Source organism: Lonchura striata, chromosome 8 (genome assembly GCF_050655825.1).
Source record: "Lonchura striata isolate lonStrDom1 chromosome 8, ASM5065582v1, whole genome shotgun sequence".
Classification (NCBI taxonomy): domain Eukaryota; kingdom Metazoa; phylum Chordata; class Aves; order Passeriformes; family Estrildidae; genus Lonchura; species Lonchura striata.
Window position 1 is genome coordinate 9231838 of NC_140710.1, and position 457308 is coordinate 9689145.

Sequence of the window (457308 nt, forward strand, 5' to 3'; positions counted from 1 at the left end):
ACCCAGTGTGGGGAACTGTTCTCACAGTTCCCTGCCTGCTCCTGCCCGTGTGACAGGAACTGGATGGCACCAGGGAGATGCCAGACCACGGCAGTGCCTCGGTGCAGCCTGGTACCCGGGCAGGAGCTGATAAGGGGGTGCCACAGCAGGCACAGAGCGAGGCAGTGCTGGGGAGGCTGTTTGCACACTGGCCTCCTGCCAGCACCCCCGTCCTTCACCACCCCTGCCCCACAACCATGGCAAAAACAGGGTGAAGGAGCCCTTGGGAGCACCACCCAGCTGTGCTTTTGCAATGGAGAAACTGAGGCAGAGTGAGCGTATCCTCAAGAGAAACAGGAGTAGCCAGGGGCAAAGAGGGTTCCTGGAAACCCCCAAAGCCCACCCATACATCCCACATCCCCACACACAGAGGGAGGGCAGATGCATCAGAGCCAGGCAGTGCAGGACAGTGCTGGGGTGGAGATGTTCATTGGTGGGGGTGGCAGGATTCCATCCCCCTCCACCACCCCGTTCCAGGCTCCTGCAGCTGATGGGGACACAGGAACCCCCCAGCCAGCCCTGCCTTTCAAGCCAAGCTGCTGCTCAGTCCCTGGCTGGGTGTTGTGAGCAAGCAGTGGCTGTTGCAGAGGGCAGGGGATGTAAGGGTGGTGCCCCCCCACACCCTGTGTGTTGTACAAACACAGGGCTGCTCTGTTGTCAGGCACCTGAACAGGTGAGGAGCCACAGGCAAGGAGGGCAGGGAGGCTGTGGGTAGGGCTGTGCTGCCTGGAAGGACCTGGAAGGGAAGGGGGGAGGGAGGTGAGGCAGCCCCCACCCTGCACCCCCCCCACCAGCAGAGGGTATTTATGAAAGGCAGCACCAAGATCGTCTCTAGAAAATAATTTGTATCCAAGATGAAAAATTTATTTGCATTTCTTCACAGCATGGAGAGGGTCTCAGGCACAAAATGGCACCAGGTATGGGGCAGCCTCAGCCCCTGCAGAGCCACGGACCACCAGGGCTGTCTCCATGCCAGGGAAGGGGCAGAGATGAGCCAGCACCCAGCCAGCCCCTCTTTCAGGGGACCACATGGCAACAAGGCCAGGGCTGGCAGGGGTGCAGGAGTGGACACATCCCCAATGAGGGTGTAGTTACCACCTCAAAGTGGTGCAGGAGGACACAGTGGGGCCAGTGTGAGAGCAGTACAGCACCCACCTGCAGGGGCTTATCAAGGCATCACTGTGCCATTGCCAGATCAGCAGCCCTGAACAGCCCCTGTGCTGCTATATCTCCTGCTGGCATCAGCCAAACAGACCAAGCAGCTTCTCCCAATCCCCCCAAATCAAAAAACACCCCAAATCTCTATGTACAGGTTCCATACACCATATCAGTACAAAAATATACACAAACTCTACAGATCCCAGTTCAGTAGATCAAAATACAGCTACAAATCACAGTGCACAGGAGAGCATCAGACCCAGGGAGGGATGGGGTCCCCCTGAGAGCATGGAACAGCATGGGTGCACCCCGGCATGGGGAGGTGGCAGGTCATCCTCCTGCCTCAGGGGGTCACTTCTCATCCAGCCGACAGTACAGGTACATGGAAACTGCCATGGAGGCAATCTGGGGAGGGCAAGGTGCAAATCAGCCTTAAATGTACAGCCTCCCTCCCCTTCCCGACAGGGGTCTGGGTCACAGCACACCAGGGGAGAGGGCTGGACATGCCCAGGGAAGGAGGCTCAGTAGCCTGGAGCTGCACCAGCCCCCTGAGCCCCCCAGGCTGGTCCAGCACAAGGAGGAGGCAGCACAGCAGTGCTCAGGACTCACCTCCAGGGCAGCGATGCCGGCTGCCACGCCGCCCGCCACTCCTGCATTGGTCCTGATTTCTTCCAAGATCTGTTTGAAACAGCCCTGCACGAGGCAACCACACGGGTGAGGATGGCAAGAGGTGGCAATACCCCAACTGCCAGGGCACAGCATCCCCCAGAAAGGGAGGTACTGCTTCTCCAACCCAGAGCACACAGCCATGGAGAAGGTCTGAGGCTTCAGGAGCAACTCAGCCACTTCTCAGACCAAATATTGGGTGGGGAGTGAGGAAAGCAAGGGAAAAAGCAAGAAAATCACCTAAAAAGGTAGAGTGGTGCCTGGGTTCATGCCCAGCACCAGGCAAGCCACTCTATTCCCTTTAGGACCAGAACAACATAACAGCTTTATTTGTTTCTACCAGGGCCAAGCCAAGGCCACCACAGCCTCCCCCCAGAACTTAAAGCCCATGGGACCACCACGTGCAGAGCTGGGGCTGGAGCTACAGGAGAGGTCTCCCTCCTGTGCCCAGGCACACCCCAAGTCAGGCTCTGCCAGCAGCCAAGAGCCAGCAGCACAGCCATACCTTGACAGCCATTTCTGCAGCCACCGTGCTGTTGCAGGGGTTGGTGGCCCCTATGCCACAGCACTGCCCGGGGTAGCCGTGGTATGTATCATAAAAGTAGGAGTTGTTGAAGTCTGTGTAATTATTCAGGCCACAGCAGTGAACCTAAGAGGGAGAGAGAGGAAGGGATGGGAAGAGCATCTTTCAGGTCTCCCTCCAGGCTCCAACACCACCCAGGCCCCACTGGCTCACGGAGGGTGTCACCCAGCTCAGCCCTGCTTCAGTGGGCTGCTCAGTAGTCACCTTGGGACCAGGGCTTTGATCCCACATACAGCTCTCACCCCACTAGCTCCCAGGCAAGTAGTTCCCAGGAACCTGGGAAATTGAGGAGGTGCTGACAGCTCAGCACATCCAGGATTGTGATGTGTCCCCACTTCCATCTCACCATCCCACCCAGACGTGCACCACCTAAGCCCATGTTGGGAAGATCCCAACCCACAGGGCCCAGCACACCTCTGTCATGGTGATATTCCAGATCTCTGAGAATGTGGGATCATTCCCATACTTCTCCTTCAGGAGCGGGGTCACCAGACCTGTCAGTAACGTCTCTGCCTGGAAGAAAAGGCAGAAAAATACCATCAGAGAAGGTCCTGGGGAGCACCACAGAGCTGAGCACCGCCACACTGCTCTCAGCCTATGGAGAGGAGACCAAAAAGACCCAGCATGGCCAGAAGTCACACCATGTCCATTTGACCCACAGAGTTTTCCCCTTCCCCCCTAACCACTGCTTTATGGCACAAGGTCACTTATGCCCAGAGAGTCATCTGATAAGGTCTAAGTGAGGGAGCCAGGAATGAGTTTGCCCTGTGGTTGACTTCTCCAGTGCCTAATGAGGCAGTCGCCTTTCTCCCCCAGGTGGTTTCTCAGGTGCCTAATAATGGGGTGAGTTTGCTCAGCATGAGGCAATAGGAACTTCCTCAAGCAGTGGCTCCTACCCTCAGAGGTGGAGGTGTCAAGCTTAAGCTGATTAGGGACTGAGGGGCTTGACAGAAAGAAGCGGGCAAAACTTCTCCTAAAAATATGAGGGTTATGACATAACAGGATCCCCTGTTCCCACCACCCTCAGGCTACTCCAGCCTGCCCACATAGCTGGTGGCAGCAGTGACCAACATCTCTTCCTCCTGCAGCACTGACCACAACACAGCAGCCACACCCATGGGCAGCGTTGCCAGCCCACGTCTCCTGTTTTCCCAAGGGGCAGGACATGTCCCAGACCAGCCCAACACAAGACTCAGGTACTGCACTCACAAGACCTGTGAAGATCAGAGCCACCACGGCAGCAGCAACTTCAGCAATGAAGATGATCAGCACCACTGAGAAGAACTAGGACAGAGCAAGGGGAGAGAGGTCAAACTGACAGGCAGAATGCTCAGGGGTCCCTGGAGCTCATCTGCTTCTGCAGGGCTCCAGCCCTCCTGCCTCTCTGCCTTCAACTCTGCTCCTGGGCAGGAGCAGCACAACCTTGGGGTCCTCCAGCCCTCCACCTGCACAGGGCTGAGCTCCAAGAGCGAGACCCCAACTCATCACGCCCTCCTGCCTCCTCTCACCCTTTCTGGGGCAGACTGAGTCCAGCACTGCTTTTCCAAGGGCCACCCAGACTGCCACCACATGGAAACATCCACAGAGATCATCTCCACAATCTGCCCATTAGGTCTCTCCCACTACAGACCCAGCTCAAATGAGGCTTGATAAGGAGGTCAGACAGGTTCATACCATCATCAGGAGACATTTGCTCTCCTTCTGGGCACCGTAGCACCCAAGGAAGCCGATCACCAGCAGGATGGCACCAATGACGATGAGGAGATAAGCCACATTCACAACCTGGAGGATGCTAGAGGAGAGCGTCCCAAATATTTTCAGGAATGACTCTCCGTCCACTTTGACCCAGATGCCAACTCCCAGGAGGGTCCCGCCACTGAGCTGGGAGGAGAAAGGCAATGTCAGCTTCCAGGTAGGCACGAGATTTGATATTCAGGCAAGGTCCTGGTATAGGTGTTTCTCCCCTTGACAGCTTTCTACCACACCAAAGCAAGACTTTGTGGCACTGTGGGCACCTCGGGGCACTGCCGGACAGGACAGTACCCTGAAACACACCCCACCAGCAGCACATCCCCTGGGCAGTGTCACAGCTGCCCCCCTCCCCAGCCCAAGTGGTTTAAGTGCCAGCAGTGGAGCAACCAAGCCAGCAGCGCCACCAGCCTCCCCACGATCCCAGTCCAGGCACTGCCACAAGTTCCTCCATACAGGGCAACTGCCTGCCCACCCAGAGGAGCTGAGCAGCCCCTGACCCCAGACCGTCATGTACTCCTGGTCAAGGTCAACTCTGGGCCACCTGCAGTCTGTGCCAGCCCTCCTCTCTGCCCACTCGACCTTCCCCACCACACTCAAATCCTGGCAGGAGCTTTACAAAGAGAGTGTTTCAGCAGAGCGAGCCGGGAGGCTGCACCCAAGGCTGTATCCTACCATACCCCTCTCCAGGTGGCTCCTGCAGAGCCAGGGCAGCTCCTGCCAGCTCTACTCCCTTTGCCCTGGGCGGGAGTAGAGCCTGCATGTGCTCCAAATTCCCGACATCCAGGAACCCCAAAGCCACAGCCACACACAGGGTCTGCTTCCCTAGAGAGGCAGAGCCCCCGGGCAGGGACGCAGCAAACCCACTGTTCTGGAGCCTCAGCACAGCCAGGGACAGGGGCAGCTGATGCAACAGCCACTGTCCCCAGAGCACGGCACAGCCCTCTGGGCCTGGCAAGTCCCACCTCCCCACACTGTCCACGCCACTGCCCACAGAAAGGAGTGCGGAGGGGCAGGAGAGCGCAGCCAGACCCACCCCACACCCGGCTCCGGGGGCTCCCCGGGACCCCCTCCCACAGACCCCAGCCCCAGGTGGCATTGAGGCACACACTTACAAAGATGGCCAGGTTGAAGAGGATCATCATGACCTTGATAAAGGTGAAGCACCCCATCTTTGCACCTGGGGAGAGCAGAGAGGTTACGGGGGAGCCCCCACCCAGCACAGCTGCTGCCGCCCCGAGATCCCAGCGCCCCTCCAGGGGAGACCAGGGGGTCCGCACGGGCGGGGAGGGACAGACCCAACTTACCTGAAGGGAGAGCAGATCCCAGCGCCCGGTCCCGTCCTGCCCCAGCTCGCTGTGCCTCCACCGCGCCGCCCGTGCCGCCTTTTAACCGGGCGCGCCCGGGGCCGCCCCCGCCGGGGCCGCCCCGGTGCCGCGGGAGCCCGGAGCCCGGCTGCCCTCTGCTGCTGGCAGCTCCCGGCTCCCGTGTCCCTGCTGCCGTGGGACACCGGGCCAGCCCGTGCCGGAGCCCGCAGCCCCGCGGGTCCCACCCCGCCGCCCTCCTCCGCTCGGGGCGCTCAGCTGTGGCACCGCCAGCACTCACAGCCCCCGGCCTCCCGTGCCAGCCAAGGCTGCGGTCCCCATCTTCGCAGGCTGATTCTGTGGGTCACCTGCTGCTGCCCCTTCTCGGCACCACTCTGGCAGGGATCTCTCCAAACCCCAAATTTCCAATGTCCTGGGCCAAAAGAGAAGCTGGCGAAGGAGGGCGCTGGGGACCGGCCGCACGGTTTGCAAAGGAAAAGCTAAAGCTGCACAGGCCTCCCCAAGTGCTGCTCAGGGAAGTGGATTTTTGCTGGCGGGGACACAACAGGGTGACGGCGGGAGAGGACAGTGACAGCCATGACAGATGCCAGCACTGGAGCAGTCAGCGGAGACCTGCCATTGCCTAAGGGCTGCCAAAAGTGATTTTCTTTGGAAAGACGCTTTGAAACAGGGCTGGTTTCCCACAGAGGAGGACTGCAAGAGCCACACCACACAGAGGGGGAGATGCTGCTTCCCCAGGCCTGACCCTGGCAGTGGTCTTTGCCCATCCAAGGGCTCCTCTGGGGCAGGAGCTTGTGCTGGTTCCATCACCAGCACCCACAGTGTGTTCCTTCAACTTGTCATCAAACCACAGAGCGATGCAGGAGGCAGGGGAGACCTCATCCTGCAGGAAACCAGGCTCTGTGTGCCCAGCACACTCCACCCCACACCCAGCTCCCCCAAAACCCCACAGCACATTCCCTTCCTGGCTGTAATGATACATTTCATCAGGATGAAGTCAGCCCCATTGGCTCCAGCTGAATTGCAGTGGTATTTGGGGGAAGCCTTTGACCCTCCCAGGCACCCTGGGTATGAACACAACCCGTGCTGCAGCTGGGGGCTGTAGCCCTCACCCCCTCACTGCCTGTAGCCTCAGCCCTTTTCTGCAGCCCTCAGTTGTCAGGAAGCTGCTCAGAGTCGGGGCCAAGCCTTCATTCCTGTCCCAAGGGGAGACAGCTGCTCCTAAACCCCCTCTCATACTGCCCCCTGCCAAAAGTTGCCCCATCCCAGCCTGGCCCTGTTTGCTGTACACAATCCCCTACCCCAAAAATAATTTTTGGCAAATACATGAGTACTTGGTCTCCTTCCCAATCATTGCCAGCCACATGGGAAAAAATGAGGACAAGGTATGGACTGTTCCCCTCACCTCCTCCAGCACCTGGTGCCACAGCCTGGGGTTCAGCTGCTCCCCAGCATCCCCCACCTGAGCCCCACGAGGGAGCCAGGGCTGGATTTTCTGGTTTTCTGGGAAGGCCTGACCTGACCACAGAAGGACAAGTCCAGTGACATTCTCATGTCCCTGCTGCCCAGCAAGGCCACGCCATCTCCCAAGTGTCCCCATCCTCTCCCACAGGCCAGCTGGATCCTCAGCATCCCCTTCCCTGGAGCATGGGGGTGCCTCTCACCAGGGCAGGGGCAGCAAAGCTCCCTGAGAGCTGAGAAGTGGCCTCAGTTTCCCTCCTGGTAAAGCACTGGGTAAGAAGCCGAAGGCATCACCAGCCATGGAGACCAGCCAAGTCTGTGACTGACAGGATTTTGGGATATCCTCAGCCAGGTGAGTCACTTGCAAAGAGCTTTCACGTGTCTGTGGTGGGCTGGCAGCATCTACCCAGCTGTCTGTCCAGCACCCAGACACCTGGACAGTCAGGATGGATGGACACACTGCAATGTGCCAGCAGTGAGCCCGACTTTGGGTTTGCAGATGGAAGTTACTGAATGTTGCTGATTTGTGCTGAATTCATCACTTCCCACCTCCTGATGCAGAGAAATAAATATCTGCATCAGCCAAAAGTTTTTGATGTCTTGAAATATTTCAGTTCTTAGCTTCAAAAGGAGTCAAAGCATTTTGGCTGGAGAGCTGGGGAAATCCCAATTCCCCCACCTTGGGGGGGACCAGGCAGTGAGACCACATTGATTTCCCTGTGGCTGCAGCTCCCGCTTCCGGGGGAATCCTCATTTCTGTGGCTATGTGCGAAACCACGACTTGAGTCCCAAGAGCAGGAGCTGCCCCATCTTGTGCTGCCGTGTGTGTCCCGGGGTGTAAACCCAGGGGTGATAAGGGGGACTGCCAGTGTGTCCCAGCAGTGCCTCGCCCTGTGTGTGTCCCTCGGGGGAGGCTGTGTCCCTGTGCTCCCGCAGCCGCTGTTCATCGCGGTGCTGTCCCAGCTGTGTGCTAATAACGCAGCCAACGAGGGGCTCGGTGGCAGCGTCCCTCCTTGGTACCGGGCTGGGCTTCCCCCGTGCCAGCCCCGAGCCTGTCCTGCCGCTGCCTGCCCGCCCCTCCGATCCCATTTCCCTGCTCCTCACGCGTGTCCAGGCCGGCAGGTCCCTCTCGCGTTAATTACCGAGGGCGGCCGAGCCGGGCGGGCTCGGGGATGCGCCGCGGTCGCACCGGGACCGCTCCGTGCCCGGCGCCGCCGCCCCGGGGCTGCTGCGGGACGCGGCGGCTGGGAGGGGCTGGAGCTTTCTCCCCGGGTCTGCTGTGGGACCTGGCCCAGCTCTGCTCATGGGGTGTGCTGTGCCCGCGGCCCGGAGAGGTGGCATTGAGGTGCCCTGTGTCCCCGTGCCACGCTGGTGTCCTGCCAGCATCCCCTCCAGCAGCTCCTGGCAGCTGCCTTGCTGGGAAGCTCCAGCCCTGCAGAGAGGCAGGAGAGAGCCCCAACAGCACCTCCAGTCTTTCCTTATGTCCCTGGGTTTTCTCCAGCCTCTCCCTCCCCAGGCTCGGGTAGCCCCAGCCCGGCAGGCAGTTTGGTGGTGGTGGCAGGGCTTGGCTGTGGGAGCAAGTGGGAAGAGTTGTCCAAGGATGCCCCACTGGGAAGTTGTTTGAAGAGGCACTTGGCTCTCCCTAAACCAAAATCCACAGAAGCCAGAGCTCAAAGCTGGGCACTCGAGAAGAAAACCAAGAGACAGGAAGTTTTCCTGTTCCTGAAGAGAAAGCAAATAAAGGCCCATTCCGAATTGAGGAAACAGTGGTGGTACCAAAAAAGTCAACTCTGAAACATCAAAGGAAATGCAAAACCTTTTCCCTATGTGTTTTTCTGGCTGGAAAAGGCTCAGCCCAGTTCTGCAGCCTCACTTTCTCCAGCCGGGCATGTTAACAGCCCTGTTTCTGCTCTATTTATTCACAGCCATGTGGCCAACTTCCCTGGACACGAGCATGGCAGCCCCCAAAAGCAAAGAGGGGAGTAGTGGGACCCCTGTCACTTTGGAAAGGCCAGGATAGGCAGGCAAGGTGGATGCTGAGCATTCCCTGGACATGCTCCCACCAAGGGTTATCCCTCCAGCCAGGGGAGGAGAGAAGCTGCAGAAGGGCACGGGCAGCTCAGTGAGGAGACATCGCTCTCCTCCCCACAGAGCCATGCTGGGCTGCCCAGACAGGGAGCAAGGAGCAGCCTGAAGGGAGCTGTGGGGTACAGGGAGCAAGGGGAGCTCCTCCTGCTTCTCCACAGAACAGCCAAGGCCAAGCAAGTCACGGCAAAGCTCTCATTGCCATGAGTGCTGCTCATTAATCCAGCGAGGGTGGATTAATCAGGGCCTGACAAGCAGCTCCTCTGGCTCAATCAATAGCAGCAAAGGCCTGGAGCACTCTTGCAGGCTTCACAGGGTGCTTCCTGAGGGCCCTCTGCCCACCCTGGGGGATGTGCCAAACTCTGGGCTGGAGTGGTGTGGGGGTTTAAATTAACCAGGTAGGGGTGGCACAGGGTGAGGGGCAGCCCGAGGTGCAGAGTTTTGGGAATGATCCTCATGCAGTGCAGCTGGAATGGGGTGTAAGGGGTGCTCTGGGAGGGGTTCTTGAGACAGCACCCAACCAGTGAGAGCTGGGGTGATGCTCAGCCCCACCCAAGTTTTGCAGGATTGGGGTCAGTGGAACTTGGCTCCAGCAGGAAATGGTGCCTTTGTGTCTGGGGACCTCAAGAGTGTATCAGGACGGAAAGATACCTGCACTGGGCAGAAGGGACCCACTCAGCATCCTGGGAAGGGCAGATGAGGGGTGTCATGCCAGGTTGTTCCCCTGCCCCTGTGCTGCAGGACTGCGTTGATTCCTGGCCTGTATATTGGGTTGATCCTGGGACAGGAGGGGTGATGCCACAGGAGGGTGATGTACCCGCCAGCCCCCCCAGCTCCAGCCCTGTCCCAGGAGGGAAACACCTCCTTGCCTTTTCCCGGGCAGCTCCCAAGCACTGGTGCTGTGCTCAGCCTGGCTGACTTCACAGCCCTGTGGGACACGCTGGGGAGACCAGGCAGGGCTTCAGAGACTCAGCAAAACCTCTTCACCCCTGGTGGGGCACAGGGAACATGACTGGGGAAACATGACTGTGGGGAGGGCAGCACCTGGCTGTTCACAGCCGACTCTGACCCTGTCCCACCAGCAATGACAGCAGCATAGTGCCAGCAGAAATGGGATGAGGGAGAGAAAATTCTCCTTTAATCCCTAAGGACCAGCAGCTGGGCTGGATCCAGCTGGGGAGTGGGGCAATAGGGGCTGTGTGCTGCACAAGGAAGTGCAGTTGAGGAGGAATCCCCCAGGATGCTGCTGCCCTGCACCATCAGGCCATGCACTACAGGGAAGGGAGGGGGGGTTGCTGAAATTATGGATGAGAAGGGTCATGCATCTCCTGCACTGCTCTGCTGACCTGTGTCTGTTTCCTCAGTTTTCCCAGAACCTGGTATTCTTCCTTGGACTTCATGCCACCCCTGCACTGCTGCCTGCAGTGGCTTGGATTCAGCCAGCATGCACTTCCCAGAGCCCGTGTTTTAGGTACCATCTATTTTTAGGATGTCCAACCTGCAGCAAAGACAAGGAGCCACGACCATTTCAGAGAAGTCAGCATGAGAAGCAAGGATTTAGGAAAAAAAAAAAAACAACAACAAAACCAACAACCAAAGCAAGCCTTTGGGAGCATCACATCCACCTCCCTGTGCCTCACAGACAGACAAATACTGGGGTAGCTTGTCCAAGCTCAGGACAAGAGCGAGGAACCAGAGCATCCCTGAGCTGGGATTCTCCATGACATCTCCTGCCTGTCCTGTGCGTGTTTTTCAGCCTGGTTAAGGGATGAGATTCTGTGCGGGTGCACAGGGAGAGCTGGCTGGCGTAAGGGGGGTGTCCATGGGGTGCTGGTCCTCTCCTGTGCTTTAGCACCTCTAAGGATGGATGGAGACCCACAGATGGAAGATCTCCATCCTCCAGAGGATGCAATTTGGGAGCAGAGATGCTGCATCTGGGAATGAAGTCATCCACCTACTCCTACAATTCTCCCTCCTCCCGCTCGGTAGCCGGGTGCCCCCCGCCCCCCGACGCGCTGCGGCGGGGGGGGCCGCCCGGCTACCGAGCGGGAGGAGGAGGAGGAGGAGGAGGGACGCTGACATCACCGCCGGAGCGCGGCTCGGCGGGGCCGGGAGCCGGCTCCGCTCCGCTCCCGTTCGCCGCTCCGCCCGCGGAGCCACCGCGCCCGGTAAGGCTGGAGGGGCGGCGGGAGGGCTCTGGGAGGCGGGTGGATGGCTGGACAGACAGACGGCTGCTGCTCAGCATCCCTCCATCCCTCTTCCACGGGGTCCTGCTGGAAGCTGGGGGACAGTGGGTCGGCAGCAGCAGTCTTTCCCCCTAACGATGATGTCACTCTTGGAGGAATATATAAAGATGAACGAAAAAAAAAAAAAATAAAAATAAAAAAAAGGAAAAAAAAAAAGCCAAAAGCAAACCCATATGAAAAACCTACATCTTCATTTGCCAGCTCCGTGCAGCAGTGCCAGCCTGGAGCTGCCGGAGGGGAGCTGCGTGCGGCAGGAGGTTTCTCAGCACATATGTCTATTTTAAAAACCCGTGGCGTGATCTCTTGCCCTACTTTCCAGACTCTTGCCGGTACTTTCCTTGCGTGCAGTGGCCGAGCCCGGCTGGCGGGAGCTCCCCGGGAGGCAGGAGCCGAGCGAGCCGCTGGGCTCTCCCTGGTGCCGGGAATTTGGGATGGGGACGGGCACGGCGCTGGGGTCAAGGCGGAGGTTTGGTCACTAACGCGCTGCCTTTCTCTCCGGCAGGGGAGGGATGTCCCCAGCACGGTGCGGATGAAGCCAGGCTAACGAGGACCCACCATTGCCCCCTCTACCCCCAACAGCATCATTCTCTCCCCTCCGTTTGCCCCGGTGAAGAAACAGCTCCTTACCCACACCCGAGCCAGCGAGTCCCAGGCGCTGGTGTGGCTCCAGAGCAATTCTGGGGTTGGAGGGTCAGCAGCCGCTCTCCATCTCGCAGATTTGCCGACACTGAGGGAAATTCAGCGCGTGTGTGCGGGGAAGGGAGCGCTCCGAGCCCACAGTGCCCCAGTGCCCGGCCGGGCGGGTGCCCAGGCCACGCCGCCATGGCCTCCTCGGACGGGCTGCAGTACCGGGCTCTCTACGAGTACCAGAAGGACCGGGAGGAGGACCTGGCGCTGTGCCCCGGGGATGTGCTGACGGTCAGCAGGGCCGGGCTGCTCGGCAGCCCCAACTACAAGGACGGGGACGAGCGCAACCCCCAGGGGTGGCTGCACGGCGTCAACGAGCGCACCAAGGAGCGCGGAGACTTCCCCGGCACCTACGTGGAGTACCTGGGTCCCACCCGCATCGCCGCCGCCTCCACCAAGGCCAGGCCACGGCCCCTGCCCCTGCCACCCGCTGGGACCCCCACGCCCTGGGGTGAGTGCGAGGGGAGCAGGAAGGTGGGAACCCACGGGTGGGTGTCCCCCGCAAGATGGTGAGGGTGGTGTGGAGCCGGGGTGGGCGCTTGCAGCTGAGGTGGCTTAGTGGGAAACCACGCTCGGGATGGGGATCCAGCCCCAGAAAAAGAAGTTGTTCTGGGAATTATCTGCCCTGGTGCATCGAGGCAGCCTCAGGAGGGGCAGGGGATGCCCAGAGTGTCGCTACCCCCCAGCCAAACATGCTGCAGGGATTGCTCCTCACCAGCATCCCAGGCTGGCTGCCATGCTGGCACGGAGTGTCCAAGGAGATCCACATCCCTGAGAGCACAGCAGAAGATGCAAGGCCTCTTTGGCTCCTCAGAGAGGAGCAGAAAGCCCCATGGTGGTCCCCAGGGACCTTTTCTCCACCTGCTCCTCTCCCCACCACTGCGGCACCTGATTCAGGCTGCTCTCAGTGCCCGGGTGAGTGCTGGCCCTCGGCCAGCTCCCAGCCTCACTGTCACTTTGTGCAAGCTGGGACAGGGGACAATCCTGGCAAGCGGTGTGGTCAGTCCCTGGGGGGCTCCTCTGTCCCTGGGGGCTGCAGCAGAGCCCTGGGGGGACACTTGGCAGGACCCTTCCTGGCACAGGGGCCTGTGCCCATTTCTCTGCCTGTATCTGCTGAGCTCGTGCAGCAGCTCTGCCCTCGCCACTCACCGTGGCCAAGTGCACTGGGGGCCAGGAAGGATTTCACAGCAGTTGCACCGTGTACACAAGCTAAAAAAAATAAAACCAAAGTAAGAATCCCCCCTCATTCCAGCCAAGCACATCCCAGTGACCCCAGTCAAAGCCACGGTGCTCTCCTGCTTGGGATGTATGGAGCAGAAATGGCTGTCGGTGCTGGCCTGGGGCTGGCAGAGCAGCACTGCCCTGGCAGGAAAACCTGCCCAGCTGCTGGTCTGGCACCTCAGACACCCTCCTGGCCCAGTTTGGGACCAGTGTGGTAACCAAAGGAGCAGCCCCTGTGCTTGGTCAGGGTTCAGAGGGGCACTCTGATGAGGAGTCTGTCTCCCTCCAAAATACGGTTCAGGACCCCCTTGTCACCGTGCTCTGAGGTGGGGACCACCTGGCTCCTGGGCTGAGCATGGCACCGTCCATGAACACGTGTGGGGTTGCCGTGCAGTTCCTGACCTGCAGCCCCACAACCACTTGGGAAGGACGCTGGGCCCCCCCACACCTCCCCTCACCAAAATGCAGGTGCTCCTCCCCGACCAGTGCGCCAAGGCAGCCGCAGTCCCAGCAGCACTGGTGAGGCTCCGTGTGCAGCTACGTGCTGGATTTGCAGGAGGGTGGAGGCCGCTTTTTGGGGGTGTTTATCCTGCCAGACGAGGGGTTTGAGCCCCCTGCCCAGTCCAGCTCAGCAGTGAACCCTCTGAGTGTTCAGCAGCAGAGCTCTGGAAAACTCAGAGCTGTGTGGAGATTTTGGGGCAGACAGGAGCAGACCCCAGGGCTCTCCAGCCCTGCTCACCAGGGAAGGCGAAGCCACCTTCTTGTTGCTCACACAGGGGGTGCCACAGGCTCCTCTCCTGGAGAGATGTGCCCAGGGACCCCTGCCCACAGGTGCTGGGGATGTGGAGATTCCCTGCAAATCGAGGAATGTCCGCAGCAGGAAGTGTGTCCTGGCCGGAGAGTCATGAGGAAGGTCTCGGTGTAGGCACCCCAGCCCTGCATGCAATCAGGTGAAAGCATAACAACATTTTTAAAATGTAAAATCCATAATTTTTAGTAGGGAAAAAAGCCCTAAAGCCAGGTTTTGGGGTAGGTGGTAAGGGCACTGCCATCTGCAGGACGTGCTCTGGCCGGGGCCAGGTGTCCAGGGGGACACTGGGGGCTGCCTTCCCAGTGCTGTGCCATGGGGTGCCCCTCCCTGGGGTGCCTTTCCTGGGGCCACGCCAGGGTGTGCAGGCACCTCACTAGGGCACGTTTTGTCCCACAACCACGTCTTTCTGCAGCACAGGAGCAGTGTGTGCCATTTTGTGTCAGTTTAAACGCAAACCTCCCAGCTCACAGGCTTCCCCTTAGAGTAAAAATCTCCAAGATCCTCTGGAAAGAGAAGGTACTCTTGTTTTGGTTTGGGATTTTTTAGTTTGTGTTTTTTTTGGTTTGGTGAGTTTGGTTTTGGTTTTGGTTTTTGTATTTTTTTTATTTTATTCTTCCCAAACTGATTCCATTTCCAGATGGAGGTTTGAGGGGTGTATTTCCGGCAAAAAAAAAATCACACAAATTTATATTTCTGCGACAGCAGTGTACCCCACTCCCCCCACCCCCAAGTGCCTCAGTTCCCACCGAGCCCTGGTGCCACTCAGGGACCCTGAGCTGGCTCAGACCATGGAGGAATGAGAGATACTGCATGTCCCAGCCATGCCTTCGAGCCAGGGCTGGCTCTGCAGGGAGGAATGGTCCTTCTTTTAATTAAATAACATCCCAAAAATGGCTCTGCAGCAGATCTGAGTCCCAGGGGATCTTGCTGGCTGTTTTGCCCCCGACTTGTCCTGGGCAGCACCACTGTCACAAGGCGTCACCTCCACTTCCCCCAGGGCTGGCATTGAGTGGCGCATCAAGATGCTGGGATCCAGCCTGGCACAGCTTTGGGCCATTCCTGCCATTCCCAGCCAGGAGAAAGTTATTTTTTTTGCAATTACCACCTTTTCCCCAAGCCATTGATTCAGAGGAAAAGCCCAGTTTCCTTTATTATAAAACCACTCATGCAGTGGGAACATTTTTGCATGAGCTTCCAACCATGCACTTTGCTTTTAACCCTGAAATCTTCCCTGTTCCCACCCAAGGCACCAACACACCCCCAGTGGGTGGCAGAGGGGACCCCTTGCTGTGGCTGGGGGTTGTGGCCATGCCTGGGGACTGGATCAGCCACCCATGAGTGGCAGGTTTGCATCATTATCTGTTCTCCAGGGAGCACCAGGGCATCACCACGGTGAGGATCAGAGCCTGGATCGACCTGTTGCAGCCAGGTTGTGTTTTTTGTGAAAGATTGAAGGCAGCATGGCCCTGCCTGAAGTCCCTCTCATATTCATTTTGGCCTTTCCACGCATTGTTCATGCTGCAGCAGTCGCACATGGCCCTGGTGTGCTGCAGCCTGTGGCAGCCCCTGCCAGCCCCTGCCCCTTGCTGTTCTGGGGTTCTCAATGCCACTAAAGAGAGAGCAGAGAGAAATCCCAGCACTGACCTGCCAAGGTGTCCATTGGGTTTAACCCCCACAGGAGGGGTTTATCTGCTGGGGTGATAAAGAGGGATGGATGGATGGATGGATGGATGGATGGATGGATGGATGGATGGATGGATACAACATGCCCTGGGGTAAGGACAGCTGCTCTCCTGCCTGCCAAGGGCTTTGCTCCTCTCTGCCATGATCTGCAGTGAGATGTCCTTGGTCTAAAACCCAGGATGAGCAGCACATGGGGGTTTGTGCTGAGCCCTGATTGCTGAAGGGGTTTTAGGGGCTGAGGGAGGTCTGCAACAGCCAGGGGCAGGCTGGGTCCTCCTGGGCCTGTTCTCAATCCTGCTGTGCACACCAGAGAACCTGAGCAGTGAGAGCTGCAGCGAGAAGTGTCTGTGGTGGGCATGGGTCTGGGTTCCCAGCTCCTGCGTCTGTCACCGTGGGCTGTGGGTGATGAGAGGGGTGGGAACAAAGGTTTTGTCTTTGAAGATCTCCATGCCCAGGACTGGATGCTGTCCACAAGCAGGGCACATTCCTGAGCAGGTCTTTGCGTCTCAGCAAGCAGCTGAGCCCCCAACGGCGACTCTTATTGCAAAAAGAGGATAAAATAAAGGGGAGAAGTGCTCCCAAATTAGACATGCATGATCCAAAGTGTTGGTTGTGGCTGTGCCAAAGCAGCAGCTTGATCCTGTCCTGGGGCAGCTGAGGAACGTGGAATTCCTGCAGGCAGGAATTTCCAAACCCCTTCTCCCCTTCTTTTCACCGCAGGACTCTCCGGGCAGGCAGAGCTCACCGAGCACCCCGCCCTCCCCGAGCAGGCTCTGCAGACCGTGGCCAGGCTCATCGAGGCGCTGGAAAAACAAGGTACGGAGAGCCAGGGCCCCGGCCGCAGGGCACACCCGGGTGCACACGCAGCCACCCGCTCTGCCCGCTTCGGAGCGCCCCGGGAGCATCGCTGGAGCCAAAACCTCTCCCCGGCCCCCGGGGGCAGCGCGGGGAGCGTTCTCGGCCCCTCCTGGCTCCCCCGTGTCGGGAAGGAGGAGGTGGGCTCAGCACTAACCCCTCTCTCCCGGCTGTGTCCCAGGGCTCGACAGCGAGGTGCTCTACAGGCCCGGCCCCGGCGCGCTGGGGGATGCTGAGCTCAAGCAGGCGCTCCTGGCCGGTGAGTCCCAGAGCCGCGTTCCGGGAGGGAAGGGGCTGTGGGGCCATGCTGCCCTGGCAGGGAGGGGTTTCGGCACCAACATCAGCAGAGCCCGAATCCCGGCTCTGTGAGGCCCTGCCTGCGTGCGGATCCCCCTCTTCTCCCCGTGGGATGCAGCTAAAAGTGATGCAGGTGCAGGGCAGAGGCGCTTCAGGAGAGTATTTTTTTTTTGGGGGGGGGGTGGTGCAAAAATACTTGAGTTTTTTAATCTCTAGGGTTTGTATCTGAGAAGCAGGGCAAGGAGAAAGCATCTTGCGATAGGGAAAAAGAAAGAGGAAAGGGAAAGCACATTATTTACAAGAATGGAAAGCTGTTTGCAGGACTTAAGGAGCATGAGCGGGTTGGGGGAGAAAGGGAAAACCATTTCCCCATCCCTGCTTCTAAATCCACGGCTGGGATAGGATGGCAGACGGCGCGGGGCGGGGAGGGACGCGATGGATCCAGCGTGCCGCTCAAATCTGGGCTTTTTGGGGGGCAGGGGGTGCACGGAGCATCCCCATCCTCCGGCCGCGCTGCCCAGAGGGCGGCACTGTGACACCAGGCACGGGCGGCCCCGCACAGCCCCGGGCTGGCCCCGCATCCCGGGCGCTGCCGGGCGGGGGGCGGCGGGAGCCGGGCGGTGTTGCTGGGGAGAAGGGCTGTGATGAAATCGCTATATTAAGCACCATGACCTCATCGCTTCCCGCGCACCGGGAGCCGCGTCCCGCCGGGCGGGGAAAGGAGGGATGCAGGAGAGCAGAGCTCCCAGGGATGCTCCTTCCCCATTGCTCGAAGAGAGCTGCGCTCCCCGCGGAGGTGAGGGGGGTTGGGGGCACCCCACCACCCCACACTTCTCCCCCAGATGTGGGCTGAGGAAGCCCGGAGCAGTGGGTGCTCTTCTTAACAGGAGGTGAAGGCATCCGAGAGCAATCCCCTGGACTGCCCTGGGCACTGGTGCCTAGGCTGGCACGGGCAGCAATACCAGCATGGGAAGGATGTTTTGCTTTCCAAGCATGCAGGAGTTATGGGTCCTCCGTTCTTCCCATCCCAGGCAGGTCCAGAGCTCCCCACAGGGCAGCACCACTGCAACTACTGCCAAAATCCTGCTCAGCCTCAGCAGATCCTTCCAGCCCAGGGCAAACCCCACTGGCTTGGCACTTGGTGGGTCTATCCAGGTCTGCACATCTCCTCTGCACATCTCCCATGGCAGGGTCCAGCACTGGTCAGAGAAATGCCATTGTGGTTTAAAAAACATTTGGAAGCCTTTAAAAATCACCAGTAGCCCTGGGAGACTTGATACTCCCAAGCCCTTATTTCCTCTGGGACCAAAATCTTTAATTGGGCACCACAGGGGGCTGCCCCTTGTGCTCAGCAACACTGAGCTGGGCAAAGTCAGGGCTCCCCAGAGCTGGAGGGGGTGGGACAAGTCTCACACTCATTAGCTCTCAGCTGAAGGGGCTGATGCTCAGCCATGCCAGAGAGATGCTCTGCAACAGGATGGGAATGACGTTCCTGCTGGAGTCAAGCATCCCAGCAGAGGCCAGGCTTGGCAGCCTGCTCCTATTGCAACCTCCTGCAGAGCACAGACCCAGTGGTGCTTCCCCAGGACCCTGCTGGGGAGGGCAGGACACTGGGCTGGGGAGGGCAGGAGAGAATCTCTGCTTTGTGTCCATACAAGTCCTCTCATTGCATTCCGTGGAATAAATGGTCCTGCAGGAATATTGGAGTTTGCTTGCCCCGTGTGTGAGAAGACAGAGTCACATTTCCCCTCCTCCCGTGCTCCTGGTGGTTCTCCCCTCCAGACTCCCATATCTGCCAGCAGCCTGCTTGCAAAGGACAAGCTTCATCCTGGGGAATGGGGAGAAACCAGAGCCAGGGTTGGTGGCCTGGAGGAGCAAGGGCTGGAAAAGTTCAGATGTTGATTTTCTAACCCCTTATATCTCAATGTGTTGGAGAACTCAGCATGTTTTCTGCACTGAAAGCATCTGAACTTCCAGTGGGAAGAAAGAGGAGGACCTTGAGACACAAGGAGCTGGGCAAGTCAGCTCCTGGCTGTCCCTAGGAGCCCATGGGCACCGTGCTCCCAGGGCTGGCAGCACAGTCACAGGTCTGAGTCATGCTGATTGAACCCTTTCCTCATCCCTGCCCCTTTTAGAGCCCTTACCGTGGGGGATCATACCTGTGGACAGTCCCTGAGCTGAACATCATCCAGGTTTGGGATGAAGGTTTCCCATCCTCATGGCAGCATTGGACAGAGTGGCTCCTCATGGCTGTACAGTCTGAGCTGAGCCTGTTCCCATCCTGGCACTGGTGACATTCTGCAGGTCAGTGGTATCTGACTTGCTGCAGTGTCACTGATAGAGTATGTGCTGAAAAAGAGGAATAAAGCAGAGTTTCACCCTTCTGCCCCCAGCAGTCCCTGCAGTGCCTGGATGGGAGCTACTTCATGCCATGGGGTATTTCTGTGGTGTGGGGCCACACACTGACCCCAAGAGTTTGCAGCTCCCAGCAGTCCTGCTGTCCCCTGTGTGCAGCTCAGGGGCTGTTTGGAACCTGGGGACATGAGGTGTATGAGTCCCTTCAGTGCCCAGACCTGATGTTTTCCCCTGCACCAGGCTTGCTCAGGGTTCTGTCCACGCTCCTCTCTGCCCGGGACGTGGCAGGCAGCCTTCTCACTGCTGCTGCTGGAAACTTGGGACATTTTTGGATGATAGCAGCAGAGCTGTGGGTGGGCTGGTGGGTGCTGGAGCCCCTCAGACTTGAGGCACCCAAGCTGAGGGAGGTTTGGCTTGGGAATGGCTGCAAAGTCCCGTGTGTAATATCCGGGCAGTGCTTTGCCACCGCTGAGTAGGGAAGCTCTGCGTCCTTACCCCTCCTTCCTGGCGGCGGACAGTGCACAGAGACCTCACCCCAGAGGTCCGTGGGTGCTCCCTATGGCTCAGGTGGGACCGAACCCTTCCGGGATGGCTGCGCAGCGCTGAAACCTCCCCCGCGCTCTGGCTGAGCCCCGCTCTGCTCGGGCTCTGGAGTCCAGCCGCAGACGTAAACACGGAGACCCTTCCCCGGATACAAGCGCAGCAATGGGAAGAGGCTCTCCGCTGTTGTCAGGGCCGGGCAGGAGCCGCTGCGGCTCGGCTGCCGGGGAGCAGAGCCGGCGGATTGGAGCCGGTGTCTCCGGGCGTGCCGCGCCGCGCTGCGCGCTCGGCTGCGCGGGGCGCAGTCTGCCCGGAGACACGCTCACGTGCCCGGGAATTAGGTCAGCTCTCGGTGGGGATTAGCGAGACACGGTGGGTGCCGGGGCTTCGTGGGGCTGCCAGGAGCTGCTGCTAGGCAGAAAGGGTCGGGGAGTGAGCAGCGGCTCGGGGGGCCTCACGCCGCTCCCCCCATCACCGCGGTGTGGATGCACGGCGATGGAGCGCGCCGCCGTCCTCATCCCTGGGATGCCACAGGGGATCCGAGGCCCCCCAAGGGCTCTGGTTTCCCCCGGCCAAGCTCATTCCACCAGGATGACTTTCCTCCCGAGCGTGAGGCGCCCCGGTGCCTGCGGCACTGCTTTTTTATTTATACCTGCAGTGGAAATAAACCCCGTGTCGTCAGAGCCTGGCGAGAAGCATGAGCTCATCTCTTATATTTGGTGGTGATGAAAGAAGGGTAAATAAACGGCAGCAGTAGAGACATCCCTGCCAGACCCATCAGGGAGAACTGGGGGTGAGTTTTTGCCATCCCCTCCCATAGCTGCTGGGAAAACTGAGGAAGGGGATTGCCTTAGGGAAGGAGAGGTGGGGAAAGGCAGTCTCAGACAGCACCCCTAAAGCGGATCCCAGCACCCCTACCCTGGCTGAGTGCAAGCCAAGGGTACGGTGGGGTGAAACCCAGCTGGGAGAGTGTTTGCAGCTGGCAGGAGCTCCTGTGCATGGGCAGGGGGTGTCCTGGCAGCTGCCAAGCCCCCAGCACAAGGTACCAGCAGGCTGGCTGGGAGATGTTACAATGATGCTGAGTCAAAGCTGGGAAATATTCCCTGATTTGGTGAATCCACAGTTTTCCAGTAAACCCTCACTGTGGGTGCCCAGGAGCTCGAGTGCCTGGTCAGCATCCATGCAGATGGGAACGTACAGCCCCCACAACTGGACAGCAAGGACACCTCTCTAGCACCCACTGACAACTAAACCTAAAAGGCCTGGTAGGAAACTCCCAGGTCGGTATTTCAGTCAGCCCCAGGGTGGTTTGGGTGCCCCTCTGTCACAGGGACCACACACCTGAGAACATCTCACTGCAGCAGTGCTCAGTGGCCAAGGTCCGGCTCAGGCTGCTGGGCTCCCTGCTGGGAGAAGGGTGCTGGGTGCTGCACCCTGTCACCCGTGAGCTGGGCAGGGCTGTGGGAGCAGCCATCACCTGTGGCCACATGCAGGGGGACAGCTGCTTATCAGGACTGACCCAAGCCTCTCCTTCACAACAGCCCCCACCTCCCCCGCAACCCCTGGTGGCTAAACATCCTCAGCGTTTACCGAAACTCGGGCTTACTCACGCCTCCCCGGCCGGCTGCAGCTGCGGGAGAGGTCCTGGAGTTTCCTGCCCAGCCTGACTCAGCCCAAAGCTCCAGCACCTTTCTGCCTCCGCTGGGATGTGGGGTCTGAAATCCCAGTGGGAGGAGGCTGGGAGTCCTTCCCTGTGGGCCAGCGGTCATCCCACGCACCCTGTCCCCACATTCCAAAATTTATTCATGGTTTTCACTCCTCCATGGGCAAGGCATGCTCGCCACTGGTCCCCAGATGCTTGCTCTGCCAGCAGGTCAGCAAGCAGGTTCTGTGTTGGTATGGGGTCGAGGTTGGGGTTTTGGGGTGTTTTCCTTCTATTTATGGCAGGCAGATGGAATCCCTCTGTCATTCCTCCATCATTCCCCTGGGGAAAGGATGGGAACATCTGGAGAGCAGCAGGAGAGCATTGACTCATCCTGCAGCTTCATTAACTTCTTATAGCTGGTTATCATTTCCCTCAGATAAGAAGAGAGCAGCATCCGTGGGGTCAGGCCGGTGGTAATTGTCTGGGAAGGCTCCGGGGTTAACCCTTCCCCGGCTGCCGGCTGAGCCTCCCCGAGCTGCCGGGACACAGCCGGTGCTGGGGAAGGGCTCGGAGCATCCCTCGTTGTGCTCTCAGCCTGATGGGGAGCCCAGCTCACCAGGGCAGCTCCTGGGGCAGGAGGAGAACTCCTCCTGGGGCAATAGGATGCCACTGCATTTCCAGGAGGATGGGGACAACAGCAAGGAGAATGGTGCCGTCAGCAATTAGTCTCTGTCAGCGCAGTGCGAATCCCCCTGGTCTCCCCATCGCGCCTCTCTCTGGGTGTAGAGATGTTTGTGAATCTCGCTTTGAAACCGGCTGAGCTTTCCTTTGAACACTCCCCCAGGCTCATGCCTAACGAGGCAAACAAGCTAATTAGGCCACGGTGGAGCCCGGGGCTGATCGCCTGGGGCCAGCGCCCAGCAGCGGCCCCTTCCCTGCACAGGAACAGCTTGTGGCTGCTCTCCTCAATCCCTGCCAGCATCCTTAAGGCGAGTGACAGGTCCCTGCAGAAACCCTCGTGGCGGGTGGGAAGGGCTTTGGGGTTTGCTCAGTGCATTCCACTGATGGGAAAAGCTCTCTGCAGTACAATGAGACCCTGGGACCCCCCAGCAGCATCCCTGGGTTTTAGCCATGCACTGTGAGTATTCAGCCAAAAGCAGGTGTTGGAGCATCTTGTGGGATCCCTGACCCCACTCTCCTCCACCTGCCCAGCTCGAGACAACCTGCCAGCTCACAGCTCCAGGGCAAGTGCTACCAAAAATGGGGAGCTGACTGTCATTCCCCCACAGAGCCTGGCAGAAATAACCCTTTTGGCCAGCCAAGAAGGTCCAGAAGTGTGGCTGGGAGATGGAAGCATGAACACGGACCAGAATGGGGCCAGGGTGCAGCTGGCACAGCCCTGCCCACCTCGAGGATGCCAAGGGCAGAGTGGTCCATGGGACGATGCTGTGGCTTCCCAGGGAGCCAGAAGGGCAGCAGCCCATTTGCCCTGGGTCACGTTTGGCCACGCTGGATGGCTGCCTGCCCCAGCGTGGTGGCATCTGTCCTGGCTGTCCCCACGCTGCCCCGGGACAAACTCCCAGCTCCTGAGCATGAGGTAGCGTCTCCAATGGCTGGGTTAAAGGCTTCCCTTCAGGCATTGGCCAATCTGTTTTCTCTCCGTCTGGGAGCCAAATGGAAGGCGCTGGCCATAAGGGACCCACTGCAGCTTGGTGTTCCCACGCAGCCAGGCAGGCTCCCAGGCTGCCTGGGGCACAGCAGGGGCACTCCAACCAGAGGAGATCAAGGCCAAGGTGCTCAAAAACAGCTTTTCCCAGCTGTTCCCCATCCCAGCCCTGCTAAATGTGTGCCTCTAAAGCCTTGCCCTAGGAAAGAGCATTTCTCCCCTCTTTTGGGTTTATTGCCTCAGAAGGAAGCACGACTGGAGTGATTAGAGGTTCACAACATTTTATGCTGGAAAATGCTGGCCTGGGAGATGGAGCATCTCCCAAAATGGTTCCAACTTCAGTGAAGCTGCATCAGGGGGTAGAGACCCAGTGAGTGGAGTGGAAGGGGACTCAGAGCAGGGCAAGCCCACAGTCTTCTCTGTCATTCCAGGCCATGTGAGGCTTGGCACAACATCTTTAAGAAAATGACAAATTTTATTTTCTTTTTTTTTTAATTAACCATTTCAGACCATCGCAAATATGTTCATTTTTAAAATAATTCCCAATCTCCTGTACCCCTCACCCTACAAATTCTTTGAGAAGAATTTCAAAACGTTGCATTTGGGTCCAGTTTGAACCAAAGCCAGATTTTGAAACCTTCAGATCTTTGCAAAAGGCACCATCACCCTCCAGACAGCCACCACCCAGCCCAGCCAGGATGGGAAACCTCCAAGACAAACACATGAGGCAATACCAAAGGATGCTGAAAGGCTTCTTCCCCCTGGACCATGGTGAAGCAATGTCCCTGTGCTGGCCTGGGGCTCAGACAGACACATCCCACCCTCTGACTCCTGACAGGCCATGGGACATTTCTGCTCCCAGCACTGCTTCTGTCCTGAGTCCCTGAGCCCAGGCTGTGTGGCCTCCTGTGTGCTTTCCTGATGTTCCCCAACACTTTCCCCCATTCCTGGAGCATCCTTCACCACCTCCCCAGGGCAGCCACCTTTCAGGGCTGGGAGAAGTGATGCCAGCTGGGGCACATTCACAGCATTTTGGGATGACTGGAGGTCACATGGGCCTTGCCTGGGAACCATGACCCCATTCCATGGATGCATTCTTCAAGCAGTTCCTGCTGGGCTGGGGTTGGCACAAGGTATCTAGCCCTGAAAATTGGAAGGTTCCTGGGTTGGTTGCTCAGTTCTTCCCACGGGTCCTACCCTGCAGTGGGACCCCAGTGGAATGGTGAGGCTCCCTGTCCCATGCACTGGATGTACAGTCAGAGCAGAGATGCTGCCTCGTGCTCTCCTTGGGCACGTGGAACTCAGGGTCAGTGGAAATTGGGACAGGAATATTTGCTCGGGGAGTGGTGGCAGTGAAATCGTGCACTGCCCCACTGGGGAGATGGGGGCATGGGCACAGAAATCAGCCCCCATGTCTGCAGGAAGGCCCACAGGGATGGAAGAGCTCTGAGCTCTGGGCCAGAGGGCAAGAACCATGGGCTCAGGGTTCTCTGTGTCTCTCTCCCTCCAGATGCCTCAGCAGTGGACATGGACCTGTACGAGGCCCAGACGCTGGCAGATGCCCTGAAGTGGTACCTGCAGGAGCTCCCCACACCCCTCATCCCTCCAGCTCTCTATAGTGACTTGGTTCACATGGCCCAAGGTAAGCACACGTGGGCTCCCCCGACACCTGGGACCTCTGTGGGGCTGAAGAAACTTTGGGAAGCCCCTAAAAAATGCTTCCCAGCATCTCCAGGCTGGTTCTGACCCCATCCCCAAGAGCAGATTCTATGAATGCCCATTAGGAACATCACCTGTGCCGGAGCAGCACGGCAGCATTTAGGAGATGCTCTGGGAAAGAAGGGAGATCCAGGGGCTGCTTTGCCCCCACCACAGTGTGGTCTTCTCCCTCTGCAGTGCCTGGAGGAGGAGGTGCTACCTGCCAGGACGGGCAGCTGCCAAGCCTGGGTGATGCTGGCCCCAGAAGAAAGCATTATTATAATATTTTGGCTCTGCTGCCGGGGAATTTTTTCCTGTAATCTCATTAACTCCTGGCTTTATATGGGCACAAAAAATTCTCAGCTTTTTCAGCTTAGTGCCATTAGGAAGTGCCTTTAGATCCCTGCAAGCTTTTGAGGCTCTGTGGAAATGTATGAGACCATCAAGGTTTTGGTTTTGCTGGATATCTTTTCAAATAAACAGAGCAGGGCTCATACGTAGGCCAGCAGAGCCCACAGTCCATCCCAGCAGTGAGGCTGGACCAAAACCCATTTCAAGTGAGTCCTCACAGAGCTGCTCAACCCCTCCTAGCCTGAGGGCCCATGAGCATCACCAAGCACACAAGAAACTCTTGCCCACTGTGTTCGACAGGATCTGAACCTCTTGCTACTTGTGAAACCAGGATTTCTTCCCCTTCCACAGCAGCACTCATCTTGCTGCCAGTTGCTGCAGTACCCTCCATCCCTGAGCATCACTTCCCCATCCTAAGCCAGATTAGTGCTTGGGCAGATCATATCCTTGGCTGCCTGAAGAGGCACTAAAAGATCACCTTTGCACGGAGCAGTGTGGCCTTTTCCTACCATGTCCTGACAGGAAAAGGCCACGGGCTCTTTGTGGCCTCCAGCGAGGCAGAAGGGACGCACAGAGAAAGTGAGGGATAACTCACACCCCATCCCCCCTGCCCTGTGCTGAGACACAGAGCCAGAAGAAATACCCCTGGGGCTGGTGGCACAGAGAAGCTGCCTTCCCCTCACCCGTCAGAGGAGAAATCAAAGGCTGCCTCCCTTCCAAGGATAAAAACGCAATTAGGAAGCAATTAGCTGGGTTACCTCGTTAAGCAACTTCAAAGGGAAGTGCCTTTCCCTGCAGCCTGTGCTGCAGCGGGCTCTGCTCCTGGCACAACAGGGGCAGGAGGAGGAGGGGGCAGAACGGTGGAGAAACCAATGGGAAGAGGATTTCTCTGGGGCTTAAAAGAAAAAATTAAAATATAAGTCTTTGAGGAGACGGTGCTGTGTTTTGGCAGCCTGCCCTGCAAGGCTCCTCTGCCCTGCTTGAGGCTGAGAGCTGGGAAAGCAGCAAGATGACCACCTTCAAAAGGAAGGGAAAAACATCCTCAAATTCCCCCTTTGGCTGTGAGCCTTCTCCTGCAGGATCCTCTAGGTGCAAAAAGGTGCAAAAAAAGCAGGAATTGCGACAGGGGAGACCCTGGAGCAAAGCTAAACATCCTTCAGGAGCAGTTTGTTGGATACAAAGGCTCCCCAACACCCCATCACAAACACACTTTGCAGACCCGCTTCGGAGGGCACCCCAGACCCCTGCCCTTCCAGCTCTGGTGCACCCTGGCTCCAAGGATGGATGCCAGGAGCTGGCTGGGCACTGGCCAAGCCCCAGTCCTGGTGCAAAGAGCAGTGGGGAGCTGAGTCAGCCCTGGCCCAGCTCGGCTTTGAAGGCAGCTGAGAGCAGCCCAGCCCTGGGGACTTCCCTGTCCCCGGCAGATAAAAGGGCTGGGACAAGGCAGGAATGGAGGATGGCTGGAGAGCAGCTCTTTCCTGTGCCTGGGGCAGCATCGCAGTCCCAGGGCGCTGAGCTCACAGCTCACAAGACCAGGGAACCCCGGCCAAAGCTGCCAGAGGGCACCGGGGATATGGTGGGAACTCACTGTGGGCTGCTCAGGGCACCCGTGACAGTGGTTTTGGCAGCACCTCTGTGATGTGCAATGCCATTAATGCCTGATTTTATCCTTATGGGCTATTCCAGTATCACTGGAGGCAGCTGCACCCCAGTCAGCCCTCCCTGTGCTGTGTTTCATGGGGAGTGAGACCTTGATGCAGGGGGCTGCAGGAGCCTCACTGCAGCCCAAGTGCAAATTAGTTTTTCTTCCTAGAAATCCTTTTCCTTCCCAGCTCGCTGTTTTTTCAGGGGAGGGCTGAGCCTTTAAATTCTGCAGATCTTCAAGCTGGTGCCCATTTTCCCACCTCTGCTTTGTTCTGCCTCTACTATGGCTTTGCTGTGCACCATGGAATGTTCTCCATTTGAGCAGCGGTGAGGGATTTTGAGGTGCAGCCCCTACCAGGTGAGAAGCTCAGCCTTCTGAGCTCCCTCCCTGGATGTGCTGACAGGGGGAATGTGCTAAAGTCACCTGACAACCTGATCTGAGGTGGTGTGAGTGGGTAAATGGGGCAGGCAAACCCCAGAAAGAAGTGGCCAAGGCCCTAAAGAAATCATCTCTGTGGACCCTGGGATATCCACGAGTCCCATGTCCTGTCTGGAAAGGGATGGGCTGTAAAGAAATAGTGGTGGAAGAGGTTGAGGTCAGATTTTTTTGGGTCTCTAGGGGGAATAGAAAACTGCCACAGCTCATGCCCTGTGTACTGCTAGGTGCTGGGCTTCCATGAGAATACCCCTGACCTCCCAAACTGACAATTTTTTTTTTCCTGTGTCTCCTCTGCTACAGAGACCCCAAGCCTAGAGGAGTGTGGCCAGCGAGCCAGAGCCCTGCTGGCCCCCCCAGCCCTGCCACAGCCACAGGCACTGCTCCTGCGCCAGCTCGCCCGTCACTTCTGTCACCTCTGCCAGGGCAGCCCCCGCAGCCGCCTCTCGCCCCGGCTCCTCGGGGAGCTCTTCGGGGAGCTGCTGCTGCGCCCTGTGGCAGCCAGGTGAGGTCCCCTGCCATGCATGGGACAGGGTGGGTGAGAGGAGGGTGCCCATGGACAGGCTGCTCCCAACCAAGCTAGTTTTGCTGTATGACAGCCCACCAGTGGCCCAAGAACAGCATTCTCTAAAGGGGGAGGCCAGATCTGGAAGCTGCCACTCCAGCTGTGGTGCTCAGACATCACAACTGCTCCCAAAGTGAGCAGGCATGCTGCACACACGAGACTGGGATTCACAGCATTGCCTCAGTCCCACAGCATTGCCTCAGTCCCACAGCAAATCCATTGGGGTAACTGGCTGCTGTTCCAGGGTGCTGGGGTCTCCAGGGAGGCAGAGCTGGTGTCCTCACACACCTCTCCTTTTCCTCTCAGCACTGAGGCAGGCCCTGAGCTCCGTGCAAGGATCCTTGAGTCCTTCATCATGGCCAGTGAGGTGGCAGAGCTGCCGACAGCTCCTGGTAAGAGACGTCTGGTGATGGCAGAGGAGGGACAGTGGGTGTGGCACTCAGAGCAGTGACAGCAGCAAGTCATGGGGCAGTTCCAGTGTCTGGTGCAGTGATGAGAAGGTGCTTCTGTCCCTGTGGCAGTGCCCAAGCTGTGCTGGCTTTCTGTCCCATTTCCCTTTATCCTCAGAGATGCTGGTTTGGGGGCATTTCTTTGCAGCCCCTCAGAAGGTTTGCTGCTGTTTTCTGGCTTCATGTCTCTGTCATTGCTCTCTGGTCCCAGGGTTTGTGACAGGTTCTGGTCCCCCATCTTGGGGGGCTTGGTATGAGCTGGGGGCTCTTGGTGGGGGTCTCATGTGCAGCTTATTCTGGAGAGCAGGGATCTGGATATAATCCTCCTAGGGAGGAAAAAAAAATAGCAGCATGACCAGAAAATGGCAGCATGGTATTTGCTACAGGATCCAATCAGGGTTTATGATTTTTAACTCGCATTTAGTCCCCATGTGTGCAGAATCATGCTGCATCCACTGCTGCTTCCCCCAGAGGGCATCCCCAGGGTGGGGATGAGGACAGGCACTCACCTCACCTCTCCATGCATGGACTGGTCAGGAGAGTGGCTTTTTCTGCAGATGTTAACGAGCCTCACCCCCAGGGCTGCAGTGCTGCCCCTTTCATTGCCAACACCAGTGTTTGTCTCCAACACCTCTTCACTCTTTTGCTCTGCTGGCCACCTTCTCTTGCTGTGTTCCTCTTGCTGGGTAGCAGCTTGTGATCCTATCAGTGTCCAAAACTAAAGCCCATGCTCCCTGTGCCCTCTGCAGCACCAAGGATGGAGGCAACTGGTCCATCCAATGGGGATGTACATGGGAGGAAGAGAGGGTGCTCAGGGGAGCACGAACCTCAGGACCACAGAGATCCCATCTCCAGGCTGTCACTGAGACCCATCTATTCCCCCACACTGAGCTGTCTGGATGCCTGAGAGGCACAATTGCTTCCAGCCCTCCTGCTTGGAGATACACTGGCACTGGCCCCAGTGAATCCTGTCGGTTTGTGATGTCTCTGGGTCCTTGTCACCACCCTGCCTCCCTGGGGAATGGCCAGGCCAGGCAGGATTACGACTCTTAATATTCCTCATAAATCAGCCCTTTCAGACCTGTCATCTCATTTATTGCTCTCCCCCAAGCTCACACCCATGAGTTTGTCAGGATGCATCTGTCTCTTCCACCTGCTGATCCAGCTGATGGGCAGCTGCAGCCCAGCAGTCCCTGGGGTCACTGCTGCTTCCCCAGACTTTGTAGTGTCATCCGTTGTCACCACCCCAAACTGAGGAGAGGGGTTGGGCAGGATCTTGAGGTCCTCATCTCCCTTCTGAGTCAAAATCTCCCCTGTGGTCATCCCACAAGCGTGGGGCAAGAGACAGGACACCTGGACTCACTGTGGGACTTCAGGCAAATCCTACCACCTCCTCTCTCTTTGTACCTAAAAGCGAGGATATTATTACTTGGCTGTCATCACATTAGGGTGTTGGGAAGCTTAATTAAATGCCTGCAAAGCGATTTTGAGAGCTGGGGATGAAAGGGGCTATATATAAAGTGCAAAGAATTATTATTAGCGGTGCGGTCCAGGTCCTGCTCCTGCTCTCATCAGCCTGGCCCCACTCCCCTGCATCCCGGCACCGGGATTATTTCTGTGTGTGTGTGGAGTTGTGGTTTTATAATTATACATGTAAAATAGCTATAAATACCCTGCAATAACACGGTGGGTGTGTGTGCATAGCACAGGAATAGGAGTCGGTAGCTGACATAAGGAAACGGTGGTGTGACCTCATTCTGACTCATGTAAATATACCTCATGTGAGGGGGCAGCTGGGGGGCTTGGGGCTGCTTGGGGCTGCAGGGACAGCGGCCTCCTTGGCAGGGACAGGTCTGGGGAGAGATTTGAATCTGTCTGCTGATTCCAGGGAGGCTTCTTGGCAGGGCCAGGATCCTTCCTCTGCCATTTGTACTGGAACTGATAGGGGAGTTTTTGAATCTTGGAGGTTAAAATCCTAAAGAATAAAAATGTAAATTATGGAATTTGGTTCCTGGAGGGGCTTCTCTGGTGAACTTGCTGTTGTTGGGTTTGCAGTGTCCCTTCCTCCAGGCACTGCTCCTGGGCGTCTCTTTAGCTGCCCATTTTATGAGCTGCAAAGGAGAAAACAGGTTTGTGATGGCTCCTGAAAGCTGTTCCTTGGATGCAGCACTGGGGTCATGCTGGAGTCACTGGTTTGCATAGAGCCCTGCTCTGGTTTATAAAGGGCAATGCCACAGATCCATAGGGAAGCTGCCATGGAGCCTGGGGGCAAGTGATTGCATTCAGACCACCTCGCTGTGCTCTCCAGCAAGTCTCCAGCACTGGGCAGACAAGCCAGGGGGATATTTCTCAGCCCCATGGGGGCCCAGGGGGCATACAGAGCTCACAGTAGGATCCCGGTGTCTGGGAATGACTGCTTCCCAAACAGGGTGAGGGGGCAGGGGAAGGCAAAGGGAAGGAGTGATGCAAATACCAGCTCAGCTGAAGGAAGATGACTTCATCTCCTTTTCCTCTCCTGGTGCTATTTATAGTCACTTTAATTTACTCCCCTTTGCTTTATTATCTCTCCAACAAGCCGTTAGCCCTCAGACAGCAGGATGCCTTTACTCACCATGCAGCCAAAAGTTCTGAAAAAAACCCTCAACCCACCACCAAAAAAACCCAAAAGCGAGGGCAGGAGGCAGAGCAAGGCGGCAGAGCGCTTGGGCAGGAGCATCGCTGTCCTGTGACGTAGCTTTCTGGAAAAAACAAGAGGATTTTTGGCTCCTTTTGGAGAAAGGAGTGAGAACTGGGCAAGGAAGATGTTCCCTACCTCCTTCAGAGCAGTGGCTGGAGGGGTCAGGACCCGTGGTGCCAGGGTCCCCTCCTCACCCTAGGACAAGGGCCACTTTTGCTGGACCCTGCTGAGGCAGACACCCCCTGTTTCCCTCCAGGAGCACCAGCTCTGCCCTTCTTCATGTGGGGCAGTGGTATCATGCCAGGATATGGGGGTCAGCACCACCCCCGGTGCCTTGAAAACATCTTCCCAACAAGAAGGTTTGGCAGCCCTGCATCACAGGGGAACTGAGGAACAGCGTCCCCATGGAATTACCCCTTCCAGCAGCTTCAAAATCCAGTCCTTGGGAAGGTTGGTGCCCAGGTGCCCAGCCCCAAGCTTAGGTCTGTGCCAGCCCATCCCCAGTGCTCAGCATGGCTGCAGTGGTGACAGTGGTGGGTGACAATTCTGTGAACATCCTGTGATGTGACACTGTGGGCACTTCCCAGCCCAAGCCCCATGCAGCACCTCTGGGACAGCATCCATGCTGAGCAGCACTGCTGTTAAGCCAAATTAGAAGGATCTGACTTTGAAGTTTTTAATTAACTTTTTTCCCTGTTTTCTTTCTTCTGGATCCAAGGGAAAAGCCCAGCCTCCCCATTCCCCCCATGTGGCATGGAGGAGGTTGCAGACTTGGATGTGCAGGGGGTCAGGAGGGAGCAGGAGGCATTGAATGTAATCCAGCACAGCGGGTGCAGCTGGGGGCTGTGTCCAGGTGCTGCTCTGCCTCCCTGGGTGCATCCCTGCACAACCATGAGCAAGCTCCCACCTAGCCTGGCACGTCGGCCACAGGAAACCTCGAATTTGCATTACCTCTTGGTGTTTTGTCCCCTCAGAGCTGCTAGCATGGGTTAAAAATAGCCAGGAGAAAACCCAAGCAAAACCCTGGGTGGAGAACAACATGAAGAAGCCATGGCTGAGTGGTCCCCTGTGCCAAAACACCTTGTTCTGCCTCCCTGAATCTGCAAATAATACAGAGAAAACAAATTAACGCTGGGGAAGGGGAGGAAAAAGAGCCAGAGCCGAGCTAGCAACGTGAGGTAGAAAGAGTGGCTAAAAATAACAGATCCCTGAAGGCATGGGGAGAACATGACGGGGATCCACACTCCTGCCATCCCAAAAGGCAGCCTTGTGCCTTCCCAGCTGCTCCTCATAATGCAGCCCTGCCCGATGCATCCAGAGAGGGAAAAGCCTCCAAGAAGGGCAGCAGCGGGGAGGTGAGAGGTGCAGAGCTGTGCCAGGAGCTATTCTCCCACCTTCAGCAGAGCATGGGGGTCCCCCAAGCACCCAGGGTGCCCAGCTGGGAGGGAGCTGCTGCCTGACCCACTTGCAGGCAGCCAGCGGGCAGTGGGATGCTGCTGGGAGACCCCAGGGGTGCTGCCTCCACAGCTAATTTTAGCCTGTGTTCAATTAATCATGGAATGGGAGGGGATCACAGCAAGCCCAGCCTTTGCCAGTGCCTCTACCAGCTCCCCTTTCCACCCCATGTGTGCTGCTGCAGGGTTTGGAGGAGCAGGGGCCAGCATTCCCTGATCCTGTGGGTTTGGGCTGAGGAACTAGGAGAAGCCCTGTGCCACAGTCCTCCTCCTCCAGTCAGCTTTAAGAGGCTGGAGCAGCCCTGGGAAGGATGTTATCTCCTCCTGCCTCAGTTTCCCACCTGTGGTTGGCATTGGTGACCTTTGCTGTGGAATTTCTCAGGTTGCCTGTACAGCTCTGAGCAGGCATTTTCCTGGCATGTCAGGAAATGAGGAGCAGTGGGGATGAGGAGCAGTGACCCCCAGCAAAGGATGTCTCAGCCAGCCCAGACCTCTGCTGCATGCCCTAATGGCAGCCCCTTTCCTGGGAGTCACCAGCTCTGCTGTGCAAAGCTGGGGCAGGAACAGCTGCATTGCTCAGAGACAGCTTTCCCAGCACAAAGGAGAGAGCCTGGCAATACTTTTGGGGTACAGCATCAGAGCCCTGTGGTCCTGCTCTCCCCACAGCCCAGCTTCACTGGTCCCCATGTCAAAAGCACGGCCTGGTCCAGCCCTCCCCCATGACAGAGAGAATGGCTCCTGACGGAAACAGGGCTCGGCTGGGATTGAAACCCTTTTCCTGCCTGCCTGTGTGGCCAGAGCTGATAAGGCCTGGATAACCCTGAGCATTGTGTGTTCTGCTGGCCCATGACCCGCCAGCGTGAGAGGAAACGCTGCTGCTGGGCCAGCCAGGATCCAGGGGGAGACCGTGTGTCGGTGGTGGGTGCTGCAGCGCCCTGCTGTCTGGCCAGCCTGCTTTCCCTTTGGCCAGCATAGGCAGTTTTGGGATGGCTCTGTCAGATTGGTGCCAGCCCAGGTTGCTGTGTCAGCACACGCTGACTGGCTCTCAGCTGTATGGTCATGAAAGAAAGCTGCCAGCATGAAAAACCTGGGGGTTCAGGGTGATTGTCTGGCACGGACAGGGTTTGGCCCTTGAGATTTGCATTCCATCCTCTTGGGATGGAGCTTTGAACCTGGGACACTTCTGCCTGTTCCAGAGGGCAGCTCCCAAAGGCCAGACTGCCTGAGCAAAACCTCGCCAACCCAGAGGGAGCCACCAGCTTTGCTGTCCCGCAATGGTCAGGGCTGGCTCGCTCCCTGTGCCGGCTGCTGGCCAAGCCAGACTGCGGGAATGTGTGTGCCAGGGCGCGTGTCCTCCCGGCTCCTGCCCTCAGACGCTGTCTGGGCTGGCGTCACCCTTTCTGCTGCAGTGGCTCTGGCCAAACACCGTGGGCAGCTTCACAAAAGAAGATGAGGAGGGTGACAAAGCGCTGGCCACACCGCCAGCCACAACCGATTGTCAGCTTGGCACCAAAGCCAGGAGCATCTTTGACTGTGCAGCAGCATTTCCATCCCCTGCTTCCTGCCTGGCAGCAGGTCCCCCTGCTGCCCTTTTGGCCAGGAGATGCCAGAAAGGGGCAATGCTTCCCATGGGGAATTTCATGGTGGAGAAGGGAAGCTGATCCCACCATGATCCCACCAGCACCCCTGGACCCTGCCTCCCTTGAGAGCACCTGGCTCTGTTCCAAAGGGATGGGAGGAGGCAGGCTACCCAACACAGACACATGAGCAGATCTGGGGAAAGGCAGGATTTGTGCTTCCAGGAGGGAAAATGAGTCACAGGGGGATGGCAGAGCTGTGCCAGCAGCGGAGCGCAGGACTGGGGTAAGTGGTGGCTGTCGGCTGCCATCCGACAGGTCAGGCAGAAATGCTCTTACAGGCCTTGTCTGGCTTTAAAATCTATTAACGTCATTTTGCTGTTCGAGCCGAGAGCAGTACAGGCAGCAGAAACGTTCAGGCACGGCTCAGATCAGAGCAGGATTTCAATTACAGTAATCAAAGGTGACACAGATAAGAAACCCCTGGTCTATGGAGCCATGACAGCTGTCCTCTGGCTCCAACCAGCACCCATCCAGAGCAGCTCCATCAAAATCACTGAAGTGGTACTAGGGTAAAATTGGATTGGAATCCATTTTCATCTGCCACGGTGGAAAATGCTTTCCCTGCACTCCTTGGGGAGGAAAACCACCTTCTCAGGGACAGCAAGGGAGGAAGGTGCCAGGCATGGAGGAGGGGACAGTGCTCCCAGGAACAGCACTGATGGCTGCTTTTGGATGATGGAGGCAGCAGAAGGAACACCTGGGATGCTGGAGTATCACGGATCTGCCTCCTGCTTTCCCCTCTCCATTTCAGCCTGGCCCCACAGTGACTGTCATGGGTGAAGCAGGGATGTGTTCAGCTCCGTGTCAGGCTCCCTGGAGGGATGGGCATCCCTCTGAGCCCCACCTGTGGCCAGAGCATCCCAGGATGTGCTGCAGGATGGACTCCCAGCCAAGGAAAATCTGGGGAGTGGGTTGGGAGGTTGGAGAAGAGCCCAAGGGGCAGGCACTGGCACTCTTCTCTCATCCTTGTAAACAGCAAAGTAATGCACAGGGAAACCTGCCTCCTGCTCCTGCCTCTGCCACCACTTGCATGTGCCCCTGGTCAATCGTCCCCACTGTTTTTGTGACTTTTTGCAAATCTTTTGGATGGCAGCAGCGCATCCCTACCTCTGACTCCGTCACCCCTTTGGGCTCCCACTCCAAGGAGCCAGTGGTGCCCGCTGCCACGGCCTAATGGGACCCTGTTTGCAGCCAAGCCATGGGGGCATCCCTGGGTCCCATGCTCACAAGTGGTCCTTTCTGCCCCTGCCCCAGCAAGGCAGGATCCAGCCAAAAACACAGCATCTCTTTCTGCACCCACTGGCCCCGCTCCAGCCTGGCCAGGTGTCAACTGCCCAGCCGCAGCGTGTCCCCCCCACGGTGCTCCACCGGGAGCAGGAGCCCTCTCCCAAACACTGGAGGTTTGTTCAGGGTGGCGGGGCTGAATGGTGGGTCTGTGTGGCCCGGAATGCCGGGGCGGGGAGGGAATTTGAGCCGCTTGTTTCATCTGTTTACCTGGAAGTGGAGATCACGGCCAGGCCCAGCTGCCGCAGTGGCGGCACTTTCATGCCAGCGCTAACGGGATGGGGAGTGCTGCGCTGTACCCGACACCGGGCAGCCTGCAGCATGACAGTGATGGGGACACAGCAGGGACTTGGCAGGAATCACCTTCCTCCATGTGCCTGCACAGTGCTGAACCCTCCTGCTCACTGCAGCTGGAGAGCCAGAGCCTGGGGAGGGATGTGGGGATGACCCCAAGCCATCACAGGGGTGGGAGATACTGCAGGTCATCCTTTGTCCTGCAGCATCACTATGTCCCAGGGCTCTACAGAGTCCCTCTGCATGTGTCCCCATGCCAGCTGGATCCCCATCCTCGCTGTGTTCCCCATACTGTTGGCGGTCTCCATCCTGGCTGCACACCCCTGCCTGATCCATAGCTCTCTGTACCAGCTGTGGTGTCTCACAAGGCTGTGGACACCTATGCCAGCTCTATGCCTGTGTGGGTTGTACATCCCTGCACAGCTGTGCCCCTGTACCAGCAGTGTCCCCATGGGAGCCATTTAGCAGCTCTGGGAGAGAAGGCCCACCCATGCAGGTTTTGTCCTTGCATGAGGCAGAACTGACAGCCACACACAAGTTGCTGGGGAGAGAAAGGGGATGATAGCATCTTCGTCAGCGCCTGGATGCACGGGGATTAATGAAGCTGGCTCGGCTTCCCCAGGATTCAGGTTGCCTTATCTGTGTCTATCTGTTCTTACCCAGGCACTGCCAGAGCTGCTCCGATGCGCACAGCTAATCCCAGAGGCTGGCAGATAGGGCAGGGACCGCTGCTTCCACCCACACCCTGCCCACACCCGCAGGGCCAGGGGCACAGGTGACCTGTCCTGCCCCAGGCCAGCTGATGCTGGAGATAACCAGAGGCACAGGGCAGAGGTGCAAGGAGTTTGGCAGTCAGTCTGGCAGTAGTATGTGCAGGGTTGTGAGGCAGGTATTGCCTCTGATCCTGATTTTGAGGCTGCATCATCTTCCAGTTCTCCCAGCAAAGCTGTGTCTGCTCAGTTCATCTCTGTTCATCTTTTAACTCAAAAAAGTTACTGCCCCATGGGACTGTCTCTGGGAACTTGTGGCTGTTCTTTATTAAGTAGATTACTCCATCTTTTGGATACTTCTGGCATTTGGGGAGGGTTGCAGGTGGTGAAGGGGCTGGCACCTCACTGAGCAGCCTGGCACTGTGTCATGTTCAGGAGACAAGGAACAAGGGCCAGGTCATTTCACCTCACACCACATAGATGCGGCTGCAGCATCCTTGGCTCTTCCCAACTACCTGGAGGACCCACAAGCTCTGACTGCCCATCCCTGGTGCCATCAGGAGGGTGTCTTCCCTCTGGCTTCTGGCACTTCTTTCTCCATTCTGTGTTGGCTCTTCATACCCTGGGGCAGGAGAAGCATCCAAGGCTGAGGCTGTGCTTCGCCACCATCCCAAATTTCTGACCTGGCATGCACAGTGCCATTACAACACTTTATTTTTTCAGCTGCTTCCCTGTTTTCTTTGCAATTGGGCTATTTCACTGGGTGGTGGGGATCACAGGGACTATTTGGGCAGGGTTCAGCATGCTGCTGAACAAGTAGCTTGTAGCATGGTACCTTGAGGTGGCCTGCCCTGCCATGTGCCCCACACCTTGCACAGCTCTGACCCTCCTTGGCCACGGCATAGAGGGAAAAACATCACCTGGGCTTGGGAGTGACTGCTCAGCTCTGCACACCCCAAAGCTGCCCTGGGACCTCAAAGCTACCCATTTCCCATGGGCTGTACAGCTTCATGTACCATAGGCATGGACTCTGCAGACTGATGTCCCCAAGGTCACCAATGCTACCAGAGTTCTGTGTCTGTGGCAAAATGGTGCTGAGTGTGGTGAAGTGGGTGCCCAGCATGGCTGGCACTGCTTTTGCTTCCATGACAGTCCTTCCTGTATTCCCAGCCTGTGGTTCCTACAGGGCATCTTTCCTGTAACCTCCTGACCCTGCTACAGTGGGGTTTAAAGCTATAAGGAAGGTGGCCTGGACAAGGCTTTGTAAAATGCCAGTGGGGAACCACAGCAAAGGAAACTATGCCAGGGGGGAGAATGGGGTCCAGGGAGCACAAGTCCCCAGGACCTCTATGTGAACAGGGACTGGAGGACAGTGACAGGAGTTTGGTAATGCAAAAGCACATGCAAGAGTTGACCCTGACCAAACAGCCTCCCTGAGCAGTTTCAGGAACAGTCACAACCACTGAGTGCCTGCACATGTCTGAAGGAAGCTGTGCTCTGCAGCTTCTGACAGCTGCTTCTGCAAGAAGCATTAAATTGTACATTAGGAGTGTTTCAGAAAAAGAAACCTGAGTGTTTTGGGGACCAGAACAATTCAAAAGATCCTAGACAAATTCACAAGCCATCAGTCTTGAGGGGAATCTGTTCTTTTCAGCAAGAAAGACAAAAGCCTTTGTCCAAGTTGTTTCCACCATATCTCTTAGTGGGATTAGGACTGCAGTGTCCTGTGCTGACAGGCATCCCCCAGGCCAAGCATAACCAGCCCCTGAAATCACTTAGTGCAGGTCTCGGAGTCCATCTCAGCATCCTGGCGCTTGCTGCTGCCATCACTTCCAATTTAGACCTGCTCATGGCAGAGACCAATATAGAAGCACTTTGCAGGATGGCACTTCCCCTCCCCAGGGAGCCAATGCTGGCATTTCGCTCTTGCTGCTCACCAGCTCCAAGGAAGACTGAGGAGCTTGAATTACATTTTTCCAAGAAAGGTGGATTTGGTTTGCAGAAATATAAGGACTGGGGAACAGTTGTTCTGCTCTGTTGAGCCTTTCTGCCATCTGGAACAGCTTTTGGTTTCCTTCTGGATACCTCTTCCATGAGATGGCAGGACAGGGAGAGGGGCAAGGGCATCACTAGGACCCCCAAGGAGGGGAAGGATGAGGAGATGGAGCCAAGGGACACATGGGTCTATCCCTACATGCCCTCTTCACAGGGGTGGGTGAAAGTCAGCCTGGGCAAATGGAGAGCTGATTTTAGGAAGAGCTTGGAACAGACCTCACAAGTGGAGGGTTGTGGAAGGATGTGGAAGCCCCCAGTCAGGCTGTCTATGGCATGAGCCCACTCTGCCCATCTCCTTGGCAGGGTAGTGGCCATGAGATCCTGCAGCCGCTGCTTCTCTTTCTGCATTTTCCAGCCCAGGGGTGTAGAAAGCCTCATTGTCTTAATCTCCCCTCTTTTCCTCCTGGGGAAAAACATAAAAGCAAAGTCACCACATCAGGGCTGGATTACTCAGGGACTGAAGAGGGAAGGGCACATGCAGGGCAGTGGGCACTGTAACCCCAGCCCCTTGGGTGAAGTTTCTAATGTCTAGTATGGGCTTGGTACTCCTTCAATTTATCCTCAATAAAGGCATAAAAAATGTCTCCTACTCCTCCAATTGCCTGTCCCTACAGAAACTGGGGCAGAAGTGGATCTCTTGGGCATGGTGCTCCTGACTGTTGGAAAACACCCCACAGATCTCCTCCAGGGGCTGGACACCAGCTCCCATTGACCCTGCATGGCTCTGAGCCACTCACGTCCATGCCACATATTGGTGTCCTCGGTCCCTCCCAACTGCTCTGCGCCAAACACTTCCTGTGTGGTGGATTTGATTTGGTGTCTCTGAGGCTGACATTCAGCTCAGGACCATGCTGCCACTGCCCAGGCAGCCTGTGCTCTCCTCAGCATCCAGTGCTTGAAACCACAACCTCATGGTGAGCATCCTCCCTGGAGAGGCCGCTCTCTGCAATTAATCCGGGCATGGTTTATGCTAACAACTCTCCCCACTTTAAATTATAAATGGCCCTTGGCATGTGTGCACACAAACACATGTGTGTATGCAGAGATCCTTTAAGGCCATCATTAGCTGTAATTAGCGGGATCTGTCACTCATCTTTGGCAGTTAACGATGAGCCCTGAGTCAGAGGAATTCAGTGGCAGATAAAATAAACACGATTTCAAACAGTTTGGAAATAACAAGCCCTCGTTAATCAGACAAGCCCCAAAGGGAAGTGCTTGGAAAAATGGCAGCTTCTTTGCTGTTGCTGAGAGTGAGGTTGGGTGGGCTCTGGGACAACCCCTGTGCTCCCCAAACCCCTCCTCCAATGGGAATGGGAGGCAGGATATTCTCTCTTGGCTGACTTCATGGCAGGATTGAGGTGTCAGAGCCAGTCAGCTTGAACAAAAATGTGAAAACTGGCAAAACCTACACAAAAGGGTTCCTGCATGGCCCCTCTCTGGGAGAAAGCAGCTGAGGCATGACCTGGCCCCGAGGTGCAGGTGGGGGTGATGCTGGTGCAGAACTCAGCTCTGGGTAGAGGTGAAGCAGCTCTGGGGCAGCACATCCCACAGCCATCACTCACCCCAAAAGTTTAAAGGCTGTGTGAAGGGAGCATCCCCAGGATTCAGCAGCACAGGGGACAGAGGATTTGGGGAAGGGGCTGGTATGAGGGATGTTTCCTAGGGAGCAGGGGGACTTGGGGAGACTTCTAGCTGTCACAGCTGCAGCTAAATAACAGCAAATAGGAGGGGAATGGGACACATGAGGCTGGTTTATATTACAAAGGAGCAGTCCATCATGGGGTATTTAAAATAATCCGCTTAGATGCACAGTAGCAGATTTGGAGCGCTAAGGGAATTGAAGGCGCTGTGGCTTTGCAAGACTGGATCAGATCTAGTTAAGATGCCACTTAGAACAGTACATCCCATCCTGCCTCACTGCCCCAGGGGACAGGCACACAGCACCTGCAGCCCCTGCAAGGCCAGTCCCATTCTGCCAGGGACACACCCAAGGTGACACTGGCCACATCAGGATGGGTGACAATGTCCTGTGGCAGCTCCCTGGGACTGGCAGCAGGTTTGGGCAGCATAGAGCCATAGTCTGGACTAAGCACAGGACAGGGGATTCCCATGAGTGGCCAAGCCTTTGGAGTGGTGGAGGAGATGTAACTGGTGCTTGGGGTCCAGGGACACGTTCATGCTGAAACTAGGTGCCTGGTAGAGAGCTGGGACCAGGGGATGCTATGAGAGAGCTGTACCCACACTGCCAGGGGTGGGAACCTCCTCTAAGGGTGTCCATGGGGCATTTCCTGTTCAGCTGGGGCTGGGGGCAGGGATCTGGTGTGGTAGGCTGTGACCAGGTGCTTCAGGGAAGAGCTGGGGCTGGGACTGCTCTGCTTCTGCATGGCCTTGCAAGGCCCCCAGCACGGCCAGTGGTGACAGAGGAGGGTGGTCCTAATGCTACAAGCTAGGGGATCCTCTGCTGGGGTCTGGGCTCAGTTTGGGGTCTGTGTGGGCAGGAACATGGTCTGTCTGAGCATCCCTGGCATCCTCACACTGCTCCTCTGAACCAGGCTGAAAGCTCAGCCCCAGGGAAGACAATTTATCCTGAGAGATGGATTTCATCTCAGAGAATTCATTACAGGCATATATTCCCCCAGAAGCGTACCCTTCCAAGGGCAGATGGTTTCCACCTTGGGCAGACTCAAGGGGTTCAGTCTGCAGTGGCCCTGCAGAGCCAGAGCAGCAGCAGTCTCTCGGAGCCACGCAGCGTAGCCAGAAGTGACCCTGTCACAGGGCTGGTCCTCACACTGCCCATCCCTTTACTCCCAGGGAGGGCAGGGCCCAGGAACATGCCCACAAAATCTGAAGCTGCATGTCAGACTAGGCCACAGGACTGCCTGCACCTCTTCTTGTCCTCACCCTGTGCCCTCTGTCCCTCTCCGACCCCACTACAGGGCTGCACTCAACAGGAGGGCTCACTCTGGCAGGTTTAAATACTGTCCCCAGCTCCCCTGAGCATTAATCCAAGGGAGGATTAAGGTTACCAAGCTCCTGGAGCCACCCAGCTCTCACGTCTCCCACAGTGGACCCCTCTGTCCTGGCCCCAGAGAGGGCACAGGGCTCTGCTGTCTCCCTGGGACTTGCTGCTGTCCCCCCCGAGCCCCCCCAAGCTCTGCTCCATCAGCAGGCACCTCACTGGGGTTGTGCAGCACCTGTTCACCTCTGTGAACTGGGGACCAGAGATCATTTCTGGGCCTTTAAGGGCTTCCTAGCCTCTGTGACCAACATCCCTCTGCTCCCTGCAAGCCCTGCAAGGTGGGTTTTGGGGTGGGCTTCTCCCCTGTCCCCCAGGTGCCGCGCTCTGGGTCAGCTCTGAGTTCGTGACAACTAGTTTAAATGCATGGAAAATACCTTAATCCTGGTAAGACCCTGATCCCTGCCTGTTCATACTTCCCATGAAAGCCCCCCATTTCAACCATAATCCCCTGAAAGAGGTCATCTGTGCACCCTCCATTTGTGGGAGCAAAGGACTCTCTCCAGGGCACCCACAAACTCCTGGGGTTGGCACAAAGGGTCCTGGCTAGCTCTGCCCAGGGAGTCCCATCTCCTGCAGGGGACAGTAGGGGTACAGATGCTTCTGTCATATGGCCAGTGGCTCCTGCCACCCTCTTGTGCCCCCCTAGGGCCACCAGCTCCAGAAGTCTTCAGAGAGAAGCAAGTAAGTGTAAACTATATTTACGTAGTTATGATAATTTTTCATTTCTGTTTTGAGTTGCTACATACTCCACAGTGAGAAGAACTCCTAATCTCCCGGTCCCTATCCCCTCGCACCTCTTGCCCCATCCTATCAAGAGGGCTCCCCAGGGCATGGGATTGGAACCCCTGGCTTGTGGGGAGAAAGAGGGCTTTGGCTCTGCCCCCATTCCATTTCCCCAGTGTCAGGAGCTTCTGCTGCCTTTACCTGCCCTGACCTGTGGCCCCATGAGCTGTAATCCCCCTCCTGCTGCACCCGCAGGATCAGAGGCTGCCAGTGTCCAACCCATCCCAGAGAAAGGAGGCCACTGGGGGTTGGTAATAAATCCTAATGATATCCTGGGGAGAGGGGTAGAACAACACGTTCTCACCACTCCCTTGCGTGGCAATAAGAAAAGTCTGTGTTTGCAGAATTGTCTCTTGCATTTATAAGAAGCAAGGACAATGCTGGGATAGAGGCTGAGCTGAGCTTTTAACCAGCCAGATTACATTTAGCAGGAGCATTTACCTCTGCCTCTAATCCACCTGCCACAAAGACTTGCTAACTCCTTCCCGGATTTAACTGGAAGGCTTCAAATCTTCCTGCAGAGGAGAGAGTTAAGCCCGAGCTGGTGCTGAAGGGCTGCAGAGGTCAGGGTCAGCGCTCCTCCTTCTCAGGCACATCAGGTTTGGGCCGGACACTTAAGTCCCAGGCTCTTTTTCTTTTCTGGCAACAGGCCCTGCAGTCAGGACAGGCAGGGGATGGGAAAGTGCCAGGAGCCCTTCAGTCCTTGGGAGCTCAAAATCAGAGCATATGCAGAGCAAAGATTTGAACATTCTTGAGCAAAAATCATTGCTGCTTAAAAACAGAGCAGAGGAAAAAGCTCTGGAACAGTCACCTGGTTGGAACAGTCCCTGTTTTTTAGCTGGATTTCTTGTAAGAACAGAAAATATCCATAGCTAGTGCTGGGTGGCTGGGGAAGGTTGGAATAGCTGCTGTAGGATATGGTCATGCTTCCAGCACCCAGTGTCACCTGACACATGGCTGGTGTCCCCTGACTCCTCCATCCCACCCTGGAGCAGCCACATTCTCCACCGCCTGCACAGGGCCAAGCCCATCAATCCTCAGAGCCCAGCACACCTATGGCACCAGCCCTGTGGCTCATGCCACAGAAGTCTCTCCAAGCAGAATCTCTCCCTTGATGGGCATTCCCTCGCAGCTTGCTTTGCATCCATGCCAGGCAAGGGAGAGACAAAACTCCTGGTCCTTGGCCCTTCAGCACACCCCTATGGCACCCCCAGCACAGTGACCCCAACACTGCTGGGGCCATGGTGCCTCAATACGGGATTTTGGTGCGAGACTTTGGGACAAGGGAACAGGGATGTGGCACACGCTGATGTCACTGAGCTGGCTGGCACTGGGCAGCACATGGCGCTGTAGGGGACCCACCAGCAAAGATGGTCTGACTGGGAGAGTGGCCAGGAGAAGGGCTGGAGCTCTGTGGCTGGCTCCACACAGCCTGGCCCGACGGGCTGCCCGCCCTCGGTCTCGCCCTACACCGCTGGCACTAAGCCTCGCATGCCAGGGTCACAGCCTGAGCTGGGAGAGACGCGTGAGCTGAGACAGCAGAGCCAGGGACGAAACCTCCCCTGATTTCTGGGAAGCCGGCAGCATCGGAAATTTCCCTCCCAGCACAGCTGCATGGGAGGGGACAGCGAGTCCCCTCAGCCAGACCTTGCATGGTGTCCCACCATCCGGCAGCACCTCTCAGCCTGCAGGGACACGCGAGCCTCCATGGTGGCCAGGCCAGGGCGACATGATGGCACCATCCCACTGCCACCGCCTCGCCACCTTTCCCTCACAAAGGCCGGAAGCTGGGTGCAGCCGGGGGTTTCCCGGCTCGGCCGTGGCCCCAGGTGCCCCAGGGATGAGCTGGCTGCCAGCCAGCGGCACCCGGCCCGGCCTCCGGGTCCCTCTGCGGTGCCGCTTACAGGGGGCTTCTGCACAGTCAGGAATTCCCTGCGCTCCTCCAGCCTGCCCCAGTGCCGCAGCAGCGGAATCATATGGGGGGCTCCATCCACAGCATCAGCCCCTCCTTATGCTGGGTGCAGAAAGCACCTGGTGAGAGAAAATCCACCTCGTGTGTTCCAGACGAGGCTCTGGGGCCTGCAGCAGGCAGAGCCTGCGGGGTGAAGGTGCTGTGCTGGGGCAGGGCTGCAGAGCCCCCCCGCTCCCCTCCTCCAGCCTGCTGGGCAAGGGGCCAGCTTGGCTTCCGCAGCCCTTTCTGCAGGCTGGCCTGCTATGTTCACCACAAGCTATGGACGGCCTGGCTGCCGCTTACAGTAAATGTGAGTGAGCTGTTTTGGGCAGGGCATTCGCAGTCCCGCAGGCAGCGAACCTGCCACAGGCGTCTCCTGTTTCCAGCACTCCCCTCGGCTTTCCCAGCACTGACCCGTGTCACACCCCGGCATCAGCGCCGAGCCACTGTCCCAGGGCTCCCCCACCTTTCTGGTAACAGGCAGTGTCTGGGGGAAGGGAGAAGCATTGCCATCACCCCTGCTTTGGCTCCAGGTGCACAGGAAAGCTGGTGAGGAAGGGATACGGGGGCACGCAGTGATGCCAGCACAGTCCCGCAAACTGCTGCCCAGCCACAATCTTGCTGCTGCTTTCTCCCATCTGCCCTCTGGCCATCAGTTCCAATCTCCAGCAGAGGACTGGGAGATTTTTCTTCTTGCCTGGGACAGTGTGAAGCCTTTGTCCCTGTGGTGGCCAGCAGATTAACCTGAAGCACCACTGAAACAATTTCTTTAGGGCATAAGTGGGATTTATGGGGTGGAGATGCCTGCTCCAGCCCACTTCACAGATGGGTAACTTCAAGCAGTGGGAAAAGGCAAGATTTGGCTTAAACAACTGAGCTCCCCTGAGCCCTCAGGATCATATGTTGCATTTCCTTATCCACAAGTATTTCCTTCCTACCTTCTTTTTAAGGGAAAATCACTGAGGGGGTGCTTGTCACCTGAGACTCTGAGGCTTGGGACTGCAAGCACTGTCCCACACTTTACTCCACATCTGTACCCCAAGTCCAGATGAAGGTGGGGTATTCACTAGCAAAATTTCATTCTATTGAATGACCAAAAAGCAGAAAACAAGCAAGGAACTAAGTCACCCAAGGACAGACCACATCCCAGGGGCTAAGCCCTGCCACCCCTGACCCAGCAGCCAGGGGACATTGCCCCAGAGCAGCTTTGCCAGCTCCGTGGTGCCTTCTCCATTTGGCTCAACCTTTCCCAGCATGAGAAAGGATGCACAGCAGACACAGGCAAGGGATTTTCCAGGGTGGAAGCTTGCTCCTGGTCTGGTTTTTCAGAAGCAGACTACAAGCTTGTGAATCGGAGGTATTTGTCAAGTCGGTTCCTGCAGTGGAAATGATCAAATAATTGTTCATACACCCGTCTGGCCCAATGGCTCATGCTCACAGAGCAGAAACTGGCTGTCAGGCTGCAGGACTGTGGTTCCCCCGTGATGCTGTGGCGTGTTTGTGAGAGGAAGATGCTGAGGCTGCAGGTGCCTTTCCAAGGCAGAGCTATGCCACGCTCCAGGCACGCTGCCAGCCCGGCGCTCGGCCGGATTCGTGCCGCCTTTCTCTCCAAGACTCTCAGGGAGGGCTGCACTTCACAGCGGGCTTTTCCTGTTCCACTTGCCCAACAGAGTGCTTCCAGCATCTTCTCTACCCCTTGTCCTCTCCTTCCTCTTCTCACCAGTCTGCAGTTCCAACAGCCTGTCCTTGGCTCTCCCCACTTCCCCGTGCTCAAGCAGGCATCCAGAACAAGCCTGCTGCTCGGAGAGTGAGGATGGAGGACATGCATTCCTATGGAAAGTCAGGCTCTCCCAGCAGCAGCCTCTTCCAGCCCCTAAAGTGACGGTGACCTGAACATTTCTATTCAGACCAGATATTTTTTCAGGCATTTTTAACCTCCTCTTATGTATGTTTCTTTTTCCTTTGGGGTTGAAATTATTCTAGCTTTGTGCAAAAACCAACTTCGAAGTGCTTGGGGAGTGGAAACCGCCCATTATACTTTTGAAAAATAATATTAATCTTCCCTCTCCTTTTATGAAGAGTTCTCTCCCCAGTGGCTTAGGACTGGAGGTAGGCATTTGATGTGGAAATAGCCCTTGCTGGAAGAGCCCTTTGATGTTTGATTTTCACACGGCCAACTCCTAACCAGCTATGGGGGGCACAGGGTGCTAGCAGGGTTGGGCTCCAAAGTGTGCCCAGGAAGGACACGGAACAAAGGGGAGGTGCTGCCAGACCCTTATCCTGCCTGCCTTGTTTCCCTGAGCAACAGGCAGGTGTTTCCAGGCTTCAAAGACAATAAAACCAGGGGGATTTCCATTCGTGAAAACTGCCCTTGGCTTGATCCAGCTCCAGGACCTAAGGCAGGTGCCCAGCCTGCCCTGAGCCAGAGTGATCCTTTGCCCAGGGCAAGAAAGACCTGGCATCTCCCATCAACCAAAGAGACCAGACAGGATTGCAAGAAGCAGGATTTGGCCTCAGCTGCAGAAATGCAATTGCAAAGGGAAGGAGAGGGCACAGTATCTGACACCATCACCTGCTGGGATCCCCAAAATGCCTGTGCTGAAACACATTACTGCAGAGAGATGGGGCTGGGAGGCCATACCATGAGGATGAGGTGCCTGAGCTTGGTGTGTGGGGAGCTGGGGGCTGGAGCACCACAGACCTGGGCAGCATCTGCAAGCAGCAGCATCCCCACCCTTGCTTCAGGGACACAGGGGACAGTGAAGTGGATTCCCACTTTGAGACTAAGACATTGTCATGAGGTGTCTCTGGTGGCAGTGAGCCAGGTCACACATTTGTTTCTTTCAGTCTGACATAGATCCCAGCTCCTTATTTAGTGGGTTTAGTATCCACCGACTTTGCCTCCTGTAGTTCAGCAGTAAGTTTTTCCCCTCTTCCCCTCCCTCTCCTACTGTTTTCACTCATTTAATTCCTCAAAGCACTTCTAAGAAGCCGTTCATCTGGGAAGTATCACCCAAAACAAAGCTCTATTGTGTACGCTTGGTCAAAGCAAGATAAGAGCTTCCCAGCTACAGGGGAGTGAAGGTGCTTCTTCAGGTGTTGGCAGGTCTCACAGAGCTGAGTGTTTGGGATGTGTCAACACACCAGCCGGGATTTGCATAGGTACAATATCCCTCTTCACTTCCTGGCACCCTGGAAACTGTTGTGTTAGTTCGATGTTTTGGCCTGGTAACCAGCGTCACATGATTGACTTTGTTTCTTCCCTTTTTCTGTTCAGAGAAAATATGCATTTTATGCTTTGTCAGCAGACGGCAGGGCAGAGCTCACCCTTCAGAGTGTCCCACTCCTGGGAGCTCTGGCAGCTGACGGCTGTGTCTACTCTGCACAAAGAGCTCGTGTCCAGCACATTCAGCACAGGAAACAAAAGGTTTTCCACTGAGTTCTCTACTAACCTATGTGTTGTGAGAGACACTTGGCTGTCTTTTTACCCAAAAGCTTTGTCCTTAGTAAAATCTGAAGATGTTGCAAGTTTTGTCTGATCCTTGAGGAACAGACAAACTGCTGGACATCTGGAAATCCTGGACACAAGCACCATGTTGGCACAGCTCAGCCCTAAGGCACATGCTGAGCAAGACCAGTGATCCCAGGGACACAGCTGAACATGTGCCACGCAGTCCCTCGGTGTATGGGCTGTAAAGCTTGTGCTTTCCAAAATCTCTGGATTTGGTGCATGTTTTGAGGACATCTCTGCAGCATAGGCACTGGTGGGCTCAGGATTCTAGCAAATGGCCCAAAGATTTACATGGTATGCTGGGAAGCTGAACTTGATGCTTCAGAGGCTGATCTGCCAGCTTGTGCCCACCATGCACTATGAGAGTGTAGTCAGGACTTAGTGAATGTGAGGAATTTTGGAGTTTGATGGATAAAGTCTTGTCTAGTGGCTCAAAGTAGTGGGCTGGTTTGCAGGTATAAGGGAGGTGTTTTCCTGCATGTTTCTAGAGGATACCTAGGATTCCACAAGGCAGGCATGGCAGCAGAGACACAGATTAAGTTCTCAGTGCCCCTAAGTCCCACCTGTCTTCCAGGGAAATAATACTCTTCTCTTGGGAACCCAGAATTATTCAACCAAATTGTTTGGAAATCTTCAGCATAAAAATCTTTATGCAAATGACAGACAAAAAAAGGTCTTAATGAACCTGACCTGCAAGTTGCCTTTACTCAAACTCTCCGTGCCCATCATCTTGTCTGGAAAAGGAAGGTATTGCATTCACATGCTGGATTTTAAATGCTCACCGTACGCTGCACTGTTTGTTTTATTTCTCCAGTCAGCGTTCAGAGGTTCTTCTTCTTATGCTTATTTACTGTAAAGCAGAGAAAGCCAGGGAAAATGATCTCCAAAGCAAATAGAGCCATGTTTCCATTTGGGAAAACTTAGAGGGAAAGCGCGTGTAGCTAAGCAACAATGCATGATGGTAAATGGGTCATTTTCCAAGGCATGAATTGCATGTGGATAACTGCAAGGAAAACAGCCCTGGCCAACACACTGCCGACACTTGAGTTCTTGGCCTAAGTGATTAATAAGAAATGAGAGGACTTTTCAATACCCTCGAGAGCTCCCTGCGTTGTTATGGGAGTTTTTCTCCTGCTTTCCATCTCCACCCAAAATCTGGGGTGGGAAGTCTCCATTCCTGCAGCTGTGCAGAGCTCCAAGTATGGATGTGCTGCAGTGAGGCTCCCTAGACACAGAGAAATTGATAAGTCAGTCCCATCAAATCTCAGGGAAAGGGATGGGGGCAAAGGACTTGCAAGGCAGGACTGGGGACTCAGCCATGAGAAACTTCCTTCTGTTTTGGGCCAGAGGGAAACTAGCATTCCCTGGTGCATTCGGTTGCAACCTGCAACTGAAGGTTGATCTCAGCTTCCTCTAGCATTGCCCAAGGGTGGCTATGTTGACTTTCACTCCCTCCAAAACCAGATGATCTCCACTGTAAGGAAAGGGAGGAGGCTCCTACATGTTGTGGACTTATGAAGGTACTGCTACCAGGATAATACTGGCAGAGGGATGGTAAAATTAGTGTTTGGGAGGCCAGGAATGGAAGACTTTGCTGGAAGATAAATAGGTGATGCCACATTGCGCTGGGGGCATGTCCATGTCACCTAGCTGCAGCATCATGGGGGGCATGCTTTGCTCAGCCAAAGGTGAACAGTTAGGAAACGCTTCAGCTTTACATCCTACAGTAGGGAAATTATTGTGCTGGGGTTTTTTTTTTCATAATAATAACAAATCTACAGAGTTCAAGCTTTGTTTTGCGGAAGTGAAAATCCTCTGGGCCTTTCAGAAGTACTCTTACCGGGAATGGTGCCACCTTCAAACCCATGTGGGTAATCCAGAAGGTCACCAAGTGGGATGTCAGCAGAGCAGGGCTGAGACCTCGCTTTTCCTAGAGGTGCTGTTGATTTCCTCTTCCTGCTGCTTGCATCACTGTCTGGGATAAGAACATACACTACCATGTTTATTAAAAAGAGTTACTGCAGGAAGGTATTTGGATTATTTCTTCCCTCCATGAATAAAGTTCTACAGTACCTCTTAAAATCAGACCTGAGGAATTTACAGAGTGGTTATTGTACATTCCTTGGGGGGGGGGGGGGCAAATCTAAGCAAGTAGTTCCAGTGCATTAAAGCAATGAATAGAGGAAGTGAAAAATATTTTAAATTCCTATACAGTGTTACATTTTCAAAGTGTCCTGATTTAGGACATTAGAATCAGGGAAGGAGCTTTTCCCACTCTCTTTTATCCCCCTTCTAATTTCTCTGAATTTGTTACAAGTCTCCTTCCATTTTGCTCACCATTTCCAAGCAACAAAATAGAGAAAGGCCTGGAACGATGACAGAGATGCGAAGTGCACAAAGGGACCAGAGTGTGGTCCGATAATTCTGTAATTGGAGCTGCTCGAGGCAAAATTTTTTTCAAGCCAGTGTAAATGGGGATCGCTGAAACCCTTAACAATCGGACTGTCAGGCTGCTTCTTTAATGGATTGCTCTGTTTAACTCTCTCTGTTTGTCACTGGCAAGATGACAAGAGAAATTAGTGTACTGGAAAATATAAGGTAACTGGCAGTTCCCCAGCCCGGTTCCACAGCCCCGCAGACCCCGGGGTGCTGCAGCGCTAGAGCCCGGCTCACCGGCTGCTCTCCTTCCTCTGCGGAGGAGGAGGAGGAGGAGGGGAGCTTACAACCTCCTGCCCTTCCTAGGGGTTGGGAGACCTGCAAAAATACCCCGTGGCTCCGGGACTGACCTAGTGATGAGCATGTGGAGAGCAGCGGTGCCCCCATGGCTGGCTGCACGCCAGGACTGGGGTGGGGAGAGCACCGAAATGTCCTCCCAAGCCGCAAACCTTTCATCAGCTGCTTTGTCGCCTGCTTTTACACCACGCATACACTTTTTAAAGCGCTGCAGGTTAATGTCAGTTTTCTGGGAGCATTAAAAGATGCTTTCAGCGTGTGTGTGAGTGTGCGTGAGCACATGTGAGTGCGTGCAAGGGTGCACAGCTTTGGAGATGCTCCGACACCTCCATTGTCTGCAGCCAGGCCCTGAAACTTGGCAGCAACGATGCCCCGAGGCTAGAGATGTACCTTTCACTTTTCCCATGAAATTCCATTTTGGTTTGGCTGAGTTATAAAAAAAAAAAAAAAAAAAAAGTTTGAAAATCACCATTTCCCTTCTGCTGCCTGCATTCCTCAGGAAAACTTTGGCAGCCTGTCAAAACAATAACTGAACGTGAACTTTCTGAAGAGCTGGCCCGGTGCTGTCTGCCAAAGCAGCAATTCAGCACAGCTCAGTGCGGCGTGCCCTTTCCCTCACCCCCCCGTGCCCACCCCCTCCTCCACCCCGGGCACCCTCCAGGTGCAGATGTGTCCACCCCAAACACCCATGTGCAGAGCACAGGGTTGGCATCCACTGTCCAGCTGCAAAAGCCACACACACTTCCTCTCCCCTTGCAGGAGAGCAGCTCTCTGCTTCCATCCCAGACCGTTACTCCTGCAATTTTTTGGGCAGAAGCCTCTGGAGCAGTGAGGAAAGGCCAGTCCAAGCCTTGCTGAGGAATACCTTAGGTCCAGCTGCAACAACCTACATTGTAGACATTTATTTAAAAGATCTTTCTCTTTATTTTTTTAAAAATGTTATTTCCTATGTTAAAAGAATGTTGTTTACAATGCAAAGCCAAGTGCTTTTAAGTTAGGAAATGCCTAATGTATGATTCCTCACAAGCTCAGCTCTATGTGCATGCCTTGTGTTCCAACCTTTATGGACATGAGCCCTTATTTCAAACTCTTTCCTTACCCAGCAGACAGGGGAGGGAAAAGGGCACAAGCTGCTCTCACTGCCGTAAATAAGACACTTCCTAACACTGAAGTGTTTCATTTGAAAGTTTTTTGCAGACCGCATATTATTCTTTAATACAGGTTTTTAATGCAATGTATAATTTTCAAACCAAAGCCCCCGACTTCGGCACACTTGCCAGAGTTTTCTTCACCACAGAAATGTGGCCGCATCTGGGGTGGAGTGAAGCAACTGTTTTGCAGCCTGTTAGGACATAAAATGACTATAAAACAGAGAGAGAAAGCACAGTCCTTGTTAAAAACACCCATTACATTTCACATGAAGGTTCTGGAGGATGCAGGGAAGCAAACTGCTGCTGCTTCACCCCTGCAGGGATTAATACTCTTAATCTGTGGCAAAAGTTTTGTGGTCTCTGTGGTACTTTTGGGGCTCAGACTGTACAGCTGAAGGGGAAGATGGTGCTTGGACTGTCCCCGTGGTTCAGAAAGGCAGGATGAACCTCTGCCATTCCCAACCCCTCTTCTGCCAGCAAACCTTGGGGTTGGTTTCTGATTTACTGAGCCACACTGAGACCCCAGAAGCAGCATCTGAGCCAAAGCAGACAAACCCTCACAACTTCCCTCGTCTCCTCATCGCCAGGAGCTGAGAAACAGGCAGGGAGAATCTGCTAACTAAACCAAACTGCAATAACTAGTTGTTCTTTTTGTGCTGTTCCCTGCAAGGTGTGCCTGCTCCTGTAGGAAGCTGGCCACCAGTCACAGCACATCGTCCAAACAGTGTCTGTGCAGCAAAAGGCCAGTAATTTCATGTAGCATCTACTGATGGCCAGGGAGTTGTCCTTGCTGATGTGAATGCAGCCCTACCTTCTCCAAGCTCCCCTCCAGCAGGCCCTGAGCTTGTGTTAACAGTGCAGCTAATATCTGAATCTCAGGAGTGGTTAGGAGTCTCCAGCCCGCCCCAAAAGTCTCTCATCATTTTCTGCATTTGGCTGGCAGCACTGTGGATCCAGCCCCCCTCCCTCTTGCAGCCCTCCAACTATAAAAGCCTGTTGTGGCCTACATTCAGCTGTCGGATATCACATTATCATGGCTCGGCAAAGAGGAAACCAAGCAGTTTGGCACAAATGGCTTTTCTGTGTTCAGTCTGTTCCACTGCAGGTCTGTTCAGCTCCTCCTGAAGCACATGGAAGTGCTCAAAACTTCAATATTTAATCTTGCCTTGAAATGCAAATTGTCAGATCCAAGGAAAGGAAAGTGAGCAAATGCACAGCCGTCGACATGAGATGTCAGGACGTTGGGAAGGCAGCAGGCACTCAGCTCCCTTCTTGTCTTTCAGCTTCAGTGTGGGGCACCAGGACCTCTCCTCCAGCACTCTGACCACCATTATTTTGTGTCAGTGTTTGAATGTAGCTTTTTTCATCTTGGGGTGATGTACTGGGTTTGCATGGCCTGGTTTTGGCAGTGGGAGCACTCCCAGACCTTGAGCATCCCTGAGCCCTCGGTGTGCTCCTGGTTTTGTCTCTGCTCTCCGATGTTCACACCTTGTGCCTGTGAGAAAGGCACAAGGAGAGGGGGTTTAGCAGCGTGTAAGGCAGCAGATGTGCCTCCCTCTCCCCCCTGGGCACACACAAATGCACACCATGCTCATCCCTGGTGCAAGGCAGGCAGTGTGGTAGGAAAGGGAGCACCCTCTATGTGTGTTTTTGAAGCCAAGCAATCTCGGGTAAATTATAAGCACAGTTTTGAGAAATAAAAACACATTAATATTCTGTTCTCTCAAGGCATTATCCTACTGTTTACCATTACACACAATCCTCTGCCTTAAATTGCATCTTTGATTAAAGGAGCAATGAGAGAAACCAGTGCTAATAACAAAATGTATTCTGCTTTAAATCACTAAAGTGAAAACATCAATAAGCTGTAACCATCAGTGCCGCCATGAAAATGAAGGCAACCACCATGGGAAACAGCAAGGATGAAATCCACTTTGCCAGCATAAAAGCCAAGTAATTAGGTCTTATGTGGGTGGAACTTATAATGAGGTGCAGGAAGGGGGAAAATGAATTTCAACCTGAGTCTGCCTCCTTCCCTCTCTCTGCCACAGCTGCTTATCTAAGTTTGGGGGCTGCCATAGGGATCACAGCCCCATTTTTTAGCTGTGCAGGGCCTGCAAAGCAGCATCCATTTCTCCACCCCCACCCAGGCCCGACCCTTGTGGGATGCCCCACACCTTGCCAGTGGGCAGCCTGGTGCACAAAGCACCAAGTTAAATTTCACTGCGGGAGCCAGCTGTGCTCCCAAGGAGGGCATTTCCCTTTGAAGAAGCTGGAGCTGATACATGGTATCAGCTCAATAATTTAATTTAAAAATTAGAAAAAGGAATAATATCTGGTTATCGTGGATTAATCAGAGTTTGTGGATGGGTTTATAAAATTAATTTATGTGCAGTGAGTGACTTGAATCAAAGCCCTGTGCTTTTCTGCAGCCATCCATCCCTCAAGGAGCTCTGTTCCTGGAGCAGGCTGCTCTAAATTGCTTGCTGTGGAAGTTGTGATACATCAGCAAACTTCAGATCTCCCCTCATACTCTTCCATCGGGTACAGCCTTTCAGTTATTCAATGTCGCAGTCACCCTAAGGTTCAGCCAAGCCAGGAGGGTGTTTTCAGGAGCTGCTACCTAATGCCAGAGCAGGACAAATTATTCGTCACTTGCTCTTCTATGCTTTGAAGTGCAAATAAAGCAGACACCTTCGGTGTTGGATTTTCCAACATTCTCTGAGATTTCCACAGCAGATCAAGGAGTTGTTCATCCTTGTGCCTCTGACACTGGTTGGGAGTTCTCGGGAAAGGACTTTTCCTTAATTTCTCAGCAGCAGCGTTTCTCTAAGGATGCTGTGCCGCGCCAAAACCGCGGCTGAGTGCCGAGCTGGCTGCACTTCTGCCTCCCGCCGGTGCCTGCGGGCTGTGGCTGCCCATCGGGCTGTGGCTGCCAGGCAGGCTGAGGTTCCATTTCGGGTGTGTTTGCAGCTCAGCCTTATCCCAGACCTGGTGAGAGACAGACATCCAGTTTGGTGCCTTTCCCTGTGGTCTTTTTGTTTTGTTTTGTTTTTTCCCCCCCGCTGGTTATGTCACTAGAAAGCGCCTCGGGTTTTTCTCGAGGGTCACGCTCGCTGGTTATGGTGCCCTCTGAGATGGGCAGGTTATAACGCAGATTACACACAGCAGGCAGCTGCCAGGGCCCTGCACAGAAGGGAGGAGAGCCAGCGTTTGTGGCCGGTGCAGCGGCTGAGGGGTCAGCCGGGACGGCTCCCGCCGGGGAAGTGGCCAGCGGCTCTACCTTCAGAGGGTCCCCGGTGCCCGGGTCTCCCACAAGCCTCACCCATCGCCACACGGCGGCCGGCCCGGGCTGGAGGGTGCCAGGTAGCCCCGGTGCTGCGGCGCACGGGCTCGGGGCGGGGGCAGCCCCGCCGGCGATGGGGACAGGAGGAGTTTCCCGGGGCCAGCGCTGGAGCTGCGGGGCCGGGACGCGGGGCCGGTCACCCCGCGCCCCGAACCCCGCTCTCGCCCCAGCGCTCCCCTTCTTTTGTCCCGCTTAGTAACCGGCGCTCGCGGCCAATCGCCATCGAGCCGGCCGGCCCCGCCGCGCGCCGATTGGCTGAGCCGCCCGCAGGCCTCTGCCAATCCCGGCGCCCGCTGCTCCCTCAGACAAAGGCAGCAGCTCTGGCAACTGCGCTCCGCTCCCCCCGCCCCCCGCGCGTGCTCCGCGGCGGCGGCCCCTTGGCGGCCGGCCAGCCAGCGGACCTACCACCGCCACCGCGCGCCTCAGCACGGGGGGGGGCACTGCGAACAGGCGTCGAGAAAAGTGGCGAAAGCGAGCCGGATAAAAGTTAGAAAAGGGGGAAAGCAGACGTTTATTCTATACTAATCTTTATGTGTGCGTCCGCCTCGCCAGCGCAAAGAGACATTTTTCCCTTTATGTCTTAATTTTTTTGCTCACCCCTCACTCCGCCTCGTGGAAGCGCCCGCTCACGCACACCCCCGTTCACCTCCAAGGGGTTAAAGAGCCGGCGCGAAGCCCCGCCCCCTGGCGCCGGGGGGGCGTGGCCCGCTCCCCGGCTAGAGGCGGGTGGCGGCGGCCGGGCCCCTCAGAGCCGCTTAAAATGTCACCGAGCGCGGCCGCCCCGAGCCCGGCCCCGCCGCCCGCCGCCGCCGCCCGCCGCCCCGCGCCGCCAGCAGGGCACGGCGGGCCCCGCCGCGGGCCGCCCGCCCGCCGCTGAGCCCCGCGCAGCCAGCCCCGCCGGCGCGCTCCCACCGCGGGCGCAGCCCCGCTCGGGCTCCGCGCCGCCCGTATTGTTGCCCGCCGCCGCTGCCTCCTTGCGCGTCCTCCGCCGGCGGATAGAATTCATCCAGAGACTGAAATCGCCCCTTTTTAGCCGCTGCTTCCCACCACCATCGCCCGGCTTTCCTGTGGGGGGCTTGTTTGGCTTGTGTTTTAAAAATACCCCGAAAACGGCGATTTTTAGAAAGAATTCAGGAAAGTGGCTTTCCTGTGGAAAGGTGTCTTTTTTAAACAAAAAGAAGCACTCTCTCTATATATTATTATATATATTGCTACCTACCTTTAGTTCCTGTAGGGCAGCTGCTGAGGTGACTTGCGTGAAGGCTTAAATTTAATTTTGCGATTTTAAATTTTTTTTTTTTTTTTTTTTTTTTTGAGAAGTGTTATTTTACAGCGAGGTGAATTCTTCTCGGCTTTCTTTTTTTTTTCCTTTATTTCTTTTATCCCTCCCCCTTTTTTTTTTTTTTTTTTTTTTCCCTTCACCTCTCGATTAAAAGCCGAGCTATCCAACCTCTTATTTCTAACCCTACCGGGACTTGGCTGTCGCGATGTACAACACGTTGTGGGATATGGACCGCGATGACACGGACTGGAGGGAAGTGATGATGCCCTATTCCACTGAGCTGATATTTTACATTGAAATGGACCCTCCAGGTAGGGAGCCGAAGCCTGCGAGCTGGCCCCGCACCCCTGGCAGCGGGTCGGGGACTGCCGTCCATCCCTGCCCTCCCTCCTCCTGCAGACTTTTCCCTTTTAGAATAAAAGGGGGAGGGGGGTGAAAATTAATATCTGTAGTTTAACTTTGTGTAAACTTCCCAGGGACTTGAGCCCGCTGTCTCCTGGGCAAAAGTATTTTAATACTGGGGGGTTTTTTTTGTGTGTGGGGGAGGTGGGAGGAGAAGAGCAATTGATGGTGCCTTTTGGGAGATGAAAGGAGGCAGGAGGAGGAGTGCTTCTCGCAGCCCCTCTCCCGTGTCTCCTTTTTTGAAAACCTTTATTGAAAAGCGTATATTTCGGCTGTATTCGCTCCTAGTGGAGCGCTTTTATTATCCTCTTCACCTGTGTGCCTTTATGTGCCTGTAACGCTTTGATGGTGGTGATTTACCCACCTCCATTCAGTTCCAGTTTAATCGCTTTTACAGTCTCCAATACCCTTTTCTCCCCAGCTCCCTTCCAGCAGTGACAGATGAGGTGTGTGTTGTCTCTGGGTTTTGGTGATGGGGGGATAATATTTGGGAACAGGCTGGAATCCATCCCTGGAGGCACAGTTACTTTGATAACACTTAATAACCTTGTTCAAAAGGATTTGATTCACTTTTTCTTCCCTCCCCCCTCCATGGATTGCTAGTGCTGAAAATGGGGAGATGTATTATCCCTTGCTTGCCTGGAGTTTTTAGATGGGGCAGAAAGTTTCTTTTGTGTCTGAAGAGGGGAGGGAAGGCTTGTGAGGAGGAGAGGCTGAGTCTTTCTTTGGCAAATGAATTAAAGTAAGCATAGAGGAGTACTGGTGAAACTGTATCTATACCTGTAAGAGTCATACAGGCTGAAGCAGTAAAGTGTTTGAAGGGCCTTTATCTTCTCAGGTCTGTGATCTGTAGAGCCAGAAGGCACAGTAAAATATGCACCAAAAGTCTTAGCCTGCAGAGAAATTGATAGCAAATAAGTAATTCCAAGTGCTGTCTTTTATGGGGTGCATACTTTCAGAATGTGCTTTTCAACCTGTGCCTGAATCGTGGCATGTATCTGCAAGTGTGGTTTATTCTCTTTGTTTCAGCACAGTGATCTGTATTTTTCTCTCTGGAGGTATGTGGTACTTTAATTAAAATGGGAGGAGGTGATCATCCTGAGATTTTTGGATCTCAAGGACCTGTACTTGCTTCTTTTGGTAATTCTGGCACTTTAAAAATTGGACAGATCTCTCAAACACACAGCACTGGTCACTACTCATTAAATTCTTGCATAGCTGACACTATTATTAGATGTTACTCCTGAAAGCCTAAAGTTCAATCAAATCACTTTGCTTTTGTGAATTTTAAAGGATATCTTTCTTGTAAATGCTTTTGATTTTTAACTATTCACGAGGTAAGTATTTGTGTGTGCTTGTATCAAATGAACAAAAACCCAAGTCCCATTGTAGGTGACTTAAAGCAATTAGTGTGGGGCTTTTATTTAAAAAAAAATAACGCCCCTTGAATGGGTTAGTACAAGGAGGCTACTAAAAGGGGCTGGACAAAATGAACTGGTTAGAAACCCAACTTTCCAGTGTTTCTGCAAGAATTTGGCCATGTAAAATTCTTACAAAGACTGTCAAAGTTTACATTAAGAAGATTTCTTCTATCATTAATAATGCCAATGCTTCCATCACTGGAGCCCTCTTGTCAGGGATCAAGGATCTGCACAGTCCAAACACCAGTTAGCAAAAGGACTTCATGTTACAGGCTGATCCCTGAAGTGTTCAGTAACTTTATCTTTCATATTTTTAAACTAGACGAGCCAGAGCTGGAAATGATGCATGGGATAATCCCCATGTGTATGTCCTGATTTTGTGGAACTGTAACTTTTAAATTGCAGGGGGAGGGAGGGAGAGTGTGGCAGATGTGGGTCTGCTTTCTCCCTGTCCAGAGGCAGGGTCAGAAAGCGTTTTCTGGCCTGGGATGATAGGTCATCCCTAAGGGGGGTGTGGAGGAATTTATTTGTGGAAGGCTTAAACATTCAGCGTGCCTTGGGATAAAGTCACTGCCTTTGCACCCGGTAACAAGCACAGCTCCATTTGGCCCGCTTCCAACAAAAATTTGTGAAGGTTTTCGGTGCAGCGTTCCTGGTGCGGTGACCGGAGATCCTGGGGGGCTGTGTGGTGGCAGCGCTCCCCTGGGAGCAGGGGTGTGCAGCCCCCCCAGAACAGCGATGTGCAGCCCCCAGAACAGCAATGTGCAGCCCCCAGAACAGCGATGTGCAGCCCCCAGAACAGCGATGTACAGCCCCCAAAGCTGCCGAGGCAGCCGGAGCGCTCCTTTGTTCCCACAACTTGAGCCGAGACATCCCCGGTTGGGTTTTGTGCCGCAGCACCGGGCACTGGCGGATCCCGGGAGCCAAGTGTCTGGGCTCACGCATGACTGCCCCTGATTACATTTTACTGCATCTAAACTTGAGGCAGAAGACAAAAGCAAGGTGAACATAATGTGCGGTGTCACCCGTAACCTCCGAGCTGAGGGTGGGGATACTGCTTCTCGTTAAGGGCCGGTAGACCTTTAATTTATCTTGGCAGGCCGTCTTAATACCCACCTTAGCCTTGCCCAATAATAATGCAGAAATAAAATCTGGTGATGGCAGGCAGCCTGCAGCACAGCCGGAGCTTCTGTCAGGCCTCAGTGCACCTGCACCAGCTTATCAGTGTGCTTGTGTTTGCTGTTCGGGGCTGTAGGTGTAAATGGATGTTCAGAGCAGGTCCTGGAGCCTCTCTGCTACAAGGTTTGCTCTAAAGTTCAGAATAAAAGTAATAATGCCTCTCTCTCACTTGAGTTTTTCTCAACTTGAGCAGAGGCAGTCGGGTAACAAGGAACTGCAAGCTTTCTGCTAGGCTAAACATAGGAGTGGGACATAGGAGTTTTCCCAAACAGTGGTGGAACTAGGGATGCAGCTCTGCCAGCGTCACAAAGCAGAATTCAGAGCAGTACAACTAACACAGGAACCGCAGTGGTGACAACCAAGAGGGTGACTCCTGTTGCCTCATGCTTTTTACTCCTGCTTACATTTTATTTTGCATTTATACATGCATCACTGGCATAAGGGAGGATCTCTTTATGGCAAATAATACTACATGCAGCCAGTAACTTTCAGTATCTAAAGACACAACTGGGGCCATCACTTGCATACAGCTAACATAACAGCTTCTCAACTTTGTGATGATGGATTAAGTTAAAATATTGTGGCTGTAGCAGCATCATGTGCTGGCTCTGGCATTAGGAAACTGTCAGGGGTTCACTCATATGTTTGTTGTTGCTGTGGGTCTTGCTATGTTAAAAGACAAGAAAATAAATTCTGGGTTGAATTTAGTTTATTTGACAACAGTAGTTCAGGTCTGCAAAAAGTTGTTACTGCCAGAAGTTTTTGAACAGAGGATTTCAAATTGACTGCAAAAGTTGTCAGAGTATTGAAAGCTCAACTACCTATGTACTGCCTCACTTAAACTTAGAAGGGCTAAGTAATGTCTTTCCCCCTGTAGATCTGGGATACATTATCAGTTGTGATGGTGATAAAATGTGTAATCACTGAATACATTTTGTCACAGTTGGATGAAAATCAGTAAGAGTGGTCTGCTGGGATTTCTGATACAGATGTCAGCAAAGATATTGGGCTCAACTACAAATTAGAGTTTAGTTTCCTTTGTGTGGGTTATGAAGAAAACCACAAGTTTAAGGCAGGCTTCCTAGTGCAGAATGGGCCTGTCTATGAACAGATAGTACAATAACTCTTTGACCTAAAGCTATATGGAAGCTACCTGTTTGAACCCTGAAATATGACCAGCTACATTCATAACTTGATCCAGCTGTCTTTTTCAAGAACAGTACTTTGTCTTGCCTCATATGCTGTAACAATGCTGTTGCTACAAAATTTTTCAATATTTAAGCAGGGGGAGTAATAATTTGTTATTTAGTTTAGTCTGCTTTGTAGAAGCAGCACTGCCATTGTATGAGTAAAGTAAGTATTCCAAGTATTCAAGGGAAAGACTGTATTTATTCATTATAGTTTCTATTTTCATATATAATTTGACAACCCTTATTTTAGGGGAGCAATAACTGTAATTGTAATTTGGAAAACACAGGGTTCCAAGCTCAAGGGCAGTGTTTACTGGGATACCAGGTGTGCTCTATCATTATCAGTGTTACAGTGGAAACTGAATGTGGCTTCTCAAATTGGGTTTGTGATACACAGTAGCCAGATGTAGGTGAACACTTCCTGTCTATGCCTGAATAGTTTTCCAGTGGGAGAACAGATGCAAATTTGAATAGCTTTGTCAGTGTTGTCCTTCAGCTTATCTGACTCCAGAGGCTTATCAAAGAAAAGTTCTGGTTTTGCACATCTTAAAAAAGAAATAAAAATAGCCCTACTAGTGCATGTAATCAAAACAGCAGCACTGTAACTTCAACTGTCTTTTTGTGCAAATTTAAATCATGCTGGAAATCATATTTTAAAAAAGTAGATGTTTGGGATTAAGAGTTTCCCTGTTACAGAAGGGAAGTTTGTGCAGGCTAATTTGGGGTAGAGCAGGGAGTAAATAAGACTCATTCACTGTATTCTGCATATCTGGGAAAATTGTTTGGATTAGAGTCTCAGCTTCTATGAGAGCAGTGGTGTGAAATGCTTGTATTCTGTTCTTGTTTCACCTGGAGTTCTCTACTGGCCTTTTTATTTAATTATTTCTGTAACCATTCTTTTATTTCTGATTACATTTTTATGCTTGCTTCTGCATTCCTTGCATTTTATTTTCTTTTTGATGGCTCTAACTGTTAAAGAATATCACTCATCAGTTTTCAATTAAATACATGACCACAAAAAATAGCACCATTAATAGAAAGTGAAATGCTGTCTTCCTTGAGATGAGAGATCCTGCCTTAAAAGGCTGACATTTGTGTTTATTACTAGGTTTTCAGTTTATGTAGAAATAGTTGGGGAAGCAGAACTTTCTAAAAGGAGTTTTTCAGTTCTGTGTTCTTAAAGCTATGGGTTTATGCAAACTAAAACATGAGGGAACATTCTGAGAAGAAACAAAGCTCTTCAATGTGTGTTTTTGCAGCAAATGTTATTTCTGCAATTGTTGTTCCAAGCAGTTTTGTATATTGCATTATTCCTGTACCTGACAGTCTCACATGTTTAAAAGGAAAAGACTCTTCCTGGAGTTTTCTGTGGGGCTATTGCTTTCCCAAGCAGTAGAGCTGACTTCTGTCTTTGCCATTGCCTGCATGATTATCTTACTCCAGACTGAAGCTGTTTGTGCTTATCTTTGCTCTACAGCTTGGGAAAACAGAGGCATAGCTGGTCATACACATCTGCACCCAGGACTGAACACAGTTGGGTGCCTTACATCACCTCATGTTGGTTGTTTAGTGAGTCACTTTTTAGGCAGAGAACTAGAGAAGAGTAAAGAATACTTTTATCAGCATGCCCTGTGTGTTTTAAAGCTTAGGCTTTATTATTGTCAGAAAGACTGTTAACTGTGTTGAAACAGGTTGCTGTAAAACTTCAGTCCCATTAAAGCCATAGGTGTGTTCTAGCTGGATTTTTTGAAAAACTCATTTTTGTAAAGTAGGTTGCTGAGTAATGCTTAAGGAACAATCTCTGTTCATGTACTAAGTGCCCCTATGGAAATGAGTCAGATTGTCTTTTTTTCTTCCGCTTTTTATCACATTTCTTCTGACAGGTTAAAGTCTGCACAATAGCTAAGTAAGCGAGAATTTGCTTCTCCACATAATACAAACTACAGCACTGAGCTGGTGCTCTGTCCCCAAACAGTGTGAGTGGATGTAACTTCTTTTGAAGATATTTTCATTGTCCTTCATGTTTGCTGTGTCCTCCACTCAACAGACAAAGATACTGCAATGTTCCAGTAAATATATTACAGTATCTTAAGTTTTTCTAGTTCTGAAGAAAAAAAATGTCTATATACAGGGAGCTTTACAAGGATTCATACAGTAAAAAAAAAAAAAAAGGCAAAGGGCAGGTGGTGCCTCTTGTAAACCTTTCCAAAAAGGACTCCAGCTGCCCTGCTGAACACCAACGAGCTGCCTGGTGAATCCTGATGCCGAAGCACAATGAGCTCTGAAGCTTTCCTCTGGCTGAACAGGATCCAGGATCTTCACTGACTTTGAGTACAGCAGCACACTCAAGATGGATGCCTTCCATCCAGAGCACTTTGAAAAAGGAGATGAAATACTTCAGCTGCTTCAGCCTGTGACTGCTTCCAGCATTCACCCAGAGTCTACTAGTTTTTGTGATTTTAGTGGTAGTTCATAGGAATGTTACTTCTAAAGGAAGATAGTCCTGAGGATGACAAATAGTTACCTGGAAATGGCTTCAAAAACATCACATTTCTCTGCACAAAAGTTGGTGGGTTTGGAAGAATTGTAAAAATACCAATCTACTCCTTAATATTGTTTATTCCTTTGCTACAGAAAAACTTTACTATTGATTCAGTGTCACTTTGTGACTTGTACTTCAGGTCAGTTTTCTCCTTCCAAACATAATCCTTTCCTTTTTTTTTTTTCCTTTTCCTTTCCTAACTCTCTGTTGGTTTCTTCTAATCCCTGAAAGAAGAATACTGGAGCCAATTTTTTAGGTTTTTACCTTCTGTAGCCTCATCCTAGCTTTGTCCCTGGAGCCCCTAAAATCTGATGCTGCACACAATCATATTTTCTTTTGGAGGAATTATTTCCTTCCTTGCATGCCTCCCCTTAAAAAACCCAAACAAAACCCCTGAAAGCACAGCTGCTGCAGTGGAGTTCAAGAAAATTTGCTGTAATGGGGGGAAACTTGGCTCACTGTTGACATGTGGGGCTTTCTGAGTGTGAGCAGTAGGGCTTGCACTCAACACCTGTCCCAGGAAAATGTCTTAGAGATAAAATGGATGAGAAGTTCATTGATAATATTGAACTTGAGCCTGTAAGTTCTGTCTGTTACAACCTGAATTTGTACATTGCAACTGAATTTCCCGGGCTGTTTCTGTGCTGTGTCCAGTACTCCTGCTGCTCTGCCCTGTGTAGTTGTCCTGAGGACATTATCAGAATCTAAATTGTTGGCCCCCAAGGAACTGCTCCCAAGTGTCCAATTAGAAGTCTTTGGTGGTTTTGGCTTCGTTACCCTGATTTATCTCCTATCTCCAAGAGTGCCTCTTGAAGGATACAAGGCAGCTTGAATCAAGGAGATGAGTGTTTAAGATCCTTTCAGTTTTGAAGGGTACAGCCCAGTCTCACTGATAAGTTTTGGGGCAGTGAGAGAAGTCAAGCTGCTGCTCTGAAATGGATTTAATTAAAATACTTTTAGGATCACCATGTACTGAGTAAGGATATGAAATCTAAGCATGAGCAATGGCCAGGCTTGACTCTTCCATGTCTGCTCTGAACCTCTCCTTTTGCTGGAGGCACTTTGTGGGATCCCATGGATAGGGACTTCTGCCTCAGTGGCACTTCCTTCAAGATCAAGGTTCTTAAAAATGATGACTCATGACAAAGTGTACAGCAGATTCCCTCTGAATACTTTTTTACCTTCAAATTTCTTCTGGAGTCTTGATTTAGAAATGCACCTTTTGATCTTGATTTGGATGGCTCACTCTTAGCAATTTAGGTGGTGTTGAAATATTTGTGCTTTGGTAACTAGAAAATGGTTTGACATAGTACAAGGACAGGTATTGTATGAGGAACAATTTTACATACTGCTCTGAAAGATTGGAGCTAGTGGTAAGCTGAAATAAAATGCTGCTTAGAGCAGCAAGAATCGTATGCATTTGCAGCTGTATTATTATTTTTAAATAGCCTCTTGTGCAGCAAACTTCTCAGTAGCACCAGTTATTTCTGTGAATTGGATCCCCTGTGAGGTTTGTACCTGACATCTGGATGGATGATTAGTCTTTGAAATACCTGGGGAAAACAGCCCTGAGCTGTTTTGATTTAACTTATTTATTATTTAAAATTAGTTATTATTTAAAAGATCTTTTTATTTTGACTTTGGTATGTGTCCTAGCCATAGCTGTCACTGCTTGGGCCTGACTTCATTCCATCTCTTCTACAATGAAAAGCCAGTTCTTCGTTCTCAATCACTGTAGTTCTTTGCTTATTCTGAATTTTGTGTTTTCCTTGCTCTTGTCAGAAAATCTATTCCTGCATATTGAGCAAAGAGTATTTTTAATAGTGTTCTAAAGACTCTGCCTGTGGAGGATTAGAAAACATGCTATGGTATTTCTTCTGTGAAGGCAGATGAGGAAGTGCTTTACTTAGAAAGCAAAAAGGGAAACTTTAGCTCCTTGGACTTTACATTTACTTTTGCTGTATAGTCTTCTTGACCTGACATTTGATACTGTAAAGCACAATATTCTTGGTGAATATCTGAAATTTTCATGGCAATAAAATATCTGTCATGGACTTTCATCCAGAGTTGGCAAAAGCCTGGGGCTGCTCTTTACATGATAAAGTTATCCCTTCCTTGTGTGAGCCAGGCATGTGATGCTGGGTAGTGATAACCTTTGAGTGATGAAACATGGCAAAAGTTCTGAAACCTCTCCAGTTCATTAAGAGTGTGCTAATTATACCTGGTAGGTGAAAGAGGACCTATCCTTTTTATTCTCCTCATGTTAATTTTGGGACAGTCACCTCAACCCTATTGATCATGGAACCTCTGACATTGCTGTAGCTTTGCAGCAGTTACACTGGGCTCTGGGTTAGAAGGAAAAGGTTTTTTCATTGGGCAGTGAAAATAATTGGGAAGCTGAGGGGTTTTTTGGCTTTGAACCTTCATGCAAAGGCTGGAATGAAGGGGAAGAGCTGTGTTTTGGTACAGAAGTCAAAGATCCCCATGTCATTAATCTGACTGTGAGCATCTTCCTTTTCTTGTGTCTCAGCCCATGAAGTAATGCAAAGTAGTGAAAGATGCTTCTGAAATGCCCAAAGGAATGATAAATTTCATCCAGCCTCTTCACACAGTTGTCCCCTGTTCTGCAGGTGCCTCAGAACAGATAATTTTTTAACCTGTGCAGTAGCTGTGGATGCTCATGAGGAACAGAGTACAGCAGAAGCCTGTCAGGTTGTAGGAGGTAGAATGGTGATTGGGAAGTGTGGGAGAGAGCTAGATATCTAGGGAGTTTTCAAACAAAACAGATCTTTATCAAAAAAGCCAATTAATAAAAACTGAAATATTTCTTAAAGGTGTTGTTTTTTATGAAAGTTCATAGAAACATAAGCAAAGCTATAATGGGAGTGTTTTCATTGGAAGCCTGCCTGGCCTTCTGCCAACTTGTCTGCTGTTTTCTGTAATGAGATATTGAAAGACTTCAATTCTTTGAATATGTCTTACTCCTTGGCATCTGGCCTATTCTGGGGGAGGAGGGTGCAAATGTGAGCATGCCTGAGGTTCTGTGGCCAGCAATAATTCCATCAAGGCGCTTCCTTCCCCATTCCCAGAGCAGTTCTCTGTGCACATTAGCTGCCCTTTGAGGAAGGGCAGCTTCGAAGGGCGTCGGTGCTCAACGCTCTGCAAAAGGGGTCTTGGCAGGAGAGCTGAGATAATTTACCTGCCAGAGGTGGGAATGAGCTGCTGTCAGCAGGTGTGCACGACCCTCCTCTTTGTCAGCTGCAAAAGCTCTGCAGAAGCCTGTGCTTTTTTCACAGATATCTTTGAGGGGTTCTCATGCAGCAGGGACAAGTACAGGACTCCTGAGGGAGGGAAAGATTTTGAGGCTTTTCCTGAAATGTGTTAGAGAAATTGAGAAGAGTGTTTGAGAAATTGAGTAAGACAGCAGAGAGCAGTTAAAGATTGGGGTGAATTTTTCTCTTCAACAAAGCTAGCCTACATTTTCATTCCAAGTCTTCATCTATATCTCCAAAGGGAAAACCCTTCTCTCCTCGAGGACTATGTCATTAAAATGTTAGCTGGCCTAACCACAGATTACTTGCATGTTTCCATAGCAATGACACTTTGTAGAGCTTTATATTACACTTTGCAGGGTATCTACTGTACATCAGCCTTTTTGAAGCTGAGTAACTGTCTTGGAAATCCTCTGATCTGTTTTCTGCTTGTCACAATGTAGAGAGAGAGTAGATTGAGAGCATCAGAAAGAAGGCTAGTAAACAAGCCCATGAAAGTGCTGAGGGACTTAAAATTGACTTTATCAGAGTACTTGGTAGTTGTGATTATTTGTAACAGTAAGGTAGATGTAATGCTGCATTTAAACCTGCTATGCTCTTAAGTATCTGGTTTGAAGCTCTTGGAAAATACTGGAAGAAATAAATTGTGGGACCATTCTTAGACTAAGTAGCATCTGCCTTAAAAGTGAAAATTGGAGTTTAATTAACTGGCAGGTTAATTTTGTATGCAAATACTTTAGCCAGAGAAGAAACAGCCTGCTTGACTGGGTACTGCATGGAATATAGCACTTGGATAACTGAGGCATTTTTCTTTTTTAATCCTGAATCAGTGCCATTGAAAACCCTCACACACAGGACTCGGTGGCTCTTAGATCATTTAAACTTATAAAATTCTTTATTCAAAACCTGACTGGGGAATGTGTATATCTCATTGAAGTCACGGCCTACTTCCCTGCAGTTAAGTTCAGGACCAATATAGCCCAGGATTTTTTACGAGAGACTTTAAAAGAAAGACAGCGGCGTTGGACTTCAGACACTTGCCAGCTCTCCTGCCTGCCTGGGTGTTGGAGGCGCTTTGAATTTCAGAGAGTCAACGCAGCTATAGTCACGAGTCACCTTTACAAAAAACAATTCTGCACAGTCAAGAAAGCATCCCAAAACTACCTTTGGCAGAGCCCAGGCCATGGGCTTGTCTCTCCAAGGCTCTGCTCGGCAGCTGTGGGAGCAGCTCAGCTGAAGGTACCTGCTGGAAATGGCACAGCAGCCTTCAGGGCCTGACGTCAGCAACATCCGATCCCACGCCCGGCACGCATTGGCTGCCATCCCTCTGTCCATCACCAGCTCATTTTTATTTCCCCTTCTAAGTGACACTGAGCTGGGATTGGGATTTAGCTCAAGCTAGTCTCCTTGGGAAAGCTAGAAAGGGAACTAGAGTTGCTAAAGAAATTAAAAACAGATATGCCCATGAATGAATGAGGGAGAGCCAGTCTGCTCTTATTGCCAGGCGGTCACTGAGGGCTGAACCTGATCTTTGAAATGTTCTCGTGTGGGAGTGAAGGGTACAACTGAGCTGTCACCTTTTGGGGTTTGGAAAGATCTGTGCTCTAAAGCTGTCCTAGTGACATGGTAGGGGAAGGATGCTTGTGTATCTGGTGCAAAGAGAAAATTCTTTATTAGAACGGATAGATCTGTTGTGCTGTTAATCACTTGTGATCAGTGTTTCTCTCCCAGGAAAAAAGAGGCATCAGGATCATTCACTTTAATCAGAGCTGGTTTTGAGATAAAGTAAAATTGTGCCTGTGGCTAGATCAGAATTGGACTCAGTGACATAGAAAGAAACATGGCTGCTCTTGAAAGCATTTCTGTTGACTTCAAGACAGTCTTACCTTACCTTACTCTAAGATTTTAGGTCTCTAATGTTCATTAAGTAAAATATATAAAACTGGATTGTTTTGAATTTAAAATCAAAATCTGTGGACTCTTTGAGTCTCTCTGTAGCTTCTCACAGAAACAGCACAGGATTTCTCCTAGCAGGGTTGTTAGTATCATCTAGGTACTAAGCAAAAACTTCTTAAGGATGCCTCTTCTAGCAACCTCTTGGGCCAGCATTATGAGAGCAGCAGTGTGGTGGATGCTGCTCTGTTGCAGTAGACTTGCCATGCCATTACAAAATATTCCCCTTTGTCATCACAGGGGCTGGGCTGTGAGGTTTTTAATCTACCTTTGTGAGTGTTGTCCATTTGTACAGACTAAAGTCTATGGCCTGAGAGGGTAGCCAAGAAATGCTGAAATGGATTGGCATGTTGGCCTATAGGGTAAAGCAAGAGCAAGGGCCTGGTTCTGTATCCAGTACAGGGGAAAATCTATTATGACTCAAAGAGCTCGAAGCATTGAAAGTAAAGAGTTAGATACATAGCTCTCTGGAAACAGGATCCACCCTTGCAAATAGTTTTGTATTTTTAAAATGTGCAAGCTATTATAAAGCATTTTTCAAAAGTCTATTGTGTAAAGGACTGGCTTCCATGAGTCAGGTTTTACAGGAACTGGTCCAAGCCTTATTCTTTTCCCTGAAAGAATTTCCTTCCAGTTTTCTCATGAAGAATGAAGTTCTGTAGGCAACGTCCCGATAGTGAGAACTGATATCTGCCTATTAAGGCAAAGGAGAAACTCCCACCTGTAGTAGGGGCACTGGGTGTAATGTCTAGTGCTCTGAATCCAAACTCCCATTCCTTACCTTTCTGGTCTTGGTTAGTTTGCTTTTCTGTACCCAGTGCTTTGGAGTGAGCCCTAACAAAGCTGCCAAATAATCCCACACTGTATAAAGGAGCAAGACGTAAATTTACAAGGAGAGCTAGAGAAGTATTTAAGTGTCCTTGAGAACACTTGAAAACCCCTTCTGGAAAGCCCATACTACCAGTGTAAAACAGACTTTTTACACTGTAAAATACCTTGAAGTTGTTGTTATGTCCAGACCTTAATTTGAAGGTCCCTTTGAAATAATTGCAGATGCTGGTGCAGTTTTCTGTCTGTACTTTTGTGTGTTTTTTATATAAAACTTAATATGCTTTTTGATGACTCAAAGCCTACAAAAGATTCTGGAGCAAATCTATGGGTTTTCTGACCTCAGATTTACTGTGACACTGATGAGACTCAGAACTGCTGTAGCTGTCCTGTCCCAGATATGATGTTGGGAGCAGGGAGGACCTGATGACATTTCTTAATTCAGGAACTTTGAAAGGGGGAGATGGAACAGCCCAGTGAATGCAATTTATTCCAGAGGTTTAGCCTGGGTATGTGTTCCTCTGACCCTGGATGGGGCTGTTGGAGCCTTACTCTCAATGGTGCTTTGTGCAAATACTTGTGCACTACACAAACAACTGTAGTAGTTAAGCTAGGAATAACTGAAGCTTCCTAACCAGGAAGGTACTTCACTGAATCTGAAGGCTTTCACCTTCCTTTTACAACAAGACCTGTTATTGCCTCACTAGATGTGTGCACACCTGAAAGTTCCCAGCTCACCCCATAAAAAGAACCTGTATGCTACAGTTTAATGCTCGGTCCCACAAAATGAATGCTGCTATCTGAATCAGGTGTTTGGTCAGCAACCCCAGGGTGCAAACGTCTGGGTCAAGGTTCAGATTTAGTTTAGATTGGCTCAATTAAAGCATCTACTGGTTTGTCAGAGAACAGTGAAGTTACTGTGTTGGATATTCAGCATGAAATGGTATTTGGAACTGCAGTTGGAAGCCTGTTTTCTCTTCTTTAATGTGGGAGGTGTGGCTCAGAGGTGAGCAGCTGGATGGTGCCAAGTAGCACACCTCTCAGTGTAAGCCATTCCATGCTGAACCTGGAGATCAAAATCTTCTTTCTGCTGCTTTTATTTGTGTTTCTGTGTGTACATGGGGATTGTGCATCTGAAAGATGGCTGTTGTCACTGTGTCAGGCCTGCTCTCTGGTGCTTGTGTAATCTAATGGTGAGGGCACAGGGCTGGGAGCAGATGTTCAGGGTCTGACTTAGAAGCATGCTAGCAAATCAATGTGTGTAGCTGCTTTCTTTCTCTGAATGTGAATGTGACCTGTCCCTCTGTAAAACACTCTCATGAAATGCCTAAAAAATGCTCATTTTCAGTGTCAGTGTTCCTGATGAAGCATCCAGTCTTGCAAAACAGGGGACAGCATTCAGGACACCCTTCCCCTGAGAAAATAAGAACATGTATAATACATTTCTGCTCACAGACCAGTTTCTACCAATACGTGAATGTGCCTGTGGCTCCTGAATTACTGATTCAGGGCTTACAGTCAGCTTCATGATAAAGTTGTTTGAGCAAAAACTGGCCAAACAGAAACAGCATTGGTATCTTGTATGCCCTTACGTTGTGTAACCTATTTTGAGAATGGAAGTAAAAGCCATTCATGTTTGCCATGAATTCAGGATAGGGGAATTCTGGGCAGGCATGCACCAGCCCTGCAGGTGTGCAGTTCTGCCTGTCTGTTGGGCATCTGTAGCATCCCCTTTCCTGTGGTGAACACTTCAGCCTGCACGTCAGCAAAGCAGTGCAGGCACTCTGTTATCTATTGTTCCCTGTCCTCTTCCCTTATCACCTCATGTCCTGTACTACTCAAAGAGTCAAAGCCTTTGTTCCAAACAGGAGCCTAAGTGACAAACCCAGTGTAAAACGTGAACCTTGGGTCTGTGACAGAGACAGCCCTGTCCAGCCACCACCATTCTCCAGCAGTGTTTTTCCCTCTGAAGAGTTCACCTGTTTGCTCTTGTGGGCTGGCTTCAGAGCTGCTGGTGCCTGAGCAACTGGAGTTTTTCCATAGTGGTGCCCAGTGCTCTCCAGGCTGTGGCTTTCAAACACAATACACCTTTGTCATTTGTTTGGAGCTTTAGGCGGCACCTGCCCTTGTAGTCGTGCCTGCACCAGTCTTCTTTTAACAAAAACTCACATTTCCTCATACTCCTTACTTTTCTCCTCCCTCAAGTGTTTGATACTAAAAAATCTCAGATCACAGTGGAACAGTTGACTTCAGACTTCCTTTAAGATTACAAGTTCCATTTGGTTTGAGAGAGCTTGAAAGCTGAGCTCAAGATGCATATTTTCTCTTTTTTTTTTTTTTTCTGTAGTATTTCATTAAGAGTTTAGTGATTATTTTCTCCTGATTACCTTCTGTAAATCTGTTTTTCTTTTTCAGCTCTTCCTCCAAAGCCCTCCAAACCAATGACTCCAGTCAATACAAATGGAATAAAGGACAATTCCAGTTTCTCTCTGCAGGAAGCAGAGTGGTACTGGGGGGACATCTCAAGGTAAGCAATATTGTTAGAATATATTAATTAAAATGTATTAATATATATTGTCAAAAGTAGGATAAGCCTGCTAGAATTCAAGACAAAAAGAGCATGCCTATTTCAGGCAGCATTTCACTGCAAGGGAATGCTTTAGGACTATGCTTGGCAAAGCACCTAAGTGAAAGTACTCAGCTGGATTCAGGATATTTAAGTTGTAGTTCTTCTAGTGCAGATGTTGCCAGTCTTGGTGACAGTAATTTTTGAGTTTCTAAATTTGCCTGTATATACAGTCTTTAAAAAGAAGATAAATGCTTCTGAATCTGATATTTAATAAAGTGTTGTAAGCATGTAATCCTGGAATTCATGCAGTTCAGCAAAATTTCGGTATAAAAATAGTATTTCTGGATAAAAGGAGTTGCATTCTTATTTTTGGTTTCTTTAACGTTTGTTTAAAATTTCAGCTATATTAATTTCTACTACATGGTGATATGAAAAATAGCTCTTACAAATGCTAACCATCATCTAGCTATACTGAGCAGATGATAGAGACACATACCAAACAAATTAAGTTTTGCCTCTTAAGAAAACCCTTTCCTGTGCACTTGAGAAAATAGATTGCTTGGGCTAGGTTCAGAAAATGAAAGGCCTGTTTTTATATACTTAATTACATAAAAGAACTGAAATGTTCAGTCATCTCTTACCCTCTTAAGGCACTTTTGAAGAGTCTAGAATTTGGAGCTGTAAGAGGACAGGTGAATGTGCTGGGAGTGTGATCAGGAATTGCTCAAACTTGTGCACATAATACTTTGAAGCACTTTGGCAAATAGAGGCATGAAGAGTGTGTTTGCCACATGAGCTCACTGATGTTCTGAGAGGGGAAATAAAGTTTTCATATCTTTATTGTACCACCCTTATCTGTTTATAATGCAAACCCTCATAGATCTTGCTTTTGAAGGGCCTTGGCAGAGATATTTTTCTGTTAATTTTAAGCTGAAGCAGAGTGGAAAAACCTGAACACAAAACCCACTAGGCACAGTTTGTTTAAAACTGCTCAATATTGGTATCAGTTTATTGACTGTGGATTTGTCCCTCAATTACCAGTGCCCATGATGGCAGGAGCTAATGCACTGCAAATCGCATTGGACTGGCTTTATTAGATTTAAACTTGATACACGCTTATGTAAAGATGGAATTGTTTATGACACTGGTTTGGCAGCCAGCAGCTACAGGCTGCATCAGGCTAGCAGGGCAGGAGCAATGTTCTTCAGTCAAGAACTTGTGCTGAAAATTCTGTCATGAGCTCCAGGGTGCAACTTGCAGGCCCAAACCTGTAGGTCATTATCTGGCCATTCAAAAAGGACTTAACTGGGACCAATCTGTAAAATGGTCTGAGAGGAGTAAATGGATATGAGCATGTGATACTCAGTAGGAGTCTGTTTTACTAACAAAATAGTTTTCAGGTAGCTAAATCAAAGCTAAGGCTATTCTTTTGTTGTTCTTCTGAATACTTTTGTTCCTTAGTATTTGAACAAAAAAACCTGCTGTTTATTTTTCTTTGTAAGATTCAGCCAGGCTTCCTACAGCACCTAAAAAATGTTGAGGCTACTTGAAAAACTTTTGTTTCCAAATGATTATATTAAAAAGTGCTTAGGGCTTCCAAAACTTTTGAGAGAGCTGTTATAAAGTGAGATACATAATCTGGGTAAAATGCTCATAAGTAAGATGCATATCTCTTCAGCTGAAATAATTTTCTTAATGCCTACAGGTACTCACTTTCGCTAAAAGATTTCTTGGTTTAGCTTACAGCTCTGGACTGAGTATCCTTCTGCCTCAGTTGTAAATAAGGAAAAGTTGCACTGAAGCTAGCAAGGTTGTAGTGGTTTAAAAGGGCTGTAAATAAGATCAGAGTTAAGCCAATAATGAGCCTCTTGAGACTAAAACTGTGCTAAACCTTAGGCACCTTTGAGCTGTGATTCTAGAGACCAGGTCTTAAGAGGTCAGGACTGGCTTCTCAAAGGGCACCTGTTCCAGTGTGGACTTTAAAACCTGAGCAGATTAAAGGGAAAGGTTGTGAACTGAGTCACAGCTGCTACTGTTGTTTAAACAGAGCCTCCTTCCTAAGTGGCTGTTGACTGCAACTACTTTTCTTTAGCACAGCTACACAAGTTGAGGCTTGCTTTAGGTGGCCTAAAAAACTGGAGAGCCTGAGCGTGACAGAAGATTAAACTCTGCAGGCACTGGTGTTGCTGGGTCAGATGTTTCACCTGTGGTAAAGGTGGTCATGTCCTTAGCACTTCTAATTTTGCCTCCCTTTCCATTCTCCAGGGAAGAGGTCAATGACAAATTACGAGACATGCCAGATGGAACATTCCTGGTGCGCGACGCATCGACCAAGATGCAGGGAGACTACACTCTGACACTGCGGTGAGCACTGAGCACTTGTGGTCTCCTCAGCAAAACCCTGAGGAGCTGTTGCCATTCCAGTGACAGCCCTGGCTGTGTAAAGCTCATGTGGCTCAAGCTGAGAGATGTTCCCAGTTCTGCACATCACAGAACAGGCAAATAAAGAGCCATTTCTGACAGTCAGTTCTGCTCTGTGCATTGAGTTGTGTCCCTCACTGAGTGCTACCCTGAGGATCTCTGTGTAGATGAGATGGACTCAGGGAGGAGAGCTGCTCAGGAGTACTTCATGGTTTCAGAATTGCTAAGGTAAAGGTAAAAGGTGTTTGTAAACCAAGCCTTTGGTTCATGGGAGAGTGTTGAATACCTCATCAGTGTGCAGCTCTGGAGAACTGAACAATGTCTTGCTAAAAAGAGTATCTTGTGCTTTCTGATCTAAAATTTAGGGAATATTGATTTGGAACCATGTTCTTTTCTTCGTGTCTGCGCATGGCAGGTTTCCCAGAGCTGCCCCAGCCCTGTCTGCTGCAGTTAGGCAGAAACCTCATGTGACTGCTCTGGTGCCTTGCCCAGCCTGCCCAGCCACTTGCCTCTGACAGGCTCCCAAGGTTGATTGTTAGGGACAAGCATGTGAGGCACAGAAGCCACAGCCTTTGTATCACACCCTTGGGAGTTACTGTGATACACAGGTACTTGATCCTGCCTTGAAATTCCATTGCCATAGTGGTAGGTTTGATCCCAAGGGTGTAGTTAAAATTCTCCTTTAACTTCTGCCTCCAAATTCACGGCCTGTATGCTATTTGGCATTATTTGGTTAATTTACTGAATTCTACTGAATTTTTGTCTTTAGGAGGCAAAATTGTAAGTGCAAGAGAAGGACAGAACAGTGTCTAAACAGCCTGTTCTTGGAACAAAAGGAAGAAATAAGCACTATATTTGGGGAAACACTAGAATATATAAATCTGGATAACTACATTTACAACCATCTTGTAATCCTCAAAGGATTTTGTAAATTCATGTGTCTTGTATTACTACCCATAACTCAAAAAGATTTATTAATAATTGTGTAAATCTGTATTCTGTTGTATACTACTAGTGACCCTGAATTGCAGGGTCAAATTATGGGTTTGGGGTTTCTTGCAGGTCCTTGATTCAGCCTTCAGCATTCTCCTTTTCCCTTGCAAAACTCTGGTAAAGCTAGGACTGAAATACCATAAACTAGCTCCAGAATGAACACATAGGATGAGATTTACTTTGGGCTTTGCTTCTGTTCAAATAATCTGATGATAATTCTGTGTGTATTGACTCTTAAACTACTTAATACTACTGCTGTGTTAAGAATCACTGTGAAGGTGTGCAGTGTGGGAGCCACTGGCCCAGGGATTTCACTGGTGTCATCAGCCTTAGAGCTGATGAGGGATGGGAGGGACAGAGTAAAACCTCTGAATGACTGTACTTTACAGGAAGGGTGGCAACAACAAACTGATAAAGATCTATCACCGGGATGGAAAATACGGCTTTTCTGATCCACTGACATTTAATTCCGTTGTGGAGCTCATTAACCACTACCGTAACGAGTCCCTTGCTCAGTACAACCCCAAACTCGATGTGAAGTTGATGTACCCCGTGTCCCGGTACCAGCAGGTAAGAGCTTCACCAAACCTCAGTGGCTTTAGTGCAGACAAGGAAAAAAAGCAGATGTATATATCATTTTGGGGTTTCTCTATGAATAGCATGATTTGGTTTGGGTTTTTTTGTGTGTGTGTGTGTGTTTTTGTTTGTTTTGTTTGATTGGTTTTTTTGAAAATGGGGAAAAAAAGGTGAATTTTCACATTTGGCCTGACTTGCATCTTCCAAGTTGTCTAACCATCCAAGCTGCTACATTTTATCAGGTTTCCAGTCTTCATCTGATCACAACAGAGAATTTAAACCCTGACAGGCAGCAGAGTTGAAACTCTGAGAAACTCTATAATTTCTCAATGAACCCTTGTGAACCCACTGAGTGCTGTTGTAGCCAGTGCTACCCATATTAGCAGTGCAGCTGCTTACCCTGTGCATAGTCATCTAAATTTTTCAAGTATATTTTTTAAACTTTTATTCAGTAGCCCAAAACACATTTTTACATTAAGGAAAAAGAGCTGCAGAGCTTTTTAGAAAATGAAAAAAAAAAAACAAAACAACTCTGATCTTTAACTGAAGAGTTTAAGCAATTTGCTTCCTTCTTTCTTGAACTGGGGATAGCAATCCTGAAAGTAAGGTGTGGTGTGTTTTTGGAATGGTTCTTGGTGTCCCATAGTCCCTGTTCCTTGTGTCTGTAAACTGTGGAACATGTTGCACAAAGGAAGGCAGATTTAGACACAGTGCACTCTAGAAACTGGATTATAAAAAATGATGCTAATATCTGTAAAATGCAAATATGCATAAGTGGACAAATGATACTCTTAAGGAAAAGCTGCTTTGCTTGAAAACTTAACAGCTCTTTGTATGTGCAGGATCAGCTGGTGAAAGAAGATAATATAGATGCAGTAGGTAAAAAGCTTCAAGAATACCATGCTCAGTATCAGGAAAAGAGCAAAGAATATGACAAATTGTATGAAGAATATACCAGAACATCCCAGGTTGGTGTGCTTTGGCTCTTTATAGAGTGTGTTTATTGTTGTTTAAAAAGCAAAGAAATTTATTTTAACCTGTTAAGGCTAATAAAGGAATATAAGGAAAAAGTAAATTGGGGAATACAGCAAGAAGTCTCATATTTGATGGAAACAGGGAATATTGTTTGCTGCTGATAGTCCTAGAGGCATGGTGTGGGACAAGGAAGAAAGAGGAGCTGAACTTTTTAGTATAAGGTAAAACTGTGGAGAAGGCCAATACTTAGAAACTTTACACTGCAGTTTCTTCCTTGGCTGCTGAGTATTTCCAGCTGCCACATGCTGCAGTGAGAGTTGTAGAGGGGTTTTTCCAGGTTTTTTGTGAAATCATGTGCAAGTCAGTTACCAGATATTATGCATTAAGGACGTGTGAATACGGTATTTGGACTGCTTCTTGTAAAATAAGATAGTTCATATATGGGGAGGAGGTTTGCTGGCAGTCTTCCTGCAAACTAAGATGGAAAATATGACTAAAATGTTTGAGGGGTTTGCAGCCTAATAGAGAGCATCATGTAGGGGAGGAGGGTAGACTTACAGGGAGTAAGTCTGCCCAGTTATTTCCTGACCCTACTCAGACATTTGACTGAATTTAAAGTTAATTAATCCTATTTTAACTTAGTGCGGGAAAAAATGTTATCTTCTCAGTCAGTTCAGGGAACGTAATCGAGTCTTGCATTGTCATCTGTATTATGAACAAATGATGAAGGACTCTTTCCTTACACAGGAAATTCAGATGAAGAGAACTGCAATCGAAGCATTTAATGAAACAATTAAGATATTTGAGGAGCAGTGCCACTCACAAGAGCGATACAGCAAAGAATACATCGAGCGATTCCGCAGGGAGGGCAACGACAAAGAAATTGAGCGGTGAGCTCTCAGGTTATGTTTGCTTACCTGGAAAAAGTGGTGTCCACACTGACACTGCCATTACAGTATCATATAAACCACTTTGTAAGCTCAGTGTTTTCTGAGACCTTCCCTCAAGGTATCTCAGCCTTCAGTAAAGCTCTCTTCTCTCAAGGAATTGCAGAGCTGGGAAATCTCTGGATTATCCTCTCTTAACTTCAGTAAATCAAGTTACCATGATAAGGACCAGGAAAGAACAGGAAATAATTATTTAATTTGCTTATCCCATTTCTATTTACATTTGCTTAGAATATAATTCAGAGAACTCTGTACTTGCAAACTGTGGAATATACATTAATCTGGTAAATCTCATTGTCTGTAGTCAGTTTTAGTCACTTTCAGAGAAGATGTTTAGTAGCTGTCATCTAACAAATTCAGTGAGTGCATTGTTTGAAACTGCCTTTCCAAGAGGGTGTTAGCAGAAAAAGCTGGATCTGGACCTTAAAGAAAGGCCAGGCATAATGCCTCACTTGACATTGTGCTTTATGAGCCACCTTAAGGAGGTTTTTGGAGCAGAAACAGTTACCTGTAACAATTTCACTATGCACTTGGGGTGCTTCATTCTGCGTAAAGACAATTAACAAGCAAAAGATGTAATTTTCCTGAGTCACACAAAACCTGCAAACTAATCTTGGATGAAGAGACAGGCAGCATTACTTCCTGGTAGCTCTTGATAGTAATTAAAGTTTGCATTTAAAATCTTGCTATTACTGATACCTGTGGTGGGCTCACATAATTGATACAACAAAAACTGAATCTGACAGTGAAGGAGGAATCTGTTCTAGCTTACCTTCCTACAGAGAATTTCTTCCTGCATCTCTGCCAGAAGGAAATATATTAAGGCAAACTGAAGGTTGCAGGCCCTCTGGCAAGAGGTCTTTCCTGTCACTCATACAGTAATTTTCGTGTAAGGCTGAGGTGGTCAAAGGGTGGAGTTGCTGTTATGGTAGTTCTGGGATACACTTCTGTAAGTGCTGCTAGTAGGTTCAGTCCTTCTGGGCTGGTTTCACCTCTTCTCTCATACTCATTTGCAGGATAATGATGAACTACGAAAAATTAAAATCACGCCTGGGTGAGATCCATGACAGTAAAATGCGCCTGGAACAAGACTTGAAGAAACAAGCTCTGGACAACAGGGAGACTGATAAGAAAATGAACAGTATCAAGCCTGACCTAATTCAGCTCCGCAAAATCAGAGATCAGTATCTTGTGTAAGTAAGCCTGACCCATACCTCAGAATAATGTCTCTGATGAATCTGATTAATGGCTGTTTCCATCAGGATAATGATAGTTTAATTTTCTTTTCATAACCAATGTTCTATGGATGTTCAGGTGCTACACTCTGGCAGGGGATGTCTGAGAACTGGTTGGCCTATTCATGACTTCATTATTTAAAGAGCCAGCCACAACTAGGTACACAATCTGCAACTCCTGTAAATAAAGAATTTTTTAAAAAATAGTTATAAACAAAACCTCTGGTTGCTAATACAACAGATGGTAATACTTATTTTCTGTTAGGTGTCTCAGATGTTTCTTATACCCATGCTTGATTTCACCACCCTTATCCAGCTCCTGATGTCCCTGGGTTGGACACAGCCTGTTTCTTCTGTGTCTGAAGTTCAGCTTGCTCACTAAGAAAACCCATACATGTGCTCTGATGTATTAATCTTCTCTTCTTCTGGCAGATGGCTCAATCACAAGGGGGTGAGACAGAAGCGAATAAATGACTGGCTGGGGATCAAAAATGAAAATATTGATGAGTAAGTGTCACTATACATATGATTTTATTGAGAAGTGTTCCATTAGTAAGTGTCTTCTCTTGTGGGGCTGGTAACAAAAAACACCAGTTTCTCAATAAATGACTGGAGTCGTGTGATGTCATGTGAGGCAGCAACTCTGCTGAAACACGTACGATTAAAATTAAGATCTAAGTGGAAGCCTTGAATATACATGTTTGTTAGGAGCCTGGCCTTCCAATTTGAGCAATTCTGGTATTTCTTTGTATGATTTCTGTGAAAATAACTCTACTTATTAACTCTTTTACTGATCACTGGTTAACAAATGTATTCTCTCAGCACTTACTTTGTGAACGAAGAAGATGAAAACCTGCCACATCATGATGAGAAAACTTGGTTTGTTGGGGATCTCAACCGTGTCCAAGCGGAAGACTTGCTCTGTGGGAAACCTGACGGAGCATTTTTAATTCGTGAGAGTAGCAAGAAAGGATGTTATGCTTGTTCTGTGGTGTAAGTCTGTTTTCCTTTTCATTCTAACTACTCAAATCATAAATCTCTACCAAAGCTCTTAATTTTGGAGAACAAAAGCCAGGCCCAGCTTAGGCCTATCCATTGGAATGTGTTGTATGTTTGCAGGAAGACCGGCATGGTAAAAGCTTTGTAACAAAAAGGTGCTTTGAATGTGCAATAACTGTAGTCCTGCAGCCCCTGCAGTTCCCACAGTACTTAATACAAAATTCTGAAGTATCCCAACTTGAAACTCTGTAGTAAGGGCCTATGTTATGGCCTAATTCTTCCATATTTTTCCCTGCTAAGGGACACATGGGAAGAAGTAAAGCAGGCTTGTAAAGGTATGGCATCCTCTATTCTCATTTTCAGACATATCCAGCTCTGGATCTTTTTCTTGTATGTGTAAGGTAATAGTGATGCTTCAGAAGATTATTTGTGAGCAGTAGTTGTGATGACATTCACACAGCCTTGCATTGATTTCTTGTATTTCACTTCGTTTTATGCTGGTGTAATGAAGGTCAGAAATACTCCAACTTAATTATCTAAAAATCCTTCAAGCTTGTCCTGGAGTCCAAAATGGCTTTCACTGATTTATTTCACACGAGGTTAATTGCTTCTGAGCACAAGTCTGAGAAATGAATATATGAAGGTTTAGCACCTCAAGGTAACTGAAGACTGTAGTACCTGTTGTGTTCACTGTTCTGTTCATTGCAGTCTCTTAAGTGTTGGGTTCATCAGATGCTTTTGTTTGGTTGGGATCATGCTACAGGCTCGAAAAGGGGTGGCACAAAGTAACCTGTTCCTACATGCGACTGGGAATGTAACAGGCTCCAGGACAAGGATTACATAATACCTGATCTCTCTGGCAGATAATTTTTCTAGCCACTTTGGAATCACTGTGCTCTGGTAGATGCTTTGCCAAGTTAGAGACTCGGTCGCTATGGCTTCAGATAATGAATCAGCTTGAACCTGTCCCATGCTTAACATTAAAAAATGCACATTGAAGTTTAGCCACTGTGTTTCATGGAATACTTTGTAGGTCCTGATAATTTGTGGGTTTTGGTTTCTTTGCTTAGTGGAAAGGTTTCTAGGTGTGTTGAGCACAAAGTCATTGCTGATTTTGGGTGCTTATCTTGCTGGTTCAGTTATTGACTTTTTTCCCAAGGACCATTTGGAGAACAATGCAGTAGGGAATTGTACTGCTAGGATGGAAGAGCCCTCTTATGAGAATTATTATGCAAGAGTGTTTAATCACATGCCCTGAAGCCCTGTTTCTTCACAGACTATATTAATCTCCTCCACTTACATCTACCAGGTCTTCCATTATGTAATCCAGTGACTGGCAGAGATGCTGCATTAGTTAATTGTTAATAGACTGTCACTTTGGGTTTGTCCTTTTTTAAACTCTCCTCTTTCCTTTCCTTGCAGAGCTGATGGAGAGGTGAAACACTGTGTGATCTACAGCACTCCAAGAGGTTATGGGTTTGCAGAACCATACAACCTGTACAGCACACTTAAGGATTTGGTTCTTCATTACCAGCAGACATCCCTTGTCCAACACAATGATTCCCTAAATGTCAGGCTTGCCTATCCTGTCTACGCACAGATGCCCCCCTCTCTCTGCAGGTAAATTTTGGGGAGGAGGAAAGCGTTGGCTTATCTTGGATTCTTTTCTACAATTTTTATTAGAACTTGGAGGGCATTCTTTCTCCTTAGACTGCTTGTTTTGCACAAGAAGTGATTCTGTGAATGTGAATCAAAAAGAGGCCTAGCAGCAACAAGATGACAACGTGGGTGTAGGTGTCCTGGTGCTACCTTAAAAGCTCAGCTGTGCTTTTACACCGATACTTTTGTTTCCTTATGAGGGGAATAAACTCAACGCAAGGCATACGAAAATACTGGAAGCAGAGCATCATTTTATGGAGATGATTTTTTGCCAGGCACCTTCAGTGGAACTTCTAATTGGATTTTGTTTTCTCTTGTTCTAGTAGAAACAATTTGAAGCCTCTACCTGAGGCACTGGTAATGTCTTTCAGTCTTAAACTCCCAGCAAACTAGGGGGAAACTCTGCCACAGCAATTCTTCTCTGCTAATTTTAGCAGCTTCACTGCGATTCAGCCGGACTTCCAAAAGAGGGTTTGTCTTGAGGTAGCGTGGAATTTGGTGAGAGAAGACCAAAGGAATTATGGGAAAGCTTCAGGTTTTTATTTAAATGGAAAAATGCTTGTAAAAGGAAAGTTGCTTTATTTTTTTGCCAACAGTAACAAAGTTTTGGTTTCAATGGCACTACAGGTCTTCGCTTAAAGGAAACATAACCAAACTGAACATGCCAAAACTTTGTTCGTTGCTACATTGAGCACTTGCAGGGGAGGTTGCATTAGCATCCGCACATACTTTCTGCACCAAAACTTGAAACAAATAAAAGGAAAAGCTAAACATTGTCTGGTTTCAAAACACTAAATTTGTCTGATCTGATGTAATTGCTTACTCTCCTCTTTCTTCACCCCCTCTCCAAGCTGTTCCTCAGCTTGGGATTCTGTTTCCAATGTTTTAATGATACTGTGCTTCAGAATGTAAACCAGAATGAAGCTTGCACTGACCTGCTGCAGGTCTCTTGCTGAACAGTGACAGACTCTTGTAACACTTGATTTTGGTACAGAAGAGGTCAGTGTAATCAAATGCTCCTGGATGGCTTATTGTACCCAATTCTTTGGTGGGGTACAGTTACTCCCGGTTGTAAGAAGTGAGCATGCCTAATCCTAGATGTCCTCTGGTTTGTTCTTTATGAGCTGGGTTCTGAACTCTCACACCACTGCAGCCAAGCAAGATTTTACTCTGGTATAATCTAAATTCCCTTGTAGTTATTTTAGACATGATGCAAAACACAGGAAGGGATGAGAGCCATACTCCTCAGTTACTGGATGTCTGGTACCATCCTTTGGCAAGGGCTGCTGTCAAATACTCGAGCGGGTAGTCCTGGGCTTCATCAACTACAGCAATCATGAAATAAATCCCCTCCCTGGAAAGCGTACAAAGCAGCTTATTTCCATTCCTTAAGCTTCTAAAATGAAAAAGAGCTAAGTTTGGCAAACTGAACCACTTGGCATCAAAGCACAACTGGCAAAGTAATTGTTCAGTGTGCAACCTTGAAAGTTACTTTTGTTCCCATTACTGGAAGCGTTTCCCTTGCAATGCACCCATTGTGCAGGACAGGAAGCAGACAGTCATGCAGGTCTGAGAATGCTGGAGACCCGTTTCTGACCCTGGGGCTGATTTCCTGTTCAAATGGCTTTTTTCTGTAATGCCTGGGCAGTAGTGCCAGGCTTGTTGATGTATATTGTTTACACTAGAAGTATTATTTCACTGAATGTCTTGAATTGCAAGTAGGGAAGTGACAAGGCTGGAGCACTGACAGCCATTGCAGGAAGGGTAGTCTGGTTGCCTGGCATGCCATGACATTTTTTATTTTGCACTAATGACCCTGACACATCCCAGATACTTCCTAGTTGGCCAGAGTGCAATCTTCAGGCAAGGAATTCTGTAGATGCCACTTTTCTTATTTAGATGGTACCCTATAAAGCTTAACCAAAACTCAAAACTGTGTGAGAGAAGAATAAAATTTACATGAGCTGCTATGTCAAAATTAACCACATCTGTTTGTGTATCCCTTATACTTCCCCAGGAAAAAAGGAAAAATGAGACATAGCCTTTGCTGTTAGTGGAAATCTTGAATGGTTTCCTCAGTGGTCTGTGGACATGGAATTTTTTTCTTGGCTAATTTGTAGTTCTAATCTGGTAGCTGTACAGCTGCCATTCTCACACCTCTCAGGCATCTAGCATTCCCTTGATGCTGGGCTGAGACCAAATGCTCAATGAAAGAAATCAGTTCAAAGGCACAAATGATAGCCAGGTGCCTCATACCTATAGAAGAACCAGTGTGAGCAGAGTGTCTGATTTTTCCTTGCCCTTTTGACCTCTCTGCACTCTCTTACTGACATTTGAGGCTGATGAGACCTGTATTTCTGATCCCTGCTTTTGTAACAAAGGTAACCTGGCTAAAGTTGTTTCACGTCTGCCCCAGTTTCAGGTAGGGCTCAGATTTGTTTTAAACAGGCACAGATCTACTTCCAGGCTTATAAATCCTGGCACACCCTCACAGTCCTGACAGCAGCAGGATAGCAGAGCAGGGCTGTCTGAAGTCTCCCTGTAGTGGAATCTGATTGATCCTGTGAGGTCTGGTCCAGGCTCCAGCCCTGGCTCTGCCAAGGTAAATACAGTGTAATTCCATTAGCATCTGTGAAGGTAGCTTGGCTTTATCGTGGTGTGAGTGAGTTGGGACTCTTGGCCCTTTGCTCCCCGAGCTCTTTTTGCTGATCACAGGTGATGTTTTTGCTGTGAATGATGGAGCCAGAGCCAATAAGCCATCCTGAAGTGTTCTTTGAAGTTCTGTTTTGCCCAAACTTTTAGAGCAGGGCTATGGGCCCTGCAGACCAAGCCCGCATTCCTTGTACTGGCTCCATTATTCTGAGAAGTCCCTGAGGCTGTTTTGCCACTGTCTCTCCCTGTGTGTGGTTTAGGCACCTGAAGTCCCAGCTGCTGCCATCGTTCCCCATTGACTCGCACGTGCTACTGCACAGATTCTTCCTGCAACTATTTTGCACTCACAGAGAAAATGAAAATTGTTATAAAATCAAGTGACACGTGTAGCTGGTGTGATCTATGGGGCAAGGGCTTGGTCCTGCACGTCTCATTGTGCTTGGCCTAATTCTGTTTGCTCAGTAGCATTAGATCTGTGAGAGAACCCACAGCTTCCAGGAGCTGCTCTACACTTGCATGACTGAGAAATCAGAAATGGGCCTGTGAGGTGCAGGATTACACCCCAGGATGAAAAGCAGCTGTTAAGCCTGAAACAAATACAGGAAATGTGAACAAAGAGGCAAAACAAAGAAATTCAAGTTCTTTTAAAACAGTAAGATGTGAGAAGGTTTTAATTTTAAGAGTCATAACATCAGGAGGAAAGGGGGAAGTAGCCTCACTGTTGTAGCAGCCATCTGGTACCAGGCTGCAGTTAAAGGAACATTGATCTCACTGACCCATATTGTATTAAATATATATGTAGAGTTAAATAAATAACTTTTGCACAGTGTTAAATAGGGGAGGGGGGAGGGGTTGTTGAAACTCGAATATGCACAGTTTCTTCTAATCTGTTTTGAAGTATATTTGCAGGGAATTAGGGGTGTTTCAGTATTTTGTATTGGTATGGATGGAAATCAGGTCTGCTTCCACAGTTGCCATTGGCTCCATTGTATCAGCCACGAGTGCCATGTTTTTGAAGTTAGAAAGTTATAAATCTTTTTCCCACTAGTTAGTTTGTTGATTACAAGTAATCTGAGCATGGGAAGAAGCAACCTAGAAACAAGAAGGATGTCCCAACAGATGCTTCTCTAGTGTGTGAAGCAGTAATGTGCAATTGTCAACCTTCTGATACTGGAGTGCTCTAGTTTTGGGGGTAGTCTTTGGGTTTTAATTTCATCCTCATCAGTGAAGTGAGCTGCTGCTTTGCATCACTGGTAGTTGCAATCTAGAGTTATATCCAGAATAGCCCTTTGTCTTATGCCAAAAATGCTCTTTCCACACTCATCTCTCTTGAGGTGGCAGATGTTCAAGAAGTTTTCCATTTAATGTGATGGGCCTGATTTTTTTCTCGCTGACACTAGTGTTGGCAAGACTTCCACAACCAAAAGCCATTCCCAGGAAAAAACTTGCATTTAATCACAGCTGAACTCTAGTCACAGCAGGGCAAAAAAAAGCCAGGCAACTGTGATGGGACTGTGGAAATGAATGTTGACACTTAGTGCTGTTTTGGGGAGGACAGGAGAAGGATGAGGGTCTTGGTTGCCCCAAATCCAGGGCTCTCTGCAGGATTAGGTGGCACCATGTCTGTAACTGAACGCTGTGGCTGTTTAAAACAGCAGAATTGCTATAGGAGTGTCACACTTTAAGTTTGGAAAAGCCCCTTATTTGGTACTTGAACAATCTCGCTTCTGTTTTTGAATGTCTGTTTATTTTTTATTTTTTGTTACACTAACAGGGAATAAAAATCTGAAATGTTAGTGAGTCTTGTATGCTTGCTGCATTGTGCAGACATGAAACAGGTACTGCTTGTGAATCAGGAGGGATTAAGAGACAGACAGGTTCAAAATGCAGTTTTACAAAGCACTATGATGGGTTTTGGGTTGTTTAGTTTAGATCATGTTTAAAATCAAGTTTCCTTATGTGTAGTTTCCTTATAGTTGATTTGCAATCTCTGCTCTTGCAATAGCAGAATCAAAATAACATTCCCAAAGAACGAAAATGCTGTGAGGGGAGGGGGTCAGGCTTGCTCAAATTCACTGTTCAAAGCAAATAGTTTTAGTGGAGAGGAAGGATCAGCACCCTAAAGCATCCCTCTGGTTGTAGTTTGATGAAGCAGGAGACAGACCATGAAGCAGAAATCTCTGCCTGGAATCACAAAATAAGAGGAGATGCCAGAGCAGACCCTTCCCTTTAGAATAACCAGTTTTACTCTCCCTAAATGCACATGCAGGAGAGGTTTAGGGAATTGGTACAAGTCCTTGAGGAGCTGCTGCCCTTTCTGTATGGGAAGGGAACTTGCACTGCTGATCCCCTTGTTTCCCTTGGCACATGAGCAGCTGGGAGAAGGGAAGGACCAGCCCAAAGAAGCACTGGCCTGTTCCTCAAGAGGCTGGGCCAGTTTAGCCCTGCGTGAGCAGCAGCTTTGGACGGGGTTACGTGAAGTTTGGCCAACATTTTTGTGAATCTTGCATTCTGTGGGCAGAAATACTTTCCACCGAATGGGGGGGAAAAAAAATCTTTCTTGAAATCTTTTCAGTTCCTTCCTGTTTGTTCAAAGGGGCAGATTGGGAGCTTTAGCTTGTTAACTGTTTAGATGATGACAGTGCTTGAAGTGCTGGTCTTTGGGGCTGGCTCCATGCAATTAATGCAGAATTTGCATTTTGTAAATTGCTATTGGCATAGACTCACCTTATTTTATGACTTGTTCTAAAGTTTGCCTTTGAAAAATGTAATATGAGCTTCAGAGACAAGGAAGAAAAAAGTGAGATGGGCCCTTTTTGATAGAAAAAACCTGCTTCGTTGGTCAACCTGTATTAGAGAAAGCAGCTTTAATTTGATGCCCCCTCCACCACCTTCCCTTGGGATTGCTTCTGTGAGATTGGCATTGGCAAATGAGGGGAGGGACATTCCCCATGTGCCCAGCAGTGCCGTTCCCATGCACTCTCCAAGTGCTTGTAGCAAGAGGCTCAGGATGGTTAGGAGAAAGTTACTGCATCCAAAGACAAAAGAAAAGGTCTCTAAGGGTGACTGTCACCCCCCAGCAGGGGCTTGTAGGATGCTGGGGCCAGCCCTGAGCTGCCCCCAGGTCTCTGTTTGCTGCAGGGGGGGGCTCTCGTTCAGCCAGCTGGGTCGGGGTTTGAATCTGTTTTGTTTTTGTGAGTGACTTCTACATCCAGCAAAGATCTGTTTGATGAAAACCTGTTAATTTTGTATATCTGGCTGTTTATTGCACCATGGGATTGTAATGGTCTGCATCATCCGTGTGTGTGTGCGCGTGCGTGTGTGTGTATATGTACTGTATGTATATAGATATATGTAAAATATATTCACGTACACATTTATATGCATTAGCTGTAAGTGGCACTGCCCCTTAAAAATAAAACAAAACTCACTGTTAGCACATTCTGCCACGTGTTTAGGCAGAATTGGGTTGGTTTTTTTTGTCAAACAAACAGGAGTTTATTGTGTTCATCTTGCATATGTGCTTCTGAAATGCCGAACTCTGGATTTCTTCGGGGGAGGGGGGGGGGGTTGCTACTATATTTGTAAACAGAGTTGATTTGGGGTGTTATTTACTCTGGGACAAAGTATTCAACCGTGTCCCAAGCAAAGGCTTAGCAAAAGAAACCCCTCTTGCAGTGATTGTTTGCACGTTCCAGTGGCCCCTCAGTGCCCCCTGTCCAGAGCTGATGTGCAATGGGTGGTGTTGGTGCGTGTCCCTTTGTGAGTGGACTCTTTGTACAAGGTGTGGTCCAATGTAAAGCATGAGTGGGTGTTTGATCTTGTGTCGAGGGCTGAAATAACAGCACACTCCTTTGTACAACCTTTGCATCAATGTTTCTGCTTTTCTTTGACTTCTTTTTTTCTTTAAGGGAAACTGCATCTGTTAAGAACCTGCTTCTCCAGAAGCTATTGAATTATTTTGTTTTCCAGATGAATTCCAGCATGTAACTTTGGTACTCTTGTTTGTTATTTGTGTAAAATCTGTTCTTCTGTCGTTTATGGTGTAGTCGGGGAGGGGGGTGGGGGGAAGAAAAGAAAAAAAAAAAAAGGAATTCATGTAGTTTAACTTTTAAAGAAAAGAAACAAACTGCTTCATAAGGAAACCAAGTGTATGTTAGTGTTTTCTGACAAGTCATCCTGTAGTTTCTAGCTCAGTAATGCAACACTGTACTTGTCACCGGGTGTGTTACAATTTTGCTGTACTTTCTTTTACTAGATGGTTGGGCTTTTAAATCCCAGACACTAAGCATCCTGGGCCTACTTGCTCTAGATCAAAAAAAAAATGCAATAAAAAAAATTGCAATAAAGCACATTGACATGTAATGTTTTAGAAGGATGTACTGACAGCTGTTTCTAATAAATTCCGAACTGCAGCGTGGTTGGGCTGCCTTGGTGTAGCTGTGTCTGTCTCCCAGCCAAGGCCATGGGCATCATCTTTAAGAGAAGCTTTAAAAAAAAAGACTTGCAGAGGTCTGATTTCCTCTAGGCTGGAGAGAAAGCCCCTCCTGGGGCTGGGAGGAGGGAGGAATACACGTAGCACATGTGCACTCCTTAATGGAGCCTTCCCTGTGTTCCTTTCACAGCGTCCTCTGAGGGAGCAGAAGCCACCAGCAGTGTTCCTGCATGGCTCACTGCTTCCTCTGGCAGCAGGGAAAGCCACGTTTGGTGATGCCAGTGTTGGTGCTGAGGGGAGAGGAGGGGATGCACCACTTGAGCAGACCTAGGAAAGACGTGGCTCAGCTGCATCCACTCACCTACATTTTGCAGGTGTTTGGGAGATCACTGTTTTCTTACCCAATTCCTTCATGAGCACCAGGCATTGGAACCACTGAAAAATCAGTGAGTTTGGGGGTGTTGCTGATCCTCTGTCATTACAAACACAGGTGATGGCAGGAGGGCAGACCTGGGGGGATGTAGAGCCCCTTAAACTTGGCAGTCAGATGGGATGCCACCCTAGCATCCTCAGAAATTTAGGGGCAGTGGCTGTGGCTGTGTGTGGCTCAGTGTTTTTGCAGCCCCATGAGTCAACCTTTTTGCAGACTAACGAGCAACATTTTTCCAACCTCCTGAGTCAACCATTTTTTTTTTTTTAAATGCTGCATCAGCAGTTTTCACAGGGCCGAGTAAGCCTTTTCAGCTGCTGAGTCAGCATTCCCTCCATCACCCGCACCAGAGGCCCCTCCACCAGCAGGCAGGGAGCACCCAACTGGGCAGAAAAGTCCCTGATCATGGTGCAGGGGACTTGGGAGCACCCAAATGGACCCTGAGGGCTCACTCAGGCATGTGTCATGATGCCCAGCAAGGAGCTCACCCCATCACAGCACCTTAGGGTGCTCCCTGCTGTCCTGCCCACAGCACTGGAGGGATGCAGCCCCTCAGAGACATCACCTGGACCAGCAGCAGCCACGTGGTACCCAAGGGACGAGCCATGGGCTCTGTGGGCCAGTGTTCACTGCATTGGCACCCCCAGGCAAGAGGAGAGCGATGGGGAAACAACAAGGAACTGAGAGGACTCTGCAAGGTGCTCCAGGGGCCTGGCTCTTCTTTATTATTATTTAATTTATTTATTTTTAATAAGGGCTAATGAGGTAGAATTGCAGGAAAGATGTAAGTCACTAATTGGCAAGTAGTTTTTCAGGGCTTTGCCAGGCTGCTCGTTGTGTTATGAAAACATCACAGCCGGAGCCGGTGTAGGAAATTTCCAAGCAGCCTTGCTGACTGGATGGAAAGAAAAACACCTCCCAGCTCAGATGTCTTCTCAGAGAAAGGGCAGATCCTGGGGATTTTTCCATCCTCAGCAATTCCACAGAGCTTCCTGCAAATCCCCTGGGTTCCTCCCCACTCACACACAGGACCCTTCCCAGGGGCAGGCAATGGCTTGGCACCCCCAAGTGTGGCACCATAGGGCAGGGCTGCAGGATGGATGGACAGAAGTCCCCAGGCTGCTTTCATGGGATTTCTCTTCCCCTCCATGTAGGAACCCACTGTAGTGGGAGATTCATGTGAGGTTCTTGCCCATGGGAAAAAAAAAATCTGTCAGGAAAATCCCAAACGCTTCCAAAAGCCCATCCTCCCCAGCCAAAATGCTTGATGTAAGGGATCAGGCTTTGGTTTGAAACCTGGGACTTGCTGCAGCAATGAAGCTGCTCCACTTTTCCTCTTTGGTTTCATCTCTCAAAACAGACTTATTTTAGTCTAATAGTTTAGTTTAACAGACACTGTGTTGCTGGGCAGCAGGAGCAACACAGCCACAGCCATAGCTCTGAGTACCACAGTCATCAGCAAAGGGCAGGGTGCTGAGTGTGCTGCACAGCACCTCGAGCAGCCCAAAATCCATGAGGGATGTGGTTGCTTGTCCCCTCCATCCCAGTGCAACAGCTGGAATGTGGGATCCATCAGGTGCCTCTGCCATGAATGAAGCACCTGAGTCTGGAAATGCAGTCGGGGCAGCTGCTTCTCACACCAGTCCCACTGGGGTTGGGGTTGGGATGAATGTGAAGGTACCCAAGATAGAGGGAGCTGCCTGAATCCCACAGTTCATCCCTGTGAGACATGAGACGCAGCATTTCCCTCCTTGGAGCATCAAGTCCAAGCTTGGAGCAGCAGTCGGCAGCTTTCAAATGAACTGGTGGATTAGGGTTGGCCAGAGACCCAGAATCCCCATTTCATGGGAAATCTCATCATCTTGCTTGTCAGGCTTCATCCAAATTGGAACAAAATGGTAACGTACAAAATTTGACTCTGGAAAATACTTTCAAGGGGGAAAAAACCATCCCACATTGATTTTTGTTGAGCTGGCACAGTCTCACACCAGCATTAGCCTTTCTATATCAGTGTCATCCATGAGCCCAGAAGGGTTGGAAGGACAGAGGCTTCATTCTGACCAACATAAGCCATTTCCCTGGCTACTATTTTCTCCAAATTTTCTCTTGACTGCTTTCTTTCTGATGGCAAATCTTTCTTGCTGAGATCTAATTGGCTTTGAAAAGAAGTGATGGGTAGGGGGAAAAATGCCAGGGCACCCTCTGCATGATATCTCTGTGCTCCCTGGGCAGAAGGTGTGTGGAGGAAAAAACAAAGGCTGCAGAGAACCAGCCTGGGTTGTTGACCACTCTCCTGCCTCCAAACCCATCCTTGGCGGTGGTCGTGGCTACTGAGAAACACCTTGGCCACCTCTGCCCAGTCACTGGTGGGTTTCAGGGCAAAAACCAGTGTGGGTTCCCCCAGGCTCCAGCTCTCCTGTGCACAGCCACCTGCCCAGAGCCCTTCCCTTCCCTGGCCCCACCAGACCCAAGCCATATCCCTGGACAAGGGGCAAAGCCTTCACCCCTCCCTTGGAGCAGGAGGAGGCAGCTCCTTACGTCCAGCTGGCTCAGCCTCCCAGCCCTGATGCAAACCACAGCAACTCAGGGCCTGGTTCCCAGAAGAGGGATAAGGAGCAGGAAGAGGAGCTTGAGCTGTCACAAGGCCTCAGGGGCAAGCAAAGGCATGTCCCATGGTGGAGCCTCTTCAGGCAGACTAGGATGCCAGGAGGGCAGGGGCCAGGATGTGCCCCTCCATCCAAAAAACCCTTCCCCGTGCTCCTGCAGGGAGCAAGATCTGGGCAAGATCCCAACTTTCCCAGCTGCTGCCCCAGGTCTGCGCCCAGGAGAGGCATTCGATAGTCACACGCCTGCTTCAAGCAGAGCTGTGGCTGGAGCCTTTCCCAAACTTTCCCTTTGCTCACAATTTCAAGGGAAGGGGCAGGATGGGTGCCCTGAGAGCAGAGCCAGCCGCCCTGGGCAGGTGCTGTGCACGCTCCCGCGGCCGCTCTGCCAAAGGAAACACAAACATCCTACCCAAAGAAAGCACTTTTCATCGGCAGCACAAGTTCCCATTTTTGCCCAGGGCCGGTCTGTTCCAGGCAGCTTTCCCCAGCGCGCTCGGGGCTGCGCGAGGGCCCGGCCGAGCTTTCCGGGCTGGGCTCTGGCCAGAGCCGCCCTTCCTGCCCCACGTTAGACCCACAGAAAGCTGGCAGTGTCACCACCTCCGGCTCCTGGGAGGCCTCAGGTGTGAGACACCTCCGAGTTCAAGGGGCTTAGTCAGCCTCAGAGCCCCTCCCGCTCTTGAGATGTGGCAGCTGGGGACGGAGGAACCTGAGGACTGGAGACCTAGAGGATGTGGGACCTTGCTTCTCCTTACTTCTGGCAAGGGGAATTTTGGCCAACCCAACTATCCCAGCAGTGCAGACAGAGGTGGTGAGGCCTCCTAACCTAGAAGAAGCTGTGGAAGGGGAATTCCAGTGTCATGTAATGGTGCAGTTCAACACCAAGCCAGGTCATTTAAAAATAAAAAAAAAAAGGCAAGTCTTAATTTGGCCTAAAGTTTGTGAAGACCTGAGGAGAATGCAGGAATCAGGGTAGAAGAGAGGGTGAGGAGTGCAAGGGCACTTGGATGAACATCACCCAAGGGATAAATAGCTCTGGGTGTTTTATACCTGCCCTCAGTGTCGGGCGGGGAGAGGAGCAGCTGGGGCTTCTCCTCCTGCCCCTCTGCCCCCATCAAAGCGCTGCTGCTGTGGCAGAGCTGGTGTGTCCCTGGTCCCAGCACCTGCCCGGCCTCACCTGCAAATCTCACCTGCCAATCTCTCCTCCCCAGCCAGCAGTGGGAGCAAAGTCCACAGCAGGAAAAGCGAGGCTGAGGCCTCAGGAACAAAGCAGCCTTTCACAGCAGTGGCTTGGCCAGAGGAACCAGGGAATATTCCTGTCCAAGGGCTCCCAAACGGCTCCCAGCTTTGATCCTGGGCACAGAGCGGGTTGTTGGCATTTTTCCTTTCCTCCTTTGTGTTGCTCTTTAATTTTTTTTTCCTTCCTACTTCATGGCGTAATTTTTGTGCGTGTCTACGATTTCTAAGAGAATTTTCTTGCACCTCTGGGAAGAGAAACCTTCTGCTGGGAGCAAGGTGCACACGCTGCACAGCCCTTTCACCTGTCTCCTGAGGGAGAAAAATCCCTCCTCCAGGATTCACTGGAGGCACAATTGTTCATCACATCATTTTCAACACAGAGGATGTTTTCTGAACATGTCTGATAAATCACAGCCTCACTCAGGATGGGAAATGGAACCAACTATGTACCTTCCTCCCAAACCACACCCCTTCCAGGGGAGTCACTGGCTTGCATGCTCAGGTGGCCTTTCAGACTCCCCAGATGACAGGGACAAGCATCTTCCCCCAAACCTGCTGGCTTCCAACCAGTTCTTCTGCCACCTGTCTAAAGCCTGCTCTCCCACCCCAAATGCAGAGGGAGGGGATGCACCAGCCCACCTTCCCCACCTGAAGCCGTGCCCAGCCAGGGCTCTCCCCTCCTGCAGCACAGGGAATGGCTCCCCACGAGCCTGTTCACTCACACAGCATGGGGCACACCTGACACCCCTGCCAGGGCAGGCTGAGCCTCCCCTGCCCACTGCCCACACCCCAAATATTTTTAGGCATTTGGAAACACGCCTTTGCTGCTGCCAGCCTTCCATGCAGGGATAGGAGGAGACAGATGGGATGGAGAAATTGAGTCAGCCCTGAGAGGTCACTGTGGCAGCCAAGGGAATAAAACCATGCCCCTCCTCCTCTTCCTCTTGCTCCTCATCCATCTCCTCCCGGTCCCAGTACCGCTTTCTGACGGATGTTGCCTTTGGACAGAGCCTCCTGCAGCCCAGCTGCTGAAAGAACGCTGTGGTGAGCCCTGTGTGCCCGGGGGCCGCCTGGAATCCATCACTGCCTGTGCACAGGGACTCCAGCCAAGCCCTGCTCCTGCCTGCTGCTGGCAGCTCTTGGCTTTCCAGGGGAGCACCTGCGGGTCCCCCCACTTCCCAGCGCTGGATTCAGCTGGAGAACTCACTGTACCACCAGAGGTGGCTGGGAAGGGGAGCAGCCACCCCACAGCCCCACAGGAGTCCCAGACCAGCTGCTGGGCCAGCCCCATGCCTGGGGTGGTGGTGCTTTTCTCCCGTGCCAAGGTTTGGGTTGGTGTTCCCAAAGTGTGGAGGTGCCATGGAGGCTGTCCCCTGCCAGCTTGACATGCTGGGCTACCTGCAAGGCTCCAGGTGCTACTGGGCATTTCCTGGCTCTGCCACTGCATTCCCAGATCCTCAGGAACATCCCTTCAGCCCTCCCTGTGAGGCTCAACACTCTGTGAGGTTCATCCCCCTCTCCTTGAGCAGCAAATGTCCCATCCTGCAAGCAGACCTCAAAGAAGCATCCCCCTGTTCCCATGGGTGCAGCACCTGCCCAAAATGTCCCTGGTGTCCCTTCATTGTGTTATCTGCACCCCCACCAGGATAAGCTTCTCCTGGCCACAGCACCCTCAGAGATCTGCAGCAGTTCTGGTGGAGCTCCAGCCTTGCTCCCCTGAGAGCAGGAACTGGAGAAGGATGGAGTGGATTGCCCTGAATTTGGGATGTGCCTGCACTCACATGTGCAGAAAGACCTGAGTAGGCTGGAAGGAAAAGGAATTCCAGCCCAACTCCAAATGCAATCTCACACCAGCTCAAGCTGCCAAACCCCAAAGACCCCCAAAAATTCAAATTTGGTCTCCAAATCAACTGATCTGATTCCTGTCCTAGTGCCGGCACTCACTCCTCCAGCACAAGGACAGACACAGGGCTGGAATGAGTGTGCCCCATGAGCAGGAGGGGTTTTCCTGGGTGCTGGGGCAGGAGTTTAATACAAAGCAGGAGGTCTCATGGCACTGGCTGCATGGGCAGCACTGGCCTGACTCCCATGGCTGGAGAGCTCCTGGAGAAAAGTGGGGCCTTCATCCAGCTGCAAAGCAGATGGGTGGGCTGCCTGTGCACCATAATGCAGGCAGGGCAGGGGCTCAGCTGCTCCCCAGCATTGCTCCACCACCATTCCCTTGAATCTGGCCCCCAAACAGGGCACAGCAGCCACAACCCCACAGGTTTCTGCTGGACTTCGTTGCATCCAGCTGAAGGTTTGGGAAAGAGGAAAGGAGGTGAATGTTCCTCCTTGCCAAAAGTCCTTCATGGCTAAAGCAACCAGGCAAGTAAGCCCATGGAAATGCAAGGAATGGGGGGACAGGAAGGGGCACAAGGGGTCCTGCTTCCCTCCTCATGCTCCAAACATCCTCATGCTGTAACAGTGAGAGGGAATGTGAGCAGTGCTGGGGAGCAGCACAGTCCCCTGTCCCACAGCAGCACCCCCACTGCTCTGGGAATGTGCACCCCCGAGCAGCCCCACGGACAAACCCAACAGCACCTGCAGGATTAAGGAGCACCCTCATTAATGACAGCTCCAGAATTAACGAGCTGGCTCCACCACCCACTCAACTTCTAAAATGTCAGGTGAGGGTGGGAGGGCGGCAACAGGAGCCTGTTACTTTTAGGATCACTGGTGAGCAATCAAGCAGGAAAGTGGCCTGGGGTGTCACACCAGTGAGCTGGGGCTGGAAATCTTTAAAATCTCATTTTACATTTTAATCTTCTCCTTTTCTTCTCCAGCAAAACAACCAGGGCTGTCAGGGGATGAGAGGCTGAGCACAGGAATTGTTTATTGGGGAGTGCCACCTTCTGCTGCCAGTGACCTGGGAGGGCAGCACCTGTCCTAGACATCTTCTCCTGCAGGACTAACAGGGGTGCCCAGAGCAAAGCCCAGACTTACTTGCAGAGCAGTGAGACCCCATGTCCTCACTGCCAGCAGCAGGGATGGCTTGGTCATATGCTCTGAGGGAACCCAAAGAAAAACCCTTCAGGATGCTGGCTCCCTGTGCTGCTCACAGAAGCCAGTTTTGGGGAAAATCCAGCCTTTTAGGAAAGAAGAGCTACTGACCAGAGGGGAGTTTGCAGCCACGGGGCCCATAGAATTTGCTCATCCTTCCTGATAGCATCCAGTGGCCTTGCAAGGGGGCAAACCAGAAGGAGTTATTGATGTGTCTGTATTAGAAACAGAAAAAGATGCCAAAACCAGCAGCTGTGGTGCAACTCCAACTTCCAAGGCCCTGAAGGACCACGGAGCTGAAAGAAGCAGCGATGGGTCAAATCCTGCCTGACCCACTGCCTTGGGCAAACCCCAGGGAGAGTCAGGGATGCTCCCAGTGAGATCCGGGGAAGGAGGGAGCTCTCCCAGCCTGACCCCGCCGAGTTCAGCCCCAGCCCTGCGCAGAGCAGCTCCCCAGGCAGCGCCATGGGAGAGCATCCCACAGCCAGAGGGATTCCCAACCCAGGGCATCGCCGTTCCTGCCTCACCCCGTCCTCCATCCCGCACAGCTCAGCACCGGCAGCACGAAGCCCTGACCCTCCTGACCCTGCGTTCAGCCCTGTGCCGTGCCAGCCTGCCAGGCCGGGCCATTCCTGCAGCCTGGCTCAGCCGGGCCAGAGGATGCTCCGTGCCGGGCGCAGGAGCGCTCGGGGAGCCCCTGACGCGGCGCGGCACGGCGGCAGACGGACGTGACTGCGAGGCAGTCGCCTGCTGCTAATTAAAGAAGGGATATATTTAGGCACCCGGTTATCCCCTGCATTTCACTTATTTTTAGCTCCCAGTCTGCCAGGCTGGGGTGGCACATGGGGAAGGGCACGGACGCAAGGCGGGATGGATCCAGCCCCAGCAGCAAGGAGGTCACAGCCACATGTCCTGGACGATGCTGAGCCCCCGGCAGGGAGAAACCTCTGTCCAAGCTGGCTGCAAAGGAAGAGAAAGAATTAATTTTCCCCTAGAAAGGCAGGAAAATGGGTTTCAGGAAGCAATAGGAGCATCCCTGCTCAGTCCTTGCCCCAGATCCATCCAGCCTTTGCCACTACCCACACCCCCAGCTCCAGGAGCTGAAATTGGCCCTTTTTGGAATCACCCAGCAAAAAGCACAGCTGTGCCCAGGGCAGAGGCAGCTCCCTCATTCTCAGAGACCCATCCCTCTGCAGTGGCACTGGCCTGGCAGCAATGCCACTGGTTCCCATACCTTCTTTCTCTCCAATCCTGCCCCTCAGCACAGCTGGACTGTCTCCTTGGCACTTGGCTGAGCATCCCATCCACCTGGGCCATCAGTGGGTGTGGAACTTCCTTGGGCCTTAAATACCCTGAAAAGAGCAGAGAAGGACAGTGCCCAGCATTCCTGCATCCCTCCTGGGCCAGGACAGCCCATTAGTCCCATTCATTTCCCCCTTTGCTTCATCCCCACAAGTGCTCTGGGGTTTTATATTTGGGGGTGAGGGGTTTTTTCCCCTTTCCAGAGTGAAATATTGATCAGGTCTCTGCTACCCTCTCAGCCCCCACCCCACCATACCTCCTGGCTGCCCTGCTTCCCTCATGGAGTGGAGGGTAGGGTGTGGGAGAAAATCAAAATAATGGGATAATGATTCAGGGAGTTGAAACCCAGCTGAAAGTCAGTCTGCTCTGGCTGGCCTGGGAGGAGGCTTCCCAGCAGGGAAGGTTTGGTTTGAGGCTATTTTTGGAGCTAAACAACATCCAGGGGTGGCCAAATTTCTTCTTAGGTGGCCCATCAGGTAAAGCCTCTCCCAAAACAGTGAGGCTGGGAAGGTTGGACCATTTCTCAATAAATCTGAGATGGAAAAAAAAAAATCCCACGGCAGTTTCTTTCCTTGGACTGCAGGAGCAGGTGTCCTGCACCCTCCAGTCTGTGGAGAGTGGCCAGGGCTGTGTGAGGTTGTGAGCTCCCATCACCTGGGCTCGCCCTGGTTCCCTGCTGCCCATCAGAATTAGGCAGCCCCTTTGAGCAGGTTTACGATAATCATCAAATAACTCGTTCACTGACAGCGTGTCAGGCTGAGAAGACTGACTGAGCCCTCGTTTGCTGATTGCTAATTAGCTTAACATTCCTAATCCCTCATTAGTGACTATGAAGTAAGCTCTGAAATATGAGGTCAGCCCTAATCAGTGTTTAAAATATAAAGCCCACTGGCACATGATGGAGGCTGGAGAGGGGGTGGCTGCAGGCCAGCCCTGGGTGCTCCCATGGTCACAGGGAATGAGGCTGCAAGAGCAGAGGCAGACAGGAAGACTTAAACCCACACATTCCCCCAGAGCTCAGCCCCTGCACTCACTGCCTGGATCCACACGGGAACAGGCAGCAATGTGGGGTGCAACATTTGAGGGGCCCCAGATTCCTCCCGAGTCCCCAGTGCATCCAGCAGCAATTCCAGCTGTGGCTTCCATTCAGGGCAGATTGTCTACAGAATCACAGAATATTCCGAGTTGGAAGGGATCCACAAGGACCATGAGTGTTGTTAAGTGAATGGCCCATACAGGGATCAAACCCATCAGCACCGTGCTCTGACCAACAGTGCACCTGTGCAGGATGCTCTGGCTTTCCCCCAGTTCCTATCTGCAAGATTCCAGGTTAACTGCAGGCAGAAGGACAGGCTGCTGGCAGTGGGACTTTCCCCAGAGATTCACCCCCGCCCTCTGATCCTGTGGGAAGGAGTCAAATCTTGGCATTGGCAAGTGGGCACCAAAGTGCACTGGGCTGCCGCTTCCGTGCCATCACTGTGGAGGAAAAAATGGCCCATAGTTGTTGTGGCTTAATCCTCTGGAAGAATAAACTGTTGTGGACTGAGAGTTACTTATTCCTGGCTGGGGAAGCCTCTACAGGAGGGCTGCAGCCATTAAAATAACCCTAATTAAACTCCAGCTAGTGAGCCTTAAAAAAGGAAAAAAATATCGCTGATTCCATGAAAATGTAATTTGAAAAGCCCTTGCACCGAACTCTGCTCATGCAGAGCGATGCTCCCACCTTCAGCAGCCTGCGCTGCTGGAGATGATGCTCGGGATTTGGGCTGCGGGGCAGGGCCGGTCCTTGCTGCACGGCCGGTGCCCGCAGGGAGCAGGGAGCCGGGAGCAGGGAGCAGGGAGAAGGGAGAAGGGAGAAGGGAGAAGGGAGAAGGGAGAAGGGAGCAGGGAGCCGGGAGCAGGGAGCAGGGAGAAGGGAGCAGGGAGCCGGGAGCAGGGAGAAGGGAGCAGGGAGCAGGGAGCCGGGAGCAGGGAGAAGGGAGCAGGGAGCAGGGAGAAGGGAGCAGGGAGCAGGGAGCAGGGAGCAGGGAGCAGGGAGAAGGGAGAAGGGAGAAGGGAGAAGGGAGAAGGGAGCAGGGAGCAGGGAGCAGGGAGCAGGGAGCAGGGAGCAGGGAGCAGGGAGAAGGGAGAAGGGAGAAGGGAGCCGGGAGCAGGGAGCAGGGAGAAGGGAGCAGGGAGCAGGGAGAAGGGAGCAGGGAGCAGGGAGCCGGGAGCAGGGAGCAGGGAGCAGGGAGAAGGGAGCAGGGAGCAGGGAGAAGGGAGCAGGGAGCAGGGAGCAGGGAGCAGGGAGAAGGGAGCAGGGAGCAGGGAGCAGGGAGAAGGGAACCGGGAGCAGGGAGCCGGGAGCCGGGAGCAGGGAGCCGTGCCACGGCAGCCAGGCGGGTTATTCCCGGTCTGGGCAGCACGGTCCCCTCGGCGTGGGCAGCAGCATCTCCCTTCCACGGGCGCACGTCAGCGATGACGCCCAGCGAGCGGCTGCCGGCGGAGGCACCGCAAATCCCCGGCGGACCGAGCCCGATTCCTGCTCCGCAGCTTCTCCGGAGCACGGAGACACGGGATATTTTGAGCATCCTTGGCAGCAGCGAATGAGGATTAGTCCAATCCCCCCAGACACGAACGTCTCCCCAGCTCTATTTCCAAGGACAGGAATAGCCTTTGAAGGCTTTTCCGTGTGGAGGGCACACACCTGCAGATGTTAAAAGCAAAGATCTGTTTCTGGAAAGGTTTTGGGTGGTGCAGCATCAAGGATGCCTAAATAAGTGGGTGAAAAAGGGGCCGTGTAGCACCTGCTGGCTCTTGCCCCATGGCTAATCCAAGCCCATGCCAAGCCCCTGGCCTTCAGATTTTATTGTGCATCTAATTCCTGAACCCATCAGACACTGTACAGTTGTGGCCAGTCACATCCTCTTCTTCCTCAGCCAAGTTTCACATCTGACAGGTTTTTACTCCTTTTACCCCTTACATGTTTTTACCATCAGGACCCTGCATTAGCAGGGACACAAAAACTATAAACTTGCAGACTCGGTGGAGGACGTTTCAGAGTGGAAAGCTCTGGCTTAGCCACACACCTGTCCTGTGGAGCAGAAAATCCTAAACAGCCTGGCAGAGTTACTCCTGTACCCAGACACTCCACAGGCCATTTTCTGCCCCATCAAGCAGCTGCTTGGGAGCACAGCCACCTCCAGCACTATGGGAAACTGAGGGGAGACCAACCAAGAGACAAACACGAGTTTGGATTTATGTAAAAAAAAAAAAATTATTTATTTTGGAGGAGGATTTGAACATCGACATGCAGGTACAACATGAATAAAAATTATTGCACCGCTATTATGTGGCAATTGTTCAAGTTTCTAAAAACACAGAAATTCCACACTTTCTCTTATCTAGCTAAGTGCTGAGTGACACGGCTTGGCAGAGCCCAGCGCAGGAGGTGCTCTCACAGCCACCTGGATATGGTAATCGAACACAACGTAAACACACACTTCTGTCAAATCTTCTACTAGAAGTACAGAATTATCCTTCACATCCAGCAAGAGAAAACCAGAGAAAGACTTTATCCTCCCCTCTTCGGAAGAAAAACAAAACAAAACAAAAATACTCCAAATCACACCTTAATGCAAGTGTGGCAAACAAACCCACAGGTCACTCCTACCCCTTCCCCCACAAGCGCTCTTTAGTACAGCAGCAGCCAAAGGCCTCCAACATTCAGACCCAGGAGTGGCCAGTACAACGCTAAAGTCTAATATTTACAATAAATATCATCCATTTCTCTTAGTTTGCAACAGTAAGAGACAAAGGGAAAAGTAACACTGAGGCACGGGGCAGGGATGCAGCAGCTGGATGCAGGAGCAGAGAGGAGCTGAGGTGCCGCCATCCCAACGCGGGCGAGGAGCAGGAGACACATCCAAGCTGACAGAAGGGAAGAGGGAAACAAAGCAGGAAAGCAGCATATTTGGATGGTGACATGCACGGCTCATTCACAAACACACACCTCACGCTCGTGACTCCCACCTGGGGCTGTGCTGGCCGGGGCTTCCCTCGGGCACCGCGGGGCCGAGCCGACACAGCTCAGACACAGCTTTTCCAGCTTCCTGTTCCTTCCCAACACCTTCTGCAAGCTTTTCTTTGAGAAGGTATTTAAGGAGTTTATAGCAGAGCAAGGAATAAGTCTTGGTGTATCTACCTGGCTTATTATCAAAATTTAAGAGGAAAAGTCTTTTTGCCCAAACTTTCTGCTAAAGTGCGCTGTGTACATTTGACAGCAGGTAGAACAGGGATGATGGGGCACCTGGCACACTGAGGGAAACTGCAGGACTGACCAAGAGCAGGAGATACAGGGCTTTGCTAGAATGCTTTCCTGGCAATGCTGTTTGGCTTTGGCTTCCAAAAAAACAGGGACTTTTAATTGCACTGACCACTCTCTGTACCGTAGCTACAAAAGAGGCAACAAACACATACCTCACCTTTTCTTTGGCCAACACAGGCAAAAGCAGCTAAAGCTGTGACATAGCAAGGGTTTTCACTCCTCCTTTATGCCTAGGAAATGATAATTCTGCAATTCAGCACAGGAAGCAGTGGCTGCAAAGGCAGGGAGTCAGCAGCTTACAGCTGGTACCGTCCGAGGGTGCCACCCCTGCCCGTGGGGATGAACCAGGTTACCCAGCCTGGCTCACACCGTGTCCTCACCTCCTACGAGCAGTGGCCAGTCTCCTCCTCACGTTTTTTAAACATAGAAGGAAAAGGGGGACCTGCCACCCATGAAACAGCCAGGTCAGACCACATTCTCACATAGCTCCTTAATTTACACAGACACTTCCATCTCGCCAAGGTCAGGTGCTCTCAGGAGATCAGCTTGTCAAGGAGGCTTGTCTTTGTAATTACTGCAGACTCAGGATGCCAAATCCACTTTTCACTATTCCTGTCCGTGCCATAATATCCTGCACTGTTTCTCAACAGTTTTAGTAGATCAACCCACCAGGGAGAAAATCAGCCAGGCAAGTACCAGATCCTGCCAAGTCTGTTCCTTACTTGCTATTGCTCTAAATCAGCCCTGAATGACGCTCACCAGCAAGAGCACTTGGAGAGGCTGGAGACACCCAGGACCCTGACAAGGCAGTGGAAATCCTGTGGTTTGTAATTGCAAACCAAGTGTATACGAGCAGCCTATGAATTCCAGGGAAAAGAGCAGAGAGACAGCACAGAAGGCTCTGCTCTCAATACCACCACAGATAGGTTTATTAAGGTGTTACCTGGGAGCATTGAGGCTTTGGTTAGTGTAGTAGCAACACCATACATGTTCACACTGACACACAGAGTAAACACTCATTTAAACATGTTAAAAAAAAAAGCTCAAACCAAACCAAAACTTGGTCCAGAAATGAAATCCAAGCAGCCAAAATCAAGTATATAATGGGGAGAATCAACTGCTACACAGAAAGAAACAGAGTGAAATTCCAGAGATTTTTTTCAAGTTGTGGGTTGTACTGAAATCAGATTGAAAGAGAAGGAGACAATATATTCCTATATAATAAAGATATTGCATTTAGGGGAAGCTAATCAAAACTTCAAGTTCAGAGAAAGCCAAGACAGTGAAGGAAGCAGCAATGTAAGGAAATCAGACCAACAGAGATGCATTTTAGCCTGGAATACTGTGGCACAGTCATTCTGCTTCTAACAGAGTAAGCCAGTGAGCAGGGAACTATCCCTCATGGGTGATCCACAGGGAGATCCACTCAGACAAGACTAGGATACAAGCTGAGCACAATCTGGGACAAATGATGGGAGTGTTCATTGAGAGGAACCTTGAACTGGATGAAGAAATGGCTTACAGTGCTACAGGTACCATCACTCGACACATTTATTGGTGCATTATTATTGGTCTAGTCCTCAGCAAGGAGCACTGTCACCCAGAGTCGGTCACACTTAGAGCAAAGCGATGTCTAAACCTAGGAGCAAAGAGTAAGCTTTTAATGCAGCAGTGGAAATGATCTAGCTATTAAAGCTGAAATCTGTAAATATCACGTGTGTTTTGAAGTCTGCTTGCAGCTTGACCACAGAACTTGAGGAGTCTGAACTCTTCATAGGTTTGTTTTTAAAATGGGCAGATTCAGAAAACTCAGCAAGTTTCCCAAGCCCCAGTTCAGAAATGTTAAGGGACACCTTAAAATCCCTACCTATTTAGACTCACCAAGAGAAGGAAAAGTCTCCAAAGGTCGTTTTTCATTGAGATAACTTTGCCAGACACACTGGAGAATACGCAACTACAAATTTTCTACTTTAAAACCAACCTACAGGCACCCCTTCCTGGGGTCGCTTACTCTGAGGCAGGGTATGAATTGACGTCAGAGAAAGAAAGATAAAACATCACTAAAATTTTAAAAACAGAGGGAAAAGTTGCTATGTGTCCCATATAGATAAGTAAAAACAATCCCCAAAAAAGCCAGCTTACGTATTGGAGATTTCTCTTTCTGATAATTCCATTGAAAGAGAGGAATGATTATTTTCTTGTTTTAAAGAAAAGACAGAGCTCTCTCTCTGTCCAGTCTCTCCAAACCAAATCCTTTGTCTCCACATCTTCTAAGGACACAGGACTGTGAAGACACATGGTGAAAAAGAGGTTTTACTTGCACCAAAGCAGGTCTGTAGTTTCAGAATAACTTGCAGACAAGAGTTCTTATTCTTGTCAAGGGACATCAGATTGTAAAACTGGAGCAAAAACTTGACATTTGTGAATTTCAATGGAATTTCAAAGAGAATGTTGAAAAGCAGAAATTTAAAAATAAGCTGCCTTTTTTGCACACAGAATTTTTGGGATGTCAAATGAATGCAGAATTAGAGGGAAAAGCACATCAGGCCCTCAACTCAGGTAAAATAAAAGGCATGTAAGGAAAAAAAAAAGAAACTAAAGTGTTTCTTAAGCCCTGCTTTAAAGATACCCTGTTCTAAAGAGACCTCAAACAGCAAGCACTACTGTGTACAAAAATAGAATAGCAAGGATGAAAAAAACACAAAAAACAGTATGAAAAAAACCCTCCCAAAAATAGATGTACACAAGTTCTATTTTATATTAGTGTATATTACAAAATTCAAACATGCAGTCTCTAATTTGAATGTAGAACACTCCAGTCCATGAGTACCAGCAATGCTGCTATGTTTTCTTTACAGCATCATCATGTGACGGGGGAAAGTCTTGTATTTTTAACTGATTTCCAACCTCTTTGCTTTTTGCTTGTGCCAGAGTCCCTTCTTTACAGGGCCTCGTGCTGCCATCTGGCAGAGGAGATGCTCTCAGAGCTACTTGTCCAAGAGCATGAGACAGCTCTTTTGATGGAGTGATTTTGCAGCTCCCTGCCAATGCCTCAGACGCTTTAGCACTGCAAAAAAGTGCCTCCTTTTTGACCACCACAGGACATGTTGCCTCCTTGTTGGCCCCCACGGGACACACTGCCTCCCAGGGCTTTGCTGGGTGTGAGGACTCTGCACAGGACCCACTCCTCGTGGTCAGACCATCTGTGCTAGAGGGTTTGGCTTTCTCTTGACATTCTCCTACTTCTGAAATTTCCTGCCTTTTTTGTTTCAAATCTCTCTCCTCTTTAGAGGAGGCACTCAAATCCTTTCTTGTTTCCACCTCTCCAGAGCCAGACATACTGAGCTTCAAAGGGCCCAAGACGCTCTGGGCCAGGGGCACCAGCTGGGACACGGAGAGCGCGCGCTCGATGGCACCGGGGATGAGGAGAGGGGAGGACACCATGGCTCCTGCTGGGCTGGTTTTGCTGGAGGTCAAAGCACCCTCTGCCTGGGATGAGCTGGGCTGCTGCTTGTCAGGGCTAGGACTTCTTTGGGATGTTTCACTGGTGTTCCCAGGAGACAGAAATGAGGAGCTGTGCTGTTCCACAGGCTGAGGCATCTCCTTGAGACCCTTCTCACCGCGGTCTGGGGGGCTCACCGTGACAGGAGTGCTCGTGTTTGCTGTGCACCATGAGGAAAGTGCCAGCAGAGGTTTGGAATCCTGTTTTTTCTGACTGCTTTCTGTTAGCACAGGCTCTTTCAAGTCAAGTTTACCACAGGAGGCCCCAGAAGAATCACCTTCTTCAAGTTCCAGGAGTTTGATAGATGGGCACTGCATATGTTCTGTGAGATCTACTGGTTTTTGAGTACTTGGAGTTCTCCCAAGATCTTTGATTGCTTCAGAAGACCTGTCTTTTGGACCAAAACACTCCAAAGTTTTGTTTTCTGGCAATTTATGCTCCTTTGCAGTTGTTTCTGATTTTAGGAATGGCTTTTCTGAATTACCTAGTTTTTCTGGAGAAGTTCTTGAGGGGAGCTCTGGTGGGGAGGGGTGCACACTGATTTGCAGTGGCTCTGAAACAGGCTTTGCTTGTTGAGTATTTCCTTTCTGCAAATCTTCTGTACCTTTTGGCTCTTCAGGTAGAAAGGCATCATCTTCAATACTATCCTTGCTCTCCAATTTAGATGAAAACTTATTATCCTCATTAAAAGAATCTGAGCCTTGGTCTCCATTGCCACAGGGCTTGTCCAGTCTTCTCCCATCCTGACTATCTTCCGAACCATCATCTGTTTCATCTTCAGAAGAATCTACTTCCCTGATGGCCTCCTGCTTTTGCAGAGACTCCCTCCTCTCCACCCTGTCCTGCCGAATGGCACCCAGCTTCCGTGAGCCCGGCTTCTGCAGCATCCCCTTTTCTGCCAGCCCCAGTTTGCCGCCTGTTGTTTCGTTGGCAGATTCCTGTAGGCTCTGGAGGCTGGGATCCCGCTGTAACATCTCCTTCTTGAACTCAGAGTGGGAGATGTCCAAGCTGTGCTTCCGTGAGGAGCCCAGCTTCTTCTCAGAGGAGGACAGAGAGGCAGCCAGCTTCTCGGCCGACTGCACTCTCTTCAGCAAAGGGGACCGAGGGGGCTCGGCACTTTTGGGGCGAGAAATTTGTCTCACCAGTGGTGGAGAGGAGTGTAGTTTTACTGGGAAAGACTGGATAATACTGGAGCTGCCAATTGAGTGTCCTGGCAAAGGAGATGGGGAGCGCTGCGGTGACGTGGACTGTGGGGTTGGTGATGGAGTGTGAGCCAGGGGGGACAGAGGGATATTTCCTGCAGATTTACGCCTTGGAGACCTGTACTGCCTCTGCAGCTTTGGTGCTAGGCCGTGCAGAGAGCTGGGTCGGATGTGTCCAGAGCTGGCTGGAGAATTGGGAACACTGGAACTGGGAGAGCTGCTCTGAGAAGAATTGCCACCAACTTAAAAGAAAAGAAAAAAAAGAACAAAGAAAAAAATACCAAGAAGATTAATACATATTTGGCCATTAAAACAAGTTATTGAAAATAAGTCAAGTCACAATGCCATGTTACTCCAAAGCACATCAGTGATATTGAAGGCAACATTGCCAGCCTTCTAATGGAAATTCACATCATTAGCACCCAACACCAGAGCATAGTAAGAAACACTCAGCTATGAGAACACTTTTCTAGAAAAAAACCCCTTTGATCAGACAAACCACGTGTTTCATTGCTATTCTATGGATGCAAATCTCTTTATTCCAGCAGCTGATTCAATTTTCAAATATGACTTTGCCACACTGTTTTGATTTCTTTTCTCTGAACACAGAAAATGTGTCAAACTACTATGAAAAGATTGCGACTTACAACACACAACTTCATCAAAGTGGAAGGATGCTGTAGTACAGCAGGTGCATTCTTAAAAGGATGTATGGATTTTCATTTTTTAAATGAATCAATGAAAAAGAACACATCCTTCCTTAAGGTAATCAACATCACCACGGTCATTTGCTTCTCAAAGAGACCTACTACCTGCTGCTGTGTATTTTATTTCCAAAATTAATCAACCAGCAAAAGTCTCCTCCAAAATTTTCCTTTCTTGTTTGACTGGATTTTTTGGCTTAGTTTTGTTTTGTTTCACATCTATTTTTTTTACCTGAGTGTACAGACTCTGGAGTGGATCTGTAGCTCTGGGTTGGTGACCGAGGAGACAGGTTGTGAGTTGGAGAGCCAGGCACACTTTCTCCAGATGACAGAGACCGGTTCAGGGACGACAAACTCCGGCTGGTGTGAAGCAGCGATGCTTGTTTAGTGATCTTCCTCAACAGAGAACTCTTCTTCTTACTGGGGAAGAGCATTCAAAAGGTGTTTACAAGCCCAAATGATTTATTTAGCTTTACTAGCATATTTCAGTCAATTTTTTGTCACAGTAAAAGAGAAAAAAAAGGAAGAAAGGAAGAACTGAAGGACATATCTGCTGATAAATGTTATCTGCAAATGGATTTGACAAGATCTCTCTAAGGATCTCTATCATTATCTTGGTTACTCTTTAATTTTAACAGAGAAACATCATAACAAACCTTTCCTGGCCATCCTTTGTTTTGCTCTTCTTGTTCCTACGAGCCATCTTGGATTTGTAGCTGGCTTTTCGAGCTGGACCAACTTTGATGGATGTGTTCTCAAATGGTGTGGTGGAGATGGACACTTTATTTCCACTCTGTCAGACACAAGACAAAGAGACATTGCTTAAAACATGGTTATTTGAAGCAGATCTGCAGGCAAAGCAGGTAGGCTGCTAGTTTATTGCTGTCTGCCATTTTGTAATCCTTTGTCAAACTCCATTTTTCCCCTCAGCATTTCCACCTATCATTTATTAAGGAATTGCTGAGAGAGAGCCCTCGTTAGTCAGGCTTTCACAAATGATTAGCTCAGACCCCAGCTGGTAGGTAAAGCTTCCCAGAGCAGGCAGTACACAGCATCTGACCTCTCCCATTGAGATCCCAAATGACTCAATTTAATACTTGTAATACTTGGAAACTTGAACAAAGTGATATTCTGTCACCAATCCTATTCCCAGTGCTCTGACTGATGGCAGATGTGAGCATATCAGGCATCTATCATGATGAATCTGCAACACAGAGCATGGCTTGTCTCACTCATGTTAAAAAAATAATAATCCTGACTGCTTCTCTATTTGCAATCCCAAAGATGTCTGTTTCTTGGAACAGTCCAGAACTTCAGGGTTTTTTTTCTGTAAACTGATTCTGCTCAGAGAGGTATCAAATGCAAGTCATTTAACTGGCTAATTTCAACACCAACCAGTACAAAGCTGCTCTTAAACACCACCAGGTGCTGTGTGCACACTTGTACTTCAAACATTGCCAATTACATACAATTTAAACAAGCTGCTCATGTTTTCCAAAATGTAACAGCGCTGAGCCCCTACCTTCAGAATCAGCTCCACCACTTCAGTGTGCACCAGCCCGTGCACAGGCTCCCCGTTGACGTGGGTGATCAGGTCCCCTTCCCGCAGACCGGCTTCGTTTGCTGGACCCCCTTCCTCCACGTGCTGCCAACAACAAGGGGTGACTGGTTTGAGAAGGGGAATGTGCAAGGCCATTGGCCCAGATGGGACTCAAAGCCCATCCCTGTCACTTCCTGCCACAGCCAGTGCCAGCTGCTTCTAAGAAGGTGGAAAGAAATCACCCCTGGCACGGCCAAGCACAAAACCCTGCGCTCTTCCACTCCTCCCCAGCATCCCTCCAGTCTTATCCCAATCCAAGGCAGCCAGGATGGTTAAGCTGATTGAGAGGCCAGCTCTACCCAAAGCAAAAGGCTTTACACACTTCCAAAAGTTTTACACCACTTAGGAATGTTACCCAGATGCTCTTGATTTCTAGATAAACATTCAGCCTCTTTCAATTTCTTTGCCATCCCAAATCCAGCATCCTTCCATGTACATGCTGGAACCCAAGGTGGCCAACAGACTTCTAAGGAAGACTCTGCCATGTGCTTAAGGTGCCAAAATATTGCATTTCGTCCCAAACAGAGTTTCTTTTTCTACTTTCCATCCTTTATTAACCTGTCCAAGATCAGACTTTCCCCCTGTGAACACACTGCCTTTCCCCTGTTCCTGGTCAGGAATGTAAGCCTCCTTCACCATGAGGAGACAGATGTGCAGGGGAATGCACATCTCTCCCTCTAGCCAGGAAAGATTCCAAATGAGTCTCTTAATAAACTCAGCATTGTTCAAGAAGAGCGAGGGAGGGGCAAGGCAAAAATCCAGTTTCAGATTGTTTCTCTCAGAATGAGTGTTAAATAAGGACCAAAGGGTGTGAAGTCCGTATTATCTAATGGACACAGAAGTGCAAGGAAAAGAAGTAATCACCTTTACCCTGGCTGCATTCTCCCTACCTACACAATCCTAACAACACTGCCTCAGGGAATGGATCACTCCTAGAAGTCATCTACACTAACACAAAAGGAACACAGAGATCAAGTACCAGCAGCAGTGGGAAGGAAGCGATACAGACATGGAAACCAGACCTTTTAGCACGGCTCACAACTAAGCCAAGAGCTAAATCCCATGGCAATCAGCATAGCAGCAGCGATGCTTTAAGGCTTGTAATCAATTCCAAGCGACTGCTTGGAAAACCCCAGCAGACTGAACTGATCAGAAGCAGGTTATAATCACTAACACAAGCCTGAATAAATTAACTCTAATGGGCCCTCATGCAACAACCCCAATAAAGAGAAAGAGGGTATGTACACAGAAACATGCTTTAAAGGATGTGCTGCAGGTGAAAGGTGGATTCATGTAACCAGGGAAAAAAGAAGGAAAGAAAGGTTGCTGTGGTTCTGTGATGGGCTTTAAAACTATTGGAAAACCCAAAATGCTGTTATTTATTTACCTAGGGTTCCCCCCATCAAAAAGATAACATTAGGTGTGATTAAGGAGAGAGAAAACAAGGTGGCAAAACACAATCTCTAAAGATAAACCCCACACCCATGGCTAGATTTGTGGCCCCGAGGGTGCTGTTTCCAGAAAAGCAGAGACCTACCCAGACCATGTGATGCACAGTGTAGATATCACTGTCACCCATATAGACGCGAATGGCGCGCAGAGTGAAACCGTATTTCTTTCCAGCCCGATGGATGATGATTGGTGGTTTCAGGTTTGCGATAGCAGGAGAAAAGTCGCGGCTGGGTGAGGAGTCCCTCGAAGATGGGTTGGAGGAGAGAGAATGAGGTGACATTGGACTGGCCAATGGAGAACACGTGTGGTGATCTACAGTGATGACATAAAGGTGGGCAAAAATTAGGAAACCAGGCCTCCGAAAGAGAGAAAATTCTTGTTAGAGAACAGCCACAAAACCGTATCTTCTAATAAGGTCTTAAAGCTGGTGGCCTTCACCAGAGCTGAGTCTGTCTGCAGCTTCAACTAATTCATGCTTTGTAATACAAATAGCAGAGTTTCCAAAAAGGCACATTTGGAGGTGTACATTTAGTGCTCTACTCATAAAGAATTATGGTTGGGTCACAGTGTTCTGTACTTCTTTTTCCAGGATTTACAACCCATCATGAGCATTTCCTCTAAGCACAATCCTGCAACAGCCCATTTCCAGGTTATCATGTATTATCCTCCTCCAGAAGATCAGATGTCTCTAGCTCTTGGTGCAAGTTACACCTTGGTGCTGACATAAATCCAAATCAGTTAGCATTAACACAAAAGGAATGAGTAGGTGATCATAACAACTATGTCTAGGCAGTTTTTATAGTGTTTTAAATTCACAAGGGCAAAAATATCTAAAATATTAGCTACTGCAGGGACTTTGCTACTGAAAAGCAACATCACAAGTTACTTTTGAGTGAGTTTCCCAAATGAAAAGCCATGGGCTGGGCTGCCAGATAAACTACCTGACTCTGCTTGCTTGTGCCACAACATCCACTTTTTAAAGTACAAAGCAAATACACAACTCTAATTTTAAAGTGAAGCTGGTCAACATCAGTAAAATAAACCCAAAGAGCAGGAATACTAAATGCAGCTGTAGAAGGTAATCTCTAATCCATTAAGAAACACCTGCTGAATTGCCCAGCACATATTTACCTGGCAGATGAGAGCAGCTCTGGAGAAACCTTTGTTGGGTGATTAAATACACATTTTAGAGGTCTGCATGAGGGAGTTCATACTTCAAAAAGCAACCAATGCCCAAAGCACAAGAAATGTGATGTGCATCACCACGAGGCTGCCAGAAGCAGGTGCATTCCTGCCTCCAGCTCACTGCTGGGAGGAACACGTGGGCATTGCTCATGGCCCAGCTGCATTCCCTGCTCCCATCCAGGCAGAAACAGGCACAGCCCTGGAAATACAGCATGATCTTATCCTCTGGAAAGGGACAAAAACCCCTGTGGGAAGAAACTACTTCTGCTGAACCAGTCTGTCACAGCTCATGTGAATGGATGAGCTGCTCACCTGGCACTGGGAATTGTAAAGGTCTGGTTTTGCTTGTAGACAGAGCTGGGCCAAGAAGGTGAGCAGTTCAGCATTGACTGAGTTACTTACACTGTTCAGTTCTTGAGCACTCAATCTCAAAGTTATCTGGAGTTTCTGAAACTTCCTGGTGCATAAATGCACTGGACACATTTAATTCCCAAACAGCGCTACAGTTAGCATGTGACCCCAAAAAAAAGCACGTTGAGGGTTAAAATAATTTTGTGTCTCTATACCTCCTTGCTGCACCATTGTCTAGAGACCAGCTAGGAGTCAATTTAAACAACACCAGGGAAAGGACAGAGCCCAGCTGCCATTTGCAGAAGCTGCAGCCAGACCACACACACAGAGCTCCTGTCTATGGCACAGCAGTGCTCATCAACCTGTGAGCAGGAAATATTAATCCAATTGTAAAAGTTAGCTCTCTCCCCTCCTGCCTGCCAAAGCATTATTCCAGGAGAATGAAGGGGGAGGATCTGTCTGCAGACCTTTTGTTTAGTGCTTGCAGATTCTGACAATGCCTCACTCAAGGCATTTCTTACCTGAGGGAATCAGGAGAGACAAGGCAGTAGCAGATGCTGATTTAATCACTTTATTGACAGGTCTCGAGGTACGTTTCTCCCCTGATTCCCCAGAGAGCAACCTGTGTCGTGCCCGCCGCACTGCCAAATCGCTGATGGCTTTTGGAGTGGTAAAGTCTGGGCCTTCATTGCTATTACTGCGAGCTCGTGGATCAGAGAAATCTGCAGTGCTCCCAGCTACAGTTTAAATTAAAACAGATTAGAACCACAGGGAATTCCTAACAGTCTATTCCCCTACAGGCAAAATACATTAAATCAAAGTCATGTTTACATGAAGTCCAAGAGTAAATTTTCCTAAGAAGAAACCCCAGGGCTTGAATTTTTATTTACAGAAATGGTGTTATTCCGAACACAGAAAATTAGCAGCTTCTATTCTGTGGAAAAGCTCGCTAATGAAATCACATTGCTCAGTGGCAGTTCCATGAATCCTAAAGCCGTGGTGCACTTCTGCACACCATTTCAATGGGATCGTTCACAGATGAAAACGGGTTTATAGAAAGTACTGAATTTTTACAACCAGCAAGAACTGTCAATCTTTAAGTTAAAACTGCCTGTAATAGAAGAGCCAGGTTCTACTGGAGTTGCACATAGAAAATCCACTTTAAGAGAATACGAAGGTACTCAAGTCAGGGAAAGTAAAAATGTGGATTGCAAAGACAACCTTAATTTGGCCCCTTCTGTGCACCATTGCAATTTAGTCTTGAATTACTAAACCTGCTACAATTACATATAAAATGTGAAGTAATCTTGGAGATCAGACTGGGCATGTAACAGCAGCAGATGCTGGGGGTTGGGGGTCCTGTACTCAAGGCCAGTGCCTCAGTCCCCCATGTGATACCTTAAAGGGGCACTGTGAAAATACAGTAATTAGATTTTACAAGGTGCTTAGAAATGAAAATGGTGAGCATCACAGCAACTCCACAAGGGAAATTAATCATTCTGTCTTCAAAAGCAAATTTTAAGCAGCATGCAATAAATAAAGCCTAAGGGCCACATTTTGCACAATGAGGACAGAACAAAACATTGATCATCGTTATTTAAGTGGGCAGCACTGTTCTGCATACTAAGTGAAGCAGGAAGTATCATTAAAATAAAAATTCAAAGCATTATTCCCATAGACCTCAGGACCAGAATCTTGTTCAAAACTTAAGAGGCACAGAGTTTCAAATCAGGTTCCCAGACAATGAGGAACCCAGATTTGGAGGCTGCATGGGAAAAGGTGCCATATAAATTAGAGGAGCAGTCTGAGACAGTGACAGGAATTAAACTGCTTTCAAGCCTCTGACTTGAGGACACTGAAGCATTGGTATCCCTGGATTCCATGTACTAGATCAAAGACAGCTCTAATGTATTGAGCTCAGGGGAGCAGGCTGCCCAGGAGAACTTTATTTTTGCCAATCTCACACTGCAAAGACTCAAATCAGCAATAGAAGTGTTCTTGCCATTTTTAATAGCATGTTTCTAGGCTCAGCATGAAATTGAGAGCCCAAGGTTTCACTTAAGGCACCTTTGCCACGCAAGTATGAGGCAGCTTCCTTCCTTTACCCTTGCATCCCTTCTTTACATGATGGCAGCACCAGGCCTCTTTAGAGAGAGTGGGCAATGAAGGGGAATGGGACAGTTTTGAAGGAATTTCACAGACTGGATTGCAGAAGAGGAATAGTAATATGTGGGACTCTTTGGCTTTATTCTGGAGGGCATTTCCACCTTCTGCTATCAGTCCCCCATCACATCTGCCCAGTGCCCTCCACCTTGTCCATTCTTGCTGCCATTCTGACTACTTCCTCAGTAGTACCCCTTTCCTCTCCATTCTCAATGCATCACAATTGCTTTGCCTGCTTGCTCACAGTTTGTCCCAGCAACTTCTTCCTTTTTTCTTACCCAGTTAGTTCTTGTTATTCAACCCTAACATCTATTCCTTCCCCTAATTATGCTGTCTTTCTCAAATTTTCTTTTGCCAACCTTCATTTCAACTTCCCCTCTTTCTTCCATTGTTCCAAACTTCCTTTTTTTCCCCTTCCTTACTACTTCATAGTAGTTCCCAGAACTCTGTTCTCAGAACAGGCAGCTTCACCCCCTTGTCTTCCCAAAGCCCTGAAAGGGGCAGGAGCTGGGAACACTTCAGCACCCAGAGCTCAGTCCTGCACTGCAGCAGCCCAGGGCACCACCATAGGAAGGTTCAGCTCAGCCCAGAGCTGGAGAAAAGCCCCAGGACAGTCAAAGTTGCTGAGAAATCAAACACTGACTTCTAAGAGCCACCCTACTAAATTTAGGCTGCACTTTTCTGAGCTACAATTGGATGAATTTCGGTGTATTTGGCTGTTAAAATAAGTGGCGTGTCCCTGACATAAGCCCCACTTCTCCAGCATATTTTAAGTCTCTCCAAACTCTTGAGCAAAACCACGGGAAGCAGGGATCTTTTGGTATGGCTGACACCCACATTCTCCAGCTCCAACTCAGCAGTGATCTGTTCTGATTAATGCTTAAATTAATGCAGTCTCAGGTAGGCACCCAGTGGTTGTCAGCAGGCACAGATCATATGAATCTCCAACATGAGAAGACCTAAATCAATTTGAAGTGGCAGGACTGAAATCTGAGATACAATTTTGAGGAGATGAAACCACTGGCATTATTTCAAAGGCAAGCACATCCACAAAACTACACTAAAATCCCTACTTAGCGTGAGGCGCTCGCATCCCCCGACACCCAGAGCCAGTTTTAGAGAGTTCATCCCCGCAAGGCAACACGGCCTCCTCGGGGAGCAGGACACCCCCACGCAACACGTACCTGTCAGCGCTGAGGCGCTGCCGGCGGCCGTGGACGGGGTGGTGGCTCCAGCATCCCCTTCCAGCTGCGGCTCGTGCTCCACGGGCTGCTCTGGAATGGGCAGGGGCAGCCCCTCCCGCGCCTGCACCGTGCACAGCAGCATCCCCTCGGACTGGGGCCGTTTGAGGGCGGCCCCCTCGTCCTCGGCGGAGATGGCGAAGCGCGGCATGTCCAGCAGCCCCGAGCAGCGGCGCCGCACCGTCAGCGGCGGGCTGGAGTCGCTCTCCGTGTGCGAGGACTCGGACATGGACAGGCGCTTGCGCAGGCTGGGGGCAGAACCAGACAGGGCCCGGGTCAGTCAGGGCATGACCAACTAGGAAGGGTGAAAATAAGGCGCAGACACAGCTCACGTGGCTCTGAAACCAATTTACGGTGAAGTTTGGTGGCCAAGCTACAACGCTGGAAGTTAAAACAACAAAAGCTTGGGGCGTCACCTGAGGTTAGATTTCCAGCTGTTCTAGGAAAGGAAAGGATAAACCCGAAGAAAAATATAGTACAATGAACATGTTTGTTAAATATTACTAAAAAAAACAATCACAATTGCAAAATGCAAATCGTCCTCTACGTTCCTTTTGGAATTAGTTAATTTTTTCTTTCGAAGTTGCTCTAAATTAGAAACCAGGAGGGCCTAATGCAAAATGAAGTGCACCTCAGTTATGAGTGCAATCTGCAAAACATTTTAAAGGGAGTCATACAGGCTGGGTCAGAACCACATTTTATGCTCTTTCTAATGCCCAACATTAGTGTAAAGGTTTTACAAGGGTTGCACAAAATGACAGACATCCCTTTTATAAAGTAAGTTCTCAGTAATGCCAGAAACATGGCAGGTATCCAAACTGTGGGTATTCATATATTTTACTGACATTTTTTATTAGAGCACAAGATTTTTCGGGCATATTCTGAACTTTTGAAACTTGAACTTTCCTAACAATTTCTCCACTTTGTAACAAAAGGTCAAAGTCTGGCGACACCAGAATTTGCATTAATTTAAGAAAAAAACTGATGTGGGTACATGTCTGACGTAACATACAAAATCTGCCCTTAAGGTTAGAATATCTTTAAATTCATTAAAAGGATTTGCTACAGATTTAGAAGATGTTAGTACTTAACTAGATACATTTAAGGACTGTATAGGTTCTACACATTCACTTTTAGCTATTCAACCCAGGCTTCTCTTGTAGAAATACAACATAAGAAGCTCTCCTCACCAAATACTGGTCATAGAAAGTTTTGGCTGGTCTTTTTTAGCTGCTGTGGGAAAACAGAAGACGCAGTTGCACAGAACTCACATTTCGGGAGAGCCAATGACCCAGCTGCGGTCCCGGCTCTTCAAGCCCCCCAGGCTGTCCAGCCGATCATCCTTCTCCTCGCTCAGGCTCCGCTTGGTTGGTGGTGGAGTCTTCCTCTCCTCGTGGATGGAAAGTCGTTCCATGCTGCTGTACACCTGTGTGCACCAAAAGATCCTTCTGTGCAGGGAAAACCAACCCACGGGGCCTTTTCTGAGCAAGGGGAAAAATCTCCTCTTGAAATTTCCCCTGAAAGCCTGAAGTTGGCAAAATTCTTTGAGCAAATAACACAGCGCAGGTGTGACAGGCTCAAGGTGTGCCATGGAGGAAAAGAAAAAGGCCCAGCCTCAGAAACACTAAAATGGTTTTCTACAACAGCACCTGATGCCTCTCCTTTGAAAACACAACAGGAATACTGACAAACTTCATGAAATTTCTTTGATTTTTGGTTTTCACGATTCTCAAATCTAAGAGGTGCTATTGCTAAAGACAGCTGCACAACTCTTGAGGGTTGGCATCTGGATCTTGAAATCTTACTACACAAATTCACTTCAGTGATAGGCATCATGCTCATGACCCCATTTCATTATCAGTCTATCAGCATTGCCCCAAGCTTATTTCAGAACAAAAAAGTCCTGCCCTCCTCAAGGAATCTACTATAATGCTGACAGCTTAATGAAAGTGCCTTTCTTGGTTTTACAGCCGTCTTTAAATAATTAAATGATTAAGCAAAAAAATCCATCCTTTTAAAACTACACTTGACTGTGGACCTAATTTACATAAGAAGAGATTAATGAAAATAATGTTATTAAAAATTCAGAGCATCAACAAGATAACTATTAATAAATCATATGGCTGAATTGTCAGACAAGAATTTCAAAATATAATGAGCCTTTTATGCCTCCCACATTACAAATGCTTTATAATTTTCCAGGTCTTAAAATAAATTCATTAAAAGTGAACTTTCTCTTTTTGTGGCAAAAACATTGAATCCTAAAGAAAAGCTTCAGTCTAACAAATGAGTAATACTCATGGTGAGAAAAGGGAGAGAAAAGAAACTCTTACATACCCATGAGAACTTTTTCAAAACACCAACTAATCCTCAGGTCCAATTTTAAACATACTTTTAGTGATGCAAATCAGGAGCAACTCCATAAAATTAAGAGTAACTGTTATTTAAACCACTGTAGCCTGGTTGAGGTTGAGGACAAAGAACAAATTGGTCCTTAAAAACTGACTTCAGCAGTGGAAAACTGGAGGAACTGCTGTGAAAAACTGAAATACCTTTCAGAGCTCCTAAGTAAAATTCTTCCCCCCATCTCACTAAGAGAGAAACACAATTCATGAAGTGGCTGCCTCAAAACAGCATTTCTTCTCCCTTCTGCCCCTCCCAAATATATTATATTTTATAAGGAAGATCAATGTAGTCCTTTCCTTCTAGTTATGTATTTGAAAACACCAGAGATTTTATGTTTTGTATAACTCAGGTAATTCTTCTTGCTTTTCTATGGACTTCCTTTTAATCATCCAATGTTAATTTTCAAGAACATTGCCCAGTATATATATATATATGTATTTTACTGGGCTTAATTTTCAAGCCCAGTATGGAAAAATTATTCCTTCAACAAATTGGCATATCTAATTCATGAAGGACTATGTGCTGAGACCGTTCTCTTTGAAATTGGCACCTTGTCTTTTGCTCCCCAGGTTTTATTTGAGACAATGAGTGATATAAACTTCACTGATGTTCTTATCCCTTTGATTGTAGACCCTTATTCCAAATGTCAGAATCAATTTTCATCCCAAAACCATCTTGTCACTATGGAAGGTCCTTTCAGAAGGACACTGCTCAAAGCAAGTACGTTTTGGATACTCCCTGTGCCAGCATCCAGGTCACTGGTAAAAACATCAGACTGTATCAGATGCAGAAGAGAACTACACAATGCCCTGCATATTGGTGAAATATTAAGAAATATAAAATGTCACTCTCCAGTTATTCTAGTACTCACCTTCTAACAGGCCACAAACTACCATAGAATAAACAACTCATGCAGTGTTTTTTTCTCCCTCACTGAATACTACACACCATGAGATCCCACAGAGCATCCACATGATGAAAATCTGCCCCATACGAAGCAAAGAAACTGTGTTCCTCTCTAGATTGTTTTCTTTCAACAAGTTTGCATGTCCCTACCTTGCTGAACCTGGGCGAGCAGGAGGAAAACTGCCGAATTTCCACGTGATCATCATCATTAGTGTCCTCCTCTTCTTCTGAATCCAGGTGCTGGTACCGTTCTGAACGGGCTGGGAACAAGACAAGGCACTTGCATCAGTGTGGGGAGTGCTGGTAACTCACACCTCAAGCATTGGTACTGGCCTGCTTAAAGAACTTGGAATGTTTATACATCATGCAGGGTATTTCCCTTAATACTGAAACATGCCCAGCCAGTTTTTGCTCATCCCATGCAATTGCCAGTGAAGAATATCTCCTTGGCACTGAATTTATCTTATCCTGTCAGCTGTAATCCATTCTGGAAGCAGCTGATACTCAAAAGGTGTCTAATCCTGAAGACCCTTCATGATAGGGAATTTCTTCCCTACAGCAAGCAATCACATGGAAGGAAACATGGAAACAATTCACTGTCCAACTTTCCAATAGACAGCTTTTTGATTATACAAAGTCTGTCCTGCATACATACATGGAAGTCTACTTAAAAAAAAAAATATATATATAGTATTTACCCCAAAAGAAAATCCCCTCTTTTCCCTCTTGCAACTAGGAAAAGGATTAGATTTTGTGAAAGAAAATGGGCAAGTAGCCAATATGCAAAGCTATTTTTAATGCAAAAACTTCTTCCAAAGAGATTTCATGCTTTTAGATTTGCAGCACTGGATTTCTAAGCCAGCCACACTGGATTTTGTGGGGTGGGCAGTAATAAGTTTGGCTAGAGAGCTGATAATTATACAGCCAAATTTGCTGCACCACATCAGCTACTTTTATAAATTCTAACATTTTCTGCATTAGGGTTTATAACAGCAACACCAACTCCTGTCAGCGTCTATGTGAGATATTTCCTGATGTGAGAATTCCAGCCTTTATAAAGGACTCACATCAAGGTCACCCTGATACCGAGTGTGCCAGGGCATGTGGAGAGTTTCCCATGGTTCTGACAGACCCAGTGGTTTTGCTTTTATCCACCAGGATCTGCTCGTGGCTGCTGCACTGGGCCTCTGCCAGTCCCTGACCCAACTCAGTGACCAAAGTTCCCACATCCTGTAAGTCCAGTTAGTGGTGAGAACAGCCCACCACATCAGTTTCTGCATGTTTGTTGTACCAGTACAACCTCAATAAATGCAGAAACCCCACCTCTGCCCTCTCTGCACAGCTTGAATCCAGCTGCTCTCTGCAGCAACCACACAGATTTCTCAATCCATCTCTTTCTCCCAATCCTACCTCTCCAAGGAAGCCCCAGCCTAAAAGCCCCTTCCCCAAACTGGAAGAGCACTATCTAAATGGAATCACTGCTTGTGCAGTGTGAGAGCCAAGGGGCTGGAAGCAGCTGCTCTCTCCCTCCTTTCACTCTCAGCAAAACACAGGAGCAGAGCAAAAATGTGCTTCACACAGATTCAAGCAGTCCCATGGCCCCAAGATGGCAGAAATTCCATTGATGTAGAGCAGAAATTTCCATATCTCAGGGACCTGAAACAGCAAGTATCCCATTCTGCAGCTGGAGAGGGGGAAAGACCTCACCCCGACCAAGGTCTTTCCACCTGCTCAGCTCCTCAAGTCAAATGAGGAAAGTTAGGGAGCAGAGGCTCTGGGAACAGAGATCTCTCCATCCCTCCTGTGATGCTTCTCCCTTCTCTCTCAAGAGCACTGACTCTGTCTGGTGCTTATCTTGAAATACCAAAAATCTTACACAGCACTGATACCATGGCAGTTCCCAGACATTTGTAAACACCAGACAGACATTTCATATCTCATTAGAGCTAGTAATACTAAAATAAAGCGATACACTTGCAGTGAAAATAATTCAAATTACTTCAAATCTCTTAAGAATTTTCCCCACATACTTGCCTTCAAGGTCCAGGGTTTGTTTTCATTTTTTTTTTAAAACACTTATTGGCTGAAAACAGTCACTTGGGAAAGATCACGTTGCTCAAAAACTCAAGGAATTTGGATTTACCAAATGCTTTTGAAGAAGTTTAATGAACCCAGCATGACAATGGCAGCACCTCTCACTGCAGGCCCATGGCTGGCAGGACCACAGGCACCAGTGAAAGGCCAACTGACTCCAGCAGCAACATTTTTTCATTTAAAATTAATTTGCCTTCAAAGAAACCTTACTTGGCATTCAACAGAAACTTTTTAAAGCAATTCCCATCAAGCATTTTATTCAATTTCTAAAATGACTTATCTCTAACAATTTAAAAAATGAAATATACACAAGAAATATGATGCTGTTTAGGCCAAATCTCGAGTCTTACTGTCAAAATAACTTGTGTCATCCTCAGATTCCAGCTGTGGGATGAATTCAGCTTTCTGTCGGAGTAATCCATTCCAGTCCAGATCTTTAAAGAACCGATGCTGCTTCACTTCAAAGGCACTACCTGAAATAAGAACCTTTTATTGCAGAGTATTTCTTTCAGCATTTGCATAACCTGAAAAACAAACCCTAAAAATATCAACAGCCTAAGAGAATGTACTCGAATATTTTTAAGTCACACATTTTCCAGGAATTTTGAGAAATAATTTATCCTTTTACCAAAGTGGTCATGCAGGATAAAACCTGAACAAGATTTCCTCCTTCCCACCTCCTCTTCCTGCTTAGCAACAAGACAGATGCTGGAAGACAGCATCTGCTGTTGCATTCCACAGCGAGTTGCAAGATTAAGAACACATTAATTTAAAATTTTCAAATTCTAAACACCATCTTGTTCATAACTGAATAAAGAGAGTAAACTCTGAGAGGCACTTAGAATGTGAGTGACAACTCACAACTCCACTGTTGTGAATAAACTCATTCATGTGCCTAGAACAAGACAAGGCTCACCTATCTTCCTGAATTAGTATCTATTGTTATTAAGCTCAGAAGCTTCGGTACCCAGAAGGAAAAAGTAAAGACTATCTGTCTACCAGCTTATGCTTTTTTTTTTTAAATGAAATTAATATTCATAGAAGATCCTACTGTCTTTTTTAGAAAAGAAAAGAGCAGAGGAAAAGAGATAAAAGGTTTGCTGAGTGCCAGTGGCACTACAACATGCCAAGTGTAACAGCAGTCTCAGCAGTACAGGTATATAAGAAATCAAAAAAAAATCAGTCCCTCAACTCCTTTTATTAGGTAGAAACTCTACATCTTTTCCATGACAGCAACATCTTTCAAGTACATGGATTTTAAGTAGGGAAGAACATGTGAAAACCATCTGATATCATTACTAATTCATGATCTATTCATCACCCTTGTGTGCACATGTGCCAAGTCTGCTGAATACATGTATCTTTTGAAATTGTTATATATTTTTTGTTATATATTGTTATATATTGTTATATTTTTTTTATTCTTAAAGTGTAGTTTTGAATTGAAAATCCCGAATTAAATTAAACTAATCAAATCAATGAAAGATGAGCTGTCACGTGAAGCCACAGTGTTGTACAAATTGCTTTAAAACAAGAGTATAGCTAGAGATTATTTATGATTATTTACTATGAGGAAATGAGAAGTGTTGGCTTGTAAAACTTCCAATCTGACATTATAACAGAGAAAGACTGACATACATATCTGACTTTGCCAAAAAGATTATCAGACTTTGGTGTATGTTTGAAGAATTCTATACTACAGGTCTCTAGGAATGGAAAAGTTTTCATATACTTTATTACACCCAGGAATTCACATCCATGGCAGGGATTAAGCTCCTACTCAAAGAGAACTTCAAAGAAATCTGATTATACTCTGTTCAAATGGAGACACAACCCTCAAGACTATAATGGAACAGCACAAATCAGAGAAGTTATTTTGCCATGCAGACAGTGTTTCCTGTTTCCCAGCCAGGACAGTAAAATCTGCCTGGCTCATGGACACATGACAGTAATTCCCAGAGCTCCACCACACTGAATCCAGTATAAACTGCTCCCCAGCTCTAGATGAGCATTCCTCAACACGAGTGGGTGTGCATCACTGGCAAGGCAGCTTCACCCCCTGCTTCTGGGCAGTGTTCTCCTGTGCACAAGGCTCTTACCTGTTCCCATTCTTTCCAGAGGATTTTGGCGGAGAAGCTTAGAAATGAGGTCCTGGGCATCTGGGGGCAGTGCATCATCTCCTTCTGGCCAGGCAATTTCATCTGGGGACAAAAAGAGACTTGACATTTTCTACCAGCTTCCCAACTAATTTGAATAACCATTCACACACCTATACCTCAAAGTGCAGCGTTGAAAACTGCCCCAGAAGCATAAATATCTTGAATTCAGCAGCTTAATATAATTCAAGCATTGATATTTTCCAAAATGCATAAAATTCAGCATCAGCTAAAGCTGCTGTCAATCCAAGCAGTGCTTGTGGAGAAAAAAAAAAAAAAGCTTTAAGGACTCTATTAATAAAGTATGAAATGGGACTTCCACGACAATCCATAAACAGAGAGTGACAATACTGTGGCTGTATCTGCTGCCTGCACATTCCAGAGTCGTTATACTTGGAACAGAGAGAACAATTCACAGGTAATAATTTCATGCATCATATTTAGTGCTTTGATGAAATTTTCTTTTTACAAAGGACATTTGCCAAGTGTGTTAAAAATGTACTGCTTCAGAAAGCATTCCCAATAGAAAATTATTTCACTGGCATATTCACTGAGTGAACACAAAGCAATTGTCTGTCCAACTCCAACCATGAGACAGGTTTAAAAAGCCACAAGATGTGAAGGTACTGACTACAACAACTTCAATGTATTGTGCTCAGAATTTCCTTTCATTTCACTTTACAAAATTACAAATTATAAATACAAAATCACTAATTGACTAGCATTTGGATCTACAAAAACAATAACCAAAATCAGCCTGAATTAGACCAGTTGGTGGTTACTCCTTTCAATTTCTCCATCATTTAAGTTAAAAGACAGAAAAGAAAAATCCCCAAATATTTTTCCTCAATCACACAATGATTTGTATGACTCCCACGCCATGCAGAACTATTTAGGAAGATGTTAAGCAACACAAGTTTCCATAGCTGAAATCAGATGGAAGCTGCTTTGAGACAGAAATTCAGAAATACTAAAATTAAAACCCATTATTTTATACCTAGTCCTTCCTGACTAAACCGTGGACCCTCAATATTTTCACAGCACATTCTGAAACCCCTTCAGAGCCAGAGCAGAAACTTACCACTGATCACTTGTCCAAAGAGCTCTTCAGGTGTGTCCCCAAAGAAAGGAACACAGCCCACCAGGAACTCATAGAGGATGACTCCCATGGCCCACCAGTCCACAGGCTTCCCATAGCCCTGGCGCAGGATCACTTCTGGTGCAATGTACTCTGGAGTCCCACAGACCTCAAGAGAAACATGCAAGAAAGCAATAAATTTACAAACTGCCAAATGCATGTCAAAGCTTATTTTGTCTTCTTTTTTCCCCTTTCTTTCCCCCCCCAGAGCTTTAAAAGGAAGTTATTAATGTTTTGCCACTAACCACTTCATGCTGTGGACTACTCCCATGGAGCAAGAGTCTATATTTGAAGAAGACATTGCCTGCACAGAAATAACATGAAATTAAATGTTCCTAGTGTGGACATGCCAGCTAAGTAGCTCCTTGGTGCATGCACAGGAAAGCATATGGGAAAAATGCATATCCTGTGTGTTTAGGTCTGACAGCTTGATGGATGTCTGCTGGCACAGCTACAGCTATCAGGAACTGAGTTTTGACAAACCTCTCACATCTCTGTGCTAACAGAATTTAGTTTCACAGATGCAGAATTAGCAGCACAGCATGATTACACACTTCAGCCTTAATCTTGGGAGGTACAGCTGGCATGGACAATGCGTAAGGAAATTACCTTGGAATATCTAAGTTGCCTGGGGCTTAGAAGCAGCAACAGCAATAACAAAATAGTTGCAAAAAATGTACCACAGTAAAGTGCAAGAATATGATCTAATGGCCTAGGAGAGTTCTGTTAGAAAAAGCATCCTTACTCAGAAGACAACACCACAGAATAATTATGAATCAACACTTGGCACAAATAAAAATTCAGCTGAAAAATTCAGCTGTGCTCTGAGGTATTTTCAGAAAAAAGAAGCATTTTTTAATCCCATTATAGAAGGCACTGATGAGCCTACATCCAGAACAGTTCCTTCAACCATGTCCAGAAAATATCAGCTCAGAAAGAGTTACATGGAAGAGCTATTCATTCATCAAAGGAAAATCTATCTTGTTAGCTACAAGAATTTAGCTGGTTAAGCCTAGTAAAATGAAGGCTAAGGAGAAAAATGACCCTTAGTAAATATCATGGTGATAAAAATCAATGTTTAAGCCGTTAGACAAAATTACAAGAAACATATAGAAACTTGCCATGAACTTTCTAAGCACCAGAAGGGGGAGATCGTGGAACAACCTTCAGCAAAATCCATGTTACATCCCTAAACCAACTTCTGTTTACACTTCTGCACTGCTGCCTGGGCCATCCTTTGAGCACCCTAAAGCAAGAGCTGAAGTTCATGACTCCAAAACAAGAAGCTGAAATAACAAACTATGTCCATTTATGTACAAACATGAGAATGGACTTGTGTCTTTTCCTCCCATTTTACAGTGCACAGCACAGCATCAAGGCAGAGAAGGAGTGCTACTAACTCTGATTCTATCCCATGACAGAATCCTGCATCTGATCCCACATCAACAAACAAAATTTTTCGGCTTACCTGCTTGTCCAGGAATTCTCTGGTATCCTTCTCAATGTGGCCCTCATAAAGATTAGTTGTAAGACTCATTAACCCAATTTTGGACAGTCCAAAGTCTGTTAGTTTAATATGACCCATTGAAGTTATCAGGAGACTAAAAGACAGAGAAGTAAAATAATGCAACATTCATTTAATTGTTTCCCAAAAGCAATTTAGAACAAAAAGAACACAAGATAATGCAAAGGACGATCTCAGTGTTACATCCCCATTAAAGACCTGGAAAAAACCTCCTATGCAGCCAAATATCACAGAGCAGAAAAGGCAACTAGGAGTGGGACTACTTTCTGACAAAACACCATCAGTGTGGCAGCATCTCTGGGATAAAACCTGAAGACATTCTTCCTACCCTTTCTCATTGTCTATCTGCTTCTATATCAGTAGCAAGAGACTCCATAAAACCTCCTGTATGTCAGATGCTGTCGAAGATCAATGCTGTCTCCAGCCCCCATATCCTGTTAGTTACTGAGAAAGGACCTGAAGGACTGGCTCTGTTCCCTCTGAGGGCCCAAAGACTTACTTATCAGGTTTTAGGTCACGGTGAACAATCCCATAATTGTGTAGGTACTCCAGTGCCAGAACAGTCTCAGCAAAATACATCCTCGCCATATCAACGGGTAGAGCACCAATGTTCTTGAGAAGTGTAGCACAATCACCTCCTAGAAAGAAAACATTTGCACACATGGCACATTGAAATGGCAAATATCAGTAAGAAACAGCAGCTATGGGTCTGCAGTACAAGACTAGACTAAGTTTTCTAAAGGCTGTCTCATAAACCTGTTAGGAAGAATTCTGAAGATCTTTCTGTACTCTGTCTTGAACTTAAATATTAAAATCCTAGGAAAATTGAGATCCATATACATTGGGCAGGCTTGGACAGGAATTGTGCATATGCCATTTGCAAACTGAAGGAAGCCTTGAAGAAAGTAAGTCTGTGGACTCCTGATTGAAGCTTCCTTGGGAACACTGGCCACACATTTCAGTCGACATTCACTTCTACTTGCAAAGAGGAATTAATATTAAAATTTCCTATTGTCAATGCATCTGATTTCATTCCATTAATTTATCTGAAAGAGCACTGATACAATAACTATAATCTTATTTCTCAAATATTCAGTCAAGCAAGCCAGGCATAAGAAATTAATCCTATCCACCAGTGGATATTGCTTATAATAAGATATACTGATAAAGTAAAATCAAATTATATTTCAAAGAATAAGCAAACCAAACAATGAAAAAAACTAACCCCAGCATAAAATGGCACTTTATTTTTAAAAGGCTGCTAAAGAACAAAGACTTACGTTTCTTAAGTCTTTTTCTATGTGGAATGTCTAACAAATGTGCTATGGATCCAGTCATGCCATCCCACAGGAGGGAGGGAGGGTTTCTTTTCCAATGAAGACTGGAAAGCTCATGCTGACTTCTGACCTCAGCAGTGAGGCTCAACTCCACTGCAAACGTGTTGTACCAGTCACAGGGATTCCCAGCCCACATCCATCCCAACTAAGGATCCCCTCTGGAGGAGTGGACACCAAGAACCTTACCTTCCACATACTCCATAACCATGCACAGGTGCCGCTTGGTCTCAAAGGAGCAGAACATGCTGACCACGAAGGGGTTCTCAGCAAATGTCAGGATATCTCTCTCCACAAAGGCCTGCTGGATCTGGTTTCTCAGGATCAGGTTCTGTTTGTTGATTTTCTTCATGGCAAAACGCTGGCGGGTGGTCTTGTGCCGCACCAAATACACCGCTCTGCAAAACCACACCGAGAGGAAAAGGTCCATTTTCAGTTCAAACTGCTTTGGTGTGGGTTTAGCTTTGGAGCTCTTTGTGGTTTTGTTGGGGTTTTTTAAGCAGTGGTGTTACTGTTTTGAATGGATCCTGACAGACTTATCCATGACTCCAGAAAATCCTGTTTCAATGACAAGCTTCCCTAGAAAAGAAGGAACCCCATGACGCTTCCTTCTCAAAGCTACTCTGCCTTCTTAAATAAAGCAGCATTTTTTCTGATGTCATGAACAATAAGATATCTCAACACCAATGTCACGAATTTCCATAAACACCATTGCACAGCAGCTTGTATTTTTCAACACAACAGTGACCACTTTGCTTAAAAAATTGTCCAAAATCTGTGGAATCAGCAGGAGTTCTTTCCAAGCTCCATAAAATTAATTTGGCACAGCACTGTGACCAGGGATTTCCTTCAGTAAAATATCTCTTACACTTCTATCATTTGCAGATCATTAGATTCTTTCACATTAATAATACAGTTTGCAAATAAAATTTTCATCCAGTCTGCCTGCCTTATTGAATCACTACTTGTTTCATTTTCTCTGGAGTACATTACATTTAACATGGTATTGTGTCTCACCAGCCACTGACTATAAAATAAACCCAGGATAAAGACATGTGACTAACAGCAAAACCACCACTTCTCTCTCCCCTTATTACAAAGTTGCATGGGGCTTGTGCAGAAATATGACTGAAGAGATTTTAAATCTTTTTGTCTCATAATACGACTCTTCAACATGCTCCATTGTGTCTTCACTCACTAAAAACCCATGCTTACACTTTTTCCACATATAATTTTTAAAAAGTGATTTGTTGTTAACTAAGTACCCACTTCCACAAAACACTCAAGTACATGCTCAGGTTTTGTTGTTATGACCTACTGAGTATCACTGCTTTTCAGTAACAGCCTAATGACCTCACTGTTAAGGATTTATGAACTGCAGAGAGTCAGGAGCTGGCTTTTAAAATTCTGGATAGGTTTGTGTGTGTGGTTAAAATTGTAACCAACTGAAATCAGACTTGATTTTCAATGGATAATAAAATCTAATAGCTTTTCTCATGTATTACTCCTCACAGTAGATTTGCCCCAGTGTAATTCTAGCACTTCTTTTAGCATTTCAAGTGCTCACGAACAGCCACATATGTTACATATATAATCTGAATAAATGAAAGAAATGGCATCTCCCAGAAAAATGCAGAAGATACAACAACTGTGGTACTCTAAAAGACCCAAGTGAAATTATTTTATGCTTTGGACCCAACAAAACCCAAACATTTGCCAAACCTTGCTATAGCCCTTTGCTGGGTAGGACAATAATAGCATTTTCTTCTAATTCAAAGTCTAAAAGTCTTACCCATAAGCACCATTACTGATCAGTTTAATAGTTTCAAACTCTTCTTCAGACGGAGTTTTCTTTGACTGGACGGAGGCCCCACGGCTCTGGGGAAAGACAACAAGAAAATGAAAATCATGAGCAGGAATGACTTAATTCTATATGTTATGGGGTTTTTTTGTCTTTTTCTTCTTTAAGCACCCATTAACTCAAACACAATCAATTTCTGAATTTCTGGAGTCCTCAGCTTTAGGACAATTGTCTGTATCCATAGGGTGTTTGCAGATTCCCTCCACAAATTATTAGCACAAACATTCAGTGGACTGTAAGATTCAAGCCTTTTCTTAATATTACATTTTTTAAAAAAACAATAAAATAAGGATATTTGAAACCTAGCCAGATACATAATTCAATGTTTCCAGTGGTTTTACTAAAAGTCAACTCTTTTCAATACCCATCACATTTCATAAATGTAGATAATAAAGAATTCTTCCAGATGATTTTCATTTTTAACTCAAATATTTTTTAAAAAAATCCACAAAACTTGGTAATAATGCCTGTTTGCATCTTTTAAGCATTTTACCACAACTGTATAAAGATTTTCACATTTTTATGAGCACGTACTCTAGTCTTAATATGAGCTTTTAAATGTCTGCACTTTTTTTTTTTTAATTACAATTACTCTGCCTTATAATTAATTCTTTACTGTAGACTACTTCTTTTGAGAGAAAAAAAAAGTGCTAGACAGAGTGAGTGTATTACTGCTTTACCTCGACTGAATCATCTGTCTCGGGAGTGTCTGGGCTGTCATAGCTATTCAACTGGGCCATTTCTGAAAAGAAAGAGGAAAGATTACTCCTAATGATCTCAATCAAACACTATTCTCTTTGTTTATGCAAGAAAAACAGGAATGTAGATGGTGAAGGACATTTTCTCCCTCTGTAAAAAGTCACCCTAATTATACAGTGATAACCTTTAGCATCTTGTATGCTGCAGGCAGTATTATATATAAAGATGAATATAATTAATTGTCCTAATTTCAGCCTGACTTACTCTAGATAGTTTCTATAGTAAGTAAAAGCAATAAATGCATGTTTGGAGAAAGTGCTGTCTAGTTAATATTAAAACCTATTACACACATATATGTCTGCATGTAGCCTGGTGGCACCTCTGTGCTCCAAGAAGAAAAAGTATCACATTTCAAACAGCTGCCCTGCACGTGAGGTGGCTGATTCTGCAATACACCGAGCAGCACAGTGGAGCAAAGTCACTGAGTTTAGGCTACTCAGCTGTCACAGGAGATGCTGTAAACTCTGCAAGCCCAAACCCTACGTTAGCCACGAGTCTCTGAACAGACATCACTGACATTTCTGGGTGCACTCCTTACAGAAAGGAAATAAGGCACCTTGACATCTCCCCACATTTCCAAAGAAAATTTGACTTTAGTAGGGGAATTAGCAATGGAAAGGTTCTCTCCCATGACAGGGATCAAATGAAATTTCCCTTTAATGTCAGATTTCAACAAATGCTATTAAATTGCATTTAGAAATCTTTGGTAGAAATTTTCCTGAAGAGCTCTTCACTTGAAGTCAACCTGTCACTGTCATTCCAGTAAACACCAGAGAAGTTAAACTACTCCAAGCCAGACTACTAATTTATGTTAAAATTATACTCTCCTGAGGTAACAAGAAGCATAGTTCAATCACTGAAATATTCCACACTAACCTCCAGTCTCTGTCACACTTTCTATTGTTGCTGAACAAGCTGTGCACACTCAGAAAACTTGTCATTTCAGCTGGCAAAGTGCCAGGCAGAAATATTAATTCACTAATTCTAAAGTTACAATCTTCTGGGCCAATGTATATCTATATTAAGTTTACCATATGCAATTCTGGCACCTTGCAGAAAAGCTGTTTCTGTCCTTACTCTGCTCTCTTTGGTTTGGCTGCTGCACAAGATGTAAAACTTAAATCTCACCTACAGCTAAAAATGCATATTCATTGTGGTAATCTCATGGAAAAACACAAAAAACACACTTTTCCCAGAGAAGACCATCAAGTGGGATGATGGGATACTTTCCAACCAGGCCACTAGCAGGCCAAGCAGATCACAAAAATAACAAGCAAATTTACTTTTACTGTCCAACGGCACAGAGAAAACAGTTAAATCCTAAAGCCATTTTCTAATATTGTATCAGCTATGATACAGGGAGACATTATTAACATCATAAGTAAAGAACTGTCACTATTAATGTGCCATCCTTACCCCAGCAACATTCCTCTGAGACATGGGCTGAAAAGGACAGTCTAGAATTTGACAGCAAACAGGAAAATAAGGAAAAATGGCCTAGAAATTCAATCAATAAAATAAAAGCATCCTTCAGCTATGTAGTGACCAGGAGATCTATTATCCTTTCAACAGTTTGGAAAGTACATAACAAGAGTTCTCACCCTCCAGGGGATCCCTGGTGAGTCCCAGCTGGCTGATAATGTAACGAGGAATGTCGCATTTAATTCCTTGTCCTTCCTTGGCATGGCCTTCTGCAGCTTCCAACAAATGGTAGAACTCTTCAGGATCAAACTCCTACAGCAAAGCAGTGAGAGACACAGAGAGGTAAATGATACAGCTTTACGATTATGAAAGGTTTCTCCCCCTTAGAGGAGACTCCTCAGAAACATCCAAAGGTAATTCTGGGCTCAGCAGTGATGCAGAACATTTCCAGTCACAAGCAAGGCAATGCTTTCCACTCTGCTCTGCAAAACCAACAGTTACATCCCACGGCGTGTCCATGGGTTTAGATCTGCAAATCAAAACAGAACAAGGACTGTAGGGAACTTTCTACAAACCACACCCAAACTTTCAAAAGCTCTTCTTAACATAAGTGTGGAGACAATTCCCAGTTTTGTCACATTGAGACATGCCAGGGAAAGGTCTGTGATGAGAACTGAGGCATCACCTTCTGCCACCTCCATCTGACAGGTGAGGTAACCCAAGATAAGCCTTTTGTACTGTCAGTTACCACTTCTAATCAAGCCATACACCCACCCAAACCTGTCACTGTCCTAACCTCAGTAATTGCTAATAAAATTATTAATAAAACAACTTTTTTCATAAGAAGTACAGCTGCCCTGCTTCTTGTACTCTACAGTACAGGATCACTTTAGCAACTCAGTCTTCGTGCATGTGATCTCTCAGGTCAGAAAAGGTCATAGAAGGTGTCATGTCTTGCACTGGACTAAGAGATATAGTAGGAAACAAAAGACAAGCTTTGGGCAGCAGGAGCACTCTGCTTAGGAACAAGTCCACCAGTTAACTTTAGCTCTCCCCACTACAAACCTCATCATTCACCAGCAGTGAGCAGCTTCGCCAACACTCTTCAAAAATTTTCCAGTGAAATGGGAGGGTGAAAGGGGAAGTTTCAGCAAACAGCTTAGCATGCACAGATAACAGTGAGGGCATCAGTAAAGAACTGCTGTGTGGTCAGCAACGTAAGAGAAAAAGAGCACAGAACTGCAAACAAGAAAAGGAAATTAGAGCTTGTAATGATGTGAAGAGACTTGAACAGAGAACAGATGCACTTCCCATGACTGCTCCAAGCAATTCTGCTTGGACAGATGCTGTCACCAAAGACAGCAACAGTGTGAGAAACAAAGTCCCAACTCCTCTGGAAAAGCATTAATCAACAGTCTCAGAAATGGCAGAGAGCAGAAGCCAGACCAGAGAGGACTACAGAGAGAGATGGTCACCAGAATGCAGCGAGAGGGATGGTGGAGCCAAGGAAGGACTTCTTGAGGTAAAACTGCAGGTCATTCATCGGTGAGTAGAAGAGAGAGGGAAAAACCAACTTGGTGACAAGAAAAACCAAACATACAAAACATTAAGGAACTATATAGATTCCAGTTCTGACTTTTCTATGGTAGGTTTAATCATTTGAATACAGGAGAATGAACTCTACTAAGGCGAGGTAGGTGCTGTGGAAAAATAAATTGAAAAATAAAAAAGATACTTTTTCCCAAAGATGGTTTCAGAGATGCACAAACCATGAACCATTATTATCTTCTCAAAGACCCAGAGATTGTCTGACAATAAACATTTCAGAGTCCAACAGGTAATGCAAATACAGAAACCAAATAGTTGAACTTAAGAATACTTAAATGTTTTTGACTGCATTAAAACAATCATCACCATCACAAGCACTGTCTATATGGACACTTACTTAATTTACAAGGAAGAAAGAAGAATGAGCTGTGGTACTAAAGTTAACCTGAATACTAAATAGTAGAAAAACTTTTTATAAATTCATTTATAATTCATATAATTGAAGCCAAAGGTTTCATTACAAAAAAGAATGTTAAAAATAAAAATGAAAATTAGTTCTCAAAAGCTATTTAAACAGATGACTATCCATTACTATATTTCTTGCTTTATGGGACAAAAGGAACATTAGTATTTAGTTCTTCATGTCACCAGATTAAAATAAATATTTGGAAAAAAATTTCTAGAAAAGCAATGCAGGTTGAAAAAAAACAGGTAAGACTAATCCATAGATCCAGATATTATTTCCATGCTTTGGAGTCTGGCCACTTGATTATCAAGGTTGTCACTACATACTTTGGAATTCATTACTCAAATCTCAATGACTTTGCTGCTTCCACCTGCTCCCACTCACTTTGCAGAACATCAGGTGGAGAAGACACAGAAGAACCTGGAGACCTCTTGATTTGCAACTAAGAGCTGCCTTGAGTTTGGAACTCTGCAGGGTACAGACACGAGCTCACAAGGCTTTCTGAGGTTCCAAGTTTCCCTAGACAATGAGTGTACACAAGCAAAAATTACAGTGGTGAATGCAGCAAATACAAACACAGTGAGTTTAAATTTATCTCCTTTCTCCATTGCCTTCACTTCCAAAATAAATCTTGAAGAAGTGCTGGAAGATAAGTGGGTGTCACAAAAACTCATCTAAATCACAAACTTGGTTTGAAAAACCAGGAATTCCCAGTTTGAATGGAGCTGTGGCCAGGATTTTCAGTGCAGTCTGGCAGAGATTTCTGGAATCAGTAAACGAAGGTATCCATCCTGCTGGCTGTGCAGCCAGCTTCCTCACTGACAGCAGCCTTCCTTGCACTGCAGGATTCCCAGCAAAGTGATCCATCTGACAGCTGTGGAAGAGGAATAAGGAACTCTCCAAAGTCGACTGGTTCTCATAATTTCTGCAGGTGTTTCCAAAAACTGGCATCATTGGTAAGACTGGAACACTCTTGTCTACTTTGTCAAAGAAAGCTCCACGAAACTCATTCATCTTCCAATGACTCCAGGGATGTCACCCATGGACACACTGACCACAACATAACCCACATGTTAACTGTGTTTTTATAGCCAGCCACAGATCCCTAATCCAGCCAACTTCTCTGATGTCTCAAACACCTGTAGCACCTCTGTCACTTTTCTCTCAAAAGAACCACCTCAAGTGTGGTCCGACATACCAGGGAATTTCATCCTGTCATTACCTAAGTTTCCATTGTAGATTTGTGACACCTCACAGTTTTTGGCGATTCCCCTACATCCTCATTAATTTTCCAGCATCCTTTTGAAATCCAGTCACTGAATTGAACCCTTTCAATTGTGTATACCTCTTTCTATATATATTGAAGGTTTATATTAACCCTGCTGCTATGGCATGACAGGGAGAATACAGGTTGCCATGCTGCTTCCCCACCACACCAAGGCAATACTTTTGTAGTTGCAGAACTTTGGGACACAATGGTCTATTTCAGTGGAGTTGCCTAAAAATTTTCACCATTTTCTAACATTAAATTTTAAAAAATGCATTATTGTTAGCCAAATTAAGTTGTTAAAAAGGAGTGAGACTTGCTTTTGTTTGTATTCCAATAGCACCAAATAGGATTTCAAACCCAAGCTCCCAAATCTCCTTGGATCTCACACTGGGGGGATCCCACTGTGTGTTCACAGCTGGAAAATCTGACACCAAGTTTCACCAGTTGCTGGTCTACTGGAAGGATTTGAGTTCCAGAGCCCAAACACCCTTTATGTCATGGAACTTCTTCCTTAGTGGCAGCTCCTCCTCAGCACGGTGCTCTGGACACTGGGCACCCCCCATAGAGACATTTACAGCTCCTTACAGTAGCTATTAACACATGAGGAACATACAGTGGCATCAAGTAGCATGGAATGATTTAGACAGCTACATCTGGCCCCTCAGCCATAAACTTTATACTAAAATATAATTTAGCTGCTGATGCAGCTGACAGCCCATTAGAGAACTACTTCCATATTAATGCAGAAGCCCCTTAGTACTTCTTTTTCTTTTTACATATCAATTTATTTTTCATCAATGTTTTAATGAGCATGCAAAGGTCTCTTTTGAAGGCTTTGTGTCCCTTGTGCCCTCAAGTGCCCAGCACTGTCCAGGCCCTGCAGAGCCTCTCCCAGGCTCACACTCACCAGGCACTCGAGCAGCCGCGCGGGGCGGGCGATGATGATCATCAGCTTCTTCACCAGCTGGGTGACGAAGGCAACCTCGGAGCTCTCGGATCGCTCGTGGGCCTGTGGAGGGCACAGCAGCACGTTATGGTCCCAGCACTGAACTCTGAGTTTCTCTGTCAGATGCTGAACTCAACCACCAAGCTCAGTAACCAATCCAGCAGCAAGAGCACAAACTTCTGTGCTGAGTCAGGGCAGGCTGAGCTCAGCTTGCTCAGGGATGCCAAAGTACACGTGGCTTTTCCATCACATCTGACTCACATTATCATGCAAGAGATATTTCAAAGGCTCTATTTGCATTATATCACCTATCAATTATAATACATACAATGTGGGCTCAGTTTATTTTTTTTACTGAAATGTTTTTTTTTCAATTTTATCTTCCACACAACATTGACATCTAGGTAATCACTAACAGACACATTTCTGAGCCTTACTTTCAGCTAGAATTTGAACTAGAATTTCTCTTCATCATCAAGAAAAAGTCAATCTCAGTTTCTCCTTTTTCAGTTTTACCAATCTTGTTGAATAACTCCAGCATTACACTGGGTGTTATGTAGGTCCAAGCAGATAAGCAAAGAAAAGAGCATATAAAAACTTAATTCAGAGGATTTATCCTGTCTTTTACTTCACCAGATTTCAGTATAAATTGAATACTTAGTTTCAAGATGTATGTGCATTTTTGTGATGGGATGTCTTTTTACAATAGCAAACACACCAAAACAATAATAATTAAAATAAAAAAAAAAAGAACACATTAAAAAACCCTCAAAAATTACCCTTCTTTTGATGAAGCACACAATGGCTACATTATGAGTTCTGGAGCAGCAATATAATAGTATTTCACTGCAGAGTGATAAAAAAATGGCAATGCAAAAACTCTTAAACTAAGTACAGCTATTTTTCCCCAAGGTCTAAAAATTGTGCTTTAACACAGCCACAAATATAGAGTCCAGAACTTAATAAATGAGCTTTTGTTGGCAACAAGCCAGATACATATGAGTGATATTTTATCAGCAACAGTGCAAGCAACAATAAATTAAAGGGTTCATTTAGTGCTGTCCATTAGAATCACCTAAGAATATATTTCTATATCTTTATATGTCTGAGAAGTCAAATCACACTGGCAATGAACTAAAAGAGCAATACAAATACAGGGAGCAGAAATTCAGAACTAGAAATATATAAGCTGCATCTTATATAACATATCTCTGATACTTTGCTGCCAAACAAAAAATATTAAAAGGTTCATTATTTTTCATTTTGACACCAGTTGGAATAGAAATGTTGATTGTGTCCTTCAGAAGTGGTTAGCATTGGCTAGAATTTTAACCTTGAAGAGGATAATGTACGTGTTAGTTCATTATCTAAAAACAACATTAGAGGTCCTTTCTAGCTATAAAGCCTTAAAAAGAAGATTATTTTAGAAATATTGAAATACGTTGTGATTTCTTTTCCTAATGAAAAGATTTTTAAAAATTATAAAATAGAAAATAATAACAATGAAAATGATAAATATTCACTTTACGTCCCCTAATGCATTATGCAAACTTACAAGTTACAATATGAATTTTAAAAAGAAATTAATGCTTTCATATTTTAAAAGCCATTCCAGATCACCAGAGTTTAGCTGCACTGATATGAATAGATAAAACATCAACAACTTTGTATTATTTTAAATTTGAGCCATGCAACTGGAAAGTCCTTTTCTCCCCCCTATATAGGTTATAATAGGCAAAAAATATAATGTAATAGATATAATTCATCATTTTGCATCCATTTGTACTGTTAAAGAAAACTTAGTCTTTTAAATCAAGTCCTTTTGTTTTCTCCTTTTCTCATCTTTGACAATTCAGGCAAAACAATTTAAAAATGCAGCTAGTAAAATCAGGTGTCTAAAAATGAAAAGCTAGACCATGACTGCCAAATGACACAGAAAAGTAAAAGGAAAAAGCAAAAAGCATTTACAAAAACCAAACACAACTTGTAACAGCCACTCAGCCATCATCTCTGCACAGCGCTGCTCTTCCCAGATCCTCAGTGAAACTGCCTCCTCTTCCTTCCTGCTCCTGCAGGACAGCCTGGACATCCCTGGGGACAGAGCCCAGGAGCAGGAGGTTTGCCCAGCCAAGCAGCACCCGCCGCTCCCATGAGCCAGGTGCCAGCTGTGCCACCCCAGCAGCGCGTCCCCAGCCCCGCGCCGGCCGCTGGTGGCATCTCGGGGGTCCCCTCCCGTCCCCAGCAGGGCTTTGGGCAGAGGCTGATGCCATCCCTGCACTCGCTGCTGGGGACACGTGCACAGCAGGTAGAGATGGGTAATTCACAAACCGATTCCCTCATCTGAAAGACCCATCCGTCACTAACTGTGGCTGCTGGGGCATGAAATTAAAATCACTGTCCTCCCCTGGGCTTCAGCAGGACCAATAACTGGGATATGCAAGTCACAAAGCTGTAATTGAGCTAATATACTGATGGAAACCAAAACAATAGACCTGCAAAGCCAAGGACTGATAAATTTACACTCAAGCTCCTACTAAAAAGCAACCCCAGCCAGAATATCCATTTGCCAATGTGCAGCATCAGTCACTGCTGTACAATGCTCATACCCTTCCCTGCTCCTTTTGTTCATGCACAGAAGCACCTGTAATCCTTCACCTTCCTGCCCAACTGGCTACACCTAGGCTACTTCTACCTTTCTGATTCAGCCAATAATAACTGATTATAACCTTTTGTTCCTCAGTAACCTGAGATTCTAACCCACGGTAACAGGTAAAGAACTGAATGTCACATATTCTTCTTTATATCAGTGCTTTATCTAATTTTTTTGTATTTCTACTTTGATGTGAAGTGTAGCATTCAAGTTCATGTTTTCCAAAATGAAGAAAATCTCTTAAATTAATTTTTACCTCATGATTATTTCAATGATGTGATATGTTCTTCTGGCTAAAAGACAGTATTTCATGTTCCAAAATAGGGAAAAGATCTCATTTGCCATAGCTAATGAGATTTGTTGGCATGTTATTGCAAAAGCCAGGATCTAAAGATCTTCCAAAAGCTTTCTGGTTTGGTGCATTTAAACAGCTCATTATCTGCATACCCAAACAGTCTGTTTTACATTTTTACTCAAACTACAATATATTAAATCAAATTTCTTTTTTATGGTTTGAAATGCTGTGCAAGTTTAGTTTGTTACCAGGTATCAGAATCGACACCTTAAAAAGAATTTTTAAGAGAGAGAATCCATTCTTTCATAGCAAAATTGTAAGAATATCTGTGGATATTTCTGCCAGTTGCTAGCCTCATTATTCACCAATAAAGCATCTTTCCAATCTTTCAGTATCTTATCAAAATATGGAACTCCATAGCCTGCTACACAGACTATACAACTCCCAAGTCAAACAGCTTTTTGAATTACCTTGTAATTGGTATTATTTATGCACCTATTATTTATGATACTTTACAACCTAAGCAAAGGTTAAGATCCTGCCATCAAATTTGAAATAGTTTAAACTGACTCTAAAATGTCCTGTGCTTCAGGTGAGTCCTCTAAAAGAAATAGTATCACCAATTTCTATATATTTTGACTAAAATGTTCCAATTATTTCCTTGCATAATGCAGTCTAAAAGGCACAGCACAGACTAGATAAGCAGAGGAAACAAATAGCTCTTAAATATTAAAATCTAAAAGATAAACTAAGGAACAGAAAAATCCATAAGACAGGAAAAAAAATGAGAAAGAAGTGGAATGAAGCCTTGGCTTTTCTCTGAGGTCTTTAATGTCTTTGTTCTCTTCCTTCCCAGCTGTTCTGTCTCCCTTGCCTCTCTAAATATTCCTTTTAATCACCTCTAGCCCACCTTACTTCCTAGAGTAAATCAATCAAACTGAAGAGCTGACCCCTCTCTTGAAGATGATGTTAAGGAGGAAGAGGGCAAAGAAATCCCCAAAATGTCAATTCGTGAACAAGCTCAGAGATGACCATTGTATCTCCTCTAATCACAGTTCAATAACACCTTTCCCAGTATTTCAGAGCAGCAGGATAATACTTGTAGGATCAAGGGGGAAGGGACATTTAAGGAGTGTATTCTGAGGATTTGTTCTGAGGGAAAGGGGAGAAAAGGAAACAGCTGATTTATCTGACCCACACCTCCTCCGAGACCCTGATTAACCTCTTCAGGCCAGAAGACAGGACTGAAAATGCAGACTGGAAGGGGCCAGCCCTAATTTATGGCTCTCTCAATTCCTTACTGTGTAAGAAATCATTGTCCACACACAGAGAAGGAAAGTCAGGGAGAGGGAGAATTTCAGGCTCCACGGATCTGCTACCAGAAGCAGTAAAACACAGTGTAGTCCCCCTGTGCCCCTGAAATGTAAGGGATTTTGCTGAGCATACAAAGTCACTTTTAATGAAACCTTTCCAACTTCCAAACCATCACTCAAAGAGGCCTGATCCCTTATTTCACAGCTCACATGTGCAAATACCCTGCTTTCAGGCTCTGGAGATACAAGGGGGATCCACAAGTGGTTACTGATATCCTATAGGCAGACAATCATATAGCCCCTCAAAAGATATTCCCTACCTCTCTTGGTATGTCAAAATTATATTCCCCACCCAAACAGAACACCACAGATCCAAACATGACTCATTTTTCTTTCAAGCATAACAAATACCAGAAAAATTACAGCCATACTTACATAAATGGGGCAGCCAAAAAATTCAGCTGATACAAGGGAAGTTCCTGCAGCTTTCACAAAGCTTTTTAATACAACAAATGTATATTAATATAGTATTTTTACTTATCTGCCTTTTTCTAATGTCTGAAAAGAGTGGCAAAGGGACACGAACTAGTGTAGTTCATGCCAGTATGTTAGCAAACTGATCAATAAAGATAAAATTAAAATCATAACAGAAAACAAAGTATTTCAGATATTCTGTTTCCAGGTGATATTTGCTACCTGTTTTCTGTTTCTGTGATACTTGCTTATCTGAGAATGAAATCTTTATAAAACCTGTTTGCAGTTTGCTGTATCATTAAAGCAGAGGATTAGGAAGATACTCCTAACCAGGGGTCTGGATGCAGCAATTTGCAATAGCACACATTCTTCACAAGTTACAGCATAAATTCTAAGAGATGTTTGAAATTTAACATTGTTTTCACTTTGAAGGGAAAGAGGGAAAGAGCAATTTTTAATGAGTAGCTGAAGCATAGTGAGAATGCATTAAAATTACGCCCCCTTGTGCATTTTCATAAGCTTTGAATGCCACAAAACACATCCAAGTACTAAAAATCCACAACTGGATTAAGTTCAGCTCAAGAAAATCTTTTGTGAAAAATTTACAGCAACACGAATAACTATGGTGCTTTCACTCCTTGAAAGCAGTATTGCAATTAATGTCTATTCAGAGTCCTGAAGTTCATGAGAAAATATTTCAATAATTTTGTTCAGCTGAATAAAGCCAATTTTCATAAATGGTAAAGACTGCCTTTGACTTACTCATATTCACATTTAATTTCTGTACAAAGAAAGTTCACAGGTGAAGTGATTTACTCAAACCCACCCACAGCAGAGCAACAGGAGACTGGAACATCTCAGATCTCCTGACACCCCCACCCGCTGCCCCTCCCCTGCAATCCACACTGTCTCTCCTAAAATCCAAACTCTGGCTTATTGGTTTAAGTTTCAAACAAAATAATATATTCTACTTTCCAGAGGGCACTTACATCCTGGAGAAGTTTCTCTAAGTTTTCCTGCAGCTCATAAAAGTACCGAGAAGTAATAAGACCTTCACGTGATTTATCTAGGCAATCTCTGGCCAGTTCAATAACTTGATGGTGAATGAAACTCAGGACCCCATCTGCTAATTGCAGCACGTTCTCGGGAGCATTCGTGGCAATAAACTCAGCCAGCCGTTCTTCCATCTGTGCCGTGGCCTAAAAGTGCAGAATAAAGAGAAATTACTCCTGAATTTTACTAAGGCAGATCTTAAAGCACAAACAAGTAGGGTGTTAAAGAAACATTTGCAATACCAAATTGCACGAGGCTTAAAAAATATTCCAAAATACAATAGCGTTTTCTGAGAATCAAGACAGCACATCAGAGGTAAAAGTTCTGTTCACATGAGCAAACAACAAAAATTAATCAAAACATGCTTTCTGAAAATGTAAATGTCCATAAAAGTATCTTGGTCCTGAGGCTGTATACCTCCCTGGGTCTCCAAAGCAAGGATGAAAGTTATGAGGCAGTTTTCAGAACTTTTAGACAAGACTGTGGAAGCTGAAAATCATTGCCCCAAGCAAGAAACACGCGGCGTCTCTATCACTATAAGCCCTGATATCCTGTCTCCAGAGAAACATCTATTTTTGCTGGTGGTGAACAGGAAGGAATGGCCAGATCGACAGCTGTGGGATACACAATCTTCTACACTCATTTCAATGAGATTTTAACTTTTAACTTGCTTCCACAGGTTTCATTATTCAGCTTTTTAAAAAGCCAAGGCATTGCCCTTCTTCTCACTCTTGTGAGAACTTCTTGTGCCAAGAGAAGACATCAGAAATTTAGCAAATATTAAATACACACAAAAAAACCAATTCAGCCCTTTCCATCCTAATCTCAATGTATACTAAATCTATTTCTTCTACTGTAGAATTAAGATATGAAGATGAGGAGGCAGCTTCAAACTCTCAAACTCTCAATCACTGTTTGGAAATGAGATATAAAAGCTGGGCTCCTTCTCTAACCAGCACTACAAACTAATTCTGAGCTTGGACATAAGTTCATTGAATACATTATTCAAAATGTGATTCTTTACCTTTGGAAACCTCTCTTTGTACACGTGATTCATCATTATTATTTCACTGTCAAAGGAAACTGGAGATCGACCAGGGCTGGAGGAGAAAAGAAATCATGTTATCATTTACAGATATCACACCAAAACGCTTCAAAACCCAGTGCTGATCATAATGCTGCCACACTGACTGTAGCCTTTCCAAAGCTTTGTGTTCACTTCAGTAATGTGCAGATGTTGGACCTCAGAGAAGATCCTGGCAAGCAGTGGCAGTCTGCTGGAGAATGCTGACATCCCTGTCCTGTATTTCATTTCCAGTGAACGCCAACCATAACACAGAAGCTTGTAAAACCCCGGTGCATTTATTGCAGATATATTTGCTATTCCCCTCATTCTGTGACTGCCCTCCATGGCAGCAGGAGCAGCCATACTCCAAAAGAAATCACAGTGAGCTCTGGAGTCTCCAGTGGCAGAAGGGAGCAGGGCAATAGGAAGTAAGGAAGTTGAGATGATTTGTTTTCCTTTGTCTGAAGGATACTACATGAGCACTGTTATTCAGCTGGATCTTACATATAAAATAAATACCACAGGCAACAGGGACAGAGTACTTTAATGAAAGCTGCACTCCCTTGATACACATTACACCATGGATCCATACACATCTATGTACAGATTAGCAAGAAACTTAAAGGCACGACAAAAAAAAAGAAAGAAAAAAAACCCAGGACACTAAATCCTGACGAGCTGCATTTATATTACTGTTTGGGTGGGTTTTTTAAAGAAGGGTTGCATCTCGTTTCATCACATCTGATGGCATGCAGGGCTCTGACTCACTCTGCCACCAAGGACAGGCGGATGAGGTAATGCAGAAAATCCCCAGCCACAGATCGCCTGCAGCAGCTCATTGCTCCAGCTACCTTCTTTCAACGTTCAAGACAAACAAGGGCTTCAATTATTTGGCATCTAAAGTGATCACTGTCTTCATGATTTTGAGAGTACTAAATACTCCTACAAATACTCCATGTCAAAAGATAAAATTGTATCTTGAATGCCTTCAAACATTTCAGACTTTCTAGTGAAGGATGAAATCGATCTCTCTAAATGGAATAAATGCATTTTAAACTTGGAATGCATTACAGTTACTACCTTCCTGCTAACCTATTTAGAGCAAAAACATTCTTTTGGCAACATATATTAACAATTCAAAGAAAATTTAACTCATTGGGTCACAGACTGTAGCAGTACCAAACACTTTTCATGCCTTGTACTGAAAATCCATGAGTTACATCATGTCTTGTTTTTATTACTGCTTATCCCTCATCTTGAGAAAATGCATTTCAGATTAAATCTGTCATTGAATCCTTATGTTGAAGAAGAAGAAAACTGATTTGGATGTTATGAATAGCAAGTAAAAAGACATTTTCATCAACTTCTCTTAGCTTGGTAGATAGCTATTTTTAATAAAGAATGATTTTCTTTAAAAAGAAACTTACATTTATATTCCTATGTAATGTATGACATAATTAAACATTCAGGTAAAAACATTTAAATTGCAGAGTTATAAGCAAATTACCCTGCACATTTAGCTTACTATTCTTATCCTTTTTTCTCTTAAGACCAAACATGCTGACACAAACACCACACTTGTTTACTGGAACTTCATATGGAACTGGAGTACTTGGTGAACACAGTTATCGAATAATTCATTTTTCTCTGATGTAATTTTTCTCTGTGTGATGTGAGGTATAAATTTCAAGTATATATAAGCCCTTTGATAGTTACACAGAAATACTGAGGCATACACATACTTAATTTATACACTAAAATTTGCACATGCTTAAATATTTGCTGTCTTAGGGCTACAATAAAACATGAGGGATTTTGCTTTTTGCTTTCAAAGCACTTTATTCATATGGATACAGGAAATTAAGAGCTCTGCAGAAATCAGCTACTTGAGCTGTCCTGCCAGCAGATGTAGCCTTTCCTTAGGGAGAACCACAATAGGAGAATTTACTGTGTTTGCTTTTGATTACAAAACAATTTCTGTGCACACCAATTGGCAAGAAAGTGCTTCCTTGGGCATTTACAGTTTTTTCTCTCACCTTTGGAAGCTCATCAATGCCACTTCTTACCAACTAAAACAACAGAGTACCCAAAAATCTCTGGATAAAACTTTGGATCAAGGGGTACATTGTCATCCAAAATAAAATTTGCTCAATATACCAGGTCAAATGAAATGTCTAGCTGAATATAGCAAGACTACAACATAATATACTACACCATAGTTTTTAATGTTGATCCTCAGCTTGGGAAACTAAGGAACTAATTAGCTGGATACCTGACTGACTAACCAAAGGCTGCCTGCCAAGCACTGCTGGGATCTTTACAGCACATCTGGGACACAACCAGGTGAAAAAAGGAACAAGGACTGGGCAGATAACTGAATGCCACCAAGGGAGAACATCAGAAAATTTAGAAATAAGATAAAAGGAGTCTAAGACATTTTAATGGCATGAAATCTTTTCAAATGCAAAAGTTTCACACATCTACCCAGCACCAAAAATTTCACAGGCAGAACCAAACCAGTCTAACATTTCAAGCTTCATAAAAGAACAGATTATTTTCTGCAAAACAGAGGACACATGCTGTGCATGTGCATAACATTTTAAGACTCCTTCCCTTTTCATGGTGCAGATAGGTAGGTCAAAGAAATTATTATTGTCAGTGAGTGTTTCATTTCAGCAGAGCAGACATTAGAAAAATATTATCTGTCCCCTTAAGCTTAACAGTAGAATGAAAAACTACTCTCTCTTTTCCCCTCCTTCACGCTTCCTCCACTTTATGAGACAACGTGGAGGTGGATTTTCAGGGATATTTATCTCCCACAAAGATTTCTGTTGCCTTCAACCTGTCAAAACTCATGTCTCCTTATCTGATGCTTCAAAGTGAAAATAGCTTATAGAGAGCTATTTTGAGGAACAACATTTACACAGTAACTTAAATCTTACAAAATCTAGTTTAAGGGTGACTAAATAAAACCAAGATGTTTATGAATAGGTCATTTTTCTTTCACTGTGATAGCTGTATTTATTAAGAAAAAGCAAAAAAGGTAAAAACACTGTGTTTCCCTCTGCTTTCACTCTGTATGTAAAGGCTTAATTAGGTTGTAGTTACAGGACATGACCAAAGTCAGTTCTCATGGGAAACTCAGACCCATAGGCTTTAATTTTCTGTCATTTCCAGACACACAAAATAAGGAATTTGAAAACTAGAGAGCTAAAGTTGGATAAAGTAGGCACTAAGATAAGCCTTCTGCTGAACGTGAACCTTCCTCTTCTCCCAGGAAATAAATATTTAAATATTTGAGGTAATGTAAGTTACATTAATGCTAGAAGTCAGAAAACTCTCCCAGCAGCAGGGGCTGCAACTTCTGTTTTCCAATGTTTCAGGGGTTTTATGCATGCCAGCAAAGACTGAAACTGCTTTAGAATGAAAGCAGAAAGTTGGAGTAATGAGCAATGCAAAGAACAAATAAGGACACCCAGTTTTTTTCATAACAGAAGACCACAAAAAAGGTGAGTGAACCCAGAAGTTAATAAATACAAAACCAATTGCTTTGAAGAACCTTTTTAAGTCAAGTTCACAGGACACACTGTCTTGAGAGAGGGGAAAAAAGAGACCAACATGATCTGTAATGCAGTTAGAATGTGTTTTCAGAAGGAGCAGATGCCTTGTGCTGTAGAATATAAAATTATCCTTCCCCAAGTCCATGGGGATGTGAATCCCTGTTCCACAGCTTGTGGTGGATGGCACTGTCTGAGAGCAGCGTGAAGGGATGAACCCACCACGATTACTCAAGTGGTTAAAGCTGTCTCTGAAGTGCACTGAGATGAGAGAGCCCCACAGCCTGCAGGATGAAAGATAAAAATGGACTATGTGGGCCACTGGTTTTCACAACATCTATTCCTTCTTGGGCATTTTATCATCAGGGGTCTTTTTTTTTTTTGTATTTTTCAGTTGTTTTGTCTGTATATTCTTAACAGCGGGATCCAGCGTGCTCAAAATCAGGTTGGGGGATTGCATTTAAAAAGCACTACCCAGCAAAGAGATGTAGAAGGATGATCTCATCTATTTAAACTATATAAAAATTCACTGCAACAATCTTCAGCCCTTTAACCTAGACAACATTATCCTGAAATACAAAGAGAGATGAAGAAAAATGGGCAGATTGGTGGGCTGAGTGACTGAACTAAATAGCTCCTGAAAAAGTCTTTATTAGTTAACTCTACTTTTATCTCTGACATTCTCCACACATTCCCACATGTGAACAACTGCTAAAGATGACAAGCAAAGAGAACTGAGAAAAGATGGAAGGCAGCATCTCTTTAACTTAAAAAGAGTAAAGATGCCAAGTTTAGTGCAAGTATTCACAACTTTTCATGTATTTTACCACAGGGAGAAAATATCTTGTTCAGGTAAAGCCCAAGATTGATCTAAACAAAACAAATGTAGCCTGGGGATCTCCTTGTTGGTCAATAACTTGAAAGATTTGAAGGCTGCATTATTAAAAAAATTAAAAAAAAAAAAAAAGAGAACCTTTGAGAGATGATATTTATGAACTACTTCTGCAGGTAATGAAGTCTTTTCTTCTACTGAAGACACACTACAAGCACCAGAACAGGGGGGGTCACATGGAAATATGTTCTTTGAGCACGTGAGTACTGGATCTTTTTGAGACAGATGAGAGAACAGGCTCCTGGATTTTTTAAGCAGCTTTAAAAGGATGTCACACCTTTGCATTCAAGTGCTGGTTCATGTTCCCTCCTTTCCCCTGCATAGGAAGCAGCTGGGAAAGAACCAGTGCCATTTCTTCAGGGCAGAAATTCCGGGCTTTTCAAGTAAGGCACGATTAAATAAAAGATGAGTATCTTCAAGGCACACTGGCAGAACACCTCAAGCAAAGCAGAGGTGCTACCAACCTGTCACTGTACCCTCCATGACTGCACACTTTGTTAGTTTTATCATCCAGTTTGATCATTAAAAGTGCTCTGTATGAATAGAACATTTGCAGCTAGGTACCAGAAAATGATACATTTTTAGCCAAAAAAGTGTGTGTATTTTTCCAAAAGTTACATATAGGCAATATTCTATACCTAGAAGCATAAAAGGATCATCTGACACTTCTAAAAAATATCTTGGATTACAGAGACAAAAAAATAATCTCAGCATTTGACAGTGACATCTCAAAATGCCACTTCCTCTCTCAAAAACAGATGTAAGGCTGCAGTCATATAGGATGGAAAATGAATACACATTAACAATGACACCATCTTTTAAATTATAAAGCCATGGTTGCCAATTAAGGGAAATGTCTGATGCATTTTGTTCATCTGCTTTTCATTAAAGCTGATCAAACAAGGCCACTGAATGAAAAAATGCATTTTTAGGAAATTACTGCTTAATTGAATTTAATGTTGAAAAACAAAAGCTGTTCTCAGCTTTTATTTTTTAAGTGAGTGAAAATAACTTCTCATCAAATGAGGTAACTCTAAAGTGTGGGCAAATAAATAAGCAAGCTTTGTGCAATGAACAATGTCTGGTCTTCATGTATTTGTTTACAAGCACAGGCTGCCCTCTGTTTTTGCCCCTTCAAACACTGCTGCAGTTGGTTGGATTGACCTATCCATTTTCCTTGAAAGTGCAAGGGCCAGCATGAATGCCTAGTAGTGGCAAGGGTGCTTTAGAGTCACACAGCATCACAATACTGGCAATAAGCAAAATGAAAACCAAATGAGGCACAGTGAGTTGAAAAAAATCAAATTACTTCATTCTAAGCTTTGGAATACCAATAAGGCTGGACATTTTCACACTAAAAACCAGTGAGAGAGCCAGAAGAGGAGAAGAAGATTAATCAGTTATATGACACACTGAATTAATCTCATCTCACCACAAATTATAAACCTGCTCCTTGATATCAGTCTGTTTCAAATTGGCTCACAGAGGCAAAATTCTCTGCAACCTGATAACCCATATTAACAAGGAAGAAAACAAAATTGGGCTATTGATGTGATCTTGTATATCATCCTTTCATTAGCAAAAGTGTCTTCTACAGCAGGATTCCAGCTGTGTTAGAGGACAATCACTACTTAGCTGTGTGTCTGCAGGAGCTGCCTCACCTCTAGGGAATTAGTACCACTACAGTTACACTACTCAGCAGGGCTCAGAGTTATCAGGGGCAGCACGAGGACTCAGGGAGGACTACGGCTCAAAGGGACTTAGTACAAAATGTAAAATTAGTCTTTCACTACATGGCACTGAGGAGGTCTCTGGCTAAGTGTGCCACTACCCACAGTACTCACCTGCTCCTGTAGATTACTGTGTAACTACACTTAGCAGATCCATATGCAATTACCATGCAGCCTGCACTGAAGTTCAGAACATACAAATAATTACAAATAATCTTGAAACGTCAGCTCAGCCATGACATGATATTCACCATAGCTTTTGTTACTATCCTGGCCTGTTTCACTTCTTCCTTTTACAAATTCCCACCCAAGTCCTGAGCTGGGCACACTGATTCAGCAATTCCAGCTGGCAGAGTTTTTGAATATTGTCCATTAATTTAAAGGTGATATCCATTTCTAACATCCTCAGACGAATGAAGACTTCAACTCCTTCAACCCTGCTTGTAAAAATCTTTTTTTTCACAAAGTATGTCTAGATTTTCCCTAGACTTTCATGCACTTGGTCCAGAACTGAAGCGATAGCAAAACTTGAAGCTTTTGCCATGATACAAAATGTTTGTGGATTTACTCCATATAACTGTTAGAGATCTGCAGAAAGATTGCCCAGAGAGTTTGTGCAATCTCTGTCCTTGGAGGTATTCAAAGCCATATGGACATGATCCTGGGCAGCCTGCTTGAATAGGGGTTTGCACGGGATAACTCCAGAGATTCTTTCCAACCTCAACCATTCTGTTATTCTGTGAAAGATGAAATTCTAGTTGTTTCTGGTTTTATGTATTGAAAAATCAACTACACAAGGAAATAACCTGGACAGTTATCTTTGAACAACCAGTTATCTGAACTAGAAGTAAAATTATTCAACTATTAATGTAACAGAAATGTTTTCAGCACTATTACAAAATTGTGCTGGGGTGCAACTCCATGCAAGGTTTTGACTTTATCTACTCTGGTTTTCATACCCCTTCAGAAACACTGCCAGAAAAATTATTAGAAGTGGTTATAACCACATCCTTATGATATTGCAGCAAAATTCTGAGAAGAAACTTCACTAAAGGAAATCTACATCCTATGCATTTAGTTTGAGACACTTGCTGATCATGTTTACTCATAGAGTTATTGTGAAAACAAAAAAGCAGAGTATACCAACCACTTTACAATCCAAAAGCTCAGCAATGTGAGAAAAAAAATCCTTTGTGATCAGAAGAGGTGAGCTAAATGTTGATTAAAATAGTTCCAAAAACATGTAACAAAGCAACTACAAATGACTAGTCCTAGATCTGAAAGCACGTATAGAGATGCAATAAATGTGTCCAACATCTCAAAAACTCAACAAGCAATCCAAAGCTCACCTGAGACTGCGAGACCGAGGCCTCAAGGCTGGAGAATGGCGCCCTTCCTCATCCGTGATGCTCTCAGTACTGAAATGCTTTGTCAGGAAATGAAGTTCATCTGCCGTGGGCTGAAAGGGCAGCTGGTGCAGCTTCTCCTGAGATGAGCATGATGACTGAGTACAGAAAAAAATACAGAAAAGAAATGCACTAAACGCATGCATAGGGGTCAGCTAATGAATGGAAGAGGAACTGATTCTGCCAGACACTGCGCACTCCAGTGGAAAAGAAAGCTATTTATCAGACCAGGTGCCTCTTTTTATTGTTCTCATCAGGCTAAGCCAACCCTCACATTCAATGACAGAGCTGGTGAGATTAGGAAAACTCTGGGACAGGGCTAGGGAACCACTGCATCTGATTCTGGAACCAGCACATCTGACCATGCAGATAATTTACTATCAGGAGACAGAAAGGAAGGCATGTGAGTACCAGCACTACTCAGGAAAGGACAAGGAGGTTCCTGGAGTGGTGAGCAACTTTCTTTCCTTTTCCCTCATATTATCTTAGCTCAGGAGCTTCACTGGCATGCAGAATGCTATGGAGCTGTGTAGACCTAAGAGTTTTCTCCTAGTTATTGGCTCCCGCCGTAAATTGCTATTGTAAATGGTCAGGATTTTATTTCTCCTTTACATTACCCATCAGGCTTCTTCTCTAACTAGGGAAACAATAATAAAGTATCTGACTTAAAGATTAACAAGGTTTCTCATTAGTGAATTAAACATCTTACTCCTCTGTAAATAAGTTGATGCATTTATATGACACAGGTCCTGTGACAATAACAGACATGAAGCTGTTTTGATTTGTGACTCTCATAAAACCTGAGATTAAAAGAAATATTTGTGGACATATTTGTAGGAAATGCTAATAACACCAAAGTTAGATATTCCAGGGGAAAAAACTGAAGGTCGACTATCAAATGTATTTTTGGTGTGTGTGATTCTTCAATGCCCCTTTCCATTTTAAATTACATACGGACAAATTAAAAATTCTCTTTACAAGCAAAAGGGAAAATGAAAAAAAAAAAAAAAAAAGGTGCTGAATAATCAAAGTAGCACTGAACAACACCAGTGGGCCTTTTTAAAAACATCACCCTGACCTAAGTTCCACAGCTCCTTATTATCTGATGAAATTAATTATGTACACTGTTCCTGCAGAAAAACTTTTTCTTTTGCTAAAACAACCCTCACTTAGACTGGAAGCACCACATACTAGTAACAGAAGTATTGGTAGGAGGGAGTTATACACGATATAACACATATGACCAAAGTTTTAACTCACCTAGCATGGGAAAGCAAGCAGATCTGTCTCTTGCCATATAGCTAGATCATATGGATTGACATTTTCTGAAGGAAAAAACCCAGTCAACCAACAAACTTGAGATAAACAAGTCACATAGAATGCATCTGTTCAAATGGTGTAGTTATTCCAAGTATTGTAAGAAACAGAAAATAAGGTGATATAAGAATCCATAAACCTAAAGATCCTATTTTAGACAAAAATTTAATTGGCTCCAGATCCACTCTCACTACACTGCACAGAGGCATTTACAGAAAAGAATACCCTTGAAAGCCTTGGGATGTGCACGAACTTCCCAAGTGTGCCTGGAACTGAAAGCCACCACTTCCAATGTTTACTTCCAGGCAGGTCTACGTGGAGGGACCAAGTTGGGAAGTCACTTCCAGCCCAGGGTGCACACACTGATGCTTACCCAGGTGGTGTATCAGTTTACACTGGTCTATTCCACATTGAAGCCAAGACAGAGTATTTGCCCCTTTGTGGGTATTTGCCCCTTTGCCCACAGCTGTTCTGCTGCTCAAACTGTTTATGCCAAATACAGTGACTATTGTCTCCCTTAAATACAGAATTATACAAATCCTGTCTTGATTTTCAGAGATTTCATTGATGTCTTTGTTATGTCTCAAACAATACAAGGAGTAGGAAGAAGAACCTGCATATGGAAAAAACCTCAAAGAAAAAGTTAGGTGGCAGCTGAATCCCATTCATGGTGATTAACACAGATCCTGCAGTGGAGCAGCAAGTACTAAAGACACTTAGAAACCTGCCTTAACAGATACCCAAGTTCTGGTACTGCAAATACGTGTCTGATTCAAAACTAATTAAGGAAGGCTAGCACATAGTTACATGAATTAGAAAGGAAAAAAAATCAAAACCTATAATCTCAAAAAAATAATTAAAAACTTTATGTTCCCCAACAGCAAAATATCTGGGGAAATAGTGCTAGTCAACACATGGACAGCTCAGCAATATCCACCCTCCACTTCCTCTCCCTAAAAGCAATCAGATCACAAAGTTTAGAATTCCAGAGAATAATTAATGAAGGCCCTGAAGATAAAGACCATGGACTTTTCTCTGCCAAGGGCTTCTCTAGCAGTATTAAGGTGTACAACCTTTCAATGAAAAAGCTTGAAAGCAAAGTGAAGCACTTCTGAACTATTGATTTTCAGGTAATCACACCACAGTACTCAATATTTGCAGCAGACTAATACAAATATCCCCCTGGTGTCCTAATTACAGATGCAGAATTAGCCAACTCTTCTCCAGTTTTAAAAAAAATCAATCTATATTACTGCTGCTTGTAAACTAACTCTGCATCTAGAAAATGAAGATAAGTTGTTTAAAAATAATTGTATACTGGCCCATCTAATTGATTATTTTATGTTCACCTAACTTGAAAGGTCTTCTTCAGCTTTTTCAGTGTTGGTCTTCATGATTTGTAAAGAAAAGGGTAAATATGGTTTGGTTTTGATTGGAGTGTCATCCCTCATTTGGAAGCAAAAAAATAAAGCAGAATCTACAGATTCTCACTGACCTCGGACTAGGTAAATGCCTTGGGTTGTTCAGTAGGTTGGCAAAGCAGGTGATCTCTGATCACAGAGATGAGGGTCAGCTCTTGCTCTCATACTAAAACTCAACCAGGAGGACACAGAACAGACTGGGCCTTTCTTGATATTTCATTTCCCACTGGCACACCAGAGCAAAGGTCTACTGGCTTCCTTCATCTTGCTTAATCTTAAGGACTGATTATATGAAATGGAAGCCCAAACTTCTCTTAAATTTGTATCTGCAGCGCTAATTCATTGTGTCCTTTTGACAAGCCCCTTCACTACTTCTTACTTCAGCTTCAAAGTCTACACAGGAATAACACTGCTTATCAACTTTAGAGGTGTTACTCAGATCAATTCAAATTAATTCTAATCTGTGAAATACTGAGATAATAGGATTGGCTTAGAAATGTAATACCAGGTTTAATAGCTCCAACAATTGCATCACTTACTAAACAGCCCATTTCAATGCTTTTCTACTACTGAACCAGCAAAACGACTAGAGATGAGGAACTTAGTCACTTCATAAAAGAAAAATAAAAGTCTTGGAATGACGTATTTCAGCCAATTTCCTGAATGAAGCTGAATTCAGGTATAACTACAACTATCACTTATGCTTCTCATTACACTTCCCTGTTACTTACACTTTGAAAAATTACCATTTGAACTGATGCTTTTTATGTGACATGTCTATCTCAGATTTGTTGGATTGTTTGATTGTTTTTTTTTTCAATGGGAAGACATTAATCAAAATGATCCATTTATTTCTGGGAACATGACAAGAGACAAATATGCTTTATTTCCCATGCCAGAAAGCTGAGAACTTTCTAAAAGTAGCCTTGATATCCCAATTTCAAAGCAAGAATAGATGCTTCCAACAGGTTTTTGGTGTTATTACTTTTTCTCTCTTCATGGCATCCAACTTAAGTCTCGTCAAACTACAAACTACTGTACTTGCTCCATGCTCCCATAGCTTGAAGAAGACTTAGACATGGATTATGCCCATAAAGATTTAACCTAAGACTATAAAGGCCAAAGCAGAGCCCCTTTTTAACAGCTGCTCTCAAGTGCTTGAGTACACAATAATATGTGGCAGCGAAACCAGGAACATCTTTTTCATGTATATTTTTCTGTGCTCCTGCCCACATATCTGTATGCACATTGAAATCAAGTCACTTGCATTTCAAGGAGACAAAAAAGCACCCCAAACTCCAAAAGAAATCAACTGTCTTGAAGTTCAAATGTTAACAAATGGTAGAAATTGTGTGAACTAGAGTTTTCAAGAATGTGTCTAAACAAATAAAATTATAGAGATAAGATTAACATTGCAGAATCAAAATTTAATCATATCAATTTATAATATAAGGAAACTGTTGACCCTAATTTCTTCTTTTTCTATATGGATTGAATTTAACACTCACCCCAAAAAAACCTCATAAATTTGTGTTTGAGAGGCACTAGAAAGTTTATGTATGAACTTAGTTCACAAGGAAAACAATTATAAGATTTGCATAAGGTGTAGTAATGAGCCCTAATTAATGAAGGTGTTACAATTATTAGGAGCATACTCTAAATCATTAATACAAAACCAAATTATCAGTATTATGGAAAGAGGCAGTGATTTGCTACCACACAGTTGAAGACACCATAAGACACATACAAAAGCATTTTACTTTAAGTCTGTATTTATAGTTCTAATGTTTCTATGTTTGTATTTGCAAGGTTCTAATGTGGACCACAGTGCTTAGCTGACTTAAACTAAAGAGTAAGATTAATTTTAGGAAGCATGTCAGAGTTACAAGGGTTAATGTGGTGCTGCCAGCTTGGTGGTATTGCTGACAGAACTCAAGCAAACTGCAGCCAGCCTTTCTAATGATGGGTGTAAGAACTGGAAAGCTTCATGAGGAGGTTCAAATTATCGGAGTTCAATAACAGATGTGGCTTATCAATTTTTCTTTCTGCTAGCCTAGTAGCAGAGGCTTTCAGACTAAGTACTTGAAAGCTGACAAGAATTTCCTTTCCCAGTTACAAAAAGCTGAGAGCTGGAAGGTGTTTCTGCACTATCTCTGAGTCCTGCCACTTTGAGACTTTGTGCCTCTCAAATGATCACTTGAGCCAAGTGCTGCACTGGGATTTCACCAGTGCTGAAGGCAAAGTGCAAGATGATAGGTGCTGGGAAATGGAGGAAAAAAGCAGCAGAACCAATAATCAAAATAATTTTTAAAACAATTAGTATATTAAATAATGTTAGCAAAACAATGAAGAAAGATCCAGTATTTTAGTAGAGACTCAGAAGCTGATTTGTTAGGGTGTGTTTGTACAAACTGAATTGCTTGGAAAAGTCTGTGTCACTTACTGAAACTGTTGAACTGGGAGTGTTTGTTCCATATCCAGATGAAGGAAGGGAGGCCAAGGACCAGCGGCGTCCGTCCGTCCTGGGGAAAGACGTGAGGGAAATCACAGTCAGGAACATAGTGTGACTAATTCTTGAGAGAAATAAGTTTCTCCTCTGTATCTCCTAACCTCACACTTTTAATAATGTCTTGAGTTATTCAGATAAATCAGGTATCCTATTTACAATCACACTTGTGGAAAAGCAATTGGAATAAGTTTTAAAACTAGGTGACCTCGGAAAAGCTAAAGCAAAGGGGCACCAGAATCCTGCATTAAGTAGATGCTTTGTTCTTGTACAAAACTTGGAGTTCTTAAAACAGACAAATAAAAACAGCTCCTTGCAAACTTCTTTGAAAGACACTCATGCTTATCATACTTATGCAGCTCATTGTCTTCCAAATGAAGATTCAGATTGAGGACAAAAAAAATCACATCAGATCAAAAATCAACTGAAAGCAGATTAATTTGTCTACCTATTCAGAGGGCATTCTGCCCAGCACATTGCCTGGCATGGCTGGAAAATTAAACCCAGCAGATAGGACCAGAGCCAAGGGGCCCACTCCAAATACATAAGTAAATCACAGAAATCTCACCTAGGGCCCTTTCTCCTCCAATCAGAATAACATTAGCAGTTATTTTCCTATTGTAGCCAAATAATCATGTTCCTCAGGGAAAACATCCAAAACATTGTGGAGATACTGCAGAAAGATCTTGTTTTGCCAGTGTCAAAACTGAGGAATTGAAGAACTACGCAAAAGCTTTAAGGACAATCAGTATTGCCTTCCCTAAAATCCTCTTCCCCAAACCCAGTCTCAGTGAGGATGGAAACTGAACTGCATTCAGCTCAATCTCACAGCACTTTTTCTGTCTCTGATCTATTTTCCCACATTTTGTGTCCTTAAAATGGACAACCATGTCCTATGGCACAGTGGGATGGATGTTAAAAGTCTCTTCCTCACATAGTTTCCTTTGGGTTTTTTCTTGCAGCAGATTATCAGTAACTGGTCATAACACGAAGCTGAATTAGAACAGCTCTAACTCACTTTGGAGCTATATGGGGGGTTTTGGTACACACAGATATAGTGCATTTATGCAAGTGCATTATAATATAGGATATTTGGTACAGGTCTGAAATAGTGCTTATAAAAACCTCAACTCTTATCTTCACAGCAATATTTCTTATCCCACTATCCATACCCATGAAGGCTTGTCTCCAGATAAAGGTTCAGTGCCCACCAAGACAAAAACTCCTGTTTACAGTTTTTCCAGCTCTAGTTCCTTTTTTTTTCAGGCACTGATACACACTACTCCTTGCCATCTATCTTAGAATGAGAGGGAAATAAACTCACTGTTCCACATCACTGGAAGAATGTTATGTCAATAGAGTTTTAAAAAGACTCATGCTTCATGCATTAAAAAAATAATAAGTCTGTAATACAGATTTTTATTGCATGCCTACTTTTCAGCTAAACCCCATTTAGCCACAGGTGATGTTTTCTCTGGCAAGACAATTAAATGTAAAAGAACAATCTCAAAATAATTTCAAGTTAAATGGAATTCCTATCTTAACTCTGAAAAACAACAACTATCTGCATTACAAAGTTGTTGCATGCTGTGGTAAGGGATTGAACACCAAACTTCAATAATCTCCATTGAGTTTCTTGTAACATACAGGGGCTCTGGGGAAACATTTAGGTCAATGATTCCATCTCACTTTGGATCCTCAGTCCCAGAGCAAAACATTCTATTGCTTACTGCACAAGTTACTAATTTCTTGCAAAAGAAAAGCTTGATTTTTTTTTTTTACTGAATTACCTAAATGGTGTATTGAAATAGCTTTAAAATTTTCCTTTTGACCAAGTTAAAAGGAAGTATTTTCTCAATTAGAAAATTCCAGACAGCCCTTCATGCTTAGGCTGTTTTCTGCTGATGCAATCCAGGCAAGCAATGTGCTAAAGAGTCAGGACAAACATATCAGCTCTACTGTAGCAGAAAGAAGTGGGACAAGAGTGAAAATCTTCCAAATCAAGGAAGGGGAAAACACCTTTAAAGCAAAGTTCTCCTAAATTTATGCAAAGCATTTCAAAGTACTTCAGTGTTTTGTTAATAAACATTATTTTAGAGAGACAACATGCAATATTACTTCAGGATAAGACACTTAGAATGACACCTTTAGGTTTTTCTATTTATTACAGATGCTTTGCTAGCCCAACAAAGACATGCAAACAACAAATTTTGCCTTTAAAATGATATTTTAATTAGTCAATTATGGAGGTGATTTTATGACAACTAAATGCTATCTCCTGAAGAAGCAAATCAATTTCAAACAAGGAGTTAGAAAAACAACACATCTTCTCCAGAGCACTACCTGTTTATCATTTGAAGCCAAAATGTAAAGATTTTCTGTTTCTATTACAAACACTAAAAGCTGAATGCCTAAATGGGGTTGTTACAGCATGAAATTGTTAGGGACACGTGCTCAGCTGCACAGAAGCACAGTTCACACACACACACACAAACAGCAGCAATGGGATACACATTACCTGTCTGCTCTGTGTCCATGGCTGTGTGGAAAAAATTGTACAATAATCATGAGAGAGGGAGAAGGAAATGATGCACATGATTTCTGAAAAAAAAACCTTCATCTTCTGTTACTGGTATTCCTCCAACACCAGTTTTAGTGAGCATGAGCAGAATTAACCATACATTCAAACAGGAGGATTCCTGCCCATGTTGTGGCTGACACAACCACTGAAAGGGTATCTAACAAGGGATTTATGGTTAATCACAAGTCAGACTAAGGACAATCTTGCAGAAAATAGTAGTGGCTTTGCAATAACACAAGTTTTCCAAACAAGTTTCCTATTCCATCTCAAGAAAGAATTCATCACAGGACTATAAAGAATGCAATGCCAATGAAAAGGGTACTGTGAAATACCCATTTCTGGATATTTACAAGTGGCTCCACACTTGTAATTCCTTAATTCCATCATACAGAAGTTATTCTGATACCACTATGGTGAAATCTAGTATGTATCTGTTGTTACTGCTGGCACAACTATTCAGGCTGTAATGCAAGCAGAAAATAGAAACAGGTTTCTAAAACAAGCAGTGCTTAAGTGTTCTTTTTCCTGGCAAGAAAAGTATAGAGAGGAACATGCATACTATAAAACACTGTACTCAACAGGACAGGCTTAACCTTTATTCACCTATTTCTTTAAAAATTAGATTTAAAAAGCAGAAAAGTATGAAAGGGCACTCTTCAGAGACTCAGAAAACCATATTGAAGGATCAAGTTGAAACATGATGTTGAAAAATTACATTAAGTTTTGACAATAACTGCTGTTTCTGCTGCAACTTTTCTGCTGTTTTCCAGAATCTAGAACTCTATGAGATACTTCAGATACTGTGAAAACTGGTAGAAGTTCTGTTGATTTCAACAGAGCTTATTGAATACACCAGATCAGCCTTTAAAAACAAATGTGGATGAGTCCCTTTGAATTGTTTAAGCAGCAGGTAAAGTACTAATTTTCTCTCTGAGGCAACAGGAAAATACATATCCAGTCTCTTACATTTCATGTGCTATTAAAAAGCATTTTCTTACCAGAAGACCAGAATCTGCTTCAAAAAGAATTCAAGGACACCAGGTCTTCTAACAAATCACCTCAATGGAGAAATGCTCCAGGATTTTCCTACCATTCAGATAAAGAGTGTACCTTATTCTATCAAATCCTAACCTTTATTCTTCTTTGAAGTTTTGAGACTTACCATTTTTTCTAATCCTCAAGCTAAATCTGTCTTTCTCAGAAAACTTACTTCCTCTCAGGATGATCACACATTTCCTATTCTCAGATCATTTTAACACAAACTGTTTTTTTTAAGCTAAGGCATAGTTTAACAAATCCAAAATACCTTCCTCATATTTTAATCTAATAACCCACCTCCTATGCACAAGCACTGCTTGGGAGTTCTCCAATTTCCCTATTCTTTCTTTCTCACAGAATTTAACTTTCTGTATAATTTTCAATTTCTGCCTATCTGCTGGGATTCAACATTCAAATCACCATTTTCCTGCTTTTCCCAGCTGTCTCTATTCTTTCATTCCTGTTCCTTACACTAAATCCACCACTGTGGTATCAGATTTCTTCCCAGCAGTTTGACACACCACATGACCAGCACCTGTCCAGCACTTGCTGCAGGACAGATGCCAGCTCCACACTGGGGTCGCTCAGTGCTGCTCTTGTAGAGTTTCTCACAGACCTGCAATTTCAATTACCAGCTATTCTCCTCATTGAGCAGTAATGTTCTCTTGACATCAATACCCACAAAAGCAGAGGAAACTCACAAGTCACTACTAGGGAATGAAGACGCAGGGTTGTGCACACCTAATTTAAGGTATTTTTCTACCTTCGTGCAGACACAGCGAAGAAGATCAGTACATTTTCAATACACCTCAGTGAGAGCAACATCTAGGACTACAACTAAGTTACAATTACTTTAATCATGACTGGCTTTAATGTCACTTTGACTAAATTATGTGTCATATCACATGCCCTACATGTCATTCTTCTGGGAGAACATTGCCTCTTGCCTAGGCAGCATTAACTGTTCATTTACTTTATCTTTTTCTAGGTCTGAAAAGCACCCAATACATTCTGGTACTGACAAGATGTAAGCCATAAGGAGTAAAATAAAATATAATTGGAAGCATCAAAGAAAGTAAAACACAATCCAAAATGTTCTAACCTATAGTCCATTTGTAAATAAAATGCACAAACTATTTGCTTGCCAGTCTAAAGAGAACAGATCTTGCCTTACCTTCGGGCAGGAACAAAGGAAAAATGAGCAGGTGCATTTGGAGAGAAGTTCCTGGGACTGTCCAAGGGGCTGCTACCTGTTTAAGAAAGCAAAAATTAACAGTTCAAAACCATTTTGTTCACATTTGAAACAAATGGGCTGTTTTCAGTGTTCTGAAAGACTTTGAACTGCACATTGCAGTAAATAACAAATAATTGGAAACATGAAGCTTTGAGTCTTCGAGTTGAGCATTAATTTGCTATAGAAATGTTCTGACATAGATGTACCAGTATTTTTCCTCCTTTTTAAATAATTTAAAGGGTATATTTCATTTCCTACTTTCAGGAATGAAATGTACTACCCATAAACAATAGAGTCCTTTAATATTTTGCAGTGATTTCTATCTACAAGCTTTTCCTAACACTTGTCGATGAAAAACCTGAGTTAGAAGCGCCACATGACAGTTTCAGGAAAAATAAACAGTAAGAAAACATTTCTTCCCAAAGCATGCTAAGGTTGAATGCAAAATCCACTGAGGAAAAATAACCTGCACATAATAAAAGGACTATCCATATGGAAGATGATTGGTCTAAAACCTATCAGCAGTCACGCTCATTACCAGTTTTCTGAAATAGAACTTTACCATGAAAATGAAAGTACCAGAGAAACTATGCAGAAAAGAAGAAAAAACAGTTAATTTTTGGTGTGGTTTTTTTTTTAATCTGGGCTTTGTCATATGGTGTATAATCATGGTGAGTGGTTTATTGCAATGTATTTTATTTCAAAGTAAAAAGCAACCATCATGCTCTGAAAGCCAGGATCATTTACAAACTAACTACAGAAATATTTCAAAGACATGGATGAATCAGTGAGGGTGTATTCTATTGGGCATGAAGTTGTTTGCTCTGAAAGAGAAACTGTCCATAGTAAATGTGTCAACAGCAATTTCTTTGTGCAAAGACAAAAATATAGCACTAAAATAAGACCAAGAAAATGAAATAGATTCCGGAAAAGCAATACACTGCAAGGTGCATCAGAAGTGGTTTTAAATTTAGATCCCATATAAAATAGGATTTTATTTTAAAAGCCACATTGAAAAGTCAAACCTCAAGTATGAGCCATCTGCAAAGGACTTGTCTCTGTTTCAGAAGCTCAAGTTGCCCAGCTTGCCCCTCAGGGCAGCAGTGATTTTTTGGTCCCATCCAGCAACCTACTGAAGTTTATAATTAAGTTATCATTACGTCACATTAATTTCAATCCAACTTATCCACACACCTTTGCTTTTCCACTGAGCAGGAGCAGAATATAAGCATGGTGCTCAGCTGAAGGCAACGTTCCCTCCCACTTCAGCCTTACAAATGGGTCACAGAAGTCTGCAGCAGCATCTCTGCACAACTTCTGTGAGCAAGGTGTGCACACCTGGCAGGTGTGTTGGGGCAGGAGGGAGCAGGAGAGGGGGAACAGGCTGACACCTCCTGGGGCATGAGGATGGCCCCAGTGCAGCACAGGCCAGCAAACTCCATTTGGTCTTTAAGTCTATGAGGGGAAAAAAAGCAGCTGGTTGAGATTAAGCCAGCCCCAGGCTGATGTAACGTGTCATGGGGTGATGAGAGAACGGGAGAGGTAAGTGAATTCCAGACCACTCCACAATCTGCTTCATCAAGAGCAAACTAAATTCAATTCAAAGAGTTTGAGCAACAGGTTTGTTTTCCTTTGCCTTGTTTTTTTTTCTTCATATTGTTACTTAAGACTAACAATGAGTTCACAGTTGAATACAACACAATTCAAGTCTTCATCCAAAAGTGGATACTGTTTAACCCATTCCCAGTATATCCCCACTGCAGAGGGGAGAGAGTGATCAGAAACCTATACCTAAATAACTTCTGGTGTTTCATTTATTAAGCTTGTACTCATTTTAATTCTTATGGTCACAATGGAAAACCAGAACCATTTTGCTACTTTTGAGCCACAAGAAGATGGAGAGGTCTGACAGTCTCAGTCTAGGAGGCACTGCAAGCTTCCAAGGAGACTGAGAAGTCAAAGTGAAGAACTGAGTCATGCATGACAATTCACATCCTGGCAACAGGGTCACCAATCACTTGGTAGCAGAAAGCTGAAGGAACATTTTAGGATGCAGCAGGAGTGAGGCCTTTCCATGGTTATGCAGATGATCTAACAAAGCCAGCTTTGCTGGAAACCTTGGTCTTTGCCTTCTCATTTTTCAAGCTTTACTGGCAATGAACACTACTGTGTCAAGATGATAGTTTTGATCAAAAACCTCATTGCCTAATGTTGTTATAAACAAGCAATGAACTGTCATTGCCTTTTTATATCTTCATCAATCTTTGAACTTTCTGGGCTATGATCAAAATGGAATTTCAGAATAACTGAGCAAATTGGGTAATGACAGTTTTTAAATTTTGAAATTAAGTGTGTGGGTGTTCAAACTCTTCTGAGCCTGCACTGTGTGGTACAGAGATACTACTAATTTTTAAGCAACTACTTTTTCAGATGTATATGGCATATTTCCTTTCAGACACTGGAATTTTAATGAGATCCCCTGTGATTTGCTTCTAGTTTTAAAATGAAAAGCAATTAGTTTTTCTACTCAATTCAAGTCTGGGTGAAGCTTTTAAAACAACAACAGGGAGACGGGGAATTTCTACTTTCCCTAAAATTTCCCAGTATTACTGCATCTGCTGTAGATGAAGGTATTTTAATAAGAGAAGCCTGAGTGCAGTGGTCTCATTCACCAAGGCTGATCGAAACCCTATTTATTCTGTAGCAAAGGTAGATTCCCCTGTTGCTCCAGGGTTATAGTTGGCTACTACTGAACCTGAAATGCCTCTGTCTCAAGGGAGGCTGTTACACAGAATGATTGCCCATTAGGTAAATCAACACAGCAACACCAATGCCAATAATTCAGGCAGGAACCTTTACATCTTCCGGACACAGGAAGAAGGACACAGCCAAAGCAGTTGTAAATCCACTACCTTCAAAATATGAAACCAGACCTTACAGGCAATGACAGTCTCAGCTATCCCCTACAAACATGAATGACACTCATCAGATAGGTTATGACACCAAAAATTCACAACAGATCCATGCTGCAAAATCTGCTTCTGAGAGCCATAAAAATTAATAATAAACAAAAAAGGCTAATTTTTTTTTTCTATGCAGAATATTCAAATTACTTGCTGAATATTAAAGCAAGCAGCTAAAGATAATGTGCATGCTACAGACTTAGACACCTTCCAACACATACAAATTTCAAAATTATCACCATATTTAAAGCACTCTGTGTGTACCAGCAGTCTCATAAACAATGAATGCCATGGTGCTCTCACACCACCCAAGGATCTCAGCATGATGTGATGATGAACCTGAGCTTTGATAACCAGGGCAGGATCTAGTGGGATGTTACACACTCTGCACACTCTAAAAATAATAAATAAATAGGCACCTCAGCAATAGCCATTTTTCTGCCAGAAGGTGGAACTGAACTAGCAGTGTAATAGCAGAATCATTGAATTCAGTAGCACAGTGCTGCTGTGAGCAGCCCCCTCCGTGTGCCATTACAGATTTGAGCAGGGCAAAGGTCCCAGCAGTGACAAGTGTCCCCACTGGAAGCCAGAGAACAACCTGACTAGTTACAGCTGTGGAAAGTAAATTTTAAAATAGCCTGAGTTTCAATTTCCCAGCTGTTATTACCTATTTCTTTACTACTAAATTACAATGTAACTTATTCTATTTTAAGCTTTTTGATTTAAAATATAATCTGATGCTAATTTAGTTATGAACCTTATGGTGTAAACTCTTTGCAATTTTCAGATTTTAAAAAATGGATTCAAAGAAATAGAAAAAAAAATAAGGAATACACATGTGCACCTCTTTACTTCCCCCTCTCATTTCAAAACAAAAAGAATTTAGAATAAAGGCAAAATTTTCAAACTTGCATCCATAAAACTGGCCACTACAAGTTTGGGAGACTGAACCAACAGAGCAACTTCCTCATGAGCTGTTGCTCTTTATGCCCAAGTACCAGCTCGTTCTGGAAAATGCTGTTTCATACAGTTTGAAAAGGGAACTAGCACACTTCAATGCTCTTGATTCAGAAGTGATTTCATGGAAGGGTTCAAAATGTTTGGATGTACTTCTTTCTCAAATGCTGAGAGCTCTTTAAGTAATACTTCTCTTCTAAATTTTCTAGGATATGAAGTTGTCTGGCATCTTGTTGGGATGCTGTTTGAGACAGGAAATCCCTCTGCCTGGATCAGTGCTCATGAGGAGTTAGGTTTGCCTGACAGAGAGACAACTCTCCTAGATCTCACCCACTGAGTTTTACAACACGTACAGAAGAGTAACTCCTGATATTACTGCTGTTTATTTATATTTGTGTAGATAGTGTATTCATTTTAGTATTTCAGGAATTTATTCTAGTGTGGTGTTTGAACAGAAAGATTTTAGAAAGCCTCCCTGGTTTCTCTGCATGCTTGCTGTTCCTTTGATTTGTAGGAGAGGCTCAGAATGGGCATTAAGAAGAAAAAACAAAAGTTCAAGACAAAAGAGGCCGGAGAAAGGCACCAGCATTTCTTAGTAACTCATCACTGCGTGTGCCTGAACAAACAGACTGACAGATTCTGTTCAAATACTAAACAAATATCACAGCCTGTTCTCAAATTCACTCCTCATCTATGATATTTCTTAAGAAAATATTTGTGACTCTACTCTAAATTTCATCTACTTTTGTCTCTTGAATATTTTTTTTTCCCCCGGGAAGACTGTGGTAGAGAACACAAATTACAATAAATTTATCTTCCTGTGCACTACTGGCTACTCTTGCAGGTAACAAAGGATGTCCTTTTAATTAATAATTTTAAATCCCATATGCAACATCAGGGGGAAAAAAAGGAAATATTTCAAAATTACTGCTAAAGTAAGGTGGCACACCACTGAGTAGTTACTCTTCCTTTCAAAAGACACTCACATACTTCTAATAAATTATAAGCTTGTAAGGCATGAAACAGCATCAAAACCACCAGAAGAAACTTAATTTTTTAAATAGAGGAGGAAAGCAAATCGAAAGAAAATACAATATACATGTTTCTATTATGAATATTTCTGCATTTGTTTTCTGACCAGTGATCATGTCAATATTTTGTTACAATCTCCCAAGCATTTATTTTTCTCAGTTAAATGCTCATAGAGGTAATTTAGAATTTAGTGAAACCAACACATATATGAATTCAAAGCAAAAAGCACAACATAACTAAGTGAAGAATTTCTACCAAGAAAAATGCCTTGTTTAAACTAAATTTTACAAAATTGTCGCTACCATAACCACACACAACAATGGCAAGGGAGTTTGAAGTGGAAGGAGATGGTCCTATACACATTTTTAGCCCTGCATTTTCTTTCAGATTCTGAAGCAGAAAATGGGTTTAACATACCATCTCTAAGATTTTGCTAACATTTTAATTTGAAAATCATGGGTCGTTTTAGAATAACAATGTACTTAAAGCATCTTCCTAGCTTTCCATGACTGGCCTTTTTATAGCATCTCAAGAAAATGTGGCAGATTTTTACAAAAACTTAAGAGTGAATGAGGCTTTTATGGGCATCCCTGAACAGTAACTTCAGCCTCCTTTTTCCTTTCAACAGGCTGGATATCACCTCCCGGGATGCAAAGCTCTGCAAACAAAAGCAGATGGCTCCTTCTAGCTGAGCTACTACCATCAGTTTGCTGTTCTTTCTCAGCATCGCCTCAGTTTCATTCTCCAGAAAGCATTTAGAGAACATACTGCCATGTAGGAGAAAGACAGTCTGATTATAATGAAAACAACATTCCTTGTCTCACACGCAGCAGTGATGTGTTTCCAGAAAGCTCCACTGTGGGTGATGTGCTTCAAACGTTCCAGCTGTCTCCTGCTACTGACTGCTGCCCATCAGGGATGTACCTGGAGCCCAGTCCTCCTCTCTGGCATTTTGAAATAGCAAAACCAAAGTCGTCACACGTCATCTACCTCCCTCAGCAACAAAAACAAGGGAACATGCTGTTCAGGCAAGCTGTTGAATCTCCATGTGTGACCCTTTCTGAAGAATTATTCCTTCTTTTTCTGTTGGAAGAACATCACCACACACTTCACTTCAATGACTAACAAGCCCCTGCCCATGTGCTCTGAAATGAGCATTTCCCAGCTGCTGCCATGGTAAAACTGGGAGCAGTGTAAAAAAGAAATAAAACTCCCAAACACCTCATGTTGCTGTGAGGAGCAGACAGAGACCGTAAGATGGCACACTGCACAGCTGCCAGGCTGCTGGAGGCACACGGAAACAGGCAGGATGCTCCTCCTCATGAGAACTGCAGTTAAATCACTGGCACAAATTAACTATGCTCAGAGACTCAAAACAAGAGATTCACTTAAATGCATTTATCTAATTTTATTTGGCTTTGTTTTCTATCTCAGGCTCTTTTGCAGGATGTAAGAGGATTCAATCCCCCAGGAAGAGTGGAGGACGGATATGGAAGCAAACTAGAAAGTGCAGAACATAAAACATTTATCTTGAAACTATAAGGACCCTCTTACAAGTTAGAGAAGGTGAAAAACCACAGTCAGAGTAATTTCCATAGGGCATAATTTGATGCTGAGTATCAGTATGTTCAAACTCACTGCATTGAGTGACTACTGCTGGTGGAGCAGTCCTCGGGAGTTACCTGTGTGTCCATGAAGAGGAGAATGTGGCCGTGGGAGAGTTGGAGATGTGCTGGATGTTACAATCAAACTCTTCCTGTTGCTTGTCCGACAGCTGAAAGAAAGAAAGATAAACCAACCATTAGGCATGTTCAGATAGACAACAGCACGAGGTAGCTCCTGTAGAATCTCTTCCTGCTGAGGAGGAAGCTCTCAGTCCTTAGGGTAGGATCTTCTCATACTCTTGACCTCAGTAGTGATCCTACAAAGAAGGAAATGTACAGGGAAGAAAGGTACTTTGTCAGCAGCAAGTGTTTCAACACTCTGGAGATAGCCAGTAATTTATTTCTGATTCACAGAATACGTGCAGCTCATGCTTTACAATTCACACAAAAAGCAAAAAAACAATGTAATATAGCCCAGAGTGCTCTGGATCCTCTTACCAATATCCAATGTAGCAAATAAATCTGTTACAATTATTGGCTTGGTTATAAGAAACTAGAGCATATTCCTTAGGGCAGAGTTAAAATTACAAAGTGCAAAGTGTTAGCACAACCCAGCAGATGAGGGGGATTACTAATCAAACTTAAAGCCTGGGATCCAAAAATCGTTGTGAACACATGTGGCAATACCGATGGAAAACTCTGCAAAGAAAGTTTCAGACTCGTCTCTACCACATCAACTCCACTCATTGCCATGCCTTTGTTCCAGCAAGGAAAGTGACACTTATGGGACAGTTCAGATTTATTTTTTCCCTGTTGGGAAAGCTGAGCCAAATGAAGGGAAGGATGTAGTCCTCCATTTGCTTCCCAGCTCGTGACTGCTGGTAGCAAACGTTTGGCTCTAAAGTTGATAAAAGGAAATGCAATGGGTGAGCAAAACTCTTTTAAATGATGGAATCTGTGAAGAAGAGCAGTTAGACAGTTAAATCCCTTTGTGACTGCCACTTCTTCTGCTGTTTAAACAGAAGAAATGAAGTTGCCAGCAAAATCTTACAACTGACCAAGCTACATACATCTCCTCTCTGTACCTCCAGCTTGCTTCCTACATGGCAGAAACATTCCTGCTTACTTCAGCAGTTCCCAAAACAGGCACCTAGAACCCCATTGGTGTTGATAGGGGTGGGAGAACAGCCAGGAACAGGGAAAGCTGAGCAAAGGCTGAGGAAGGAGCTCTCTGGCCCCACTCCAAGGGTGCCCTGTGAAGCTCCACACTGGGATCCCCAGGCACAGGAAAAGCCTCTTTGCTTGCAGACCCCAAATGCTGACATCTGCCAGGTCCTTCGTGCACTGACTGATCTGCTGGAGCTGCCCAACAATAAACACACTTGGGCTGCCAAGAACTACAATTTAATGCAAAAGTATTTTGCTGCCACAGGATACAGTGCATCTGACTATTATTATTTGTAAGCTTATTTTATTGCTGTTCTATAGGAAACTAGAGAACTTGATGCAGAAAAAAACACAACTGAACCGCCAACTATAATAAACAGTAATAAAGTTGAAGCACCATTAACTGCTATTCAGGCTCTTTAGTGTACTTAAAGCATTCCTCAGAATTATCCAACTGATTCCATACAATCTCCATTTACATTCATGTATTATTCAACAACAGTCCATCCAAAAACTGATTGCCATTGTGCACATCTCATGGAAAAACTAACAGCCCGATTTTAAGCTTAAAATCCCAGTTCACAGATATTTTTAACATTAGTTCAGTTACACTATTCCAGTAACTGCTGAAAAAACCCAGAATATTCAATTCCAACATTAATACCAGATAATCATTGTTTACATTAGCACACAATCTTTCTTGAAGCATGAAATTCCTGAGTAGTCTAGTGTAATATATATTATTATGTAAGAAATAAAAAAAAAATCTGGGTATTTTAGTATCAAATATATTGTAAGAATTTAAGGTCTTGCTCAATAAAAACCACTAGTACAGTGAGAAAACAGAGCTCCATTCTCTACAGTTTTATCTCTTTGCTAAAGAGAGTTCTTAAAGCACACTTTACCACAGCAATGTCTGGAGCTGACTATGGAAACTTGGTATATTTAAACCACAGCATAACAGGGGAAGTGAACTGTCCCAAACTCAGAGCTTTTTAACTGCTTGCCTGCATTTTCCCAGTTGAACAGAGTTTTATAAACCCATTTTCTTTGCTGTCTTTGCCAAGATAAGGAGCCAAAACAGAAAGGGTTAAGGGGATGGACAGCAAGCACAGCTGAGACCCTTTAAAATAGGTCAGGTTTACACAAATGTACTCAGAGGAGGGAATGGCTTGGAATGAAAGCCTAGCCCAAGCTGGGAATAAAACATTATTCTCTTTGCACCCTCAGCATTGGATAACTTTTAATTTTCCTGGATCTCTCATCTGAAAAAGAGAAACACCACTTGGGTCTGTTTAGCCATTGCTATGACTTATGTGTGTTGGCAATAAGGCAAAACTTAAACACAGAGACTAAAAATACAACACCCAACTTCTCAAATTCATGTTCTACGCTGAGAAAAATACTTAAGTACAATCACACTCTCTACTGGTGGAAGAGAGCCTTCTGCATACAGAGAAAAAGCTTTTAGCAGATGTAGGAATCCTAGAGGAAATGCAGAACAAGAGTGATGAAGTTCTGGTAGGCACTAAAACAAAAAAGGATGAAGGGAGGACATAACAAGCAGACTTCAGTGGGATGACCTCTGCCCCTACAAGTCACCTTGACAGCATTTGAGCACCTCCTAAAGAATAGCCAAATATGAAGGAAGCAAAGCTGGCTTTAAGCAGGGCTTAGTGCCAAAGAAATTCAAACTAGTCAATTTAACTGCTGGCAATAGCAGTTCCACTGAAGAAAAAATTATTTCCTGGAAGGTTAATTTTAGACAGACAGACAGTGCTGGGTTCAAAAGTGAGCTACCAGGCCAAAGATAATGAGGAGATCATATTGTTAATATTTTAAATTGTATTAAATATTTATTATCATTTGTGAATTCTCAAAACAATACTGTATGCTTTCTTCCTCAAGAATTAATTCAACCTACATAAGAAAACAGGAGTAATAGGAGAAAGCAAAAGGGGAGAAAGTTGGCTATACCTTCCTTTTTAACTAGAAAAAAATCAGTTTTTAACCAGTCCAGAGAGATTGCAAGCATTATTATTTGTTTATAAGCCAAAGTTTTGCTGTTTTCATTAAACACAAGGTGAGTCTTGCCCTGAACCTTCTTTCCTCTCACAATTTGTTATGGGTCTTGTTAACCTTTTTTTTCCCTCAGATCTCACTTCATCATTTCAGAGAGCAAATCCCCTCCAGGTTTTCCAGCTTAGGCAAAACACATTTTTAAAAGCACAGAGTTTCTGTAGGGCCCAGGGCTGTAGGGCTGAGCTCCAGCCCATGCAGAGCTCTGGAGGTGTTGCCCTCCCTTCCCTGGTCAAACACCCACACAGCCAAACCCGAGTCTAGAAACCTGTGAGACCACAGGAGCATCTCGGTTTAATTCTAAAAACATGGATAAAATGGATATCTTACACTGAAACTGCTGAAACAATGCCTTTGCATCACTATGGAAATAGAGCTTTTACTCTGTTCCTGGAGTTAACTTCTCTGCCTGCCCTAAAAATATCATTTGTTACGTGTACTGAAGTGTCCCCAGCGCGTTCCTGAAACTGAACCCTGCGGGACATCGGACAGGTCTGGTAACTGGACACTGCTTTTGGACCCACTGAAATGTCAACCTTGCCCAGAGTTATTTCTGAGCACATTTGGCCTTGTACCTGAGACCTGCACGCAGCCCCAGCTCTTCATCTGCACCCCAACCAGCCTCCTCCTCCTCCTCACCCACGGACAAGCCCAGGGCAAGGCTCGAAAATGAGCACCACAAGTGCACCTTGTTTCATGTGCCTACTCTGAAAAAGTCTGAAAAATAAATCAATTACTCAGTTTCAGCATAAATCGATATCTGAGTCTTTATTTTAGCAATTTACTCAGGGGACATCTTCAACTCACTGAGCAAACTGATTAATGCCCAGGAGGCATCCGTGTAATGAAAGCGAGGGCCACAGAAAAAAACAATGCAAATATAAATAACCAACCACCACTATCAAGCCATTTCATAGCGTTGCTGGTTATTATAAATGAATAATGATAAGGAAGTTTCTCAAAATCCATCTGAATTTATAGGCCTTGACGAATTTATCGTAGCTGAAACTGCTGGAGTATGTAAGTAAACAAGATAACCCTGATTGCATGAGCCTCCTCATTGACTTGGACAAAAATCAACATGAAGAAATAAGATATTCTGAAAAAGTATAGCTTAAATCACATTTTGGTTACTATTCATGAATGCATTTTATTCATATTAGTGATCTGTCATAGAATCACTAAGATTGGAAAATACCTACCAGATCATCATGCCCAACCTTCGACCAAAAATTTTTATTTTAGAATTTTGTAAACTACCTCAGGTTGTCAGAGTGCCAGATTAACTCTTGGACTACCTTCTTTCAAAATAGCATTTCAGAAGCCAAACATCAGACTTGTTCCAGATTTGACACTCCATTTAGTTAACTCAAATCCCTAAGAACTGGGATCCAAAAGCAGAGCAGTCATATCTACTAAAGTTATTTGTGGTTACATATTTTCCTAAAATGTAATATCATGTAACCAAAATTCACCAGATTCTCCTCTGATATTACAGAAGTTTGGTTTCAGTTGATTTGCTTTACAAAGAGTTCTTTATGAGAAACAGACATTTTGGAAATGAAAATAAGTATTTAAAATTTTTATTCACAATGACATAAAATTTACAAAATCCAAAATCTGCATGTCAATGAATGCAGCAGCTGCACAGCAATGTTAACTAGATGTGGAAGTTATCGTCTTAATTATAGTAATTCAAAGATGGAAGCAATTTTGTAAGCTTTAGCACTACCAACAACAGGGATAATTAGTTCTCTAAAATAGATAAGTAAGCATCTGGTTCAACTGATTTCTTTTTTTTTTCCATATTCAAGAATAGTTTAAGAATTATTCATCCTAGAATAACTGGAGAGGAAAAAAGTATTATTATTCATGGTGTAGGTTTGGGGGGTTGCACATTCCTACAATAAACACTTCTTTTGTTTTAAAGAAATACAATTACACACAGTTAAGATACAGAGGATGGAAGCACAAGTCCAACAAGCAACTTCTTAAAGATTGCAAGCAGAGTCTCCACCACAACAGACACAGAACTATCTTCTTCCCAACATCACCTAGGAAAACTGCTTTTTATTTCCTGCCATTAAAGTCCCAGGAGCCAGAAAATATCCTGAATTTGGATTCTTTCCTGGTTATTTTGTCCAGACTAAACAACTAAAGAGCTTTTGTCCAGTGCATCTCTGGACAATGTGTACCTGCCATTCACTCCTTTATAAGATCAATACCTAACTCCCATGATCTTGAGACTGGATTATAGTATTCCTGTTTCTACCATCTTTTTGAAGAACTTCAACTAGGATTTAACTTTGGAATCTAAATAAAATCAACAACGAAAACCAACTGCCTGAGTGCAGGGTCCTCTTCCACAAAAAGTTTTCTACAGTTTAATTACAACAAACACAGAAACAGATGCAAGTTGTTCAGCAAGCCAGGCTCTACACAAATTTGCACTGCCCATTGTTTTGAAGCCCATGAGACAGAATAAACTAGACAAAAAAAGAAGAGCACAGACGAAAAAGATGCAGTCAACTTGTGAAGTGTGGGTTATATTTCTGTACAGGTATCCAAGGAGTGCACAGGAGTCAAACACACCAAGGACATCATTTTCCACAATGCCACCACACCTTTCAGCATGCTACCAAGCTCATTAACCAGCGTGAGAACAGAGTCAAGCAATGCAAGACTTACAAAGCAAGGAGTAAAATGGGTGCAGATGGTTCTTTTGTTTTAAGGAAAATTAACATCTTTGTACTTAGGAATTAACTTATTGCACGAAAGACCATTTTCCTTTCATCTAAACCAAGCTATATGTTAGACAAGCCCTCCTACTTCATTTAGAACTTGAATTGAAGAAGCAGCATCACCACAAGCTAAGAAATTACAAAAGAAAAGGCTGGAATTGCCAGTGAACACCAAATTTATGTCTAATTTGCCTAATGCTTGAGGCTGGTGCCCACCTGCTTACACCAGTCTGTATAGTCCAGACCTTTTGCATTATTAACAACCTAGGAACGACTCTGCAAAGCCAAACAAAATGAGATGTCACAACAGATTACAGTGACTGGTACAGCCATTCTCAACCACATGAATCCACTTTATCCTGAACACATTCCAAGCCCATTTTTGTTTTAGCACAAAACAAAAAACGTAAGAAAAAAAATCTCTGCTTATGGAAGAGAGACCCTAGAATAAATACAGACATTATTTAATGGGCAAAAACATAAAACAAACCTTCTCAAGCACTCCTATCTCCTACTTCAGTTGTGTTATGCATTATACTGCCATGAAGTTACATCACAAAGTGTGAAAGGCTGATTGAATGAAAGCTAAGCATTACTGCATACTTTCATTTCCCATTTCCTCCAAATCTATTATTAAATGCTTCACATAGCATAGCTGTTTTTTAAATAAATCTCTACTTGGCAATTCTCACAGAAGCTGGTTTATCACATTTCTTTTCTCCAAAAAATACAAGCAAACAAATTCCAGAATGAAATGACATAGTGATTTTATATTGTTTCAAATCCTCTAACCGTGGAGCATACCATTACATACAGGTGTGTAATATAACAAACCTGCTCTAGACACTCTCCCCAAAGATGTACCCAGGAAACAAGCAAATAAGCTGAAAATGGAAAGAAAGTTTTTCAGGTTTAATGTAAATGCTACATAAAATAATAATAGAACTCATTTGGTTGCTTTGTAGCACACAACACTATCAGCTCTCTTCATTTCAGAGCATTTTCTTAGTTTAAGAATCAAAAAATGTTACAAATTAGCTCATTACCAGCTACCTGCGGTTCCCAATCTCAGCATGAGGATTAATTACTGATCTAATTTTAAATCTATTTTAACAATACACTATTCTAGAATTAATCTCCAGACTGTCCAGGGAGTTGCCTCTACTGCACAGAACACAGATTTTCACATGGCCAAACAGTAATAACCAGAGTGGCAGCATTCTGAATAAAACTAGGATGTTTGCAATAAAATCAGATTATTTGTACATTTTAAAAATACACGTTCTTAAGGTGCTTTCCTGAGCTCCACTGGAAAGGTTTTGCTCTGTTGGTAAGATTCATCCTCTCCAGCTATGGAGACCAACTCAAGAGTGTCAGGGTTTGTGCTTGCTTGGCAGAATGTTACACTCGTGATGTGCTTTCCTCCCAGCTGGAACTGCATCTCTGCTGTGGCTTTCAGACAAGTGCTGGGCTGTGCTCCCACCCCTGGTGCTTCTGCTTTTTGCACATGAGCCTCACTTACTGTCATCCTCAGCTCTGCAACATCAGCTTTCTTAAGCATCACCCAGCATATTTAACTTGCAAGCAGCTTCCAGCATACCAGAGCACAGAAAATCCTGAACAGAACATGGCACTGCATCTGGAGAAACATGCCAGAAGAGCAGACAACAAAGAGAGCACGCTGTTAGACAATAAACCCACTCCCCTGGTCCTCATCTGCAACCAATTCCACACCATTTCTAGGTAGCTTTTTGTAAAACCACCATCCCTCAATTTTTCAGTTCTACATTCCTTTTGACAGAAAGGCTTTGTAGATATTTTGGATTCAACATAGAAGCTTAAAGGGACCAAAATATCTGACCTTTTAAAAAATACACAAAAAACAGGGTAAGCTGCAACATATACATCACCATGCTTTGCACCACTGACACATCAACACTCTCATCCCTCCTATCTTTCTGACCCAACCATTGCCTGCTGTGAGAATCGTGCCATTTTATCTTATTAGGATTATATTTTGCCTTTCTTCATTTCACAGAATTTGAATATATAAAAAAATATTCATTGAATAGGCAAACAATTCTCAAATTCATCCCCATTTGCAAAGTGTAATAGGTAATGACATAGATGCAGAAAATCAGTGTCAATCTGCTTATCTTACAATGATAATTTAAATTTATACTTTTGCTTCTAAACTTAGAAGGTGAGACTGTGCCTTTCTATTTTCATCACCAAGACCTTCTCCTTCCTAAAGCAATAATGTTTCCCAACTCTTAGCAGCTTCTTACAAAATAAAACCAAAAGAAAATTATCAGCATCAATTTAATAAAATTTGGAAAAAAAAAAACAAAAAAACCACCAAAAAAAACAGGATACTTCTAAAAGCCAGTCCAATGAAGAAGGGTTCATTTCCTCAAGAGGGTAAAACCACTTTTCTATGCAAGTATTAAAGAACATATATACATGTACACACAAACATTCAGCCTCTAAAGGCCTTCAAACAAAAGCACTGAAAACAGTTTATTGCTCATGTTTGCACACACGCAAAGATGGGAGAAAGATTCTCAAAAACTTCTCTTAAAAATAACAGCAAAGCATGAGGGAGTCTGATAATAGTCCAGTGGACATATTAGGAAGATATCTGGGCTTAATAAACCTGTAGTCTCAGTAGGCAGCCTACAAAACTTTTGACATTTGTCTAGGACTAAGCTTAGACAGGAAAATGCCATGCTCTGCCTGCCTGGACTCCACCAGGGCTGAGCAGAGCAGTTCCCTACCAGAGCAAGACAAAGGTGAGATGTATTTGCCAATGTGATGCTTTTAATTCAAAACAGATTCAGAGAGAGAATATGGATGGCTCAGGTTGTTCCCTTCAGCTTCAGAAGGGAAAATGCTGCTTGGGACTTTTCTAATCAATGTACTCACTGAATGGCAGAGAGGGAAGAGAGGCTACTGAGATAAGAGCTGTCTTATCAAAGAAGGAGGCACACAAAGAAGGAGCTGTGGACATTGAAAATGCTCAGTGTAGGCACTAAAACTGGTGTAAATTCATGTAGAGAGATACACAGCCATGTTGAAATAAAGCATTCAGTTTATGTGGTCCTTACTCATTTACACAGACAGGTCTGTCAATAAACCACTCTCCTGGATAAAAACAACACACTTAAAAAGACATGAAAAAATTATTTACAAAAACGCATTAGATATCTATACTGCAGTGTTTATCAGATCAAATAAGCTGACTACTAAAATGATAAGAAAATACACCTGTAGAAGGCATTTCATGTTAATGGAGCGACAAAATCACAAAGGGTAGGAGAAGAGGGGGAGGCCCTGAGTGCAGATCCTGCCCTGGCACACAGACCAGCCCTCAGATCTGCAAGCAAGGGGAAGTTTCTGGACAAATCAAGCCTGATTACATGTTAAACTTCATTCTTTTGTGTAAAGCCTACTTGCTGAGCCAAATGTTCATTATCCAACAGCCATCAATTTTTCATAGAAGGATGGCTTTTTTCGTTTAATAATGATACAAATGTGTACTACAAATAGATACACACACACAGAGAGTTTTGAAATTTTAGAGGACTGGAGCTGGAACAACCATTCACAAAACTCAGCAGAAGAAAAACACAAACATTAGAAGTCACAAGCTGACAGCTAAAGCTTGGACCAGCAGTACATCCAAAGGTTGAAGCAGCTCACCACTGCCAAGAAAGGGTACTTGTTTTAAGGGCTATTCTACTTAAGAAGGCTGAAAAGTAAAATCAAAATCAATTCCAGTTACAGTAAGATGGTAGAGAGCAGTAGATATAAATATATGAATGTATAAAAAATAAATCGATGGTAGCAGTGATAACAAAAAGAAATAAAAGACTGAAAAAACGAAAACCTAGTAAAATCAGAGCCGTAATTTACACAGTTGTTCAAAAAGTAGATATTTAATAAATGTAACTCATGTAAAATTGGATCACAATGCAAGCAAAGACACTGCTAAAAGCTTTTTGAATGTTTTATATACTTATTCATAACCAAAGGAACTAAGAACATCTGAGTATTATTTTTACAAATGGTGTCTAACAAACTTCAGCAGAAACTCACAAGTACAGGAAAACACAGCCCAAATTTTCTCTGAGACAAAGTGGGGAAAGATAGGGCTGTTAAATAGCATTAGCCTATTTCTGTGTAAAAGATTGTTGTAAAATTCATTTCTGGGAGCCATGTATTGTGAAATCCCAGCATTCCTGCTGCCCCAGTTCTGTTCTGCATGGCCAGCAGGAAAACAAATGAGACCCATGAAAATTGTAGAACGTTCACAAATGAAGACACAGAGGAAGACAAATGCAAACACTTAGAGAAAGTCAGGTATTCAAATTCCATAGCAATCATGCTTAATTTAAATTAGGTCTGCTAATTGTAACATCCTAATTTACCATGCAATCAAGACTGGAAAAAAATTACAGGACAGGAAAACGCACGATATACTGGAAATAAGTAATTTCAAATGCCACCAAGCATTTGAAGCGATCCAAGCAATCCAAGCTCGCTTCCTCAGAGAACAAAGATTCAGAGCAAGACTGTTCTCATGTGTGCCTGCAGGAGATTTTTTACCTCACATCACTGTGAGCCCCTCCTCTGGCACATGCTCACTGCCAGTGTCGCATGATACCAGAAGAAACTCCTTCAACATCAAACAGAAAACGTCAAGTGACGTTTACGTCTTCTGTTAATTCTGAAGGAGTTTAAATTATGTGCTTAGTGCTACGTAAACACAGCAGGCAGCAATGAATATATGGGGAGACATCATACTGATATATAACATTTGCTTAGATTTTCAATATACGACTAAGTTTTGTCCTCATGTGATACATGACAGTTGAGGCATTTTTGTGGAAAGATAGTGATTGATTAAGCTAACAATCTCAAAACACATCCAACTTACTGCACAGCATTGCCTAAAGTGATAGACAAAAGAGATTGGTATCAGGTGGCTTGGATTTCATATCTCGCACATGGTCTCTCCTGCACAGGACTTGTAAGCATTCTCCTCCTGAATCCCAGTTCTCTGGACCCTTCCACCTTCAGCTGACACATAAAAAAAAAAAAAAAAAAAACACAAAAAAACCCCACCAAAAAAAAAACTAAAAAAAAAAAACCCACACAAAAAAAAACCAAAAAAAAAAAAAAAAAAAAAAAAAAACCAAAACCAAAACAAACAAAAAAACTGGAATAACCTATGATATTTCACTACAGAAGTATGTTTCATTTTATCAGCAAATTACTCAAAAGAACACCTAGGTATTAATCTGTAGTCCTCAAAATAACAGGGAAAAAAAAAAGATAATTTGGCTATGAGTGGAGAAAAACTATTCAAGGATTATCTGATAATTAGCTACAAATGTAGAAACAAATAACTTCAAAGGTGTTTTCCTTAATGATTTGAAAAGGTATTTACTTGCTGAATAAAGCAACTAAAATAGTGGCCAATCCAAAGTGTTGACCACCCAGCTAACAACTAATTTTTCTCCAGGTAGGTGTCTGGTGATAGAAGATGACATGCCAAACAATGCACCTCTCACTTCCTTGTAAAAAATACATTTTTCTCTAAGGTGTACAGCTCCTTGTAAGGTCAACATCCAGCTGCCAGTAAAATAACAGGAATCCCAAGTGCACCACAGAATGTCTCTTAGCTTGCTCCTGACCACAACACCTGTCCAAAGAACAGGGGGCTGCAAAGGGTCACATCACGGCAGGAGTTCCTCACATCCAGATACATCTCTAAGTCCATCCCAGAGCTTCAGGCTGGTGAGCACTCAGATTTAAAATGTGCTTGTCAGAGACAAAAACAGTCAAAATAAGCAGATGCACAGACTCTGTAAGGATTCCAACACCCAAATGTGTCGACTTCAATTAAACACAAGAACTGCACATTTCCAGGCCAATCATGTGCCCGTGTGTACTGTCTTCCTTTCCACAGTAGAACTGACCTGAGTGTCCTCTCTAAAGTTCAGGATCTCCCTTTTCCTCACACCTCTCCTCAAACCAGTCTCTTACCCCAGTATTTCATTTAGTTCACTTAAAACACCAGTGAGAAATTATTTTATACTCAGCAGTCTCACTCGGGTGAAGGATCCAAATAATTCATGAAATTGTCTGCAATTTGTGTGTTGCTTCATTTCCTCCCCACAAAGGTTTTTACTTGAAAAACTGGTTTGTCCTGGGCAATAGCCAAATGTTCATACAAGAGTTTCGATCTGAACAAAAAGCTTTCAAGGCTCAAAACTTCAGTATTAACCCTCTAAGACTCTTTCTCTGGGTTTTAGTCAAGCAGGGAAACAGCCAAGAGTATTCAAAATAAACATAAAATATTATTTACATAGAATCCCACATAAACTAGATTCCCACTAAAACACAAACAGTCCAGGTGGATTGCCTGAATCATTACAAATGTTTGGGGGTTTTAGGAGGACCTACCTTCTTTCCATTCATTGGACCAGCCTCCTCCATTGCATTTAAGCAGTGCAAATATCCTGAAATGGAGAGCATATTGGAAGCTCCCCAAAACTCATCCATTAGTGAGCAAAATATCCATTACATTTCCATGCAATCCAACAGACTATTGTCATGAAGAGATTTTCAGAAGATAAAGTGCAGATTTTTTCTTCCCTAAGCAGTGCTTTTGTCCTAAGGCCATACTGAAATACCTAGTAGCAGTAATTTGAATGAAATTTCCTGTCCAATTATGAGTGTCAGATGGTCATTTAATATGCTGAGTTAGGGGAAAAAAAAATGAGCTAAGTATTACCAAAAGCATCAGATCTCCAGGTCTTTCCCATCCTTTCCAACATAAGGGAAATATTTCTTATGTTATTCATTTAAGCAAGGAAATGTGTGGCGAGACAGCTGTCACTTTAAAGTTAATTATAGTATAGACTCACATTTTTAATGCTAGCTTTATGTTACCACAAAAAACTAAGTATTCTGCTAGCATCAAACTAATTGTTTTTCTTCAAAGTGACAATGTATATATGGAGGAGGTGGCATCCTTCTGACACACAGCTTTTAATGTCAATCCAGATGAATCAGCATAAAAAAGACACTGAATACATTTGGGGGGCTATGTATGGACTCGCTGTCTAACGTGGTCCTGTTATGGCAACTGAAAAGTTACCAGAAAAACACCAATGCATCAGAAAGCACCATTTAGGTTCTTGGCCACCTGATTATTTCCATTCACCCATTTACATCCCAGTGAAAGATGGTTTCTCTTACTGTTTGTGACTATTTCAATAATGAATAGCATTTTTCTTAGTTACCAAGAACTGATTGTAATGAAATACAGTAATTTCCACAGAATCACTGATCTTAGAGGTGTTTTGCTACTAAAAGATTGCTTTACACTTCATAAGCAGTTAAATCTTGTGATTTTAACAAATTACTGAATCACAAAAGCCCTTTCATTGAAAGGAGAAGAGGAAAGAGAATTAAAGCATCAATGGCAATTGTGGATACAAATCCAAGATGTCTTTCCTCATAGAAATCCACGTTTTTCATCCTCCAGAATTATCTTTCAAGTTGCTTCAACATACAAATCTCCCATCTTAACTTTGCAAAGAAAAAGTCACTAAACAAAAGTGAAATCATTAAAACCCACAGTCACAGCCTGTCCTATCCAGAGAGGATTAAAATGAAAAAAATTAGGAAAAAATTAGAAATCAGCATTCTAAGTTAGTTTTACAAGACCAACAAACATTCATTTGCACAATTATAAAGTGCTGTTAATATCAAATCACAAGAGTATATTCAAGATACACCCAAAGTGTAAAGAAAAAAAAGGACTTAAATGCAGAGATATTTAATTTAAATACGTCAGAATTATGCTTTATCTTTGCATAATCCAATTTCAATAGTCAATGCCTCAGTAGAGCTGATATCAGAATACCAGCCCCACATGCCCTTTGAACCGAAGAGTTCTCATATTTCTCCTATAGTTTAAACTCATAAATATTTATACAGAACCAGTTTGACAGGTAAATGTGATTTATGTTTATGCCACCCCTCCCATGAGAAACTTATGTATTTACAGTTTGCTCTTGACTTTCTCTATCCTTCCGGGAATAGGCTGGAGAAGAAACAAGGCAGCCACTCTGCCCGGAGCAGCAGATGGTTCACTTTTCCAGAGCCATTAGTTGCGGAGAGAATCCCACCAGCTGCACAGGAGAGCTCATTTCCACAAAATGCACTGAGGAGAAAGAGGAGTCCTTCCCATTTGCCTCCTAATGTAGGAGAAGCCATATGGGAGTCAAGTCCTCTAGGATTTTTAGTACATATCAGAAGCCATTATAGAGAAAAGTGCCATAGCTCAGTAGTCAGAATACCACAAGTAACCCTTTCTTGCAATGTGAAACCAAATTAAAACTGAGAGAAAACCAAGGCGGAGAAGCCCTGAATTAAGAGTACACAGGCTATCACTAATGCAACAGGACTGTACAGAAGTTTTACAAACAGAGCAGAGGAAAATTGGATCAAATATTTGTCACAGTAAAAAATTCTCTACTCATAAACATGACCAAGATTGCAAGGTTACAGGAGAAATTTAAATTGAAATCATGATTTTTAAAGGAAGTGCATGAAGCGAACATTGTGCTTTGAAAGGGGGCCAATTAAAACTGAAAAATATTTATTTATTTATTTATTTATTTAGTGATAGAGTACTCCATTCCTAGTGCCCAGATGCCACAATCCTGAGAACATTAGCACACAGAAACACCCAGGTCATGGCATTGCAACACACTCCATGTGCAGTGACCACTCTGGCAGCCCAGATACCCTCAGGAGCAAAGTCATTGCATACATGAACATGGGATTTCAGGATGGATACCCTGGCAAGAATCACATTATTACAGTGATTTATCACAATACTCCTCAGACCAGCCCAACCTGCCCACCCATCTCCCCCAAGACTGCAAGCAAAGAGCTGGCAGGCTGCCAGCCCGTCTCGGCAGAAGGTGATATTCCCAGCAAACTGTCACACATGCTCAAATATTTCATTTCTGAGGCTGGCTGAAGCCTGCAGTTTCCATCCTGTGGTGCAAAATAGGATTTCCACCACATGACTTCGTGCAGCAGCTCTCTGCTCTGAATACTCATAGTGCTGTTTGATCATTTTGAAATACCTAATACTCGTTTATGTGATTAAATCAATAAAATGTCATCTCTTTTCCATTAAGATGCTCAGCGGATTTACAGATCAATCCCTTTCTTTTTGTACTTCGACTACTAACAATAAATGGAATTATAAATTTTGAGTAGGAGTTTTCTGACAAAATATCACACCTGAAACCTTGTTAGTATCTCCCAAATTGTTTCTGACCTTGATGTGTAATTTTAAATTCAAAATGGCACACTAACAAGATACTGAAAAACAAGGATGATTTAATTTTTTTTTTATTATGAGAGACACTGTGGGTGTCTTTGGAAGATTATTATTATTGCTGAACTTTCAAAACTACTACCTTTAGGCACGCTGGACACCATCTGGACTGGAGGAGCTTTAGGAAAGCACAGTTGTGCAAGCAGCAGTGACAGGATGCCCAGGTGTCCTCCCTCACCTGCCCTGAAGCAGCTCCTTCTCCCTGGCTCTCCCAGCGAGCCAGGTCTCGTCACACCAGGCTGCTCCCATCTCACGGGCTGGTGGCCAAGAGCACCTGAAAGCCAAGTCCAACCTACTTCAGCCTGTGGAAATGGAGGCACAGGATAATAATTTGCCTCCCTTTCCTCTCCCCAGCTGAATTCAAGTAATCTGTAAGAAAATACGAAGCTTTGTCTTCGTCACTTGTCACTCTATGAAACCACTGCTACAACTGCTCAATGGGTGGGAAAGTTACTGCTTGGAGCAGAGACATCAACACACAGCCTGAATCTCAAGGAGCTTTCTACTTTAAAAACACAGGCTAGAGATAACAATTTTGAAAAGAACAACATTGCTAGTGCAATTCCTGGCAACTAAAATCCCCATTAATTTACAAAATCTTTCTTTGTTGCCACTAAGATTTCTAAAAGTCAGTGACAGCACAGAACACAACTTTGATAAAATTTAAATCACAAATGTGGAATAATAACAAATAAATAAGAGTACCCTAAAATCCTAGTTGGTAGAAGCTACAATCCTCTAAAAAAGATTAATATAATTTCTGACAGCTGATGAACAAAAGTCACCCTAAACCTAAACCAGAGCTTATATTCTGAGTCTTACACAGATTATTAACTGTATCAACAAAGCAGCTGCTGAGAAATTCTGGTACCAGCTGCAACTGTTTACTCATAAATCTGTATATACTGCTTTAGTCAGAATTAGCTACCTACAGTCTTACCAGTAAGTTTTCAGGCTACAAATGTTAAGCTCCACAGAGCACCTGATGAGTGATAATTATGTTTATATTTCCCAGTCTTGAAGGGACAGCCCTGTACAGCATCAGATCCGATACCATTCATTAGTTCACACACTTCAATGGGATTTTATCAAAATCCAGAGAGCAGGGTAAATACAAGTACTCGTCCTATTAACTGCTACATTAACATATCCACATCTCTAATAAAAAAAATGCTAAATGTACTAAGCATTATTTCAAATTTAAGGTTATGCATATTTCTATGAAGACCATAAATGCTATAAGTCAAAATATTTGCAAGTCTTTCATGGTGCTGCTTATTTCAACATAATACTGTTTTGCTACTTCAAATAATAAAGCAGCTTCCTCCCAGTAAGCATCTATCCATCATTTTGTAGAAACAAACCCCTTATCATATTTACATAGTATGAGAAGGAACAATGCCTTTAAATAAATACCTTTAAAAAGAACGAACAGTGCATCTGCACAGTATGATTTTTACAATGAATACAATTACGAATCATTCAGAAATTAAGAAATCACATCTAACATACTAGGAATATGATTCAGTCTGTTAAAACAGAGAAAAAAAAGCAAGATTAAACAGTATTAAAACAAGTAGCTTAGAAAAACATTGTAAGAATTACTCGCAAAATCCTTAGATTACCTTTTGGATCGTCTCAACATGCTGGTAGCAGGCAGAGAGAAATTGGACAGCACTGTCCAAAAGGAGTCAGACATGATCTTTAAAAGCTTTCATTGCTGGGAAAATACAGCACAATCAAGCCACTAGCAATAAATAAGGAACTAAATAATACCAGTGACAGAGCCAATGCAAATTCCCTGTAGACCTTGCAAGCTGTTCCATTAATGTGAGACAGGCAGGCAAGCGTACATATTGCTGCTGTTTCCACTGCCTCTGTTTTCTCCCTGCTCCATCCCTGCCTCCCTCCCTCCACCTTAGGAGGCAGTGCAAAACGAGATATTTATTCTCTTCCTAATACATACACTTTAAACCTAGAGTTTGCTGAATACACAGCATACATGCTTTCTGTGCATCTCTCTGTGAGCATCTAATTACAAACAAAATATTTTCAGTATTTTCAAAACTGTAACTGGGCACTGTTTGCAATCCTGAATAACACAGGGGGGTTTAAGCTGTGTCTGCACAGAAAGCACTACTGGCTCTCTAGTTTGTGTTTTTATTCTGACATGGTGGCTCTTCTTTTCGTAACTACATGAGGCATATCAGGGGCATTTTGCTTATTTTTCTTAATTAATCTTCCACCTTTAAACAAATCCCATCTTTCATCTTCAGTAACCTAAGTGGATTTTTAATTAAAAAAAAAAAAAAGCTTCTAATGCCTCCCAAGATCACTTTAAAAACAGAAATCCATTCTCCTCCTGAAGTCAGCCACATCAGATCCACGTCAGTCACAGTAAACACAAACTCCTACGTAGCACCTGGTGTCTAAAAACAACTCAGCCAGCTGAATTTTGACAACAAAACATAAAGCAGGACTCATGTGATGCACATCAGAGGTTTTCCACACCCCCTTTTCACATCAACCACAAGTTCACTATTCCTTTTCATGCCTGTAGAACCCTCTTGCCATGTTTTTGCCTTTTCTGGGGTCTAAACAAAACCTCACTGGAGCTGCTTTTTTTTTTGTGTTTTTTTTTTTTTTATTTCGGTATGCAATCTATTTTCTTTTTATTGTGGCTTCTTTAAGCACTTCTGCCAGTAGGAAAGCTAATGACATTCTCATATTTCAGTCTTCTTGAGTGGCTTTTTATCACAGACATGAGAAAGATGACAATCAACAGCTGGCACAGCCTTCCAAACACAATACAGCCCAAAAAAAATCCACAAAAAATGTCTGGGAGAAAGAAATCCCACCAGACTCACTTTAGCTTTCCAAAGAATCTCATGGAAGAATTAGATGGTCTTCATACTTTTCCATTAAATAATTACATATTTTTAATACATACATTTATCAACAATCACAGTATCTGATTGAGTAAAGTATTCCCTTCCATCTGGAATTCAAAACAAGCAAATGGGATTTTTAGACTCTGTACAACACGACCATCATTTCTAGTGCTTTTAAACATTTTCACAAAGGTAATCTACATCACATAGTGAGTTGATTGGACAAAGTTAATTTAGAGTACAACCAAACCAAACTCTACCACTGTCTACTACTGATGAGAAAAATAAACACATTCATTTTTGTGTCCACATAATATATACCAATCAAGTAGAAACTGAACACTAGCCTTTTGGAATTATATTCAGGATATTATGTGCCTTTCCAGTTCCAATAAACCCTGGCTTTGAAAAGGTATGAAAATTTTACTCTCTCAGCTAAAACATGATTTGAAATTCATGACCAATAATGGTAGAATAAAAGTGTTCAGTTAACTAACAAAATAAACCTACCACAGTAGAAATAAATTCCTGACTGCTTATACTTAGCAAATAAGATCGCAATCAGCTAACACCTCTAAATCTGTATTAGTCACGCTTTTTACAAAAATGATTGAAAACTCAGTAGTTGAAGACACATCATTCATTATCACTGTACTCAGCAGCAGCACTTTCACATCTCTTGCAGGAAGGACACAAAAAGGAGAAGCCATTTTAGGAGAACATTTCTCCATGGGCATCAGTGACTGACAGCCCTAGAGCAATGTTAATCCAGCTAAACCCTGTCCATCCTCTGCTGTTCCTGGGGAACACAGGGCATCCCAAGCAGGGAAGGGGATGGGGTGTTTGCTATCATCAGAAGCCCATCCATTCACCTATCTTGCCATTTAACACAATTCTGCAGAGCTTTTACCCAAGAACTGGAAAAAGCACTTTGAGAATTACATAACACTGGTTCAAAACTAGCAGAAATTTCTTTTAACACTTTATATTCCTACTTTTCAAAATGCCTGTTCCACATGGAAGTCACAGACTCTAATCCTGCAAATCATCACCAGCACAAAAGCTGGTGGGACCCAGAGATTCCTAAGAAATTCAGAGTACCCAGAAAAAAATGGGAAGACACCACACTTGGAGATGTAGTGGTTTTGCTAGAAAAACAGAAGAACACAAACCACCAAAAAGCTTTTAAAATAAGTCATGTCTTAAAATATGACAGTGTCAACATTTGCAGAATTGTCTTTAGTAGCGACAAATATAGGAAGCGTAAGGATTTTCTCACACCTACAATGACAAATGAAATCCTTTGAAGGAACCGCCTTACTGTCTCTGCACAATCAGCAAAACATTTTGGAAAATTTGGACCAGAAACTTCTCACTAATTCAAAAATATACCATATCCTGTATATGAGAGAACATGTCAACAACATACTCACACAAATAGGTTACAAGATGAGTTTTCTATTTTATTTAACTCATAATAAGATTAACTTCTCTTTGTGAATTGCAGGCCCTGAGTTATTCCATGCCTGAAGAAACCTCTTCCTTTACAACATTCTCTCACTCGCCTTCCAGGATATTTAGTCTCCATCAATCTTCCTAATGCACCTTTCCCTTCTTTATGCCCAACTCGTCCTCTGAAACGACCACCTGCAGAACATTTCAGCAGCTCCTGTGATGATGGAGTATTTCTCTGTCAACCAAATGTACAGTTTCCAGAGCCCTCCTAATGACACTGCATCCACTGGACAGTTATAAATAGTCAGTGTCAATGACTTTCCCTATTTCTCATCTTTATCATTACCAATGCAGGACATTAATTAAGTCTGACATTAAATGAGAATGCAATTAGGCAAACAGTCCACATGAAACCCATTGCTTTCTGGACTTTTTTATAGCAGCTACATTTATCATTAAATAAATTTCCTTGGTATAAGATCATCTTCTTTTAAATAAAATCCGTCATTTTAGAAGTAAGCTGAACTCCCTGAAAAGTCTGAAGCAGTACCAAGCAGATCAATGACGTAACTTTGAAAAAGGATATCCCAAAGATCAAAATTCCTGTGACTGACTACATTTTAAGTTGACTATGTATCAAGAAAAGTTTCCACAAAGTACTGATTATGTTTTTAAACACTCCAACCAGGATGAACCACCTAAGCATGTGGTAGTTTTCAAATGAAGATGCATTTCCCAAGTTACACTGTGGTAAAGGAAAACTTGTAATGGAAACCAATTGAAATGCCATTGGGAAAAACATACCTCTTGCTAATTACACCATCATTTGCATGCTTACATTTATTAAGCGTCACATAAAATTGTGATACTTGGAGACATAAGTTTTTAAAATAGTCATTAGACTGAAATCCATTAATTATTCACTAGAAATGCCCAGAAATTTGAACTATTTTGCTAGCAAAGCCAAATTCTTTGAAGAAGTCACAACATAAGATACGTTCTATCTCTATAAAGAGCATACTGACTTATTTTAAACTTTAAATTGTATGCCCAACAAGCACAGAAAATTATTCCACTGTGAGTAAGCATAAGATGACACAAGTGAAGATACCCACTCTGTCACCCTACACTGAAAAAGCGTGTAAGGTGCAAAAACCCCAGCAGAAAATTTTGGTATTGCAATAGAGGGAAAGGAGAAAGTTCTTCCTTTATGCTTTAAAAAACAAAAAGGACGGTTCCTTTAAAAAAAAAATGACATGGGAGATGTGTGTTGAGCTATTTGGGGCATCATTATTATTTGAACAGTGACCTAAGCAAGTGAAGAACGGACTGTCTGAGCCGCCTGCAACCACGAGACTCCTAGGAACAGTCTGACAGAAAACATTAGGTTGGATGTATCTTCAAGGTTCACTTTTCTATCATTTGCTAAGATATAAAACCATGGATTTCTTCCTTTTGGTGCCGAAATCACCAAGCCACGCCCAAGATCTAGAGAGCCATAGTGTTTTACCGAGGTGGCTCCCATGGGTTCCAGTTGTTACCTCTGTATAAAAGTACTCCCAAAGACGTATCTGTATCAGATTCAACAAACAGCTGGGTCAAGGGTTTTGGGGATGAAGAACAACTAAACTTCCCTCTGGTGTGCATTCCCTATGCAAGGAACAGCCTAGTGACTGCACTAGTTAATGATTCAAAGGATCAGAAACATTGACTGAAGCAGCTATCAGGCAGTGTACCTGCATGGAAGCTGCCAGCTCCTCATGAAACTTTAATTGGGCACAGTTACTGGACTAACAGGGGTTGCCATCCTAGAGGACAGCCTGAAATGCTATCTAATGCACTACAATATCACTGCACAGTTAAGCACAAGCAACTGCTCTGATTTCAGTCTAGAACAACTCTCACAAAATTGTACTAGCTCAGATATAGAGGATGCCAACTACAGCTCCATCATCACAATCTTTTAAGTGAAGACTCTACTAAATAAGTGATAAGTGAGCAGTGTTAAAATACCAAGTTAATTGTGCCCCAAATCCTATGAATATTTAATAAGAAATAATCTTTCTTTGTATTTTTCTTTACAAAAATATCACTTATTAGTATGTTAATGTTCCATGCAACACTATCCTTCCCAAGTAACACCAGTAAGACCTTCAGCTACTCCAATATAACATAAGCTTAACATAATTTCAAACTCACAGACTTGACAATTGGGTTCAGATGCCATGGAAAGGTCAATTATCCTCTTTAAATAAGTTACTGGATCTTGCATTCTTTCCTTAGCCTAGCCTTCTTCATGTGTGATTCAAATGTCAGTTGTCCAATTTAATCAAATGAAACCTCCATATGTGATTCAAATGCCATAAAAATTGAGAAATGTTATTTGAAAAACAACAATACTGAAAATCAGGTCTGAAAATGTCACTTCCTGTTTACACGGAAATCTTCTAACGCTTTATCCAAAATGTAGTTAAGGACATTCAGTAGCACTTGTAAAAAATACAGCATCACAGAGTGCTGCTGTAACCCAAGATCTTCATCCAAAGGATCTCCCTCCCCTTCGCCAGCCAGAATTTATCCAGAAGAAAAAACAGACTGAACCTCCTCTTGCCACCATAGCATTTCCTCATCTTTGTCATGTATTATTTATCCCAAAGCACTTAAAACTTCCTTTTTAACCTGTAATACAGTCTTAATGAATTCACTGTGCAAATGGATTTGCAAACAGTTCACTTAATAACTTAATCTCTTCTCCTGCCACTCCAGCTTGCAGCAGCCTCTCCATGAAGAAGTACAGAACTTCAGCTCTTTGCAGAGGTTTTCCACCTCTGGTTCCCTGTACTTGTGTAACACTACCAGGCTATTGCTAATTCCTGTAACATGAGGTTTGTATATATCCCAAAGAGCTGTAACACATATTCCTTGACAGACAGGATCCATAACCATTCCAACAAAACTGTATCAGCAAAGCAGATTAGAAAAAGCAGGTGCTATTTCCTCCATTTTAAAGAAAAGCTACAGTGCAGAGCCTAAAGGAGAAATTAGGGTAAGAGCAAAGGCTGGCTGGCAGACTTTGTGTCTTCACAGGGAGTGAGGACTGAAGAAGAAAGGATGCTAAAACTAAACCAAGACAACAGGCAAGCAGTTAAGGTAAAATGAACAAAGCAAACCACAAAGAGAGGGAACTGAGCTGTATTTCACTGCATGAATAAAGAGGGCTTTGAGCTACTCAGCTCTCAATTACCAACTCACAAAAGCAAAAAGTGTTACCTTCATCTATGCAGGACCACAAACCCCCAGCACACATCCCAGGGCAGCAGCCCATGCCAAGGATCACCCTGGTGCCCCCAGGCTCAGGGCACACAAGGTGAGCAGTGAGCAGGGAGTGCTGTCACCTGTTTCACAGTGTATTACCCAGAAAACCAAATCAAGCCTGAACTCCAAAACAAGCCCTGGCATCTGATTTGTTTCTCAGTATAATTCAGGTTGTTTGCTCCAACCCCAATCTCCGGTGCAGGACGTTCCACTCTACAGCTTGTTTCCTCCTTCTCTGGTTAACACACTGAGGCTCAGCTGAAATGTTAAGGATATTGTAAAGCCCTTGCATTTACCATGGCTTTTCTGAGACAAAAAGCTTATTTTGTAGGATGTTGGCTAAGAAGAGTTATTCTGGGAGCAAGGGGAATGCTAATGTAATGAACAGATGAAGAGGATGAATTTTACATTTTCAAGCATAAATTCTTAATGAAGTTAGAGCATGGGATAAGAATAGACTTTACAAAATAAGCATGGTACAAAAGAGACATGAGAAATCAAAACCATGCTTGGGAAACATGAGGGGTGCTAGCAGACACACACACATACGAATAAAGGAGAAAAAGTTTATCTAGTTTTAAAGGCAGAATTACATCCTTATTTGGACATGCATTTTTAAGATAAATTGGCCCCTATTTTAGCCATTCCTCTGGAATACTATGAATCTTCACAGCAAGAGCTTAGCTTTTAATCTTAAAGTCAGGGAAAACTGTGATAAGATTATCATCAACTGTCAGACAAACAAACTACTCCAGGTTGTGAGCCTCAGAAAAATATATAACACACAAACAGATCCAACATAAGAAGAAGCCTGGACCACAGATTTCTAAATAACTACAACTCTAAATAGCCATACAGTTCTAAATAACTATACAACTGTATCAACTGTTCTACTCTAATTCTGAGAAACCCACAAAGGCGGTTCATTACAAAACTGAGGTTTCCTAAAATACACATATTATTTAGAAGGTCTCGAATGAAGACATTTATTTTATATATTACTTTTAAGATGCATGTCTACCTATATATAAGTGGAGACATAAGTGTTAGAACCCAGAAGCAGATTTAATAAATTAAGATAAATTGACTCAAACTGAATTCTCAGCTTTGAAATAAAGTACAGAATGGACAGATATGGAACTCGTAATGATTTCTCCAGTCTCCAGAGAAACATTCATGTTGAAATACTAAAACCAAAATTTATCCATTTGCAATGCTGTATCTTACTATACTTTACTGTAACATTAAAAATGGCACAAATAAATCTAAATAATACAGCTAGAAACAAAAATATGTAACAAAATTGCTTGGTTTTAAAATAAATTACTTTCATAATCCACCTTACCAATGACCTTTTAAGCCATCTCAGATATAAAGAAAAAGAGGAGGTGTTAATAAATGGGAATATCCATCATGTATTCACTTTCTTTTCTCTTCTTTCAAAATTTTATTAGGAGTTGTAGTTTATAGATTAGGGAAAGATAAGAAAATTAAAATTTAAGCACAAATGTACACAATAATAAAATTAATTTCTAACAAAAACATTTTCTGCGCTACCTATTAAAGTGTAGCGAGTAAGAAAAGAAAATCCTATTTCCAGCTGGCCAAAGTGTTTGGTACACCACGCAGGCTCCTAAACAAACACACCAGCGGGCAGAGCACAGATGCAGACCGACACCAGCTGCGTGTCCCAGAGCTCCGTCCCAGCAGGGCACGCACAGCTCAGAGCCACGGGCCGCTCCCCACGCCGGCCAGCACTTACAGGAGCACGATGTAGAGCAGCGAGCGCGGCGTCCTGCGGCCCAGCCTGCAGCTGCCCTTGCTCGGGACAGCCGGGGGGAGCTTGCAGAAGCGACAGGTCCCGGTTCCGAGATCCATCTCGGCACCGGCGGAGGCTGCGCGCGCTCGGCCGTGGGGCGCAGGCCGGGACACGTCCCCACGGCCTCTCCTCCACGCCAAAGACAAACGCAGCTCTAATCCACTGCATTTTGCTCACGCTAATTACGAGTTCCCTGCCAGGGCAATGAAGACACTCGTGATTTTAAAGGAACACTTCTGGTCAATATTTGTGCGTTGATTCGCTTGGAAAATCGGGCGTGTAATGATTCTGGAATCTTCCAGTCTCTCCAAAGCAGAATGGGCAAACAGTTGCATTAAAATGAAGGGTGGGAGAAAGCTAGTATGGACTTCTTGTCTTTCAGTGGAAAATTTTGCCCTAAAAATTTGCTGAGAATTATAACTTGACCTGTTCTGCTATTTAAAATTTCTCATCTGCTGACAAATACAAGTGAGACTCCCAGGAACAAAACAAAAATTTAATGAAGAGTACAAAAAATAATATTCACCTTCTCAGACAAGCTATAACCCAAACATGCATTATCACTTCTATTTGCGCAGCATGTCTTTGATGAGAATCAAAAGAATTACTTCCAAAACCAGCTTTTTTAGTGTTTATGTAATAAATGCCCATCTCAACTCAGAGATGTGACAATGCAATTCTAAGTGCACAGCCAAGTCTTTCCCAGATGGCTGGATCAATAACATCCCTGCTCTAAAGACCTAAAGGTCTGAAGAAAGGAAAGGCCAGGGAGAACAGGAAGGAAACAAAAGCACACAGAGCTCTTTCACCACAGCAAAGACTACGGTTTGAAGATTTTATTTTAGAACATTAATAATTCATAATGACAGTGTAATGTAAACTAGGTTAGAAGATTATGCTCTCAAGTACCACACAAGGGATTGAATGACAGAATAATAACAACTAGCCAAAGTAGCAAAATTTCAGGAGATAAATGACAGGAAGGGAGAACTTGGAGCACTAAAAGAAGCATATTTGAGATGAATGAACAAAAACAGGACTAGAGAGATACTGGAAAAAAGGGGAGCACAGATGCAGCCTGTAGAAAAGAGAGCATAAGTGGGTCCATTTACAGCAGAAGCAGCTCTGCAGGCTCTCTGGCATGGTAGTTATGAATACTCAAACAAGAGCATAAATTTCAGATAAAAGTTCACCATAGCTCAGGATAGCGAGACATAGCTGAAATGGGATGCCATATCAAAAACTGATGAAAACTTGCCCTGAGATCCTCTTTCCTTCTTTACATCATAAACCTTCCTTAAGCTTTCAGGTTAATATTGATCCACTAAATGGTTTAACTAACAAAATTAAATGTGTAATTCATGTCTTCAAAAAGCAATTTTTTAAGGAAACACATTGGAAATGAACCTGCTGCTCGTGGGCAGAATCAGTCCTGGGCTGACACACACAGCTATGTAAAACAACCTCTGCATCCCCTCAGCTCCAGGCCATGAAGGTGACACCAGCTACTCACTGTTAGGACATCTCTACTATTAGTGCTTCAGCACAAGACATTAACAGGCCTCTTTGCACACTCACTGATTTTCCAAATTAAAACTAAAAATAGCCCCTGGTTGCCTCATAGTCCAATTAAAAACAAATCTTGGAAAATGCATGGCACTGTCTATCAACAATATTAAACACATGACTGTCTGGTTAAGAATTTTATTTATTTCTCAGAACTATTCCCTTGCCAGGAATCTTTCACTGCTCTGGTTGTTTCTGTATCCAAGATCAAAATGGCTTAGAAGGAGAGACTACTTGGAAGGAGCACACCACTGTCGTTAGAGGAACTGTCTGTTATTTGAGCATTAGGACAGAAGAAGAAAGGCTTCAATATTTACTGCAGTCTCTTAAGAACCTTCTGAACTCTTCATTCCTCCCTAGAAGTTGCTGATACATCCCAAGCATCCCAAACTCTGAACAGTGCAGGGTAGTAAAGGAGTCAGCTCAAACAAGGGTGCACCAGCAGATCACAGTCTTCAAACACAATTATATAGAAAAACCAGTTATGAACCATAACCTTACATGGTTTATAGGTAAAATGGCCAACAAACAGTAAAGCTCTCCAACTTCTAAAGTCACAAGCACAAGCTCCCCTCTGGGAGCCTCCAATTTCCCAGGTCAAACCACCAGGTTATGATTTACAATTGGTCCCATGGAGGGCAGCCAAATGGTGAGCCTGGAAGGAGACAAGAATTCACACCTCAGGCTACAAACCCCAGGGTTTAACTCTTCTGCTACTGCAGCTCAAGGCAGGATGCAGGGATTTTTGCATTTACATAATGCCTTCACATCAAAAAATTATATAAGGCAGGCCATCATGCCTCAGTATTGCCAACCATATTAAACAAACAGTTTACCATCAGCCCAAGACACACAAAAAGTTATCTGAGCCTGTCACATTTCAAGTATCACCAGTGTGTCCCTCCCATGTAGTTTTCTGGATGGGAAAAATTATTCCCAAGAATAATAAACAGTACAAAGGAAAAGGAATAAGGAGAAAAAAATCCATTAAAAAATAAATCAGTTCTGGGAAAATCATTCATTCAATGTGATATGTAGATTAGAATTCAGTTGCCAAAAGCTTACCTACTCAAAATTCATAATTTCACATTATGCATAATGATATATCCACAAGGTTGTTCTGTTTCTCATTATTCTTGAATTGCTGATCTACACTGGTTCCAAAAGTGACATTATGCCATCTTGCAGTCAACTCTGACCAATTATTTAGTACATTCAAGAAAGCAGAACCTGTACCAAATCAAGCACTAAACCAGGAGGATAACACTTACTGCAAAACCAGAACAATTTCCAAATGTCATTCAAACTGAATATAGGCCTCTTCATTAATCCTCCAGCATTTGTCGAATAGGAAAATCTAATTTAAAAAAAAATTAAAACCTGTATGATATCAGGTGACTTTATACTAAGCAAAATTTAGACAAAGATAGGAAACCATCAACAACTTTTGATAAGCCTTGAGATATTTCAAAATAAGAACAAAGAAACTTATCAAGTCTGAATTCTGAAATGTTTTTGATCTTCCTTAAAAATAAGGAAATTCTGTGTACAGCTACGGCCCTGGTGTTGTAAAATATATGCAGTCTTCAAAACCCAAACCTCAGGTGATCTGGGGACGTGTGTGCCAAGAATACATCCTTGTGCTGAGGAAGGGATTTCTGCACCTGACTGAAGCAGCAGGGCTGGAGTTACAAGACTCTCATCAAGGCACACGAGCAATCCTCAGGCACAAGATAAAGAGCCATGGGCTAACAGGAGACCCATTCCAAGAAGGTGGATGTCCCCATCCCCACCCTCTGGTGAGGGCTTGCTGACCAGCACCCTGCAAATCTGGAAAGCCCGCTGGATTCCTTGCAATGGAGCAGACCTGCCCAGGACACTGCCCACCCAACCTCACTCATACACCCAAACAAGCCATAGCTCTAAATATACGTCTCCCCTCATCCACTGCAACAGCTTGTACAAAAAAGGCTTTAAATAAAGGCAGGCAGCCCTCCAGGAGATTTTCTGTATGCCTATGTATAATGTATTCTTGTTACTTACCACAGTTATTGATGAAAGGCTTGTTTCCTAGAATAGGCTTTTTATGTAAATAAATTAATATATTCTTAAATTATATCACAGATGTCCATAAAATCCTAATTATATAAAACTCATAACATTGTAATTACACACTGATCAAGTAATTATGTACTGTGCTTAAAGACTATTTTGGAGCAACGTTAGGTTTCCCATTTTGTTTTACTTAAATAAGACAGCAAGGGTCTGGTCACCATCACATCTACAAATGGTGACCAGATTTTGTAGAGGCTAGCAGAATTTCTATTAAACTATTCTGAAAAGCTATAAAAAAATTAATAGCTATTTCCAATAGACTTCATTAAAGCTAAAATTTCCAAGGGAAAACATTCCTATAAAAATAACCTCTACCATACATCCCTATAAGAACATGTTCCACAACTGGCATGAATTCATGAAATTGAAATAGCACGAGAAAATGCCCCTTGAATGATCCAGCTGAAGCCAACTCTTCCCTTGGTTTGTTAGGAAATTGAAGCAAATTTCCACTGAGACTTCACCTCAGCTGCAGCACTCAGAGATGCCAGAAAAACAGCACCTGGACACTTTCATCCTTTTTACCACAAACAAATTAAACTGTTTCTAGAATTACTGAAAATGTCTTATCTCTTACTGAGGGTGTTACTCAGAATGTAACATTTTCTGGAATGGGGGTAATTGCACTCTCCTTTAATCTCACGGTTCATCACTTCCAAGTTAGAACAATCAATTCATGACATCTCTTAAGCAACTTGAGAGCAAAAAATGCTGTAAAATCATATTTTTGATTAAATTAGAGGACAAATATGGGTGCACAAAGATTTGCCAGCTCATAAAGAGGACCAGCTGTGAAACATGGCCTCATTTTCTTCTTCAGTAATTTGACTTGCCTGTTACCCCCAGAAGAGTGCAAACCAGATCCCAAGACAAAAATCAGAACTTGTTTAATTCTGGACATAATTCTCTTTTCTTCCTAAAGATGCATGACCTTAATTCCAACCCACATTTCCATCAACTATAGCAGTCCTATTCCACCTGCTATCAATTTGGTTTTATTGTAATCAGACACATTTCCTTTTACTCTTTTGCAAGGTTTACATTATTTTCATTTGTTCAAGGTTATGTCTAAAATATTTTCCATCTCAATTATATTAATTCTTTCAGAAGCCATGAACTTCCATGCCATCTGTCTTGACATCAGATGCACCAACAGTTGTTCATCTGTCGACATAAAATTATCAATGGCACCACGAAATATAGGGAAGAAGGGAAAATCTCTGCAATTTCTTGTAAATGCAATATACCAAAGGTTAAAAGTGAGGAAGATTTAATGTGAAGGCACAAGTTTTTCTTGTTACATTTTCCAGCAGTTCCCTGCATAGCCATGGAAATGAATCACTGCCTGGCTAACCTGAGGTGCTAAGCTGAGCAGATCAATGACAGTGGTAACTTGCCAAGATGAACCTTTGCTCTAAGCAAGCAGGAATGGCTATCACTGGCACCGTAACCAAGTAAACAAAACTGCAACAAAGAAAGACAGGATAAAACAGGATCAAGAGCTGCACAGGTGAAAGCAACAACGACAAAAATAAAAACTTATTATAGTCGACCTAAGCTCTCATACAGAACCATGTATCTGTGAATCATCAACCATTCAGTATTTAAAGAGCAGATGGCTGGAAGGTCCTCATATGTGAAAAATATTATTATCAAGGAGTCCATAGTAACAGTGGAATAAAGCTTGCTATTAAGACTTTTATATGAACTGTTCTTAAAGAGTAAATTATTCACTGACCCATGTCAGAACACTGAAAATTGAAGGTTTCTCAGAGAAAGAAAAAGCAGTAAGTACCAAAAACGCTCTTGAAAATAATCAATAAGCATCAGATCTCATCTCCAAAAAGAACAGTTCTCAACTGACTTTAACAATAATCTAATCTTTACATTTAATTGCCACTTACCAGTCTGTTAATTAGCCCCAAGGCTAAACAGCATTTAATTGAGTTTAACCACCCTTGTTTAAAGGAACATTACCCAATACCAGCCTTTAAATAATAAAAATTCATTTAAAATTAGATTGATGGCCATGACATTGAAATGTTAGGAGACTGCTCTGTAGTCACTGCCCTTCACTTCCCCCAAGTGCTGCAAAGTGAGCACCTTATTAAGAATTGTCACCAAGTACTGCCCATCGTGCAGGAAAGCAGCAGATGCTGGGCAAGCCTCTCCCCATGGCCATGCACAGTGAGGACAGACACATGCAACATCCCTTTCCTCTGCTGACAACCTGATTTCCACTCAACAGATGTCATATACATTACTCTACATTAGGGGGGCAGAAGCCTAAAATAGTTCAACTTCACATTTTCAGGTTAGTCCTACCAGAACTGGCCAGCAAGACCAACCTCCCTCTGAAATAACATCTAGATTCAGGGGCTATAGCATTACCACCTGATGAGTAACTGAAATTTGACCAGCCACATCCACCCTGCAGCATGTGAACTTCAAAACCAGCCCTCTGGTGCTATGTTGGCTCAAGTTTTAAGTAGGTACCACTGAGCTCCAGTTTCATAACCACACATGCAAAGATCTCCAGCATGTGTGAGCCTTCGCCTGGGACTGTCCCCCTGAGAGCTGGTGACATTTCCCCTGCGTGAAGAAGCTGAAGGTTTCCCCTGGGGTGCTTGATGGCTGTGCCTGTCCCACAGGAGCCCAGTGAGGAACAAGAGCTAATCCTGAAGGGTAAATATATCAGTTGAGCTGTTAAGTGCTTTAATATAAACTGAGCTGGTTTGGACTATTTCTGCTTTAGAAACTTGCATCCTTCATTCAAGCCTGCTAACAACAGGCTTGATTCTACTCCTTATCCTTTGTATACCCTGTGTTTGGAGACTTCAGCCTGCCAGCCTCTGTAAGAAAGCAGAGTGGATTTCCAGAGAACAGAAGAGGGTATAGTATTTAGCACAGACCCACTACTTAGGCAGGAGTTTTTAAGGACCCCCCCTTTAGGCTGCTTTACTTTTAAAGTTGTTTTCCTGACACCAGATATGCCTGTGAGGGCTTCTCTGCTGCATGGTACAAGCTGCACATGTGCCAACACAAGGTACCACCAGGAACAGGTATGCACACACCAGCAGACAGGTTTCCATTCCTAAATCAAATTTATCTTTTTCCCTACATAGGGCCTACACAAACTAGAAAAAGTTCATCCCAATACGCAACATCCACTTGAACACTAAATGGCTGGAAGTAAGTTGTGAGTAGGAAGCTGTTTCCTTCTGTTAGATGTTAATCTCTTGAACTCTAAAGCTGTTAAGTTCATAGATGGTTATGCCAACACTAAACTGTTAAAAATCCCTAGTTGATACCTCTCCTTACCTCCACTGAAAAGGATGGCTGTAGCACGGACTAGATGGATTGCTCTGGGCTTGTGAGTTCAGGTAAAATACTAGAGGAGAAGTGACAAGTGCACAGTCAGCACTAAATGGGAATTTAAGATGCTGCAGGCCTGGAGCAGATGTAGGAGAGAACATGTGCTGATGAACCTCATTTCCTCGGCAGTGGGAGAACAAAGAAGAGGAGATTCTGACAAGGTACCATGGCAGAAAAAAAAAATCATGGTCAATATCACATCTTCTGTTTCAATAAAGAAAAAAAAAATTCAAAATACAAGTTATATCTTCTAAACAAATGCAATAAACTAAGTGGTAAAAAGTCATTCCTTTCCATTGTCATTCAAACCAAAATGTATTTTTCAGTCAATTTAATATACATTCAAAGTTATTTTTCCACTACAAAACCCCTCCAATCTGGAATTATCCAAATCCTTTCTTGCAGTGATTTCCAGGCTTTCTGGAATACACACTATTGTCAATCTCTAATTCAAATGTTTATTTGAGAAAAATGAATAAATTAATAATGGCACCAGCAGCACACATAGACCATTTCTATCACTGCCTTCACAATTTGGGAGCCATGGTTCTATGCCACAGCTGTGGCAATAACCAAAAGACACAACTGTGAAAATATGAATGACACAAACTATTAACTAGAAAACAACATTTAGCAGTGGCAGTTGTTTTAGAGCAACAACTAATTAAGCCTGAAAGCAGCACTGCAAAATGGCTTTATTCTAATTTTAGCAGAGGGGAAACTGAGGCATGAAGAGGTTTAGTGACATGTCCACAGCACACCCATGGTAGCATCAGGATTGTAGCTGAGGGTGCTGATGCCCAGCCCTGTGCTCAGTTTTGTGAATTATCCTGCTTTTGCAGGGTCAGCAGCCAAGGCACGTTTTTATTCACACAGGGAACAGAAGAGGTCTCAAAGTAGCTGCTTTTCAAAAAGCTGCAAACAGACTTGTACATAAGCACAGAGCAGAGGTTCTAACACCTACTTTAGTGAACTATACACGATGAGATGTCCTTCACTAGAAATAAAGTAAAAGTTAACTTACAATTATTGGTATTACACTGTATGCTTATGTATTAGAATACAAATTAGTGCCACTGTATTCTTACACTGATAACTTTGATTTTTGACTGAGGGCTGAAAAATATTTTCTATTTACAATATTTAAACACAAAAGTGAGCAAAATGGAAATTTAGGCATGCTTCAGTTTTGGTTAGAATTCAGATATTTTACACTTAGCGTCCTGAAGTCAAGCATGTTTGTCCATGTTCCTAGCTTTTAATTTCCTAGTGAATCCAAATACTTATCAGTAAAGCAACCTTTATATACTGGAAATCCTCCCCACCAGCAATCTCTGCTTAAACAGCTGATGAGCTTTACAGTCTGCAGACAGAAAAGGTTAAGCCTGCCTCTTACCCTGCTCCTCCCTCCACTGACTACACGATAGATTCTTTTCACCCCCTCTACTTATGAACACAGTACTAAACATGCAATTTCCTTAATTTTACCTAATAGAAACAATAAATATAATTATGATCATAAATAGCAGTTTCCATTAGTAGATTTCAAAGCACTTATAAAGGAAAAGCATTTAAAAAGGAAATGCTTGTTAAAATTCCATTTGTAGAAATACACGTGACAATGCGGCAATGTAAGCTAAGACTTCTTGCTTCAAATCTAGAAGTTTTCAAAAGCATTCTTAATGCTAGAAGACAGCACAGGTAGCAAAGGTTTCTAAAGATTTTAGCACTGTGACAGCCTTCTGACAGATTATTAAAAGTGCTTTTTAAATCTGAAGAATGATCAAACTAGAAAGACAGAGTTACAAACATTTAGTTTGACTACACTAATGACTGGGACAAAATTTAACCACAATGTATCCCAGTTAAAAACCTTGAAACATTGCTCTTTTTTTTTGGCTACCCTTCATGGTTAATACTCCACAAAAGTAAAATGCTAAAGCTTCCAAAACAAAATTTAATGTACAGCCAAACAAGCATGACAAATAAGAAAGTTCTAACAAATCAAAGCAAAGTCTATTGGCCACAGAAAATTCTGGCTGGTTTTTCTTCTTCATAGCTTCAATCTGAAATTATTAGGTGCAATTTATTTTTCACAACAGTCCTTACTGGATCCGCAGAGATGGGGCTCCAAGCTTCTGTTTCCTCCGCTTCATCATTGTGCTGATACACTGATGTGCCTCCTCCCAGCCTAAGAGGCTTAGGGCTGGGAAGGAGAGGCCGCTGTTATCGCTCCAACGCAGAGCACAGAACAATCAGTGCAATTCCGAGCTCTTCGCACACCCCCAGTGCCACAGAGACCTCGGCAGCTCAGTGATGGTCCAGATTAACCACACAGCTCATGTCAAAAACCTAATTATTTATATTTTAAAAAATCAGATTAAAAAAATCTCAGAGCATCCGGCGAAAGGACGCGGAGCCGAGCAGAAGGGGAGGAAGGTGCCGGGACACAGCGGCCGCCTGACCCGTCACAGCGCCAGCCCCGCGCTGCCGCCGGGGCGCGGCGCATCGCATCAGCCGCCCCTGTCCCAGCTCCCGCGGGCAGAGCAGCCTTCCCCGGCGGCGAGACACGGCGCCGGGGCACAGCGAAAGGCTCTGGCAGGGTCTCGGGTCCCGGCAGCGGCCCGAAAGCCGCCGGCGCTGGGGCAGGGCAGCGCCCGCTCCCAGGGCCCGGCAGAGCCCTCAGCGGGCGCGGCAGCAGCTGCGCCCGGCCGGCGGGACCGGGAGCCAGCCCCCGTCAGAAATCAACCCCCGCCACTTGCAGCTTCAAACACCTTCCCGAAACTGCTCCCACAGAGACTGCACGGGCTGCAGCGCCGGGAGCAGGGCACAGCGCTGGCAGCAGCCCGGGGAGCCGCATGCCGCAGGGGAGGAAGGGGCAACACCTTCACTAGGAGGAAATGTTCCCTTCACACTTCTGCCTGCAAACGGGGACTTCAGTCAGCTCAAAATCTATTCTGTGCTATTAACAAAACTGCCCAAATCGATGTCCAGCATTTTTAAAATGTGTATTTGTAAGAATGTTACTTTCCTCAAAAGAAGTTTCCACATATATGTTTGATAGGCTTTAGAGTGCTAAAGGCTGCTATTCACAAGTACTCATCAACCAAGTCAAATCCCAGGTGACAACTCTGATCGTCAGACCTTCCCAAGATTCTGATCGCAGTGCCACACTACGAAATCCCAATCTCTCAGCAATTAGGAAAACAGAGTGCAAGGCTGAGGATGAAGGGCCGGGATGGTTGTTCCTTACACAAGCAAAGCCCCTGCCCCCACTCTGTGCCTCTGGAGACAGACAGCACAGCAAGCAACACAAAGTACAAATTTGGTATGCTGCGAATAATTCTATTGTACTTATTAAATGAGAGCCTGGATTAAGTAGTGGAAACTTGACAATAAAAACTGCACAAAATACTTTTTCCACTTTTAAATCCTTGATTAAAACCTCCATAAATTCTTTGTCTCTAAGATTACAATCTATTCATAACACTAGAATACTCCTGATTCACCAAATCACTTCTTTTAAAGAAACAAGACTTTCAAATAATTTTTAAAGTCTAATACAGGAATAGCAGCACTGCTGTGGAGCCCCACAAGAATAATTTGCACGTTCCACCTCCAGAACCAGCCCCATGGATCAGCTTAAGAGCAGGAGGTTATTTTTGACCTACTGCTTGTGAGCTGCTTCTACATGCCAGAGAAGGATGGGGTGGTCAGAAGAGTGCACCTCTTTCTCTTCCCATCTATATAAAGCACCACAAGCAGCATGCATTGACTGGAGGCATTATTTCTTACTTTATTTCCACATCCAAATCAGAACAGAGTGCAAAAGCAGCAAAATTCCCTACTCCTTTCCAGACCCATTTTTCATCCACTTCCTGCACTTTGGCTTTCCCACTCTTGGGACAATGGCACTTGCTCCTGGCAGGGAAACGGCATCGATCCATCACCAGCAGAAACACTCACCCGCCAAGACGAGCAGAAACTGAATTATATACTCCATTTCTCTGCAGATACAGAGGAAATTCCCACAGCACCTGAGCATGGCAGCACGAAGACGTAAACCACTAAAGGCCAGAAATTTTCTTTCCTGCCATCAAAATTCTTATTGTTTCAAAGGTCTAAACATTAAAAAGAATACAAGTAGTTCAGCACATCACCCCAAAGAAATTCCTTGCTGTGTTTGTGTGTTATTTTACTGTCAAGAAGTTGGGGGCAAGTTTAACAAATTATGATGAAGACTTGTTTAATGAAAACCCCTCAGAAATGTCTAGGGCAGCAGATACTAAGAATCTTCAGAGGTTTAAAGTAGAATGGTAGTACAGAGAAGAAGGGAGAGAATGAGAGAAAACAAGTCCCACAGGGGACATAAGCTGCCTTAAAAAGTGATTAGAAGGAATAAAGACCACCATAAAAGGCTTGCACACATCTTCAGCAAACACTTTTATGTTCCTTGCCATATTTCAGAGTTAGACATAAAAGCTTCAGGTAAATACTACTCTTCACCACCACCAGTCACCATCAAAACAACAACGTGTAATATTTGGTTCATATAAATGTGTATTTTTACTATATTCTGAATTAAAACTATTTATTCATGTTTCTTATGCCTCCTTTTCTTTTGCCATTTGTATACAGCCTTTTAAAGTATATTTGATACAGATGGTTGATAGCAGGAAATAATTAACAAAAAAAACTTACAGCTGAAGTTAGAAACTGGTTTAGCAATTTTAGTTTGCTGAGGAAATTACTCTTTTCAAATTTGGATATAATATGGGAAAGCTGTGTTTTCTTTTTACAAAATTTTATATTTAGAAAGCACAAAAGTTACAGCAACCCACACTATGAACCCTGCCTTAGAAACCATGAGGATTTAAAATATAAACCCGCATTTTTCATTAAAAAGTCCGAACAGGTCAGTAAGGTTTATGGTATACAGAGCCGAATATATAATTAATTTATTCTTATTATTGGGATACTGAACAAGAAAACAGATGGCTCAAGGGCAACCCCAACTGGATTTAGTGACTACTGCTCAGCCAAGGAGGCAAGCAGAAGCAATAGTGAGGCCCTGGCTGGTGCTGGGCATCCTGCAGCCACAATGAAATGCAGTTTGCAGCCTGATCTGGGTGCTGAACTGCTCTCAGACACCTGAACACACAGAGATGCTTCACCACAGGACACTCCTGCTGCAAGGTCCCCACTTTCGTTCTTTCAAGTCTGGAACATCTCTACTGCACGTGCAGGTGCACATCAAAACCATGTGAAACTGCAGCCAACAATACAGAAAACAATCTCTGTACAGAGAATAGAACAGGAAAATGGCTGAAAATAATTAAACCACTTCAACTAATAGGCTGGAGATCAAAGTTTGAGTTTATCATGCCACATTCACTATTTGAAACTAAAGAAAATATTCATGAATGGTAATTATTTCTTTTGTGAACAAAGCATGGGGAAAAACATAACCAATACATTTATATGCATAATTCATTAAAGGAAAACTTTGAACTCTGATTATTGAACCACACCAGAGACAAAATATAACTACCTATTCCTGTTCTCTAACTATTCAGTCTCTCAGCAGCCTACAACTCAGCTGAATATCATCTCCTTTAGTGCATTAAACATAACCCCCCCATAGAAACACAAACACTTTAAGCATATTAACAACAAAATGGTATCTAAATTATCAGGCATTTCTCTTAATGTCACCCTGCATACAATTCCCCCATCTATTTTACATGTCTGCTCACTCTGTGTTGACAATTTCAAAATTAGGATTGCAAGATTACCCAAGTGCAAAGCCATCCTTTACAGTGTGTTTCCTTCTGCTAATATGGAAACAGTCATCAACACTCATCAACAGATTTCACAGGCTCCATCCCACCATTCATTCTTTTCAGCTCCCACCCAAGAGCTTCTTTAGGTGTCAAAATTTCTCAGGCTCTCCTGACAAAAGCAGTGAGACATGTAACTCCACTCCTTTTCCTTTGCACAAATAAGCACAGCAACTCTTGTTGTCCCTGTTTATAATTAGTTCCTGCAATATAATAATGATTACTCATACCAACCCAGGAAATAAGAAGCATTGGGAGTCATACAAAGAAAAAGTTAGAAGCATTGTCAGAAATAGCTCATCCTTTTTCATTCAGCAATGACAAATACTCGAGCTGATCAGCAGGCTAAAACCTTTCTAACTCAACAATCCAGCAAAGCAATCACCAAACCAGTCAGCAGTAGAGCAGTAGTAGATTTTTTACAGAATTAAGTGCACCCCAACCTCCAGACTAGCACACAAAAACAAGCTGAGTGGCTGATTTCTGTATATACTTCAGCTGCTACTGAACTGCTACAAAAGCTGGAGTTTGTGCAGAAAATGGATGCACCTCTTGAGGGTTTTTGTCTCCAAGCCAGGTACTTCATCCTCCTGTCCATCCCTGCTTCTGCTTCTGTCAGTGAACAAAAGTCAGTGACTGACAGTCAATGAATAAGGACATGGCTACAACTACAACTATCCCTGCTCATCAGCCATAGCACAGCAGCAGCTTTTCAGAATAAATTTTATTTTCAGAATTTATTTTTACTTATGAGGTTCACAGTTAAGTTGATTCCAGAGAAGAAAAGCCTCCAGAAGAACTGAAAACTGCCCACAGTTAAAATGCCACTATTTTTGAATGGTTGAACAAATTTATACATAGTATATGTATATTTTACCTTATATTACACACATATATTATAGTTATTCCCTTGATATAAATTACTCTAATTTCTACTTAAAAAACAAAGAGGATTTTTTTAAATCAAGTAACTCTGATACTGGGATATGCAAAATCATGCAGATCAATTCCACAAGAGCCTTTTCAGTGAGCCTGTACATTTCATAGTACAGCATCAATACAGGTCTACATCAGCCACAATGCATACTGACTTCATGAACAGTTAAAACTTCTCAAACAACAAGACCTCATTTGGTTCTGCTACACTTGGTACTTGACTATAGAATCTGTAATTCCAGAAACTACAATCAAATAATCAACTAGATAACACAGGTAACTAAGACATTTCAATTCTTCATAGATTTTTAGTCTCACTAATAGCTGCAACCTTGTGCTTAAAATTTATGGCCTGGATCTTCTGGCACAGGTTGCTAAATTACTTCACATAGTGACAGCTTAAAAGGCACTCACTCGTGGAAGAAAACTAAAATGAAGTAATAGTAATAAAAATTGCAGAAGTAATACAGAAATAAAATATTCAGTCATTTGGTTTAGTTACCAGTAACTAAAACATTTCACATCTGAAGCACTTCATTTGTATTACAGATAGTTCAAATTAAAATATGTAAGTAGTCTTGTGTCATACCCACCTCCATGCTGGAATGAGCTGGAATATCTCTGGCATCCTCAATTCCAAAAGTTTTGTGCAACAAAAAACTTACTGGTAACTCACTGCTCCACTATTTGATCAAAGAACATTCATAATCTTCAAATGATGAACACCACCTGTCTTAGAAATCTCTCAAATCTCGTTAAGCCAGCCTTTGAGGCATACTGGTTAAAAAAAAACCCCAAAACCAGTCAGTGCTTCATGTTCTTTAAATAACTCCCTGACTGGTTTATCATTGTCATATGAACTAAACAAAAAGGTCTGGTCATGCCCCACTTTTAAAAAGAGACCTTTTGATCCTCTGTATTGTTCAGCCCTGAATCACTAGCTCTACACAGCATTTTCCAAACACTGTTTCTTATACAAAGGGGATAGCTTAGACTGAAAGACTGAAAATCATTTCTCATTAGAACCAGAAACCTGAGGAAGAAAGGTTATAAGCTTTTGTGTGCTTCATGTCTCTAGTCCACAAGCTTTGGGAAACAATTTTAAATCATAATGCAATAGCAGGCAGTACAAAAGCTTTCTCTTCTATATAATGCAATCAATAATGCAATTTCTTCCATCATAAATCTGTAAGCATAGCAGAAGCTGAGCTCTTATAATACCATTGAAACACCAAGTTAGTTTGCTAAAATTCTTTAAGCATCATAATGCATTAAAAAAAAATTGCTGTTCGTTTAAACAACAGTTTTAAAAGCCTACTTTTCCTGACATATCTTTATTGAGATACTTCTATCAGGCTGCCTCCTCCACAAACACCTGACCTGTGTGGCCCGGGAGCTTTGTGCTTAGACTTCTGTCAACAGACTGTTTGAAGAGCAGTGATCAGAGCTGTCCATATTGCATAAATAATCAGTGACTCCTCTGGAGGCACTGCAGCCACGTCGGAGTGGCAGCACTCAACACTGCAGCTACTTCGGTATCAGGATCAGCTCAAGCTGGTAATTAGAAGTAAGCTTACACTACCACTGCTTTTCCTGCTACACTTAAGGAAATGAATAGAGGCTTCAGTCTCACAGAAATCCAAGCTAGCTGTTTCCAAGCCCATGACAGATTCTTGAAAATGTTTAACAGAAGAAACAGAGCATCTGCCCATTTAAATTACTTCCACAACTGAACAGCTATATATGTTCAAAACAAACCAAGGGATGAATAAAGAATAATTATACTTACAAGCTTCCTCTTCTGGGGAGACTGAGCTCTTTCTGTGAAAAAAAAAAAAAAAGAATAAAAACCTTGAGTTAATTTTACTTTTTATTATATATTACTGATTTATTTATCAATAAATTACTGAGGTGGAATGAATAAAGAGCTGGCCATTTCCCAGCGCATGCTCAGTGTGAAACTGCACAGCTCTGCTGCTGCACATTCACAAAGCACAGTCTGGGGTATGAGAGTTGCTCATTTTGCCTAAACAATCATTGCCTTTGGAGTTAAAAATCATAAGTACTCAACAGAGCAAACATAACTTTGAAATTCAAGCCTGAGCAAAGATAAGGCAGTAATTAATTCTGTCCTACATACCTCATCAGCATCAGACAAAACCACTTCCAGAAGCATGGAACGTGGTATGCCTGCAGCTGCTGAAGTATGGTCTCACACTCTCACCAAAAGGAAGAATTAATGCCACAGACTGGATTTGGGGGGTGATTTGGGGTTTTTTCAGAAACACACATTAGTTGTATTACGTATTACCAAAAAAAATTTGAGACCAAATACAATTTCCTCTTCTCAGCAGCATTTTGCATTTCAGCAGCACAAGCAAAGGCAGAGGGGAGATTTTGCGGGTTTTATTGCAGCCGAGAGCCCGGGGGGCATCCCCAGGCACCAGCACTGACGGACATGGCACATCCCCCGGCACTGCCCAAGCCGGCACTGTCCCCATCCCCGGCACTGTCCCCCAGCATTGTCCCCATGCCCGGCGCTGTCCCCATCCCGGCACTGTCCCCATCCCGGCACTGTCCCCACCCCGTCCCCGTCCCGGCACTGTCCCCATCCCGGCACTGTCCCCATCCCGGCACTGTCCCCATCCCTGGCACTGTTCCCATCCCAGCACTGTTCACCGGCACTGTCCCCATCCCCGGCACTGTCCCCATCCCGGCGCTGTTCCCATCCCGGCGCTGTTCCCATCCCGGCACTGTTCCCATCCCGGCACTGTCCCCATGCCCGTCCCCATCCCGGCACTGTCCCCATCCCGGCACTGTCCCCACCCCGTCCCCGTCCCGGCACTGTCCCCATCCCGGCACTGTTCCCATCCCGGCGCTGTCCCCACTCCGCCCCCGTCCCCATCCCGGCACTGTCCCCATCCCGGCACTGTCCCCATCCCGGCACTGTCCCCATCCCGGCACTGTCCCCACCCCGTCCCCATCCCGGCACTGTCCCCATGCCCGTCCCCATCCCGGCACTGTTCCCATCCCGGCACTGTTCCCATCCCGGCACTGTCCCCATCCCGGCACTGTCCCCATGCCCGTCCCCGCAATCCCCGGCCCCGCCCGGCTGCGGGGCTGCGCTCCCGCCGGACACCGCCAGGTGGCAGCCGCGGCCGCCGCCCCGGTTCCCGATTCTGGGGTTTTCTCCTCAAAACAAGGGCTCGGGCTGGGCTCGGGCTGGGCTCGTCCCGGCCGAGCCGGCAAGCAGCAGCACGGCCGGGGCCAACTGGGTGTCAGCGTACTGATCTACGGGATGTGCTTCTCATCCCCTCTAAGAAAAAAAAATAAAATCACTGTTTCCCCTCAATACTGAAAAAAATTAATAGGAAAACAAAAATCAAATCCTTAAGTTGGTACGGTAATATTTTTTCCATCTTTAGCTACAGTGTTTGTGTTGACTGACATGACTGACAATGCTATTGACAGGCAGTGACTGGTCTGATCAGTCATACGTGGGATTTGGCTTCAAGTTTTTCAAAGATACCACCAAAAAGTTACAGCCACTAATAACAAACAAACAAACAATTAAATAAATAAACTCTTACATGCCATTATTCTTTTTAAGTATTACTTCTCCATAATTTGAAATTTCATTACAGTTTAACAGTACCAAGCAAATTCCATGTGTGAATTATCTCAAGGCTGACAGCTTACAGCATCAAGAAATAAATTCCTGTCATCAGACAAACTTGTCAAGATCTAATCAAAACACTTCAAGTGCGTAAGATAATAAATCATTAGCATCTATAATAGGTTGTGTGGTTTATAGTCTAAAAAAGGTACTTCTTCCACTATCATTTGTAAGAAAGAATTAGTTTCCAACTGTGAAACCTGTGTAAGCAAGGACAGCTTTTTGCTACTGCAAATTAATAAAAAAAACAGGTAATGTATAATAGATATTATATGTTATTCTGCTTCTGTGGATAGTGTGTTACTTAGACATTCATATACATCTCTTTCGTCATATGAGCAGCTGTATTTAATTTATGCTTTTTAAAGAAGATGGCACCTCTTGGCAGAAGGCACTTTTCCTATTCAAATGACATATTTCTGTTGATTCCAACACAGTAAGCCCCAGAAATTTTTAGAATGTATGTATAAAGCTCTGGAATTTCATAGTACTGGATGAAAAAGCAAAAGAGTGACCTTTAAATCTCTCTAGATACCTTCTCGTTTTTTAACTTCTAGGGTTCATTTTTACAAGCTTTGCTCTAGTCATTAGAGCTGAAAAGTCATTTAAAGAGAGAACACTCCCTTGCAGCAGCACAGCTCTGGTAATTGTGACTTGTAATTACCAGACATACATCACAAGAAACATGGTCCAGGAACAGGAATGGACAAATCCTTTCCTTTACAGAATGCTTGCTCTACTCAAACAATATGACATTTAATACTTCCTACAATGTAGGTAATTCAGGTTAAAATGCATGCTAGTTTAGGAGGAGGACTGCCTAGGGGTTTGTTCCTGAAAGCATCCCTTGGAAACTGAGTTTCCAAACAAGGAAGGAACAAAGTCCTAGCAGATGACATCTCAATGCAAATGACATCTCAATGCAATTGAAATGTTATCCTATCCATGTAGGAATTGTCTTCATTCTGCACCGCCACCTTGACAAACACAGTGCAGCTGTGGAATCAATAGGCAGTAGTTCACATTTAATACCACTGTGGTCTCGACAACAAAGAGCACAATCAAAACAATCAATTTTTATACCTGTTGTTCCACTATGCCTCAGTTCATGTTAGTCTTAAAATCCCTCTCACAAACCCTAACAGCCACACAGCCCAACACGACCCGGCCTCTGCAGTACTTTCCATGTCCTCTGGAGAAATGACAATGCCCTCTCCCAGCTCTCTGCCCTTTTCTGCCTCTCCAAAGCTGGTAACAGCCCCTATAATCCCCCAAACAAGCCATGAATGGTGGGGCCAAAGCAAAAGCACCAGAGCTGGACATTACACAGCCACGAGCAGTGTAATTACAATTTGCTTTTCCCAAATCACCGGGGAGTTTGTGTGTGAAGAAGTTACATCCCAGAGAGAAAATAAGTGGAGATGGAAAGAAGGAGGGAGCAGACTGCAGACAACTGCTGAACTGTGGCAGGCACATTCTTCTCTCTCTCAGGACTTGTTCACAGAGGAGCACAGAGAGAAGAAAGAGAAAACAATTTCTATTCCTGCTCCTTGTTTTCCCATGTGGGATGTGTTTGGAGAATTGTTTACCTGGGGTGATTGCTTGATTGGATTCTGGTGAGGATTGTTTGAGCCTGATGGCCAATCCAACCCACCTGTGTCTGAACTCTCCAGAGAGGGCCAGGAGTTGTGAGTTAGATATGGTACTTAGAAAAAGTAGGTGTGTAGTTTTAGTATCTCCTTTAAATAGTATATTAATGTATTATAGTATAGTTACAAAAAAGAAATCATTCAGCCTTCTGAACTCAAGTCACACATCCTCATTTCTTCCCACCGGGTTCACCCGCATTTACAATACTGAACTATTTCCTGTTTGAGGATGCCCACTGCCAGAGAGCACTGCAGATCTCCAGGGGATCGAGGGGACAATGAAAACGCCTCCCAGAGATGGGGATACACTCATGGGGTTGCGACTCAGTTCAACACTTCAATGTGTGCAATGGGACCAACTGAGAGTTTGGATCTTGTAAGGATAGGGTGATTTCAAACATATGAAGTAGCACTACAAAAACAGTGATTCAATAATTATGAAAAATGTAAGAGAAAAGTCCAACAGCATTCCACAAGCATCTTATAAAGGCTAAAGTCTACTCAGAATCATATATAGTATCATTTATAGTAGAGATTAAATGGTTTAGTTAGTAAATTATGAGGTAGGTGGTATGATTTAACTGGTTTCCACTCACACCACAAAGGAGTTTGGCATTACATGTCCATGACTCTGAAAAAATAAATCACATTTTAAGAGGTGAGATAACTAATAAAAGAGTGCTGAGCTGCGACTACTTAGTCTGAAACACTATTTAAAGGGTGTAGCTGTAATCCTTTCATTATGCTAGTTTATCCTGAAGGACATTTTTCATTAAAGATCACCCTTCTGATGAGAACACAGGAACCTGCAAAATTCCAAACTGCCCCTTCCAACAGCACATCTGCCCCCCTGAGCACTTGTGCTGCCAGTAGCTATATTTATATTGCCATTATTACTCCAGACAGCCTCCATGCCACCTGCTCTCTAGGTCAACAATATAACCCTCAAAACAGAGGCTTACATCTATATTTGATTTATACGAAGTGCTAAATAGCATAAGAACGTTATAAAATATTGGTGCACATTATTCACAAAGAACTTTCAGAAGTGGAAATAAAGAACTACTTTCACAGATCCTAAAAAATAAAGAGTGTATTAAATCTTGCAGTACCCAAATGACAAGAACAGACTGTTCTGAAAGTTAATTTTTTGTACCAGTTCCACATTTCAAGGCATAATTATTAAACATGCAACTTGATCTCCACAAGACAAAAGAAGCAGCAGATTTCCAGACAAGCAGTTAAAAAGGAACCTTGGGAAAGAAATTCAGCATCACAGAATTTATAAAAAGCTGATTCAAATATCTGCCTTCAAAAGAGTTCCTTATATTTCCTTTTATCTTAAGTTCATCACCTCAATCATGAGGCTATAAAATCAGTTGGATATCATATCATGCTACAGAGAAGAGGTTTCACAGTAAGACCAGATCCTCATTTTACAGGCAGCAAAGAGGCTAAAAGAGAAAAGTTACCGTTCATTTGAAAGATCATTTTTCTGTCTGCAAAATACATTGTTTAGTACATAGATACTGAAAAATTTATTCAGTTGTGTTTTTTTAAATACAGAAACTGCATCTGAAAACAGGAATGTTTCAGGCAGCAGAGAGTGCTGGATTTTTGCATAGGTGTGTGCACACAATATGGAGAGGAAATAAAGTCTGGAAATCTATTTGTTCACTGACTTACAATACAACCCACACCGTTCCAGCAGATATGTTATAAAAGTGTGAAAAAACAGGAATCCATCACTCAAATTTGCCACTTTCTCTCAGTCTTGTAATTTGTCCTTGAATATGTATCTGCACATATGGCACAGACCCACAGGCAAAGTTGGATGCTGGAGCCTGTACTGATGGCAGCTTAAATGGAGTCCTTGCAAATTAAAATGAGAACCATCGCCACACAGGATGTTCCATATTTTTGCCAGAGCAGACAGCACGATTCCTGAGATTGCTTTTGACCTTGGCTCCTTGCAAGGTACTCACTATCATACCAGTTGGGACAATAGACAAATATTTTTACAGCTATAAGAGTAAATATATTTCAGTTAATAAGTTAATATTTCACAGATGATGAAATTCCACTGACAGTCAGTGACCTGGTACCATGCACTCTTGTTTTAATTTTTTTTCCTTTGCTGAATATGTTTGCTTTAGGGTATACTACCAACCAGCAGGGGATTAATTAAATCTTCTTCTATACATAACCATTTGCATTACAGAAATGATATAATGAGGGTTGGAATCTCCAATTCTGATGGAAAGTACAACCTGGCCATGCAAGGACAAACTGTAATCCATCCATCAGATTAACAGAAAGGAATTTTTCATGGTGATTAAAAAAAAAAAAAAATGCCCCATGCTAAGCTTTTCTTTCTCCTATCAGAATCTGTCAGGAAAAATAATTTCCTTCTTTTCACCATATCACTGTATATGGTTATTAAAAACAGCACTTCTCAATTTCTCTGTCTAGAAATGATTATATCTGAACTTGTTTCCCAAACTCATCAGTAAAGAATTTTAAACAGCAACACTGAAAGCGTATCTGTACTGAAGGTCAGATGAACCTATGGAGTATGCTGCAGATATTTTCTATAATTTACTGACTTTTTAGAAACTAAATTCAGGATCATACTGTTAGATCATCTGCTTAGCTACAGAGATACTTAAAATACAGAAAACGAATACCCAGCCTCTTGCCAATACCATTCAAAATATTCAGAGGACATGGATTTAATTCCCAGACCTTTCTCCACACTCTACTGAATTTATGTCTGCCATCACACAAATTCTAAAATGCCATGGATAGCTTAGTCCCAGGCCATCCCCCCATATTCCTAGTGCCACCCAAACTGCCTGGAACCACTCTTTCCTAAGAAATCTCACCTTCATGGTGGCAAAGTGCCTCAGCCTCCAAAAATTGTGTGTGACACCAGAATAGTCAATAGTGTGTCTTTTCATCCAGTGCTACCCTAAACATACTACAGGTTCATAGCAAAATAAAGTTGTTTTGATTCATTTTCTACCTCAGCAGAAGGTGCGTGACAGTAAAAATACCATTTGCAACTATTCTAACATATAAAACTAAATGGAGAAAAAACCCTCAGACGTTTAACTAACAGGCAGCCTATTTCTCTAAATATTCAGCGTATATCAATCTTTTGACCCACAGGTTACAAATCAGCCAATGATGCATTTCATGCTTTTGGATCTTCCAGTCTTTCTTTTCTCTTCAGCTTAGAAATCCCTTACTAGTCAGCAAAATAAAAAGCCTTTGGATTTATTTCAAATTAGAGTTACTGCAGAAGGAAATAAAGCTAAAAGCCCTCTAAACTTCAAGCAAAATTCTCAAACACAGCAAATTATTTTCCCTCCCCCACTACCTTTTCTGAATGGGCAACAGGAACTTATTCTTTGGTAAGCAAAGCTAAGGATCCAGGTCACATCTGTGCATTAACCTGTCAAGAATATATGTGACCAGAAGCTTCTCACTAACCCTTCATATCACTTAACCTCAGGGCTTTCCATAAGATTATGGATTTCGGCTACTTGACCTAAAATAATTCCAGAATACATCTCACAACAGGCAAGAATTCACACTTTCCTCAGGATATTTGCAGTGCCCACTCCCATGTGTGTATATATATATATATGTATGTATTTTAGTAAGCTGGAGTGTCAGCTCCATATTTTGTACATTACATCATGTTTTCCAGCCCAAAATACAACATTACACAGTGCACACCATAAGCTCATGGCAACAAACGGGACTGAAACCACACGTCATGGCTTGGACTGGCAAATGACAATGAAAACAAGGGATGCAAAGCACATTCCCAAGGGATGAAGGAAGGGACCAGCCCCGGGAAAAGCCACAGCTTTTCCACAGCTGCCACAGCTCAGCGGGCACCCACAGCCAGGGCACACTGGCACCCACACATCCCTCACCAGCGTGGGTGAGTGGTGCCATGAGTGACTCGCAGTCCTCCAGCTCCCATTTCCTCCACAGCATCCATTCCCCAGGAGCACAGGGTCACTCTGATTTCATGCTCTCAGTTGAGCAGAAGTCTCTTTCTTCCCAAAATAAAGACAGTTCCTAGTTTTATATTCGATCCCAAGCTTTTCTGCTGTGGTTAAACAAAGAATGGCTTCTAAAAATTAAGACAACCTCTAAGAACCCTGGTCACAACAACAGGGGTACAGTAACTCAGCTGTTCAATCCTTAGACATCAGCAAACTAACTTACTATTAACTTGACTGTTTTCTTCAGGTCTAAAACAATAAAACCAACCACAGAAGCAGCCCTCCTCAAGTACACTTGCCAAGCTTACTCTTAAATGTTACAAAGCACATAACAGACAATGTTTTTAAGGCGCAATTTCACTAGCAAGAAAAAGTAAATTTAAATACTACAGCTTGAATTTTGCAACCCAGAATCCTAGACGTAGTGCAGAAGCATAGAAAAAAAAAACAGCAGAGCAAAAGAAAAACTATGAATTTACACTCCTAACAGACAATCCTTAAATGACAACAGCAGAAGCTCCAGAAGACCATTATGATAACTTATTCCCCCAAATTAAACAATGGCAGCAAACCAAAATGTGTCTGTGTAGCAACAAAATAAAAAGCGAGGCACGTGCTAGTCCTCTGTAAATAAAAGGTTATATTTTCAAACCTGAGAAATAATGCCAATAATAAATGCTCCAAATCTTCCTTATGTGTTTTTGCACAAATTAGCCTAAAGGCAAAGGAATACAGAGAGTAATAAAGCACACAGCTTAGACAGCTCATTAATCTTTCTCATTACTTAATTCTAGTTTTACAAGCCCATGAAGCAAATTCCTGATGTGTGAAAGAGCCTGCCCAGCACTGAACACTCATCCCAAATAATGGGAGCAACTGTTAAAATTCTCTTTCATTTTTGCCAGACGGCGCCAGTTTCAGAAATTTAAGTCAAAAGGTCACGTTCTGCAAAATTTTAGAAAATGCAGGGAAGAGTCTCATCTCAGAGCCATTTGGGACTGCAGCTGTAATGCTATTGTTAGAAACCACTCTTAAAATTACTCTGTCTTGACTTGCACCAAAAATTCCTTCAAGACTGGGCATGCAATGGTCACAAGAAAACAGTAACAGCTGCTAAAAATGCCAAGAGCATTACAAATAAACAAATCCAGTTTTATTCTCTGGCTTGTAGTTTCATACAATATTAATCTACTATTAAATCAGTTGATATTTCTACTATACACACATCTAGTCCTTAAAAGGTTGTTTCAAGCAAAATAACTGTCATCAAAGCTACCTGGAAACCAATTCTATTCTTAAAACTCTTTAAATATCCCTTAAAACTGAATAACCAAGCCCAACGAAAGGATTCCACAAGAACCTTTCTGGTTTGTCCTACAAAAATCTATATACAACAATGAGAATCTCATGAAAACTCCAGGCCTGGCTCAACAGCTGATATCCATTCAGTGCACTGTTCACACAGACCAGAAATTAAATTTGGTGGTAAATTTTGAGAGGCACTCCACATGTCTCCAATGGCTTAGTCAATGTTGGGCCAACACTTGCGACGTCAACAGAATTTCATCTTTACAGTTGTCTATTTCTCAATTAATTTAGACAAAAAGAAAAATGTGTCAGGCCAGTGTTGCCAGACAGCTGGACAGCTTGGCCAGCCCTAAAATAACACCAAGTTTTCTAACAGTAAAGCTCTGGGAGAAAGTCCCAGGGAAGAGAAACCTTTTAGTTCCTCAGAAAGCCTCAACAATAAAGGTGTCTCCCATCCCTTCTTAAAGCTGCATCAAATCCATTCCACACAGATATGGGAAAACACTCTCAGAAATTGAAAGCATAAGCAATCAATTTTAAAGATATTTAGTAATTAGTCCTAAAAGGATTTCCAAGCAAATAAAGCTCCCTCGCCTTCATCTAGTTTATGACTGATAGCATCTGTAACCTCACGTGGCATCCATTAAGTTCAGTAGTTAATTACATCTGCTCTGACTGGACATTATTTACAGAACAAGCAGATGTAATTTTCCATTGCTTAGCTAAGCTACACGAGGCACTTCAGCCGACCCCTCTCAAATCACTGCTGCTCACAAAACCACGGAAGGAGGGACAGACACGGTGCTCTGATCATGTTCTGCCAAGGAACAGCTACAAGCCATCATCCACTTAATGAAGAAATCCACATGCTGAGCACCATGTGAAAATCTGGAATAATCAGAGCCAGACAGCATTTACACCTCTGTAAGCAAACAAGAGAATTTCAACTTCTCTTTCTACCCTCAAAATTGAATAGTCTCTGATACTGCTTAGCCCTGCTGGGCTCCACACTGGAACATAAACCCTTGACAGAAGTGATGAAAGAAAGGGTTCCATTGCTTCATTCCCCAAAAATAAATATTTTTTACACCAAAAGCCAAAGCCACAGATATTTGACATTTACACATATTATCTGTATAGGAAGAGATATTCACCCCCTGGATATATAAGGTGGTTACATGCCTAGCATGACTCATTTCAGTTATAATACAAAGCCTTTATACCACAATTTTTTTTATTATTAGTTCTGAAAAACAATATTTTCAGTGAAATAACTAACATTAAATAGGAACATTCTTTCTTATCATCTTTCATGCACACTTTCAAATTTGTTGGTGGGGTTTTTTTTCTGCTTAGGTATTTTTAAATTAATCATAAAGACAAAAAATATATTAGAAAAAAGTAATTAAATGGTCCTCTCAATTTCAGTGAGACAGAACTGTAATAATCACCAACTGAACTCTAATTTTAAAATTCCAATCTTATATTAACTTCAAGGGTTCAACAGTGTGACAATGCTTTAAGATGGAATATCAAATAGGAAACTGCAAAGTGATACTAGGCCAAACCCAGCATTAATTTACAGAGCAAACCCAATGTGGGGAAAGTTTCCTACTCGTGTAGGTAAGAAAAACTTCAGGTTTGGAAGAAACAGAACATATCTCACAAAAGCAGCATTTATTGCTTTCAAAATGAAAAACAGGTGAGCTGGGAACCATTGAAACTGGCCAGCCTCATCCCTGGGCAAATTTTTAAATAACCACACCCAGCCCTGTCCTTCAGTTTTATCATAAATTCTGCAAATGTCAAGAGAGCTGAAGTTTCTGGATCACTCAGATTTCTCCTATGAAAAAACATGGGATACATCTAAGCATCTTTTACAGACTTATTTATGAACAACCCTACATTTAATATAATGTATAATGGATAATTCAGGTTTACTCGGTGCCAAGAGATCTGTTTCAGAGTAAAGGAAAATTCCTCCCCAATTAAAGTAGTGGTAAAATACAGGCACTCACTCCCAAAGCACAGATTTGAGAAAGTGCAGGCTGTGCTTAATGACTTTTATTTCTGATGGGCGATTAGTGCACTCTGTAATGGACTGACAGAAACAGCTGATTCTATTACAAGGACATGTTCTGGCTAGGATTCTCTTTCTGTTGCATTTAAATTATAAATATGGACTCTCTTGAAAACATATCAAGACAAAAGATATTAATCAATATCTAAAACTTCTGCCTTCTGTCCTTTACTGTACTTCAAATTAGAACAAACACTGACTTCATCACCAGGAAAAGCCTTGCAGGTGCTCAGGACTGCCTGCACTGTAATTTCTCTGCTGTACATTCCTCTTCATCCTCTACTCCTTTTAGAAGAAACTGCAAGGTTTTTTTTTAATTCAGCTGTTGGCTTTAAAGAGAGGTTTTAAGGTATATTCCTGTTTGCATTTATGGGTACAGAAAAAATTTCCAAAGACTTCGCAAGACCTGAAAATTCATCACCAATTGTGACTGAACAGTCTCTTTCTTCAAAGAGGATTTGGGAAGGGGCTTTTCCTCAACTTGACAGGTCTCAAAACCACAAGTCTAATCAATGGCCTTGTTCACACTTTCAGGTTGAATTCAAGGCATGATTAAAGCATTCAGCTCAGAATAGCTTCTGGGGAGCCAAAAAGTCTTTAATACAATGTTTTTAACTCGATGTCTGTAATGTACTATAGGAGAGCTTGAATACCAGAACCAAAGTCCCTGCTCCTCTGATACATATTTCATAAAAGCTACAAAAAAAGCTACTCCTACTGGAAAGAAAAAGCAGCATGGAAACTGCAAACTATCTAACAGGCTAAAAAAGCCTCAGTACATCGAAGCATTTAAGTACAAATGGTGCTCACACTACCTAAAAACAGGTCTATACCTGTGCACAAGCTTTCCCACTGATGTTTTTGAAGTTTTCCTGTGATTTTCTTTTTTGTCTATCCCACCTCACTAACAATCAGCCCAAACTCAACAGCTTTTTTTAGAGTAGAAGTTACAATTTGGATGTGCTGCTATGTGCATTAGAGGACTTCTTATACAAAGAACATTTGCTATGGACAATAAACAATTCTTATGTTGATAATTAATGGGAAAAAAAACCTGGAGAGATTTTTCACTGAACTTGTTACATTTTTGTTTGAAAGGGACCAAACTGCAAAGAAATAACGATGGAAGTTTAGTGACCATCTGTGAAGAACTAACCTAAACAGATTTCAAAGAATGACTCAAGGTTTCATTTCCTGATAGCAATCATGTATCCATGCTCCTTGGTATGATATTTTATCTTACCATTATCTTCTTCATCAAGAAAATTCTTGGTTTATTTCCCTTAGATGTTTAACTCCTTGACCCCTATTTCCACAGTGTTTTCTTTCAGGTAGTGCTGCCACAAACTGTACTGGTGCTCCCAAATTCTCACAACAAAAGTGCAACTTCAGTAGTCAGAACAAAGAATTAGTAAAAGCCTTAAAGTGATCCTGCAAAACCATTCAGTGGATACACAAAAATTGAATTAATTTCATTAATTCTCCTCCAAATTTAAATTCTGTGATAACTGATTATTTTCATTTGAATATAACAGTTTAGAAACTGATAAAATAGTTCCAATGTGGTCTGACTGCAACAGGTTCAAAGCCCTTTTAATATATTGCACTTTTTCATTTCTCACAAAGTAAAAAGCACAGCAAAGAAAAGTCAAGATGGTGATTCTCATTTAAATCCTATTCTTGGAGATGAAACATTGCTCCAAATTCACCACTGTACTTTAAGCATTTCAGTTTACTCAGGAAGAAAGAAACTTTGGAGATTTAAAGATTTATTTTTAATGCAGACTTCGTACCTATTGAATTCAGAATTTTAACACCAGAAAGCAAACTCACCATCTAGTCAAGGAATTACAGATGACGGGCTGTAGGGGGATTTCTCTAACACACACACACCCAAAACAAACCCAGTGCAGCTCCTGGATTTATATATGTGCTAAGTGACAATTTAGACTTAACATCTCAAATTACCTTTCCTCACTTACATGATTAAAAAAAAAGGTGTGTCACAGGTACCACTTTATTTTCGCTGGCTTTAATTCCATAGTAGCTTCTTAAATAATGAATAATTATTTCCTGCCCATCACTTACTTTTATAGAAGTATTTATCTTTGAAACAAATTTAAAAGTCAGGTTAGTATTTAAGAAAAATCCTAGGATGGTTCTCCTGGACACAAGAACATCAGAGATTGGGCAACAAAAATATTTAAAAGCAGTTTTTCAGATGTAGTGAGCCTGGTGTCTTACTAGGTGAGCCCCTGGGAAAGTCTATGGCTTTGTTAACATGGTGTTGGGTTATTTTTCAGATGAAGATAAAGCAACTCAAGTCATATTCCCTCCCCCACCTGAAAGAAGCTGCCCAGCATTTATGTCCAGAGTGCTTAAATTGCTATGTACATGCTTTATTAAAAAAATAAAATCAATAGACATTATGCCTACTCAAAAATCAATAGACATTACAGATTAATAAAATATTCTTTTCATTTTCCCATTTTCATTTTATTCTAATTGAATATTTATAGCCTCTCTACCCAAGTTTAACATTAAATGCAAATGGACAGAGAGCATTTAAATGTGTACTGGTTCTAGGAAGCAGAATCTGTGCTGTTATATAAACTTGAAATAATTATTTGTAAAATTACCATACTGAGAAGAACAAAACCTTATTTTCAATCTTAATACTTCAAATTTTCCTAATTTCAGCTTCAGGTATTCCTATGAAAGTAATTAAGTCTCTGGGGCCTGGGAAAGGCAGAGAGCAGAAAAAAACGGCTCAAAAAGACAAGAGGCAAATAAATAAACAATATAATAGCAAGATATAGGAGATGGAAATTAATCTGGCTGCAATTCCAGGGAGCCACCATGTGCAATACTAGGCATAAGGCAAAGCAGAACTTACAAGTGCTTCTACGTTCATTCTAGAAGGCTGAAAAATAAAACAAAAGTATATTGGCACCAAGCAGCCACCCTCTGTAACAGGCATCCCCCACACCTGCCCACAGGAGGATAATCTGGGATGGTGTTGCCAGTATTTACTTATCAGGATTGATGGATTAAGCTGTGGGAGCAGAGACGATGCTCTGCAAATGAAATCTACCAGGATAAAAAGTATTATAAAAGAAATGCATCACAGAATCTCTTTGGGCAGGAAACCCTGCCTGTAATATCCAAAAATACAGTTCCAGGGTTGTGGTACCAATTCTCAGTTCAAGGCAATGGCAACGATCAGGAAACATTGAATAAGATCGGGGAAGCTGCAAAGATAGAACAAGTCACAACAGTGGAAGTTTTCACCAAGATAACAACAGACCAGTCTGAACTAAAAAAAAATAGCCTGTTTTAGGTTTGTCTTTAGCCTTCTACATTCCTTTTCAGTGCCTTCAGCATGATTCTCTCTTAACTAGGGTGCAGTTCCTCCTGGGCAGAAACCTTCAGTCCCATCACATCTAATTCCTCCTTTTTACTCCTTTATGCTGTCCACACATGTGGGCTGCTAATCTCTTGTCTACAGATTCTCACACACAGAACTGGCAGGTATTACAGAGAATGTTACCACAGAAATCTTGTATTTCAATGGCCCACTTGGCAACCTCGAGTTACCCTGGAAGCATCCCTCCTTGAACCTCCCACACAGAAACTGAGTTAACTCATTTATTCACAGAAACACCCACTATCACAGCTTCTCTTTGTCCTTGGGGGTATCACCTCTGCTGCAGGAGCCTCCTCAGCACAGAAGGATGCAATGACCCTGTCTGGAACGTGGATCTTGTCCAAAAGGTCAGGTCCATCCAGTGCAGAGGATGTGGTGTCCCTGCAGGTCTCACTTCTGAGCTTCTCTACTGAGTTTGTCCAGTTCAGGCACTTTAAGAGCAAACCTGTGCTCTTAGTGCTGAGAGCTCCCTGAACCACACACACGAACACACTGAAGCCCTGCACCACCATGTGATCTGTATTCTCTGCAAAAACTGGAGAACCCTTCACTGAGACACCAGATTTTTACCTGTACCCTATGTTTAACACTGTGTTAGGTACTGGAACCTAATGCTAATTAAGCTTCTCCTTTAAGTAGTAACTAAACTTACCCTCCCAGTCTATTATGAAGTAAATTAGAAATAGGTGAGATTATCCAAAAGCAAGTTCAGTTTTTTGAGTTTATGGGCTTCTTAAACACTGACTTGACATGTTCTCTCTTCACTGATGAGAGCCCAACCTTTTCCTTGTCCCCTGTTCTACATATGAGTTAGGAATTTCTTTTACTTTCACTCCTGCATCTCTGAACAGGTTAGGCATTCTCAATATCCCAGATGATCAGGCAGAAAGCTGGCTAATGTTGGAGGTGCATCAAAAATCTTACATACAGAACTAAAAAAAAACCCCAAACAACTAATGCAGAAGTTCAAAAGTGTGTTGCTATTCCATTACTGCAAAATGTTAGAAATTTCAGATTTGAGTTTTGCATTTAGATTAAGTTTTCCTAACTTAATTCCAGGATACACTGCAATAGCAGATACTGCACAGAACCAAGTGTGGATTTCCTGTAAATCCTGGCAGTGTGAGGAATTTATCAGGCAAGTGGCCAACACAAGGGCAGCATCAGGATATACACAACTATCTCCTCACACACCCACATACAGCCAAACTAGAACTAATTTGAAAAAGGACAGAGGACAAACTGTGAAGACAATGGACAGCTGTAATTGGGGAATAAAAGGCAAACAGGGTGTTAGGCAGCATCAGGAACGGGATGGAACATAATACGGAAATTATCATAATGGCATTAGCTCAATCAGAACCACATCAGCAGCTGTGATGCCATGTCTGGTTCTGGGCATGTCATTCACAAAGAAAAATCCCAGACTCCTGGCCAAGACAGCTTGCTACTATTCTTGAAATTCATTTTCCTGTGGAATACATACTTGAGCCTAAAACTAGAAAAAACCCTCCAACAACCACCAAACAGGTTTTCATCAGAAAGGAGATAACTTGTCTTTCTAGCCAAAGGAGAAGTATCTTCAAACTCCTGCAGTGTGACAGCACTGCCTTCCACAGCTCAGCAAGGAGTGCCTCCAGTTCATCTAAAATGAATATTCAAATGCTGGCAGACATCATTCCAGCAAAAGAAGTCTTTGGCTGCAGTGAGGACAGTCTCATGGATTAATTGAGGGAAGAATTTCCACAGAAGGAAAGCTACTCAGAGCAAAGGACAATGCTGGCACAAGAAATGATGCATACAAATAGGTGTGTTTCCATTTCCATACAAATGGAACTAAAAGTTTCTGATTTTCAAAATGCTTGTAAAACAGCAGCAGTGAAGTACTTAAATTCTTTGTGGTTCTAAAGAGATACAACTGGACAGTATATATATATTCTATCATACATACACACAATTTCTATGAATACACAGACACAAAGAAATTGTATTTTCCTGGGATAAATGGAAAGCTCACACATTTTCTTTTGTATATATACAAACTTCAAAGACACTACAAGAGTAAATTTTGTTCTGATGCACCATAGATTACGGTCTTATTTCCAACATCTTCTTTTACAACTGACTTCTTTCTTTGGAAAACAAAAGGCTTGAAAGCCACAGGTTTCTGGAATGCATTTTCTACATGTGCAGTTTGTGGTGGCATTCAAAAACAGCCTACAATATATATAGCAGGCAAACTGTGAAAGCTTAGGGTGAGAGGAATTTTCCTAATCTGCTTAAGCACAGGATTCTTTTAGTAGCAACATGGCTGCTGCTCTTTGCCTGTGTCTTCCTGTCCTAAGCCTGTTTGCTTTTTGTTTTCTGTTTAGTTTGATTCTTTGGGGGGGCTTAATTGTTTTTTGCTTTTTTGTCTTCATGGTAGGATTCCTTTATTATCTGATTTTACGGCTGCCATTGCCATTTTCTGTGGGAGCACTTTTTTGTTTGTTTTATGGCCCACCTTCAGTGAATCCTCTTTAGTACAATCAACCTTTTTGGCTTTTTACTCCGCTCCATTATTCTACTGCGCTACAGTTTACTTCTGAGGGATTTACTGCAAGACTCTCAGCCCCAATTTCCAGCAAATGAGGACTACAGAAGGATCCATCTGCTGCTGATACACAGAAGTCTCAGCTGAAATGCTTCTTATGCCACAAATGTGTCATTTGGGATGGATGGAGCTAAATCACCACATCTTTTTACAGGAGGATGTACTCCAGGAGTAGGAATACAACTGCTGAAGACACTGTGGATGAGGACTTTTTCCAGGAGAAGAGAAAGCTACCAAGAATCCAAAGGCTTTGTCATTTGACTGTCATTCCACCAGCAACAATTATGAGCTGTTACTTCAGGTTTATGCATCTCTAATCACTGATGTTTTCACCATGGAAACAGGAATTAGCACCCTTATGTTAACCAGTGAAAATATTTACTTAAATTTTTGACTTATTGGTTATTAAATTTGATACTGTACATACTTAAGATATGGACTTTGGAAATACAGCAGCTGATTAATCTCCATCATCAATGCTGCAACAGGAGGAGAGTGACGGGTCTCTCCTGAACAGCTTCTGGAGATGAAGATGCAATCTTTCTTAACTGAGAAAGGATTATTTAAAATCTAACTCTAATTGCAGGCAGTGTTCTTAATGCATCAGCATCTTGTATTATGTGCAAAAATTAAAATTATAATTCTATGTACTTTGGAGAAAGTTCTACTTTGTTCACCATCAGAGGACAACAGGAGCTATCCTGCTTTTCTTGTAGCATTAGCTTGTTTTTATGTCTTGTGCATCAGAACGCAACCTCCCATGTCCAAAAATCAATTTCTTGTAAAATTATGTCTTTTCTCTGTTGAAAGTTCAAACTGGTTTTAGCAAGTGATTATATTTAATATTTTGCTGTTAGTGAAGTTTTAATTTCTTCCCTGCAACCTGGAGTTATTATTGCAACCTCAGTGCATATTGGCTGCCCTTAAATATTGCAATTGAGTTTTTTCCCCATTGTTTCAAGACTGTCCTTGAGGAACAGCATAAACGATCTTATTTCTCAGTTAATTCACAAACTGTCTGCACACCTGGCCGTGGTCAAATGCTTGGAGGTGCCCAGGTAAGAACAAGACACAAAGACACAAAGCTGCCCCATCTCAGTCAGATGCAGTAGGTGGCCACATGCACAGCCGCAAGTCCATTAAAAGCCTTACTCAAATTATCTTAATTAATGTTCTTAACACTTGCCTGCCCTGGTGAATTCATCTGAAGTTAAAAGCTGACTTGTCTTTCTGTTTGGACTCCAAATTTGGAATTATGTTATGTTTCAATTTGAAACTCCATGAAATTGACAGCTTTGTCTTTGAACGCTCAAGATCAAAATAGTAGAGATTAATTTTTACCTGTATCAAAAAACAGGAGACCTTATTCACATTAGTAATATTAGCATTTTCTTGTGTTGTAAGTACTTATGTTGTATTTTTCTCATTGAGCTAATACTGCATATTGCCCCCTTATCATAGTTCTACTTTGTATGTTGTCAGTCCTGTGGCATTAGGTATTTTGTAGGGTAAGTGTTCTATTTCTTATTTGATATTCATATTTTTAAAATTTTCATTATCTGATCTCTATGTTATGATTTTTTATTTCTGCAAGACGATTCATACAGCTCTTACATGAGTTCTTTAAGGAATTATGATTCACTTGCTGGTATCTCTTACACTATTTAACATGTGTCAAAATAAATAGTAGAAAAATCCTTTTTAATGCAAAAGAATATCTGCATGGATATTGCACAAATCTTTATCAACTGAAATACTATTTGAAGATTTCCATTCCAAAGCAATTACCACTCCTGCAGAAGAAAGCAGCTGATGAAACAGGGGGCAGAAAAGATCAGTACTTAATCCATTATCACATCCCAGTAATGCTAATCTAGGTGTAAGATTAATTTGGACTTCAAACATATTAAAGCAGCAAAATAAGATTTGCTTCCAGGAATGTTCAAAAGACAGTATGTCCATATGATCAGATTCGACATTTACTGCAACCTTTCATCCATAATATGAATTTGAAACCAACTCAGATGTTTAGTAAAAGATAATACAAATAGATGATGTATGGAATCACTCACAGGACCCAAACATGGATTTTAATATGGGAAACAAAACTTAATGAGATAGTCTTCCCTGACAGTGCAATTAAAACACAAGAAGCATATTTCCAGAGCAATCCCTTCAGCATTTCTCTCATGGAAGCGTATTCAATTATCTGGATGTAGCGCTTTGGTTGGTTTCCACCTATGAGATTTCTATTCTTTTTAATTCTGTCTTTTTCCCTAAGAACTTGACAGTTACTTGATAAATCAATTTTAAAAACATTTGGTTTAGCCTGCCTGACCTTAGAAGTTGGTGTATTATTTCTAAAGTAATTTTTTCCAAACACAAAAATTCAATAACCTACCAGTTTATTTCACAGCAGCAATGGTGAATAACCTCTAAGCATTTTACTACTGTTAAATCTAAAGTTTCTACTTTTTCATTTTTGTTTCCGTGGCTTTGATTTCTCTTTAATTTACAAAGGCAAACAATTCTTAGCAGGTTGACAGGTATCTATTTTTACTTAGGATTTCAACCACTCAGTTTACCTGCCACTGACTCAAGAACTCATTTCAGTGTAACAAGAATTAACACTGTGCATAAATATTCACATGGGAAGGCTTTGAAAGGCTCTGGACCTTCTGGGTTCTTACAGTTCCTACAGCCTGGCCTTTGGATTTCATCTTCCTATCTCCCTAATTTTCTGTTAACCTCAAAAAGTTCTCACCCAGCCACTACCAAAATGCAGGCTCAAATATGTATTTGTCTTTTATTAACAGCTCTGTGTCCCTCCTGTGCTGGGGACTCCAGAGCTGGGCACAGAGCTCCAGGTGGGTCTCACCAGAGCAGAGGGGAAGAATTCCCTCCCTCCCCTGCTGCCCACAGTGTTGGGATGCAGCCCAGGACACGTGTGGCATTCTGGGCTGGGAGTGCCATGGCTGGGGTGTGCCCAGCCTCTCACCCACAGCATCCCCAAGTCCTTCTGCCCAGGGCAGCTCTCCACCTGCTATGTCCCAGCCCAGATCTGTGGTTGGGACTGCCCCAACACACGTGCAGGACCTTGCACTTGGCCTCGCTGGCCTTCATGATGTTCTCACAGGCCATTTCTGACACACATCCAGCTCCCTCCGGATGGCATCGCGTCCCTGCAGCGTGTCACCCACTCCACTCTCTGTGGTGTCACCAGCAGATTTGCTGAGGGTGCCCCAGTCCAACATCACCAACAAAGCTGTTAAAGTGTCAGTCCCAACTGAGGAAACCCCTGGTCACCACCTGGACATCAAGCATTGATCACAACTCTGAGTGCAACATCTGTTTCAACTTCCATTTTTCTCAGGTTACCTCATTTTAATTAAGAAAGATTTCCTCTGAATTTTATCTAAAATTTTAACCTTTAAAAACTAAAATCATGCTCAATTCTATGAATTATCTACATTATTTCTCTCCCTCTTACTGCATTTTATGATCTTTACAGTTACTTTGATTCCTTTGGCTACATTTTTAAGCACAAATTTTCAAAATGGCCTTAGTCTGAAGAAGTCTTTACTCCACTCAAGAAATCAAGTACAGTTTTTTTACTATGACTTCAAATATATTTACAAATTTTTGTCTTCATAATCAGTTTTTGTTTTCTGTCTCATTATGGTTTTCTTACTGCTATGAAGCAGTTTAGAGCTACAAAATAACAAATGGAAGATTCAGAGGGGGAAAAAAAAAGAGGGCTGATTATTGAACAGTAAAGTGAATGTTATTTCCAGCACATAAAAAACAGATACCTTGTCCAAATATATCTCTTTGAATGCTTGAAAGACTGAGAGCAGAAACAAGATTTTAAGAGGCATGTTAAGTAAAAGCCTATAATATTGTTCAAGCTGTTCCAAAATACAGTGCTTAAAACCAATTTCTAGCCATAACAACTATCAATCATGATCTGTTACACTAATAATAGGATTGCATTCTATTTTTGCTTTTTTAAAATTGGCACACATCCAAGAAGAAAAGTTGCAGAGGTTTTTCTCCCCTGCCTTCGTGTAGCATAACATACTCCCTATACCTGATCACTACAAAAATATTAAAGAGGAATTCCCTTTGTTTTGTGTTCTATCAGAACTAATTCAGCATCCCAAACTGAGTGCTTGCAGCTTTCACATATATTTGGTTCACTCATCCTTCCCCCTCCCAACCTGTTCCACACAAAACCAGTGTAAATTATGCCTGTCATTGGTTCCTGAAAACAAACAGCTTTTGTTCATTTCTTTTTTTATAAAGTTAACAAAAGCCAAATCAACTATTCCCATAAGAACCTTCAGCAAAGACCCAAAAACCCAGCCCAGGTACAAAGGTGGCCTCTTTTTATTTCTACAGCTGAGTATCTTGCTGGTTTAATTTTTTGGGGTTTTATTTTGGTTCTTTTCCAAGAGAGCAGGGGGCTCTTGACTTACCAACAGGAATCACTTTAATGCTTTCTGAAATCTGCCTTCTAGGAGTTTAGAAGCACTAATTCCCCACCAAGAGTATTTGGGGAGAAACCAAGGTTGCCAGCTGGGGAAAAAAAAAGGCAACCATTCCATTTAAAACATCCCTTCTGCTCCAAAGTGGCCAGGTTTCATTTGCACAGTGCACCCTGCTGACGTTAATTTAGAAGCCCTCTAATCAAGCTCACTTCCTGAAAGAAAAGCAGGGAATATTGAAATGATGGCTGTTGAACTCCAAAGTTTTCAGAAAACAGAAGGAACTTAACTATAAAATCTCCTTTTGAGTCCCATTATAGAATATGTGCAGTTCTGTCTGACTTCACCTGTGGAACAACTGGGATCTGGCATAAGGATCTGCACTGTGGCATAAGGATAAATGAGCAATAACGAGGGGAGGCAAAGCCCTCCTGTGACAAGGCTTTAATTTGCCTACAATAGAGAATTTTTTTAAGTCCAACACCAAAAATGAACAGTTGTTTCTTGAAACACTCACTTTCACCTGATATCAGTCATGAGCACATAAAGAGACCCAAGACACCAATACAGGAGTATTTTGTTTCAAATATCAGGGTCTATGTCAAGGGTATTTAAAGCCATCTTACCTCAGGATAAACTAGGTCACCTGAGGATTAAGGGGTAAATGAATGAAAGCCATACACCAATCTCTCAAACAGTAAGATAATACAGCTCTTTCTGGTTGAAAGGTGAATTTAGTAAAACCCTTTGGTAGCATTATATTGTCGGCCAAAAAACATAAACAGTAATCACTTTGTACAGTAATTCTCCTATTAAAGACCAAGAAAACTACTGCCTCCCAGAAAGAACTTACATGCCACAGTGACCAGACTGACCTTCTTTGAAGTCACTGCAACTTTCTCTCAAATACTATTTTGCTTGGTATTTTTTTAAACAGAGAAAAAAAAAATCTTTATCTTGTGGTACACAAATGCCACACAAAAAGATGAAGTAATCTGTGTGAGCAATGCAAGGCAAGATCTACCCCAAACCCTTCTCATTCCACTGCCTTCAATTCTATGCAAGTTATGCAAGGGATTGCTTTCAAGAAACTGTTCTTTTCAATAAGTGTGAGTTAAGTACATGGAAAATTGTCAATTCCCAGCAGCAGCACGTAAGGACCTCTCACCCCCCATTTAGATATGTAACTGGATTTTTCACCTGGCTATAATCACCTCCCCACCACTATCAAAAAGAAGAGATTCTGTTACAGCACCATTTTAAGGTAACAGGTTTCCCCAAGATTGCTGCAATCCATACATCCAGGCAAGGCACAGGCTATTTCTCTTGATTCATGGTAAATCAATATTATGTTCCCAGCACCACACAACTAAATTACACCTATTGCATCTGCTGCTGAAAGCTGTATGTAAGGGCATGGTTTTTCTTTAGTATTTCATTTTTATCAGTCCCAATGGTACTACACTGGATTCTATGTTGTATTATGCCTTAACAAAAATGATTTTACTACATCACTCCATCATCTGTCTAAAGTTAATCAAGCACAACATTGCTTTCTGAAGGTCTCCAGCAGTCTCACGTCCCTGAGGGCCTTTCTTCATGGTAGCCACTTTGAAAGAAAAATATCAGCTTGGCACTGTCAAACTCTGAAAATTTACAAGCAAGTAGTCACCACACAGCAAAACTATCCCAGATTATAAAATTGTTTTTAAAAACTTCAATGTTTGCCCATTTCAGTACAAGAAGTTTTGGGTGCTATTTCATAAATAAAGGTTTTGAGACAAAGTGCAACAGAACTGCCAGGTTTAAATTTGGTCCACAGAGTTTTAAGTAGGCCCTACCAAAACAGTCAACAGGCTCAGAACAAGAAGCTGCCTGACATTCACATTTGAAAGAGGAAAAGATAAAAGCTAGATAAACAAATAGTAAATTACTGGGGACCATTAGAGAGAATAAACTGTCAGCCCACAGCCTTTAGAATCTGAAATCAATCTCAAATGTAAAATCACTCATGTCCCTGTTTAAGTCACTTCCAATTCTTTTCTTGCCTGTAGCTCTCCACAATCTGTTCCTCTTTCAGCCTTTAAATTTATTCCCATTGTTTAGGTTTTTTAAGACCCTAATTGCCTCCCAACAGGCACCTCACAATTAGCACCCCCCAAGGGGATCTCTCTACCAGTCAGTACACATTCTTCCACCTCAGCCAGATTGCTCACTATCATTATAAAAAATATGGCAAACAACATTTTTAACATTTTTAAAAGGAGATCACTACATACACCTAAGGGAAAAAAAAAAAAACAAAACAGTGTAATACTGGAAGCACTTAGAAACACTCTCAGGGCCACAGATTTGCTGGGAAGTGATGGCATGGGCTTGGCTTGCTCCATTTCAGACCACTGGAGTCATCCCCAGCAGGAACAAGCCACAGCTCATGGACCAGTGGAAGCAGAAAGAGCCTTTTTCACAAAATACACCAACCTACCCCTGTGACATCTTATATAATTTCTTTTTTTTGGCTGGCCGTAAAAGTGACATTTATTAGCCTATGCTGATGCAAAACAAGTGATAAATGTCAGAGGCAATTAATATTTTCATCTTTTGAGGAAAGTAATTTAAAAGTAATTATATCGGGTTACAGTTGTTTAAGCTGTGCCATACAATAGGTAATATTTATATTCATCCCCATTTCAAACATGATTTTACCACACTAATATCCAAGAGTATTTTGAAAAGAGAAACCTTTGGCTATGAAAGCATCTGTTGTGCTTCAACAATTTGATTTAAAGGGAGCATTGCTATTAGCAAAATGAGTCATTTATAGACTTGACCAAGTAAAAACAAAGCTGAATCACTTTTCATCCAGAGAATGTATTCATAGAAGATGTGCTGATAACTTCAAAGCCCAGATTGCAAAGATCTATATTCATATATATATATATATATATATATATATATATATATATATATATATATATATACATCATCTCTAAAAAGAAACAATACAAAACCATAAATGCAATTATCTATTTAAGAAATTCATGCTAAAGACAGCAATGACATCTATCAGGAAGCATTCTGCAAAGAAAGTGGAAGAATTAAACCTTTAATTCACTATATTATGACATGTTTGCAGTACAGCACTTCACCCAAAGCCCAACAGCAGACAACATGTCGGGATGCATGGAAAAATGGGCCTTATTACCTCCAGACATATCAATAAAATTGATATTGGAGAACAGTTATGGACAGTAAGGCTGAATGTTAGAATAAAGACTATCAAAATCTGAAACAACTTAATACTTTTTACTGGATCTCATTCTAGATCCTTGAAACAAGAAAATAGAAACTTCAAGGTTTAATCATACAGAAGCATTTATGTAAAATGCCATGTATTATATATTTCTACTGTAGTGTACAATAATTTAATTCAAGCTGAAATTAGCTTTCTAATATGGAATAGACATTCACACTCTAAATCACAAAACTACAAAGTGTGATTCATAGCAAATCTTTAAATAGAGATGATGATTTCAAAGCTCATAAGCCAAGTTTAAGGCACTCTGCTGCATTATTTACAGTACAAACCCAATGTTTTCACAAGATATGAGTAAAGTGAAAATTCATATTTCTAAAGCATACCTGCTTACATTAAACCTAGTCTCACAAATCATTTTCATACCACTTGAATTTACTGTACTTGTAGGTGGCCTTTATTTTGTTTAGCAATTCCATTGAATGTCACACATAGCCAGGCCAGAAGTCACACAACTAAGAAAAAGTTCTAACAACTAGAAATAGGAACCTTCAGTGAGCAAAACTTTATAACTATTAAGTCCACCTCCACCAAATCCAATCTCATGTCTTCAATTACCAAAAGACTATGTAAACTTTAAACATTTTGTGAAAGAGAGAAAGAGAGAGAGAAAGAGAGCTAAACAATAGTCACATTTTGCAAAATTCAGAATACATCCACACAATTGAAAATAAATTACAGGGAATACCTGACCTACCTTGGATGCTAAGAGATAAACAGCTGCATTTGCACACTGCTCTGGTGGGCAAAAAGACTGCTATTCACACAGCTGCTGAATAAAGTAATTTTTTTTTCCTTGCCTCTCACTGTTGTGCTAAGAATGCACATCAAAAAGGCAAAGGTATTTAATTCTTTAAAAAAAAAAATCTTAAGATTTTTTTTATCAGCTCCTTCAGAGAATAACACTAAAACACCTTGGAGTCCACAAATTACTTCAATTTTTAATAGTAGCTCCTAGAAATTCAAGAATCACCAACCCTGAAAAGCCTATCCTGAGCTCAGAAATTATAAAATGCCATACTTTCTACAGGTCAGATAAATACTAATGGCTTGGGTAAAGCAATTTAATACAAAATAAAAGAGGACCAACTGATAAATCACATGGGAAATACTGCCACGTATTAATAACTGACTTTAAATATCTCTTGACATTTTAGAGATCCTTTCCTAGATGTTATTAAATACTGCTACTCCTAAAATATTTTCTGTAATTTATGTGGCTACTATCCACAATTTACAAATATTTAGAATGCAAAGATAATTCATATTTATTCGCTGAAAACACAAGAGGACTGCCTACTCCCAATCAATAGCAATAGTTTTTCAAAATTAGACTTTTTCACCTGGCATGTTTTAATTAGGTTTCCTTTAACAACAATAACAATAACCAAAAAACCCTACACCATCTTTCAATGTATTTGAGAAACTGAAGAAGCAACCATAACTAGCAGAACTGACAGCAGGAAAATAAAAAAGTGCTCTAACCAATTTCAACTTCCAGGCTGATGACATAAGCCTAGAAGCAAAATACACACTGCCTCACTGCAGGACATTTCTTCTCATTAAAGAGGAAAGTGGGACTGTGTAAGCAGTGAAGACTATTAAAGATAAGCAGATTAAACACCAGTCTTGCAGCATGGCAGCGTTGTGTTATGTTGCTAGGCTGGAGAACTGGTTTCCCTTTAAGATTTGGATTTCCAGCATTAAGCAAGTACAAAATGCAGCGATGTTAACACCAGTGAAACACGCCGAGTGGCTGATTGTGAGGAGGGGAAACACTCCCACTCCCTACACAGCAACCCCTGCCACCAACAGCAAACACCATTCATGGCAACCAGCGAGTCCAGCCGCTGAAATGTGACTTTGGGAAGAATTCCTCTATCTAGCATTTCCTTAGGCTCAGGTTCATACACACAGATCCATTCTTTCATGGAGTCACCTGCTAACAAAACCTTTCTTCCTGAAGTAGTAGAATATTAATGACTGGTATTTTTATCTTTTCTCAGCCTGAAAATAAATAGTTTAGTGCAGCTGTATAAGCATTCACAAAGTCCTTACTGACAAACTGAAAGCACTTATTTAAGCATTAACTACAGCAAATTATCAAACCAATTTAACAATACCCTGAAGACAGCAGCTAAATGCCATCTTTTCTGCCTGAGCAAACCATTTAACCTTTTCTCCTTGTCCATGTTTCAAGGGCTTTTTATTCTCTCAAGGTTTCACATTTTTCCCTTGGTACATTTTCTAGTGTCCTCAAAGTGAATGCAGAAGCTCATACCCCCCCCAAATCTGATTCCCTTCCCTCCTCCATTCCCAAGTGGACCACAAGCACCAAACCTGAAAAATCAAACCAGTGGGAAAGCTCACATGCCCAGAAGACATCCCCCAAAAACCCACAAGGCTTCATACCTGTCTGAGCATGAGCCTCAGTCCTACAATGAGATGCAGCAGTGATTTCACAACAATCCATTTTCCCACGTTGTGACATACAGCATCCCAGCACCAGATTACAACACACCAATATAATAAAACTTCACACCTTTTTTCCCACTGACTTTAGTCAAAACAAGTTGCTTATGGCTGATGTAGTTAATGAATTCTAGCAACCATTCATCTGTAGTCAGAGTTCCCCAATTCTTCTCCTCAGCAGAAGACAGAGCCCATTGCCCACACAGCCTGGACACCCACAGCCAAGCTCTGTACAACAGCAAGGTCATTTCCCTTCTCCACACAGGTAACACCAATGCAGATTCCACTCCTCCTGTCAGCTGCCAATTTCCACAGAAGTTAAAGAACTTAGATTGTCCTTTTAATAATTTTAGGTGTTGGAAATTTACTGTGGGAACAGGAACCAAGCCTGAACATAAATCTTGCCTCTTCTGGATGCCAACCTGAAAAAATTATTTTTTCTTTAATGTTTTTAAAAAGAAAACTGGCATGCACTGTCTTGTATTCTAAGATGAGTTTCAAATTTTGGTATCTGAATAAATAATTTTTATTTATCTTCTCATGTTATCACCCCTTCCTCAGATGTCAGTGTAAGTGGTGACTGCCTACATCATCCCTGTTGGAAGCTCTTCAGCAGATATCTGACCTGTGAGTTCAGTTATGTTCCTGGTAAATCTGTGAGCAGTATTAAATAAGTCTTGTTAATGTATTTCCCATGGCAGGCTCCCCTGCAGCACACAGGCCTAAAAACTCAAATCCAAGAGACTGGTAACATCTGAAGATCTTTACATATGTATGTATGCATCCATCTTCATGCTAAAATTACAAAGGTAATCTTCAGTTTAAAATGTAGATACTAATTAGTTAATGTATATTTCAGAAGTTTTTTTAAAGCAGAACAGAAAAATCAAATTTTGAGTCCCATTTAGTGTCCCACTGTGAACAACTCATAGGTAATTTGTACTTTAACTTTTTATAAAAATACTGCAAAAGGTAACATTCTTACTAGCATCATTTTTATCAGATCTTGTAATAAGCTTTGTAGCCAGCAAAAAATGTCTTTAATGATTTCAAAAGACATTCTTTAGGAGACAAAATTGAAGAGCTTGTCAAGTTTCAGGGTCTCTAAATTATGGCCAAAGGTGTGCCAGAGAAGACTTAAACCTTACAGTGCAGTCAGCCTTCTCTTGTTAAATATACTGAAGCTTAGAGATTCCACTGATTTTCTGATTCCCTTTCCCTATAAAACAAAACAAAAAAGTGCTCAGCCCTTAGAGTAAAATAAATCTGCTCAAGAACAAGTCCACCAAATACTCTGAGATTATACCCTCCATGCCCTATTTCCCCCCTACCCCCAGGAGGAAAATGTTAAGATTTATCTTTAAAATGAATGAATCATTCTTCTGGTGGGGTGGGAGGCGTGGTTTTTTATATAAATTATATTTTAGCCAAACATCTGTGCAGTAGAAACAGTAGCCAAGATAAGCACATTCAATCCCTGTGATGCAGTTTATCTTTCAGATCACCACTGAAACCTGCACAAATGTGGTCCCACTAAGTAAATTACCTAGCTGAAGTTAGCCCAGATTTCAGCAGAAAATGACAAGGAGATACCACACTGTAAGGAAAGATGGATGCAGGGGACTGTGGTGATAATGTGCAGCCACATCTGAATACTGCTCACATAGCACAAATGCAGAATATAAGCTGCATGCAAGTGTCTGAAATTTGGAATATCACACTCTCCATTACTTTTTTTTACTTGCATTCACTCATCAGGATTTTGGGGATAGAAACTCCCAATTTCTTGCATGTGAGAACCGAGTAAAAGCACACGTGCACTCCTGCAATGCAAAAGAAACAAAAACCTCACCATTTTCTAGTACAAATTGATGTTCAAAATACCAATTCATCTTCACAGAGACTCACTGGGTGCTACTGCTGTGATCTGCACTAAAATCAGCAACAACAAATGTACAGGGAACAAAAACAAACTTAGGTAGCCTCCTAAAATTTGTGGCTACATCACAATGCATTTTATGCAACACCAAATAACTCAGAAATCCAAATACACATGTACAGAATACAGTGCAGCAGCAACAACTCCACCATTTACAGCTCCACCACTTAGCACCTGTCCCTCGGCAGTAATTTATGTCAAAAGTCCAAGTTCATTACCTAAAATGAAAGCCTAGAAATTAAAGGAATATTCCATTATTAGAAGTGTTTTCTCAGCCTTTTCTCAATACTATTGCACAGCTACATCACACTGTGAGCATGCTATGTATGTGTGTGTATATTATAAATATATAAATATATACAGTCACATGTACACAGAAAATCCAATTTGCCTCTCCTGGGCCTTAAATTTCCACACATTTCACCACTGAAAATTTGTAGATCAAATTTGTGGCACCAAACAGGATGCAACAAAAGTAGAACTCAACAAATTAAGAAGGTGATACAGAAGGGCCACATGCCAATATATTGACTTTGCATGTAGGAACATTCCTGCTCTTCCAGGTTATCTTCTCCCTCTAGTCCACAGCTATTTACTGCAGGGATCAGGGCTGAGAGACTCCCCCAAGAAGACAAAGTTATCACAGTGTTGGTATCACAAGCATTTTAGGTGATGGAGGTAAAAAGAAGCACGAGGAAAACATATGTGTACATTTAGAAAGTGCTCTGTAGTGGCACATAAAGGAAACAAGATTTTCACTGTGCACATGATTAAGTACCAGAACAGGTGCCAAACAAGGCTGCAAAATCTCCATCCATCGATATATTCAAAACCAGCCTGGACAAGTCCTTCAGCAGCCTGATTTAACTTTGGAATTAGCATTGCTTTGAGTGGAGAGGTTGGATTAGAGAACCTAATTTGGGCTGTGATGTTCATTTTAAAAGCCATCAACATCCAGCTTGAACTAAGAAACTAATTTTTTTAATCAGTGGCCTTTCAAACTAGTCTCACCCAGCTCTCCAAGGGAAGTAAATAAATACATTGCCTTGGCAATGTCCCAAAAGCTCTTTAATTTTTCCTGATTTCTGAAGTTGAAATTGATTGCAAAATGGTCTCTTTTCCAAGCCACAGTTTCTTCCAAAAATTCTACTCCAAAATACAGAGGGGGAAAAAAAAATATCTAGCATTAACTTCCTTTTGGACATCTGCCTTACTTCCTGATGTCCTTTTAGCCTATTTTCTAAGTTCCTGAAGCATTTTTTACTTACATATCACACCTACATATATATATATATATATATATATATATATATATATATATATATATATATATATATATATATGCATTTACACATACCTACCCAACCGTGGACAGACACAAAACCACATCTAGACATCAAAATTATGTCTATTCAAGACCACCAAAATGATGGAATTTCACCATGCTACAGAGTTAAACAAGGAAAATGCATTCTCATCCCCAGCAGTGTCTTCTGCTGACACTGGTGAACATTTGGGCTCCTCCAACCTCCCTTTCTTTTCCAATATCCCCCTGAAGAATTACCATGAAAACCACTCCCTGGCATGTCAAATAGATAAAACAACCCTGAGAAATACTGGGTTGAGAATAGCAATAAATGGCTTGGAAAGAAATTTGATTATCTGTGGAGAGAAACAATCTTCTTGGTTATGAAACTCTAATTAGATACATTGAAAATAAATATCAATTTATTCAAAAATTCACCCCCAAATAATCTTACTTATTCCTATATACTCAGTTCTACAGAAAGTAAATACAGCTAATTTTATGATGAGGAAATGCACTATCCTAATTCACGGTCATCATGGTATATGCAGCACACTATGTCAAGCTATTTCAGTAATATTAATAAGCAATAAATAAATAAAAAATATGAGATGTAGAACATATTCACATAAGGCAACAATTACTTTGTAATTGCCTTAAAGCATCAGCAAGGCATGAATAGCAATATGTTAAAACAGCTCATTTATTTTCTTCAAAGGAAGTTAAACTATGGGACAGACATGGTTAATTTAATAGGCAGTGTTCATGGTCTATAAACAATTACTTATGCTAGCAAGTATGTAATAGGCTATATACCATCCTATTACAATGAAAACGGGAGGTGGAGGGGAAGAATATGTTGGTCTCAAGCACAAATCTATTCCCTGTCCATCTCACACAAGATTTTGGAGCTCACTCACTTCCAGCAGTTTTGTTCCATAAGCATCAGTTCAGTTATCACACCCCACTGACACAGATTTCTGTTTGTCAGACCAGTGCTACCTAGTCCAACTTCCACAGCACCAGTACAAAATAAAACTTCACTAGTATGTTTGAATTCAAAACAAATTAGAGTATTTATTTTAACCATGATAGTTGTTGAAAGTAAAATATAAATACTATTTGCATTGTTGAATTACATTCTGGTTTTGGATTACTGTGGCTACGAAGCAAGAAGAAGCATATGTCAAAAATAAATGAGAATATTCAATCTGCTCTGACATTTAATTTTTAATTAATGCTCAAGTAAAATGGCTACTCTAAGGCAAGTCTGACAAGTCACAGATTTGTGTATGTATCTGTAAAAGTGAAGTTCCAAAAATAAGGTAAGCCTCATAGTTTATACTTCACTTCTTACCACAGGAATAGTCACAAAACTATTGGATATAATCCAAGACATTAAAATATTATTTTATTACTGCATACAAAATCCTGCCTTTATTTTATAAAATATACACTAGATGAAAACAGGAAAACTCAAATTCTAGTATCACTGTTATGTTCTCAGTCCATCTGATTTACACCAAACAAGTGTCAGCATTTTTATGAGACTGTCAACATTACAAGCAGAAGAATAAATAAAGGCTGAAGTTACGCTTACCTGCAGCCCTCTTCTTCGAAGAATACTTGAATCATCCATATTTCCACTGCTGATCACTAAAGCTCACTTGCTTCTCACTAGCTTTGCTCTCTAACTGCTAAAGAAGTCCATTATTTTCCAACTTTTCTCCCCCTCCCACTTGCCCTCCGTCCACTTGCTAAAAATAGGACATGGTCTTTCACTTGCCTGTCAGGAAGAACTGCAGCCACGCTCTCTGACTATCTGTACGTAATTTTGCCTGCCTCTTTGTGGCAAATTTAGCAGGTCATATTAGAAAAAAATCTGTTCGACTTTCCTAAATCTTTTCAAGGTTGGATGTCTTACTCCCCTCATACACACAACTGTCTACATATATATAACAATAATAATCCACAACTCCACGTAAGGCCAAAGAGTGGAATTTAATTCAGATCCCATACACAGGCATTTTTGCTTTATTTCAATTGACTTGAGCTGTTATAAGGGATCAGAAAGCTAAAACAGCTGCCTTCATTTACTGTGTTGTAATAAGCTCACAAAATCCAGGTCACATTTCCCTTAAAAAACACACAGTCATGCTAACTAAAAAAGCAATGCTGTGGGCACACAGAATGATACACCGGCACCTAAAATACAGAAAAATCTCGCTAGGAAAACCATGGAAATTTTATTTTTCCCAATTTTGAAAAATTCCTTTACTCTTCTGCAAGACAAAGCAACTGTCAGATTCTTCAGATAGTGTCACACATTCTTTTGTTTCTGCTATCTCTGAGGCATGCTGGGCTCCTCCATGCAGCAGGCACGGCACATTCTTCAGCTCAGCGCTGAGATCTTGCGACTCTCATGTGCTGAAGGGTCTGGAACACATGTTGCAAGTTCTGAACATTTACGAATTCATTCATCTATTCATCACTGACAGAGCTGTCTGAAGTAGCCCTTCCCTCATCGTCATCCATAGCAAAAAGGCAGAGGGGGGAAAAAAAAGGAAAAAAGCAGACTTCAACTGAGGCTTTTTCAGTCTGTCCTGTTCTGCTTGCCAGCTACCTTCACACAGACAGCTCCAGCAAGGTCAGAAAGGGCTTTGCCCCTTTAGGTCCATTATGCCAATGCCATTTTAAAACATGAGCATACAGCATGTGTTGAAAAACAGAACAACAAAGCTTCTAGCTGTACCAAACACCATTTCAGTAAAACCAAAAATCTAGGTATGCCCATCCCAGTATCATTTAGATTACTGAGCATGTCAAGAAGCCTTTGTCCTACACATGCCCTTTCTAGATAAAAAAAGGAAAAAATAAAGTATTGCAAATATAATGAACAACCTATTGCCGCAACGACCTTCAATTTTTTTAGCAGAAAGCTAAAGCAACAGATTTCATCTCCTGATAAAAGCTTAGGAAGAGAGTCTATTTATAACTTCTGAACGTAACCACTGCATTTAAAAAGAACCTAACTTCCGACTCGGAAGGATTTCATGAGACACACGAATCACGCTCGGTCGAGAGCTGTGTTTATGAGGGGTTCAGCCCGGCATCCTCGGGCGCGGAACGGAGCAGCGAGCGGAGCCCGGCGCGGCGCTCCGGCCCCGCCGCCGGAGGAGCCTGGGGCCGGCACGGGGCCCGTGCGGCGGAGATTTACAGGAAATCTTCAGCTGATCTTCGTGCTAAGTGACCGAGTCACATCAGCTGAACACATCACTGTAAAGTCAGCTGAAAGCAGATACAACTCAGTCCCGGTCAGCAGGTTGTTTTCTGATCCTCTGCGGAGCGAGTGTGGTCTTTTATTGAGAGCAGCTAATAAATAAATCCTGCGGCTGCCGTGCCTCCCTCCCTCCATCCATCCATCTGCCGATTTACACACGCGAATGCCGAGCGAGGCTGCAGCGCCTTTGTGCCTCCGGAGAGGGCAGAGCTCATTTGCATGGAGCCTACTGTACCATATAAAAACCTGCGCTAGTGAAAACAACTCCATGAGCCACTTCATTTTAAAGGAACAGCATCTTCTTTTGCAAATGTGGCTGGGGAACGGCGAGCCAGCCACGAAACTCTGCGGGACAACTCAGGGATGTGTCAGCGGGGCGGAGAGCGACATAAAAATACTGATCACGCTCTGTTCAAAAGCACACAGGAGCGTAAAATGATCACAGGACTTTACTGTGATAATGTTCATGATGGATTTCAATATAATTTCTTGTATTCTGACATCAAATAAGTTTCCTCAGAAAAAAATACAAAATGCTAACTTCAGTTATCAGACATTAGTACCATACACATTCCATTTTTACCTAAGAAAATCTCATAGAAACAAACCATTTTGGTATGCATGCTTACATACATTACATGCACTTTGAAATTTATTTGAGTCTACAATACATTTTAGAAATATTTATATTAGACCATGCACTAACCAAGATCATTGATCTTACCTCTTCTAAGGCCACCAGCATTAAACAGCACATTCTGTGAGAGGAATCAAGGCATCTTAATAATCATGCAATACCATTCCCATTGTATTCTCCTCCTAAATCAACCACTAAATGAAAATGTTTCAGCCAGATAACAGTAGTACATAACCATAACTTATTTCCATAACATAACTGGAAGCGTTCTTATTGGCACACGATCCTTCCTGGATTATTTACCATAATATTCAGACATTGCCAATTCTCAATATGTCTTCACAAGTGACTTGTAATTGATTGAACCTGGCATGAGTCTTCAAATACCATGAGAATCATCTGTTCTCTTCCAAATTTCAAGCTTTCTTAGGGAGGATGCTTTCAAATTGGCTGCCTGCCACACTTACCCAGTTTCTGGGGTAGAGAAGCCAACTGGGGCTGCTGGGGAAAAAAACAGGCATGGCTTTTTCTCCAGCTTCCCTGTCCCTTCCCCTCTATTTAATGTTAAGACTCATCCACTCTGCTTTTTTTTCCTTCAGTACAATCTACCACAGAAAATCACTGATGAAAGAGGATTGGAGAAAATACTTAGACACAAACTGAAACAAGCAAAGCACAAATGAAATTCAAAAGCAACTCTCTGACATGGAAAATTTTTTCCTAAATACTACCTTTAGAAACTTAAATTTACCTGTCATTTCACCAAAAGATTACACCACCCTTAGACAGTGATTTTAACATCCTAAAAGGTCTGCAGGTAAGTCTCTAATTAGAGATGAGAAAGTATTTCTGTAAGATGTTACACTAAAGGATGTATTACTGAAAGATATTAAAGAAACCAAAGGACACAAAATGTAATTTTATGAATTACATAAACAGTTAATTCTAGAAAATAGTTCCCAGACAGTTTCCAGATGCAGGCAGTGCCAAGAAAGAGTCTAACAAAAAACCTGTTTATTGGGGGGGGGGGGGGGGGGGAGGTGTAGAATACCTATCTTAACATTCAACTTCACTAAAAATAATAGGAAAGGGGATTAAAAGAGGGAATTCGAAGTTGGTTCACCAGCAACTTTAGTAAGCTCATAACTCAGTTCTTCTTCCCTCCAGCAAATTTATAAATCTGAAGAAAATTTGCTTTGCTCTGCAGCAACAAGGAAAGAGAAAGGGTAGTGTAGCATTGGGATCTCCTGGACATAATCCAACCAATTAATTCCTGTTTAGGTGCAGCACTCTGAAAAAGCGCTGAGAAAGTTCTTCATTGAATCTTGATTTGAAGACATCTAGAAATGGAAAGAGCCATGAACTTCCAGTATCCTCCTGCAAGGATTAGCCTGGTAAATAGGGAAGGGCAGTTTATCAGCTTGCCAATACTGGGGTGAATTAAACGAGGATAAGAGCAATTTCCAAAGAAGCAAAAGGAGCTACTGTTTTACACAACAGTCACATTGGGTTATTTCTTGCTGTAAAAGGCTGGAGGGGAAAAGAATCACCATTATGGGCACAAGTGTTTGGACAAATGCATTGAAGAATCTGCCAAGAACTCTTAAAAGAGGGAAACACACTGAAGTTGACCCAGAGTCACAAACAGTTGCAAGTGTTCTGGGAAGAGACTCTGCCTTAGACACCTGCTGTCAGAGATAAGGCACTGGGCTCAGCCAGTGTTGCCATTCTTAGCTTTATTTAGGTAGAAAGTCCAAAGGTAGTGCTTGCTGAAGACAACAGTGTCTTGCATCCTAAAAGGCATCCAAACTCCAAAAAGGAACAAGGTGTAACAGTGAATTTGTAAGCTGAAAAGTAATTCTAAAAATAGTGTGTAGCTATGACAGTTCAAGGAAGCTCTGAACAGACCAAGAGAACTTATGCATCATAAATTAGTGGTATTCTCTCGATATATACCATTGATGACATCACCATGGAAAATCATGTCTGTGGCCTGTATTTTGAAATGAATATTGATAAAATGAAAGATCCGAAATAAATGTTTCCAGGGTAGAAAAACATCAGGGTTAAAAGACTTGAAGAACTTCATCTCCTTTAATTATCACAGGAAAGGCCACATGTATCATAAAATATCAAAGAATATTAAGAGGTCCTGGAATTTTACTTTTTACACACTAGACAGAAACCAACCCTACCTCTCAGAGGTCTCTAGGAAGGGTCTATGCTTGGATTCTGGTCAGCATTTTCTGTCCTTTGATAAGAAGAAATCTCTTCTCATTCATGCTGATTCAGACCCCATTCCACTGCCTGCTACCAAAATTTATCACTTCTCTGTCTTGTAGAAGAAAATAATCTGAGAGGTTAGAACATTTCCAAGGTGAAAATGACAGGAGTTTTCCATCTATTAACTTCAGCATCATCAAAACAACAATTCTTTCAGCTCTTCTGCAGCCCACAGGTTTTCAAATAGCACCAGTGTAAGATGACCAAGGACAGACCAATTTCACAGTCAGAAAAGCAATGACCACAGGAAGTCACTTAGAAGTTGTGCAATTCCTCTGTACAATACATTTTACTGAAACATAACTGGGAATTCCTGAATAAGCTATTATCCTATTACTCACATTTTCTGCTCACCAAAGCAACTGCAAAGGGGGATAAATAAGAAAGGAGTCTGTATCTACTATATCAGAGAGTGCATTTACATATGCACAAAGACATATCTGTGTAGAATCACGTGGTTCATCTCTGAGCTGTGCTCAGCTTGCATATTGTACTTTCTATGCTGAATATAAACTACCTATCTTAAATTTTAATTGGTATTTGCAGTGAATTTCAAGTATTACTCAACATCCTTGAAAAACCTAAAAATTAACTAAAATAGGGCAAATAATTTTGCTATGACTTCCTAGTCATTTCAGGTTCTTGGCATTGCATCCTGACATCTTTTGTGGTTTATACCGTTGCATCAGAACTGAAACCTACCATTAAGCAAAACCAATAAAGGTAATCTTGGCAATCAAATCATTACCTTGTGCATCAAAAATGTGTGTGCTGTCTAGAACAGCTTAAGTGAATCCAATAGCTGCACTCCTTAAATTCATAACTCCGGAGGTCTAAGTCCACTTTATATTGACTACTTAGGAACTTTTGATATTTCATAATTACTACAAAAACACCAGAAAGTCTCTCACACAACCAGGGCCCCATCACTGGAGACTGGATGTGAAGGATGTCAGCACTACACAAAAGGATGATCTTGTGATGAACACCAATTCACATTTTGCCACAAAAAGAGCGCTCCCATCCAAAAATCAGGCTAAAAAGGCCAACAGATTTTCAATTTTCTGCAGCAAGATGCAATGTTTTTAATTACATATTGTATTACCAAGGAATTTTTTTGAACCAATGCCCTGGATCTAAAGTACTGAGATTCAAAATTTACGTTTTTCATAACGTAAATTATGAATTTCATAATTCCTAATTCATTATAGTTTTTACTCTATTTAACCAAAACTAAAAGCAACAAGACATCAAGCTGTGGGAAACTTTAAAGCTATAACATTTCCTTACATAACATATTGTCTGGTGGGGAAAAAAAGATCATTTTCCAAAATTTTATAAGCTGACAACTTTTGTGACATCTTTTTTTAAGTCTTTGGTAGCATCTATCTGTGCAAAAAAAAATGAGCCAAATGTTTCGCTGTCAAACTGAAACTTAAGTGCTTGGGGCTTTTTTATTTATTTTGATCAACTGTGTTTATCTGGAGATTTAAAAATGTGTCTCTTCAAGATACACTGACAGGCTACTGAAACCAGGAAGGTTGATGAGGTAACTTGTTTAAAAAAAAAAAAAAAGAAAAAACCACAACTTGGCAGCCAACCTAAGGAAACTCGCCTGACAGCTTGTCTGAATTTCTTCTGGATGTCTTGCCTATTTACAAGATTCAGTTTGATAAAGTAAGACCTTTGGAGCAAAGCTGTGCATTAGCAATGAACTACAGCAGGAACTCATCCCGAGCAACCGCTTATGAGGCTTGGTCCCAGAAAAAGAAACACTGAAATAATGTCTAAAATCCTCCAGGTTTACAGAATACTCAGGCTTTCACAGCACATTTTCTGTTCCCAGTTTGTTAGGTTACTATTCCTGGGCCAGACTGCCCCATCCCCCACATCCAATGCCTTATGAAAGGCGGCACTCCCACTCATCTTCCATACAAATGTAAATTTGCTGCCAACAAGGCTGGAGCAGAGTTCATTCATCTACAGAACAACTGCTTCCATCCTGTAACAGAGAAGGGACATGCAGAAGAGACACCAGCTTCCAGGCAGAACCTTGGCTCAAGCTAACATCTTTGGAAAGGAATCTCCAATTAAATTTAATATTTATAGAAAATGTTGGATTCACTATGCAAATTCATATTCTGGAGCTGAACTGCCATTAGAACGGAATGGAAACCAGCCTCTCTCATGCTACCTTTCAAATACCATGCCATTTTTAAAAGAAACATGTTTTTGATAGGCAGAAAAACCTTTTTCAATATAGGCTGCAAACTTAAACCTGAAGAAAATATTATTTCTGTTTACTAAACGTTTACCATTACTTGATTTACCAAAATCAAGTTCCTCTTACTTTATTACAAGACAACTCTCATGCTTCAGATGTTAGGATATAAACTTCTGTAATTAATAACTCCAATCAGAATGGCAACAAACCCAAAGATCAAGGACTCAATACCAACTTGTGTGTTTCCCAAATGAAGCTATTGACATTTACTGAAATGTTTATGGAAACAAAGCCTGTAGTTTCAAGAATCCCACAGGAATGACATTATGAATCCAGTTCACCTAGAAGCTGTTCTGCCCTAGAAACTGGCTCTATAAAGCTACAAACTACAGATGCACCTCATATCTCATGCAAACACACGCTGATAAGTGCTCCCAAAATTTTACTGCACACAAAAGATTTCCTCCTGTATCCACACTCCTGACCAGCACTGTCCTTCCTGCAGCCTCACCACAGCAGCAGTGGTTTGCATATACACACTTCCCTTTTCTGTAAATTCCTCCCAAACTTCTGCTTCCAATTCTTACTTCATCAATAAAACCACATTTAACTTTGAAGTACAAGATAGACAACTTTTGTAGAATGATGGCACATTTCAATTAAAGAGTTTTAAGGACAACAAATTGCAGAGGTATGAGACCAAACCAAACTGTATGTAGGGTATTTGTCATTTTGGACACTCAATTCTTCAAAACAAACACTTGATGTCTCATGAGACAAGGAACCTCTTCTATTATACTGGTAAAATAGTTACAGATAATGATTCACACTGTCATTAGGAAAATGCCATAAAACTCAAAAACTGCTTTTTTCTTCAATTATTCAGCTCAGAACAGAGTCTACAGAACTGAATATATGTTTCCAACTTAATCCACATACAATTCATTTCAATATACCATGAACTCTACCTTGGTTTCCAGCTGACATTAAAGTGCTTAAACAAGACTCCAAAGGTTGTACCATTTTGCTGGCTTAAGACCAACATGATATACATTCAAACACTGCCTTTGAAATAAATACTTGAAGATAAGCCAAAACATTTGGAATTAGAGGGCTTTATTCTCTCCTACTCTCCTTGTTGATACCTGACAAAGCTTACATCGATATCTAGGGAGACATCTCACAGCAGTTTTTCACTGATAGATTCTGACAGGTTTTTATTCTTCCGTTTCTGGTCTCAGACAAAACTTTGCTATTGATTTCTCACAATTTTGTCATCTCCTTAAAGTGCTGGACAAGTTAAAAGCTTTTTTATAGATATCCTTTTTTTCTGACATTTATCCACTAAACTTGAACAAAAAAATTGAAAGAAAGGTAAAAATAATTAATTCAGGATTTCAAAGATTTACGGTACAATGGTAATTTTTTTTTTCAAATCTCCCTTTTCTCCAGGATCTGCATCAGACCTATCATTTTTATGAATTCTTCTTGTTATTTTTTTTTTTCATTTGAAAGCTATTTTTCATTTTAAAAAGTGTAGAGACATAATAGTAATTTGGCAATCTCTTGAACTTTTTTTGGTGTTTTTAATAGAACCATTTACATTCAGTTAGGAGAGAAGAAACAAAAGACAGTAAAACTGTAGACTTAAAAGACTCAAAGGATATTTCTCAGAGGAAAAGTGTGACAATAATTATTTTAAAAGGCATATGAAAACATGTCTCCTTCCATAAAAGTAGCAGGTAAAAAATGATTGGATTTCAAATTAATGGTCAAATATATATGTTTTGCATTTCTTGATACGGTTACACTTTACTCCAAATTAAATTCAAACACAAAATTCTTATGTGTGACACAACAACATGTCCAGAAGCAAATGTTTCAGAAAAACAAATGTACTCCACTGCAGCAGCAGTATCTTTACAATATATGTTCTTTAGAGCATTCAGACATACTACTGAGTTACTAATGAAACATTGACCAAAACAGTTGAAATCTTTTGTTCTTTGTTAAAAAAAAAACAAATCTGAGCTCACCAGTAAAAACTGAAATGTTATTTTCATGCATCATTTGAATTGTCACCTGGGCTTTTTGTCTCTAGAACTGACAGAGAATATCAATGTGTTAATTGAAACAAGCAGTACATAATCCACAGGACATCTTTAGCATATGTTTCCTTCCAAGGCTGACAAGAGCTTTCTTGGATTTTTCAGCACCAGAGTCTGACGTTTCCATATTCAAGCTAAAAATACGAACAAAAATCTTACACATTTACATAAATATGTATTTTCCCAGCAGTATCTTTCCACAGGAATCAGACACGCTGTATCAGTTTTGAGACCTTGAAAAGTAAAATGTAAGTGTGGTAACATTGGCATGAAAGTGTTGAAAACCCCATCCTTAAAGCTATATTTCTCTTCAAAATTCAAAAGGCCCAGAAAAATAAATCCAATCAGAAACCCAGCTCCATGATAGAACATTCTTACTGATGAAGGAGAATGAGATAGTAGATGTAACAAGGCAAAGCTCAATACTCAAAGCTATCATAATTTAAAATTAGACATAATTATCCTTAACAAAACCATGCACTGTGGAAAGGGGCTTTGGAACAGCTGCTCCTCTTCAATTTAAATGCTCATTTGTTTTACATTGACCTAGAAATCAGTATCCTCCTAACCAAAAGCCAATTAGATAATAGTCTGTCTTTCAAGCTTGTAGAATACTAATTTTTGTAATGTTGTTAGTAGTGAAAAGCTAAGAAATAAACTGCAGATGATGCCACAAGTATGCTCAGCTCCAATATGCACAACCAAAACGTGAGGGTTCCCTTCCCTCCTTTCTGGAAGGGCAGATTTACAGTCAAGGGAAGACATCCATCACTTCCTTGTGCTGACCCTGCAGTGCAGTCCCAGCTTGGGACCACCACAGGACACTGCAAAGGCAACCCCATGGAAAGATCTTCAGTTTGCTGGAGTAGCATCCCACCACTCCTCCCACAGCAAAAGCAACATGCCAAACTGACAACAGGGAAGCATTTCAAAAGCTGCCCTTCCAACCTTGCCCAGAGTTAGGTCGTGAATATCGATGTTTTTGGAAAAAGAAGGATGCCAGATTCTTTCATTACTGCAATATAAACAAGCTGCTCCTTGAGCAACAAGGGCTAAAGATGCCCAATTTTCTTACAGACTTGAGTTTGGCTTTTTGTCTCTTGCTCCCTCCCTCCCATCGCCCTGACAGAGGTAACTCTGACACTCCTAGTTTACTTCCACCCAACTGGAGACAGCACCTCCCCCAGTTAATCCAGCACTGTCATATTTGAGTGTCAACCAGTGCTGCCAAACCAGAATAAACAACAAACTGACTGTCACTGAGAGAATGTGAGGGGGTGTCTCCTACTTGCTTCCAATTCTTATAGTATTGCAATTATAGTTATTTTTGACATTTCTTATTCTTTTCAAGCCTGGATGAAATTGGCCAGTGGCTTGGAAGTTACCAGAAAGAAGGGACAATTGGATAAACTTTGACTCCCTACTACTGCTCAGTGTTTTTGGCAGTCAGGATCATTTATACCATTACTTTCAATTTTGGTTAAAGCCAATGCCAAAAATATATATTCATCTACAGAGCTATTCCTGCTCTAAAGAGACAAAATGATCATGAATGCCAGTTTGATTACACTTAAATACAGAATCATATAATTTCTTGGTCTTCTGAGACTTGGCAGCATCCCTAGAGAAAATTCTTTCCATGAAAGAAGGAGAGCCTTTTCTAAATGCATCCACAAAATAAGCTTCTCAGAAGGCTGGTATCACAGTGAGGCTAACAAAATCCAGCAAGAAACCAATTAACACAGGAAACTACATTAGAAAATAGAGAATTCAATTCTACCAAACCATTAGGTCTTCCTAGAAGAAAGAAGCACTGACAATCATCAGTTGCGATTCACAGTTCCATGCTGTTGTTAGTGCAAAAGATGGATGTTTCAATATCGAAAGGAGCCTTCCAAAACTGCTGAAGTTGTAAAGTAAACAAGCCTATATTGACAGAATGATTTCATAGCAGAACACAAATCTCTACAGCCAAGGTGGAATTCAATGCAAGGAGAAGCTTTTTCCAGAATAGTTAATGAAGCTGAAGAAACCCTGTCTCCTTAGGTTTCCTTCCAAAGTCACTGAAGTAGAAAGCAACTAAATGCAAGTGTGAGCTGCAATGGACAACAAAAGACAAACATGAAAACAGCAGCAGCAATCTAAATATACCTCAGAGTTATCAGACATCAGTATTATCAGTTGATTGTAGTTGATTTGCTCTGTCCTGTGCTCCTGAATTTCCCACGCTAGCAGCTCCCTTTCCTTCTCAGAACTGCCTTCAAAGCTGCTTTTGCAACAGGAAGCAGAGGAAAAGCCAAAGTCCATTCCTACCCAGCCAAACAAGTAAGCAGATTATCGAGGAGGTTTCAGAGCAGCTAGGACAATGTCCAAGGCAAAATAATTATTTCAGTCCTGTATCAGCTTTTCCAAAGAACAAGTAGAAGCATCATAGCATTAGTTATTGAGATTTTCATCAGAAAAAAAAAAAAAGGTTGCAAATAAATCACTGTGGCTTCTGAGAAGAGTTTTAGGTGCTTTCAGATGGGAGAGGTAAAGGTTGGGCTGTTTAAATTACTGTCTCTGCTGATCAAGTAAACATGCAAACATCAGTCTCTGAATTGTTCAGAGCTTACAGCTTGACTGAAAACTGCATTTCTAAAGGAAATGCATCTCTATGAAACAGCAAAACTTTCTGGGTTAAGAACCTGCCAATCAATTGAAATTTTACAAGTAGCTGTCAGAAGAATTGTTAGGGAATATGACCTTTCTATGTCAAAAGAACAGCCATGCATGTAGCATTAGATATGAGGAGGAAATTATTCACTATGAGGGTGGGGAGGTGCTGGCACAGGTTGCTCTGAGAAGCTGTGGATGCCACATCTCTGGAAGTGTTCAAGCCAAGGCTGGATGAAGCCTTGAGCAACCTGGTCTAGTGGAAGGTGTTCCTGACCATGGCAGGGGGTTGGAACAAAATGTTCTTTAAGGTTCCTTCCAACACAAACCATTCTATGATTCTATTATTTGAATGGCTGGCCTAAAAATAAAGCCACTGATGACAAATGTATTCTAACAGAGTATGAACAGTGAGGTCAGCACTGTCAGGGTGATCTCAATGACTTGCTCTGTGCACGTACTGTGTTAATGCAACCAAATGGTAAATTACACTCATAGGAATTAGAATTTGGGCACCTAAAGCATGAAGGGAACATGTGTAATTCTAACTCCATTAATCTCTCATGGATCCATTTTTTCAAATACTGGTACTCAATTTGCCATTTTCCAGTCCTCAGACTATTTTAAGCAGTTTGCTATACAGCACAAAGTAGTTCACACATTTCATCTTTGAATCATTTTAAAGCTGTGTCATTATCTCCTTTTACTCACTGAATTAACAACCTGCTTTGGCCTGTTCCTTACCATCACACTTTCCTTTTAACCATTCTTAATTCTTATTCATAGGTAGGATAGGGGAACACTGCATTCCTCTGCCTTGAAGGAATGATCCTTAATTCAGTTCTGTGAAGACCATAAAGATGAAGGTCTCTTCACTGATATTTCTTGTTCTTCACGCTTCTCTTTCTAAATCAGTTCAGCCTTTTGAAACTCAAAGAAGGTTGTTTTTTTTACTGGTTTTAGCTTTGCATACCTCTATTTCTATTTCAGCTTTTAGGGTGGTTTTTTTGACTTACCTTTTGAACCAGAACTGAGCAGTGCTAAGGACACAAACAGCTCCTCCTCCTATGGGATCCTTGCTGGAGCTTGATCTGCCTTAGGAAACCATCACTGAACATGTAAAGTCTGCTCTCATCATGTCCCAGCATAACATGTGCCCAGTCTACACAGATGAAGTGAATTCTCCCATTAACATTTTGTTCCAGGGTGTCCAATCCTCCTCAGTACACTGCAGTCAACAGTGGGTATTACCCCTGCCATGCAGTGGGTAATACAGGCCCCACAATTAATACATCTTAATTAGACCCAAGCTTTCAGGCTTGTGCTTTGCCTGTTTCAAAAGGGAACAGCAAGTAGGGTCTTTAAACATGCAGCACCACCCAGCCACAATCCCAGCCACCATAACCTTTCCCATGCAGTTTGAGGACAGGATATTGGACACAGAACTGCATGTAAATGAAACAGGCAGTCCTCAGCACAGTCATGACAGAATTTGAGTATTTTATGGGATTAATTATCTGTAAAACATACAGTACTGTAGTAATTACACTTATTGGCAGTGAACATTATTATATGCTTTCCACGACTCTGAACTGGGGATTCAACACAGAACAGAAACTTATAACACAAAGCATAAGCTCAATAATGTAGCTTAGGTGAAATGGAGTTAAATCAACTTTATCCTTTTTACATAACACAAAATGGAGTTCAAAAAACCTTTCATGGCTTGCTACAGAATGTGAAATAGTGATTAGCCACTTCTGACATCCAAACTAGTGGGGAAGTTTCCTGATGTGCAAGGAAAAATGGAGCTGACCATTACGAACAGTTGTCCATGACTATTCTCAGATGGAGGTTGCACTCAATGGAGGCAAAGCTTGATGATAAAATTCTTGTTGATAATAGGACAAAAAGAAAGCCAACAGCAGATGGAAGGGCATGCATCATTAATGTACTCCACTGAAGAAGCTAAGCACCATCATACCTTTCCCCTGGAATTATTGCAATTTACAGTAAGCCGGGGGAAGAGCAGTTCATAGTTTGATTATGGAAAAATAGAGAAATTCAGCAATTAGAACTGTAAGGGACATCTATCACTTCATTGTAGACCCAAGTTTAATGGCCAAGCACCCTTAAATGGTTTTTAATCCATTCTTGACACTTTTCTGGGGAAGTTGATACCACAGATTTGTCTGACAATAAACCACACAGAACAGGGTCTCCCAAGGGTTTCAACAACTCTCATTTATACAAACATTTGCAGTCATTTTCTTTTCAAATCTCATATACAGATACGTATGTGTGTGTGTGTGTGTGTATATATATGTATATATATAAACCAATTTCTAAATCACCTTTTTTATAAAAAAATAAGAAGATAAGCAAGCCATTCCATTTATTAAAGTGCTTTCCTAGAATTAAGTCGGTACATAAATCAACTGGTTTGTTTGTAGGTATTACCTGATATTCATACATGTTCGTATAAGCTGTAAGAAGGTCTGATTTTCTTTTTACTCTGCCTTGTATAATTAAACTATTTCTCAGTCAGCAACATTTTTAAACACAATATGTAAATTATATTGAAAAAGTAAACATGTCAGCAGGCCAGTAATCATATAGAAAACAAACTATGTCACTGTCTAAAGTACCACGTTAAACAGCTGCCTCTTTAATCAGGATTGATGCTGATACCTGATCAATATAATCTGGCAATGCTGACATAGCTCTTTTCCTCTCGATTCAGAGAGTTCTGCATGTTTGCCATATTACATGTTCTTCCTCTTTCCTTTCAAATACCTAATCACTTCTCTTGCCAAACTTCCCTTTCATTACCCTATTTCATTCTAATAAGATTCAAGAATTAACTTTGATAAGAAATTTATGCATTTGAAATTGTAACACTCTACATTTTAATTTATTTTAAAAGAAAATATTTGATAAATTAATTTTAAGGCAAAACATCAGAACCTTACCTAAACCCAAATAGTTACTGATAGATTTAATAACACCCACAAACTTGACTTTTTCATTGCATATTGTCATTTGAACCGACTCAAAGAGCTTGAGGATCAAAAGCCCATGACTCAGAACACTGTTCATTTAGCAAGGAGATACTAAAGATATAAAGGTAGTATATAAAGGTAGTACCAGAACTAGTAACTGTATAGTAGAAAAGGGCAGTGCAAATTTTGAGCAGCTGTAAAGTGGCAATACAACTCTACAGTGTTCACACTTCCCAGACCAGGAGCCCACAGCCCAAAGAAGTGACAGTGGAGAGGGACTAAGGAGGTCACAGCAGAAGTATATGTGTGCATAAAGCAGCCCAAATTCACAATTAGCCAGAATTTTCTGGCTATCATCAAGAAATAACAACTGAATTTTACTGTGAGGAGGTTTTTTCTGGGGGTAGGGAGAGCCATGGAAAAAAATAAACATTTCTGGGAGAAAACAGGAAGGAAAGAAGATCTAAGGAACATTGAAGAGCTAGGAGAGGTCTTAAAAGGATCTAGCTCAGAGTGGAGGCAGCCCAGTGTGCAAACTGCTCTAACCCAGCTCAGCAGCACTGATGAAATGCAAGCAGGAATGAACACTCTGACCTTTGTCTCCAAGCCCTGGGTTCCTGACACTGTGATAAGTACTGCATGTATTTTCCTTGACAACAGCTCATCCATTAAATTATTTCAATTACTTCAATATTTAGAAAATTTGAGATGCAGATTTGCCAGAAGTACCTCTGCAGGCTTAACTACCTGAAACAAAAACATCTTTGTGTGAGAGAGTCAGTGCATGCACTGTAACTTTGTGCAAACAATTCACAGCAGAATACTCTGCGGTAAAGGTATGCAAATGCTTGTTGCTAATTTGAGCAAAGACAAATACAGAAACCATGTTAGATCTGAAGTTTCATGTTTTATTTAAACTCCAAGGCAAAGAATTTTAATTTGAAGTTTCACATAATAATTTGTTTTCGTGGACAAATTATGAACTCTGCCATAGGAGTTCATCATATAACTACTTTAAGTGTCACTATACTGTATGGCCACATTAAAATAATGAGGTTTGAACATTCCAGTCTTCAATTAGAGCTTTGTGGCTTCAAGCACTTAAAGAACAAATGCCACCATTAACCTAGACCTTACCCCTCAAATATGCACCAAACATATTAACAGTGTTACTGAATCATGAGGTCATTGTGAAAATATAAATCTCGGTGGATTCCATCACAAAGCAAAATCTTGATCATTTTAATAGGATATTATTTAAGGTATAAAATTAAAATCTCTCATTAAGTTATCTCAACAGCTCATTTAATTTATCAGGCTCAAAAAATATTTTAAAGGTTATTTTAGGTTAATTACATTTCATATCCTTTTATGACAGATCTGAAGCCCTGCACATCTTTCAATCCTCTTCTATAAACATTCCTCTTTGCCAAATAGCTGAGAGTTCACACTGACATATTTTTGCATACTCACACTACAGTCTCAACTTGACAGTGTTTTATATTCATGATGAGCACAGAATCTTGTTTTTTTTTAATGGAAACTTGGTCACTGCAATAAACAACAAAAGCAGAAGCCCCTCAGTCAGTAAGGCACCCTCTCAGCAAATTTTACAATATTTGTACTTAGCTGGCCACCATTGCTTTCAGTGAAAATAATTCTCATCCATTCAAAATTCCACAATACAGGAATTCTTCTCATCTATTCCTGTAATAAACAACTTCCTGTCCATTATTTTGTCCTAGTTTCTGTTCACAAAGGGAAGAACTAGAGATATTGACTCTAAATCAAGCTTGGTAATATATTGGTTATTCAGACTTCATACCTCATGTTCTTACAGCACAAGGACTCTGCAGTTCCCACTAGGGAAGAGTCTGAAACTCACAATTAATGTGGAAATGCTCAGGTTAGCAATAATAACCCAGCAAGGGCAGGCAAGAGATCATGGCATGCCTTGGCTCTTAAACAACTGACTTGAAAATCTATATATGAACACAATCAGAAATAAGAAAATTATACTGGCACAATATATACAGTGAGTGCAGCAATAAATTATTCCACAGCACCGTCCATTTGAGCTGCAAACATCTGCTAAACATTAATAAAATGAGGTTTACAGAAAGTCTGCGAGACGTGCTTTACTTTCAGCTCTTCAGGTGACCAAGGGACTGAACCTCTCTGTACCTGAGCTTATCAAAGTTCAGATATCAGGATTGTTGCATAAGTCCCACGCTTGTGTTTCACTTACAAGGCTACCCTTATCTCTGCCAAGAGATTTCACCTCTCCCACCTTGGTAATCTCGAGGCAATAAGGATTTTAGATTAAATAGGAAATATTCTGAGCTGCAGCTCTTCAGAGGTGGTACACACAAACCTCTGTATTCCCACTGTCCTGAAAGTGGTAAAATAAACAATCACTGTGACTCTAGGGCTGAAAAAGGATTGCTGGAAAGACACATTGCATGGCTTGGATAAACCGAAGTGACACAGTGCAGGAAAACAGACCAAACAAAAAGTGGCAGCCAAACATGGAGGATTATGCTACTAATTACAGAGCATGTCCAAAGCTTTTGCTTAGTCAGAATGCTACAGGGGATTCTTATAAATGTCCTAAGGCTCAAAAAAGTTTGCATTTCTGAAAGAAAGCAGCTTGAAACTTAACTAAACAAACTATTTCATGGTTTAAGACCAATCCTCTATTATCACATCCTAAGAAACTATTTCAAGAAATATTACCAGACACAGAAGGCAGCCATATTAAAATACTAAATGCAGACATCTCACAGTGCCTTTCTATGGAAATACCTGCCAAAAATAAAACAGCAAATTTTCAACTACTTTAAATTAAAACCCAGAACTTTTATTGTCTACATGAGTATGTGTTTATAGAGAAGTCATTGAGAACCACAGAACAACACTCAAGGAACAAAAGCCTCACTCCTCAAGAGTGTGTTCAAGACAGTCTGAATAACTGTATTTTAAGTTCCCCATAGCTCCCCAAGCAAAAAAGCTAATTTTCCATGCACACTCCAGCAGTTTCTCACTTTACACCTACAATAGTGCTGCTGTCAGGAAGAGAAGTGACTGCATGTGCCAAAAATCAATTCAACATATTCACAGACAAAAAAAATAACATGCAGCATCTGAAGATAATGAGAACTGCAATCATTCAAACTGACAGTCTAGTGCCTAACAATTATCACAAGGCAAGTTTTATGAATTCATATTTCCTACAATGACAAGCCTCAGGTTACACAGAAGGGTGTTCACATTTTCTTTCAAATATGAAAACCTCCTTTAAGCCAATGAGTCCACTCCAAAATGGAATTCACTTAACTGAAGTGAGCAAAAACATGCTGACTGTGTTTTAAGTAATATGCTGAAGTTTCTTCAGGGCAAGGTGCTGACTGTGCTTCAGTAATATGCACTACATAGTAAATATAACTTTAGTACAGACTTTATCACAAAATTTTTCTGTTCTTTACATTAATTATTCAGAATAAACTTTCCTAGTGAAAAACCAACCAGGACTATCAGTTTTGGAAACCAGTGTGAAGCAAGTGTCCTGAATCTATCATGAAAACACACATCCATTTCTGATTTTTGGTTTCCTACCAGAGACACCTTAAAAGTTGTGATAAAGTATGGAGCGCTCCATACTCCTTTCTCAGGCCTGTCCAAATTCCAAAATTGATCATGTACCCAAAGGTTCACCAACAGACTCTGCAGCATATGTCCATGCAAATATCTAATTAGTATGCATAAACTTAGACTTCACATGTGGTCTTAATTTGGAAATCCACTTACTTCCTAACTCAGGTTATTACAGCTGCCAATTTAAAACGCAATTTCCATGCCTTCATACAGTAATAAAATCCCTTCATTCATGCAGCCATAGTTCCTGCTGTCTTTTCCATTTCTACCAACATAAAAATATGAAATCCTACTTGTACGGTCAAGTATTGAATGTCCTCTAATCCCTGAAATAATTTATGGCCTTCATCACCTACGACTTTCAGGATTATTCTTAAGCAAAACTATTTGTATCTGTATAGAGCAACATTTAAATAGTCAACATGTTACCACCTAAAATGCAAACTAAAAGTAACATTATCTCTGACAAAACATTTCGGGAAAAGAGCAGGTGTGTTTTAGAAGACACAAATGTAAATGAAGTTTTCCAGTCAGATTCAAATACCTGCTATTGTAATAAGTATCCAGGCAATCCACAGGATGCAACACTATGCACAACTGGCATTAATGATTTGTCCCTGAACTAGTGCTGCATTTTTCAATTAAGAGAGATTCTATCTAATTCTTTTGTGAGGAGGTGGAATTCCAAGCTGTATGCACTCTCTTCACTGCCAGCACACATAGAGAGCAGAGAGGTGTGCTGGGAGAGCAGATGCTGCACCTGGGAGAGCAGATGCTGCACCTGGGAGAGCAGATGTTGTACCTGGAGAGCAGATGTTGTACCTGGGAGAGAAGATGCTGCACCTGGGAGAGCAGATGTTGCACCTGGGAGAGCAGATGCTGCACCTGGGAGAGAAGATGTTGCACCTGGGAGAGCAGATGTTGTACCTGGAGAGCAGATGCTGCACCTGGGAGAGCAGATGTTGCACCTGGGAGAGCAGATGTTGTACCTGGGAGAGGAGATGCTGTACCTGGTGTCCACCAGCCACTGCCAACCCTATTCCTTCCAAGACCTCACCCCTGCGAGCTTAACAGCCACCACCCAGGTGCCTGCATGAAGAATTATTTAGAGATCCTAAATAATAAACAGCAAATGCATGAAAGCGCTGGGGACTAAGCAGGAGGTGTGGAGATGGAATTTCCCTTTCTAACTAGGAGGGAGTTTGAAGCTGGAACTCCCAGTTCCACCGCACTTCACCAGACCTCTGGAATTATTAATTCCCGCTGTGACCTGACAAACAGCACAGAATGAAGGTGTTCTTTTCTGCGGGAAACATCCCCGCCCCAGCCCGGCCCGGAGCCAGGGCGGCATTCCCGGCAAAGCGCTGCCCGTGAGGCGCCCGGGCCTGCAGCGCCACCGCCAGGCCGCCGGCCGAAGCGCAACTCACGCAGCTGCCACCCAAAAAACTTTATTCATGGAAATCGGCTACAAATAATATTTTTAATTTTTTAATCTTTTTTTTTTTTCCTTCGTAAATGTCCCAACCATCATCTCTCCGTTACCAGAAAAAGGATGCTGTAAACCACAGCACGGCATTACGAAGTGAATTCATACTCCAGCTAAAAGAAAAAGGCTATTTATTAACAAGTGATTGCAGTGGGACACGATCCCAGAAAGAACGTACCCCTGCTGTAAAATCACTAACGATTATAGGGGTTCTAAGACCGTTTGACAAAAACTCATTTGGATGGTGGAGTTCATGATTCCTGTCCCCAGCGCCTGGCACACCAGCAGATGGCAACCCAGCTCCACAGACCCCCGCACAGGCTTGAAGAAAGCACAGCCTTTGAATTCCACTTCCACCGGAATTCAAAGGGAATTCAAAGGGAGATTATTACCTTGTAATAATTATTACCTTGTAATAATCTCACTCACTAACTCAAATCTGTAGCCAATTAGCCACTCTTCCTCATAGGCAGGAACAATACAAATTTTAATTTTCCTTTTAATATACAGCATCCTGAACAGGGGAAATATGCTATTAGGGACACTTTATATATTAGGTACAACTGACTCTATTCCTAATATACGTAATATGAAAATCTAAAATAAAAAAGAAAAGGAGCAAAAATTTAGAAAATAAAAAGTCAATATTATCTCCTCCATCTAAAAAGCACACCCCAAGTTGGAGACCAAAGGCACCATGCCACAGTGTAAGTTCTGTCTTTAGCAGGCTCCCAGCACACACCGAGCCCCACAGGGATGACCCATTCTCCCCATTCCACTCAGCATTGCCTAATCCCCACTGAACGTTTGCAATAAATCACACTGAGTGCTGCTCCACAGAGGAAGTTCTTCAGTTGAGAGTTGTTTCAAATCTTTGCTTTTAAGCTTTTCTACCCTCCAGGTCATTATTCAAAATCTAAGAGGCTTGGGTTTTTAACCATTTCTTCTAGAACAAGATGAGGGAAAGATTAACTCTCTGGCACTGTGTACAATCACAATTAATATGCAATTATTTCCCTTTGTTTCAATTTTCACTCTGTTTGAAAGTAAATGTAAAACCCTAAGTCATTTGAAATTGTCCTGTGAAGATGAGACTGACCCTACAAGAAAATCTTACAAGTCTGGCATCAGGGGATTAACAGAGCACCAACTGCTTAGTCAGCAGCCCTCATCTCTGAGGATGAAGAAATGGCTCTGACACATCCCATAATATATCCCAGAATATAAGGAAGAAAGTTTACACTAAATAGAACTGCAACCACCTGGCTGAAACCCTCAACTTCATTTTCAAAAATTATGTCCAGTTTTTCAGTTAAAGGAGTACCACAAGTTTTAGTTCAGTACTGGAAGCACCCCAGTAAATTAGAGCTTATAAGTATTTAAAAAAAGGATTTCAAAATCTCTTTCACAAACATATCTAAGTTTCCACTGACAGGCTTCTTCAAACATTTTCCTATCACCACAGTTGGCAGAAGGAATATGCATGTCTTCTTATTCCTGGAACATCTCAAACTTTTCCAGGCATTAGATGATGAGCAATACATAAGAGACGTAGTCCTAATTAATGGTTTGCACATTATCAGATGGTTCTTTCACAAAACCCTGGAGATTGGTGCTTGAGATGCCAGGACATGGGACACACACACACAGAGAATCTCTCTCCACAAATAAAAAAGCATATTCAGCATTAGTTAAGCATCCTGTCCTTAATAAAAATGAGTGGAAAGTCACGCCTCACCCACCAATAAATGCTCAGCTGTGGAATATTAGCACCTTATGGCACTGCTCCTGGCAATCAGTTTCACTCACATTGTGTTTTGTCAAAATTAACAGTAGCAAGAAAGACAAGAAAGGCAAGAGAGATTCCCAATCTACCTCTACAACAATCACAGCCATCTCTTCACAAGGTTTCTTCCTTTCTAAAATTTAGAAACCCTGATGCTCTTTATGCCTTTTTTCATAACAGAATGCACCCACAGAACTTATCTTTTGCGTCACCAGTGATAGGACTCAAGGAAACAGGATGAAGCTGAGTCAGGAGAGGCTTAGGTTGCATGTCAGGAAGTTTTTCACCCAGAGGGTGAAACACTGGAACAGGCTCTGCAGGGAAACTGTTGCAGCACCAAGGCTGTCTGAATTCAGTAAGTGTTCGGACAACACTCTCAGGCACATGGGGTGACTCTAGGGGTGTCCTGCACAGGGGCCAGGAGTTGGACTCAGTGATCCTTGTGGGTCCCTTCCAACTCAGCATATTCTAGGATTCTGTGACCTCTCAAAAAAACACAGTTCAAAGTCTAACTCTCTTTATGACAGGTAAGATCTCAGCTAAACCCCCAAAACTAAGTCATAAGAAATTTTCCATAAAATTACTCTTCTGTTTCTTAAATGTGTACTCTACACATATTCCCTGCACCAAATTTTTTTTGTGTATTTGGCTCTTGACAGCAAGAAATACCACTGAGATGCCCTCGGTGATGCTTTATGTGTTTTCCTCTGATTACTTCCTCAGCTATCTTAGGGATTTAAGTCTTAAATAGGATACTCCCCAGCAGAATTCAATCTCATAGGATCAGAGCCACTCGTCTTAAGGTAGATGATGAGCTGAAGGTCATCCTCTAAAATCCTCACATATATTTAGAAGACACACAGCTCAGATCAACACCTTGCATTCCACAACGACAGCACTCAGCATTCACTCTGCCCTGGCTTCCTTCTCAAGTCAAGGACCTAGTGACAACTGCTGTGCAGGCACATTAATCCAGATTATCACACATGTACCAGCCAAAAGATCTTGCCCAACAATAAATTGTGTTCATATAGTTGAGCAAGTTAGAATTTGATGTATTCCCAGTTCTGAAGTCATTGCTGATAAGTAGCCTAGCTATCAGGCTTGTTCCAGTAGCTGAAAACTAATTTCTGTAGATTTCCTATAGTTAACAAATATTTTTAAAGAGGAAAATAATGCAATTTAAACACAGAAAAGAATTTGTAGGATTAGAAGTGGTTAGAAAGAAAAAAAAAAATTAAAAAAAAAAAAAACCCACATTACTGAAGGACACAAAGCAATTTAGGAAAGGAAAATCTACTGATACCTGCAGAGCCAGAAAGAGGGAGCAGAAGAAACCATGAACATAGCTCCCCTGGCTTTCCTAAATCACATTCCACTTCTCTCTAGCTATCCAACTGCTGTATTATAACAAATAATAGAAGAATTAAATGCTCTAGCAGTCAAGGCTGGCATATTAAAATGACACTCTGTATTACTGAACTTACTCATCTCTTAATAGAGCTATTCTTCAAAGGAGATTAATTATACCGGCAAGAGATCTTTTGCTATTCTAATTTGTGAAATGTATTTCAATACCACAAGCATATTAAAACAGCTGCAAACATGTAAGTGGCTTCAAAATCTCAGGACTCAGTGCATTTAATTAGGTGTTCATCTTGTGATGTTCTTTAGTCACTGCTTTTGAAACCCACTTCACATAAAAATTTGTAATGTCTAGGCTTAATTAACTGCAACTGTAACGAAACACACAGCCCATCATAGAATATACAGAGATAGCAAAGTGACCATATTGTTGAACACCTAAACACCACCACAGAGGAACAAAAATTAAATTTAGAAATTAATTTCTCTGCCTTACTTAGGAAACAGAGAATTTTTAATTATTTTAAAATAACTCCTTGGCATCGTGTTTCATATCAGAACATTTGATAGACACCACAAACACTGCCATGACAAACTGAAAACACAGAGTATAATATGAATAATATGCAGAATTGTAACATGCAAACATCTGCAGCTCACTGAGCTGCACACAGCTGTTAAGCAGCAACCTAATACTCCAAATTAAGTATCTGAGAATTAGTGCTTTGTTTTAAAGCACAGTTATTTTCATTAACCTAAGATATAAAGCTTCAAGGCATTTATCTGCCTCTAGAGAACAGGCCTGTGTTTTGATGTATTACTTTTTCTAATCCCCCTCAGATAAATACTTCTAGCCAAGTTCATGTGAGCATTTTCCCTTTCTGTTACCACTGAATTTAGAATCACTGGTGAGAGCATAAATTTAAGGCAAACACTGAACAGGCACCAAATTAGACACAACACAATTAAATCAAATCAGAAGAATTTCAATATAGTAACATGTCTGAAAATGTCAAGACTACAATTACTTCATTGTGAAATCAAAATTAGTTGTAACACAATGATATGTCCTTTTGAACCTTAAAGATTTAAGTTTCCCTTCATAAGCTGGTGGTGCCAAACTGTGTAGGAACCCCCAAAAAATTCTCAGGGCTTTATCCAAGGTACACCCTTTTCTTAAGGGGCCATTGCTTCTAAACAGTCTTACAGTGTAACATAAATTTACCCAGTTACTTGCAGCACTATAAGCAGCACACACCAAAACTCCTCATTTGGGTAAAACTTGTTATACAAATAACTCTGTAGATGTTCAGCAAAAGAAAACATTTCAACTTTGGCTTTAATCTACTACTTACCAAAAATTTATGTTGCATATATGCCTGTTCATAAATAACTGCCTTTTCCTACCCTTGGAGTTTTCTTCTTCTCACATGTCACAGATTTTAGATTTTTATAGATAACAAGCAAAATTTACAAACAAAACATGTGTTCCTTTTCATGTGCAGTTCAGATTTTACTGTAGCCACCTGAGTGTGTGTCTCCATACAGAACACTCTTTTCTTAGAAAAAGTTAATTTAGCAGATGCAACATTCCTCAAAAATATTTTACCAAAGGTTTTTTACCAAAACTTTTTGATAGAAACCACGAAGAAGAGCATATGTCAATTCCAGGTCTCCAATTCCTTGGACATAAGAGTTATCCCTTTCAGATTTATCCCCCTAGCTATTCCCTAGCAAAACAGGCAGAGGCAGATATTCAGAAAGCTGCTTCCCAATTAAAATTGTTTAAAATAGTTGGGTTCCCATGCTTACATCTCCTAGACTTTAATGATATTTCTTTCAGGCATCAGGCAACTGAAGTAGCGTTGAGAAGGAATGTCCCCAAAAAGAAATTATTCTTCAACACACATCTTTTCCTGATTTCTGTCTAAAACAAGATGAACATACTCTCTTCCTAGTTCACCTTGTAGCCTAAAAAGTCCCACAGGAACAAAATGCTGCTTTCACTGAGCAGGAACAGGGGAAACAAGGTAAAAACAAAAGCACAGGATCACATCACTTTTTTATAGCACAAAAGCACCAGGAGTATTCCCAGAGCCACTCACCAAACCAGCAGTAAGTGAAGGAGCAGACTGTCCCAGAGACTGATTTCTCATGCGGACCAGGTTGGAGGTATCTCCAGGAGGCTGCCACAGCGTCTGGCCCACTCCACTGTGGACACTATTTGATAAGGGAAGTAGCTGTTTTCCTTTAAAAATAAAATCAAAATAAAATCAGCTTGTTTCTAAACAAGTCTGCAAGTTGAAGTACAAAACTGAGAACAAATACTGCATGTGCAGAAAAAGCATTTAATAAAAAGAGCTATTTCAAGATTTTGGTAGGTTAAAACTTGTAAGAGCACCTTACCAGTAAATTCATTATGTTTGATAACTAACAGTTTCCAAAAAAATCTACTTTACATTATGAGATAATGGTGAAATCCAAATACCTTGTAAAAACAGACTGCTTATCACTTTATAAATTTCCATATTCCACTCACCTTAAAAAGGAAACAATATTTCCTGCCCTAAAAGAAGGCAAGATCTCTTTAGTATAATTTTAAAAATTATTATTTTGTAAATGCATTCCTAACTGTAAAATATTGTCTCCTCTAAATAGCTTGGTCATCTGGACATCCCCACTTTCTCCTACCACTGGAACACTGAGGACTGCATTTCACACAGCTGTAACATAATATAATATAGTGTATGTTTAAATATTGTCTTGATTTGAACAAGATGGATGGATATTTTTTGCTCAATACATATTTTCTAGTCAATGCAACACTTGTTTTTGAAAAATATCAAGCAGTAAATTTCCGCAATGAGAAAGAACCAAAGTCAAAGTAGGTCATATTTTGACTCCACAGAGCTTGACAGCTTCCTTTTATGTACAATGTCATCCACAAAGAAAAAAGAGAAGATATTTCTGTGGTTAAAAACACATAAGTGAAGAAGTCTGTGAACCTGGGTTCAATTATTAGCTTCCAGATGATTTACCCTGTAAGTTTGGTCAGTCAAGCCCTGTACTTCAATTTCCCCATTGCAAAATTGTAGTGGATAATACATCATTTCCTTAAAATTAGGACTATGGGACTAAGTAACACACCCCCTTCCAAGCATAGTAAAGACTCTTGCATTCAGTGGATTACTCCATGCTCAGGAATCACAGAAGACTGAGACATTTAGTGCAGTAAGTAGCAGGAAGGCTACACCTTTAATCACAAATATGCCACAGAAATAGACTTGTTCTCTCAGAGGCAGAAAGGTGTTTACAAATTCAACTGTACCTTAGAACTAGACGTGAATTATTACATTCATTCCACAACAGTGGCTGCAATATTTGAAAGACTGTCATATAATATGACCAGCTGTGATGCTGGGGGGAAAGTGTGGAGTGGAAGTGGTGTGGGTTTTTTTCTTTTTTTAACATGTTAACAATAATTTTCTGTGATAGTTAGAGGCAATGGGCCAAGTATACACCAATAGAATGAGTCAAAGTGTATGAGAGATGAGCAGGCTCAGCTTTGTCAAGTAAACAGAGACAACATATTAGTACCCTCTTCCTAGTCCCACTCAAGCTGCTTACAGCTGTGGACATGATTTTCATGGCTTGATCATTTTCAAGATAATGTATAAATACAACAACTCATCTGCAGAGACCTAAAACTAGAAATGTACGTTGCTGTATTTATCTCTAATACAACACTAACAAAGATATGCTGGAATAGCAAGCCAAATAATATAATTATCTAACAGTGTAAAATACCCATGCTTGAGGACAACAATAACTTTATTTAAGTCCCTGTAAGATATAGTTATCAATATTTCCTTTCAGTTCCATAAAACCTGAATCCAGGAGGGCAGAATTCCTTCAAGAGCCAACTCTCAGCCAATCAGTTGGCATGCAGTCATCTGCACTCACCAAAATTATTTGATTCTGTGGCAAAAATTAGCAGGAATCATTTTGAGCATGGAAAGCCTTTCCCTGTCATGCCTCAAGTTCTACACACATTCCAAACACCCACACTGAAAATATACATCTAAAGCTGTACATTTTCTCTATCCAGTTGGGTCAGACTGATCTTTCTGGGGCTCTTTACTCCTTCCCAAGTCAGGTATAGAAGATAGGAAAGTAATTAAGATGAATCAACAGGTTCTGGAGAATACAGAATTTCTTGCTCTGATATTACAATCTCCAAACAGAAAAATTGTTTTGAAAAGAGAACAGACCTTCCAGTGTTCCTGCTTCCTCCTATTTACTTTGCTTTCTTCTACTAAAGGAAAAAAAAAAAAGCTACAGTACTGACTTAGGCCATTGAAGTCAGTCAACAGCTGTGTGGTTCATAAAGTTCTGTTCTCCTCTAGTGATTAACCTTCTTTGGAAAACAAACTTACACATGTACAAAACATTATGCATGCTTCCATTTTTCAAAAACTATCCACTTACTACAAACAAAACACTAAGGAAAGGCCAAGCCAAAATAAAATATACATACTTTACTGCTTATTTATTTCTATTACACCTAACACCTCAGAAATGAAAATATTTATCTTCCTCTGATAAAAGAAGAGGGACTAGGACTGGATGTATTTTCACAATCATATAAATCAAAAAAGGTGGTTTCACCTGCTTCCTCTTTCCCTCTCACTGAGAATTTTCAACTCTTCCAGTTCTTGCAATAACATGCAAATAGGCAAGCAGCCTAATTAGGGAGGAAATGGGCTGCAACTTAACCCTACAGAATAACAGTGGCATTCAGGCATATCAGCTCTTTCATTCTAGACTGATCATGCAGCTCTCTGTGCTCTATTCCAGCACCACAGACTCTGATATCAGTTTTAAACAGTTGTGAAACCATACCCTAGCCCACTAACAAAGTCTCTGAAAAAAAAAGAAAACTACTGAACTTGGTCCATTTTTGGGTAGTTACTTGTCTATGCTTGCTCCAATGATTCTACAGCTGACAAACTAAATTCAATTACAAGGCTGAATATCATGCTCACAAGAAAAAACAAATTTTACACAAACTAAAAAAGATCAAGTTAGTAAGCAAGATTTTTACTTTGAATCACAATTGACTACAGTGCTTTTGAAGCAAAAAAAACCTAAACAGTAATTCAAACATGATATAAAAAGTCAGTTTTCCAGTAAGAAACAAAAGGCCAAAGTGAGCAAGCTTACAGTCAGTGCTGATGTTAGAAGGGGTAAGAATACACCAATGTGTCACCTAAAGTTTGACAACTCCAGTTTTTAGCTCTGCATATTAAATCTTAGCTTCTAACTTTTCACTCTGGGCAATATACTAAATTTCACTCTAGTTTCTACTGATGTTTCTTTTTGCATCTTTCTCTTACATAAAAGTTTGTATGCCCTGCCAACAAAGGTCACCTTACCAGTGGCTTACCGGTATCTTTTATTATGACTGTTATGCCAACAATGCTGCATCTTTAATACTAACCAAGTGTCATACTCTACAAAATGGCATACCTGACAAAGAACTTGCCAAGCTACCTCTTCGTAGCTTGCAGTCATCTTGACTTAGCTGCCGGTGGAGCTTGGTTTTCCCAGCAGATGAAAAGATGTCAGGATTGCTGAGTTTCCTGCAACGCAGTGGAGTGGACTCGGTTATCATCTCCTGGAGGAAGAAAAACATGCAAAGCTTTATTAATGCCAGCCAAGTACCCCCTGTCTGCAACATGCAATCTCCAAAGTATAAAGGAGACTGTTGAAAAAAATACAAAGAAACATACCCCACCAAAAAAAAAAAAAAAAAAAAAAAAGAACCAAAACAACAACTTTTAACATTGTAAATCCTCCTCTTTGGTGCCCCATAGCTGCACAGAAAGCACATCACAAGGTCCCTGTCAACTCTGGTCCTTGAACACCACTGCTGCAAGAAATACCATTAATAATAGTCAGAAAAACATAATTATGCTACAGCAGTTCTTTTCTCTTACAGTATTTAGGAGAAAATAGTACTGAAAAAACAAGCTCTGCTTTGATTAAAGCTATTTCCTGCTAAAGCAAAAGTACTTTCTCCAATCTTCTTCAATCTTTCTTCCATTCAGCCTATGAGTAATATACCTATAAAGAAACTGTTGCAATGTCTATTGCAACCCAAAACTCCTATTATAAGTTACAGCTCTACCAAGACCATATGCATAACTAAATAATAACTAGGATAACGATCAGCCTTTGTGTCATGTCTTTGTTATTACTACAAACAAAATTAGACATGTATTTGTCAGAAACACTCCCACACGTGAATTCCTTTCACAGCATACAGCAAAATTTCAGCCAAAATAACATAGGCAGAGCAGTGTCAAGCAAAGCCACTTGTTAGTGCTTTCCTCATGCTTTTCATTGCTCTGGAGGTGTCAAACTCTCATTCCACACCCAAAGAAGAACAACAAGCTTTGCTATCAGACATGGATTTGAAGATGTGACACTTTTCATTATAGCCCATATAGATGAACTTTTCAAGTTCTCCCTTCTCTGCAGTGTGAAACACTCCACTTGTTTTAATGGACTCTTCCATTTTATTTCAAATGCATCTCATTAGCTATACAGCACTTCAAGCCATGCTTATCCTCATAAAAATCTCATCTGAGGCAGAATAAAACTTTCCCTGTGTGATACATGACCACATGACTGAACATAGTTTTAAATTATGTTTAAATCAAAAACTAGTTTACCAGTTATGGTTTTTAATTAAAATCTGCAGATTCAAATCAAAATCTATTTCTAAAGTCATTAATTCAAATATATTCAGTCTACAGTGTTATGCCTCAAACTGTCAAATCCAAACCAGGAGTACACACTTTAAAAATCTCAAGAGGAACGGAGGAGATGGGAAAAAGATTAATAAAATAGATTTATATATTAAAAAAATTATTTGGGATTTGAAATAGAATTCTCATTTAGCTCTGAGTCATTCATTCACAACCTTTCTTAGAGCCCATGTCCTTCTAATCATGAAATCTTTTGGCACCTCATAATACTGAATAACTTTATTACTGTTTGAGGGACAGCAACGCCGTGCTCCAACATCAGCCTCAGTGGTGCACCTTTCCCAGGCTGCTCTGGATACAATTTCTTCCCTGGTTCTGGTCAGACTTTCAGTCACCACAGTGCCTAAACCAGATCACCAGAGACAGCTGGGTACCAGAGCAGGTCAGCCCACTTGCCCAGCTCACACAGCTGCAAACAGTTGTGTTGGTGCAAGAGTGGGGAGGAATAGAGAAAACTACTCAGCTGAAAAACTATTTAGATCTTATATTCCTTGTGCACATCTTGGCACAAAGAGCATCACATTTTCATTTGTCTCTGAGCTTCCCCACAAAGTCCTAAAGTCCTTCGTTTGCAGCAGCCTGTACACTTCTCCTTTTCTGTCACTTAGAGAGCTGAAACAACATCTACCTGTCTCTCTGTACTTGGGAGTAAGCTGATTAACATGAAATTGCAGCATTAGCAGTCCCCAGCACAGGGGACTCTGAAAGCTGCAGAGGCCAAGGGCAGGGAGTCTGCTGTTTCCATCCAGGATGGCAGAACATGGTTGTATTTGTGTAAGTCAATGTACAGAAACATGCACAGACACTTTCAATAAGGCCTGTCCTATGCCTACAATGTCTGAAATCTGGCACGTTTACCATCTGTGACAGTCTGAAATTATCGCAATTCAAAACAAACTAAAAAAAAAAACAAACCCCTATGAATACAGGCATTCCAGCTTACAAACTACTTAAGAACTTCATCCAGCCTACCCTCTCACCTCCCTTATGCTTCAATTCCAAATATTCCCAGTATCCTTCAGGATGCAGCTACTTCCCTGAAACTAGTCATGTGTTGATGTGTTGAAAGGCCCCGTGCATTTCAGCAGCAGTTAAAATGTCAAAGACTAACTTAAAGTGAATTGTTCTAACTGGGACTTCTTTGTTCAAAGTTTTGGGGGTGTTTGTTGGTGTTTTGGAGGTTTCACTTGGTTTGTTGTTTTGTTTTTTCCCCTGCAGGTGCATACTCCCCTCCCCTTCAACACACACACGCACCTCTCGCCAATCGTTCTCAGTGAACTGCAGCTAAATAAGAACATTCTCTCACTTGGGACACCAGGCAAGAAAAGGCACCGAAGTCAGAAACAAAACTACTCTAAGTTTATGCTACAAGCAACTTCTGTGTTTTACATCTCTCTTTCTCCACAAGATACAGACAATGCTTACCAGGCAAAGCACGTGCACACTTTCCTACCCTTCCCCTTATCCCTCTATGTACAGCCTCTTTTTATTGGCAAAAATAATTACAAATTCTTAATGCGTCTTCTTGAGTTACAGTACACAAGTCTTGTAGATCTGATAATATCTAAATCAAAGCTCCCAGCTGAAGGGCACACCTACTCCTACCACAGTATCTGATCAGCTACAGCACCCTGCCTACACGCACCTTTGAGGTCAGCCCAGTGGCATAAGCCACTTTTCAAAAAGCCATTCCCTGTGACAGCTGTCCCCTGGTTCAGCTTTCCACCAGAACGTCTACTAGAGATAAGAAAGGAATAGCAGAAAGGTAAAAACAGCTTTCCACACTCACCGAAGAATCCAGGTTGTTTTCTAGAAATGAAGGACTTGGTACATACTACATATGGAAACCTCTTCATGAATCCTTTTCTTGTTAAAGCACATTAAACACTGGGCAATATTCAGAAGACTACATAAGTGTTAAATGTCTGGAGGAAAAGGCCTCCAATCACATTCTGCTGGTTTATATAGTGTTAAGTCACTTTTCAAATAGATATTTTACAAGCTCTTTTTAAAAGTGCACTGTTCTGAGACGTCCTATTATGTTTTAAAAAATGCTAAGTGCAACACAGCCAATTTAAAATTTCATTTTCTAAGAGCTGTGCCCATATTGTGTCAGCAAAACAATGAAGAGGGAAAGTTTTAGCTTGATAACAATAGAGCTGTCTTCCATAAGACTGCAATTTATTTCATTCATCCATCAAAACCCTGCTTTGATATTGCAGATCACAGATGAGCTGCATGAAAATAGCAGTAGATCACATTACCACTCTCAAACAAGGAAGGAAAAAACTAAAGGAAGAGATCTTTCCCTGTCCTTGCCCCAAAGCAATGCATACAAAGAACACAAAAATCTTACACAACATTCCAAATTGATGAATAAAGAAACTCTTTGCAGTGATAGAACAGAATTTTGCTTACATGCTTTCAAACTACTAAATTAATCTATCAGAGCAAGTGGTTGAAGAATAGATTACATCGAACAAACTGCCGTAATTTTAAGGACTCCACTTTCACTTTTCTAAAGAAAGAAATGTTACAGTCCTAAAGATGAAAGCATTAGTAAGCATGTAACACGTTGCTCACACCGTGTGAAAAGGAGTGGAAGCCTCTCTCCATTCATTTCTTTTCAAAGGTGATAAAGAACTTCATTTACTTTCAGCCTGTGGCTTTGACCACAAGCTAAAAATCAGATTCAAACAGCCAGCTGATTCCTGCAAAGCTTAGGGCTGAAGATAAAAGCATCACCTAATCTTGATTTGCTAGGCAAAGATTATTGCTATCACTCTGTATGTACAAAGGTACACGAAAGTTTGCTCAAATAACTTGAAATAGCAGGATATTAAGAAGAATGGCCAAAGCCTTTCTTGACTATCAAAAGGCTCTAAATTTCTCAGCTCAGTCACTTACCACACTTGCACAGAAAAAGCACTAAAAGAGTTCTGATACTGGAATAACACCTAAGTCTGTTCCTCTTGCCTGAAATCTCACAGTGGGGTTGTCACACTCAGCTGGATGGGAGAATCAGATTGTCACAGGGGATGCAGACAAAATGACAAGAAGCCAAACGTGCTTCTCTATTTGCCTGATCACTATATCCCCTGTTAAAATCCTGATCTGGTCATTTCAGAACACAGCTACAAGGATCCTTCTCAGCCCTCATTGCACAGGAAGAGTTCCAAGCAACTAAAGCAGGAAATAAAACAAGCACGTAAACCACTGCAAGGATTGTCAGAAGCTCTTTTGTTTAACCACTGTTCATTTAATGGTGCTGCAAGAGAGCAGCACAGGGCTTTATTCTCCAAAAGGCAGGTGAATAATGCAAGTGTGCATTTGTGTTTAATTCAACTGCCAGGTGAAGCATCACACAATCAGCGAGATTCATACATCAGCATCAAACTAATGCTGGGATAAAACTTCTCAAGCCCTGTTTTTATAGCCTATATTTAAGAAGTAACAGATCATGCAAAGGACACTTCCTTGCATGTAACTGTGTTATAATTAAATCAAACACAAACTGCTTCACAATCTCTACAAGCAAAAGCACTCAATTGTAACTGACAAATATTCAAGGCTGCAGGTCAAAATATGTGAAACTGTTAGCCAGGGGGTGGAGAATCTACACAAAAGTTTTCTATGAACAGGAAATCCATTAGTAAGAAAAATGAGAAACCTTTTTTATGAAGCCTAATGAGCCTAACAACCTTAGGTCGTGAATCTTAGCAAACTGTTGGAAGGAAGAATGAAAATTTAGCTACAATAAACTGGCCAAGAATTCACTGTTATTAGCCCATCTTTTAAGGAATATAAATGATGAGCAAAGTAAATTGAGGGTAACTTGATACTTTCTGAATTTTTTGAAAGGACCAAAAATAGTCAACATTGAAAGATGCATTTGCTATTTTTTAACACAGTACTGTTTGTCCTTTAAAAGATAAAAGCTTATTGTGTCAGGGCTGTGTGCATATCTGAGCAGCATTCTTTTTCTTCTCTGCCTTTCCTCATCATTTTATATAATCTGTGTGCATACCCTTAATGAAAGATAAATCTGATCCTGTCATTAGGCCTGCTCTAATATACTCTAAATACACTGAAAATTAAAGGCCTAGATAACAGATCACAGACCAACTATCTATCTATATAAGTAGCAATTAGTGCAATGAATAATAGTATTTATGCTCTAGTATTTAGCACTGAAATTTGCCTTAACTTTCTAGTCTGGACATTACACAGTGAGAGGAGAGGGCCAGCAGTTTACCAGGAAGCTGGGGTGAGCCCACATGTGACCAAAATTGTAGGTTAAATAAGAATTTGCAACTAAGTCTCTTTTTAACTGTATCTGCTTAACTCATGTACTCAGGGTGCCAACAGCACCCTGAAAAATGTCAGAGACAGCAGAATCAAGGAAAATTACAGTAAATCAACATAGCTTCTTAGGGGCTATAATATATAGGTTTACAACATCAACAACAGAGAAAAGCTTTACAGAATGTATTGCATTATATAAAAGTGTCAGTATTTAAAGACAGAAGAGAGTCCTACACTATTTTTCTCTGTAGTAGATTTATTTGAAGAACTTTGCAATAAATTCTAACATTCCTACAACAGTAATTATATAGACTGAACTTAGTGTCAATATTAAGTTTTCAAAAAGACTGCAAAGCCAAGTGTTATTTGCCACAGTGATGTTTTTAACACATCATGCACACATTTGCCATTCTGAATACCTACCGCTTCCTCTGCACACTCATCTGCAGTTATACCACAGATGACAGAAATTACAAACTCAAAACTTCATGTTAAAAAAAATCCCAGTGTTAAAACCAAATAAACAAGGAAAAAAAAAAAGGAACACTCCCTAAAAGACCCAGTATCAAAAGCCCATACTATCAGATACACCCTCCTTAACTTCTTCAATGAGATTTCTTTTCCTGTTAACTCTTCAGGAGTTACATGTTTGACTAGAACGAATTAAACAAAGATTTAATGTTTCATCAGAGAAGTTAGTGCTGTTAACTTTGTTGTGAAGAGTCCCAGCTGCAGGATCACATGAAAAAGCTTGTTAAAAAGAAAAGGTAAATATTTATAACTGTGTACATTATTGGCCCCTTTCTGAGGCCCACTGAGATGCAGAATTGTTTTATCCCTAATGGAACCACAGTCTAGAAGACAAGGTAATTGATGATTAAATTATATCAGCTCGAATGTTTTGGTCCTTACACAAAAACACAAACGGCTTAAACAAAGTATTCAACCCTACTTCAAGATCTCCCTAACATCCAAAAGGGAAGAGTAATTCTTGAATTCAGCTTGTAAATGCCTGAAGCCAAATGAATTTCATCATGGGAATAAAAAGAAACAGAGCCTCTAAAGTCTGTATCAGACTTCACAGGGGCTCAAAGAAACCACTATCAATCTATCAAGACTCCAAACCCCACACCACGCTCAGTAGCTGCACTTACAACAAAACCAGTCTGAACAAAGACTGAGCATTAAAGGCCACATCATTCCTTTATCATTGCTCTTCTACCATGAGTATTGCAAACATTAAAAGGTTGTGTAGAGGAGGGAAATTAACTCCTGGCCAGATAAAACAAAACAACTCTATCATTCATCATCCTTATTCATACGCTGTAAGGATTAAAAGAAATATGACCCCACCAAAAAAGGGATTTGTAATAAAATTTGATTTTATAAGACATCAAAACACCTTCTCTCTGAAGACTTTCTTTCAATAGACTCAAAAGATGTGTCAAGCATCTGATGAGTTCCAACATCACTGACTGGGATTACTGCAAGTTCTCTTGAGCATCCTGTGTGTTATCAAATTTATCTCATTTGTCTTCTCTATTCTTATCTATTAGGTTTTACATGGTTAAATAGACATGCATGTTTAGATTTGCTGAAGACCCTAATCCACAGTATTAGCAAACCAAACTTTTCTTGTTTGTCAGTTCCCCTCAGATTTATTCTGATATTTATTACACAGAAAACACTGAACTTAACCCCTCTTAGCACAGCTAGGCTGTGAGTCAGACTAGAATGGGAACTGCTCATGGGACCAGGCCAGCAGCAGGAAGAGCTGCACTTTCATCAATGCAGGCAAAGCAACCTATGATTTCTTACTGGCTATAAAAAGGAGACTTACCAGAGGATTCTGCAGGGCACCTTCATTCCCTGCAACACTGATGCTCACTTTGGAGATTTAAGATCTCTAACTACATTGATTTATGTGCACATGACATTGTCTCATTGTCTCGTTCACAGGGAAAGAACAAACCAACATAAAAAACCTACCTATAACTGTGTAAACTCTGTTTAAAGCCCATTAAAATGTTACAATCTAATTAATTTTTATTTGAAATGTAAACTCCCTGGTTTTTTAGGAACAGAGATTAACAAAACCTAGCGGTAAATATTACGTTCATTCAATTTACACAAACAAACAATTGCTTCATAGCAATAGAACCAGGAAGAATGTGTCATCTGATTTTATAAATTTCAGACTGGAACCTCCAGGTTGACCTGGAAAACCTAACAGATGTTATCTGTATTAATATTTGATTCTTGACAAAAAACGACATAGACTTTTCTATGTCTAAGGCACAAATATCTTAAATTAAAATACTAGCTGAAAATACAAAGTTTGACAAGTGAACAATAACAATGTATTAAAATGTGTCTGCTGTATAAAAATTAATTATTTACTAATAATACAGAGTTTGAATCTTGTTTTGCAAAAGGCAATTTCCCAAGCAAAATGTTAAAGTTCATTAAGTTTGAAGTACAAGCTCTTATAAAAGTATTTATTGGTCCAGTATGAGATATTGCCCTTTAAAAACTGTCCCAAGACTAAGGAGGCCAGAGGAAAGAAGCCCATGCCCAACTGCTATTCCAAAGCTTATTTGAAATGAAGCTGCTTACAAAGAAAATATAAAAACAACTCATAAACTGAACTTTGGTGGAGAATCACTCAGGTGAGCTCAAGGGGGTTTTCTAATCAGACATTGAATGGCTACTTACAATGGGTAATACAATTTTAAGACTTGATCATAACTCTCAAAGCTCACTTGAATAACAAATATTGCACAAAGCAAAGTATGAAACCAGAAAACACAACAGGAATCCACTTTAGCTACACTAATTTTTTTGCCCAGGATTCTTTTATAGATCACAGATATGACCTGAATAGTAGCAGTGCAAAACAAAATACAACAAAAACCAATAGACTGCTAACAGTTTAAACACTACTTGTTCATATATGTGACAAAGAAAGACCAACATACAATTTAATTTGGTGTTATCATCACTGAGGAGGATCTCTATTTGGAGCATGAAAAAAATTTTTTTTTTGTGAAGTTCCAATTCTTTGGCATCAGTATTTTTGTTTCCATTAAACATCTGCAACCTTCTCACTTCCTACCACAAATGAGATAAGCAGATCGATTCAGAGCCAAAAATAAGAAGCACTTGTGTGAGGTTTTTCCTGAGAACAAATTTTCCCTGAAGTTTACCAGCAGATCTACATGCACAGAACAGGAAAAAAATTATCAATTTATAATGAACTAAATAAAATTACCAGTGGCTTTAGACCTAAACAAAACTAAGTCAACCCTTGAACACACAGTAAGTGCTTAGTTCTCAGCTTCTCTTAACAGAAATCTCATTAAATGGCAAAGATAAGCTAATTCACAATTCTTATCAATGTCTGCACAAAGAAATGGAGACTCTATAATCTGCACAAAAGCTTCTCCTCACCAAGCAGGGTAATACAGTTCCATCACAAAGGAACAAAAGCCAAATTTTTTTTCAAGGACAAGACTTAGTTCTTCCCTTCTGCCTGAGAACAGAAACAATGCCCAGTGTTAGGTTTATGAACAGCACCATGCCTTGAGCTCAAACAAAGACTGGAGTCAGCAGACACTTCTAAAGTGTGCTAAACTGGCAAAACAACCCTGGAAACAGTTTCTCTTCTGTCCTAAAAACAGAGATTAATGTAAATGTCAAAGAATATACAAATAATTAAAGTAATGAATAATTTAGCTTTCAGGGTCATATTTTTGCCACCTTCATACTGCACAGGTGCAATTTAAGTCAATTAATAAAGACATAGTTGCTACTAATATGTCACTGCATTCATCTATGCCTGGATATTTAAATATCTAAATGTCTTCAGTCACTGCAGTAAGGAGAACTCATTTATAAGCTTTCCTCTAAAAGAGTGATTATAATTTATTCATTTGTTCTCTGATCTTCTCGTGCTGTCCAGAACACTTGACATCAGTTCTGACTTGATTCTCTCATTTTCTTCTAAAGGTCTTTACTAAGGCTCCATTTTAAAACGTTATTTTTATGATAATAAAATGCTTGTAAATACACCTAATATTGAATGTTGTGATTTTAGCAACTAATAAACCTGTTTCAATTACTAGGCATTCAATTTGTAAGATGGTATTTCCTTGCTCTGGGGCATTATAAAAGCTCCTTTACAATTAAACTGGATCATGATACAGTCATGAGAGCTGCTGCTAGTCCTCAGTGAACAGAGGACACAGCTACCAGATAAACAGAATGAACATCAAAGAAACATTGCTAGACATGAAATCATTTCACTGTCAGTGCATTTTTTCCAAGTAGCACCCCACACTGACATTATACACTCTTGTCCAGTTTTTTCTTTCCTAGAGTTTAACACTTTGCTTGCATTAGTGAAGTTGCATTCTCTGAAAGCTGCATAGAAGACAAATGTAGTTTTGTCATTTGTGTACTCATTTCATAATGACAAATGGTGTTTTAAGAATGCAGAGAACACAATTTGATGATTCTGAGCTGTGTGCCCTTCAATGCAGAGAGAAGCAAATCTCCAGCTTAGCATCTGGGATATCTGGAAATCATAGAATCATGTACTGTTTTTGGTTAGAAGAGATCTTTAAAGATCATCTTGTTCCAACACCACTGCCATGGGCAAGGATACCTATCACTACACCAGGCTGTTTAAAGTCCCCTCCAACCTGCTCTTGAACCCCTGCAGACATGGGGCACCCACCACCTCTCTCAGCAACCTACTCCAGGGTATCACCACAGTCTTTGTAAAAAATTCTTCTTATATCTAATCTAAATCAACCCTCCTTCAGTTTAAAACCATCACCCCTTGTTCTGTCCCAAGAGGCTCCACCAAAAGAACTCTGCACAGGCAGACAGCCTTCCTGGAAATATGGAACTAGGCTTAAACCATTTGCAGAGTCTAACTCAGGTGTTTGTGCAGTCTTTCTGCATGTATGACCCTGAGTGGGATGAAATCAACCTACAGAGGCAGCAGCACTAACTTCCCATCACACATAGTAACAGAAAGGCATATAAGAAAACTAATATATGCAAAAATTAGGGGCTTTTAAATCATTATTGAGCTCAAAGCATGACAGCTGTATTTCCAAAGGATAAAAGGAAGACAGGCTTGAGCATCAATTAATCAATCTGACAAGTACTGCATTTCATAGAAGTCTTCAAGCTTCCTGAAATGTTTTCTCAAGTTTTCATCCCACAGACTGAATCCCCCTCACTCCTTGGTGGATGTACCTTTTCCACTTAGTTTCTGTTTGTCCGGATTAACAAAGCACAACAAAGTGTCTCGAGTTTGGGTCTAAATGCACACATAATTTAGTCTTCAGCAAAACTGCCTGCTGAATGCTGCAGGTCAGCATTTATTTACCACTGTAACCTTTCTGTATGTCTCTTCCTTCCTGAAAGACGATCTGCCCTGTGAACTCTTCCATCAAATCCCACAGGGGAAATTCAACAGGGATGGCAGGACCTACACAATCTATTACTGGGTTTTAATCCTCTTGTGCTAGCAGCTAACATACCCAAGTGATAAACACACACAGTGTATATCCAGCAATTTCCACAAGCCAGCTCACAGCCACTGCAAGAAGTTAGGACCAGCTGAATGAGTCCCTTAGAAGCAAAAACTTCACTGGAAATCTGTCCTGAATGGATTGCTGGGTGTTTGGACAATGAGCAGATAATGGAAGGTGCATTCTAGAAGTGCACTGAAAATCAGCTTCTTATTGTAACTCTTGTTAAGTATTTTTAGCATTAGCTGAATTAGCTGATTTGTCAAACACCTACAAGAGTTTCAGAACACAGCATGACTCAGTAAATTCAAGACAAAAATTTGCCAAGTATCAATCAATTAACTCATCACCTTATTTTGGCTACAAACAGCTGAGAATGTTTATGGTGGATTACTTCTCACACCTTAAAACAAAAATCATCAGAGAAAGTCTTTCTATATAGACAGCTCATGAAGACGTGTCTGGACTGAAACAAAATCAGAAATTACACTTCAAAAATTCTTACACTCCCCAGAGTCCACCCTCAACAATGCCATCTGCTTCTGGAAATTTAAACATGCACATAGAATGTTTTGAATTTCTGTCTTACTTTTACATTCATAAAAATCCAGACCAACTAAAAGGTTTTAAAACATGTTTTATTGGTAGAAATGTTTACTATATGTATAACAAAAAGTGAAAATATATATGATTCAACTCCAATAGCAAAGACAGTATTTTTTTTTCTGGAAAGAAACACAGCATCATCCTGTTTTCCACATACATAATAGATTCCATTAACACTAGAGCAATTTCAAATAGCAAAAAAATTAGAAGCTACGCTTCCAAATTATTGCAAGACTAGGCCATCAGTCTTGAACCTCTTCCCTCACTGCACTGTAACATGTATTTCTAACAGAACATTTGAAAATAACTTCTGACAGATTACTAGATTTAGGATTTGTGGGACATAACTGTAAATTAAATAAAAAACTCAAAAGACACAGCTTAGAGGAAGAGCAAATTAAAAAGTTCTAAATCTGGTTTCAAAGGTAGTTTTTTCAATGTCCATGTTTCTTCCTTCAAAGAGCAGCATTTTCACCAGGCTTCAAACAGTACTATTTCACTACAGAAATACACTAACCACAGCACATCATTATTTGATGTGGAAATAAAATCACTGAGATTCTATATGACTTGCCCATTTATCTATTGTGGTTCCTGAGGAACAAAGTCTTGCTGAGGGATAAAGCATTTCGGTTCAGTCTCAAATAGTTCACCAGCTTGGTGGTCTTCACTGCTTCATGCTACTCAGCTTCCATGAATAGGAATGAAATAAAATTAAGTAAATGTCTATCATCATATCTACAAAAATCCACTGCCTTTCTTATAGCACAAAAGCTATGTTGGCTTATGACAAGCAGCATGGGCAACAAAAAATATCAGAGAAAAATAAAGAATTGCCCCTTCTAAAGACTCTTAAGAACTACCTTGACAGGCAGGACAACATTTACACTGTGCTGCAAGAAGGCAGGTGAGCTTGCTCAAGAAGTCAACTGCTAGGTGTAAAGTCACACATACCCATTCCTCCAACACTATAACACTTGGATATGTTACTTGGTTTCCCAAAGCCTCCAGTCAGGAATATATCCAAAATCTTTGAATGCTTTGCAACTGCCTAATCCTAGCCTTGGACAGCACCCCACTGTTATTCTCAAGTGCTCTGTAACAAACAGTAAGTAGCACCAGCCTTCCCCTTAAGGCTAATAATTTTTCTAAAGAAAAGCTGTGCCACCCCAAACCCAGGCACTTCTGACAGAAGAATTCTCTTGGCTTCTTCACTTCTATTCTGCTTTTGCAAAGAAATGCAGTGTACTGCATCTTCCCACTGCCTGCTTAGCTATTCTATATTCAATATATGAAATTAATGTGGCTAATACAATATTTGCTCTTACTCTTCACTTGTGACAGGAAATCAAAGTCTCACATGGGCAAGCTGAATCATCTAAGCTGCTGATGCAATGTCTACCTAGTTATTGATTTACATAACAGAAATTTGTCCATTAATACTCATCTTTGAGAGAAGTGATGATTCCATTTTCTCAGGCCAGAGAAGTGCCATCAGCCCTCTGGTGCCACGCTGCTCTTACCCACTGCAGAACTGGTCACTTAATTCCACATCCCTTTGTCTGCATCTGGATTTATCTTTGGGCTCAATTCTGTTATTATCCAATAAGCACATTACAGAATTGATCCGTTGATTCTATTCCCCTTTGCCTGCTTTTAGATGATTCTTTCCCTCAGTCACTTTTTCAGCACCCCACATTTTTAAACATTAGTATGAACACACAAGTGAACTCAGATGAAGAGCTTGCCAGGAGCTGCCATCTCTGTTTGATGAGGACACAGAAAGGCAAAACTACAGCTAATGAAGAAGTCAGGCAGAAGCAGCTCTGGCATCAACAAGAATCAGCTTATGGCAGGCAGTGAGACACACCTATGGGGCACTGCCAGGTTTGTTCTTTCTGGTTTCTTCTCCTGCTTCCTCAGAAAAAGGACAGAGAAGAAAACAAAGACAGAACCACGAGTGTCACAAGAGAACAACTGATTCCTCCGCAGCTACACCCTGGCTGCTTCACTGACTTCATTTCTCCATTGAAAAGGGAATAAACTTCAGAAAATAAAGTCTGAGGATAAGTAAGAATGCCTGCCAGCTAACCATGCACTCTGGACTTCTAACCATATTAGAAGCTCCACAGGCTAGAATTGTGCTTTTTATTGGAAACAGCACTTTTTTTTTTTGCTTTCTTCCTACCATAAAAAAGAGACAGCAACAAAGGAAGATGGGGAAAGGAAGTTTGAAGTCTGCAAACACTAACTGAATTTTTAGTGGCAAGCTCCAATCACAACTTGCAACTCAGGAGTCTTTACCTATGTCCTCTTTAGGAACTTCCTTTAGCTCCCTTGACCAAAGAGACACAAGTCAGAACTACCCTAAAATCAATCCTAAACAACAATGTCACAGAACAGGTAGCAGTAACCATTTATATAAACAGATGGTTCCTGATCTTCTAGAAGGCAGTAGCACTCCATCCCTCCTTTAATAAAAAGGGGCAATGATGTTTTACAGAACATATTTGGCTATGATTAAGCTATGCTTGCTTTTATAGAATATGTAATGTGAATAGTAAAAACTACACTTGATTGCAAATGCAATCTGCATTGCTAGCACTAAGTCCATTTGATTCAGTTTATGTGCTTGAATTTTCAAAATAAACCTTCATTTTCTTCAGATTAAGTTTCATCCCAGCCTGTAGGTTTTGACATGAAGCTATAAAGAACAGCTTTGAGTGCTATGAGCTGTTACCCACAGGGTCCATGACTGGGGGAGCTGCAACAGAGCTGTGATCAACAACCTGAGAGTCAGAGCTGTAGAGAAAACTGAGAAGCAAAGTGCCAAATGAACTCCAAAAACTTTATTCTTCACTTGTCAATCAAAAGGGAAGAGTCATGGTAGAGATAACCAAAGAACACCAAACTGTTCTGCAGTCTACATACAGAGCTCATCACAACAGGGGTACTGCCTTTACTAGCACTGATGTCACCTAGAGGGAAAAGAAAAGAAAACACTTAGTATATTTGAAGTACAAAAGTTCTAATTAGGAAAAAAGAAAGATCTCTTCAGTTTCCAGGCTTGCCACGCAGCAAGGAAAGCATGGTAACAGCTCCTCTGCAGTTGTGGAGACAAAATAAATCTGAGTAGCACTCTGGGGTTTGGCCAGTTTCTCCCTGCTGGTCACTGACTGCTTTCCAAAAAAGAACAGGGTGAGAAGTCAGTGGAAAAGATCCTTTGCTATTCCTTCCAAGAAAAAAAAAAAAAGAATCCAAATATAAAGTCAACATGAAAGGACTAATAAGCCTTCTAACCTATCGTTTATAAGTAGTCTTGGACCAATTTGCATGATTTTACTCATAGATGGAGGAGAAATATCCACACATGCATAATGTTACAAAACCCTCTCTCATATGACACACCCAACTGTGGTAATGCAATCCCCAAAATTGCAAAAAGACAAGTACCCAAAAGTAGTGAAGGGGGAAGCCTGTCTGCGATCACACTATCTCGGGCTGCTGCCAGAATATTACCTGGGTTTGGCAAACACTTCAAGAACAATCAAGAGGGAAAAGCACAGAGTTCTAGAAGCAAAAGAACTCAGTGTCTTCTGTTCCAACCAGAGCTCAATTTTACATTTCAAATACTTCTACATGGAAAAGAGATCAGATAGTAGAGAATTTTTACTGCCTGTGCTAGCACAGGCATATTCCACAGCTGAAAGTTGGCCATTAGACAAAACAAGCGTTGAAGTAAGATGTCGTTTAGTTTTCTAACTGCAGGAATAATTAAACATTGGCAGAGCTTTCAGAAGAGGTGACAAACACACCATGATCTAATGCTAAGATAAGATCAGTTTCTAAGAGAGTTGTTTTAATTCATCTTTCAGGAAAGCTTCACAGACTGCACATGTGGGGAAATCACACTGGATAACCTCAGTGTTCCATTTTGGCTTTGGGACAGAAAGATCTACAAAGTTTCAAAGACAGGTGGGAAAAAAAGGATTATTTTTGTCACTCTCAGAAAGTTTGTAGCACTACAATTCCAAGAGACAGTCATTGTTAAATGAATTGATTGTAAGTCAGTTAGCTTGTTCAAAGCTCAGGACATACTTTGTGTCCAAGCAGAAATTACTAAACCTACTGTCTGAAGAACACACAGGATCTCCCTTCTGCAGGCAGGTCAAAATTTACAGCTGGAGGCAGCCCACTGCACTGACTGCCCTACAGAAAGAGCTCTCCAACACAAAACTAAGCTGGACTAAGGAGGTGTTTGGCCTTTCCCTGTACTATGTTTGCACTTTTCCTGCTGGCATCCTCCAAACATTTTCTATACAACAAACAGACACAGCAGGGAACCGTTCAGGTTTAGCAACATTTCAGTCCAGGTCTTCATGAGCAGCAACTGAGTTAAACTTTATACACAACAAATGGACCATCTACCCCAAAATCCTACCTCATCAACTGGCAGTTCCTCACCAGAGCCCTAGACTGCTTGTTGAGATTCTGCTACTATTTCCCCATTCATCTCTTATTAACTAACAAGGCACAAAGTCATGGAATCTACTCAAATCCTTCCCTGGTTACCCACAGCAAGAGTGGGAAGCTTGTCAGAAGTGAAGGGGTATGTTTCTGCTCCCTCACATCTCCAAGCAAGCATCCCTGGGTAGCACTCCCTAGCTCCCTGCATGCCTTTAGAGCAGAAAATGTCATTCAGTCATGCTCAGTGCTCAGTATTCTCTGTTTTTTCTCTCTGACTCTCAAAACCTCCATCCCACTAGACCTGCCACAATACTTCAGTTTTCTTCACATCTGTTTTATCACCCCTCTGCTTTTAGAAGAAGAACACATTTAGATTTGTTAGGGACACATTAGCTCCCACTCCTCGTGGAAAAAAAAAAATAACAAAGACATGCCATACAGACAAGTAAAAGCAAGCATCATGCATTTGCCCCATTCCAGTGTTCTCCTAGACTTTAGCTGATTTCAGGTGTTTTCCTCAGGTGAATCCAGCCTACCTATTAAATAATGTTCAGTCTTAATCGCCTCCTTTGCATCTATTACATCCCTTGGGGAAAAAAAAATAAAAAGTACACATATTACCTTGAGCATGAAGATCCACCTCTTGCAAAGCCTGAGTCATCACTTGATACCAGAGGATACAGTGAGTTGCTATTTGCTACCTAACCCCTGCAGACCAACCACAGTCTTGTATAATTCCATCACAAACCTCTTCTAGAAACAGAAGAATCCTTTCTATGAGGACTTTGTCTTCTACCTGAAGGGAAAAAATGCTAATAAAAGCAAATTTGACAAATATTGGCTATGATCCATGTCAAATCTTTCACTATAAATATCACTAAAACTAATTATGTCAGCATGATATGGAAACAGCCTAGTGCTTGAAATGTGCCTCTGCATGAGGGGGACTGTCATTCATAAACAACCATCACTTTCACCTCAACTTCCCATTTTTCTCCTTCAATGCAGTGAGCAATCATACAAAGATTAAACTGACCCTTTACAGAAATCCAAGTGGGCTGTGTTCGACAAAGATGCCCTCACTCAATGAAACTAAAATGTCACAGAGTAAGAAGGACAATTCAGTCATGAATTTATGACTGATAAACAGGAAGTTGGAGCAATTGGTCTTTTTCCCAAAAAAGAAGGATCACCAGTGGAGTCTCACAAGGATCTCTTCTGGGATCAACACCTTCCATATTTTAAAGCAAAATCTAGCAAAGAAGTTTGACACTTACGAGACAGAGTTTGCTGACAATGCTTAAAGTTATTGAAGATTGCAAAAGCAATGTCCAAAGATCTGAAGAAGACTTTAATCATACAGTTTAAGTGGGCTGTAAAATAGCAGGTAAATGTAAAATGATGCATAGTATTAAAAAAATATGTACACAATGACAAATTCTGAACATGTTATTATCACTTAAAAGAGTGACTGAAGTTATCACAGTTCCACAGAAGAGCCAACTCAATGCTTGAAGGTTGTCTAGAAAAAGCATGCAGAAGATTAGAGAATGAAACTTAATATGCCATGTAAGTTTACTGGGTGGCATATGCTGAAATACTGTAGCTGGTCCTGGTTATTGTAACTTGGATTCCTGCATCACTGTCTCCAATCAAGAACACACCTGCAAAAGGTGCAAAGAAGACCGCAAGGACAATGAAAGGGGCAGAGTAACTTCTTTCTGAAATGCCTCTGGAAAAGTCACAAGCAAGGAATGGTAAATAAAAGAAAAAGTCATCAACCCGTAAGACACACAGAATAACATGGATTCTCCTTTTCACCTTCTTCCAATACAAGAAGGAACAAGCAAGGCATGAAACCAAGCAGGCAGAAAGTTTAAAAGCAAACAAAAATAAGTGTTTTTTCCACACAAAATGTGTTTAAGCCCTACAACTCAGCCACAGGATGTTGTGGATGCTACAAGCATACATGGCTCCAAACACTAATTGGACAAATTCATAGAAGAAAAAACCCACTGGGGGCTCTAAAAACAAATATCACCTCTGGTTCAGGAAACCTATGAGCCACAAATTACTGGAGGCTGGGAGAGGCATTTCCTCAATATACACTGTACTCTTCTCCAAGCATCTGTTCTTGGCAGCTGGGAGAGGCAGGATACTGGGCGAGAGGGATCTTTAATGTGCCCAAGTACAGTCATTCTTAATTCTTGCATAATGCACAAGAAAGCACAAACATTAATCGTGTGCACGTCGGAACTACAAGTAGAGCAAAGGATTTCAGATTTTCAAAGGCCTTAAGGTCAGTACAGTGATTAACTGCTGCAGTCACAGTTTGATAAGGACTTTTTTCAACACTGGAGTAGTTCAGCCTCTCCCAGCCACAAACTTGTGCAAATGTATGGCAAACAAAGAGATGTGAATTTAATCCAGAATGGTTCGCTGCAGCTGTGCACACTGTTGCACTGGCACTGCTGAGAGCACGTTACAGACTTGGGAACAACTGGGCTACTTAAATCAGAAGGGCCCCAAAGGAAATGTTTGTCAAACTACAATCTGGATCAGTGAAAATGGAGTATTTCACTGTCTTTTGCATCTCAGAAGGCCTTCTTTACCACATGCGCACTACCAAGACATTTAAATAAATGCTGAATTATTGGTATTTAAAGACAGAACTGCTGTTTGTCACATTTGTCCAACACACCCATTTGCAGCTGTTTACCACACTTAAAAAACCTTAAATGAAAGACAAAAGGGGAGAGGGGATGAGAGCTTCTCCTTAGAAGTTCGGGGAGTATCTCACACAAAGTTGAGTAGAAGCTTTCTTAACTTTAGCTGAAAAACTCCTCCTCCATCACACCAAATACCTGCCAGCACACAAAAATCTGTTCTTACAAGTCACTTCAGGTCCTAGTCAGAGTGCCCAAGTTAAACACAAACTGGCACTATTTCCCATTAAAAAGCCTTGTGCATCTCAAAAACCGACACTTGTGAATTTGCAGTCTTCCCTGGTTTGCAGCATTGGGGTTGTTTCTGTGAAACTGCCCGAGTGTTCAATACATTATTCAAGACATAGCATATTCTATGTACAGGATTTGTAAGTTTCATTCACACTACCAAGAATGGAAATAATTTCCTTCAATTTCCATGTCCATATAGAAAACAATATGTCAAAACTATACAACAAACACGTTGCTGCTGCATTTGGTTGCTCTACAAATTTGCCCATTTCATGGACAGCTGGGTGACCTCTTCCGATTTTAGATACTTTTTCCCTGAATAAAATTGTAACATTCCTTAGCTTTTTCAGGAAAGAATAAGCATCAAAAGCAGCAGCCCCTCTCAACCATCTGGCCTAATAGCACTAGAGAATAAAATAATAGAGATCTCCTCTTCCAGGGCCCAGTCTGACAAATCTGTATTCAAGAGATATCCTCTAGTCAAAGCCAAAATCCAAGGCTCCTATAATTGAAGGCAATGTAATGCAGCTTTTCTAGGGAAAAAAACCTAAGAAATTATTTTTAAAATAGCATTAACCCGTGCATCTGCAACAACGACATAAACTTAAAACACTTTTTTGACAAAGAACCTAGGCTTTCTCTTTGCTCCAAAAAATGGCAAAACAGGGCAATGAATTACTGCATCCCAGGAATCTTCATACTTGTGATACCTCTTCCTTCTCTTGAAACAAACAAAAAAATAGCATTAGTTGTCACCTACATTTTTCCACTGCAAAGTGTCACCTCCCATTTTTACGTCTTGTAAAATTAGGACTACAAAACCAAAGTGTTGATGATCCTAAACTTTGGTTTAGCATGTCTCTGTTCTCTCGTCCTTGTAATCCAAAGCACCAATCAGTAGATCCTATTTTTGTGAATATGAAAGACGTAAAAGTGGACACACTGAACTTACATACTCTCACATGTAACAAGCCTGCGCATTTTCAAATCTCTGCAAAGGTACAGTGTGTTCCCTAAACAAACCACTTCTGGAATTAAGACCTAAAATGCTGGAAGATGCATCATAATTATCATGGCGATTAGGAGTGACCTACAGAGGGTTACTAGAAAGATGTACTCTGCGATTAGTAACACCAGCCAGCACACGGCACACACCCGATTTCACTGCATCCTCCCCCGCCTTCCGCGGCACGCGGGCAGGCTCCCGGTACCGCGGCTCCCGCAGCGCTCACTCACTCACTCACTCACTCACGCCGCCAGCACCGACACGGACACGCCACGCTCCCACCCCCGCTCTTCTGGGGGCATCTACCTGCGGGAGCGCACGGAGCGTGCGAGGATGCTCGCAGGCTGCCGCCGCACCGGGCGGCTCCCGCCCCGCGCCCCGGCCGCTCTGCCCGGCCGGAGCGCCGCGGTCCCGGCCCGGGCAGAGCGGACCGGCCCCGCCACGCGGGGCGCGTCTCCATAACAACGGCGACCCGCACCCGCGCCCCGGCTTTACCCGCTCCGGCGCCCCCGCGGCCCGGGCGTCCTCCGGCTCCTTCCTGCCGCCGCCCCCCAGCAGGGCGGCTCTGCGCTCCGCCGCGCTGCCGGACACCGCCCGCCCGGGCTCCCTCCGCGCCGGCGGCGGCGGCGCCGCTTTGTCCCCCCGAGAGCGGCCCTTCCTCATCGCGGCGGCTTCTCCTCCTCCTCCTCCTCAGCGGCGGCGGCGGCACGGCCGGGGCCCCATGGCGGGCGGCGGTCAGGGAGCGCCGGGGCGGCGGGGCGGCCGCGGGCACCTGCGCGCGGGGCGCGCGGGCGCGGACATGCCGCGCGCTCCCGCTCCCGCCGCCTGTCAGCGAGCGCGGCCGCCGCGGCACCGCCCCCCGCCCGCTCTCGCGAGAGCGGCGCGAGAGCGGCCGGAGGAGGAGCGAGCCGCGGGGGCGCCGGGGCCGCGGGGGGGCTGCGAGGTGTGAGATCGGGGTGCCTCTTGCGGGAGTGAGGGCAGCGTGTGTGTCCCACAGAGTCGGTCTCCCTCCCTGGCGGCGTTCCTGAGCCTGTGCTCTGGAGCAGGGAGGTGGGAGCAGATGAGCCGCTGTGGTCCTGTGCAGCCTGAACCGTGCTGTGACTCTGCGATTCTGCAATTCTACCAATGAGTCGGACTGGACAGGACCACAGTCTGCTCCAGCCTCCCTGCTCAAGCAGAGGCACACGATGGCATCCAGAGAGCTCTGGAACATCGCCCGGGGGGAGACTCCACAATCTCCATGGGCAATCTGTACAAGTGTGTGGTCATCCACAAAGTTCTTCCTCATAGTCAGGTAGAACTTTCTGTGCGTCATTCTGGCCCTGTGTGATCCGAGATCAGCTCAGATGTCCAGCACAATCCAGCTTCCCTGGCAATAAATTCTTAATTGTCCGTGAAAATCTCAGGTGGGTGCAGGACCTTCCCGGTGGTTTTATACGTAGACAGTCCCATTGGAAAAACGCCACAGAGTTCCTCCAGCAGGACACGGTGGGGTTCCAAGCCCCACAGTGCCCAGGCGAGTGGAGAACCTCTGGGCTTTCCACATCCCTCGACAGGAACTCTGAGCTGCAGGAGAATGTTCACCAGCTGTGCCCCTCCACTTCTTAGGGTGTGGATTAAGATATAATTCACCATCTTAGCAGAAAAGACAAACCTTCAGAGATTCATTACCTCAAGGAGTAGTGAGAGAATATCATCATCTTGTGTTTCATCTCAATAGTTCACACCCTCTCGGCATTTTTGTCTTTGCAAATTATTTCTTGAGGGTTTAAGTTATCTGTTTCTGCATTCATTTTTCACAAAAGCAGCTTAGAGGTTTTGGGGTTTTTTCTTCGCTATTACATAGTCAGGAATCTTGTTGCTCCTACAGAAAAAATAACTCATTTTTCTATTTTACCAAGCTAAAAGGCTCATACATCTTCAACCAGGAAATCTACTTGTATAAAATTTTTATTCATTTTGTACAAAGACAACAAAAATACAATTCCCAACAATTTATTGAGGTAGAAGTATGGGAGCATTTTTAAGTAATTACTAATGTTTAAATGCTTGCTGAAAACTATTACAGGATGCTGGATTAGTCAAAGAGGTCTTTTTCCACCATAATTGTATATGATGAGGATGGACAACCATGTGGAACTTCCCAGCTGGGAATCCTGCTCTAACTAAATGTAAATAATGTAAATTTATGGAATCTTGGCGTCCTTGTTAATGTGAGTCTATTAGGATGGCACAGTGCCTCATCATAATTTGGCTGGATCTTTGCCCTCTTGCAGCACAGATGCCAATTAGTTATCTGTTGGTTATGGCCTGTGGGACACCTTGCTCTAGCTCACACCTGTTTGCTTCATGTGCCAGAAAGGAATGCATGCACACAGGAAGAAAAGTCACAATGAGGATGTGTATAACATTACCTGTCTAACATATTAAACAAATAAATATGTTAGAAACAAATCTTCACTAGTTCGTTTTAGACAGAATTGCAAATAATCGCCTTCTGGTTCTGTATTTTAAATTAAAAATTAAAAATATCTTTCATTTCTCCGAATCAAAAAGCTATTTGAGAGTTAATAGGACATTTTATTTGTGAAGAGATTGTGTTTGGTTTGCTTCTGGCTCATTTCCTTCCCCATTTAGTACTTTGGACTCAAAATGTCTTTCCAATATTTTTGAAACAAAAGAACAGTGAGGTTTCATATTAACAGAATAGGAAAAATACTCCTCATTTTACTGATTCTTCCATATTTTTTTCCATTTAAACATGTCACTGAATATGACCTGAATCTTCAGACCAGTCTGAGTGACCTGATTTTTCTTTTCCATATGAGCTAGTTTTCTGCATTTTTTTTTTCCAGTTTTAAATAAAAGTGAACGAATCATGAGAGGCTTGGCAGGGAAAAGGAGTACAGATTAATGAGGCAGAGCATGGTGTGGTGCTACATCTATGCTCATGATGTTTGTTTCCAGAAATCTTCTGTCATATTAAAGACAGAAAAGGAATTAATAAAGGCTTATAAAGGGCATGATTCTTAGGTTATCTACAGTGACTAACACAGAGCAGGGCACCAGCATCTGTGTAGCTTGTGTGTTGACACTCAGCTAATGCAGTTTCTCTTTGCATTTCCAGATATTTCCTTTCCCTGGCTTCCACCCTGTTTTTTTTCCCAGATAAAAAAGGTCTCAGCATTCTCTTCTGATGCAGAAGGTAGCTGGAATGATACTGTCAGGAAAAGTTCCCTTCCATTCTTCTCTAGCTGGTTTAAAGGGACTTTGGTAAGGCAGAACACAGTCTACTCAAACTCACTCCATATTTTCTGGAATGATAAATTCCTCTGCAACATTTTTATGACTGCTTAGCACACAGCTATGGCAGTAATTCCTGGAGCTGGAAGAGAGATATGCAGACTGAAGCTGTGAGGTTAAAACCTCTTTATTCCAAACAGAATAGAAAATGCTAAATAGTAGAAGTCATTCTGCTGAGCGAGAGAAGTTCCTCTTCAAAATGAAATACTTAATCATTTGAATCCCTATTAAATTTGGCCATTTGGCAAAATCAGTGCCACACATAGCCCAGCTGATCACCTGCTTCCACTGCATCACTAATGCCATCAAACAAGTCTGTCACTGCATCCTGTCATTTGTCATTCCACTCACACTGTACACACAGCCTTCCCTCTCAGTATTTGTGCTCTGTACGAGACAGAGGAAATGGCTTTGGTTGTTCTGCATGTGAATCTGTCACGCACCTTCTGTTAGTGACCCAGTTCTAATGGTATTCACAGACAAGTTCTGGGCTTACACTGGAATACTAATGTTTGGCAATTGGCAATGTGCAGTCAGCAGGAGGAAGGCACAGGACTGTGGCATGTCGTGCTGTACCTGCACAGAATCTCAGTAATGACAAGTAATTAACAGGCTGCACATCATCACCCTGACTCCTGCCTGTTTCCTCAACTCCATGCATGTGACAGCATTCTTTCTTCAAGATTCACCAAAAAAAAAAAAAAAAAAAAAAAGGGCATGATACAACTAGAGAATACCAGTTACAAGCAAAATAAAATATACAGGTAACAAAGTCCCATGGAGCTAGCTTTGACTGAGACTAACCCATTACTCTTTATAGAATGAAGAATTCTTTTGTTCAGCAAATTCAAAATCCCTGTCCCAGATCTGCCAGGCTGGTAATGCATGCTGCCTGCATAGCACAGGAGTGCAGCCACAGAGTACATCTCCCCATCAGCACCCCCAAGCTCCCAGGGAAATGGTGAGAAACAAAGGATTTTCCAAAAGAGCACAGGAGAATTAGTAAGTCTGGGACCTTGACACAATTTAGAGAAAATTTCTTGTCATCTGGATCTAGTGAGGTCTGGTGTTTGAGAATCACAGAATATTTTGGGTTGGAAGAGACCCACAAGATCATCAAATCCAGCTCTTAAGTGAATGGCCCACATGGGGATTTAACCCACAACCTTGGTGTTATCAGCACCATGCTCTGACCAGCTGAACAGGGCCAAAAAGGTCCATTGTAGACATTTGTGTAATTAATAAAAATACTCATAGTCACATGAGGACTTTTTACAGGAAGGCTTGAAACAGTCATGCTTCAAGGCACAAACTAAACATTGACTTAAGGAGGATTAGGAAGAACTTTCTTACTAGAGGGTTTTTTCCATTCAAATATACTATACCATATATTTTTCCAGTGCATCTTCACTGGAAACTACTACTATAAGTCTGTTTTAGGGACAAACTAATGAAGTAAACCAACAGACATATGAATGGCTATTACTAGATCTAGATATAACAAAATTCCAGTCATAACTGGATATGATTTGCTTTCCAATAGTTATTTTCCTTCTTTGTATACCATGAAGGACATGTATCCTTGTTTGTAGTGATGCAGTATGTCAAAATGACAGCTTTGCACTGCTCTAATCTTGTTCTAGGTGTCATATTTACATCTGATAAGGAAGTGGAAGATAAAAATATGAAAGTATGTAGTAGAAATTAGAAATTACAGTTGTGAAGTATCAGGAGAGCTTAGTGCAATAGCTGAGTTAACAGCACTTCTTAGCTACAAAAGCTCATCAAACACATTGTAGCTTTAAATTGAGGAAGAGACCAGTGAATGTGTTACTGCTCTCTGTCAGTTTGGGCTTGGCTGTACAGCAATTGCTACAATAGGGCTGCTACCCCTGTGTGTGAACAGAAGACAAATCACACAGCACAAAAACACGTATATTAGTGTATATTTCTGAAAGGTCCAAAAAGAGAAGCACATTAGGAACAGGGAGAGATTGGCCAGCAGGAGTAGATTCAGATCCTAACTGTTGTCACCCTCTCTTTGGCACCCAAAGAAAGATGAGATTTGAGAAGGGCCAAGGGGAGGATTACACATGGTTCTGCTGTCACCTACCGAAACGCCTCCCAAACAGAAGATGACAAATACAAAACAGCAGCTGTGGAAATCCAACAGATGTGCTGGGAAGGGTGGCACTGGGATACTTTGAGAGACTTAAGGCGTCTGTGTTGAAAGAGAACAGTCAAAGAGGGCCTAGATAACTGAGGAAGGATTTGGAAGCAAAAACAAGTCTTGGTTTATACAACAGAGAGCAGAGCCATTTGAAGGGTGCAGAGAGAGAGATGACAATGTAAACAAAGGTACTGGGCAAAAAAACACCTGTTCATGAGTGTTGTGGTCAATTTTCTAACCACAGAATTATCACAGGACAATGAGTCAAGCTATCTAGGACTAACACGGCATGTATGGGAGGCATTCATCAGAGACAACGTGTCCTCCTTAACATTCATCCCTGCGGTGATGCCAACAGGAAAAGCTCAGCAGTGACTCATCTGGTGGTTTCCAGTCACTGCCTTCAAATATGTTGACCAGTATGATCTCACTGCTACCTTGTGCTTGCATTATTTGTTTTCTCTATAGACCTGTCAGCTCTTCATTTTTATTATAAGGTGCTCAACACAACAATTAAAAAAAAAACCAGGACAATGTCAGCACAGTGGGGCACAGTGGGTGGCAGTTCTGAGTGCTGCGGGTCCTACCCTCACGTGTGTCTTTCTCAGTGTGATACCACCCTTTCCAGCAACAAAATTCTTCTTCAGCTGTGCTATAAACTGAAACTGATTCACACAGAAATACTGGAGGCAAGGGGAGCACTAGATTTCTTTTTGCTGTATCACTTTCCCCATGTGGTTGGGTGCACAATCCCATGTGAGTTGTGCCAGGACAATGGAGGGGAAGGGGCAGTACAGGATCAAGGCACAGAGGGGACTGTGGGACGTGGCCATCCAGAATCCAGTCATGGCACCAAGTACTTTAAAACACTACATCACAACTTTAAGCAGGACATCCAGGTATTATCTCTATTCAAATAATTATCCATAATACAAGTGTAAATTTTTTTCAAAATGTATTGCTATTCCCCCAAGAGGAAATTCATCACTCATAAGTGATTTCTACATAAGTGATGTAGAAAATTAATGGTTTAAATTCAAAGCATGATTGCAGCTGGTTATTTCTGGAGTATAGGTCAAATTGGACACAGATTTTCTTTGTCACTTGTGAAAGTCCCCTTCACACCAGTCAGGAGGTAGCCAAACCCTTCTTTGCAGAAAAACTAACAGTAGTTGTTAGTGGTTCAAGGAACCCTACAGTAACAGACTAGCAGAATGTGAAAGGCAAATGAAAGACTAGGGCAAAGGAAGAGCATTCTGTTATGCTTTCAAGAGGTGCTTTCAACTCAGTAATAAGCTGAAATAAGTAGGGTTTTTTTCCCCTTTAATTTTGAAAAGCCTAATGTGGGGTTAAAATGACATTTTTACAATTCTAATTTTGTTGCTTTGGGTTATGATTCCTTTTTAAACCTACCATTCATTATAATATCTGCTTTTTTACCCATAGCTGACTCACTGTCTCCATTATATAAAGTTACTGGTGCTTTTCTCATTCCTGTGCCCTGTTGGAGACCTAGCTCAGCAACATTTATGTTCTCAAATAAAACAAATAAGCCTTACTTTGTTCTGTGATGTATTCCTTACACCGAGGGAAAAAAAAATAGGAGAAATCCTATCAGTGAACTGAAACCAATCACACCTCAGATTCAGTAGCATTAAGATTTGACCTCAGATGTTTTTCTCCAGAGTCAGAAGTGCGAGACTGAGTCCATCTGGAGTGTCTCCCCTGGCATTCAGCTTGACTTGTGACATGATACATTCAACCAGGACCTGCGAAGAAAAGTTCTTAGCTCTAAAATCTAACGTAATGAAAGCCCAGGTTATGTACTTCACTGATCATCAAATTATATGCTATTGTTGCAATTTTAAATGAACATTTGCATTTAAAGGAGCTTCACTCAATTAGTTACAGTTAATAAGTAAAACACTTCTAACCTCTGAGCATGGAGACTCACACTGAGACATGAGGAACAAACAGATCAATTTCATTAGCAGACATTGCAATGTCTAATAAAGATGTAACAGGCCAAATACTCTAATTTACACTCCTAAAACACAGACTCCCTCCAGTCACACTGTTGTTACACTTTCAGGGTGCCAAGAAATGAAATGGATATGGCAATTGTCACTGGTTGGAAGCGCAAACAATTTTTCCCTTAACCACATTGGCTTTGCAGAGTTACCAAGAATATAAAAGCACGAAACTTGCTGCAGTCATTAAAGAGATCTGACTCACAAAGCAGGAATCACTCTATTGAGTCACAAGATGTTCAGTTCACATAGTTACTAAACTGATTGCCAGAAGCTGGGAAATTAGAAATTCTATTTTTTAAACTTTTTTTTCCCTAATTTTCTGCCAATGGCTCTTGCCAGAAGGAAGTTGCTCAGGTAGATGACTCTTGAGACCTAGTGTAGCAGTGTTTGTGGGTTTGGAATAGATGCATAGGTTTGGTAACACCATTGACCACTATCAATTATATCATCACATGATAATAATTTACTGTTGTGGTGGCTGAATTGTTGTCTGTGGCAATACCTCAACATCGTCCATGCTTTCACTCTAGTTTCTGAAGAGATAAATAGAGTTACAGGGTACTGATATTAAAGTTAAAATCAAATGGCAGTACTAGTCTTTAAAGTACAAGAATATCACCAAGTGCTTGAAAATAAGTTAAATTTTAACAAATGAAGATAAATGACCCCTTCAAATATGGGAAGAGGTAAGAAAATCCTTTTACAAATTTCCCAGTATAAGACATCACACAAAGCAATTGGCAGAGAATACTTTTAGAAAAGAAGAATTGAGATTCACTTCTCAGGAGATGATGTATAGCCAACATCAGTAAAAGCTCCTTAGCCTGAGCCTGCTTACATGTATTGCTAACCAAAGCCAAGTCTGGGAAATCACAAACATATGACAATTTTCCTTCCTGCTGCTAGAAACTCTGCCTAATCTCCCAGCAAGCGGTCCCATTTGGCTCATACTCAAAGGCTGAAAGCAATCCCAGTTTCCTATAGCTTAATATAATTTGTATGCCAATTCAGTGAGCAGAGGCACTACAAGAACCTCCTGGCATGCTGACACCTCAACAGTGTCCATGTATTTCTAACAAACCAAGCAAGAAGGAGCAGAGCATGGACTATTTCTGTGCTTTTTACCAGGCTGGCCAGCCCATCCACTCCTCACAGGGCTGAAAGTCAATGTTCATATTATACTTTGTTCTTTATTTCATAAGACTACACAGATCTGAGTGCTGAGCAGCACACACCAATCCTTTACTTTGCAAAGTAGCAAGGAGCCCCATGAATTTCAGCCAACACTAGATCAAGCCACATGAGGTGAAAGCATGGGTAATAAGCCATTAAATTTACTTCATTTTCTCCTATAGTTACTTTATGCCTTTTTAAACTTGCCTTAATTAAATTCATTCTCTAAACTTGCCTTAATTAAAGTCATTCTGGAACATGAAAATTGCTCACTTTCCACTGATCTGGAAAAGGCTTTTTTTAGGCCAGCTTTCACCTTGAGGCATTTACTAGAGCTGGAATAGGAATCAGTGCTTACAGCTTGTAGAGATTGTTTTATTATCATGCTTGTGCTTTTGCACACTGAGACTCATAGCACACTTCTACTGTGCCAACTTACATTTTTACATTTACATTTACACTTTTACTTACTTACATTTTTTTAAAAAAAAGGTTAGTAGATAATGGCCTCAGAGTATTATCTGACAAATCAGTGTTCTATTTAAAACACAAAACCAACAGATTCTGCTTTCCTTATGCATATAAATAATTGCAAGGTACTGAGAGGTGCTGCTCCTTACAGTACAGCAAGACAACCTGTGAAAATGAGTGTAACCATTAATCATCACTACATGTACCTTAACCAGTGGTTTATGTTTAGATGCAAATGCTCTTTGCAGAAAGCAGGTTTCCCAATGAAATCCCATCAGGGGCCACTAACAGTGGTACAATCAACAGTTTCTTGTAGTGCTTGTGAAACTGGTTGTAAAATACATACAAGACAGGCAGAGCAGCCAGGGTGAACAGCAGCAGATTTTGAAGGGATCTTGTGAAAAGAGAGCAAAGAACTGGAAATGAGGAGACATGGACTATCTTCCAGGGAAGGTAGTGTGTAAAAATACTGTGTAACAAGACAAGCCATTAGTTAGAATTAAGTCAGTCCGGCTGAAATAAGAAACATTTAATGTCTTGAATTTACTGAAGCCTGAATTGGTGTTGAGAGCTGCATGAAAGTGTTGTAGAAATTAATTTAATAATTAATAATACAAGGAATCATGGAAAAATCAGGCAGGAGGAGTTAATGGCATTTGAAATATAGGAGAGCTATTGATTTCTAATTCTAACCCACGTTTGTACTTTTCTCTTTATCAGTCAATGTTTGCAAGCAATAAAAGGGCATTATGTGCTGGTCATTGCATCTGCTTTTGAGATAAATTTGTGTTAGCATTCCAAAGGGTCAAGGAACTCTTCCAGGGCAAACAAATTCTAGAGCACTGATGCCAGATGGTGTGTATATAAAGTGGGAAAATGGGAAAAGCAATTTACTGTGTTCCTGTTCCAGGGAGAAGTATCACCCAGAAGGAAAGAAAAAGAGGTGAGAAATTACTAAGAAATTAAAGAGATAGTTTTCTTCTTCTGTATAAATTTTTCTTTATATCTGAAAAGTCTAGAACTGCAGTGCTTATTTAGGCAAAATTATTCCAAAAAGTTAACAGGAATATTTAACTAAAGAATGAAGGGTTAAATTAATGGCATAAAGAATAATGCATTGATTTATGTAACAAGTTCTACATTTACCTTTACAGGTGATTAATGTATAGCCTGTGTTTAGAGAAATTTTAGTCATGAAGACAAAACATTTTTATCTTGCATTTTTGACCAAACTCTACAAAAGAGGCAAAAAATAACAGATCAGATTCTTAAATATAAATTAGCTTCAACAAAGGCGAATATTCAATGTAATTTATGCAGCTGAGGTGGTGAACACTACTATCTCACTTGCAGCTATATTTAATGTGTAATTTCCAAGTGTGCAAATAAACTCTTCAGGTTTTAGAACTAATCAGTATTTTCTCCAAATCTAGTGAAACATGCAAATGTTTGTTGGAAGGTTTAAAAAATAGTTCAGCTCAGTGGAAGAAATTAATTTTCTTAAATATTGAAAATTATAACATGTTTTCATACATAGCCTGAATTATTGATGACTTTTATCGCTAGCCACCAAACCTCAGAAATATGTAACAGAAGGCTAAGTTTTCAGTTATAAACAAATAGGAAGGGAGAATGTGTCTTAGTATTTCTGTGTGCATCTTTGCTGAGCATATTTTATTTGATTATATATGTAGTGTTTTAAATGCAGTCCTTCCTTTTAATATTATGGGTTCTCCTGGAAATAAAGGATGTTAACAAAGACTTCTCTCCATACAGGAAAAAGAGCTGAAGAACAATGCTGAGGTTTGCTATCACCCTCCTTGCTGTCATAACATCATCCACCTGCCAAAATTATGGATGTCTGGAGGGGGATACCCAAAAACTGAAGCCAGGTCCTGAGCCAAATATGCAAGAGTGCACTCTCTACTCTAAATGTAAGAGTGGTTTAATTTTTTCCAAATATGGTCAAGAAGTACAGCATTGTACACACTAATTGTTTTGGCAGTTCCCCTAATTTCTAAAAAATATATATATAAGATGCAGTTTATATTGCATTTGAAAAACCTCCTTCATTGGCATTTTGCTGCATGCAAACCAAGAGTAAGATTCTGGGTCTTAACAAAGTCAGCTGTAAAATTCTTATTGACGTCATTTATTTTCTTTTCAAAATTCTGTTGCAGTTTGCCTTTCTTGTAGTTCCATCTGCTTAAAAATGCTTACAGCAAATATTATTTTGGTTTATTTTAATTAAGTATAAGAATCAATTATAGCAGACACCAAATGGGAAAATTTGAAATCAAAATTCTATTGTAAGCAAAGTACAGTACTTATTAAAATTCTTCAACTCTTTTCTTTTAATGTTTGGTAGTTTTCAAAGTTAATATCCCTCAGGATGTGGCATCTGGCAGAACATTGGTAAAATTCTTGGGACTTTCTGGGCACAACTTGACAAAGCAATTTTTATGCCAGTCTGCCTCACCTAGCATTTACACTGCCACTTTCACATCCAAAATTGTTATTTCTATAACTTGCCATGTTAATATCTTCTAGTTTCTATAACTTGCCATGATAATATCTTCTAGTTACTACTAAGCAACTTTATCACATTATGGCTCAAACCAGATTCATCTTACATTTTGTGTCTTCCAAGTACAGTGTTAAAAAGGAACACTTATTGCAAGATCTTTGTTTTATTCCCCACAGCTTCCTGTTGCTATGCAGACTTCACAGAGCAATTGGCTCATTCCCCGGTAATTAAAGTAAGCGACAGCTACTGGAACAGATGTGGGCAGCTCAGTAAATCGTAAGTGAGCTTTGATGTTTTCTGTGTCCTGCTTCCACAGATCGGGGCTGGAGCAGCCACCAGCTGCTGATGGACATCAGATTACCCTAGAGATGATGCCAACCAGCCTAGTTCCCCATCACCTCTTCTCTATACTTGACCAACCTCAGACTCTTCTTCTCTCGCACAAACCTACAAATCCTAAGTCTACACTATTTCTGCCATTTTTTCCAGACAGGGTTATGTTTTTTCAAATTTGCTTTCAGTACAGAACTACAGATCTAGCAATGCAAACCAGTCATAAAGCCAGTAGGTGACAACCACCCTACGCCTCTGTAGCTCTCCAACCATCACCCACCAATGAGAGTGATCTGTAACAAACAGAGACCAGGCTTCTTCCTTTGTTTTGAAAGCACATCAACTAGATTACTAAATCTCACCAAAAAAAGAGCATAGGAGTCCGGAAATGAAATGGCTGAAAATTTAGAATAAAAATTCTTGTAGTCCTGTGGGTTTTGCAACCATGAAAAATGTCTCCTTAATTATGATTTTTTAGTACCCCGTTAGATGTTAAAGCTGTGAAACATGGCAAGTTATAGAAATAAAGGGATGAAAGTACAAAACAATTAAGCAAAAACAGATGTGAAAAAGTAACAGCTTTTGCCTGCCGCTCCCAGGAGAGCAGCACAGGATGCGATTTTAAGTAAATTCAGCTGGGCTGTGGGAAAAATCAAAAGATTAGTGAAATCATGAGGCTACAGTACAGACAAAGTTTTATACTATAGTTTTAAACTACATTTTATTATTGCCTGGAATCATTGTTGCCAGGAAAAGTCAAGGCCTCAAAAGTTTACAGAAAGCTTACACAAATAGGGCTGAAATATGCATGGAAACATTTGTGCTGTAGCTGGCTGTGGTAATTGCACTGTCAGAGCCTGTACACAATGCCAGAGGAATGAGTTTCAAACTTAGGCATTAACAGGGCCAAAGGATGCTTTTCTGTGTTTTTCTCCTAATCCATAGTATTGCATCCACATCAAAGCAGGCCTAGAAAACTGGGGCTGTAGCCTTGATGCTCAGAAACAGGCTTATTTGTGGCTTTTCTCATCCACCACAGCTGTGAAGATTTCACAAAGAAAATCGAGTGCTTTTACCGGTGTTCTCCAGATGCTGCTCGCTGGATCCATCCCAATGACACTGCTGCTATCCGGGCTGTTCCATTGTGTCAAAGCTTTTGTGATGACTGGTAGGTTCAGCTTTTCAATCAAAGTATTTTTATTTAGTTTTAATATGCCCTGATTCAGTAGTGTTGCTTCTTCTGAATTTCTTGTTTGACATCTCTGCTTTTCCTTCTGTTAAGCTACTGGCCCCAAAATAATAATGACACAGGCTGTGAATGCAGGATGGGGACATTAAGATGAGTTTAGTGACTCGGGGACAGTACTGTCCTGCTCTGGGGGAGGATGCAGTACAGTGGCTTCATGGCAGAGGAGCTCCTGGCACACTGACAGGCACTGGCAGCAGCAAAGGCCTGCCCACCCTTTAAAAAGTCCATGTCTGTGAAGTATCATTTATGCAATTAGCATTTGCAATCTGAATACTTGATCATGATATGATATATTTGGTTTGTATATATAGAATGCACTATAAAATCAGGAAAGGCATTAACTTGTGGGATTTCAACTAATTATTGTTACAAATTAGCTTCATTCCATCATTTTTCACCCTTCATCTTATCCCTTCTATGATCACACTCTCTAAAATCTCTTCTAAAAGCCTGAATATCAGAGACAATTGCAGCCAACTAATGCTAAAATTATTAATAGCAATGAGCATCATAAGAGCATTGAATTTTGTTTCCCAAAACACAGCATCAGGGAATCACATTATTTTTTGAGTGCAAGGCACGTGGAGGGACAACCCAGCACCCATCTGTCCTTAGACTTGGGCAGGAGAATTATATCCATGTAGGGTACTGAGATTTTTCCACTGGTATTTATCCAGCATATATCTTTGCCTCCCTCTCTCTCTCCTTTCCCTCCCTGTTTTGAGATTTTGGATCTTAAAAACATCACCATGGGACATATAAAGTCAGTCAGCACCTTATGAATGTTGTGCCCAGTCACTGGTTACTGGAGGAATTTATCTGGATGTGTGTGTGAAGCACAAACACCCCAGGCTCTGTTCACACTATAGGATTTTAAGTGCTAGCTTTCATGAAAGCAATAGACTGTGAATGTCTGGATCCCTTAGGCCACTCTGAAAATCGTGGATAACCATTACTGTACTTCTCAAAATGCCATACAAGAGTTTTTCTTAAAAGTACAGAAAATACAGAACACGGTAGGGTTCTCTTGGGCTGCTCTCTGCCCTGCTTCCCTAGAGCTTACACAACTTGAATATTATTGACACATGGATCCATTTCCATTACCTCCAAGGGCAAAATCAGGTATGCAGTGCAGAATTTTGGTAGGGTTTGTCTTCAAATATGTCTCCATTTCTTTGTGCCAGTGAAGGCTTGGATTTTTAATGGAAGTGAGTGAGAAAGGCAAATGTATTTCTTAGCTTTCCTAGGGGTTTCTCTAGCAATGAATTTTATTTCTGTGTCAGGAAACTACATGTGCCTCAAGAACAGATTTGTCACGTGCAGTCTTCCTTGCTAAATTTTTTGTAATCTTCTAAAATTAATCCAGATTATTGACCTCCTTGAAGATAAAGACTGAGACCTTGAATTTCCCTCAGTGCTTTGAATCTTAAAGCTCAGAACTAATTACCAAATATTTAATTTGGGTGTTAAAGCACTAGAGTTGCCAGTGAGCTCTAGAAGAGATCTAATGGGCAAAATGATAGAATACCATTATCTTAAATAAATTTGTCTCAAAACAAGTAGAATGAAAAGTCTTTAAAAGTCTTTAAATTGTTATATCAAGAGAAAGTATAAAGATAAAAGCAAATGTGTGATGTAAGTTTAGTTTGCATCTAAAGCCAGCTTTAGTGTATATGAGATTTATACCAAAGTGTAGATCACTGTAGGTCATTGGTAGATCATGTAGGTCAATATTACATTGTAAAATCCTCAGTTCCCTGGGCACTTCCAGAACCTGCAGGTAAAAAGTACTTTTAACTTTTGTTGCTGGAAAGTAGAATGGGGTGATTGAGAGCTGCTGCCCAGGAAAACTGACCCTTTTCCAGTGTAGAGTCTCCTGGCAGAAAGAGGATCTGCTCTAAATGAGAACTGAGCAATGATCTATTGCTCCTGTTGGTGTCAGAGACGCCTGGCCTGAATCAAAAATGTACTGATGGCCCATTACTCTGCATGCTGGTCTGTGTGCCTGCCTAATGCCAGTGTCAAACCCATTCCTTCACCCTGCTTAAGGCCTCAGGCTAGAAAAGAGCCTGGACAGAATTCCCACTCTTTCTGGTGATTTAAAGTAACATTTTTTCATGTTCTATTCACTGGAGGCCCTTTAGCATGCTGTAGCACTGCTGGTGATGTGACCTACTTTCTCTTCATACTGTGAGTGTGCCTGCTGCATACTGTATGTCTTTGTGGCCAGAAATGTGCAGAGTATTCTGAATGAGCAGTGACTTAATTTAAAATAAATTCATCTGAGTAGCTTGGGGCCTTCCTTTTCTTCCTATTGTTTTAGGATTCCTTGCTCTCACTAGTTCTTAAACTATTCCTTTTGAAAGAGTTCAATGTACAACTCATTTTCTCATTCACCTGTGAAAGGACCCTATGTCCTATAAAAGAGAAAAAGCTAATTATAAAAAAGATAACAGGGGAAAAAGGCTTTAAAATAAAAATATCCTGCTCATTATACATAGGGAACTAATAAATTCAGGGAGGATCTTTTGAGTATTTATGTTTCTCACATTTAGTTAATGTTTGAAGAAACAACTTACAGGTTTCTGGACTGCAGAAATTAGACTTTTCACAAATCCTGACTTTTCATAAACTTGACTTAATAATTACTTCCACTGGGATAAACCTCTAACAATGGAATTTTATACCTTGTCACCTGCTTCTAGACCAAACCACAATCAGGTAATAATTGTGATTAGGAAACATTTAATCTTGACAAGTCAATAAATAATGGTGAATAAAAATATAAACACTTTAATTAATATATTTTATTCATATTCCTGAGGCAAACAGATGCATACCATTAATGTTAATTTCTCAAATTTTAGCCTCTATTTCCAGCAGAGCCCCTACCTCTGACAGCAGATTCAGGGATGAACCCATTAAGAGTACCTGTCTCCTGACCCTGAGCTGTTTACTTCAGGCCCTGGTTACTTTCCATGTGTTATTGCTTTTTCTCGCTCCAAAAACCCCAGAAAACTGGTGTGAAGATACTGCAGATATGCATCTTCTGACCTTTCTGCATTTGCAAATCTACTGCAATGTCCAGTTCTCATGACCACATGACAACCCACATATTTCATTTAAAAATGTAAGGATGCAGCCCTCGTGATATCAAAATAGTTTTGAAACATGACCCTGAAGATTAAAAATGACAAACAGAAAATCTATCCAAAGGCACTAATTACAAATACCATGCTAAACATTAACTTTCTGGCAGCTGTGCCTCATTATTTTGGCACTCTCAGTTACTGGTATGAACAGTCCTACAAGCCAATAAGACTAAATTTAAGAAGATGTTAACTGATTTGCAGAAAGTAGTCCTTAAGAAAGGTAAGAGCCAAAAAGTACAGCATAAAAGAGAAGTGGAAGGGAGGAAATTATGTAGGATAATAGTAAGTCATGAGATCTCTCATCACATCGACCAGCAAGAACTCTACTCATTCCAGGCCATTTATTTTTTCTACATTACCACTTACAAATTAAAAATAACTTAAAATTCAAGATTGTAGACCTATACCCTAGAGGATCCTTATCTTTCCTTCTCTTTTCAACTTCTTTGAAGATGTTATTCTGAGGCTGACAGCCTATTAGTTTATATTATTTTGGTTTTTGTGGAATTTCCTTATTTCAGTGCACATTCCTCATGCCTGGCAAACATCTCCTTGTCCCATATTAATTCATATATACAAACTTACCCCACATCTCCTTCAAGTGACAGTTCACCCTTAGCACACCTATGCTCTGTTATGATACTGAACAGCAGCATTCATTAAACTCCTTCTCTCCCTCCTAGCATTTCCTCCACTCAGAAACATCAGATAACCAAGCAGAAAACACCCACAACACAAGCCCTTTGCTAAGTCTGTCAGTATAAAAGGCAGTGAGTGAACCGTTTAGTTTTCACAAGAATTTAGGTTTTCCTGGGCAGCTCAGAGTTTATGAACATGTCAAGCTAAGATACTGTGCACATTGCTTGAAGATTGCTAAGCTGCACTGTAATAATGCCACCTAACTAACAAAGCCCCTGGACACCTCTTTGAGTTGAATCTGAGCCCAATGAAAAATGTGAGAGAAGTAACTTTATTTTCCACACTTATTTCCATGAAGGTATGAAGCCTGCAAAGATGATTCCATATGTGTTCGTAACTGGCTGACAGACTGGGAGTGGGATGAAAGTGGAGAAAACCACTGTAACAATAAATGTATTCCATACCGTGAGGTAAGAAAACCTGATAAACTGAAGCAGAAAACATGGCATTAGGGGTTCTGGGGTTTTTTCCCTGAGTATACAGGAGTAGAATGCCATTGGTGAATTATTTTTCTTCAGCAGTTTCAAGCCATTCCTACATTAGACTTTTTAAGTATACAAATTTTCAAACATTCATTTTTATGTACAGCACTCACTGTAGGTAGGGATACATTTACTTAATCACTATTCATTCCAATTGTGAAACAAAAGTCCAAGAAACACTGATATTTTAACCCAGTGGGATTTAGAAAGTAAAAGAAAACTTTGTTCATACACACACTAAGATGCATTTCATAAGGTTCCTTACATAATATGAGGCTCTACACACCTCCATCTTTTTAAATTGGAATATGAATTTCCAAACTACTGAGAAATTTTTAAGGTTTTCTTGCCTGTTGGGTATCTTTGCCCTTTTCTGTATTTTATCTTGTCCTTCTCCATCCCATCTTTCTGAGAATGTTTAATGGTTGGGATAACTAATTTTATGAGCAAAAGTGTATAAAATGAGAACTGACAAGACTTGCAGGAGCAAGGTTGCCTGGAACCTGGTCTACAGACTTTTCCAGAGTCAGGCAGGATTTTTCTAGTGACTCAAGTAAGTTTAGCATCAGAGCAATATAATGCAGTTCAAAAGTGTATTTGAATGTTTTTAGCAGTTGAACTTCACTGAGTCCATTAAAAACTGCCCAAATTGAAGAAGTAAACAAAATTTAGGTGAAGTGCTTAGGGATTGGTAGTAAGGCTTGCAGATTCATTCTTTTGAATTCAATTCAAGTGAATGTACTTCCAGAAGTCAGTTTAGCAAGTGATATAAGTGGAAAACACAGTCCAGTTCGTGCTGGATTGCTGTCTGCCTTGCAAAAGTGACACTAATCAGCAGACTCAGGAAGGTGGCCAAAAACAAATAGGCTGTGGAAACTTACAGCTTTGTTTCCCAGATGTGCTAAATCATCAGTAGATCCAGATGAAGTGAAAAACAAAATTATAATCTCCATAAATAATCTCCAGTCTCTGTTCAAGCTGTCCATGCTTCAGAGATAGGAGTTTTTAACCTTGAGTTCCCTTGCACTTAGTTCTTAATATACCATCTGCAGGGAAAAACATGCAGTAAATTCTGAGGTCTTATCACTTGAAGCCAGGCACAGCTATTCCTTAACTAAATGGAACCACACCCTAAACTACCCATGTTTTTCACCACAAATAGGCTTGCATGGTAAGTAATCATAAAGATGAAATTTCTGCAGAGAAATTAAAAAAAAAAAAACAAACCACATTTCCCATATGAAGATTACATGATATATAAACACTAGACTTCCTTGGTTTGGACTCAACTCATGGAAGAGTTCTCACACATCAGAGCACTGTAGACAGTTCCTTTTTCCACACAGAGGAGCAATCAGCAGCCCTGCATGTGATGTATGCAAGTGGTTCTAAGGCCCATTTGGGACAACTGCTGAAGAAGAAATGCTGAATATTAAGGATGCACAACTGACCATGGCCAGCTTTAGCACTATCATTATTCTCCCAGCTTGCTCCCCAAGCAATGCTAGTGCACAGACTAGGACATTTTCCAAGAAACTAAAGAGTCAGAATCCTTTGCCGCAATTTAGGAACATGTTGGGGAAACAGGCTCCATGTGTTTGCTGCAGCACTCTGATTATCCTGTGATCTTTAAACAGAATTAGGGCGAAGGTAAAAATAAAATTGTCAATTTGGCAAGTAGAAAAGCACAAACACACTACAGAACCTGTGGGACACAAGTATAGGGTGTATCTATGTCTTGCATAAAGACCTAAACAAAGCTATATGGCAGGCTTTAATACTTTCTGAAATGATTAGCTAAAAGCAGGTAGAAATTCAGAACTGCACAGGATCTGGAAGAAAATATCTAATGCTACTTAAAATCACAGGAATAGTGGGAAAGAAAGAGCTAAGATCTGGCTGCCCTGAAAACACAAGGAAAGAACTAGATGGAGGAGCCTTCCTTTTCTGACCCTGCTCCCAGTGCATCATCCAACCTCCATAGTCCTTCCCCAGCACATGCAGCATCCATGGTGCAAGCCCTGGCTAGAGACTATATGAGCTGAAAAGGTGTTTTACAGACAACAGAGTCTTTGGGGCTATTTGAAATGGACTTTGTATTATTCATAAAGGATAATTTTTTGAGGCAAAAGACAACATAATTTTTGCACATGGGGAAACAGAGAAGAACTTGTTGTCAAAAATACCTGGAACAGAAGACTACATATACCAAAATTCACTTCTGTATAATGGACTTAAATCTGGTTTGGTTTTGTTTTTTTTTTTTTTTCACACAGACCAGCTTCCACGCAGAACTATCCCAACACAAAGACAGGGCACTGCTCTGAGATTCACAGTGTCAGATCTTTGTATAAGCTGGTAATGCTGGTAAACCAGCAAAGCATCCAGGAATTGCAGCAGTAAGATAAACACTGTAGGAATCAGCATCATGGGCAAGGACTACTTGTACTATTACAGATGAAGCAAAGCTTTCATCAGAGAGATGCTGGTGATGTGGTCAAGATTAATCAGTCAGCAACAGAGGCCAGTCGTGCTGCTGCCTGGCCCACAGATTCAGTTCCTAACACTCCTACTCCTTAATTCCCAAGGTTTCTACTCTTGCCACCACTCCTATCTCCAATCTCATTCTTAGCTTTGTTTCTGGGAGTACCTGAAATTTCTTTTCCAGGAACAGAAAAGATTGAACTTCAACCACAAACACGTGGAAGAAATACAGGCAAGATAAGTGTACATACTGCCTGCTTTGTGTCTGGACATGATAACTCTTAAGCTAATATTCTTCAGACAAACTCAAGTTGGGCAGGCAGAACACTGTCACAATGTGAGCTCAGCAAACAAGCAGCATCTTTGTTGTGTGGTTGACACAGGACTTATACTATAGTAGCAAGAACAGAACAGCTTCACTTGATAAGGGTACAAGAAGCTGCAGTTTGCAGTTTCTGGAGCCAGAAAGGCCATTGCCCCACTGGAAAAAGCACTTTGGAAGCTTGACAAAACCTTACTTTCTTCAGGCAGTTGCTAAATTATGTCTCTTCTCTTTGCCTGTGAGGTCCTGCCCGGCCATGAAGTGTATTGCAGCAGGCACAATGAGATCCCTCGGAGCTGTGACTCCACTGGGCTGTCTCTGGCCTGTAAATAAAAAGATTCCTGTATTCAAAGCACTATCTGGCACTTTCAGCACTACTCAGATTTCAAGGCATGTCAGAGTGTCCTGACATGCTACAAGTTGTAAAGGCGCTCACACACAGCTTTAACTGTCAGCCCCAGAGAGCTGCTGGGCTGTCAGCCCCAGGGTAGAAACAAAGGGCAGCTGTTGATCCCTGAATTTTGTGTAACCACTTGCTCTCAAAACAGGCAAATTACTTTTGCCAGTTGTGGAACTGGGTAACATTTTCAGACACCTCAGAAAAGATGAAGCATAGCAAACAAGACAGTAAATTACTCCAGACAATGTTTTTAATGTTTTTAATTTGATAATTTTTTTAAAGTGATAAATGTTTATCAATTTGATTCAAACTGATGCTAATTCTGTTTAAATGTAATTGAGGCATTTCTTATTTGACACACAGATGTATGCAAATGGAACTGACATGTGCCAGAGTATGTGGGGGGAGTCATTTAAGGTGAGCGAATCCTCCTGCCTCTGCTTGCAAATGAACAAGAAGGACTCGATTGCAATCAAGTATCTCCTCTCCAAAAGCTCAGAGGAAAGCTCCAGCAGCAGCAGCAGCAGCAGCAGTGAGGAGCGTGCCTGCCAAAATAAACTCCTGAAGTTTGAAAAACAAAAGCAAAAGAAAGGTGAACAGACAAGATAAATGCTAGTGGATGTATGTCAGCACAAGAGAAATTGTTGTGGAGGCTGGGCTTGGGGCATCATGCCAGCCTGCTTTATCCCTTCCTTTCTAGAACATAATAAATCAATGGCTGATTCTATTAATCTTTCTCTGACGTTTTTGCATCTGCATCCCAAAGCTCCAGACAGGCTAGCACAGGTGTAATCTTGTGACTTGAACAGCTACAAGCCTGAAGGAAACATCCAGGGCTTGACTTTCAAAGAGAAGAGCCACAGGGAGCCCCTGCTGACTTAAGGTGGAACAGCGAGAACTAGAGACCTCTGGAAGGTCATGCCTGCCAGTAATGCACCAAATCTTCAATCCAAACACTTCATTAGCACAGGCACACAGCACCCCTGTCACAAGTTACTCCGTGCCTGGGTGTGCTCAGGCAGAAATAGGTCAGGGAGCCTGGCTATGGACCACTGAAAATGTCTTTATTTTGAATCTTAAAAACAGGGCTTTATAGTGGACTACATAAATCCCTGGATCCAAATATTGGTAGTACAAAGCATGCACAGTCTGTTGCACAGGACTTTTACTTTAAGCAAAAGCAGTAGAAAAGTAACCTACAGTATCAGTTTAAAGCATAATTTTGAGTGAAATGATTCCCACTGAATTATTCCAAACATAATGATCTCTGAGAAACCAAAGTGTCAGGGACAGCTCCCATCAGGTCTCTCCCATCAGTACTTCTGTTTCCAACATCACTGTTACAGTCAAACTAAAAATCTGCACCAGTCCCAGAGGGATTTTTCAGGCAAAGATGAATTAAATCCTGCTTTCAGTTATGCATCCATACTTCCTCTGACATCCCTGCAGAGTGGGCAGGTCTGTGCCATTCTGTACAGCTTTTTGCAATGCCATTACCACAGAAACCATGAGAACGGTTGTATTTGAGGGTCACATTATCAAATTGTGAAAATCAGCATCATCTTGGTGCTTCCAAAGGATCTGGTTGCCTTACAGCATTTAAGGATCTGTTCCACAGTTAAAACAATGACTTGGCACATCCTCTTTAACTGGGAGAATCTTAAAAATCTAACACACTTTCTTCACTGAGCTGTTTATTTATTGGAATGGTTTCACACAGCTGCAAAAGTAATGCTAAACCCATTAGGTCATGCTCTGCTTACAACCAGCTTTTCAGTACACTTAACAATGGACTAATTCCTACCAGCATTGAATTGTTCTCAGAACAACATTTTGCCACATCTGTATTTTGTGCTAACTCAATTTGTCAGTTACACTCTTAGAAAAGAAAGAAAAGGAATTTAGTCTTCTGTAAGGCTCTGATAGTCCTTTTCTTCTCCTATTTCACGAACTCTGTTCTTTCCTGCCCTTTATTGCACCTGAATCAGAGCAGAAATTTTCCTGCATTTTATTTTGCTATGCTCAAAATTCCAGAATTAATTATCCCCTCTCACTGCATTAACACCAACTTTTTCTGTATCACCAGGGACAAACATTTTCTTCTTGTTTTTTGTTAAGTTTAGCATAATTGTTTCTGTCTGTGTCTCTGCTCTTTTTCTTCCCATTCCACTTTTTTCTCTTTGTTCTCATTAAATGACTCTTGAAACCACTTTCAACAAACAACTCCTCCATGCTTAGTTTCAGGATGACCCATAAGACTGGTTATTGCATGCTTTTGAAGAACACTGGGTCCTACAGCAAGATAAAAGACCAAGAAAGATCATTTTGCTCCTATTCATAACTTTCCCACTGACTCATGATGCACCCTAAGCAAACCATTTAACTCTTTTGTGACACAAATAATTTTGCAGAGCTACTATATTTGCTCTAGGTCATCTCTCTTCTAGGACGAAAATTCAAGAACTTCTCAGTTGTCCTTATGCGACAGCTTTCCACTCTATAGCTCCTTGGTCCCACAGGTGTGAGCAGTGATCTTAGCTCTCAGGTTCATTGCTTTGCACTCATTTGTGTTACAAAAACTTCACATGAATATGTCAATCTTCTTGAGCCACTGTTTGCCTGTCTAGTTGTTTTATATAAACAGTAATTTACACCCTAAACAACATTTGTGGTACTCAAAATGCTATCAGTGGATATTTTATGTTTACAGAAAGACTAGGATAACTCAGGTAAAGCAAAATGGATAACACAAATTGCTAGAAGACAGATCACAGCAATACACTGTGAAGGTAACCAGAGAAAAGAAAGATCCGAGTTACTGGTGGCTGCAGACATCCCCAGTTAATGCTGCCTGATTAGATAGATGCCTCTATGCATCACAGCCCAAAAGCACATGTCCTGCCTCTGGGGCCACAGTGGCCCAAACCACTGAAATGCCTGCATAGTTAGGGACACTAGACTAGACACTAGACTTTACCAAGATCTTTATTAAAATGTCAAAATGGTAGTCAAATACTTTGGGAAATAGGTTGGGAAACAATTCCTACACCAATCTGAGGGAACAGGTCTAAAACTTTTATCAATAAATTAAACTGGACTTACCAATAAGACAGTGTTGATAAAAATTAAAATTATTGCCAACTATTGACTTATTTACAACCTGGCTAAGAATCAACTTTTGTACTGTGTTACTTGGGCCTGGTGTCACGTTAACCAGCTAAGCTGGGTCATCCTGATTGCTCTGTTTATTTAATTTTCTTTCCTTAAATATTGGTAGAATACTGTGACGCTTCCGAAATGTCACTGAATTGCCAGGATTTCTTACAAATGACACCTTCTCATGAAATATCTGTTAGAGTTCTTTAGTATGTTATCTGAGCCTACTGCTTTAAAATTATGAAAATTACTTATGATGATGATGAACCTCATCCTTAATTACTTGCAGACTGAGAAGGATTCCATCATACTTTAGTAATACAAATGCTTCATCCAGCACATATTTCGTATTCAGTATTATTAACAAAACTTGCCCCCTGTTCTTTGTACCACTGCAAGGCTTTCTCCTCAGGCCACAATTTCCTGTAATACTTTTAGAGTCCTCATTCTATTTTTATATTTCATAAATCTCCATGGATATTGATTGCCATAGAGCCTTCCTTTTTAAAAAACAATAAACATCAGTAATTATGACATTTTCAACTTCTGTTGCATTTTTTATGTGCAGGTTTCACTCAAAACATTTGATAAATATTAATTAATATTCAAAATATACCTGAGAGGAAAATAAGTAGTGAGAAGCAAATTGTATCAGTGGGAGAGAGTAAAAAAAGAGACTTATCTGATCACTGCAAGTATTGCAGAACTAGGACTAACACAGACAAGTTCTTTTGCAGAGTATTTTTCCACACTGCAAATGGAGCTGGACTTTGTAAGATAAACCTCAGAAAAAGTTATTATGTTAAATTATCATGCAAAAATTATTATGCAAAATTATAAAATCACAGAATTGTTCAGGTTTGAAAAGACCTTTAAGATCATTGAGTCTGATGCTCCAGGTGTGTATGAAATTAAATAGTGCAAAAAGCCTGAGCATCCAAAACCAAAACAAATTATTAAACCATGCATTTCCATGGACCTTGAAGGATAATGAAATTATACAAAAAATAATTATTGCACTATATAAGACAAATTATGTCAAACAGGCTAATTTGCCTTGCTGAGAGACAACCAGCACAAAGAGAAAGATATAGATTAGATCTAGCTTTTTAGGATTTTGATAACATTTGATATAATATTCTGATAAGCAACTGGAGAAAACCAAATTGCAAACGAAATCACCATAATACTTGCTTAAAAATACATTCAAAGATTATGACTATGTTATCATTAAACTCAGATTTTCTGTTAGTAATCCCTAAGGATCTGTTCTGATCCAGTCAACCCTTACGTTTTCCTGAACAATGAAGTAAAGATTTTGCAAGCACTTTGAAGGACAATATTAGAATAAAAATGATCTTCCTATCCAAAGAACTAGACCAAGCCTCCAATGAAATTCTAAAAAGGGAGATGAAAAATGCTTGTGCTGAGGAAAGGTAAATCATTAGAAAAAATTATCCAGAAAAATACATGGCAGAACAACAGCAGAGCAGCCAAAGAGTTGGGATGCATAGCAGCAACGTATGCCATTCACAGCTGAAATGCTACAGTGTGGAAGAAGGTTTAATCTTTTAAAGCTTCAGTGTATGCAGAGCCCTGGAAGTCCTGACTCACCAAGCAAGCAGATGCAGAACCTACAGGCATCCTACTAACAGTTACTCAGAGTTGGTGACGTATCTCACATTCCACTGAGGCGCTGCTTCTGGAATGACCCCACTGCATCTCACAGGCTGTGGAATGTGGTGGGTATCAGGCAGAGTTTAACTCTATCCATCTTCCCCATAAAATCAGCTCACGAGCTCGGTCAACACCAGTGCAATATGTTCTAGGAGAAAAACATACTCTTGGTATATATCTAATGACTATATAATTTAAAAGGAATGAAATTAGCTGAATTCATGCACATTTTTGTGTTATTTTTCTTCCTTTTGTTCTGTTCCAAAGGTTTGCATAACTTGGAATTATTTTTAAAAATGCCACATGCTAAAGACAGCTCATGTCTATTGTATGTTTGCTCTACTTTATTATCCAAGGAAATACTGAGATTTAGACAAGAAGAGTTAAGTAAAGAGTCCAAAAAGCATTAGGGTTTGGATTACAATTTGAAACATTGCCAAACTTTACTAACAGCAAGACTGAATTCCCCCATGCCTGAAGACTGATAATTCTCAAGCACAACTCATTTTTCCTTTTGGCAAAAAAAAAAAAAAAAAAAAAAAACAAAACACCAACCCTGCACCTTTGATACAGTCACCTAAGAGCAGATCTAATTCAGTGTGAAGCTGCAGGTCATCTCCAGACTACAGTGGAAAAAGACCCAAGCTATGAAATCAATCATCTGCTTCAAGTAAGTGTGAGGACACGGTTAGGATCAGACCTCAACAATCTGGCAGCTTTCAACATCTCCAAGATAAAGTTGCAGTGATTGCCTGAGATTTATCTTCACAGAGAAATGAGGGAGGAAAGTCTCCCTCCTAAAAGCATATCTCTGCTGCCTCTGTTTTGACACCAACTGCTCTCTGAGTTCCAGTATTCTTTTGGCCTCCTTCCTTGGAAATGCAGTGAGGTCCCTATGGAGCTCGCCTTGGTTCCCCTCTCAGACAGCTGTGACTAATTCAATGTTCAAGCTCTTGAGTTAATTCTCTCATTAGCTCACTTTCCTTCTTCATGGAATAATTATTCCCACAGGAGAAATGAGAAAGAATAAAAAAATATTGTGCTTGTATCTGACACACTGCATCCAGGATGTTTATTTTAAATCAAATTGCCTGGAATTGATCCAGATCTATGGCTTAAACACAATAATTTTTAAAGTGGTGGGGAACTGTAGCTGTGCATGTTACACAACATTCCCCATTTCACTGGAAATTCTCCAAACTTCCTGCTAGGTAAGTGTACCTAGAACACAAAACTCTCCACAGAAGTAGGTCAGGTGACACAATCCTGGGGCATACTTGAGGACCGAAAAAGGTTTTTTTCCTTGTTTTATTACTTTTTTACCACACACCATCCTTTTTCCACCCAATGCTATTGTGAAGGTGAAGTCTGGAGCACACAGTAGTGAAATACCGCCAGTGCTCCTGAAATCACAAGGCAATATCTGTGCCTTACTCACTGGGAATGTCACATTCCCTCTGAAGCCTCCTGTGGCTCAGATGTGCTTCCCAGTTTTGCTGCCTGGCTCCCCAGGACATGGCTGGTCACTGGAGGGGGCAACACTTCCCTCAACTGGATGCCAGCACAGCCTGTGCTGCAGCACCTTTGGTGGGATCTGAATACTTGGGAAAGTTTCTCAATCCCCACATCAAGAGTGCTAAACCTCTCTGCACTGACAACTGATACCAGACTGTTACCTTAATGCCACCTTTACCTCAAGTCACATTACAGTGAAACTAGTAAATAATTACTTACAAATTTCAAAACAGAAAAAAGTTCACAAAGGCTTCCAAAGATGGGAGATGGGAGGAGAGGGGCCGGGAGGGGCGGGGCGAGCTGTACAGTTTCCCAAGCTTTAACACTTCGACTGAAAAACGGACGGAGCCATCATCACCTTGGTGGTAGTGTGAAAACCTAAAAGTTTTCGCACAAGCCCTGTATTGTGGGGCTGCCTGTGCAGAAAGACTGTCTTTAGGGATCCCTCTTGCTCTCTGTGTTTGGGCCAATTTCAGTTCAGACCTCTACCCTACACACACACACACACACATATTCATCAAGATTCATTAACCCTCACAGGAATGAAGGTAATAGCTCTTGGGCCTGGCCCAACCCTGTCGAGAGAGAGTGTTCTTATGCCTGGCTTGAGTCTGGAAAATGTGTTATCTCCCTGTGAAGCACAACCCGCTGAGGTAGGAAACATTCAGACCCTGAATGGAAGCTTCTTTATCCACTGAAGCTTAGGTATCACATGAAAGCATAAGCTGACAACATGTTTATGCAGGTATCTAATTAGAATATAGTGTCTGTAGCTCATTAGAGGCTTTTGGCTGAGTGGACAAACACAATAAGCAGTCATAATTATCACCATTGGGGTGATAATGGGGTAAACCAATGCTATTTTTGAGAAATACAAGTAGCCAGGGAGCCTTTCTCTCCTCCAGGCTGAAGAGTGTGAAGCTCAAGCAGCCTGCCTTGTCTTACCCCTTCAAAGGATGCACAACAGCATCCACCAACTGTGCATCCACAGACTGCTGATCTGCATTGCTTTGGGCATGCAATGGCATCCAAAGTAAATGGGACATCTGGGAAAAACCTAGACCTTAACAGAGAAAAGGTGTCTTGGAAGTGTAAGAGATGTAGCTTAGATGCTTCTACTGCAGATGCTTGTATGCCTCATGAGCTCTTGGTAGCTCTGCACTCTTGCAATTTTGGCTTTCCTGGGAGAAGTTTGAGTTCAAATCCTCATGGAATTTAGTGAAGTGGAGCAAAAATTGTTGTATCCTATTACCTGCGCATCAAACCACAAAGCTCCTTTCCATTTTGGTGAGGCTGTAAAACACTTCTCTGATAGATCCAGTGCATTACATCACAAGTAGCAACTACAGTGGATAATTAGGAACAAAAATGGCAACTGCCTGTACCATTGAGAGGTTACAGCAGATGTCTTAGTACAGAGGGCAAAGTGCAGAGATGCAGTTTGTGACGGGAAGTGAAGCTTTCATACCCACTAAACTGGGGGAGGAATTAGACCTGGCACATTCTGGTTGCAATGGGAAGCGGCTCCCTATCACAAAAGATCCCATGGGATTTGATGTACCTACAAATAGTCAAGGCCTGAATTTCATGTCTCCTCTGCACTAGGGAATTTTAGCAGCCAAGTATGGTAAGGGGTTTTAAGTCAAAATGGTCCCCAAAACTGCAGGTGCAATGGATGGGTTGTGATAAGAAGCAGTCAGGCAAAACTGCACATTCAAATCAACTATTACTCTGTTTAGGTTTTGGGGTGGGTGTTCAGGGTTTTTTTGTTTGTTTGTTTTTTCAGATTAAGAGCTCTCCATCTTTATTGAATTCAGGGGGAAAACAAAACAAAACAAAACAAACCCAAAAAAAAAAAAAAAACCAGAACAAGAAACATACAAAAAACTCCACAGCAACCAAAAAAAAAAAAAAAAAAAAAAACAAAACCACCAAAAAAACCAAACAAACACAACAACGACAAACTTAAATCATAGTGTAAGAGAGGAGGGATTCAGCATCCGCACAGGCAACACCTTTCACACGATTTTGTTAATGTTCCAATACGTCACCCTGCAGTCCCGGTTTTATTAATGTTCCAATACATCTCCCTGCGGTAACAGCGGCACCTGCAGGATTCGGGAAAAGCAGCGCAGACACTTCCCATGGCTCGGCAGAATATCATCCAGGCATCTGGAAAGGTTTTCCTGAGAACCCTTCATCCAGGGAAATCTGAGCAGCCATAGGCCTCTATGGGACAGGGGTTTTTCACGAAAAAACCCGGATAGTTTTTTGTGAGAATTTTCTCACTGTTTTGGCAGGGTGGCAGCAGCACTTCTGAGCAGGTGTGGGCAGTGGGACATGTTGAGGAGAATGTCACAGGGCATGCCTTTTTTGTCATCTGTCCTACATCACAGTAAGCATTCAGCTGGCTTATTGGAAAATATATTTTTTAAAGTCTATTATATTAAAATTGAAGACATTTTTAATTCTTTCACTACAGTAACTGCCATTTTTGGTGTTGGTTAATCAAAAGGCCTCCTCATTACACGGTGTAATTTCACACTGTCAAAGGTACTTTCAGACTTATTCCTGAAAATCTACAGTATGTTTGGGGAGATTCACAATAGTATATGGGATCATTAGCTCCTTCCTGTACAGCTCCTGTGTGGCCACAGAAGACACCTGCTGAAGAAGTGCTCTTTGCTGGGGGCAGAACCATGAACACAGCACAGCACAGGCCTTTGGGGTAAAATGAACTCTCTCACCAATGCTATTTTGTGTCTGTAAATTTGGTACTATAGTGTGAAACCCTAGTGCTGGCCAAGAGTCTAACAGCTGACATCAGCCAGCCAGCGAGCCACTGGAATTTAGGAGAATACTAAGCCTTTTACTCACAGGCCACTTCCAATGAATAAAATGTCAGCGCGAGAGGGGTCTGGTTTTTTTACTGATGTGTCAAAGAAAGAAAAACTTCAATGCATTTATTAGCCAAGCTTTAAATGTATAGATTTATATCAGCATGCATCCAACTGTGTACTTGCAGGAACCTTCTCTCTAGATCTATGTTTTCTATGGGTATTTTTTGAAGACCAACTTGAAATGTAGTTAGAATGTAATGCTGATGAAGAGAGAAACCAACAGCCCCCAGAGGGTATCATGATTCAAATTCTTTCCAGAAGTACATTTAAAAGTTATTATAATGAAATGCAGACTCAAGAGAAAAGCCTGAGGGACCATGACCATTGTAACTGTGAGCAGACATGTTTTTCTTTCCGAGTCAGTCTCACAGTAAATAGATATGGAAGCCTTCCAAGAGTCTCTCTTATTGCTTTTTGCTCTGGCTGGATATTATCCTCCTGGAACAGTTGTGGAAAACTCTGGACATATTTTTCTCTCAGAATTAGCGCCAGCTCTGCTGGACCCAGTGACTGCATGCATTTAACTCAGTATGTGATGTTCATCCCGCATCAGTGCTCAGGCATGCCATGACTCAGGGAATTACACAGACTAAGATGGAAGCACACTCTGCCTCAGGATCAGTGCTGACCCCAGTGACCCACATGGTACTGCTACAGGACACAGATGAAACATCCGTGCTGGAACGAAGAGGAAGGCCCACACATGGCAGGACACTATGGACAAAGGGGATGCTGGGCTGCGCCTGCCTGTCACGCTCCTGGAACAGTTGTGGAAAACTCAGGAGGGATGCTTTTCTCTCAGAATCAGCATCAGCTCTAATAGACCTGGTGATCATGTGGGTTTACCTCAGTATGTGACGCTTATCCCCTGTCAATACTGCTCTGCTGCCACAGTCCCAGGCAGCGTCCCTGCCTCCCATCTCTGCAGTTCCCTGGGCTGGTGGCAGCTGCAATTTCTCCCCAACATAGCCATATTTCTCACAAGCACAGATCGAGGTGGACAGGGACCCAGTTTGCAAGAGCATGACTAGGACTGAGGGACAGAGGTTGTGAAGGCAGTGACTAAGTGAATAACCTGTTGCGGGACCAGTTTTAACCACAAACAAGCTCTTTGCAGAGCAGGGACCAGATGTGTCTGTAGGAGTGCACAGGGTCTCCTCACTTTGAAATGGACATTGAGGTGCTGGAGCATGCCCAGGGAAAGCAACAAAGCTAGAAAACATGTCTTATGAGGAGGGGCTGAGGCAGCAGGGGTTGTTCAGTCTCAAGGAGGCTCAGGGGGGACCTCGCTGCTCTCTACAACTCCCTGGAAGGAGGTTATAGTGAGGAGGGGGTCAGTCTCTTTTACTGCAGTGAGAAGACCAGAGGAAATGGCCTTAAGCTAAAACAGGTGAGACTCAGATTAGATGTTAGAAAAAATTTTCACTGTTTGGGTGGTCAGGTGGTGGAATAGGTTGTCCAGGAAAGAAGTGGAGTCACCAGCCCTGGAGGTGTTTGAGGCGTCTGGATCTGGCACTGGGTAATGTGGTTTAGCAGTTTAGGGGCTACAGGGGCAGTGCTGAGTGGACCATTGGAATGAAAAATCTTAAAAGGTCTCTTCCAACCTTGAAAATTCCGTGATTCCTGTGGGGCTTCACGGGGCCAGGTGCCCAGGCAGGCACATCGACAAAGGAGTGAACAAAGGTACCTGAACCGGTGGCGCAGTGTGCTCGGCACACAGAACCCCCGGCACACAGGGAGCCCTCACAAAGCACAGAGAGAGCGCACAGAGAGAGCGCACAGAGAGAGCGCACAGAGCGCCCTCAGCACCGCCCGCTCCAGGCAGAGCCGCCTCAGCGGGGAGCGCGCCCCCCGCGCACGCGCGCGGGGCGGGGCGGGGCGCGTGCGCGGCGCGGGGCCGGCGCCGGGGGGTGCCGGTGCCACGGCAGCGATGGCGGCGAGTGCCGGGATGGGCAAGGGCGCCTCTGGCTCCAGCTCCATTTCCAGTTCCGAGCGGCACGCCCGCCTCCTCCTGGCCCAGATCAACCGGCTGCGCGCCGGGCACAGCTTCTGCGATGTGCGGCTGGAGGTGGGCCCGGAGGCGTTCTCCGTGCACCGCCTGGTGCTGGCGGCCAGCAGCCCGTACTTCGCGGCGCTGTTCGCGGGAGGCATGAAGGAGTCCGGGCGGGACGTGGTGCGGATCGCGGGCGTGGAGGCGGACACCTTCCACACGCTGCTCGACTTCATCTACACAGGTGAGGGCTGGCGGCGGGGCGAGGGGCGGGTGCCCGGCGGCCGCAGGCTGGAGCGGGACCCCGCTGTGGTTTGGTGCCCGCAGGGGTGGTGAGCATCGCGGAGCACAACGTGCAGGAGCTCATCGTCGCCGCGGACATGCTGCAGCTCACCGAGGTGGTGGAGCTCTGCTGCGAGTTCCTCAAGGGCCAGATCGACCCGCTGAACTGCATCGGCCTCTTCCAGTTCTCCGAGCAGATCGCCTGTCACGACTTGATGGAGTTCACCGAGAGCTACATCCACGCGCACTTCCTGGAGGTGCAGAGCGGGGAGGAGTTCCTGGCGCTCACCAAGGAGCAGCTCGTGAAGATCCTGCGGAGCGAGGACCTGAGCATCGAGGACGAGTACCAGGTTTTCACAGCGGCGATGCAATGGATTCTGAAGGATGTGGGGAAAAGAAAGAAATATGTCGTAGAAGTACTGGAGCCTGTTCGATTCCCTCTGCTACCAGCACAAAGGCTGTTAAAATACATAGAAAGTAAGTGAAAGAAGGAATATCAGATACATGTATGTGAGCAAACCATGTGTTGTTCAGAGTTACTGGGCTTTGATGGACTATTCTTTACATTAATAACATCATGAGTGAAAATATTTATAGCAAACAAGCTCTATTTTTTAAAAAATAAGTACAGCTAACAAAAAAATAAGCACATGTTGTTGAAAATGCCTTATAAAAGTAACCCACATTGATTTGTCTGCTGTTGTAGGTGACGTTAGTAGTTTATCTACAGCTGAATTGCTTACAGTTTGTTACTTTTCACTGTGCCTTTTTTTAAATTCATCTCATTTTGTTCTTGTTCTGCTTATGTTACTCTTGAAGGTATTCCAGATTTCAGTCTTCGGGTGGCCCTGCAAACTCTGTTGAAAGAATATTGTGAAGTCTCTAAGTCTCCCAAAGAGAACAAGGTCAGCAGTTTTCTGCAGGCTTCTAAAGGTCGTCCCCGGAGGAAAGCCAGGAAGTACCTTTATGCAGTAGGTTAGAATGTGGCTGTTTGAACCTTATAAAACAAATGAAGTAGTATCTCAGAATGCAGTACTGAAGGAGATACTCAAGGATTTTTTTAAAAATCAAAATATAAAAAGATATCAAAATGTTTCATCATGGCCGAGTTATCATGTTAGCAGCTTTGATTACAATTGCACAGGAGTCCAGCATTCACATTTCTTGTCATTGTGACATGGCATTCAAAACCCAGGTTAGCTGTTCAAAAATAATTTGCCTTGGGTGGAAATCTGCAAATCAGCAGAGGATTTAGCCAGGGGTCACTGCTGGAGTGGTGTATGCATATTCACTGCACATTTTGTTCAGTGCCTGAAGTTTTCTCTGTGCAGGACACTTTGGGTCTTATGATGAGATACTTGAAATTCCAAGTTTTCAGCAAAGCTGCAGGTTTATATTGGAAGAGAACATGTTTGTTTCACCCTATGGGCAGTAGCACAAGCTTATTGAGCAAAGGCTGTTGGCTGATCCTTGTCTTCTACTGAAAACATAATTTCTAATATTTGTAGTGTTGTGGCATTAGCTCAGCCATTTCCGTGACCCTTAAGGCAACTGTTCTTCCTTGTATGCTGGATAAACAAAGTTACTTAGAAAAATCCAATTCCTTCTGGAAGTGGCTAATGGCTGTTAATGTAATAATTTTACTGGTTTAGAGATAGGAGCATGAGGATGAACAGGAGGCTCTTACTCGGCCTTTTCACTTGCTTTCCAGGTGGGTACACCCGGCTGCAGGGAGGACGCTGGAGTGACAGCAGAGCCCTCAGCTGTGTGGAGCGGTTTGACACCTTCAGCCACTACTGGACCACAGTGTCCTCTCTCCACCAGGCCCGGAGCGGGCTGGGGGTGGCTGTGGTGGGAGGAATGGTCTATGCCATTGGAGGTAACAGCAGAAATAAGCCTTCTTTCTTACATGAATGCTAGAGGACTCATGTATGGAGACTTTCAAAATTAATCTAATTTTAAGTGGTTTTGAGGATAATACAATTTTTAGGTGTAATAACAAAGGAATTGGGTTCCTTGATTCTCTCCTGTCACTGCTCTGTGAATGCCTGTTAGGGATCCTGTACTGGCCAGTTTTTACTAAGCTGCTCGCCCCTCATGGTGTAGCTACTGACAGGTTACCATATAGATGTGTGCAGATATACTCAGAGATGTTGGCTATTCTGGGGGCTTTGTGTACCACAACTAAATGGAATTTCTTTTCTTACTTAGTCTAGGAGAAACCCATAGCATAAAAGGCAGTGGCACAGGACAGACCACTTGTGCACTGCCTGCCTGGAAAGGCTCATTATGTCTGTTTGCACAAGGATGTGATGAGTAACTCTACCAAGTGCATCACAAAAGAATGCCTATGTACTGTTTTTGTCACTGCACAGCTCATTCTTTGGTCTTGAAAACCCAGTCAGTTGTGCTGAGGAGTAAAACGTGCAGCACTGTGGTTGTTTACCTCTCTGATGTTTTCAGTAACATTTCAGGGAACTATTGATGAAAGTGGTTCCCAGTGATGATTCATGTATAATCATCTCTTTTTGTACATGGAGCTTTTGCTACATTGGGTGTTTCACCAAAAGATAAATCTTGTATTCAAATGTTGCCTGTCCTGGAAGAAGTTGAAGAATGTGTCCATATCTGCAGTCCAAAAGATTGCATTTCCCCTGACTCTTCCCTTTTCTTATGCAGGTGAGGACAACTCAATGATTTTTGACTGTACTGAATGCTATGATCCTGTCACTAAGCAATGGACAACCGTGGCTTCCATGAACCATCCCCGTTGTGCATTGGGTGTGTGCACATGCTATGGTGCCATCTATGCTTTGGGTAAGTTGTGGGGTTTTTCTAGGTGTAACTTCACCTAGATGTTAATTCATAGAGTTTGTGCATGGATTTGATCTTAAATATTACATCTTGGTGATACAAATTCGCAAACTTAAGTTTCGAAAAACAGCTGTATCCCTGTATCCATAAATATTAACATATATGCTAAATCTCTGTGGATTAGTTATTGTTTATTTATAATTTATTTCCATTGTAGACTGACTGCATGCTGATTTCAGAATTTGTCCTCGAACAGTCCACTGCATGTCTAAAAATGCAGCTAATACACAATTTCATGCCATTAAATTCCTTCCTGTGTTTGCTTTTATTTGCAGGAGGCTGGGTTGGAGCAGAGATTGGCAACACAATTGAAAGATTTGATCCTGAAGAGAATAGTTGGGATGTGGTGGGAAGCATGGCTAAGCCCCGTTACTGCTTTGGGTGTTGTGAAATGCAAGGTGAATATTGTTAAGTTTATATCCCTAAATAGTTTCAACAGCCATTAGATTCTGAAGCTTTATGTCTCAGTCATGAATTCTTACCTTTGGCTTGTACTGAGCTCTCAGTCACACATGCTTGTGCCTCACTTGCTTGTTGTTCTAATAGTCTATTTTTAATTCTGCAGAATTCAAAGACTATAATGTTCTCTCATCTCCTGCCTTTTATCTCACAAAAAGTTTTTACATGGCTGCCAGTATGATTATGCAGCTAGTCTTTTAGCAGTTGATTGTTCTTTCTGATACTGCTTCTATTTATCTTCCATATTTGGGTTTGCATGTTTCTCTTTGTGACAATCTGAAGACTTGCCACAAGTTATTTTAAGACAGACATGTCTAAATACTTGATCAATAAATGTGCTTACTAAGTATTTGATCCTGGCCAGGTCAACAGTTACAACCTTCTGAATTCCTTCCCCTTCACTTAATTAATTTTTGCTTTCCTCAGAGCTTCTAGTGCTCAGGCTTCAAGCTGCTCATGCAAAAACTTTATGTATTCTACTACTTAGCAAAAGGAGGATTTTCTGACATTCTTTAATTATTTTAATGTCAGGCTGAAACTTGTGTTGTGACAGTAATTTTCTGTCTGTATTATGAAGCCTAAAAGAGGAGAAACTGTTTCTGCAGGTTTGATTTATGTCATTGGTGGTATCAGCAGTGAAGGAGTAGAGCTGCGTTCTGTTGAAGTCTACGACCCCATCTCTAAACGCTGGTCTGAGCTGGCTCCAATGGGCACCCGAAGAGCCTATCTTGGTGTAGCTGCTCTCAACGATTGTATCTATGCTGTGGGAGGCTGGAATGAATCCCAGGATGCACTTGCTAGTGTAGAAAGATACTCATTCGAAGAGGTATGGCAGAGTCCCTTCTTTTCATAAATGTAGATTGCATCAGCTTTGTGTAAGATGCTATAGAGCTTCCTTTCTTTAAAAAGAAAAAGCTGGAAATTCCATTTCCTTTTCACTACTGGCTGGGAATCTTGACTGAAAAAAAGCTTTGGTGATCTCAGGGTCTGTCCTAAGTAGTTGTCATGGTTTAATTATGCACAGATATACTGTAGTTTGGCAAATATTTCTTAGGGTTAAGATGAGAGGATAGATTTCCCCTCTGGAATAGAAAGCTCAATAATCTGAATAGAGAGAAAAAACCCATTGTAAAGGTAAGAGTTACCTTTTATTGCAAAATTTGAGGATCTTCTGCATCAAAATGTAGTGGTGTTTCAGCATGACTAGAAGAAGATAACATTTTTCCAGACTGTTATTGCTCATATTCTTATGATATTCTTTGGAAGAGTAACTACTCTTAAAAGCAGAACATAATCCCATGTGACATCTGTTTTGCTTTTCAAATTGAATCTAATTTTCCTGTTTCCCCCACCTCAAACTATACCATGCTCTACTTTAGAGACTGACTGCATCTTGCAGTGACTGAAGAAAGGGAGGGGTGTTGTGTGCAGACATTATGGCATCTGCTCTTTAGAGATTACCACAGTTTGGACCCCTTGTCAAAGTGTTGTCATTCCTGTCTTGGTAATCCTCTGGATACTGTAAACATACAGCAGTTAAGCCTGTGAAGTATATACACAGTGTTCTTTGTATATGTTTCAGTCTTTTAAGCTTTAAAAGTTATTTTAGCGGAATCAGAGCTTGCCCTAAAGCTATTTATTCATGTTTCACCTTTTTGTTAGGAAAAGTGGGCTGAAGTTGCATCGATGAAGATCCCAAGAGCTGGTGTTTGTGTTGTGGCTGTGAATGGACTTCTCTATGCCTCAGGAGGCCGAGCTCCCAGTCCTGATTTTGCTGCTCCAGTAACCTCTGACTCTGTTGAAGTTTATAACCCTCACATGGACAGCTGGACTGAAATTGCCAACATGATCACCAGCCGCTGCGAAGGAGGCGTAGCTGTGCTGTAAAACACAAAGAAGAAAACTCATTCAAGGAATGAGTCAATTATGTCTCCACAGATTTCCTGTTTCATTGGTCAGAAACCTTTTTTAACACAGGAGCTTCAGTGGAGAATTAGATCAGAGGGATTTTCCTGAGCAAAAGGAAAAGCCCTTCAAAGTAAATTGGCTTATCCAGTGTCTGTCTCAGGAAGTATTCTGTTAAAGAGTAGGAATGCCTCTTAGAACTGGATTAAACTCACTGAAATAAATGGTGAATTTGCCCTGTAAAAATCTGAAGAAATAATTCCAACACATTAGAGACATTAATCGGGTTGTTACTGAGCTGGCACTTTGGCCAGACTTGCAATCTGGAAGTGGGTTACTGTCAACAGCTAGGAGTTACCTGTTGGTAAGATCAGATGGGTTATTTGGATGGCATTAGTTCTTTTTCTGGCAGAAAACAAGGAAGAGAAGATAACACACAGGAAAGACTTTATGCATCTACTTAGGACCTTAATTCATTTAAGCCTCTTTTCTGTGGCTGGACATAGTGGGCATTAAATATGAATTGGATCTTTACTTTCTGGCCACTCCACAAATTGGAATGGTGAGTGGATGAGAATTTCCTATTCTGGAAGGTTATCTTCACAGTTCTATTAATGCCATTCCCCTACAGCACTGGCTTTTCTTCTCAGTGGTGTCAGTGATGCCAGTAGAGCTCTGTTTTGTGTAAGCCCTGGTGAATTTTAAATGCAGATGCTATTCATTAGATTGGCTATTCTGTTTAGGACTGCTCTTAGTATAAAAACACAGGGAAAGGCTCTTGCCCCCATATTTTTCCCCCATAGTCAAATGTGTTTTTACTCTGTGTGACACATGCTGAGACTTGGTATTGAATACTTGCAGTTCTACAAGACCACTATATCTTGTATCCTGCCTCATCCAAATTTGAGCCAGTGGAGCTTTCTGTGATATAATTAGCTGCATTTAGCATTAAACTGATGATATCAGTGTGCTCTTAAGGACTTTGTCTGTAGCTCAGACACACTTAGTAAAACAATACTACAAGGAATTTGGAGTTATTTCTAGATTCAACTTGTTTCTTGCACACTTTGGCTGCATTTTCAGCACAGCTGTGGATGATTTGGATGAAGACTGAAGTGAGGCTGCTTGCATTTTGATAGACAGTGTTATTCTGGAACAACAAACCACAACTGGATTGTCACAAAACAGGAAGCCTGGCACTGTGTAGACAAAGGAGCATTCATGCTGTTTAGTTCAATATCCCCTGTGTAAAATTAACAAGTTGTTACATGATAAATCCTCCAAGGTGACTGTTGCAGGTACCTTAATAATCAAGGTCCTAAAATCTAACATAAAGTTGGGCTAAAACATGCTAGATGACGCAGAGTTTCACTAATTGTTCCATAATCTTGTGTGTGCTTTTACTTCAAAGAATTTATTATGTGTCTGAATTAGTGGTTTGATTTTTTTCAAGTATAAGCTTGTTTAAATTGTTTTTCATAATAAAATGTATTTTCAGAACTGACTGGAATGCTCTTGAAGAGGTTGCTTCCATAACTTAGTAAACTATATTACTACCACTTTCATATAATAGGTAATTTTTTCTTTTTATTGGAAAACATATTTCCCAGTAAAACACTAGGGAAAGGTTGGTTATAAATTTTGATTATTTGAGTGGTGGAATTAACAAGCTTCTATAGTAAAATACTCATGTATTTTTCTTCTCAGTGTAAAATAACTCAGACTTCTTGGGAGTATGTCTTGCCAGCTCTATTCAGCCCTCTGTGGGATGAAATTACAGATAATATTTCATAGTCTTTCTTCTTTGTATTTCAGGATCCCTCTTGGAACCGTTTGAGAAACACTACCTTAGCCGTATTTTATTAGTTTGGGAACTACAGGTTTACTTCTGATCCCTGTTAACTTTCTGGTTTAATGGAGCTTGAGGGAATCTGCAGTTTTCTGAAATAACTGATTCTGTTATGTTTGAATGAAACTTCAAAGCTGGTTGATTATGGTCTCTGATCATCAGCACCTCTTTTACCTAATCAAGATAAAGACAGGACTCTTCTTTGGACCCATGTTAAAAGATGCCATGTCTAAATAAGAAGGAATAGAAAAACCATTTTTATTCACAAACTCAATTTTATTTCCTTTATGTTCACAAAGCTCTGAAATATATTGTTTAATAGGGTACTTTCATAGTTCAGTGTAGAGCAACTGATACCCACAAGTGCTTAGTAAGTTGTTTAACATACAAACGTTAACAGATTGCAAAAGGGAGAGGCTGATGTACAGAGCTGCTCTTTCAGCAACATCATACAAGATGGTTCCAGGACAGGCAGGTTTCTTAAACATCTGTTCTTTGCAGAACAAAAAACGTTAAGGGACAACATGTGCTTTACTTGATGTAGAACAATGAAGAATAGAGCTTTAACAGAACTATGAGGATTATCTGGTCCTAAGACCACGTGTGGATGTAATTTTCAGCTTTCTTCCTGCATCTTACACTGCTCTTAACTACTACTGATAAAAAGCTTACAAGAAATATGCCCACATCCCATTTCATAGGTTTCTTGAGGTAGTTGACACAAAAAAGAAATTTATGTGACTTAGATTTTATCTTCTACTAAATGATGTACTAGGGGGAGTCAAGTACAGAGAGCATATGCTTCTGCAGTGGTTTCAGTAATAGCCCCATCACGGAGGGTTTGCAGGCCACATACAAGCCCGTTGGTACCTGTCCAAATGTATGGATTCTTAGGAGGGAGATGACAAGCTCAGTCCCATTTCAGTCCCATTATCTGATCCCTCAGTGCCAGCACTTGAGTCCTTGTGTCATAGCACTCGTTAACAGTCCTTTCATTTAGGAGTATGGCAGATCTTTATGGCTGTGTTGCATGCAGCTTCCTTTGCCAGGCAGCCCTAAATCCAAAAATCTACAAACAGGTGGCTCCAACAGCCTTTTTAATTTCAGTAAGCCTGAGCAGGAATTTCACCTTCCATCCCCTGTAGCACCTTGTCAGCCATACAAAGCTTCCTCTTCAGCTTTTCCCCATTCCACCACAGCAGCTGAATGACACATTTCAGGTGAGTGCTGACCTTGGCTTGCCACTACAAACAAATCTCACCTGTCCTTTCTTATCTGCCAGCGCACTGAGCGCTTCCTCACACAGCATCCCTGGAAGGGTCCAGGCTGGATGGGGCTTTGAGCAGCCTGATCTGGTGGAAGGTGTCCCTGTGTACAGCAGGGGACTGGAATGAGAAGATCTTTCAGGCCCCTTCTGACCCAAACCATTCTGGGATTCTGTGACTTTCAGCACCTCCTTTGAAAATAGGAGTGAAGTAAGAGTCTTGTTCCACAACACAACAACTGAGTAGAATGTGTTTCTGCATAATGCTCTGCTACTTCTTTAAACACCAAACTAGAACTGCTTTCACCTTGTTACTGTTGTTTTCCACACCTCAGAACATGATTACACATTACAGTCAAACTTTCATAGTTTGAAATGTTAGTCACAGTCATGAATAGTCATTAAATGCTTTCATAGTTCAGCACAGAGTAATTTATACCCATTTCATTTTGAATCTCCATTCTAAATTCCTAGAGCAGCAACACCTCATTCAGATTCTTTGTTCTACAGATAAGGGCAGACTCATGCTTGCCTTGGAAGTAATTGCTATTTACAATACTTCCCTCCTGAACTAGCTTCAAAATCAGTTGGAAAATAATTTTGCTTCAAGAGTAAGCATCTTCATCCCTGCCATCATACAACTTCTAAGCACAAATCAGTCTTTATTTCTCCTGGAACTCCATACAAATACCTTATTCATTTATGTTCTGCTGTGTTTTTCTATCATCACTTTGCTCCCCTTCTAAGAAAGCTTTCAGTGCTACAGTGGCCAACAGGGATAATATCATCACCATTGTTCCCACTACCCTCAGTACTTTAAACCACCTGGGGTAAGGAGGAAGAAGGGAAGTGTCATAATGCAGCGCTATCCCTAAGGCCACCGTGAGCATCACTGCTCCCTGAGTGACATCTTTGAAAAGCAGGGCTTGGCAGGCAAGCAGAGCAGGAACTGTGCCATTAGCCAGGTTCAGCCAGTCTGGCTTGGCTGGGCTGTTTGCTGGGAGAGCAAAGCCCCACCTCATTCCCCCGAGGAAGGAGGCTGTGGCAGCACCGTAGGCGACCTGAGCAAAGGCCAGCTCTGGGCTGTAGGTGCCCTGCGTGGCCATGGCCAGCGGCACAGCCACAAACGGGATTAGCCCCCACAGGCTTAAGTAAAGGGCTGGCTTGGGACAATCCTTCAGAGATCCCAGGTCTTCTTGTGGCTCTGCCTCAGATTCTGCAGGGGTTTTCTCCTTGGAGATGGGGAGAGAGGTGTGGAAAGCCCGGAGCTGGGCTGTGTAAACTGATGCTGGTTTGAGGCTCAGGGGTGTGGAGAGAGGACGTGCATGTCCCTGCAGCTGGAGGACCAAGGAAGAGCAGGCTGTCTTATTCTTCCCCTGGAGCAGCAGACTGGGGCCAGGTAACTTCTGCAGCTGCAAGCACAAAACTTGTTCTGAACACTGCACAGTGCAGGCTTACAGACCCGCAGGCACTTAAACAAGCTCCTGAATATTGTACCAAGTGGTTTTCCAGTCAGGTCACAGCACAGCTGTGTTTGCTTCTGAATTTCAAGTGGTTTTAACTGAACTAATGAAGGCACCCAGTGCAGCTGATGAAGAGCAACTGGGCTCTGCAGAGTGCACAAGCAAAGCTTACTCAGTGCCCACTATCCCTCCCCACACATTTTCTTTGAAGATGTATCAATCCTCCTCCGAGTAAAATATAAAACAGTTTCATATAGAAACAGAATGAGGTCACTCCAGAAACCAGCTACTGTCCCCTCACTACTCCATAAAGAAATGATAGGAAAAAAAGACTTTGAGACAATAAAACTTGATAAAAGAAATAGCTTTGCCTAAAAGTGTTGTAGAAATGATGAACTATTCCAGAAAAGATGAGTGATACACTCCAACTTGGAAGCCACCTTTTTTTTTTCAAAGCTGCAGTCCTATCTTTTGCTATTTTACTTTTAAATAAATCAGAAAAAAAAAATCCTTCAGTAACTTACTTTGAAAGGTGTGTTGAAGCAGCATCGTTGTATGAGAGGAAACATATTTGTTTTGTCAATGCCCTAAAACAGAAAAATTCAGAAAAAGGTCTGAAACCAATGAATCACTGAGCTGGTCTGATGCCCAAAGTTCAGTCACAGTCTGCATTTACCAAATACAAGAGTCATATATTTAAAGAGATATGTGTATATATATATATAACATATGTATTCAATCAGTACTTGCCCACTACAGAATACTTAGTTTCAAGCAGCAAGCAGCTCTGTGAGCTGAAATTCTAAAGTTGTATTGACTGTTGCAAGAACAATTTCTAGTTAAAAAACTGAGTATCAGGGAACAGGTGATGGCTTCCCGTTCGTGGATCATCTCCTCTTCAAGGGATAAATGGCTTCACAAAGCTTATAAAGGAACAATTCCTCACACGTGGGAAAAGCGATCACTAGTAAAAAAAGGAGCAGAAAAGGCATCCCATGCAAGCTGCAGGTAAGCTCCCTGCCGGGGTACGACACCCACCAGGGGAAGGTGGGACTCCGCAGTTCCCGGTCCTGCTACGCTGGGAGAGAAAGCCAGACTGCCCTGCCGGAGGGCGAAGGGAGCGGAGGATATACGTTCAGTCCAGAGGGAGAAGGAGCCGCTCTGCCGAGCGGGCAGGACTCGCCGGGCGCTGCCGCCACCCCGGACCCGCCAGCTGTGGCGGCTTCCGGTGCCCTCATAAGCGCTCCGACGGCGCCCGGTGCTAACGCGCTACCGGTCCGGCCGGGAACCGGCACGGCCCACCGTGTTCTGCCAGGCCGCGGAAGGCCCCACCGAGCCGATACCGGGGGCAGCAGCGCCGGTCACTCTTAGCCCAAAGGCCGCAGCCGGCCTGGCGGAGGAGCGACACCCTGCCCGTGGGACAGAACCTGTCCTGGGGAGCTGTGCAGCCGTTCCTGCTTTCTGGCTTCCGGCATCACCGCATCGGGCAAGCCTTTCACAAGAGGACTACAAATCCCAAGCGCCCTGCGGCGCGCCGCCCGCCTATCCGCACGGCGGAGATGGCGAGTAGTCTCCTGGGACGCGTAGTCTGAGGCCGCTTCCGACGGGCGGTGCCGGGGGCCGCGCGAGCCGCCGCTCCTGATTGGTGGGGCGGGAGGCGCGGGGGCCGGGGCGGGGGCAGGGAGGGGGAGCCGGGGGGCGTGTCCCTTCCGCGTGCTCGGCCCCGCCCCGCGCGCGCGCGGGCCCCGCCCCCTCCGGCCCCCGGCCGGGCAGGGCTGGGCGGCCATTTTGGGCAGAGCTTTGTTATGGTTGTGGGGCCGCCGGAGCCGCGCCAGGGCCCGCCCGGTGAGTGCGGCCCCCGCGCCGCCCCCTCCGCGCCCCCCGCGCCCCCTCCGTCTCCACTTGGCCCCCGCCGCCCCCAGGCCCGCCCCGCCGCCCCCCGCGGCATCGCGGGCTCGGTGCGGCCCGGGAGCGGCCTCCCGCCAGGCCGGGCCCCCCACCCCCTCCCGCCCGCGCTCGGTCCCGCGGCCGCGGCGGCTCCGGGGCGGCAGCGCGAGGGCCCCGCGGGCAGGGCCGGGCCGGGGCGGGCGGCGGGGCCGGGGCTCTGCGGGTTATTGTTTCCTGTGCAGCCGGGAAGTTCGTAGCGCTGACACTGCCGGAGCTCAGCTCCTGTCATGGGGCCGTCCGTGAGCGGGGCGGGGGGGGGGGCGCGGCGGGTGAGTCCCGGGGACCGGACAGGGGCGACCCCGCTGTAGGCCGGGAACGAAACCGGGCGGCCCGGCCGTTCCCCTTGGGCTCCTCCCGGGCCGCGGTTCCCGGCCGCCCCCGGCGGGAAGGGGCGGTCGGCGCCCGGCGGTGACACGTGGGCTGCGGGCAGCCGGGGCTCGGCTCGCCCTGCCCGCTGCCAGCGGGGCTGGGGAACTTGTCAGGTGCCGCTCGGTGCCTGCTCGGAGGGAAACGGCGCCCGGCCCGAGCGTGAGGCGGCTCTTTCGGGCGTCCGAGTTATTTCCGTGTGTCCGGTGTGTTTGATGCCCCCTTGGCCTAAGGGCTTGTGTGGTTTGACTTAAAGGGCTGGGGCTGGACGTGATCAGAACGCGCCTAGCGTTTCTAATATCCATTTAAGACTTTGAATTCAGTTCAGTTTAGTAGCGAGCTGTTTTGGAACGATTTTAGAGCAGTCAGTAGGTGTCTGCAAAAGTTACGAGTTTTTAAACAGCTTTAGAAGATCAGTAGCTATTTAAATTCTTACAAGTAATGGTGGAATGGTTTAAGAGTGTTGCTTAAATATCTTTTTATATTAACATGACCAGGTAGGTCAGCCTGCCTTTCCCCGCCCCCGAGCTGTGAGTGACACAAGTGTTAGTAATGTTGATAATACTCTGAAACGTTGCAAGTGCCTGAGCAAAGTGTGGAAATAGCAAAGAGGGGGAATGGAGATAACAGCTGAGATAATTGGAGCGCCATCAGAGCTGAGTTTACTGTAGAGTTGACATTGCTTCTATAAAAATGTTAGGTGGTTATGAAAAAAGCTTATGCAAATGTTACTTCATGAATGAAGATGACTGGTATTGCAGTTAAAGGTTCCCCGTAATGCTTATCCATTTGGAGACTGGTATCTCAAACTTCCAGTTCCTGACTCGGGAAGGATACAGGTGCAGAGCAGTGGTAGGAGCAAAAAAATTCCCAGATTTGAGAGGAGCAGCTTTTCCTCACGCTCTTTCACATAATCTCTGGAGGAAAGTCCCTTTAAGAAGAACTTATTAAAAATTTTGTATTTAGAATAGAAAGGCTTCAGGTGATACTTCCTTATGGTGTTAGGGGTTTTTTTACAGCTGTTTGTAGGGAAGTGCAGTAGCCCTCTGCATTTTTTACTCATCTGGTTTATAGCCTTAATCCTATGTGACACAGAAGTTTCCATTGCAGATATCATACGAGGACCTAAAGTGAAAATATGCAGGGAACAGATGGCATTTAAAAAAAACCACAAATCCTGTTTTTTCTGCAGTGTCTCAGAAATATGAGGAGCAGAATGCAGATGTGAAATACAACAAATCAGATGGAAGTGCATACTTTCTGAATGTTAGAAAAAATCTTCACTTTGACAATATTTATAGGGTATGGTCACCTTGTTTCACATATGTGACTGGTGCATGGTGTTACTGAATCTTGACGTTCCTGTTTTAAATTAGGAAATTAAGTCACTACAGGAAAAATAATATTCACTAGTATTTTCATTAAATGGAAACAGTGTTTCAGGAGTTATGGGATCCTTAATTTAATACAGAAAAATGCTGTGGTTAGATCTGTGAATTTCTTCAGGAGTGTGGGATGTCAGATAATGTAGTTCTTGCCTTTAAAAAATGAAGAAAAACTATTGGCTCAGGAGTTAAAGTTACCTTTTTCCCCCCTCAGTGTTACGAGTTGTTTGAAGTTAGTTGTGTAACTGCTGAATTGACTTAGCTGTGAAGTGTGTGCTCCAGGGTGTGCTTTGTTTGTTTGTCTGTACGAAGAGATTTGGAAAAGGGCTGACTCTGTTCAGTAGAGCTGAGGCTTTAAAGCACCTCTCCTGCCGAGTGCTGGCTGTGCTTGCATGGACACAGCTTTTCCTTACAGCTCCATAGAAACCAGGGGGTGACTGTTGCTCTAGCTTACCCAGTGACAGTCATACTTACTAGATTTTGCACTTGATGAGGTAGTGTGTGTACCAGGAAGTTTGTCTGGGATTTTTAAGTTTTATGTTAAGTAGAGGCAGGAGTTGTTTAGTTTTGGTTCTGCAAATTCAGCAATGTAAGTAGACATTTTACTCTCACTTACCTAGTGACCAGGATGCCAACTCAATCATGTGTGCCTTTTGTTTCAGCAAGAGGAATTGAAGTTCATGTTCTCTTTGCTCATCAGATTTGATAAAAAGCAGTGAAGTTGGCAGAAACATGGTCCTGCTCAGAATATTTCATGAAAGCCAGGATGTTGTTTAATTTGTGTACTGTAACTTTATATGTTCCTGTGAAAATGTGCCAAACTTTAATGAGTTACTGTATGGTCAGAAGATATATCTATGGTTTTAGGAGTGGATTTAGGTAGAGATTCATAGTGGCTAAGTGTCCACTGCCCTGTGTATGTACAAACACTGGGCAAACCTGGAAGTTCTAGATTAGGCCTGTGAGTGTATAGTAAGCAGGGAGGGAAGCATTTTGGCTTAATTGATCATACACGTTAGTGATCAGGCTGTATCACTCCAAACTGGAAATTCCTGATTGAAGTGTGCAACTCCTTCTATAGCTGGTCTTTGAAAGTCAGAATTTTCACACTTGATACTACTTAGACCTTTCTATTATTAAACAGCAAACAGTTTTGCAAAGTGTTGGTCTATGCAGCTCTATAATGTGACTAATCTGAAATAGTTGCACTTCCAAGGTCTGGCTTAACAAAAGTGCTTTGAACCAGTGCAGCCAAACATAACTGAGGTTTTCTGCAGTAAATGATGCTCAGAAAGAAATATTTTACAGCATGTGACCTTGTGCCTCAGGGACTGTTGTACATTAGGGAGTTCGCCTGGGGCAACTGAAGTTCTAGGACTTGCAGACATTCTAGCAAAAATGCCAGTGTTGATTTGTTTTCTCCTTGAATCTTGTGATCATTTCCAGTTTGCTGTTTTGCATAGTTTTATTCTCCACACTGGAAGGAGGATCTCAGCTCTGTGGTGTGATGTTAGTGGCACTTGATAAGAAAGTATGTGTATAATGTTGTCTAAATGTCTCTGGTTTTAAGAATCGCCTTTTTTCAATACAGGAAGAAATTAGAAATTTAAGTTTTATTTTTGGCGTCTCTTCTAGGTTCTGGATATCTGTGATCCCCTCCCCATAGCATATTTGCAACATACAGAGTATGTGGCAATGAGTGGCCCTCTCTTGGAATTTTGTCATCTTTAGTTTGTAATGAGCAATTAACTTGTAAATAAAGGACTGTGTCTGCCAGGGAGGTACATGGTATTATTCTGGGCACAGAAATTATTGGTATTCACAAAGTTGCTGGTGAAGGTGTATGGTTAAGATTACAACAGGTCTCCAGCCTTTCAGCAGAGAGGAGTGTTTTGCCATTGTGTTACAATGCGTCATCCATCATCAAGGGATTAATCAGGACTCACGTGAGATGATCTGAAAAGACCTTTGATGTTAATCTTAAAAAACTCAGCAAGGATTTCTCATCCTGAAAATATTGAATGTGTTATGATCTTGACTGTTAATTTGGGGAAAGTGTCTTTCCTCTACTTTGAACTCCAGTTAAAAGTAGAGAAATGGGTTAATGATAACTTCAATGTCTTCAGGTTGACTGGGCCTTCTGGAATGTATCCTCTAGTATTTAGGAAGCTGATAGCCCATGGGGGTGGGAAAAGTTCCAGAATGCTGAAGAGTTGAGGAGCATTTTCCCTTGCAACATCTAGAAAAAAGGCAAGACTTGGGTATGTCCAAGGGAAGAGCATTCACATCAGGGAGTCTGTGTCATGTACTTTTTGGTGGTTTCACTTCCCTATATTGCAATAATGTTCTTACTGAACACACAGATAATGTGATCCTAACAAATTCAATAAATTATCTGAAAACAATAGCTTTGGATTCAGCCATTTTGGTGTAGATGGGTTCAAATTACTGTGTTTTGGTATATTGCCTACACAGACAAGTAGCAGCTGGTAGGGAAGCAGTTCTGTGGGGGAGTATCCTGGGGGTTGTAATGGTTCCTAAATTATCATGACTCAGCAGCATCACTGTCATGAAAATTCATTTGTCATACTGGAACATACAGAAGCATTTTAAATAAGGCAATGAAGCAGTTTCTCCATTCTGCTGAGGAGTGGTAGGTCTTCAGCAGGGATTATCTTGTTCAGTTTGGGATAATGTGATATTTGAGAAATTTATGGCTGTGCAACAAGATCTGTAAAGAAAATAATGAAGTCTGAAATAGTGAAACTATAATTAAGGATTGGGGAAAAAATTGATTGGTTAGCTCTACAATGGTTTTATACATCATGTTTCATCAGACATAAGCAGGTGATATATAAAGCAGCTTAAAAAAGTTAACCTGCAGGTACAACTGGGAGGCAGCTCTGACATTCTGTCAACTGCCTGTGAGCTGTCACACTTGGTAGGTGGGTCACGTCAGTTTTTTCATCATTGATGCTTTGAACTTGAAAGCTTGATCTTTGCCACTAAATTTGACTGGTTGAGGATGGGTTGTTTGTTTGGGTTTTTTTGTTGTTGTTTTTTTTAAAGCATGGGTTTATTTGATCACAGAATATGATAGTAGATGATTTTTCTGCTGCCAAGCAGTGATGGGGTACAAGGTGGTCTGTGGGACTTCTGCCCCAAAAAAAACCCAACACCTGTTAAAGTTGTCTTTCAGTCAGGGAACACTGAAGTTTTGGTCTGAAGAAAGTATTTCTTAAAAGGTATCTTCAAGGAGAGTTTAGTCAAGTTTCCACATCCATCATGAATAAAACAAGCAGTTATGAGTTGAAATTGCAGCACTACATGTTCAGGTGAGATGTTAGATACAAGGACAGGCTTTCAAGCCATGGAATAACCAAAACAGATTGTAGGGATACACTGGAGAATGCTGTGTGCTAATCTGGTTTCATTTACAGCTTCCAAAAAAACATTCCAGTGGGGGTACATATTAACTGCATAATGAATTCCAGTCTGCTAATAACAAACTCGTTTCTCTGATACTTCATGAGACATTTTAGGATTAATTTTTGGAACTCTGCAGGCTGAAGATCACTGTACATATTGGTGAAGGGGGGAGCATTTCTTAGTTGACTTTCAAAGACATCTGATGGAAGAGAGTAGAGCTAAATTCTTTTAAATCCCTGAAAAAGGTCTTTAACCATACAATGTATGAAGATTTTTTTCCCCCGACACGCATATGTTTTGCTTGTATTTCCTAATTTATGGTAGGACACCAGGATAGAAGAATGACAGTGTTGTAGTCTTGGCCTGCATAGATTACCTGGAGAAGAACAGCACAATAATTCTCTTCAAGATCTAAAGACAAAGCCCAAACCAGCTGGACAACATTTTGTCCATAACTCCTCGCTTGATTTTAACTCGGTTTCATGGACTAGATCATAGAGAGAACTCCAGGAAAACACTGTGAACATGCAAAGAGGATATATGTCCCAGCTGCAGCAAGTCATTAGATCACAGGACTAGAGATCACTTTTCCCCCTTTTTTTTAAAGCCAAGACCAAACTAGTGGAATATCTATTACTTTTGCAATTTTTTTTTAATTTATAAGAGTTGTTTTAAACTTTGTGTTTAGTGGTTTTTCTGTAATGATGTTTGTTAATACTTTCTCAATCCAAGAAAGTGCTGAAAATGGTAAACCAGTGAAATGAAAACCATTTCCGACAATGTAAACTTTACAAACTGTAATGCAGGTGTTGTACACATGCTGAAAAGTGCTGAGTGAACGTGTCTTTGTCATGTCCTAGTTATAGACAAATAAATGTGGAGTTTGATCATACTGTCGTGGTCTTGATGTGCAAGGGTTTGGAAATAATCCAGGTGTAGGGAGGGACAGAGGTATGAGCTGTCCCTCAGTCTTGGCAGGTTGTGTTCAGGGGAAGTACCTATAACTGGAATGCACCTCCATTCCCAGTTTATAGTACTGGTCTTGTAGGACCCAGGCAATGGTATTGAGGGGAAGAATTAGTCCAGTACTGGTTAGGAGAATGGTCTCTTATTTCTGAATGTCCTCTGTTCTGTTGACTTTCAATTCTCCTTCCTCTTTGCAAATGACATGCCTTCTACTTGCTTATCCTTCATCTGGAATGCAGATCTGTACTTCCCTCTACTTGATTTGTAGTCTCTCTTGCCTTGACCCAAATATTTGATAAGTAGTCTGGTTGCATTTGAGGCTCTTTTTCAAAGGAAATGTGTTTTTCTCCACTCCAAACAGAATATATTTAAATGTAAATGTGCTATAGTAGCAATAATAACCCTGGTAAAATACTGGCTTATAAAATACCCTTAGTGGGAAATACCCAGCCCATTTTTTTAAGGTACTGGAGAACTACTTACTTAACTCCTGCTTACGATCTATCCACATTTCTGGAAGACAGGTAGGCAGGGTGTATGTAGCATCCAGTGGGGATAAGCCAGTAATTACATATTTGCAATTCTTTCCTGATGATGGAGAACATTATCCTGGTGTGTGCTGCTGTGCAGTAGAAGTGACTTTGTTCCTTGAGGCTTTGGGCAGACTGCACAGATGGGTTCTTCATTGCCCTTTCACTCATTCTGTCATGAGGGTCTGGGGACAAGAGTGGTACCTTAAAGGCATCCATGGCACAGTGCTGTGCAGTGCAAGCTTCTAGGCAGAACAGAGCCTTATCTTGACTCACTTGATTGTAGATCAAAGTGCAGTACAAAATAGATGTTTGATTTTATTCCTTAAAGAGCTAAAAAGACCTTTGGATTTTATTAAAATAGTAGAATATCTTCTGCAGATTTGAAATACCTTGTTCCATAAAATGCTAAAGCTGTTTGAAAGTTCAGAGCATTGGTCACATTTAAAACCTAATGCTATTTAAAATCTATTTCTTTGATTTTTATCAGTAGTGTCAATAGATGCACTTGTTTCAGAGAGGTGTATAGTCCCTGAAATGGTACTCCCTGTAGCAGAATAGGGCAGTAAACAGGTTTTAATATTTCAGGTAAATACCACAGTTCTCTAACATAAACAGTACTAAAGACAGTTAAAGGGGCACTGGAGGGAAGTGGAATCTTCACAGGCATAGGAGAGAGGTGTAAGGGATGACAGCATTGCCAGTGGCTGCCCAGTATGAAACACCCAGGGATAACTGGTGGTAGGCATAATATCTAGAAAGTCTGTGCTTTCCTATTCGATGCTTATGAGCACTATTTGAATCTTTTAGATTTTACATGTTTTAAGTGGCTTTATCTTTGTATTCTTGCTGCTTTGGGGAGTGAACTCATGAAAACCCCTTGGAAGGGTTCATTTTTGATGTATCACACTTGCTGGCTGAGGGCCAGAGACTTATCGTCTTACACAGGCCTCTGTACAGGTTCCCCAGATGCTGCCTTTTCCAAAATATGCTTTGGGCTTTTGAGTTAAGTACAACTTGCTTCCAAAGACAAGTTTGCTGGCTTTGTATGGTAACCTTGCTTGCAGAAACTTGGATCAACAGAATCTTGAAGGGCAGGTGTCATTCAATCAATAGCATTTCTAAAGGTGATATTTTTGTCAGTGGTGTTTTCTTGTTCAATGAAGAATCTTTTTTGCAGTCCTAGAAGTCAGTTTTCTCTGATACTTGGTTGTTACTCTGGTATGCCTTTCTATCTTTAATTGCTGTCACAAAGGAAAAAAAAATCATCTGCTTACCCCCTGCACTCTAGATCTCAGTATGTGTTCACAAGACTAGACTAAGGCTTTGTTCACTGTGTGGTTTTGTGGGAGTCTGTGTTTGTCCAGAAGTTTTGAAGGAGTTAAGACTGGGTCAGCATGACCTTGGAGAAGTGGAAAATAAGTATGTGAAGGAACAGGTTGTTTGTGAAGCAGAGCTGTGTGAAATATCAGTTGAAGGACTGTCAGAGAAAAGGGGATTAGGATATGGATGTGTCTGTGTGGACCTTTCTTTATTTTCAGTTCATTTAGGTTTGTCATCTGGTTTGTATAAATGGTCAGGTATGTAACCATTGGTATGATTTTCCCCCACTCTAGCCTGTTACTCTGGAAGAACTTTTGTGTCACCAAGCTTTGGGCATGTTTTCATCTTGGAATACAGATTTATGTAGCAGTGTTCTGTCTAGAATGCAAAACAGTTTTGATGACTCTGCAAGATAGATTAATTTGCTTTGAACTTGAAAAATAAGGTGTTAATCTCTCAGTAATAGCTGCTTCACTAAAACATTTAATATCTGTATCTGGGAAGATTTTAGTTTAGTAAATGATTAACATTTTAATCCATCATTTAGTGTTCTAAAATGGGATCATATTTCTGTAATTTTAGAAAACCTGTTATGAGTGATGCTCTGTATTTTTATATACTAGATTTTTTTCAGCAGCCTGATACCATTTAAACAATGTTTTTCGCAGTATTTTTAATTAATAGGGCTGTCCTTTATATTTGTGCAGTCATTTTGGAGGGCTAACTATGGGATATAATGGAAAAAAACAAGTGGTGATGGGGTATCTGGGATATAGTTCTTCTGGTTCCTAATACCTCAGGTGTGTGAGCTGTACCAGTTGTATGTGCCATTCCAGAACATCTGTGTTTGTCCTCTCCATAGGGAGCTGCTTTTCAGTTGTGGAGACACAGTGAAGGTGTGTCCAGACAATTGTATTCATGGAAGTGAAAGCAAAAGGAAAGTAAGGGATTTTTGTAGATACTTTGTGTAGGTAAACTGGAAATGAATGATCTCACTTTTGAAGATGTGGCTCACAAGTTGTTGGAACAACTGAATGAGTTACACTGCACTTGTGTCTTTTACAGTGAGGCCTAATAATGCATGCAAAGTTGAAGCAGAATTTATAATTATGTTATAAAAGGTATTTGCTGGCACAGATTGCCCAGAGAAGTTGTGAATGCCCCATCACTGGAAGTGAGCTACCTGGTCAAGTGGAAGGTGTCTCTGCCTGTGGCAGGGGGGCTGTAACTAGATGCTTTTTAAGTCTGTGTGCCCAGATATGATTGTCTTAATGAGGTGTTTATGTAAGACCAAGCCATAATCTGTTTGGGTTTTTTTCAGGATAGTGAAATTTCATGTGAGGCTTTTTGATATTTTTAAGGAAATCAGAAGCATACTTTTGACTCAGAGTTGGACCCCCCAGGCTGTGGCTCCCTAATTCCATTAATGTATTGGGAATTGGAGGTTATTAGAAATAGAGATTTTAGTGAATACATATTATAGTAATTCCTTATCATAAAGTAACATACACCTATTCAGTGACACTACTCTGAAAAGTAGTTAAGTGGAAAGTGGTCTGTTTTGAATGTTTGGTCATATCTGCTTGATTAAATAACTTTAAAAGATTTTATTCCACAGAAAGAAAACTGATGAGGGAAGTAAATTCTGTTCTGCCTTCTGCATCCATTAAATTGCTCACTAATGCTTCTGAATGCTTTTGGAACCCAGCTGACATCTGATCTTTAGGAATATTACTGAAATCCCTATTGACTTGGCTGGTTAGAAAAACAAATCTTTACTTCTTTGAAGTAAACGTATTTTATTTAGAGTAATAGATAGAAATGCAGTGAACTGAAACTGTGGCAGGGATAGACAGGTGTTGTCCTTATGACCTTTTACAGCTGCTCTTAACTGGATTGATAAATGTGTAATGAAGGGTAAAAATTTACTTTTATGCTGGTTTTCTGATAAAGGTTCTACGTCTTCATGATTTGCTGTTGCAGGAAAGGAGAAACGGAATTAGAGGCTGCAATCAATAGGACTCTTGTTAGACAGCAATGCTGAAGGGAGCTGGGGATGTTTGCAGGATACTGTGAAGCAGAAAAAACACCTTGTAAGATGTGTCCATTTCAGATATGTGCACTGCAGTACAAAATGTGGACAAAGGTTGGAAGCCCTAGTTCCAGATATTGCCAGAGAGGGGCTGGAACAGTCATGGCACAGCAAGCAGCCTGGAACTCAGGGGAGACTGCTTCCCCTTGTGTTTTTCCAGCCTTGTAGGCCAAGGCAGGAGATGGAAGAGGAAGTAAAAATGCACCAGGGCTAAGGCTTATCTGTTCTGGTTTTTAGGACTTCTGAAATATCTTGATCTGTTTCCAGTGAAAAGTTTCCTAGCTCAGTGGCTCTGATGATACGTAGTTCATCTCTCTAGGCGCATGTTCTGGTCAATGTAGGTCTTTCCATATTGAACCTCCTTGGTTCTCACTGCCAGGCACTGGGAAATGCTCAGCTTGAGATTCAAAGCTATAGAATCTCTGGTTTAGAGATTAAGTCTGATCAAGTCTGTGTTAGGAGCAGAAATGAAAGCAAGCAGAAGGCTGAAAACAAGCAGGCAACTCCATTCAACCGAGGTACCACAAGAACTTTATGGAAGGCATATTGGAAAATGGGGGTTTGTCTCTGACTGCAGATGTTTCTAACTGTGGTCTGTATCTCTTTAAATTGAACATGCTTGTATGTTCCTTCTATTTTCATGCCAGTTTTTAATATTTGTTTAGACAAATACACTATAAAATCTGGTATATAAAAGAACACCTGACGATTTTGTTTGACTCAGTGATAAATACCACTTTTACTTGGATGTAAAATTACACAGTGATATTTAGTTGTGAAACTTAGGCACTTAACAAGGGAAAAATACTTTTGGAACAACAAAAACTTAAGAAAATAGGTTCCTATGAAGTAATAGTTAAGATATTTTTAATGTTAAATGTAAAAAGTGATAATATAAATTGTTAACAGTTCTAATAACTTTTAAAAATAAGTGGAACCCGGTTGCTAATACAGAGTTTTAATTCTTTCTTGTACTTAGATTACTTACCAAAGACTTATCCATTTTGATGGGTGAAATAATACTTTGGGATTGTTGACAGGTAACTATTTTTTCTACACCAAAGCTCATTAATGCAGATTTCATTGTTCTGAAAGGTGGCATGCCTTTAGAGAACATTTCATTTAGTGATACTACTGTTATTTTCTCTTTTTCTGATTTGCATTACCAGAAATAATTCACATTTTAATTAATTTAAAAGGAAAGTGAGAATTAATTACATTTGCATTGGCAAACACTTTTGTTTGCCTTTTTTCTGGAATTGGGAGTGTCTACTGATGATCTTTGTCCTTGTGTTTTCTATAGTGAAGCAGAGATCAGTGCAATTGAACTGTAAATGCAATAATAGAAGAACTGAGTAGTTGTCAAAGGTCATTTCAGTTCTGTGTAGTAATAGGGAAAAAAATAACTACATTAGATATTAGGAATGCACAGTTTTGCCACTGTATAAATGGGCTATGCTTCCAGATCTTGAACATTTGTTGTTGTTTTGGTGACGATGTACCTAAAGAATAGGGTAATGGCTAATAAGGATGATTAGAGGTATTCAAGAGGCTTCTGTGGATACTCTTAGTTTGGAAGAGGCATGACTTGATGAGTCTGTATCTTGGGTAAAATTCTGAGTATCATTAAAAACCTAATAGAATGTGGTTGGACACTTTGGTAGCACGAGAAAATATCCAGTTGAATTCAGCCTGGTATTTTTTTAAAACTCCAAGTTGACTTCTACATAAAGAACAAATAAACTGTGCCCCACTGTCATTTGGGAGGCAAAAATATATAAATGTGTCTGAAAACAAAGCAACTGAATAGATTTGCATAGAACTCTGACTGGTATTAAATGATAATACAGACTCTGCCCTAAAAGTCTGAGAAAGTATCCTGAGGGTCCTGATGCTGTTTGTTCTTGGTCTTGCACCTTTTTCCTCAAGAATTTATTACAGGTTGCTGTCAGAGAAGGTAATGGAGAGACTTTGGGTCTTTCCTGTTAGGACTTTGTGATGAGAGTGGTAGGTTATGGAAGTGGTCTCAGATTGTAGATGTGCTGTTGGACAGGATTCAGAGTGTGTGGGAGAAGGGGGCGTGTAGGCTGATCCTGGAGACTGAAGGGTTTCAGTGCTATTATAGTTTACAGCACTTCATCTAACAAGGTTTTTGCTTTAGCAAAAAGTATTGCATGTAAATGTGGCATCTGTTCTCTTTGTGCTGGGATGTGCCCAGGAAGGCAGAGACTGAAGAGTTGTGTATGTCCCTTCTGAATTTTGGAGTCAGGTCTAGGTGTTGTCCTAGGCTGTCTACTTGCATGTTAGGCACTGCTAAAGGAACTGCCCTGGTCACTCATCCTAACAGTGATATCAGAATAGCAGCTTAGGAAACCCAAATCTCTGCAAGATCACCTATAAGTTGGTGGTTGGAGTTTTACAGAATGTTTCACCTTTGCTTTGGTTGTGGTGAAATATAAAGGGAAGGCTCACAGCAACACAAACTGTTGATACGTTTTTCCCGTGCCTTTTCCAAAGGTACTGAGAACCTTTTTGGTAAATGGAACCTCGGTATTGTACTTCTTTGATGGTTTGTTTTGGTTTTTTTTTTTTTTTTTTTGTGCTCAGGCCTTGTTCTTACTTCAAAACTGCAGTTCTGTGTTGTTCATTTATTTAGATACCTTAAAGCCAGAGAACAGTTCTCTGTGGGCTTTCTTTAGGTCCATTTTTCACATTGCTGTGTACCATTCTCAAGGTTCATTAAATCAATTTCTTAAATTTTTTAACTTCTATCAATAGCTTGACACAGCTTAATTGCTATACAGTTTGTTCTGAAAAGCATATTTATTCAGAAGGTAATGTATCTTGTTTAAGTGTAGTCAACTGCATTGACTTTGTCCTGTTTTATCTTCTACTTACTGTTCAAATGTTTGGTAGTAGACTTAGGTCACATCACTCCTCAGTTCTTTACCTGTACAGAGTTCAGCAGGATGGGAAGTCTGTTCTGTCTGCAGCAGATGTTCCATTATGTTCATTATGCACACTGTAATATAAAACCACACTTCTATAGATTAGAACTTTAGTTGTTTGCAATGTGTGATGCTCAATAGATTGTAGCACAGGGTGGGGTGCTCAGAAAGTTCTCAGGTCAAAACTGTGTGTGGTCATGAGCACACAGGTTTTTCCTCATCTTGGCTGGTAGATTATATGTGTTGCTTGTTCTTATACAACAGTAATATCTAGTTCCAGAAAGAAACAAAAAAAACATAAAAATGAAGAGGTTTATTAAAGGGGTGACCCAAAAGATATAGGGTAATGATTATTTTGCTGTTCCCCATGGTGTGTTTATTTTGAGCCTTGATCAAAATCACCTTTAAAACTTTTTGTAAAAGTAAAGAATGACATAACATACACAGGGAAAAACAAAACTGATCAAAGAATGGAACCGTATCAAACAAAGAAAACAAACTCGGATAAGTTAAATATAAAAGCATATTAAGGCACACCTAAAGGCATCCTATGAAACAGCTGATGGCATCAAAACAGTAATCAAACTTCTCAGTTACTGTTTCAGGATCACTAAACTACCCATTTGCTTGAGATGATAGCAGAATAACTCAGGTTTTGGTCTTGATGGTATTTTCCATGGAGTAGTTATTGGAAAATCATTTGTATTACTATCATCATCCTCTTGAGAGGGGACTCTGGCTGTACTGGAGCAGGTTATGAATGACGTGGGCATGTAGAGATGTGGCATTTGGAATGGCCAGGCCTACCTGCAGCCCAGAGTCTCATTTTAGCAGCAGGTTTTAAAATTGCTATGAAGTGTGGAATTGCTTTCATCAGCTGCATGCGATTTCTCCAGTCTTCCCTTTATTCTAATTGGTTTTGTTGACCTTTTGTGGACTAAATCTGGGAAGTGATCATTTAAAAGTAAAAATGCCCTTTTCAGGGACTCTTTTAAAATTAGATTATTTCAGGTTTTGTTTTGATCAGAGGTCAAATAGCTTTTGGCACTTGCACTATAGTTGCTCAATTTCTCTTTCTGTTCTTCTCTATAGTCATACTTTGTCATGTTTATGCCACTTGTATTGATGGGGTTGTGTTTGGTTTTTTACAGTGACGACAGTTCCTGTCTCACCTCTTTGATGGAAGAGGACTATGACCCAGAAGTGAACTCTTCACTGTAGAACAAGAGGCTCTTGTGGAATAATTGTGTCCCTTTAAAAGCAGCACCCAGTCTACAAAAAATAGAGTAGAAGAGATTATTTTTGGACCTGGCTTTTTTTGTTCATGTGACCTATGTTTCAGCATGTAAATGGTGAAAAACAGGGAGAACATTTGTGCCTGCTTCTGAGCTTTATATCAAATAGTGCTTAACTCTGTGGAGCATTAGCCAAGTTACGTGAAGATTAGAGTATATCCTAACATTCATTTTTTAAAATATTTTACCTTTTTTTAGCAGATGTATGTGATAAAAATGAAATTTATATTTTAAGAGCACTTGGGCAGATGCATCTTGTTTAGATCTCAGCATTTAGGGCAAACATTTTTATGTGACATCTTTTTTCCAGTGTGTTTGGGTTGATCTGCTGCAGATCATGAACTGTCCAGCAGCCTTGAGTGTATCTGTTCAGTATTAACCATGATGTTGCTCTGAATGTTGTCATGCAGACTTGACAAAACTTTTTGTAATGTAAAGGCTGATTTCTGTACTACCACGACCAGAGGAAATTTAATGAGGTGAACGTGGGCGTGGCTTTTTAAAATATAAATTACCTTCTTAGGTATCTTTTTTTTGTAGTGAGAGTGCAAAGAGAGGGTAAAATGAGCAGCTGAGGGGGTGAAGGGCACAGTTGGCACGAAGTGCGGCCTCTCATGCTCTGCTTCGAGACGCACTATTGCCTCAAGGCTGGCCTTCCAGAATTCTGGAGAAGGAAGGAACCCAGAGGTCACTGAAGCACACAAACTGAGGACATTGGACTGCAGAGGCCAAACTCAGGGTAAGTGATCATATGTATTTACTACTTTGCTTATACTGTATTTTCTTGTTTCTAGATAAATTAAAGTTGAAAGATAAAGCAAAATGGTAAATTGGACAACCCACAAAAAAAAGGTGGAATTCAGTTATACGGAGCAATATTGAAATGTTCATCATTTTGAGCAGTAAAAATTGCTATGATCTGTTGGAAAGAACATAGGGGTGAAGGAGCTGACCTATTGTTGTCTTCCAGGTCTCTGATCTGCTTTGAATGTCTCTTAACATAACTAGTTGGTCATATTTGATTTACAGCCTCTGGAATAAAACATGCAGTCATCAACCCTTTGTAGACTGGGAGACAATGAACAATGAGGGATTGTACCCCAAATTCTGTCATGTCTTGATTTTTACATCTGCTTTGTATGGCTTTTCTATGCCATTGGTTCAGTTTTCTTCCCCCTCCACACCCATTCTGTCATGAACCTCATGGGTGTGTTAATTGTAAACAGGAAGTAACTGGGACTGTTGAAGTTCTTACCTGTTTCAGTCAGAGGAATAAAGTCAGCAGGAGAAGAAAAATGCTCAAGTATAATACAGAAAACTTCAGCACTTTCCCCCTCCTATTTATATGGGCCAAACTTTGAGAGATAAATTGTATTATTATTTCAGTTTGGATAAGATGACAGGGAATGTTCTCTTCATTTACAGAGCCTGGCCATGAGGTTTGATGCCTCATTTTATTGAAGGGAGACACTGGACCTAAATGGCGCAGCATGACTTTGTTCCTGCCTGGCTTAACTTCTCAACACCACAGTCAACCAAGGTAATGGTAATACAGATCAGCTCCTTTCACACCTCTGACCATGGGTAAGATCAGTGTGCTGGTTTCTCTGGGATTCTGTGTGAGACAGGTGGATTTGTGAGCCCTTCTGGTTAGATCCAGGCTCGTTGATGTTGCTGGCTAATCAATGCAGTTATGGATGCTCTATTGAAAACAGGAATGTGGGTGTTGGTGGTTTTTTCAGTTAGCAAAATGTCATTGCTGGGCTGACAGGCTTCTGGAGGGTCCAAACAATTTCTCCATTGCATGGCTTTACTTTCTGCAGTCCCCTGCAGCCACCTTTGAGAAACATGGAGAGCATCTTCCACGGGGAGAGGGCCGCTTTGGCGTGAGCCGCAGGAGACACAACTCTTCTGATGGATTTTTCAATAATGGGCCCCTCCGAACTGCGGGAGGTGAGTAAGAAGGATCAGGAATGCAGCCTAAGAGCAAACAGTTTGAAATATGCTACAGAATGAGGAATTCAGCAGAATATAAATATTTTCCCAAACTGTTTCTTTTCAAAGCATCCTATGAGGAAGTTGTACTACTCTCTTCTCCTTTCCAATGTGCTCAGGCCTTAAGAAGTTTTCATAGTAACTGTATGTGCATTGTGTAGCTTGATTTGTTTTCTGATACAATCACACGGTGCTTAATAAGTTCAGCTCAGCAATTCGTTAGTGACCACTAGCTGAACAACAAGAAAAACAACCTAATATTTCCACTATTCTGCATACTGTGCTGATTTTTTAATTTGCATCCTTATCTCCTTTTGTTTAGACTGCTGGCATCAGCCATCCCTTCTCCGCCATGATTCTGTAGATTCTGGTGTTTCTAAAGGAGCTCATGTTGGGCTTTCTGGCAGTCAGCCTGGCTGGCATGGTCCCTCACGGGGCCATGATGGTGTGAGCCAGCGTGGAGGAGGAGGAACTGGAGTTCATCGCCACTGGAATGGCAACTTCCATTCCCGGAAAAGTTCCGCCTTTCAAGAAAAGCTGCCTGTTGAATCCAGGGAAGAGAAGAAGGACGATAAAGAGCATTTGCAGTTTGAGGAGGAAGACTTTGTAAGTGTGTAGCTTCTCACTAGAAGTGGAAGGTGTGAGAAATGGCTTTTCACATCTTGTTTGTATTAACATTGATAGGTGGTGAGGATCTAGAATTGCATTCCATTCCATGTTTGAGACACAATAAATTTAACAAAATTATTTTGGCACTGATAGGATGCTGATTGGTACCCAGAGCCCTCAGTACTTGAAGACCTATTGGATTATGGGGTTTGGCTCGTATGTTTTGCCAAATGGTTATTGTGAACTAAAGGCTTTGTGACATTCAAGCTAGCTCTTTAGCATAACCTGTAAGGTGACAGAGGAAGAGTAGCTGTATTCATGGCATTGCTTACAAAGCCTTTTTTTTTGCTCCGAGAAATACATCTGTTCAGTTTATCTTCAGCCTGCCTGCTTCAGTCTTCCTGTCTCCTTCACTCTGATATGTGTTGGTGTTTGTGATAACCTTCCCAAGCTTGTTCGTGACATGCTCAGTCTCTGGCCACCATCTGCCTTGAATCTTCTGAAACAGTGTTATCAGAGATGTTTTCCTCTCTCTCTCTGTTAATCTGTGGATCAGGATTTCTTGAGCCATTTCTTCCATCAACATCTCCAGTTTACCAGCTTGCTTCTTATTCAGCATTTTGATTCATGTGGTATTATCAGTATGATAGTCTCTTACATCCTGGCTCTATTTTTAGTGGAAGATCCTTAGTTTTTCAAACTTTATCAAACAGTACTTGGACTTACAGTTTTCATCCTTACCATGTGCCTTTCTTAATGCTAATGCTTGGAGAGATGTCCACCTTTTCTGTTTTCTCTTTTCAATGTAATTCTATTTCTCCTGACCCCTGAAGAGTGTTATATTATCAGACAATGTGTTTTTCTTTCTGCATCTATTTCTTGTTGTCTCTTGGCTCTTCTTGACCAGTGTAATGAGGAGAATATCCTGTCAGGTTCTGGTAACTCTGTCCCTTCCTCTAATGCAGTTCCTCTGTCTTCATCTTCAATGAAGGCAGCCTTTGCTGCCTTCTGTAGTGAGAGGTTCTGGTGATGTGACACTTGTGTGCATCATTGTAATGAGGTTTTTGCTGTCTTACTCAGCATTTGTATTTGGAAGCCTGTTCACAGCTGAAATTGTGGCAGTTTGATGGCTTCTGCTCAGGAATTTACGAGTCAGAGTGAAATACATGAATACACACAGCTGTTTCAGCCAAAATCCAGAGCCTACACTTAAATTGCCACAGGAGGTAGTTTGATTTAAGCTGCTGGGTTTTTTCAGTGAAGGGCCTGGGAAGTGATTGCATGCTCTTGTTCAGCTGCTGCTGCTTGGAGTAAGAGCCTGCATCACAGGATGGTTAATAGCTGGAGAGTGGGGATAAAGCTTGTGTGTGGATTTCTACTAGCTGATTTTTCAAGAATACTGTAATTCAGGCTTTCTATAAGCCTAGGTTTTTTTTGACTGTCAGAAGTCTGTCAAAATCTAGAAATATTGTAATGATTGCAACTGTGCAGTCTCTTGTTGTCTGTCTTGGTCCAAATCTTTCTTCCATGTCCTTCATTCTCTTTTTCAATGCCTTGATGAGCGCCTTCCCCAACTACATAGCTATTTTTCTTCTCTAATTACTTCCCTCATTTTTAAGATTATAATACCACACGCTGGCTAGCAGCAAGCTTTGTTTAGTAACTCCTGTACTGTCTCTGCCATAATGGTGAAACTGATGTATGCTGTGGCTAAGTGTGTAGCTGTTAGGCCTGTGTGGCTGACAGCACTTTCCTTGAAAGGTCTGCAAAGCAGGCTGTTAGAGTCTAAGTGTGAGCCCCCCTGCTATAAAACTGAACTGTAGTTAAAAATTGAAGCACTTAAACAGAGGACTTTCTGGAGACTGAGGCAGGAATTTATACAATGGTGTGACATTTTTTCTTACTCTTATAGAACAGAAATACCTACTATTTCAGATGCTCACTTTTAGAGAGTTATGCTGTCACCATAGTAACTGTCATATGAGGAATTCATTAAAAGGAGGAAAAAGATGGCTGTATTTTGAACTGAGGTTATTTGGGACAGGGGAAGAGGAATAGCTAATCGAGACCACTTGTCATTGAGTGCTTAGATTTTCTTCACTCTGCTTTGAGCTTGGACATGTCTGTAGTAGTTCCACCAAGTTGAATTCTGAAACTGAATTCCGTGTAAGTCTGCAGAGAGCAGTGAGTCTGCATGCAGTCTTGTCCTAAAAAGTAGACTCTGAGGTTTGACATAACTTTAAATGTAGCTTTTTTTTTGTTAATAAATACATTCCTTTACATTATGAATCTAGTATTGCTTTGGGGTGTTTTTTTAATCAGCTCGTGCATAATTATTATATTAAAATATTTATTAAATGAAAATAGATTCTTCATATACTAATGATGTGGATTCTATTTTATTTTTTGAGCTGCTGATCAAATACCTTATATTTTTATATATGTACTGATTGGTAGAATCTACTTAATTATAGTAGAAGACTAGAGGAGTTATCCTGGACCCTCTGGTAGTTCCATTGGAAATACAGCAGAAACCAAGGAGAAGGCAAACTCGATTTTTGGATGTCTCATGGCAAAGCACTTTCTTCCAATTCAGCTGCTGTTCAGAGAAATCTGTCCATACTCTGAGTTCCTGGAAACAAAATGTTAACATTGATTATATTTTTGTTATATGTGACATAACATTATATTCATTTACATTGTCTTTTTACAGCCATCTTTGAATCCAGAAGCTGGAAGACAGAACAACCAGAACAAACCTTTAGGGACACCTTCTGGAGTATGGGGTAGGTAAAGGTCACTGTACACAATGCTGATGATGGAGCATAAAATTGTGACTGGTGTTTAAATGCTGGGTTTTTCACTCAAAAATATTTTCAAGATTTAAGTGAAGCAGTTTGTTTGCTTTCTGTCTTTGTTGTTTTCCTCCCACAATCTTCCCTAATCTCTTGGCCTTTTTGTTTATGTGAAACTGTGCTTGTCTTGTCACAAAAAAACAGCCAGTGGCAGTAATGTCACTGTTCTGTGTTCACTTCCTGTCGTGCTGCAGTTACAGTTTCACACAGACATCACTTGAAGGGCAGAGCAGGTTGGAATGAACTAGGCATTAGTTCCTGACTTGGGATCTTCTTAGTGGAAATACAGCAAAGCTGTCATAGTTCTGTGGTTTGAGCTTAGTTGATTTTTTAAACTCAGAACAGCCTTACTTCCAATCCTTATGTACTATGTGAATCTATGCCTTTAAAAGAAAGTGAAACAAGGTACCAATTCTAGCAGTTAAACACAGATTTGTTAATAACTAGTTTGATTAGTTGGGTTAGATACTGTAAATAGTACAAATGCAAAAGAAACTTAAAAACACTTCTTGCAATACTGTTGGGTTTTATTCTTTTTGCATGTTTGTCAGGTAGCTGTTGTTCTGCTCAAAACCTAATGACAACATTTATAGAGCTTTTATGTGTTTATACTATTAGTATTTTTTAAATTATGCTCCTGGAAATGTGTTTATTTGGCCTCAGAAACATTAACTGTGCTTGTTTGTAAAAGTGGTATGTCTTTTAAGGTATAAGTTATGTAAATATTTTTGCTGTGTTAGTGAACTAACAAAGCTGATCCATGGTTGTTCAAAAAAATGCTCATACCTGTTCTTTCTCTAGAATGGTGCAAGGCTGTTAACTGACGTCAGTGTAGGTTTTTCCTTTCAGCATCAAGGGAGCTCTTGTGTTTAAATTAGAAAAGATTATGTTTAGAAATCCACATCCAGTACCTTCTCAGAGCTGAAACTAAATAGCAGCTGATGGTCTCAGAATCAGATGTGCAGTGTCTGAGATGGGGAAGGAGGAACTGGAGCAGTGTAGTGAAGCTGTTCTGAAACTGAGTATCTGTATTTCAGAATCTCTTGTTTTGTTTTTACAGAAAACCCCCCTAGTGCCAAGCAACCTACCAAGATGCTGGTCATCAAAAAGGTTTCAAAAGAGGATCCTTCTGCCGCCTTCTCAGCTGCATTTACATCACCTGTTTCTCACCTGGCAAATGGCAACAAAGCCACCACCATTGTCCCAAGTGTCTACAAAAATCTAGTTCCTAAACCTGCAGCTCCTCCTTCCAAGGTACAGGGCGTTCCCATCAAATTAGTGAACTGCAGATCAAAGGAATCAACCTCCCAATAAGTAGGAGGAGTTGGAATCCAATAGTTTATGGGCAGTGGCTTTTACAGTAGAGGTCTATTTACTACTGAAGTTGTTGTTCTCTGTTAAAATGCCTTTGGGTTTGTCCATAGGGAGAACTAACCTCTAAGTACACTGCAGTCTATTTGAATGGGAGTGTCCTCATGCATGAGACAAATCCTTATCTTAATAAGACAAAATGAGCACTGCTGGAGAGGTGGAATGTGTACTGCTATGTGCTTGAACTGTTCACATGACTACCTTGAAAAATCTTTATTGAGTTACAATACTTTGATGTGTCCAGAACAATAGAGGCTAAGATCAGATTAGATTGTAACATCCTGCAATTCAGGTGTAATTTAGTTGAGGCTTAAAAACAATCTGGAAAAGCCATAGGGTTTGTGCTATAGTTCTTTTACTGAAGGAAATACAGTCATGCTAAAAAAAAAACAAGTAATTTTTTTCCTTAGTTCCAGGCTTAGTCTTGCCCATTTTTCCAGATAACCGACATGTATAGATGCCTTAGAAATTTTGAAGAAATAATAGTGGAAGTATTTAAAAAGCTAAAAAAAAAAAAGGTAGCTAGGTTATTCTTTAAAAATATGTTCAAATACTTTGAGTACTAAAATGTATTAATTACTAATGCTAGCTGTGGCATTTCAACAAAATCTTCCCAATGATTACAGTTGATAATTCTTACATACTTCAGAGATAAAAGCAGAATAAGAGACTCGCAGCTTCTTTTTGTAAAAGAGCAAGTTTAGAGCTTCTTTCCCTTTGTAAATTTTTGTTAATTCAGGTTACATTCTGCCAGCTACAGAAAAAAATGTAGTGGTTAAAATGATTATCAAACCTTGTCTAAACACTTTATTTGACAGGTGATTTACTTTTTGGTGAGATGGGATAAGTTGACCCATTAGAAAGGGTATTTATAAGGGGTTTTTCATTCCTCACACAATTTTCAGTCCACATATGTTCTTGTTTAGAGTAGATGAACAAAAAGCAGCTTCTAATGAGTAGGGAGCCTCCTGTGGCTTTTATTTTTGCTTTTACAGCTTGATGGATACATGTGTAGATGTAGTCTGACCTGGGTTAGTCTGGAACTTTTGTGTGTTCTTTGAAACAAAAAGCCAGAGACACAGTTTCTGACCAGACTGTTAGATTGTCTCTGGCTTCAAAGTAAACAGAATTTTAGTGAACCACAATGCATACAGCTTGACTGTGTTACTGGGTCTTTATGCAAAGATCATTTCTGAGGTCTGAAAGTTAATGCTATACCAATGTAGAGACTGAGAGATGAAAATGCACTTCTGAAAGTTACGGGAATATGTGTTGTTACTGCTGGTTGTGATATACTGTTGCATTACAATGTAGAATTTGGGCATAAAAATCTGCTTAGCTAATGTAGCATCTTTAGGAGCATCTACAACAAGTGCAACAGTAATTGCACAGCAAGTTGCTCCTTGCAGCTCGCTGTGCAATTACTGTTGCATTTGTTGTAGCTGCTTCTGAAGCCCATGGACAGAGGTTTTTCATTCATTCAATCAAGGAGAGCTGGTCTCGAAGCTTTTGCTAACCATATTCTGAAATTAGACTATGTAGATTTTGATTCTTCAGGTAAAAAGAATACATTATTCAGTGCTCACAGTTGGAATAAAACTGACTATGATCTAAAGGTTCAGCATCCATCAAAATATAGTGATAGGGCTTTTTTTTTTAGCTTGCTTTGCATGTTACATAGTTCATTTGCATTCTAGATTATTTATCTGTATTTAAATCAGAGATTATGGCAATATGTAGAGGTACCTGCCTAAGTTCCTTTTAATTAAGTTTTTACTTCACTGAATCCAGTAGGCCTGGATTACAACTGGACTTAGACCTGAAATATTGCAATATTGATAACAAAGGAAATGTTCTTTGGCCAGTGGAAAAGGTATTAATTTTTAATATGTAGCCCAAGAGATCAGTCACATTAATCAGGCTGTAAATATGTACGTAGTGATTTACCTGCTAATTTCTAAGTGTTTACATACTGAGTGGTACTGCGATTACTGGGGCAGTGTGATATTCCTCGGTGGTAGGGATTGCAGTGGGGAAGAATTGTCAGCTGATGTCATCAATAGTGCTTTTGTTAATGAATGGATGACCATTAGCAAAACCCAGAGGTGGGGTATCAGCATATCCTTAGCAGAAAAGCTGTGTGCATTGATGCCTTTTTAAAGTCACAACCTTAAAGCAACTGTGGTAGGAAGACTTCTAGAAAGTTATCCAGGAATTGCAGCACATAAAGGAGTAGAGGAGTCAAAACATTCCTTTCCACAAAGTCAGCAGTATTGGAAAGCTGTCACAGGAGAACTGAATGAAAAATGGTTTTGTTAAGTTGTACCAAGTAGTTCAGAAAGGAAGAGAACTTTGTGGTAGTGAAACAAGTGTGTTCTTTCTGGCTAATTGAGATGGCCAATAGCTCACAGTCAAGCAGTCCATGAAGGTCACACTCAGCCACGCAGGGAAAGCAAGAGGGGTCTGTCTTTGGATCTGTCTGAGCTGCGAGCTGCCGCTTTGTAAAAGCCTGGAGAGCAGCACTGAGCAGCTGAGAGCTGGGAATGGAAGAGTGCAGCCCTGGAGCTGTGGAGAGAAACTTTTGTCAGAGTCATACTGCCACCCTAATTTTAGTACAGGCAATAGATACTGTGCAGATCAGGATATTTCTGAGGTTTTAAAGGGATGTTTTTAATGTCTGCTCTGAGTGCCATAGAACCTATTTGATAGTGTGAAATGCTCATTTTTAAGTTAAAGAGTAAAGCTGGTGACCTCCCCATGCAATGTATATTTTTAAAAAAATCGTAGAATGTGGTAGACAGTGACAACATACTGAAATAGTGCCACTGTTCTCATTGCTAGCAGATTATAAGATCTGTTGCATCTCATATTTAACTGAACCCTGTTTATGCATGAATTATTTCACTAGTGACTTGAAGCTGGCTTCAGAAGTCCAGTGGGTCAAAGGAAGAAGCCTTTATGTTTTAATGTTCTGACAGTGACTTTCTAGTGCTACTTGGTACAAGTTTCTTCTTAGGATTGTTTTTGTAAAGACTCTCACTTCACAGTGTTTGTCCCTGACTGATAAGACAGCTTCAAGAACAACATTTCGAGTAGCAAAAACTTATCTTGAAGTCTTTGTTGTTCAGCCAAATGGCCAGTACACTCAAAGGGGTACTGCAGAGAGTATCTAGGGCAAAACAACCAGTGATCCTGCACTGTAATAAATTGGCTGCTTTTGCTTCTTGTTGTTATTGTTGCTAAATTGGTGCAATGATGGACACTTTCAGGGCCCTAGAAAATAAATAATTTTCATCCTCACTCTAAACAAAACTATTGCATGGTGATGATCTTCTTCACACAGGGAAACTTGTTGTCAAGTGATTGGAAGCCTTTCTTAATGGCATGCAGTGTTCCCCTAAGAAATGTCATTTTAATTGGGATTTTTATTTCCCATTTATGGGCAGCTGTAAGATGAATTGCATTATGCAGTGGCAATTCCAATTAATGAAGGGCAATGCTGGATTTTCTCTGTGATCTCTTTTACTAAAGGGTGGTGCCCATGAACCAGAACTGTGTGTGATTTGGGGAAAACAGAAGATGCCAGGTGAAAAATGATGGGAGTTGAAATAAACCTGTTGAGACTGTTGTTGGAGAGGGAAGAAGAAAAGAAAATCTATACAACAGCCAACATAATGTTGCTTGTTTATTTCAATACTTGTAAACAACCCCTTCTCATGCCTTAGCATTTACTGCCCTGTATTTTGTGTTCTCCTCAATACAGCCAAGCCCATGGAAAGCCAACAGAAGTGAACATAAACCAGGCTCGCTGTCCTCCACCCGTGACTCTGCCTTTACCAGTCCAGTGTCTGTAACCAAACCAGCGGTACTGGCAAGTGGCTCAGTCCTCACCTCTCCCAAAGAGGTAAGGGTTGGGCTTGGGGATAGGCTGGGAGTTTTTGTCACTATCACCAATTAGAATATAAACATGATAAGGCCCTCTCTGTTTGTGGTACCTACCTTTGCACCCTTGAGGGATGACTCACTTGCACATTCTGCCACATCAGTGATACACTAGAAGAAATAAAAATGGGGTTTATCTGGCTGTAAAACCATTGGTGTTTGTTCAACTGTATTTTTTTTCCTTCCAGTAAAAAAAACAAAAAGTACTAATGCTTTAAATGGTGTTGTGTAACAAGACATGAATCAGCTTGGTGTTATGGGTGTGCAGATACCAAGAAATGATGTGAATAGGTAGGCAAATTGATTCCCATGATGTTTTTCAGTATAGGAAAGGAAGGGGAAGGAAGGTGATCTGCCTAATTTCCTTTCTCTGGAACAACAGCACAAGCACTCAGATCTGAGGGGCTGAAGGAGTTTAACATGTGTACATATGACTTTTCGGCTACAATATCTCTTTTTAATTTTGACAATGGGAGGAGGTAATCTGCTGAGATGGAAACTGACTTGCCTCTAGTTTTGGTCTGAAGTATAGAGAGAACCTTGAAATACAAATCTCTTAATATTTCAGCAATAACTGTGACAGAGCATAAGGAAAAAAAAGAACAAAAATAGAACAGACGGTGATAAATTCCTGGCCAGTGCAGCTGCTCTTTACAGTTTTGACTTTATGATCTAGGAAGTCTTTTTCAACCTTAATGATTTTGTGATTCTGTAAATGATGATTCACAACATCTGAAATCAGCTTGTTTTAACTGTAGAATTGGGGGATTTTTCCAGTTGTGCACTTGTCTTGTTCTGTTGTAGGCATTACTTCTAAAATAAGGCCTTGTTATCTTTATGATTCTCTGCTTTGTGGACTTTACTTTGTAGCAGCCTGCACTTTTCTGTCTTAGCCACAGCTGAGTGTACAACCAGTCATTAAAGACAATAGTTAATACACAGTCACCTGTCATTTTGACAGACAGAGCTTACACTGTTCCTTTCTCTTACCTTGCTTTTCTCTCTTTAGACCAAGTTCTTTGTGCTGCTCACAACTTTCCTTCTGTGTAATGCACAGCACACTGTGTATGGACAGTGTAAATATGTAAACTTCAACAGGCTTTCACCTCAGCAGACAGGAGAGAGGCATTACTTTATATCATACAGGAGTAATGAAAGTGTTTCCTTCACCTGCGCCCAGGAAGGTCTTCTGTGAAACTCCAGTCAGTGAAGATGTTGGGTACCAACCTGAGAGCTAAACATGAAGGGCTTAAGAATTCCTTCCAGCTAAACTGGACACTTGTAATACATTTCTCTTTGAATCTGTTGGAGATTTACCATATGAAAACAGGTCTGTGGCCAGCAGATAGTACTGCAATCCTAGTTCTCCAGGACTATACACATAGTCTCTGTCTTTTTGTTTCTGAAAGGAGGCTAATGCACTTCCTGCAGAAGTGGTGTAAATAGCACCTCTATTCATAGGAGACCACAGTGTGTTGAACACTAAAAGGGTGCCAAGTAGTACTGGCCCTGTCCCCACAAGCCAGTCTAAGACATCCAGGCTTACAATACAGCCTGAGTTCTTAAAATGAATTCGGGTTTATTTTTCTGTAAGAGTAACCATCTGTGTTACATGACAGACATCAGAGCAAATCTGAGGTGATGCATAGTGCTCTCCTTCATAAAAACCCAAACATCCAAAAAAGCAACACCAAAAGACTGAGATGCCTTGATGTTTCAGTCAAAGGGATAAGCTTACTTTAGAAGAGATGCCAGTTTAGTATTTTAGTGCTAAAGAATATTTTGTAAAACATAACTCTTCTACAGAAAATTATGCATAAAAGCAGAATTGAGGTGAAATTAATTCCCTTTTAGAAATCTGTTGTTTCTAAACTTTAGCTGTAACGGTCTTGCCCTGATGTGTAGAAATTACATTTCAATACCTCAGTAGTTTATTAGAGATTAAAACAGTCACTAGCAAAGAGTTCAAGTTGAGTATTTCAACTTACCAGAAGACATCTAATTTTAGTCTCCTTTGTTCATTGTTACCTTCTGTCACTGCAGTCAAACTAATAGTTAGATTGAGAGCTTAATTTCACTCTTGTGTTGGCTTTTTATCCTGATACTTGCAGTCACTCATTAGGTCTGTTACAACTGCTGATTTGTTTCTTACTGTGTTGAATTAGACAAAATCTGGAAGGTCTGCCTGAGAAATTACTTCCAGGCTGCACTTACTTCCTTGCAGGCATTATTTCACACCAGTGTTTCACATGCAACAGCCATTAGAAATACAAGCAGCAATTGCTGCCTTGTTTTTAGTTCCCTTGATCTTTGCTCAGAGCACTGTGATAAAAATTTTTGGCACAGGAGATTAATTTTGAAGAGCCTGAATTTGCAACCTTCCCTCGCAGCTTATAAAAGTGTGTGGGGAGAAAAACACTACAAACTTCAGGAAATTTTACTGGTTTAATCTTGATTTTTAAAAAATCAAAGCATGTGCATGAAGAAAAGGTAGTTTTGCATGCAAGATTCTGGTGTCAGTTTTCCATAATAATGATTAAATTCCTCATTGTTTTAGAGTAACCAGACATGAACTCCAGCAGGAGGTTAAGATACTGGGAACTTTCCCATAATATGTTTTGTGTGCCCAGTCAAAACATGGAACAGATAAAATTGAAAGCTCACCTTGGTTAGCAGTGCTCCTATTGCAGGATCATGGCCAGATACTGCCAGTGGGCCTGGTTCACAGACTCCAGATTAAGAAAATTTAAACACTGTGGAAGAGCACAGGAGGTTTCCTTGTGTTCCTGCATTGAGCTGAGTAGATTTCCCACAGGCTCCAGGGTTGACCGTGTCTGGCTCCACACTGAACCCCCTGAGCTGAGTGTACAGAGCAGCACTTGGCAGTATTCTCCTCGGGGAGTATTCCAAGGCTGTGGCTGCCTGTTCCGCACCCGGTTGTGGTTACTTAAGGATGTGACCACTCCCTGAAAGGAGATTACCTCCCCGCAGCTTAATGTCAGGGTAGAGTCTGTCAGGATGACTTAAAACACAAATTTGAAGTGAGCCTGATCTGCTTAATTTGCTAATTTTTGTAGGGCAGGAATCCTGCATGGATTTTTTTGCCCTCATACTCTGTTGTAGGCACCAGCTTGCTTGAGAGAGTTACATTACAAAGGAACAAAATAAACATATTCATGGCCATATGAATTGACTCCTGGGGAAGAAAAGAAATTGAGGTAATAATAGATGGGAGAAGTGAATGTGCAACACCCATTAGTATTTTGATAGGAATTGGACATTAGGTTGGGGTTTTTTGAGATGTTGAGAGCCACCCAAGGAACTGATGAGTGCTTGAAAGGTGTAAGCACAGCCACTGAAGAGGCCTTAGGTTTGCAGCAGTGCAGTTTGATTTCTGTGTTCTCCCTCCCTATGCAGAGTCCTTCCAGCACCACCCCTCCCATTGAGATCTGCTCCTCACGCCTGACGAAGCTGATGCGCCGGACCACTGATAAAAAGAGCGAATTCCTGAAGGCACTGAAGGATGATAGAAATGGGGAGATTACAGAAAACAGGGAATGTGACAAGCTGGATGATGTAAGATCACTGTCCTTGCTGTGTGTACAGTCATTACTGTTGAAGGAGTTGGGGCTGAAAAAGCCCTGAGCAGTGTATGTAATTCAGGCTCTGGAGGAGGAAGGGAATGACTCCCACTGGTCTGGCACACATGCCAGTGGAAATAGTGCACAGCAGTGATGGAGGGAGATGTATAGCACAGTGAAATTCAAGTGGATAAGTAATAAATGAGGTGGAAGGGAAGGTCACAGATGTTGAAGGTAATCTAGATTTTTTGCAAGGATTCTCTAAGGAGAGAAACAGTATCACATCTCAACATCTTAGGTTGTTTTCCAACTTCCCTGTCAAACTGCATTCACAGAAAAGTCGAATTTTGTGCTTGTGAAAGGTGCAGGAATGTGGCTCAAGCCTCAGAGGCTCAAACCAGATGCCCCAAATACATAGATTTGTGCCTTAATGTGTATGTAAAGTGTATCTTTAGGAGCATTTAATTCTCATCGTTTTCTTACTGTCACTCTGAGCTGCTGGTGATGGCTTTGCAATGCCAGCACTCACTGCCTTGGCACAGCAGCACAGGCCACCAAACGTCCTTTGTCCTGTGTTGTCCTGTCACAGCCAGGTACATGTTCCTGCAGCTTCTGTAAAAAACACTGGCTCAAGGTGAAAAGCTTGGCTGGACTTCCAAAGGCAGAAGCCTGAACTTGGAACTGTGCTGTTGGCACGGTCTGTGCAAGCACATTTTGATGGTTTTATTTTTCTTTAGATGGAGAGCAACAGCACACCAGAACCAAAGGAAAACTGGGAAGAGAACTGCCATCAGAATGGCCTTTCTCTCCCTTTGCCGGAGGAGGGGGAAAACCTCTCCCATTCATTGGAAGCCGAACACAGGTGAGTAAATGGCAGAATTAAGTGTCTGGAGTAATGAAGAGTGAGTCCTTGGGCTGTGTGAGGAGAAGGAAACAATTTTAAAGAAAAGTATTTTTGGGAAGCAGCAGTAGCTGTGTGTGTGCAAGGAAGGAGGTATTTGTTCTTTATGACTAGTGCTGGACTGGGTGGGGTCTTACTGAAAGTAAAACAAGACACCAATGACAGGTGAGCCAAGGCTTTACCAAGGTCTATAATTAAATTCCAGTGCTTCTTTAATGCCACATCCCTGTGTGTTATGTTAATGCTGCCTAGAGATATTTATCTGCCCACGGTGGGAGTCAGCATGAACCAAGGGTGATTCTGGTTAATTTGCAAGCTGGTGTCCTAAATGTAATGATTTGAAGACATACACCACACTTTATTTGCACTTAGAATACTTCTGTGCTGCTTTACATGCTGTATAAAAGTGGAGGAGAGTTAAGAAAATGTTTACCTGGTATCTCAGGTTGTATCTCACATGAGTAAGCAGTGTGAGTATCTGGTGCAAGCAGGCAGTAAGGTTCAGGAGATTCTGAGCTGTGATACTGGTTTGGTTGCCTCATGTCCTCCTTCAGTGTCCTTGAGTTAGAATTTCAAATCCCTTCCTTCCACCAGGCTGGTTATGTACCCATTGTACAGGGCTGCTGATGGTTAAATATTTGTAAAAGACATTGAAAAATGGTGGGTAAACACAAAGGATTGTTGAAGTGGTCTGTGATAGAGAAGATTTCCCTGGTGAATTTGGAGTGATTTACTATGAAACCTTGTTTTTCATGGATAAAGTGTTCCTTCCTTTGCCATTGTTCCCTTGCTTTAGTTCCCATGCCCCTTTTATTTTCTCCACAATCAGGTTATTGAAAGAAATGGGATGGCAGGAATATCCTGAAAATGATGAAAACTACCTTCCCCTCACCGAGGATGAGCTCAAAGAGTTCCAAATTAAATCAGAGCAGGTATGTTTACAGCTCTTGCTACTTGTGACTGCTCTTCTTCCTCTCGTTTCTCAAGGGCTTATTCTTAAGGGTGTTCAAAAGGACCAAGCATTTAAGGGAGAGTTGTAGAATGGATGGTTCTGCATTGTCCATGTGTGTATACACAGTTAAATGTGGCGTTTGTGTCCACCACAGAGGGTTGGTGAAAGTTACTCTCCACACTTCTGCTCGTTTTAAAACTTACTTTCATTCCTACAGCGAAGAAGAAATGGATTTGGGAAGAATGGATTTCTTCAAGGCCGCTGCTCCAGCCTGTTGTTCCACTGGGGAAGCACTTTTAAGACAAAGATTGAGGACTCAGACACAGAAACAAGTAGCAGCGAAACGTCAGATGACGATGCCTGAAACCGGGCACAATAAAATTAAAATAAATAAAACCAACCCAATAAACTCAGTTCATAGTTCAACACGTGTTTGGGGTTGTATAAACTAAACAGAGTTTATTCTGTCTCCAGTCTGTTCAGTTTTTTCTTTTGTTGTTGATACTTCATGCACAAGGGAAATAATTGTATCCCAAAGAAGAGAGAAATTGGCTTCTTTAGCTTTTTCTTTTGGTTTTGCCCTAATGCTTACTAGAAGTTTGTGCAGCTAGCAAATTTTGACAAAAATCCCTTGTGGGGCAGTGCACAAGTTCAGTCGTGTGAGCAGGACACAAGTGGCTGACTGATCTCTGCAACAACAAGCTTCTAACAGTGCCGCCGCATTGCCCAGCGCGCGGTAACGGTGTGCTAAAACAATCAATGTCGATGACAAAATGGCTTTTGAAGTTCTAATTATGTTAAATTAATGCTAATAACATGAATATTTTATTTTATTTTATTTTTTTTGGCGGCTCGGGGAGCTTCATCACTTAACCAGGCGTTTGTGGTTTTCTTTTTTTTTTTTTTGGGTACAGCTGTAAAATATTTGGATATAGGAATTGTTTGTGTTCTTCTTCTTGCAGCCTTGATATTCAGGGTGGATTGTAAAATATAAATTTTTTGTGAGATTTCAAAGATTAAGATTATTTTGATAACATTATTTACAGATTTTAAAAAGTGACTATCACATTGAGTCTGTATGAGGGGGAAAAACTACTGCATCAAAAATAACTAACTTGGAATAAATATTTTGCATCAGTTTGCCAATTCTAATTGTCTTTCTTATGTAAGAGGAGCTTTCCTCTAAGGGACCTGCAACTTTGGGGGTTCAGTAGCACTGGGGATAAACAGTTTCTTCTCCCGTTCTATTTTTCCACTTGGCAAACATTGCTGTAGTGCTCAGACTGCAGGAGCTGAACTCTTCCTTTAAGAAGGGAGAGGGAGAGCAATGCTGAGGTGACAGTCCATGTTTGGGGATTTTTTTAAAAGAAAATAATTCAAAATTATCTTCTACTAAAGCAGTTTGCTTTTTTTTCCGCTTCATACAAAATGGTGAAGCTCGGCCGGTCGGTGTCACTTGTTCCTGGTGCAATGCTGCTGTTTATGTTCACAACGTGGCAAGGGAATGTCTGAATCCAAAGCTGTTTTCATTGAAATCTTTTTTAAAAATTCATGAAAACATTTCTATTAGATTAAAAAGAATTTTACAAACAACTCAGTTGTGGCCTAAGCTATTTTAGTGTCTGGTGTAAGTTCAGCTTGTGCACAAAGGTTGTGGATTGGAAGGTGCTCTGGGGTTGTGCAGTGTTTGCAGTGGGGTTGGACGGAGTCTCACAAAACCTGGTCTTGCTGACCTGAGGGGGTTTGTCCCAAGGTTGTGCCTGTGTGTTCTTAATCCACTCCTGGCCAGGCAGAGAGGACAGAGGTGTAAGAAAATGGTAACATTTAGTCCTGAATCTTTGCATCTGGATTCAAGGGTGCATGCTCAGCACTGTCAGGTGTAGCTCTGCCACCTGTGCCTCCAGCTCGGGCTGGCTCTGCGATGAACCCCAGAGCAGAGGGGCAGTGGGGCATTTCTTCATCCCTGTGCTCTGGAAACCAGGGTCAAGGGGTTGAGGCTGCCTGGGAGTGCTTGGGGAAGTGCTGGGGCTTCTGTATGACTTTGCAGAAACCATCTTGTTCCTTCTCAATATTCAAACAATGCTTTTGTGTGGAAGAGCCTATCTTTTTTTTTTTTTTCATATATCCATTTCAACCAAGATATGGGGCTCTGTGTGCACTGATCTCAAGAAATGGGGTAAATTTAAAAACGCCTCCACCTCAGATCCATGCTGACAGCCATTTGGAATGGGGGATTTGGATTGCTGATCACTCTGGAGTGGGACCAGACTGCCCTGGGACAGCATGGCCTGGCCTGTGTGTGCCAGGAGCTCCTTTGTGCTTCATGCTAGATGTTGTGCCCCACCCTTCTGTGGGCTGTGAAGGGTTTAAACATCAATAAAACCTTAGAAGTGGCAGTGGCAGCCCCTGGGTGAGCCTGGCAGGGCAACTCCCCATCCATCAAATGGTAGCTTTTTTCCTGAGCAAATAATGAGTCCATGGCAGGTACCACTGGCAATGAGGTGAGGGGAAAAGCTTGTAGGGACTTGCCAAGCAGAGCTGAGGTGGGTGCAAGGACGGAATGCAGGGAGCTTTTTTGGGAAGAAGGGCAGGGCCTGGACACCTGTGGCAAGAAAGGGCAGAAGGAGCTATTTCACCTCTGTGTGGAGGTTCCCCTTAGCTTAAAGTCTGCTAAGGAGCAGCTAAGTGGCAGCTGCTGCAAGGTGGGCAAGGAGCGCTCCTGGACAACCCCAGGGCAAGCAAGTCTGTCATCGAGCACTTTGCAACCACGGAGGGACACAGGGCAGCCGGGCCTGCCTCCCTCATCTTGTTTTCTGTGGATTGCTCTGGTGGCTCAGCGACATTTTTTCCCTATTCCGGGCCCGTGGTAAGCAGTGGGAATGTCCAAGGGTGGGGGTGTGGCCCTCCCTGCCCAGCCCAGCATCCAGCATAGCAACAGTGGCTTCAAACACTGCAGCCACCGCCACCAGCAGTTCTGTACAAACTTCCAGCCTGTCCCGGGGTGCCAGCCCCGCGGGGGGACCCCTTCTGCCTGTCAGGGCGGCCCCCCCGAGTGATTCTGCCTGCTCTGCTTTCCAGGGTGTTGGACATGGGAACCTTCCTCTGCCCCCGCTGCCGCTTGTCGTTCAGATCCCGACCACTGCTGCAGGTGCACCTGGAGAAGCTGTGCCTCGGGCCCACGGCCCCCAGCAGCTCCTGCCTCCATGGGGGGAACCCTCTGCCTGTGGAGGGAGCACAGGGCACGGCAAGGAAACCGCAGGACATCTCGGTAGTGTGGCGCTGGGTCTGGCACAGAATGGGGACAGGGACAGGTGCTGGGCTGGGAAACTGGGTATCACATCCTGGATCCCGCTTGGTCTGAGCTGCTTCTGCCAAAACCAGAAAAGTGTATTATTGGGTGGGGGGGCGGGATTGGGGGAGGGTGGGAGTGTCACCCTTCCCTTTGTGTCTGTGAGGTCGGGGTGTCCCAAACTACGAATGACGCTGAGCACTGTGTGCCTCGTGGGGTCGCAGCAGCCGTGCGGGGACAGCGAGGAGCAGGGCGGGTGCGGGGAGCCCCCCTGGGGGACGTGCTGACCCCCCGCGAGAGGACCCTGCTCCGCACGGCCGGCCCCGCTGCCGGCAGGCTGCCGGTGGAGGTACGGCGAGTCCCGAACGCCGGGGTGGCGGCAGCAGCCCTACGGCTCCCCAGGACCGGGGCTGCCCCTGCTCCCCGTGACCCCGTGTGCCGCAGGGAGAGCCCCCCCGGCAGCCGCTGCCTCGGCAGGGGCTCTGGGAGCCGCCGCGGGAGCTGCGGGAAGCCCACCAACGCCAGGTGGCCGAGATCCGGGCCAGGACCCGGCAGCTGGAGCGGCAGAGAGAGGGTAGGCACTGGCAGTGGTTTTGGGGCGGTGGGAAGGCGCGTGTGGGATGCAGTAACCCCCCGAGGGGGGCTGTGCTGAGCCCCAGCCCCTCACGGCCCCTCAGGGCTGTGCCAGCGGCTGGCAGCGCTGCAGACCGGGGCACCTGCGGGACCCCAGCCCGAGCAGGGGGACCCCGAGCCCAGCCAAGGCCCGCGGGACCAGCCCGGACAGGTCCCAGCAGCACAGCACAGGTGAGCCCCGGCCCTGTGAGGCGCTCTCCATCAAGGCTCCCTCATCCCCCATTTGCCATCTCCTCCCCAGGGCCACCCTCCAGCTGGACAGCCTCCTGCCGCCCGCAGGGCCGCTCGCGGCCGAGGCCAGGTGAGGGTCTGTGGCCACGGCCCCCGAGCGAGTGCCCGGCCGAGCTCCGGCAATGGCTGAGCCGGGGCTCCGGCAGGGCGCTGCGACTGTCCTACCTGCGCTGCGGGGGACACGACCCGGCCATCCTGGAGCAGCTTCTCCACCTCCAGCTGGAGGCCACGGTGCTGGAGGAACGAACTGCGGGGCTGCGCAGGGCCAGGCAGATGGGTAAGCGCCAACACCGGGCACAGACCTGTCCCCCTGAGGGACCGTGGCCCCCGGGCAGCACCTGAGGCACCCCCAGCTCTGCCAGCAGAGCCCCCCGGCACGGGCACACACGGTCTGGATGCGGCGCTGCTGGCCGTGGAGATGGAGAACCGGCGTCTGGAAGATGAACTGTTGGCTCTGAAGGTCAGAAGGGAGAGGAGAGCAGATGCTGGTAGGTGATGGTCCTCCATCTGCACCCCACAGCCCCTGGCTGCCTCTGTGGTTGCAGCATCAGAGCTCTGGGCTGGAGCTGGCTCCTGGAAATACTAGCAGGTGGAGGGGGGCTGCAGCTCGGGGTTTGACTCTGCAGTGAGCAGGGAGAGTCCCAGTCCCCTCAACACAGGCCAGGTGAGGTGCCAGGAAGATGGTTGCTGTAAATCCCAGGGTGACCAAATCCTGTTGCCCAGGCTCACGGGCAGCCCAGCAGCGCACGGAGGAACTGGCCCGGCTCCAGGCAGAGGTGGGAATGCTGCGATGCCACGCAGAGCAGACAAGGCCATGGCTGCACCCTCCTGTCTTGCCACACCTTGTAACGCCACCACTGCCACCAGCCCTTGCTGTGCCAGAACTTTTCATGGTAAGAGCCTCAGTCCAGGGCAATTTCCAGCTCTCCAAGGTGGGGAGAGGGGAGTTGGGATTGGGCTGCCAGCTGGGACAAGATGATGGGTGTGAAGGTACAAGCTTGGGGACATTTGGGAACAGCTCACTTTGCTGCGCCTGGGGATAGAGCCACTGGGACAGGAGAGTCCCCACCAGTGCTGGACCAGGGATGTCATTTGCTCTGCACACCCAGTGCCAGACGTGAGGGGATGGCCAGGCCCCTCCTCCCCCTGACATGACTCTTTTCCTTTCCCAGGAGCCCCTTGGGGCAGCACTGGGGCCTGGCAGACCCACAGCCCATGTGCCCTCTGGACTCCCCTTCACCCCCTTTGTGGCCCTGGAGGACCCTCCTCCTGCTCAGGAGCCTCCAGCTCAAGACAGGGCTCCCCAAAGGTGAGGCAGGAATAGGCCATGGCCCCACTGGACTGCCCTGCCACCCCCTCCATGGCAAATATGGGTTTCAGGAACTGTTGGGGTGATGAAGGCAAAACCTGTGTTCAAGCTGCAAAGATGGGTTCAGGGACCAGTTGTGCAGCTGATACCAGGATCCCACAGTGCTGGGGTGGGTGGAAGTGTTATGGGATCACTGCTGGGACCAAGAGACTCTGGGCATTTCATCAGGAAAAGGACAGGCAAACCCCCAAGCCAGCAGCAAACTGAGTGACACAGCTCAGGCTCCACCTCAGGACAGAGCCCACAGCCAGAAGAGGTTCAACCACTCCTACTCATCACAATGGTGGTTTGGGGACAGGCAGAGGGCACAGAGGGGCACAAAAAATTCCCTGCCCTCAGGCTCATGCCCACATCCCACTGTAGGGACAGCCTAAACCAGGGCATGCACAGCTCAACCCTGGGAACTAGCAAAAACCACAGCCAGCTTTCCAAAGTGTCAGAGGCCCTGTGCTACATGTTTAATAAAAGCCTTCAGCTCACGCCTCTTCACTTCTTGGCTTTTTTTAATACACACACAACCCAGGGCAGGGTCCCAGCCCCACCTGGGCACTCAAGCTGGCCCAGGGAGCAGCCCTGCCCCTGCTTCTAACCATCAGCACCTGCTCCTGCATCCCCTTCTGGGTGCAAAGTAGAGGTTGAGCTGAGATAAAAATACACAGCAACAAAGCCCAGGATGTTACAAAGCTCCTCCTTTATCAGCATTCCTCACCATCTTTAGGCTGCTCAAAGCTGAGGGAGGCACTATCAGAACCCACTTCAGGCTCAGCCTTGAATGAACAAAACACAGCCCCAGCTGTGACAAGGCCCCAGCAGAAGAAAAAAATGGTCAGGTCCCTGGACAAGTGACATTCAGGCAATGCTCTCCTTCCCTGCAGCAACCAGCCCTGCCTGGCCCATCCAACCCTCTGCTCCTAAGGAGGCAGATGTGGGTGGAAATGCTGAAGTTAAAGGGAGCACGAGCCCAGTGGTGGGCAAGGGCTGAGACCTGCAGCCCAGGGGGACAGCCAGGAGCAGAGGCTGGAACCTGTCACAGGAGGGAGGTCAAAATAGGGACTATTTGCTTACAGTCTTTATTGAAGTCATACAAAAGTTGCCAAAAAGTGAAAAAATACACTATATACAAAACCATTTTCCTTGTAAGGAGAGGAGTGTCCAAGGTTAAAGAATCATTATCATACTGTGCTTTCAACTGCAGCCCCTGATTCTGCTTGTGGCCTTTTCTCTATCTAAAAGAGAAGATAAGGGTTTGTTTTTAAAAGGCAAGACATGGTCTTACAGCACCAACTCATGCAGCAGCCCAAGGGTTCTGTAATTTGAAGACTGAACTATGTGAACTTTGCCAGTCTCCAGAGCCCAACACTACCATAAAGCATTGATAGTAACAAGTGCAGCCCAGGGGTAAGTAATAAAACCCAGGAACATTAAAAATTGGGGGAAGACCCTGTGCTGGAGTTGAGCCCAGCAAAAAAGCACCCAGAACCTGTCTCTGTCCCACCCCACAGGTGACAAGGCTCCACAGCTGGGTCTGTCCAGCCCACACAGGGTCAGCACCACAGCACAACATGCATCCTGCCCACTAGAAATAGTCTTCATCTCATGTGGGAAACCTTGTGAAGGACAGCAGGCAATAAAACCAGGACATCTACCAGGCACAGAACCATCCCTGAACAGAGAGGGGGGAAGTAAAATAAAAAGCACAGCCCAGACTCCTGGCTCAGCTGCCCACCTCCTCTTCCATTTTTTCTGCAACCTCATTTCCACGGGGGACAGGGTCCCCACCACCACCATTGACAGCTGGTTCTGGTTTAGATTTCTTGGCTTCATTGTCTCCCTGATGAGTCTCCTCCTCTGGTTTCCTCTGAAGACAAAATTGTTTATAAACTCCACTAAGTACAAACCAAAGTTTAAATCTTTTTGAGAAATTTAGCATTAGATGTCACTGCACATCATCTACCCAACTTCTGTTTGCCAGGCTCAGGACAGACTCCTCAGTGTTGGGATTTAAACCAGAGTTTTGAGGCTCTGACACCAAGGTCTTGACCACAGTGACACTTTAGGTGCCAGGATCTCCAGAGATGAGTTATCTGTAGTTACAGTCTGGTAAAAAAAGGGTGCAACCACTGAGCCTCTAACAGTTCTAGGGTAGACTCAGGGCATCCACAACATTTGAAATCACCTACAGAAGCTCCAAATCACTCCAGGCATATCTGAACTGGTAAGACCAATGGAATAGAAGCAACATAAAACTGAGAGCATCTCCTACAAGATCTTAGTTTTTAGCAGCAAACACTTTCAGAGAACACACAATGCTTAAAGGAACCAAGTTCTCAATATGTGATCTCTTGAAGAAGCAGTTTATAATTATCACCAGTGTGGCTTTACTATTTATTAGAAGTCCAAGTCCCAGTTTCCTCTTGGAAACAAGGGAACCCAGCCCAGCCTGGTTGCCTGCCTTTTCCTTGGGATCTGCAGGTGACCCTGCTGCTCCTTGGGGGTCCTCAGCAGAGGAAACTGTTGTTCAGGGAACAACTGCAGAAGCCACACAGCTGGATCAGATTTACATCAGTGTGGGTCAGGCAGGGTGCTGAACCACCAAGAATGGTCTTCTGGAGGCCAGATGCTCCCCAGACTGATTGGTTCCCAGTGGAAGAGAGTTTCATACACTACTGGTTTTACTTTTGGAGTGTTTTCCCAATATACAACTAAGTTAAGAAAAAATACTTTTAAGACAAATCCTATTATTACACAGAGCAAGCCAGTGATACTTCAAAAAACTGCTTGTTTGACAAGTAATTTCTGGACTCACCTTTTTCCTGACTAGATGAGAGATGTCTGTTACACACTGAGATGCACCATCAGCTCCTTTCCTTACTGGAATCTGTTACAAGACAGACACTGACACATGAGCAAACACAACCAGTAATCCTTAGAGCAGAAAGGAATTAACAACATTCATTTTAGATTAACTTACTGTGGACACAGAACCACTGTCTTCACTTTGTGCAAAGCCGGATGTAGTTCCAACCTTAACAAAAGCAGAAAAAACGGATTATGGCAGATAATACACGTGAACTTAGTGAGATACAGAAAGCCCAAGTCCTTCACATCCCAACACTGGATTCTGCACTTCAGTACAGGACAGATGTGTACACCACATTTGCCTGACCCATCATTTCCAGTCCTGATACATTAAATGCCACAGAAGCCTATCAAATTCCTATTTAGTTTGGAACAATCAGTATCAGGGCTCTTAGTAAATATCCTCTTTAAATGTCACCTGCCTCCGTTTCCTTCTCACAACCACAGCCTGGTAATACCTGTGAGCAACCACCAGTCCCCGATTAAGTCTGAGCTCCTCCCATTACTGATTTATTCTAAGTTCCAATGGAAGAAGGGTTGGATCAAAAGGAAACCACAGGACACACTCACCAGAGTTGCTTTCAGTCCTAGCTCAGCTACTTTTGCACTCTTCTGTGACTCCTTTGAATCTTCTATCTTCTCTTTAATTTCAGGAAGCAGTCCCTTAAGTTCTTCTATCTCCTTCTCATCCTCAGGGGACCCAGTGTCTGTCTTCTTTATTCGCTCAGTCAGTATTGCTGGAATGAAACAGTTATCAGGGCAAAACACCTCGAGACAAAGTAACTGTCCAGTCACCAACATCCAAAGGCAACTATCTGCTAACAAACCAACTCTGCCTCGGTGTAATCTCACCATTTTCAGATAAAACAGGACACAGCAGAAAATGAGCATACCTCACTACTTTGCCTTGTGAAAACTCACTAGGCAGCTTAAGAATTCCACGTACCCAGTCTCTTGTCTATGACTTCCATGGACTTCCCAAACTGCAGCACAGCCTCGTCGAAGTCGCTGTTGTAGTGGTAGGCCAGGGCGAGCTGGTAGTGGCTCTCGGCCAGCAGCCGGTCGTGAGCCTCCAGGTACTTCTGCTGCAGCGCCAGGCAGGCCTGGAACTCCTCTATTGCCTGCGTGTAGTTTTCTACAGGAGAAAGCCCCAAGGTCTTTACAAACCTCAGTAATTTCACAGCAGAACCATCTAAACCCTGGTTTGGTTACTCTGTGTTTTGTTCCACATCATACAGTCTGCAAACAGAAACACCACTCAACACAGCAGTGCTGGGCTGCTTTCAGACCATCAGGGGACAACACTGCCTCCCCTGAGAGACTGACTAGGCCTCTGGAGGACCAGCTCTTCTGGTTCCCTCACAAGTGCTTTGTCTAATTTCAGCACAGAAAACTGAGCAGCCAAGTCAAAGCAGGCACCAAATCCTCCTGCTTTACAGTCTACTAAGAACTGAACAATTGTAATTGGTCCCAACTGCAGCACAGATCTGGAGCTAAGGACAGTGCCGCCTTCCTGCCAAGCCCTCCCCAAACGTGCTCTAGTGACAAAAGACACAACCCTTGTTCTGCAGCCCTGGCCCAGAAACCTGTTGGGTTATTTCCAATGCCTGCCCCAGAGAAAGTGTACATTTGGATTTAACAAAATTAGAATACATTTTTAAAAGAAAGACAAGTGAGTCATTACAAAGCATAAACCTGAGGTTTGCCTCCCACTCCCTTTTTTCTGCTGTATAACACAAGAACCTTTCCTGACTATAGCCTAGGATTTGGGAAGGTCTTAAGGGAGTCAACTATTTTTCATGACAATTTCAGCAAGTCTCTCAAGTTCATAAGCAAGGTTTGGTCACTTCAGAAAGCAGAAGATGAGGCTGGCAACACATTGCTTCGTATTAACGTTTTTTTTTTCCCACTGCTCTGCAAAAGCACAGACTATCCTATTTTTGAGACAGCAGCCATTGCTTCTGAAGCTTCTCACATGGCTGCAACTATCATGATCTAATTTGTTCTTATCCTAACAGCTTTAACTCACATCTGCTCATTTTAAAGTACAAAACCCAGTGACAGAAAGTAGAACCAAACATTTTGCACATAAAAATTAACATTACTTACCAGATTCAATGCTAACTTCTCCTAACTTCAGATGAGCTTGAGCTGCATGGAGCTGAGCTTCTTTTGTTTCTTGTCTACAACAAGACAAAAATAGTTTTCAAATCCTGATCAGAGCATGCCACGTTCTCCAATTGGCTATACCACCAACTAATTTACAGTGAGTTTCTGTGGCATATAGCCAAATTAGAACTTTAGCCTTTACCTCTTGTAAATGACTTTTGCTAACTCCAGCATGTCCCAGGCTAGCTCAAGATTGCCAATTTCATCCTCCTCACTTTCCTGTGAAGACCAGAAGTGCATGACAGATTAAGTGACTTGGTCATAGACCACATCAAACACCACCACTAAATTCCCAAACAGTGTAATCAAGGAATCCATTTCTGCAAGAGGTCAACATTCCACCACTAGAAGAAATAAAATAAAGAAAAAATATGCAGAAGAGGTTATTGCATCAACCAAGACTTTGCCTGGAGTAAAGATTGTTAAATGGAACATGAACTCGCATTGTTTTGTGACATACTTTTATTTTTTTTTCAGAAATAACAGGGCACCAAGCACCACTATTATCCCAAGAGCAAGATGCTGTTTAAGGTTCTCTTTAGATTAACCAAATAAAGTTGATGGTCCAGCTTTTTTTAATGAGCCTTTGAGCTCTGTTAGCATAATCTGAAAAAGGGACAGACAGTTACCTTGAATGTTTAGTGCCACTCTACGAGGCTGCAGATTTTTCCAGGTGTTTTGACTACTACATCAATGAACATCTCAGGTTTGAGGAGCACTACACTTCTCAAACAATTCCCATCCTAATCACAGATTACTGAACAACCAGACAAGCAATTAACTGTTCCAAGTAACTACAGTGACAGGCTGGAACAGCACTCCCTGCCTGTCCCACCAGGCCACATTAGCTCAGCACACCAAAAGCATTTCTGTCAGAACAGCTGAACAAACCCAAGTCTACAGACACCGCTGAGCAAGATGCTACAATGCAGACAAGGCCTAACACAAGGCCTAACACTGGCCAATACTGGCTTTCAGAAGTATTTTCCTACACAGAACTAAACAAAACACAAGTGAGCTTTTAGAAGGACATCAACATCATATTTTAGGTCCAATACTGCATCCTTCCATGAGCACTGGTGTCAGACCTCAGCAACCTCACCTTGTCTTCCACTGTCAATTCATTTTCCTTATCATCGTCGGCTTTATCATTTTCTTTATCTTCGTCTTCAGATTCTTCTGTTTCTAGAAGACAAGTAGATGCATGAGGACACTTCTGGTTACTGTGCTTGCTCGACACGGAGCCAGGCAGAGTATGTTATAGCCAACCCTTATCCTCTCAGTGACAGGTTAGAGGTGTGATATAAGATGAGCAGATACATTAAAGTCTCAGCATGAGCAGCCATCTTGCTGAAACTGTTCAGACTGTAGACTAAAGCAGTCCTTAAGTTCAACTTCTTACTATCTACAACAGAAACTTACACAGAATTCAGGTCTCACAAATCTGTTGTCACCCCCCACTGAAGCCACAGGATCCTGAGCTGCCCTAGAGGCACTGGCCAGCTGCTAAACTTCATGCTACAGAAAGTGTTTTCAGCAAGATAGCTGCCAAACTGCACACAAATTAGTCTGTTTCTCAGTTCATGATCCTCATGTCAGGCATTTAAGTGCCAATGTTAATGAACCTCCTCTTGTGTAATACTAATTTGACTTTTGCCACTGTGCAGAAGCATCACGTCATCTGCTCTACCAGCAAAAGATATTTTGGGGAAACGTGCAGTAAAGGAGTATGGCTAATAGCTTCAGAGCACTGCCTGGTCTGCAGGCTGCAGTCACATAATTCCTGTATCACAATCTCTGGCTATTCCAGCAGAGAATCTTGATTGGCAGGGACTAGAGAGCCTATGAACTCGCTAGTCTAACTCCCAGCACACACCCACCACTGAGAGGGCCAAACCTGTGAACATGAAGACACTTGTATAAAGGTAAACAGAAGAGATGTCAGGACTCTAAGATTTAAGTAATGGGAGGAGCTTGGAACAACACCAGGCCAGAATGTTCCAGAGGGTCCTCACACCCCCAGACTTGGGGCAAAAAGCTGCAGTATGTGTGCATCAGCAGCCCTTCAGCACTGAGGGTGAGGAGCAGGTAACTACTCTCAGTTTATTTTCAGTCATCCTCTCTCCACAGACACCTTGTTAGGCCACTGCTCCACCACTGAGTGTTCACTATACTTAGCAGAACAAATCCTTCCATGGTCCAGAACTGTTCAGTCTGAACATTTTCCACTCCTGAAGTAAGGCACTGTCTGTGAAGATGAGTTACTGACAAGCGAAGCTGCAATTACTGTTCATCAATTAATTTGTGCAATAGAAGGCACAGGCCCACTAAGGCCACAAAGTACTGCTGCAGCAAAGGGTGCAAGTCTTACTTCAACAGAGCCCTGGAAACAGCTATAATAAAGCAGGGAAGCAGAAGGGCAGAAGCTGGACAGCCAGAAAAGACTGTACTAGAGCAGCAATAAGCCTTCAGCAAATCAAGTTCAGATTTTCCAACTAAATTTTTGCTAGCAATGACCATCAGAAAGACTCAACTGAAGAGTTCCTTTCCTCTACCAGAAGTAAATTTACTACTTTGTGTTCAGCTGTTCTTGTTTTTTTCACCACCATTTTAAAATAAAACACAGCTATTACCAGAGGCAATTTGTGTTTCAAGGTATGTGAAGGTTAGTGCAATACACCCAGACGCATGCAAGTGAACATCCATTCAGTATTCTCCACCAGCCTAGCCATTACTTACACATTTCACAGGGCTGTCAGTTTGCTTTCAAGTAAGACTTGCTTTGCAGTTAGTTAAGCGTTAGTCTAGAGAAACTGAGACTATTCACTATTCCTTGAAACTTTACTTGTATGTAAAGTCCTTCAAGAGCCCCTTTACTGTGCCTTTTCCTTATTCTAAGGCAAACAGAAAATTCTGAATGGAACACTTTTTACCCATTGTTAGCCAAATTCAAGTCATCCACCCACAAGTACTTTTCTCCTCTCAGTGTTACCTTCTCCCTCTTCCATCACGTCATCTTTCTCTTCTTTTTCTACCTTAGCACCTTCACCCTCTTCCATCAGGTCTTCCTTCTTTTCCTCTTTCTCTACCTTAGCAGCAACTTCAGCATTTTCTTTCATGTCATTAGGTGGCTCTTTGCCCTCTGTGGGCAGAGGTTCCTTTGAGGACTCTGTCTCTTTAGATTCACCTGGTTTCTCTTCTGTAACTGTCTCTACTGGCTCTTCTTTCTCTTCTGCCTTCTGTTCAGCCACCTCTGCATCCCCTTCTGCCGCTTCTTTCTGTTCCGCAGCAGCTGCTGCCTGTGCTTCTGCCTCCTCTTCCACAGCTGTCTCTGCTTGCCCTTCTACAGCCTCTCCCTTCTCCACAGCTGGTTCTTTTTCTGTTGCTTCTGCTGCTTGTTCTCCCATCTCTCCCTTCTCTTCCACAACCCCTTCTCCTGCTTCAGCCTCTTCTCCAGCTGCCTTTCCCTCCTTGTCTGACACTTCTGCTGATCTCTCCTTCTCCTCAGTTGCCTTCTCTACCTTGTCCTCAGGCACCATCTTCTGCTCTTTTTCTACCTCCTTCTCTTCCACAGCTGACTCCTCTTTTACAGGCACCTGCTTCTTCTCTTCTGAAGTTTCTTCTTTTCCCACAGAAATCTCAGTCTTCTCTTCAGCCTCTTTGGGCTTCACATCCTTGTCAGCAGCTGCTTCTTTGGGTTCTTTTTCTCTAATCTCTTTAATTTCGACATCCTCTTCTTTGATTTCCTTCTCAGAGAGTACTGTAGACTCTTCCGTGGACTTTTTGGCCTCTTCCTTTTCCCCCATGGCGTTATAAACCTGTTCTCTCAACTCCTCCCTTGCTTCTTCTACATGATTGAGGAAGCATAAACATTTCTTCGAGTTTAGTGATAAAGACATTAACGGGCACTGACAACACCACCCTCAAGACCCTCCAGTGTGTTGGTTTGTTACCAAGTTGGATGACACTCCTAAAAGCTTCATTTTCCAAGTACAAGGAATTAGGAGACAACCAACATACCTGCTTGATCTAAGCAAGTCCCTTCCCCTTCCCCAGACTGCAGCATTGCAAGCGGCCGCTCAAGCAGTGTGTGGTTGTGCAGCGATTTTAGTCACAGCTAAGCAAGAGGTGACAGTGCTTTAACAGTCTGGATGGACAGGAATTCCTGTATCCCCTCCAGCTGCAGGCAGCATAAAATAGCCACTGTTCTTGGGACTTTGTACAGAGACTCTGACCTCTGGAACTACACACACTGTACTGCTACAAGGTTACAAAGCAGTTGGAGTCAGTGGTGAAGCCTAAGAAAGCGAGTTTGAATGCAGTGTTCAGGACACAGACACCTGGTGACCCTTTACACATGCTTTCAGTGACCAGCTCCTTGCAGATGTTTTATAGATTTTGTTCATCTTTAAGCAAGACTACAAAAAAACGTAACAGAAACAGAGTCCATTCAGACTGCCAAGAGTTTCAATAGTATGATTCAGCCTACCCAAGATACCAATGGACTAAATTTGGATCATTCCAAGAAAACAAAGCCTGGAGCCTCCATGGCAGGGCAGGCAGCTTTACATACCATCAGCAGCTGGCAACGCAGAGTCATCTTCTGCTTTTTCTCCTTCCTCTTCCACCTGCACCCCTTCTAAGGCATTTCCCAGCACACCATTTTCCATTCTAAAGGGAATAGGAGTTTGTTATCCCTTGGATTTTTTAATATCATACTTTGAACTGCACAAGCTGCAATGCCACAGCCCATCCCACCCAGGGCAATCCTGTCCATAAAGGAGTGAAATCCTGTTACACCAGAGACACTCTTCACCAAATGACAAACTGTCACCGTACCTTGCCAACTCCAGGAGAGATTTTCCATAATAAAAAAAAGCTTCTGCACACTCATCCGCTGTCTCACCATACTTTTTACCCCTACAAAAACAATAAGGAATTATTTGCCTGTGCCTACTTTAGATTTGGATATACAAACTTTAATGTTAAATACTCTTTGACAAAAGGATCCCTTTCTTGGCTCATTTCCAATTGCTTTAAGCAAATATTGAATACTTCTCGCAGATATGGCTCTCAAACACCCAACTGAGGAAATTAATCTGTAACCCAAAAAGTACCATTCACAGAGACTGATCAAGACTAGTGAACAAATTACTAGAGAAAACACCTGCATAATAAACTATCAAATCCCTTTCCCTCCTTAGGGAACTCTGCTGGCAATGCCTATCACAAAATCCACCTAAACTGCACACCAACTATAGCACTGTCCAACTCTTCAGTGACTTTAAATACTTTGCCCCCTCCACAGCTTCATTATAAATTATAAACATGTTAGGTAAAAATCCCAATCTTTCTTGCATAATCCAAATCAGAACAGCCAAGCTGAAGCCCAAGCCCAGCAAAAACACACAGAACATTCTACTACTCACAGTAAGCTCGCAGCTTCCTGGAATGCATTCACAGCAGCTGGAATATTTCCCATTACCAAGTGCTTCTGTCCCAAACCTAATAGTTTCTTTGATTCTCCATCCACATCCATACTGGAGGAAGGGGAAATAAATTAAATAAAGGATTCTGTTAGTTTTCACAATCATTTTAGCTTTCAAAGCCTAGTCTGCTTTATGGAATAGTGAGTTGCATACATTACAGTGGTTGGAACTACCAGAGCAGGTGGGATTTGTTTGGTTTTGTTTGTGTAAATCTGAAATAACTGATAGTTTCAATAACCAAGGGAAGCCAGGTAAATGTATCCAATCACTGCAACAAGTATCAGAAGCTGCTGTGACAAAGACTGCTAAAAAATATACTTTAGGAGTTGCACACCAACACACCACAGAGCACCAGTGCTCCAGACCCCAATGCTAAATCAAGAAGAATAAAGTCAAGTTAAAATTTTCATAGCACAGCACGATGCATCTGAGAAGAATGACAGATACCAGTGTCAGTTTAACTCAGTGCCTCTTGTAGAGCTTCATTTCCAGAACGTCCAGCCCAGCATCTCAGACTGGGACAAGAGGAGCTGCCCACAAAGGAATACCATCTATCACATGCCAGCTGCATACTTGTGCCTCTCCAGCACTAATTAAAAACCCAAAAACTTCAATAACAGGTGATATGTTTATATGTATCAGTCCCTGAAAAGGCCTTGATGCACTAGTTTTGTGCAAACCACTGGTGAGCACAGGTTTTCAGCACCTGCATCACACTTGGGAGTTAAACTCCAAGTCTTGGAAGCTATTTGAAGGGTGACCTTTGCGTTTCACACAGTAACTCCGGGTTTTTGTGTGATTTGATACTGACAATCCCACCTCCCATCTCACCTGTCTGTCTTGTCTGTGGATGTGGAAGGAGCTGCCAGTTCCTCTTCCATCCTGCAAACAGAAAACCGAACGTTCTTTTTATTCACGTTTAGAACCGCCCACCCATTTCAGGGCACCGAGAGAGCTCCCGGGGGTGCGGAACCGGCGCCAGGAGCGTGGAACAGCGGTGGCCATGCACCCCGAGCGGGCTGGGGCCCCGCAGCGCGGTGTTGGTGGCCGCGGGGGCCGCGCCGGCCGTGCCCGCCGGTCCCGCGCAGACAATGGGGCCTTTCCCGCCTTCCGCCGGCCCCGCCCCCCGCCCTTGGCGCCAAACCCCGGCGGCGGCGCCTCACGGGCCGCCGGTCACGTGACACCGCCCCCCCACCCCCAGCCCGCCCCGCGGCGTCGCCTGCCCCCAACAAAGATGGCGGCGGCCGCGCAGCGGTCACGTGGCGGCTCCGCGCGAGCCGCGCGGGCCCAGCTGGCGCCGGAGGAGCGGGGCGGCGGCACGTACCACCGCCGGCGGGGGGGACGGCGGAGGCAGGTACCACAAAGCGGCGAGGGGGGGACGGGGGACGCAGGTACCACCGCCGGCGAGGAGGAAAGGGGGGGAGGAGGGGGTGAAGCTTCGCCAGCCCGACCAGCACCCCCAGCCCTCCCCCTAAGGAAATCCGGCCCAGCGCCCCCCTGCCCCCCATCCCCTCCGGTACCCTGCGGCCCGAAGGCGCCCCCCCTCTCCCCTGATGCCCCCCGTCTCCTACACGCACACACCGCAACCGGGGCCAGCCCACGCGGCCCTACCTAGTCTGAGAGGCCGGCGCGGGCTCGACGCAGGGGGGAGCGGCGATGGCTGAGGATTGCATAGAAGCTGCCGGAGAGAGGGGCGGCGGCGGCGGAGTGCAGCCCCCTGCCCCTCCGGCTGCCTATATACCCCCGAGGACACGCCCCGGCCCGCCTGGCGGCGCGCGCGCGCCGCAGGGGGACTACCGCTCCCGGCACGCCGCGCGCCGGCCCCGCCGCGGGACGCCGGGGGCGCCGCCGCGCGGGGCGCGCTGGGAAGTGTAGTGCCGGATAGGGAGGCGGGGTCCCGCGGGGCATGTCGGGAGGTGCAGTCCCACTCCCTCAGGGCGGCTGTGGGAGCCCCTCAGCCCCAGCTGGGAGCCCGGGGGGCTCCGGCAGCCCGGCCCCGGCTCTACACCCGCTCGCGGCCCCTTCAGGCGAACAGGCCCCGGGTTTCTGCCCAGCTAACGCAGATGCTCGGCTCTCCCGTGGCACATGAACACAAGAGCAGGCAGGGCTGATAGGGCCGCTGCTCTGTCACAGCACAGCCCAGCACCGAGACCTTCAGGCTCTGCTATTTCAAGGTAAAAGTTTTCTAGCTTCAACCCCGCCCTGTCTCTCCCTGCAGGAACAGAGCTGGGAAGTGTGGGGCTCACAGGGCTACAGCTTTAATGTGCTTTTCTTGGGAATTCTCCCAGCCCACTTAGGCACTCATACTCTGAGAAATAACTAAAGTTAATTGGGGCCTTGAGATAAGAGGCAGGGGAAAAAAGTCTCAAAGTCATACAGTGCGTACAGAATTTATTTAAACAAGCAAAAATGCAAGTGAAACAAGCAAGAAAAGCCACTGTCCTTGGCAGGATGGCTGCAGTCTCCAGAGTGTCTTCAAAGTGCAATTGCTTGCCTAATGACTGCAACAAGAACCGTATTCAAAGGCAACGTGTCTCAGTAGAACAATTAAAGAAACCAACAGGAATTTAATTTTCCTTAGGAGAAAATGTCCAGTCTAGTAAAGAATCCTAAATGAGGTGCAATGGCTTCCACCACTGAGGCAAATTCATCAGGAATTAGGAAACATTTTACAAAGGAAGTTCCTGAAATTTTGCCTGCGGTTTACAAGGAATGATAAATGGGTGTCACTTTTTTCCCAGTTCAGTTGCACACTGTGAGGCAGGAATTACCTGAGAAGGCTCAAAATGAATACACAAATCTGCTATAGGCCTATGGCAAATGAGGTTATCCAAATTAAAGTGTCTAATTCTTTCACTTTTGAACTATTTGATATACAACACTATTTTTCTAATTGCTTGCTACTACTATGGGGAAAAAAATAATCCTATTTAACAGGTAGAGAGGACCAAAATAAAGTGTTGATGTTTCTAAGGCCACAGAAAGTGTCACCACCAGAGCACAGGTAGGTACTAACACCTTATGCCCTTTGTGCTCAGATGACCAACCAGTTCATTAGGAGACTGAAACAAAAGAAAACTGTGCTTAGAGGTGGAGTTCCAGTCCGTGGGTGCATCAGCACTCAGCAAATGAGTCCCTGCCAGGGGAACACAGAGACATGGCAAGTAAGAAAACAGGCACAAAAGGCAGGTCAGTGGTACAGCAGGACACAGGAGCAGCTCTAAGTATCAACCAAAGACTTTTTTTGGCAGCAGCCAAAAATGCAACATTAAAACACTGGGAGCTCTGACAAGTCTTTGGTCTTACTGTACAATTAGGAACTAATTTTGTGATCTTCCAGAACTCAAAATGGACATTTTTGGCTAAGAAACACTGGACAGTTTCACAGGAAAAGCAGGATTTTTTTCTGCAAGACTTGCTGAAAATTTCTTGTGCCTTTTGTGATAGGATCAGAGCTGCTTTCAGAGCTGAAATCCAGCACTGTGACAAGCAAGAGAGAGGATTACCCTGAAGGCCTGCTCCAGGGTCTGCTTTTATTCTCCTCAAATCTACAGGCAAATTAAAAGAAAGAGAAAATTGACAAGTCTAGGTCCCAAAAGTACTATGAAGTGGATAAAAGCACTGGGCATGGCTGATTACTTGGGTTTTAATGAATGGTTTATAGACATAGTGCAACTGTAGCACATTCCCTGTGTAAAAAATTATTAATAAAGATATCAAAGTTGATGGCTGAGCAATTCTTTAGCCTTAAAAAAACTTTCACGCCTTCACCCTTCTTTTTTTTTTTCCTCATCATGGTAGTAACTGAAGTTTTCAAAACCATTTCACAGTAGTAACCAAAGTAATTACTCCAAGTAATGCCCTTGTCTGATGACAATGTGTTTGGAACTTAGAATCCATTACTCTCTATCTAATCTCCAAAATATCTGATGCCTCCGGGAGCCAGCTTGTAGTCATTGTAATAAATCCACAAACTTTAGAACAGAAGCTACAGGATCTCCAGGCAGGAGTACACTGTAGGAAAACCTGCTTGGGAAGGAAGGTTTACATTTGGACGGTGCTTTTGATAAATCGTGGCAACAATTACTTTGTGGAAGGGCAATTACAGGAGGATTACTTTAACACCTGATTTTCCAGTAGTTAATAGGGGTCATTAAACGGGTAGTGAGGGTGTCCAGCATCTCTGGCTACTAGCTTTCCATCCACCTGTGAAAAAAACAAGACAGACTCAAGTCAGAAAAATAAAATCCATTCTTACTCACAGTTTCAAGTTCTCCATGATTTAGATCTCTAAAACTTTGTATCACAAAAATCTGGGAGTACATTTTTGAGCTTAAACAAGAGCTCCTCCCTCTACTCCCAGGTTCTCTAAGCCTTTCTCAAAAGAAAAGACAGACTTCTGTAGCCTAGAGCAAGAGTCTCTCAAGCTGCAGAGACTTGAAGAATTAGACTAAGGATAGTTAAAAGCCTCATGCCTTGTAGCTGTTACTGAGTAAGTGCTGGAACATGCATGCTTCAAAACACTTTATTGGAATTGGAGCCTTTGTCCATGTTTCCATTATAGAGAATTGCTTGGCTGCAAATTTTAGAGATGGATAAGATGAAACACATTGAGAGGCTTGTTCAGGGTCATATATTGTGGCATTAATAGTGTCACTGAACTCCTTTTAGGAACACTTCCACAGAAGACCAACTTGTCCAGCTGTAAAATGGGAGCACTGAAACCAATACTCACAGATAACCAGAGGCTCGGGCTGGCCCAAAACCAGACATGGCCATGCAGAAGTCTCAGTTCCTACATCCCACCTCAAAGCATTCAGATGGACAACTTGCATTTATATTGCACCAAGTCCATTGCAACACCCCCATCTTCCATGTAACTGGGGTAAAACCTCATCTGTAACTTTTGGGGAAGTCTGGGTGCAGCACTGGCCCACAGCACACACCTCCCCACATGTCAGGCAAGCACCATCCACCCAAAACTTAAGTTAGACGACTAATGCCTCAATAAAAGTTATATTAGAGAAATCTTTGATTTTTATACATATAAACGTGATGGTAGTGATCACTCAAAATGTTATGGGCATAGAGGAACTCACGGAGACTTCCAAACCAAGTAGCCACTAGCAAGAGTCCCATGAGCTTTGAATACAAAACCTGCATTTCAAAGCGTCTGGAATTCCTGCAATGAGCTGTTTAAAGGAAAGGAGTCACCTGGGGGCACTGCAGAGCACAGAACGAAGATGTTACTGTGTAACATTGGACTAATGCTCCGATTAAAATAGACCTGCAAGGAAGCTGTCAGCTGAAGGCAAGCCTTAAAACAGGACAGAAGTGTCACAGTAGCTTCAGGTTTCCTCAAGTTCTCTTGAAAGCCAACGGTTTCCTCATGTTCCTAGAATTCATATTCTTCACTCTTCCCCCCCAGTTCTGTCCCCTTGCATATTTCTCTACACAGAACAAGCAAGCATTCTTGTTCACAGCAGGCCAAGACAGCAGCTGCCAGAAGCAATGTTTCACATCACCGATTCCAGTCTATTCTAGGAATGTGAGAGAAGGGGGGCATAAAAATCAGCAACGAACACACCTGCAGGTGTGTTACTGCTAACTTTTACAAAGAGATCATGATGTGCTCACTACATTCCTCCTCTCCTGGTCTTACAGTCATTTAAGTTTCACTTAAGTATATTCCTTGGCCAATTGTATGTTTCCAAATGTTTGCATTTCAGATTGGTGCAAGGGAACTTCCAAACTCTATCCGGATAATGAACAGTTAGAAGTATAAAGCAATTTTAATTGTCTACGTGCAATGTAATAGCCTCCCCATAGGCTTTAAACATACACAACAAGGAAGAGTGGCACAATTTTAAGAACTTGTGGCTATAGATCAATGAAGTAAAGCCTAGAAGAATGCTCTCATCAGTTATGATAGCAGCCTTCTTGTCACTCTTACCACACTTTGAAATCCAGACACTAAGTCAGATTCACAGTGGAGACAGGCGTGAAGGTTAGATGGGAATTTTAATTCATAGTTGATAAAAATTCTTTCCAATAAGCCCAGAAGGGATGGGCAGGAGACAAAAGGTTCCATTAGAGATCTTAGAGCTACAGAGCTGTGATTTAACTCTACTTATCTTGCTTCTTCCTGTCTCATTATCTGACAATATGGCAATATCTTTGAAGCTCAGCTGCATCACATTCACCCTTTCTCAAGCTGGCTGGGCTGCCACTTTGAACTGTATTTCATCTCTCCTTTGTAAATCCCTGTGATCTGATCAGGTCTCCCAGTTAACAAAAGCACATGAATTATCCCTGGCTCATTCAAGCCAGGCTACATTTAAATGTATTTTGCAGTTTCATTAACAAAACAACTTTGTTTGCAGCATGAGGAGCAAAACACTTGAAAGAAACATATTGTCAGCAGCAGGTGTGCTTCTCACTACCCCATTAACACAGATCAGCAGCTAGGCTGCTTGTTTGGTATACAGACTCCTGATCCATAACCACAGAGAATTTTGGCTGCAGGAATGTGAGGGTTTATATTTATGCACACATACAGTTAAAAGGATGGCCTTGAGGCTCATGTAAGCATGGCAAACAGTGAAAGCTGTAACACATCTACCCTTGATATGAGACAATCATTTCCCACACATTCACAGCTTCTTTTCTAACTTGGACTGGTCACTGATATACTCTCAAGTATTCAAAAAACTCACAATGATAAATCCTGGAGAAAATTTCCCAAAGAAACTACTACAGCCAGAAACCACTACTGAAGGATAATTTACAGGCAAAGCACTGAAGAGGCCAGGCTGTCTTTGACAGCTCCCAGATTTTCTGAGATTTCCTGTTTCTGTACAGTGTACTGTATGGCAGAGAAGGGATAGATCACTTCAGATTCATTATAGGCACAACTACAGCAACTTGTTACAGTTACCACATCCCGGCCAGTGATACACCAGGGAATGGCAATGGCTTTCTGTTGTAAAGTCAGAAGCAGGACAAGAAGAAGTGAGAAACACTATAAAGACAGGAGATAACAAGGCATTACTCTCTTTTTGCAACTAGGGAAAAGGAACAAGTTTAGGTCCTTTACTATAATAAAGGAAAGACCAAGAGGACTTCAATGCTTACAAGGCAGCAGCTTCTCTAAAAACAAACTGGCATCTGCTAGCACATGAGGTAAGGGTTCATGTGACACAGTAAATCACTGATGCTAAAAGATGCAGCTAATGGATTTGGGAAGAAAAATAGATCAGCCTAATCCAAACTCCTTACATTGGAGATAGGTCATTACAACAGATTCTGAAAAGGGGGACATGCAGCGGAGGGGAGGGGACGAATTCCCTGATGTGACTTCCACCATGGATGTGGAGAAGCAGCAGCACCCTGAGTCTTCACTGATGTTAGAGGTTTATGGTACAAAGCAGAAAGTGACAGCTGGTACAAGGAGTACTTCTGGAGGAATGCCATGGAGCTTAGCCTGCTTGGACTTCAGAAGAACAAATCAGCAGGACCTTGGTGAGCTTTGAAAATGGGACTCTGACTTAAAGACCCGTGGGAGTCAGTAATGAGAACTCAAGAGGGAGCCACCCATGTCCAAAACAGAGGACAAAAGTTTTCAACAAGCTGCCTTTTCTGTACCCAGCTTTTGAAAAATTCTTTCATCTTGGATACCCTAAGAAGATGCAGTATTCTTTTGAGTAAGTAGTTCTGATGCGAACACTAAAGAAACAAAACTGTAAAAATCCCAAGTGTTCGCCATATGCACATATTGAAAACTATTGGAAACACAAGAAATTTACCGTGATCATTGGCACAATGTAACGCCAGTTTTTATTCAGGCTTCCAATGTGGCTCATCTCCTCTTCTGTAAGGCTGAAGTCAAACACCTGAGAACAAAAAACAGAGGCTTTACTCAATAACCATAGGTTGCCATCAGTTTGTTTTCTGCTAATAAATATGAAATTGCAATGAAACGCCTAACAAACACCAAAGCAAAGGCTTAAAGTCCAAGCTGTTCACACACCTGCCAGCTCTAAGCTTACACTGGTACTGCATAGTGCTCTGCCACTAAGGTAGAAAGCAGTGGGACTGCTTCTCACAATGAGTGCTGCCTATTTGATAAATATTCTGTTTCCATGTAGAACTAAACCTCAAGCGACTGCAGAATTCATGGGAATTTGTTGAGATTTCTAGCAGCACACTACATGCCAGAATTTGGATTAATGAGAGTAACAGTTGTATAAATAACTCCTTACTTAAAAACAAGTATGTAAACAGCCAATCTTTATGAAAAAAAGATCCAAGGAAGTGATTCAGAAACATCCCTCAAGATTACTTAAAATCAGGGTTTTCAAATAATTTCTGAAGCCTCTACTTCAGAGCAGAAGTGAACCACGCTTACTCCTTCAGCATCACTAGAATGGCAGTTTGCTGGAGAAGTAGTCACCAGCCCTCACTTGCAGAATAGAGCAACTATTACTCATAAATTAGAGTCATTGAGCATAATTAGAAGACTCTATATCAATAAATTTGTGTCTCAAAAAAAAATTAAATACAGATTTTTCATTTAGACCTCTACAAAGTACATTCTTTACCTTCTGATAACAAGACTGTGCACGTACACATTGCACACACACACCAAGTTGTTTAAAACACATCCTTTGTTTTCAAAAAACATCTTCACCTCCCTCCCCAGCATGTGCATACATTGATGAACAAGTATGAACCAAGTGCCTGAGCTTGCTGATCTGCAATGTGTAGGACTGTATAGCAATTACTCACATGAAAAGGGCATTTTTGAAACTCCTCCATTTCAGCTTACCTGCAGATTCTGCTGAATGCGAGCAGGAGTGACACTCTTAGGAATGACAACCACTTTACGCTGCACTTGCCATCTGCAAGAGGAGGTGAGAGACTTGTCTGTGTGTGTGGTCCAAGGACAATAAGTATTTATTTTGGTTGAGTAATAATCTCTGGCAGCAGACATGCCACTTCTGTGAAATTAAAATCTCCACAGGAGTGACACAGTCCTCCTAATACAGTATTGTATTAGGACCTGTTATGTCCAAGCTCAAGCAAGACAGTAACAACTGAATTAATTAGGGGAGGATGCCTTGTTCATGCCTTGGAACAAGCACCCAAAAACTGTTTTAAGCTAAAACCCGAAGAAACAGTAAAAAAAACATACTTAGGCATTTCAAGCAAGTTCTAACCTGACAACCCAGATCCCTGAAATGCCTGTCTAGAGGCTTAAGCAAAAGATCTTGAAGACATTCAGCTCTCTGGGTAACCTGCTACTGCCCAGGACTGTGTAGTGACACTGATGGATACAAAGCCAGTCAAGAAAAATTAGGAAAAAATCCAATCTTAGTTTACAAGGTGCTGATCACATTCTGGGTATCACTCAGTCACCTTGTTTCTTAATATCCAGTACCTGGCTATATAAAAACAGCAAATAGTTCTTCAGTGCAAAGGAGGCAAGTCTTTTCCTCAGCCCTCCTTCCTGGGAGCCCACCTGAGTACAACAACAAGCACCAGAGGCTTCAAGGAACCAGCCAGATGCAAATTCAGTGGGCAGCACTCACATGTGGTACACTGCTGCCTTAATTGTCCTACTCCTGTTTCCCAGCAGAAAAGGTACTGTTCCAGACATGTGAACTATCTCAGACATGGATCCAGGCCCTGAATGGGCTCTTCTGATGTAGCCTACCTGCCCTAAGACAGGACCAACTCTACTAGCTTTGTAAAACAAGCACCAAGTGGGGTTTGCCTTTGGGACTCCCTGTGATTTTAAGCCCTCCCTGACACAGTTTAAGTGGATTCCTTCTAGTTTGTATGTTTTGCTTGACTGAAGACTGGGTCCCAAACACCACGCCTCTCACAATTATTCTGTACCTGAGGATGATCTGTGCAGGTGACTTGCTGTATTTTTCTGCAATTTTTTGGACCCCAGGCTCCTCTAGCAGCACAGGCTCATCTGGGTGTTTCCACATGCGATCTGGAGAGCCAAGGGGACTGTAGGCAGTGACCACCAGTCCTCGCTTCTGGCAGTGAGCAATCAGCTCATTCTGGGCTAGGTAAGGATGGCATTCCACCTATTAAAATGACCCACAATGAGTGGCTACAGAACAGATAGCAACATATAATGAAACAAACAAGAAGTCAAGCATAAAAGAACAAAATATATCACAGGAGTTCATTCCAGATTCCAGAAAACCTTATGAGGATAAGGTTTAAGTTAATCTTAGTAACTCAAGTCACTACCAGGAGAAAGAAGTGTCTGGTAGGCTAAGCTTATAGGAAACAAAAAACAGATCATCTGAGCTTGGTGCTGGACTTTCCCTTCAAACAGATCATCCAACAAGCAAGGAACTTCTATGCAGTAGGGATCCAATTTACTCCCTCACAATCTTTCCTTTTTACAGACTAAATTGTTCCTCACATGGAAGATGAGCTCTTCCAAAGACCTGTTCATCTAAGCAGGCATAAATGTCCATGGAACATGGATGTAAGCTTCCTTTTCAATATGCCTGGAAAAACAGCCTCTGTGTGCCTGCTCCTGCAAAGCTGGCTATAGTCTTCCCTGCAAATAAGAAGCTGCACCTCTTGTGCTACACACATGACATTGGTTTGCAAATTCTTCACTCTTATGGACAAACAGGAAAGGTATTTGTCTCCTTTGTCCATCTTACCTGGAGCACAGCTGGCTTCACAGTAGCCACACTTAATACATCATCGATCTGACGACTGTTGAAGTTTGACAGCCCAATGGCCTTCACAAGACCTTTTTCCACCAGTTTCTCCATTGCCTTCCAGGTATCCTTATAATCAATGTAGTCATAACGCATCGTGTTATCAGGATTCTTTGGGAAGAGATTGTCCCCTCGTCTACAGAATCAAAGGTGAAGTGTAAGTACATGCACCGAATTATTTTAGTTCTTCAAAGAAACCTTCTTCACAGTAGTCTTGGAAGTTTCTACATAGTCTGAAGCAGAGAGTACAAACTGAATGAATCTGTCTGTTCAATTCTATTTCATGACTTAACCTATAAGCAGTTATTACACAAGACAGTATTTCCCACTTAAAGTTGTTACACAGCACTTTGAAATACTCACCTATACAGCAGTGACTACACAGAACTGATAAAGCACTGTACACACAGAAGCAGCTCTTTGCACACTTTGATCCCCATAAAACAGCTGATTCAGGGAGCAGTAACTCAGAGGGCGGCTTGGAGTTGCTACCAAAGGGATCTGGGTTTAAGAGCTATCTAGAAGAAACTGTATTCAAAGGACACTGGCCTTCCCACTCCCTCTGGATTCTGTAGCTGTGTCACTACTCAATACAAGCACAGCTTCTCCCACAAGTCCTAATATTTACATATTGTTTATAGGTTAGGTGTGTTTCCTTCCAGTTAGTCATACCAACACATAAAAAAACAACAAAACAAAACAACTAAAAAGCCCATCTAAACAGACACAAAGTACCCACCTGTGCCAAGTGACACCCCACAGCCAAAGGGGTGAGACCTATGACTGGTCTCACCTATGAGCAGTCCATACTGGGAAGGGTACCAGCAATCCCCCTGGGAAAGCCCTGCTCCATCATCACCACAGGACTCTGCTAGTTCAGCCATGAGACTCTTACACAGCTCTAACTAAGCAGTGAATGGTGTGAGAAATGGCAGTACTTAGGGACAAGGGGAGGTGGTTCTTCATGTCACTGTTAAATCTAGAATCAGAAATAACTCTGAAAGCCTTACGAGCTTCCAAGTCAGAACAGCTTCATATGTCAAGAGTACTGTATTAAGTGAGAGTAATTTTCAAGACCTAAAGGCACTGTGATTTTCATCTGTTAATTTTCTGTAAATAACATTCCTTAGCTTAGCCTCCCAATGCAGCAGACATTATAAATAAGCATGCATTAAAACAGTTACGTACAAATAATGGAAAACTGCAGAGTATACTGTTTCCAATGAGAAAAGAAATTAAACTGCTTTATTAGACTGTCAGTTTTGTCAACAGTGCCACAATATAATCTAAATTTAAACATTAGTGCTATCTAAACGTACATTATTATTTGCTTTATGTGTCATTATCAAAGCAATGTTTGATGGGGTGTTTTTTTTTCAAGCAAATGAAAAGCAAACCTGTTGCACAACAGGGGGAATTTTTCCCAGCTCTTCCTCCATACCAGTTCTAGTTAAAAACACTTCCTCATTCTGTTATGCTGAGGAATATATTTATACTTTGAGCATCTTTAATCTTATCATTAGTATACGATATGTATAAAATTCAGTTCATGTGACTAGAAGGGGAAAAACATTCTCAGATTTGCAGAACAGAGGCCCCTTACACTGAAAGACAGATCCCAGATATGGCAACAGTCTATGTGAACTATCTCAGACATGGATCCAGGCCCTGAATGGACCCCTCTGATCTACTCTACCTGCCCTAAGGCAGGACCAACTCTACCAGCAAACCTTTGTCAAGGAGATTTATTCCTCCTGCCTTTTTGCTGATTGTAGTTGTGTGGAGAAAAACTACTTCCACATCTACATGGAAATAGAGTATGAAACTGTGCTTCTCATAAGATTGTAGGATAAAGGCATTTAACACTTAACTGGAAAACTTTCTTATCTCTTATTTCCTCAAATCATAGAATTACTGTAATTTTTGTCATAAGAAGTCAATTCACTTCCACCTCATACAGGTACCACCATGATACTGCATGTGCTTGTCCACTCCAGTATAGTTAATAACTACAAGTGAAAAGTGTTGTCTTTATGAAGCACTTAATTCCCATTTTCCAGACCAGTACAACTAAGGCACAAAGAGGTTCTGGTATTTCCTCAAGGTTACCAGGTAGGCCAATGGCAGAACCAAGAACAGCTGCTACACTTCTCCAGTGCCTAGATGAAGACAGTAAACTGTTTTAAACTTTAAACACCAAAAAACACCTTGCAGGCAGCATAAGCAGGAAGAAATTGACAACTCAGAAAGAACATCCTCAGGATATAACATGAGCTAGTTATGTAAAACTGGTGTTTCTGCATTCTGCATCTAGAACTTACTCAAAGGCATGAGGCCAGTGCATGAGGTACAGGTCCAGGTAATCCAGTTTCATATCTCCAAGTGTTTTCCTCAGCGCTGGCTCTACATCTTCTGGGTGGTGCTTGGTGTTCCAGAGCTTTGATGTTACAAACAGGTCCTCCCTTTTAATAACCTTCAAGCAAGGAAAGAGAGCATAATATACTGGAGCAATTTCAGAAAGAGGATTGCAACAATTCCCCAATTAGTTTTAAACAAAGAGAACAACTGAAGTTTTGTGGTTTGTTTTTTTTTAAAAAAAGGTAACACATGAAACCTACAAATTAAACCTCTCAAAAATATACTGGATGGAGAAGGGCCAGAGAAATACACACAGTGGCAAGTCTTAGAGTACATCAAATACTTCATCAATTACAAGTTTTGAAAAACAAAAATATTTCTTTCCGCATACTCACTCTTCCAAACCTTCCAGTTCAAGGGTTAAAGGCATTACTAAGTGTGACAGTGGCCAAAAGGAAGATTACTCAGCTTATTCATATGTAAATTTTCAAATTTCCATTTAGCAATTCACATATTCCAGCCTCAACCAGCTAATTTACTTTACTATCACATGATATAAAACAAGATTGCTTTTTGTGGAAGGAGTGTGGGAAAATAATCAGAAGATTCCCCAAACCTCTGCATTGGAGTTTCTAGGCTGTGGAAGGAACTTACTAAGAACTGAGGCCTTGTACCCTGTATTGGAAGGGTAAGAACCAGAAATAAAACAATGGGGAACTGGTTATCTAGAAAGTATAAAATAGAAAAAAGAGATCACATTGGGCAAAACAAAGCACAGAATTCCATCATAAAGGACACTTCTCATTGTCTCATATCTGACAAAACTTCACTCAAGTCTATTTTGAAGAATTTTGAATAATTAATTCCTTAGTTTCTCTCTCCCAACCATTCAATTATTTCTGTGTTTCACAAAAGGATGTTGTGTTTAAATGGAAGATATTTAAAAATTCTTTTTCAAATAATTTTGATTCAAATTCTAGTTCTAAGTTAGCTAGCTAATATGAACTGAACAAAATGCTTGTCATTGTTACCACATCAAATAGGGAGGAATCCCTGGGGCAAGCTGAAAACAGCCTCTCTCAAGCACATAACAAAGAGATTGCCCTAAAGCCAAGGCAAAAGCAGCAGGAGAGCAAGAACATGAAAACTTCCTTTCCATGGGCTGTGAGGCTGTACAGGTTATCCTTTTGGCCCCTTTAGGGAATAAATTTAAGATTCCACCTCAGCTCATACATAGGAATGCCTGTCACATTGCATTATACTTAGACCTCAAACTCTCAGGTGCAGACTCTGGAGTCACATTTATGAAACTTTCACATATAATCACTGTTTAAAAAAAGTAAAGTTCACCACATTTACTCATTCATATTTTATCTATACCAAAAAACCTACAGTTGATATTTTATTAATAACAAAAAACCTAAATTTGCTGTGGCTATCCTCCATTGCTAGACTGGAAAGTCAGGGTTAATTTTTCATATAAATCATGACAAATATTTTACATTTTAACTGCTGATTCTGGGAACCCAAAGTAGCCAAACTGGGATACTTTGTAAGGGGAAAAGGAAAAAAACCACCACCACCACAGGCATTTTCTGTACGTACCATCCAAATATCCTGACAATTTTTCTTCTCCATTATAGCCAGGAGGGCTCTCAGAGGAGAGAAAGCCCTCTTTCATGCCTTCTCTTGATAAATAGCAAACAGCTGGGGTAAAACAGCAGGAAAAGCCACAACTGTTACCTTCCCAAGGGACAGCTGTAAGTTTTGGCACAACACACAGCCAGCAGGGCAGTTCCTGTGCTTTTACCTTGTTGGGCCCAACACACTCCTGGAAGGCGTCCCCGATCTCAGCTTCGTTGCTGTAGGCGGCTGCGCAGTCGATGTGGCGATAGCCCACGCTGAGGGCATGTTTCACTGCCTCCTTCACCTGCAACCACAAACACACTGCCCATGCAGCCACGGAAAAGGGATGTGGCACTGGGGAAAAGTTTAAAAACACTACGAGACTTAGTGAGGAACACCCCCCAAAAAACCACAGACCTGTATAAGGTCATGCGATTCAAACACGAGGATCTGGAGTCTCGGTGGCACAATCCTTAGGGGGGAAGAGCAAACTGCTGGCAGGCATTCCAAGAGGAACAAGAAAATGGATCATGCACACAGAAATAGCATGCAAGAATGCACCAGGTAAACCAAATCCCTACTCTTCACTACAGTTTTCTTAAATAGAAAATGTGCTAGGAGAAGCAGTTTTCATATAAGTCATGGCTTAGGAAGACAGCTTTTCTGACCTAAGTGACAAATCAACATCAGTTAATAATATATTGGAACGTTGAAATACATTGTATAATATGTTGGAATATATTTCCTCTTGCCCAGTAAAGAAAGAACCTGGCTTCTAACTCCAGAATCACCACAGTTTGTGTTTGGTTCAGCCACTCACACTTAATCACCAAGACAATGCTCTTTTATGGAACATTTTTCTTTCTTGTCTCATAATTGCACAATAGCAAAAGTCATGCTGCTGGGATACGCCTGATGATGTTCACAACTTTACATTTTGCTTTCAACATTGCTGACAGTGAAGGTGTTGCCAACAGCAACACAACTCTTGCTCCGTATTGTCACATAAAAGCCAGAATGGTTTTTGGAAACCAAGGCACTTCAAATCTGTATCTACTTTTGAAAGTTCTAATGAAGCACAAGTACCAAATGTCTTCATACATGGGCCTCAGATATGGAGCAAGTCTAGAAACAAGAAGGAAACACAGAATGGCATCTTTGTGAGTACTCCTAAGGAGCTTTTGAAAAAAAATTTTCTATAAATGATTGTGCAAGAATGAAGAATTACTACAGTTGCCAGTGGAATCATCATTTCCCATTAGGCTGATGACCATTTAGTAAAATCTGTTTCATTTAACTTCCAGTGGACAGTTAGCACACATTCTCTCTTATACTTGTCCTTCTGAAGTACTACAGAAAGAATAATACACCCTATCTGCACAGGATTTCTATACACTGCACCTCACTAACTTGTCTTTCAAGACTCTGGGACACTGTAAATTACTTAAATTACTCTGTGTATAAGGCTTGATGCAATAGGGCCACAAATTTTAAGTGAGATCACACCTCTTGTCATGAGATTAAAAAATATGTCCACAAAGGCTAAGGGCTACTTTGATTAACAACTTCATCAAAGTAGCTGTAAATTTGAAAATGTTGGTACTTTGATGAAGTTGTTAATCCAAGTACCAGCATTTTCAAATTTAAAGCTGACAAAATTAGTAATACCAAGCAAAGAGTCAGTCCTGCTTTCAGATGCTACAAAAAGGCAATGGAGAATCAAATGTGAGAACTCTCTCCTACTGGTGGATTTGATTTGTTTTTCTTGTCAAGAAGTGCAGTAAAAGCAGACACAGGATATTCTGACTACATTCTTTGGCATTTTGAGAGGAAAACTGGAGTGTAGCTCAATTTCCCTTAGCCAGGATGACAAAGCACTTCTATTACAGCAGCGAAGTCTTCCTTTCTCTAGCAGGACAGTACTTACAGTCCGTGTTTCACCTGACAAAGATATTTCTCAGGTCACTACAAAATCAAGGGCTGTGTCTGGAGCCCCCTATTTCCTGTAACAGATTAATACTCTTTTTAATCAAATAGGCACAAAGTTTACCATAAATGAAAGTAGGCACCACTCACAGAAAAACAGAAATAAAGCACTGCAAACATGTCTCTGCAAAGCAATCAACAAGAGGCTGTATTCTTTATCAGCATGTTTTGAGAAATTTCTAGCACTGAAGAACTGAGACTGATAATTTACATAATGTTTGGAGCTGACGAAAATAATCTGTATTTGGGTAAGCTATTCCCAGCCCATTAAGACATTTCAATGTGAACTGAGAGCTCCTGTTCCACACAAAAGGCAAATAATTGAGAGGAAACATGAAAAAAAAAGGCATTTTTGGAGGGAAAAAATAATAACATAAGTAAGTTTTAAAAAAGTTTTTTTTTTTAAAACAAGAAGTTCTGTATTTTTGAGATTAACTTCAGAGAGGTACATGCATTTCATGGTAGGGGATAGAGAACAAAACACAACAGAAGCAGTTAAAGATTCATATGCCTGTGGGTATTTGTTGTTGTGAAGTACAAATAGCCAAAGGATCCTTCAAACTTTCCATATATTCTTTAGTTTAGCCTGTTAATACTGCTAGGAAAGGAGCAATTAGTGAGTTTACTTTGCATTAGGCGAGTCACACAGCTCAAGTGTGACTCGCCAATCCATTCCTGCAGAACTAAAAAGTTAGGTCTTATTAAAAGTACATCTGAATGGATCTTGAGGCATTTTCCAGTCTATCCTCAAGGCCCACAGCTGGGCAGAGTAAATCCAAACCACTCCTGCACACATTTGTAACAGCCCTTCTTGTGACATGCAGTCTTTCCCAATGCTTTGCTTTGAAATCTTTATGCTGAAAGTATTTTACATGACTCACAAAGATGGCCCTGATAGCACATCCCATTCCTCCCAGACACGAAATTCACAGCTTGCCCTTTGTGACAGCTTTTCCCACATCTGCAAAGTTCACAGCTCCTCTCACACCTCTCTTGACCACATAACTGCAGGTGTTTCCCCCTTTGATCACAACTCACCTTTCCCAAACCTTGCATCACTGCTGCTGCTGTCTCATCAGCTGTTTCATGTCTTTCTTCAAATGGTTTTCCCCAAAACAGACACTGGTATGGCAGTGGGAGCCTCACTCTCCTTCACTTTATAACAAAGTCCAAGGAACTACACTCCCATTAAAACATCCCAGGGGACTTGGTCTTTCCACCCACCCTTTTTTGAAGATGGATGAACACAGTATCAGTGGCAGATTCAGAAACAATTTGTAAGTCTCCATTAATTAGAATATTCATTACTAGATTTCCAATTCTTCAATTTGCCTCTCACAAGTTTAAAAAACTAACAAGCCATCTTTATACTTCCAGGCAACACACAATTCAAGTGACCCGGGAGCCTCTTGTGCACAGCCCCAAGCCATTATGAAGAGATTTCCACTCTTAACAGTTCGATACTACTGGGAAAGAAAAGGCTCTGACCAGCCACCCCTGCTTCCTGCAAAGTTGACACATTTTAGCAGTCCTTTTGCTGAGAGGAAGTAGGAAAAAAACAAATAATCAGTGCACGTGATGTTCAGATGCACTATGACCAGAACCCAAGTGTTGCTATATTACAGTTTCTAAATATTACACTAAAATTAGCTGAAAAGGAACTCACACCATGAGATAAATAATGCCAATTTATAAGGTGGTGTTCCCTAAAATAAAAGGGTTTGCCTCTTATCCTTCAAATGTTGAATTTAAGTCCCTTCCTTAACACCAGTGAATTTTTTTGTGCCTGTAACCAGGATTCTCTATATTGTCTAACAAACTTCAAGAACTAAACATTCTCCCCCGAAGCTGCAATCCTGTCACAAGACACCCTGTCTGACTGGTTTTCTGAGGTGCACTTCTCTTCAGCTTTTCCAAGGTTTCACACAGAAATACAAACCCTGTGCCTCCCTATCCCACAGAACCAACCTCTGCCACTACAGGTTAGGCTACTCATCAGGTGGGGAACAATCCTCCATGTTGAAAGCATGGCTCACTCGAGAGAAGAGAACAAAGCATTAAAGGATAACAGCTAATCCAGCTGCAATATCAAAAACCCATGATATTGATATTCCTGATACTCCTGTCTGAATAGATTTCTCTTTCAACTCATTCATGCTGCCAGTTCATAAACTTCAGTACTGTGCTCCCTTCCATTCAACAGCTCTCCATCATATTCCTATGGAAACATGCAAAACAAATTTCCAGCATTTGATCATGTAAAATACAAAACATCCTATTATTTTATACAGTGTCAATCCTATAATTATTTTCCCCCTATTAATATCTAGGAAACTGGGGCTGCAATAACACCTTTGTAGTGGACTGCTAAGATCTTCTACAAGGTCAAGGCTTGTTTACAGTCAGGAACAGTAACAGCAGTAATAAAGAAATTACTCAAGCTTGGCAAGGGAAAGAATTACAATCTGCAAAATATTTACCCAAAATAATTTAAAAGCCATCCATTTCCACACTTGCTTCTAATGCAGCCCTTGAACCAAAGGGTTGATAGATAGCCTCTACTTGGGAAACAGCTAAACCAAATTTAATCAGTGCTAATTCTTTTGCTTCTCTGGGTTTTTGGCCCCTAGTCTTTAATTCATAGTAATACTTATTATTCCTGAACTACATCATGTCTTTTTAAGGGTAAATCATCTGGACACTGCCAAATTGCTGCTATACCTCTGAATTTTCAAGTGTTAAGTAGAAATTAATTTATTCCATAGGAATAGCAGCAACTTCTGTAACTCTGGCCTTTTTCGCTGCACTTCCTAGATTTTGCCTTCAATACATTCTACAAGGAAGTCTTTAAAAACAGCAGATATTCCAAAGAAGTGACTCCCAATGACTTCCAAGGAAACCCAGAGAAGATGGCTGGATCCTGTGTGGGTTTCAGCTGCCAGCAGCACTGCTGATTATGGCAAAATCCAACTGAATTAGGTTTAAATTATGCACAAACAGGATCTGTCCTGGTTCCTTTCTAAGGTCACACATTTCTCAGAACAATTAGTTCACAGAATAAACAACACATTCATATTTTGTTTGTTTAGTTTCAGACAATTACTTTAGACAAAGCATATTTCACTGTTTTGAGTGCACAGAAATTCATCCATTAAGTTTGTGCATGTTAACAAACTTAATTCAGCTGTAATTTGATGTTTTAAGTGGCAAAGCTGCACATTCACCCTTTTCCTCATTTAAGAGACTGACTGAGCTCTCACACTAACTCAGCTTCCACATTAGTACAACTATTCCCAACAGATCCACTGTCCTGACAGCTGTTTGGACAGGAAAACCCACAGTAAAATGGCTCTGAATAGATTTAATTTTTATAGCCTCTTTCCCACCTTTTCCTCTAGCTGGCACAAGAGAATTGAATGTCTTGAGAAGAATTTTAACTTTCCCTCCCAGTTGTCAGCACAATGTCATCTAACATACTCCAAAAAAATCATAAAGCTCACACAAGAGTGAGACATAAAGCTCTCACAAGCAGTGAGACATCCATTTACTGCACAGACATGCAGCAGAGTGCATAATCGAGAGGCTGTGGATGCCCCATCTCGGGCAATGTTCAAGGCCAGGGTGGATTGACCTCTGAGCAATCTGGTCTAGTGGAAGGGTCTCCCTTCCCACAGCAGGGAATTAGAATTAGATGGTCTTTAAGGTCTCATCCAACCCAAATCATTCTGCGATTGCACAACTCTTTGAACACCAGCTAGGAATTCCACCAGGCAGTGGACATTACCTTTCACAGTAAGTACATACAATTTCTTCAGCAGAAAATGTATCTTTTAACTAAATGAAAGAGATACGAAAAGACAGACAAAGGGGAGGAGCATTACAATAGCATGCACACCATGGAGCACACAAACATTCCCACGGAATGTTTGTAATAACACACAGAATTGTTTCCAAGTGTGGTGTCTGCCAATTCACTGCATTCAGAAGCAGAGTGAATGTCTAATGATACATGAGTCTTCTTATTTTGAAAGCAGGCTGACCCAAGCAAGTTCTTTGTTTTCCTGACAACCATTGGCTTGCTGCTGGAACAGGACTTATTACAAGAACAACTTGAGTTTCTGCCTCCCAAAATAATGCTTTCTGCTGAATCATCAGCCTAAGTCAAAGTGGTGTCTGGTCAAACTAGCAGCCTGAGGACTTGCCAGTGGAAGAGTCAAACACCATATTATAGAAACACCATTCACTGACTTCTGGGTTTATGTCCCAGAGCACCACTGCCCAGGGCCAGGGCTAACAAGTCTGAAGGGATCTTCCTTTCTGGAAGGATCTGCTGTCTTTGTGCCTTAGGGCCTTAGGCAAATACACACATACCTACATTCAACTTCAGTGGACTCAAGACTAGAACAGCCTCAAGCAAAGGATCCAGACCTCAGATCTGGAACTTTCAAAAAAGTGCACAAACACACATACTAGTTGAGAGCACAATATCCATTTGTTCCCTGCTTACTTGGCCACGGTCACTTTTCCACGTTCCCAGTCCCACGAGAGGCATCTTCTGCCCAGTGTGGAGTGTAATAAAGTCGCATGTTGGAGGCATTTTTGCCTAAAGAATAAAAAGAACAAACAGTTTTGCAGCAATTCTTTAAGTTGCAGCAATTTACCTTTTCTGCTCACAATGGCAAAGCTTTTTCATCAACAAAGGAAGGGCTTACAGCGTGTCCCAACATCCTCACAACCTATGCTTCTGCTCAAACAGTTAAAAAGAAACTGCAGGATGAGCTCCAAAGCTGGCTAGCTGGTTTTAATTGCTTCCCAAGCTCTGCTGCATCCAAAATAATGAATGTTGTTTAAAAACAAAAAGCAACAAAAATAACCAAGAGTGGAAGAATACAATGTTAGTTACATCTGACTATGTAGGAGGAATGGATGATTTCAGAGTTCAGCATCTATATAGCATACTATCCCAAAATAGGTCTGCCTTCTTAGTGTTGTCATTTTCCTCACATAATTATGTCCTAGCTGATGGATGTGTTCACACAGTTTATGCTTTCAATTTCTTGCTTAGCTTCTCAAGCCAAACTTTTGTAGATTTAACAGCAGACACCAAATAGCACACTTATTTTTCAGAGAGACACAGAAGAGCTGTTGGAGTGACCCTGACCTGAAGGCCATTTTTACACCAAGGAGCTGGGGATGCCCGTAACAGTGATCCTGAGTAGGTCCAGGCTTGTCTTACGCTGCACATCATGCCAAGCCTTGTGCTGTGGGATGCACAAGCTGCAGGATAACCTCAGCAGCAACCTGGAACAGGAGCCTGCAGGTAGCTCACACTTTGTACCTGCAATTATGCTACCTATGCATCCTTGCCTTTATCTAAAGAAGCAGGAAGTTCTCCTGCAAGCATCCTTCTGTCTGATAGCAAAAGTGATGAATAGAAGTGTTTTCTTGTAAAAGAATCCCCAGCAGTTCAATGGTGTGCACAGGACAGGGTGTGCACACTGTGCTGGGTGAGATCTGCCCAATGCTACACAAGCTGGGGCTCCCAGCACCTGAAGAGATGCACAAGTACCAATACTTTCCTCTTTCTTCAAAGGGTTGGCTCTAAAAAGCATCATTTGATATAATACCTTAGAGTCTGAGTGCCTTTCTTATCAGGGTTGTAATGGGCCAGCATCTCCTGGTGCAAGACAATCATTACACTGAACTAACAGCCCTATATTTGCACTGAGCTAAGACCAGCTATTGGTGCTGAAGACTGGTGAACCAAACTGCAGGGGTACATCTGTTTTATTGGGGTAGGAGGTCAGAGAAGACAGGGTGATGGTGCCAACACTGTTCTCTTCTACTCTGAGTTTGCACTGCCATTTTGTAGCCAACTACATGCAAGTCGGTGCTGCTTACCTGAATTTAGTTGCCTAAATAAAGACATCTTCTTGCATCAAGCAACATAACTAAAAATGTAAGGCTTTTTGAGTCACTTTGTCCTATAATACAAATAAGATACCAACTGTATGCTTTACACAACCATGTTATGCAATCATCTTAAAGGTAAGAGTTCAGCCAGAAGACAAGGTACACATTTAATCAATAACTAGCATCAGCACATTGTTAAGAATCCTCTTGCTTCATGTAGCATTGCATATTAACAGTGCAGAGATTTGAACTATAGCCTCTGGAAGAATGGAACACATCAGAATGGCAGACACTGGAAAAATATGTTAATTAATACTTTCCACTCAGATTCTTCCCTAAAATAGAGGATTTAGGAGAATGACATTTATGATGCTAGCCATAATTATTCAGTTCATTAAAAAGCTGAAAACCTCTTCTTTGAAGGGCAGAGATAAGGAAAAACATAAAAGGAAACTAAATCTGGAGAAGTAAGATATGGTGATGCCTTAACATCACCAACCTACTGCCACATTCACATAAAAGGATTAAAGCTCAGAGTAATTCAAGGACATTGTGGCTAGGAGGTGTATCAATAACCACAATAATGCAAACCACCCCGGTCCATTAACCCACAGCTACAGCTCTGTTTTAACTTAAAGCAACGAGACTTTCAGCAGCTATGCATGCTATTAATACGTATAGCTATGCAAACAGGTACATATTGGCGATACTTAAACCGCTGTAACTGAGCAGCTCCCGCCGCATAAATCGGGGATAACCCCTCTCCATTCCGGCTCCCCTGCAGAGGCCGAGTGCGCCCACCTGCTCCTTATCGGGGCGGCGCAGGGCGGGCCCGCGCGGCGCGGGGCGCTGCAGGGGCGATAAGGGGCGCCGCCGCTCCCGCCGCTCCCGCACTCACCGCCGGTACCGAGCGCCGCTCCCGCCGCTCCTGAGGCTGCTGCCCCCGCTGCTGCCCGGCCCTTCCGCTTCCGCCGCCAGCGGGCCGCGGGCTGGGGCGGCGCGGGTGCCCCTGGCGGGTTCAAATGTGGAAGTCCATTAAAGTCTGCCAGTGGGGGTTTAGCGGGGCTGAGCTGCCCTCACGGCCCTGCCCCCGGCCGGGCTCCCCGGCACCGACCCGCTCCTGTTACTGCTCGGGTTTGCCCCGCTGGTGTCCTGGGCCTCCCGGCCCGGGTCCCGGGGAGCTCAGGCAGCCCAGCCTCGCCGCTCCCGCCCAGCGGTGAAGTGATGCATGCGATGAGCTGCATCGCACGGGGGGAACAGACAAAAGATGACCCCGGCCCATAAATTTGACAAGAAGCGTTTGCATTTCCCTGGCTGCTGTTTGTCGCGGCCTCTTGAAGCTATTTCTACTTGTAGGAAGACCGAATATATCCAGTTTTATTTGCAGACCTAAATAACAGGAATCAAGGGAAAGTGAAAGGCCGGTTGCACTCGTTTTGCTTCACCTTTTGCACTCTAAGGTGTATAGAGAAGTCGCACTTTCCGAGAAAGCCGGGGTTTCTCTCCTTGCAGATGGCCAGGAATTCATTTCCTTGTTTGCTCGGGACCGCAGTGAGATTAAGCAGGCTCGTTCAGCTGAGCGCTTTCACTGCTGGGCAGGGACAGCCCTGCTGCTGCCAAATCAAAGCCTTCTGCTGGAGCAGACTTTGGCCTCTAATCGAGAATCAACTGTGCACCCAATCTTAAACACAACTAAAAACAGATAATCACTTCTGACTATTACTCCAAAAAAGGATCCCATCTTTACAAGCAATTTATAAACGTTCAGAACTTAGAGTAAAATTAGATCAGAAATAAGGCAATTGATACCTCTGGTGAGCCTCTTGAAGAACCTCTTACTTATTTCCAGAAAGAAGAATCTGCAGCAGATTTAGTCTTTTCTGTTCTGACTTGAACTGCTCAGGAGACTTAAAGGCACAAAGGTCAGTTAATCTCTTGGGCATGCATGTGACCAGATTTTCATGCTGCACAGCCTGTTTTGACAAAATAAGGGAAAGTGGAAGAAAAGTGCAAGGACAAGACAATTATAAGTAACAGGAGTCAGGAAATGAAAGAATAAAGGGGGAGGAATCACTGCTGATTTTGATTTATTTTTATGAAGACCCTGGCAAACACATCCATTTGAAAGTCCACAATCTTCAAGCAAAAGAAGATGCTTGAATTATGTAAATCTCACATATGAAAACTTTAACAAACCTTAGCCTCCAGCAATGTAATAGGGGAGTAAAAGAGAAAAGGTAAGGAAGACTGAAAAATTTTGTAATCAAAAGGCAGTGGTTATCCAAACATACAGTAATAGCCTGCTAATTGAAAAAAAATCAGAGAAGAGGTAATTTTGACCTAGAAATAGGTCAAAAACTTGATTCAAACAAGGAAAGCTATGTGTATTGTATATTTAATGGCATGCAGTTGTTTTCATTAAAATGATTGTGCACCAGCTGCTTGTGCATAAATGCCCCATGGAACTTGTTAGTTGCTGACTTGTTAGCTGACTTTCTGCACACGTTAAATTAAATTGTCCCCACATGGCCAGGACTTGACTCTGACTGTGCCTCTGTAGTACCATGTGTATGTAGGAGGTTTGGTATATTCAGGACTCAGTGGGCTTTTGGCACATGCAGTGATGAACTCCACAGGGAATGTGTGAGGGTGTCCCAGTGTGCTGGCTTTTGAGGGCATGCAGGGACTACCTCTGCTGTGTGCCCCAGGGGCATGCCTAGTGTTGCCAAATCCATTACTATTCCAGCCAAATTTATCTTATTCTGGAAATCTTTGATACTCTTACACAAAACTATTCTCAAATGCATGGAAACCCAAACGTGTGGTAGCGTTTTGAAACAGGTCCAGTTTCTTTGCCTTTCTTTTTACACACAGCAGGGCATTTGTTTTTTCACATCAGGGGCCCATTCCCAACCAAGATACATGAGAGATACTGTAATCAAAATGATGGATGTGAAAGCTAGTTTGGCTCCCAGTTTGGGTAGTTTCAGTGCTCTGGCACTGCAGGCCCTGCCAGCTCCTCTTTGTTGATAGATGAAGTACTTACTGTGTCCCTGTCGGAGTGGCTGGGTGCAGAGAGGCCTGCACTGGGCTCTGATGCTCCATGCTAATCAGGTACAAGCTGATCCTGTCTGGCAGCTATTTTATCAGTACAGGACAGCACAGTTACACTGCTGTGTGGAGAGAACTCCATCCTTCCAGCACCTGCGGGGGTAGACTTGCCCTTTCTTTCCTGGAAAACATGATTGTTTTAATCTAAGTAGCATCCTACATCTAAAGGTTGAGAAAGGCTACAGAAACCCAGGTGCTCACTGAACAAGAAGTGGCCCTGACAATTTATTATTCCAAAACCTCCAAAAACTGACATCTGGAAAGACAAGCTCAGAAATTAATCAAAAGTAATGAGGCCATAGACATCTGAATGGAAAGGCAATGCTTACAGCACAAACCTGGAACAACCTGCAGACCATACTGGGTATATTGTGCATCTGAAATTATGAAAAATCAGCATAACAAGCATTGAAGGAGTCAGAAACCATGAGAAAGTCATGATTACTTTGTCCATTTGTAAACATGCCAGCGTTGCAGTGGCACTACATTGTTCTGGAGGCTTTAATTAGAACTGCCTGACCTTTCAGGAGTTAATCTGTTCACAGGCTCATTGGCCTGAGGCGATGGAGAAGTACATACATATCTCAATATATAGACCTCAATTCTCAGTGCTGATGTTAAGAAAGTAAACTTCTTCCTGTAAAAGATTAAGCATGCTATAGCAATAGAAGTAGATAAATTAGTTGCATGGAAGTGAGTGCAGATTTTTTCCTGAGTACATATATGCATGTTATTTGCTTTCAGTATTCATTAAGGATTAAGTTCATCTGGTCCCAAAATGAGTCATCTCTGGGTGAACCACCACAATGGTATAGTTACCCAGCAACACTGCACAGTGATCTCGACTATAAACCTTTAAAGTTTGTTAATCCTTTGTGGTTTTCTCCTCATCAATATTTATAATCAAGTTTTAAAAAATATAAGAAACACAACTGTAAACTGCAAAACAGATGAGTAAAAATCAGTTGGTGAGCACATTTATCACTTTTGACAGAAGCAAGCATTTTTGTCTTTGATATGGCTTAATGGCTTTAGATATTTATTATTTAATAAAATAAATTCACATTTAAAATCAAAATTTGGCCCTTAAAAAGTACCACACTCCTTGTTCACTTTTAGATTCAAAGACAGCACTTATGTGAAATCACTGATGTTAAACATCACTCAGAGCAGCTTCACTACAGAATGATGCAAAACTCCCAAGAGTTTCCATCTTACCACTGAAGCTCAACGATTAGACTTTAAACTTAGTTTTCATCTTTCTTTTGCTGACTTGCATGACTGGGATCGGTGTTCCCATTGATGGAGAAGAATCAATGAAAGCCTTGGGACGAGTATTAGGGAGAGGGGGCAGTGGGTAATGCAGAGCGAGAGGATGGAGATTTGGCACCGCACCTGTGTAACACTGCGAACACACATTGTTCTGCTCGTGAGAGGTTTCGTTTTACTTCTGTCAATGACCAACACTTAATTCACATGAATGACATGCCAGTCATCCCTTTCCCTCTCTCAAAGTCCTGCGTGCCCTCTGAGGACTTCAAATAATCATAGCTAGGTCAATTAGGGCACTAAAAACGCCATCGCTTCTTGCACCAAGCCCATCAATCGTTTATAACCGCGGCATTGGCGATTTGCGCGGCACTTCCCGGGACTCTCTCCGGGGAAGGATCTGCCAAGTCATGCTGCCCTGGCAGGCGCGGCCGCGCTGCCCTCCCCGCGCGTCCGCTCGCGAGATCGCGCCGCTATAAAGGGGGCGGCGCGGCGGGGCTGCGGCAGAGCGGGCCGGGCGGAGCGGCTGCTGTGAGCGGGTCGGCGCTGCGAGTGAGTGAGTGTGCGGGGCCCTGGGGGCTGCTGCGGGCTCTGCACAGTGTTTTGGGCTTTTTTAAAATTTAATTTTATTTTTGTGTGGTTTTTGTTACTGCTTTGGGTGGGTTTTTTGTTCGCTTTCCCCTCCCCCTCTGCTCAGATGCGCGCTTGAACGAGGCGCGTGGGGCGAGCCCTTTCTCCCCGCGTCCCGCTCCCGAAGGATCGCTGCCGCCTGAACCGCCGTGTTCAGTTTCCCCTGGTTTTGGTTTGGGCTTTTTTTGGCGGGGAGAGCGAGCAGAGAAGTCGTTCCAACGCTCCGGCCTTTATCAGCGCTGCGCGGGGCGGAGCCGCGGGCGGGGAGCGCGCAGGGCGCCCGCAGGGAGCCGAGCGGCCCCTTCCCCGACAAGGAGGCGGCATCTCGCTCCTAAGCCTTAAGAAACCCCAAAGCCGAGCGCTGGCTGCGGCTCGGGGACGTGCAGGGGGCGGGTTCCCCGGTCGCAGAGCGGGGGCAGGCTCGGGGGCCGCCCCGGGGCCCCACGCGTGCCGCGGTCCGTGCGCGATGCCCGCGGTTCGGTGTCGCACCCCGAGCGCGGCCGCGGCTCGACCGCGTTGTGTGACAGTCTGGAGGTGGCAGAGGGGGAGGCTGATGGCGCCTTTTGAAACGGCCTTTCGCTTTTGTTCGAGGCACCCTAAAGGTATGAAATCGCTCGCTCAAGAGAGCAGGCCTGGCTCATTATAATTGCTGTTTGAAGATAATTGAGGCCGTCTGCGGCTATGAGCAACAAAGATACTCTGGCCGGATTCGAGTGTATTTGGTTTAAGGTGCTCATTCTACTTTCCTGCAGAATGAACGGAAGTAACAATGATTCTGTGGTCTGCTCCTCTGCGGGTTAGGAAATGCTGTGGCTAAAAATCCGAGCAGAACACGCGCGGACCCCACAGGGAATAGCAGAAGGGTTGGCAGATCACAGCGGGTGCTCTGAGGAAAGCACATGGCTCTCTTGAAGTGTGAGGCAACCAAAGTCTCCTGCAAATATTAAAATATTTTAATGGTACCAGAGAAAGGGGCAATAACTTGTAGTTTAGAAAGGGGAAGTATAAAAGAGCGGTCTGACCTTGAATATCTAGTGAAATACTCCAGAGAATTGCTGATGGAATAAATATAGAAGGACTGGCATAGTACTGAGCAAAAGGATGACCTTGAGCTGGGATAACAGAAAATAATGTAATTCAGTGATAAAAATGTGGGGTCATGCACTCCAGGCTGAGCAGCTCTTGCTTATAAGATAAAACTTGCTAGTTGGAGGCATCTCAAATAAATACTGTGCTGTTCCCCTGTCCCTCTTGCAGAACTGCACTTTGAGAGCCACAGCTCCATTTGTGTGTACAGGATTCTTGATGTCCTCCTGCCAGGCTACTTCACTGCATCCTACAAATGATCTCTAGTCCTGGCCACCATATTCGCTCCCAGTCTGCTGCAGTTAAAGACTAAAAACCCTTGGATGAACATGGGGATAAGGAGCTTTGTTTTACAGTTAGAAATGCTGAGTGTGTGGGCACTTCTCAAAATGAAAATAAAGAGGTGGATTATTACTGTCAGGGTGTGTAAAAGAAACTTGCAAAAGGAAACCATTTCTAAAAAGGCTAGGTGTGGGTTCAAAGCTAAATGTTTGACTTGTGGGCTAGTTCTCCAGGAAAAAAAGTGTCTGGCAAGGGGGAAGGAGCCAAGAAATGAGGTGCTCTCAACTTTTTTTAGAACGGACTTGGTGCCTTGCAGGCACAACTTGGAACAATCCTTGGCTCTTGGCTTTCCTTAGCAACATGAGAGTCATGCTAACCTTTGAGGTGTTTTTCATCTCCAAGGCAGCCAGTGCTGCAGTGTGTAGAATGAAGTGAAATAGCTTCTAAGAATATTATGTGATCTGCAGAAATTACGTTTGTAGAGTTACCTATTTGAAAGATTATGCTCTGGAATTCTAAAGAGTTGTACTACACTCCCAGACTGAGCAAAAATACTGCACGGGATGTATTGCAGATGACAAGCTTTTGGGGGAGACAGCCAGAAGTAGCATTCTCTTATCCTTGTGTACCCTTTTTTTCTTTTTCAACAGAAATAAAGGGGAAACAACCTGGCTGTACTGATTTAGACTCGTTGAAATTGTAATTAACATAGAATGTGATTTCCATGTGTGCCACAAGTTTTTCTGGTTGCAAATAAAAAAGGATTGAATTGTTCAAAAGGTTTAAGTATAGCTATGCAGAGCAATGCTCCCCGGAGATTAACAGATTCTTTCAGAATCAACAGGAAGCTCAAGTTTGAGGTCTTAAATTCCCTTGTAAAATTGAACAAGGTTCTTCTCCTTGAAAATTCTGGAAAACATACTTCCTACTCTTCCACCATGTGGAATGGTATGGTTTTCTGAGTACTAGTAAAGCTCTAGGCTAGGAGTTTGCCAGACGCTGAGCTATTAGTGGTTAGATAACCACTACTGTATCTTTAGGAGGCCATGTGCCATAGATTTTGAAGTGCTGGCAGTCTCTATAGTGGTTCAACTACCCAGGTGACAAAACTCATTTAACCCCTAAGCCTTGTTTAAAGAGCAAGTGCTGATAAACTGTCTTTGGTGTTTAATCTAGATTGATAAGATGCTTTGAATAAATCCTTACTTCCAGCTGCAAATGTACTGCCATCTAAACTGTATTGGTGTTGACTCCTGTCTAGGTTAAATCAAGATGTCTTCAGGAAAGGCTTTCATTGGAAAACCAGCTCCTGACTTTACTGCCACGGCTGTAATGCCAGATGGACAGTTCAAAGACATCAAGCTCTCTGACTACAAAGGTAATTTCATGTGCTTCTCTAATTACACAGATGGTCTGGCCATAGGAAGGACTGGAGGGTATCTGAAGGTGCACCTTGGTTTGGCTTTGAATTGCTAGTGACCATTTGGCAGTGGGCTGGAGATCAGAACTTGTGCAGTGGTGGCTGCAGTATGCTTAGAAGGCTGTCAGCAGCCTGACTGAATGTCCCCACTGTGATAACTGATAACAGTGAGCATAAAACTCTCTGAATTGTTACCTTGCATCAGGCTTATTGCCCTGTATCATACTGAAACTGGTGTAACACTTCCAGACTGTGGAACAGCAACATCTTCTGTCTCATCTTTGTCAATGGAAAGTAAATTCTTTCATCTAACAAAGTCCCTTTCTCTAGAGTGCTGGTAATATGCCTGCTTTGCCAAAAAAAGCTTTACTAAAAGCAAAGGGAGAGCCTGAAGTATCAAATACTCATGTTGATGGCTTTAGAAGTACATTTCTAATGATGCTGCAGGCTACATGAGGGTGATGAGTCGGTACAGACTACTCAGTTAAAATGTCTCCTTGTCTGGTAGCCTTTCAGATCTGTGGCATTTCTCTCTTAAGGGTCAGCCATGGGGTCTTCTGGTGTAGCATACCCAGAGCTGTACTTGGGGCAGGCCTGTGGGAGTAGACCTAAGAGACAAGGATTCCCTGTTAAATTTGGCAGTCTGGTTTTGGGGAATTCAGTCAGGTGGGGTTTTAAGGTGGTTGTTTAGGTTTTTTCCATGTTTTGGTGGGGTTGGTTTGTTTGCTTTTTCTTAAAAAACAAACAGATTAACTGCTTGTACTGCTTTTCTAGGAAAATATGTTGTGTTCTTCTTCTACCCTCTGGACTTCACTTTTGTCTGTCCAACTGAAATCATTGCCTACAGTGACAGAGCTGATGAATTCAAGAAAATCAACTGTGAAGTAATTGGAGCTTCTGTTGACTCTCACTTCTGTCACCTTGCCTGGTAAGAATCAGCCTTTTAACCCAACAGACTGTTCTGCCTGGCCTCAGTTCTTGCAGGAACTGAGTCCTGAGCATATTCAAAGGCACTTGGTAAATATTGGTAGTGCCAGGTGCTGCTGAACAGAGCTGAGCATACTTGCCATCAGTTCTTCTGTTGCTACATGGCAGATTGAGTATGATATTGCAGAAAGGATCAGCTTCTGTTGTATTTTGAGCCCTCATTCTGATCTGCCCATGTTTTTAATGTGTAAACTTCTTTTAGGATCAACACTCCTAAGAAACAGGGAGGTTTGGGCACTATGAAAATCCCCCTGATTTCTGACACAAAACGTGCCATTGCCAAAGACTACGGAGTGCTGAAGGAGGATGAAGGTATTGCATACAGGTAATGTGCCAGAGGTGAAGGAGCTGATAAAATAACATTGCAATGCATGGACATGAGAGATGAACACAGCTTGTGTTCACTTGAACACCTGCAGGCAGCTAAAGCTGTTGGCTGTTCTAGGTGTGAGCTCCTGCAGGCTGTCAGACACTCCTACAAGGGGAGATGGTCCCTGGTTCTCTGTGGTGCTTAGGCTTCCATTACCTTTAAGATAAATTCTGCTTCCCTTTGCCTGCTGCTCAGTGCAGGAGTCTCATGCATGTGAGCTGCAAACAGTGGTAATGAAAGACATATGTAGTCTTGAACATGATTGCAAGTAATTAGTCCAGTGATCAAAGTGCAGATTAATTAAACCCCAAGTCTTTAGTCTGCTGTTCATAAAAGTTGCCAAGGGAGCTGAACTTCAGCTAACTCTTAACCTGGTGTTGGAGGACTGATGAGCTGTTGCCTGTCTTTTTGAGAACAGTGTGTAGTGAGGTTTTTTTAATGTGAGAATGTTTCTCCTTGAATTTGTTTTTTCCTTGGATTTTTCTTCCTTTTTTTTTCCTACTAGTATCTTCCTTAAGGAGTATCTTCCTGTGTCAGTGCTTTGACTTGCACTGTCCCTCCTAGTACCTGTTGGGATTCCAGCTGCTGCTGTTCCATTGCTGTGCATGCACCAAGGTGTTAGTTTATAGGAAAAGGTCACAGTAAATGGCACAAATGGTGCCATAACTAAACAGTGAACCTGAGGTTTTGAAACTCAAGTCAGTCTAATCAGCCTTTCAAAAGCTATACTTAACTTCAAGGCTAGTTTTTGTTTGTTTTTAGGGGTCTGTTCATAATTGATGAGAAGGGGATCTTGAGGCAGATTACAATCAATGATCTTCCTGTTGGCCGTTCTGTTGATGAAACCCTCAGACTTGTCCAGGCCTTCCAGTTTACAGATAAACATGGAGAAGGTAAGAGAGCTTTTCAATCTAATGTTTTCTCTGAAGAGCAGTATTAACTAGGCAGGTTAAATCAAGGGTTACTGAAAGGTACTAAGTACATGTATCAATCTATGCACAGCAGGTAATTGTGACTGTTGAAATGCAGCTGGTTCTGTAAATCTGCTTGTTGAAGGACACCATAATGCTTTATCCTATTCTAATTATATATCCCTTGAGTACTTGCTCGTGTTGAGATTTCATTTAAATCAATTTGGTGATGGATGTCTTCTCCAGCACATAGACACAGAAAATACTTGAGACAGAAATTAAGAACATGTAGTAACTTAGCCTGTAAGAGTAAGCTTGATTTAGATTCTGCTCTCAGATCTGGTAGGTTGAGACCATCAGTACTAATGTAGTGTTTTATGTAGTCTGTTAGACTAACTACTAAAATTCCTGTAAGTCTGCTGATCTTTCTGTCAGTATATAGTGAGGGTAAAATGGATGAGAGTCTTTGTCCCCATAGTTCAGAAGGAATAAGGTATTTGATACTGCCAGTTTTTCTGCTAGTGTGAAAAAAAAAAAAAAAAAAAGGCACTGTAGATAAAAACTTAGAACCAAGTTACAGAAACTCAAAATTGTTATGCAAGTGTGAGTAGTCTTCAGTTGTCATTAACTAATGACATGTGTTGCTGCTGGTCATACTTACTGTGCCCCAGAAATGGTAAATCAGTGGCAGGTTTTATTAAAATAAACTGCTTTTGTGACTGTGTCATATAAACATATGTCATGTGAGGAGACATCCCAAACATTTGATGATGGAGAGGTCACATGTCATACAAATGAAGCCTTTAGGTGTTTACTGCACCTTTGAGTAATCAAAACCTGGCAAAAGGTTTTCCTTGAGAACTTTAGGACTGCAGTAACATCTAAATCAGGACAGACCAGACTAAGATGTGTAGCAACACTCAGAAGCTGAGCATTCTGTGGCTAAAATTGCCAGTCCTGAATGGAGCTAGCATCCAGCATTCCATGGCAGTAAAGAAGGAACACTGTTCAAAAAATGCTGCTCAAGGACCTGCTGGAAGTTTGAGACCTCTGCATCATAGTGGCTTTTTGATAGCCATGTAGGGGAACCAGTGACAGTTGAACACTTTTTCCCTTGCCCCATTCAGCTGGAGGGCTGGACTAGGGTGGATTAAAGATAAGGGGAATACAGACTAGTCTGCATCCAAGGAGATAAGTGTAGTGTGGTGTTAGAGCCTTTCTGACCTGGGTGCTGGAGTTGGTGTTACCTTTGCTATCAAACTTCCCAGAAGCTTTTAAGTGGGGCTAGGAGAAGTGCTTGTGTAAAGGACCCACTGTTGCCTGGGCAGACACCTGGTCTGGGTGTTGCTGCCCAGTGAACAAATAGAAACAACCAAAACAGAGCATCATGTGACACTGAGTGCATGGTCTGTATGTTGCAAAGATCTGTACATGTTCTGAGTTGCTACTTTGCTTTAATGTTGTGTAAAACATGTTCTGCAGGAGCAGCTGGTAAGACTTAAACGTTCTTATCGTTTCAGTGTGCCCAGCTGGCTGGAAGCCTGGGAGTGACACAATCAAGCCTGATGTTCAGAAAAGTAAAGAGTATTTCGCCAAGCAGAAATAAACATTCAGCCTGAGTGGAAACTAGTAATGCCTTACATAAAGAGCAAGTATCAGTTACTGAACTTTAAGTCATTGCATCTGAGTCAAGGGATCATGTTATAGTTATTAACAGTAACTTTTTTACTCGAAGGAAAGTTTGTCCTGTTGACAGTACCTTCATAGCAAATCCTAACGATCAGTATCTGTTCATCAAGCCCTATTGACCTTAGTGACAATGCAGTGTCTGTGGTTAGCCATGTGTTACATAGAGCAGTGGTATCCTTTTGTAACTCTATTAAACTTGTGAAAATAGCACACTGTCTACTGTTCTTATATGTAGTTATCAGGAGACCTGGGAGCAGTGCAGGCTGCACTTCTGAAAGCTTTCTGTAGACATCTTGAGTCCTAAAGGCATTTTACTACAGCTCCTTTAGATTGGAGAGAAAAAGACTTGGTTTGCATGTTGAAGTCATAACATACTTCTCACACTCTTCATGATTTGGCTGCTAGATGGAGGGTCAGGCTGTCAGGCTTAAACTCTGGGCACTGTGGTATTGTGTGGAGCATGTGACTGACAAAGACAGGCATCTCCTCATGCACCATGTCAGCATAGTCATTCTGGCATCTACTTTAGCCAAAACTGACTGTTCATGTCATTCCTGGGAATCCAACATTGAGTTTGATTGCTGTCTCTGTGGGAGTGGAATACTGGGCTTTCTGGAAAGGAAACTTCCTTGAATATACAACATTCATCCACAGTTTTTCCCACTACATGTCATGGGGGTAATAATGTGCCAGTTATCCATTAGCTTGTCATATGATTCAGATCAAAAGGGTGGCATTATAAAATCTGGTACTCAGGTGTGCTCAGCCTTGTCTTTAATCTTTGTATTTCAAGTGGTTATATAAAACTCAGAGCACATGACTGGTTTAAGTTACACCAAAGCTGTGACTGCTGGGTAGCTTCACAGTTCAGTGTGGCTTGGGATAGGGCTAAACTTCAAAGCTGAGGACTTGGGTGTGAGCTCTTGCCTAACAAAGTAAGGGAGTTAGAGCCCTGTGATCTTCATGTACCTGTAAAGATTAAATTCTTACTGGACCTTGTAACCATCTTCAGCTCAAGTCGTAAACAAGTTCTGTCCTGCTTAAAGTCAGCAACACCAAAGATAAGGCCCAGGGCTACTTGTGTCACTCAGAAGTGAAAGTTGTATGCCTTGAGTAGTAAACTTGTTTTGTACAGCTCCAAAAAGGATGTGGCAGAAGCCTTGGTACCAAATACTTCAATATCTGATAAAGTAGCTAATCCCCATGAACATAGGTGAAAGTAATGTTTAGCTGGATAACTTCTGCTTAATTTTTAAAAAATCCAAAGTCTCAAGATAACAAATGAGGCCAGCTTCCCAGGAAGACACTGATAAGTTACAGGGGCATTTATATGGTCTAGTAAAATGAATATAAATGATCTTGGCTGAATAAGAAGTTACCCAACTTTATTTTCTAGCAAGTGACAATGAGTAAAGTTTGGGCTAAACTAATGCAAAACTTACCTTGTTACATTAGGCTTGAAAGTAAAACCAATGACAGCAGTTACTTGAAGGGCACTGTCTCCAAGTGTGACATACACATAGTTTTTTTAATTCTTCCTGGTAATAATTATACCACTTTCCTGGGCAGCTTGTTTCAATGCCTAACCACCCTTCCAGTGAAGAAACTTTTGCTAGTATCTAATCCAAACCTATCCTGGTGCAAATTGAGACCATTTCCTCTTGTTTCATTGCCCATTAGCTGGGAGAAGAGACTGAACCCACCTCACTACAACCCCCTTTTAGGTAGTTGTACAGAGTGATTTTGTAGCTACTTAGTCTCCTACCCCTGGACCTAGAGGATAAAGGATTTTTCTCATGTTCTGTTCCTGAACTCTCTCCCAGAAGGGATCTTTATGTGCCCATCCCAGGGCCTGGGAGGAAGGGGTGAGGGTCTGAGGGTGGTTCCAACCCCACCAGCTGCTGTGTCCAGCTGTGGCTGCTGTCAGGAGGAGGGGTCAGAGCTGCCCTGCAGCACATCTGGGCATAGCAGTGTCCTGTAGAAACCCTTTGTGCTCATTTCTTCATCCCACTCTGCTGTGAGGAGTTCCCTTCACATGCTGTACTTACTTTCCTGTGTGTCCTGCCCACCTTGAGCTCCCCCACACTGGGAGGTTACAAACTGTACCTGCTTAAGCATCACAGTCACAGGTGAGTGCTGATACTGTGGAAACTGCAAACAGCCAATAAACAAAATCCCTGTGGATTAGGAACTGTACTACATGTGTGCATCAAAGGATCGAGAGTGGGAATCAATGCAATTAAACATTTTTTTTTATTCTTCAGCCACACTAGTCATTCCCAGGAAGGTTTGCTATGCTGTCATTTTAATGTTTACATTATTTACATTTCCAAGAAAATAACACACAAAAAAATGGGTAACAGAACTTCTTCAAACCAAGAAGAGTTTAACTTTATTTGTTTCAAGTTTGTATTGATTCAGATGTAGCTTGAAATCTCCTCCAGTAAGTGTTCTGGGGCTTACACCCCACTCCTTGCATCATGACATCTTAGACTGGTGTAACTTTTATGATAATCAAATAACTATAATTTAGTAACTGAATTTTCCATGTATCAAGATACAGATTGTATTTTCATTACAATTACAAACTGCTTTTGCTTTCACAATCAACAGGTGCCATATTTCCCAGTGAGGTAAAAGCCTCACTCAAGCAGTTCTTGAATGTGACAGGATGGGTAGTTATCTAGTGGGATTTTCCCTGAAGATGTAAATCAGAAAGGATAGATGTGATATTTGCTACTTTTTAATGTGTGAGTGACTGCACATCTGTTTTCCTAGTTTGAGTGCTTATGAATATAACCTTTATTCATTTATTTCTCTAGAATAGTCAGGTGAAGGGAAACTGAAATATATTTTACTGTGTCTCTGTCCTAGATCTCTTAATTTGTTACTGATTGCTGTGATTCCTGGGGATTTATGTAGCCATTCCTCAGCTGGACAGGGGAGAGAAAATAGAGTGGAAGGTTCATGGGTCAAGGTAAGGACAGGGAGAGATCACTCACCAGTTACTGTGTCAGGAAAAACACGCTTGGGAAATTGGCTTAATTTTATTACCAATCAAATCAGAGTAGGATAATGAGAAATAATGAGGCTGCAGGGGAATCTGCTCTGGAGCACCTCCTCCCCCTCCATCACTGACCTTGTGTGTGCACAGCTGTTTCTCTCACATTCTCACTCCTCTGCAGTTGCAGGTTGTTACACAATCATTCCCCCATTCTTAGCTCTGTTATCCCACAGATGGCTGGTGGTGGCTTCCTTGGAAGCTTCAAGGAGCTTCTCACAGAAGCCACCCCTGTCACCCCCCCATTACCAAATTCTGCCACACAAACCCAATACACACAAATCGTGCTCTCTCATATCCAGAATTTTTAAAAAATTATTCCTTCATGCTTGTGACAGATATTTGTAATTAAATTTTCAGAAAATAGTGTTTGTGTAGGAGCAACTTGATTTTTTTTTTTAAATGTATAATACAAAGCTGTGCATCAGACATAAATTCTATATATCTTGGCATATATAGGATGTGATGTTCAATACTCAAAATACAGAACCTAACCTTTACTTGATTTTGTACAACTTCTGAGTTAGTAATTTCAAAATTAACAACTGTGTATTTATATTTAGATGCTTGGAAGAAAGAAATTGCCTCTTAATATTTAAAGAATTATCACTTTGTTACAAAGCGAGCTTCTTAGTAGTTTTGAAAAATAGTATAAAAAGTTACTATGGTTTAAAAGTACTATTTTCTTTTTCAAACGAATGTTTTCTCTAAAGAATTTTCTTAACGAGTATTCCATCCTTTTAATCAGGCCTTTGTTGAATATGTTATTGGATTGTTCAGCAAATCAATAAAGTTCAAAGAACAAAAGCAAGAATTTTTTATCTCACAGGTATTGCAAAATGATGCCCTTTGGTTAGGAAAGTCTGTTTGCAAAAGCTTCATGAAAGCAGCTTTTAGTAATGGTACACATCAAAATAAGAGTTATGTAAAAATGATATTAAAATACTCAGGTTTATTGCATTAATTGTCTGAAATTTTCAGTGGGTCTGGTGTTCAGTACTGTATTACCTGACAGTCTGCAAATGTGTATTCTGAGGTATACTGCTAGACAGATAGGGGACTTAAACCAGAAATGTCTTGGTTCTATTTTGCAAAGGGTGAAATGAGGTAAGTGCAGAGTGGTGGAATGCAGCATGTTTGGACAATTAATTAGAAAGTGTTAGAGCTGTTACTGTCTCCTTTTTTTTAAATACAGTTTAATGGTACATACAAAAAGAACACTGAACAAGGAAATCAAAAGAAATTGGTTTTGCTCATGAATATAGTACCTCTATTTTTAATCCTTGGAAATAAAAACCAGGAGTTTGCCTTGAATGTAGAGTCAAAGAACTGCATTACCAACGGCCCTGTGCTGCACAGCCCTGGGTGGCTGCAGGAGAACAGGCTGTGAGTTGTTTGCAGTGTTCCTGAACAAGAGCTGAGCCTGTGGGAAGCAGTTCTCACCACACCTAGTGATGAAAGGTTTGGACTTCAATGTGAAATTTGGCTCTTTCACCTGAAACTTGAATCACTGTACATACTATGGGGACGTGTGTCTGAATTTAGAATGTTTCTGTGCAAGAAACCTTTTGAGCATAGATATGTGACTAAATATATGTGAAGTCATTAAGGTTGCACTGTCCTCTGACACCAAGTTCAGTAGGTTTATGTTCCATATTCCACAGCAACAGATTTTTGAAGTATCAGCACTGATGAATTAAACCATATCTTTTGTCTAGGAAGGAAAAAAGTCTTCAATCTACACTTGATAAAACATCATAGCCTGAAATTGATTATTTCATCAAATTCATCTTTCACAACAATAAGGCAGTTCTTTATGTTTTGGAAGACTAAAGCAACAGTGAATGATTCAAGACTAGTCTGAACAATACTGGGAAAAAGGTTATGACATGAAATTAAAACCTAAGACTAATTCCTTTAAAAGGAAGAAGGTTTATACATTCACAGAAAAAGCAATGATTCTGCATAAATTTAGGAAACAAAAATCCCTCCACTCCTGTAATCCACTTAAAGGAATTTTCCTGCCCCATGGTTTGTTCTACATGAGGAAAAAAATCCCCAAGCACCTTAGTATATGTGTGTCTGATCTTCAGAACTCTTCAAGGTGTTTGGGGGAAAAGAAAACATGCAGCTGTTAAAAGCTTTCTCACCGAGTTATGTACATACATCAACAAAGATAACATGAGAATTACAGATGTAATATTAGTGAATGATAGTAGTCATTTCAAATATTTGTATGCATATATAATCACATTTTGCAGATCTTAGTATATTACTGAACATATTTTAATCATTCCACTAAATTTTCTTCCTACTCATTATGACAAAATAATAAATTCTTTCAACTTTCCCACCATATTTCATAAGGAATGTGAACATCTTTTTCAATCACAGAGGGAAAATAAAAGCTCATTTGTGCTCCTTGGTGCTCTGTTTCTTCCTTGAAAACCTAGAAGGGAAGTGCTCTGTTCTGTTTTCTGAAGGAAACGTGATGGATGATCTGTCACAGGATACATGACAGCACAGGAAGCCAATGAAACAGCACAAACCCTCTCATGAATACATTTGTCTATTTTGGTGAATCTGTGAAAGTTCAGCTTGCAGAGGTGCAGCTGTTTCTCTACTGCAGTGAGCAGCAAAACCACTACCCTCAGAGGAAGTTCTGAACTGCTGCTGCTGAAGTTAGTATTCAAAGCTAATTTATTAAATACACTTTTTGCATAAGGCTTAACTAAGAGTGCTGATAACTACACTGGCACTGACCAGTAGCTGTCACTATCTTTTCTGTCTTTCTATGTTTTCAGTCTTAACTCAGGGGTTTTTTGATTCAATTTAAATTCAAGTCAGCGTGCATTCTCAGAAATATAACCCATGTCAAACAGTAGCTACACCAACAATAATTTTCATCACAAATGAATAAGACAACATCCATATTATACTGAATGAGTAAAATTATGATACTGATCCAGAGGAGGGCAATCTAGCCCTAAAAAAAAAAACCAAAACAAAAACATAGCACAAAACTCAACACAAACCAGACTTTAAAACCCTAATCAAAACAACAAACCAGAAGAGTTCCCTACTCTCCTAAGGATGGCTATTTTTGTCTGGCACACCAGCACTGATTTATACAGCAAAACATCTTTCATTTTCCATAGTTCAGAGGAAAACAGCCTTGTTACAAGTCACTCTTTTTATAGGAGAAAGAAACAAGTCAGTATCAGGAATAAGGTTGCCACACTCTTCTTCATACCACAAAGAAACTTTAGTGCTTATTATTGTTATCACAGAAATGAAACTGATTCAAACTGATACCAAAAACCATCAACAGTATTTTCGAGGGGTTTTTCTGAGCAACAACTCCGATGGCTGCTGGTCACAAGGTTAGACTGTGCTTTGTATTTAACTGGCATTGTCTGTCAAATCTTTAATTGTTATAAAAGTCTCATTTATTTTTAGGTTAATGAAGTAAAAATAGGGAAAACATAAAGATAAATCGTAAATGCATAAAACTATTACAAACTTGTTAATTCTCCATAAACTATTTTATTAGCTTGAAATGTACGAATATCTTGTTGCTGAAACTGAATTTAAATTCAAGTTGCTTTTAATTACTTTTATTTTTCCTGTTCAGCTCTTGAATACCCACTCTACTGGTTATACTGAGGAAAAGAGTCTTTAATGTTTTAAAATTAGGATTTAGAGAAAAGCTTGTCTAAAAATGTAAAATGTGATACTTGAACTAGTAAATCTATCCAAGTATTTGCAATTACTTGTTTGACATTTGCAAAGGCTGAAACTAAGAATGCCTTCACAATGCCTCAGGATCCAAGGCTGATCCATTCCTCACCATGTCTGGTCTTGTCCCAAGAGATGAGGTAAGTCAAACAGGTTCTCTCAAAACTTCAATTTTATAAGACAAAGGCCATTATACTCCAACCAGAAATCTAATCACTGTGTATCTCAGTGTGCAGCTGTGGATCTCAGTGAGCTGGCTGAGAGAAAGAAAGTAATGCCCAGTCCAAGTCACTCCAAAATCACTGTAGTAGGAATGGATATTGCTAAATATTTGCACTCTGTTCTGATACACACAACTGTATTCCCAGAAGCACAAGGAACACAGACCTGTGACTCTGTTCACTATTAGGTTTTAACCAGTAAAAATTCCAGTACTTACAGGTCTTACTTTAATGCTGCTGAGAGAAAGTCCCTCGGTTATGTCTCACTAGACATTCGGAACTTTTGTTACTGTTAAGAACAGAGGAAGAAATGAGAAGTGCACTGTCATGGTGCTTGCTGTTAATGCTCTTGCTGAAATGACTTGGAAAAGATAAACCTTTATTGAATCTACTCATAATATGATGTAGGTTTTATTTGTTATATCCCAGTGGCCTGTGATAATAGTTTACCAACTTCTGCTAAGATAACAATTTTTTTCCTTAGTTTTCAGTTACTGGACTCTGTGTGTCTTAGGTACCTCAATCTTTTCAGGATATTAAAACACCTTTATTGATTCTTGCTTGAACATCTTGAGTTCTCCACAAGCTAAGAATTGCATTGTTTAAATAAAAATACTCAGTACTGAGATTTACTTACAGCTTTGTATATTTAGTAACCAAAATACCATTTGAAGATAAATAAATTACAGAAATTGAAATGCAGTGACCATGGTTATCTGTTTAATAAATTAAGACAAAATATTAAATATTTGTAAGAAATCAATACCAAAAAATCAAAATAATTTACTTTAAATTGTAATATAAAAAGATAGATTTGATTTAAATCTATATTTATCCTTCTAAGAGAATCAGTATTTTCTCTTTGTTACTAGTATGAGCCATTACCTCAAGCCCCTGTTAAATTACAGTTCAGTTTAAAAGTGCTGAAATATCAAACTAATTTGAACCAGAAATATTTCTGTAACTAACTAATTTTAAACAAATTTCATTCTTTCATTAAATTAAACATCACAATACCTCTACCACATTTTAAGTCAGGTGTCTGCCTTAGTCAGAGATGAACAAAGCATGGAAAGCAACAAAGACTTTTTTGTAACAGTAAATGCAGTGAACAAACCCAGTGATCACATGCTCACTACTCTCTTTACAGGGAAGCAAACTCGTTATCCTGAATTTGGATTATGAAGAGTTAGTGTACAGGCTATGAACAACTGTATCAAGCAGTGAACAATGGTGAGGGCAACCTTTGTGGTGGGGTCTCCAAAAACTTCGAAGAATCCCAGGATAAAAAGAAAGGGCTCAGTTCTGCAAAGTGAGTATTTCTTCATCATTATGTTGATACCATCAAAAGTAAAGTAGTGCCTGTCCATGTGCAGCATTGCACTGCAGTCTAGTAAAACAACTCCTACAAAATATTATTTTAATGTATTATATTACTTTAACGAGATCTGAGCCTCAAATTGCTCAAAGATAAAATAATTCCTGATTTCCAGGTGCATTGCAACCTCTGAACAAATGTAACAGGACAAAGTCATGCAAAAAGTGTTTCTGTCTGAACATGTTTTATGCAGCAATATAAGTAACATGAATGTCATTAATATTTCCCTTTCTTCTGTGCTAGTTTGCCTGTGCATATGACAAGGCCTTGTGCCATGGCTTTTACATGTGTGCAGGTTTACAATCCTTGCCACACAAAAAGCACACCAGGAAACTGTGGCAGTACCTTGTGGGGGCGTGCTGTGTGCTGGCACTGAAAAATACTTTTAACACAAATGTGGTCTAGCTGAAAAAAAAAAGGCCACTGCCTTTTTCAGTCAGTTATCTTAATGTGAGTAAAACCTCCAATCATATGGACATTACTCAGCATCTTTCCAAATATTCCAGTCAGCTTTATGAATGGATAAATGCTTAAATGTGACCTAGGCAAGACTGTAAAGACTGGACATCTGTTTCCTAGGGAGAGTCATGATACAGGATAATAAAATGCTTGCTACATCTAAAAAAGTACCTGCCCCAAGTTTAGTCAAAATCCAGCTAAGTAGTACAATGACTGAATTTTTTTCTACACCTACAAAGAATAAAAACAGAATATTCGGAAAGAAAATTATTGAGAACAAAAGCGATTTCTCTAATGCCCAGCACCGATTTTGAAGTTGCCAGGATTTCTGAACTACTCCCAACCAAAGGCTAATGGCACCTTACTGGACACCCAAAGGACACCCCAGATCAGCAGCAGCACAGAGCAGACGGCTCCCACCTCCCCCAGACCGCAGAGCAGTGCCCCTGTCTCTGGGAAGCTTTGATTGCAGTGTTTGCATTGAGGCTGCTTGGATTTGCCACGTCTGTACCAGCATAATCATCCTCGTCCTCCTCCTCCTTCTCCTCCTCCGCCGGTGCTCATGAGTTACCCTTTGCTGCCCTCTGCCCTCCACCGCGCCGGTTTCTCAGTGAAATGTGATTCTCTGGGTTTCCTGTGAGAGCCCCAGCAGCCGGAATCTCTCGGCTGGAGGAGTGGCAAAATAGGCTTTCTGCTCCTCCGAGTACCTTTCCTTCACTTCAATGATGTCCCTGTAGCGCCAGTCCTGCCAGTGGAAATTGAACTGCTCCAGCAGCTCGATCCTTTTCTTCTCCGTGCTCACACAGTCAACAGGGGCAGGCTGTTCCAGGAACGGCACCTGAATGTCTGGGAAGAGCAGGAGACCCCGGATAGCAAACCAGCCACCATACTTGGGATGGATACAAACTCCAAAGATCTTCTGGAAGAAAAAAAAACATCCAGGCTGCCTCACTTTGTGTCTAATCAACTAGAGTTCAAAGCATCAGATGCTGCTCACTCTCCCAACCTTCTCTTGGAGAGCTGTACAGAGCTGAACATATATGGCATTTCTCTCCCATTTTCAGGTGCCCACACTCACCTCTTTGGAATGTGGGGAGAGGTTCCTTTCTGAAAATCTATTACAGAAATTAACCACAGAGCATTTTTCCCCCACTCTATAATGCTCTAAGCAACAGGTTTTCCTTTACACTGCCATTTATTCTTCTGTCTAAGTAGGTTTACCAGATTAAGATATTTCTCTTCATGCACATCTCCCTGCTACCTTGAAGAATCTTGGAAGCTTCCAATTCCCACATAAAACCCTTTTATGAACCTGTATGTCCTCTGGACTTTGTAGTTTCCTGCAAGAGGAACTAGTGACTAGTGAGCAAACAATCATTGTACAGTTCAATGGCTGCAGTTCAGTGGTTCTTCCCAGACTGTGCTTCTGCCTCACCTTTTTCCCCCAAGGATCGAGTTTCACATCCTTCCTTTGGTAGTAATATGCAGCTCCAGCAACGTGGGCAGCTGTCTGTGCCAGGAACTTGGGCTTTCGGCTCGGCAGCATCTCGTAGTCAAACATGACATCCACCCTCTGGTCAGGGAATTTCTGGGAAAATTTGGAAACATCAGCCCAGGCTCATGGAAAAAGCTTTGCCATTCCAGAACTGCTGGATGGCAGCAAATCAGGCACATGTGAAGCCTGCAGACTCCCACATCCTGCTGCTGAATTCTGTCTATTGGCAGGTTTGAGGCTGTGGGCATTCAGCCTGTGCCTGCAGAACTCCCTCACAGCTGCATGGTGTCATCCAGAGGCAGAACATGCAAGTAAAGCAGCCAAACCCTGCTGATGCTCCCTCCTTCATGAATAATGCTTCACCCTTCCAGAGAGCAGAGCAGGAGCCTGCAGGGCTTTGTCTGCCACTCAACCCACCTGGTGATGTGACACAGCACTACATGGAATCGGTGTTTCGGCTTCTTACCTCCTTCACACGTAGTAAATGATGGGAAACACACTGATCCACAGGATCCCTGATTATTTTTAATCGTTCTTTTTTCACAAAAGGCTTAAGGGCCTTGTCGAACATGGATGGCGTGCTGAGGACCACGAAGGCCAGGGTGTCATCTGGGTAGGGGAGGTGGAAGCCTGGCTGCAGAACAGCATTGTACCACCCAACCTTGGCAAAGAAACACAAATTTCCATTAGAACACAGACACCACTCTAGTGCACATGCAGGAATGTAAAAATGTGGAAATAACTGTAGCCCCCTTCATCTGCAACCCAGATGGGCAACCTGCCCAGGGCCTTCCTTTCAAACCAAGCTGTTTTGCACTCCAGGATTCAGTTTGGGAAAGCTGTGCTGTGAGCTGTGAGATAAGAATCACACACAGCCTTCAGCTCCAGTCTGCCCTTTATCCAGCTCTGCTCAGAAACCTAGAGGGAAGTATGAGCAATCAGTCTTGCCAATGCAAATCAGATTGTTCGGTTCAGATAAAGCTTTTACAGGTTTGGATTGTTTTTTTTTTTCTCTTATCTTGGGCCAGAAAGAAACTGGTGCTTCTGTTTTGTGTGACAAGTTGCATGTTTTACTTCTGCAGAAAACACTTGTGTGGAATGAAGGATGTGAAGCTCTTGGCAGTGCTAAGCCCCCCCTAAAAACATTTGTTACCAGTAGCACGTGGATTATGACACAACCAAATTTGGATATTTGATTCCAGGGCTGGACATGTTATAACAGAGTTCAGAAACGAGAGATCAAGGCAGGGCAGCAGGAAGCATGACCAGGAGGACATGGAGGGCTCAGACCTGCAACTGCCAAGTGCAGGAGGACATGCCCCAAACCCCCTGCACCCCACTCCTCATGCCCTGCACAGTTACATCAGTCTTTTTATAGGTTATGACAACTCCCTCTCTCCCAGGGTGCAACAAAGCCAGGCCTAACAGTCAGACAGATGCTGAATAATGGAGCAGCAAGTTTGAAAATTAAACGTACTGGATTATTCTAAATAATCAGTGAAATAATTTTGATAGCGACTCTGCAGCTGGCAGTGGCAGCCAGATTGCCCATGAGGAAACACAGAACAAAAACCAGATTCACTATAAAGTTTACATTCTTATACGAACCGCTAAGTTAAATCAGTTTTGTGGCTCTGAAGGTGCTGAACTGAGATGTTGAGGAATTAGAGAGATAGGAATCTAAGCTTTGCTGGTTTCTCAGTGAACATCAGTCAGTGAACATAGTCAGTACACCACAATGAAATCTGGAGAGTGCTAGAAGCCTAAAAGCTTTCCCCTCTGATAGCTGCATTCTTTTCACCTGGCTTCTGCACCGGATTTGTTTTAGGCATTGAATTTTCCAAATTATAAGGCTTCTTCTCTCATTGCCTTGTACTTTTAATGCAAACAACACCTTGACCCGTGCTCCCGGGCGGTTTGGGCATCGACCCTCGCCCGCCGCGGCGGCTCCGCGGGGATGTGCCCGGCCCCGCTCGTTCGAGCGGGGCCGGGCACATCCCCGCGGAGCCGCCGCGGCGGGCGAGGGTCCATAAGCAGCCCCGGTACCCGCTCCCCCCCACCTCCCCGGGCAGTGACGCCATTCCAGTGACATAACCGTGATGTCATTACCTTGAAGGCGTGCGCCTCAAGGCCGAGCGGGCTCAGCGCGCTGCGGAGCTGCTCCGCCACACGCCGCTCCATGGCGGCGGCGGCGGCGCGCGGGGCACTATGGGAATTGTAGTTCCGGCCTGGCGGGACCCCCCCTCAAATCCTCGCGTCTCCTAGGAGACGGCGCTGCGCGCAAAGAACCGCGGGAGTTGTAGTGCGCGGTTCCCTTCCGCTCCGCGCGGGATCTCCCCGAGGGGACTCCATGTCCCAGCATGCTCAGGGAGCGCAGAACAGCCGGGGTCTCCTCGGTGTTGGCGGCCTTGTGCCCGTCCGTGTGGCACCGCCGGCAGTTTATAAAACACTTTGGTTTTGCCATGGTGCCCTAACTCATAATTAATGTGGGCACCACAGCTGTGATAATAGTGGTCATGTGCTACACAGTGGCATTTTTTAATGCGGCATAATCTTTTCTTCCTTCATTAGAGTAGCATTTCCAGATAGATACAGTTCTGGCTTTCGGTAAGGTAGAAACACACAGGGGAGCTCAGTTACCCAAAAGATCCCCAAAATCAGTGCAAAATAATAACAATTTGGAAGCAAAAAGGGATTGTAAACTATATTCAAAATGAATGCTGGGGATGAGGTGTGTTTTCCTGAGCTCACACTCTGTGGGAAAGCCCCACCTGTGCCTGTGGGAAGGTGCTGCTGCTCACTGAAACAGCGGCGCCTCTGTGCTGGCAATCGTTTCTCCTTCCCCTCTTGAAATGTTATAAATGAGAATTGATTCAGCCAGATTAAAAATAAGGAAAAAAAAATTTTATTAGCGGTCAAATTCTATCTAGCCAGCCACAGAAAAAGACAGTGCCGAGCCCGGGAATTGACCCTGGGTGTGCAACAAGGAGTCAGCCTCAGGAGGTTTCCCTCTATGCCCACACCTCCATCCTGGCCCAAGCGGTTTTTATAGGGAAAATTCCACCTGAGGCCAAGATTTCAGCAATCAGTCTTTTCTTCTATTCAGAGTCCATAGGTTCATAAGATTTTTTTTTTTTTTTTTTTTTTTTTTTTTTTTTTTGTGATGAGGAGGAATAATTCAGTGTCCGGAGTAGGTGAATCCCTGATGAGATTTACGGGAAGGCTGCATTCACATGGATCTGTCTGAGGATTTCCATGATATCCATCTTGGGTCGTTTACCCAAGATGATCACCCGATGATCAACACCTGGAGTCCTGATGGTCAGCACCTGGAGTCCCGACATGGCCCATCTCCTGGCCGAGCCACATCCTTTTACTTGTAAATCAGTTTCCAATATACACCCAGTCTCTCCTGCAAAGGGGGGAGGAACTAATACAAACGGGCATAATCTAACAAGTATCCAATATTACATATTTCATACAAGGAATGACGTGAATTATGTTTACTACACATAACAATCTTTGCAGATTCCTTATTCCCTACCAATGCATTTGCCATACTGGAGACTGAGCCTCAAATTTGGATCTCCTTACCCTAATCTTTACAGATGCTTATCACAATCTTTGTAGTACTTGTGCAATGCTCTCCAGCCTGTAGTCCTGGGGTTCATGAAGTTCAGGGCACCAAATGTGCAAGTTCTTGGGGACAGAACTACCTCAGAAGTGCAAACTTACTGCTTTGTGGAGTTTCCTTATATCTTCTAGTACCCCAAGATTTCCTCCTTATTATATCCATGCCTTCTCTATTGGGAGGGCATGGATCCAGCTGGATCCTGCCAGTTATGTTTAGAATTATGGTTTGTTCTTTCCAGATCTCCCTGTATTTCCAGTTTGTGAAGCTGCACCAGAGCACTATGTTCTTTTGTGGACTAAATTGTAAGTAATCCTCATACAAAACGCTGTTTCTGCCCATCCTCTCATTGAATATCTCAGTCTGTGGATTGACTAAAACAGGAGAAAGAGCTCCAGCAGGAGCAGATCCATAAGCTATGAAGTAATGAAAGTAAAGGCAATGGAACCAAAGCACTGATAGTTACAGGAGCCTCTTACACAGATCAGTGCTTGTCTAGGTTTCTGAAGTCCTGCTGAAGAAACAACAGGCTGAGTGTAGCCTGGCACAAGGTTGCTCCATCTCCCTGCTCAACAAGTGTGCAGAAAGAATTGGATACAAGCAGAAAGGGTTTTGCATCTTTGATGCTGGAAATAAGAGGGTTTTGCCTATGTTGGAATGTTATATGTCCAGCTCCCTTCTTGTTGTCAGTTGTTCCAAGATTTGTCTGAAGGGCTTAGTGCTGTGCTGGATCAGAGGCTGCCTCTGGAAAACACGTGGCAATGCTTGTCCCTTGTCTTTCAGGCGAGCAGCCACAAAGCTCAGTCTAACAGAGCACAGTCTTACAATTTGTACAAACTCAGGATGGAAGTGTGGAGCACTCGCCAGAGGCTGGGCCACATCAGGTGGAGGGGACACCCCTTCAGGGAATTTGGGGATGCCCAGGCAAGTGCAGCTCTGGGGTTTCAGGCAGAGCAGCTGCAGGACTGTGTCACAGGAGGGTGCTGCTGGCTGGTGGCTGCTCAGAGCTCTGCAGGACAGCTCCTGCTGTGCAAATTGCTTCCACAGGTGCTGGGCTGGCAAGCTCAGAGATGCTGGGGACTGATCTCTCATCCTGCTGTTCTCCTTTGCTGGCTGTCCTTTGTACCTGCCTGTGGAGCACAGCTCATTTCCAGGTGTGGCTCTGGCTTTACTGGTGCAGAAGGTGACACATTTGCCAGCTTTGTGAGATGGGCTCTTCCATTTCAATCCTGAACTGGCAAGGCTCGAGGCAGGTTTGACTTCTGTGCCTGCCCTCTCCTGGAGTTGATCTTTGGCTAAGTGCAGGACAGGTGCTCAGTCCTTCTGAGAAAGCTCATGAAAGGGGTGACCCCCAGGGAAGGGCTGACAGCACTGGGACTGCCGGAGTTCATTTGGACAATGCTCCCAGATGCACAGGTGATTTTAGGGGATGTCCTGTGCAGAGCCAGGAATTGGACTCAACAATCCTTGTGGGTCCCTGTTGCAGCATATTCACAGCACATGCCACAGCCAAGACAGCCACAATACACAGAGCACCACCAAACAATACCAGAAAGCTTTAAGCATCCCCATACAGCCTAAAACCAGACCCCATCAGACAGCTTCCACCATTTATTGCTCTTTAGTGCAACATTTTATTCCCCTCACCTTACACCGGTGTGCCCCCTGTTCCCTTTGGTAATTGCTCAGTAACCTCAGCCCTCCATGTGCCATTGTCTTCACTGCTGAGCCCCCTGGGGATGAGGCTCCATCGCAGCCCCACTCCCAGTTACCACAAACTGTGAACCTGCAGCTCCCTCCCAACACAGGATATCCTGTGATTCTAAATGGCAGCCTCTGGTACTGAGACGTTTGTATCCTGAGGGTTGGCATCATCTGCTCATTCCATGTGGGCGTGGAGGATGGGTACCTGCTGTTCCTTCACAGCTGTCCTTGGAGCTGTTCCCTGAGCCACCTCATCTGCCTTGTTTAATTAACCAGGAGTATTCCTGTCTCCTACACAGCCCTCTGTCAGGGCGGTCTCCTTGCTGCTGTTTGGACAATACTTTACTTGCATTTTACTGCAATGACTGAAATAATTGGTGAGTTTAAGAAGAGGTGCTCATTTGAAATGCCTGAGCTCTAATTCCTTCCCAGTTTCCCCATATTTCACATTCCTTTCTCCCCGAGCTCAGCTGCTGGGAACTGGCTTTGTTTGTGCCTCAAACTTCTGCTAGCTTGGCCCTTGCTTTCCCCCAGCCCTACCAAGGGCTCTGCCCTGCTCCCTGGAGAGAAATGAGTGACATCTCAGATTCCTTGTTGAAGATCTTTAGATCTTTTTGGCTCTGTTTCATTGTGCCCTCTGTCCAACCCCAGCTGCCCTTGGACAGCTGCCAGATGTCTGAACTGTCACAGGTCTGGCTGAGCGTTCATGTCACTGTTTCCAGCATTCTCTCCCCCTGACAGCTTTGTGCTACAGCAAAACAGCATCCAGAGAATATGGTTCACTTCCCTGGGGCGAGGCAGCAATATGTCTGTGAGATGTCTGTGTCCCAGGTATGGCTTTGTGGTTTTTTCTATTATTAGGAAAACCACAATGCTCTCATTCATCTCCCTCAGGCTAATGCTGCTATCACGTGGGGTACTGTGTGATTTGGTGTTATCATGAAGCATTTACACAAAAAGGATCATTAGTTCTCATTGTTCTCCACAACAGTAAATGACAAAGACACAATGTTGTACTGATTGTAACGGAAGGGATTTTCCTTCTGCTTTCCATCTGCAGCTCTTGAAACCTTTTTCTGACCCTGGCAAAAAGCAATTGCTCTGCATTAGGTAGGAACCTAATGTGAGAGAGAGAGAGACTCACACAAATTGTTTGTACAATTGTACAATTTGGCAACTGAAATGGAGTTAAAGGACATCTTAATTCTGTGTCTGTTTTCTGATCTTTCTAGCTCTTGACCACAAGCATATCAATGTCTATTTTTATTAGTGGGGAAGTATTGGTGAACACTGAGTCTGGAGGTTAATGTAGATTCATTATTAGGTTTTCTTTAATAAAAAATATTGTATCAGCTTGGTGAGATAGTTTCAATAATGCAACTTCATTGCAGTTCTCTTGTAATTAAATATTGATTCCTTATTTCTTTCTACAAAAGCCTAATGCCTTCCCTTGTTATGTCACCCTCCCACCTGTTAAGCATCTGATTTCATGAGACGTTGTCTGTGCTGTCAACATCAGCTTAAAATGTTCCAATCTCTCTGCATTTTCCTGCCCTGGCCTCACAGCACATTGCCTCCCAAATTTCTGCCACTGCAGTTGTTGGTGTGCTGTAAATCTGATCAGGGAGCTGAGCTGGTTCTAACAAGTGCGTCATTGTTTGGGCTTTTTTGTTGGATTTTTTTTTTCCCCCCTGAAGTGGTGTGGTTCACAGTGCTGCTGCAGGAAAAAAATTGTGCTGGCACATTTGAGAGAACAATGTGATCAGGGCTAGGTGGGGAGGCAGAGGTTCTGCTGCCAGCCCATTCATCTCTGAAAACACAACTGAATTGCTCAGCAGAGCTGCCTTCTGCTGCTTGAGGCACGACTGTTGGAAACCCCATCAAAGTGGTGCCACCCCATCCTCACACCCAGTAACTGTTCCAGCAGGCATTGCTAAGTGTCAGGGACTGTCAGTGTTACGCCTCCATCAGCTCCACAGTCTCTGAGCTGAAAGATCAAGTGTAAAGTCTCTTCTGGAAAGAAGTAGCATCCATGGCACCTGCAGGGAAAGAGGAGATCACAGGAATGATTTCACACTTACTCCAGTGCTACTCACAGAGTCTGGGATATTGTTTTCCAGCATCTGCTTTAGAGATCTCGTGGTAAGGTCAGGTGTCCTGTTGTCCCTTTCCAACACAAACTGACCCCTGTATGGGAAGGGTCTGGCATTGTGGCCATGTCTCAGAGCAGAAATGGGGTGGCTGATTCCTCCTGGTTTAAACCTGAATAATGTGGAGCTGTTGGTGCCACAGCCAGGCGAAGTCCAATGCCTGAACATTTTTGCCAATATGTTTTCCTGCTTCTCATGGAACCTGTTTTCCACTGCCTTGTGCCACTACTTGTAGCTATGTAAGAATAAATATTAAATTGGAATAACAGCAGTTTCTCCATGTGTAACAGGTGTCACACAATGTAGGCAGAGGATGCTTAGACTCAGCAAGTCTATCCTTGAACTTTTGGCCAAATCTTCTGTTTTTTTCCATTTCTTTTAGAGAGAAGCAAGAACTTGCTGAGATAGGCAGAGTGGTTTTCTCCATCTTTGGCTGAGGTTCCCACCCCAGACACTTCAGCTCCAACAAGCTTTCCAGTGCCATGGAGATCGAGGTGCCTGCAGGAAAGTGTGGCTGGATCCTGCACCCTCAGGATCTTAAGAGCCTGGAAGGGTTTTCTGCTGTGATGTGGATGACAGAGCTCTACTGTTCAGGGCATTCCAGAGGTCATACAGATGAGAGGCTCAGTTTTACTGGTAGGGCTGAGTATTAGGTGCCTAAAGGCAGGAAGACAGTACAGTTTGGAGTAGTGGCCTAGCACTTGGACCAGATTTCAAACTTAGTTCTGAGAGCAGTACTGCTATGCCAGGACAGAGGTAACATGTGTGTGCCTGTCTGTTCTTTCATCCTCCCTCCTCCTGTAGTGTCAGGGTAATGAAAAGCTGCATGTGAGGGCCAATTATGATACTTATCACTTCCTCTGACAGTGCCAAGATACCATTTTTTAATGTGGCTCCATTTTTGTTTTGGTGCTGACACACAGCCAGTGAGAAGGTGAAAATAGCTCACTTCAAGAAGGTTTACCTCTCAGCCTCTTCATCCTTTTGGATTTATGCCTTGCTTTTAGGATATAAAACCCCCTTGTGCTTGCATTAACACTTAGCATTAAAAGAAATCAGGAACAAAGGGCTAACACTCCTTTAAAATTAAAAAAAAATCATGCCCTACTTTAGTAAGATGCTTAAAATTCTTGTGAATGGAGGCTGTAAGGCATATTAAACTGCCCTGTGTGCTGTTTTTTCAATTTACTAATCCTGCTGATTCAGATTTTACTAGCAAACCTGCTACAATTAACTGCTTTGTAGATGCAGTTGTAACATGTCAGGTTGCTGTTAGGGCAATTCCTGAAGAGCCTGCACATCCCATCAAAGGGTTAAGCTTTTCTCTAACATTTATTCTGAGGCACATGCCAGGTGGGGACTCTTATACAGAGCTTTACTGATCCAATGTTCCAGCAAACCCCCTCATTTCATAGTAAGCAGCTAGTTACCTGTTGCTATAGCTATTGTAGCAAATATTTGTATATAATAGTCTGAGAAACCCTGCAGGAGTTATTATGGCAGGGGCACCCCAGAGCTGTGTTGGCAGTTTGCTAGCTTAGGACACCTGGAACCACGGGCACCTGTTTCTATTTGAGCTTACATGGCTTGTGAGGATGCTGGTTGGTATTTCTGCTTGGTATTTCATTGGTTTCAGTGGGAGATAGGTGAGGATGTTTTTAATAGGGTTTGAGATGATTGCAGAGCACAGTGAACCAGCAGTGCTGGAGGGGATAGACACAGACTGCTGCTGTTCTCCCGTCTGGCACATGGGGAAGGATAATTCTTTGGTATTTTGGTGTAGATTGTACATATATCTCCAGGCTGTGTTTTGAGCTGGAGGAAAGCAGTGCTGGAGAAGTGGCTAGAATTAGCTGGAGTGATAATCTCAGCAATGACCTGCCTGGGCTGGAGCTGCATGACCTTTAATGTTAACTAAAAGATGCCGTCTTTACTGTCGGGAACTACTAAAAGATGGAAAGGATATTGGCTTACCTGGGTGGGCAAACTCTTCTTCACTTGTTTGTGCCCTGGATTTTCCACAAGTGGAAGCTGTGAGGTGTGGGGCTGATCCAAGGGGGGCAGGAAGGGAAACCATTTTGAGAAATCATTCACAGACTGCCCAGCCCCACACTCGGCCAAAGACCTGAGCTGTCGTTTACCATCTCGTGCCCCCATTTTCAGACCTGCCCCTTCTACCCTTTCTGTGTTCTGCTCTTTCTCTGCAGGGACAGACACTGGTGCAGGGCCTTTATTTGTGATTTGTCAATCAGCTTTGGCAGCTGCCAGCTGGCTTGAAGAGAGATGCTGTGGTGCTTGGCTATAGTGAGGGTGTCCCTTCAACGTCAGAGAATTCCTAGCTACAGTCCTCTGCTTCAGCTCTCTCCCATGTGATGGGATGTATGATCCTGTCCTCTGAGCTCTCACTTGGTGGACCAGAACAAATTAAGAGAATTTAGTGTGTTTTATCTACTAATACCCTCAAATGTTTAGTTTTTTTCTCCCAGTTATACAGTAAGTTTTGTGTTATGTTGGACTGTGCTTACACTGTTGGCTATCTAAACCTCTGGGATGTAGAGCTAAGCTTGGATTGTTCATTTTAGGGAGACTGTGCACAGCAAGAACAGAACAGATATAGAATAACCATAGATTTACCCTGTCATGACCCAGTATGGAGCAGCTGACTTGACAAGTGCTGGTAAAATGCTTCCTCTTGTGTGCCACAAAACAGGTGGAGGAAATCTTGTTATTTGAACAGAAAATTCCATGATGCTCCTAAAGGGGAGGTTGCTGGTTTGCTTTATGAGAATAGAGTACCAAAGTGGCACAAAAGGGCTCTGTGAAATTTCCTTATGTGGTTTGAATTTTTTTATTCCATTTCCTTCTGAGATAAATTAATTTAATAATTGCTGTCTGTTGAAGGAGAAGGGAAGAGGTGAATGAATGACACCAGCTTAGACTCTGTAAAATAAAGGGAGCTCTTTTCTTAGTGCTTCTCTAAGCTCTTTGTGAAAACAGGTTTCCTTTCTGCTAGACAGACACAAATAGTTTTGTCCACAGTTGCCTTCCACATAAAAACATTGAGATCCTTTTGAAAAAGTGGGCAAAATTTCTCATCCTGCCCTTAAGATTATTATTATTCAGAAGGGAAATTTAAGCAATTAGCAATTAGCTGTGTTTATTTGTCTGTGTGATCAGAAGGCATAGCCAGGACTAGTGCAAAGGAATACTTTGCTAATTTACAGTTGTCCCTAGTAAAGCTCTTCTCAGTCAGAATCAAATGAGTGTCTAAATCTGGCTGAAAGTCATGTTCAAGAACCCATGAATCTTGTCTTGTTCCAAGCAGAACGTGTAATTCAGCATCGAAAGCTTCAGGAGTCTAACATAACAGCAAGTTTTTAAGAAAATACTGAACAGAGCTGACTGATCATCCCTCTTCCTACTGGTCCCAAGAAAGACCAGTGAAAGGAAACACTCTAATGCTGTGGCAGCTGATGTGTACTGAAAGAGAGAGGGGATTAAAACAGGGGATAAGTTACCCTGCAGGAGATTGTCAACAGATGCTCCACTGTAGTTCAAAGAGAGCTGGCAAAAGGATTCTGCTGCAGGGATATATTAATTCTGGGCAGTTCTTCACAGGGAGAACAGTTTTATGACTGGGAGGATACCTTTGGTAACTAACTTAGCTCTTTATTTGATCTGAGGGTGGGGAATCTGGTCTACCTGTAAACAGAGAAGGAGCTGAACAGTAGGAACAAACATGTACTTGTTTTTTTGCAGCTGTGACCACTGTCAGTCTGATCAAGATCAAGCTGGTTTTGTGGTTCAGGGGGTTATTTAGCTGATGGGACATTGAATAGGAAAAATATTACAGAGGAACTGAGGCTAACCATTGTTAAGCTGCTGGGGCATGTGAAGCAGACCTGTGTTGAGTATGTCTTTCAAGTACACTTATTGGACAGGAAGTGGGAACAAGCACAAGGAAGACTGTGCAGGCTGTCAGGCAGATGAATAAATCGATCCCTTTGTATTTAAAATGCACAAGATTATCAACCTAGCTATGCTTCCTTCATGTAGTAGTTACTGTTTCCTTATAAAACCTTAACAGTGTTACAGTATTAACAAGCTCTCTATCACAATTAGAAGGTCCACTTCTGGGAGCTTCTCAGTGCTTTATCTTCTGACATTGTTTTGAAGTTGTGTTCTGGATGAAGGTTGATTTTTTTCAGTTCTGTGAGGAAACATGACCCCAGTAGTATTAAAGCAAGGAAGAGCCTTCATTCAAATGTGTTTGGGTGGGGAACTTTGAAGCCTGTTGTTATGTTACAAAGTTCTGAGAGATTAAAACAAACCAAACCACAATCAATTTTGGGAAACTGCTGGGAGACTTTTGTATTTGCAGCCATAGTCTCCCAGCTTTGCTTATCACTTTGGTATGTGTCAGTAGGACTGAAAAGTTGTCTGTTTTACAGACAGTAAGTGCATGGTTTCTGTTTTCTTTGTGGGGGATGGAAAGGAATATTGGAAATAAGATTCCTGTCTCACTTCTGCTATGTAGTGAAGCAGAGGTAGCAAGTACATGAACATCATGGACAGAAGCTCAGGAGGAACACCTAGAAAAACTGTCCCCCTTCCCCCATGACAAATCCACATTTATACTGATTTGATGTAGTTATAGAAAATTAAATATAATGTGGAAGTGTGCAGCCTGCTGTTTCCTTCACAGGTATCTGGGAAATGACAATAGGCATTTCTGTTCTCCCCTGGGTGTAAGAAGAACACTGGCTAGTAAAATCTTCCAGGTTCTGCATCATTTCATAGTCTTCATTACTGAAAATTTACTGCTCTGCCTCTGGTTTGCTTCTGTACTCTTGCTCCCTGGATCAGTGGAATGTCTTTCTCATTCTGCTTTAAGTGGTAGCAAGCACAGGAGACTGACTGTTATCCATGTGAAATCCTTATGGGATGATCACTCCTACAAGAACCACACACTGCCTCGTTCACTCCAGTGCTCCCCGGGACAGTTTCTCTGTCCCTGAACACTCTCTGTAGCCTTATTTACAGACTTGCAGTGTGATATGATGGTTAATACTGTGTCTAAAGCTAAAATGCAGACACTGAGACATGAAGGACAACTGAGTGGGCACAGAAATGGCATGAAGCACAGGTAGCCCTGCCCATGGCACAGCAGCTCTAGGACTGTTACCTTTCAGCTTCTCAGATCCCCTTCCCTTCAAAACATAACGTCTGGAAAGAGGAGGGGGGAGGGTCAGAGGAGGCAGATGGGTCTCAAACTCTGGTTTTCTTTTACCTGTGTTTCTTTCCTTTCTATTTAACTTTAAACCCAAGTGATTCAGTTGATTCTTGGTCCCTTGCTAATTAGTAATACAATCGTGCCTTAGCCTAAGAGGCATTAAAACTAAACCCCATCAGAGGCAACAGCTGTGTTCAAGGAGAAATGCATAGGCTGGCACCAGTCGGTTTCTGGTTCTGTCAGTTCTCTTTGCTGCACAGGAAAGGTGAAGCCCACACAAGTGGCCCATGGTCCATCTCCAGATCTGGCCACCTCAGAGGTTGCATCATCTGGTTGGAAGGTCAGAACTCAGCTGGGCAAAGGCACAAAGCACAAAGCTTGGTGTGTCCCAGGGGTGGCTGCCTGCACAAGCCTGTCCTGCTGCTGCCTCTCCAGCTAACACAGCCCTGCTCTGAGCTGCCTCTCCAACGAGGCAGCCAAGCAGTTTGTTCTGCAGAGAATGAATCAGCTCTGAGTGGGTTTGGCGGTAAAAAGGCAGAAGAGAGAACACTCCAATATAAACCACCAGAATAATGCTGACTTTAGACCTGAGAAGACTGGCTTAGTTGTGGCATGTTTGTTTTGTTTTGTATGGTTGTGTGTTGGGACAGGACTGAAATCTCTGCAGGGTTTAGAGTTCACCCTCATGTCTTCAGATTACTCAGCAAGCACTTTACTAGGCTACAAAGTCTTTGTTTGCTCTCCCCTTGCTCTAGATCTTCCAAGGATTTGCTTTTCTAGATTAGTTGTGGGAACTCTTCAGAAATTACCAAAAAGTTTCACTCACATTTTGCTTTTGCAATATTAAATCTTTACTACAAGGAATCTATGACATGAGCTGACTGATTTTGCCAAAGTATTTTAACAGCTAGGAGAGACTCTTGGCTCAGGAAAGACTTACCAGGTCTGTAGCAGAAGCTGGGCTTTTGAGCACTTACCCCTCTGTAGGTCTGAGCTCTGAAGGGAAAAGTTCAGAACAGCTATAAAGCTAAACAAAAAGAAATATGTATCTTTCAGTTTGCTTTGTCTGCTGTACTATAGAAAGAAGCATGACAGATGCTACTTAGGTTTGAATTAGGCTGACTTTCAGGATATAAATAAGATTTGGGGTTACAGTCGACAACATGAGAATATCTTCAATGAGAGGCAAAGGGAGTCTAAAGATGTAGATTAGAATATTTGGTCTAGTGTGGTTCTCTAAAACAGATTTAATCTGATTTAACTGTATGCATATTAATCTCACTCGACTCAGACCAGGAATGACCCTGACAAGAAAGGAGCACAGGCAGGGGGTGGTGTCCTTCTGAACTATCAGAGCTATGGTTCATGGCTGTCTGGCATTTTCTAGTTATCAGCTCTGTAAGTCTTTGTGCCCCAAACTGCTGCTGTTTATCTATCACAGGATTCATTGTGATCTATAAAAGCTTTTCAGTTAATGTTTACAATGAAAATATAAGGACTGAGACACTTTTGGCATTTATAACTTTATTGCAGAAAAAAAAAATCCACTATCAACATATTTTACAAACAAAGTAGCACTTTGGTGTTGGGTGAGTTTTTCCTCATCCCTTTCCCCTGCACAGCCATGCATGGGAAACCAGAACAACCAGCCTCTGCCCTTTTGATTGTGTGCAGACACATTCCCAGATATGCCAGCCTGTACCAGTTCCATGGAGTTCTATTTTCCACCACTAACTTGCCAACTTTGTGCCGAAAACCAGCAGCACCCTGCCCTCCGGCAGGGGAAACAAGTCTGTAGCTAGGGAGATTGCTCTGTGCAGACAATGCTTGATACAAAAGCTTTGGAGTTGTGACAATTGCTCTTTAGTTCTCATGCAATCATAGGAGAGAACCAACCGTCTTCTCTATTTTACTGGGCATCAGTACACAGATGGAAGGCCAAGCTGAAGCTCAACTGCACTGCAGCCATTTGTCAGCCACTCTGGAAGCAGCAGCACAGGGAGGAGGAACTGCTGCCTTACCCAGTTCATCTAATTGACTCAGACTGGTTCTGTTTCACCTTTGGGCTTTCCAGGTAACTTGAGCTCAGCTGATAGGGAATTTGCCCTTTCCCTGCTACAACTGGGGAAAAAAAGGTACTTTTGCAAGTGAGGCCTGGTATCTGTCCTTTGTGGGGTTCAGTGATATTGTTACTGAAAGAAGAGGAGAAACTGAGGTTTGTAGAGCAATGTGGCAGATAAACTCTAGCCCTTGCTGTATCCTGAAGGAGCAACTGGCGTAGTCAAAAATCGAACACTCTAGAGAAGGCATGTGTTTCCATTTACCTGCAGTCAAATGTGAGCTAGAAAACGAGAGCAGGTGTAGTTACATGAAGATTGTCATGTCACAAACACTCTGGTCTTTCTGAGGCAAGGGCACCAGAAGCTCCTCTGATTTACACTCAGAGGCTCTGGTCTATGGGTTTCCTTGAAAGGCCTCAAGAGCTTTGGATGCAGTCTACAGCAGTGATATTTTGAGGCAAAAGTGCAGAATCTAATCAGCATAACACTAAGAAAGAGAAGGGGAGGAAGGCACCTACATCCAGGATCTGTCCTCATGACAAGACACCAAATGGCTCAAAAATCCAACATCAAAAAGTAGAGGAGCTCTGACCTTGCATAGCACAGGAGGGAGAGCGAAGCACCAGCTTTGTACAACAACTTCCAGCAACCAGATGCTAGAAGCAAAATGGGAGGTACCTGAGGAAAGGCTTGTGTTAGCCGAGGCAGGGAAATGGACTAAAGCATTTACTGAGCCTGGGAAAGGAGTTTAGACATATGCCAAAAGCATCAAGTGTAGGAGACACGGCTTCCTAATTTCGGTGAGACCAAATTAGTGTGTCTAATTTGCAATAGACTGAGTCCTATCAAGCTCGGTTAAGCTAACATTATGTTCAATTTCCTCCCAGCAACTTCAAAGCAACATCAAGTAGCAGGGGCACTTCTCCAGTGGCCACAAAACTGTTTTCCCTGGTTAAAGAGAAAAGGTATGCATCTAGGAAGAAAACGCAGTAGTCTTTTATCCTCCTGTAAGTGTTTCAGGATGGGTAATGCCAATCCTGGGACCAAAGCTGAAACAGGAACAAAAAAAGTGCAAGAAAACCATCAAAACAAACAACTTTAAAAATACAGAACAAGAGGGAGCCCAAGAGAACTGATTTCCACATTCTTGGCTTCCTCAGAAAACAGCAGTCTCCTTTGCTGGCACTGTGCTGACACCACCAGTGTTAAGAGCCCTAGTCTGACACACTTGCCCACCTCCTTTGAAGGCAGCAGCCACCAGGATCAACAGAAGAGATCCGTGCAGAACACCATGGCAAAGATTGTTTTGGCTAATTGGTTGCCACACTTAAAAGGAGGAGACACCTCTTCAAGGCATTGTTTTGAGGACAGCCTGGAGAAGAGGGTCAGACTTGGGCTCTGATTCGCAGCATAGAAACTTCAACACTGAACTATTTAAAACGTCTAAAACCAAAAACCATCTGAAAAGGATCTTTCAGTTGTGTGCAAATCACAGCCCCATATTCCTCAGCAGATCGTCTGGGACCAAGTCCTCAAGGCCTTTTCCTCTGGGCAGTAGACAGCCTGGTTGCCTAGTAGCTGTAGAGGGAGAGAGGGGTGTCCTCCATCATGTCATCCTAGAAGCAGAGAAGAGGGTGCTTTAATGAGATGTCTGCACGGTGGCATAATGGTCCCAGCTGGGTGACTGCTGTGCAGGCAGCACAGCCACACCATCACAGTGTGGCCATCTGCCCAGCCATCCACCTAAACGCTGTCACTGTGCAGTTCCTGGATCTTGGGACTGTTCAGTCTCCCTCCTGCTGCAGCATTTGGAGAGAAGAGGTGTGTGCAGGAACTGCCTGCCTGTTGCAGGGATGTGGAAAACTGGGTGTTGAAAACTCCACTCAGCTTGAAACAGCATCAGCTTGCTTGTTTAGCTGCAGTACTCCTCTGTTCCAGAAAGTTCAGGGAGTTATTTGCAGCTTCCCCAGAGTTAGTCCAGCCTCTGGAACCCTCACATATTTTTATATTCCCAAAGGGCCAAACACAGACAGACAGACAGACAGACAACCTCCCTGGAACAGAGCATAAAATCTGCTTTGTCATTGTTACAAAGCAAATATATGAGAAAACAGGAGGAGAGGTTAGGCAGGTGTCATTTCAGGACAAGCCTGGATGGAGCTCTCCTTCCTCTCTCTAACCTCTCAGCATTCCCCTGCAGGGTGAGGGGAAGGCAGAGAGCTTCTTTAGTGCCCAGCCTTGAGACTTGCTGTCTTGACTCAAACCTTGGATGGAAGGAGAGGGACCTAAGGAGGAACAGGAGTGTGTGATCAGCATTGGTGTTGCTGCAAATACCCAAAGCATTGCTAATGAAGGAGAACTGCAAAGCGGGCAGTGGCAAGGCAGCCCACACGGGCTGGGCTGAGGGCACAACTCACCATGGGCAGGTCCTGCAGGCGCCGGAACTCCATGCGGTTGTTGTGCTGGCGATAGCGCAAGAAGCCCACCAGGCCCAGGATGCCCACCATGACAATGAAGACGGAGATCACAGTGATTACCAAGGGATCAGCCCTCGTTTTACCAGCCACGTTGGGTAGCTCTGCAAGGAGACCAAGGGAATGAGGCCAAAGGAGAGCCTTCAAGGGCAAAGCTTTTTCTTTTCTGGTTCTGTTCAGTACAACCAAGAGGCAATTTGAGGTAGCTCCAGCCCTTGGCCATGTTTTGTGAGAACAGGTACAAAACAATTACACAATCTATTAGGCTGGAAAAAGACCTCTGTGATTATCAGTCCAACCTGTGACCTAACACCACCTTGTCAACCAGACTATGGTATTGAGTGCCACATCCAGTTTTTCTTTAAACACCTCCAGGGACAGTGACTCCACCACCTCCCTGGGCAGCCCCTTAAAAGCAGAGCATTTACCTGAATTGTTATCATCACCAACATCCAACACAGAAGTCTTCTCATGCCTGGGCTCCAATGACTGGGCCAGTGTAGGCGTGCTGGTGGGGATGGCAGCTGTGCTGGCAGATGTGGAGCTGGTCACGAGGGGTGTCACTGTCACAGTACTGGAGGCAGTAGCAAAGGCTGTGCTTCGTACAATGGAGATGGGAGCAGAGGAAGTTCTGGGCTCCACAGTGCTCTCCTCTGTGGCACCCCCAGGGGTTTTTGTTGCTGGCTTTGTTTCAGACCTTGCTGCTGTGGGCCTCAGGGTCTGCCCATCCAAAAGCCCTGACTGAGAGCTGTTAGTTGTTGCTGCAAAATAGGAACAAGCAGTTATTTCAAAGGATCCAGTGCAAGCATTCAGTGTTCTGTGGGACTGGACAAGCTGGAAGCAAGACTATAGGAAAGACTACTGGGACTATAAGACTAGCATCTTATGGTCAAACCTTTGGAAAACAAACAGAATCTTTAGCACAGCCACAGCTGAGCCACACTATAACCCACAGTGCTTAGAAAGTCCTCTCAGTTTTCATATGTGCCAATCTGCAATGTCAGCCAACCTCAGCTGGGCCCATGAGGCCTGTCCTTAGGGACAAAGAACAAGCAGACAAGCTTAAACAACTCTACACACAGCTGGGGATCACCCCAGAGCAAGACACTGGGCAAGGCCTCTCATTCCTCCTAACAGGGAGCACAAAGGAGGCTGCCCAGGGACTGGGTAGTAGCATCCCCTGAGGCTGTGTCAGTGTGTCACAGAACAGCACGACCATGTGACACAAGCCAGGGAAAACAATGCAGCTGTGCATGAACACCATGTCAATCAGTGATCAATCAGTATCTGCCTCCCATTAGGGATATGTGACAGCCTGCAAGGCCCCAAGATGGACAAAACTGGAATTGCAGACCCTGTAGTCAGGCCCTGTGCTGCCCAGAGGGATCTGAAGGTAGGGTAGGGTTTCCTGAAGTTGCCCAGGGATGGATGAGCTGTCACTAGTGCTTGCCCATCTCCATGTTTTGTGTTAAGGGAGGGTGTGTTTCTCCAGGGAGGCTCCCATTGAGCCCCCAGCCCTGATGCCAGAAAGGCCCAGCTGGGCAGTGCTGCTAAGGCATGTTGTTTCAGATTAGATGTGTGAAGGATGTCCCTGCACACAATCAATTAGAAAGCAGCCAGCACAATTAATACCAAAATTAATGACGTTTGCAAAGAGGATGTTGAACTAACATCTTTGCAAATAAGTTGCACTGAACTGGCTCTGCTTAGTGTCTCATTCCCTTCTTCTCCCTCTCTCCAGTTAGCACGAGAGTGCTCAGACATTTCCAGGTTGTGAATCCTTGAGGCAGAACTTTGTGCACAGGCAGTAAAGGCAAAACCTCACCGGGCACAGTGTTCAGAGGAGGCGTGGGGGTTGCACTGCTGGCATCATCCGTTTCATCAGTTGTGCTGAAAGGCTCTGTGGCATCATGGCTGGGCTGGTTTTCTTCCAGAGTGCTGGCAGTCAAGGCAGGGGAGGGGATTTCAGTGCTGCTGTTGACTGACAAGCTCATGTTGTCATGCTCAGGATGTGTAACTGTGATGTCCCCAGGACTGGCAGTGGTAGAAGCCTGCAGTCTCTCTGCCTTGGAGCTTGCCATGGGGGTGGTAGGGATGAAGGCATCATCCACCTGTATAGCATGAGCCCCAGTGGCACTGAGTGTTGCAGCAGTCAGGTTTTTCTCCAGGCTTGTCTGAGGAATGGCAGTAGTGACCAGACTGAAGTCAGAGGCTTCCCTTGGCTGATGCGAGGTGAGCGCTGTGCTAGGAAGAGGTGATGGTGACACCAAGGCCTCTGCTGTCTTCTGACCCTCTGCTGTGGAACAGAGAAGTTTGTCAGAGATCCCACAGTGAGAGGGGAAACAGAGGGGAAGGACAGAAATGGAACCTCTTTATTCCCCTAATCCCAATTCCAGCACAGGTTCACACTTGAGAAAGGGATTCAAACAGCTCCTCTGTCCTCCTGGTTTTTGAGGCAGGGACCTGTTCTAGAGGACTTTTTCTTTACCCTTCTCTCTCTCCAGTCCTGTGTTGTTGCTCTCTAGGGTCAGCACCACCAATCCCTCTATCCTCGAGCAACTTTTAAACTTTCTTAAAGGATCTGGATTTGTTCAAAGTATCACCTGAGACCTGATTCTGTATAAGTCTTCTTTGCTTAATTGAGAAAAATTCAAAAGTGGTGTTGAAAAATACAAATGAGGAAAATGTGGAAGAAGACTCTCTATCTGCCTTGGCCCAATGAAGTGGAGAGAAGTGATATTTGCAAAGACTGCAGGTGGCAAAGGCAAAGCACATATTGTGAGTCACCTTAGTAGTAGTGTGGGATTCTGCTGGAGGGAAAGGTGAAATGGGGAGCGAGTACTACAGCTAACAGGGCTGGGGTGTGCTTTGGGAGCTGCCTTCATGAGCTATTTATGAACACATCACCAGCATGAAATACAACTGTTGGCATAGAAATTGGGAGCTACTCAGCCTCCCACTACAGCAAAAAGGGGCAGTTTTCCTGAAGGGAAGCTGCAGCAAGCAAGGATCCCCCCAGATCCACAGCTGCTAGACAGTGTGACAACATACGGGAGGAGGAAAACCACAAGGCTCTTACACTGCCTGTTCATAAACACAGATCCTGTGAGGGTTTTTCAGGGTATAAACAGGAAGAAAACAGAGAAATGTACCCACATCAGGATGGACTCTCCAAGTTAAAAACGTCTCATAGTCAATATTTTGACAATTTCTGTTAAAGTTTCTATCCAAGCCGCAGAAGACAGATGAGGTAATTACAGAAAAAAAATTAAAGGTACTGAAGCAAATCCATCATCATGCCCCTTCTCCCCACAGCATCCAAAGCAGATGCTATCAGCAAGAAACATTCATCCACCAACAAAGCAGCCCATTCTTATACCGTTTTAGGGATATTTCAGCAGTTTTTAACAGCTCTTCAGAACAGATAGAGTTATCAGAGCTCTTCTCCAGCTACAGCACTTAACAGGCCCTAGAAAAAGACACAATACATTGCTCTCTCAAGACCTTTGCAGTACCCTGACCAGCTGGAGAATTCAAAGCCCTGGAGCAGTCTGATGGAGCTGTGCTTCGCCGGCCGGGGCCCCAGTCCCAGGAGGGTTCCTGCAGGGATGTACAACCCTGCTTGAACGAGTCTCACAGGGAACCCCAGCTGGAGCAACTTAAAACATGAAGACCAAAGGCCTAAGTGATGCTCCCTTTGGCCTTGCCTGGATCCAGATGTGCACGGCCAGGAGATGCCTCCAAATAAAGCGAGCTGCTCTGCCATGAAGCTCAGGCATAGGATACATCAGTAAGACCTGCAAGGAAAAGAGCTGAGTGCTGCGTTTCCTGGGACCAGGCACCAAAAGGCACAGGTCTTCATGTAACAAGTTCCAGCCCTAAACACAGCACTGCTGTTGAGCATGGGGTGGGATCCCACCAGCTCCGGATGCTGGCTGGGCACTGGCGGATGCTTGCTCAGTAAACACCCCTACCTAATCCTACACAGCCAGAGGCACAGAGCCATGCTGTCCCCGTGGGTAAACAGGAAAGGTGGTGGCCAGGTGCCTGGCCAGTGGCAAGCCTGGCTATGTGCTGCTCTGAATAGCTGGCCTCTGTCCGGGACAGTCTCTCATGGGGTGGCAAGTCATGACTTGAGTCATGCAGAAGAAAGATTAGTGGAGAGCTGTCTTGGACAAAGGCCTGAGCAACTCTGCAGCCATCATGCCAGTTTATGACTAGAAAAGTGATAGGCAAGAGGGTGCTAATGTCTTTACAAGCAGCTCGATGGGTGAGGATCTTTAGGAGAAATGGGTTTTAATGTCTCTACCCACCTCAAGCTGCAAAGTTCGTTGCCAAACCCAGTTTGAATTTCTGGTGGATCCACAGAACACAGGTAGCCTGAACTTTGAGGGAAAATGGGTTATTTTGTGCACAAAAGGAACGGCATTGGGAAGGCAGATGAGTTCGGGCCCTACACTCCGGGACACCTCCCCGCATGCCAGGAACTGTCATCCCTGCCTCGAGGTGCTGTGGGACAGGAGGGCTGTGGGGACAAGCAGCTCCCCCACCCCACTGCACACACAGCTTCCTGCTGTCTGCAGGAGGCAGCGCCAGTGGGACTGGCATCTCCCTAAGCTCTTCTCTCTGAGAAGCCACTTGGCTTCTTCCCACAAAATCATCTGGTGTAACAGCAGTGTGGTGTGTAAAACCTGGTTTGTAGAGAATTGCAGAAGAGATTTTAAATTAGCAGGCAAGGAACAAGGGACTGGTTTTGAGTATGGCAAGTGTTGATGGCACCTCAATTAGTAAGTCATCCAGCCCAGCACATCACAGCACACCCAGCTCAGGAAACAAAGGAGAGCCTAATCCAGACTAACGCAAGAATTCGAGACATTAGGAGATGATGCTGGGAAGACAGAGAATGCAAGAGCCTTTGAATGGCCAAGGAAACAAAGGACTGAGTAAATCCTGATCACCCGGGGACAGGCAGACAAAAGATTCCCATCACCCATCTGTCAGCTCCTAAGGGGTAAGGGCACATCGAAAGCCGGCACACAGTCACCAAGCAAAGCACCTGGGAAATCCCCCAGAGGTGCAACTTGCTCATTGTGAGCTGTAGGTGTTAAAAGGTACAAGCACTGAGTTTTACTTCAGTTTCAGTTTAAAATAAAACCACTCCTCCAAAGGGCCTTGCTGCAATGACATAGCTTTGTTTGTCAGTTTTATCATCCATCCAAAAGGGCAACCTACTGCCACGCAGACGAAATCCTGGGCAAAGCCTGCGGTACAGAGGGGAGAGCAGAGCTCTGCTGCAGCTGCCTGTGCTGGGGGAGACCCAGGGCTGGGAGCCTCAGGGGTCCAGCTCCTGGTCTGCTCTGGAGTTTGGTACCCAACAGCTCAGAAAATCCCCATCTCCAGCGCTGTTGTTGCTGCCCCAGTCACTGGGTGCTGATGGTTTTAGTGTTTATCAGTTACCTATAGAGATGCAGGTCAGAGCTCGTTCCTCTGGAGTTTTCCTGGAGAAGCTCTGCTTCCTGCAGCACATGCCAGGAAAGCCACGGCTGTACTGCCTAAGGCATCGCCCTCACCAACTTCAGGAGACAAGAGGGAATCACGTCCTTGTTTCAGATGCAAACGGAAAGAGTTAGTGTGAATGCTTCACCTTTTCTGTAATTCTCCAAGACCTGATAGTTGCAGCATCCCAGGACAGCTGGGAAAGGTGCACTCACCCTTGAATCCATAACAGAGCAGCTACGACTGTCCCAGGATCTGTGAGCAAGACCTCTGACCATAGGAATAGCTCTTTCGCTAATAGGGGACCAAGGGTGAGCTTTCTTTGGTTACACTTCAGCCTGCCGAAGCAAAGCTGGTCCCCAGGCTACAGCCCCACCCCTGCCCTGTGTCTGTGCTAACCCTCCAGGCTCAGCCTGTGCGTGGTGAGAATCAGAGATCCCAGACCACATTAGGGCAGGGCTGGTGGATTTGGAGCAGCAGCTCCCATCAGACCGTGCTGACTGCAGTGACCTCTGTCTGGGAAACAAGAGGGGCAAAGGAAGAGAGTGGTCCCAGGGGAGGAGGGAAGCAGCCAACCAAGAAGCAGCCCCTGCATTGGACAAGGGTGGGAAACACTCCCAGCTCTTTGAGGGAAGGGAGGGCTCTGAACATCAGCCCACAGCTTCAACCCCCCTCTGGCATTGTCTGACAACACTGAGGGACCTCCATGTATCAACCCAAGCCAGCCCCAGAACAGACATGTTAAATTATGCCAAAACAGAGAGGAGTGAAGGAAGCCAGCTCTGCAGGAAATGGGGCCATTCCTGCCTTGTGCTCCCTGCCCAAGATTCAGGGCTGGGGCCAAGCGAGGGGCTGAGGAAGGTTTGCACAAGCAGCACAGAATCACTGCTGTGCCAGGGTCGTCACACAGAGTGGAGATCGTGGTCTCCATCCTCTGCCACAGCAGCCACCCCACCATCTATTTGCTTCTCAGAATAAAACAATGACAGAGCAGGGCCTCAGCTGGACAAGACCCTCAACAGGCTTCTGCCACAACCCTCCTGCCACTCAGCAGCATCCTCTGCACCCTCCTTGTCTGACAGAAACAGCAGCCTGAGCTCCCCAAAGGTCAACACCAACCTAGCTCCAATCATAGACTTGAACACTTTTTAAAATCCCTTTTTAAGGGGATTTGAGGTGAGGAAGCCCATGGCAGGCTGCTCCTGGGGACTGAGGGAGAGAGCAGGGCAGCAGGATGCAGGCTGCAGCCACCACTGGAAAAAGTGCAGAGTCCCAGGTGAGAGCTAAGCACAAGGATGAGAAGGATTCACCCAGGATTTCAGAGAAAGTGCCCATGGGAGCAGGACTCCTGGTGTTGATGTATCCTTCTGCACAGGCTGTCACTGTCTGAGGATAGCACCTCTCTTAAATCAGCTTTCTACAGAATGCATGTCAAATCACTGCTCTGATTCATTGAAAAGGCACCCAAACCCTTCTACAATGCTATTTTGGTGCACTAAATGAATTAGATTTCCATTTAAGTGTAACAGCTTCACTTGCAAACAACCTAGTAAAATGGAAAAATACAATGTTTAAAAAGAAAGAGCATAAACTATAACATGTATGCATCAAAGCAGTTATATCTTATTGCTAAGCAAAGTACTTCATTAAGTGTAGAAATTATCTTTGGGTGCCAGTTATTGCATTTTATGGCAACCAACCAACAGTAATTAGACAATCTTTTCAAGGAAAAAAAGCTTGAGTATAAATGCAAATAAAACCATATAGAGGGATTGAAAACCAAGGCTCTTCATTTCATTTAAAAGAAGAATTGGAATAGCTCCTGATTAGATACTAGCTGAGCCTGATCTCTTTTCCTGGAATAATAACTTAAAAACCAAACAAGCAGCAGAAGAGATTTCTGGAGCCCTTCAGGAAGGTGCCAGATGCACCCAGAGATGCTGTAGAGCATCACCCTCATGGTAATGAAGCAAGCTCAGAGACAGGATTCGGTACAAGGGGCAGCTACTTTGTAAGCTCAGCTCATTGGATACCTTGCAGGACTCCGATGGAGGCAGGATGCCAGAGGGGTTGCATTTGCCACAGGCTTCAGTGCTCTCCTGCCAAGGCTGATGCCCAGACTGTCCCCATCCCCATCCTGGCTGAGAGAGGCTGAACAGACTCCCTCTGCTTGAGGAATCCAGGCAGGAGGTGGACCTTGCAGCCTGCTTGGGGACCTCGTGAAGCTCTTCATAGCAGCAGTTTAATTCATTGCACCCCTCGTGGCCCCTGCGAGCTGCTCTGCAGGCACCAAAACCGCAGGGGCTGAACTGGGGTGCTGAGCACCCAGGTCAGCCCTGGAGAGCTGCCAGGCCAGGCATGCTGCAAAGCAAGGGCTGAGGTAAGGGACAGGAATAGAAACCAGGTCTCCTGACTGGGAAGGCAGGTGGCCACGAGCAGAGCATGAGACAGGGGCAGATTAGATATGGGGTGCTGAGCGAGTGTGGCACTGGGGAGGGACAGCCCAGCACCCAACCTGCCCAGGCAGGCAGGAAGATGATTCCTCCTCAGGGCATCTGTGGATACCGGCCAAAGGCTTGAACCACAGTGAAACAAAAAAGGGAGGCTTCCACCTCAACAGATGGCACTGCACTGGGAACCAGGACAACCAGCCAGCGGTGGCATGGCAGAGCAGGGCAGAGCAAGAGCTACGGGAACAGGATGAGCAGCCTTGTAAACAGCACTATAAATGCCAAGCACAGGTACTTCAGTACTGGGAAAACCTATAAAGCAGCACAGCAACAGCACAGCCCAGAGCACACAGTAGTGGGGCAGCACCAGCCTGATCACTTCCTGCAGGAGCAGCACCCCAGGGTGTCACGCTTTGCCTGGCCCTGCCACATGAGACCCTCCTCACCCAGCCAGGGGAGAGAAATGAAAAAATCTTCTTTCCTACAGGTTTGCAGGAAGGTCTATCACTGATGCCCCATTTAGATGTGACGGGGCTTATCCTAAATTTCTATGGCAGGGAAAAGGGAGAGCAGACTGCCTTCCTCAGCTGCCATTGTCAGAGCAGCCAGTTATTTTCCACGGGTCACATACAGCTATGGAGCACCTTGCTAGGCAGGAAGGTGCCTGGGAGACTCCCCTGCTGTCTGGTTTTGTTCTTCAGTAGGGGACTGAGCAGTGATGAAGACTCCTTTGCCCAGAAGCTGCTGGGCACACCCATGGCATGCACGGCCTGGGAAGCTTGCCCTTCTCTGGGGTTGTGTAACTCCAGTAATATGGCAACAGCGGGGAGCTCTGGCATCAGACAGCCTGGCCTTGCTTACCTCAGGAGTCACAGCTGCAGTGGAGGAAGCATTCACATCGTTAAGAGAAATTAATAAGCCAGTTGCCTTAATAGCAGCCCCGTCTCAGGAGGGAGCCTACTCTCCAGTGCACTGTGGCATGAACTGGGGGGAGTTTGGATATGAGGAAGCCTGCCCAGCCCTGTTCAGCCCCCAGGTCCTTCCAGCAGTGTAACTGCTGGTTCCACGGGCTCTGAGGCTTGGGGGATGCATCCTGACCTGCCCTGGGCAGTCCTACAGGGGGCTCAGGATGTGACCCCAAACCTCAGTGGTGCTGAGTCCTATGAAAGCTGCCCCAGAGAGCACTGTGGGGATGATAACAGACCTAGGTAAAACCCTGCAGCAAGAACAGTGTCGGTCCACCCAGATGGTCTAGGTGGAAAGGAAGGAGGGACAGAGGCTTCTGTGCTTTATATCGTCCTTGCTCCCCTTTTCCTGGAGGGATGGGGCCAAGGGAGCTGAAGGAGGTGAGTGCTTTGCCCCTGTCTAACAGGTCAAGCCTTTTTGGAAGGACAGCAGGGTGACAAGGCCCACGCTGTCCCTGGGGGTGAGGGAAAATCATGTGTAGAAGTGGCATCAAAGACTGATGGCATGATATGAAAAGCTGGGCTGGGAATGCAGGGTCACACAGCTGGAGGAAACACCCAGAGCAGAGGACCAAGCTGTGGCTCAGTTCTGGGTGCAGCAGAGCTGGAGCTGTCCTGTCAGGGTGGGGCCAAGTCCATCCACTTGTCCTTGCCCTGGGCAAACAAAGGGAAAAAATCACAGAAAATCGTCAGCAGGACCTTGAAGCAGACACACTGCCTTGCCTGTGTGCACAGCCCCGGTGGTGCCCACAGAGGAGCTTTATGTGCTCCTGCTGCTCCCAGCCCTGCTCTGCTCTCACTGCTTGCAAGGCAGCTCAGCACGGGAGGGAGAGGCACAAAAATGCCCAGACCAAAATCACTCGGGTTTTTATTTGTAAGGCTGATGGTGCTGGAGGAAGTGGATTTCCGCAGGCAGTGAAGAAAGGCTGCATTGAGAGGCCGGGGTGGGCAGAGCACAGGAGAGCCTGAGCTCCTCTGTGGCCCTGCTGCAAACCCTGACGGGGAGTGGGAGCAGGCACTGCCCCACAGCAGGGGCTACGGGAATCTGTGCTGGGAGCAGTGCAGAGAGCAGCTCATGGAGCTAGGACAAACCCAGTTTTGGAAAAATTTGTCTGGGTCTGCTGACTTTGGGGCCAATCTCTGGGTGAACTGTTCCTTTCCCCAACCACTGTCTTGCTGAGATTTTCTGGTGTCTCATTATGGGCTGTGCTTGCTAGGAAGCATTTTATTATTGGCAGCATCTCTTCCATCTATTTTCTATTTTCACAAAACATCTAATCTTTCAACCATAGCTGGGATTAGGTAGCAAATTCAAAAGCTATGAAGGCAAGGGCCAGGTGAGCTGCATAAGTACCATTTCCTGAGACTGTGAAGGATCTTGGATTGGGACACTAAGCAACAAAGATCCCAGGAAAAACTCAGAAAACTCAGTCTTAATTGAAGAAAAAAAATCTTAATTTCTGGTACATTCTGGCAGTTTTAATCTTTGACTTTGCAGCAAGAAGTTTCCTATGAGCCAGCTGGGGCAAGGGGCTCCCTGGGATTTCCCAGTGTGCCCAGAGTGTGAGACACGGGGCCAGAACACATCCCCGGGCAGCTCAGAGTTCCTCCTCCTTCCAGCGGTGGAAATCCTGAATCCTTCCTTTGCCAGTGGCTGGTCACCTCCCCACATCCCATCGCAGCACAGCCACTCTCGAGTGGGGAGTGCAGCTTCGCCCACATAAAGGGCGCTGGTTTGGGACCGCAGCCAGTGCTCAGCCTCAAACCCAGCCGCATCCGGCACCCAAAACCTCATCCTCGCTGCTGGGGCTTAGCCCCACAGGCATCTATTCTAGGGTTTTCCCAGCCCTAATTAGTTATTAGAAACTGAGTTTCTGTGTGTCACCGCCTGGTCTCTATTGCTGCCGTCACGGTGCTGGGACTCTGACCAGGGTCTGGCCAAGGGTTTTTCTCAACGACAAAGAAGAAGAAACACGTTTTGCTTTCTGTGCTCCAGGCAAGTCCCTAAATTGCACAGAGCCTTTGTCACTTCCAGGGTCACGGGGAAGGTGACAGCCCCCCGACTTGGGGCACACTCCAGCCACGCGGCAGAGCTCGGTGGTGTCGGTGGACAGGGCTGTCAGCGCCACGCTGCAGACTGCGTCTGCCCACGTGGGGACGTGTTGATCGTAGAGCAGAGCCGAAATACCGCCCGGGAGTCTGCCCGGGGCCGGGGTCTGGCTCCCGTTCCGTCCCGAATTGCTCCATCCGTCCAGCCCCTCTCCCCGCAGGCACCGGGCCCTCGTCCCGTCGTGCTGGGGGAGGCGGCAGAGCTCGGGCTTTGTCCGGGCTTCCCTCGGGGGGAAGCTCGGCAGCGGCTCGTAGGCACCGGCGAGCTGCCGGGCGGGAGGCAGGAGGCTCGCAGGGCTGGATCCCGGAGGGCGAGCGCCTCCAGGACCGTCGCCCCCCTCCCCGCACATCCCCTCGGGATCCCGCCTGGCGGGAGGTGAGCCCGGGTGGCTCCGCCGGCGGGAGCAGCGCTGCCGGCAGCTGCCTTGTATGGGCAAGGCCGGGACCGGCGGCCGCACCGCTGCCCGGAGCGCGGGGCCCACCCGGGACCCCCCGAGCATCCTTGGGCCGCCTCACCTGCGCGTCCCCCGGGGCGACGGCGCCCGGGTCCGTGGGCATTTCGCCCGAGTCCGGGGGCAGGCCCGGGGCGCCGCTCCCCGGAGGGACAGCCCTGGGTGGGGGCTCTCCAGACCCTTCTCCCGCAGCCCCACCAGCGGGCGGAGGAGCCCGGGTCCCGGCGCTGCCCCGACGGCTGTCCCGGCGCTGCGCTCCCCGCCGCGGCGAGACCGGCGGGATGCCTCGGTCAGCCCCCCCGCCCCGGCACCCCTCGGCGGCCGCCCCGGTACCTGGCAGGGCGCAGAGCAGGCAGCAGGCGGCGGCGAGGCGGAGCAGGGCTCGCCGCGTCCCCTCCATGCTGGGCCGATCCGCGCTGGCTCCGCCGGCGGCACTGGGGCGGCGCCGGGGCGGGCCGGCGGCCGGGGCGGGGCGGGCGCCGCGTGGTCCAGCCCCGGCCCCGGAGGAGCGGGGAGGGGGCAGCTGCCGGCCTGGTATCCCGCATCTCCGTGTCGGACAGCGCACTCTCGGTCCGGTCCCGATTCGGTCCCCGGTACCCTCGGTTGGGTTCGCACCGCCCCTGGCACTCTGTGTTCGTGCAGGACACCCTTGGCACAGTCCGACACGGCCTCGGCATCCTCAGAGCGGTCACTCCTGCTTCGGGCAGGATACCTCCAGTCCCGTCTTTGTTCTGGGAATCCTTAGCCCAGGTTTGCACCACCTCATCCCCCCACAGACAGTGGTTCAAGTGACCCCAGATGAGGATCTCACCACCTCCTAATCTACTCTTGGCATCTCCAGTTGTGCCTGACATCCCCACTTCTGCCCCATGCATGGATGGGAACACTAGATAAGCCCAACGTGGAGCATCATCTTGGGGCCTCCGGGTAGTTTTAGGGTACCTGGGTCCGGGCACAGCTGGGTGCAGAGGTGCTCCAAGCACCCCTGGATAACTGCCCTGGCCAGGGCTCAGCTGGGTGCTCAATGTACCACGGCTGGTTTCTCAGGGCATCCTGCAGCCCCTGGACATCCTCTGGCTTCACATCCCTTCCAGCCTCTGGGGGGCTGGCCAGCCTCACTCAGGCACTGTGCTGGCTGAGCCATCCTTCAGGAGGTCTGACTGCTCTCTTCTGGCCAGTATCTCTGAAGAAGAGGGCCCCATGTCATGGTGTGGGCTGTGCTGATCCTCTCTCAGGCTGCTTTGGAGGAGGTGGGGGTGTGGGTCCCCTCCTCCAGATCCTCGTGCCTGCAGCACCAGGGGACAGAAGAGGAAAGTAGAAATGGATAAAAAACCCAAGAGGTTTTGCCACCCTTTTTCAGTATGGAGCTGCTTGGTAGCTCCTGTTCTCAGTTCTGAGGTAGAAGAGAGTTGATCTGATACAGAACTGATCATGCCTTTTACCAGCTTTATAAGAAAAAGTAAAATTCAATCTTAGCCCCTCATGGGAAATGTGCTTCTAGCTGCTCACTACCTACTGCCAAGAAAACTAGATGTACCATTTTCTGGCAGAGGTAATTATGCTTATACAAATGTCCCAGTTCTAAGGGGAATTCTTTTTAAGCATATTTACAACTATGGAGTTGTTATAGGAGTCTTCTGTTACCCACAGAGCTTGCAGGGCTACCCAACAGACCTAAGCCTCCTTGGCTCCAGACAGGCTTGGTCCCTTGTTCATCACCTGGGCCAGGAGCCACGTCTCACCAGCGAGGGACCAGGGCATGTCCCCAGGCACCACCCCTGAGTGAGGAGGGTGTGAGCTCCAGGGGACATGGGCACTGCTGGCTGCGCCCCTGGCTCCTGAGCATGTCCAACACCTGTGTGCTTGACTCACTTCTCTGCTCTGGCCTCTCCCTGGAGAGGCCAAAACCATAATATCCACCTCAGCTGGCTTACAGAGGGTGGCTCGCAGTCGTCAAGGTTACCGGTCCCTCTGCTTTAATTAAGCACATTGACACTTCACAGGGGTATTTTCAACAGCTGGGGGAGAAGGAGGAAGGGGTCTGGCAATCCTCAGAGGGGTTGGTGAGCAGCACCATAAATCTGGGCAGATGAGACCCCCTGCAGGTCACCACTATTATTTAGCTGATCTCTGCACTCAGCAGGATTTTTATTAACACACTAATGAAGTACCTTTGGCTCCCCATAGCAAGGAAGGAGAAATTGGGAGCAAGAAAAGGGACTGCATCTGTGTGATAATGTCTTTAAGATGATACTGCTCATGTCCCACCCTGGAGAAGGGAGCAAAAACCAGGGGAACTTTAACATCCCACTGGTACACAGCCACTTTCTTATGGAATAAGCAAACCCATTCCTCTTAGACAGTGGGCAGCAGCCCCCCATGTCTGTGTAGGCTCCTGGTTGTTCTTGAGTAAGACTGAAAACACCCTTGCAAGCCCCAGCAGTGTCTAGATCAGACAGGTCTGGGTAGCACTGAGAGTTGAGAACTTAGAATAACTTCTGAAAGAAGGTTTTGTGCTCAAAAACCACATCAACTTCTGCCACTGTCACACCTCCCTCTTGCAGTGGCTCTATTCAGCTCCCATGCTTTTTTTTCTCGGCTGCCAGCCAAGTCATGGAGCACACCAGAGATGATAATGTTGCTTATAGTAATTTAATAGGAAGAAGCAGATAATAGAAAAATAAGTGAATAGAAAATAGTGCCAGCAAAAGAGCTGAGGGGAAGTAGGGGCACAGGCAGGGGGATAGAGATGCTGGCCCTGGGAAAGATAAGTAAACTCAGTCCTTGGGCTGTGCCCCCCAGCCCAGGGTATGGCACAGGCTGAGTGTCCCCCGAGTGAGCAGAGCTTTGGCCTCGCTGCCACCATCACCTTCAGCCCCACACAATCTGAAGAATGATCACTTGTTTCACCAGTCCAGGGGTGAGTGATTGCAGCAGGGGGAATCCTGAGCAGAGGGATGGCTCTGGACATGTGAGTGGTTCACCTGGGCTCATGTAAATCATCCCGTTTCTTGTGCTTTGGCCTCTCTCCCCTCTGCCCTTCCCAGGGCACTGGGAGCACGGCTGGTGCACATCTCAGCCTGGCCTTGCAGAGCACAGCAGATCCCAGCCTGTCCCTGTCCCCTTGAGGGGATGGGGCATGATTAGGATAGTCTTGGTATCATGGATGGACAGGCCCAGGTATCATCCCTAAACAGCTACTTTCATCCTCCAGAAGCTCTTCAGTGCAGAATGAGGAGAAGACCTGCTCTCAAAGGAAGACAGCTTGGCACTTGTAGGGATTTTCAATTCTCAAAGAAGCTGGAAGTCAACTGACTGGAGCAGAAGAGCTAATCATTGAGTGAGTCATTCCCCCTCCCAAAGTTGAAACATTAAGCCAGTTTTTTTTATGAAAGGCAAATTAAATCCCACAAGTCAGAGCCAAGAAAAGAGAATTTATCAAAGAGCAGGAGATGCCACTGGGGGACTTGCAGGCAGACAGAGGGAGCATTTGCTCAGCAGCCCAGGATATTACATCTCCTGTATCTCTCCTCCAATGCAAAGAGCGCTGCCATTCATCTATTTTTAATAACAATGACGCAGGCAGTGAACCTGACTTGAAGGCTGGAATATCATCTTCTTCCCTCTGCATATCTGTCCTGACTCATCTTCTGTTCCAAGAGCTCTCCACAGCTTGGTAGCCCAGCAAAGGAAGAAAGGAAGAAAAAAACTGAAAAAAACCCCTAAAAAAACCCGTGGATCAGATAGCAAAGCATAAGAGTTAGAGAATCATTCTGGTCAAGGAACAATTAACACTGTGACTTCATTGGCTCAGGGAGCCAGGGAACATTGAGGGTCTGGGAAACTTAAATGCATCTGGGGGCAGGCTGATCAGAGAGTGGGATCTCTCAGAGAGCTGAGCAGGGATCCAGTAGCATCTGAATATTTGTAAGTCTTGCAGCTCTGCAAAAAGGGCTGGAGAAAGCAGGGGCAGAGCTAAAGGTGCCCCAGCCTGGGGTGACTGGTGGGGGGAACAAGCTGAAGTGCTCTGTGGTGGCAGAGTTCTCCAATTTCAGTGCCACAAAAGGGAAAAGTCTCTTCACTGTTGTATCTGAAGAGATAAGGAATGAGTGCAAGTGTGAGGAGCATAACCAGAGGAGGAGAGGCTGCTGTGCAGCCTGAGGACACAAAAAGCTGTGCTTTCATCCCAGAGATAACCTAGTTTAGCTGGGGAGTGAGGACAGCACACCAGGCACTGCAGAAACCCTTTTGTGCCTCAACATGAGGCAGAAGAGGTGGGGCTGATGGCCACTGGGCTGTTGGCCTTGATCTTCACAGGACTGCATGGCCTCTTTCAGCATCCACCATGGTCTAAGTGCAAATCTGTATTTCTGCACTTTGATGGGTGAATACAAAGCGAACACAACTTCATCAGATGTTTAAGATTTTCCCCTACAAAATTGGTATTCAGAAATCTCAAAAGTTCAGGTGCTGCTGAGAGAAGCCATGACCCCAGGCCTGCCCTGAGTACTGGGGTCTCACCCTTTGCTCTTCAGATCCCAAGGGCTGGAACATGGTGTGTTGGGCTCTGCCTGGGGCTGAAGCAAGGCACAGTGACACAGGGTCAGTCCTGGCTCATTGCCCCAGTGTTTGCACAGCCTCATGGCTGGGAGCACCTCAGAGCAGGCAGGGGCCAGCTGGTCGGCTTGGTGCCACTCCATAACCAGGGTAGCACTGGGAGCTTGGTGACAGCCATGCCACAGCACTGTGCCAGGGTGGGCAGGCTCCAAAGTGCAGCCAAGGCAGCAGATGGCCATGACGAGCAGGCAGGGGAGCACAAGACTGTGGCAGCAGCCCCGGTACAGGAGCTGTCAATTTGGGCATATCCATCTGCCCTGGAACAATCCCTTTCCAGCTCCCAAGGCAGGGTGTCTGGTGCTGTGCCAGCCTCCTGCCTGGGCTCTGCCCAGCCTCCTGGAAGAGGAACATGGAAGATGCTCTGACATTCCCATGGTTTCCATGTCTCATGCAGAGACATGTGGTGGTGGGTTTGGGCTGACACGGCAGCACGGCTTTGAGACAAGGACACACGGGCCACCTTGTCTGCAGAGGTGACAGAATTGTTAACCCAGCTGGGCAGCAGGCATGTTCATCCTTCTGCAGAGGACAGCGTGCAGGCTGCCCCCACGGAGCCCTCCTTGCTGCCAGGAGCATGGGAATGACAAGACAAGGGGCAGGGGGTCAGAGCACAGCCCCAGCTGTGCCTTCCCCCTTCCCCTGCTCAGAGTAGCTGGAAATGCCCTCTCACCTGCAAGCCAACTTGTCCCTGTTCTGCAAAAACTACCTGCAAGGCTGGCTGAGGGAGGCATGTGTGGGAGAATGTTCCTCCCAGGGAAACCATTAAGATGGTTTTCAATATCTAGGGGTTTGGTTTGAAACCCGAAAGGCATCATTTTTTCATGGCTGTTCTGTTAAAAATCCATCTAGGACAGGAGCTAGAAAAGGGCTTATGTTGACATTAATCAAGAGCAAATTCCTGGCATTCTCATGGGGACCCTCTCTTCCAGCTCCTGTGACATTATTTCAGATCTCAGGATCTGAAATCTAAAATCTCACAGGAGTAAATCAGAGCAGAATTTGACCAATCCTACCCAAAGATGGTTTTTCTTGACAGGTTTCCTTACATAAGGTATTTAATGGGTTAAATCACTAAAATGTCCATTCTCATCACAATACTGTGAGGTCAAACCACTGGCTTGGTCCTTTGGGAGGGAAGAGAGACAGTCCCTGTCATGTCACACTTGTTTAGTTTTGGAGCCCACAGAAGCTGGGAAAGACACCTGCCCTGCTGCAGTGGGGGCAAATTTACATGGATTCATTGCACCAGCTTTCTTCTTGGGAAAGAGAAATCTCCCAAATTTCCAGATCCGGGAGGAAGGGGGTTTCCCCTTCTGCCTGCTCTCATCCACCTTCTGACGTCTGTTTTTATGTCCAACCGTGAGCGAACCCTCCTCTGTTCCTTTGCCAAACCAGTTATATTTAAAAAGCCAAAGGGATCCGACTTGAGGAGAGAATTGGTCTGAGAGCAGAGAAGTGCAAACCACAAAGGCACAGAGCTGCTTTTTGGAGTGGCCGATCTTCGAATGGAGCAGCCTGGGGGCATCCGGAGGAGAGGGGAATGAATCCCCGACCTGAGCACAGGCATTTACAGGCTGGGGAGCCCTTCTGGGATGGAGAGGAGATGGGCAGGAACGAGAGCGCTGCGACATCTGCAAGGTTTTGCCTTTGATGAGTCTTTTAATGCGGCGTTCATTTTCCTCTCTCCGGGAAACAGAGGGAGGCTACAAAAGTCACTCGTCTTCTGCAGATTCCAAAGCTGCAGGTTTGCCCCGGTGTTTCTG

At 43.6% G+C, this 457308-nt stretch overlaps 13 protein-coding genes and 2 long non-coding RNA genes across 60 annotated transcripts; 6 read left to right on the plus strand and 9 right to left on the minus strand.

Annotated features, from left to right (window-relative positions):
- Positions 1 to 881: 881 nt before the first annotated feature.
- On the minus strand, positions 882 to 5555 carry TSPAN1 (tetraspanin 1). Its single transcript, XM_077785362.2, has 8 exons — positions 5503 to 5555; positions 5311 to 5375; positions 4121 to 4327; positions 3656 to 3730; positions 2861 to 2959; positions 2369 to 2512; positions 1807 to 1890; positions 882 to 1602 (listed from the first exon to the last, which is right to left on the minus strand). The coding sequence occupies exons 2-8, from the start codon at positions 5365 to 5367 to the stop codon at positions 1549 to 1551; spliced, it is 720 nt and encodes a 239-aa protein (XP_077641488.1). The 5' UTR covers positions 5368 to 5375; positions 5503 to 5555; the 3' UTR covers positions 882 to 1548.
- Positions 5556 to 11085: 5530 nt separating this feature from the next.
- On the plus strand, positions 11086 to 88338 carry PIK3R3 (phosphoinositide-3-kinase regulatory subunit 3). Of its 2 annotated transcripts, XM_021528703.4 has the most exons (16): positions 11086 to 11234; positions 11815 to 12450; positions 16435 to 16530; positions 16751 to 16828; positions 24583 to 24714; positions 27505 to 27706; positions 28073 to 28158; positions 71308 to 71419; positions 73727 to 73825; positions 75265 to 75445; positions 76294 to 76419; positions 77174 to 77316; positions 78390 to 78566; positions 79041 to 79115; positions 79431 to 79601; positions 81030 to 88338. In XM_021528703.4, the coding sequence occupies exons 2-16, from the start codon at positions 12135 to 12137 to the stop codon at positions 81229 to 81231; spliced, it is 2196 nt and encodes a 731-aa protein (XP_021384378.2). In that variant the 5' UTR covers positions 11086 to 11234; positions 11815 to 12134; the 3' UTR covers positions 81232 to 88338. The 2 variants fall into 2 exon arrangements, with proteins under 2 accessions (XP_021384378.2, XP_021384388.1); XM_021528713.3 differs by lacking the exons at positions 11086 to 11234; positions 11815 to 12450; positions 16435 to 16530; ... (2 more) ...; positions 27505 to 27706; positions 28073 to 28158 and adding an exon at positions 55709 to 56416.
- On the minus strand, positions 15156 to 21188 carry LOC146766741 (uncharacterized). 2 transcript variants are annotated; one of them, XR_014956866.1, is made up of 3 exons: positions 19717 to 21188; positions 19026 to 19215; positions 15156 to 18694 (listed from the first exon to the last, which is right to left on the minus strand). It is a non-coding gene; the product is annotated as an uncharacterized LOC146766741 (long non-coding RNA). The 2 variants fall into 2 exon arrangements; XR_014956865.1 differs by having other exon boundaries at positions 19026 to 21188.
- On the minus strand, positions 51204 to 55502 carry LOC146766742 (uncharacterized). Of its 2 annotated transcripts, none has more exons than XR_014956864.1 (2): positions 55421 to 55502; positions 51204 to 54468 (listed from the first exon to the last, which is right to left on the minus strand). It is a non-coding gene; the product is annotated as an uncharacterized LOC146766742 (long non-coding RNA). The 2 variants fall into 2 exon arrangements; XR_014956863.1 differs by lacking the exon at positions 55421 to 55502 and adding an exon at positions 54803 to 55412.
- An 11875-nt stretch (positions 88339 to 100213) lies between the features above and the next one.
- On the minus strand, positions 100214 to 303918 carry MAST2 (microtubule associated serine/threonine kinase 2). Of its 19 annotated transcripts, none has more exons than XM_085585688.1 (32): positions 303796 to 303918; positions 293911 to 294041; positions 266609 to 266756; positions 263185 to 263327; positions 206114 to 206145; positions 197495 to 197701; positions 165674 to 165765; positions 158980 to 159055; positions 156705 to 156725; positions 154124 to 154202; positions 148886 to 149040; positions 141316 to 141391; positions 140228 to 140437; positions 134468 to 134569; positions 130456 to 130588; positions 128776 to 128837; positions 128027 to 128112; positions 126424 to 126632; positions 125400 to 125538; positions 124844 to 124976; positions 123319 to 123484; positions 122181 to 122282; positions 120432 to 120554; positions 118138 to 118247; positions 115947 to 116101; positions 114619 to 114923; positions 111793 to 112008; positions 109821 to 110047; positions 108206 to 108328; positions 107340 to 107476; positions 106916 to 107103; positions 100214 to 106221 (listed from the first exon to the last, which is right to left on the minus strand). In XM_085585688.1, the coding sequence occupies exons 2-32, from the start codon at positions 294028 to 294030 to the stop codon at positions 104117 to 104119; spliced, it is 6180 nt and encodes a 2059-aa protein (XP_085441814.1). In that variant the 5' UTR covers positions 294031 to 294041; positions 303796 to 303918; the 3' UTR covers positions 100214 to 104116. The 19 variants fall into 19 exon arrangements, with proteins under 19 accessions (XP_085441814.1, XP_085441827.1, XP_085441811.1 ...); XM_085585701.1 differs by lacking the exons at positions 293911 to 294041; positions 303796 to 303918 and adding exons at positions 147651 to 147716; positions 287295 to 287577; XM_085585685.1 differs by lacking the exons at positions 293911 to 294041; positions 303796 to 303918 and adding an exon at positions 287295 to 287577 and having other exon boundaries at positions 148886 to 149022.
- On the plus strand, positions 296665 to 308324 carry LOC110470548 (riboflavin-binding protein). The gene is made up of 6 exons (XM_021530265.3): positions 296665 to 296892; positions 297726 to 297883; positions 298653 to 298752; positions 299849 to 299977; positions 304208 to 304319; positions 307961 to 308324. Exons 2-6 carry the CDS (start codon positions 297745 to 297747, stop codon positions 308204 to 308206), a joined length of 726 nt encoding a protein of 241 aa, XP_021385940.2. The 5' UTR covers positions 296665 to 296892; positions 297726 to 297744; the 3' UTR covers positions 308207 to 308324.
- Positions 308325 to 318760: 10436 nt separating this feature from the next.
- On the plus strand, positions 318761 to 325859 carry IPP (intracisternal A particle-promoted polypeptide). The gene is made up of 8 exons (XM_021528626.3): positions 318761 to 319079; positions 319163 to 319594; positions 319937 to 320092; positions 320829 to 320996; positions 321797 to 321934; positions 322267 to 322389; positions 323056 to 323276; positions 324113 to 325859. Exons 1-8 carry the CDS (start codon positions 318776 to 318778, stop codon positions 324335 to 324337), a joined length of 1767 nt encoding a protein of 588 aa, XP_021384301.2. The 5' UTR covers positions 318761 to 318775; the 3' UTR covers positions 324338 to 325859.
- A 600-nt stretch (positions 325860 to 326459) lies between these two features.
- TMEM69 (transmembrane protein 69) lies at positions 326460 to 330148 on the minus strand. The gene is made up of 3 exons (XM_021524935.3): positions 329970 to 330148; positions 329456 to 329518; positions 326460 to 328880 (listed from the first exon to the last, which is right to left on the minus strand). Exons 2-3 carry the CDS (start codon positions 329498 to 329500, stop codon positions 328161 to 328163), a joined length of 765 nt encoding a protein of 254 aa, XP_021380610.3. The 5' UTR covers positions 329501 to 329518; positions 329970 to 330148; the 3' UTR covers positions 326460 to 328160.
- A 554-nt stretch (positions 330149 to 330702) lies between these two features.
- On the plus strand, positions 330703 to 361871 carry GPBP1L1 (GC-rich promoter binding protein 1 like 1). Of its 3 annotated transcripts, none has more exons than XM_021528612.3 (12): positions 330703 to 330776; positions 345069 to 345951; positions 346638 to 346752; positions 347036 to 347165; positions 347530 to 347813; positions 350530 to 350602; positions 351732 to 351925; positions 355806 to 355946; positions 359402 to 359560; positions 360303 to 360427; positions 361296 to 361398; positions 361636 to 361871. In XM_021528612.3, exons 3-12 carry the CDS (start codon positions 346693 to 346695, stop codon positions 361780 to 361782), a joined length of 1416 nt encoding a protein of 471 aa, XP_021384287.1. In that variant the 5' UTR covers positions 330703 to 330776; positions 345069 to 345951; positions 346638 to 346692; the 3' UTR covers positions 361783 to 361871. The 3 variants fall into 3 exon arrangements, with proteins under 3 accessions (XP_021384287.1, XP_085441853.1, XP_085441854.1); XM_085585727.1 differs by lacking the exon at positions 330703 to 330776 and adding an exon at positions 332561 to 338681; XM_085585728.1 differs by lacking the exon at positions 330703 to 330776 and adding an exon at positions 341954 to 342009.
- Positions 361872 to 362998: 1127 nt separating this feature from the next.
- Positions 362999 to 367419, plus strand: CCDC17 (coiled-coil domain containing 17). 12 transcript variants are annotated; one of them, XM_085585718.1, is made up of 10 exons: positions 362999 to 364389; positions 364497 to 364686; positions 364874 to 365056; positions 365185 to 365281; positions 365385 to 365511; positions 365582 to 365641; positions 365718 to 365848; positions 365925 to 366059; positions 366295 to 366464; positions 366744 to 367419. In XM_085585718.1, the coding sequence occupies exons 1-10, from the start codon at positions 364298 to 364300 to the stop codon at positions 366882 to 366884; spliced, it is 1326 nt and encodes a 441-aa protein (XP_085441844.1). In that variant the 5' UTR covers positions 362999 to 364297; the 3' UTR covers positions 366885 to 367419. The 12 variants fall into 12 exon arrangements, with proteins under 12 accessions (XP_085441844.1, XP_085441843.1, XP_085441841.1 ...); XM_085585717.1 differs by having other exon boundaries at positions 362999 to 364394; positions 364874 to 365281; positions 365385 to 365641; XM_085585715.1 differs by having other exon boundaries at positions 364874 to 365281; positions 365385 to 365641.
- A 577-nt stretch (positions 367420 to 367996) lies between these two features.
- On the minus strand, positions 367997 to 379208 carry NASP (nuclear autoantigenic sperm protein). Its single transcript, XM_031505554.3, has 15 exons — positions 379069 to 379208; positions 378289 to 378339; positions 377398 to 377508; positions 376808 to 376888; positions 376542 to 376639; positions 374961 to 375815; positions 373071 to 373153; positions 372111 to 372187; positions 371909 to 371982; positions 370746 to 370934; positions 370370 to 370536; positions 369912 to 369965; positions 369747 to 369818; positions 368667 to 368798; positions 367997 to 368166 (listed from the first exon to the last, which is right to left on the minus strand). Exons 1-15 carry the CDS (start codon positions 379128 to 379130, stop codon positions 368113 to 368115), a joined length of 2160 nt encoding a protein of 719 aa, XP_031361414.2. The 5' UTR covers positions 379131 to 379208; the 3' UTR covers positions 367997 to 368112.
- On the plus strand, positions 378737 to 412062 carry PRDX1 (peroxiredoxin 1). Of its 5 annotated transcripts, none has more exons than XM_085585736.1 (6): positions 378737 to 378811; positions 407737 to 407853; positions 408670 to 408823; positions 409085 to 409207; positions 410015 to 410145; positions 411684 to 412062. In XM_085585736.1, exons 2-6 carry the CDS (start codon positions 407748 to 407750, stop codon positions 411767 to 411769), a joined length of 600 nt encoding a protein of 199 aa, XP_085441862.1. In that variant the 5' UTR covers positions 378737 to 378811; positions 407737 to 407747; the 3' UTR covers positions 411770 to 412062. The 5 variants fall into 5 exon arrangements, with proteins under 5 accessions (XP_085441862.1, XP_085441860.1, XP_021384240.1 ...); XM_085585734.1 differs by lacking the exon at positions 378737 to 378811 and adding an exon at positions 404983 to 405709; XM_021528565.3 differs by lacking the exon at positions 378737 to 378811 and adding an exon at positions 404983 to 405033.
- AKR1A1 (aldo-keto reductase family 1 member A1) lies at positions 379832 to 402010 on the minus strand. Of its 4 annotated transcripts, none has more exons than XM_077785365.2 (9): positions 401907 to 402010; positions 398692 to 398787; positions 392383 to 392502; positions 390536 to 390687; positions 388155 to 388350; positions 387358 to 387557; positions 386285 to 386357; positions 385263 to 385349; positions 379832 to 381663 (listed from the first exon to the last, which is right to left on the minus strand). In XM_077785365.2, the coding sequence occupies exons 2-9, from the start codon at positions 398779 to 398781 to the stop codon at positions 381598 to 381600; spliced, it is 984 nt and encodes a 327-aa protein (XP_077641491.1). In that variant the 5' UTR covers positions 398782 to 398787; positions 401907 to 402010; the 3' UTR covers positions 379832 to 381597. The 4 variants fall into 4 exon arrangements, with proteins under 4 accessions (XP_077641491.1, XP_021384253.1, XP_085441858.1 ...); XM_021528578.3 differs by lacking the exon at positions 401907 to 402010 and adding an exon at positions 400996 to 401052; XM_085585732.1 differs by lacking the exon at positions 401907 to 402010 and adding an exon at positions 400899 to 401052.
- A 7508-nt stretch (positions 412063 to 419570) lies between the features above and the next one.
- On the minus strand, positions 419571 to 424457 carry MMACHC (metabolism of cobalamin associated C). Its single transcript, XM_021528547.4, has 4 exons — positions 424314 to 424457; positions 422671 to 422865; positions 422145 to 422297; positions 419571 to 421628 (listed from the first exon to the last, which is right to left on the minus strand). Exons 1-4 carry the CDS (start codon positions 424383 to 424385, stop codon positions 421317 to 421319), a joined length of 732 nt encoding a protein of 243 aa, XP_021384222.2. The 5' UTR covers positions 424386 to 424457; the 3' UTR covers positions 419571 to 421316.
- Positions 424458 to 429457: 5000 nt separating this feature from the next.
- On the minus strand, positions 429458 to 451352 carry LOC144246758 (uncharacterized). Of its 5 annotated transcripts, XM_085585731.1 has the most exons (6): positions 444914 to 447241; positions 441282 to 441752; positions 439885 to 440217; positions 439400 to 439560; positions 435900 to 435949; positions 429458 to 429578 (listed from the first exon to the last, which is right to left on the minus strand). In XM_085585731.1, the coding sequence occupies exons 1-6, from the start codon at positions 444981 to 444983 to the stop codon at positions 429473 to 429475; spliced, it is 1191 nt and encodes a 396-aa protein (XP_085441857.1). In that variant the 5' UTR covers positions 444984 to 447241; the 3' UTR covers positions 429458 to 429472. The 5 variants fall into 5 exon arrangements, with proteins under 5 accessions (XP_085441857.1, XP_085441855.1, XP_085441856.1 ...); XM_085585729.1 differs by lacking the exons at positions 429458 to 429578; positions 435900 to 435949; positions 444914 to 447241 and adding exons at positions 436430 to 438598; positions 451262 to 451352 and having other exon boundaries at positions 441282 to 441749; XM_085585730.1 differs by lacking the exons at positions 429458 to 429578; positions 435900 to 435949; positions 444914 to 447241 and adding exons at positions 436430 to 439267; positions 451262 to 451352 and having other exon boundaries at positions 441282 to 441749.
- Positions 451353 to 457308: the final 5956 nt, after the last annotated feature.

Coding starts and splice junctions, on each gene's coding strand:
- AKR1A1 (XM_077785365.2), bottom strand. CDS start 398,781: ATGCCTCCAACATGCGACTTTATTACACTCCACACTGGGCAGAAGATG. Junction 392,503..398,691: donor GGAAAAGTGACCGTGGCCAA/GTAAGCAGGGAA, acceptor TTGTGGTTGCAG/GTGAAGGAGGCAGTGAAACA. Junction 387,558..388,154: donor TGAAGCCAGCTGTGCTCCAG/GTAAGATGGACA, acceptor TCATTTTAATAG/GTGGAATGCCATCCTTACCT.
- PIK3R3 (XM_021528703.4), top strand. CDS start 12,135: ATGGCCTCCTCGGACGGGCTGCAGTACCGGGCTCTCTACGAGTACCAG. Junction 12,451..16,434: donor TGGGACCCCCACGCCCTGGG/GTGAGTGCGAGG, acceptor TTTTCACCGCAG/GACTCTCCGGGCAGGCAGAG. Junction 16,829..24,582: donor CAAGCAGGCGCTCCTGGCCG/GTGAGTCCCAGA, acceptor CTCTCCCTCCAG/ATGCCTCAGCAGTGGACATG.
- IPP (XM_021528626.3), top strand. CDS start 318,776: ATGGCGGCGAGTGCCGGGATGGGCAAGGGCGCCTCTGGCTCCAGCTCC. Junction 319,595..319,936: donor GCTGTTAAAATACATAGAAA/GTAAGTGAAAGA, acceptor TTACTCTTGAAG/GTATTCCAGATTTCAGTCTT. Junction 320,093..320,828: donor GAAGTACCTTTATGCAGTAG/GTTAGAATGTGG, acceptor CTTGCTTTCCAG/GTGGGTACACCCGGCTGCAG.
- MMACHC (XM_021528547.4), bottom strand. CDS start 424,385: ATGGAGCGGCGTGTGGCGGAGCAGCTCCGCAGCGCGCTGAGCCCGCTC. Junction 422,866..424,313: donor TTGAGGCGCACGCCTTCAAG/GTAATGACATCA, acceptor TTCTTTGCCAAG/GTTGGGTGGTACAATGCTGT. Junction 422,298..422,670: donor ATTTACTACGTGTGAAGGAG/GTAAGAAGCCGA, acceptor AAATTTTCCCAG/AAATTCCCTGACCAGAGGGT.
- CCDC17 (XM_085585715.1), top strand. CDS start 364,298: ATGTCCAAGGGTGGGGGTGTGGCCCTCCCTGCCCAGCCCAGCATCCAG. Junction 365,849..365,924: donor GCGCAGGGCCAGGCAGATGG/GTAAGCGCCAAC, acceptor AGGCACCCCCAG/CTCTGCCAGCAGAGCCCCCC. Junction 366,465..366,743: donor CTGTGCCAGAACTTTTCATG/GTAAGAGCCTCA, acceptor TTCCTTTCCCAG/GAGCCCCTTGGGGCAGCACT.
- GPBP1L1 (XM_021528612.3), top strand. CDS start 346,693: ATGGCGCAGCATGACTTTGTTCCTGCCTGGCTTAACTTCTCAACACCA. Junction 347,166..347,529: donor GCCCCTCCGAACTGCGGGAG/GTGAGTAAGAAG, acceptor CCTTTTGTTTAG/ACTGCTGGCATCAGCCATCC. Junction 351,926..355,805: donor CTGCAGCTCCTCCTTCCAAG/GTACAGGGCGTT, acceptor TCCTCAATACAG/CCAAGCCCATGGAAAGCCAA.
- PRDX1 (XM_085585736.1), top strand. CDS start 407,748: ATGTCTTCAGGAAAGGCTTTCATTGGAAAACCAGCTCCTGACTTTACT. Junction 407,854..408,669: donor CAAGCTCTCTGACTACAAAG/GTAATTTCATGT, acceptor CTGCTTTTCTAG/GAAAATATGTTGTGTTCTTC. Junction 408,824..409,084: donor CACTTCTGTCACCTTGCCTG/GTAAGAATCAGC, acceptor AACTTCTTTTAG/GATCAACACTCCTAAGAAAC.
- TMEM69 (XM_021524935.3), bottom strand. CDS start 329,500: ATGTTTCCTCTCATACAACGATGCTGCTTCAACACACCTTTCAAA. Junction 328,881..329,455: donor GCTTCAACACACCTTTCAAA/GTAAGTTACTGA, acceptor TTGTGCTTGCAG/CTGCAGAAGTTACCTGGCCC.
- LOC144246758 (XM_085585731.1), bottom strand. CDS start 444,983: ATGTGCTGCAGGAAGCAGAGCTTCTCCAGGAAAACTCCAGAGGAACGA. Junction 440,218..441,281: donor TCCTCTGAACACTGTGCCCG/GTGAGGTTTTGC, acceptor CCTATTTTGCAG/CAACAACTAACAGCTCTCAG. Junction 435,950..439,399: donor GCCTGCAGGACCTGCCCATG/GTGAGTTGTGCC, acceptor CTTTTTGTTTAG/CTTTATAGCTGTTCTGAACT.
- LOC110470548 (XM_021530265.3), top strand. CDS start 297,745: ATGCTGAGGTTTGCTATCACCCTCCTTGCTGTCATAACATCATCCACC. Junction 297,884..298,652: donor GTGCACTCTCTACTCTAAAT/GTAAGAGTGGTT, acceptor TATTCCCCACAG/CTTCCTGTTGCTATGCAGAC. Junction 304,320..307,960: donor AATGTATTCCATACCGTGAG/GTAAGAAAACCT, acceptor TTTGACACACAG/ATGTATGCAAATGGAACTGA.
- MAST2 (XM_085585701.1), bottom strand. CDS start 287,462: ATGAGGAAGGGCCGCTCTCGGGGGGACAAAGCGGCGCCGCCGCCGCCG. Junction 263,328..266,608: donor CTTGGCAAGTTCTTTGTCAG/GTATGCCATTTT, acceptor TTATTTTTAAAG/GAAAACAGCTACTTCCCTTA. Junction 147,717..148,885: donor CCTCGGTCTCGCAGTCTCAG/GTGAGCTTTGGA, acceptor TCTGAACTTCAG/TGCAGGCTGCATGGTAATTG.
- NASP (XM_031505554.3), bottom strand. CDS start 379,130: ATGCAATCCTCAGCCATCGCCGCTCCCCCCTGCGTCGAGCCCGCGCCG. Junction 378,340..379,068: donor GCGCCGGCCTCTCAGACTAG/GTAGGGCCGCGT, acceptor TTCTGTTTGCAG/GATGGAAGAGGAACTGGCAG. Junction 368,167..368,666: donor CAGAAAAAATGGAAGAGGAG/GTGGGCAGCTGA, acceptor CTTCTCTTTTAG/ATAGAGAAAAGGCCACAAGC.
- TSPAN1 (XM_077785362.2), bottom strand. CDS start 5,367: ATGGGGTGCTTCACCTTTATCAAGGTCATGATGATCCTCTTCAACCTG. Junction 3,731..4,120: donor GCAAATGTCTCCTGATGATG/GTATGAACCTGT, acceptor GCTCTGTCCTAG/TTCTTCTCAGTGGTGCTGAT. Junction 2,513..2,860: donor GGAATATCACCATGACAGAG/GTGTGCTGGGCC, acceptor TCTCCCTCTTAG/GTTCACTGCTGTGGCCTGAA.